Below are 576,716 nucleotides of genomic sequence, written 5' to 3' on the forward strand. Positions count from 1 at the left end.
CCTCTTTTTTGTAGCCTTGCTGGGAGGTTCTTAAATAGTGTTATTGTTGTGCACACAGGATTGACATAAGCTCTTATCCTGCTTATAATATACCATATTGACCTTAATTACGAGACAAAAAAATTTATTAAATCTCAGAATGCACCAGTCACAGTAACATATTGAAATGGTATGCTTTTATTTATATATATTTGTTGTCTTGTTTGAATAGGCTAAAAATTCAACCGTAGCCTTCTGGTAGGGCTATTTCTAACATAATTTAACCATCTAAAAGTGAAAAATAGCACCATAGTTTATATTTAAAAATTAGACTCTGCCTATCTAATTGTTCACCATGATGTTCAAATTTAAGTTATTCTCCCCCTCAGTTCTTGGTTTACTTTAACCCTCTGAAAATGATGGTGGCATTAACATTACTGTCTTTTTGTATGGAGGACGGAACCTGCCAAAATAAATGAATAAATATAGAAATGACTCGATAAATAAGTAAATAAATATGCCATTAAAGGTAGCAAAATAATATTTTTTAAAAATGTAGTCATTAATTAATTGAGAAAAATGTGACATAAATTGATATTTCTGTTTTAATTCGCTTTTTTTTTTATTTACCTTTGTATCAATTACCTTTTTTTTAATTTACCTTTGTATCAATTACCTTATTTATACACATTTTAATTTCCACTTTTATTTATGTATTTATTTTGATTAATTCTTAAATATTTATTTTTCCATTTATTTTTATTTGTGTATTTTTGCATTTATTTTTATTCATGTATTTAGTTTTGCATTTATATTTTTAGTTATTTTATATTTATTTTTAAATGTATGTATTTGTTAGTTGTGTTTAATCAATTATTTATTTCTGTATGATTTTATTTTTCCTCAGCATTTCACCCCAAACTTTTTTATCTCCTGTATTCTTTTCTTTACATATTTATTCCCCGTCATGATGCACACGCCTGTTGATGTGCTGAAGAAACTGTAGAATAATAAATTGTGATGTGCACATAAGTACGGAGGAGTTCTGTGGTTCTTTAACATCAGTGATGACGGTGGCACAAAATGTAGCAGATCTGCCATGCGTAATTTCTTTTTTTTTGGATGGAAGGGATGCCTGCTGCCATCAGACTTCACTATCAGTCAAGTGTATGCTCACTGAATTCTGTCTGGTGGTTTTTCATCATTTCTATTTGATTAAATGGATTCCTGAGATGGCACATTCTGTTACAGCTACACATGGACAGAAATTAATTTGCAAACATTAATTAGTTTAAGTGTAATTAATTGTTGCGGCAGCAACACTAACTTTATTCTACAACATGGTTTTTCAACCAGCGGTTATGACATCATTGCCAACTATAGAATAAAGCTCTGTCTGTCATGACAGTTAGTAGCCTACTACTGAAGCCCTTTCCTTGTCTCTCTTTACAGCCATCTGATGGCAGCAGGTATCCGATCCAACTAAAGAATAAATCACGCCGGGCAAATCTTAAACATTTTGTGCCACCAGAAGCAGACTGTTGTTAAATAACCACAGAATCCCTCCGTACTTATGTGCACATCAAAAGTGTTGTTTTGATTAAAGCTTCAGTAGGCAGACAGTTTTAAGCATCATTGTGCAAAAATTCCATAATAACCTTTCAGCATATTGTAATTCAAGTGTTCTGACAGAAAACTAGACTTATGCACCCACACCTAATTTCAGAGAGAGCGTTCCTATTGGCTGTGCTCCGGCTGGTGGGCGGTGCTTGGTATTTCTTCAGCAGATCTCAACATGGCTGCTGGGTTACAAACTTTCTCATTTTACAGCTAAACAGTACACTACAAGATGTATCTGAAAACATTTGAGTCGAGAAATAGGCATTACAGTAACAGAATATTGATTCATATTTGATCAGCGCTGCCTAGTTTGACCATTTGATCGGAGTTCGCGAGTGATTGACAGCTAGCTCATAGATGGCAGACTCCAGCTCGGAGGACACAGAGACATATGATTCTTTTTTTTTCCAGATTACCTGTCTCATGCACTACTGTCAGGATATAGTGACCGTTTTGTAAAATAACTTTTTAAAATCATATGTGCTCTAATTCTAATTCTACCCACTGCAGCTTTAATTATTCTACACAGTTTCTTCAACACATCAACAGGTATGTTTACAGAGCAGCAACTAACCATCGACTTGTGGAGGTAAACCGATAAACACAAACTCTCTGTACAGAGAAAGTACTGACAGCTGCTGATTCTGAGGACAGACATGCTGGACATCTGAAACATGATTCGTCAACCCTGCTGTCTCAAAAGACCAATCTCGTAGACAAGAGGCTTTTATTTCAGCTACTTCCTACCTGTTCTGCTCTGAGCGGTATGTCGCTAAGACTGAAGCATGACACAACATGAAAACAACGCCCCTTCATTTGCATAATGATGCAGAAATGCATGAAGAAATGTAGAAACAAAAAAAGAATAGGGGGTGAAATGCAAAGGGAAAATGCTTAAACACATAAATAAATGCATACATTTAGAAATAAAATAAAAATAAATAAATAAATATAAAATAATGCAAAAATGAATAGATACACTTAAAAATTCATAAAAATGAATGTAATTATTTTTATTAAAGCAAATTAAAACATAAATATCAATTTGTCACATTTTATATATTAATTAATAACTACATTTATTTTTTAAATATTTTTGCTACTTTTAATGGCTTATTTATTTATTTTGGCAGGTTCCATCCACCATACATTTGAAGGCCGTTGCCGGTTTCAGTTTAGTTTTGATAGGATATACAGTGGTACCATATGAATCTTGAGATTGCGATGAATCTGCTGATACCAAGCATGTCATGCTAGCTTACTGGGAAAGGGGAAAAATATTTCCCCAAAGTTGAGCTGTCTTTGTCACGAGGTCCGTGACACCTCAGTGGCAAACAGCAGTGTTATGGCCGGGCTGTTTGTGCCTCCTCCAGTACACAGCGTGTGATTCGTTGGGCTCGAAGGGGACATTAAACCCGTATTATCCAAAGTGCATTGTGCTACAAACTCAAACAACATGCAGCCTTTTATCACTGTCTAGTTTAAGGGCCTCTTGTGTGCTTTTCATGACCATAAAGCTGATGGTAGACCAAAGGTTCTAAAAGTTTTGAAGACTTAAGAATCAATCTAGGTTGCCAGCATACTTTTTTCAACATACTATACTGTGACTTTTTTTTACTCTTTTTAACATTTCATTTAACATTATGACTTTTTTGACATAGTATTCGATGACTTTTCTGACTTTTTTGACATACTATTCTAGGATTCATTTTTTTTAGACATACTATACAATAACCAAAGAAGATAAAAGTTTTAAAAAGGCATAGTATAGTTTTTTGAAAAAAGTCATAGTATAGTAAGCTGAAAAATTAAAAAAGGTCATAGTGTAGTATGTTAAAAAAAGTCATATAGTTTATCAAACAAAGTCATAGTATAGTATGTTGAAAAGTCAAAAAACGTCATACTATAGTATAGTATATATTATATATAGTATAAAATATAGTATTTTTGAAAAATGTTGTACTATGTCAAAAAAGATTCAAAAAGGTCCTAGTATAGTATGTCAAGAAAGGTCCTAGTATGTCGAAAAAGGTCCTACTCTAGTATGTTGAAAAAAATCAGTCATAAAGTCAAAATAAAAGGTCATAGTATAGTATGTCGAAAGATAAAAAAAGGCCATAGTATAGTATGTCGTTAAAAAAAGGTCATAGAACAGTATGTCGTTAAAAAAGGTCATGGTATAGTATGTCGTGAAAAAAAGGTCATGGTATAGTATGTTAAAAAAAGGTCATAGTATAGTATGTCTTTAAAAAAAGGTCATGGTATAGTATGTCGTGAAAAAAATTCCCCCAAAATTATCATTACGAACTTAAACATATCATAATAAATATATGGATGGGCTTAATACTGAATTTTTGTTCTTTTTTTAGTCAGAAGTTGATTTATTGATTGCATGTAATGAGAACTTCAACAAATATGACGTGTAGTTGAACAGCAGTACCAACCATACCTTTTAAAATAGGTTTAAACCAATGCTTTGCAGCTGTTCAATAATATTAATTTAAAAACTTTATTTACCGTATCACTCCATTGTAGGGATGAAAGAAAGTCTTCAGATTTAATATACATTTTTAATATTTCACATTCTTCAGAAAAAGACAACCAAAGCCACATAATACATACTTTTTTTTTACAATTTAAAATTTACAATTCATATGAGATGTAAATATTGAAAAAAAGGCATTGTTTATCTTCATTGAAACAATATCCATGGCATTGAAGATATGACATTGGACGGAAAAATAAGATGATTAAAAGGACCACAGGTGATCCCTACAATCACTGATACTTCACAATTCAGTGGACAGTACCACATGTTTACAGTCGGTTCATCACAAACTGTTTTGGGCAGCTGAAAAATGATTATCCTATTATCCTGCCATATTGTCTATAAGTGCACATAAATGAGCAAACATCATATTATCCTAAAAGTGAATATGTTATATTCACTTTTAGGTTTGATTTTCAATCACTCGTATGATCATATTATTACCATATCGCGACTGTAATGTCACGTCTAATACTGCGCCTTTTAACTGTGTATTACGCCAAACCTATTCTTTTTTTTAGCAGAACTACATGACTTCTGCCATGATGACAAAAGTCACATTACCTTGATAATTTGTAATCTTACAAATTACAAACACATTATGTGATCTTGCAGAAATTGTTAAATCTAGCTACAGCATCAGATTTCTTTGTTTCAATACAGTTGGTGCGTTTAGTCACATACCAAAAACCAACAAAATTATGAAAAGCATTTACTTTAAAGACATCAGTGTGGCAAAAGCATTGCATTTTTTTTTTGTCTTGGGTGCATAATCCACTGTGTTCAGGTCCATTTCTAGTCTGAGAAATAAATGTCCTTGAAATCAGTTAATTTTCCGTGGTATTTAAAAGAGATGACAAAAAAGGATTCCTAGATTTCTACACTGAAATCAGAGTTTATGAATGAATATGATGTTTAAATGCCACCCACTCTCTTTGCATAATTTCAACAGGCTGATAGTAGCCTATTAGTCAATCCTTTTACCACACAAAGCCTTGCTATTTCAATTGAATCTATCGAAAGTAAAACAAGACTAACTACATTGTTTCTCACTTATTTCATTCATGAAGAAAAGCTTTATTTTTTTTTAAATTAATGGGAACTTGAAAACAAAGTGATTTTCAAATGGCTTTAACACATTTCTTCTTTCAAATGAAGGTAGTAAAGGCAAATACGTTATGCTATTGATTTTTCCTTTTTTTTTTCTCTCTCAAGTGTTCCAGGTAAGCTTCAAAGCACCGAAAAGGAACTACAATATTACATTCAAGGTATTTAAACCAACCAGTTTTTCCTCTTGGCTGAATTATAATTTACATGTTCACACTGTAGTTTCTCATTGATATGTGCGGTCACTGGCATTTTGCAGTTGAGAACTATGTTTCGCTCCAGGTTTGTTTTTTTCCCCCTCTCTTGTCTTACAATAAAAGTAAGCCACACAAATGTTTTTCGGTAGCTTTAACACAATGTCCAGTGAATTCTGAGGTTTTTTTAGGCTCTCCTGGTTTTCAAAATAGACCCGTCACTTGAGAGACACCTGCTGCAGAGTGGGTGACGAGGTACATCAATCATTGATGCCATTTTGCAGGAAAAAAAAAGAAGCAAAAACCGCATCTCCGTGTCCAAACTCGTGTCTCATCGGAGTTTGGTGTTGCCGTATGTGTTACGCTGTACAGAAATGAGCTTCTCCATGCAGGTGGTGCGACTTTCATGTAAGGAGCCGTGCCACGCGTTGCTGGGAGGTCGGCCCTCTTCACTCCGGCAGTAGACGTAGGCCATGGTGTCGGTGCGGCTCTGGATGTGGGTGCTGCGCAGGAGGGACCGGCAGTAGTGGCTGATCTTCTCCACCCGATGTAGAATCAGGTTGGCTTTTCTATTGAAGGGTAAGACAAGAAGACAAATCCAAGCTCAACATCATCACACAAAAGTTATTTATTTAATCCAGCCCTGTCTAGTATCCCTGTTCCGTCTGTTTCTGTCTCTCGCTTTCTCTCTCTGTCTCTCTCTGACCCTCGCTTTCTCTGTGTCCCTCTCTCTCTGTCTCTTGCTTTCTATCTATCTGCGTCTCTGTCCATATTTCTCTCGCTTTCTCCGTCCGTCTGGGTGTCCCTGTCTCTCTCTGTCCCTCGCTTTCTCTGTCCGTCTGTCTCTCGCTCTCTCTGTCTCCCACTTTCTCTGTGTGTCCCTCTGTCTGTCTGTCTCTTTCGCTTTCTCTCTTTATCTGTATCTCTCGCTTTCTCTGTCTCTTTTGTTTTCCCTCTCTGTCTCTTGCTTTCTGTCTGTCTCTCCGTCTGTCTCTGGCTTTCCTCTATCTGTCTTCGTCCCTCTTTGTGTGTCTGTCTGTCTTTCTCTCGCTTTCTCCATCTCTCGCTTTCGCTGTCAGTCTCTCTCTGTCTATCACTCTCTCTTTCTGTGTGTTTGTCTCTCCGTCTGCATTTCTCTCGCTTACTCTCTCTGTCTTCGTCTCTCTTGCTTTCTCTCTCTCTCCATCTCTTACTGTCCGTATTTCTCTCTGTCCATGACTGTCTCTCTGATGGGATGTACCAGTCTGGGTCAAAATCACCACAAGAAATTGCATTTATATGTTCGGGTACTGATTGTGTTTAACACCAGAGGGCAGCTGTCTAGAGTGAGTGAAACTAAGAATGTAGTCTCCAGGTCCAGAGTCTGGAGCTGCTGTTTACAACATGAAGGAGCCATATGTCAGGTCAGTTCAACTTAGAGGAGATAACTCACAACACACACATCTATTCCATACTTGCAAAACAGAAATAGACCAACAGAAATAGACCTACAGTAGAAGTATCCAAGGTTGTTAAACTCGTGTGGATATCGAAACAAGGAGAACACACGGAGAAGGGCAAAATTCCATTTGTTTTGAAAAGCAGTGTCTGCTGAGCATCAACATCTGTCTTTAGTTAAGCAAGGAGTACAGACATCCTTTTCACTTATTTGCTGAAAAGGGTGGGGGGGGGGGCATTTTCTCATTTCCCTTAAATTCTTACATCTGAAACAACAGAATACCAAACACATAATCAAGGGAGGCTTGCAAGCATGTGAGCTATGGACAAATTAAACACATTCGATGCCATTCATGATGACAAACAAGGAAATTACTTAAAAAGAAAAGAGACATTTAAAATATTATTTCTGCGTAACCTTTCAGGTTGCAACTGATAAGTCAAAGATCTGGCTTCACGCGATTTAACCAACTGCATCCTAAGTAATCGATTTTGACACAAACACAGCGAAAAGAACTTAAAAACATCAAATCAAAGAGACTGATTTGTGGGAATAGAAAAAAAGTACATGGCAGTACAAGATAATAGTTGTGTTTACAGTGAAGGTAAATAAAGCCATGTATGACAGCATGTCCAGAGAACAATATAATTATGAAAGGAGCCTAGTGTTCAGTTGTAACAATGCTGGTGGACATTTGGGGGCTCCTGGAGGAGTGCTGACTGCGCTTGCATTTCACTTGGCCATTCTGTTACCTTTTAAAAGGCACCACCAATAGAGCCTGCTTGTAAATTACCCCAACGAGGCTCAACCCTGCCAACTTCAGGCAGTAAATAATCCGTGCTCGCTCATCCAAAAGCACCCCCCCCCCCCTCTCCTCATAGCTGCCCACACACAAACACACCATCCGACCACCCCGATCCCCATATTAAGTCCCAATGGCCAACCCGTGCCTCCCACCCCCTCTTCGCCAATCAGAGAGAAGCATAATCTTCAACCAGACCAAAGTTATTCCACAATTATTATATTATTTATGGCTTGAAAGGAGCGCTTCCAGGCAGTGGGGGTGGACAAACCAAAACATTGGGGCCGTAACTTAAGATCTTCGTGCTGCTATCATCAGCGCCGGACCAACTTCCCTTGTCAGACTCACATACGTGAATGTTTTTGTTCTATACTTTAAAAAAAATAAATAAAGTGTTTATGTTTCCTCCTTCGCATCTTCTCTATGTTGCCGTAATATCTCAGTATTAATGGGGGTGTCCCTGTTAAGAGGGTCATAGGTGAGGGGGATATCCGGGTGACATGTTTTTGACGTGGAGGAACTTTTTTTTTTTTAAGAGAAAGAAGAGGAAATAGAGTTTGAAGTCCAGTTAGTGTTAGCTGACTATCAAATTTAGTGTTTGGCTTGGCTGTCAAACACTGTTTTGGCGTCGCCATGGTAATGCGAGGAGCGACTGTAACCCCAGAGTTTTAACGGTGACCTTGCCCACTTGCTTTCCAGTAGAAGCACTTTGGAAAGTGGGGGGGGGAAGGGAGAGAGGGAGGAGGGATGGGGCAATTGTGTAATGGCGCTCCTGCTTAGAGGGGGTGCAGACAATGCCATGAGAAATGGCTTAATGGTCTGAGTCTGGCAGGACCAGTTCAGACAGCTTTTGGCTCTTGTTATGCAAGAAACCTCAGGGTGACTGTAATTGATCCTGAACAACACAACAACGTCATCAAACGAGATGACAAAGACGCTTGGATAAATAGTGGCAGACCGGGAAAAAAAAGACAAAGGCATTTTCTAGACAAGAAAAACAACTGTTATACATAACAAATATTTAGACCACTAGCTGTAAAATTGGAAATATTTGAAGCATCTTCGAAGGCTGCACGAGAAAACTGAACCGGGATCTGTCTTACCTGGGACCCAGCTCGTCCTCGCTACGCCACACGAAATCTCCAAACTTCTCATAGTGGGAATTGTAGTGGTGCTGGACTCTGTATAGCAGCGGCGGAGTGATCTCCATCAGCGTGTTGTAGGCCATCTGCTGCTCCTTGCCACTGGTGTAGCCGTTATACAAGTTGTACACCTTGTCTGCTATCTCTGTGAGGAGATCAAGAGACGGACAGAAAAAAAACAAAGAGATGGGGAAAGAAGGGATTTATCGTGAGCGGGGAAACAAAATAAGCAGATAAAAGTGTTTTGAAATAGAACTTTTGCGATTTTGTAATGCACTTCAATAAGGTCGGGGGACTTGCAGGAGACGGATGGAAAAAAAAAAGATGCTGACAATCAATGCAGAAGAGGCTGAGATGTCTGTGGTCGAAAAGTCAAAAAATCACGTCCTAATGTCTTTTCCTAACCACTTTTCCTTGACCTCGATGGAAAATGTCATGAGGTCAAGGAAAGATGAGAAGGAGAATTCAGAAGGACTTATGAAAAGACAACCGCGGTGTTCGGAGAATCCAACTGCACTTTCACTATAGGCTCCGTAATTATGATGCGATGTTGGCAGATGTTAGTGACGCAGGTTTGCCGCAGTGAAACAACAATGTTCCGAAGATGGACTACAAAAGGCGCACGCTCGCCCCGTACGGTCTTAAATAGCTCCATTAGTGACAGGCGGCGTCACCTGCGGTGAGTGAAAGAGAGATATACCCCAGCTTCTTCTGCAGCTTGAACACTTTACATCAACATGTAATAAAGGGTTATCTGACCTAACGTGGACAACCGGTGAAAAATATCACTTCATTACCAAGGTTGGAATTGGAATTGAAATAGAAAAATAAATATGTGATAAATATTGAGTTAATTGTTTGAATTATGGAGAAGGGTTATAAGACCGTATAAATGTATACTTCTTCCTACTCCTTTTCGGACATGTAATATTTATTTATATTGATTATTTGTTTATTGACACTTTGTTATATGTTCACTGTTCATTTTCTTTGTTATTCTTGTTTGGTTTTTTTAGGTATTTGTTAGTTGTTCAAATAAATAATAAAACATGGTTGTCACTGTCCACTCATATTTATCAACATGAATTCCAATTAGTATATGACTGTATGAAAATAATATGCAAGATAAGCATATCGTTTGTTTTCATGAACGGCAGAACGGTGCGTCGCTTTAAATGTTGCGGCCGCAAGCAATTGTGGGATGTTATTATCTCCTTTCCTTTAGTAAAGGATGGTCCGGTGTATCTTATGCTAAAGGAGATAAGAAAGGATGCATTGAAGCTCCTTTCCTTAACATTTAGAGGATTCAAACAGCTCTCATCATGGCTGCTACTTATGTACTTCCGGGCCATTTCATTCGGTTAGGAACCTTCCTAAGCAAAAAAAATACTATTTGACCGCAGCCCCTGATTTTTAGTCCAAGCCTCAAATGCACTGGATCCTACACTTCCCATAATGCAAATGGACGTATGACATACTGGACTACATGATTAGTAAATTGAATTTGACATGTGGAACTGGTGGAGTACCCCTTTACATTTTACCACAGCTTGTTTTAATAACCATAATATGCAATCAAGCATGTGCACATTGTGAGAGTAGTGATCAAAGAGAACTGTACAAAAATCCCGACCTCCTTCACTGTAATTTGACGTTTTTTACTTTATGAGTTGAGATAAAACCTGATACTAAATGATGACCGGTGTATTTTAAATTTACAGTAGACATTATATTTTTGGCTCTGACTTGCAATACACAATATAATTGGAAAAAAAGAGTTTGAGTAGATGAAAGCGTGTAACGCCAAAAAATTTATACAGGGTTGTATTTTTAAAGACGTAGACGTTTTTAGTAATGAGCACTGTGGGGTAAGTACCCATTTAGATAAATTGTGATTATGTGAAACGATATAAGAGATGTGCCAAAGACGGAATTAAAAGAAGAAGTACAAAGAGGGGGAGAAAAAAAATCAAAAGGTGATACCTTCAGCTCGGCTGTCGTCCACCATCGGACAGGATGTCCGTACCGAGACGAAGCTGGACTCGGAGTGGCTGCCTCGGCTATCCACCGCATGGAGAGTAAACCTGAAAATGACAAAAAACAAGAAACAGAAGAAAGTTTATTATTTGTCAAGATCAGGTAAGAAACAGTGGCAGAAGTGAACAAGAAATACTCAGCCATAACCTGAACAAGACACTTCAAACTCCCAACTACACATTGGTACTTTGGATATGCTGACACAGACATATGCTGACACAGCCTTTAATATAAATAGTGTCATTTTTACAGGTTTGCAGGGTGATGTGCCTGATGAGATGGTGGTCTTTCTAGGTGATATATTTGATCATATATAACCATACATCACGTACTTTTTTTCAGAAAACGTCTTGCGACTAAGCAGCCGGGGATTGTGGGATTCAATTATATCTGATAACGAGTGCAGCCAGTACCACAGCAGTAGAGGGGCATCTGGCTCGACTCCAAGCACTCTGTGAGGACAAAGTTCCTCTCTCGGAAAATGTCAAACATCAGAATTTTTTGGGGGTTTCCATGACAGACTTCAGGGGCCACCCAGCACCATGATAAGATACCACGGCGAGACATTGCAATAATAGACGAGACACGCTGAGAAAATGTAACACAAGTAATGTAGGGCCACATGGCCTCGGAATAAAAAACAAATGACCTTTACTTGTCCTTTTGAAAATGCCAATCTGTGTACTTCTGAATAAGAAGAAGTACAAGGAGGAACTGATCGTATTGAATCTGAAAAAAAAAAGGATCAAGGATCACAGATTAAGCCATCAATATCCTCTCAGCGGCAGAGAGAGAGAGAGTGCGCGCTCTCGTGAACGTGCAAGGCTATTTGCCACTGCTGTCTCGATGATGGTTGAACTTTTAACTCGCCGCTGCGGCTCTCTGTGTGACCATGGCAACCACAGGAACCACACCAAGGGAAACGCAATTCCCTGAATTATACACCCCTTATCCACATCGTAGACAACATAGCAATTAACATTATAGCTTTGATGTTTGTTTAGACAAACTTGCTTTAAAAAATTTGTCATATTGCTAACCATTTCCTCCACATTAAGTTACAACCAGCTGTCGAAGCCTTTTCACAGAAGACTTGACTGACATGTCGCAGTATGAAAGCACAGGTATAAGTAATCTAATTAATGATGGCTTAGTTCCATTTACCTGCTTAGTTTTCAGGGTTTTGGTGTTGTGCGTGCGTGCGTGCTGGCTAACTCTGTCACACTGTCCTGACACTTGAATAGAACAGAGCCATTAGTAATGTTATTAGTAACAACTGTGCATTAACTACTATGTCAAAATGTCTGCTGTGAAAAGGCCTATTTGGCTACATGATGAGATTGGAGATAGCAGCAACCTGTAGCATATCGTTACAGGTTGCCAGCCAGCAGCCATCGAGGTAACTTAAAGGGATAGTTCGGGTGTTTTGAAGTGGGGTCGTATGAGGTACTTATCCATAGTAGGTGTATTACCTACAGTAGATGACGGCTAGGTACTCCCCCAACTTGGATAAACAGACAGGAGTACCGACACCGGAGCAAAGCAATACAGTGCTGTGGACGGCAGAAAAACACATTTTAGCCACCTAAAAGAAAGGCTCACCTAAAAAAAAAAAATCGATATCCATGTAAGTGTACGCTATATTTAGAATATTTTTACCGCTTTGCCTTGCCGTCAGACAGCCCTTTCCTTCTCCTTTCTGACGGGGAACTGAACTGAAAGCGAAACTTATCTATGCTCTCTCCAAAGCCAGCAGGCTCAGATGACAAAAAAAGTATGAATTTCACTTTCAGTTCGCCATCGGAACATATTCTAAATATAGCGTACACTTAAACGGATATTAATTTTCCTTAAGCGAGCCTTTTTTTAGGGAGCTAAAATGTTTTTCCGCTGTCCCCGTCCACAGCACTGTATTGCTTTGCTCTGGTGTCGGTGCTCCTGTCTGTTTCTCGATGCTGGGGGCGTGCCAACCGTCATCTACTGTAGGTAATACACCTACTATGGATAAGTACCTCATACAACCCCACTTGAAAACACCCGGACTATCCCTTTACAGCACAAGTTCAACATTCTGTGAATACGGTTATTCGCTTTCTGATGAAAACTTCGATGAAAAAAGATTATGCCATTCAGATATCTTGTCATCACTCTCCTCCAGAAAGTGAATAAGTGTATCTAGAAAAAATGACGAAGTCCACGTTTCTCTTCATAGAAGCGGCAGCTCTTGAGACGGAAAAGTCCTGTACACGCCCCTCAGCAAGTTTTTTATATGCTCTGCTTTAATTTGTGCACTGTGAAAACAAACCAGACTAAATAGAAAACGAATCAAAAGTATCAATTTAACTCTGATTTGGACTAGCCAAACAGACTATGGCTTGTAAAAGTGCCCTTCATTTTTTTAAATGCCACAATAATACGGATTCAGTTTGTGAATAATTTCAATACCCAAAACTAGAATGACACTCGGAGAGCGCAGACCTCCGCCAAGCTCCCAGAGTACGATTGCCCCCCTCTCCGTGCAGCTTGTGCCATCATCCACGTGTATTTTTGTTTATGTTGAGATCAGCTGTACGTATAATAAAACACTTCATTCAAGCTGGACAGGAACAAAGTAAAAGTCACCTAAACAATCGTCGTTACTATTTCCAACATTCACAAAGTGTGCTTTGGTCAAACTCAACTGTAATTTCACAGAGTTTAATGTGAAAAAACGCCGAATCTACAGCTCCACTCTCTCTGTCCGTCTCTCTCCGCAGGGTGACGCGTCATGAACGCGCCATCAGTTACACTGCGCATGTCTTGAAGCCTGTGGTGTTAATGCACAGGCTGAGCGGAATTATTACAAAAAATTCACAAAGCCAGGTCATGATCCGGATCGCCACCAAAATCGAACGGATTGTTCATTGTGCCACACCCCACCCCTCCAAAAAATTTCATTCAAATCCATCCCGGACTTTTGGAGTAGTCCTCCAAACGGACAAACCAACAAACCAACAAACAAACCAACGCTGGTGAAAACATAACCTCCTTCCTAGGCCTTTGGCCTTGGCGGAGGTAACAACATATTACAGGGCCTGCACACCCATGGTAAACCCACAGAGTGGGCGTGTACAGACTATCAGCTGTGTTTCACTTATAAGGCAACAAGCTACACCTTTGTCATCCCTATAAGTACATGTAGTCATGGTGACGCATTTCCAGCATAGCTCCACCTAACTTTAACCTGAGCACAAGTCTAATCGGAATGCCTGAAAAAGAGCCGTGTGGTTGTAAAGATTGAATGTTAAATGCAACAGTTAAACCTGAAGTAGGCCGAATGTTTTTGGCATCATTGGGAAGTCACAAACTTTGCCGGGTAACAAACTTTCTCATTTTACAGCTAAACAGTACACTACAAGATGTTTCGGAAAACATTTGAGGCGAGAAATAGTCATTACAGTAACAGAATATTGATTCATATTTGATCAGCGCTGCCTAGATTGACCCTTTGATCGGAGTTTGTGAGTGATTGACAGCTGCTGAGAGACGGTAAGGCTCCAGCTCGGCTCTGATTGGTTTTATTTCCTCCGGTCTGCGAAACATTGCAGGAGCACCGGAGGACACAGAGGCACTACTGTCAGGATATTGTGACCGTTTTATAAAAAAAAAAAAAATTTAATTGTATTTGCTCCAATTCTACCCACTGCTGCTTTAAATGATGTATGCTATAATTCATTGTGGCAAAGGTTGTTTTTTTTTTGTGAAATTTCCCTGAAAAAATAAAAAAGACTCGTCCACATGCACTGTTTTTCTAACTGCAGGGGGACGTTTTGAAAAAGTGAATTTAGTATTGAGAAATGCTTGTAACTAGTTATGAAAAACTGCAAGCTTTGGGGCAGTATTTCCACATAATTACCACTGTAAAAACAACAGACCGACAACAAGGAAAACCGCAAAACACAAGTGAGACAAAATGAATGACTGGCATGAGATTCCAATGCTAAATACTTAGAGGAATACATGAAAATAAAGAAATTAGGATATTATTGTTGTTACAAAACTTTGCTTTTTCTGCCTAAACCCATTTGCCATGGGGTATTCGTGTAATGTCTTTTGAGAGCTGTCCCAATGCTGTCAAATGATTGTTTTGTTTGTAACATGACCTGTTTGGACATTGCTCACATAGTTTGTCTGGTCTTGTTATTCAGCAGGGGTGAATGTGGTATTCCCCAAGAACCTCACAAAAGACGCACAGGCCTCGCTGGCTCCTCTGCCCAGCAAAACAATGCCGGCATGTAACAGTCACACTGTTTAAATTATGTGGCCACATAACGTGCAGATGGATACAATGAGGTGGGAGAAGGGAGGGAGGGGGGGGCAAACGAGGCAGGAGTTTTATCAAGGCAATTTGTTAAAACTTTTGTTTGGGACGCAGGATGTGAGCCAGCCTTTTATTGCTGTTTTTCGGTTGTTTAAATGGTTGGCATCAATGACAGGTACTGTTCCCCCCTTCCACAGCCCCTTCAGCAATTACACGATTGTTATGTACAGTAATGACGCCTTTTCTGCCAGGAGATTACGCCTCTCAGAGAGTCAACTTTGGGAGAACTGCTTTTTTGTTTGGGTAAAATATGGATAACGTGCCCAATGTGCAAGGAAATTTGACATTTTTACAGAAAATATGAGAAACTTTACAACCTTTTTCGATCGCGGTCATGCCAAGGAATCTTGGCCGGGGGCCCCTTCGTACTGTTCGGATCTCATTCATAGACACAGATAGTAGCAGTAAAAAGGGGGGCTGGGTGGACAGAGTGTGGTGTCTGAGCTCAGTACAGCCACTCAGTGATGATAAAGATCGCCTGAGAGAACAAAAGAAACCGGCCGCAGTCTGGCCTTCCACGAGAATGTCAAAACATCAAATTGGCAAGACACACACAACCACCCCGGCCACCCACCCACACAAACATACACTGATACGCTCTCCTTTGTCTCTCTATTTTTCTATCTACATTGCTTGCATATAGCTCAGCCCCGTCTATCCCTCTCTCTAATTCCTCGTCTTTCACATCTATTCCAAGGCCGTCTGGCTGCACACGGCTCCTCTGGAAGCGGCTCGATTTTGTCCGTGTGTGCCATAGTTTTGAAAGCTCAGCAAACAATGAAGTGGGCAAATGGCAGATTAATGTTTGTGTAAATTAACAATGTTGCCATTAAAGTAACCATTGTCCTCTAATTTAATGAGACAGTGGAGAGATGGCTGAACAAGGGGATGACAAGACGGAAAAGCTCGGAGGCAGACGGCGCAAGAGAGGAGGAATGAGAGAAAGTGAGAGAGGATCAATTAGGGCAGTATTTTTGGCGTGCTGAGAGAAGCTAGGGCAGTAGGGAATGCCTTTTCCATGACATCAGCATTTGGACACACATCAGTGGAGCTGGTCCACAAATCAATCAAAGCCACATAGAATTGTCTCTCACTGCCTGAAGAATTTGTGGCAGCTTACAGTATATCTCATGACTTTGAAAGCCTCAGATCTATGTGGCATCACAGCCCCGAAATAAAAATTGCTTCACCTTTCATTGTAAATTAGAAAAATGATCTGAATGATCTCACTCGCAGGTCAGCAAGACTCACAGTCCAAATGAATGTAATGATGACAACAACACCTCATTAAAAGTAATGCAACAGATTTAAATGTATGCTCCACATAGTTCTGGAACTGAGATATTTTGAGAAGAAAAGACACGACCATCATTCCAACGATACTTTGAACGACAAAATCAAGGTGAGATTAGCATGTTGGGTGAACCAGTATCAGGATGCGCTGCCATCATTGCTCCCTTCTCAATCATAAAAAAGCTATTAAATAACACTGAAATGATACAATGCACATTTACATTTACAATGTAAAATATGCATTAAAATGGGCAGCCTCCCCACTCCCACTACGTGATGGAGTAAACTCCGTTTGTAGTCACACTCACAGCTGAATGAAGTTCCCTTCTTTAAGGTATATGGTATAAATACAGCGGCAAGCTTTGGGACGAATTTCCTCTCTCCGGCGGAATATGTCGTAATATTTCGTAGCAATGGTTTCGTATCAAGCGGAGGGGGAATGCAGAAGTTCACAGTATTAAGAATAAAAACAAATATGCAAAATATACAGAAAAAAAAAATAAAAAAAATAAAACTTACTCCCATGACATATTTCTTTGGTGGCATTCATGTAATTAAACAGTAAACATTTTCTCGTTTTTAATTCTGATGTCTATGAGCTGCTTGGTTTTTGCAAAAGTCTCTGTAAATATACAAAACTTTACAATCAAGTGAACATGTCTACTGTTTTCTAGACTAGATTTGATCCCAAATACAAAGCAACCTTAAAGCTGCAGTAGGCAGAATGTTTTTGGCATCATTGGGCAAAAATTCCATAATAACCTTTCAGCATATTGTAATTCAAGTGTTCTGAGAGACTTCTGCACCTCCTCATGGCTCTGTTTTCAAGCTTTAAAAAATCTAGCAAGTGACGGGAGACTTTGGCCAATCACAGGTCATTTCAGAGAGAGAGCGTTCCTATTGGCTCTTAATTCAACGGAGGCAGCTGTCAATCACTCGCGAAATCCGATCAAACGGTCAAACTAGGCAGCGCTGATCAAATATGAATTAAGGTTCTGTTACTGTAATGCCTATTTCTCGCGTAAAATGTTTTCAGACACATCTTGTAGTGTACTGTTTAGCTGTAAAATGAGAACGTTTGATCCTGCTGGTGGGCGGTGCTTGGTATTTCCTCAACTGGCGAGAAATAGACATTACAGTAACAGAATCTTAATTCATATTTGATCAGCGCCGCCTAGTTTGACCGTTTGATCGGAGTTTGCGAGTGATTGACAGCTGCTCAGAGACGGCAAGGCTCCAGCTCGGCTCTGATTGGTTGTTTTCCTCCGGTCTGTGAAATCTTGCAGATGCCATTAGGAGCATCGGAGGACACCAGAGGCATATGATTTTTTTTTTCAGATTACCTGTCTCATGCACTACTGTCAGGATATAGTAACCATTTTATAAAAATAACTTTTTTTAATCATGTTTGCTCAGATTCTACCTACTGCTGCATTACGTTGTTAACGTCTGTTGCACGTGGCCAGTAAGTCGGCAGTGATGCAGGTTCGCTGTTGGAGGGTTATATAACGCACTTCCACTCCCAGCTAATTGGTTTGGGGTGGCACTTAACATGGCGGACCCTCCACGCAAATGTGCAAACGGGATTGGAAGTGGGTAAGGAGACGGTGTAGGGGGACGGTTTGAGAAAGGGTCTGATTGTAGCTAAGGCCATTGTTGCCAACTCTTTTCCAATGAATGACAGGCATCTATATAGGACAGTCCTTTAATTACTTTCTCACAAAACTCTCACTCAGCAAAGACGCAAAATATTATCAAATTGTTTGCTTAAACCAGTATGAATATTGTAAAATTAGGCATCAAATAAAATACCAATTACGAATAATTCATTTGATTTGGCTCAGAGACACTATTTTTCTGTATTTATTTGTCATTGACTGCTGTCTGTCAGCCCCACAGGGACATTGAAGCTTTACACTCTTTTACATCCAATTCGATAAACCCACATGTCTCTCACAAAGCCAACACTAAGAGTTAAATAAAAACACATTAAAGTTTGTGATTAGTGAGTGGTGCTGATATTCCAACAAGTACTGTATATTAATATGTAGCCTGATGTTCTCTAGAGAATTCTAGCAAAACATTTGATTTGGACTGTTGCATTGTATCCAGTATTGGTAGGCTATTCACTTTTGAAATGTGTGTGCGTGTAACTTTTCAAAGAAGCAAAGAAGGGAACGTCAGGGCAGTAGCAGCCTTGGTAACGATCAAGTGTAACGCCAATACCAGTAGAGGTCTTATCAGGCTCTTGATTAAGACAAGCGGGGTTGGCTGCAAGCAGATGTGCCCTCAGACGTAATTCCGACGTAAATTCGGCTCTTATCAGAGAAAAACAACACTGTGGGGAATGCCTAAACAAAGATAACACTGCTACAAAGTTGGAAATTAGACTCTTGTTGCAGGTTTTTTGTTAGTGGAAGCCAGACTTGTAAAGATTACACTAATAGTTATTACCCCGCTATTCTTCATCCACTGTCAAAGCCTGCAGGAAACTCAAAATCGTGAATTTTTAACTAATACTAACGTATTGTTGGCATTGCCATCAGCTTCTAGAAATGTCATTAAAGACTGTTCACTGTTTTCTGGCACTTTTATTTGATTTATTTTGTCATCTTTATTTCCTTTTTTACATAATCAGCTCACTTGTGAATTCTTACCAAAGATTGACTATTCTGTTCTTCCCACATGTCACATATTTTACTGTTATAGCTGTATCGTTGGGAGACATTAATATTAGATAGCTTGTTGGCATTGCTGCATTAATCCATCCATCACCTTCCCTCTGGCATAAATATACATACACACCGACACAAAAGAGCAATTTGAAGGCCTTGTTATGCCAATGTTGAGGTTCCCAAAACAAATCAAGGCCACCAAATAAATAGCAAGAGCATTATAAACACAAGACACTTGACAAAACCTGAGAAGACAGTCAAAAAGCTGAGAAGACAGTGTGTTTCATGTGTCCAATGAAAGCCACAACAACATCTGTGTCCTATCTTTTTCACTGTCTGCTGCTCTTGCAACTTTGATTCAAGATGTAGAGGGAAAGTAGTGCTCATAGGAAATGCACATCACAATACCCAGTGGGATAAAAAAGAAAAAAAAAAAACTTCTCTGCCTCAATTTGAAGGCAAATATATTTCTAATCTGACAACCCGGTCTCACAGGAAGATGTATAAATATTCCAAGGACATTCCACGTGTCATGAGAACGCATTTTAGCCTTTTTTGCATGCCATTTATACGCCACGCAACTAAACTACAGTAACATCCGGCGTTACGTTCAGGCAATAAAACCACTTAGTTAGATTATAGCAGCTGCCTCCGTTGAATGAACAGCCAATAGGAACACTTTCTCTCTGAAATGACCTCCCGTCACGGGCTAGATGTTTTTAAAGCCGTAAAACAGAGCCATGAGGAGGTGCAGGAGTCTGGCTATCTTTCAGAACTCTTGAATTACAATAAGCTGAAAGGTTATTATGGAATTTTTGCTCAATGAAGCCAACAACATTCTGCAAACCCTCGCTTCAAGGAAAAACGTCATGGTTGGACTTAAAATAAGTACATGTACTAAGTAAAATACTAGGGATGCATAAATACCACTTTTTTCAGGCCGAGTACAAGTACAAGTGCTTACATTTGGGTACTCGCCGTTACGAGTACCGATACGAGTACTTCTCTGTGCCAAAAGACCCTCGTTAACAGCCAGCTGGAGGGTGTGAGCGACACACGGAGGGCTGGGGAGTCCCGCATACGAGGCTGTGCGCTGCCACCGGCTCTAGGTCGGCTTGGAAAGGCTTGGGGCGAAGGTGGTTCGGGGCGAAGGTGGCTAGCGGCCGCAGTTTTACAGCGCTCCCCGCCCGGACCTCGCCGAACCGTGACGGGGCCCCCTGCTCCCGGTGTGACTGTCGACTGGGGCCGATTGTCCTCAGTGCGGCCCAACCGCGCCATGCCGCGGCCCACGTAAAAGGCGCCAGAGCTCTGTTGCGATGTCGGCAACCCGCCCGACCCATCTTGAAACACGGACCAAGGAGTCTAACGTATGCGCGAGTGAGAGGGTGCAAGCAAAACACCGTGGCGCAATGAAAGTGAGGGCCGGCGTGCGCCGGCTGAGGTGTGATCCTGGCCCAGCGGGGTCGGGCGCACCACCAGCCCATCTCGCCCGCGCCGTCGGGGACCCGAAAGATGGTGACGAGAGGTTTACGTTGCTCTGCCGTAAAGTGGCATCGGTGCCATTGTATCGGAGCCGTTTTGCGATCAGCACAGTATCGGACCCGGTACCTGATACTGGTATGAATACGTATTTTATAGGGATGCACTGATACCAGTATCGGTATCGGTGCATTCCTATAAAATACGTATGGAAACAACATAACACAATTACGGGAAACAAACGTCACTAAAAAACACATGACAATTGTCACATGACAAACGTCACTAACGTAACAAAACAATAAACCTCCTGGTTAAAAGTTTGTTTTTTGTTGGACCCATCCACCATCCACCTACCCGCCATAAGCGGTCTTTTCTCGCTTTTTATACAAAGTCACTAACTCTTACCGTAACATTTATAGACAGATGTGTTTACATTGTAGTCAGTACAGGACACATGGCGTACAAATGATACGTGGAAATTAAGTAAGGCGTACTTAGTGCACGCTAAACGCTTTGCACATTATCGTGCCATTCACAGGCTTTTCCATGCAAATGAGCCTGAACAAGTCTGAAATGTGCCTCTAAATAGCATGATATAAACTGATTGAACAGAAAAAACATAAGGCCCTGATCAGTGTAGTGCGATCCTAATAGTCCAGTAATTACTTAAAATTATTTTTTAAATTGTGGTTGATTCTGTGTCAGAGACATGTTGGGTTAGCTCTATAGTCATTTTTGAGGTTGTAGTGTTTGTTTTATTGAAATGCACCATGTTGCTTCTTGTTCCTCCATGTACGTAAATGAGATGAACAAAATATAAGAAACAGATTCCAATGTCGTGCAGTCCAGTACAGCACCACACCGCCATGCAGTTATTCTAACAATGTTTGTAGGACATGATGTGTTACTCAGAAGACCAACTCTAAAGGCAGATGGGGTAATCCCATTCACTAACAAATCCACAATCAGCAACAGCAAATAGACTTGGCTGCCCATGTAACACATTGTCAAATTTTGACTTACTGTTGCAAATACATGATGTGTTGGGGTGATGGCTATGGGTGCATTTAATGACCTTAGGCAAGGTCTGTCTGTTAGCTAAATGCCCGCCAAAAATCTACAAAGAGTGGTCAATTTGTTCTTTGAGTTTAACAAATACCGCCTCCTGACAGAAGCCCTTCTGTATTCACTAAAACCCTGTTCTGCTCTGACCAAAGAGAACATAAAAGAACGGAAGTATCCACCACTTCCACCACGTTGAGACTAAGTATGCTACCCTGGTTAACTCGACCCAGCTGTTGTAGGTAACAAAATTCACCCCCTGAAACAAAATAGCATTTGCAGTGGGGAACTGTAGACACCCAAGGGAGGATGTGGTATTGCTGATATTTGCCCAGTCATTCTTGTTTGGGGAAAGATACAAACATGGCCACAACATAATGTTTAATAACGAAAGGTCTTTATATGGTAATGGGAAACACTGAACTCATAAAAATGTGGTCAGAAAAAACAATCGAGTCAATTGGGTTGCAATAAATTGCGAGCTGAGGCTGAGAGCGATGTCGCAGAATGCTGTACTGTAGGTGAGTCGGGACAGGATTGTGCAGCTTTGGTGAAGAAATCTTATTACTTTCTAGTTGTAATAATAAAATGTTTAGAAATAGCATAAATAGAGCACACCTTGCAGTTCCCTTTTATCAAAAATGGGAACCATCACCCTGTTCTTCCAGTTCATAGGCACGTTCCCCAACACCACATGACTGTGCTGTATGAGGTGTATTAACTATGACTACCAAAACATACTGTATCTAGAGCCTTTAGAATTTCAGGGGAAAATCTCCACCACCCCCTGGCACCTCGCCACTGGGGCGCTTTTTTGCGAGATGGGTGAGACTTCCTCCGAATCCTCCAAGTCTGCCTACTCCACAGCGGGGAGTCAGTCAGGTTCAGGAGATACTCAAAGTCAAGGTCAGCAGTTCTCCTCTGCTGAAAAACAGCCTTTGGTGAGGCCCTGCCTCTTCTTTCTGAATTGTGTCATGATTTGCCATAACCTCTATGAAGCCAAACAAAAAGTCCTTCTCCAGGGCCTCGCCAAACTCTTTCCACACATTCGCTTCTGAGACCACAGAAGCTGTAGTACCTCAGGCTTCCCAGAACCTGACCAATGATTAAGAGTCCCTCTGGGCTAATGGAGTCTAACACGAGAGTCTTTGGCTTGACTGCTTTCTTCACCAGACAGGATCTCCCGTTGCGGCCACAACTACAAGTGGCCGGCTTAAAAAACATAAATATATATATATAGGCTTTGATATAACTACAAAGTTGATCATGGATTTTTGAGAAAAAAGCATTCTTGTACAAGATCTAGCCCCTCTCACGCTGGCAACTCTGGAGAAGGAGGAAGTCCCGACCTCTATACAGGAGTTTCATTTTAGTTCTGTACCTAGCAGTGAACCAGGTGTCAGCACACTTAGACCCCAAACTGTGCTCCTATCAGACTGGCAATCAGACTGCCAATACTTATACCAGTATTGGGTACGATACTGTGCTCATGTACTCGTACTCGTAAAACGGCTCCGATACAACGGCACCGATACCACTTTATGGTGGTGCGCCCGACCCCGCTGGGCCGGGATACCACCTCAGCCGGCGCGTACTGGCCATCACTTTCATTGCGCCACAGGGTTTTGCTTGCACCCTCTGACTCGCGCGTGCCTTAGACTCCTTGGTCCGTGTTTCAAGACGGGTCGGGTGGGTTGCCGACATTGCCGCAGATCCCTAGCGCCTTTTACGTTGGCTGTGCCCCGATCTGGCGGCACGACATGGTTGGGACGCACTGAGGACAGTCCGCCCCGGTCGACAGTCGCACCGGGAGCAGGGGGCCATCCCCGGCGAGGAGAGAGGGCGCAGCGAGCCCTTTATCCACGGTGCGGCGAGGTCCGGCCGGGGGGCGCTGTAAAGTTGCGGCCGCGAGCCACTTTCGCCCCGAGCCTTTCCAAGCCAACCGAGAGCTGGCTGTTAACGAGGGTCTTTTGGCACAGAGAAGTACTCGTATCGGTACTCGATATCGGCTAGTACCCAAATGTAAGTACTTGTACTCGGTCTGAAAATAAGTGGTATCGGTGCAACCCTACTGGCAATGCACCAGATGTCCTAGATCTAAAATTGAAGGTGGTGGGGCACATGGTGTTCCCACGTTCCTTCTTCTGGCTGAGGCGGATTAGACCGCATGGGTACAGGTCTGGCCTCCAAGCATTTGCCTGAAAGTTCTCCAGGCTTGTCTAGCCCCTCAACTGGGACCAACGTGCCTTGGTAGACCCAGCTCCACAACACAGCACACAGGGTCACACAAAACCCCCCACCACGATCAGAAGGAAGCATCTAATACATTGTATATTGCTTCATTAATACACAAATTTGGAAACATATTTTCCTCATAAGTTTAATGCCCATTTTCTATGAATTTTGACACCCATTGAAATCTGGAAATAATTAGGAACTTTCCATTCTTCACAAGACATGTGCGGGAACCTTGAAGCTAAGCCTGCTTTAACTACAACACAACACAATTTATGACTCATGTTTATTCATACGGTGAAGAAATAAACAGCCGCAATAAATCTGTTATTTAATTGACTTGGGAAAACTTGGCAAAGGGTATCGGCAGACTTACTTGTAGAGACTGTCGGGTTCCAGGCACTTGAAGACCACTGAATATAGCACAGAGTGAGGATGGTCTCCAGTCCTCTTCCCGGCGACGACACAGGCAGAACCCAAACCGGTGAACAGATCGTCCACCAAGCTCAGAACTTCACCTGGTAGAGAGATGCAAATTGAAGGAAAAAGGGAAAAGAAGGGATGAATGAAGAAAGAGGGAAACAAAAAAGAAAATCTTACTTTCTTTGGAAATGTTATTTGTTTTACCATCTGTCATACATTTTGCCAAAAAAGGAGGAAAAAAAAGGCACTTATCTTTCAACATTATCTTTTCATCTATTGTTCTTAGTTAAATAAAACAATACCACATGTTTTGGTTCCACCACATGTTTCAACACAGGAAAAACAATGGTGCACAGCATGAATTTAGTCATGAATGAATTTCTACATTTAGGAAAGCAGTTCTTTCCTTATCAATGATTGTGCCATTTGACTCTGGCGTTGTGAGTTTCACCTCTGCCCGGCCCGGAGGGAGCCATTTCGCCGGCACCGAGCTCGGGGCTAAATTAAATATGACTTTTTGCTGGCGGCGGTCCAAACACACTACATTACAGAACTGTAAGAAAACAGGATTTCTTTCCTTTATGGGCACATGGTACTGTTACAATGATATCTCTCTGAGCACCCTGGCGTCTCGCAAAACACTACTTCACAAGTTGTGAAATAGCTTTCATGTCAGCTTACGGGAAAAGGCGAGCGACGCACACTTGTTCATTTAGACACACACACGTACGCGATGCCAGTTTCCAGTGCTCATGGGGGTGATGGAAAAAAAGAGGGGAGCTGTCAAAATAGTTTAAAAGCTCTCAAACGGTTGGATTCCCAACTATTTCTACACGAGGTAAAGGGCAGCTTAGTTTTCGCTTATGATACACGGGCCAACTTATAAACACAGGGAGTAAGTCTGGCTGGTAGGGCACAAGGGGATGGTAAGAAAAGGTTGCAGAAGAGAGGAAAAAGAACTGCACGAATGAATGATTTGACCTTTTCACAGAAAGAGCTCTGTGTATAGGAGGTTTCCCCCCAAACACATTCTTGCACCGTTGCAGGGTTGGTCTTTCGAAGGTTTTTTAAACATGAATCTCAAATTGGATTCTTTTATTTTGTTGTTGGAACCTGCTCAGAGCTGCGAAAGAAGTATGCCTACATTTCCAATTTTAATGTTTTTGTCAAAATCTCTCACGGAGTATGATAGTGTTTTATATTTCAACCTGGAATTCCCATTTGTTACCTTTTACTATAAACAACTTACATCAGCACAAACTTTGATACTTCATTTTTCAACTGTCTCAAACCCAAAGACCACCAGCATACCGTGTTTACATATGTTTAGCTAATCGTGGGATGAATTCTTACTCAAAGTGAAACCTATTTATTAAACAGACGGATTAACGGGAAATTAAGAAACCAGACATTTTACATAATGACCGCTCTGCAGTGCAAAATGAGGTCAATTAAATATTGGAACATATTAACAAAGTCCATATTGTTTTAGTATTGCTAAATTTAAACTTTAGCAATAGAGTGTTCCAATTACTGGGATTCAAACAACGCCCAGAATAGCAGTTTTGTTTGAGGAAACTTTTCTAATTTCCAAACTGACAAAACCATGATGATGATTACCTTATTCTATCGTGCATGTATTGAATAGATATTTATCTTTTTCTCTGGTGTCATAGTTTGGAAAGCTATCATTAAAGAACAGAAACTCTCTTATTCAAATTTGTTAAATGGTATAGTAGGCTGACTGGTGAGTCACAGCTTGACCCAGGGGTCCCTGTACACCAGACAGTAACAGTGGATAACCGGTTCTATTTTAAAGGTCCTATATTGTAAAAAAGTGAGATTTTCATGTTTTTTTATTATAAAGCAGGCTTAAGTGCTATATAAATACTGTGAAAGTTTTGAAACGCTCAATCCACAGGGAGATACACACAGCCCGTATTCAGAAACTCTGCATTTGAAACAAGCTGTCAGGATTTCTGTCCATTTGTGATGTCACAAATATACAATATTTAGACCCTTTACACAGATATAAATGTAAACATTCTAAATGTGTCCCAGTTTATTCCCAAGGTGTAGAACAAAACGCTATAAAAACAGCTTTGTTCCAGCAGCCATCACTCAGATGAACAAGTTGTAGTAACATTGCACAGATGCTATAGAAGCAATGCTTATTTATTCATTCATATTTATTCATTTTATTTTAGTGATTTTAGTGATTATCGGACTCTTTGGAGTATTTTTACCATGTTTGTCTGTTGTCAAGAAGGATGCCTCGTCTGTCACTGCAAACCAAATCTAGCTACGGGTACAAATAAAGTAACCTGAACCTGAAATGTTAATTGTCTTCTTTCTGACATCAGTTCTTATTGATTTAAATTGTTCTTCAGTGGTGCCATCTGCTTTATGTTAGCTATTAACGGGAGTGACAATGAAGATTTGCAAGGTTTGCAACTGGAACAGTATATATACTACCAACTTGCATAAGCAAATCAAATCTGTGAGAAACGTAATGCTGCCTCAATCTTGTGTTTTATCAACATAATGAGGGGGAAAATGTTTAATGAATGTATCTGCAAAGTTGCAAAATGTAAATTCTGAACATATCTGTTCAGACAAACACTTGTCTACAATTTAAGCTTGTAATGATGTTTACGCAACTCAAAGCACTTGATTAAGATTAGGGTAATATTGTGGTATTGGTTTAATACTGGAGCTGTTGCCCCCACAACACGACCCCGGATAAGCGGTTGAAGATGGATGGATGGTTTAATATAAAATATTTAAAGTATGCAGACTTAAAGCATACTTCGTTTACTTTTTAGATATTTAACCAAAACCACAATTTTACCCCTAATTAGGGATGCACCGATACAGACCGAGTACGAGTACAAGTACTTACATTTGGGTACTCGCCGATACCGAGTACCGATACGAGTACTTCTCTGTATCAAAAGAGCCTCGTTAACAGCCAGCTGGAGGGTGTGAGCAACACAAAAACAAGCTGGGGAGTCCCGCATACGAGGCGGTGCGCCGCAACCGGCTCTAGGTCGGCTTGGAAAGGCTCGGGGTGAAGGTGGCTCGCGGCCGCAGCTTTACAGCGCTCCCCGCCCGGACCTTGCCGCACCATGATGGGGCTCCCTGCTCCCGGTGCAACTGTCGACCGGGGCGGACTGTCCTCAGTGCGCCCCAGCCACGTCGTGCCGCGGCCCATGTAAAAGGTGCCAGGGGTCTGTGGCGTTGTCGGCAACCCACCCGACCCGTTCTGAAACACGGACCAAGGATGCACCACGGTAGCACCACCGGCCCGTCTCGCCCGCACTGTCGGGGAGGTGGAGCGTGAGGACCCGAAAGATGGTGACGAGAGGTTAACGTTGCGCCGCTGTAAAGTGGTAACGGTTCCGTTGTATCGGAGCCGTTTTGCGAGTACGAGTACATGAGCACAGTATCGGGCCCGATACCCGATACTGGTATCGGTGCATCCCTACCCCTAACATTAACAAAAGTATTTTGTTGGCCTAAACCTGACCTCGCACACAACTCAGGACATGAAACCGGGTCTCCAGTGTCAACGTCCTGCACTTTGTGTGCCTTGTATAAAGTGCAGTGTACAACAGCCATCTGGACTTTTTCTCCTAACTTTCACATTGATGTTCACTTGTCTGGAAAGTGTGCTGCCAAGGTAAGCAAGTTTCTCAATTGACTATAATGCAAGGCATCACAGCTTCAAGGGTTTTGCTGAAGAAGGTTGATGAATAACTTCTGTCTTCTTTTGTAATGATAATAAAAGTTAAGACCAAAATCATACATGCTCTGGAGATCAATAATAGCCCGAGGGCACAATCATCTGCAAAGAGGAGGATCACACGCAACAGTTTCTCTCTGACTTTGGCCGGCTTGTTGTTGAGCTTTCCATCCGTCCTCTGCTCTGCCACAGGTGTGGATAGCATCATAGAAGACTATTATACATATTTTACAAATAACCTTAAATATTCTTTTTCATTTTTATTCTATCATACTCATTTGTTTTGGCTTTGTAAGACCGATAAAATAATCTATAAATAATTTTGCACCTAATCATTGACTTTTATGCTTAAGGACACAGAATTATATAAAAATCCCACATGAAAAATGAAATGCAGAAAATGAGCTGAATTGAAGGTGAAGGGTGGATTTATTTCAAAAGTTGATATTGGATCCAGTGTTTGCCATCAGGTTTTATTGTCCAAGAGCTGCACGCACGGGCTCCTGACACTCAATACAGCTACACTTAACTGAAAACTGTTTATGTGTGATAAAATTCATGATACTGTAACAGTATCTTAAAGCTTATAACTGGTACTGTGCCAGGGCAACCTGCAAAAGCTCCACTTTTTTATGCGGTTAGTGCCAGCTTCACTGACCAAACTTTTGTGATATGTTCACTACCCTGATGAGTTTTCTTAAATATTTGGTTCGACGATAAATTATCACGAGCAGACAACTTAATCTTTTTGCAGAAATAATTGGTAATGTTCTATTTAAGATGGACTGTTGACCTGTTTCGGCCTGCGTTCATTCTGCCTTTCAAGTTTATCCCCCCACCTTTTATTGCAAGCAAGTACGTGAGGAATGCCAATCGAATGCCAGATTTCTGCCACTTCACAAAGGATAAAAGTAGAAAGCGGCCGCTCCAAATACAACCGTGGACAAAAACGGAGTAAAAAAGATGGACGCAACGAGGCAAAAAAAAAAGTTAAGAGAGAAAGAGACAAACAATGAGAAGGGGAAAGGAAAAAGGACAGTGAGTCCTCTGATGTTTTATGATTTTTGGATGTGGTCACAGAGAGGAATGATGTCAATGGATGTTTTGATAATCAGAATAAATCAGGGAGCTGATGCGTGACTACAGTACAGGTCAGAAGCAACCACTTGTGACTCGTGTTTTAATAGCGGCGAGTTGATGTATGCGATTAGAACATAATCTTGACTTGCGCATATCAAATGGCAGACACACTGACGTGAGAGTGTGTTCACCAATGGCTACCCTTTCATGGCTGGGTCGCAACTTTCTCTCCTACGGCCCCATTGAAAATGTAGCCCGTATATAAATGCAAAAAACACGCAGAACATTGCACACGCTTCCCCGAGGCCTTTAGACAATAACAACAAAAAAGGAGGCAAAAGAACCGCCCAACGACAGTAGGGAAAGAGAAATTGTACAGCAAGCTGAGTTCTGCTGCTGCTTTCTGCACGCGTGGCTATAGCTCAAAGGGAAACTGTATTCAAATGTGTTCAGATAGATGTGGCAGACCTACAACAGGTGACTTCCTTTCCTTCTTTCATGGGACCTATTTACAGAGCCCCATTGTGCCAGGGCTTGGCATAATGTCAGAAGTGATAAGTGACTAAGAAGAGAAGAGATATGTCTGGAAAGAGGCAGTGATTTGATGAAGCGCAATGGAAAACAAGAAAGTTGCGAATGCGAGATGCTGAATTTAGACAACCTAACTTCAACTACCCAACTCAGACAAAGATGTTTTCTGTTGTGACTAGAGTTTAATATATATGTTTTTATGGGCTGTCAATCGATTAAAATATATAATTACAATTAATCGCATGATTATCCATGATTAATCGCGATTAATCATATTTTTTGATCTGTTCAAAATGTACATTAAAAGGAGATTCATCAAGAATTTAATACTCTTATCAACATGATAATGGGCAAACATGCTGCAAATGTATGTATGTATATATTTATGATTGGAAATCAATTAACAACACAAAACAATGAGAATTTTTGTCTAGAAACCCTCACAGGTACTGCATTTAGCATAAAACCTATGCTCAAATCATATCATGGCAAACAGGCAACAACAGCTGTCAGTGTCAGTGTGCTGACTTGACTATGACTTGCCCCAAAACTGCATGTGATTATCATAAAGTGGGCATGTCTGTAAAAGGGGAGATTCGTGGGTACCCATAGAACCCATTTTCATTCACATATCTTGAGGTCAGAGGTCAAGGGACCCCTTTGAAAATGGACAGGACGGTTTTTCCTCGCCAAACTTTAGGCTATGTTTGGAGCGGTATTTAACTTTGACAGCCCTAATTTGTTAGCTAAAATTCTATTTATTTAAAGCTTCAGTAGGCAACACATTTTTGGCATCATTGGGCAAAAATTACATGATAACCTTTCAGCATATTTAAATTCAAGTGTTCTGAGAAATAACAAGACTTCTGCACCTCCTCATGGCTGTTTTCAGGCTTTAGAAAATCTAGCCTGTGACGAAAGACTTTGACCAATCACAGGTCATTTCAGAGAGAGAGAGAGCGTTCCTATTGGCTGTGCTCTGGCTCGTGGGCAGTGCTTTGTACTTTCTCAACTTATGGTTGCCGGGTCACAAACTTTCTCATTTTACAGCTAAACAGTACACCACAAGATGTTTCTGAAAACATCTGAGGAGAGGAATAGGCATTACAGAAACAGAATATTGATTCATATTTGATCAGCGCTGCCTAGTTTGACCATTTGGTCGGAGTGATTGCCTCGTGGTTCTCATAGACGGCAAGCTCCAGCTCGGCTCTGATTGGTTGTTTTCCTCCAGTCTGTGGAATCTTGCAGATGCCATTAGGAGCACCGGAGGACACCAGAGGACACCGGAGGACACAGGAGGACATGACACAGGGCACATGATTTTTTTCAGATTACCGGTCTCCCTTACCCCTCCTGTCAGAATATAGTGACCGTTTAATAAAAAATATTTTTTATATTTATTATTTATATTTGCTCCATTTCTACCCACTGCAGCTTTAACCCATAACTTATGACTGCATGTGACAAAGACGAGATAATAACAACTTCAGTTACTGAGTCTCTATTTGCATCTTTCCAAAATATCCCCTCGTGGTCAAAAGTCCACAACACAAAGCACTGATTATGCCATTATAATGTGTTGATCATAGTGTTTATATTGCAGCTAATTTGCAACACCGTTCTATAACAGTTTGGGTCCAAAACAAACACTTAAAATAAACTTGCCATGACAATATCAATGTGTACTACTAACAGAGTTCGAAAGATGTTAATGTCTCCCATAGTCCTAAATAGAGAGGCGCATTATAGGCTTATAGCTTAGTTTAGCAATATGAGGCAACGTGTCATAATTGGACATTACGCGTACAGTGTGAATAGACCACTTATGTCACTGACAGCACGAGGAAGTGCTTAAAGCAACTTTGATCCATCTGGAAGACTTAACAAAAGTCAAATGTCTTCGGTTTGCTCTCGAGCGGCACACTGTATAATTATCAATTTAAGGACTCAGCAGGAGAACACAGTGTGTTTGAGTTCTTTTAACAATCATATATACCCTTACCTAGCAAACTCTACCGCACATTCCATGGGTCAATCCTTCTTTAAACAGAGCCATCTGAAAGCTATAAACTGTTATGCAATTACATAAATAGAACAGTACACAGGCTTAGTGGGGGCACACACTGTACCATCATGTGCACACAGTTAAGAGACTGATATTGGCCTTTTTCTATGTCTAATGTGTAAGAAGCAAGTAATGAAAATTAAATAATGAAACATTCTAAATAGAAAATAGGACACTTATTTCACAAGGAATGATGTAAAATGGCATTATATGAAAAAAAACATGCACATTTGCATTACATACAAGGAAATAACAGCAGTTTCTATGTGAAATGCAGCATAAGTAACTTTATGAGATAGTCAAATCAATGGCCCTGCCCTCTCTCACTACTGATTTAAGAGACATCAAATACAAGGTGACCTCCCACCTGCAAACCGATCCTACAGGAGAACACAGACAGACGATGCTGGCACCTTTAGAGTGGTGAATGGCATAAATACTGTTCACTGCATGTAACCATTACCCAGCAAAGCAAGCCTTCTTTTTTGTCAAGAAGAAGCTGTCAAGCTAGAAGACAGATTTTAGTTTTTGCAGAAACTTGAAGGGATAGGTCGGGTGTTTTGAAGTGGGGTTGTATGAGGTTCTTATCCATAGTAGGTGTTAGGGATGTCTATTTCTCGGTCCTGGGGGTTACGCAGACCGTCATCTATACTGTAAGTAATATACCTAATATGGATAAGTACCTCATGCAACCCCACTTCAAAACACCCCGAACTATCCCTTTTACATACAAAAGTCCAATAATTAATTTTCAAAGATTTGGACTGAACTAAAACAATGTGTTAATCTTTTAAAACTTGGCTTTAAGCTTTGAACATGTGGCAGCGGTCTCACTCTATATCTGTCCCAATCGAGCCGCTGCTTGATTCAAAGTGAAGAAAGAGGAAATTCCAAGCAACACTTGCTGTATAACAGTTAATGAACCCGCAGCACATGTTCTTATAAACCCTGACAGACAATATGCTTAAACACAATGAACTAACTAATAAATCTTTATTTATTGGACACTCGCTGCCTCGAAACATATCCCTGGATTTGGTGAAGCCCTGCTTCTACTACAGTCTTCTGTTTGAGAGAGTACAAAGTTACCCGCTTTCATTCAGTATCACAGGAAAGGAGAGGTGAGGAAGAGGGGTGCTGTGTGTGTGTATATAAGAGAGAGTGGAGACTATGGGGTGAGGAAATGACACGGTGTGATAAATTGAACGTGGAGTGTTCACACATGCAAAATGGTGGTATGACTCAACTGCTAAACTGGAAGTGTTTTTTACAAGCCGCTGGCACATGTATAGCTACGTCTGTGGAAGTTTGCTAATTTCTACCGAGGACCTTCAATCATCTGCTCGCCTCCAAGGTGGTAGCTTTTAAGTGCTTGCATACCAATCTAGAATTAGCTAATAATACTCAAAATCCATTAACTCCAGAATAAGATATCACAAACCCACCCAAGAAGCAGCATTAATGGTTCTACCCTTCTGAGGGGTTCCTCAAGGGGTAGGCCTGTGGTCCGTCAACATTTCTGTCAATACCAAAAGCCAAAACAGCACACAGCTGGCAAAAATTAAGGCCCCCGAAAATTCTATTACGGTAAAAGCCATTTTGCGTGTTCTCCAGCTTACATGGCGATTAAAACCTCATGGTAAATGCCAGGTGACCTTTTTAGTAAGCAGAAAGGGGGAACAAATAATAGCAAATCATGGGAACACGACGAGACGAGGCTGACGGACAGAGAACCGCTCGGATTCAAACACACACAGGCCTCGTAACTATGATGTCGTTGCAAACAAGTCAAGTCAAGTTTATTTGTACGGACCCGATATCATATGTCTCGTGGGCTTTGCGGGCACACAACAGCAACAGTCCCTAACCCAGACTCACCCAAACTCTCTAAGAAGACAAGGAAAACCCCTCTCAAAAAGCTTGGCACATAACAAAACACAAAAAAGGAGGAGGTGGGCACGGGGTGGGGAAATTCAAAGAGAGCTCCTTCCTCTGTGGGCAGCATGGGTGAATAGTAGCCGTAGGCGGGGTAGGGGCGATAAAAAAGAGTGAACAGAAAGTTGCAACAGTATTGAATTGAATTGAAACATAAGAGTGGGAATATAACGCATGCATACCAACACAGTCTCCTACAAAAATTGCCTTCCCATACAACTAAACTGCAGTTACGTTTTGAGGGAAACATATTTTCTCCCGGATTACGGTCGAAATCGCAAAAACGTGATTGACGTTGTAAATTGAAACGCAACAAAAACACGACAAAACTACTTTGTTAGGTTCAGTAAAAATGAGGGCTGTAAATCGATTAAAATATTTAATCACGATTAATCACATGATTGTATATAGTTAATGTGATTTATTGCAAATTAATTGCACTTTTTTTTGTTGTTGTTCAAAATGTACCTTAAAAGGGGGATTTGTCAAGTATTAAAACTCTAAATAAATACTCTTATCAACATGTGAGTGGGCAAATATGCATGCTTTAGGTCAGTGGAGGCTGGTCCATATATGAGGCAGAGGAGGTTGCTCCGTCCCGTCACCGTCCTCCCCTTAGGGCGGGACATCTCCCATCAATTCAATGCATTTCATTTTTTAACATGTTTTGGCCAATCATAGATAACCAATCAACAACCAGCAGAATACAAGATTGACAGCGTGTTTGATCCAATGATGATTTCCAAATGTCAGTAATGTCTAATAAATATGAATTATAACGTGCAAATTGTGAACTACTTTTAAACACATAACAAAACAAATCCTGTTTATTTAGGACTTTTTTACTGAGCTGTAGCTAGCTACCAGTGTTAGCCAACGCAACAGTTAGCTCGTTGTAGCAGCCCTGAAGGACCCGGTGCAGCAGTCTGTCGCCCCATACTGGGATCCAGTCCCGGTGTGCAGCAGCACGTCGGACCGCTGTGCGTCAACGTAATTCCGCCGTGGGGTCAATCCCGCTGAGCTATAGGGCCAAAGCCGCCTGGGGCGTGCGACGGCGGCAGGAGTCGCACCCCGCCTGGTGTATGCAACAGACTGCTGTACGCGCTTCTAGTGACACATTACAAAATCTCACTTTTTACAATATGGGACCTTTAAGTTAGGGACATAAATCAAAACAAGTCAACTTTGACTTTTGGTCACGAGCAGCGGCCTCCTGAGTGAAAGTCCCATGTTTGTTTGACCCATCCATCCACCCCGACCTCCTCCTACGCGGACTTCCACGGGACTACGATTAGAAACATATTTGTAATACGTCAAAAAGAAATGTAATATGGGAGAAAATACGTTTCCCCTCGAAACATAATTGACAACGCAGTTTTATTGTCTGGGAACGTAATTTTTAGGAGACCAGGCTGTGCGTACACAATGAACATAAACACCTTCAATTTATTGGTCCTTCTGTGGCAGGATGTGGAGACAGGTGTGTACATGGTGGAATTTTGTCTGATGTTGGAAGCCAGACTTGCTATACTGTTATCCCCGACATACCTTTTCAATTACACCCCTGAATTCAGGCACAGTGTAATTGCCTTAGCCATTAGCTGTGTGTGTGTGTGTGTGTGTGTCAGTGTGTTAGAGAGAGAGTGTACATATAAATCCTCGAGGTCAGTCGGTTCACACATTAGGACTTTTTTCTGCCCAAAGACGAAATTTGAGGGGAAAGTGGCTGAAGAAAAAACACTGTAGTAACTGTTCTTTCACTTTCTTAGATTTACAGATACAGATATAAATGTATCTACATTTCTGTACAGTGAATGAATGCGGTAATGTAATTGTTCTATAATGTACAGTATGTGCAAATTACAGCCGTCAGTGGATTTAAAACATATAACGTATTATTGTTTTTTTGAGATAATTAACTTTCCCTGTCCTTTTCCACAATTGGTAACTTTCATTCATATTTTAAATTGTTTGCCAGTAGACAATCAAACATTTAAAAAAACTTCTGCAATGTAAAATATTAGTTTGTTTTAATAAAATAAAACACAATATTTCAAGGTATTTTGTGCATTATATTTCTATCCTACCAGCTCAAATTAATTTCATTAAAAAAAAAGTTTTACGTTTGATCTGATATTAAATCTTGGTGGTAAATAATTCATATTGTTTTATGTTCACAAGTCATGTAGAGTTCAGTGCCTCAGAAAAAACATTTTCTATACAAATTTTTCTTGTGCCAGTACATACAATAACTGCATATAATAACACATAATGAAAAATAACATCTGGCAGATTACTAATTTCCAAAAATTGGGCACAATCAGTAGCACAAACCTGGGCATGTGTTTTTTACAATCTCATGAAAATGTAAATAATGTAAGAAGTTCACATATTGTGATAATAAAGTCAAATCTGAAGCACTGCATATCCAGAGTGTACACTATGTGCTGGTCTAACATGTGTTTTTTCTGTTCATTCTCTCGTTCTTTTTCTCAAATTACATTTCTGTTTGTCCTTAAACTACCTTCTTTCTCCCCTCTGTTTTACGATGTCTCTCTCTCTACAGTATGTCAACCTATTATCAGCCCAGACAATTGAACAGTCGACTCTTTTTAAACAAACAAAACGCAAGCTTTACATTAACAAACAAATCACACGCTTTATATTTCTGGTGGGCTGCCAAACCTGCTAGGGGCCTCTTCTGTTAAACTGTCAGCACTCAATGCTCCACTCCCCACACTGAGCCTCACCTTCTTCTCACACACGCAAGCACGCACGCACGCACGCACGCACGCACGCACGGACAGATGTTTTCTTGCACATTTTGCTATTCTAACCACTGCTCAGAACAATGGCTTGTTTCACTTGACTGAAAGGTACATCTGCATAACCACAGAACAAGGCAGCCCCACTACTTGTTCTCTGATTCCGTGTCCCAGAAGTAGCATGTCCATGAACAAGACAGAGTCTGTAGTCATGCTAGCGGTACTGTGCCATTATACTTAGGCACAGTGATGCTTTGAGTGTAATGCTAAAATTGGTTTGCTAACATGCGCACAGTGACAATGCTAACAACGACACTGAAGTGACAATGCTGATGTCTAGCAGGCATAATGTGTGCCATATCCACCATTTTAGTGTAGCGTGTTAGCATGCTAACATTTGCTAATTAGCACGGAGCAATGTTGTAGGGAATGGCATTAGTTTTGTAGGTATTTCGTACATAATGTATTAGACCAGGGGTCAGCAACCTTTACTACCAAAGGAGACATTTTAGGCAAAAAAAAAAATCGGTCTGGAGCCACAAAACATTTGAGCCTTGTGATGAAGGTAACACAGCTTATAGTTAGATTTCCAGAATAAAGATTTCCAGAATAAAGTCATAATATTACGAGAAAAAAGCTGTACCATTACGAGAATGAAGTCATAACTTTAGGAGAAAAAAGTTGTAATATAACAAGTATAAAGTCATAACTTTACGAGACAAAAAAGTCGAAATATAACGAGAATAAAGTCATAACTTTACGAGAAAATAGTCGTAATATGAGAATAAAGTCATAACTTTACGAGAAAAAAAGTCATAATATAACGAGAATAAAGTCATAACTTTACAAGAAAAAAGTCGTACTATAACGAGATTAAAGTCATAACTTTGAGAGAAAATAAAGTCGACAGGGAGCCACTGGAGAGGGGCTAAAGAGCTGCATGTGGTTCCGGAGCCGCAGGTTGCTGACCCCTGTATTAGACAAATACAAAAATTGACATGTTGACGAATCTAGATGAAATGTTCACCAAGGTTGTTACAAGTCATCTAGATGGCAACATGAATGTCTGTACAAATTATCATGGCAATCCATCCATTATTTGTCCAGATACAGTATATAATTTAAAGCCACATAATGTCAGTGCCATAGAGGAAATGTCAGGGGATCATCAAAGTTATCAGGATTAATTGTCTGGGAACCATTAATGTCTGTACAATACAACATTTTGTGCCAATCCATCTAGTAAATATGTCACTTGATTAGTGAAAACCTTGACTTGCTGGTGGCGCTAGAGGAAAAGTCAGGGGATCAACAGTCATTAAGATTCATCCTCTGGGCACCACAGATATCTGTACCAAATTTCATGGCAATCCATCCAATAGTTGTTGAGATATTTCAGTCTGGTTCCCCAACATATTGGCAACCATGTATCATTTTATTGGAACCAAGGCCAATTACAATAGCTGATGCATGCAGTTTTAAAATGTTGCTTTTCCAAAGTGAATTAACATTGCAGTACTGTCTTTTACTAATGTATTCATCAAAAGCTTTACAGTATTTACTGAATGTATTGACTGATGAGATTGCATACTGTTGTTGAGCACTATACTGTAAGTAATACAATGGACAGTTCAGTGGAACTCTTACATCTTGATACCGCATTCATTTGCAAAAGTAATAAGAGTATATGTACGTCAGAGGCTTACAGTTATCTGAAATTAATCAACTTCCCTCCAGCTAATAATAATAATTGAGTTTTCATTCAGGCCGTGTTATAATCATAGATAAGAAGTGGTATTTGAAGCTAAAGTAGCATATGGGTCTGATTGAAAACACAGTGAAACAAGTTCAGTACATGTAATAGCAAAAAAATAATTAATTATTTGATCATCCCATAGGACAAATTTGATGTTTAATCAGCCCGTCAATCAGTACTGTAATATTTCTGCAGCTCTCTGGATTGATGATATTACAGGAATAAGGTCAATTGAGGTCATAGCTGAACAACAATAACCATGAATGGCAAATCCGCGGTTCCTCATTGATAGTCAAACGGGAAGTCGTATCATGCAGGCAAGTCTTAATTTTGTCCTCATCAAATATAAATGAATTGAACAAATGAACAATTCTCCACATTCAACAGCCCCATCTTACTTCAGCTAGTGTTGATATTCGGCAGCAACACGGTCAATGCCGTGCCTGTTCGTCAGAACTTCACCGGCTCTGAGAACCCGAGAATGACATGCTGTTTGACAACGGGCTGCCCCTGCCCTCTCCGCATAGCAAGAAATTGCATCAGGTGTGGTGGTTCGTCACGGACTAATGGCCCCTTGGGTACATGTCTACCATTTTTTGATGTGACCCGTGTGTGGTCTGTTTTTACTGCCCCCGGCTCCTTTTACTGTGGCTCTGTCTCCCCCAGAGTCTGTACTTAGCACTAAGAATAGACTTGTGGGTGATGACAGGCTGTTGGCTTGTGTCTTACTGTGATGCTGCGCTGTATTGACTGGTTGATGTGCACTGCCATCCTCCACCTGCTGTACCGCAAGACTGGTGGGCTCCGATGGCTTCAGCCGGGTGAGCAATTGTTGCTCGTCTCTTACACCGAGACCAGCTGGGTGCCAGCTAACTTGCCCAGTATACCGGCTATAAAATATAGTATGTGTTGTGTGGTGGTCACTCTGGGTGATTTCTCTGTGCAATGACAGTCAGTCAGGTTTGTAAGCAGGAGTGCGTTGAATTTTTTTCCCTCACATAAAGTTGGAAAGCATTATGTAAAATAAAAGAGTGGTTATACATTATAACTCTAGTTCTATGGCTACAGGTGGAGCTCCCATAGAACTCAGTTCTCATGGTCCATTTGCCCATGATAAAAGGCTTTCTCCCGATATAGTTTATATAAACTTAAAAGGGACTGTTTGTAACTTCTTACATGTATAAATCATTGCGGGTCGGTGTCCCATGCACGCTCGCTTGTGGCTACGCTGCTCAGACAAGACTCCAACACAAACTACACGGAAGCACCAAAACCACAAAGTTCTATCTAGTGAAGCCCGTCTTGCAAAACAGTGTTGGCCGTATTCGGAGGATGAGGGGGAGACCGTAGCTTTGGTCTCCAGGGCCGGAGTCTCTGCTGTACTCTGCTCCTCTGCCTGCCTGCCTTCACTCACACACTGCGCGCGCGTTCTTGCTATTTCGCTCCACTCTTACATGCATGCGCGCACACTCCACACTGCAGAAGCGTTAGTTTAGCTCTGAGAATATCTAGTAAATGTAAAGTGGACGTTTGTCCAGAAATAAATGCTGCAGCTCCTCCAGACCAACAGAGGTTTCCCGTGTCTTGTGAAGAGACGGGGCTCCGCAGCGAGAAACGTTATCGTCTCCGACCAAAACTCCAGTGTCTCCCCTGTTCCCTCTGGCCGCGGTCGGGGAGGCTGAGGCAGGAAAAGCCAACACTAGGATCAACATTGATTCATGAAGAGACCTTCGTCTGGTCAGCTAACATTACTGCCAAGCAGGTGAAATATAGGGATATTGTGGTTTTAGCTGACGTGTGTCGCCTCACTGTTTTGAGTGATTCTTGTTCATGTCTATGTAGAGCGAGCACAAGCGCGAGCCCGACGCTGATTTTCATTGACTTATCGGCCACAGGTGTCGCTGTTAACAAGTATTTCTGATTCTTACAAACAGTCCCTTTAAAAAACTTTAAAAAAATAAATAAATAACTTGAACTTTATTAGATTCATCATATAGATACAGGTACATACTGTACATGAAATTTGACCTATGCATTTAACCCATCCTTAGGAGCAGTGGGCTGCTGTAAAGCACTCGGGGAGCGATCTTGGGTTTAGTGTCTTGTTCAAGGACGATTCGACACGCAGACAGTATAGGAGCGGGGATTGAGCCGCCAACCTTGCAGTTATAGGACAACCACTCTACCCACTGAGCCACAGCCATCACGTTGGCCGCCAGACTGGCCGCTCCTCATTTGCATTAAGTCGAGATCTAGGCTAATTTATGCAAATCAGGGGCGTTCAGTGCAGCTTTCCGCCTCTGGAAGCTTCCGAAAAACTTTTAAACTAACCGTTGTCGATCTAACATTAAGACAGATTCAGCAACTGCATGGCTTATTTCTTGCCTCAAATGTTTTCAGAAACATAATTTGGTGAACTCTTTTCGAAATATACGAGAAAAAAAGTTCCCAAACAAGCTGCGATGTTGGTTCCAGTTTGAAAGCTGTTGGTTCTGTTTTTTGTGCATTGCAATAAATCTATGCACGGTTGTTGGTCCTTTCCTGTTTATTAATGCAGAGAAATATCTATTTGTACCACTTTAAATGGTTGCAATGCCCTGAATTGCAACGTGAGAGTAATCAATCCCAATTTAATGCTTAAATGCATTTAAATCGATTTTTAGCCAGCACCACAATCAACAAAGATCAAGTCCAGACCACCATGAGCTGTGCCAATGTTTCATAATACACAAAGATCTCATCATTATCCTCATGACTGATAGACAAAATGCCCCCATAACACACTATGACGGATGAAAAAGGAAGGCACTGAGGGGCAGCATCCTCATCTTGTCTTAATTACAACCCCGGCACACATCCATCAATGTGAATTAGAGGTTCCATGAGCACACATTAAGTGTCCATATACCTACATAAGGGACACAGAGGGAGTGTTATGGTCACTGAGAGATGGAGAGATGAAAAAAATGAAACCAGGAAAGTCTAGACCTATGGCGAAAAGAGAGAGAGAGAGAGAGAGACTAATAATGTGTGTGTGAAGAGGCAAAAACGGGAAAGGAAGCAAAAAGGGAAAGGGAATGCAGAAAGCCCTTGGCCCCCTGCCTGCAATCTGCAATCTGCTGATGGCGAGGCTCGTGACGAGGAGGTGCACAGCGTCCATTTTTAGCGATGAGGTCATCTTTAATTAACAAAACAAAGAGAGTCAGCTGTGTCACTCCAATCTGTTATCTGCACCCATGCTCAAGGACACCGTTTATCTCCATATAATTCAATCTCTTTGAATGAGGGCTTATCGACGCATTGGGGGGGCATTCTTGGTCTCGACCAACAATGGAGCTGTTACATAAACAGGGGTGGGGGATACCGCTGATCGGCAGAAGAAAAAGGGGGGGGGGGACATGAGGATAGTGGAGAGGTATGTGATAGAAGAGGAGAGTAAAACAGAGGAAGATCCACATGCCATGTGTCCCAATAAGCTAACTGTGTGAGCTGGGAGGAGGAAATTGGAACTAAAAATAAGGGCAAAGATCAAATGGCTAATCTGTTTCTCAGTCCAACAGTGCCAGCATGAGGTGACATCATCGCTGTGTAACCCTCCGCTGCTGTCTGCGTATCTCTACCACTCCCCTTCACGTTGTGATCTCTCTTTCCTCTCCTCTTTATCTTTTCCCTCACTTTACTGTCTTTCCACAATTTTCATACAATCTCTTCACATTTTCTCATTCCTAGCCAATTCTTGGAATGCTCTGCCCTGCCTTCGATTGTTCTTCGAGCCCCTGGAAACCAGGTATCATCATAGAGCGGTGACGCAACGCAGAGACTCGCGGGTTTTTAATTAGCGCTAAGTGTGTGCATTTTGTGTGAGGGTTTGTGGGAAGCACAGCATTCACAAAAAAGTGTCACCTCAGCACAATTGTGATTTAAGGACAAATTGGCAGCTGGCGAGACAATAGAGGGATTGTAAAAAATGTGATGATGGAACCCAGAAGCATTCTGAATTCAGCTAATATGGGGGTACTTTTGGTTAAGCCTTTTATTAGACAAATTTCATATAATTTTTGGCGCCTTCCATTTTTTTTTTTTCTTCTGGGAACTCCCAGTGAGATAGACAGGAAACAGAGCTTAAGGATGTCTGACATTATAGTGTAGGTAAGCCACTAATTATTTCCATACAGTCAAAATAAAACAATCTGCAGTTGCGGCCACTGAATACGGTGTTTGCTCACTTTTATTGGTGAAGGTTGATTACCTGGCTATAGTTTGTTTAAGTGAAACCAGGTGAGTTACGTATTATTGGCCCGGTTTCAAACACCAAATCCAAATAGAGTTGTTTTAGTAATCTGATCGCCGGTTTAAAGCACAGGTTAAAAGGACATGCCCCTAAATGTCAATATCATTTAAACAACTTACAGTTGCTAATTCTTTTTTTTGCTTTGTCACTTATTTTGGGGCTGTTGCAGGTATTAAAGCCACCTCGAGAGATTTTCTAGCATTTGTCCATTTTACTGCTGTTATCAAATTTCTTAATATAATCTGCGATCCTCAATATCTTCTTACATATCACAGTTGGGTTTGACCTATCGCTGTAGAGGAATGCTGAGCCCCACACTAATACATCAGCAGCACTGCCTAACACTGTGGATGCTGTCTCTGCCTTGGTGTGCCATCTAGAGGCCTGTGTGTGAGGCCCAGTGGAGTGGAGTGGATCACTCACATCCATCACTGATGTGACTGAAATCAGGGGAGGAAAAGAGGCTTGTTAAATAAACTACACATGGGTCCGAGTCCCTGAGGGGTAGGACTAAGTAGTATGTAAGATAAGAGTAAAATACACAAAACTCCTTAGTAAATGAAAACACTAAGAAAATGAGACTAAATGTGGGATATAGTAATAGCAATTAGGGCTCGGCGATATGGAGAAAATCAAATATCAAAATACTTTTGACCAAATACCTTGATATCGTTATAGTACGGACCCCCCTAGACCCCTAGGAGAAAATTTGTATTATAAAAGTGAAGTCATTGAATATTTTTCCCATTAAAAATACACCAAAATTATGCAAAAGCATATTTTTTCCAAACTAAGTGTTGTAGTACAACTATGAGGAGATCATTGATGTGTGAAGTAATTTTGGTGGTACTACACTGTATAATATTGAAGTTATTAAATATTTCTTCTCTTTTCGGCGTTGCATTTTGTACACGGTCCCTGACCACTCGTCTGACAGCCGGCTGCACATAGAGACCGACGTTATGCGTTATGTGTTGATTAAAATGAGGTTGTAGCTCGTTGTCTACCTTACTACGGTGAGAAAGAGCCGTTGTTTGTGTTTTAACAACGTTTTGATTATGAGTTATTGATCCAGGAAGTTTGAATCTGTCAATATCTTTCCAACTTTACCAAAGTACATCAACTAGTGGGGGGCTCCGTACATCAGCAATGCGTGGACAGTCAGGAATGATTGGAAGAAGTGCTCTACAAAGTAACTCGAGGGAACAAGATGCCTAACTCGAGGGAACGAGATAATAAAGATTTTCTCCTAAGGGGTCTATGGGGACTACGTAATATAGAGACGATATTGTAGGGTTGACTAAAATCTATCCAAAATCTATGACGGTATCTAGTCCCATATCACAATATCGACATAATATCTATAATAACATAATATATTATGCTCATTTTCGGGTTTGTACTTCATACTTGTGTTTCTCCCAGAAAATGTTTACATGCTGTAAAGTTAAAAAAAAAAACTTTATTTTTCTCATACGGTCGGCCTGTATATGCCTGTATTTACCCTCTGTCTTAATCACTCCGTTTTAGTGCATTTCGTTGGAATTGTGATGAAATTGCTACAGAATTGCGTTGCTAGGCAACAGCTTAGGTCCATGTGTACTTCCTGTCAGCTGATGACATCCACATACACTGCAACCAGTAATAAGCTGGGACACATTTAGAATATTTACGTTTAAATCAGTGTAAAGGGTCTAAATATTGTATATTTGTGACATCACAAATGGACAGAAATCCTGACAGCTTGTTTCAAATGTAGAGTTTTGTGAATACGGGCTGTGGGTATTTCCCTGTGGATTGAGAGTTTCAATACTTTCACAGTAAAGCAACCATAAACCTTTTTATTTGCTTATTTGCTGCTAATAGACGTAGCTTCCTGTGAATCATAGAATACACAAGAACATACTGTTTACAGATAGGGTTTCCAGAACATGATATGCTTTTCCCCTATAGTGGTGGTCACTTGGTTGAATCATATTGGCAGGCAGTCATACCACCAGCAGGGTTTCCTTCGACTTTTGCTCCATATCTCGAAACATGAGGAGTAAGGAGACAGGGAGGGGAAAGTAAATCTTTTGCTAAGGAATTCAAAAACCACTGAAAAGGGTTTCCTTTTGCTTTTAGTTTTGATTCACACAGGCAGTGCCCTCTAACAGGATCTACAAGCTTAATTAATCTCCTCTGCGAAGCAGGGCACCGAAACTTATGTTAGAATTTGCCTGCCAGTCGAGATGAGTTATCATGTTTGGAGGCTTTGTACGGCCATTAAATCTCACCTTTGCATCTGCTTTTTTTTTCTTCTCCCAGCTCTTGAATACACCCCGTTGAGACAATTAACTGCAATCTGGGATGACCTCATTTTCACCTATGCTTCATCTCAGTGAGTCAGTGCCCCCCTCTTGCCTTACTGGCCTTGTAGGAACAGGTGATCCCTCTCTGTCTGCTCCATCTGTACATCTGGCACTAGCCCTGTTCAGACTCCTTCTATGCGAAACCCCCAGGACCTGGATCGTGGCAGTATACAACAGTGTCTGCAATACCCTCGTCCTCGCTGTTAGTTTTTCGTGACAAAGACAGGATGGATGTTGTGAATAAAGACACTCTCCACTGATGCGGCGGCTGTTCCGACTCCCTGCATCGCTCGCGTCCTGCTGACATGCTATGTTGAGCACACAGCCTCGGTGAGCTAACAGCAGGTGTTTATCTGCTATGGCGATGGAGTTCTTGGGAACTTCCTATCAAAGCAAATTGTGATTGTATCTCACAAGCAGGATACTCTTCCTTCCAACTCCAAAACATTTTTAAAGACAGATTGTATGGCTGCATCTTGGTCTATACTTGTGCACATTCCCGGGCAGGGATAGGTACTAACTTCCCCAAAACTAGATGTTGGCTTCACCGCACTCCCTTTCTCTCGTTTTATGGTTTTGTTTTATCTATTCAGGAGACTATTTGATGTCACTGTGTCCCCACCTTCAACTCTGCTGCAGGGATGGGTCGATTGTTCTGAGCGGAGACGATCACAGCCTCTCCGTGGACCTGCCCCGGGTGTGTGCCCCCACCTTTATTTTGTGTGCGGTGTTCATGATTGCTGACCGTGTATGGCTCAAGTCGCAGTTGCGTGCCTGATTCCCCGTGGGCCTACTGCATCGACAAATGGACAGCGTGTGTGTGGAACAATGCTCGAGTCTCTTCAGAGACCAGAAAGAGCGGTTGGCAGCATTCCTGTGCTCTACAGAGTAAGGTTGAGTGCTGTTATCCGCAAACCATTGTTATCAATCGAGGTTTAGAGTGGGCTCCTACTTAGGGATGTGTTGCCTTAGTGATGCTGTCTCTGTATGATGGCAGGGCTTCCCCTCTATTTCCTAGTATTTTCCAAGCAGAGTTTCAAAGGAGAGTGGTAAAACACCTGTTATGGGATTACACTTTTGCTCACAGAACCAAGTCAATTTTATTTATCACAAATCACAAATTAGCCTCAGGGGGCTTTACAATCTGTACAGAATACGACAAAACTTGACCTAAAAAAACAAAAACTTTTATCAGGGAAAAAATGGAAAGGACTAACAATCGTTTTGTATCTTTTGTATCGAACAACATATATTTCAGCGATTCCTACGAATAATAATAACAAAACTAGAACTAGAATGGCAGTCGGAGAGCGCAGACCTCCGCCCCCCTCTCCATTCAGCTTGCGCCATCATCCACGTGTATTATTGTTTATGTTGAGATCAGCTGTACGTAGCGGAGCAGCGTAAAACACTTAATTCAAATTGGACAGAAACAAAATAAAACTCACCTAACTGCCATCGTTACTCTTTCCAACAATCACCAAGTGTGCTTTGGTCGAACTCAACTGTAATTCCACAGTTTATTGTGAAAAAACGCCGAATCTACAGTTGTCCCCCCCCTTCCTCCACCCCCTGCTGTCTCTCTGTCCCTCTCTCTGCTGGCAGAAGGAAAGAGGCAGAGTGACGCGTCATGAACGCGTCATCAGTTACACTGCACATGTCTTAAAGCCTGTGGTGTTAATGCACAGGCTGAGCAGAGTAATTAAAAAACATTCCCGAAGCCAGGTCATGATCCGGATCGCTGCCAAAATCGAATGGATTGTTCATTGTGCCACACCCCACCCCTCCAAAATGTTTCATTCAAATCCATTCGCGGACTTTTGGACTAATCCTCCAAACGGACAACGGTTCTCGAGGCCCACTTCCAAAAATTGCTCGATTTTGTGTCACTGCATCTGTGACATATGTCTGTAAAGGGGAGACTTGTGGGTACCCATAGAACCTATTTTCATTCACATATCTTGAGGTCAGAGGTCAAGGAACCCCTTTGAAAATGGACATGTCAGTTTTTCCTCAACAAAATTTAGCATAGCTTTGGAGTGTTATTTAGCCTCCTTCCCGACAAGCGAGCATGACATGGTTGGTACCGATGGATTCTTTAGGTTTTTCTAGTTTCATATGATACCTAGCTTTAAAAGTGAGCCCGCTATAACCTCTGAAATACAGAATAGCGGTTAATCTAACCATTTGGCAGCACCTTCGCGGCCCACTAGGCGGCTCTCTGAGGCCCACCAGTGGGCCCCGGACCACTGGTTGAGAATAGCTGATGTAGACGACATACAGACTGCTATTCAGACTGAATAGCAGCATTTCTCATGATGAGGGGTTCAAGCAGTAATAAGAGTTCAAGTAGCTGTTAGCAGGTAAACAAAGTTGACCAGGTACATTTATGCTCACATTCCTGGAAAAAGGAAGCCCTGGCTTTCATACGTGGAAATGGGAGGCATTCAAGGACAGAAGGGAGAGGTAACTGCAACTGAACTGACATAGGATTTTCTTTTTTTCTTTAAGTGCCAGCAAGCCGACAACCCCCTTGTGATTAACTGCCAATGTGAGCCGTAAGATCAAACCTGGTGTATGTCAGAGAACTTACAAGAGGACACGAGTACTCTCGCATTAGTTAACGATATACAGTGCTGGAGCCTGTTGATGCTGCGTTTGCACTGTTAGGTGTTACTATTTGGCACTGGCAGCCTTTAAATAGCCATGAAACAGCCATGGAAAACAACACCCACTGAACGGATTCTTTGTTTGGTCTCAGGGTTTCCTGTCAGGCCAAGCTGTAGCTAGTTGTTCCATTTCACCAAAAAGGTATATTTTCAATTGAAAACAATGAAATTAATGAAATCGTATCTAGTTAAAAAAAAAAGTGAACAATTGGGGATGGTTCAGATGTGTGCATATTATCATTGGTAGCACATGATTCTCTCTGCCATGCTTTAAAACCATGCATGCATGTATGGGTCCAGACCTGGGCTGACAGTAAAGCATCATGTCCATATTAAACAACAACATATATGAACTAAGGCCTCAGCTGCTCTCTTTGCATATCAAAGCAGCGAGTCTATCTTGCAGTCGCTGTTGACCTCAGAGGGAAGATTTGTGAGTGACTAGCAAGAAGCCTTCAAGGAAAGATTACTTTTTTTCTTTTCTGAACAGCACTGATAAGTGGGATGATCTAAGGGGATTGGAGACAGGGCCTGATGGTTTGTGCAGATGTGAGTGGAATGGGGTGATGCTAAAAAAAAACGAGCTGACCCCTCTAAAGCCTTCCTGGTATACACAAAAAGAGGGACAAAGACAATTTAAGAGAGAGGGAACACAGAGAGATGTCAACAAAGGATGTAAAAAGTGAAAAATGTTGCCTGATTTCAAAGGCCATATGAAGGACGTTGGAAATGTTGCAGGTTGTTCCATGATGGTGGAAAGAAAGAGCATGAGATCCTAAAAGCCCAGACACACCAAACGGACATCAAAGGACTAGCAGCTGAAGGCCGACCATTGCGTCGCCTCACGTTGCCTGTGTCTTGGCCAAAAAGCTGCACTCGAACACAGCTCAAAGACTGCAGTTAACGGCCGACTACCACATCCATTCTCGACGGCGTGAGAGGAAATAACTCTCCCTACCAGCAGGTAGCGGCCGTCCGTATTCGTCATTGAAATAAGGGAAACATGGAGACCGAGGATGGCGGATATACAAGCCGTTGTTATGATACGTACATGAAACAAAGCGGCGTTAGCTGACCATTTTCACACTACTCTCACTCACCGCTTAGCTTCATTCCGGACGGCCATGTCGTTGTGAAAATATCCGTGTATTGGAATGATCAGATGAGATGAAGATGAAAAATGAGAAGAGCCTTCTGTGTTTTTCCTCTTGACTTTACTCGTTGGCCTGCTTTCCTCACTTCCGTTTCTCTTCTCGTGCGCTGATTCGTTTAAGCTGAACAGCCAATCAGAGTGATTTCTCTCAGACGGGCTCTGCCGCCAATTCAACATGCTGAACTGACCGAAAAGCTTCTGACACGGGCAGACTATAGTGCCAACGGTGCGGGACACACCGCCAAAACTAGGCCGACGGACGCTCATCGACGGCCCCAAACTGGCCGACGGCCAACTGTCGGCTTGGTGTGTCAGGGCCATAACACATTAAAGGTGCCAAATGCGAGACTGGGAGCATTTCTATTGCCTCTGCACAGCTCTCAATATGGCGTCGGTTGTCAGCTAACGGTGCCAACAGCGCTGAAAAACAAGGCAACGCTTCTGACAAACGGTGGGTGCCGACTGACGGCGTTATCAGCTGTAACTGACATATAAGAGCAGAGCAGCGGCCGTGAGCCAGTGGGGCACCATCACATGCCCGAACATGCACTAAATGCGCACACGGCCGGCCCGACGATGTCAACATAGCACAGAGAAGCTCGGATTACAACACACACATAGGGTGACTTCGTTCTCTGCTCAGGTAGACTATATATCTTTTAATAGCAAAGAGCCGTTTGCTGCTATATTAATGCTCTGGATATTGTATAGAGCACCTTTAAACTCGTCATCATTATTTATGTTGTTCATGCTTTTATTTTCAGGACCTTATGTCCTTGTATCAAGGTGAATACACAGGTAGAAGTGCAAACTGTCCAGCCCTAACGTGGGCATAATGTTGTCCTTTTTCTGCTAAAGCCAAATACGTAGCTAACTTCAGTCAAGACCACGACTGCAGAAAATATGATGTAATGAATGATGATGCATTTGTGTGTGCAGTGAGTCAGATGTAAGCCACAGTACACTGAGCAAGACATTGACAAATTGCAAGGAGATGCCTAGGGAGTATTAGAAACAGTCAGTGAGCTAACATGGTTGATCCTTACACCACCCACCAGAATGATGGAGGAGGGTTTATAACTTAAGAGGGCACCTCCAAAACAACACACTCAAAACTCTTGACAATGACGTCTCCACCCAGCACTGATGCAAACTGCAAGAAAATGTGCAGCAGAGGCATAATATCATTTTTTATGATTTACATAAAACAAGAGGGAGTCACATAAGCAACATTTATGGATATTAGCTTAGAAGAAGATACCATTCACTGTCGGGATTTTCAAGGGCTCTATGATTGCATCCATTCATGCAGGAAGCTGGTACGGATGAAAAAACCTGAGCCAAAAAGGGTGGCGTATTACATCATTTGAATCAGCTTATTAACACAGACAAAACTGTCACCCAGCTTGTGGAAAAAACTCCAAAAGCATTCCAAAACAGATACAACGCCTCATCTGCAGTGATAACTGGAGGGACGACAGGGGATTTTTAGAGGTTTTAAAAAAACAACTTTCCAAAGAGGTGATGGAATTTGTGAAAGACCATTGTGCTGCTGACGGGAGTTTTCAATCAATTGAATAAAATAGTATAGCTTTATATACTTATATGGCTAAACTTGGGCATTTTGGTGCCACTAAACTAGAATTGAATTGATTACTTACTAGAACACACTGCTATTTTAAAGCTGCAGTGGGTAGAAATGGAGCAAATCTGATTAAAAAAAGTTGTTTTTTTTAAAACGGTCACTATATCCCGACAGTGGTGCATGAGACAGGTAATCGGAAAAAAATCATGTGACTCTGTGTCCTCCTAACAGCATCTGCAGGATTTCACAGACCGGAGGAAAACAACCAATCAGAGCTGATCTGGAGTCTGCCGTCCAGCTTCCGTCTATGAGAGCCGGCTGTCAATCACTTGAGAACTCCGATCAAACGGTCAAACTAGGCAGCGCTGATCAAATATGAATCAATATTCTGTTACTGTAATGCCTATTTCTCTCCTCAAATGTTTTTTAGAATCATCTTGTAGTGTTTTGTTTAGCTTTAAAATGAGAACGTTTTGACCCGGCAGCCATGTTGAGATCTCTTAAAGGTCACATATTATACTCCATTTAAACTAGTTATTATAGGTCTCAGACACCTCCAAACCATGTCTCTGAAGTTTTTTTTTCAAAAAAACAATCAGATCATGCATTCCAGCATGTCTCTATAACCTCTGTTTCAGCCCATTTCCAAAAGTGCTGATTTCTGTGTCTGTAGCTCTGTAGGTCTCATATTATGCTCATTTCCAGGTTCATAGATGTATTTTAATGTTGCACTAGAACATGTTTACATGCTGCAATGTTCAAAAAACCCTTTATTCTTCTCATACTGCAGCCTGAGTCTGCCTGCCTCAGAGCCTAATTCAGCCTCTGTCTGAAAACCACTGATTCACAGCCTGTCTCCTCCCACTCTGCTCTGATTGGTCAGCGTTTTCTGTCAATCAAACGTCCTCAACAACACAGCGTCACTATCTCCCCCTCCCTCCCGGAGAAGCTCTCTCTCTCTCTCTCTCTCTCTCTCTCTCTCTCTCTCTAGAGAGAGACGAGTGGAGAGATAGCAGCTAGAATAAAGTTTATAAACCACTTTAAAGTTTATAAACCAGAAACTTCACCCAGCGCACGTTACCGGAGGAATCTGATCAGAAATCGGCGACACATGATGAACATCTGCGGTCCAGATTCCAGGTTTTCCTGACGGTTTCTCTCAGGTAAATAATACTATTTATATCTCTGTTAGTTAACTCAGTGTTTACCTCATGCATCAACTCTGTAAACCGTAAACATACACTCTGTTTTACGTCTGTCTTTACAGATCCATCTGTGAGAAATGACCGACAGAATCATCCCAGAGGAGAGCAGACAGCTGAAAGCAGATGGCTCTGTTTACATGGAGATACAGAGCTAACCCGGTAGCATGTAGCTAACCCGTTAGCATGTAACAACATGCTAACGGGTTAGCTACATGCTACCGCTATGACACGGTGCGTAAACACAGCGACCATCAGGGTGGAAAATAGAAGATGTGAAACAGTAGTCAGTTCATTATTTCTGCTAAAAGATAAATGTATGGAAGATCAGAGTAATGGTATATTATTTACAGTAGTAGCTGTCTCTGTGTTACCATGACTACAGACCACCGGAGCTTAGCTTACCATAGTTTACCAGAGCTGAAGACTTTCTCCTGTACCATGTTAACATAACTAACTAACAGGTGAGATGATTACAAATGCTGTGAATAATTAATATTGTCATCTGTCAACTCAAATAAAGTTTGACTGTGAAACAGAAATGTGTTGTGTTGCTTACAAGTCACTATTTACTACCTGTACTCTGCTACATGCATGACATCAAATATATATAATATATAAATATCATCTGTTTAAACAGTGTAATTACATAAAGCCTTTGTGAAAGAACATGTTATATTTAGATGATGGGAGTACATGAAGCCTGTTCTGCTGGTTCTTGCAGACTAACAGTAGGAGCTACTTTGCTCAAGTTCGGTTGAGGAGGAGAGACAGTGACGCGCTGTGGGGCGGGGTCAGCTACTGAAGGTTCTGCTCTGGTTCGACCAGGAAACCCTTATATGGCTAATTCTCAAATGACGTCAGAAGAAAAGAAAAGCTGCGCAGCGTTGTTTCGACACCCATTTCCGGACAAACGGAGCAGGAGAAAAAGAGAGAGGATGGTCTTTTATGATACTATGGTGACTTGTAGACACACTGGGGACAGATATTGATGTTTAAAAGACATGGAAAAGTGCATTTTGCATAATAGGTGACCTTTAAGGAAACACCGACCACCAGCCGGAGCACAGCCAATAGGAACGCTCTCTCTTCCTTCACAAGCTAGATTTTTTTAAAGCCTGAAAACAGAGCCATGAGGAGTTGCTAGTTATATATCTGAGTACTTGAATTACAAAATGCTGAATTGCTATTATGGAATTTTTGCCCAATGATGCCAACAAAATTGTTGCCTACTGAACCTATAAATCAGACTTCTTGGATAGCCCTGAAAAAAACAGTGAATGGATAAGACCTGGTAGCACACAGTGTTCTCTCAATGATATGAATCTCTGAATCCCTCTTGCAATTAGAGAAACCAAATCTGTGGAAACCACCAAAAAAATTCTAGACCGATTTATTCTCATTGTCAAATGACTGACCTTAACATTATATATACCTCAAGAGGGATACAGTATCAACTCCTATCCTAGTCTAGACAGCGCTGACATAGAAACATGGCTTCGGGAACCCGGCGAGAGCTGCATCCAAGTGTCTGCATCTCCACTCTCTGTCTGCCATCTGTATGAGTGTGCACATGGCTGAATGTGTGTGCTCTGAGTGTGTGACTCATGCTCAAGCATGGCTGAGTGTCTGTGTGTGTGTGTGGCTGTCTGTTTATCTTTCCTGTCTCTCAGACACCAGCCCCGAAGCGGTGTTTCAAACTTGGCAATGGATGTGGATGCAGCTTCGGCTTTTGTGGATGCCGGCTGAATCCCATCCCTCTGGGTGCAGGTGCTGCCCTTACTGCTGATGATGTCGCCGATGGTCAAAGTCCCATCCCTCCACCACACCATGTATATCTGTCTCATCTGCCTTCTGATTTCAATGGCACTGTCCATGTAACTGTCCTTTGCATGCAGTCTCTCTTCAAAATAAACTTCTGTGTTCACAGAAAACGTACAGTTTCAAATCGTTACATGCATAGTGTCTTTTCAAAATAAACTTCTGCGTTCACAGGAAACATACAGTTTCCACTCACATGCATACAGTCTCTTTTCAAAATAAACTTCTGTGTTCACAGGAAACATACATTTTGCACTCACATGCATACAGTCCCTTTTCAAAATATTTTTTTTTTCGTTTTTAGGTTTACTTGCACAACAAAATTACTTAGTGAGGTTTAGGCAAAAGTACTTGGTTAGGCCTAGGAAAAGATCATGGTTTGGATCAAAATAAGTATGTTTGTTACATAACCGGTGTTGGTAAAGTATGGAAGTTACAATAACAGAACTACAGTAAAATAAGTTAACGTTGACTTGGTTTCACACGGGCTATGAACAGCGGTTTCCTGAGTGAAAGTCTGTTTGTGTGACCCATCCGACCACCCATCCATGGGAGTGAGAACGGGTTGGTTTGTACTGTATTCAAAACATAGTACTGGGATTAGCTGCGAGTACTGCTGACACTTCCCAATCCCTTATCTGACATTATACTGGGGGAGTTCAGATTGAGTCGTTTTAAGGACCAGACACACCAAAACCGACATCAAAGAACTAACGGCGACGAAGGCCGAGAGTTGCGTCGCGTCACGTCACACCGCCTGTGTCTTGGCGAGAACGTCGCACTGGAACACACTGCAAAGACTACAGCCAACGGACACCTACCATGTACATTCAGCACCTGCGTGAGATGAAATAACTCTCCATACCGCTACATACCAGCCGGTGGAGGTAATCTGTATTCGTCATTCAAAAAGGGAAACCGGAAGACCGAGGATGGCGGATATACAAGCTGTTGATATGATACTAGGGATGCTAATTTTGAAAAATTTTCTTAACCGATAACCGACCCTCATTAACCGATAATTAACTGTTAACCGACAATTTATGCCTCGCATGCAGCAGGGTGCCAGCTGCAGTTTATGAGCACAACAGACAACCGAGTCCCCAGTTCACCGTCAGGAGAGTTACTGTAGCAGCCACGGTGCTGCGTGTAGTGTCGCGGACATGCAGCCGCTTTCCCAGTAAAAGTTCGCCACCACCACCGCATCATTTAGTTTAGTACAGCAGGTTGAAGGCTGTGTGTATGCCCGGCGTAACTTAAGCGAGTGTCCAACAAATGGTGTCTGTATTTATGCCACGTTAGCAGCTCTAGCATTGCCGGTGGCTTCGTGCTCGCCGCCGCCACACACATACGCTCTGTCAGCACGGCGTAACTTTAGCGAGTGTCCGACAGACCGTGTGTGTGTCCGGCGGCGGTGAATGTGGGGTTGTCTGTGGCGTGAACGGAGGTGTAGCAGTGTGTGTACAGTTTATTTGTCGGTGAATAAATGCTACAACTCCTCAGCTCCGCTCCGCTCAAGCGAGCTCAAGACGGTAGCCAACTTCCTGTATCTGTAACTCCGACTCCGACTCTCTTAAGGTGGGCTGTTAAGGTGGACCAGCTTTTCTCCTTAAAGTGACGAGCCGTTCCTCTGAGTTTTGCTCAGCTTTTTAATTATTATTAACATTTCTTTTAACCGTTTTAACCAATAGCATTAATCGGTTAAAATGCTTAATGTTGGTAAACGGTTAAACGCATTTGCTAACTGAAAAATGAGAAGTGCCTTCTGTGCGTGCCGTCTTGACTTTACCCGTTGGCTTGCTTTCCTCACTTCCGTTTCTCTACTCGTGCACTGATTAGCTTAAGCTGAACAGCCAATCAGAGTGATTTGTCTCACTGACGAGCCCTGCCACAGATTCAACGTGCTGAATCGGCCAAAAAAGCCTCCGACACGGGCAGACTAGAGCCAACAGTGTGGGACACACCGCAAAAAACTAGGCCAACAGACGCTCACTGACGGCACCAGCTTGGTGTGGTCGGGGCCTTAAATGGTGCAATTTGATCAAGTAAAAAAAAAAAACTTGGTGAGACAGTGAGGAGTACCATCTTTGTGCTTCACTTAACATGCAAAACTTCTTCTTTGCCATAATATCCTCTCTTTAGGATTAAATCTGAACACCTCACACTGCTCTACTATATTGCCAAATATCAGCCCCAACTAAGCTTCGGATCAGGATTTTTCCCTATGATTGTCTAGATTGTCAAATGCAGTTTACTGTAAATCAGCCGAATAATCCTTTAGTGTGTGTACCCACCCTTAGATGTTGGAGGAGAAGGCTTGACTGCAAGCTCACTGGTTCAAATCATCACACAGTCTTGGAAAATATGAACAGGAAAAATGGAGGAGAAACACGAAAAACCACCAAGATGCCCTCGAGCAAAGTATTTATCCCCAAACTGCTCCATTAGAGCTGCTCAGTGGCCAACGGTAGAAGACTGGTTTCACTGGCAGCTTCAACGGGGGAATGTGTGTGTGTGTGTGTGTGTGTGTGTGTGTGTGTGTGTGTGTGTGTGTGTGTGTGTGTGTGTGTGTGTGTCGGTGAAAGGCAAGAGGAACACTGCTGAGAGAAAAAAGCATCAAGGAATGACTGAGCTCGGAAGCATGATGATGAGTCTGCTACTTCGTATCCACAAGGTGAGCAGGGTGCAAGGCTAAACTGGACTTCTCACTTATATCTCAGCTTATGGTTTTATTATACAGACTTCAATCTTCCTATAAAGTGCCTTAAAAAAACGCTCCTTAATTCAGAAGCCAGCAGCGGGTACGCGGAGTACAAATCCAATAATTTCAAAATAAGTCAGAGTAAGTGTGAGAAAATGACACTATGGCTTTTATTTGCTGAGTCCAGAGAACAAGATCTCATTTTAAGAGTCACCTATTATTTCATAAATCGATCCCTGCGATGCCTTCCAAGTTTGTATCAGCAATCCTGATCCCCTCCCTACCCCCCATTTTTTGGAGAACAATGAGGGGTTTTGAGTATAGCTGCAGTTTTTTGGTATTTGCATTGGAAGTGGGAGCTATCCAGATGCCTATACGGTTCATAATAAATGATGTTTCCACTGAAGGGGAACCATAGTCTGCCAGAGTTTCCTGCCAATTAACATCACCCACTCCTATAAGGGGGTCATATACTACTACTACGGCACTAACCAAAGTTCTTTGTCCAGATACTTAAAGAAAGCTGAGAGTAAACAAGTGGCTTAGAGTTATAGATAAACAGTGACAGGCACAAAAGAGAGAAAAAAAAGACTAAATACGAAGACAATGACTTCTAATCTGTATTATACTGTCTGTTACATGATTTATAGTGGTGACTGGCACATAGCGGAGTGAGTCACCCACACCATCTGCCCCTTCCTAGCTCACCTCTGCCAGCAATGCCTGTGTCTAGCTGTCTGTACCCTCTCCCCGCTCGCTGGTGCCCACGCTTCATCAGCACTCCTCCCAGGGGTGATGGATGGCCTGTCTATACTTCCCAATGACTAAAGCCAGCTTCTTCCAGACCACATCATTTCTCCAATATTATTAAATTCCTTCCTATCACCCTTTCCTCTGACTCACCCCCAGCCCCCTCGTCGCAAACCATGACCACTTCCCTAGCCCTACGGCACAATGGTCAGCACCGTTTATGGCACTTGATAAATTGCCCTTTACGTCATCTTCCTTCTGTTCTGTATCCAGACCAAAACTATATCCTCATTCTCTCCAATTGTAACTCGAACCCCTTCTATCAACTCATCAAACATTATTAACCTTTCTAACTGCTTAGCAGATACTCTGAACAATGTAATTTTCCTTCTATTTGCAGTTAAAAACATGCTGTGGGATCTTTTACCAAACTTTCCCAAGTGCAGCTAGTCACGAGGTTATCGCAGGACTAACGATTAGACAATTTAGAGCCTCTAATTCGCCTAATTTCCACATCTGTGGACAGTGGAGGGAAACCCACATGGACATGGAAAAACAGACTCCACACAGAGCAACAGTGTTAACCGCTGTCACCCAAAAGAGCTAACAAAACCACCAAAATGATAAACATTAAGAAAGTATTCTCATTCGCAGTATTTGTGCGTGTAACTATTTGTATGTTTGTATGGGTGTGAGCATGGTTATGGGATGGAGGAGAAAGTTCCACAACACACATTGAAAAAACAAAAATGTCTTCTGGCCCTTTTCCACCAATTAGTCCAGTTCAGCTCAGTTCAGTTCGTTACACATTACAACGGTTATTTTTGCGTTACAATTACCAAAGGTTCTGGACGGCAATTTTTGGTACCACCTCGGACGAGGTTCCAAGCGAGCTGAGCCGATGCTAGAAGGTGGAGTTAAAAGACTGCAGACCACTGATTGGTCAGAGAGAATTGTTACTAGTGCGAATACAAATTTTTAAATAGCCAAGCTGGCGTCACCAGCGACTGCAATTTTTAATTCACTTGACCCAGATTTAAAAAAAAAAAAAAAAATGGCAGCTTGCAAAACTAATGAACTAGTGAAATTTGCAGTTATTTTTAAATTTTTCTTTAATTGTGGTGACGTGTTTTTTGTTTTTTCTTAATTTTTTTATGCTGAATGTATTGCTTTATTGTATTTCTTTTTCTTCTAACATCTTGGGACCATGTTGGAAAGGAGTGTTCTCACTAACAAGTTATGCTTTTTGTTTCTTTGTCTGATAATAAATAAAATCTGGGGCTGCAAAATCAATCTAAAGTTTTATCAAAATCGCAGTATGGCCTAGTGCAATGTTCAAATCCCAGGAGGCACAATATTTGTTAAAGGAGCAATGTGTGTCAAAATATCCTTTTAAATTAAATATTGTGGTGCTGCAGAGATGTCCTGGCCTACACATCATAGTCTACAGACTTAATAAAACATCTTTGTTTGGTACAGATCCCTGCAAAAATCACTCCATAATCATTTGAAGATGTTTTTCAATGAAAATGAGAATAACGATGTAAAATTATCATTCCCTCTAATATTGCCATATCAGTCAAAATAATCGCAATTAGATATTTAAAAAAAAAATCCCCCTAATAAAATCAATCCAGCCAACAGTCACAACAGCTCACTTCATATCATAGTATTTGAATCCTACCTGTGTAGACCTCTGCCTCTGAGGGATCCTCCACTCGTTTATGCTGGACGATGTAGTCTGAAACTTTGCAGCCAATCAGAGGCTCCACATCCATCCACTCCAGGGCCACCATTGTGCTTGAGGGCTCCAGGTAAGGGGCTAGGCGCAAACTAATGGAGCAACACAGAAAGGACATAGTTTAACACATGGAAATAAGATACATATTAACAATGAGATCAAAAGGTTACCACGACAGTTTATTGCCCGGATCTGGAATTTCAAATTAAACTGTGTGTGTGTGTGTGATGCCTAAAGTATGGACCTAAACGTAGAGAATGGATAAGTAGGAATCCCATGTGTTCATTGTTATGTTACCGTCACACCTCTGCCTATACAGTATCTCATTGGACAACAGGATGGCAAACAGCAGCTTTGAACAAAACAGCATTCCGATGCCACCTGTTCTCCAGAAGTGCTCTTTGTGCAGTTTTCACACTTTAATCCCTCAAAAGAGATAAAAGAACAATATTTCCATTTTGTCTGCCCTCCAGCTGTGTCTGTGACAATGGCTAAGAGAGGTAGGTTATCCCTCTTTCATAAAAAGAAAGCCGCTCAGCTTCATCCTTGCAGACAATAATAATAACTACTGTGGGGTTTTTACTGGCCTTACACTCCGGCACTGGCCAGAGTCGGAGATTTGGCTTTCCTCAGCGACTCTTTACTGGCCCCCTTCGTGCCAGCAGGCGTGGACCCAGGGAAAGCCTGACCAAAACTCTGGTTGTGGCACCACGCCCCGTCTTCTCCAATTCCACGACCACAACCACAATCCACAAACAAAACAATACCAAAAACCGCCATAAAAGCGTCTCAAACTGCTTGTGCAATAGACATATTTCTGGTAAAGTATTGCTAAAGAGTTGGGACCGGTCTCATCACAAGGTCCATTTAGTAGCTGTTCTGGAGTTTATCAGCAGATGGGAGTTTGCCCAATTTTGGGGGGAACTGTAGATGTTGAATGTTTATTCTTGAGCTGGGAACACTATGTATTGTAACACTATGTATTCAAGGCCTCATGAACAGTGTGGACTGGGAGATGATTAGGGATGCACCGATCCAACTTTTTCAGTCCCGATACCGATAGCGATACCTGGGCTTTGGGTAACGATCTGATACCAGTGTTTAATTAATAAGCTGTATGCCTCGCTGTGTGGAAGTGACTGGGATCAAGTGTAAGGCAACATAAGATGTGACTAAAACATTGCTTTCCTAACTTTGTAAAACAAAATGTAACAAATAGAGACATAGATATAAATTTACTGAATTACTTATCATTAAAATAATAAATCATACACCAGCAACTTGGTAAAATTACAAAATTAACAGGAATTACATTTCAAGTGTAAACGTTTTTAATGCAGCAACATATTGGTCAAAACTTTAAAAAGGCCTATTGAAAGAGGCCGGGTTACGTGTCATCAACTCGTCATATCTTCGGGGTGCAACACATGCTCGGTAAAACCTGGTCTGCACTCGCCCAAATTGAGTCGATCGCAACGCACGACCGCAGCTCCAGTTACACTGCAAGTGTGTTGTACCCCGTACCCCGAGACCCGTGTCCCAGCCTCTTTCAATAGGCCTTGTAATAAAACAGGAATTCAAATTACAGTATATAATGTATATAGTATATAAACATAGAATTAAATTAAATAGATTGGCCTCATTGTCACCGATACCCGATCTAGCTATTTGAGTCAGCATCAGCCCGATATCCTATCCGGTATTGGTTCATCCCTAGAGGTGACTTTGACGTTGTGGCCACAGTCGGTATTGCAATATATCAATGCACTCTGGCCTGCAAAGACTTTTTCTCTTGCACAATCATAAAAAAAGGAACAGCTGTAAAACGAGGAATATAATTTTTTCTGACTATTTGCATTTGGATTGGATCTATTTGGTCCAATAACATTTGAAAAGTCACAAAGAGCTGAATCAGTAGATTATTTTCATGCCATTCATGTGTGCCATTAGCTAGGACGAAGTCAGCTGGCTCACCCAGAGGATATCTCCCCCCCTAAATATGCACCTTAAATGATTTGGTTTAACATTTGGTTATAGTTGACTATGTGGGGGGCAGTGGTGGAATGTAACTAACTACATTTATTCAAGCACTATACTTACAATTTTGCAGTACTTGTACTTTACTTGAGTATTTCCATTTTACTTAATACTTCTACTCTACTTGGCAAATATTGTACTTTTTAACTTCACTGCATTTATCTGAAAGCTTTAAATACTTTGCAGATTCAGATTAACAATGCAAAATCTAAATCAGCTAATACGTTAAGTAAGGGATAATGGTACAGCGAGGTGTTATTGTTGTGAAATAAACCCCGACAGGGCGATGCAGCACGTGGAGGGGTCTAAACATCATCCTGATGAGGTTTATTTCACATCAATGACCCGCTAGCTGTACATTATCCTGCTTATTACACAGCTACTTACTTAAGAAATAAATAATTTGGCACAAAAGCGGTCCGCCAGAGTCCGTGCTCAGAACTGCACCCATAGCAACGGTCTGTTATACATAGCAACGGTCTGCTATACAAAGCAACGGTCTGCTATACATAGCAACGGGCTGCTTTAAAAAAATAACAGACTGTAGAACGCCGTGATTGACCAATCAGAATCAAGTATTAAACAAAGCCATGTAATAATAGATATTATTATAGATTATTGCGTTAATGTACAGCTAGCGGGGTCATTGTTGTGAAATAAACTCCGCCCTCTCTGGGTTTATTTTACAGAAATGACCGGCTCGCTGCACATGATCCCTTATATAAACTACCCAGCAAAATATAAAGTCATGAAAATTAGCTCTACTCTAACCAGCTGCAACCTCAACGTGATGAGCACATTAATGCATCACTAAATATAATCCAGTAATATAATATATATGATTCTGAAATGGGCCAATCTGCAAAATTAGTACTTTTTGTACTTTAAGTATTTTTAGATGCTGATACTTTTGTAGTTTTTTTAAGATTTTGAATTCAGGACTTTTACTTGCAACAGAGTATTTTTTCACTGCTTTATTATGGCTTTTACTTGGCAAAAATAGTCACATTAAGTGCAAATGTCATTAGGCCTCGGACCAGAATCCTCTCTTGCTGCTACACTATATTTCATCCTTTTATCGTTATTTTAGAGTGGTGCCAATAAAGGCTGGCCCCTCATTCACTCTGGAATATAATATACTATTAGGCATATTGTATTTCCATTCTTTAATTAAATGCTTTCATTGTAGCCTTATTTTAAAGTCTTGCACTTTCAACTTCCTGTTTCCCTTTAAAAGTTCTCAGGGCAACAATAGCTGGGGGTGGATGGCTCGAGAGTATTATTAGGAACACCTTGAATGAGAGCGTGTTCTTTTTCAGAGGAGTGTAAGGGCCGACTGACAGCTATTAGAACTTTGGGGACTGTGCTTGTCTCTACAACTTTCTCGAGTGCCCCAGGAGTCGGTTGGAGAGACAGGTATGTATGTGTGTGTGTGCATGATGTCCGTGTGCATATGCGAGTGTGCCTGCGGGTGCATCGGTGCATGCATCCATGAAATCTCTCTTGTGCATGAATTCCTAGGTGTCATGGTGTCACCTCACACTTACATCGGCTGCCTGAGGGGACTGCAGTTAGGCAGGCCATCTTTGCTGAAGGCACTCAGGTCACAGCGACACCAGTTATCAATGACATCGCCCTTTCCAGCACACCAGTATGAGCTCATCGTGGCGCTCTTGAAGGCCTGTAAAGGGTAACAGGTGAGAGAAATGCAATTATCTCTTGGAACATGCGCTCCCCCATCCATCTATGTGTACCCCCACCCCAACCCAACTCTCCACCGTATCCCAGCACACACACACACACGCACACACACACATCCTCATACTTATGTCCATATGATGACTCTCCATTAACTATATTAATTTTCTTTTCCCCAACCCCTAAAATTAACCACTGATGTATCAAACCTCATCATGACGAAGTGAGGACTGTCCAAAATGTCCTCACTTTGCAAAAACTGTCCTCTCTCTGAATTTTTAAAACTCAGAACAGGTCTCACAAAGATAGAAGTACAGGTAGACGCGCACACACCCACACACGGAGTGACCTTTTCATACCCCACCGTTCCCAATTACCGGAAGGCAGGAACATCTCACTAACATCGACAAGCTTACGCTGTGATATCATAGATGCACTGTGACTTTTATGATGGAGGTGCGAAAGCTGTGACACTCCCCACCTCCTTTCGTTCTATGCGTACGTTTGTGTGCGGAGGATCTGCCGACGTCGGTCTGTCGGTGAAGGGGATGGGGATGAGGGGAGAGGGAAGAGGGGAGGGGCGTGCTAGAAGATGACATCATCTCCTAACATCTCCTCGTGCTGCTTCATTAACGGGCGAAGGAAAAAAAAATAAAAATCAAAGGCAGAAGCTCAGTCATCCTCTAAAAGGCAGCAAAATGCCAATATAACCGTCAAAGCAATAAAGTATAATGTCAGGGCTTTCCCTAAAGCCACAGGCATGACAGAGAGTGAGTTCAAGGGAGTTCGCAAGCACTGTGGTTCCCCCTGTCACACTATGGATCAATGGAGCACTCAGTTATTTATGTGCTCTCTAACTGGTTGGCAGTGCTGCCTCATGCAGACAACTTTGGAGATGTGCTCGATCATGGTCGCAAAAAATAGGACATGCGGAAACATTATCACCGGGTACCAGGCGGCGTCCAAACAAAAAGCAAGAGAGAGGAGTCACTCCTTTTTGTTCCGATACACCATGACATTCGCTTATCCGAAAGCAAAGGAACTGATGAGACCACACACGTCTTTTGAGACAACTGCGAACAAGCGGGGGGACATGCACACAGAGAGAGAGATTCCTGCAGTGTGTTGATTAGTGACATTTGAGAGGACTTTGGGCATAGTCCTGACCAGAAAAGGCAGACGGTTTGGCCCCAAAAAAAGAGTCTGGGTATGCACTCAGAAGCTGATGTTAGCATTTCCACAACACTGCATTGTTAGCTGTAAAGGAGACTCAACAGTCTTTCATGGGAACTGACTCCTTCCAATACCGCTTGCTTTCACTCAAAGGATCTTGAGAGTGAAAGTGACCTAAATGAGCAGCAGAGGAAGAAAAAAAAAGAGGCCGGAGAGACAAAAGGAAAGCAAAAAAATTCAACCAGGAAACAAAGGTGTGACTCCCAACTCTTAATGCATTCCTCATCTTACTGTGGAGCAGGATCAGGATCCTTCAACAGTGAAGGCTTTCCCATTATTTATCCTCCAATACAAGCCCCTCTAAATGAGCGTGCTGAATGAGCAGTTATTATAGAGGGTAGGAAAGCACTGTAATCCATGGCCATATAATAACCCCCTGGAAAACCAAAAAGGGGAAAAAGGTAATTACATTTCTCCCCCCCCCCCTTGCCTGAACCCATGTGGCTAACTGCTGCCAGAAAACAACAGCAGCAGGGGTCTTGCCACCTCATGTCAATGGGAAGCAGGCCACAGACAAAAGGCAACAAGAAAAACCTGGACTCGAGGTCCATGCACGCACACGCAGACAAGACAAATATGAGGAATGAGAAATGACCTCCGCTGCTAGGGGGCAAAAGACAGAAAAAAAGACCACAGGACCGCCATGCGTTTACCACCAGCAGATTCCTAGAAAAACCCCATATGGGTCTGCTGCGCACTTGATTGCATGGCTGCACATGTGAAAAATAGACAAAGCGATTACCGCCGTGTTTATGTTTGAAGAGTAATGCAAGCCAGTCTCCACTGGGTAAACAGGGAATCTAATTGTGGTTTAGAGAATGAGAGTAGGGGGCTGGGTAGGGGGGGGGGCACGGGAGGTAAAGCAGAGATGAGGATTTAGAGGGAAAGCAAGGAGAAAGTGTTAGATAATGCACGTAAAGTGATAAGTTGTGTGGCTGTGAAGGCAGCAATATGTGTTGCTGGTGCAAGTAAAAAAAAAAAAAAAAGGGCTTGGGTCTGTGAGGAAAATCCTTCCTTCTGTGTTCAATGCAGAGATTAGTCATAGCTGAAAAGAAGAGGATACCCTACACTGTATTGATTAACCACAGATCATGCATTTCCCAGAACACTATAGATCCATATACATTCTGTGTTGGCCAGCTAGGGGTCAGAAATAAACCGTATATCCAATATGCTTCATATCAACATAGTGTTTTGACAAAGATGGTCCTATCTGACTGTAACAGTGTAAGACAGTTTTTTGTGCGGTCATGTCAGATTTGCTTTCAGGAACCGGCAATACCGCGATGGTTACAATAACACATGGTTCTACCGTTTCACAAATATGCCACAATTCATCTCCATTGACCTTATCGATACTGGACAAATTGAGCTGAAATGTAATCACCTCCCCCTGCAACCAGAAGACGAGATCAGAACAGCAGAGGCTACCGAGCACCGGCAGCAACAACTCAGGCCGCAGATTCCAAGCTTTGACATCATCAGACTCGCTGGCACCGAGAATACTATTTGGACCTTTCGCTTTCGTAGAAGCCTGTCGTGACTTACAAGAAGGCAATGGAGGCCATTGTGACCTCTTTAATGTATTAATCTGTTTGTCTAGTCTAAGCTGACCGTATTACTGTCCGTCTTCAGAGGCTAATACGTGAAAACACTGGCCAGCTGGCCCACAGTATTGATTTATAAGATGATCACCAGTGGTGGTAAAGAGTCTAAGTCAGCACACACAGGACACCATCAATGGTGACCTAAGTGTGTGTGTGTATGTGTGTGTATGTGTGTGTATGTGCGCACACGAATGCGTTTCTGTAGCATTTCCAATCATTCAGGGCTAATGGTGTTAACAAAGGAGCCAATGGGCTGCTTCGAGGAACCTTATCAGAAGTAGTACTTCCAGGAAATTGGACACTGGGGGCGGCTGGAGGGTTGGTTCACCCAGAGGTTGATGGGGGATTGCTGTGTCACTGGAGGACCCTCAAAACAGCAGGTATTGGATTTTAAGTGTGCCAACGCTGTCGGAGGACGGTCTGAGCTAATCTGACCTTTACAGCAAAGTAAATTGACTTGTTTGTTAGTGTGCTGTCGTATTACGTGTTGCAAAATAACAATCTAAATATAGAACCCTCCAACAGCGAGCCTGCATCGATGACGACTTAACCAGCTGCCCTTACTGACGACGTGCAACGCCGTTTCGTGTTTGTCATGGAACACGCTCCGATGTAAGTACCGTGCGACTACCGGTACAAACATTTACTTCTCAAACTAAGAAAGACATTTCATTTACCTATACTTTGTCATGCAGACGTTGTCAACTTAAAGTAAATACATTTTATTTAGGATCAAATATAATCTTGTCTAATCCTGTAAACGGTAGACGTGTTTATTTGATTTTAAAGTGTACATACATACTAGGGATGTGACGGTAAGGACATTTTCCCACCGATTAATAAACTTGTGACAACACCGGTGTTACCGATTCCACCGGACATTTTACAAGAAAAGATTACGGTCAATATGTGTAGCGCGCTTACTTTGATTTTTACCGTCGGGTGGCTGTGTGTCTGGCCTCTCCGGTCCAGCTTTCTCTGCGAGGCCACAGGTTTCCACCTGGCGCCGGCTGTGACCGTTCCGTCTTCCTCACAGTGATTACCTCATTAACGTTATGGTTCCCTTATAGCATCGGTTTAAATGCGTTTCCTTTTCACTTCGACACCAAATCCTCCGCCATCGTCTTGTCTGTCAACTCTCTCTCGTCCCCTGTGTGTGAAATCTGACTCCTGCTGCTCTGAGCTGAGACTCCATACAAAGCAGACACTTTCACTTTCAGTTTGTAGCGTCCGTCGTCCAACTATGCATTGATAACACGGCGCTGATACGCCAAAATTAACTAAATGGGTTTTATTTCCATAAAAAAAAGCAAAACGATGGTCGTGTAATACCGGTAACACCGACTACCGCAGCAAGCCTAATACATTCACACACATACAACAGAAATTTAATTTTTTTTTTTACCCCATCAGCTGCTATAACCCCATAATTTATTATATCTTCAACTGTGCAATACTGATTTAACAGTACAATCATTTAGTACAATAATTCAGCTGTACAATAATCTGGTTTACTCTGGCAACACTGCATTCATTTATACAGCACTTTTAAACTAACATTCGTATTTATTTATACTATTCTTGTGTTTTTACACACTTAATGATAGATCCTTTTTTTCAGCATTATTATTTGCACTGTTGTTATACATATCTCTTATTTATATTTTCTTATGATTTCTCTATATTTTTATTTATTTCTTATTATTATTTTATTTAACTCAATTTCCCCCAGGGATCAATAAAGTACTTCTGATTCTGATATTTATTTATAGTTTCCTTGCCGGGGAGAGGGAAGTTCGTGGCCGCTGTATTTATACCCTACACCTGAAGTATCGCATTATGAAAGCTGTATGGAAGCTTCAAAACTTCATAAAACTTCCTCAATTGCAAAACAAGTTTTTATCTTGGCTTTTAGTATTATTATTTTTGCCTTTTGCCTTTTTCCAAAAAGAGTTGAAGCGCTAAATGAATTATATAAACAACTTTGCTTAATAAATTCTGACGTAGCTAGCTAACGTTTAACTGACGTTGACTGACCAGCTGTTTCCGCTGTCGGCGTCTTCCCGGACTTTCCCATCATAACGTACGAACGCTTGTCTTCGTCTCCAGACAACATTTAACATTACCAACACTAGCTGACATGAACAAACAATTAAAACTTGTTAACTGAAACTAATTCCTGAAGACCTCTCTCCATTTTTCTCTGGGAGAAGGTTAGCTAGATGGCCAAAGCATGGAGGGCCAATCACAACCTCTTCTTCTTCTACTGTGTTTACTGGCGGATTACAGCCACACGTGGCCTACAGCGCCACCTACTGACTAAGCCACGCTTTAGCAGAGTTTATTCGTTCCAAGTTGATGCAAACGCTGCTTATTCGCATTTCTTTCTTTTTTCCTTTTCTATATCCCCATCACTATATCCTGACAGTAGTGCTCCTAATGGCATCTGCAAGATTTCACAGACCGGAAGAAAACAACCAGTCAGAGCCCAGCTGGATGCTGCCATCTCTGAGCAGCTGTCAATCACTTGTAAACAGCTAAACAGTACACTACAAGATGCTTCTGAAAACATTTGTGGTGAAAAATAGCGATTACAGTAACCAAATATTCATTCATATTTGATCAGTGATGCCTAGGTAACCATTTGATCGGAGTTTGCGAGTGATTGACAGCTTTTTCCAGCCTCCGTTGAATGAACAGCCAATAGGAACGCTCTCTCAATGAAATGACCTGCCATTAACCAAAGTCTCCCGGGACAGCTAAATGTTTTAAAACCTGAAAACTGAGCCATGAGAAGGTGCAGAAATCTAGTTTTCTCTCAGAGCACTTGAATTACAATAAGCTGAAAAGTTATTATGGATTTTTTGCCCAAGGTTTAATGCTTTATGGACCAAATGTTGATTTCAACATTCACTCAGTTGCCAGTTTATTAGGTGCACCTATCTAAAACTAATGCAGTCTAATACAACAACCTTGCAAAACCTAACTTCAGGAAGATTATAATGTGTCTGGCAGATGGTTTTATTATTTTGTCCACCCCATTTATATCAATGATGATAGGCTAAATAACAGAAACATCTCTCTTTATAATGAAATACAGCTCAACAGCACCACAAACTATTTCCTCCAAAATTACCATACGGTTGAAGCAAACACAGTTTCAAAAAACTGAACATTATAACCTTCATGAAGGATTTTTTTTGCAGGGCTGTTGTATAAGACTGCATTAGTTTTAGTGTATAATAAACTGGCAATTGAGTGTAGTATGTACTGGCCATTATAAGAATGATCTATATGAGCTCTCCTTGGTACTGAAGTGATGTTCCTGGGATCAAAACTCACATTTGTTTCTTCCTATGTGTGCATTAGTTTATGAGACCTGCTGGACCAACCCGTTGCAAATATACCTGTCCTGCTCTTGTGTATAATGCTGCTGTTGCTTTTGTTTTGGTGGAAATATGTCGTCACTCTTTCGCTTCTTCTTTTGCCCCGACTGAGAATGTTCTAGACACGCCCCTGCGAGGGGCTGCAGCAGTGCGTTACGGTGAGAGCATGACAGCGGCCACTCGGGCAAGATATAGAGCATTCTGACCCATTAGACTCACAACCAATTTGTTCAAAAGGTTTGCCATAATTCAGTCACAGCATCACAGGACATAGGACCACTGGCAAGCTCCACAGGCCTTAGCTTATTTATTTATCCACTGAGGTATTTTTTCTCTGGCACTAAAACAGGGGAGTATCTGTGTGCGTGTGTGCATTTGCGTGCACACACCAGGCCTGTAAGCAAGACCACCTTAGTCGAGTCCAAGCCAATTCCAAGACCGGTTCCAGTCGAGTTCAGGTCGAGACCGGGTTTCAAGCAAGCCAAGCCCGCGAATAGAGCAACTTGAGAAGTATTCAATACCAAGACAATGAGGGAGTAAACCTCAAACCTCTCATTCCAAATGCAAAACATCATCATTACGTTTCACACAAAGTATCTACAAATTTGAAATGACCAAAAAAATCTCACATGCCCCCACTTATTTAGCAATGCAGATAGACTATTTCTGCCTTTATTTGCTGAGGTTTTTTTTAGACAAAAAATACAATAAAAATACAATGGAGGTGAAGGGAATTGCATTTAAATGTCACATTTCAGTGCTGTGAGCTTCATGAAGGCAAATATCAGGGACGGACATAATTGAATCTGGACACTTCAAAATACCAGCATGGATAGATACCAAGTTGCAATGTGTCAGATATGGCCAGAATTTTAGTTTAAAACATAAAAAAAATATTAACCAACATGATCAACAGAATGTGAAAAGGGTTACAGTGTTGAAGTTGTATCAAAGACATCTATGTATTGTGTTGCAGAGATATTTACTGAAATGCGCATGCTGACCAGCTAGCCCCCAGCCAATTACCATGTCTTGTAATACCACTTGTACCTCGAGCTCCGGGAGTTGGACCTTCAGTTAGCAGTTAGCTCAAATTCAGCGAATGCAAACCCCCAGCCCCGGGGTAAAGAGAACTGGAGCAAAGAGATGAAACTCTGGCCTCATTTTGGACTGAAAACACTTATTATATTTATAACATTGTATCGTTCAACACAGGCCATTTCGGCAGAATAGAAATTATTTTATTTTACTTTTGTATTGTACTTTTTAGGCGGACGCTTTACTGGCATCTGCTAGTCGTTTTCAGTCCAAAATGGCGGAAGCGTAGCTTTGCTGCTGGGTGCTGATGTTGCAATGGAACGAACAATTGACTTTCACTTCTTTGCCCGGGGGGTCTGATCCGCAGGGACTGCCATCTCCCGGTGAAAGTCACTATCCTGGAGCTGCTACCCGCTCTCCTCCCGGTGAACTAGTCCTCTGGTGGCGTGGAGGACGAAACGAAAATATGAGTAATTTTCTTGTATCTGCCACTTTGAAATTTAATCCAATAAACAAACTACCGAAACGTATTTGGACCGTTCAGCTCCTAGTTAGTGTCTGTAAACACAATATAAGATTATAAAATAGCGGTGTTAGTTTGACCAGTTCTTAGGGATTCAGCAGTTTGGTCGAATTTGGCATATTCTTGCTCTTCTGTTAGTTAGTAGCTGACTGATGACTTTAAATTTAGATCGTATAGACCCAGTAGTAGAGGTGAAATGCTGCCCCCTATTTGTTTGGAGCATGTTGCCATATCTTACACATTGCACCTTTAACTTGAAATACTCTGATCCTATCAGCCAATACTGGATAGTTAGTTACAGGTATTACTTTCCCCACATCCTTAACTAGTCATTAGTAACATTAGTACTGGGCATATGTACAAAAAAATACTCTATTCCTCATCCTCCTCTTTGGCAAAGCCACACAGAGCGAGCTATTTCTACTGTTTAATTCTGCTTCTTTCTCAGTCCCGGTCGTGGCCTTTTCCCATGAATGGGGGGTAATTTCACATTGTAACAAAATCCCCCTCTGGCTTAATAATGAGGAGACTGATGTGAAAGGGACGTGACATGTCCTGTCAAACAGTCAGGCAGCCAGGGGAGAGGCCACTGAGAGACCCAGGTATAGCCGAGAAAGGAGGGAGGAAAGGGGGCCGAAGAAGAAGAAGAGTGACAGGTCCATGTAAAACCCGGTATTGGTCACACGCAGACACATGCATACAAATAGGTATACAGGTATGACCTCAGTATATCTAATCATAAGCTGGACAACTAAGCCTCGATTTTGATGGCTTAAGGGGGTTTAGGTTAAAAAAAAAAAACTTCATCTCTGAGAAAGCTTTTGCAACATGGCAGCTGTCTTCCCAGATAGACCCAGCCAAGTAGAAAGCAAAAGTGTGTGTGAGAAAGTCACACACAAAGACAGAGCGAGAGAGAGAATGAGCAGTTGTGTGTGTGTGTGTGTGTGTGTGTGTGTGTGTGTGTGTGTGTGTGTGTGTGTGTGTGTGTGTGGAGGGGCAGGTTGTTGTGTCGCTCGTCTCTAATGCAATATGTGCCTTTCAGACTAGCAGCAGCAGCAGTTGTGGCCAAGAGGAGAGGAGGAAAAGAGGAGCGGAGTGATGGACTCCCCTCCCTCCCAAGAGGTCGATGACATCAATAAGAAGCTAATAATCCTGCCTCAAGCTACCTCAGAAGGGCTTGCCAGAGCGATCCACTGCAGTCTACCCCATCTCCTCCTCCTCATACATCTCACTCTCTACATCCCCCCCAGAAGACCACGGGTTGGGTAGGGCAGGGGGAGAGTGAGAGAAGGATGCATATAGCGAGGTGTTTGGAGGAGAGAGGGGAAAAGAGACATTTTTTGCTCTTCCTCACGTTTAGCTATCGATGAGGCCCACTAGGGATCGTCTGATATCGATTGTGCCTTCTTTTCTTTGGGGCTGTGGCACTTGTTATGGGCGGCACGTACATGGGGGCTTTGTTGTGTGTGTTTGCGAGTGGAAATATATATGTGTCTCTTTATTTGCCTCTGGTATTGTGTCTGAAGGTATAAGGTAATTAGATGCTCGATTGTGGGGCGGGGGGGGGGGTGAACCGGTCTGCTCCCTATGGCGTGTGAGTCACCTGCGAACTGCGCACAGAGAAGACATGCACCGGATGTCAGGTAGCAAGATGTCAAGATGAAGCCCAAACAGAGCAAAACTAAATGTCTCCTAAATTACCTTACGGGGAAAATAAATCTGATATGATTCACTTTCACTGCACGAACCACTTTTCATGCAGGATGAATCATAAACACAACATGTGACCATTAGGCTGATATCCTGCAACTTTCTTTAGACGCACACACACACACGCGTATATCTCACACATCGACTTCCCCACAAGAGGAGAAAAACCATGATGTCATCTTTTTATGCCCTCTGTATTACAGTGCTCATTTCCAGTGGTCAAAGTTAACCAACTAATGCCACCTAGAGGCGATTTGCTACAACTGCCTCAGTTAAAAAGGCTTCAGGAGGACAATGGGTGTATGTACAGTATGAAAGGATTACGCCACCGCCGCATGGCATGAGATTGTATATGTGTGAAACATACTGAGCAATTAGCATTCGAGCCTCCTACACTTGCAGAACAGATTGCTCCTTTAGTACACAAGGCAGCACAACATTTACAGTGAACTTATGTCTGCAGAAGTGGTAATATGATGCCAACCGAATGTAATTAGTCTAATGATAAGTTGACAGTTTATATCCATATTGGGGCTGTCAATCGATTCAAATATTTAAGTGTGATTAAAGCTGAAGTAGGCGAGATTGGAGCAAATATGATTAAAAAAAGTTATTCTTATAAAACGGTCGCGAGAGACAGGTAACCTGAAAAAAATCATGTGCCTCTGTGTCCTCCGGTGCTCCTAACGACATCTGCAGGATTTCACAGACCTGAGGAAAACAAGCAGTAAGAGCTGATCTGGAGTCTGCTATCCATCTGCTGTCTATGAGAGCCGGCTGTCAATCACTCGCGAACTCCGACCAAACGGTTTCTCGTCTCAAATGTTTTCAGAATCATCTTGTAGTGCACGGTTTAGCTGTAAAATGAGAAAGGTTGTGACGCCGTCGCCATTGTGAAATCTGGTGAAGGAACGCCAAGTTCCGGTAACATGAGCAGAGCACAGCCAATAGGAACACTCTCTCTCTCAATGAAATGACCTGTGATTGGTCAAAGTCTCCCGTCACAGGTTAGATTTTTTAAAGCCTGAAAACAGAGCTATGAGGAGGTGCAGAAGTCTAGTTATCTCTCAGAACACTTGAATTACACTATGCTGAAAGGTTACTATGGATTTTTTGCCCAATGATGCCAAAAATATACTGCCTACTGCCACATTAATTGCAAGATTGTCCATAGTTAATCGCAATTAATTGTTAATTTATTGCACATTTTTTATCTGTTCAAAATGTACTTTAAAGGGAGATTTGTCAAGTATTTAATACTCTTATCAACATGAGTGGGTAAATATGCTTGCTTTATGCAAATGTATGTATATATTTATTATTGGAAATCTATTAACAACACAAAACAATGACAAATATTACCAGAAACCCTCACAGGTACTGCATTTAGCATAAAAAATATGCTCAAATCATAACATGTCACAACAGCTGTCAGTGTGTCAGTGTGCTGACTTGACTATGACTCGCCCCAAACTGCATGTGATGATCATAAAGTGGGCATGTCTGTAAAGGGGCGACTCGTGGGTACCCATAGAACCCATTTTCATTCACATATCTTGAGGTCATGGCTATGCCAGTTTTTCCTTGCCAAAATTTAGCGAAAGTCCGGAGCGTTATTCAGCTCCTTTGCGACAAGTGGATTCCTTAGGTTATCTAGTCTCATATGATGCCAGTATCTTCACTTTCGCTTTAAAACTGAGCCCGCTACAACCTAAAAATTGCAAGTTGCATTAATATGTTAAAGAAATTAGTGGCAGCCCCTGTTAACTTTGACAGCCCTAATCCATATAAATTAATAATTCAGAAATTAAAAGAGATCCAGGCTTCAATGACATTATGTAGATTGATGTTATAATGAACTTCATTCCTGGATTTTTTTATTATTTCTTCCATATCCAGTGGGTATGTTGATGCATCACCTCTCTTGACTTGATTCTTTTTCTTGTTTTAAAGCCACTTTCCCAGCCTCTCCTTCTACAAACACATCCACACACACACACACACACACACACACACACACACACACACACACACACACACACACACACACACACACACACACACACACACACACACACACACACACACACACACACACACACACACACACACACACACACACACACACACTTCCTACCCCCCCATACTGCTTTCTCACCTCTTTGGTGACGTTGTCTTGGACCAGGTTGTAGAGGGGCACCACGCGGCTGACTTCCAGCAGCACAGGGATGGGGGAAGGCTGCTCTCCACTCCTGCTGTTACCAGCGCGGCCTCTTGCCGACACTCCCCCCATCGTGGCCTGGTGGTGGCACAGGTGGCAGCCAGCTGGACAGCTGCCCTTCTCCTCGCAGCGGATCTCCACGCCGTTCACCATGTCGTCAGACAGCAGCTGGCTCTTCTGCAGCGCCGACAGGTAGCTGATGAAGGGAACCGACTTCAGCTCACGCCGCCCGCCTCCGCCGACCCCCTGGTCTGTTGCCTCTGTAGGGGGTAGTCGGGAGAGGGAGTGAGGGAGGGTAAGGGTAGGAAGGGGGGCAGATAAAGATAGACAAAGTTAACAACAATTATTATTCACATTCCTTTTAGGAAAAGGGAGGAAAACTCTTTTCCAAATTGTAAAATAAATCCCCTCTTCCCTAACTCTCTCTCATCTCTATTTCCATAAAACAATTTAAGAATCCTGACTTGGAGTAGCAAAGAACATTCACAGTCCCTCAGTTACACAAAGTGTCCACATCTGGATTTACTTTTACTTGCTGCCAAGGAAAAGAAGAAAAAAACAACAACTAATCCCTTACTGTCATCAGCTTTCATAGACAAAGGATGAATGGGAGTGGAGGAGGAGGAGGGGTGTCACTGGCTTCTTCTCCTGAGTGTCAATTACCACTATTTGATGTTCTCACTGGAGTTGGGAGGGGGGAGTTCTTTCTCATCATTTCCTCTTTTTAGTGACAGCAACACACACCATGCGGAAAGAAGAGGCAGCGACAGAAGCAGGGGAGGAGCGGAGACGAGGAGAGAATGCTACTTGGGTGTTGAGTGTTTCATTTGGAGGATACATCATCAGGCCACATGTTACAGTGGAGCAGATTTGCCATCTGTGCTGATGTGGCAGATGTGCTTCAGTGTCTATTTGCTTTACAAGGACAGGCACATGTGTGAGTGATAAGGTGTTCTTTCTAGTGACAAAAAAGTGTATTAACCCTCTGAGACCCACAACAGACCCATTTTTTAGTGGGGTAGAGGGTTTTTTGTTTAGGGAGAGATATCAGGTCAACAGTAGATGCCACATAGAAGTGGTGTACATCATCTGTTAGCTGGGAACCTGAAGATGAATTTGAGATGCAGCTCAGCACTGTGTGTCAAATTGTTCTTGTCATAAATCAGAAATAAACATGAATTAATAAATGAATTCAAATAAATTGTGAAAGTGTATAAGAGCGTAGAACATGATGATAGAAGTTTGTGATGGCCATCCCCATGCTCTATTATGTCTCATAAGCTGTTGCAGCAATTTTTGGGGTTGATACCATTTGTTACACAGATTTGGTGCAACATTTAACCATTTTTTACTACTCGAGAATTGATAAAAATGATCAATAATCCCCTCAAAAATACCACATTAAGACACCAAGACCTTGAGGAACACCACAGAAAAAGCCATGCTGTGATTTGGTATCAAAAGCTTTTGACATTTGTAGATTTCTGCAAAACTTGCATTTTTTGGTCAATCAAACTAGGAAAACTATCCATCCTCTGAATGCTCTAGGTCTTTAGTTTGTGGCTGTAAAGTTTCATGAGGCTGTGATTATCTTAGAGGTCACCACAGGTCATTTTATACAGTGAGGTCACGTTTAAAAAAATGGCCTCCCTACAATGATATGGCTACTATGGGGACTAACATCATCACACATGAATACAGTCGGGTTCATTGCATCCACAAGAGTCTCAGCTTTACAGTCACATCCAAAGTATTCAATTCCAAGACTGTTTAGGGACCCCAGTATGCAGAAATATTCAAATACACCATTTTAGAATAGGTGAAAGTAACACATTTATAAGGCATGAAAAAACTGCATGTGATTATCATAAAGTGGGCATGTCTGTAAAGGGGAGGTCGTGGATATCCATAGAACCCATTTTTTTTTATCACATATTTTGAGGTCAGAGGTCAAGGAACATGACATGGTTGTTAGCTTATGTTTTATAGTTTCATATGATATCTGTACCTTCACTCTAGCTCTAAAACTGAACATGCTACAGCCTCTGAAAGACAGTAAAGTTGGTCAGGATCGCGGGTCTCAGAGGGTTAAAGTTGGAATTACTGGCTTATGATGCAGTTTATGAGACATGATTCATCATCAGTCACTGCAAACCACAATGCATGAGAAATGTATATCTGCAAATGTATAATGTCACTCATCAACCCCTTGATATTGGGCATAAAAACACTGAATATGTATAATACTTATAGGCGTAGGTTGTCAGAGTATTGAGTAACCTACACCCAATGCAGATTAATGAGGCTGTTTTGTCCTGATGAAAAAAAGAGCATCGGACCCTGACACGAGACTATAAACACACAAATGTGCAAATGTTTAAGTTACAATCACACAACCCCATTTACGTACATACAGAGGGACATCGACGGATGGAGGAGATTACTAATGCATACAGTATTACATAAGCGCACATATGCACGCACGCAAAACAGACCGAGAAAAAAACAAGAAGGGAAACCCCAAACCAGAAGGAAAAGCCCTGCCATTATTCAAGGTGGGGTAATTGGGACCAATTAGGGTTAATATTTTAAATGACTTATTTCCTGTTTTCCCCTTTTAATGACAGTGAAATCCTTCAAACTATTACCAGTGGCAAAAAGACAACATACAGTGCATGAACCCGAATGTGTTTGTGTGTGAGAGACGGAGCGAGACACGTCTAAATTGTGTCTGCATGTGTAATTTCACTTGGACTCCTGTAACATCAACAGTGTTAAATAAGTTAACCCCGAGACATGAAAAGGGCGTGTAAACTTCCAGCCCTTCATTTGTCAAACACAAACACATGCCGACACATGTGCTTCACCAGCCGGCATGTAACAGCTCCGAGAAAAACAGAACACGGGTGGGGACGTTTTCAAAAAGACTTACTTTCCAGCCAATATTTGCAGGACAAAAATCGCGGGTTAGTTAAGCAAAACAACTGTGCATTCTGCATAAAAGCAACACATTTGGCACAGATGTAGGTTTACATGTTATGAAAAGATTTAGATATCGGGGCGCTACTAATTTGGGGCCTGAGGGCCGTGGCGGACATTTTTCAAAATGGCCACCGAACAGGCGCTTAATATTCCAAAGTGTTGCAGAAAAATGATTTTATGACTTTTGCTGATTTCCAAGTTGTGTTCAAGCTGATCAGATCAGATGTCAGAAGAACACAGACATGTTTTTTGTTCCCCTCTTTATTTTTTAAGGGTACTTTTTAAAAGCTTTTAACCTGAGAAAAACTTGAAAATCAAATAAAAGGACCATGGTCACTTCAGGGTCAAACTTCAGGGTCAAACATTACGCCTTTAAAACAGCACAATCATCAGCTTCCATTGGCACATGTACCTTTTCATTTCATTCTGAAGAAGAGCATCTGCTCGAAACGTCACTAACTAAGATGTGCCAATAAATTGCACTTAAAGGGAGTGACAGTGTGTTGAACTTATAATATATTATAATATTACATAAAAGCCTAATAAAATAATGAATTGACTTTAATAATCAACATGTGCATTGAATGTCGCCAAAGCATTTCCATGCTTTAGCAAATTGTAAAGTTTTGTCCATTGTAATGGGTGAAAATAAAGAGGAAATTAAAGTTGCTTTAGCATAACTGACTTTTTTTTGGCAGAGCAACATGTAACTTACTATAACAAGTGCATAATACTGGCTAGAAATGCAACATTATGAGAAGAACCAGAAGCAAATAATAATAGGCTAATAGGCTAGATTATTATAATATTATATTTTTAAATGCAAACTGCACGTCAGGTCACTGAATCTTCGAAATCCCTCCAGAAGGACATGACCCTTATGTCCTCAATTGTAGCTATGACCCAGGTGTGTGTGTGTGTGTGTGTGAGAGAGCTGAGTCTGTACATACATTTACTTATTTATGTATGTCTCTGCAGCTTACTCCCTGTGTGCGTCTGCGAGACACTGGCAAGCAGTTGAAAGGGTGGGTGGTAACTTCATGTGCAACAGTATGTAAACAGGCTCAAGGGGTGGCCCAAGAGCCCAATTACATGCACTTCTTGAGGCAACACAGACACAGAAAAGAGCTGTCGTCACCACGCCAGCTCTCACAATAAAGCCCTGTGACTCAGGTTGGCTGTGGCTAGCCAGGCTAATTCACTCTCACCCCCCCCCCCCACTCCTTTAACTCAATACAACTGTTTACATCTATGGAAACATATGCATCTGATGACAGATTTGGCACTGTCACGTATTGGCGGAGAACACAGCCAGGAGAAAACATAGCCGAGGTAATGTGATTGTCAGAGTTAGCTGACATTAATAGTGCACAGTGGATTTTTACCTGCGCAATCTTGTTTCTCCTTTAGCTTTTATAATTACTTTTACAACTTCTTCTTGTTTTCTTTGAGACTCTTAAGTGTCTTGTTTTGAGACTAGTAGCTAACAATTCCCATCTGGGATCACTAAAATACTGGTCTGTTTGTTTGTGTTTGTGCAATGTGTAGTTTTACTGTCATCTGACCAATGATCTTCACCCTTCATGAGGATGAATTAAATAGGACCACATGTATTTTTTTGTGCAGTTTAAAAGGAGTGGCCCTTCGTTGACATCTCTTTGCTGTGTGGAATGAATGTGATGCTTATGCAACACTTGCCTGTCATCAAACATAGCGAGGAGATAAATGGAGTGAATTTCCTCGCCATTGATCTTGCACTGCCTTTGTTAATTAAAATGTCTTTGTAGACTGGTTGCGGTATAATTACTCATGAGGGACACATCCCCTCTGGCCAGGGTTATGTTGCCCGGGCAACAACAGCAAAGGTGTCATATCTTCCGTAGCGATTTAATACAGATGTTGTTAGAAGTGGTTACTGTTGGCACTGTCGTGTTTGCTTTATTAAAACAGCTGCTAGTGCTACATGTACCACAGTCCTCTGATTTTAACACACCCTTGTTATCTACAGTAGCTCATATTCCCTATTAATTTTACAGTCTTACACAATATTCGATAGCAAGTGACACATGCTAATAAAATGTGCACGTGTCACCATTCCAATTGTTATATCTTGATATGTCAACTATTTGAACAGCAGTTACTCTACAATGATCTGTTCATTGCAGGCCAAAATACAATAACATTGATTAAATATGTTAAATGACAATCAAAATATATATTCCACATTTTTTTAGAACCTATTTGTTGTGCTTTCTTAGATGGTCCTAATTCCCACATTCACTCTTCCTCACTTTGTGTGCAGAGGTGTTGCATGGGCATCTTCTCGAAGACCTATTCTGACATCTAGTGGTCTCTTTTTAGAATTACTGGCTCGTGTCTAAAAACTGAAAAATGTCACCACATCTGGACGTTTTCAGATGCAGTTGTAGCCTGTGGGCAGTAGCTACTTCAGATTCTCTCTGTAAGACTTAATTTCTCAGTTACAGGTCTGTTTACTTGTTCACTAAAAGTTCGCCAATTTTATATGTTTGTTCTTTAAAGCAGTGGTTCCCAAACTTCCTTCACATAAAGGACCCCTAAACTGACACAAATATGACCACAGACCCCCATTTGATTTGTCCCAGGGTCCCCCATCTGTTAGGATTTTTTGCTTTTTGATGTTTTATTACAGAAAGTGTATGGAACCCATGACCAAAATAGTCATAGATTCTGTCTTTGTATTACTTATGGATGGCATTATAGTGAACAAAAAAAAAAAAATCCCTTTTTGATGGGGACCCCCTGGAACCTCCTCAAGGACCCCTGGGGGGTTCCTGGACCCTACTTTGAAAACTAACTACTACTTTTAAGGATGAACTGGTACAATCTTCCTGCTGAAAAACTAAAAAGACCACTGTCATTTCAGGATTTTAAAGTTCAAGTTACATTATAAGTCAGAAGTTATAGTATATTTAATTTAATTTAACTGTTTTGCTGGGATAATTATTTAAAGTAGATATTGTGCATGAATGAATCAATAATAATAATAATAATAATAATAAATTGGACTTATATAGCGCCTTTCAGAAACCCAAGGACGCTTTACAAAGTGGGCACACAAAATCATACTAATAAATAACACAGAGGAGAAACTATAGCTAAGTAATTAAAAGAGAGATGTGTTGGAAGAGTCAGCAAGAATCAATACTAAATAAATACATAACAAAAAAAAACAGACTTTGATTGACAAACTCTTTTGCCCCCTGTTCTGCGTGAATATGAGACTGTTGGGAATGCTGGAAGTCAAATATGAGAAATTTCCCATGAACTGCATCAGCACCAGTACAGTGAATGTAGCCTGTGAGCAAGCCCACACACAGCAGCCAATCAAAACACACGTCAGGCTCAGAGCGCTGTGCGTATGACGTTTCACTGCGTACGTGTGACGTCGTCACGTCAACACTGCAGTCTCTCTCACTAGCAGCTGCAGCAGCAGGAGAACCACAGCACACCCATCCACACCTCTCAACTTCACACCAGCTAGCACCGAAGAAAAGGTAACGTTTTTAGACAGGAAATGTCAAAAGAGACACATAACGAGGATGATATCTGATTTCCGGATGCACGTTCATCACAACCAGCCCCGTGATAACGTTGAATAACATTGTCGCGGTGTGTTCAAGAGACAGCGTTTGTTGTTTTGTGGAGAGGCCTCACATTTACTGGTCTAAAATGAGAGAAGTATCAATGCAACTCGTTTTGTAAATCCTGGACTGCAAGGTCAAGTTATTTATAAGCATCAAGAGAGCACGATCGTGGCCTTATACAGGCTATAACCTGGTAGTTAGCTGGATTATTACATTACTTGTACAGTAATTATGGCGTGGAACGATCACGTGTCAAACAATTAGCTCCCCTGCTGTTATAACTACTGTATACTATACATTATACATTATTTACTTTAGCAGCAAAAGTAGTCAGTTGTAAGTAATGTTAGCTCCACTAACACATCCTGTTGACTAACAATAGAGAAGTGAATGTTTTCCTGTTTATTGTTTATTTGTTTTGCACAATTTAAGCCTATACAACATAACAAAATAAATAAATGAATAATATAAAGTGCAGGAAGAGGCAAAAAAAACCCACAATTAGGACAAGATCTATCTATCTATCTATCTATCTATATATATAATAACAACAATAACAATACAGTAAATGTATAAAGAAAGACACGTGTGTGTGTGTGTGTTGCATGGAAGTGTATGGTTAGTGTTTGTGAGGAGGATATTAATTTAAATATCTATAAAGACTTCTTCAAACAACATTGTAAACTAGTGCTCTGTTTAACTAGTGCTCACACAATAAGTCATTTTACCATATGTTTAAGGTTATAACGTTACACTGCGACAGCTAGCGACTTTAAAGCAGTGGAGAGCTAGCTTGCTGTGCTAGTTATGTATAGCTGCTAGCCACATACTTATTCATTTGCTAGCAAATAACCTGCAAACTAGCCCACTAACAATAGGTGTGTGGCAATGCTTTACTGTGTTATTTATTGTTGCAGTGACTGCGTCAGACTTATTGTGCAATTTGAGTATCAATTTCTCTATGCTACAAAATACAGCTGCATGCAATATAATACACAAACTGTGAGGCATCAGAAATTGAACATAATACATAGTCATTTCCTCAATAAAAGTTAGTGGCATTGTGTTTTACTGTCACACAGAATGGTTAACTATTACAATCTTTTGTTTTTTCTCACTCAAGGAAAGCACCATAATGGAGGCAGCATCTCCCCCTTTGGATCCAGATCTAATAAGGGAGGTTCTTGAATGCCCCATCTGCCTGGAGACCTACAGCCAGGATCAGTTGAGACCCAAACTCCTGCAGTGTGGCCACACGGTGTGCCGGCAGTGTCTGGAGAAGCTGTTGGCGAATACTATAAATGGCGTGCGCTGCCCCTTCTGTAGCAAGGTGTCCCGCATGAGCAGCATCTCTCAGCTGGCCGATAATCTCACTGTGCTAAAGATCTTAGATTGCACTATATCCTGCAGTGCTGCTGCTGCCGCCCTGATGTGCAAGTCCTGCTGCAACCGCCTACCACGCCAGTACTGCCATGATTGTGCCACGGTCCTCTGCGAGCTCTGTAAAGGGGAGGGCCACCTGCATGAAGGCCATTCGGTCCAGCCGATCAGGGTGGCCGCCGAGCAGCGTCGTAAAGAACTGGGCGGCAAGATGACTTCCCTGCGTGATGTTATGGGCGAAATTCAGAAGAAAAAGACAGCTATTGATAACATTTCCAAGACCTTGAGATTAAAGTATCAGGCGGTGCAGCAGGACTATACTTCAGCTGAACTGCGTCTTCAAGAGGAACTCGGCAGGTCTCGAAGGACGTTCACGGCTTCCATGGCAGAAGTGGAGAAGCTGAACGGGCATGTCCTGGAGGAGCAGACGTATCTCCTCAGCATTGCAGAGGTAAAAGTGGTGTCGCGCTGCGATTACCTGACAATGCTGGTGAGGCAGAGTGACATCGCTTTGCTAAAGGATGATGGCGAAGGCGATGATGATGAAGAGCTGGATTGGAGGAGCAGTTTGCCTGCCATGTTTCAGCTGCAAGAGCCAGAGCTGGTCAGAACAGAGCACACTAAACCTGTAGAAGTGGGCCATGTGACCACAAATACTTACACCGTGAACACAGAGGATGAGGAGAGTGGGTTGGAGATCGCACTTGAGGGTGATGTAACGAGTGTGACCGGGGCGATGGGGGCTACAGGTGGTGGAAGGGGGTCTCCAGCGGATCTTTACCGAGACATTGACATGGTTGCGGCTGTAGAGGAGGCGGTGTGTAGTTCACCGGGCAGCTTTAAGTCAAAGTCCCTGGATGCAGGTGGGGGATCGCCTGGAGGAGCCGGGGCAAGCGCGGGGCTGCCGGTCTGCCAGTTTGTGAAGAAGATGGGCTGCAAGGGAACTCTACCCGGCATGTTCAATTTACCAGTCAGCATCTGCGTAACGGCACAAGGCGAGGTCCTGGTGGCTGACCGCGGCAACTACCGCATCCAGATCTTCAATCGCAAAGGTTTCCAGCGCGATATCCGCCGCAACGCCAGTAGCATCGACAACTTCGTCCTGAGCTTCCTTGGGGCCGATCTGCCTAACCTCATCCCCTTATCCATCGCCGTCACATCTCAAGGCCTGATCGGGGTCACCGACAACTACGATAACTCGGTTAAAGTCTACACTATGGACGGACAGTGCGTGGCTTGCCATAAGAACCAGCTGATTAAACCCTGGGGCATTACCGCCATGCCATCGGGTCAGTTTGTGGTGTCGGATGTGGAAGGTGGCAAGCTTTGGTGTCTAGCAGTGGACCGCAACGTAGGCGTGGTGAGCTACAACCGACTGTGCTCTGCCGTGCGGCCAAAGTTTGTGACATGTGATGCAGCTGGAACGGTCTACTTCACCCAGGGCCTCGCCCTGAACTTTGAGAAACGTCACAATGAGCCCCACCTGGAAGGCGGCTTCTCCATTGGCTCGGTGGACACGGACGGCCAGCTGGGCAAGCAGCTCAGCCACTTCTTCTCAGAGACGGAGGACTTTCGCTGCATCACTGGCATGTGCGTGGACGCCAACGGGGATTTGCTGGTAACGGACAGCGGCAGGAAAGAAATCCTCCAGTTTCCCAAAGAGGGTGGATTCAAAGTTCTCATCCAGGAGGGGCTGACGTGCCCCGTAGGAGTGGCCACCACCCAGAAAGGACAACTGCTAGTGCTGGATTGTTGGGACCACTGTGTCAAAGTCTACACATACATTCAGAGGAGGCACTCCTCCACTTCCTAGAGGAACAATCCAGTCTATCGGCACATGAGCATAAGAGGTTTAGTAGGTATGTTTTAGAGGGTCGGTGTGTATGGAAGTTTGAAAAAAAGGTAGAATCACACTGTTATCTGTCACTTTACTTTGGCTGCAGTCCAAACAAGTCTCACTCCAGCTTTCATTGGGTTATGAAATTAATGTTTTAATTAGTTTGGTTCAGATTAAAACCCACCAGAGTTTTGATTTAATATCTCAAATTAAAAATCCGCTACTTAAGTTGCCTCTTACCTCATTATTTGATCATTTAAAACAGATCACGCAACATTTTTTCAACATCAAATAATACTGGCACAAGTTGTCACATAAAAAATAAGCGAAAGAAGCCATTGATGTCGAAGCTAATGCCGGCACAAAGTGCAGATGATTTCTCTTCTTCTGTCACACTGCTATATCCACTATTCAGCCTGACTGTGTGTGTGTGTGTGATGCATGGCTTTCACTGATCTGGCTCGACTTTGCAAAAAGAGAAACGGGGAGGAAGACGAGCTGAAAATGAACACATGTATTTACGTGAGAAATAAATCGTACCTAAGGCTTTTGGCCTGTGAAGCACTTTATTATTGACACGACACTGTTTCCTATTCCTAGTGGTAGGGTTTTAATAGCACAGACTGACATTGATGTTGCTGAACGCAGCTTTAAAAAGTTAACTGTGCAGTTAGCTAATGGTAAAATGGTAAACAAGTATTGGCGCTTGTTGAATTGCATTCAGTAACATTCAGGGAACATTAAGTGTAGGATATCAAGAAGAGGGTTGAACAATAAAATCACAACACGATGGGAAATATTTACTGGGGTTCTGTGGGTTAAAGTTTATCCGAGGGTAGCAGAGTTAATGCAATCAGAATTAGGGTTCCTGATGTTTAATTTGTAGACCACATTATTATTATCATTTGGTCCAGGTAGTTATTAATACTGCCTGGCTAGCCCGTGTGCTGTGGATTTTGGAGCAGCACATCAGCTTAAATGACTTTTTCAGTAACTAAAATCTACGGTCTGCTCTACAAGCCCTATTCTCTTTTGTATGTTCTTTTATTCAGCCCTCTCCTTGTGACTTCTCAGCCACGGCCTCACTTTTCTCACTATAGGAGTCAGGTTGAGGTAACCATCTGCAAGATAACATCATTGCCATCTGCTCCGGATTAGGTCTGCACAATTAAATTTATCGAAATCGCAATTACTGCAATTTTCAAAATCGCAAAATGAGGAAGAAATTGCAATATTTGTTAAAGGCAAAATGTGTTTTAAAAATAAGATTTTAAATGAAATATTGTGATGCCGCAGAGATGTCCTGGCTTACAAATCATAGACTTAAGAAAACATCTTTGTTTGATACAGATCCCGGCGAAAATTGCACCATAATCATTTGTATTATGTTTCTCAATGAAAATGAGAATAATGATTATAATACTCCCTAATATCACAAATCACAATATCAGTCAAAATAACCGCAATTATTACATATTTTTTCAAACTGGTGCAGCCCTACTCTGGATCCTATTCTAGCTGTTCTGCTCAGTCATACATCTCACTACAACTTCAGGCCTCTACATCCCCTTCTGCTCGCCTTTTTATTTAACCTGCACCATTAAAGTTTAGTCTACTTTTAGTCCTACTTTTCTGAGTGTCCATTATGATAAGAGTAGCAAAGGTTTCTAGATGACCTTTGTAACCTGGGAGGCTCTTAAAATTTCAAGGCTTTCTATTCCTTATGGGCTTACCCTTTAGCGACATCATACAATCTATACGTTACTTGCTGTTGCAGTGCCAGTACAGCCGACACTAAATAGCTCCAGCACCCAGACCACGTAAATCGCAAAGGTGCAGCAGGTATTTACAACTCGAATTAATGTTTACAAACTTGTTTCAAACCTGAGGATTAGTCCTTCCAGAGAACTTATTCCATGCAATTGTTTCCTCACGCCTGGGGCCTCTGGTTATACACAATCTTTTTTCGGGATCACTGGCAGGAGTGTTCAGAATAGCGCTGTTAGGATAATGACGAGCGAAAACTCACACCAAACCTGGCTTTGTTGCACTGGGATGTTGGTTCCTGCGTTGCTATGTCCCCCTCAGGTTTTTATTCAACACTAGACAGCTTGCAAAGTTCTCCAGTGTTGGCAGACGTGGTAAAGACAACAGCCATATGCAGTGTTTTGGAAGTTAGCGGTAGCAACATTACATCTATATCCGCATGCATTTCATTTATTATTTTTATCATGTAGCTTTAACTGAATTCCTGTGAAGCATTAGAAAGGTGATGCTTTCAGGTAAAATAAGAATAAAAGACACCTTTAATTCAAATATTTAGTGGCCTAAATGTGGGGAATCAAGTTGATCATTGAAACCCGTCCATGTGCGTAACATATTCTATGTTCATAAAGTCGTAGTAAATTGTTAATATGCCTTCCCGCCAATATGTATCTTCCAGTCCAGGTGTGCTCATAAGAGCATATCACACACTGACTCAGTTTCAGCCTTAAAAAATAATTATTTCACAAAGCTGACCTTAACTACTCTGCACCTGGAGCCCTATTAACATGCAAATATACATATCTGAGAATCAATCTGTATCGTAAACAATAAGTGTTTTTAATATTTCTACTTAAGCAAAGCGATAAGGTAGAAAAAAAAGTAGAAAGGAAATGACTAAATCAACTGATGCTTGAATTCAATTCTACTTTTTTTATTTTACATGCTGTATTTGTTTTATTCTTGGGCCATGTTAAACTTCACCACTAAACTAATAGATTGTCATTCTCAGCTGCATGTCAACCTTGCCATAAGAAAAAAAAAACATTTTCCTCAGTGCTTTCACTTTATTCACTAGAAGTAGTTATCACTAGAGAATATTCAAACTTTAGCAGTGACAGAAAAAATGCATAAAATGCTAGAAAAATCAAGTGTCCTTGTGTCAGTGTGCTGAACTTCTCACATTATTTGTTTTATTCTATGTCATTGGAAATAAGTTATTTCCTTGCATAATTCTTCATAGTTAATTCATTTATACCATCAGATGGTAATACCGCAATATGTCCATGAACCAAACTCCCGTGTGTTTAAGGTGTTTCTGTCCTTCGGAGGCTGTGGATTTTACAATGTGTTGAACACAGTGCAGACATCTCTGTGTAGTCAAATTCATGTTTGTATTGTTGATTATCTGAGTGCAATAAACATTTATGAAACAACTAAAATATAATTTTTCTTTTTCTTCACACCCATTCTAACATCTGTGTTCTCGTTTATCAAATATGTTTATTCATCCAATTTTCTGTGTGACCGCAGTCGAAGCAAACCTCTTTTGTTGCCATAATTGGCTGGCTGTCGAGTTCCATTTAAACATATTTTGATTTATGCTGTGAGTAGCGGTGGGCGATAAGGACAAAACAAATAATGATAGAATAATGTAGGCTTTTGAAATCCAATGATGAGTGTAATTTTCAGGAGCAGGAAGCTCACTTTATAGCTTTGTCATGTCTTGATGCCAGTGGTGGAAGACGTATTCAGTATCCTTTACTACAATATATAGACCATTACAAATAAAAGCACAGAAGTATTACCAGCAATATGTACTTAATCGTATCAAAAATAAAAGTATTCACGCAGCAAGATGGTCCCTGGCAAATATTATATATGATTATATTATTGGAATAATATTGTGTAATCAACATGTAAGCATTGTAATGTAGTGGATAAAATTGTATCCACTTTATCTATAGTTGGATAGTTTAATACAATGTGTCTTTTTTTTAAGAGAATCATGTTTTGTGTGTGAATTCTTAATCTCTTAAAGGTCCCATATTGTAAAAAGTGAGATTTTCATGTCTTTTATATTATAAAGCAGGTTTAAGTGCAATATAAACAGGTGAAAGGATCGAAACGCTTAATCCACAGAGAAACACACACAACCCGTATTCAGAAACTGAGCTTTTGAAACAAGCCGTCAGGATTTCTGTCCATTTGTGATGTCACAAATCTACAATATTTACACCATTTCACAGTTTTAAACGTAAATATTCTAAATGGGTCCCAGTTTATTCCCTGTTGCAGTGTATGGGAATGACATCAGCTGACAGGAAGTAAACATGGACCCAAGCTGTTGCCTAGTAACGCAATTCAATTCCATTGAAATGTACTAAAACCGAGCGTTTCCGACAGAGGGTAAATACAGCTATATCCAAGCAGACAGTACGAGGAAAATAAAGGTTTTTTTAAACATTAAAGCATATAAACATGTTCTGGGAGAAACCCAAAATACAGGTATGAACCTGAAAATGAGCATGACATGTCCCATTTAAGTAACTAGCAGCTAAATATATATAGACAGCACAATACCCTCCATAAGTGCAACAAATGCAACAAATTTGTTATTGTTCTCCTGTTTTATATATAATATATATATATATATAATATATATATATATTTTTTTCATTCTTTTTTTTCCTTCCTGTCTTTTCATCTCCAGCATTTCTTGTTTTGGAAATAGTATTCTTTTCTTTCTTTAAGATATTTAAAAAATATTTATGTCTGTAAATTGTAAAACAGCGGCCTTTCATTTCAATGTTAGGTGGGTTCCTTTTACAAGACCTCAGGTTTTTTTTTCAACCCACCTATGCATTTGTTTATGGCATTGTATATCTCTTGTTTTTATTTTCTTATATGTAAAAAATTAAAAAAATAAGTAAAAAGGAATAATTTTTTTGGGGATATAATCAAGTAATGCACAAGTAGCTCAAAGTTGTAAACTCAATGAATTACTTCCCACCACTGCTTGAAGTGTATAACTGAAAAAAGCATTTTTTTCCAGGTTGACTGATGCGTCTCAGTCCGGATGAATGCTCATCATTAAAACCACCTAGTGTGGAGTTTGGTTGAAATTAAATCGCATTCCTCTGTGGCACATGGATCCTCTCCCTGCCTTAAAGCATGATGGCATTTAAAACAGATTTACTCGTTTTAAGGGGGCGTGGGTGTTCAACTCTGGTCCCTCTTCGACCGCAAATCATTTTTTTTAAGGTATGTAACAGCATTTAATTTACAACCCAGGTGCCAATCAACTGCACCGAATGGCTTGACTGAAAATCAGCACTTTTTTTTGGATCACGAATAAACCGGATTAAAAAAAACACCATTTAAATGGAACAGTGCTCCGAGATGCTTTTGGGGATGTTAAGTCACACTGATGTTTAATTCAATTCACGCAGCTTATGCTGCCTTTTAACCAGGAGGCGAATTAAGGCAGGGTGAAGTCTTTAAACATAACCCAGTTTAATTCATAGTCAGACAAAGTATAACCCCCGTTCCTGTTAAACTACAGTATTATTTGTATTAGGTTGCTCGCTTTGAATTAATAAAGGATGTGTTATTACATTTGATTATAGCCCCATCACTCCTGAAGTTACCAATATTTTTCTCAAAAATACGGTCTACTTGCCTCCATACACACTTGTTAAAATTTTGAATATCTTTACCTTTGACAGATTCCCCCTTTAAAATCAATATATAGAATGTGAGGATCTCTATTCATCCTGTCTTTATGCATTTTTCCTGTTTTTTCTGTCAGCACGCTCACCTTTCTGGTACTGCAGCCAGAGCTGCTGCTGGGCCTTCTTGCTGGGAAAGTAGATGTTGCAGCTGAGCTCGGAGCCGTACAGGGCCTCGGACACGTAGTGGCTGCCGTACTGCTGGAGGAAAGCCAGCAGCTCCTCGCGTGTGCTCTCCGCTGACAGCGTCTTCAGCACCTTAGAGAAGCCTAACAGGTCAAGGAGGAGATGAAAGAATGGTGACTTTAGTATCCAGAAGGATGGGTTGGATATTAAGGTCAGCCTTACTGTGTAAATGTGTTGTTATAAATGTGCAATTCATGTCAAAACAAGACCTATCAAGGGCAGACATAAGCAAATAGAAAGATCGAAAGAGTTATGTTTATCTGTGCGGTGCTTTGTGATGTTAAGAAATCACAAATTATTCAGACACCGACCTGTCGATAAGGTGATGGAGCTGAGTTTGACTTTGTACAGATTGCTGCGCACTCTCCACTGTTGAACCATAGGATAGCCCACCGCCTCACTGAACTGGGCCTCCCCTAAGAAACACAAGAAAAAAAGGGAACAAGGAGACACTTTAAGATAGGAGAGAGACCAGGGCCGGCTCTAGCACCTTTTGGTGCCCGAGGCGAAATTTGGATTTGGAGCCCCCCCTACCCCCCGCCGCCACTGGAGGCACCGCTCTAGGGTTATTATTATCATTATTCAAACTTTATTTCAGACACACAAGAGGGTCCATAGCAATACAAGAAAAGAGATACAAAAACATACAAGATGTCAGCAAAGACCACAGCAATTCACCATTCAATTCATATGTAGGCTATCTCGCCAGTGTTTTCCGAGCCTGAATGAGCACCGAGTGCAGCTCTAGCTCGGGCTGGTTAAAGCCCAGGGTCGGCGTCAGAGTGTTAGGGGCGGACGGGCAATCAGCTTTGACAGGGGGGGCATTTCTTTTCACCTCATATAGCCTTTATTAAGTGTATCTTTAACATTATCATGTTTCATGAAAGTAATAAACTGACAGAAAGGTGTATACATACTGCCACTTATGCGCACAGGCGCGCACGCACGCATACACATGCTGTTATGTCCACAAAATCAGGTTATAAACTAACACCGTGTCCTAACTGGATCGCGTAGCATCTGACGCTCTCTGTCCACTGAATACGTTAAATCTGCACTTCTGTTACATCGTGTAAACCAGGAACATATCAGCTGTGAGCTCCAGATCAGACTGGAGCTGAAGACGTAACCACCTCAAAGATGGGTTAGTAGTACTTGTTATCTTCCTACGTTCGTACTTTTTCTTATTATCAGCAAACACACGTTTTATTTGTGATATTTACTGGAAATAACATACGATATAGCCAAGAGCAAGTAGGTTGTTATCTAGTGATCTTCTCCAGCCAGCTGCCACCTTATTATGGTTTCTGTTTTGAAATGAGGAGGTACTGGAGGCTACAGATAACTCCTCAGGCACGCCCTGCGTCTTGCTAGTGCCAGGGTCAAAATGTGCACACAGACGGGTGCCGAGATAAAGTAAACAGGGAGTTAAACAACACATTAATCTAACAGTCTGACTGATTTCTTCATAATTATAATTTAAGTTAATAAAGACTAAATGTGGATGTTTCACTCACCAGTTGTTGTCCCTGCTCAGCCTGCTGTAGTGTAACATTAGTCCATTGTTTAATTCCACAATACTGAACAGAATAATCCAAACAGGTAGAAAAAGTAAGATGTGAGAGGAGCACAGGATGCTTTTTATTCTCTTGGTCCTAATTGTGCTTTAATGCACCAGGTTTGTAGGTCTACTCTCTCTCATTTTTTTCTATTGAGCTCGATTAAAAAAACAACAAAAAAACAAAAAAAAACACGCAAACGGAGCGGATCAAAACGAGGCTTCTTACTGAAATATTGTAGTGACGGCTCATATTTCCCAGTTTCCATAGTTGTCTCTTTGTGCTGTGTGTTCGTGTTTTATTTGAAGCATTAGTGAGGTGGATGTTATATCTTTTGACAGGTAGCTCGTAACAAAGTTTCACTAGTGAACTTTATTACACATAACTGCGAGCGTCAATGCCTGAAAGTGTCAGTACTCAAGTTAATATTTTCATTTACATCCAGGACAACTGACCCGGTTTTCTCGGCTCATTTTATCTAAACTAATCAGCCGTTCCTCTCAATATGAGTGACTGGAAAAAATAGGAACCGTGTATACGATAGAAGTTCAGACAAAACATGTTGGTCGCAGCCAGTTAGGACACTCCAATAGAAAACAATGTAATCAAGCCCAAGGACATGTCCTAGTTGTTTCCTAAATGCAAAACTATCACAGTTTTGTGCTTTATTTTGCATTGCAGTGTTAAGTCCTTCCATTACCAAACTGAATGACTTAATTTTACCTATAGTTTAGCTGTTATTTCAGTTTAGTTTTTTGTCAGGAGAGAATTCAGCTGAGGGGGCACAGTGACCTTTTTGGACGGGCCTGGACCCCCATGGCCCGCCCCTAACGCCGACGCTGTTAAAGCCTCTATGATGCTGTTCTCTGACTCATCCAAGCAACAAATTAAATTATACATCAAATGTCCTAAAAGTGCCTCACATGTAGGAATACCAGAGGACACAAACAGTTGACTGGCACGATGCCATCTGGGAACCCGAAGCAACAGCCTCATACTCATATAGTCAGTTCGCATACTACTTTTCTTGTAGCTAAACCAAAGATGAGCTGTATACAAAGGCGTGCAGAAAGCTCTAAATAATGAACATTTTACATTTACAGAACACATACTGAACTTACGAAGCAACATATTTGCCTGAGCATATAGTTTACAGCACTGTCGATAGATGTGTCTGTCATCATTCCAGTCATCGGTGAGAAAATGGAAGGAATATCGAACAAGTGAAACACAGGAAGAACTAATTTTTTATCTTCTCTACTTCTGACTATCATCACATTACTCTTTTTGGCATTAAATTTAATGTCATATACAATGTCATAGTCTTTGCCGTATTTTTGAGCACACCGTGACTAATTGTTGCAGCCCAACACTATATGGACTGAGAATTACCAGGTCATCAGCATACATTAGGTCAGGGGTCTGCAACCTGCGTCTCCGGAGCCACATGCGGCTCTTTAGCCCCCCTCCACTGGCTTCCTGTGGATTTTTAAAAATGGAAATGAATAACTGTTTTTTGTTTACATTTTAATTTGTATTATTATTGTTGTAGGTCTAATGTACGACGATACGATGGAGTATTAGGGCCACTTTGAGGAAAAATAAATAAATCTGAGATTTCGGGAATAAAGTCATAGATTTATGAGAAAAAATTAGTAATATTATAATAATAAAGTCAAAGGTCTGTGAGAAAAAAAGTCGTAATATGATAATAAAGTAAAAGGTTTACGAGAAAAAAGTCGTAATATTATGAGAATAAAGTCATAATATTATAAAGTAGAAATTTTACGTGTTATTTTCTTTTTTTCTTGTAAAGTTGTGGCTTTATTCTCGTAATATTAAAAAAAAATTCTCATAAAAAGGTATGACTTTATTCTCGTTATATTACAACTTTTTTTCCAATAAAGTTATGACTTTTTTCTCGTAATGTTACAACTTTATTCTGGAAATCTCCGTATTTTTCCCTCAATGTGACCCTAATACTACGTAGTACATTTGCACTTTGGCCCTCACTGCATTAGACTTATATAAACTGTGCTACCTTCATCACAATACTCACATGTTTTGCGGCTCCAGACAGATTTCTTTTTTTTATTTGCCTAAAATGCCTCTTTTGATAGTAAAGGTTGCTGACCCCTGCATTAGGTGACTGATAACAGAGTTTCCAACAAGGCAGCCTGTGTTACACCCATTCAGTTGTTTCGTCTTCCATATACATATTGAACAAAATAGGAGACAAAAATACCCCCTTGGCGAACACCATTATTTACATGAAACGGGGCAGATACAGCATTGCTCCATTCAACCTGCATTGTTTGATGTGAATACCAGAAAACTAGTATTCTAAGTATATACTTTGGAACAACTCTGGCAAACAGATTCAGGAATAATTTGTCATGATTAACCCTGTCAAAGGCTTTTGGATGCATCAATAAAGCACATAAATACAGTGGAGTTTTGGCTTCCATATTTAGCAACCATTTCCTTTGGAGCATAGATACACATATCAGTGCCATGTTTCCTTTTAAAGCCAAACTGATGATCAGTGGTGACAACAAACATTTCCAACCTTGCTAGCAGGATTCTTTCCAACAATTTAGAGAGAACACTAGCTAGTTAGGGTTCATAGCCCCGTAATCCGCAACACAATCACAATGGTTTAAGGACAAAAATCAAGATTTTTATTTTCATAAATAACTGTATTTATTATAATATAAATAAACTATTGGTCCCTGATATTGGTGGCTTAAAAGTGTTCAGTCGGTTTCACTAAAACAAGAGTTACAGGAGTGAAAAGTATATTTCTTTCTTTATTTCTTTATTTGTTCATTTTTTACCTCAATACATAAAATGAGGAGGGGCCGGCATTTATTTATTTTTTAGAGGGCGACCAGTGGCCCCCCCTCCGAAGGTTGGTGCTTTAGGCGACTGCCTATATGGCCGAAGCCTTATGCCAGCCCTGAGAGAGACAACAAACACAACAACAATTTAAAACAAATGAGCAAACTCAGGTTCATAAAGAGCAGCTCAGATTCAAAATAAACAAAATGCATAAATGAAATCCATCATTTCATTTGAACCGTTTATTGCAGATCTCTTCTGTCTATCTGTTATTGCCTCAACATAATTTATTATCACAGCCCATATCCCAGCTGCTCTCTCGGATCAATGGCAGATATATAGTGCAACCTGAACTTCAATTGGATTGCTGGCATTAGAAGTGGGAGCAATCTCGCCACTCTCTGCAATTCAATTATCAAACTTTCACACCAGTTTAGAACTAAACCCACAAAAGTGAAGAGCGAGGGAAAAAAAAAATAAAAAAAATAAACTGCTTACGGGCACCTTGATCCTGTTGCCTCTGGAAAACGTTTTACACCTGAGACATTCATGCACGGTGAAAAAAGAGCAATTTACTTCCTCTGTGTGTGTGTGTGTGTCCATGTGTGTGTGTGTGTCCAATTCTGGTGAAAGCAGAACCCAAGTAAAAATCTCAGGGGTCAATGTGGATCAAATGCCAATTTAGCTAATGGAGGGATTAGGGAGCAGAGGTGGGGGCGCAGGTTTCAAGCCGAAGTGTCTAAGTGACTCTGCCCCCCCCACAAGTTGGGGTGGAACAGTCGAGGAAAGGATAAAAGGATGAAACAGGTCCAGTAAACATGTCTGTGTGTGTCTGGGCATGTGTATGTGTACTACTTTGTGTTTATGAAAGCATTTTGAGACGGGTTTAACGGCACAATGCCACCGAAAAAATAGGCCTACTGAGGATAAGCCCATATCTTCTTAAATGATCTTGCACTCTGCATTTCACAAAATACACAAAATATTGTATTATATAACACTTGTTGTCACTTCCCTCAGGCCTGGATAAACATTAAGGGGAGACACTACAACAATGTTAACTAATAACCAATTAGTTTTTATATGACAAGTTTTCTAAAATGTTTAAATATGTTTAAATAATTTGCATTTCCAGAACAAAAATCTGAACATTGGATAAAGCCAGGTTCAGAATTCTGGTCTAATTTTGTTAAAATATTATGGTCAAATTTTTTACAGAAGGAATTTTGGATATATCTCTTTTTATCACTCCATAAATCAGAAAATACTGTGAACATGCCATGTTTTGGAATAAAAGGATCTATAAATCAGGCGATGAATGATATATGAACAAACCCCTCTGTAAAAACCTTCAGAGTATAATTTAAATAGGAATGACATTCGAAAGCTGGAAAGAAAAATACTATTTAAATTAGATAATGATAATGATGATAGATTAATTATTAAAAATACATTTTCAGAAAGCGCCCTAAAAGACATGGGTGGTAAAATTTCATACATTTTGAATATTTTTGAATAGGTTAATTTTTTTTAACTAATAGATATCACCATACAATTCCCCAGTTGATTACTTAGGTTAAAACAAGTATTTTTTGTATTGCAAATTTTCTGAAATTGTATGTTTAAACATGTAAATGATCATTATTTAATGCTAACTTTTGATGAATTTGGGAGAAATCTACAGACGCAAATAGACAAAGTAGTAAAATAAACACCTAAATGTGTATTTTGGATGTTTTCTTTCCACTAGTCTGAAAGAGGCAAATTAGCCCGAAATCTCATGAAAAAACTTTAATTTGCCTGTAGCGACTTGCCTTAAAACATCTCATAACCGAGACATTACTGTTTTTTTCACATACATATCATTTGTTTAATATGCTGCTGTGTTTTTCTCTTCTTTGGAGAGTCAGATTGGCTGTAGTCAGTTCTGAATTTATTTAGGGGGTTAGCTACCTTTACTATCAAAAGAGCCATTTTAGGCCAAATTAAATTTAAAAAAAAAAAACTGTCTGGAGCCGCAAAACATTTGAGCATTGTGATGAAGGTAACACAGCCTATTAAGTCAATGCAGTGAGGGCCCAAGTGCAAATGAGTGGCAGGACATTGAAGAAACATCTCAGGACATTTGGCTGTAAGCTGCTGCTGGCTTTTCAGCAAATCCAGTATGCTTGTTATGGAAAAGTCTTTCAATTACTTTTTTTGTTGTCGAAATCTGTCCACACACTAATAAATTCTCTATTTTCCTCAGAGACTTTTTTCTTTTTTGGGATTTAGAATCCATAGCTAGCCTACTGAGCTACTGAGGTTGGGCAAAATTAGAGGATAAGGCACCAGGCTGTAGATGACGCACATTTTTGTTGACTGAAATGATTTTAAAAAAAATGATTCGGTGTATAGGCTATAGATTTTTGCAACTGGAGAATGTATAAATCACCGTAGACCTACAACAATGATAAATAAAATGGTTAAAAAATAACCGTTATTCATTTCCATTCATTTTTTTTAAATCCACGGGGAGCCACTGGAGACGGGCTAAAGAGTCGCATGTGGCTCCGGAGCCGCAGGTTGCAGACTCCTGATTTAGTCACTGACCATGAATGGTTCATAGGGAGATAATAGAACTGCTACCTAAAAAAAATACAATGAATCAAATCTATCTGTCTATTATTCTCAACAGGAGAGAAAAAAAAAAGGTCATATCCCCGAACTCACACCCCCTCACCTGTGAGGAGCAGCAGATTGGGCAGCGGCTCGGACAACACCCCTCGACATTGTTCCTCTACTGGTAAGGGGATGACCATGAGGCCGTCGGCCAGCTGGGGGAAGTCCTTGATGAAGTTGTTGTCCCTGAGAAAGAAAGAAAGAAAGAAAGAAAGAAAGAAAGAAAGAAAATTTAGTTCCTCAAACTCAAGGTAAAGTTTTTACTTTACAATTCAGTCATTTAATATTGAACAGGTTATCATGTGGTAGTTTTTGTACATGTCAGTCTAACATCCCGTATCTGGGATATTTTGGCTTCACCTCTGTGCAGCGGGAGGAAGTAGAGACACGTCGTCCATACAGTCTACGGTTTGTACCACAAAGGTAACAACCCGCCGTGACCACCAAGCATCACACCTCTACTTCTTTATCTAAAGGTTGTGTTTAACAGTCAGGGGGTGCAGCTACAAATTCTGAACTCCATGAAAACAACTCAACAACAATAAATATCTACAATCCTGACATGTTCCAGTGCCCCGTCCAGCTCCCGGCCCTCCTGAATCATTCAGAGACAGGGATTTGGAGATTTCACTGTTTTTTCTGTCTTGCAAGATTTTTTTCTATGATAAGGTGCTGATATTTCTCCTCTGCTTCACAGAGGTTAGAATGAATTCAAACACATCATCCAGGTAGCCGTTTTTCTTGTCGTCATTGCGATTTGTTCCATCCGCGAGTGACAGAATTAAACATCAGTAACATGGGGTACAAAGCCAAAAACATGTGAGCATGTGTGTGTGTGATGCTTGGCGGACAAATAAAGCAAACAGTTGTGTCCCCCAGTTTGAGGGCAGAACAGACAGCTGCAGGCGAAGATAAGACAGACCCCCTGGAATCTCCCCCTTTCTCTCCGCGGGAGACGAGAAGTACAAGACGGAATGGTAATGTGAGAGGGAAGGGTAGAAGAAGAAGACCCACATACTGTCTCTCTGTAGTGAGAGGTAACACAGAACACCCAGACATGGGCTGTATTCAAAACCGACTATTACATACTACTGAGGAACGCAGTATGCAGTATATACTGCGCTCCTCAGTAGTATTTAGTATGAAACTGAGCGTGACCGGTCGGCTCTCGAGCGAGCTATGCCCGCGAGTGATCGAGGAGTTTTTCACCTTCAAAAAGGCAGATAATTACCGGTTCCCGTTAATTTCATATGGACATTTGTGGTGTGATATTTAAACAAGGAAATAAAAGCCCCGTGTCTACAGACTGGTCTCCTGAGAGTGCTCCAGCCAGCTCACAGCGGGGACTGTTCGGCCGGCGAGTCATAGCGACCCCGGCAGGCTAGCTGTCACGGCAGTTTGTGGAGCTTCTCAACTTGGAAAACGTTGGAGCAACGTTCTATTCGCCATCTAATATCGTAAAACTGCCATCATTCAAAATCTATGCAGTTGATTTCTCGCCCCAAAAATGTTCAGAAGTGAATTTAGTGATGAAATAGCAACGAAAAATGTAAAAAAAAGAGCCGTTTTTGGCTGCTGTTGTTGTTGTAACCGTAGCCTGTACCGTTCCAGCGCTTTGCATTGTGGGATACAGTAGGCGAGTTAGACTGGTCCGGTGCATACTGGAACTTTTTTCCGAATCAGTACATGCTACTAGTATAGTATGCAGTTTCGAATACAGCCATGCAAATGAAGCTTTTTCATTTTTCCATCTATTTGCTCCTCCATGCTATATCATGCTGGACAAATCACTTGCAAAATAAACAGCAGTAGTCAAGTAGAGAGATAGTGCATGTTCCGCTTCATTTTTGTTCAGTAGATGGACCGTTCTGGTTGAATAAAAAGCAGCTGAGGTTCATTTCCTGTCAAAAAAAGATGAGTTGTCTCGCTGCATTCTCAGAACCCGGCGAGCGGCGGCAACCTATTTCCCATAATCCACTTTTATGGGACCGAGTATCCGAGCGCAGACCTTGTGCCACGGAGACTCTTCCCGATATCATTTTCATTTCATCCCATTCCTCTCCTTCTTTCTCTCTCTCTTTGCTTCCTCTCTAACCACAAAGCCGGTTAGATGCAATGACAGCCTTAGTGTTACAATGCAGGGGTGGGAAGGATTGACTCAAGGGCAGAGGATGAGACGGAGAGAGGAGAGAGAAGAGGTGCTGTAAAAAGATTACGGTGGCTTACGCTCACAGAAAACATATTGATTGCTAAATTAAATCAGCCGGCTTCACGCTGGGGCTCAGAGAACCTTTGGAGGCGTGTGGACCGAGATGATATGTAGCTTTATGGATTTTCGAGCCTAGATGTGGACTGTCCTTGACACCCTGCGAGGAGCTCCTTTTCTTCAGCCACTTTGCTCCAATTCACATTTTTAGGGTTGAAATACATACAGCATAAGAGGATGATGTATCTCACAGGTCACTGCAGAGTTGCTCAGAAACTTAACTGACTATTTTGAGGATAAGAATTGTACAGACTAGTGCCTCAGGTCTTTGCAGCGCCTGAGTGCACATAAAATCATTAAATGTCCTTAACCTTCTTCTTCTTCTTCTTCTACCCTTGAGGGAAAAAACTTCTAAGGCAAACATAGATTGTTGTGGGATCTGTCCATTCTTGCGCAGGTTAAGTGGTGAGACGAAGAGTCACCGTGTCAATCCTGAATATTTCGGTTTACGTGGTTCCGGTGAGACCACAAGTCCTTGGACTGTGTTTGTGGCTGGAAGGGAGCTTGAAGCATCTATCCTGCAGACAGCTCATTAGAAGAGGAGACTCTCATCTGTATCACTTCTACCAAAACAGACCCATAGTGTGGTTAACAAAATGAGCCAGGTGTTTGTCTTTCAAGAAAGATCATCTCAATCTTATACAAATGTTGACAATATGGTTTAGCTGTTAGCTGGCCGTGGCTAACTTATTTCACCTGGGAGTGAGAAATTGACGTTTGTTAAATGGCAAAATCGACTTGACTTAATGAACTTAAGCTTAATGAGCAATAAATTTGAAAATAGAACTTCTTCAAGGCAGACATTTTGGCTTTTTCCAACACATGTGTAACATCAACAGTGAGTGAGTGCAGTCATTGATGCTCCAGAGATATGCTAATGCGGTGTGCTAACCCACTGATAATGCTTACTGAGACTTAAAGGGGACATATCATGCTCATTTCCAGGTTTATACTTGTATTTTGTGTTTCTACTAGAACATGCGTTAATGTTCGAAAAACACAATTTTCCTCATACTGTCTGAAACGTTCCATTTTAGCGCCTGTCTCTTTAATGCCCGGTTCAGACTACACGATATCAGCCCGATTATAGCCCGACATGGCCGTCGTAGGGGATCGGGAACGATAAATGAGTGTTGTGTGCAAAAATCGATCCTCTTATCTCATGTGTAGTGTGTCATAGTACACGACAACCGACGCCACGTCTGGTTACTACGCTACTTTGCGTTGACCAATCAGGTGCTCTCTCCAGCGCGCAGTCGCAGTCAGGTCACTTGGTAATATAAAAACATGGCGAAAAGGAGGAGGGATGGCGAGTTTGCTGCTGTCAGGTGGGACAACGAAACTGACTAAAGTATGGACAGCCCATACCGTCCTCTTTGTGCCACCCAGGAGCGCATCCACAACCCTTTTTTCTTTCTTTTCTTTTTCTTTTCGCAACACAAAACCGCCAGCATCACACACAACGCTTCTGTCGCCATGATTGACAGTTGCTTCAACCGCCAGTCACCCGACCAAGACACTTCAAGAGTTTATGGCGCTGTGATCGTTAGATCTGACATTGTGACCATCGTCAAAGACACAAATATCGTGTAGTCTGATCCCGGCATAAGAGCCCCACCCGAAAAAGCCCAGTCTGCTCTGAGTAGCTTCAGAGAAAAATATGGTGCACCTTTGCGAAGGTAGTTCTCAAGTAAGCTTATCGCGGTAGTCGGTGTTACCGGTGTTACACAGTGGTCGGGCACACCGATTACATTACGTACCGCCCCCACCGTCGTTTTTCTTTTTCTTTTACAGAAATAAAACCCATTTAGTTCATTTTGGCGTATCAGCGCCGTGTTATCAATAGATAGTCGGACGACGAACGCTACAAACTGACAGTGAATGCATCTGCTCCATACAGAGTCTTAGCTCAGAGCAGCAGGTGTCATATTTCACACACACGGGACGAGAGAGTTGACAGACTGAGAGATGGCAGAGGATTTGGTGACGCTCCAATTTGGCAATATTTCAGATTTAAACATAATGCTATAAGGGAACCATAAAGTTAATGAGGTAATCGCCACGAGGACGACGAAGCGTTCACAGACTGTGTAGACCCCTGCGGCCTCGCAGCAAAAGCTGGACCGGAGAGGCCAGACACGCAGCTATCCAAAGACCAAAGTAAGCGCGCTACACATACCGACCAAGTTTATTAACCGGTGGGACATTTTCCTCACCGTCACATCCCTACTCTCAAGCTGTGGGCGATATATTCTGATGAGCCTGCATGTGACATAGGAAGGGGCAACCAAATCTGAATGGCTTGTTGAATCTCGTGTTTTCTGATCTAGGCACAAAGAATTTACTGGGTTGTCTCGTTTAACAGTTTCTAGGATAATCACAGCCTCATGAAACATTACAGCCACAAACTAGAGACCTAGGGCATTCAGAGGATGGATGGCTTCCCTTGGTAGATTGACAATTAGGGGGGTTTCTGAGCTGTTTCCAGAACAGAAGCGCTCGTCATCCAATCAACGAAAAATCACAGCATGGCCTTTTTTCTATGGTGTTCCTTAAGGTCTTGGTGTATTAATATGGTATTTTGAAGGAATTATTGATCACTTTCTATCAATTCTCAAATGGTAAAAAATGGTTAACTTTAGCACTAAATCTGTGTAACATATGGTATCAACCCCAAAATTGCTGCAACAACTTATGAGACATAATAGAGCACGGCAATGGAAACCACATACTTCATATCATAATGTTCTAAACCCTTATACACTTTCACAATTCATTTTTAATTAATTAATTAACTAATGTTGGAGATTTATGACTAGAAGAACTTGACACACAGTGCTGAGCTGCATCTCAAATTAATCTTCAGGCTCTCAGTTTACAGACGATGTACACCACTTCTATGCGACATCTACTGCTCACCTGCTATCTGCCCCTAAAGATGATATCTATTATGGATCTCACAGGGTTAAACTAGGGGCATTTTTTTTTTTATCTGTTGTAGCGCTCATAAGCTGTGTGTTCATACTGCCACAAATGAGGACTAGGACAGGTGGCTGAAATTCACTGACCACAATTAAACGTTATCCAGGGACTCCATTTGCCAAATTTAAAGACATCTAAAAAAAACAAAACAGGATTATCTCTTCTAGATTAAAACCTACTCCTGGTTTAATCTGTACTCTTTCCAGGTATTATTCGCGCCCACCTACACAACCTTACCGCACATAACAACCTCCCGTGCACCAAAACCACCCGTGAGCTTTTAAATTTGCTGGGGCGATGCTAGCAAACTTGTGTATTTACTCATGTTTCATTCAGTACCCATGTGTGCTCATTAAGGGAAGTGGACACTGGGCTCCCTCCTGGCCAAAACAGGCCTCCGATCCTACTTGAGTCTACAAGTGGCAAACTCTGTCCAAAACACAAGATTTACAAATTATATCTGGTGGGATACAAATATTCAAGACCAGTTCATGCATATATATTTAAGCTCCAGCTCTTGTATTTTCTCCTCTCCCTCTGTGTGTACTATTTAAATTCAAACACAGTACATCTGATTAATAAAGCATACTGAGGCTCATGTCTTACATGCAAATAGTTTTGTTTTTGTGTGTGTGTGTTTCACAGCCAGTCGTCAATGTCAGTACTCCTCCCTAGATAGGGTGTTAAAATTGTTCTCTGTTTGTTCAGCCTGTAGTCCTCGGCGGTAACCCTTCCTCGTTTTTGCTCTCTGCATCCCTTATTCCTTCCGCCTCTTTATTCACTCTCCCGGCTGCTCTCTCCTCCCAAATCACAGGCATTCTGGTGATAGGCGCAGATAAGAGCTATCTACAAGTCAATTTAGAAAAAAAGGTTTTTGTGCCTCTGTGTGTGTTTGAGGCGTGTATCTGTCTAGAACAGGCGCGAGGGCTATCTCACAAGTCACCTAATTTCAAATCCTCTGCGTCTGTGTTTGTGTGAGAGCATATAGGTTTTGATTGAGTCTATCTGTGGGAGTTTGTGACTGTGAAACTGATATTGAGTGGCACTTATCTAAACATTGTCTGAGGTAATTGGCTCTTTCGGTGTTTCCGTCCCTGCAGGGGAACCTCGTCCTCCCATCGCGGCACCGATCGGAAATGTTAACCGTACTCACTTACATTCAACAACGTCTCAGTTTATTATCTACAACGTCGAGATTCCACAACAATGTAGGCTTACAGGTGATTTTCAGACATGGTGGCTTCGATTGGAAAATCACACCCGCCACTGAGCTCCTTCGTTTGTCACATTTTCCTTCACGTTGTTTAAAGACTGCTACTCGTCTACCAAATGGCAGTATATAGACCGTTAAGAGGACGCGTTGTGTCAACTACCAGAGACTCGATGTAGGCCTGCTCTGCTTTTGAAACGGCACACTCTGATATTCAGGAATCCGGTTTGTTAGAAGCAATTGTGGGGCAGCCAACCCGTTCAGAAAATGAATTCTACGTGCATCCACAGTTTCCAGACATGACTGTATACCTCCTGGCTCCGAACAGCTCCCCAAACAATGAGGAAAGCTAACTGTTTCAGCAAACTGTAAGCCATGCAGGATGCTCTTTTTTTCCACTAATTTAGAAGCTGCCTTTGTGGACTGATGCAAGCACTAACAAAGACTCCCTAATTCCCAGAGGAAGCGAGTATTGAATATACATACAAATCCGTGGTGCCAAGCTTACAAAGGCTATATTCTGATTATCAGAGTCGCTGTTCTGGCTGAGCGGCTAATTGGGCACGTGTAACCTTCTCAGGTCGAGGCTGAACAAGGAAGGGGCTCTTCAAAAAGTAAAAAGACATTAACGGAAGACAGTCTGGACGATCATTTTCAATGTTCGTGTGCGTCTTCACTTCCAAATAAACAGTTTAGCTGCATTAAACTGCATGAATTTGCGTGTAATGCCTCACGAAACGTGCTGTTAAGATGTGTTGCGATGAGACCCCGTAATGCAATATCTCAGAAATTATAATGGTGAGTAAAATATTCTTGCAAATAGTGAAACAATAACAAAGTTAACTTGAGCAGAAACTCTATAGAACAATAACTTAAGCTATGCAACATCAAACAAATATATTATGTTGAGTTGAGGTTAGGCGACTTCAGTTAAAGTGCGGGTCCATCTGCGTTCTGTTCTGCCATCTCAGCCATTGCAAAAAGCGTTGACAAAGATAATCAATTAGTTAGCTGTGCTAAGTTTGGAAGTAGCTGAAAGGGTTATATTGGTTTCTTTTGAAGTGGGGTTTTATGTATACTCCCGCGTTCTGCGAGGTAAAATTACTCTTTTTATGAATGTAGTCTGGTGAGCAGCAGACAATTACTATTTTACTTAATACTATACATGAATGTATTTAAGCCACCTAAAAAAAAAATCAATATCAGTTTAAGTCTATGCTATATTTATAATATTTTCACCACTTTACCTCGCCATCAGACAGCCTTTTTCGACAGGAGACTGAAGCCGATAGATCACTGTCTTCAAAGCCTGTAGACCAGACTCCATTCACAAAAACATTTTACCTTGCAGAACCCGGGAGTTGCTGGTCTGATGCTAAATCGGTCGCTTAGTTTGTTTGCGTTCATGCATTTCAGATCCAAAACTACATGGCGTGCACACAGCAGTACATTGCTTAGCTTCTGTGCTGGTACTCCTGACTGCTTCTCAAAACTGTGTGCCGACCGCTAGTGATGCGCGGGTCACACTTTTTTACAACCCGCACCCACCCGACCCGTTATGAGAGCCAATATGCACCGGCCAATCCTCAAAAAATATACGTTAATCAACTACCCGAACCCGACCCGACTTGCAAATCGCCAACTTTATGTATTATAGTAGCACCATAAATGTCAGGACTGAGGTCTGAGCAAAGACAGAGACAAGCGGACTTGAGTACCGTGGCTGTGTATAATCTCACAGAAATATGTGAAATGACCAGGACCTCTTGACGGCGCATTACACATAATTTTAACACCTTTCGTGCCACCACCACGGCTGGTGGTGTGTGTGTTTAAGAGAGAGAGAGGGGGGAAAGGAAGGTGGACTATTGCACCAATGTTTCTGTAAGTTATTAATAACTTTCTCAGAACGCTGCTTTGTCACTCTTTGACCCACCTGCCCGGACCCGTGATATTTTCTAATAAGCTCACCTGAGCATGAGGGACCCACGGGTTGACCCACAACCGGCGCATCACTACCGACTGCTTTCTATGTTACTGTATGTAACGTTAGTACACTTACTATAAGGATGTATATGGGCCATTCTACAGAATTGATACAAACTGTTATGCACCATTGGACTCAATTGTTCTGTCTTCAATAATAAATTGCATTCTATTGCTCATAAAACATTTGTGTTTGTAATATTTCCAAGGCATAAGGCATGTTATGAGTTAATATTAAGAAATAAGGTTGAGGGAATATGATATATCCTTGCAAACAAAACACTGTGGTCACTACCGAAACAGTTCAGTCACTACCGAAACAGTGGGTATTTTGTAAAAAATAAGGCATATTGAGTTATCAACTAAAATGTTCTGATACTGATTGGTTAAATGTATGTTCAATTTAATCAATCCTTAACTCTGAAATCAATATGATCAGCGTTATGCATCTTACAAAGAAAGATTGCATTTAGATTTTGAAGAATCTTATAAATTGAACTTACATTTTTTTTTAAATTGTAATTTTAATTGATTTAGTTGTGAAAAACTTCTAGAAAAATATGTAAAAATATTCTTTAGAAGAGAGATGGAAACAATCTTAACAGGTTAATATAAACTTTTTTATTATAGTGTATTACTATGTTTCGGTAGTGACACATTTTGGGAGAAGAAAAACATTCCAATCCAGTCTGAAAATACAATACCGAAATCGACTGAACTTTCATTAGATATGTGTACATACTGTATATATATATGGACAAAGTTTTGGGAAGAAAAGATACAAATTTCAAAATGTTTACTATCTGACTTTGCACAAATTCGGTAGATTGGCCCATATACTGTATACTGTATATGTAGCAGCTTGATCATGCAGAAACCTACGTCAGGTCACATGGGAAAAAAAGGTTTAGAAGGGCTTGGGAAAATAGCATTTTGACGCTGAAACATGCATACTTTGACCAAAAATATTTTTTGGGGATTTGAATACATAAGGAAAACCACTGGGAATAAAAAATAATAAAAAAATAAATAACGAACCTGCCCTTTAAGAGTAGGTGGCAGTGGTTGACATATAACGCTTACTTTATTATAGGTATGATTGTGAACCAAAATTGGTGGAGTTGAAGTCCAAATATATTTCCCCATCTAAATTTTAATGTCAGTCTATCACTTTTTAATAGTCATGCTTCGTTTACACGCAACTGCATCCTGCCACACTTTAATGACCACTTAAACAATAACACTGGAGTGCAGAAGTTACGACACTGCGAGCGTGTGTGAAATCAAAGATTCTGCACTTCCTCTAATGAGGAACTGAACGGTAAAAGGAAAAAGGAGAAGAAGCACAACCGCGATCTCCGCCACTAGAGGCTGCTCTCTCTCTGTGCCAAAAGAAAGACTTAAATGGCATCAGGATCAGTCCAGGAAACATCAGTGCTTCTGTGTGTTTATGTCACTGCACTTTATGTGCAAGCCTGCAGGGTCTCTTGTTTTTGTGCTCTGTCGGACTCAAAGGAGGTGTGCGAGACTGTACAAAATGGTATGAAGAAAATCATTAACTGTGAGACGTGTTGATCTCTCAGCAATTATGTTCAGTTAATAAACAGGTGTGCGCACATAATGACTAAATGATGCATTATCAACAACAGTAAATGTCGAGCTATTGTGCGACAGATGCAGCATACAATGGGGTCGGGGCTGGGCACAGAGCTGGAGTTCAGAGGTGAGCTGGAGGCAGAAGTTTCCAAAGTGTGGAAGTGATTTGCAGTTGTGACTGAGGTGAAAAGATTGCTTCTCCGCTGGGATGCCAGAGGGGAGAAGAGTCCAAACCGTGGAAGGGGTTGAAGAGTCAGGACAGGGCAGAGCGATGGCCAGTTTACCACAGAGAAGGGAGGGACTGTGAAGCAGGAGGAGCTGAGACTCTGCGAGGTTGAATCATGATCTGGAGACATTGGGGGTGCTGTGCCCTTGGCAGCTGCGTAGGCTCACAACAGCGTTTTGAACTGTACGTGAGCAGCCACCGGGTGCCAGTGCAGTGCAGATAGGGAGGGAGGGGGGCTGGGGGTTGTGTTGGAGAATTTATGGAGGCTGAAGACAAGCAGGGCTGCAGCACTCTGAGTGAATGCACAAAGAACCAAGAGGGAGGAAGAAATGCCTTTGCTTGAAATATTCAGGGAGATGCCGTTCTGGATTGACAAAAAGAAACACTATTCTGAGCGATGTCAATCTTTCACATTCAAAAAAACTTTTTGGCTGGAGCAGCCTTCCCCTGACCAGATCTCGTTTCTGCTTATGACATGACTGGAAAGAAAACAAACTGAAGAAAATGATGCTGGCAAAGGCTGCCTCTGATTTGCCAACACAATGAAAATAAAATGAGAAAAGCACTCTACAATGCTACCAAGATGTAAAAAAAAAAACTGCTGTTCTACCAAGGGGTTGATTTTTTTCTTTCTTTTTAGAATATACCATGGCGCAGCTGCATGTGGATAATGCCACTAATGCCTCACATGGTGTGCATTCATCAGTGGTCTCCCAATCTTCTCCTTCCACATACACAAGAGAGGCGGAAAACAACCAACAGAAAATGTGACATCCAGCGCGACACAGCGTGTTTGTAATTTCCATGGCTGCCATGCTGTTTGGATTCATCCCTAAATGGGATAATTACCCAGCGTTTGAAAGAGAAGCGTGCAACAAAAGGCAGCACAGACAAAAGAAGGAGACAGGGCTTCATTCAAAATACCACAAAATATACACAATATGCAAAAAAAAAATGGGCACTGCATGGTCAAAGTAAAAACACAGCCTAGAATGCTCACTTGAGTTTGAATCCAAAGTTATTGTTATTCAGCCTCATACAAAGGCCAACTGGCTGTGTGGAATACGCAAGGCTGTGTATTAATGGTAAAATATCTCAAAAATGCCTTCGGATTTTGCCAAAACTTTATAGTCAGCTGCTACAGTACACCCCAATGATTAAATTATTTAAAGAGTCGGCTCGCCTGAAAACATACCACCTCTAGTGGTACTGCATCTACCCATCCAGACAGTATGTACTTCACCATGATGGTGAATTTAATTTGTGCCAAAAACAAAACCCTTATTACTTTAGATATAGTATCTTCGTAACCTGTTGTGCATAGCTTTTGGGGGAACTATACAGAAAAAGTAATCCCTGTGAAAAACTGTGTTGTATTTTTGTTTTTGTAATTTGGGTGCAATTTGGCTGAACAGACGATTTAAAGGTGCAGTGTGTAGGATTTGGCAACATTTAGTGGTGTGGGTGCTAGGGATGCACCGATACCGATACCAGTATCGGGTATCGGGTATCGGGTATCGGGTATCGGGTCCAATACTGTGCTCATGTACTCGTACTCGCAAAACAGCACCGATACCACTTTACGGTGGTGTGCCCGACCCCACTGGGCCGGGATCCCACCTCAGCTGGCGCGCGCTGGCCCTCACTTTCATTGCGCCACGGGGTTTTGCTTGCACCCTCTGACTCGCGTGTGCGTTAGACTCCTTGGTCTGTGTTTCAAGACGGGGAGAGAGCGCAGCGAGCCCTTTGTCCACGGTGTGGCGAGGTCCGGGTGGGGAGCGCTGTAAAGCTGCGGCTGCGAGCCACCTCCGCCCCGAGCCTTTCCAAGCCAACCTAGAGCCGGTCGCGTACACCGCTTCGTATGCGGGACTCCCCAGCCTGCCGTGGGTCGCTCACACCCTCCGAGGGTCTTTTGGCACAGAGAAGTACTCGTATTGGTACTCGGTATCGGCGAGTACCCAAATGTAAGTACTTGTACTTGTACTCAGTCTGAACAAAAGTGGTATCAGTGCATCCCTAGTGGTTGCAGATTGCAGCCAACTGAGTACCCCTCCGCTCACTCCTCTCTTTCCAAGACTGCCGAGTACAAATCCATGGTAACGTCGTTCGCCTCGCTCAGAGGCCATTTCTTACCATAATAACACTACTTTAGCAGCAACAGAAGTCAGACGGCGGCTCACGTTACCGCAGTTTCACAAGTGTGTCGAAAAACTACGGTGGCCTTCAGGTAACGTGAAAAGGCTCTCTCTAGAGCCGATGTTTGGTTTGTCCGTTCTGGGTTACTGTAGAAGCATGGCAGAGCAACATGACAGACCTGCTCCCTATGTAGATATGAAGTGCTCATTCTAAGCTTACAATAGCATAATGCTTCTTAGTATCAAGTGATTATACACATTGAAAACATAGTTATAATTATGGCTTGGGGCCCTTCTGTGTGGAGTTTGCATGTTCCCCCCGTGTTAGCGTGAGTTTTCTCCGGGTTCTCAGGTTTCCTACCACAGTCCAAAGACATGCAGGTTCATTGTTGACTCTATATTGCCCGTAGGTGTGAATAGTTGTCTGTCTCTATGTGTCAGCCCCTGTGATAGTCTGGCGACCTGTCCAGGGTGTACCTTGCCTTCGCCCAATGTCAGCTGGGATCAGCTCCAGCCCCCCTGCAACCTTGAATAGGATAAGCTGTTACAGATAAAGGATGGATGGATGGATGGATTTCTGCTAAGAGATCCCCCAAAATATTACACACTGTACCTTTAATAATAAAAGGAAGAAGGATCAAATTTCAAATGTAAGACATTCACATTCATTATGAAATGAATGTTTTACACTACGCCATATAAACCCGGAGTTAAGCATCCCATCACATTATCAATCACTACTGTCGTTTCCCACCGTCAACTTTAAAAATGTTGCCACACTTGCCCTTGAGAACTTGACCACCAATTTGTTGGGGGACTGCACAATCAAAGATTTACGAGAGCTACGGCGCGGGGCCAATCTGATTGCGTGTAATACGCTTAATAGCTGTAATATCTGATATTTGAATAAACGGCTCGGTGCGAGCGGGGCCTGTCGGATGAGTCATAACAAAGATGAAGCACCCGCTGTCACCCAGGGGCACGGGCCCCGGATGAAGGATTAAAGAGTTATTAAAGGACAGCATTCGAAAACAGGCTAATTCGTAGCGTAATAAAACAATCAGGGGATGTTTACCTTGAGACTTGCGTTGCAATCTCTCATTATGGCTGCAGCCACCGCTCGGTTTGATGAATGAGTCCACTGAGAGGAGGAGATGTGGTGACTCTTCATGGCCACTATTGATTAAGCTTTGGGAGGGAGATGCTGTCAATGAAACCGCCTCTGATGGAGAGTACGCTGTGGAGTTTGTGTCTCTGTGCAAGACCGATTGGGGCGCATGTGCATTTGTGTTCGTATGCGAGCTTCACCTGACTAATTAATGAGCGGCCAGCCAATCAAAATCAGTGGTTATTACGGAGTCAGAGCATGTTTCACACAAAATGTAATTCAGCCACAACATTTAGTCTTTGTGCAGGGACACAGAGACACGGTATGAGAAGTGTGTCTTGTTCTACATTATTACCCAACACATTTTTTTGTCACTCTGTCCCTTTAACACACTCACTCACACACACACCTAAACACACACACAAACAACTCAACCTCACTTTTATTCCCCTGGGTCGTGGGGTACAATTTAAATACAACGTGAGTGCGCATAGACATGTTTTTTTTTTTGTACCTTGATATCTCTGTTGGCCTTAGAGGAATTGTGGAAATGAACTCGGTGGCTGGGAGCATTACCATAGAGATGAAGCTCTGTAATGCAGTGAGGAGGGGGGGCACGCAGGCCAGCTAGTTGCAGAACTGATTAGAGCCATTGCTTTTCTACTTTGTATTACTCCACTTGCACTTTTTCACTTCCTCTTAACGCCCCATTTGGGTTTATCCGTCCTAACAAACTTCTGTCTCTCTCCATCTCCCCCCCCACACTCTCTCTCTGTCTCCCCCTCACTCTCTCTCTCTGTCTCCCTTGTTCTCTTATTCGCTCACACACACAAACACCACAGCGCTACGAGGAGACCCTTACCAGCAGATCTGTTCCTCTCATGTCATCGAACTGACAGCGGAGCAGCACTTCTGAGAATTTGATAGAGGGACAACAGACTACGACCGGGGGGTTATCTCTCTCTCCTTACTTGGCACAACAATCGGCAGGCAGTTTGACCATCATCCGTTCTGACGAATAAAGACATCTTAACAGGCAGTCAAAAGACAGAACAAATAATCTTTTTTTTCTTGACAAAGTCAATAGAATAAACTGCCTATAGCTCTTCAAATTTCACGCTGTCAGAATGGTGATTGTCAACTGAGAAATCCACAGCTGGGAGTCTTTTACCAATAACAAAAGCATAAAAGAAGAACTAGCTCTGGAACTTGGACATTGATGCATTTATTTGTATGGGTTTACTTAAAGCTGCGGTGGGTAGAATTGGAGTAAATATAATATAATTTATAAAACGGTCATGAGACAGGTAGTCTGAAAAAAAAATCATAATTTTTCCGGAGGAAAACAACCAATCAGAGCCGAGCTGGAGCCTTGCCGTCTCTGAGCAGCTGTCAATCACTCGCAAACTCGCGATCAAACAGTCAAACTAGGTAGCGCTGATCAAATATGAATCAATTCACCGCTGGCAAGCTGCTGCCGCGCCTCCTCCGTGATTTGTTTGTTTATTTGATTGTTTTTGCTTCAATTCTTCTGCTGCATAGTGCTTAGACTGTCTGCTTCTTTGCTGAAGTAGTGCAAGAGTTTGGTTGTTCATGTGTGTTTGGCGCTACTGTGTTTTTTACTCTACACTTGGTAGCCTGGAGCTAATTTCGCCGGTAAAGGGGCTCACCTGTATGGGACTGTCGGGTCTCCTCTGTGCTTACTGTGGCTGGATTCCCTGATCTGGCACACGCCTGGTCGAAGCTGTCTGCTGCCTATCCTGCCTGCTTTCCTGGGTTCCAAGTGATTCCTGTGGTTCACAGCACAGTGTGTGGTCTCGCCCACTGGCTAACTGGCTAACTGGCTAACCAGCTAACCTGCTAACCGGCTGCACGTCCCAGCGGCGTGTTTTGGTCTCCTCGCCCGGGTGTAGCCTGCAGCTCTGCGGCTACAGCCAACACACTCAACCGCTCCACCTCTACCTGGCTGGCTTCGTAGCCTCATCATCATCATCTGGATTACAAAACTCTTGGATTACAGTGTTCTACAACTCTCCACTTCATCATGTTGGGCATCAAACTCCTCATCTGGATCGCTCTGTGTTTCACCGTCACAAGCGCCACCCTGCCGCTGAAATACTCTGCAACGGAGCTGTTGGCTCTCCGATCCCACTACACGATCCCTCCAGCTCTGCTTCCACATCGGGACATCCTCAAACGACCCAGATACGTGCATCGTGGATCACGATGGAACTTTCAGTCCACTAAGCACGACAACAACAACAACAACAACACAAGCATTCCCTCCTTCTGGTCCACTAAGCCTCGCCCCCCTCGCACTGCCACCCGTCCTGTCAATCATAGTGTGTTGTCCCCCCTGCACAAAGCAGCCACCTATACACCACTGGTCTGTTTAAAACCGGCTCTTTTTAACATTAGATCCCTCACTAGCAAGGGTTTGCTGATTAATGAATTTATTATGGACAACAAACTGGACTTTTTATGCCTCACTGAGACCTGGCAACAGCCAAACGATTTCTCCCAGCTCAATGAAGCTGTCCCACCTGGCTTTAAATATACCAGCAAACCCCGTGCTTCAGGGAGGGGGGGCGGTCTCGCGGTACTCTATCGTGACAGCATTAAAATCTGTACAGTCACTGTCCCCCATCATTCCACTTTTGAATGCTTAGCCATACAACTCACAGGCTCCACACCCATCATCATTATCACCATCTACAGACCACCAAAGCCCTCTGCCCTCTTTATCACTGAACTATCAGCATTATTAACCTCTGTGTGTGCCATGTCCCCTACTGTCATCCTTCTAGGTGACTTCAACATCCACATTGACAACTCTTCTGGTTTTACAAATGATTTCACCTCACTCCTTCAATGTCTAGATATCACCCAATATGTCAATTTCCCAACCCATAACAAAGGACATATACTTGATCTAATCTGCTGCACTGGTATCACCCCTCATAACCTCACTAATGCTGACCTCCCCATCTCCGACCACACAGTCTCCTTCACCCACACAGCTCCCTGGTACACCGCTGACCTCCGCCATCTCAAAACCACCGGCCGTCAACTTGAGCGGTTATACAAAAAGACTGGACTTTCAGTGCACATCCAACTCTACACAGAACACCTCCACCGTTACAAGAACGCTCTCTCCACCGCCAAATCCTCCTACTACTCCAACCTCATCAGTACCGGTCAAGGTAACACCAGAACCCTCTTCTCAACAGTAAACCACCTTCTTCAGCCTCCGAGAACCCTCCCCCAAAATACCTCCACTGATCACTGCACTGCCTTTCTGCAATTCTTTGAAAACAAAATCAACACCATCCACCAACAGCTGGCCTCATCCTGCACCTCCCCATGTGACCCACCCTGGATGTCAACCTCCTGCCAACCGCTCATCAGCACCCTCTCTAACTTCACACCCACAACGGAATTAACCATCACTGAGCTCATCCATAAAGCCAAACCCATTACCTGTCAGCTCGATCCCCTCCCCACCATCCTCGTCAAAGCCTGTCTGCCCTCCATCTCCCCCATGATCACAAGAATCATTAACTCCTCCCTCACCACTGGTATTGTACCCCCCACCCTCAAAACTGCTGCAATTACTCCAACCCTCAAAAAACCCGGTGCTGACCCAGCTGATCTGAACAACTACAGGCCCATCTCCAACCTCACCTTCATCTCCAAAACCCTTGAGAGAGTGGTCGCCGCCCAACTTCAGTCCCACCTCAACTCAAACAACCTCCATGAACCCTTCCAATCTGGTTTCCGCCCCAAACACAGTACTGAAACAGCCCTGGTCAAAATCACCAACGACCTCCTCCGTGCAGCTGACTCTGGACTGCTCACCATCCTCATCCTCCTCGACCTCACTGCTGCCTTTGACACCATCTCCCACCCACTACTCATCACACGTCTAACTAATATTGGTATCACCGGTGTTGCACTCACATGGTTCTCCTCATACCTCACCGACAGACTACAATTTGTGAAACTGGGTAAACACAGGTCAAGGTATTCCGCTGTTTCACTGGGTGTCCCCCAGGGGTCAGTATTGGGTCCACCCCTGTTTATCATTCCCCTTGGCACTATCCTCCGTCATCACAATGTCCGATTCCACTGTTATGTCGACGACACACAGGTCTACATTTCAACTACACCCACTGCTGCCCTGCCACCCGCCTCCCTCACCACCTGCCTACAACACATAAGGAGCTGGATGAGCAGGAACTTTTTAAAACTCAACAGCCATAAAACCGAGGCCCTGCTCATCGGCTCCAAGAACAACATCTCCAAAACTCAACACACCACTGCTCAAAACATCACCATTGATGGCTTCCCAGTACCGTTCTCCACCCATGTCAAGAGTCTTGGGGTCACCCTGGACAGCACACTCTCTTTTTCATCCCACATAAAAAACATCACCCGGACTGCCTTCTTCCACCTCCGCAACATCTCTAGACTCCGCCCATCCCTGTCCCACTCCAGCACTGAAATCCTGGTTCACGCTTTTGTTACATCCCGGATCGACTATTGCAACGCTGTCCTCTCTGGCATTCCCATCAAACTACTCAACAGACTCCAAATCATTCAGAACTCTGCCGCCCGGATCATCACCCGCACCAAATCCTCCGACCACATCACCCCCATCCTCATCCAGCTGCACTGGCTCCCTGTTAAATCCCGGATCGATTACAAAAACCTTCTGCTCACCTACAAAGCCCTCCATAACCTCGCCCCCACCTACCTCACAGACCTCCTCCAGGAGTACACTCCCTCCCGTTCCCTCCGCTCATCATCAGCCGGACTTCTGACCACCCCCACCTCACGCCTCAGCACCATGGGAGCCAGGGCATTCAGCTGCTCTGCTCCCAGGTTATGGAACTCACTCCCCCCACACATCCGGCAGTCTGACAACATCACATCTTTCAAATCCCTCCTCAAAACCCACCTGTTAAAACTGGCCTACTCTCTCTAGAACTCATCATCACCCATCCTATGTCTGTACAAATATGTCTCTGTCATGTCCTGTTGTTTTTAGATTGTTTTATCTGTCAATGTTTTAACTGATTTTTGTAAGGTGTCCTTGGGTGTCCAGAAAGGCGCCACTAAATAAAATGTATTATTATTATTATTATTAATAATATTCTGTTACTGTAATGCCTATTTCTCACCTCAGAATCATCTTGTAGTGTACTGTTTAGCTGTAAAATGAGAAAGTTTGTGACCCGGCAGCCATGTTGAGATCAGCTGAGGAAATACCAAGCACCGCCCACCAGCCGGAGCAAGCTTTCTCATTCTACAGCTAAACAGTACACTACAAGATGTTTCTGAAAACATTTGAGGAGAGAAATAGTCAGTTCGCGAGTGATTGACAGCCGCCTCCGTTGAATGAACAGCCAATAGCAACGCTCTCTCTCTCTGAAATGACCTGTGATTGGCCAAAGTCTACCGTCACAGGCTAGATTTTTTAAAGCCTGAAAACAGAGCCATGAGGAGGTGCAGAAGTCTAGTTTTCTCTCAGAACACTTGAATTACAATATGCTGGTTATTATGTAATTTTTGCCCAAAGATGCCAAAAATATTCGGTCTACTGCAGCTTTAACAGGCAGTCAAAAGACAAAGTCAATAGAATAAAGTGCCTATAGCTCTTCAAATTTTACACTGTCATATTGGTGATTGTCAACTGATAAATCCACAGCTGGGAGTCTTTCCCCCCAACAACAGAAGCATAAAACAAGAACTAGCTCTGGAACTTAGACATTGATGTATTTATTTGCATGGGTTTACTTGAGCAAGCGTGTGAGTGCGTGTGTGTGCAAGCCGCGTGCATCCATCACTAAAGCCAACATCCTTCATCTACCAAAAGAAAGACCGCTTTTTTTTTATCAAGGCCTAGTTTATAATCTGCCAACCTGATACATAAAAGATACGTAAGAGTCTCATCACACATTTTTCTCAGCACTATCGTCTCGTATTTGATCAGCGGTAATGGGCCGAGACAGCAAAGCAGTCTTTGTATTCTTTCATTTTTACAGTGTAATTACAGAGTGATGTGACTGACATGAAGGCGCGATTAAATGTTATTATGTTATCTGCTATTCTGTCTATCAATGTGATATGACTAACTGAAGTAGAGCTGTTTTTTTCTTTTTTTATGGAGTCCTATCTTGAAACGCAGGGCTCTGCGAAATCCCATCACAGAGGTGGTTAATTAACAGCTTTATAGTATGGCCTTGCAGAGGTGAGTGTGGGCGGATCCTCAGTTGTAGCAAACTCCACACAGTTGACAAATTCAAGCTCGAAGCTGGCGTCTATTTATGAATAATTTATGAAAGGTGCATTTACAGCACGCGGAAATGCTAGGGCGTACAGTGATAGGGATGGAAGGATGTGGAAGGGGGAAGAGTTAAGACAGATAGTAGTCCGGAGGGGATACAAAATTACAAGTGCCGCCACCCTGCAGTTCCCTGCTGCAGCAGTAGTTCATTAATCAATACTAAAAACATCTAGCCACTAATTCAGAGTTTAGCCCCGGTCCACAAATTACTCCATGCGGTTTTCTTTCAGAGGCAGCTGAAGCCATTTTGGAGGGACTGGCATTGTTAGCTTACCCCCCGTGATGCAACTCCATCTCATTCGGGGAGGCTGAGGGGTTTAATGCTTTATGCAGCATATTCTCATTTTTCACCCTCCAGTCTACTATTGATTCACCGGCTGCTGCACATGCAAGTGATTTTATCAGTCGAGCACGAGCGCACAACAGCATCGCCAGCTATGGAGCTAATTAAATGCACAAAATCATTGTCCTCATTTCTGGTTTGCTCCTATAAAAGCATAATTTATGTGAAATTTAAGCTTTCATAAGGTAAAGGTTGGCCTGAGAGAGATAAATTGAGTACGCTGTCAAGTTCTCAGTGTAATGGCAAAGTGGAGAAATGAAGAGGCTGTTTTAATCAATAGCAAATACACTTTCATTTTAATGATGAATTAGCCCTTTAGTTGAACAAGACTATGTGAGACTACTTCAGCAAGGACCACAGGTGGCAAACATAAAACAGCATGGGTTTGGAGAACACTTTAGAAACATTGGCTGCGGATGGGGAATAATACTACTAGTTGTAAAGTTGCACTGAGTACAGGATCCACTCCTATAATTGCCTTTCAGAATGAGGTCGGGGACAGAGCTACATTCTGGACAAAAGAGTATTTCTCAAGATTGTTTGCTTTTTGTCTCTTTAAAAAAAAAAAAAAGACATAACATACCAAATAATCTATGGATGTGGGCATCAACAAGGGCATCTGTCTTCTTTTACAAGTTAGGAGTAGGATCCTGGCTTTATCTTGTTATCGAAATGTCTAGAAAATGTATTTCTTTAACCCTCTGAGACCCACAATAGACCCGTTTTAGTCTTTTTTAGGGGGGTACAGGGGGTCTTTAGGGAGGAGATAGCAGGTCAGCAGTAGATGTCACATAGAAGTAGTGTACATCATCTGAAAGCTGAGAACCTGAAGATTAATTTGAGATGCAGCTCAGCACTGTGTGTCAAGTTGTTCTAGTCGTAAATCAGAAATAAACATGAATTCAATACTTTATTAATTAAGATAAATTGTAAAAGTGTATAAGGGTTTAGATCATTATGATGGAAGTATATGATGGGCATCCCCATGCTCTGTTATGTCCCCTTAATTGTTGCAGCAATTTTTGTTTTTTTATACTATTTATTACACAGATTTTGTGCTAAATTTAAAAACTTTTTACAACTCGAGAATTGATAAAAATTATCAAAAATCCCTCCAAAATACCACATTAAGAATTCTCTGAATGCTCTAGGTGCTTAGTTTGTGGCTGTAAAGTTTCATGAGGCTGTGATTATCCTAGAGGTCACCACAGGTCATTTGAAACAGTTAGATCAATTTTTAAAAAATGGTATCACTACAATGAAATGAGGACTGACTATGGGGACTAACATCATCACAAATGTATACAATTGGGCTCATTGGATCCACAAAAGTATCAGCTTTGCATTCATACCTAATTTATTATAAATATTCAAACAAACCTTTTTTAGAATAGGGAAAAATAACACATTTAGAATGTATCTCCTAGAGTGCAAAACCGTGATAACGCCGTTCACCTCACTCAGAGGCCATCCTTACCACGGTTTTGCACTCTGCAGCTCACATTACTGCAGTTTCATAAGTGTGTCAGAGAAGTACGGTGGCCTTCAGGTAGCAAAAGGCTCTCCCTACAGCCAGTGTTTGGTTTGTCCGTTCTAGGCTACTGTAGAAACATGGCGGAACAACATGGCGGACTCCTAAGCTAACGAAAATACTACAATTCTTAGTTTCAGGTAAAAAAATAAAAACATACTTGTGAATATTATATTCCATTTCAGCTAATAGATCCCCTAAAATTGTACATACTGTTCCTTTAAGGAAATGACAACAGACACCAGATGATCCACATCAGGCAAACTTATATTTGCTCTTAATATATTCTATAAGTGTTAGCACAGTGGTGATCGTCCGACCTGCCAAAGATCCATCGTGGATTAAAACATTGTCGTGTGATGTTAAATAAAGATGTGAACTGAGTTTTGGTATACGGACTTTAAATTGTTCTTACGCCTTGCATCCATTCAGTCAATGTCTGAATACTGCCTCGCAGTCCAGCATGCTTAAGAAGCCTCATTTGGTGCCCAACTGCTATCTGTTTTTCCCTCGTTTGCATTTCTCCCACAGTTACTCTAGTGTCTCGCTCTCTAACTTTTGCTCAGCTTTGCTCTTTTGGTTTAGCCTTTTCTCTTTCCATTTATTTTCTTATTCATTTGCCTTCTCAAGCCTTATCACTGCCTATACCAATGCACCCCTCTCTCTCCCTCTCTCTCCCTCTCTCTCCCTCGCTCTCTCTCTCTCTCTCTGTCTCTTTCTCTCTCTCTCTCTCTCTCTCTCCAGTCAAACAGCAGGTATGTCAGCTATAAGCCTCCCTGACATTAGCTGATATTAGGCTAGGGTCTATTAGGTCCTGCCTTGCCATGTGAGTTATTGAGCAGAGAGCGACTGACTCAGGAGTGATCGCACTCGTGCATGCACGTGCACCGACTAACACCAGCAAACACACACCCACACAAAGGTAAACACAAACCCACAGGAATGTCAGAGCGCACACATGCAAAGCCTCTGCAATCTCCCAAACATGCTCACCTTATGTCTACTAAGTCACAAAGATGGAGGAATCACTGAGGCATTAAGAACCTCCTCGTACACATGCATCTTTTTTTGCTAAATTCCTTCTGCTGAGGCAGCCCAGGAAAAGGTCGCCGGGAAAAAATGCTGGCTGGTTGTACGTCTCTGCAAACCACGGATACGTTGAACGTCGAAATTTTTGCATTTGGTCACAGCACGTGCTGTAGTATGACGAGCAACGGGCAAGTGACGTAGTATATCGAGCAACCGTTATTGAAAGCCACGTCGTTATCCCAACTTATCACACACTGCCGCTTTGCCACGCCCCCTTGGCTAAGGGAGGGTGGTGGGAGTGGTTGTGGTGGATGGTTCAAACACAGAACTTTCACCCATGAGACCGCTGTTCATGTCCCCTGTGTAATCAAAAGTAAAGGTCGACTTTACGGATGTTACGTAACATTATTACCGTCGAAGAATAGAATGTCTGCTAAGGGCATTATGTTATTATTTTAACACAAACCGTGATCTTTTTTCTGACCATAACCAAGTAGTTTTGCTGTCTAAACTTAAGCAATCATTTCACAAAGTTATCCACGTGGCATTGTGCGTTTGTTCTGCAAGCATCATAAGAGGCTGATATGAAATCATATTTTTGGTTCAGAAACGTCAACATTCAACGTATCCCGTGGTTTGAAGAAACATAAAATGCCAAAAACGTTTTCTGCCGACTGGGTTAGCTAAAGCGTTTATGTGTGACTGAGAGCAAAGCAAGGAAATCAAGATGTTTGTCAGGACCTGTCAGTAAAAACACAAGAAAAAAGTAACATGCCTCTTTGGTGTGGGGATCCACATAAAGAATAAAACTGGATGAGACTAAAAAAAAGACAGATTTCTTTAAAAAAGGAAAGAAAAAAAGTCAATATCAGTGCAGCAGAGGCTGAGATAACCATTTTCAGATAACCCATTTACAACTGGTTCTAAATCTGAATCTGGATATGTTACTGTATCTGGGCAATGCCATCTGATCATGGGGCTTTGCATTTACAATTTGGTCTTAATACGCTTCCTATAGCTGTATAGACTCTACTTATTTTTACTTTGCCAAGGAAGGGGCTGTCTGTAGCTTTTTCCGAGTCTGCACTAAAGATAGTGGGAAGAGGCTATATCTAGTATGTGGCCAGACTGTACACTGCATTAACACCTGGCTGAGATCCAACCACCTCCACATGTGGCCTGTTCCGTCCAGTAGCATTCCTATCATAATACATTCTCTACATTTACAGCTGCATTAACAGGCTATTTTTCCTCCCAGATGATATCCAGATACATGATACAGTACATGTAGGTGTAAAAAGGGTCGTAGTTTTAGCATGAGCTCCTACACTTTTCACAATGCAACTTGATAGCATCTTCTCAAGAGACCCTCCCAACCTGGTAAACTTTCAAATGCCATGACCCCAGTTTGTAACGCATGCCGTCTGTAAAGAATTTATAGACTCAAACCCATAACAATGATGACATCATTAGGGGTTATCTCAGCTATAAAACCTCCCTCCAGAGCCACTCCAACTGTTTTTTCAGTTTGAGTAGTACTAGTAAACTGCCATTATTGCATAAACATAGTGGATTGCCCCTTAGGCATGGGGTAGTTGAGATAATTAACCACAGTATGGCTGCTTGCACTCGCCAAGTGTGAAGTTGATTGGATGCGCAGTTCTCGAGATATGCGAAAGGACAGTCGTCCATACATACACAAACAGACGAGAGATTCCCTCCTTTATAGTTAGATTATACTGCTACAGCGCCACCTATTGGCCAAATGGCACCAAATCTGTCATGGTCACTCACACATCATATCTACGAATGTCCACCAAATGTGGTCCCAATAGCACAAAGTATTCAGGAGATATGCCATTTTTTGCAATATAAGCCCTGCCCACAGCATTTGAGTTAACTTTGAGGGCCGGCAACAGCAAAATTGTATGGAACATCAAAAATCCCAGAAAAAGAAAACAATTTGGTGATTAATTTCTAGTAGTAGCAAAGAATCAGATTTAGATACAATTCAAAATGGTGTAAAAACAGTCTGACGCAAATGGGCGTGGCTTATATGGATAGATTTAGATCCGAGAGTTACGGGACATAAGTTACAAGCCAAAACACAAAGTTCATTATCATAGCGCCACCATCTGGCCAAACTGCACCAAATTCGACATTGCAATCCCTTGGGTCCTGAGCAATACACCTGCCAAGTGTGAAGTTGATCAGATGAACGGCTCTCGAGATATGCAAAGGAGATACAGACAGAAAGTGACTCCTTGCTTTATAGTTAGATGTATAAACAAATATGAAACATTGTCTCAATGCCAGCACGTCTTTGAAAAGTTTTTATATTGAACTGTTTTGGAACACAGAAACACATACGTCTGCACGAGTTCACAAATCGGCCCTGCACACCCACACAACATATGCGCAGGAAAGAATAAATAGGTAATCATTAAATTCAAGGTTTGTAGCTTAAATAAAAGAAGGAGAAAGCTTAAGAACACTTATTTTTAGCAAGAGAATTAAGAAGCTTGTCATCAACCTGGAGTAGCTTAACCCTTCACCTAAACAGTCTCTCCTACCGTTCTCATGGCTACTCATTATGTGGGAAGACATTGCCTTATAATGTGTGTTGACTCAACTACCCGGCAGGAGCTACCGTGTGTGCACCAAGGAGATAATTACTGGAAATTACCGAGAAACAAGGAAACGTGGGTGTGCTTACGCCTGTGAGCCTTATGGGCTGCCAAATTCACAAATTATTCATGTTGTGGTGTCGTCTTAGTTTGAGAGGTGAGCGGTGGTGAGGAGTTAGCACCGAGTGCCTATCAAAAGCGTTTTTTGTCTCTTTTCTTCTTTACTGTATCTTTTTCCTTTTTGTGTGAAAAAGCGTCTTCGGCATCAGAGTGACAACTTTGTGAACTTTGTGACCTTCACAAAGCAGGTGAAGCTTCTTTTTTCTTCTCCTTCTCAACCACTGCTTCTCATTTCTCACAACCTAAACTTCTAACAGTGGTTCACCGCGGTGCACTCTCGCCGTGCAACTGTTTGGAGAATGGGGGAGGCGGGGGAGGACGCTCAGGACAAGTATTGATTTGTCAGGGTGCTGCGTGTAATTAAATATTTATCCTAAGCAACCTCACTCAATTTTGCTTTTAACGATACAGAAGACAAATGTGATTGTCCTAAATATCTACATAATAACAGGGGCTTGTTTCTCATTGTGGCATTACGTGTCAGATAGGAATACAATTATCATTTTTATCAATTATTGAGAGCTCTGGTACAGTTCTGCCCTATTGCAGCAGGTCCCCTGTGCCAATATGTTGGATATCCAAGTGGATCCAAGCACACTCAGCTCAGATCATGTGGTGATTGCAGGAAAAGAATGTGTTTTCTGAGGTGAGACAGTGAGAGTGTGAGCCGTGAAGTGCAGGGGAAAGATGATATGTGTGTTGCTATTCTTTCCAACCGCCGCTGCTCGTTAGGTGGTGGTAGTGCATCGTGCTGCTGTCATTTTGTATTCTCTCTTAGTTAGAGTCTGTTCAGGATGAATTGGTCTTTTTGGATCAGGATTAATAAAATAAAATAATTTATGCATGTCGGGTTCAGGTGGATTTTCCGAAAAGAGCTAATTTCAGATCAGGTCCAAAGACCTCTATATGTGCACTTTAAAAGCTCAAATTTGCCTGACCTGGGAGGAACCACCAGCCTTTTGTATTTGTTACGGGGGTAAGAAAATATCAAAAATATCAAGTATTGCGATATTATGATTTGTGATACTGTATCAATTCTCAAAAACACTGTATCAATTCTTAATTACTAGTTAACATGCAGAGATGAAAGGTCCCATATCGTGCTCATTTTCAGGTTCATACTCGTATTTTGTGTTTCAACTAGAACATGTTTACATGCTGTAATGTTAAAAAAACTATTTATTTTCCTCATACTGTCTGCTTGAATATACCTGTATTTACCCTCTGCCTGAAATGCTCCGTTTTAGTGCATTTCAACGGAATTGCAACAGAATTGTGTTGCCTTGCAACAGTTTGGGTCCATGTTTACTTCCTGTCAGCTGATGTCATTCACATACTGTACACTGCAACCAGGAATAAACTGGAACACATTTAGAATGTTTATGTTTAAAACCGTGTAATGATCTAAATATTGTATATTTGTGACATCACAAATGGACAGAAATCCTAACGGCTTGTTTCAAACGCAGAGTTTCTGAATACGGGCTGTGAGTATTTCCCTGCGGATTGAGCATTTTGATACTTTCACAGTATTTATATAGGACTTAAGCCTGCTTTATAATAAAAAACATGAAAATCTCACTTTTTTATAATATGGGACCTTTAAGTCAGTCAATACGTTATATGTCAATGCAGTTCCCACTGTTCTGATTGCGTAAAAAGTAATCTTTTTTTTACCCAGATTGTATACATATAGTGGTGTGTTCTTTATACTATGACAGTTTTCCTAAAATTGGATTTAAAAAAAATAAAAAATCGCAATATATTGCTTTGCTTACAGTATCACGATATATATCGCGGTATATTGAATCGTAACCCCTGCATCGTGATATGTATCATATCGCCAGATTCTTTGCCGATACAAAGCTCTAGTATTTGTTCCTCCACTACATGCTTCAAATTGCTGAGTGAGTAGTACTCAGTGCATCAGTGTGTCAGTGTACTTTCTGTGTCTGGTTATTTGTCTCTCTCTCTCTAGCGAATGGCCATCATTGAATGCTGCCCGTCTGCTATTTTCCCCCCAGTCTCAATTTACATCCCCCATATAGCACATGCCATATGTGGTAATTCATTTGACAGAGACAAAAAATTTACTCTTCAGGACTGATGGATGGCCGTGATCATAGCCTCACCATCCTTCACCGGATCCACATCCTCTATACTCTCCTCCTATTCATCTGGTGTGTGTGTGTCCGCATGCACTCCGTGAGTGGCGAGATGCTATTACCGTACATACGACAACACAAAAGGACTAAATTGAACACGGACTATAAATAAAAAAAAAAAGAGTGGAACTGTAGGAGAAATAGGTGTTTTTCATCACACTTATTTGATAATTGGATGGAGAGGCTGGTATGCTGTTAAAGATCTGAAGGATATAAAGTGCTGTCAAGAAGAAGAAGAAGAAAACCCGATATCTCGTAATGAGCCTGCATCCGCTTGTCAGTTCACGGAAACTACAGATACATTCTCTGTTGGATGGACTCGTACCTTTCCATAGGAACATCACAATCACATTGTAATGAAATTGTTCTCAGTCACAACGTGCGCATTAACAAGTCATTTTTATCACACATGCTTGCATAACATTGCATTGTACTTTGATTTCATAACAGCAAATTGCAAAAATTCATTCCTCTGGTCTGTTGCTGCAAGAGGCTGAGCAAATCAGTTTACAACAAAATGTATGCAATACATCACAGGTTCATATTAAAACACTACCTGTGATGCTGTAACTCAAATAGTAATTTATCTTAATCATCTAATATTTCACTTTGAGCTGCTGATGCAAAGGGAATAGGATGTGTGTGTGTGTGTGTGAGAGTGAGGAGGAATCAGTAGACATTGGAGGTGTGAGAATGAAAGGGGTGCAGGGCTGTGGGATAACACTCTCAATCTGCATATCAAAGACGCCGTGGAGAAAAATGATGAATAAAAAATTTAAAATACGTAGATTGTATGTATCTACCGAGTGTGATGTAGAATCTTATGGGAGCAAGTCATTCAGGGGACAAAAATACCTTTCTTTTTGACAAAAGACACAGTGGATTTTGATAAGCGGAGCGGGTACTTTGGAGAGATGACATGCAGTAATACACATGTTTAATTAGAGGCGCGGGGAGTCAAGTATAATACTCCTGTGTGCTTAGCTTGTCTGGTTAGACTTAGTGTGATGAATAGCTCGAGAAAAATCTGACTTTCAGAATGTTAAGTGAAATAAATTTGATCAAAGATGAAGAAGTGTGATGCATACTAAATACCTTCTGGTGAACAATAAACAGCTTTCCCCCCCACCCCCAATTTGGGTTCAATCATGGATTGAGAGAGTAACTTTTCTTTTTCCTTTCTCATCCTGCCCTCTCCAATAACTGCTGAAGTGTGTACAGTATAGGTCGGTTTGCATAAATGCTTTCGGCGCTCCGTTTCAGATGCACTCTGCACCCACAGACACACGTGTTATTTATCCAAAGAGGCGCATCAGCCGGGGAAGTGCACTTCGCCTGTCATCCGCATGTAATCAGTGAAGTGTGCCTCTGACTCCAGGGGAACACGATAAGTGCGACGGAGTATGCATCTCGCAATTAGCATGGAGATTTTTCTAGCTTCCAGGAGCAGGTGCAAATTGCACAGGTGTAATAAAATGAAAGTTGAGGTTCGGGGACAGGAAATGCGGTTTGGCGTCTTGTATTTTACAGGAATCTCAGGGCAGACGGAGTGTAAGTGCACCGCAAAAACAGATGCAAGGCAGCAGCACTGATTTACCTTCTCAGGGAGATAAATAGCCACAATGTCTGACCAATTTATGAAGCCAGACAAAAAGGGTGGACGGAGAGCCGCAGCTGAGGAGTCATTACATTTAAACTTGGTGTTCAGTGAGTGGAAGTATTGCCCTTCTTATAAAATATTTATTGAGTGCATCTGACTGCAGTTACCTTGAGCTTGTAGGGGGACACATCTATCTATAAAGATTATAAGATTAGCCCCTATTACAATTTTATGAGAAGTCTAACAGACAAACAAATCCATTTTCTCAGACAGAGCTTAATTAAATGTTTTGTAAGCTTGTTACTTAGTTAGTGAGTATTTACTTTGCAGCATTAAAGCATTTCGATTTCGATTGGTGATGTACGTACAACCAGTGAGTCTGAGAAGTAAAGCCAATGCTGAAGTGCCTTAAACCTGCATTCTTTCTAACTCCTCTGGTTACAAAAAGAAGGCTATAAGCAACTTAGATGTGGGCCAGTAGGGGACTACTACGCCTACTACGTTGTAAAAGTGAAAGTGAAACTTAAAAGCAACAAATTATAACACTTTAGGTGTAGGCAACAAAACTACAACTTCTTTCATTTTAGGCAACCAAACCACTTAGTTAAGTTAAGGGAAAGACATCATGTTTTGGCTTAAAAACATGAAACTAAGTTTCAAAAGTGAAACCTAACACTACCCATTGTTGGTCTCGCATGGGATGCAAACTCTGGTCTTCTGGGTGAAAACCCTGTGTTTTGTGTCCCAAAAACCAAGATGGCGACGGCCAAAATGCCAAACTTGATGCTTCAAAACAGCAATCCACAAACCAATGGGTGACATCACGGTGACTACGTCCACTTCTTATATATACAGTCTATGTGTACGACCTATCCAACCACCGACGGCATCTTTTGTGCGATACACAATGTGTGTATGTCAAAGAACAAAATGAAACAGCAGCACTATTTCTAAATTCCATGTGCATGTATTGAACTGTGAATCTTGCAGCAGAAGGATAAAAGGGAGTTGGCAAAGTGTGGACGGGACCAGAGAGATGCTGGGTGTTGACTGAGACCTCGCTACAATGGTTCAAGGCTGGACCAAAGTGGGGCAATCACTAAAAATGATGAAAATGGAAAAGTTAAGCACTTGTGACTTTTTCCCTCCACTGTTACAGGCTGATGTATACTTATTTTTTTAGGGGCAAGTTTTTAAAGGTCCCATATTGTGCTCATTTTCAGGTTCATACTTGTATTTTGTGTTTCTACTAAAACATGTTTACATGCTGTAATGTTAAAAAAACAACTTTATTTTCCTCATACCGTCTGCCTGAATATACCTATATTTACCCTCTGTCTGAAACACTCCGTTTTAGTGCATTTCAACGGAATTGCTGGGTAACAATTTGGGTCCATGTTTACTTTACTGTCAGCTGATGTTATTTACATCCACTGCAACAGGAAATAAACTGGGACACATTTAGAATGTTTAAAACCGTGCAATGGTCTAAATATTGCATATTTGTGACATCACAAATGGACAGCAATCGGCTCATTTCAAACGCACAATGTCTGAATACGGGCTGTGTGTTTTTCTCCGTATATTGAGCGTTTTGATAGTTTAACAGTATTTATATAGCACTTAAACCTGCTTTATAATATAAAAGACATGATAATCTCACTTTTTTTTACAATATGGGACCTTTAAGCAAAAACAGTTGAAAACTACGAGAGGCCAAACATGTCTGTCAATTCACAATGACATTAACTGATATTTTCCCCCCCAGCGTGCCATGTACTCTGTGTACTTCCCCCCATATAAAGAAGCTCTGATCGTTCATTGCTTGTCTCAGGGCTGCCGAGGTGTTTGACTAGTTTAAACCTGTCGTGTGTATATTACCCCACCAGAGCCCTGGGCTTGAGCTCAAATCCCCTTTACTGGCCTTAGTTTGATGTAACCCAGTGTGTAAAGCTGGAGTCTGGAGGCAGAAGACCCCGCTGGGCTCTCTACTGCTCGAGGGCAAATGGATCAAGACTGTCAGCTTCCCCCCTGGTTTCAAAAATACTCAAAGTGTGCCTTTGTTTCATCTGTCAAACTGTGCCCTGTTTGGTGTATTAACGGGTACTCCCCAACTGGTTTAGCCTCTTGAACCTTTGGGGAGGCTCTTCGTCTCTTTCCCATATTAGACGTGTCAGTCATTTACAAATTCTCCTAAGATGGATTTTAAGCCCCTTTTAGCCCATAGCTCTGTTGGTGATCAAAGTTAGTAATCCCCCCTTTAAATGCTATAGCTCTTTATGTCAGTCCTAGCTCTAAAGTGTTCCACCTCACGACGTGCGGTTCTTCAGTACAAACCAAATGTCGAGACAAGTCAGAGAGGTGCCGTATGCTCTGCTAAACAGCTGGAAATCTCTCCAGTGCATTCCCATCTTATGCAAATACTTGTTTTTATTCTATGAGAATGATCTGCGTTTATTGGCCATCTTTTAAAAATAACAACACATGCAGCAGCCAGACGCTTCCTACTACTCAAGAGGTGGGAGGTAGTTTAACCGCTTCACAAAAGGCATCTTCAAGGACACAAGCAACACAACTGTGTACTAGCAAATGAATTCAACTTAATGTCATCTAGAACTACTTCACCTGACCGATATTCATATGAAGAATAAAATAATATGAAGGCAGAAGTGCACTTTTCAACACTAAATGCTACTATGAGGAATTATGTGAAATTGCTGTACCTGACTTATCGTACATTTCTGAGAGAACACTTCAGAAAAGCAGCTTTCCAATGGATTCAAAGAGTGATTTTAATCGCTTGCATTACTGTTTTTTTCTTTTTTTGTGTGGCTCCTTTGAAGAAAAAATATGGACGTCTTATGATAAAAGTCACGGCGCAGCACTGTAGACAAAGAAAACACTTACAAAAGGCCTCTCTGTGCATTAGGAGATCTCATTTGATTACACCCAATGAAATTCACCATGCAGTCATATAAAATCAGTGGGCAACCTCCGGGTTCTGAGAAGAGCATTTAACTTTCATTCTTTCTAATAGCCAGCAGGGGGCGACTCCTCTGGTTGCAAAAAATAAGTCTGATTGTATAGAAGTCTATGAGAAAATGACCCTACTTCTCACTTGATTTATTACCTTAGTAAACTTTGTAAACATGGGTTTATGGTCTCTAGGGCTGACCCGAATGCTTCGAAGCTTCAACTGTCGCCATGGTAATCGACTTCTAAATCAGAATTCAAATGTAGTAGTTCCCCTAGTTGGGAACTGATTCAGCATAGGCTGGAAAAATGGGGAGGGAACAATAAGCTGCATGTAGGCAGGTTAAACAATCATACATCATATAATGAGAGAAGGAGAGAAGTATAGAAGTAAATATATAAATAGCAGTTTCAGTGACAACATCCATGTACATCTATCAAAAATAATTTAGTAATAATAATAATAATATTGATAAATACATCCAACATTGAAATATCATAAGATCTCCCAACTAGGGGAGGTTTTTTGAGAGGATGCGAGTCTCAGATCTGTTTGACTCTGATGAAGACGCAGTTGGCGCCAACACGTTAGTCTTTAAATTAAGTCTTAAATCTGTGTGCTCCAGTGTGCTTTGGACCTGCTCTCTGAAGTCTCCCCCCCCCCCACACGAATCTCAAAAAATGGTCACTTGATTTTATTACCTCAGTAAACATTGTAAACACGAGTTTATGGTCTCAATCTCTAGTTTCAAGTCTTCTTCAATACAGCATGATGTTCATTTAGTAAATTATGGTCCCATTTAGAGTCAAATAGACCATAAAGCAGGGGATGCTTTAGGCCGTGGCTACCTTGTGATTGACAGGTCGCTACCACGGCGTTGTCCGGTCTGGGAGTTGTCTGTGTTTTTGTCTAACAACTTTAACCCTTTCACAGTGTGTTTTCACTTCATGAAAGTTGTGCTTACCCTTTCGTGTTACTTCTGGTTGCAAAAAAACATTGTGGCGACGGCCAAAATGCCGAACTCGAAGCTTCACACAAACTCGAACTCGAGGCTTCACTCAAAACGGCATTACACAAACCAATGGTTGACGTCACGGTGACTACGTCTACTTCTTAAATACACTATGAATAAAATCCATCTGGATCTTAAATTATTTTATCATCATTAACACAAATTTCTGAAAGGGAAAACTTTGTTAAAGTGGCAGTAGGCAGTATATTTTTGGCATCATTGGGCAAAAATTCCATAATAACCTTTCAGCATATTGTAATTCAAGTGTTCTATGAGATAACTAGACTCCTGCTCCTCCTCATGGCTCTGTTTTCAGGCTTTAGAAAATCTAGCCCGTGACGGGAGACTTTGACCAATCACAGGTCATTTCAGAGAGAGAGAGCTTTCCTATTGGCTGTGCTCCGGTCATGTGACCAGAACTTGGCGTTCCTTCAACAGATTTTACAATGGCGGCGGCGGCGTCACAAACTTTCTCATTTTACAGCTAAACCGTGCACTACAAGATGATTCTGAAAACATCTGAGGAGAGAAATAGGCATTAACGTAACAAAATATTGATTCATATTTCATCAGCGCTGCCTAGTTTGACCATTTGATCGGAGTTCGTGAGTGATTGACAGCCGGTTCTCATAGACGGTAGCTGGACAGCAGACCTCAGATCAGCTCTTACTGCTTGTTTTCCTCCGGTATGTAAAATCTTGCAGATGCCGTTAGGAGCACCGGAGGACACAGAGGCACATGATTTTTTTTCAGGTTACCTGTTTCATGTATTACTGTCACAGTATAGCGACCGTTTTATAAAAATAACTTTTTTTAAATCATATTTGCTCCAATCTTGCCTACTTCAGCTTTAACACAAATTTCTGAAAGTGAAAACTAAGTTAACTTGTTCTCTGTTTCAATGCAAGCTGTATTCGGTGTGCCGTGCATGCTGTAGAAACCTTGAATCCAAACACTATATGGTACAGAGGGACCCTGAGGACCCACAGAGGACGCATCAAGTGGCTGCGTTTTGCCAAGCACATCTACCGTGACCCATAGGTCAGAACCGATGAAAAGCATTTCATGGTTACTTGAAAAACTGCATGTGTATGTGTGTATGTGTGAACAAATAAAAGACAGACAAAGAGACAGCTGGCTGAGTGTGTTTTTGTGCGTGTGTGTGTGTTGTATTTGTGCATAGATAGACCCTCATCATCTCTCTGTGATTACAGGCGCATTTCTCCACAAACAGCATGTGACTTATCAGAGTGAGCCAGGTTTTCAGAGGGCTGACAGTTTAGGAAGAACCCGCATTGGGATAAGTCTCAATCCTCACTCAGCCATCACTGTCTCATCCCCTTCTCACTCTCTCTCTCACGCACACACATCTGTGCAAACACAGATGCGGCACCCCGACCGCAAACCCCCGACTACTGATTTCTCAGAGCTGCCCCGCTGAGCTCTCAAGCCTTTTCTATCTCTCCGGCAACCCAAAACTGATAAAAGGACGACCGCTGCTCCTGATGCGGTGTGTCTTCGGAGACGCAGAAAAGATGTTAAGATGTGAAAACAACAGGTCTCAAAGGGAAGATTGTCGGTGTAATCTACACCGGCAGAAATAATAAAATAATGCTTTTTCAGACAGAGTTGAGACAAAAAAGACAAAAAGAATAGAAATGATTCATAACACAAGACAAGAATCTAAATCAGATTAAAGAAAAAGGAAAGAACAATATATTGCATTGCCACTAACAATAGGAAAAAATGTGCTCTGACGACCAGCGTGCATCTGTGCAAAAGTGTAAATGTGTGTACACTAGTTACCGGAAGGTCATTTGGAATATCTGTCCCAAGTTGACTTGCTGGGTTTTGTTGTTGTATCCATGCAGCATCTCACCAAACAGGGTGTCATTGAAGCGGACATCCTGCCTTGGGCATTTTGGTCCCTCACAGTTGTCTGACAGCAGGAGGCAGGAGCGCCCGTCCCCTGCCAGTTTGTACTCCTGCACACACCTGATGAGAAGGGCAAAAGCTGTCAATGTTATGTACAATATGTAATATATGAAATGATACATGTATGCATAGTTGATGGCAAGAGCATTAGAAGATGAATTGTGGCATAAATCCCTACATAGGTGTTCCCCTTTTACGGCTTTAATCTACAAATTACCGATTCAGGAAGAGAAAACTACCAATATCTTAGCCCTTTTCTTCAGCATTTCTGACATCTGTAGAGCACTTACCACCGATCTACGGACAGCACCCACCCAGCTAAATATAAACACTAGCAGTCAGAATTAGGGCTGTCAAAGTTAACGCGATAATAACTCGCAAATCTGTTTTAACACTACTAATTTCACAACTTGCAAATGTTCAGGTTGTAGTGGGCTCAGTTTTAAAGCTAGAGTGAAGAGACTGGCATCATATGAAAGTAGAAAACCTAGGGTACCAATGTCTTACTAACTTGTCGGAAAGGAGGCTAAAAAAACGATCCAAACTAAATTTTTGCGAGGAAAAACTGGCACGGCCATTTTTCAAAGGAGTCAGTTGAACTCTGACCTCAATATATGTGAATGAAAATGGGTTCTTTGGGTGCCAACGAGTCTCCCCTTTACAGACATGTCCACTTTATGATAATCACATGCAGTTTTGGGGCAAGTCATAGTCAAGTCAGCACACTGACACACTGACAGCTGTTGTTGCCTGTTGGGCTGCAGTTTGCCATGTTATGATTTGAGCATATTTCTTTGTTAAATGCAGTACCTGAGAGGGTTTCTGGACAATATCTGTCATTGTTTTGTGTTGTTAATTGATTTCCAATATACATACATTTACACAAAGCAAGCATATTTGTTCACTCCCATGTTGATAAGATTATTTAATACTTGACAAATCTCCCTTTAAGGTACATTTAGAACAGATACAAAATGTGTGATTAACCACAATTAAATATTTAAACAGCCCTAGTCAGAATTTGTCCAGGCTGTGCGAAAGCAAGGTTGTCAAAAACAATCTGGCTTTTATTGTTGTAAGCTTTGGCTAAAATGTCTTTAACATTGGTGCAGCAGTGAACTTGCCATTGTCATTGTAGAGACTGTGGACACAAGCTGGAAACACATTCCAATGGCGAATTCAGCGGACTGTGCAATCAGTCACAATTATCATAATCTCCTCCATTTATCTGGGTATCTGCTGCTGTCGGCTGGCGCTGAAGTTTGGCCGCATGCAGTCGGTCAGGTCTCAGCGCCTCAGTGGGAAAGAGGACACTGCCGTTATTGGCAACGCTGTCCTGAACATGCAGCAGAACCTGGTGGAGCTGTGTCTTCCTGCTGCATGAAGGCAAAAAGCCATTTCTTATTCCGTAAACCAAAAGGTTTGCTCAACCACAGACCATCACTAACTATGCCATGCAGTATGCTGTATTAATGTCATGGCTTGACCCACGCCATTGTGCAACAGCGACAGTTAGACATTTGCATGTCACAGAGGGTGTTGCACACCGATGGAATGACAATACTCTTGACTGACAAAAACAAATTCATCCTCCCCAGATGCCCTCATTGAAAATCAATTGTACTGACGGCATTAGGGGAAAGTGGACATTGCTGCAAATTGCATTTTGTTGTTGGCCTGTTCACCCATAGTGTAAAGGAGTTAAAGATGTTCTGGGAGAAAAAAAAAATGCCATCTCACACTGTAGACCTGACACATCTCAAGGAGAATTAGGATATCCTTCACCTGTCAGCCTGCTCCCTCTGTTGAGTTCCCACTTGCCAGGAAACCCAAAAAGTGGGCCCCAATGACATATGAATAAAGCGACTTGCAACCAGGGTTATTATAGTAAACTAAAACTGAAACTACAACAAAAATAATGGGTGAAAAATATATATAAACTGAAACTAAATAAAAACTAAATCCTTTAAAACTGAAACGGTATTGCATGGGTAAAAAAAATCTAATACAAATAAAATAAAATCAACCTAAATTCATTTCAGTTTGTTCTTTTTTAGCTATAATTTATCAACTCTCGTGACCTTGAAACGAAACGGACTTGACCTTCCAGGAGACGCCGCTGTGCAACTACTTCACTAAATTAGCACGAAGATTAAACAATAAACACTATGACCGTTCCTACACAGTTCTCCAACCACGTATCTTGTATGTACAGTATATAGCTACATAATTCTGAGACATTATACCTGGCCCAAACAAGAATAAACTAAAACTACTATAAAACTAAATATAAAAAAAGCTAAACCTTTCTGAAAAACTGAAACTAAACTAAATCTAGCAAAAATTAACAAATTAATGATGAATACTAATTGAAAAATTCAGACATATTATAACCTTGTTGCAATGTGGCATGATCAATGTTACTAGATCAGCATTTGGTTACCAGATCGGTACTATATCTCCAAACGCCATACTTGGATTCTTCTACACTTACAGTCTTAGAAGCAGAAGTAGAAATCTCCTCAAAGATGACAGATGCGATGGGAGAGAAAGTAGAAAGCATGTTGCAGTAGTGCAAAGACGATTTCTGCTGTGAAATTCCACCGACAAGCACGGAACAAACAGCCCGAACCCATTGATCCATCCCTCTTGGTGTATATGAGAGGTGAAAGGTAATGTTGGTACAATGGCGTGGAACATGATTTTCTTGCCACACATTAGTAAAAAAAATATGTAGTTCTCTGGAAGGTGCTCAAAAAGCTTCCCCCCAGTTCCCATACAGTACAGTGTATCAGCTTAGTGGAACATGTGTGGGGTGAGGAAGAGGGCGGTGGATGTATCGCTGAATAATTTACAGGAAGTAAGATTCAAGTTTAATCCTTGATGCACCTTTTTGAATACCTGCATTGATAAATTCAAGCTTCTCTACAGACAAATGGGGTAGACGGATACATCATAATAATTGATGTAGATACTACTGGTATTTGTACTATTTAAACTGTCTACACGTATATATGAAAGCATTTCTAATGGCGTGTTCACAGCAAGAGCCAAGCGAACTTTTTGGGCAGCGCAATTACATACAAAATAGGCGAATAGACGCAAAGTTGCACTGGGCGATGCAACGGGAACATGCAAAATTTGCGCCATCTGCGTATTCACCATGGGTGTATTAAAAAACTGGATACAGCGTTGGAGGCGGGGCCCCCGGTCAAATCACAGCACGATCTGTATTCATACCGCAGTAGGGACGTGTGGCTTGCTAGATACATTCAGTGAAATGGCGCTGTATGTGAATACAGCTCGCCGCCGGGTGACGTTATGAACCCAGACACATCGGTGTTTGGTTTTCTGACATATCTGGGACTTCCACAACATTTACAAATCAGTAACTGTGGTTAATTCTTCCATGGTTGATGGCGGAAATGGCGGAAAAAATAAAAGTTCTTGGTATCTATGGAGACAAGCTCCTTCTACTTTCCGGCGTGTCTAGTGCGAAAGAACAGAAATGATAGCGGCATTCATACTTGTAAAGCGAGGCGAATATTTTGCTTTGCTCTTGGTCTGAACACAGCATAAAAGCTTGCCATCAGAGTTGGCCAGTCAGGTAACAGGGGTGGGGGAAGAAATCAATAAAGCGTAGTATATACAGTAAAGCGTAGCTTTTATATATGTAAAGCACTTTGGATTACCTTTGTGTATGAAATGTGCTATATAAATAAACTTGCCTTGCCTTGCCTTGCCTAGTATCGCAATAATATTTTGCGTGGCAATATTGTATCGATACACGGACATCAAGTATCAAAACTTGTATTATATTAACTATTAACCTCTTAACAACTCTTGTTCGCTTGTCGGGAAGAATGCTAAATAACGCTACAAAGTCATGGTACATTTTAACTGGCATGGCCAATTCCAAAAGGGTCCCTTGACCTCTGACCTCAAGATATGTGAATGAAAACTCTGAGATAAACAGAGTGAAAACGGTATCTTATTAGATAAAACAGATGTAATAAATCATAATATATCTTATCACAATATGTTTAAAATTACAATAAAATCATATCGTGACTTAAGTATTGTAATAAAATCGTATCGTGGGGTCTCTGGTGATTGATATTGATATTGTAAAACATCAATAGCATATGTAATTATATTAAAACAATACTTTTTCATATGTAATCCTGGGCAAAATGCCTTTCATCACATATAGATGTGATCTGGTGATTACACATTGGTTATTTTCCATTTGCATAGCTCATTTCCTTCCTGTGAGTATTTGCCTGAGGAAGAATTTCTTGATTGAAATATCACTCACGGAGCCTATTTCGCGAGGAAGCTTTATCCCCCCGCCCGCGGACACCTTTCAATTTATTTACTGTTAGTTATTCTCACCCGCAAAACATGAGCACGTTGCTGGAGTTGGGGTCATCTTCGAGGGGCACGAGCTGCTGGAGACACAGCTGTTCGCAGCCTCCATTGAAGCCATCCGTGCAGTCAATGCCCCTAGAGTAGTCATAGCAACCTGAGCCATCCTTCATTGGCCTCAGCCCCTCAGGACACTGCAAGAAAAAAGAGAGACGGAGAAAGGAGGAGAGGTGGTGGGTGGGAGATGTGGAGAGAGGGTGAAGAGGAAGACATAAATTAGGGAGAGTGAAGAAGAGAGTAAGGCGCAGAGGTCAGCGTGTGCAATCTCATATCAGGTTCATCACCAAATCCGCCTTCTTCCACCTCAAAAACATCTCACGTCTCCGGCAATCACTCTCTGACTCTGTGGCAGAAACCCTCATCCACGCTTTCGTCACCTCCCGTTTGGACTACTGCAATGGAGTTCTGTCCGGGGTTCCCAGCAAAGCCCTGGACAGGCTCCAGTATGTGCAAAACTCGGCTGCCAGGGTTCTCACCCGCACCAAGCCCTGGCAGCACATCACCCCCACCCTCATCCACCTCCACTGGCTCCCGGTCAAGTCCCGCATCACCTACAAAATCCTCCTCCTCACCTACAAATCCCTCAACGCCCTGGCTCCTCAGTACCTATCTGACCTCCTCCACCCTTACACACAGCCCCGGAACCTTAGATCCTCAGGCACGGGTCAGCTCTCCGTCCCTCACACAAGAATGAGAACTTTTGGGGACAGAGCCTTCAGTGTGACAGCCCCCACACTTTGGAACTCTCTCCCCATAGAGCTCCGCAACGCACCATCTCTGGACACCTTCAAAAGACTCCTCAAAACCCACCTCTTCACCAAGGCCTATGGCCTCTAGCTACTGTTACATTTGTTGTATTTATTTATGTCTTTGTTAAGCGTCCTTGGGTTTCATGAAAGGCGCTATATAAATCCAAGATATTATTATTATTATTATTATTAATCAGGATGAGGCGGCACCAAGGAGGCGAAGATAGTACGATGAGAGAGGAGGAGCGGGCAGTGGGATACTGAGGAATTCAAAGATAGAGGAATGAAAGATGGCAATTATCTTATTTTGATAGGAGACAGAAAAACACAAAGGTCTTTATGTGATTAAAGATATGAGACACTGCGAACTGGCAGCTTGGAATCATCCTCGCAGCTCATCTCACTCCTCGAGGTCTGTGTTTGTATTCTTTCATGCCAAACACAACTCCACACGTGTTACACTCTCCTGGTGAGACTCCACACTGACAGGTGGAAAAGAGTGGCGGGGGGACTCCGTGTTTATCGGAGGAGACATGGGATGTCTACACCTTCCTAAGTCCAACAAGGAGCGCAAGCAATGACAAAAGAGTTTAGTGTGTGGGGAGTTGTCCGTTCAAAATTGGAGAAAAAAAGGGGAACAATTAACTTAAAAAGCTGAGTAAATTACTGGTGTTAGATATTATAATATAATATTCATACTCAGAACCTCAAAATGTGGGCATTTTGAGACTGATCGGTGTAGTCATCGGTGAAGGTTGGGTAATTAAAGGGACATATCATACTCATTTCCAGGTTCATACTTGCAAATTCGTTTTAACGCCACTAATTTCTTTAAGGGCCATGTAAAAGAAATGCAGAGATTTGTTTCTAAACATATTATAAATGTTGGAAAATTATTACTGAAAACATGTGCAAAGGCTGTGAACACTGTAGTACTGGATTGTGGACTGTTTTTCGCCAGTTTTGTGTTCATGATTTTTTAAGGCGGGGCTGAAATCATGGCTCGATGACGCACTGGAGTCCTTCTAAACATAACTCTCTGCTCACTGCTCTGATTGGCTTGCGAGAAAAATATGTTGCACCTTTGCAAACGTACTTCTCAAGCCGTGGGCGGTATATTCTAATGAGCCTTCTGTTACAGTTCATCATTCGGTTTTACCAGCAAACAAAACAAATCACACACACACACACACACACACACACACACACACACACACACACACACACACACACACACACACACACACACACACACACACACACACACACACACACACACACACACACACACACACACACACACACACACACACACACACACACACACACTCTGGACAGAAATGTGGAGGGGAACACTGGGTCCAATACACTTACTTCCGATTGGCTAATTTACGTTACAGCATTACATTTAAGAGGTGTTTTTTCTTTCTTTTTTAATCAATTATATTTCCCCCAGCTTTAGAAATACCAATTAAGCATAAATGCAACAACAGCAGATGCATTCCATAACAAAGCTGGACTCCATTAAAAATTTAATTTTACAAAACATTAATAACTTGTAGACTTAATAGCCTACTGTTCACGATTCGGGTTGCATTATCCATCTCGGATGTAAACAAAAAGATTGATACGCAAACAAAACAAAGAGGTCACACTTGGGGAACTTTTCTCCTGACTCAGCTTATGTGAGGCAAAATGCTGTTAATGATAATATTTATTTAATATTCTTATAAGCAATTTGCATATGATTTATTGCATTTTAAACACTTTACTGCTGTATTATTTTGAATTGCTCCTTTAGTAAACCGTGATCTTTCTTTCTTCTTTCACTTGGGGTTATGTTTATGCGACTATTTTTTCATACTCTACAGTGATTTTATGGTGAAAAGAGGGAAAAAAAAGCTTTGAGCGCAGCGTGTACTGCAGGGCTGGAGAGGTTGGCAACTGCAAAATGAACATGCAATCAGAAAAAAATATATATACATAATAAACCATAAGTGTTTGCGGTAGAGACGGCGCACTCAACCTGTAAAGATATGATCAAGGATCTTTTGACACTGACAAGAGCAGCATGTTGTGCTCCGTGCCTCAACAGACTCATTTAGTGATTTTATGGTATTTTTTTTGTCAGTGTAATATTATAGGTATTGCTTTAAAGCTGCAGTCGCTGACTTTGAGTTAGTGATTTTCATAAAACTGTCACTATATCCTGACAGTAAAGCATGAGACAGATAATCCTTAAAAAAAAATCATGATCATCTGTGTCCTCCTGGGGCTCCTAATGGCATTTGCGAGATTGCACTGCCCAAAGGAAAACAACCAATCAGAGCCGAGCAGTCTCTGGGCAGCTGTCAATCACTCCTTACAAAACTCACAAACTTCGATCAAACGTTCAAACTAGGCAGCTGATCAAATATGAATCAAGATTCTGTTACTGTGATGCCTATTTCTTAGTTTGCTCCGGCCGGTGGGCGGTGCTTGGTTTTGGCTCGACTGTTTTCAACATGGCGGCCGGGTCACAAATGTTCTCATTTTACAGCTAAACTAGGGTGACCATATTTTCAAACCCCCAAACCGGGACACTTAAGTGTACCGCACTAATATGCACGCACCATAGGCGTTTTCATCAGAATGGCTAACTTGGCGCACCTGTGGCGCATTTGAGCACGGAGCGGGATCAGAAAGAAGGTATTAGAGGCTGTGAGTGACAATCATGACTCATCACATTCACTACTTTCTCCCCCCTTTAATCACAGGACTATTCCCCTCATGACACACTGACAGTTTGGGAGTCCTGTAGAGAGTTTCCCTCAGAGGAAACGTATTGTTGTTTGGGCCTACGTACATTATTTTTGAACTTGTTTTGTCTCAGGCTATTATAATTAAAATTGTGGAGCTCAGACGACATTTTGGCCAGGATGGAGACACCGTCCGGGTGAAAGACGGAACGGCCGGTCCTGAGGGAGTTATAAGAAGAGCGAAATGCCTGTTGATGCGCAGAAGGAACTGTGTAGAATAATTAATCAAAACGACCCGTTTGATGTGCATATACTGTATAAGCACGAGGGGTTCTGTGGATCAAAACTATACTAAATGTATGCAGCGAATATCTGTTGCGTCTGTGCGTAATTGTGGCTTGACCGCGTGCAACATCACTCTCTATAGAGACTGCAGCGGTGTGCTGTGCTGGCTCTTTGTATACCTATCTCATGCGCACAAATTAATTAATGAGTGGAACATGATAAAAGTCTATGTAAGTATATTATTATTATTATTGTTGTAGTGAAAACCGGGACAAAGTGTTAGTGACTGTTGAAAACCAGGACATTTGAGTGTTTTACAGATATGTGTCGGGACTCGGGACACGTCAGCTTGAAACCGGGACTGTCCCGGACAAACCAGGACGTCAGGTCACCGTAAGCTTAACAGTACACTACAACATGTTTCTGAAACCATTTGAGTTGAGAAGTAGGCATTACAGTAACAGAATATTGATTCATATTTTATCAGCGCTGCCTAGTTTGTCCGTTTGATGGGAGTTTCACAAGCAGTGATTGACAGCTGCATTAGAGACTCCTTGGCTCTGATTGGTCGTTTTCCTTTGGGCACGTTGAAATCTTGCAAATGCCATTAAGATTTTTTTTTTTCACAGATTACCTGTCTCATGCACTACTGTCAGGATATAGTGACAGTTTTATAAAAATAACTTTTTAGCATATTTGCTCAAAGTGACTGTACTGCAGCTTTAAGTGTTACTGTCAGAGGATCTCTAAATAAAGTGAAGAATCTGTTTGCCAGTTGAACATCACATAATACACTACTACACAACCTCAGGCTGTCAGCGTGATATTCATATTACTATTACATCAGAGTTCCCACACCCAACACGGCGGTAATATACAGTATTGCACTAATGAGAGATTCCATTTCACTGCGTTTCAAAACATTGCTCTGTAGTGTTACTGCCGATCGTGCCAGTTTACCACCATTAAAGTAGACGCCCGGGTGTGAAACAATTATATCTAGAAGATGTGTTCAAGTGTTGACGGCACAGTGGCGTCTTGAAAGAAAAAAGGAAAGACAACCGTGTACAGAGAAGCCACATCAAGAAGCTTTTAAAGTAAATTTATCCCCTTGCGAGAGCATCTGAGATTCACAGTTTGGTAATGTGTCATTGCTCTGACTGTCATGTCATATATTCTATCCTACTGAGTGAGACATCGGATGCTAGAAAACGGCACTTATTTACCATTCACTGAAAGGTAGAAAGGGCTGCTGCTATTAACATTTCATATATGCTGGAGCTCAAATCCAACAATCTTTAGACACTCAGACATCAGCCACAGAAAGATGTAGTTTTTAACAACCAGCACATCCCTTTTCTCAGAGCTACAGGTGCTGCTGGGATTTCTCCTTCGTGAGTATCGATGCGACGGTTCTGTTGGTTTAAAATGAAGAGCGGCGAGAGACTCTGAAAGTGTTTCACAGTTTGCAGAGCACTGTTCACCACTTTCACTGACTCATCTGCGATTCCTCGTGTTCTGTGTGTGCCTGTGCACGTGGGATTGATGGTGGGTGTGTGAGGTGTGATGACACAAGATGCTCTCGGTACAGTAGGTGTTGGGTGTATTTCTGCTACTTACAAAAATAAAGTCGGCCCACCGTTGCTCGAGGTTCAGACTGTTTAATAAGCGTGTTGTATTTATTATTTGTTTTGTGGTTTCTTGTTTTTGTGTTAGTGTTAAGAGAGCTCTAGAAGAAGTGTTTCCCCTGCTCTCAGTAGTCAAATGACTTCAGATAAACCACTTAAAGTCAGTTGAAACTCAAAATGAATTGAATTTGAGGTAGGGTTGGGTGTATGGAAAAAATCTATCACGATATAGGTCATTTCATGACTCGATAATGATATACAGTATATCACAATATAGCATATTTTCTGGTAATTCAATAAATAAATAGTATACGAGATAACCACATGGCATTGTTGTATACTCCTGTGTGAATTAAATACTTAACAAATGAAAAGTACTAGTATTTTCTCATTTGAAGAACTTGAGTGCAAAATGAACAAAACAGTTTGAAGTGAAATTATCGAGAGAAAAAAGGAATAAATTCAGGCTTATAGGCTATATAGCAATATAATGAATATAGAAAAATATACTGTATATGATAGCTCTATTCACTGGATTGGGGTCATCAGGTAAGAGGGGGAATTATAGGGAGGTGGTGTATGTTGTAGAGCTGCAACGATGAATCGGTTTGTTGTCAACTATTAAATTAATCAGCAACTATTTTGATAATCGATTAATCGGTTTGAGCAATTTTTTAAAGGTCCCATATCGTGCTCATTTTCAGGTTTATACTTGTATTGTGTGTTTCTACTAGAACATGTTTATATGCTGTAATGTTCAACTCTCACAGTTGTTTATCACCGTGGGAGATATTACAGTATATATGGTATACACATACACACCCGAAAGCCAACACTTCATCTGCTGCTGGCTTCATATCTGCAGCTTGTCAATATCTGCAGTCACCATAACCCCCCAGCATTTTACTGCGTGTGACTTATGATCAGTGATTAATAGTTTCATCAGGCCATGTCCCATGTCATAGACACCACTGAAATAAAGGCTTTCTGGTGGGACCACTCACACTAATGACAATGTTGTTTTCCTCTTTTTACCCAGACTGTGCCGAAAGACATAAAAACATAGAAAAATCTGGGTGATTTTTTTTCTCGCCCTCCAGTGTTGCTCAACTAAACGGATCTCGACTGTCGATACATCTTGTTCTGTAACGTCCCCTGGCCAGCAGTAAACAAGATTCTCCTTTATAATAAACCGTGAAAGCAATTAAAGGCCTCATTTGGTGGGGTTTTAATAACGGTTATGTAATGCAGGACAGGGGAAATTAGGAGGGAAATCGAGTCAGAAATCAGACGAGAGCCAGCTGAGATACAAAGAGAGCCAGAGAGCTCAACAATGTGAGAGGGATGTTTGTGAAAAGCATGAAATATAAGCCAGGACAAGAGAAAATAGGGACGCTAGCTTGAATGTCAGCTCTAATAAACAGCTAGTTCCAGTTCCATTCAACACTTTTAGGAGTTAAGCAGACAAAAAAACACTATTTTCAAAAAGCTTTCCTGACAGATAAATTGTAAGAAGAGCTCTGGACTCGAACTAAATCTGAAACTTGTGTATAGAGCATGCTCTCTCCACTGTTGTGTGTCATCTCATCAGCAATGAAATGTCAAACCGGAAAGAACACCACTGCTAAATGGGAAACCTGCAAAGCTTTGAAAGCCCTCAGAGCAGCAGCTGCTCTCCAGCTATCAAGGATATTGCGAAAGAAAAAAAAACCCATGAAGCATAAGATTTGAATGCAGATGGGGGACAAGCTGGAGAGAAAACAGTTTTTGTCGTTGAGTGTTTTGACATTTGGACCTTTCCATTTTATACGCTAACAATTGCCGAAGCAATTATGGAAAAGATATTATGTCAAAGGAAAGGGGTGACAGGTCATGGGACTGCTAAGTGTTTGCCCAAAAGCAATTTGCCGATCACCAGAATGATTTACAAATCCACCACCAGTAGTGACTCAACTAAACATAATCAGGGGCTATGTTCTTCTAACTATGAGATTCCTTTCTCATAATTAGCCTTTTCATAATTGCAAGATTGTGTTATTCAGATCACTATCGCATAAGATTGAATAAAGGCAGCTTTCACACAAAGGGTTCAAATGAACCCTGAAATAAGGTTAAATCAGCTATACAAAACAAAACAAAATGAGCGATAACATTTTCTAAAAAAAAAGGACAGACGCGCAACAAACTTTGTGCCCTGTTCACACGTACCGTTCTGGACAAAGTCCCGCATGTTCAACATTCAGTGGGAAAGCTCTGCAGTCTCAGATCCATTTACTGTATCTCATGAATGTAATGCTAACTTCCTCCCGCTGAACGAGATTGGAGCCATTCATCACACGGGAGCCAGAGCCGTGGGAATAGCTGCCTGTAATTCACAACTGTCACGCATCACTCCTCGGTTGAATGGAAAGGACTTAAGGTTAGCCATTAGCGCTGGCAACTAGCTACTTGCTCTTTCAGCTCGGACCACTCTCCGAAGACACAAGGGCTGATGGGGAGGGAGGGAGGTTAGTGGGATTTGCATTTGCTTCTGTGGTGATTCTGGGATGGCAGCACAATGAGAACAGGGCATAGAGATCTACTGCAGCCTTTTGGACGACACAGAAACAACTAGGGCTGGTCGATTATGGCAAAAATCATAAACATAGTCAATATTGAGATCATGATTATTTAACAGTGACTCATATGTAGCTACCATTTTAAAGTTAAATGCATCAATGTGGTGCACTTTGAGAGCTAAATGAAGAGGCTTGATCTATGAAGAACTTTGTGCTCTAGTAAACAATTTAGCTAATTTAATAACACTGATTTCTTTAACGCATTAATGCAATTTGTGATTTTTTTTTCAGTTTTAAAGCTAGAGCGAAGACAACGGTATCATATAAAACTAGAAAACCTAAGGAATCCATCGGTATCAACCATGTCATACTAGCTTGTCGAAGAGAAGGAATCTAAATAACACTCCAAACTTACGCTAGATTTTGGTGAGGAAAAACTCGCATGGCCATTTTCAAAGGGGTCCCTTGACCTCTGACCTCAAGATATGTGAATGAAAATGGAATTTCTGGCATGCCCACTTTATGATAATCACATGCAGTTTTGGGGCAAGTCATAGTCAAGTAAGACACACTGACAGCTGTTGTTGCCCATGTTATGATTTGAGCATATTTTTTAATGCTAAATGCAGTACCTGTGAGGGTTTCTGGACAATATTTGTCATTGTTTTGTGTTGTTAATTGATTTCCAGTAATAAATATATAAATACATTTGCATAAAGCAAGCATATTTGCCCACTCCCGTGTTGATAAAAGTATTAAATACTTGACAAATCTCCTTTTAAGGTACATTTTGAACAGATAAAAAAATGTGCGATTAATTTGCGATCAATCATGATTAACTGTGGACAGAGAGGGCAAGCACTAAGCAGGTGAGGGGTCCTGTAAAGCGTCACCTTCCTCCCCGGGCCTTTCCAAGCCGACCTAGAGCCGATCGTGGTGCACCACCACGGGGCATCGCGTAAGTGAAAGGGGTGCGCTAGATTTATGAAAAGACAAAACGAGCGCGGCATTGCAAAATGTTTTAGGTCGATTATCCAAAGTTGTAATTGGAATTTGACGAATTGCACAGCCCTAGAAACAACTTTATTGACTGAGACTTTGTTATAATGAATTGAAAATGCATTAAAAATTATGGCAATTGAGTAATGACTTAATATTGAATATCATAAATGTTTAAAAGAACCAGCAAAAAGGATGCATTAGACACACGTGTGGCTGTGTGTGTTTTTTGTACTTACAAACTATAATTAACAGCTTCAACTATTAGATTAAATCCAATGGGTCGGATGTTTACATTTCCTCCTTTTTACACCTGTATATCTGCTTTACATATAACACTAAGGATTGAATGTGTATGTATTCTCTGGGGGGGCAATCACAAATGAGAATTTTATGACCCCATTACTGTAAGTAGCAGAGCGACGGTATTTCACTCCTCTATATGGGGGTTAGAAATAAAAAGGCAGGTTGGAAGACATTAAAGAAAAATGAAGAAAAAGTAAGTATGCATGAAATATTACCGCACATACATCTTCTCTCACACGTTATATACCACGCATAGATCACCCCTTACAAATTAAAGTCCGCACATTCCGAATGAACGCTATTCATTCTCCTAATTACCCGTTACTGCCCTCAGCTTTAATCAGGGACGGAGCATAATCTATCGAGAACTCTGTCTCTTAATGATCTTGTCAAAATTAAGATGCACAGATGTTCGTACTTAGAGGCCATTACACATTTCAGAGAGCGAAGAGAACAGTGAACAGTGACCGAGGACTTTTACATATCCTGAATATTCCCACTGCAGCGGTTGGAATTTACAACAAGAACGTGGCCAAGGAAAAAGCCGTAAACTGTCAAGATTAGACAGGATCTTTTCAGTGATAAAAAATATGGATAATAAGGAAACAATATGAGGAAGATGTGCATGACTATTTCACAAAAAAAACAAAAAATACCAAAAAAAAAAGTCCATGAAACGACAAAGCTCTAAATCAAAACTGACAGGTGTGGGAAGAATCAAATACTCTAAAAGCATATTTGACAGCCCTAATCTGGTTTAGAGGTGGCAGAGATGCATGCCCTGCAGCTCCGACGCTGCTCAAACGGGTTAAATTAGGCACAACAGTTTTATTGCTGTGAGAGCAAAAAAAAAAAAACTTGCGAGGGGTGCAATGCGGTCCCCCCGGTGAGGAATGAGAAGTCTCAACCCAGCTGTTTGTTCCTCATATCCATGTGAATTCATTCTTAATCGTCAGAGAGGAAACACAGTTATTTCTCAGCTATTGGGAATGGTGTTGCCCCGAAGGCAAAAAAAATAGACTCTTTAAAATAGATTCAGCTCGTCTTCTTTGATTTTGATCCTCTTATTTCTCTTGTTTACATATGCAAACATACAGTATATCTGGACGGATATACATAAAAACATAATGCCTTGTTCTATATCTCTAACAGATTTAATCTCGAGCGCTCGTCTTCAGACGTCTGCACTGTGAAAAATCTGCATTTGTTTGTGCTCGGCTAATCGGGATGAGTCTATCCTACAACGCTGCGGGGACCGACTGTATTTAAAAAGCCGTGTTGCCTGGATTGCTCCTCCACCTTTTTATTTAGTGGTGACAACACAACAGATGACTACGCAACCCCTTGTGAGAGTGAAGGATAGCTTTGTTCCAGACTCGGCTGCTCCCCAGCTCAGCTTGATCGCCCGGAGGCACTTAAAGAGCCGCTGTTATGTGCTTCCTTTGATGCCGGAGACAACAGAGACCTGGTCTGTTAATGATGAGTTTGTTTATGTCAAGAAAGCAAATATTAACACTGCTTTCAGTAGTTGACATATTGATGAAAAGTGGTTGAATAGATGGATCATTTTAATTCAGAAAATCTATACATATGAAGTTTATGATATTAGCCTCTGAGGCAGAGATAGACACACATATATATATAGAAGAGAGAGACAGATATACCTCCTTGCAGATTCCACCGAAGGTTATTACTAATATAGCAGCAATATACAACAATTTACTGCAGCAGGCGAGCAATAACTATTTTCTGCTCCTCTTGATATCTCAATCTTGCCACAAAGAAAAACAGATATTATCTGTATTTCATGTCAAAAAAACAGCCCACCCACGTCTATTGAATTATCAGACGGGGAGAGGAAATTGAAAGACTAATCTTTCTCTGGGTATCTAACCTGTTACTTGGGGAATAAAGCCTGTGTGATTTAATACTCTTTTCTTAATCCATTTCATGTTTGCTTGGGTTTGGAACTGAGCCGGAGTTGAATTGACTGAATTTGGTTCCAATTCAACATTGCCTTGTCAAATAACCTATTATTAAATATTGGAACCCCCCCCATGAGTGAGTGTCTCCTTAACTATAGCTTCAGTTGTTCACTGATGTTGCTCATACTGTATTTACCAGCCCGGTCGCATTGAATGGCGTATGATAACACCGTTCTTGCTTTAGGCATGTCATTTTTTTAAGCCATGTAGTCTGTATTGACTTCAATGTAAATTAGGGCTGTCACAGTTAACGCAAATTTGATTTAACACCACTAATTTCTTTAACGCATTAAGGCAACTTGCGATTTTGTAGGTTGTAGCGGGTTTTAAAGCTAGAGTGAAGATACTGGCATCATATGAAACTAGAAAAACCTAAGGATTCAATTGGTACCAACCATGTCATACTACCCTGTCGCGAAGGAGGTTAAAGAACGCTCCAAATTTAAAACTTGCATGGCCATTATCTAAAGGGGTCCCTTGACCTCTGACCTCAAGATATGTGAATGAAAATGTGTTCTATGGGTAGCCACGAGTCTCCCCTTTACAGACATGCCCACTTTATGATAATCACATGCAGTTTGTTTGCACACTGACAGCTCTTGTTGCCTGTTGGGCTGCAGTTTGCCATGTTATGATTGTAGCATATTTTTTATGCTAAATGCAGTACCTGTGAGGGTTTCTGGACAATATTTGTCATTGTTTTGTGTTGTTAACGGATTTCCAATAATAAATATATACATACATTTGCATAAAGCAGCATATTTGCCCACTCCCATGTTGATAAGAGTATTAAATACTTGACAAATCTCCCTTTAAGGTTCATTTTGAACATATAAAAACTGCGATTCATTTGCGATTAATCGCAATTAACTATGGACCATCATGCAATTAATCGTGATTCATATTTTAATCGATTGACAGCCCTAATGTCAACCAAACGCATAAATGTTTGTGTCCTAAAGTGTTGTCGAGTTATTTTGAAGGTATGTTAGCAACTTGTTTTTACGTGTTTTCCCTACTTCTGTTGCGTTGTTTCCGTATGTTTTTTACATAGTTTACGTACTTATTTTAAGCCTGCCATGATGAATTTCCTAAACCTAAGTGAGTGGCTATGTTGTCTAAACCGAACTGCTACCGTAGTTTCGTTGCGTGGCCTACAAATGACATGCGAAAAATGCTAAAATGCGTTCTCATAACACACAGAATGTCCTTGAAATGTTGTGCTATATTTATACTGTACGCCTTCCCATGAGATCAGGTTGGTATTTTCACCCATACTGGCTTGGATAATCGGTGACTGCACATTAGATTAGATCATTTATTGACCATTATGTATTTTAGTTTTACTGTTATGTTGCAAATGCTTGCTAATATTCCCCCTCTGAAGGCCACTTACTGAACTGTATTGCATTGTACACAGATCTTTACTCCCGCCCTTGGCTGCAGCAGTGTTAACGTGCATCGAATGACACACTTGATCCGGCATTTAACCAACAGTGTCAGAGTGAAAGGACGAAAGAATTATTATGATTTGTTTTAAACACAGAAAAGCGTTGAAATTCAATGGTAATGAGGTAAACTGAGCTGTGCTGTGCTCTACTGTACAGCGGAGCAGGGGGGGGGGGGGGGGGGGGGGGGGGGGGAGTCATGGCGCTCAGATGTCAGGCACGCATGGCTGTGGGGAGATGCAGGGGGTGCTGGGTAGAGGGCTTAGGGTGATGAGGGTTTGCGCAAAACTTTTGTTTGGGTGAAGTTGCCATTTTCTTCCTCCCTGATGACTCTTTATGCAAACCAGAGGCAACCGAGCGGAAATCTGGCTCTGCGCTGACAACTCATCATTTAATTCCTGACTTTTGGAGTGTGCCACACATTTTAATAAACTCTTGCATACTGGGACACCCTACAAGCGCCTTAAAAATGAGATTGGAGACAACGGTATCTGTCTCCTCTAAACTGTTATAAACCACTGGAGTTTGACGGGCCAAAATTAAACTTTTGCATGATGGTTGGTGTTAAAAAAAATACATCTTTGCCAACCCCTGCATCCAAACAACTTTACCAGAGATGTCCCAAAAGGGATATCAACTGATGAAAAATATGCCACTAATATCCTACCATCTGCTCAGCCTCCGAGTACGTCCATTAGGAAGACTGATACTGTAGCCGGATACAATAATGTGCCATGAAGACAAACATTTCCACCGTTCGCGTAAAGCACAGAAAACCACAATGTGCCGCAGTTGTCAAACTTAAACTTTAAAAATGGCAAGCTACCAGGAGAAGCCATGTTTACACAGAGTTTTGAACTTCACCATGCAGCCCCGGGAGAGTTCACAGAGTGCATCAGTAATACCCCTTTCTCACACAGACACAGCGGATGACACGGTACATTGACCACAGGTTCAACGAGAATTTGACCGTTCATTCCACACCGCTGGGTAAATGCTAGATTGTTGCTGTTCATGCAGCACGCATCTGTCAATGAGGTTCTCTCCACTGCTATGCTGCTGTGTTGCAACATAATTAAAAACTTTTACTCCAGTATCAAGCATTTTTTTGATCAAGAGAGATTAACGGAAGAAAGATTTCTTAATAAGTATGGCAAATTATTGTCAAGTCGTTGTATGCTTGAGCAACAGAGAGTTTGATTTACAAAAATGGAAAGTTAAGGAGCCTCCTACTTGATTAGTTGAGATACATATCATGCTCCCATAATGTCTGGCATTTGAATCTGTCCAGACAGTTGTCTGTTATATTTTTGTGCAACAAAAGGGAATTGTATTGTGCATTATCAACATGTATCTAGCCTACAATAAGGCTCTACTTGAAAAAACAAAAACTGCCTCATCAACAGCTGAAAAGACAGTTGTGAGGCTATTGGGCATCATTGGTCGCTATAAGCACCATAGATATGGGTCAATAGGGGCCTATTACACCCACTAGTAGGTTTTATCATCAATTCACATGTAGATCACCAAAAGAAGGTTTAAAAGAACATGACTGCAACCTCAGGAGCAGAAGGGGGAAGTAGTACAGACAGCATGAAACTCCATATGGGGTGGAGTAGGGATGCATCGATACCAGTATCGGGTATTGGGTCCGATACTGTCCTCATGTACTCGTACTCGCAAAACGGCTCCGATACAACGGCACCAGTACCACTTCACAGCAGCGCGATGTTAACCTCTCGTCAGCATCTTTCGGGTCCTCACGCTCCACCTCCGAGACGGGCCGGTGATGCGCCCGCCTCCGCTAGGTCCGGATCCCACCTCAGCCGACGGGCGCCAGCACTCACTTTTTGATTGCACCCTCCGACTCGCGCGTGCGTTAGTCTCCTTGGTCCGTGTTTCAAGACGGGTCGGGTGGGTTGCAGACATCGCCGCAGACCCCTGGAGCCTTTTACGTGGGCCGAGCCCAGCCCTGGGGGCACGATGCGGTTTGGGCGCAGTGAGGACAGTCCGCCCCGGTTGACAATCGCACCAGGAGCAGGGGGCCCCGTCCCTCCCAGACGGGGAGAGAGGGCACAGAGAGCACTTTGGCCACGGTATGGCGAGTGTAAGTACTGTAAGGCCCATGGATGGGACACAAAACCTAGGGAGGCCGGGGTTTGCATCTTGTGTGAAGACAACAAAATGTAGTGTTCTTTGTGTTCAAATGCATTACGTTTCGCTTTAACTTTCGAAAGCTAAAACACAATGTTTTCCCCTAAACATAACTAAGTGGTTTTGTTGCCTAAACCTAAAGAAACCTTCTTGTTTGTGTTCAAAATGTAATGTTTCATTGAATTTTACCACATGTTAGAATGTGTTGCTTTTAAGTTTCGTTTTCACTTTTGCAACGTAGTAGGCCCCCGAATCAGGTGCTCGTTACTTCTGCTCTCTGTTCATGTCAAAGCATGCAATTATAATGTCTAGCCATAGAAGTTTTTTAATACAGTGGTACCCCGTTTTAAAATGCTCCTAACAAAAATGATCACTGACATTGCAACTATCACTTATCTGCTTTAATAAGGATCTGAGTTCTCTCTACTGTCTATGCATGTTCGCAATATGTTTGCCTGTGCTTTTATACTATTTTCTTTTTTCCTAAAAGATCACAATCTCAGTGAGACTAAATATATCATCGCCTTCTCTCTTCCCTCTTAAGCAATTCAGTCACAACCATTAGACACATTTACAGTCACCACTATCCATTTCACACACGTGAAAACAGTAAGTGTTATCATGGAAACAGCAGCGCAGGCTGTAATGTAAGCAGCACAACAAGTTTTTACCCGGGCACATTTCTACTGTAACGTATGATATCACCAACCGGTGTTTGATGAGCCAAGCGATGAAAAAGGAAGGCGCCGGTAGAAAAACATTACCTGTCTGAAATCGCTAACCTGCACTTACAACAGCTGTTGTTATAAACTGAGGTTAGTGAGCACGCGAATAAACCACCTGTCATCCTCTCCGGCTCAGCAGCAGCAGCAAGAAAGGGGAACGCAGGCAACTAAAAATGGAATAAGCAATGTCTCCGAAACTTCAGCACCGGCTCGGGTTAAAATTTAATTCATTGCAAAATGCATTTCAACTGTCTTAAGAGCGGCAGACAGCCTTGAGGGACTGACTCTGATAATGGATTTTTAAGCCCTCCGCGTGGCATGTCGCCGCTCTGTGTTAGCACCCACTCTGACAGGGGTGTTTAAAATAACACCGACCCAAAAAGAAAATAATACCACTGTGTCTGTGATCCTCTGAGTTAATCTTTGAAGACTGGAAGGCTTTGTCAGTCTTTTTGTCTGCGTATTAATCAGCCCGCACACGGAGGTGTGAGACTGCTCTGAATCATTTTAGAGTAATATTTCATCTAACATTTAGACTCTCTCAAAGTGTGAGCTGAAACTAAATCGGACTATTAAGCAAGTGAGTATGCATGTATTCTCTCTCTATTCCCTTTTCTTTATTAAGGGAGCTTACTCCTGGCAGTTCTTTGACGTGCTTCTGATGTGCTAATGGTCAGCTGAGGGAGAAAAAAAAAAATGTGTGTGGCGTCCATGTGTGTTCGCTTATGCACGTGTTTGAAAACTGTTAATTAAATATGCCAAAATATGTCCAGTGGCATGACGTGGAATGGTGTCTGATAAACAATCCAAAGGCGTATTAGCATAATACTCATTCATATATTAAACACACTCTCTCCCAAGTCTACTACGTTCCACCTCTGGGTCTAATAAGGATTCATTTTGGTTTAGTATGAGAAACTACCGGTTCAATTTTAGTCTCCAGCCTCTGAATAATACTACTGTACCACTGTGGAAATACATAAAACATGGTTGGGACCACTGTTACGGATATCACTGTAATGATTATACAGATATTTCACACTACGAAATGACTACATGTGTATTTACAGTTGTGCAACAAAGCCCAATGTGAAAATATTTTTAGTTTTAAAGGTCCCATATCGTGCTCATTTTCAGGATCATACTTCTATTTTGTGTTTCTACTAGAACATGTTTACGAGCTGTAATGTTAAAAAAATAACTTTATTTTCCTCATACTGTCTGCCTGAATATACCTGTATTTACCCTCTGTCTTAAACGCTCTGTTTTAGCGCATTTCGACGAAATTGCAACAGAATTGCGTTGCTAGGCAACATCTTGGGTCCATGTGTACTTCCTGTCAGCTGATGACATTCACATACACTGCAACTAGGAAATAAACTGGGACATATTTAGAATGTTTATGTTTAAATCTGTGTAAAGGGTCTAAATATTGTAAATTTGTGACATCACAAATGGACAGAAATCCAGACAGCTTTGTTTCAAATGCAGAGTTTCTGAATACAGGCTGTGTCTACTTCCCTGTGTATTGAGCGTTTCAATACTTTCACAATATTTATATAGGACTTAAGCCTGCTTTATAATCAAAAAATATGAAAATCTGGGACCTTTAATAACTAATAACATAATATGGAATAAGTTAAATTAGGCATAACAATTTTATATGAGAACATAAAAAAGTATATGGCAGCACATCATTAATTCAAATATTCTTATTTAAATGTTGCATTTGCGATATTGGTGAGAAAATTAAATATATATATAATATTAAATAACACCACATATGCACGTCGTTCTTTTTTACTGCGAGAATAAACTAAAGCTTTGCAGCCTTTAAAATGTAAAAAACCCCAGCCAGAACAAGGCATGGGATGCTGTGTCTGAGTGACACAGTGTGCCATCCCCTGTTCATGCATATTTTTAATAAATTATCCATATTTCGGGTGCTCGGGTTGTCACAGCAGAGGAACACCAAACAACTGCAGAGACATAGGGTTAACACTAGTAGTATCAGTAACAAAATTATGAACATAGTGTCAACCAGTTTGGGGCAAAAGGCAATTAACACTATATGTAGACAAAAACATGTCTTAGTCATAAAAAAACAGCCACGAGCTACTAAATATGTCAAGGGGTGGAAATTGTTTTGGTTGTGATGAAAGATGGGGAATATGAGTCAGGTTTATTAATATGGACTAGTCGTCATGGTAACACAGTGGGAGGTAAATCGTGGGGGATGAGTTGCAGAGGGCATGTGCAGAATAACTTTATCTGTAGAAAAATGCTGAGAATGTTACGAGTATTTAGTTTATTCTACAAAGGCTATCAGGCGGTGGTACACATTATTGTTGGACAACGGTGTCAGGAACGCTATTCATCATTTGAGATCAGTGTCGGACCAATTCATGAATATTGTAAATAGAAGGTTTTGTTGGAGTAGAAGCCTTTCTTCATTTCAGTTAAAAGATAAGGACAAAGGAAAAAAAACAAAACAAGAAAATTGCCTCATCAGTGTTTGTCTTTGGTCGACACAAACAACAAAAAGACCAGTCAATTTATAACCCTGTCCAAGCTCTTAATGGCCAGCAACCGTCCTCCAGCAATTGAGATGGCTCATCAATTTAATTACTTTACAATCCAGGCCCGCCCCACGCTGTCAAAAGCCTTGCATCCGAAGTTTCCAGTCACCCTGTACTTGTAAATATGCCAGGAGAAAAAGCTATTTTATGCTGCCGTTTACAGTGCTACATCTAAAATCAAACTTTATGTATCAAGAAGAAGCTCCATCAATACACGTTATTCGTAATGCATTTTTATACACATAATAGTAGTATCCAAAGAAGCATATTACAAATGGTATTATTATCACTGCTTCTACTTTGCTGCTGTTGCCACTGGACCGGTTGTATTGATCCGTATTATATTGTGAATAACGGTCCCCATCGTAGTCGCCATGGTGAACTGATGCACCTTTTGTTGTTAATCCTTTTCAAAAGGCAAGTTATGGGTTTTCCATAAATTCCAAATGGGTAGAATTCACTGTAATACCGGGTACACGCTACACGAAAATCAAGCCGATTTTAGGCCTGATTGCCCCCTCCCGACAATTGTCTTTCTCTATCTTTTTGAAGAAGGATTCCAGAGATCCTTTCAGCAGAGAGAATCTTTACTTTTCCAATTGTAGGCAATATACGACTTTCTGTATCCAACTGTTATGTGCCAGAGGGGGAGGCATGGTTCCATTTGAGAAGGATGGATCGTCTGGTTGAGAGGGTTGTGAAAACAATGACGTGCTGTATCGTAGTGGGCAAAATGTTGAGAAGAGGGGAGGCCAAATAAAGCAGTCAGGGGGTATAGGGCTCTATATTTATGTTGTAGACCTGCTCAATGGTTTTAAATATCGTGAACCAAAAGTAGCTCAGTCTCGGGCATGTCCAGAACATATGAAAATGGTCAGCAGGGGGAATACTTCACTACATCTATTACAGGCATCACTTCTGTCAGGGTATATTTTTACCAATTTAGCGTTGGTATAATGGGCTTTATGGAGCACCATATACACTGCATCAGGCCGTGCCTGGGCACACAAAGATGAGGAGTGCACTAGACCAATAATGTCACTCCACTGACTGATATGTCAGTCCCCAGATCGTGCTCCCAGGAGGCTTTAAGGAGTGTGGTGAGGGCCGGATTCAGGCAATCAATTTTTGCTGTATATGATGGCTATCAACCTTTTTTGCTCTAAATCCAAGATGAGAAACTGATCAATTTTTGATTCTCGGGGGGGGCGATTGGGGAAATGGGGGAACTGTTTTTAGACAAAGTGTCTCATTTGAAAAAAAAACCTGGAAGTAATGGCTATTTGGCAAGTTGAATTTAACTGACAGTGAAGCGAAAGATGAAAAGACCCCATCTTCATATAAGTGTTTTAAGACCATTGTTGGACCAAATACGAAAGGCAGGGTCAGTACAGGACGGTGAAAAGAGATGGTTGTAAAAAATCGGCGTGTAGACCATGTTGTTTCCTGAATTGGAGCCAAATCTTGATTGTGTGCCGCACCAATTTCAAATTGTAAATATTAAACATGTTCAATATTTACGATCGGATATCCTACTGTGTGTGGGGAACCCCGAGGACAGCCGATGACGCGGTCATGTGGGAAAGAACGATAGCTTATTGGGAACCAAGCTGACTGAAGCGGAAGGACAACCCATAAGCTAATGCAAAACGGGAAGCATAAAATAGTAGTAAGATGGAGCTCAGAAATCGAAGACGAACTTGTTGATTTGTGGCAACAACGCGAGTGTTTAATTTAACGTGTCTCTATGACTTCATCCATCCATCCATCCATCCATCATTCTGTGAATTTTCACTACAAAGTAGTGCAAAAACTATCATCGCTAATTCTTCCATGGATATACTGTATAAAGAAAACTGGATACGGCCTTGGAGGCGGGGCCCCGTTCATTCCTATGAAAGTTGCTCAGTGGCACATGATGCCAAAATGGCTCGACTTCCAAGTGGAAAAGTTGATATACCTCAAAAAAATGTATCCCCTGAGTTACAGACGTCTCTTTCCCAATGTAAGTCAATGGGAAAAAGTATTTTCGGACACGGAAGTTGTAGTACCGCCGTTTGGCCACTACGAAAACTGTCATCAATGACCGGCACTCTTCCTGGGGGGCTTGAATTCTTCCTGCCCGTTGTCCGTTGTTTGTTTACACTAGAGTCACGTTTGATCACGAGAGATTTTGCGAGATTTCCATTTTTTGTTGTCCGAACTCTTGTTGTTCATGATTGGAATCTGTTAGTGTGTGGTTTGCTGTTTTTTGCCAAATCGTTGCTCGCCACACACCATAGGAACACGACTGTCAAATTTAACATAACATGTTGTTATGTGAGGGGTCTCACATTTTCAAAATCTGTCAAGATTTTAAAAATATTTTAGCGTGGGCCAGCCAATTGTGTCTCACTAAAGCATCATACTGTCAGACTCTGTGTACAATGAATACAGGGGGCACACACTGCAGCAGTGTGAGTCATAACTGCTTCTAACCATAGGCCCCTATAGTGTCCATACATACTCTAAAGAGCCTAACACCAAAGCATACTAATTATGGCTGTAAACAGCACATCAAATATTATAGATTGCTTGCAAATATCACAAAAAGCCATATTAGGATGTAGCAGATGGCATGCAAATTTAATGAGTGGCATTATCTTGGGAAAGAAACATTAAAAACGAGGTGATTATGTAAATGAATGACTTTTAGAATACATCCAGTACTTAATCAGTCTTTTAGCTGCAAAGTCCTGCATTAACTACTGAGCGGCACAAGCACTGGCCGTTATTGGAACAGCTTAATCAATACAGGTCGGCACACTTTATGTGTTGTTTGTTTTCTTTAACTGAGGTAACTCTTATGGGTGTCATTATTCTGATTCCTGAATTTTTCACTATGGGCAGTTATACATGGAACGTGACAAGCTTGGATGCTAGCGTGCCCAGACAGCATTTCTGTAGCTCCTGTGTGTCAGGCAGACTAAAGGCTTGAATCCAGCATCACTAGTGTGGTTCAGGTCTGCTGTGTCACTGGAATCGGTTATCAGCACCCACTGAGCTCTGCTAGCTAGTTAGCTACAGCTCAGCGCCTGACAGCAGGCTGATGGATGAAACCTGTAACTACTAGGTGTTTATCAGTAAGTAGCTCTATCACTGGCAAACACACACACATAGACCCTCACTCCCAATAGCAATGTATTTACTGTACACCTGTTTATTCCATATATTATATCTCTAGACCAACCGAGGACCTATTCTTCTCATTTTTATGTATGTACTTGTATTTTAGGCTTCGACTAGGACATGTTTACAATGCCTTAATGTTCAAAAAATGCTTTATATTTCTCATACCGGCTGTGCCGCAGCACCTCTTTTTCCCCCTCTGTCTGAAACGCTCTGTTTGAGCTTCTCCCCCCACCCCCTCCTGAAAAGCCCAGTCTGCTCTGATTGGTCAGCTGGCCCTCTCCGTTGTGATGTGTAGTCAACTGAACCAAACTCTTCAGACTCTCTGCTTTAGCTCCGCTCTAACTAGCTTTGTTTGAGGGCGTGCCAAACTAGCCGCTAGGCAGGTATAATGCAAATATGTTACTTGGTGACATTCACCACGTTACGGAACAAAAGGCGGGACTTCAAGTAAGGCGTTTCAGGCAGTTGAGGAACAGTGTTTCTGTGGGGGAAGAGTAACTACCTTTGGCGTAGACTTTGGGCTTTATAACTTTGCAGATCTTTTACATGCACAAAAAAAACGATATAACACTCTAAAGGAAAGGGATAAGCATAATAGGCCCCCTTTAAATGGTAAACATACACATTTTTAGAACCCCCTGGCCTTGTATTAACACAGTTAAGTTAATTAACCCCGGTTGAAACCATAAAGAATATTCGCTTACTTTGTACAGCAATATGTTCATGTCAGCATAGTCATCCAGAAACAAAACCAACACATGACATCTGCTTCCACTCACCATGCAGCCGGATGACTCCAACTGTCTGTCAGTCACACACTTGAAATTCTTCTTGCAACCACCATTATCTTTAGAGCAGTCACGGACGGGCCCGAAAGATGCCAGTAGGTCCTCCACTGTCTCAAAGTAAGTGGACATCATGGCCTCTTCCCTGGAATGGAAGAAAAAAAAGAAGAAGATAAAAAACAAGAAAATACCTTTGCATATGTTTTCACAGTGTAAATAAGGACACACCAGTACAAGTAATGGCAACGAGTGCTTGAGCAGCTGGACAATCCTCAGCACCTGGAAAGCTGTTTTTATTAAGAAGCTATTATACATAATGTGACAACATGGCGGTGTGTTGGTGGCTTTTACCCTTTCACCTGCAATTAATGACTGCTTGTTATGTTTGCAACTCTTTTATTTCGCAAGAGGGTATAAAAGTCAACTTAAAGCTTCAGTAGGCAGAATACTTTTGGGCAAAAATCCCATAATTACCTTTCAGCATATTGTAATTCAAGTGTTCTGAGAGAAAACTAGACTTCTGCACCTCATCATGTCTCTGTTTTCAGAGACTTTGGCCAATCAAAGGTCATTTCAGAGAGAGAGAGCGTTCCTATTGGCTGTGCTCCCGCTGGTGGGCGGTGCTTGATATTTCCTCAACTGATCTCAACATGGCTCCCGGGTCCCAAACTTTTTTCATTTTCCAGCTAAACAGTACACTACAAGATGTTTCTGAAAACATTTGAGGAGAGAAATAGGCATTACAGTAACAGAATATTGATTCATATTGTTCAGCGCTGCCTAGTTTGACCGTTTGATCGGAGTTTGCGAGTGATTGACAGCTGCTCAGAGTCGGCAGACTCCAGATCGGCTCTGATTGGTTGTTTTCCTCCGGTCTGTGAAAACTTGCAGATGCCGTCAGGAGCCCCGGAGGACACCGGAGGACACCGGAGGAGACAGAGGCACATGATTATTTTTAGATTACCTGTCTCATGCACTACTGTCAGGACATAGTGACCGTTTTATAAAAATAACTTTTTAAAATCATATTTGCTCCATTTCTTTGCAGCTTTAATGGTTAAAATACTAATACATTGTATAACAATAACAGAGCTGTTATTGAATACATGACAGGTCTCCTCTGTGAGCTTTAGCTTCATTGTATGACTGGCAGCACAAAGGCAAACCTTACTAAACTCAATTTAATAGTAGTTTAAAACCAGTGCACCCTAGGGCTTGTTTTATGCTGTACCAGGCGTACGGCATTTTTTAAACAGCTCTTTTAAAAGTTTCACCAGAGTAATGCATGCAGGGGTCCGTTCTGGCTCACGGTGGGTCATGTCTGGGACTAATCGGTGCATTAGCATTAATTGGACATGTTTGTCACGGTGTGTTGATGGAGAGCCTGGGGAATCATCACTCTGCATCGACAAAGCCTCGGGACTCATCCAAGGCCGAGGCATCCGGGCCTGCCCTAGCTGGCAATGTTGAAGGGGACAGCAGGAGGACGAAGAAAAAAAAGGAAAAGCACAGACAAATGCAAACAGAGGCAACAAGAGGTCAAATTCATTCATTCCTCATTTATATATTTCTCATTTATTTAACGTTAATATTTTATTTTTGTATTAATTTTGTTTTTGACATATATAGGATAGCATTTATAATGCCAATTTTTCATTTGTGGAACTCCATAGAGGGCTAGATGTGCCTGCATTTTATTACTTCTGCATAATAATAAAATGTTATTATAATTATGTTTATTTTTTACTATACATTTTTTTGCATCCTATGTGGCAAAGGATAAATGCACTTGTGAAGGGCGAGAGTCAGCCTGAGCCAGGAGACACACCGAAACGATTCGGTCCGGGCTCGGGTCACATTCGGGGACATTTTAACTTCTGTCCTTTCACATTGTGCCCATATACGCCATATGTATGCGGGTGGGTAAAATAATACATTGTGAATGATGAAACAATGTTAATTACATTCTCTTATGTTAAAGACTTTTTTGAGACATTTGAGACCCTTTTGAGTTCATCAAATACCTGCAGCAATCCCACCGCAACAGAAACGATAAGTTGGTCTCCCCATTAAGAGAGACGCTGTGCACATCTACACACAAGTCACAGCAGCCTAACTTCATTGATTATTTAAATCTAATTTTTTTTTCTAGCATTTTAAAAAAAATTACATGTAGGGGAGCTTTTTTTCATTTATTTTTCATGACAACTGCCATTGCATCCTGTCACTGCATTCCACAATAAATGAGTTTTGAGTTACCACCAACTCCTTGAAGACGCTAATAATTTCAACGTGTGTGGTTAGTAGCGTTGACCTTTGTGAATTGGACTGTTTTTGCAATGAGGCTCATTTGCATAGAAAGGGGTCGTTTTTGCGCTCAATGTCAGCATATTACCTAATTCAAATACGTGCCAAGAGCACCGGGATGCTATTTTTCTTGGCAGCGCAATTAAGGATGCATTTAACCCTTCGCGGGTGCTTTGCGAATTACATGTTTTTTTTAAATTTTTGTCTTACTTTCTGAGGTTTGGTGGCCGCAAAAGCAACGCAATCCTTTTGTGAATTCACCCCTTAGAGTCTACAGACATGCTAGCGGCTCTGTGAGGCTGTATTTAGGCACAGCAGTGCATTCAGCTCAAATGTTTATCATGTTGACCATCTTAGATTAGCGTGTTAGCATGCTAACAATTGCTAATTAGCACTAAACACAAGGCACAGCTGAGGCTAATGGGAATATCATTCTTTTTCCAGGTATTTAGTCATAAACCAAAGTATTAGACAAATGGAAAATATAACCTGATGATACCGTTAAATAAAAAAAAATCAGGGGATCACCAAAGTGATTACAATTAATCCTGGAAGGGACATGAATGTGTGTACCAAATGTCATGGCAATCCATCCAATAGTTTCTGAGACATTTCCCCTCAAAACCACAAATTTCAACCTTGTGGTAGCGCTGTGGGTAAAGTCAGGGGATTACCAAAGTCAGTGGGCTTCATCTTCGGGGGATAAAGAATGGAATGGACAGTTTTTTAGATATTTCAGTCTATTTCAGTCTTTCAGTCTTTCAGTCTGCGTGTCAGTCATTCTGTCACTGCCGGGGCCACTTCTGTTTCAAATGAATCATTATAAACAAAAGAGGAATCTATAATTTTCCAAACGCTGGATCTTTGTGCTTTCTCCTGAGAAAAAATTGACAGCTTGACCAATGCTGTATAGCTCAGTTGCTGTGTTCGCTTCAGCATGCTGAGCCATGTCCATACACCGAGCTCTGCATGCCTGCTGTCAGAGCGAACAAAAGGGGTAAGCAACCCCTGTGTTTTTCTTTGCAAAGAAACAAAAGCACTGTCTCTTGCAATGGGGCCGCGGGGACCGCAGTGTGCTGTGTGATGGTGACTCGACTCGACAAACAGCAACAAGCTCTTGAATGATGGGAAGACAGATGCCCTGCTGAGCGAGGAGGAGATTGGAGTATTGTCACTGTCACTGGTTTTGTGTGTCTCCATCTATGTGTACTTGGGGTGCTTGTGTGGCAATGGTAGAGTAGGGCAACTGAAACCAGTAATATACATATTGATGTTGCTTTTAATTTGATTGAAAAAGTTAAAAAGGTAACCTCTCTTCACAGTGGATATAAAGCATATATTGTATATATGGAAGATATGTCTCCACTTCCTCCCACTGTGCAAAAGTGAAGCCAAAATATCCCAAATACGGCAGCCACCATTGACCCAGAGTCTGCGCAGTAGTGATCGGGTGATGGAGCCACGGTATTGAGGTCCCGCCTGAGCCAATCACGAGCCGAGCACTGCCGCAGCTCGCTAGTGATAAGAAAATCAAAGCTGTCAATCATGACGTCTAGCCCCCTTTTTTATAGCATCAAATAACTAATTAAAACCAAACTTATCAGCGTGATAAGAACTACCTAGAATGACGGACACAATGTTTGGCAAAAACTTATTCGACGTGTAATTTGACTTTTTAGTTTGGCTCATGTACCATCCGTTAACATGGAGGGGGCGGGGTTTATGACCTATACTGCAGCCAGCCACCAGGGGGGGGGGGGGCAATCCAGATGTTTAGGCTTCACTTTTGGGGAGCTGTCATATCGTCCATCTTTATATACAGTCTATGACATAAACCACCACAAAGTCATGTATGTTGGAAAGTTTCTTCAATGATCAAAGATGGCAAAGCCGATTCTATTGTTCTATTCATTGTCAAATATGTTTGTGAAAATAATTGTTCAGTGACCTTGCCATTGGCTTTAGGCAAAGACGAAAGGCAAAGCATTACAGTTCATCAAACAATGTAGGAATGCTCTGTGCACGGTATTGACAGTAAAAACTTCACATCTTATTAATATAAGCAGGGAGGTAGATGTGGGTAGACACATACCTCCCTTTTCAATTACAAAATACTATCATGTTTTTCTGTTTCATAGTGTGTGCCCATGTGTGATCAGCATCTGTAATATGCTGTTTAACACCTCACACTGTTTTCGGCAAGGGGATTCTTTACTTTAAATATTTGGTTTTCCCGTTAGATTTATGGCACACCGGCCCATAATTGGCACATTTTCCTTGTGTGAGGGCAGTGAAGTATTACCACTCGGAACTGTCCACTTTGCAAAATCAAACCCTTTTCTTGACACAGTGCTGTGCTGATGGCAAATCACTCACTGTCACACAATCTGAATATAAAAAAAGAAATGTCTACCAAAAGAGCCCATGCAGACAAATAACCCATCAGTCCAAAATGAAATGGATATTCTTCCATTTGATTAATGGAGTCAGAAGTTTTTTTTTTTTTTTGTAATCTAAGTATACGCTAGCCCTCTGGCTATGTGTGTTTTGCGTTATCAATGGCCATCTTGCTAACTATGCCTATGGTCCATCTGATTTGAGCATTCATTTAAATGGGGATTTGAATGACATCAACTAATCAGGAAAAAAAAAGTATTTTGAAACGATTTATTCTGTCGACCACAAGAGAGAGCGTAAAATATTAACAATTACAATATTAACATCAATTTAGATAACAGCCCTTGTTTAAACCTGGGCTGCCCAAAATGGGGCCAAATTTGGCCCACCATAAGGTTTGATTTGGCCCAAAAAAATATTTTAAAAGGTATAATAAAAAAAACACTGTTTATGCGGTTTTATTTTTTGCGAGGTACCTAATTATTAATTATGTTTCATAATCTGAGCACGGTGGGCAGAGTGAACTTGCGCAGGAAGTCAGATTGATGCGAGGCAGAGACAGTGGGACACGGAAAATAGTCATTTCAATTATGGGAATTTGCACCACTTTGCATCTTAACAATACAACACAATACAATAGGTGTTTGCTTTTGGCCTGTGGCCCATCATTAAGGTTCAGTATTCATTAAGTCCCTCCAAGAGGAAAAGTTTGGGCACCCCTGGTTTAAACAAAATACTGTTAGACCGGAGAACGAGACTGAAGATACTAAATTATTTCAAGATAATTAAAGTGTCGGCTTGTGTTTGCAGCGGACTAAGAAATGGTTTATGGTCCCTAATAGGAACTGGTGATGTGGTTATGGCAGACCCGTTATGCATTAGCAGTATTGATGTCAGCCATTAATTCCCAGTACTCAGGATCAATACACAAATACAACCCTTCAAAGACACATTTTTTCTTTGGCAATATATTACTGTTTTGTTGGCCACGCGGAGCAGCTCAGCTGTAGCCAAGCACGCCTTACTTAAGGCCAAATAAGCAGCATTTGTAAACAGGAAGGGAAATTAACCTTTTGGTCAACCAGTCACAGCTGCTGGAGGATATCTCATATTCATGTATTTAATTATATTTATTCAGCCTCGTTTGGGTTAGCATTTTCTAAAATAGCCACAGGATATGTGAACTGAACTCTCCAAACACATAAAATGAGAATGCCACAAAGCTAATAGAGAGTTCACATTTGTTTGTTCTTCTTTGATAGCTGGTAGAATTGATTATTATTGTTGCAAATTGGACCCATAAATTCAACCATCTAGTTTTAGTACAATGATCTCGTGAAACATGGGTCAGAATGAAAACAGTTGCTATAATTACACATCCCTTTACTCAGCTTACAAACACAAAAAAATGATTAGCCTAAAATTGAATCCTCTGGGCAAAAGAAGACCAGGACGGTCTAAATCATTTTCTGTTGCAACTTTGTCCACCTGGAGAATCACTAAGTGCTCCCAGGCAAGCTGTAGAGAAATTATGTCATTCTGGGTCTACCGCAAAGTCTGGTCTTCTGTTGTTGTACACCTTCCAAACAGACAGACTGAGGGGGTCATTCTTCATCCTGAACCACTTCAACGGGCTCAACATGGAGGAGTAGGAGCCTAAAACTTTTGATCACAAACCAATGCTACCAAAGGTGTGTAGTCAGGACAAAGACTGAATAGAAAATCAAGATCTTTGCCTCATGTCTCCACTCTCTGTTCACAATCATGGTCTGACACTACACTTGTAGTAATTCAGTATTTGCGATTACAGACTGCTTCTCTCTCCTCCTGGGTAGTTCAGGCGCATGGCCAGGGGCCTTAGACTTGGGGACACTGATGTGTCACATTGTCACACTCAGCTCGCAAACTCTCTGATGTACCTCAGAGAAGACATGGCAAAGACGCCGGAAAGCTAACATCATCCGAATACAGTGAAAATGCAGTGCTGAACTGGACAGTCCCAACAACCGCCTTGATGAATATCAAAATCAGCAGAGGGGACACGGTGCACTCTTGTCAGAGTCTGATGCCCACATTCAATGTGCTTGACTTAATGCAAAGAAAGGGAAATGCATTTCACCAGTGCATTGGAACTGTATGATTATCTTCTTGGGACAAACAAGCTGGTAAACTGTTCCAGAGAAAAAGACCCTTCAAGCCAAAAGGTAGAGATCAGTGCAATACCCATTGGGCTGGAACTGGGTGGAACAGATTTGGTCATTGCGGACCTCGTCAAAAGAAACTTGCCCTTACAACAAGGAATGTAATCACTTTTTGGGGAAGGTGCCGGGTTTGGTGCGTGGAGTCGAGAGGTACCAACAAAATGCAGTTGGGCTCTCCTCTATGTGCGGCTTTGGCTCTGGAACCAAACTCCTTGAAAGACAGTGGACTCTCCTACTCAGGGATTTACCACAGCAAGACGTGCCAGGCGGTTTTGGGACTACCGACAAATGACCAGCTGGCTGCTGCACAGTTGGTCATTCTCCCGGCGGATGAGAGGGTCACCATCATGTGGCTGCGTAATGCAGAGAGAATGCGGCCTGGGTCACGGAAGATTCCCACCTCTACAAAAATATATGTACATGTATATACGGCTAAACAGCTGAATTTCACGTTTATTCGACAAAGTGTGCTTATTTATTTTGAATGTTGATAAATGCATGTTAGAAAAGGGACAATCTTTATGTTATGAATCTACTCTCAGGCTTGATTTTAGGACACCTAGTGATTAATACGGATTGAGAGTGTCGTGAAGCAATGAGTCACGGATAATCAGAACACTCTTGCTGATTGGGTTCATTATCTACTTTGAGTTGATTTGTCAGTTTACTGTATATAATCTTGTAGCAGAAAACTGTAGTATTTGAGAGGATAATCTCCATAGCATCATGCTTTTTATACAGGTCTGTGAAGACTTCTCAAACTGATCCCGGTCCACTAGACCTAAGACCCCTCGAGTGTCTTTGGAGGACACTCTGCATTAAGGGGGGAGGATCAATAAACAGCTAAACTATGGGATACTCTCTCCGCACGCACACAGGAAGCATCAGTCACCCTGGATATTGAAAGAAGCTTTGATTGTTCAACTGCTGAGTAACTGTCTACATATATGTACTGTTCAATTGTAAATGTGTAGCATCCCTACCACAATCAGCATGTGCTATAAAGTAGATATATGCATATATGTGATTAAAAGACAAATAATTGACTGCACATTCTGGGATTTTAAACCCACCATGAAAAGGCAGTGTTTAGGAAAGTGTAGCTGTAGGTTTATGTGCCTGAATTAGCAAGACACAATAAATTTGTATGTTTGCCCCATTATATGGCGCCCGTGCTTCTGGTCAGGGGTAGTCTGTAGGGGATTTGTTAATTTTTAACGGGAGGGATGGACCACCCTCGACTAGTGAACCATCCCATGAATTATTGTTTTGGCTCTGTATTTTTAATACACCCTACATATATAGTTTACACCAGGGGTTCTCAACCTTTTGTAACTTAAGGCCCGCTTCTGATTGTTAAAACATTTCCGAGGACCACCTTCTCAAATAAATGAGAAAAAAAAAATCATAACATCACAAAAAAGTGAGTAAAAGTAAACTGGGCTGTGTTAAGCCACTACTTTTTGTTTAAAGGTCCCATATTATGCTCATTTTCAGGTTCATACTTGTATTTTATGTTTCTACTAGAACATGTTTACATGCTGTAATGTTAAAAAAAACTTTATTTTCCTCATACTATCGGCCTGAGCAGTGGCGGCCGGCCAATAGAGGGCCACGGGGCCTGGCCCCACCCACCTTGAGCCACCAAAAAAAAAAAAAAAAAATTATAAAATTATTAATTCTAAAAATTCTAAAAATTGTCAATATGTGTGTTTTTGACCTATGGAATATACCCGTAATATTTGTAAATTAGGATAACTGCGCCAAATATCTGCTTTCCTCCTTGAACTCTCTGCTAGTGCACCTCTCAGCTGCTCTGCTGCACGTGCACTTTCTGGGAAGGCAGGTCTAATAAGCAGTACAGCCAATCACTGATTAAAGATATATGATTACAAGCATGAATGACATACAATTCATCCAATCAGCGCCGTAAAAAAGACTTCCGGGAGGGCCAAACTGATTTGGCCCATGGTGTGCGCGCGCACGTTCACGTGTGTCTCTCTCTGTTCTCGTCAGGGCTCATGTCAGTTCTCGCGGGATCAAGACCTTCCTGAGAAACACCATGACACAGGATCGCCTTAATGCTCTGGCTATGCTCTCCATGGAGAAGAAACTTGTCAGGAACATGCCTGACTTCAATAAGAAGGTCATTGAGAGGTTTGCCACTCAGAAGGACAGAAGAGCAAAGTTCCTTTATAAATGATCTGTCGTATGTTATATTAACATACTGAATTGTATGAATAAGATGTCCTTATGTCAGTGTTGGAATAAATGATAAAAATGTAACTGCAAAGTAGTAATGCGTTTTTGATACCTTTTTTTGCATTGAATCGTACTAGGATGTTTGTTGAAATTGATTGGCCCTACCCAAAAAAAAATCCACCAGCCGCCACTGGGCCTGAATATACCTGAATTAACCCTCTGTCTGAAACGCTTTGTTTTAGCACATTTCAACGGAATTGCGACGAAATGCAACATGTGTTGCTAGAGCTTGGGTCCATGTGTACTTCCTGTCAGCTGATGACATTCAAAACACTGCAACCAGGAATAAACTGGGACACATTTAGAATGCTTACGTTTAAATCTGTGTGAAGGGTCTAAATATTGTATTTCCCTGTGGATTGAGCATTTTGATAATTTCACAGTATTCATATAGGACATAGCCTGCTTTTTAATAAAAAAAACATGAAAATCTCACTTTTTTATAATATGGGACCTTTAAAAAAACAATTCATCACTGCATCCGAGGGAACGTTAACTAGCTAACAATGGTAAAAGAGATTTGTCTCTACCTGAGGATGTGTCATGATTGGCGTGGTGATATTCAAACCTAGCTGGTCACTGAAATTATGCTTTGTTTGAATTAATGTTTTTTTTTGTTTTTATTCATGTGAATTTTGAGCACATTTAGATATAAAAATAACTAGCTTTGTAAATTCCCAGTGGCTGAGAATAGCTGGTTTACAGAATATTATAGATCTAAGACGAAACTGACAGAAGCTAGGGCGGGACTCAATCCATCTGCTACTTCAGCACCACGGACAGCACCATGGATCCATCAACACAGTTAGGCGACTGATATTTCAGAGTGATGGTCGGGGCCATAGATTCTGACTTTCAAAACCTCATTCAGATAAAGGATCAATGAGTCAGACCGACTAGAATAACATATTCAACTAACAACCCCTCTGCCCCTGCACTCTCTCTGCTACTAGGAGATGGAGTTGGGGCTGTGGGGGGAGGGGTGGGAGGGGTGGGAGGGGTGGGAGGGGTGGCAGGTTAACATGGGTATGCGTTTTGGTCATTTTGCTAACAAGGGGGGGTGGCATCCTCTTATTATCGTCTACAGGGGGGTAGTGGAAACGTATAGCACCGCTGTGGGCCCAATGTTGAAGGGTTTTATTGCCCACTCTCCTTTTGCACCAGCTCGTTTGGAATGGCCCTTACTATGGCGATCCCTTCACACAAATGTAGGAAGAGTGGGCAGGGCGAGGAGTCACGCTGCAATCAATGTGTTTTGTTTGTTTGCTTCTGTAGATCGCAAACCTCCTCGCTATGGTTTAGTTAACACTGCTTCTTGCCTAGCACAGCCACAAAGGAGTATTGCACTGAATAATGTTATTGCATTGTGACACGATCTTAAAAAACAAGGTTCATTCATCTGTCTTGGACTCCGTGTCCTTATTCTTCTTCTCTTTATTTGGCAACTCAATTTTTTCTGAATTAGACAGGCAACACATGGCATTCTGTGCATCAGTTCATCCTGGCAGGCACTCAAAGCGTTGACAAATGACTCCTTAATTCAGAGGAAAACACATGGTGGGGAAGGTGAGGCAGACAAAAATAATGGTTTGCCTCAGCTGTGAGGTGAATGCTAACAGGCCTCCTCTCCTTCTGGATAGAGGGGAAGAGTAAGTAGAAGATGAAGAAAACAATCAATTCCAAGATCCTTGACAGTCCAGAAGGGGGGGGGGTAAACAAAATAATAAATAAAAAAAAGGATATTAAAGTTTCTTGTTCATGTTGCAAAACATATTAAATAATGGCAGAGTTTGCCTCTCATTGTTTGATTAACAGGAGCCTGATAACTGATCCATGAAGGTCTACAGAAGAGCAAAAAACTATATGTCGTTAGAATTTATTTGTTAACAAAATCAAGAACGGACTTATGTCCCGATAATGTTTCTTTTCCAAATCATTAGCTGATCAAGATCATCTCTTTTGGCACCGCGACTCCAGTTGCTTGACCCAGAAGCACATTGGTTGCATCTAAACACTGACTAATGTACTTGTTATTAATCTCCCTCTCTTGCCTTCTTGCTTTTCCAGATGATGAATGGCCGGGCGACGCTGCCCAAAGTTAGAGCGCTGCTCCAGCATGATTACAGGGCCCGTTATTGGTCTGCCCCTGCACTTGATTAATGCTCTTGTTCCAGCTTCCCCGCGAAATATGCTGACTCTCATCAGGCACTTTCGTCATTGAATAGAGTGCATTTTTTCTTTTAAGCTGGCTGTAATCACTGAGGAGAAATCTGGTGGGGTGAAAGAAGCAGGTAAATCTGAGTGATAAAATAAAAAAAACTGATATGTGAATTCTTCGAGTTCAAGTTTTGATGGAGATTTAATGTTTTCCTGGTGTCATCTGTGCAGGTGCGTTGAATTATTGGCAATGGCACCCTTTTGATGGTTCACTTGATCACGGTGAGCGAGGTCATTAATCACCGATGTGGGGTGTCAGCGGCTACTGAGGGTTATTAACAGTTCCTTATCGACAACGATACCAGTCTTGGAGCAGAGTTTAGAGTGTATACTGTGAGGTTCATGAAGTGTTTGTTGACACATTAGCTTTGATTCAACAATAAGCAGCAGAATATGCAAAGCTAATAGATAAGATTCACCTTCAATCATCGCTAATGGGGCAGTGAGTCAGAATTCTTCAAATATGACAAATTTGATACATGTTTGGGAATAAAAAAATAACATATTCAGAATTGACCAAAGCTCAACTTCTCCACTTCACACAAAGAAACATTTTTTTTTCTATAGTACAAGTGCAAGGTAAGCTTAAATGTTAAGCATTATTATAATAATGGCTTGGAGGGTACAGCGTTTACAATGGCTCCTTGTTTCTCAGCAACCGAGTAAAAGAAAGAAAAAGGCTCAGCCTGAATTCCAACACTGACGCAGTTATTGATCAGTTAACCAGACCAAACACTGAACACAGCAGAACACTTCAACATATTCCATGCTTTGCATTCTGTTCAAGGGCGCTGCTGTTAAATTAAATCCGTACAAAGGGGTGTGAATGTTTGCTTTGAGCAAAAAGGGTATACTGTCGAGGCAAGTATTTACTGGAGGCTAACTCACAAAACATCAGGCCATTTGGCTCGGAGTGTTTGACTTTATGATCCTGCATTTCACCACTCAGAGAACTGCAACGAGGACAAATTAAACAATTTATGGATATCAATTTATTGATGAATGAATGAAGAAGGATTTCAAATGCGGTTTGTACAGAATATATGAACTGGATTTGTAAATAATCCCATTCACAGAAGCGATGATAAACCAGAGTGCTGAACTCTGCAGAAGCTCTGCTTCTATTATTATGACCCATTTTATCCCCTTTTCCTCTATTTAAATACGCCTTACAGCACAGTATGGAAAATCACCGGGATGAATCTTCCTCTACAGTGTCTGGCTTTAAATGTCAGGGACTATGCTTGTAAAGTCATAAAAAGTGTAAATATAATGGGGATAAAAGGAGCGTATCTTTAAGATATAGGGCTTGGCTTTATAATCGGTTGTGCTTTTTAAATATCGCAGCGTTTTAACTATCGTTTTATAGGTAAATAGTTGAACAAGCTATTTATTTGGTCACCTTTAAGTCAAACGGGTTAATACTTTGTGTCGAGAGGACATTACTGAGAAGGTATGTAGTCAGAGTGAATCGGGGAGGCACTTTGTTCTATTTCACACAGTCTTTTATCCTCTAATACGCTTTGCACACTCACCCCTGTGGAGCAGGGCACTGAAATTTGCATGCACTGGTTAAGCCAATCAGGATGGACGCACCACACAACAGCCTGCATTTTAAAATGTATCCAAAACTAGAATTTATTTTCTTTCAGGGAATGAAAAGAGTAACCAGAAGAAAAACATGATTACCTATTGTCAAGGTTGACCCTGACTTTTGATGCTTATCTGAGGCAACACATCCCCCTCTTGGCCTAATTTGCATAACCATCAGAAACAAAAATAATATTATGAATGCTGTGGTTCAGTGGCTGCAGAAAAAACATACAAAAAAGTAGTAAAATAATTCCAGTAGAAAATAGTTCTCATTGAAAACGGCAAAAAGCAAGGTGGCGGATCGATCCAGAGACTAACCAGAAGTAATGTTACAATGCTTTGAGCACCACAAATACATCAAATTCCATTGAACTCCACTGGGCAAATAAAACTCAACTTACCAGCATGACTAGATACTAGGGATGTCAACGCGATAACCCATTAACGCAAATTCGTTTTAACGCCACTAATTTTTTCCACGCATTAACGCAACTTGCGTTTTTTTAGAAAACTTAAGAAATCCATTGGAACCAACCATGTCATGCTAGCTTGTCAAGAAGGAGGTTAAATAACGCTGAAAACTTGCACTTAATTTTGGTGACGAAAAACTGGCATGGCCATTTTCAAAGGGGTCCCTTGACCTCTGACCTCAAGATATGTGAATGAAAATGGGTTCAATGTAGGGATGCACCGATACCGATACCAGTATCAGGTATCGGTTCTGATACTGTGCTCATGTACTCGTACACCGATACCACTTTACGGCAGCGTGACATTAACCTCTCGTCACCATCTTTCGGGTCCTATTGCACGCGCACGCGCTCCACCTCCCCGATGGTGAGGGTGAGACGGGCCGGTGGTGCGTCCGACCCCACGGGGCCGGGATCCCAAATCAGCCGGTGCGCGCCGGTCCACACTTTCATTGCGCCACAGGGTTTTGCTTGCACCCTCTGACTCGCGGGTGCGTTAGACTCCTTGGTCCGTGTTTCAAGACGGGTCGGGTGGGTTGCAGACATCGTCGCAGACCCCTGCCGCCTTTTTTACGTGGGCCAAGCCCCGCTCTGGGGGCACTACGCGGTTGGGATGCACTAAGGCCAGACCGCTCCTGTGACACTTTGGCCACGGCCCCAGGAAGCACCTTCGCCCCCGAGCCTTTCCAAGCCAACCTAGAGCCGAGTCGGTCGTGGCGCACCGCCTCGTATGCGGGACTCCCCAGCCTGCTGTGTGTCGCTCACACCCTCCAGCTGGCTGTTAACGAGGGTCTTTAGGCACAGAGAAGTACTCGTATCGGTACACGGTGTCTGCGAATACCCAAATGTAAGTACTTGTACTCGGTCTGAAAAAAGTGGTATCGGTGCATCCCTAGTTCCATGGGTACCTACGAGTCTCCCCTTTACAGACTTGCCCACTTTATGATAATCACATTCAGTTTGGGGCAAATCATAGTCAAGTCAGCACACTGACACACTGACAGCTGTTGTTACCTGTCAGGCTGCAGTTTGCCATGTTATGATTTGAGCATATTTTTTTATGCTAAATATAGTACTTGTGAGGGTTTCTGAACAATATTTGTCATTGTTTTGTGTTGTTAATTGATTTCTAATAATACATATATACATACATTTGCATAAAGCAATCCTATTTGCCCACTCCCGAAAAATTGCCCTTTAAGGTACATTTTGATCAGATAAAAAATGTGTGATTATTTTGCGATTCAATATTCTAATCTATTGACAGCCCTACTAGATACTACAGGAAATTGGCGGAATATATTTTAAGTGTGTGATTTTGGTAACATATTGTAGACTTTTTTTGACAATATGCCACATACTGGATAATGATAAAAAAAATATCTAAACATACTGAGGGGTGTGATTCAAAATCAAGCTTATTCAAAATGCTTATGAAAGAAGCCTAATTGATTTGAGGTGATGATGATATCAAGAGACAGAACATATTCAGTTAAAAGCTGACACTTTACCTTGACACTCACTTTTCATATAAAATACATTTTCATGGGGTTCTGTCAGCAGCGCCGGGCAGAAGTTTTAACGGGGGACGCATCCTTTTTAAGTGCCACAGCTACGGCGCACTTTTCCACCTCCCGCATCAACATGTCTATCATGACTGACTGATTACATCAACCCCTAGCATAAACACTTTAGGGAAAGTGCATCAGCCAAAAAAAACTCCATAAAAGTCCCACGGGACTTTGTTCCACAAAAATGCTTTGGATAATGAGTCGCCTGCATTATTCATGACAACCTGACAAGATCCCTCCTCATATAACAGGAACTTATCATTAACCAAATACACATCATTAACTTATTATTCCAATTAAAGCGGGCTTTTAATCAGTCATACAAATATGCATTTCCTCCTTCAAAAATTGTTATTTATTTGTGTGATTTAAGAATGATTAATCTCTGCGCGGCTTAACTGACATTGGCAGCCAAGAAAGATGACTTTGTTTCCATCTATTACAATGGTTAATGTGAAATATGTCATGTTGCTATGAAGTGTCAGATATGATATCTCACTTGAATTTACCAATACTAAATAAAATATGCCTAATCTCATTCAGCGAGGCAGAACAAGTGTATTCTAAAAAAAGACTTCTGGTGTTATTCCAGGAAGTGACAACAGCCGACATGCTTGCCACTTTCATGAGGGCATGTCCTTCCACTGATGAATAGCTCAACTTGCTAAACAAAAAGCTAAGTTTGCTCTCTGCCGAAGTGCTCATTTTGCATCCTCGATTGTGATGTAACCCAGCGAGGGTCTATTCATCACGCAATAGCGGTGGCACTTGAGCGATAGTCAAGAAAGAAAAATGCACAAGAGGAATAATTGCTTTACCTCCTAGCTAAATGGAGAGCGTATTTTTGTCAAAAATGTTCTGAGCAGATCAAAATGTAACAGATGAATGGCTATGTCAACTGTTGTTGCTCTAAAACCTCGTTTTTGTAGCTCGCCATCACTGATCACAACCCTGTTTCAAAGTGAGTGACGTACCTCGGCTAATTAATCCAGAGCGGCGCTGCAATCCCATTTACGTCAGAATAAGCAGATGTGCACAATCTGCCTCGGGAGTTCTGCGCTCCCGAGGCAATTTAATAAAGCCTGTGATAGTGGATCAAAATCTGTATTTATATGATACACATCACACATACCGATCCAGTGATTACTGCAATTTAAGCTTTTCTGAATTACAAATTAGTTTATTATTGAATTTTTCGGTGTCAAAAACACCCAAGGCTGAATGCTGAGTGGTATATGAGAACATCTCAGGTAAAGTGAGCAGTGGCTGACTGTCCTATTTTCACACTTCTGTACATTTTGTAGTTTTATAGCAGCTCATGACATGCTGGTGTGATGAGACAATCATCAGTTATGATTGTCTACTGTTGGGTCAGTCTAGGATACTGACACTTGCTCTGCACCAATCATGGAACAGGTAATTTCCAAGGTACCTTTTCGAGGCATAAAAACAACCTCAGCTATGTTTAGTGTGATTCCAATCAGTATGTGTCAGCTGTAATCTGCCAAAGTACCCTCAACTCTGGGTTTAAAGTATAGGGACATTCCCCATTTGGCCGACTGAACCCACAAAGGCAGAAATATCTAAAACTGGGTGTCTCAAAGTTCTGTTTTTGTGCGTTCTCATTTGTTTCTGTGTCAATGATCACTAAAGCGGCAGCGAGGTGTCATTCTCAAAGTTTGGAAAAAAAGCAAAAATTGGTCACGAGAGCAGAGAATTCAAAGAAGAAAGGATGACAAATGCATGCAATGGTCTAAACCGGTGTGCTCACTTGAAGCTGCTGACCAATGGAGACTGGGATCAGTGATTCCATCTGGCAGTCACACCACGCTCAAGGCACTGGTCACTGAGTCAAGCCACCGTGCTTGGAAAATAAATAAATAAAAGAAAGTCTCAAAGATGCTTTACCACACTACAAAGAGCACGAAATACAGCTTAAGTCTGAGATAAATAATATCAAAACAAGGACAGGAGTTTGTTCAGGATCTTTCACATGTCGTGGACCTTTCTTGAAGAAGTTTGAGTACCTCTGACATAAAATGTTTTGCCTGTTGACACGACAGACCATGGAAGAGTCAACCAAATTCAACAAGCCACTTGACCAGAAAACAAATATTTAGGATGATGTTCTTCTTTGGCAAACTCTACATTGCCTCTGTCATCTTAATACTAATTGAAATCAGGCTTTGAATTCCCCAAAAATGTCCATTTCACATTCTAAATGGACATACAACAACCTGTCTAAGATGTTAACATCACCAAAGCATGGAAATAATGCAATTTGAGTGGGGAATACTGTGTGGTGCAAAAGACCAAAATATCAATATATGCGGTCTTTTCTGGCAAATTCAGTCATCTTTGTTTACAGCATTACCCGTCTGGGTTCACTGAGAATCAGACAACACTCAGTTTGTGTGCAAAATTTAACATGTATTTTTAGTGTTTCCTGTACTGTATTTTTTTTTTTAACAATTTGATTTCTATATTGAGCATTTAGAGCAAAGTGCAAAGGTCTAATTTATTCAAGTTAAAGTCATTTTAGTCCCTATTTTTAAAATGTTTAGTCTCAATTTAAAGGAACAGTGTGTAGGATCTGGCGGTATCTAGCTGTGAGGTTCAGATTGCAACCAACTGAAGCCAAGCGTGTAGGAGAACTACAGTGGCTGACAAACACAAATGGCCCTCTCGTTGTAAGAGAGCCAGTGCGTAGAGTGTGTGTGTACTTGGGAAGTGAGTGATGAAGCAAGAGAGAGAGAGCGGCGACGACGGCAGCAGCGAGTAATGTTATCGAATCTGGCCCAAGCAGGAAAAGTGAAAGGTCCCATATTGTAAAAAGTGAGATTTGCATGTCTTTTATATTATAAAGCAGTTTTGAGTGATATATAAATACTGTGAAAGTATCAAAACGCTCAATCCACAGAGAAATACACACAGCCCGTTTTCAGAAACAGTGCGTTTGAAACAAGCCGTCAGGATTTCTGTCCATTTGTGATGTCACAAATATACAATATTTAGACAATTTCACAGTTTTAAACGTAAACATTCTAAATGTGTCCCAGTTTATTTCCTGTTGCAGCGTATGGGAATGACATCAGCTGACAGGAAGTAAACATGTACCCAAGCTGTTTCCTAGCAACGCATTTACGTCGCCATTCCGTTAAAATGCGCTAAAACAAAGCGTTTCAGACAGAGCGTGAATACAGGTATATTCAGACAGACAGTATGAGAAAAATAACGTGTTGTTTGAACATTAAAGCATGTAAACATGTTCTAGTAGAAACCCAGAATACAAGTATGAACCTAAGGATGAGCATGATATGTCCCCTTTAACACAGTTTGGTTTGTCCATTCTGGGCTACTGTAGAAACATGGCGGTGCAACATGGTTAACTCCGTGAAGAGGACCCGCTCCCTATGTAGATATAAACGGCTAATTTTAAGCTAATGAAAACACATGATTCTTATTTCCAGGTGATTATACATTAAATCAAACAATATATAAAACTATAACTAAATAATAATATAATAATATAAACTTATTTATATTGTATTCTATTTCTGCCAATAGAGTCCCCTACATGTTACACACCGGTCCTTTACGGGAGTCTTGGGACTGTGATTCCTTGTCATTCTGAAAATATTATGCTTGCATAATAAGTGGTTGCAAATGTACGTTTTGATGAAATTTCACTCTATGTATTTTGGCAAAACAGCATTTCTCAGAGGGACCCCTACATGTTCCAGATGATTCTAGGTGGTTGGCAGGACGCACCGTGTGTACAAGTGGTACAATTGGGCTACAACTGCATAGCCTCTAGTATCCATACAACACATCAGTAAATCATTCACTACAAACCAGTATTGTGATTAAACATGCATCACTGCATCAGTAGCAATAATGTGCTATCATGTGTGCTGGTGATTATTGTTGATAGATGCTATTTTGTGTGGTGACGGGCTAAAACAGGGTTGCAGTGATCCACAGGCATACACTGTAGTCCTGTATCACAATACCATTACATCCTTTACATTATGTGACAAGTGCAACTTTTCTAAGCATCAATGGCAGACAATTTGGTTTTTCAGATGACATATCACTGCCTCGGCTGGTGTCAGTTTGTTTTAATCTGCAGCTGATGCCCTGACATGTTTTGTGATGTTCAGCTGCACTGATGCACGCCAGTTACTATACTGGCTGGCTGGATGATAAAAAACATCAGTCTCACATTGCCAATATTTTGTTGTTGAACTGTGAGAGTGCCAAATGCTTAACCCTGTTGACACTGCTTTTCTGTTCGGATTAGTTGTTCTAGATCTCTATGCGCATATATAGCCCAACGTTACGATTTTCTAATGCTGCTTTGCCTGTCACTTTGGGTCCTCTGAAATCCCAGACCCTCTTAGGATTTAACTACTTAAATGCTTGATAAGTATTATTTAAAGGTCCCATATTGTGCTAATTTTCTGGTTACTTGTATTTTGCGTTTCTATTAGAGCACGTTTACATGCATGTAATGTTCAAAAAACACTTTATTTCTTCATACTGTCTGCCTGAATATACCTGTAGTTACGCTCTGTCTGAAACGCTCCGTTTTAGCGCATTTCAACGGAATTGAAACAGAATTGCGTCGCCTGGCAACAGTTTGGATCCATATTTACATCCTGTCAGCTGATGTCATTCACATACACTGCAACAGGAAATAAACTGGGACACATTTAGAATGTTTACATTTATAACCGTGTAATGATATATATAATTGTATATTTGTGACATCACAAATGAAATCCTAACGGCTTGTTTCAAACGCACAATTTCTGAATACTGGCTGTGTGTATTTCTCCATGGACTGAGCGTTTTGATAGTTAACCAGTATTTATATAGCACTTAAACCTGCTTTATAATATAAAAAAGGTGAAAATCTCAGTTTTTACAATATGGGACCTTTAAAGCAAATTATTATGCTCATCTTTAATGCTTACCTGTTTTTCTCAGTGTCAAATAAACTAAATTACAGTTACCCACAGCAAGAAGCCCTGCTGTATTCACTACGCACTACATTGAGCTATACTGACAAATAGAAACAATAAAGTAGCATTGCGACATTCATATATGCCTGTTATATACTCATATGGAAACGTCATATATAATGAATTTCTGTCGGAAAGTCAGAATTGCAGCATTGACGCTAACCTGAGTGTCATGGAAACAGCTCACAAATTGAAGTAAAGACGTATATTATTTGGACTTATACAGTCCACGACACAAAAGGAGCTTTATTATTAGTATTCCTGTGCCGCTCAAGCTGGAGAGCAAGGGTTTAGGATTCCATAAACATAATTTCTACTGTGTTTGTTGAGACCTTCAAAAATATAAAAGAAAATGTACACTATGTATCTATGGGAGATTAAGTATATATGGACCAAGACAGCAAAGAAACTGTTCCACAAAGTTTCTCTCTTCAAGTGTGGAGCTCTGCAGCTGAGTCGGACTGACCTGACCTCTCCTGGATCTTCGGTTACCAGCACGTCCGTCTTACAGCTGGCGATGGGGTTGATTGACAGTTCCACCGGTGGCACCACAAAGCTCTTACTGACTGGCAGCCACAGTCCTTGGCCCAGACTGTAGAATGATCTGTGTTGGCACGACCGCAAGAAATAAAGTGTCTGTCAAACTGCTGTCACATTATAACATTTTGTACAGTATGCACATACATAAGCATGCAAAGATAGTATTGCAGGAATGAGCGCAATGCAAAGTGGAGCACATGGGTAGTGAGGGGACTGACAGAAAGACAGCAAGATGTTGTCATTGCTGGCAGAGTGAGGCGAAGTCCCGCCCCTTTCGGTGGACAACTGCGGGACCTTATTTCGGAAAAAATATGAACGGTAGGCAACGGCGAGAGACAAATATTGTTTTGATCCTGTTTGAATTGCGCCATGAATCACACATATGATGTTTGTCAATTTAAAACATAATGTGCCGAAAAACAACATGCCGATTATGAAAGAATTACAAAATCGGCCCGATTAATCGGTCGACCTCTAAACCAGGCGCGACCAAATCTAATCTAATCTGAAAAAACCCCCGCTGCGCCTCATTGTACCGCTGTGTTCTGCATTTAACAATAAACAAGTATTTAATGAGTATCTTTGTCATTTAAAAAGCAACAATATACTTAATAATAGCTTAACAATTAAGTGTATGAAGTAAATGAAGTAATTTGCAAAAGCAAAAAAAAAAAAAAAAATATTGCAACAATACCGCATATCACGCTGTTGAGCCAATCATTATCCTCACAGGGGAAAATTCCTTCACCATTACAGCCCTATCGTCCGGGAAACTTGTTTAGCCTACTAGTGAATAATTGCTGGTTTATATCGTCAATCCTGGTATTCGCATGTGGTGCGTCAACACAGTTGGAAATAGAATTGCACTTGGAGAAATACACTAGAAGTGTCTGTGGTAGCCTGGTGTATTTATTAGGGGAGGGGACACACCCTGGGGGGGCCTAGGCTTGCCACTTGGGAACAGCAACACCTGGTTAGTCCTCACAAACAGCACAGAACATGGCTGTGCTTTGCATCGCATGCTTTAAATGTATCTGAGCAGGTGACTGTGTCACAAATTCCCAGAAGTCTAGAAACCAAGCCTGAATGGAATTACATGTAATATCACATATCACAAAGAACATTAGTTTCACCTTCGCAACATCATGTAAGTTTATCCGCTGTTAAATATTGCTGACATCCATCCTGTCGAGCGTGATTCTGTATGTACCAGACCTGATTACTGGAACACCGTGTTTTCCGGACTGACCTCCGCATTAAAAACCTTCAACTTGTACAAAACGCTGCTGCCGGTACATTAATTACAGTACAATCAGAGAATCTGAATGCATTGCACTCAGTCTGACCTCCCCTCACAATCTGACAATTCAAACCAAATTTGACTTCAAAATGTTCATTATTAACATTTAAATAATTGAATTGAATCCATTCCTTTTTCCATCCAACCGATCTTTCAAATGCTTATTTTTTCATTGCTCATAGAGTCAAGAAAAAAGTGAGAGGCAGCACTGGTTTCCTACAAAGATACCTATCTGTGAAAGGAATCCCTAACTGACTCCTTGACTCTAACACTGTCCAGCTGAAGAGCAATGCAGTCTTTTCTCCCATCCTCCTCTACACAGCACTGATACAGTGTAGACTCCTTCCAACAGGAACCCAGTGAGGGTTTACACGTGGTTGCTGCATCTTTGCTCACTTTGTCTGCTATCTGTACGAGTGTGTGCATGGCTGAAAGCATATATGGTCTGCAACTGTGTGTGTGTGTGTGTGTGTGTGTGTGTGTGTGTGTGAGAACAGTTGTCCTTTCATCCTTCTCCTCTCAATAACTCTGGACCGACACACAGTTCTTCAACCAAGCAGCAGATTCGGTTGCCGCCTTTATGTGTGTGTGTTTGTGTGTGCTGGCGCCATCCGAGTCCCATCTCCAACATACTGTAGTGCTTTTAGAAACTGGCAGTGGCTGAGAGATGGAATGTGCTTTTGTGCAGAACAAAGATTATGGATTACCTCATTTCATAGAGTGGACACACGCCGAGAAGCTAACTCTGCAAGGTCGGCGTGAAGAGCGGCGAGATTACTGTGACAAAGGACCCTTACTGGAGGGCTAATGAACGTGAAATCAAGGTAGATTTGACAAAAATCAAAGGCTATACTTATATAACTCATTTTTAATTACAGAGCTTCAAGAGTAACTAAACCCCAGGTTTTTTGGCTGAAGTGCATCTACCCTGGAAATTCATAATAATGCCTCCAAGACATGAGAAAGGTATCAACATGGGCCGGGCTGGGAGGGAGTGGGGGGAGCCACAGTGTGCAGCCCGGAGGTGGTTTTGCAGCAAGGAAGGCAACAGTGCCGACCCACTCTGGCCACTCGCTAACAAATACTAAAACTAACTAACTAATGATGAATCAAACAACTATCTAAAACACACAAAGTTGAACTAGGAGCTAAAGCTAACCTACAACTACTGTTCTAAAATTGGGAACATCTAACAACCTTACAAGTGTCTAAAATCACTAACCTACTAAACACTATAAACACACAACTAACTATAACATTTACACTCAAATAATCTATGGTAACAGTACATTCTAACCACTCAATCAATGCAATTCACGGAAATGTGTTTCTGATAACATTTGAGGTGAGATATAAGGCGGTTGCTGAATCTGTCTTCATTTTAGATCGACAACGGTTAGCTTAAAGGTTTCTATAGACGTTGAGTCGCCATTCACAATGGTTTATGAGTAGTTTCTTCACTCTTACACAGTTTAATACCTTTGCCTTTTTTTCCTCCATTTTCCAATGTTTTTTATGCTCTGAATCAACTGTTTTATGGTAACGATTCATCTCGTAGCTGGTTGGCTCAGTTCTATATGCTTAAAACTCTTTATATGAGGATTTTCTGAAACGTCAGTTGGAGTAAATAAATGGGAAATTCAACCATTCACAAAGTGGGCGATCACCTGGCATCAGATCAGCCAATAGCAAAATCCAATTATAATAATAGCTGGGTTACAACCAGTAGAGGGCAGTCACTATGCATATTCATAGCACAATATGTAGAATTCAAATACTTTGCGATAAAATGTCAAGATTTGGACCTGAATCCATCACCAACACGACTAAATACACATATGCATTGGTTTTCAGCAGAGAAAAAGGGGTTTAGTGACTCTTTAATAAAACTGTATGAAGATTCAACCATCAACTTTATAAAGGTGTACAGACAGAAAAGGCGTGTTTGGGGTAACGGAGCAATGCATTACTGTGATTTACTCAGTAACTAACTAAATAATTGTGTAGTTACTGGCCTGGTGATGTACTACTTGCAGTATACATCCGATACATTTGGCTTCAACTGGTGATTATTTATTAAGATTATAATTTACATGAATAAAAAAAAATAAGTTAATACACATTATTATTAGTTATTGCTGTAGATACCGTTGTTGTTGTTTTTAATAACGTTCCATCAAAAAGTCTCTATCAAGGGGGTGTTCGTGAACGAGCATTCTCCATATAGTGCCCGATTACCAACTCGTAGAACAAATCCATAACATGGCGCATAGATTATGTGTTGGAAGGGCTATCTAAAAAAAGGCTTATACTCATCATCCACACGATCAGGTATTTTGTTTCTATAAAAAAAAGTCTTTCTCTGAAAGCACATGTAGTGAACTAGGTCAGGTTGATCTGTACTATCTAAATGGGAAAACATTTTTTAAAAAAATCCAGTGATACTGAATGGGCCCTTTGAGCCTTGCACTTCTTGAAACATGTCAGACACAATGACCCCATCAAGAATGAGAAGTGTAACAAAAATGGCAGTAAAAGCATCCGAAAGGAGTCCATCCATGCCTGCCCCCCTGGGCTATTTCTCCACACAGGAGCCCCTGGGTAAGACTTCACCCTGGCCAGAGGTGAATCTGTGTGTCCATCCAACTGTGTGTCTACGACGTACGCACGCACGCACGCACACAACCATCATAATCATCCCATTGTGTGTCCACGGAGTCACAGATGGCCAGTATAAGTCATGCACTCAGGAGATGCACCAGAAGCGAAGGACTCACCTGAAGATCGTCTCTGGGGCTTGCTCCCCTGTCACTAGGTCGTAGCCTTTCTCCAGGTTAGCGTATGGCCAAGGACTTGAGGACAGAGAGGAGGGAACACCGTATCAAAAGACAGAAATAAATGAACATTTCTATGTAATGTAACACCTTTCAGAATTAAATTGACATTTAAACTTGTTTATGTAATCAGTAGGGCTGAATCCACCAATTTCTTTAACGCATTAACGCGACTTGTAATTGTAGCGGGTTCAGTTCTAAAGCCAGAGTGAAGGTACTGGTATCATGTGAAACGAGAAAACCTAAGGAATCCTTCGATACCAACCATGTACCAAAATAGTAGCTTGTTGAAAAAGAGGTTAAATAACGCTCCAAACTAAATTTTGGCCAGGTAAACCTGGCATGGACATTTTCAAAGGGGTCCCTTGACTTCTGACCTCAAGATATGTGAATGAAAATGGGTTGTATGGGTACCCACAAGTCTCCCCTTTACAGACATGCCCACTTTATGATAATCACATGCAGATTGGGGCAAGTCATAGTCAAGTCAGCACAAGCCCGACAGTTGTTGCCTGTCGGGCTTCAGTTTGTCTTGTTATGATTTGAGCATATTGTTTTATGCTAAATGCCGTACCTGTGAGGGTTTCTGGACAATATTTGTCATTGTTTTGTGTCGTTAATTGATTTCCAATAATAAATATGTACATACATTTGCATAAAGCGAGCATATTTGCCCACTCCCATAAACAAATTTGCAATTAATTGCGATTAAATATCTTAATCGATTGACAGCCCTAGTAATCAGTGTAAAAGGAGGATGTTTTTTTGTTTTTTTTCATTCATAAAAAATTCCACACCATTTATAAAATACAATACAAGGTCAAAACTAACATTGTTTTATCTGTTTTCATATGGGTATGAATACCCTCTCTGTCAGCTGTTACTCCCACAAAACTGTGAATGGAAATGTGATCTGCGACTGGCCCGAATCCAGCAGATGACAGGTGGAGATGAATAACAATGTGGGACCTTTTAAATGAATCAATGATTGGGCGAGCCAGCTAATTGTCAAACAAGGTCAGAGTCACACAGAGGGCTCATTTGCCTTATCTTTCCATCATGTCAATTTCTACTATTTGTCTTTTTTTTTAATGTTGTTCTCCATTGATCTGTCTCTTTCACTCTCTTCCCTCCCCTGCTGTTTTCTTTCATTGCACACCATAACTCCCCCTCCTACCTTCTCAACCTCCTTCTATCTGTACTTCTGATTACCTCTTCAAAGTCTACTTCTTCAAGTTAAAAGACCGTGCAGGTACATTTGCATGTTTTAGCCCATTAACTGCAAATTGCTTATATTTTACATTACTGGTGACCATTTTTGAAAGCGTACAGTATGCCGTTAGATTGATTTTCCACCTTGCTTTCCATTCATTTTAATACTCTGGAGATCAACTTGCAGAGACGTGAAACTTTCTCCAGATAGCTAATCCATCACGGGCGAAACAATTCACCTTTTATTTTATGTAAAGTTAATATTGTGCGCTAATGCAGCTGGGAGTAGGGACTCGCCATGAGGTCATTTAAGTACAGGTGAGTTTTTTAGATATGAGCGGATGGAGCAGACAGGACTTACCCTTCGTTCCGACCCCAGTCGCTGCGAACGCAGAGGTGTTTATGGACAGGATCGGGGGAATAACCCTCATGACAGCTGCATTCTCCTGCGACAAAGAGAAAACAAGAAGGGGCACATTGGTTGATATTTATTCATCGTCAGTAGCTGAATAAATTACCGTGGAAGTGACCCCGGCCTGCTCATTCATTAGAGGCGTATCAAATAAGCCGCTGCCATGCTACCTCATTTTCCAGCTAAATTTCTCCAGCGAACAGAACTGGAGTAGATTGACAGTGACACCAGCAGCATCAGCTGGGCTATTTCCTGGTATCAATCATTCTCTTGGATTGTTCATCATCGAGTCATCAAGACGAACTTGCATGTTTCCACTATTGATTTTTCCTCCCAGAATACTACGGCAAAAGCTTCATTGGTTAACTTAAAGGGACTGCATGTAAGTTTTTACACGTATAAACTGTCAATCAATTAAAATATTTAATCACAAATTAATCACACATTTTTTATCTGTTCAAAATGTACCTTAAAGAGAGATTTGTCAAGTATTTAATACTCTTATCAACATGTAGTTGACAAAAATGCTGCTTTATGCAAATGTATGCATATATTTAATATTAGAAATCAATTAACAAAACAATGATAAATATTGTCCAGAAACCCTCACAGGTACTGCATTTAGCATAAAATATATGCTCAAGTCATAACATGGCAAACTGCAGCCCAACAGGCAACAACAGCTGTCAGTGTGCTGACTTGACTATGACTTGCCCACAATTCCTATTGGACAGGTCAGCTAACATTACTGCCAAGCATGTGAAATATAAAGTGATATTGTGGTTTTAGCTGGCTAATGTTACTAACATTATTCAACATGATGCCTGTCAATCATGCTCAGTCTTGTGTGTATGTCACTGTTAACAAGCAATTTCTGATTCTTACATCTAGCCCCTTTAAGGACCTGTTAGATGATGCTAAAATATTATGGCTGCATACATTTTGTCATGTGTAAAGTCTTACCAACAGAGGAGAGAACTCAAGAAAGAAAACAGTGTCATAAACATTTGCTTATTTGCACGCACACCAGTACTCTGGGATCAGTGGCATGGATTCTGTTGGCTAGAATCTGCCAAAAAGTGACTTGGTTTCTGTTTGCTCCCAGTAATCCCCATAAGTCTTTATCATCCTGACTGAGGTATTTTTGTCCTTGAGCGTTTTTTGTGTGTCTCGGCACTAGATCTCCGCTCAGCTCGGCTCAGTTCAGTTGGCTGGACAGCTCCCACTGCAGAACGAGCAGAGACACTCAGACGGCAGCACAGCGGCTTTGTTTTGACACGGGAGGCTGCCAATCGTGCGGCTCGGGTCAGTTTGAACCTCTCTGGTTGCCGGGGCGGCTGTCTCACCAGCGAGCCATTCAGTTTAAAACCACCCATTGCCTTTGTATGTCATAATACATCCTTTGATTGGATATCAACAGTGCCTAGCGGGTAGTGGAATGAATGTATGTGTGTGTGTGTGTGTGTGTGTGTGGACTGAATTTCTGGGAATGTGGTGTATTTCTTCCTTAGATACGGAGCTTCAAGTGAAACACTGAATCAACAGAAGGGCCTCTTAAAGCATGGTGGATCTTACTCCTATATGTATAGGCCCAGCATGCAACTATACATTTACAACTTGGTGTTCAAAAAATACAATAGAAATACTAAAGTCAAGCACTGTGAAAAATGGAATGTGATCAGTGTGTAACGGGACCATAGACAAGAAGTGGACGTAGTCACCATGACGTCACCCACTTGGGCAATTTTGTCCGTTGCCATCTTGTTTTTTTTGCAACCAGAAGTGACACGAGAGGGTGAAGTTAAGTACAACTGAACGCTGAAAAATACATTTTTTTGGCGACCAAAAACGTAACAATTAACAGAAAACACACAAGGGGTTAAGTTCTATAACGAAAATGCGGACAACATCCAGACCGGACAACGCCGTGGTAGCGACCTGTCAATCACAAGGTAGCCACGTCCTAAAGCATCCCCTGCTTTATGGTCTATTTGACTCTAAATAGGACCATAATTTACTAAATGAACATCATGCTGTATTGAAGAAGGAGGTTAAATAAATCAAGTGAGAAGTAGGCTTGTTTTCTCATACACTTTTATACAATCAGACTTCTTTTTGCAACCAGAGTCGTCGCCCCCTGCTGGCTGTTAGAAAGAATAAAGGTTTAAGGAGCTTTTGCATTGACTTCACTTTTCAGACCCGGAGGTTTCCCGCTGAATGTGACCCTCAAATAAAACAGAAATAGTCCAGCCAATACATCTCGTTCTTCATCTGGTGAATTATATATAACAATATAATAATTATAAGTTTCAACAGGCATTGCCATTTATCAGAATGATAAATAACAAACCAATGGATAATGTATTTGGTTTACTTCATGTGGGTCAGTATTTAATAATAAAGATAGAAATGCTTTATAGTGTCCTCATGTATGGTCGATAAAATATTCAGAATACACCGCGTAGGTAAAGCCTTTTAAGTGGTTGGATGCATTTGTGAAATCTTAAGTCACTGATCGCTTTACCAACTTTTCTATTAGCCGCGTTCCCAAAATAAATGCCGCCAACTGCTTCCTGTTGACCTATATGGAGGCATAACACTGGAAAAACGTGTAATGGCCACCCAGGCAACACCATTCACATTTTATCACCTAGTGTTTAATAATTTACTGGTTGAGTTTATAGGCTTAAGACTCACTCACAGAGTGATGCACCACCAGCATTCAGCCACGGAGAAGCAACAAACTTGTTCTTTTTTTTATTTGCTCGTAGCTATTTCATGTGCCCTCGCTAAATGAGGGAGCAAAAGCTTTTGAAAAGGCTCCCCCTTTAAAATGTGGACGCGAGTAAACATCAACAACATTCAAATAGGCATTTCAAGAAGAAGATGAACGAGAGCGTATAGAGATTGCGGGATAATAGTTGAATTCATGATGAGAACTTATTTTCATCACTTGATCAAAGAACTTTTTATTTTACGTTCCTCCATAGCAATATATTTCCTCAGAGTCTGAGACAAATAAAAAGTGATACTGTAGTAAACCAAGTCATGGGTCACTTTGTTGTTTCCTCTAAATTGCCCCTATTAAAGGATGACATTGTTTGTCAGTATCTTCCAAAGCAGTCCAATCACTGTTTCAAAAATAAAACAGTTTTCTGACCTGAGGGAAAGATCATGGTTTGGGTTAAAATTACTTCCTTGAGCCCTTTTTTTTCTTCATGGTTACAATAATAACCTCTTGGTAGAGGTTAGGAAATGACTGCAGCCATGGGTGATGGAAACCAACTTTCACGGTCGGTTTGAAACTGAAACAAACAGCGGTGTCCTGTGTTAACCCAACTATGCCCAAAGTTTGCAGTCTGATAGGTAACATGCCACAATATGCGTTCTGAAGTCTTACAATTTGGTACTTTGGGCAAGTATCTGACAGTATAACTTTTTTATTGTTTAGGTCACATGAAAAATCACAATTTTATTAATAGTCAAAGCCAGTATTTTTTAAATGACCTGTGATTGGTCAAAGTCTTCTGTCACAGGCTAGATTTTTTAAAGGTCCCATATTGTAAAAAGTGAGATTTTCATGTCATTTATATTATAAAGCAGTTTAAAGTGATATATAAATACTGTGAAAGTATCAAAACACTCAATCCATGGAGAAATACACAGACCATATTCAGAAACTGTGCGTTTGAAACAAGCCGTCCATTTGTGATGTCACAAATCTACAATATTTAGACCATTTCACAGTTTTAAACGTAAAACATACTAAATGGGTCCCAATTAATTTCCTGTTGCAGTGTATGTGAATGACATCAGCTGACAGGAAGTAAACATGGACCGAAGCTGTTTCCTAGCAACGCAATTCTGTTGCCATTCCGTTGAAATGCGCTTAAACGGAGCGTTTCAGACAGAGCGTAAATACAGGTGTATTCAGACAGACAGGAGGAGAAAAATAATGTGTTTTTTGAACATTAAAGCATGTAAACATGTTCTAGTAGAAACGCAAAATAAAAACATGAACCTGAAAATGAGCATGATATATCCCCTTTAAAGCCTGAAAACAGAGCCGTGAAGAGGTGCAAAAGCCTAGTTATCTCTCAGAACACTTGAATTACAATATGTTGAGAGGTTATTATGGAATTTTTTTTCCAATGATGCCAAAAAATTGTTTTCTACTGAAGCTTTAAATGTTTCCATATGATTTCTTTTTATGCTGCATATGTCTGCATAGCTCTGATATTCAACTTGTTATGAGCTCATAGATTAAAAAAATACTCAATTGTGCTAGTTGTAGTTTCTGAGATACGGCCATTTTCTTATCATACTATATTTAGTATTGGGGCACATGGGACAACTATTTTTTTCCTAAAATATAATGAAATCTTTTGCAAAAAACAGTATAATCATGTGCCCAAATACTATAAATAGTATGATAAGAAAAACACACTTTTGGGGTTTTTTTTCTAAGTAAGCAAGCCCAGGGAACACTTAAATTTTTTTTTTTTTTAAATTCAATAGCGGGAACAAATGGGTTAAAGTTCAACATTTTTCTTCACCCATCCATCCACCACTTCCTCTGCAGAGTTTGTGGCTCTATAACAACGTCACACAACTTCCTGTGTTGCTCCTGAGAAAAAAAAAAAGAGTCATAATTCCTACGGCAGCTAGGGGGCTTTGTCACTTGAATGTAAACATACAGCATTCTGGGGGCATTTGCTGAAACTGAGACTGATGCTGTCATTTTTTGGGGGGGAAGACAGCCTCCTTTAATTTCATACTCCCAGGCACACAAACATGCATGCTGTTCATGTTTAAAAAAACCACACATAAGCACACATACACACCTCCATTCCCCACTGCTACTCCTTGCAAACACATTTAACCTAGTTAAAGTTAATTCTTCCTGACTGCCAGAGGCGCTGCTTAATAAAATCCGGGTCACATGTTAAATGCTGGAGAAGTAGTAGGGAGGAAAGTTTCTCTCTTTTCTTTTTCCTTTTTTTCGGTCTTACAGAGACTAAAATTGGCATTTTCATTAGTAGTCTGTAGACTCACAATAGTAGCCCAACTTGAGATTTTTTTTTCTTACTTATGCTATGGGAAAGATTTACATAGCAAACTCTGATTTGACGGTGAAAATGCTCGACTGCATTTGTGATTAATTGGAGAGGGGAGATGGGGAGCATGCTGCATCCTAGGAGCACCGCTGACAAGTGACTGTGCCTTCTGCTGACAACTGCTCCACTCGGCTTGTGCTCGGTTCAAGAGGGAACATCTAATAAGACACATCCACACCAAACAGAAAGCTACTCAGTACCTAAATTAACAGTGTTTCTTTGCTGAATGAGCTGCTAGCAAAGCAAGCGTGTAAGTGGCAGTGACAGAGCTGAATACTAGACTTTCATTATATCATGTGATCCGTCCCCTTGATGCCTCAAACACATTTGGACACACAGAAATGGATGTTTTCAATGTCTACATTAAACTGAATTGTTTATCCAACAAAAAATATAATAATGCTAACTCTGTGTGAGCATATCATACAGTGCAATAAGATGACCATGCCCTGGATTATTTTATAGGCTACAGTATGTTTTTTTTTTTTTTTTTATACCTACAGAGATGTCATGAATTTATACTGATATCATTACCAGCATGGTTATGTTTTCTATCACGTGCCCAGCTTCAACAGATCCTCACACTAACCGTAACATTTTGACATGAAAACTTATCTAAAACAAGATAATTACTTTCACCTTAAGGGTGTATTCACAACTGTCTTATTTAGTTCGGTTGAATCGAACCCTGGAGCGTTTTACCCTCTTGGTGCAGTTCGTTTGGGCAGGTGTGAACACAGCATTCACACTCGGTCGCAGCACCGAAACAAGCGAAATGAGACATCCTTGAAGGGGTGGTCTCGGTTCGCTTCCAAACGAACCGCGGTACGGTTCGGTACACTTCGTTTGTGGTGAGAACATGATCCAATCTCGATCCGGCACCGACTGGAGAAAGCATGGCGCCTTTTTGGATTAAACCAGCTCCGGTAGCGAGCTGCGCTGTGCATGTCAACACCAGACACCAGACATCACTACAAAAGAGCCTACGCTTGCCCTCACTATTCACATCAGTACTAAACAGGTGTAACGTCAGGCTGTGTTGAAGACCATGGGCATACCCGATGGATCTTCGGAAATATTTTCGGCCGATGAGTATGTCACAGTTTAGGAGGGTTAATGCACGCCTCCTCGTCCGTATGTCTTGATATGCTCCTTTGACGACTCCGGTGCATCAATACATTGTTTTCCAGTCGCAGCCGCGCCTCATTTTCAAACTGTATTGTTTGCCTTGAGTGAAAAATTGCTACGAGGTAAAAAAAAAGAAAAGATGACCAGGGCCAAGATCAAGCCCCGTTGTTGCGTTCCGGAAGTCTGCTCTTCTTTGTTTTGCATCCGGGAGTTTTCCAGCATGGAAATTAGAGAGCAGTTTCTTTGCGCACCGACATGTTGGTCCGCTTGTAAATGCTGCCGTGTGAACACAAACCAACCTCTGGGCCAAATGCAACATTGTAACAATTTGATTAGATTGGGAACTAAGCAAACAAACTACAGGTGTGAAAAATCATCTTCATTTAAACAACTGTGTGTTAGCAAACACATCAGTTGGGATTAGCCTACTCACAATGGCCTATAGGTCTGATGTAGCAAAAAGGTAGCGTAAGCATCAAAGCATGAGTGTTTGCTTTTAGATTCAGAGCAGTGGAAAATTCTGAAGTCTAAAAAAGTGAAGCCAATGCGTAGGTTTCTTAAACTTGCATTCTTTCTAATAGCCAGCAGGGGGCGACTCCTCTGGTTGCAAAAAGAAGTCTAATTGTATAGAAGTCTATGAGAAAATAACCCTACTTCTCACTTGATTTATTACCTCAGTAAACATTGTAAACTTTACATAACTTAACAGCATAACTCTACTTCAATACAGCATGATGCTCATTTAGTAAATTATGGTCCCATTTAGAGTCAAATAGACCATAAAGCAGGGGATGCTTTAGGGCGTGGCTACCTTGTGATTTACAGGTCGCCTACCATGGCGTTGTCCGGTCTGGCTGTTGTCCGTGTTTTTATCTTCCAACTTTAACTCGTTCACAGTGTGTTTGACAGTTCATGAAAGTTAATTATAACCTTTTTGGTCACCTAACAATGTTTTATAGCGTGCGGTTGTACTAAGCTCCGACTCTCGTGTCCCTTCTGGTTGCAAATAACCAAGGTGGCTATGGCCAAAGTGCCGAACTCGTGGATTCAAAACGGCAGTTCACAAACCAATGGGTGACTTCGCGGTGACTACGTCCACTAACATAGTCTATGGGTCAAAGGTGAAGCCTATCATTTTTTTGCCAGTAATCAGAGTAAAATGAAAATGTTCTTCCTTTCACATGTATTATATACAAAAAGTTAAAAGTCCAGATTCTGCATATACTGTATACCAGAAGAAAATGGGAATAGCTTGTACACGAGTGTAAACTTTTTTTACTGTATGATCTTTGTTTTTGTGACTCAAAATCAGTATTCTAACAGCAGTGGAAATGTTTCCCAGCTCATTTGGATGGAAACTGATGACATATTCCTGTAAATATTTATTCATATTTGAGTGTGCGCAAGTGATTATCTCACTATAAACAAGTAGATGTTATGTATTGCCTTGATTCAGGTCCTCGCTTGGAAGAGTTTTGAATCATCGTATTGGATGCTGATATAACAGGATGGAAACAAACTTTTGTCTAAACTGGAAACACGGTGAACTCTTTAGTTTTGGCTTTGATCGCAAGCAGAAAGCGAACCTGTCCCCTCTTGTTTCGTCTTGCCTCCTGTGATGCTGCGGTAGTGTCAAACGGTCAACATATCTCTCTAGCTTGAAAATATGCAATTCTATATCTGAATATTAATAATACAATGCAACTCTGCAAAACAAAAACAGCATCTTATTCACAGTGACAGATTGCGTTCATCACCTGAATTAGATATTGGAGAAGATGGTCTTTGTGCTGTTTAGCATTGGACTCTCCTCTATAAATGAGGAGTCTCCAATTCTAAATAGCACAAAATCCAATTCTAATTTGGTCTTTGTGCTATTTAGAATTGGACTCTCCTCATTTATAGACTCCACACAATGTAATTAACAATACTAGGAACTGTATTAAATAGCAGACAAGAGTGATCACACTCAATTAAGAGTTGATAATTGATTTAGATAGGTAGCTTATACATAAGTACATACTGTATATATTGTACGGAATGTGTGCAGGCCTGGAGGCTGCAGAGGGACACGTTCGCTAAGTCTTTTCCACCTTGTCTCAGATGAGGTGCACCGGCACGGAAGCGCGGTGTAATCTGAGACACACCTCGCAAGCAATCAGTGAAATGTGTCTCTTCCCTTTATGCAAATGCCTTCAAGGGAGGATCAGGCAATTAACGGGAAGAGATATGTCTGCTTGATTACACATACTGCCGGATTAACTAACCTTTAGACAACTTGCAAGAATGAGTTTTGTGTTCTCTGCCTCTAAAAACCCCGGTTCAGATATAGTGCAGGTATATATATAAAAAAAGGGAGGCTGTGGTTGAGAAGAGAGACTTAAAACTGACTGCAGTTCTTCTTTAGAGAGCTCAAAGGCAGCAGACAAAAAAGTGAGTGTAGCACAAAAAGTAGTGGGAAGAGGAGGAGTTGTGCTGAATTAGTTAATAAAAAAACACAAGGCCTCTTAAAAAGATAAAGCCGGCAGTAAAACGCGCCACACAAGGAGGGGATGGGGAGTTGGGATTGTGTGGTCGTTAAACTTGAACTTCACTGCTAATGCGCTTCGGCAACTGCACTCCTTTTAGCATTTACAGTGTGCATTTTGGCGGGAGTTAGGTTGGGATTCTAGGGAGACATGAGCCATGTCAGTGCCATCCATCTGCTATGTTATGGGTTTGGAACAGTTGCTGATGTGGTGGCTCATTGATTTATTTATTTATTTATTCTTTTAAACATTTTAAGAATCCATGTAATGGCTCCAGTAGCAGTGATTTTGCATACTTCTTGCTATGATGACAATGAGTTGCAACTTCTCATGTTTTAGAATCTCATTACTCTATTTATTGAAGTGAAGAAGCAACTCTATGCCAAAGCCCAGCATCTGAGTGGCATTCGCTAAGGAAGGAGAGGCTTCAATGTTTAGGGAGGTGAGCCACGCTAGATTAGACTGTTGTCAGGCTATTAAATAGGCGTTATCAGTCGCTATAGGCACCATAGATGTGGGTAAATAGGGGCCTACTACACCCACTAGTAGGTTTTGTCATCCATTGACATGGTAGATATACAGCGCTTTTTCTAGTCTTCCGACCACTCAAAGCACTTTACACAACAACATGTAACAACAACATGACAGCAACCTCTAACGACCGTGGTAATTATGACAGGAGCAGAAGCGGAAGTCAGGCGCTGTAGTCGACCGCGTGAAACTCCATATGGGGAGGAGTTTGGGGAGTGATGGGGCACAAAACACAGGATTTTCACTGAGGAGGCTATAGGGTTCGCATCATGTGTGAAACCAACAAGGTCTAGTCGTCTTTGTGTTCACAAAGTTAAGTTTCACTTTCACTTTTGAAACATAGTTATTTTAAGCCAAAACATGATGCGTTTCCTTAAACTTCATTAAGTGGTTTTGTTGCCTGAACCTAAAGAAACCTTTTTGTTTGTGTTAAAAACGTAGCTCTTCATTCAGTTTTACAACATGTTAGAATTTGTTGCTTTTCAGTTTTTCGCTTTCACTTTTACAACGTAGTAGACCAACACGTTCTCATCCCAACTCGTCACATACTGCCGCTCTGTCACGCCCCTGGGCGTCGCTTTATGTTCGGCATCAAAACCGCTATAGTTAGGTTTAGGAAAGAACTACATGGTTGGGCTTAAAACTACTATGTTTGTACAGTGAAAATGACACTGAACTTTGTGAACACGGGACACGGAACAGTGGTCTCCTGGATGAAAGCCTTGTGTTTGTTGGGCTCATCCACCTCCCCTCCCGCCTGCCCGGTGTGTCTCTTTTCGCTCTTTAAACTATGTCACCACACTCCCGGCGCACTTTTTCAATGTGTTTAGTGTTGCCGCAGATGGGTTTACATTGCAGTTAATGGACCATTTCATACTGGCGCTAAAGAATGCAGTGTGTGGCAGTACCGAATGCCGACGGCCATGACAAAGCCACGGTATTTAACGCCCCAGGAATGAGAAAAGGCCTAGTAGCCGTGAAGGCCCCTACTGACCCATATCTATGGTGCTTAGAACGATCAATAACACCTATTTAATGGCCTGATAACAGTCAAATCGGGTGCAAGAAAGAACTGGATCTGGAGATAGGTGCATTAAAGGACTATGCAACTCGGAAAAACTAGAACTCAACCTGAAGGACCCATTTGAGACACCATCATTTGGGTTAGTTGCAATGAAATTGCAAATCTCTCTCTCTTGACCGACACTCGCTAACATTAAGCAACAACCTAAGCAGTTATTCCTTTAAGCAGTTCGCTACATTTATAAGACATTTTAGTTTAGAAAAATATCTTAAAAATACATAATTCCCCGTTGCTTTGCCCGGCGGGGAGTCATCTCAGGCCCGCCAGGCTTGCAATATACTGGTGGAATCCCTGAATACGACATAATTTAATATTGCTCTGTTATCGTGGACACGTGAGGACCATTATCGCGTCATATCAATATCGTGTCTAACGATAATACCATTATATCGCCCCAAGCCCAATCACGGGTATGGGGTAGTGTGATTTTGTTGTTTGTGACCATGGTGACATGTTTGTGTAGCATATTTAAAAAAGGGACACAACTGTGTTAAACACTCTAAAACGGAGATGTGATTTGTTTTTCTTTCACATACGTATATCTGTAAAAATACCTCTCCATGCACCAGTACCTGAAAGGCCACAATGAATTCATGCATCATTGTTAAGTTTCACATTTAATTGTCAGTTCATCTGATTAAATTCAACATTGTTTTTCTTTTGATTTCAATAAATTTAAACAATGAATACCTGATAACAAGTGCAATGATAGATCTCCTTACAGTAATGGCTGTCTCCCTAACTAGATGGCTATATTTAGATGACTTAATCTTCTTCAGGACCTCTTTGTCACCAACGGAGCCTGCACAAAGAGCTGAGACAAAGGTTATTGCCCCATGAGGAGCCATTCCAATAAACCCTGTAAAGCTGCAGGGGGATTTATATGTAGAAAACACCTCACTCTGAAGGAGAAGGAGAGTTTGGTTTTCTTGAAGGCAGTTCATGTGCAGGCCAACACCACTTGTGTATCAGAGGAGTTCTGAAAAAAAACATCTGGCAGGCGAGCCTTTACTGCTTCCTCAGACATCCAATTGCCCACAGCTCCCGAGTACAAAGTAAAGAAAGTTAGTCTATGTTGTGATGATGAAGCTCACTGTCGGCTGGTGAACTTTGCATCTGTGGGCCACACTTTTTATGAATCAAACCCAACAAAAGATAAGTCAAAAATAATTCATCAATGGGTTGCAGGGACTGTAAAACGAAGAAGACACAGTACATTTTATACCCAGTTATTTTCTTGTTACCCAGACAGACCATAACTGACTTTTAGTTAATGTTAAAATATCTATTTTGTAATGATCAAGGCTGCATTAGTTCACCTGTGTTATTTAATTTGTACACTGCTGATTGCACCACCAGTGTGCCCAATCAATTTCTTTCTTTCTTTTAAATTTATTTTAAAGTACTCCGATGATTACACCTTAATTTCTCTGCTGACTGACAGCGATGACCTCAGTTTGCACCAGTGTACTGTTGACTGGCCAATTAAATGGTGTGACAAACATGCTCTCATCATTAACACTAGTAAGACAGAAGAAATTATTTTTGGCATTCCTCCTGACTGTCAGCTGCCTCCAGTTACAATTCACAATGTAGAAATTAAACAGGTCTCTTCATACAAATACCTGGGAGTTCTGATAGATTCCACCGTATCATGGACCCCTCACATTGAATTTACTTGTAAGAAGATAAAGAAGCGCATTTATTTTCTTCGCAGACTCAGATCTTTTGGCGCCAGTAGCCGGATTATTTTTCTATTTTTCAGTTCAGTGATTCAGAGTGTCCTGTTGTACTGCAGTACAGCCTGGTTCAGTAGTTTATCTGTAAAACTAAACTTTAAAGCCAAATCAAAATTTGTGCGAAGATCATTGGCCAACCTGTGACACCCTCCTTTCAAGCAGCTCACAACAAGAGCATGCTCAGACTTGCCAACAGCATCTCTTCTGATCCCTTCCATGTTTTAAATGGGAAATATCAACTTCTGCACTCCAAGAGGCGATTCAGAGTCCCTACATTTAATCGCATCAGGCTGAAGAACGCTTTTGTTCATCAGTCCATCTTGTTGCTAAATAATAATTAATGTGCTGCTAAGGACATGTAAATCACAGATGGCAATTTTTTAATGGGTTACGTATGGTTAATTGTGATGTGTTCTGGTTTTTGTCTGATGTGTCTTATTTGTCTGTTTGTTTATTGTAACAGTATGTCTATTGCATGTGTACTTTTTTTCTCAAATTTCGCAAACTGACAATAAAGTTGTATCGTATCGTTATCGTATATTTACAAAAGCTGTCAAATTTAAACTTGCAGACTGACAAAAGTGGAAACCAGACTGATACAATATTTACTGTGCTGAATTGTAGATATGATTGCATCAGAGTTGTAACGTTCATTAATACGACTATATTTTAGGGCAGTAAATAACCGTCTTTCAAGAGGACATACACCAAACTGTGTAATCAATGCCAACATCTATAAAAATCCAGCAAACAATGTTGAAGAAATGACATTTTAGCTCACCTTGCGTAAAACATCATGGTCTTGTATACGAAGCGGCAAAATACTCCAAGATTATGTTTGGCGTGCTACATTCTGGTGAACTGTCTGGGGGTAAAGTTTGACACAAGGCCATAATGCGGCTTGTTGCACATGAGCCACAAAATGTTTTTTTTTCAACAGAAATGACTGTTTTCACAAAAAAATCCAAGTGGGCTGAGATTTTGGATGAACCTGGATGGATTTGGTTGTTCATGAAGCTGACGGATGGTGCGAGTGGATCATGAACAGCAGCTGGTTTTAGAGATAAAGTGAGCTGCATTTGGAAGGGAAGTTGTAGCGGAGTAGAAGAAATAGTGAAGCAGTAGTTTTGTAACCTGACCCGCCGGATGGTTCGTTACACAGAATCATCTGAGAACCCCGTTATTGGAAACTGTTTGGAAAAGTGTGGGCACTTTAAAAAAATAAAAATACCTGGCAGGTGATGGGATGAACCATCTGTCATTCAAACCCTTGCCGAAGCCAGTCGGGAGAAGAGCGAAAACATCGCCTCTGATGCCGTTCTTTGCTCTTCTTTCAATGAAGAAATACTCTCCAGTTCTGATATAACTGATGCTATTGCAGCATCTTTACTAAACTCTTTAGGTGCCACCGTTGTAGTTTAGAACGAACAGCCACCTCTCCATGTCGCGTCACACACACAGCTAACCCCGTAGCTGCCAGTAGCTCCTCACAGGATGCTGGTCGGCCTGTGGTCTGGCTTGCCGGACACAAACGCATTACTTGAAGCCTGGCGAGATGGATTTTCGTGTGATCTCGTGACATTGCTAGAATCCAGCTGCCGTGCAAGGTAAGTAGTCGCGATTTTGGTGATCGACGTACATCCGTAAGGGGATCCTTATTTTCGGTTGAGTCCGTTTTTTCTTTTCCAAACCCCGGGCCATGGGGCAGGCAGGGTAAAAGTTGTTTTACTGAAAAAGCACCAGGACAGCCCCATTTTTCTGACGACTACGTCCGGCGTAGTTGGAGGCTTGATTACGCAAACTCCTGTGCGATTAGTTATGGTAAAGTTGTCTCGGATATTACCCTATGCACCTCTTCTACAGTTCTTTGCCTTCTGGAAATATGTGGAAACTGAGATTTCACTGGTAATGTGCACAGACCCTGTTCAGCGACGCCAAAAGTTATGCTTGACTGATTACACCATGTTGTCGGCCTAATTTAGAGCTAATCACCTGTGATTGGAAATGGCCATTTGATGACAGCAATTATCTAACTGTGCTCACCCGGTCCCTCGCCCGTTACATTCCAGCCAGGTTCCTACACAGACACACAACCTGAAAATGCACATGGGGATTGTACCCTCCAGTACAAACACCAATATTAGATTGCCAATAAAACTTGTCGCCATTATGCCACCATTGTGTCCTCATTCTCCACCTCTTTCCTTTTTTCACCCTCTCACTGTAATCATCCTTCTGTTTCGAAATTAAAGCAGTTCAAGTGGCAATCACTTGAGAACACAAATCATTTCTCTTCACCTGTGTAACAAACCTCATGTTACAAATGACATGTTTCATTATAACGATAATAATTTCTAGTATCTCACTGTGGCCTTGTTGATGATTTTCACATTTCAAGGTACGGGGACATAAAAGAGTTATTGTTGTCCTGATGCAAATTTACGCTTGTTATAAAATTTTTCAAGGAGGAGAAGCCATTCTGCCCAAGGGGGCCAAACATAAGTGTTTTCTCACAGGAGTGTGAGTGTGTACGTGCACATACAAGTGTATGCGCTGAATGGACGAATAAAGCAGGCGTATACGTTAACACCCCAGCAGTTTCAGTTCCAATTAGGTGAGGCTGGAGGAGTTGAGGAGACATCGTTTCAAATGAGGAAAACAAAAGGCAGCTAAGGAGGCTCCCAGGTCTTTATCAGGTTAGTTACGATGATGGATGGAAAGGTTGCCGGCAATCTATTCCCTCGTTATTAGGGCGTATAACTATATGAGATAGGACGCACTGACTAATAATGTCATAACTCATGATAATAAAAGTGTTAACTTGAGTCATCGCGTTGTCACGGCTACATCATCGGTTCAGAATGTTTCTTTTTAAAATTATAATCACCTGATATAGTCACAATGTTATTATATGCACATGTATGGATGCATTGTGGCTTCGTTTTTATTATGTAAGGGATAATGTACAGTGAGCCGGTCATTGTTGTGAAATAAACCCCGCAAGCTGTACATTATCCCGTTTATTACACGGCTACTTACTTAAAAAATCAATAATTTCACACAAGAACGGTCCGCCAGAGTCCAACATCAGAACTACGCCCATAGCAACGGTCTGTTATACATAGCAACGGTCTACTATAAAGAAATAACAGAGCGTAGAACGCCACGATTGACCAATCAGAATTGAGTATTCAACAAAGCCGTGTAATAAATATTAATATCGTATACTATGAACTGTACGCATGTATGTGGATGTATCATTCAACATACAAGTACTTTTGTGTGAATAAACAGTGGTATGTGTCTATTCTGACGCCCTGAGCAGTAGTTTACGTCGTCACTTCCTGAGAGCCTCCTTGCCAGTTGGGAGACGTGTAACCCATGGCAACCAGAGAGAACCTCATGTGACCAAAACGACGGTTTGTGAGAAACAAAGTTAGTAAAATCTGATACTTACAGTTAAACCGAAGCGTTATTGATGTCGCAGAGATGTTTATCCGTCAACGTCCGTTTTGAACGTTGGCGTCACTACCGCATTGCATTGTGGGATCTTTACGCCGCCGTAATTATTTAATTTCACCGAAAATAGTATGCAATTTTACAAAATCTCACATACTGTTTTAGTGTCGTAAATAGCATGTTAGTATGGAATTTCGGACGCAACCTGTATTTTCAATTCATATAGACATTTTATTACATTCTCAGTATCAGGCTGTTATCAGTTGCTGCAGCGAGATCCCATGCAGCTATCAGGGAATAGAAACAGTTGCCTCGTGCCATCCATCCGCTAACCTCCATGCCTGCAGTTGAGTCAGGGGGTGAAGGTGAAGGCAGGGAGGATTGATTATCCCGGCCCAGTGATACTGTGACTGGTAGTCAACAGTGGCAGTCAACCAGCGTGAAATTGGAGCAGGATGATATAGACAGTGTGAGATGACTTGGTGAAACGATACGCGTTTGTCATTACAGAGCACAAAGAAACATAAAAAAAAGTGTGACTGCCGGTGTATTTGTGTACATGTTTTGGGGGAAAACTGATGTGAATGTGAATGGTACAGTGGTAGATGTCAGTAGATGCTATTCCACCCCTTCAATTGTCTGAACAGTGAGCAGTAGGAGGCCCTCTTTATTTCCTGTCATGTTTCTTGAGTACAACAGAATTATTTTAATTTGGAATCTCTTACACGACAACGCTAGGACATGTCACCATGTCCAAGGCCGGTTTTTATTAGAATAATGAAAAAAATCATACCCACGGGAAGAAGGAATGCTGACAGTGCTGCAGCACCCCCCAAACCAAGGTAGATGAGGTAGGCTATATTTGTATTTTTTCAAGATTTGTTTTGTTGTTGCTTGCAATATCTTTTTTTTTTAAGTTGCATTAGTTTCTAATATTATATTCATGTATTTTGCTTTCCAATCATAACCCCCATTCAATGGCAAATGACAAAAAAATGCCCTTTAAAGCACTGGTTCCTAACCTGGGGGTCCTTAAAGCTTCAGGGAGGCCTTCTTGATTTTAAGGGGTGCAAGACAATTAAAAAAATAAAAATAAACAGTTGGCCTATATCTCAGGATTTCATTCATTTCCGCATAGACTAAATTAAATTGTTATTTTTAAATTTTGGATTATAATTTAAGACATGAACAGCATCAGGGCACAGAGAACACTGAACACAAGCAATATTCACAGAGCCTTCCATTCTCTGCTAAACAGCCTTGTCCTGCTTTAGAAAAGTTAAAACAACCAGAAAAGCTAAAAGAACAATGGCCAAGTGTCAGGGAGAGGATAAAAACTGAATGTGTCAAAAAGAAGCCTATTAGGTATGAAGGATTGTTAAAAAAAAAACAAAAAACACATAGTATAGACAGAAGATTGTACTATAAGTTCCTAAAAATAATAAGAAAACTCATCTCTGATGCAATATTCAGGAAATAATCTGCTCAAAACTCATCCAAATTGCTCTTTTTACACAAACTTCCTGCAGTTATTGCGTTCATTAAATTGTAGACTTTATCAGTTGTTCTTTACTGTTATTATTATTATGCATCGGATACAATATGAAACATCCGTAAAATATGTCAGTCAGGGGTCGTCAGTTTAATCGATGAGAGTAAAGGGGTTTTAAGGAAAAAAGGTTGGGTACCACTGCTTTAAAGGAACAGTGTTTAACATTTAGAGGGATGTATTGACAGAAATGGATTATCATATTCATAACTATGCTTTCTTTAGTGTATAATCAGATGACAATAAGAATCGCTGTGTTTCTGTTACCTTAGAATGAGCCGTTTATATCTACATAGGGAGCGGGTCCTCTGTCACAGAGCCGGCCGCCATGTTTCTACAGTAGCCCAGAACGGACAAACCAAACACTGTGTTAACGTTTCCTGCCTGGGCCGGAGTCGATAACGTTACTCGCTCCAGAGTTAACCACCGCCGAAACTCCCCTCAGCCGTCGGGAAACAAGACACGGAAAACCTCCGTCGGTCTTGAGGAGCTGCAGCATTTATTTCTACACAAATTGCAACTTCCACTGAACGTTCACTTGATGTTCTCAAAGCTAAACTAACTCTGTCTTTTGCTCCGCCAGCTCACTTGTTTACTCACAAACATTCAACACCACTCACTCTCTTACTTCACCACTCAGTTCCTACGCAACTCTTACTACAACTGGCTCTAGAGAGTGACATTCGCATTTCTGCGTCGGCCACCGTAGTTCTCCTACACGCTTGGTGCACGGGGGAAAGTTTAAGTCTGTTGCAATCGACAACCCCAACGCTAGATGCCGTCAGATCCAACACACCGCACCTTTGATGTCCATTTTCCAACAAGTTACAACTAGGTTTGATTTTGTGAAGCCAAAGCTGTGGTTGATTATGCTACACAGAATGTATACTTTTTTAAACTTCCAACCTAAATTCAACCAATTCTCTTGCAAGTTCAGAGATGCCAATCAATGCAGTGGATGTACAGTAAAGGATGACAGGGTGATGATTAATTTATCAAAGCAGTAATTTACATCTTCATGTCCTGAGAGCCTCCTTGCCGGTTTGAGACGTGTAACCATGGTAACCCGTCAACCAAAGCAACGGTTTGTGAGAATCAAAGCCTGAATTAATTTTAAATATATATCACGACTAGCAAAGTGAAATCTTAAACTTAAATTGCCCTGTCCGCCATCGTACGGTGTTGTTACTACCGCATTGCATTGTGGGATATTTATGGGGCGGTAGTGTCCAGCAATGCATAATGTAATATTTCACCAGAAATAGTATGCAATTCGCATACTATTGCTTTCATACTAAGGCTTCGGACATTCTAAAATATCTCACATACTGTTTTAGCGTCCTAAATAGCATGTTAGTGTGGAATTTTGGGCGCAAGCATAAGCTTTCGCAAGCACATCTTTCTTTTCACCGAAGGGCAAACTGGACATTTTGTGAAGGTTCTCAGTCATCCAGGTCATGGTATCCGAGTAAGGGTTGAATCAGCAGCAACTGCTGAGAAGTGAAACGTCTTCAAGAACCAAGTACAGTTGCTGCTGATTCAGTGAAACGTCTTCAGGAATCTAGACCAAGTGCACTTGCTGCTGATTCAACCCGTACTCGGTGGACATTTTGTAGCAATTTAACACAATTTGTAGTTGTTAAACGGCAAGCAATGCGATATTCCACCAGCCAGTTACATCCAAACACCACCAGTCCACATGTGTCCATGTCTATGGCAGCTTTTTTTGTTTAAACAAGACTTGCCCGAGCAGGTGTTTTTCCTGCCACTTGTCAAAAGGTAAACTACCCGCTTTGACATTGCTTATTGTTGTGGCCAGAACTGCGGCATGCTTTAATGTCTCCGTGCACAGAGAGCAGTGCTTCCCAGTGTGATTTACCCTTTGACATTTCACTACCAGCGGTTCACACTATTGTTGGAGCTGCAAAAAATGTGCTTGGATGAAAGAGTTTGTTTCAGGTGTGTGTGTGTGTGTGTGTGTGTGTGTGTGTGTGTGTGAGTGAGCGTGTGCTGAGTGCTATTGTACAGGTGCTGTAATGCATGCTAGAGGACGGTGACGGAAATAGAAAAGCTCTTTTGAAGAACACCTTTAATTTTGCTGCAGCGTGGACGTGGTTTGCCCCGAGGAGATACGACATACTTGAGGGCAATTACTGATCAAATAATCCAGCTGCTGAAAAAGGACAGATGAAAAGTGAAAATAGATGGAGGGAGACAAAGAGAAAGAGAGGGAGCCAGACTCACTAATAAAGTGAGAATACCGACTGTACTGGGGTCTGGATGAGTAAATTAATCCATCATTGAATTACAACCATTACAGTACATTAACGTGAAGGGACCGACGGAAGCATATGCACACACTCGGAATCCACAAACACATATGTGCCATCTTTGGCATCTTCATGTGTACTGACAGAGCTGACTGTTTGGAGCTCTGATACATTATGCATCAGCCCTCAACATGCCCTTGACCAGGGTGACGCGCATTTCACATACATTACTGATGTAATCCATTCTAATGAGCTTAGACTTCATCTCGCTGGGCAATGGAATACACGAGGGAGTTATGGCACTCGAGGGAAGATAAACATCATCGCGATGCACGTTCGGCTTTTGTTGGTATAGCTTTAATGTCAGGCGCAAAATTGTGCGAGCTGATTGTGTACATATACCACAGTGGAGATTATTTACCTGGATGGGTTAACAGGCACCGAAGGCCTCTGCTTACACACTAATAATGTTATTGTCTAACTTGTTGTGCTAAGCTCTGACTCCATCTATAGAAGTGTGTTACATTTACTCAACACTTATATATAAGAAAAGCAAACACACTCCAGCCACAATTACTAACAGCATAAGAAATATATACATGGACAGCCTCCCTTGGGCCCTTAACTCACTCATGGACTCAATTGCTTGATTAGTTTTACATTTGGATTTATAGTCATTTACTTGTATCAGATGGAGGCGACGTTGGGAGTAAGCTGTAACATGAAGATCAATAATTTCCTGGCAAACATATTGTATACAATCTGGTACACGTTAACCACCCACTATTGGATTATCAGTGTGATGCAGGAAGTAGAGGGCCTCATTTTCCAAATTCAAGACATCTGCTTCCTTACTATGACTTACCAAACTACTGTAGTCATTTTGCTAATATTGAGAGAATTGTCATAAGATTTGTATTTTTTTTTACCAATGTTTTAAAATACAAATTTGCTCGATTGAAGCAGCATATAATTACAAGAAATTGTGTACTTTTTGTTGTTGTAATAGCATGTTGAAAATGTGTTTATCAAATATGATATAGTATGTATTGTTTTTAAATACCCCCACTCGCTATCATTTTCCATTTCATAATGTTTATATGTTAAAATACGTAAGGGATAATGTATACAGCTAGCGGGTCATTGTTGTGAAATAGACCCCTTCAGGGAGATGAGAGACCCCTCCGCCCTCTGTCGGGGTTTATTTCACAACGATGTCCTGCTAGCTGTGCATTATCCCGCTTATTACACGGCTACTTACTTAAGAAATCAATAATTTGACACAAAAACGGTCCACCAGTCCAACTTCAGAGCTGCGCCCATAGCAACGGTCTGAGTGGCTGAGGGCTCAGTTTTAAAGCTAGAGTGACAGCTGTTGTTGCCTGTTGGGCTGCAGTTTGCCATGTAATGAGCATATTTTTTTATGCTAAATGCAGTACCTGTGAGGGTTTCTGGACAATATTTGTCATTGTTGTGTTGTTAATTGTTTTTCTAATAATAAATATATACATACATTTACATAAAGCAAGCATTTTTTCCCACTCCCATGTTGATAAGAGTATTAAATACTTGACAAATCTCCCTTTAAGGTACATTAATAACAGATAAAAAAATGTGTGATTAATTTGCGATTAATCATGATTAACTACGGACAATCATGTGATTAATCACAGTTAAATATTCCAATTGTGATTTATTGATTTTATAGATATACAACTTTAAAAACTCTAAAAGTAAACTGTATAAATAATAATGTATTTACCGGTGGTACTATCTACACAAATCTAAATCCAACTATTAATGTTCCCACTACTGCATGACAATTTTATATCAATAAAATGATCAATGCCACTTGCCTTTTTTTAATTTGTTTTTTTATAAAATGTGTGAGATGTGCATAAAGCAGTCCCATCACGCTCCTCCAAGGACTTTTCTTTTTTTTTTTAGATCAGAGACACAGAATGACATTCATGAGGTAACCCTGTAGCAAAAAGAGCTGTCCTTCCTTTCCTCCTCATTCTGGGTACCGGCGTCCTTGCAATTATCACAACAAAAGAGATTGAAATGCCTGTATGTTCTTCTAATTTCGACAGACTCAATACGGCTTGCAATATGGCTTTAAATTACATTTCTATAACCAGTGCATAGAATTTCAAGACTCAATGTCATGCATGTTTGTGTGGACTAACCTGTGTCCTGATCACAGATCTGCTCGCAGGGCTCAGTGGTCCTCTGGCCGCAGTAGTCCAGGACCCATTGTGTGGATGAATTGGTCTGATAGTAGAGGGTTAGCTTGGCTGGGTTCAGCCAATTGGAAACATCTAGGAAGCTGCCCATGCTCACCACAAAACTACTTCCTGAAAAAAAAAAAAAAAAAAAAAGACAATTATTTGCATGTAAAAACAAAACAAAAACAAAACAGTAAAAAGGTAGAAAAAGGTGTAAACCCTTGCCAAACAAGATCACACAATGCTGATTAGGCCTATCAGCGCCAGGGAAAGCTCTCTGTATTTGTATCTCAGTATACCAGAGTTGTGGTGTCTGGTGTCTGTGGCAACTTTTCCCACGCTGGTGCACGTATACCTGCAGGTGAGCTCGTCCCATCTCTCCTGCCCCCGGCAACCTCCTTATTCAAGTCTCTCCATGCAATTTTTTACTTTAATCCTTCCTCTGAATGGTGAGTTTCTTCTTTTTTATCTCGAGCATCCACTCTAGAAATGCTCCTGCCATACTCCTAGCAGCTGCTCCACCACGGTCGTGTCTATAAAGTAACCCCCCCCGAGTTGTCACAAGATGGTTAAAGGTTCATGTTTGTATTTTGGGTTTCTACTAGAACATGTTTACATGCTTTAATGTTAAAAAAAACTCATTATTTTTCTCATATAGTCTGTCTGAATATACCTGTATTCATGCTCTGTCTGAAACTCTCCGTTTTAGCGCATTTCAACGGAAGTGCGTTGCTAGGCAACAGCTTGGGTCCATGTTTACATCCTGTCAGCTGATGTCATTCACATACACTGCAACAGGAAATAAACTGGGACACATTTAGTATATTTTACGTTTAAAACTGTGAAATGGTCTAAATATTGTAGATTTGTGACATCACAAATGGACAGAAATCCTTACGGCTTGTTTCAAAGACACAGTTTCTGAATACGGGCTGTGTGAATTTCTCCATGGATTGAGTGTTTTGATACTTTCACAGTATTTTATATATCACTTAAACCTGCTTTATGATATAAAAGACATGGAAATCTCACTTTTTACAATATGGGACCTTTATGGTTAGCTAAGTTCACACTACTTTTACCAGGAGGAATTCCCAATGAGGTCTCAAAACTATGTTTTGTTGTGAGACACATTGCTGATGTTGTTGGCACTTTGCTCCGTGTTGGAAATGCAACACACACACACACACACAGTAAGTTCCTATTGTTACACCTCTCCCTGGTTTCCCTCTCAACCTGTGTCTCGCACTCTGATTGGCTGTAGCTTGTGGCCGGAGTCCCCGACAGGTCCAATTATTTAGCATGCTAGATATCTGGAATGTGTCTGCGAGGCATCGGCGAATGCCAGCGAACATCACAGCTCGCGTCTTTTAGCAGCTCACGCATGACGCTCGAGCGCCAATGTGCGAGTTGCGAGCCGACGCCGTTCTGCCTCTGTTCCGGGGCTTTTGTTGAAGAGCTCCAAAAACTGTCGGGGAGCGGAAAACCAGGGCTACAGTCGTGTTGTATGAACTAGGCATTAGGAATTGACGGCGAATAGTTAAGATTAGGATAGGTCGCCCGGCGAGTCTCGCAAGAGTTTTCCCACGTTATCGCAACTTGGGGGTTACCTTCTAGACCTGACCCTCTATTGCTATGGTGTCTCCCATATGGTAATCACTCTCACTGCCAGATGGTGGAGACAAAAGTTCCGTACTTCAACTTTAAGGGCTCTTTTCCTCGTTCTATTGCAAAAAAATAGTCAGGAAGTCGCTAATTCTTTTGTTTTCACTGTAATTTCAATCCCCCTTCCTGACCAGGCTGAATTTAAATGAACAAATTAAGACCTATAATGTGTGTATTGATGGGATTTCCTTGGTGATTGCAGTAGAGGGGCTAAAAGAGTTTTACGAGTCAATCAGTAAACGCTATGCTCATTGGCGCCGACTTACCTTTCGTTCTTACTGCTCCCAGACCAATCGTTAAACTCTGATCACTGAACAAGATTATCCCTAATTGATGCCAATGACTTTTAGTTCCAAAGGGAGCTTTGAGGAGATTGGGCTTCAGCCCTCTGGTGAGCACAAAGGTTCTTATACAGCTATATTGTGTGTGTGTGTGTGTGTGTGTGTGTGTGTATACTGCTGGGCCGTGGATAGTAAATTTTGCAGAAGCATTTCCAGTAAGTTTACATTTCTGTGTCAATCTAAAAATATACTTAAAAAAAAACGGGATAGGGCATAAAGATGGCAATTGTGAGATTGAGAAAAAGGATTCACACATTTACAGAATTCTGTTTTATGACGGGAAACCCTCCAGGCTCCGGGCTGTTTTTTTTTTTTTTAAAAGAGGGGATTAATGCAGATAGAAATGCTTAGACAGTAGCCGGCAATCAAATCTGAGTCTCAGGAAAAGTTACAAGGCCAATGCCCTGCAGTAATATACACAACTCAGAGGAAATACCCCACAAAGAATGCAGATTAATACCCCAAGCCTCATCTATTCTTTTTGTTTTTCTTTCCTTTTTTGCCATTTCAGTTGTTCCAAATTCCTAATAAAATACTACTACCATTTGCCTCCTCCTAAACACATGAAGTCAGCTGCTTCTTTATGTTTGATAGGAAGTTTTACTTTCTGGACTACATGGCAAACTCGACAGGAGCAGCTCCCCTAGACTGAATAGATCAATAACAGGCCTGCAGTGTTGCCTTTGAGTAAATATTGCATTGCTTGTAGCCATTATTCTGCTGCACCTACAGTGTAGATTGAAGTAAAGTTGAAGTGGGTCCAACTCAGTGTGTGAAGTTAAAGTGAATAGTCTATGAAATGGGTGTATATGGGTTAAAGATACATATATTTGGGTTTCTAATAGAACATTTTACATGCTTCAATGTTCAAAAAACACATTCTTTTTTTTTTCACATCCTGTCAGTCTTAATATACCCGTATATGTACCTCTGTCTGAAACGCTCAGTTTTAGTGCCTGTCTCTTTAAGACTCCCTCCTCAAAAAGCCCAGTCTGCCAACAAAAAACGAACTGGGTTGTCGTATTTCACATTTTAGTGGTTGGTAGGCAGCACTGAAAAAGTGATTTTTTTCATGATATGTCCTCTATAATATATGACCAGCATACTCTAAGCTCTTGTTTCATTGTGCCCGACTATAAAAACATTGGAAAAATACTTCCTTGTTGAGGCGGTTTCAAGATGCTGTGCTATAAATGACTGCATGTTTTCTTGTTATACTACACACCATAGTCATGTACATAATCTATAGTTTATAAAAGGATAAATATCATAGACCCCACTCCCTTAGAAACAAGGCTTATTGTTGTTGTTGAAAAGGAAGTATCCAGTATCCACAAAAAATGCCAAAAACACGCTGAAAAAAACACCCACAATTCTCCAGATGGGATCCCTAAAAGCATCTCCCACGTCAGGCTGACCAAAGGTGAGCATAACAAGGCCGTTTCCTGCAGCAACTGCAGTTAGTGAACAGAACTGCCGGTAGCCCTCATTTGCTGAGAGAGTGGAAAAATCTAATGGTGTCAGCTCACACAGCGAGGAGGCAATTGTTAGATTATGGGTTGGTTTCTCTGAGACCTGTAAAAGAAACCCCTCCTGAGCAGTAAGAACATCGCTGATCGCTGGCTGTTTTGCCGTGCATATAGTGAATTGAGTGCAAAAGACTTTGGGGAGGGGGGGATGATTTATTTTGCTTGATTAAACCCCTTTCAACTGTTTTGGGAACAGATGTGGAATAGAAAGCGTCGCACATCTGCGTCATGGCAACAGAGATAATTAAATTGTTGTTTTTTTCTATCTAACAAGTGCAATCCCCCAAAAGAGCATCCATTCACACTGACAGACACCGTATTATTATTTTTTTCATTATTTATGCTTTTGTATTTGCTGCATTTTAATTTTTATCTCAACATTGTATGCTTATGGCAATTGAGATACATGATTAAACACATAACTAAATGACAGATTATTCCTTATTATGTCTTAATGAATTATGCATTTCTCCATTTTGTTTAATTCTATTACCACCTTTGGACTGTAATTTCAATTAAGTTATTTATAACCCCCTCTCTGAATATCTTATATCACGTAACAAAAATCTTTCCTTCCTTGACAAAATATTAAATAAGTAATTTTTACTTCATTTGTAAAAGAAATCCCATGATTCACTTCACACTTTGGAGTGCTAAAATAAGAATATTAAAGTTTTTTTTCATATTAGGTATGATTGATTCGTGCCGTGCCGTGCCTACGATTGTCCCCCCCTCCCCAGTCCAATGGTGGAGCATCGTAAAATACTTCATGCAAACTTCACAGAAACAAAGTAAAACTCACCAAAACTGTCTTTTCGTTAGTCTTTACAACAAACACCAACTCTGGTCAAAATAGACCCTTATTTCACAGAGTTAGATGTTAAAATATGCGGACTCTATCCTCTGTTTCCCCCCGCTGTCTCTCTCTCTCTGCCCGCTGAGCAGCTGAGCGGCTCTCGTTCTTCGGAGGAAGACCATTAAATTAGCTAAATAAAATGACAAACATCACCATCGCCTGCCTTCCTGCTTTATGGCGTATGCTGCACGCACGTACATATTTCGGAGGAGACAGACGGCGTCGAAAAAAGCCTGCCCTTTCACAAGTACTCGCTAACCTCTAACGTTACTGGCGTTAACTAGCGGTCTACTTCCGTGTTTCAGTAAGGTTGGCTTTCACACCTGATGCGAACCGTACCCGAGTACACATGAACCGTACTCCGGATCACCTTTTTCTCTCGAGTACGAACCGTGCCCGAGTACGGTACGGAGCGTTCACACTAATCAAACGAACTGGACTTTGGGGTCAAGTGTACTCGGATCTGGGCCCTGGTCCCTGATGTGAAAAAAAGGGCATTTTCAAATTAGGTACAATTGATCTGTACCTCGTCCGAGTACGATTGATCCCCCCCCCCCTCTGCTCAACTTTCACATTAGTAAATTTGTTCCGTACCCGAGTACACTTGCGTCATCAACCACGTGTATTTATTTATGTTGAGATCAGCTGTTCTAGCAGCGTAATAAACTTTGATGTTTGATGTGAAAATAAGACGACTCTACACGTTGTCCATCCCCCATCCCGTCTCTCTCTCTGCCCGCTGAGCAACTCTCGTTCTTCGCAGACGGATCATTAAATCAGCTAAATAAAATAACAAACATCACTCAACCCCATCGCCTATTGTTTATATTTTAAGGAACCTCTCGCCGGCCTTCTTGCTGTATCATCCACGGCTGTACAGCTCAGAGGATGAGATCGGCGTATGCTGCGTGCAGATACAGACATGGATATGAAACAGTTTTATAAGTATACAGATTTCGGAGGAGACAGGCGGCGTTGAAAAAAGCCTGCCATTTCAAAACTACTCGCTAACTGCTAAAGTTACTCATGTTAAATAGCGGTTCACTTCCGTGTATGGGGCCAAGGCCTATAGAAAGGAGGCTTGGTCACGCGGCAAATCTCCGGGCGTATAACAAATGCACAGTAAAATTGCACCTGCACTCGCCGAAATTGAGCCAATCGCAACGCACGACCGCAGCTTCAGTTACACTGCGCATGTGTTATAACCCATACCCCAAGACCCGTGTCCGCCCATGACCTAGCTTCCTTTCCATAGGCCTTGGTTTTGGTACGGTTGGCTTTCACACCTGATGTGAACCGTACCTGAGTACACATGATCTGTACTCCAGACCACCTTTTCAAGTGGACTCGAGTACGGATCAACGAACCGTGCCCGATATGGTATGGAGCTATCACACTAATCAATTGAACTGGACTTTGAGAAGTGTACTTGCATCCGAGCCCGGGTCCCTGATGTGAAAGCACCCTAAGTATCAACCTCAAAGAGATATGTTAATTCCACCAATATTTGATTTAGCAAACATGTTGCTATTCTCCCCTCCTCTGTGTTCATTTCTTCATGCTACCTACCTACACATTATAGCTTCTGTGTTGTCCTGTTATATCTCACCTACTCACCCCTGTTGAGTTTACTGACCTCATCACTCCTTAATTCCCCAGTATATATGTAGAGAGTAGTTCAAAGGCATTGCAATGCCGTGGCGTTATAGCCCGTGCTCCTGCCTGCCTGTTCCTGTCCTAACTTATATTTCTACGTGGCTTGCCAGTTTGCATTTGCTTTGTTTGTTTATCTGTTGGATTTTGTTTGTTTGTTTGCTCTGACTGCCTGCTGCCGACTGTATGCCTGCCAGACTAATGAGTTAAGCCGCCTTTTTTATCACATCTGCTCTGCCTCAGGTGTCTGCTTTAAGTATCTGAGTCCAATTCCTGTAAACACTAGTTTGCAGAGGAACAACAAAACCACTAAGTAAAAAAAGCCCTGTTTAATCAAAAAAACAAAATGCTGTATGCAACACAGGAACAGATGCTTTTCCTGTTCTTAGAGACGCACCTGTAGTGTGGCTAAAATGTAAATATTGTGCCGAGAGTGGCACTAAAGGAAATTAAAATAATGAAATCTCTGGTGAATATTCATGGAACATTTCATCCAATTCCAACCGTTTGTTTTTTATAAGTCTTATGGTAAAAGTTGAGAACTGAGCATCGAGGTCGGAGGTCAGCTCTAGGCATCCAAACTTTTGAGAAAAAGTCTGGTGTATGAGTGGAAGGTCGGCCTTGTCAGAGCAAAGGTGAAGAGGTCAGAAAAAAAACAATCAATGATGGTTCCGCAGTGGCTCCACATATCCATATTACATTTCACAACACTGTGAAATGCAACAGTTGTAGAGGTATCTCGCGATGGTCTACAGTGCAGTGAAGTCTAAACCTCTTTTGTGTCCCAAGTTGGATTCTCCAAAAATCTCCTCACTGCACAAACTTATGGTAAATAGCTCATTTCGGGCCTGATGAATGGTACCTGATTTCATCATAAGAATAATTGAAGCCCCTAAAATTGCCATATTTGTGGGCAGCTTTCACACAATTTTTTACCAAAGACTAAAAGAAAGAATTTCACCTCGCAGCGCTTCGAGTCCTACTGTTGGATATCAGCTGATGGATAACAAGTAGTCAAGGGGATGTGACAGTTAGATATTAGACGAGAGAGTGTTAGTTTGCAGTAGGTGATGTTACACTGTCAGGTGTTATGACGGAGGATGATCCTGGATATAAAGACCCAGAGGCAGCTGACTGCCGAGTGAGAGAATTCTACTGAAACTTATGTCCGCCACTCATTTTTTTTAACACATTAACGCAACCTGCCATTTTTAGGTTGTAGCAGCTTGAAAGCTAGAGTGAAGATACTGGCATCATATGAAACTAGAAAACTTAAGGAATCCATTGCTACCAACCATGTCATACTAGCTTGTCGAGAAAGAGGTTAAATAACGCTAAATTTTGGTGAGGAAAAACCTGCATGGTCATTTCGAAAAGGGGTCCCTTGACATCTGACCTCAAGATATGTGAATGTAAATGGGTTTTATGGGTACCCACGAGTCTCCCCTTTACAGACATGCTCACTTTATGATAATCACATGCAGTTTGGGGGCAAGTCATAGTCAAGTCAGCACACTGACACACTGACAGCTGTTGTTGCCTGTTGGGCTGCAGTTTGCCATGTTATGATTAGAGCATATATTGTTTTATGCTAAATGCAGTACCTGTGAGGGTTTCTGGACAATATTTGTCATTGTTTTGTGTTATTAATTGATTTCCAATAATAAATATACAAACATTTGGATAAAGCAGCATATTTGCCCACTCCCATGTTGATAAGAGTATTAAATACTTGACAAATCTCCCTTTAAGGTACATTTTGAACAGATACAAAATGTGTGATTAATTTATGATTAAAAAAACCTCTGTGAATTGTTAAGCCATGATAATGATCTGGTGAAGAGGATATTCATTTTGCATTGACCTTTTTGAGGCCCACTGTTGCAAAGTTACAAACAAATTCTAAAATTCTCACTTTCTTAAATAGTTTGAGAATTCATTTGGGCTTTACAGGGTTCAGCTTGTCCTTCGATAAACTTTATTTGAGTCAACTTTGAAAATTGTATTTAAGCTTCAAATTCCTTCAGATAAAGGCATTATAATTCTTAGAGTTTTTGTGTGGAAAAAGGGCAGAATGACTCATGAGACAGGTCTGGACCACCTGTGAATTTTGAAAAGAAAATTTAAAGTATGCAATACTCTTCAATCACTCGTACATACCACTTAAAGCTGTAGTAGGCGAGATTGGAGCAAATATTATTAAAAAAAGTAATTTTTATAAAACGGTCACTATATCGTGACAGTACTACATGAAACAGGTAACCTGAAAAAAATCATGTGCCTCTGTGTCCTCCGGTGCTCCTAACGGCATCTGCAAGATTTCACAGAACAGAGGAAAACAAGCAGTAAGAGCTGATCTGAGGTCCGCTGTCCAGCTGCCGTCTATGAGAGCCGGCTGTCAATCACTCGCAAACTCCGACCAAACGGTCAAACTAGGCAGCGCTGATCAAATATGAATCAATATTATGTTACGTTAATGCCTATTTCTCGCCTCAAATGTTTTCAGAATCATCATGTAGTGCACGGTTTAGCTGTAAAATGAGAAAGTTTGTGACGCGGGCGCCATTGTAAAATCTGTTGAAGGAACGGCAAGTTCTGGTCACATGACCGGAGCACAGCAAATAGGAACACTCTCTCTCTGAAATGACCTGTGATTTTGTCAAAGTCTCCTGTCACGGGCTAGATTTTGCCTGAAAACAGAGCCATGAGGAGGTGCAGAAGTCTAGTTTTCTCTCTGAACACTTGACTTACAATATGCTGAAAGGTTATTATGGAATTTTTGCCCAATGATGCCAAAAATATACTGCCTACTACCACTTTAAGGACAAACCTGTTCATACGGTCCATCCAATGTCATTATGATTTGACAGAATCCAATGATACCGTGTGTGAAGTGATATTATAATAATGTGATTGGTTTGGGTAGAACTGGTAGGAGGAAAACTAACATCAACGCCTAACAATAAAACTACTAAACACTCAAAGTATTGTACAGTATATTGGCTTATAGTGTATTTTTCAGGTGTTCATCTTACATTTAATTAAAGAGTAAAGGTGAAGTTAAGTGCACTGCTCCATTTCTGTTATGTGTGTCCATGTGCACACGGATTGCGGGTGTGTGGGCGGACTAGAGATGAGGCCCCGGCGGCAAGAGCACCTGATCGACTGATATGTGAATGCTTTCAGAGATATGGCAATCATTAGTTAAATTGCCTCAGCTCCTCGCTCGCTCTTACTTCACTTAACTCCTTGCACATTTTTCCGTATTGCCCTCTCTTACCTCCCAGCGAGGTTTATACCGTGGTATCTTTCCAATACACGGACCCAATTTACAATTATCCCACGGCCAACGAGGAATTTAAAACAGTCTCAGTGGGGTCGATTCTCCAAGCAGTTGCCTGCGCACCTACCGGCCCGGTCGCACGAAAAGGCGTGTGAATGACAAAGATAATGCGCAAAGGCAAAAGTGTGCAATAAGAACGCCGTTCTTGCTTTAGGAGTGTCATTTGTACACCATGTAGTCTGTACTGACTGTAATGTAAATTAATCTGCGTAATTATGGTACTCTCAGAGCTAGTGATGTAGAATAGGAAGTGAGAAAGACTGCAGGTGGGAGGGGAGGTGGATGGGTCCAACAAGCACAGGACTTTCAACCAGGACGCTGGTGTTTGAGACCAATGTTTTGTTTTCTAAGCTACATTAGTGACATGTTTTTTAGTGACGTGTTTTCGTACTTATGTTATTTTGTTTCTGTATGTATTATACTTAGTTTACACACTTATTTTAAGCCCAACCATGACATTTTTTCTAAACCTAACTAAGTGGTTTTGTTGCCTCAACCTAAATGGGTGTTTTTTTTTTGCCCCCTAATGGTACTGCACCTTAATATACGCATGTAATATTCCAGCCCGTTCTCATTCCCAGTGCGTCAAATACCGAGGCTTTATCACGGCCGTCGGCGTTTGATACCGCCGCACAAGGAACCCCTTAGCGCCGGTATGACACGCACCCTGCGTTTCATTATCTACGATGTAAAACCATCTGTGGCAACAGTAAACGCTCTGCGAAAGTGAGTGCTGGGAGTGTGATGACGTAGTTTAAAGAGCGAAAAGACACACGCCGCCAGGCCGGTGAGGGGAGGTGGATGGGTCCAACAAACACAAGGCTTTCATCCAGGTGACCGCTGTTTGTGTCCCATGCGTCACGTTACAATCATCCCCCGTTCACAACGTTCAGTGTCCTGACAAAGCGGTGGTAGTATGTGACGAGTTGGGATGAGAACATGATGAATATTCACATTCAAATTACATAATATCTTTCATCGCTCAATAACAGCATGCGTATGTGGACAGTCATCACTGCAATATGCTGCTTGAGGGACAACTGGATCTAATTATGGCTGGAAACAAAGTGAAACAAAGGTGTACCATGATGGATAGATGCTCCACAAATGTAAATCCTTTTTTAGCTCAACATTGCCCAGGGCTGAGGTACAGGATCTCCTACTACAATTTCTGTGGGTGCATCACAAAACAGTTTTCACGGTCTTACGGCCGGGGCAGACAGCATGCGTGATGGCAGTCTCGCTGAACTACTTTGTGTCTCACGCACGTGGTGTCCACACAGGTAACGTTTCTGCTGCATCGCTACTGCTGTCAGCCCTTTCTTTCAACATCGAGTTTGCCTTTCATAATGGACATTATTTAATTTCATCATAAATGTCATTTAGATTTATTTTAGACAGAAAAAGGTTAAGAAGTGTGTCCTCGTTTGTAAATAATAGTAAAAATCCACAATTAAAACCCCGTACCTTGTTCATTCATGGAGCCGTGCAAGTCACTGCATTTTCTACAACACTGTCCTGCAAATATTTCAGAATAAAAGCCTTGTTGACAAATGAAGGGATTCTTGCTTGATGGCTTTTATTTTGAAATGGAAGCAGGAAGTGTTGATTTAAAAATAAATCTTTACTTTTTTCATGTCCGTGACATATTCTACAGATACAGACATTAGAACTGTAGTAATGTTGCTGTCATGATGTTAATATACTGTCAAAAGATCATTTTTGCTGTCTGTTGTTGCGTTGAACCGAGACATCAAATCTCTAAAAGAGATGCAGCTGACACACAGCTGAGCTGCGCTGCCCACGCGGGCAGTTTGGCTGCTTTGACCTGTTAACATGGACGCCAAAATAAAAAAAACAACAGGTTCCGTAACCGCCACACACTGCCGACGTTCCCAGTGTGTCCCGGCCGTTAGTATAGCGGGTATCTTGTCAGTGATTTTTCCTTTCCCCGTTTTTCCTTCACATCATATAGTTTCAATTAGAAGAGAATTAAGAGTGTAAACAGCAACAGCAGTGCAATAAAGAAAACAGACACAAGGATAAGTGAGCACAACTGATTGTTTTGGATGTTCCCTTTAGATGAATATTCAGCCAAGGTCTAACGAATGTGTTGCACTTACCGTCCGCGACGAAATGCTCAGGCACATGGAGGGTAACCTTGACAGTGAGAGGGCAGGAATCCTGCGTAGCGTAGACAATGGCAATGACACACGTGCTGATGGTAATCAACGTCAGGGTGACCTTATTTAGAGGGCTGTGTGGGTGGCCTGGAGGTAGAGAAAGAGAGAGAGAAGGTAAAAAGGTGAGCAGTTTGACAGAAGCCCTTTTTGTTTGAACATCTTTGATAGGAAGCACTTTTGTTCTGATGTAATTCACACAGACACATAGCATGAACCTCAAACTAAATCATCCACTTTATGCTTTGTGACAAATACAACCCTCCGAGTCTCCCTCAATCCTTGAACATATAATTAATGGTACCGATATATGGATCTAATGCTGGTTCAAGTTTGATCCGAGTAAGAAAAAGATGACTTAGAATAGCCGAGCTTTTGCAGAGAGCCCAGAAACCATTCACCAGCATGATATATGATCTTATTTCCACTGACAGGGTTATAGATTGGTTGTTTTGGTTGCCCTTTGGCTCTGTCAGGGCTCCCATTTCCAAGCCAGATATAGGGAATGAAATTAGCCGCTTAACCTCTGTCTACTGATATTTATCATGGGAGAGGAGCTGGCACGTCGAGAGGGGGCTTACTGGGATGGGATAGGGATGTGGTAGTGATAGCGCTGGTTTGAGCCTCATTCACCAACCGGTCTTAAAAACCCACTAACGCTGTTTTCACGAAGATTCTCCAATGTTTTCTTATTTGGGATTTGTTGTTTTCTTCACTATATAAGTATGATTTCAATTACAATAATATTTTAAGTGTTTATAATATGTTTTAATAAGTATTTAATTATGTTACAAAGCATTAAGATCTTTTAAAGTTCCCATATTGTAAAAAGTGAGATTTCTATGTCTTTTATATTATAAAGCAGGTTTAAGTGCAATATAAATTCTGTTAACGTATCAAAACGCTCAATCCATGGAGAAATACACACAGTCCATATTCAGAAACGCTGCCTTTGAAACAAGCTGTCAGGATTTCTGTCCATTTGTGATGTCACTAATCTAAAATGTTTCGACCATTACTCAGTTTTAAACGTAAACATTCTAATTGTGTCCCAGTTTATTTCTTGTTGCAGTGTATGTGAATGACATCAGCTGACAGGAAGTAAACAAACTGTTGCCTAGCAATGCAATTCCATTGCAGTTCCATTGAAATGTGCTGAAACAGAGCGTTTCAAACAGATGGTAAATACAGGTATATTCAGGCAGACAGTATGACTACATTTTTTTTTTTTTTTAACATTTAAGTATGTAAACATGTTCTAGTAGAAATATAAAACACAAGTATGAACCTGGAAATTTGCATAATATGGGACCTTTAAAATAAATAAACACTACACTAACACTTCAACACTGAACGAGTGATAGCATTACATATTTTGTGTGTGTTATTTTTAGGGCTGTCAAAGTTAACGCAATAATAACGAACAATTTGTTTTAACGCCATTAATGTCTTTAATGCATTAACGTAACTTGCACTTTTTAGGTTGTAGCAATCTCAGTTTTAATACTTGAGTGAAGATACTGGTAAAATATGATTCTAGAACAACCTAAGGAATCCATGGGTGCCAACCACCGTCAGACTAGCTTGTCGCGAAGGAGGTTAAATAACGCTCCAAACTTGCCCTAAATTTTGGCGGGGAAAAACTGTGCATGGCCATTTTCAAAGGGGTCCCTTGACCTCTGACCTCAAGATATGTGAATGAAAATAGGTTCTATGGGTACCACGGTTTCAATAACAAAATATATACATATATTTGCATATACTTGTCCACTCCCATGTTGATAAGACTATCAAATACTTGACATATTTCCCTTTAAGATACATTTTGAACAGTTAAAAAAATGTGTGATAAATTGCAATTAACTATGGACAATCATGCGATTAATCGCAAATTAAATATTCAAATCGATTGACAGGCCTAGATATTTCATATCCCCTACTGACGCTATTATATATGACAGCTCATTTGCACACGGCCCTGCAGTCTCATCCCCTTTTATGGCGATTGGTGGGGCATTATATGCTAATTAGGATCAACTGGTATGCACTTTCTAAATTTTACGAGGACAATAGGATTTCATCATTATTAGAACACAGGCATACGAACAATTCAAGAACACGTCGTGGATCTGACTTAGACTTTTCTTTCTCAAGAAAAGATTGAAAAAAAGATATTGGTGAATGAGGTCCACTGTCCTAACTAGATTTTAACTGTTAAAACTTATCACACAATGTCTCAGAAAGTGTGTGAACAGTTTCTGCCCAGTGTGCACCCTGCACTATGCAGGCTTGTTACAAAAGTCAATAGTAATAGTAGGCCTACTCTTGTTTCCCTGTTCTAAGCAGTGGGACTCTGGTGTTGCTTGTGCTGGTTAAGTGATGTATATTGAACAAATGTTCTATTTGCTGATAAGAGTTCTGTTACTAGATCAGCGGGCACCTCAGAAAAACAGAGCCACACATGATTCCAGATGTTTTACATTTTCCCAACTAGAGTACAATGTGATTAAATCAATTGCAGAAGCGAATAGATTTAATTGAAACAACTACACCGTCACAGAAACAAGTTTAATCAGTAACCCTCTGTGACAGGAGAGTCCAGTGAATCCTATCAGAAGTTTGGAAGTAGCGAGACGCAGCCCAAGGTCAAAACCGGGGAGACAAAGTTAGGATAATGAATCCCCCCGTACTGAGTCGCACGTCTACCGCGGTCACAATTTTGCGAGGGGGACGGTAACGACAGCTGTCCGCGGCAAAAGTGGCAGAGCAGCTAATCCCTTTGGTGTGTGGGTGGTGTCACCGGAGCTCGCGTAGGGGTCCCTCAATTACTATAAAAGCCCCACTGAGTAGACAAAAGCATGTGCACTCACGATGGCAAACACTTACTTTATGGCCACAAACTAAACACTTTGTCAATGCGCTCGTTCACGCATAGAAACAGTAAAACTGACACGTACACAAATACGTAAGTGGATGTAAATCAACCAGCGACTACAATACACGGGGCGACCCTAAAGCTTAAAAGCTTACGTTTAATTTCTTCCTCCTATTTATGTCCCTCTTCCCATCTTCTAGAGAAAGCACAACCTGTTTTACACGGGCTGTAACTTTAACACAGATCACGGACCGGCTTTTATGTCTTTCCATGTCCCGATTTTCTAGTAAAACCTTAGATCCTATTTACAAAGACAAGGACAATTTCATTTTTTAAAATTTTATTTGGGAACCATTTTTTTGTGATTAATCGCATATTATTTTAAAATTCCACAACCAATGCATTTACTTTAACTAGGTGTGCATGTAGGTAATTCTGAACTACATTAATTGAAGCCTATGAAGGCAGTTTGAGAGCATTGTCTATGTTCATAAACCCAGACTTACAATCCTTACTCCCATTCCACAAAAGGCTGCATTTAAACCACGAGGTGAACTTGAATAACCATCATTTACCTGTTCTCATACACCGTTCATAGCTATACCTACGGAAAGTAAATGTACTGTTATTCATATACAGTATATCCCACAAAATCAATTTGTATGTTATTAATTGTGAACAAGCATAAATAGGGACGGATGCCGCCAAGGGAGGATGTCGGGGTGGATGGGTGGGTCAAAAAACATCGGAATTTTGCCCATGAGACCTGTGTTCGTGTTTTGTGTGAAACCAGAAGTCAACGTTGATGTATTAGTCACGGAACTTCCGTACCTAAGTTACGCCACTCCCGGAGCGGTGTGACACTAACAGTTTGGCATAATTAATCATGATCTTTTCCTAATCCTAACTAAGTCGTTTTCTTGCCTAAACCTAACCAAATCTATATTTTCCAAATCCTAACTAAGTGGTTTTCTCACCTAAAACTAACCAAATCAATCCTTTCCTAATCCCAACTATGTAGTTTTTTGCCTTAACCTAACCAAATCAATCTTTTCCTAATCCTAACTAAGTGGTTTTGTAGCCTAATCCTAACTAAATTGTTTCCTGTGAAGACATCATTTTATTTTGAAAAGATTAGAGCGGAAATTGACGCTGGACATTCGTAGGAAAACTTTTTTTTTGTAGGATATCATACGAACCATTGGCTGAGAATACGTTGGCGTATAAGACCACGTGCAGATGCTCAATATCAATGTCCAAAAATCCATCTAATTATTTTCCAAACCACTCATTTTCTTTAGAGTCTCTGGGGTACTGAAAACTATACATGAAAAACAAAACATAGATTTTCTTCAGTTCAAAACAAATTCATCACCTAACACCGTGTGACAAAAACAATGTGTTTTCAATGAACTTTGTAGGAAATCAGGAACATTTCAACCTTGGTAATCTAGTTATAGTTTGGGTTTTCTGCCAACCAGGAACAGAAGTAGGTTTCAGTGTTGAATGTCGATGATTGGTAAAAACATAAGCCAGCCCCATTTAAAAAGGAAGAGCAAGGTTATTGTCTTATTGTGGCTATATACTAAAGCAAACAAAATAAAAAACAACACTATTTTGCCTTTCTAGCTTTTTGTCTACCTCGGCACATCTCCTTTAAGATACCGATATAGACGTAACAGTCACATAACTCAACACAATTGTGTCAGTTACATTCATCTTTACTGTTTGTGAGTTTGTCACAACCCAGATTGAAAATGATATCCTTTGAATTGTCTACAATAGTTCCAAACACAATACTGACGACGTTCAGGAGATCATTTCAAATTCTGCCTCCCAGGTTGCAATATCATACAGGGGCTCTTCTCATTTCTCGATTTTATGCCTCCTTATATCTTCGTCACCTCGCTTCTCTGGTTTGTGAACCCTGAAACTGATCTCATCGCGCCAACTCGGAGGACATCCCAATTGCTAAAATGCATCTCGAGGAGCAAGGAGGCTTGCCAGAGGAGACATAAGCAAGAATGCAACGGTGTATATACTTTGTGGAAGTGTTTTTGGCATCCGTGTCTCATTTTGTTAAATGCCTGTTGCTTCCTCTTTCCTTGCTTCGCGTTCTCGCCACCTCTGCTCGCATCTCCCGTGAAAATGGGGTGTATATGGTGGTGTGTTTTGACAGTTTTCCTAATATTAGATTAAAAAAATTGCAATATATCGCCTTACTTACAGTATCGCGATATATCACAATATATTGAATCATAATCCCTGTATCGTGATACATATCGCATCACCAGATACTTGCCTATACACAGTCCTAGTGGACACCCAGGCCTACTTAAACTTAATTTCTCACCGGAAAAGGCACACCGTTCCGGAAATACACACTCTCCGTGCAACAAACAGAAGCACATGGCTAATTATTATGTAGAATGACATCTTAAGACCTTCCCCTCTCCTTGTCTTGAATGCCTTCTTGGTTGGTTAGGTTTAGGCATGAGGAGTGAGAGGTTTAGGGGTAAGAATATCAGGGTAAGCCAACCACAATCAGAGTACGGTCATGCCTTCACCGTGTTTGGAAAAAAAAATTGTGGCCGTCGGGCCATTTTTCTATAACTATAGCTCGGGATATTTCTTGACCTCAACAACTAGTCTCTCCTCATCCATTCATCAACACACACTAGAGGTAGCGGGGCTGGAAATAGAGCAGCGGCGTAAAGTGACGGGAGGCGGCGTGTCAGCTAAGCCACCACTGTTTTGACGCAGCCTTAAGACGTCAGAAATTGAGGATGTACCAACTGGGAAATGGGAAAGCCCCCTGGGAGTCAAGTGCAGACATGTAAAATAATAGGAACACATGGATTTCTATTATATTTCAATCGCTATACATGTATGTATGGGCACCCAAGTGAACACTACTTCTCTGTTTCATCCTCTTTGGGTCATTCCCTCATATACACACAAAATCCACATAAAGTCTTCACTATCAGATATCGCTACGTGGGAAGGGGAAGTTAAAATCATGCTTCCCATCAAAGTAATGTGACTCAGCTTTGCTCATCACCGAGCCTCCCATTTACATCAGCTCATATATCTGCCGGGAGTGTCATTGAGCTGTGCCATGGAACAGCACTCTAAACCCCACAGGGAACGTGCACGACTCCTTCCTACTTCCAGCTACGCTGACAATCCCAGAAATGCCTGGCCTCATTTCACCCAGCTATAGGCTCATATCCAACTAGAGTATAAGGGTTGGAATTTGTTTTTCAAAATGTTTTATTGTATTTTATTCCCTTTTTTTACTTTATTGCCTTCTCAGTGGTATATATGCAGTGGATAGGAGGCTTCCCCCCCTGCATGTGCGAGTTAATGTGTTTAAAATGTAACACATTTATAACAATATGCAAAGACTAAAGCACCTGCATTCACTCTCACCTTTGCTGCGCCTTCGTCCTCTGTGCTGCTCTGTGTAAAACTTCATCTGGCTGTCATCTTCAGGCTCTGACCCCGATTCCCCTTGAGGACCGAACACGCCTCCGGGAGCTGGCAGAGAGGAGACGAGAGAGGAGAAAAGTGGAAAGAGATTTGAGAAGAGTCAATCAATCAAAGAATTTTAAGAAACAAGTTATGCTGAAAAAGAGATGGCAAATGTTAACTAGCAAGATTTTTCAGATAAGCAGTACTTAAACACTCTGCATGAGACACAACATGTGTGAGAACTGTATGAAAGCTAGTCATGACCACTGTGATTATGGTATACAGCTAAGGGGCTACAGCTGCAATAATTAATCAATTAATTGATTAGTTGTCAACTATTAAATTAATCGCCAGCTATTTTGATAATCAATTAATCGGTTTGAGTCATTTTTCAAGAAACCAAACAGTACAAATTCTCTGATTCCAGCTTCTTAAATGTGAATATTTTCTGGTTTCTTTCCTCCTCTATGACGGTAAACTGAATATCTTTGAGTTGTGGACAAAACAAGACATTTGAGGACGTCATCCTGGGCTTTGGGAAACACTGATCGCCATTTTTCACCATTTTCTGACATTTTATAGAACAAAAAACTAATTGTTTAACCCAGAAAATAATTTACACATTAATTGACAATGAGAATAGTCATTAGTTGCAGCCCTATAAAGGACAAAGGGGGTTGAATTTAAGTTCAAGTTCAATTTAATTAAAATGCTAACCATTCAGGGCACTTAATTCACTCTATAGAAATTGCCCATTTTTTTTCCACCTTTATGCAGAAAAGTATTATGCATTTAAGTTTTAAGGAAATGCAATGTTTATTTTAGATGGCAATGATAATGATCTTAGTAGGGGGAAGTATCATTTTTCTAGAACTGAAAGTATTTGTCCTCTGAATTACAGTACAAAACATTAAAGCTGCAGTAGGCAATATTATAGCAAACGTGATTAAAAAGAGTTATTTTTTATAAAACGGTCACTATATCCTGACATTAGTGCATGAGACAGATAATCTGAACAAAAAAATCATGTATCCTCCGGTGCTCCTAACGGCATCTGCAAGATTTCACAGAACGGAAGAAAACAACCAATCAGAGCTGGAGCCTTGCCGTCTCTGAGCAGCTGTCAATCACTCGCGAACTCCGATCGAACTGTCAAACTAGGCAGCGCTGCTCAAATGTGTTCCGAAACATCGTGTACTATTTAGCTGTAAAATGAGAAAGTTTGCGACCCGGCAGCTATGTTGAGATAAGTTGACGTACACATACGAAGCACCGCCCACCGGCCGGAGCAAACATTCTCATTTTCCATTTAAACAGTACACTACAAGATGTTTCTGAACACATTTTACACAAGAAATAGTCATTACAGTAATAGAATATTGATTCATATTTGATCAGCGCTGCCTAGTTTGACCGTTTGATCGGAGTTCGCGATTGATGACAGCTGCCTCCGTTGAATGGACAGCAAATAGGAACGCTCTCTCTCTCTGAAATGACCTGTGATTGGTCAAAGTCTCCCGTCACAGGCTAGATTTTCTAAAACCTGAAAACAGAGCCATGAGGAGGAGCAGAAGTCTAGTTATCTCTCAGAACACTTGAGTAAAAATATGCTAAAAGGTTATGGTTATTATTTTTTAAAGACTCTGCCTACCGCAGCTTCAACTGCTTCATGGAGATGATTAAAACCCGAACTTGAAGTGCAACCATTCCGATCCAATGGAAGATGCTCTGTTGTATTATGGAAGCATACAGTATCTTTCCCTCTTGGCCTATTTTTTATGGTGTTCTCCAGGGATCCATTCTAGGCCTCTTACAGTTCTTTCAATTCCTCTTGGGTTACATTACACATAAACACATCATCCGTTTCCACCAATATGCTGATTATACTCTGCTTTATGTTCCACTGAAATACACTAATAATAGACAAACAATCACAATGTCTTTATCCTTCTTAATGTGGTTGCTATACCACCACCCAATGTGCCTATATTCAGCCTCTACGGAGGAAGTAAGATATCCCACTCTTCTCTACACTTTCCTGTCCCTTCTTCTCCGATCTGTTGGCCACTGTTGGTAATTTGTCCATCGTTACCGAGTCTCTGGAGCGCAGTTTGTTAATCAAATTGGGTCACATCCCCAGAGTGTGTGTGCATGTCTGTTTTAGAGTTCGGGGCAAGAGCGAGGCTGTGAGAGTTAAGAGGCTTTTGTTTGTACTGAGCTGCCACTTCGACATCAAAACACACATCCGACTGCACAGGGGCTGCCACAAAAGTGATAATTGCAAGGGATTTGCAAAGTGTTAAGCCACTGATGGATAAATAAGTAATCTAAAATAACCTAAAATATGTGTGGACGGCTTTGAACTGCAGTCTAAGCCTGATATAAACGCTATACCCGATTTTTTGTTTAAGATGTTTATTACTGTAAATCGCAGTTTTCAGCATTGTTATAACAAAGTCATTTAGCCCATAAAGAAATGGCTTTTTATGCGAATAACATCCGTCTAATTTGCCCATGCTTGTACATATGTTTTTGCTTGTATAATCCCCAGGATCACTGTGATTACTCTTCCTAATCTCCCAGAGTGGAAAGGGGATAATGGACAGAGAGAAAATCAATGCGTTTCTCTTGACTGTGAAGGAGTATCTGAGAAGGAATGCTTCACCTGTTGACAGAAAATGAAAACAAGGACACATGGAAAAAAAAGAAAAATGCACAATGGGGTTGTGGCGTGCTGCGTCAATACCCCCGATCCATATCATAATGGCTCATACATATTTACTCTCCTATAAGAGGAAAAGCTTTACCCCCAGGGGGGTAATTATAAATCACAGTTAGACTTCTAAGTGTGGTCAGTGGAGACCTGTTTTGGAGTGACTGTACATGTAAACTAGGGATGCACCGATACTGATACCAGTATCGGTCGTACTTGCAAAATGGCTCCGATACAACGGCATCGATAACACTTTACAGCTTCGCAACGTTAACCTCTCGTCACCATCTTTCAGGTCCTCACGCTCCACCTCCCCGACGGTGTGGGCGAGACGGGCCGGTGGTGCGCCCGACCCCGCTGGGCCGGGATCCCACCACGCCGGTGCGCACCAGCCCTCACTTTCATTGCACCACAAGGTTTTGCTTGCACCCTCTGACTCGCGCGTGCGGTAGACTCCTCTCTCCGTGTTTCAAGACGGGTCGGGTGGGTTGCCGACAATGCCACAGACCCTGGGCGCCTTTTACGTGGGCCACAGCACGACGCGGTTGGGGCGGACCGGTCGACAGTCACACCGGGAGCCCCGTCTCTCCCAAGTGGGGAGAGAGAGCGCAGCGAGCCCTTTGTCCAGGGTGCATTGAGGTCCGGGCAGGGAGCGCTGTAAAGCTGCGACCGCGAGCCACCGTCACCCCGAGCCTTTCCAAGCCGTCCTAGAGCCGGTCGCTGTGCACTGCCTCCTATGCGGGACTCCCCAGCCTGCCATATGTCGCTCACACCCTCCACCTGGCTGTTAACGAGGGTCTTTTGGCACAGAGAAGTACTCGTATCGGTACTCGGTATGCAAGTACTCGACGAAATGTAAGTACTTGTACTTGTACTCGGTCTGAAAAAAAGTGGTATCGGTGCATCCCTAATGTAAACAATATGTCAGCTCTCTTTTTTCATTATTTACGCAACTATTCGTTCACTTTTCATGCCACAACACCACGGACGCCTGCCTGCAAGTATGCGCCGTTATATAACCCACCTGACCCCATGTCTCTTGATAAATGTGTCTCATTCCTCACACTTTGCAAAGAGCTCTTTGACTCATTTAAGTTGGCTCTTTAGAGCATTCTTAAAGGAATACTTCAACCCACAAAATGACCATTTGTAAATCAATTACTCACCCCGTGTAACCTCAAATTCTTGAACAATTTCTTGAAGTATATTTCAAGTCTCATTTACCCAGGAAGGTATAAGAGGTCCAAAAGGGACACTATCAGCCATGGTTTTAATTACCTTAAGAACTGTTCTTTTCTTCTAAAACCTCATACCTTCTTATTAAAAGTAGTTTATTGCCGAGGATAGAGCAACATATTCTCTCTTCCTTATTCACCGGACACCGTCATAATTCCTGTGCAACTTGCGGAGCAGTGCAGGGTAAAATTCCCTCCTTTACTCACTTCATAAACATTATGTCATAGCTCGTGAACATTTGCCTGCACCATAAAGATTTTTAGACATGATTAAAAGTTCTATTAAGTTTGTGTGAAAAAAACAAAAGTGCGCACAGAAAGCTGTAATCATTCTTTTGGTTCAGTGCACTTAAACAGGTCGAGAGTGGAGTTGGGGTTTTTGAGTGTGAGAGAGTCTGGCGGTATTTGGAGAGCGGAGCCAAGGCAATGTGGTGTAAAATTGGTTCTGAATTTATGCGACGTGTTAGAACATGCCCAGAGAGGTGGTGGGTGGAGACGAAGACGGGACTGAGGAAGGGAGACAGAAACAGAGTCAAATAATATTTTCTATATTAAAAAAAAAGGAGCACGGCGACGGATTCATAGATCAGTTGTTCACATTGGGGGGAAAAAAAGTGTTACTTTCCACTTATTGAACCACAGTAACACATTATTTTGTCTAGGATGCATTCTAACTCTCTCCATATTTCATAAAATGGTATATTTATTGAATTCATCAACCTTCTATACGCAGAAATAAGTCCACTATTGTATTTTCATTTTACTTCTTTTCTTTTCTTTTTGTTTACTTGTTTATATCCATAATTCATTTATCTCTGATTCCCTTACAAGAAAAAACTTTGAGGAATCCTGACCTGCACTGTCCAGTATCAGCTATTTATTTCACAGTCACACTGATTGAATTTTTGGCAACAAGACTCGGTCAAAACCGAGTATATGTCTGGACCGTATATGGTCAGTATGTGAAATTTGTGGCTAAATTGTTACACAAATAGTCAGTGGTCATGTCTATTATGTTTTGTGAACAGCTTTTTCCACTTGTATCTTAATATTTGATAGAAAGACAACTTATAATAAAGAAAATTACATTCAATGATAGTAAATGGTAACATTTACTAGTCAATATATTATACATTTTATACAAGGTGAAAAGGTATTAGCATGACATACAATATGCAAGGTTAAAAGTATTTCAGTTTTTTATTAAAGCATGTGTATCAAAAGCATTCATCGTATAAGTGGTGTGTAACAATATATACATACGTCGCAAAAGTTTATGTCATCACTAACGTTGTTGTTGCCGTATTTATTCCTAGATGGAGTGTTAATGGAGCAGCTACAATGTTAGCATATCCTGGCACTGATCGATCCGAACTCCAAAGCATGATTTCACTTTTTACTAATCAGCATCATCATGTAGTTATTTCGGCAAACTTTTGATCCGTTTACAACAACGCCGCTGCCGTATTTATGCTTAGATGACGTAATGTTGAGTGTTGATGGAGCAGCTGCAATGTTAGCATTGCCTGGCATTGATCGATCCGAACTCCGTTCAGAAAACAAGCATTTTAAAAATTGTTTGCTTGTCGTATTGCGGACAGACCTGACAAAGCATGAATTCAGTCTTTTTACAAATCAACATCATAATGTCGCTATTTCGGCATCATTTTGATCCGTTTATTGCAATTAAATCACAGCACAGTCTGTTTATTTGGGGTTCATACCGCAGTAGCGGCATTTGGCTTGCTAGAGAGTCAGTTCAATGGCGCTGTATGTGAATACAGCTCGTCGCTAGGGGATGTTATGAACCCAGACACGACGGCGTTTGGTTTTCTGACATATCTGGGACTTCACCAACATCTACAAAGCAGCAACAGTGGTTATTTCTTCCATGGCTGATGGAGGAAATGGAGGAAAGTGAGGCAAAAATTTGCTTTGCGCTTGGTGTGAATGCACTGTTACACAATACGAAGCAACAACATAACGTAACTTAAATGAACATAAACAATAGCACATGCACAACAACAGCACTATGTAATGATACATTGAACCGCTGACACGCTCCCCAGAAAACCTAAACACAGAACTGTTCTCCGCCTTTTCATTTTGAAAGAACAACGGCCAATGAGGAAACTCCAACAGTCAGCCGACCAATCCTGTCACTTCATCACTCATTCACTCACTCACTCACTCAGTCAGTGACAGACTTTTGCATTTGTAGGGCTGACCCTCTGCGGTCCAGCCAAAAAAAGTTACTGTATTGATTTAAATCATTGAATCGTATCGTATCGCTCTAGATGAGCCAATTATTGTCCTTGAAACGTTGTAAAAACGTTACACCCCTACTACCTATGTGTTTTGGAAATTAAATTTTTTTTCTCTCATGGTCACTCATCTGAAAGGGATGTATGTGTTGGCAGTTCTTGAGTTGGGAATTGTAGAGGTGCTTCAGGTTTGATCTAACATTCCAGCTGTGTACATCTGAAATAAACACTCAAGAACCATCAATTTGATTCATGCAGTCTTCACATTTGACTTGGACCTTGAAGGACTGCGAGGAAGAATAAGTGCTTTTCGATTAAATAAAGGACACATGCTTCACACTGTGAAAGTAATTAAATTGTGTCTTTTTGAAGCTCAATACCTGGCTGATCTTACAAAACCAGGTGGCAGAAATAATCGGTTTTGACACGGCAAAACAGAGGCGGGGGGACACAGATCTTATGATATCATATTATTATAAGATACTAATAATCTTTTACAGCAGTCTTCAAAGTTAGAAGTTATATGCTCTGAAGTGCTTTCAAATGTAAACAATCAAAACAGCAGGGCTTAAAGATGAAAGACATCTTTAAAGGAATCTTTAAATACTAGATTAGAGGAGAGAAAAATCTTAAATGAGAGGGAAATATATAAATCAGAGAAAAAGTTGAAGCTGTTTTTTTTATGCTTGAGATTCACAGTTTTACAATCTTATTGGAAAAGACTGTAACAGATGTTTTTCCAAAAAAGGGGCCCCACTTGATCATCTGAGGCTGTACTGGAGTTTATAGGGGGACCGACATATCTGCGATTCGACCTGGGGCATTTAAGGCTGTGAAAGTTAGCAATAAAATGCATTGTAAATCTGTAGGCAGTGAGGTGAAACAAGGATGTACTGTAATGTGATCCCTGCAGTTTGGCTGTGATGAAATAAACGGCCCGTTCAAACTCCCAAGTCGTCAAATACGGCAGCTTGGTCAGTGGCCCATACTGTACGCGTCAAACTATGACGCTCGACGTGGCCGTAGTAATGGCGGGAGTAAAGAGAGGCAACAGGAAGTTAGGTGACATAGTGTAAAAAGGCTGTGTAGGGAGCATAAATGTGCTGGATACAGCGTAGGAGGCTGGGCCCCCATTCATTCCTATGAAAGTTGCAAAATGAAGCCAAAATGGTTCGACCGCCCGATATGAAATTAAAGATCTTTTGCTCTGATCTGTTGGGTCCATGATAGAGTAAGCACACTAGAATTTCCTTTAACCCGGTCTCGTTCACATGAATGGCAGTTCATAATGCTTAGCGAAATAACTCTGGATTTGGCTATTAGTGAATTTGACAACTTTTAGGACCTAATGGTTTAAATAAGGGCTAATCAAGTGTTTATACTGGGGAGTTGATTTACCTAAAAAAAAAAAAAAAAAAGAAATCCAATGATTTACAGATATCTTTTTCTCAATGTAAGTCTATGGGGAAAAGTATTTTTGAGTCCAATGGCATCACGTGACGGACACGGAAGTTGTAATTCCACAGTTTGGCCACTACGAAATTCTTCCAGGAGGCTTTGTAGGGAGGAGGTCGTGGTGGATGGATAGGTTAAAGGTACCATATTGTTCTTATTTTCAGGTTCATACTTATATTTTAGGTTTCTACTAGAACATGTTTACATGCTGTAATGTTAAAAAAATATATATATTTTCCTCATACTGCCCGGCAACAGCTTGGGTCCATGTGTACTTCCTGTCAGTTGATGTTATTTACATACACTGCAACATTTAGAATGTTTATGTTTAAAACTGTGTAATGGTCAAAATATTGTATATTTGTGACATCACAAATGGACAGAAATCCTAACGGCTTGTTTCATATGCACAATTTCTGAATAAGGGCTGCGTGTATTTCTCCGTGTATTGAGCGTTTTGATAGTTTAACAGTATTTATATAGTACTTTAACCTGCTTTATGATATAAAACATGGATATCACACTTTTTACAATATGGGACCTTTAAAAAACAAGACTTTCACCCAGGAGACCGGTGTTTGTGTCCCCGTGTGAAACCAAAAGTCAATGTTCACTTGTTTTAAGTCAACGTTTAAGTTACGTAACGTTACGTAATGTTTTACGTATCACATAACATACTTAACTTGCATCATGTACTGTATGTAACATAGCCAACTTATATGTTATAACAACCCAGTGGCCAGAAAAAGATGTTGGCATTGTACATTTCTGCAAACCACAGGATACGTTTCATGAATACGTTTCACATCAGCCTCGTATCACGCCTGCAGACATGCACATTGGCGTCACTTTAGGATTATGCAACAAAACCACTACAGTTAGGTTTAGGAAACAACAACATGGTTGGGCTTAAAACTACTACGTTTGTACAGTGAAAAAATAGAAGTACACTACTGTAATATACACACAGTAGATGCACGCAGGTCATGTACCACTTACACTCTCCACCAGACTTACACACATGAAAGCAGAGCACAAATTAGCCTTCCATTAAACGTGCACTTTCAACCTGAGTCAGATTAGCGTCTCAAGCATGAGCTAATTACACAATCTAAGATTCGGACTGCACTCCTCGCTGCTTTCTATGAGCGATCTTATTGTACTGACGAAATAGAATTACTCCTTAATGAGGTAAGATATAAGAAAATGTTTACTAAGGCTGCAATTTCAAAGCATATATAGAATATTAATCTATACAAAGGTTTGTAAAATATGAACATTTCTTCTGAGGTGAAGAAAAAGAGATGAAAAAAAAGATGCAGAAAATAAATAAACAGCCACCAAAAATGTAAACGAATTATCAAGAGAGAGCAATTGCCACAGTGCATTAGCAGCAGCTCAGTGAACACAGTGAACATCAAAATCTATTTCAAGTTTGATAACTACACAGTCAGAAACTCTCTGTAGCCTCTTTGTCTGGTATTATAAAATGATCACATATTTTTTGTCTTTTTTCTGTGTGGAGCTGTCGTTCTTTTGTTTTTGAACAAGTTTCCGTGCAGCTCCCTAGCACGTCTTTTTTGTGATGTGTTCACCTTTCGTCTGCTGTCATGGAGATTTGAACAGAAAGGCGGCCGGTAACATTTCCAAAACCTTCTTTTAATAGGTCTTTGCAGCTTACGAAACAGTGCAGAGACGCCTAGAAATGAAGCTCGGCAAACCCGGAGAAATACAAAGTCAACAACACTTATATATTTCTGTCATTTGCATGATCCTCCCTGAAATACATATGCATAAAGGATAGAGTTACGTTCCTCTGATCACACAAAAAGGTGCGTTGACAGACCGTGTGTGTGTGTGCGTGTGATCCAGATGACAGGTGAATTGTGCTTCCAGGCTAGGGGCACCGGTTTGATGAATAACACACAGGAGAATACATCTGAAACAAGGTGCAGAAAGTCTTTGGGAAATCTGGCCCTGGGTCTTTTCTATTTCACTGCTTTTCTTCCTTTTTTTATACAATGTTTCTCCCTCTTTTCAGTCCATTTTCTTTTGTCTTGATCTTGCTTCTCTCTCTCTCTCTCTCTCTCTCTCTCTCTCCCTCAGCGGTAATACCTTCCAAACCGAGTCCCATAAAAACATCAACTCCCAGAACACTGAGGCTAAACTCCAGCATGCCGGTACTACAAATTCCAATTACTGGGGCATCTCGCTTTCACAGTCCCTCTCACAGTTCTGAAGTCCTCTAGGTCTTTTTTCGCATCCTCATCTCTCAATCTACTCTGCCCTCCATCTGTTTTGTTACAACGGTGCATACAACCGGCACAACGGTGCATACGACCAGCACACCAGTGGCGGCTGGTGACTTAAAGAAATTGGGGAGGATAGGAAGAAAACCAGTTCACACGGCGTCATGCTATTTTTTTTTATTTTGCACTCATACCTCCGTTTTAGCTATGGGCTTACTGCGGCTTCAGCATGGGAATGAACCTCATGTGAGTAATGTGTCACTACAGAGAAGCCTGTCTGTAAACTGCTGCCCGTACAGCAGTCCGTCAGACATACCGAGATCCAGAGAGCAGCAGCACGCTGGGCCGCCGTAGCCTACAATTCTACAATTTCATTTAGCAGACGCTTTTGTCCAAAGCGACGTACATCTGAGAGTTCCTACAACACAAGCGAGGATCTAGATAGGAGGGAGCAACGGGAGTACGTGCCAACAACAGCTTCAAGTCTGATCTGACACAGGTGCTGACAGGCAGTGCACAGAGGCAATGCCCAGGGTGGATAGAAGCAGATTTCTTTTTTCTTGTTGTCATCATCATTAACAACATCATCAATATCATCATCATTATGAATATCCTAATCAACACCAACAACATCCTCAATATCATCACCATCAATATCACTGTCATCAACATCATCGTCAATAGCATCAGTGTCATTAGGTGCGGAGGTGTTCATTAAATAGCTGGGTCTTTATCTTTTTCTGAAAGGTGGAAAGGGACTCTGCGGATTGAATGGAATAGTGGGCGGGAGGGAGTGTAGACCTGGTTGAGGGAGTTCAGGTAGGGGGGAGCCGTTTTGTAAGCAAGCAACATGGTTTTGAGTTTGATGCGAGCGGCAACTGGAGCCAGTGGAGGGATATGAACAGCGGAGTGACGTGTGCCGTTTTGGGTTGGTTAAAGACCAGTCGCGCTAGCTCCCTAGCTATGGTGCCCCCTACAGTAGCTATGGTAGCTACAGACCTAGCCCCGCTAGCTACGGTGGCGTACGGTCTCCGCTCACCCAAGACTGGATCTCGGTATGGGCGACTGACTGCTGCACGTGTCCTTAAGGGCTGCTACAACAAGCTAAGTTTTGCATTGGCAAATATCTAGCTAGCTACTGTTTTGGTTTTTAGAGCATCATTTACTACTGCTTGATAAAAAAGGCTAGTTTGGAAATCATCATTGGACTAACACAATGTCAATATTGTAATCTTCTGGTTGTTGATTGGTAATTACCCAAGGGAGGATGACCTCCCTACCTGTTTTGGACAATCACAGATTAGCATGAAAATAGAGGAAGAGGAAGTCCCGCCTCAAGGGAGGACAGAACACCCCGTCCTCCCTTACCCCCACCACCACTTTCTTGCCTGCCCTGCAGGTGTCACTGTTGGGAGCATTTATTTCAGAAACAAAATGATGGATTTTTTTCCATTTCAGAGAAAAAATATTTTTATAAATGATACTGAGATTTTTTTTTAATAGTTTATTTCAACCAATTTCTCTTTTTTTATATTTTTATCTCCTTCTTGCCTCTCAAAAATAGAGGAGGAGCAACCTCCTCTGCCTCTATGAACCAGCCTCCACTGCAGCACACTAATTTCCCTGCCAAAAAGAAATCTCCTTTATCTACAGTTAAATATGAAATGTCACGCGTTAATAATCACTTCGCAATTACTTTCAATCAACACCTCGGAATGGTGCAATACTTCATTGAAAATATACATTATTCACTACATTCTCCTCACAGTCAACATTTTGATAAGGCAAAGGCACCCGCTGTCATCATTAACATTCTTCCTCAAGGAGGACAACAGCGTGTTTTTCTGTGCAGAAATGCATATGCTCTCAGACTATAAAATCACACCTCAGTGTTGTGCGGGATACAAATTACAAATGCAGACAAAAAGGAAGGCATGTTGGTTAGTCACAGGGAGGATTAGATCCAGTTTTTACTGTGCCAACATATTTATCCAAATGCAAAAAAATAGGACAATTAGGACAAAATATAAAATAAACAATACTACATAATACTGAATACATGATTGTTGAGCAATACATTTTGCCTATGCTGTTTTAGCAGACAATCAATGTCTAAGAAAATCAGGAATTTTAGAATGCATATTTACAAAAAACAATAATATTAATAATAAGTTGTTCGAAGAAAGCTATCAGAATCAGAATGATCTTTGTTGTCATTATACTAAGGTACAACGCAATTTTGCATTCGTTGTAGTTAGGATTAAAAACAAATACATAAAAGCAGTGATAATAGCAGCAAAAAAAATTAAAATATAGAAACAGTAGTAGCAGCGCTTAAATTTGAATTTGCACATTTACAAAGGTGAAGGCTGCTGCATGTAGTGCAAGTATCTGGGAAATGATTAAGTGTCAGAGATTGTGAGAGTTTTTGATTATAGTGATTACTTGACATTAGCTCTAATAGATAGATAGATAGATCGATCGATCGATCAGCGGATTAATGGAGAAATTGGAGTAAACAGTAAAAGGTAGAGGGAGCACATAAATAAAAATAAGACAAGAACAGTGAAAGGGAAACAAAGAAAACAGCTATAAACAAAAGCTTTGCAGGCAAAAGGAGAATGAGATGTCACAATTAAATACTGAAGCAGGAATAATGTGATTTGGTGTTAAAAGGGTTAAAAGGAGAAAGTAAGACAGACAGCGTGACCAGTGACTGCAGGGAGAAAACACACGTGAGATGGAGAGAACAAAAAGTCCACAGGAGAGAGAGAGAGAGAGAGAGAAGACGGTTTTCCTGTAATGAGAAGGATTAATAGTCATGGGAAAGCAGGGAGGCGAGGTGATAAGTTCAATCTGGATAGTATAAAAGCTAATCATCTTCTGTATAGGAGGGGGGCACATCACACTCTGGTAGAACTATAATATACTGTATTTTACATCAGCACAAAAAAAAACAGCTCACACTAGCAAACCTAATGGACCTTATCTACTCCTAAAACTTAAGAGTAAGATTCATAGAGCAAGAAGATTGCATTTAAGGTGCTAAATGCAAGATTTGGAGCATATCTGTTGCCTCCGCACGGCTCTCAACATGGCAACAGCTGAGCTGGCAGCTCGTAGCTAACAGTGCTAACAGCACTAACAGTGCAAACAACGGCAGCAGCCCTGACAGAGCTAACTGTGTTAACATGGACATTGGTCAGGACGGCGTTATCAGCTGTAACCGGCGTATGAGAGCAGTGCAGAGTGGCGGCCGTGAGCTAGCCAGTGGGGCACGTTCACATGCTTGCATGAACATGCAGTAAAAGGTAATGTGGCCAGCCCGGCGATGTAAACAAAGCACAGAGAAGCCTCAGATTACAACACACACAAAGGGAGAGCGACATCATTCTCTGCTCAGGTAGACATTACTCCTCTATATCTTTACATAGCAAATAGCTGTTTGCTGCTATATTAATGCTCTGGATATCGTATAGAGAACTAACCATGATTTCCTAAAACTACACCCCAATGTTTTTTGTTTTTTTTGTTAGGGGCAGTAGATCAGTGACCGACTTTATAGTGAAAAGTCTATTCTATGCAGATGCAGTTGTGAAGACAAGTGGGCCCAGGTAATGAATCAAAAAGCACGACCTTCCGTTAAACATCCATTCATGACATTTATTTATTTTAAATTAAATAATAATTATCGTTTATGAAAATAAACGTTATTGGCAGCACTGCATTATACTACCGTGAATGTGCTAAAACACACAGGTTAGAAGAAATTCAAATGAGATGTCAAATCATTTTTATTTCCAGACATAACTTAATATTAAAACTGACTTCACAGAATACACAGATATAATATGTTTGGCTTTCTCATTCAACATGGCTCATCTAAATGGGACAAGGCATCTGAGTCTCAAATACAGAACCATACAAAAATAGTTTGCACATTACAGGACTCGGGATGGTTTTACTGGCAATTAATTTAAAAAAAAAAAAATGTTTGTGGAACCGAGGGCTATACAGATGGGTGTACGAGATCAGTGGTTCCAAGCCCTGGTTTCTGGGGACTAAAAATCCTGCTTATTTTCCTCCGGCCACAACTGATTGGCTAAAGTAGATGTTTGAGTTGATCAAGAGTTGTTGCCTTCCAGCTCTTGACTGGCTGAACACACCTGATCCAGCTAATTAGTGTTGGGTAGAGCAGGGAAAAGATGGAAAAACAAGAAAGGCTGAAGCAGGGCTGGGAACCACTGAGTCAGAGCCAAAATGTACTAGTCAAACTTGTGCTCGCACATACCGGAAATTTGATTTCAGCTGTCAGAGCCTATACCCGTATATGTGGTGCCGACTGATGTACACGGACTCATCATATATTATATTCGGGATAAATTTATATACACACAACAAGAAGCCAAACAAACATACATACAGTAACTATATATACACAGTGGGTGAATTATGTGCCTGTCTGGTTGGCAACTCTACAGGAGTGCCAGAGTGTATGGCAGTGCAAAGGAGGCTGAAATTAATAGTGTATGGACTGTGTAATAAATTATACATAGAGGTTAGCTACAGAACAGCACCCATTGAGCTGAACTGCCATGCAGGACACCCAGTCCTCCTTAAAAACACTTCAGCTGGGCAGATGTTTCTCGACACAGGTGCCTGAACCTGCATTTGAAGGGTAGCCTTATTGCTCGTTATGTATAATGGATATACAGTGCATCATGTATATGTGTTGCATTTTATAGTAGGGCTGAGATGATACACGAAACTCCCGATTTGATATTTATTCCAATTTTTAAGTCGATTCTACAAGTACTGTCATTCGATAGTATGATTTATTGTAATTTGTGTTAACTTTTTTAATACTAGACCATCGGGAAAAGTTAAAATCATACATTTCTAGGGACTTTTTTAATATCTTATTTCCATATATGTATTTTGTATACAGTTCCCTTTGTTAACACCTTATTTTGAAAAGTGGATGTTGTCAATCATGTATACTTTTGCTATCTTCACCAAGTCCGTTGCTAGCTCTCCCGTCAGCTCCGTTCTCTTTATACATCCATGGTCAGCTCCATCGGGGCCGTTTGAATGCATATAACATAAATGTCAGTATATGGGTGCTCTACGGTTGTAGCGTCGGCCGATTTGACCACGGAGATGCGAGTGGCGGTTGGCTCGACCGCGCGTTACCGCGATACGATAACGTTTCCCATCCGTGACAGAGTTAGCATGCAGCTTTAGCCGTGATGTTTGGCTCTGCTTTTCTTGGCAATATGTGAAACCCAAAGTGTTTCCATACTTTATTGGATGTGTAGTGTTTACCACTTTGGATTTAACATGTGAGGGTTCAAGTCGTATCCACGCGGACCCTCCGCTGTTTTGTACTTCCTTGTTGCGGCCAGCTGCGGTTTGTTTCGGTTGACGGATACGGAACGGATGGGACGTCACGTTACTCAGACTACAACAATAAAAGCGGTAACTTCCTTCTACCTCCTCATAGGCTCAAATGAAGCAAATACTGTATATCGATTCTGGTGTTAAATAAAATCTATTTGAAAATCATAAAAAATTTATGATTTTATAGTGCCTTCACGAATTTGGCTCATTGGACAGACTTCATGTCTTCACTTCACTGTGGCAGTCCTAGCTAGCATGTCTAAACCTTTAGAAATGAAAAGGTTAAGTGTAGCTTTTCCAGAATACCACTCATATAATTATACAGACATGTGAATCAATAAAAGTGTGAAGGCGAGACAGCTGTGTGAGGAAAAAAAAAATCTTTAACAGGTCGGCCAGTGTCTGTTGTGTGAAAATAAAAGAGAGCATGGGAGGAAAAATTGTTAATATAAGAGAATACCTGCCAGCATGTATGTCGACAGGTGGCTTGTGCATTCAGATGCTCTTGTGTTCATAAATACTATATGTGCACGAGGCTGTATACTCTCATTTACTGCGTGCATATACAGTATGTGCATGTGCAGGCTCTCACAACTCCAATGTGACCTCGATGCCTTTTGTGACAAGACAAACTTTCTTTACTTGTGGCTGCTATGTTTACAGCTAAATGTCAGCCCGTGTATGTATAGTGTACAGTGTATATGCTATGCGTACCCCATGCTACATGTGTGCCTGAGCACATATGCCCGTGACAATGTGTTTGTGAGTAAATTAAGCTGACAGCAACACCAGTCCCCACATGGCTCAGCGACTGGTAATCACATTAAGGGCACAGCTGCATTCGGCAGTCAGTTCTGACACCAGTAAGCTAAATATCTCCCAACTCAAACTCAATGCAAACTGGCATCTGCATTCATACAAAAGTGAGAGTATGCAAATTTGCCATTTATAATGCACGAGACGGCATCCGAGAGGCTGCGAGCAAATTTGAGAAGTTGTATTCATCGAGTCGTATTTGCGGAAATATGTATATGTGAGTGGTTATGAAGTTTGCAACTTCACTGCATCCATTGAAATACTGACTAAACATTTTGATCATGATTATTAAAAACAATTGTTGTATAAATTCTAGGGCTGTGCAAATAATATATATATTTTTTAAAGAAGTTACAATATGGCCTACTGCAATTTTCAAATCACAGTATTTGTTAAAATTGCAATATTTGTTAAAGGTGAAATGTGTGTAAAAATACCATTTTAAATTGAATATTGTTGTCATGGCCTACACATCATATTCTACAGACTTAAAAAATCATCTTTGTTTTGTAAAGATCCCCACAAAAATCACACCATAATCATTTTGATATGTATTTTCAATGAAAATGAGATTAATGATGTGAAAATTCCCTCTTAATATTGCAAATCATATTGCAATTGTAATATCAGTTAAAATAATCACAATTATATATATATATATATATATATTTTTATTTTTTATTTTCCAGCCCTAAAAAAAATTTCACAATTGCAATTCTGAGGATGTTTTAGAGAAATGGGGCTATATTATGGTGAAACTGGGAGCAAGCAAGCACAAACACAATCCCAGACTGTAGGGGTCATGATCAGGAAGGAAGGCCCGAGGCGCTCCATCCCACCGGGCTGCACCAAGCCAAGAGATTCAACTGTGTAAACCAGGAAATCAGAGAGATAGAAGGAAATCCAGCAGGTAGATCCTGTGATTTGCTTTCTTCTGTCTGTCTGTCCACTTTTTAAGCATAAAACCTCATGCTGGCGCAGGATGACCACAGGTATGTCACGGTGGTCTAGCTATTCTTGTCTCTAACTGTCTCTCTCGTCTCAGTCTCCCACTGCCTGTCCAAAATAATCCCAATCAATACTGTTTAACTCTGTTGCAGAGTGTATTTTTAAAAAGCCCTGCGCACACCCAATCCTATTATACATAAACAACCTCGGCATACTGAAAAGTTATTACAGAGGGCATCACAATATAAGCCCCGCCGACACATTTTACAACCTAAATTTATGAGTTGTAACCTCTTATACGGGAGAGGAAGGACTCGGAAGGGGCGGGAGGCTTAACAAGACGCCACTTGGCTCTTGTACTCAAGTGGACTCACAGTGTTTGTACGCTCACCTCTATATTTTTTTATTGCATCTCTCCAGAATCGAGAGTACACCTGCCAATTTGGAGCTAATAAGCAAATGGTAAATCTCAGGGATTTTAGATATCGGGTTGCTGAAAAGCTGTGACAGGCTGTTAAGGGTGATTTCAGACGCGGTGGCCCTTGGCACCTGGCTCTATGTTGTTTATTCTCAACCGGCTTGTGCAGCGGTAAAGCCACAGAGGGTGGCATTGGATGGCCAGCTGTCACCCAAAGATGTGTTGCCTTGCCACTGGAGCTAACCAAAACGGAGCATGCCAAACCAATGCCACACGTCTTTTTTTATTAATCTGTGACATTTGTATCTTTTGCATAGTAACTTGACATTGATGAGTTAAACTGTTTTTGTCTTTTCATCTCTTTGAGTTGGAGATTAACAGCTTGTCAGTCACCGTAAAGCCATTCAGCACCCGGCAGAGCAGTGAAGAAAACCCACGCACAGCGTGGTGCTCTCAGCCGGTAAGCTGACTCTGCAGCATAACAATGTTGAAAGGCGGAAAACGGGAAGGTCATACTTATAACTACTCGAGGTGAGGTCTGATTTTGCAGCTTGTCAGTGTATGCGTTGTAACTCCAAAAAATCTCTGGTCTTCAGGCTCCTCGGGTACTTTGCTCCATATTCTTTAGACGGCGGGGAAGATAGCGGATCTCGCTTTAGGACAGTCTGGTACCGTCTGCCTCGCAAGGACTTAAAAGGTCAGGGTAATGGCTCCAGTAACGGATGATTCACGCAGGGGCCTGATAAAATAAAAATCTTCAAAGCAATCCTGAAATGAAAAGGCAACCACTGCGGGAAGGCTGAATTAGGGCGGTACTGTCAATACGTCTGGCGGCAAAAAGAATCCCTTCGGCAACATTATGGATATCTTTTGAGTGATATGCAGACAAAGGTGATTCTGATAAGAAAAGGTGATTCTAATAATCCCACAAAAGAGGAAAAAGTGTGTGAGTGTAAGATGTCAAAAATATATCAACACACTCCTTTTAGCTTGGATGTGAAAGGTTAAAGAACATTTGTAGCTCCTCAGCTGAAACTATCCAAATCTAAAACCCTTGTTAATGTTACTTACTGAGCTTCACCTCGCATCCCAGCTAGAGGAGCTGGTCTAAAAGCCTAAGCTGCAAGTAAAAAAAAAAAATAATGTGTTTTTTATTAGGTTCCACCGGCTTTACTCAAATGAAAGCAGCAATATCGAGCCGCACACTAAATTTGCAGATGTCACTCACTTGCACAAGCAGTGGACACAGCCATCAGTCATCCTAGCACTGTTTTGATAGAAGACAAGGTCATTTATTTCTTATGCATATGATGTGTCATATGTCAAATCACCTGCCTCTTCAATATTAATGTTACCGCTGTAGGCAACGTGATCAAAACATACCCCCAGACTCTTTGAGTCAAAGCATCAAAGAGTGTGGTTAGGACTAAGCAATAGTATCATCAGATTATACTCAAAGGCGGGCTGTAACACCCGATTTGACTGTTATTAGGCCATTAAATAGGCGTTATCTGTCGCTATAAGCACCATAGATGTGGGTCATTAGGGGCCTACTACGCCTACTATGTTGTAAAAGTGAAAGTGAAACTTAAAAGAAACAAGTTCTAACACATAAAACTGAATGAAAGTCACACATTATGTCACTGTGTTACTTATGGATGGAATTATAGTGAAATTAAATTATTCCCCTTTTCGCTGGAGACCCCCTAGAATCCCCTCAAGGACCCCTGGGGCTCTCTTTGAAAACCACTTCCCTGAGACACAAGGGGTTTTGAAGGTGGATGGTGGGCGTGCAAAGCGCAGGACTTTGACCCCGGTCCTGGGTTCACATCCTGATCTGGGGTTAGATTTAGGCCCCAAAAGCCCTTTGATTAAGGTTAGGGAAAGATTGTGGTTTTCGTTTGAATGTTAATTTACTGTGGACTTTGTCTGTATTAAACCAAGACCATGATCGACAGTTCCTTTAAAACATATTCTCAGTTGCAAATTAGTTGTATTTAAACATAATTTCTGGGAGACGGGGTCGGAAGAAAATTACTAAATTAAAGTAGTGCGTGTATAGAAGGGGGAAAAAAAAATTAATTTGGAAATAGAACCCGATTCAGCTCTAAGAGTCCAGTCGGCCCAACTTCATCACGGCAGCGGCGGCGGGATGAGTTTTGAAGGTGTGGGAGGAGGGGAGGGGGGGGGGGGGGGGGCAGCTTTGGGTGATGTAATACGGTGTCTCCCACTGTTTTTTGAGAGACGGTGGTGTGGTGCTCCCACGGAAGAACATTTTGAACATTTTAAAGTTAAATATATCAATCTGGAGGACTATGTGAGCAAAATTACGAGGCTAGATCTGTGAAGAACTTGGTGCTCTAGTTAACAGTTCAATCATAAAGGTTGTATAGTTATGAATGCTGATGTCAAAAAGTCACACGGCATAATCACGGTAAACGAGATGGGGTGCTGACAACGCCAAAAACCCCTCTCACTGAGGACAGTCCGCCCTGGTTGACAGTCACGCCGGGATCCCGTCCCTCCCCACAGGGAGAGAGGGCGCACTGCACAGCGAGAACTCAACGGCCCCGGGGCAGCGGTGAAGTCCGGGCGAGCGGGGGGGTGCTGTAAAACTCACGGTCGGGTCTTTCCATCAGTCGCAACGCACCAGACGATGTACGCCCGGCGACTTGAAGCTTAAATCAAGGCTTCAGTTCAGGTTGCGGTCACGTGAGACGCAGCTGAGACAGAGTAGTACAGACAGCTGCTGCAGAGATTAAAATGAGAGCACATCTGTATAATGTAAAACACTTCTGACACTCTCCAGTTTGCACTTGAACGAGGTGAACGGGAATGATTGAAATGTCATTTTTTTTTTTACCGTGTTGCAATACAGGGAAATGTGCGTTGGGATACAGTGATTTGTGACATTAAAAAGAAGTGTGACACTGTTGGCCCCTTAGCCCTTCTAGTTCCGGCGCCCATGCTGTGAACGTTTTATTAAACCAAGACCGTGATCGATACTTCCTTTAAAATATATTCCCAGTTGCAAATTAGTTGTATATAAACACAATTTCTGGGAGACAGGGTCAGCAGAAAATGACCGGTCGTATAGAAGGGGGAAAAAATACAATTAAGAAACTGAACCTTCTTCAGATCAAGCCCGGTCGGCCCGACTTCATCACGATGACCTTTAAAGCAATGAGAACCAAAGGATCACTTCACCAGCTGCTCCTGAAGCTTGCCTCAGCCAGCCAGGAGAGGCACGGCAGTCTGTGACGGGGGGGATGAACCCCCCCCATCGCACGGCTGTTTGCTCTGCGTCCCCTTCCATGTGTCAACACTAGCAGAATTCTCCACCTCTGCCACACTTCTCTGAATAAACTATTAAATATTGTTCCCCATCATTAACTGAGCGAAATTACCGCACTCGGCTCCGAACCGTGTTCCCTGGGAAGACGGCTTAAGTACAACAGACAGCCTCTCCACGCAGGCAGCATCACGCCTCGCTTTTTTTTCTGTCAGGGAAACTGGTGGGCACATCCACACACTTGTCTGTCTGCTACAGCCCAAGTTTCACTTCAGTGTGTGCACCCCATTAAGCAGCTACTCTTCTTCTCGTGTGCACACGGCCAGAATTCATGTGAAAGAAGTCGTGGCAGGGATTTCAACCAACTGACTTCAATAAGGAAAAAAAGCTCAGGCAGGCATCGTGTCAAGTTTCTGAGCAGTGAGATGGTTCACAGAGCGGGATCAAAAACAGCTACAGCCTGCTGATATTGATTTGAATCAGATCTAGGAATATCAAGAGTGCAAGTATAGTTAAGCTGTGCATATTGATGATAGGATTAGGAGAATTTCATGAGGCATTTTATCACAAATCAAAATTATTAAAAAAGTATATGTATAAGTTGACTGTGTTCACTGGAGTAAGATATCTATCGGGTGGATCGCTGACCATTTTCTAATTCTAAATGAAAATACGAACAACAAACTGTTTTGGAAGCAAGGGATATCAAATCTGGGTGAAAATCGGTTCATGTGGGGATTTTTCAGTGAAATTCATTAAAAATGAATTTAATGAGGATTTTACATTATGTAGTAAGCATACTTGCCAATCTTGAGACCTTAGAAATAGAGAGGATTTCTAAACCAAAGTCTAGAGATTCAGAGACTTTGTTTCCTGCATTTTGATGACTTTAAAAGAATGAAAATAACAAAATAATAAGTACACAGCAACAGCCTTTTCATGTTAATCTTTGAATTTTTACTTTTAATTCTCAGGAAAGAAAACTGAATAATTCGCCCCTCTGGTGAGGACATTTTTTGCTCCTGCTTGAGTATTTATTTCTCTTCATACTCTCCATTTCTCTCTCCTTCTCTCACTCACTGAAGGTTCTTTCAGACACAACGCGACAACGACACCTGAAGCCTGCTATTTCCAATGGTTTGCGCCGCGCCATGACAGCTTTTCGCTGCGTCCAGCAACGCCCAACTTTGGGTGCTGCACACTGTGATGTGCGGCGAGTGGAGCTCAAATGGTCAAACGACATTAGGTGTGGCTGTATTGTTGTCTGGGTGGAAACAGCAGAGCTTATAGACGCTGTACAGTGCCAGAGACAGGTTGAGATAACGAAAAGGAAAAATGTGTGAAAATGTGCAATAAATCGGGAGAAATACGGGAGAATTGTGAACGCGGACGAAACCAGGAAAATCAGGAAGGTTGGCAAGTATGGTAGTAAGTAATGTAACTGTCAGAGCTTGAAAAACATGTTAAAGATATTAGAAAAAGGACTGTAAGTAAGCCGGGGGAACCCTGTATCACGTAGTTCTCTTTTTTGGATAGAAACACTACTGGTTGGTGTCACCTTTGTATTCGTTTTGAAGGTCTTTTTTTTAGTTTTTTTTGGTTTTGTTTTATGATATAGCAATTAGTTAGGCCTAGTTTTGTTTTCTTAATTTCTGTTTATCTGGCACAACCACCTTGTCCAATCCTCCCTCACCTTTTTGGTGAACCTTTGTGATTATTTCAAGTATTGTGTCCACTTCGACTTTGACTCCATCTTCTTTTAATTGTCGTTTCTTTACCTGTATTTATACAAAATTGGACGTAAGGATAGATGAGAGAATTTGGTCAGATGGATGGACTGTCATTCGTGCGATCTCTCTTTGTATTTCGTTTCTGTCTCTTTCGGTTTGTTCACACACCAAACACATAGAAAACTAGAGTCCCACACTGCCCTGCCTTGGCAGTAGATCAGCTATGGCCTGTTGTTGAGAAGCCCTGGGGCTTCAGACCCACAGCTGTAATCACTGTGTTTTGTCTGCAGCAAAGATTGAGGACTGCTGAAAGTGGAGCTGAGCACAGAGTGAATTCGAGCACCATGGAATACACACACACACACACACAGACACCAACACACGCGCACGCACAATCAAGACAGCAGCGCAGTACTTTCATGTGCTACTTCAAAGCATCAATTAAACAGGAGAAAAGCTAGATAATAACCATAAGGTTATCCTCATCGTAATGAGCCAAAGTATTCGTTGTGACACATCAAAAAACTTCCACAGCTCCTAGCCAGCACATGGAAACACATTAACACCACAGCGGGGAATTGCATGCACAGAGGCACATGCAAATAAGGGAGTACAGTTTTTTTTTTATAAAGACAAATCTTGATATTTGACAAAACCACAATGAGTTGTGACTTCAAAGTGTTTTTTCTGGATAGGTGGCTACACTGGAACAGTGACGGTTACATTATGTAACCGCAGTTTTACAAACGCAGGCATCACCTTCTGAAGGGGGCTCTATATACTGGAGGCATTTCTCAGAATATTCTTATCCATGTTTGCGGAGCAGTTCTTGTATGCCAAAAAATGGTTGGTGCATGTACGAAACATCAACATACAATAGTCTTAATATCAAACATATCAAGTAGGGCTGTTAATGGATTCAAATATTTAATTCACTGCATGATTGTCCATAGTTAATCATGATTAATTGCAGATTAATTACACATTTGTATCTGTTCAGAATGTACCTTAAAGGGAGATTTTTCAAGTATTTAATACTCTTATCAACATGGTAGTGGGCATTATGCTGCTTTATGCAAATTTATGTATTATTGGAAATCAATTAACAACACAAAACAATGACAAATATTGTCCAGAAACTCTCACAGGTACTGCATTTAGCATAAAACAAATATGCTCGTATCATAACATGGCAAACTGCAGCCCAACAGGCAACAACAGCTGTCAGTGTGTCAGTGTGCTGACTTGACTATGACTTGCCCCAAACTGCATGTGATTATCATAAAGTGGGCATGTCTGTAAAGGGGAGACTCGCAAGTACCCATAGAACCCATTTTTATTCACATATCTGGAGGTCAGAGGTCAAGGGACCCCTTTGAAAATGGCAGTGTCAGTTTTTCAGCGCAAGTTTGGAGCGTTATTTTTTGGTAATAAGCTAGTATGACATGTTTGGTACCAATGGATTCCTTAGGTTTTTCTAGATACCAGTAGCTTCGCTCTAGCTTTAAAACTGAGCCCGCTACAAGCTAAAAATCGCAAGTTGCGTTAACGTGTTAAAGGAATTCGTGGCTATTATGGCGTTAACATTGGTACCCCTAATATCAAGACATATTGAGGTTCATTTATTGTCATTCTACAACACGGGGTTGCACAATGAAACGCAAGCTATTGTCCCTTTATGCTGCATTTTACACAAATAACATATGCCATTTATAACATTTTTCCAATGTCAAACTTCTTACAAACTCTAGGCTTGACAGAATGACACAAACAAATAGCCTTTTAACAGCCACAACACTCTGCTGTGTACAGGACATTGAGGAGGAAGAACTCTGTCCACTTTGGGCCACAAATGGCCAACGCTCTGCACCAAGCTGAATGTGCGGGGGAGAGCAACACAACAGCAAAGCCCTCATACTGGTCTATTCTTAAAGCTGACCATGGCTTGAGGAGAGAGGAACGTACTGTAGATCTCTAGACAATTAACACAGACTGCTACTCCCAGCACCTATGATGGCATGTAGAAGTCGATAGGGACAATAAGGCCACAGTCACAGGTCAAATCAAAGCACTGAAAACAAACTACATAACAAAAACTCCGACCAAACTTCAGAAGGGAAGGGAGACAACCAACAGCAGCTCTCAACATGTCAATCCCAAATCATTAGAGCCAGTGTTCACAGACCTGGAAAAAAGGCATATCCAGAGGGGCTGTTGAGTACAAAAAAGAAAGGGCTTCTGTGTGCATCCCATTGTAACAGAATACTCCGCACAGAACAAAAGATGAAAGCCAACCACTCTCCCCAACTTCACATAGCATGAGACAATTGCTGACTCGAGCACTTTGATAGCAGAATGCAACAACTTCTCTCAGGCAAGAAAGAGATCATTGATTGGGCAGGGTGGCTCCACAAATCATTTCATGTGCCTCACATCCGGATTTAAAGCTTGATATTATCCCCCGTGCTAAATGCAAATCTGGGTGGGGCACATTTATCAAGGAGGATTTAGAAATGCCTGAAAGCTTAAGTGCGTAGAAATGGAGCAAATGTGATTAACAAAGTTATAAAACGGTCACTATATCCTGACAGTCCGATCAAACGGTCAAACTAGGCAGCGCTGATCGAATATGAACCAATATTCTGTTACTGTAATGCCTATTTCTCGCATTAAATTTTTTCAGAAACATCTTGTAGTGTACTGTTTGGCTGTAAAATGAGAAAATGTGTGACCCAGCTGGAGAAAACTCATTTTACAGCTGAACAGTACACTACAAGATGTTTCTGAAAACATTTCATGCAAGAAATAGGCATTACAGAACAGAATATTGATTCAGATTTGATCAGCGCTGCCTAGTTTGACCGGAGTTTGCGAGTGATTGACAGCTGCCTCCGCTGAATGAACAGCCAATAGGAACGCTCTCTCAATGAAATTACCTGTGATTGGCCAAAGTCTCCTGTCACAGGCTAGATTTTCTAAAGCCTGAAAACAGAGGCAAAAGGAGGTGCGCAGAAGTCTAGTTATCTCTCAGAACACTCAAATTACAATATGCTGGAAGGTTATTATGGAATTTTTGCCCCAATGGTGCCAAAAATATACTGCCTACCCTCTCTTTAAAGGTCCCATATTGTATTTTTATTTTTATATTTTATATTATAAGGTAGGTTTAAGTTCTATATAAATACTGTGGAAGTATCTCTATAACTCTTAATCCACAGAAAAACACACACAGCCCATACTAAGAAACTGAGCTTTTGAAACAAGCCGTTAGGATTTCTTTCCATTTGTAATGTCACACATCTACAATATTTAGACCATTTCACAGTTTTAAACGTAAACACTCTCAACGAGTCCCAGTTTATTTCCTGTTGCAGTGTATGTGAATGACATCAGCTGACAGGAAGTAAACCTGGACCCAAGCTGTTGCCTAGCAATGCAATTATTTTGCAATTCCATTGCAATTTCATTGCAATGTACTAAAACGGAGCGTTTAAGACAGAGGGTAAGTACAGGTATATTCAAGCAGACAGTATCAGGAAAATAAAGAGTTTTTTAAACATTAAAACATGTAAACATGTTCTAGTAGAAACCCAAAATACAAGTATGAACCTGAAAATGAGCATGATATGTCCCCTTTAAAAGCTGTTTCAAAATCACAAAAAAAAAGTAGAAGAAGACAACTGCAATAGCCTCTTTGACAGCCTTCTGTTTCTATGTAACATGCTAAAAATCTCGTGTCAACACAGACACATGGATGACTTGCGTGAATGGAGTACAAGTGAGACATACGTTTTATCTGTCAGGGCAAGTGGAAGTGGCTACTTTCACACACTACTGATGTAGGTCAGATTGGGAGGAGTAAAAAAAATACAGATGCAGTTTGGAGAACTGGATGTGTTTACACCTTTTCAACATCTGGCCGGAATGCATCCCATGCTGATAACCACCTCCAAAGGTGGTCCGAGCAATCAAATTGCAATTTTGTCTCCAAATCCTTCTTGGCAGCACTTGGCTTGACTTTTTTTTTATTACCCTATCTGCCCAAGACACATGTAGGGGCTAAATGTAAGTGGGTAACTCACAGCTTGGTCAGGGATCAATCTGGGATTGCAAGGCCAGATACAATTAACCTCTTAATAATAACTTAAAGATTGCTATCAATGTGCACAATTCTGTATCTGGTAAATTATGCATGTTCATAGCAATTCTGAGTCTGGCTATATTCCTGATCTGTGAAATATCCTCCAAAATAAGATCCTGAGAGAGGCTGCCAAGATGGGGGGGAAATTGGAAAGTGAAAGTAGTGACTGTAACTAGACAATCTGTGCATGAGCCAATATCTTTCTGAGAGTCCAGGTATAAGTTGGTACTTATGAGAAACTAGGGCAATGCATGCTGACGGGGAGGTATAAGGAATGTTGCCACAAAGCATAAAAATCTCAATATGCAGGCCTGTGGACACCTGGAGGAGGGTAGACGAACATCTGCGGGGTTTAGCTGAGCAGACACAAATGCTACTGTAGTTTTCCAGCTGAGTAGATATTCAGCCTTTAATGTAAATGTGAATCTATTGAACTAGGTACTTTTGGTTGGTAAACCATAGGCGGATTTACTTGACAACCAGTGTGATGTGTTTCTCTTATTTGCTCTCGTTCCCACTCCTACGCAGATCTGGGGTAAATCTCCAATCCCAGACAGCCCTCAAGCCCAATGATTGGCCATTAGGGGCATGCTTTTCTCCCACATATCTCATGCCTCAAGGAGAAAAAAACAAAACAAGTGCATTTTCTGGAAATGATTGTGTGCTGCTGGATGTAGACACCCCACGCATCGTATCCTTACAGTACCTATTCCTCCCAGTCAGACGTCTTGGGACAATAGCTCTCCTCTTGTGTAGACTCGCCCACTGCCTTTGTTCTCAATAGTGAATTTCTGGGACACACATGTCCTCTGCCTTGACATAGAGCCCAGGGTCCATTTTTCCAAAAGGTATCTTAAAGATAATAATGATCCCTATCCCCATGGATATAAAAATGGGACCTCTCAGCCTTAAGATGCTTTTAGGGAAAGAGGGTTTTTGGTCTGTCATGATTGAGAGGTGCGTGCCTTAAGGCTGGCTCACACTAAAAGATTTTTCAAACCTTAACAGATGTTTAAAACGACATGTTACGTCCCTATAGGTGTGGTGAGCAATGATTTGGCCAAAACAGCACACCATGGACTAACAGATTCCATTCATGAACAACAAGAGTCCCGACTCTCAAAACCGGAAATTAGGGATGCACCTTACATTTGGGTACTCGCCGATACCGGATACCCATACGAGTACTTCTCTGTGCCAAAAGACCCTCGTTAACAGCCAGCTGGAGGGTGTGAGCGACACACGGCAGGGTGGGGAGTCCCACATACGAGGCAGTGCGCTGCAACCTGCTCTGGGTCGGCTTGGAAAGGCTCGGGGCGAAGGTGGCTCGCGGCCGCAGCTTTACAGCGCTTCTCGCCCTGACCTCGCCGCACCGTGGACAAAGGGCTCGCTGCGCCCTCTCTCCCCGCCGGGGAGGGACTGGGCCCCCTGCTCCCGGTTCGACTGAAGACCGGGGCGGACTGTCCTCAGTGCGCCCCAACCGCGTCGTGCTGCGGCCCACGTAAAAGGCGCCAGGGGTCTGCGGCAATGTCGGCAACCCACCCTGTCTTGAAACACTGCCTGAGGAGTCAAGGTGAGGGTGAGTGAGGGCCAGCACGCGCCGGCTGAAGTGGGAACCCGGCCCAGCGGAGTCGGGCGCACCACCGGCCTGCCTCGCCAGCACCGTTGGGGAGGTGGAGCGTGTGCAATAGGACCTGAAAGATGGTGATATGTTAACGTCACGCAGCCGTAAAGTGGTATCAGTGCCGTTGTATCAGAGCCATTTTGCAAGTACGAGTACGAGTACATGAGCACAGTAACGGACCCCATACCTGATACTGGTATTGGTATCGGTGCATCCCTACCGGAAATCTCACAAAATCTCTCGCGATCAAACGTGACATGAGTGTAAACAAACATGGCAGACAATAGGCAGGAATAATTAGCATTGTTAGTTTTTGCACAGCTTTGTATTGAAATTTCACTAAGAAAAAATAAATAAATATATGGATGAAGTTATGGAGACACGTTAAATCGCTGTGTTGTTGCCACAAATTAACAAGTTGGTCCTCCATTTCTGAGTTCCACCTCACTACTACTTTATGCTTTGTGTTTGCATTTTCCATGTTGTCCTCCCTTCTTCAGCTCGGATCCAAATTGGTTATGGTTCTTTCCCACGTGACTGCATCATCGGCTGTCCTCGGCATTACTGTATTCAACCCCCTTCAAACAGGGCATGGTTGTAAAGATGAGGAGATTTATCTGCTCATTACTTTGCAATGTTATTTAAAATAATTAATTTAACATTGAGCATTTCCAAGTAAGTAAGATTAGTCACATACAAGTGGTCAAAGCATGTGTATTTGAAATATACTGTATTTGAAAATGGGTGAGACCTTTTGGTCTTCATTGTGACCACCTGTATTTATTCCAGTAGCTCAACCTATAAGCACTTAGATAGATAGACTTGGATGGCATGGATACATGTAATATAAAGCTAGAATATGGCCCCACAGCTCATTTCACCAAAGTTCTGCAAGATAAAATGTCAGAGGAACGTAGCCATTGCCCAGCATAAAAAAAAAAGTCTAAATATGAAAAAAACAAAACACAATCCACTTTCCTCTTGGCCTTTGCCTGACGCGCTTCTCGAAGGAATTTGGCGACACATTCATTTCATGTCTCCGGCACTACTAACCTTCTGAGTCCGGCCAATTAACATTCCCCTTTAACCTCACTCCCAACTAATAGAGTTTCCTCCTCAGTTTAAGTGTTTGTCCCATTATCGTGTTTGTAGTATTGGCCTACGCGTTTGCACTTGAGGACACATTTTCACCCCTAATTATAGGCCCCGCAAAGAGAACTATTTTACCATTGACCCCAGAGAGAGGACATCTCTCAGCCGTGTCCTTCAGAGAGTTGCGAGGAGCTTGACCTGCGTGTTTTTTTTTCTTCTTCATTTTAGAGGCATCATCTGCTCAGACTGTTGACACAAGATGCCTTTTAATTTTACAGCGTCAAATCTTCCAACAGCAAATAAGACCAGCACATGATGAAGTGTTCTAGATAACCAAAAGATATAAACTCTCTCCACCACCGGCTATGTGACTGGAAAGATTAATAATCCCCCACATAAGTAAGCATGCATAATGTGCAAAGTTGCTTAGTGTTGTATTTTGCATCTACTGTAGATTACAGTGATCAAGAGGGTACTAAGTTATTCTGTCAAGAGTAGGTGAACTCATCATAGTTAATGTCTCATTTTCAGCGTTAATGTGTCACATGGTCGTAACGATATGACCAATGACACAGACTGCATGTCTGATTAAAACGATTGGGAATGTTGCTGGTAATGAGCTGAATTTATTGCTTGTGACAGAGGCTGGTGTTGCCAATGTGTCACATCTCGAAAATTGTTGCTAGAGTGAAACTGTGCTCCAAATTGTTCTTTAATGACACAGAAAGCCAACTGAGTAAGCTCGAAGCATTTATAATAAAACATGTAAACAAAGGTCAGAAGTGTATAGAGAGGCAAACATTTTTTATGAATCTGCAATGACAAAGATTAATCTTTCTATTCTAAATAAATCTAATTATTCCCCTTGAAGATATTTTGGCGATTCTTCAACTGTTTTTTTTTTATGAATTCACATAGGCCGATAAATGCAAGTCTATACAGAAGGTTAGATACAGGGGTATGTGAACCCCTAATGAATATGTAACTGTAAGTTCACTTACACTCAATATTGAATCTGACATCACTTTTTACGGTTATTCACCATGTACAACACGCTATTAGGGGTGTAAGAAAACATAAACAAATATAGAGTATCGCAATATTATGTTTTATGACACTGTATTGATTCGCAAAAAAACTATGCATTTTTAATTAATAGTTCACATGAAAAAATCACTTATTTAATTTGCAAAGAGATACACCCTCTCAGTGTGTGCGCCCTCTCATAGTGCTATGATGGTGGATGTTAAAGGGACTGTGATGAATACAAAAACATTTTTATTCACATTTTATGCATATTGTGGTGTGTTCTTTATACTATGACAGTTTTCCTAAAATTAGATTAAAACAATCGCAATATATCGCAATATATTGAATCGTAACCCTGTATCGCGATATGTATCATATCGCCAGATTCTTGCCAATATACAGCCCTGCACGCTTCATATATCTGTGTGTCTACATCATGATGTAAAAGAAGAAAAAAAAAAAAAAGACATTAATAATGTTTCACAGATATTAAAATGGGATATGAAATGTTAAGTTGCAGTTACTTGAAGGAAATGAATTAATTGTGAAATTGAACTGTGACATTGTCCTCAAAGCAGTTTGGCAATTATCCATAGTGGCTCAGTGGTTAACACAGTCATCTAGAGGTCATATACATTCACATAATTGAGTAGAGCTTTTTTTTAATTTTGATGTATTTGCATGCCTTATTACTAGTGGTGTGGTACAATATATGGATTATTTGCTGATATCACAAAGTCTGCCACGATACGATTTCGATTTGATTCAATCCTGTGCCCATTTAACACAATCAGTTACATTTATATCAACTCACAAAAAAGCAACTAAAATATGATCTTACAATTTTATTAGTAAACGCTTCCAGACATTTAAATGAAAAAAAAGCTATTCTTTTTAACAGAAAGAATAAATATAAAGTTAATATAAATATAAATTTCAAAATAAAGGCGTATCTTAAAGATGATGATACGTATCGATATTTTCATTGTACATTGATGATATTGGATCACTGAATCCAATCGATCCAGATCGATGTATCGTTACACCCCTAGTTTACATGCCTTTTCTCCCTCATTACAAACTTATGTGGGTTTAGCGAAATGAACATCTAAATTGCCCATAGATGTGTATAGTCTGTCATACTGAAATTAATTTTAAAAAAATCAATCGCCACCTGTGTCGTCTAATGCATTAACAATCTGCAATGCTATTCTTTGGATAATATTTGGCAGTTATGTAAAGCATATGTAATTTGGTATTCCACTTTTCTTTTTTTTTATAAAAAGCAACTTGCAAAGTGATTTTCTGTGACACCCTAATAGGCTGCTAAGGTGTTGGAAAGTGGGTGGAAAGCAAATGCACATATATTTACACATCTCATGAGGCAGAGTGGAAACAGATCAAACATGTGCTTATTTTACTTGCTATACCGATGGCTGTGAACGTATGCATATATTAAAATGGCAAAATCTCTCTGCCTAAGACCATGCAATGCGTAGAAGCACCAAAGGTCAGCAAATATTGTACAGTATGCATAATCAAAAATAAAGAGTTACAGTATAAATTATCTTGTTTGCAAGGTCTGTATAACATTGCGCCTACAAAAAGTTTTTGAATGACTTGTTTGTCCTACCTCTGGTGTGGCTGGGGACCCTCCGGCGGCCCGTGGACGAGCTGTGCATGACGTGCTGGTAGTGAGACATGTCTGTCGGCGTGTTGGGAACACGGAAACTGTCCTGGAACCTCTGCATTAAATCCTCTACTGACTCCGTGTTTGGGTCAATGGCTACGGAAAAAAAAAAAAGAGATCCAAAGTGAATATGGCAGGCATGTCATAAGGGTTTAAAATGAAAAAATCATTTTGCAAAATAGTGACAGACACACAAGAAGAAATACACATACGGATGCATGAAGGCAAACACCCCAAAATAGCTTTATTTTATTTTTAAAAAGATCAGAGATTAGAGTATGATATGCATGAGGCTGTCCCATTTAGACACTGTAAAAGAGCAGCCTGGTTATTTCCTCTATTCTATTTTTTTTCTGCCCTTTAATTGATTCCATCAGTTCAGTATTGCCTCATCTCTACAGGGATCCTGCCAACACTTCCCCCTTATGGCTCAGTCCTGATGAATGACTCCGAAACAAACTAGCTGTGTGGGGGAAGACGGGGTCGCTTTCTTACAGTGGAAAAATTGCAAAAGGAAAAGACAGGAAATTGGCAGACCTGTGACCCTGTCTAGATATGGTCTGGCTAATTAATTTATGCCACCAAAGAGACTAATTATGAGTAGAGAATGTTCTCCTCTTTCTGTGTCTCACACACACACACACACAGATCGAAGTGTGTGGATACTGGATATTCAACTACATATCTATAGCCTCTCTTAATAGAAACTGCCTTGTTTAATATGGTAGTGAGGTGTTAATTCAATTTAAGAGATCGTCAACAGTAAGGTGCACTTTATTTACTATAATTTCTGTATTGTACTGTACTGTATGTGGGCTACTGACAGTGTAATGCTACTGACAGTGTAATGTTAGACAACTGGGGCCCAAAACAAACAACCTCTCAAAAAACTGCAGAAAAACAGCTCTGTGCCCAAACTTAGTATAGCCATCTCCAAAAAGACGGGCCCCATTCATCACCCAAACCACCACTAGACCCACCTATCATCAACATCTTTTGATCTGTCAGTCTGGCTCTGAGGTGTACTCTTTCCATGAATAATGGTGATGTGTTGCTCCCCAGTGGGGCGCTCATCGTGCATGCCAATGAGCGTGTAGAGAGCAGAGGAAGAGGACGAGGGTGAAAGTGAAGAGGCGGGGAGTTATTCACGTCGTTTTTGATATTATAAATGGAAAAGCTAACGATAACGGAGGCGTCGCAAGCGCACTTCGGAAAACAAATATTATCCTCGCGATGATGCGTAGTTGTTCGGATTCATTTGCGGTGAGTTCACTCTGCAATGGATTGATGTTTTGTCAAATGGGGAATTGCTGTCGGCACGTCTGAGGTACAGTAATAGGCCCCCGGTAACCAGGTGCAAGGGATGATGCAAAGTGTCCATGACCTCATTTCTCGGACAGATGTTGGCTTAATATGCCCTCCGGTCAAAGATATTTTCAAGATTAACAAAAGAAAGTTGTTTGGTCATTGAATATCCCCCCCAACAAAAGGAGCAAATCCAGATCTCTTTTCTTTAAACCATAAGACGTGTGTCCTGGATTTAAAAATAAAACCATCTAGCCCCCCCTCCCCCCTGTGCTGTCCTGTAACATATCCATGTCTCCTTATGTGTCTCCGATATGTTTTCGCCGTGCTGTTTGGGTGAGAAGTTAGTCATCCATTTATCCTTGAATGTTGGGAAAACAACAGCAGAGCTATGACACTATGCAGCACACTTACTGTAAACCTTCAATTAGCAGTGAACGAAACACATGGAAATTGCACATTTTTGTTCATTGTTATGCAGTTTTCTATTTAGATTCGGGCTGTCAAAGCTAAAGGGGGTTAATAAGGTGTTAATGCAAATTTGTTTTTGCGCCACTAATTTCCTTAACGCAACTTGCGATTTTTTAGCTTGTAGCGGGCTCAGTTTTAAAGCTGGAGTGAAGATGCTGGTTTCATATGAAACTAGAAAACTTAAGGAATCCATTGCAATCATGTCATACTAGCTTGTCGCTTGTAGCATACGCTCTTTTTTGGCGAGGAAAAACTGGCATGGCCATTTTCACAGGGGTCCCTTAAACCTCTGACCTCAAGATATGTGAATAAAAATGATTTCCTCAAGTGTCCTCTAGATATGCTAATCACATACTGACACACTGACAGCTGTTGTTGCCTGTTGGCTTGCCATGTTATGATTTGAGCATATTTTTATGCTAAATGCAGTACCTGTGAGGGTTTCTGGGCAATATTTGTCATTGTTTTGCATTGTTAATTGATTTCCAATAATAAATATATACATACTTTCACCCCTCCCCTGTTGATAGGACTATTAAATACTTATCAAAAATACAAATCTCCCTTTAAGGCACATTTTGAACAGATACAAAATGTCACATTAATGTGTGATTAACTTGCGATTAATCAGGATTAACGATGGACAATCATGTGATTACATAATTAAATATTTTAATCAACTGACAGCCCTATCTTAGATAAAATACAGTATGTACTGTACATGGGTTGTTGACTAGGAGCCCAGCCAACACATATTCATACATGGTTGAAGAAGGAGTCAGGAAGTCGAACATCAAGACTCCTCCACAGCCAGCGGGCTGGATATGTAATTTCTGGAGATATTTCTATTATTTTTTTTGTTTTAATCCCTGTGTTATCACTATACAAATTGATCTAAGGTGCCCTGAAGGCATCCAAAATGCTAAATGGGTGTCAAGCACACTCAAGCAGTTGAACCGATGGTTTATTAAGCAAGCGAGCATCAACTCTGTGAGAAGCACTACAGTCAATAATGTGATGTGACACAAACAGCAGTAGCAGTAGATGATAATTGCTTCAAGTTTGAGTGTTGAGAGCATGATCGTACATATTTGTTCATAAGAGATGGCTATATGTGAGTACACATAGGTCAGCGATGGGAAAATTTAGGCATACGACTACCCCCGGTTATTTTTTAAGCACGATGTTGAAAAGTTTAGACATTAAACATTAATAGTACAAGAGCCATAAAGAATGACAAAAATATTTTGACTGAAAAAAAAAGAAAATCCTTTTGTTCGTATGCTGGCTTTGATGCTGACGCAGCTGTAGCTGTTGCTTCCGGCTATGCTGTTGTAAACTGAAGTGTGTGTGTGTGTGTGTGTGTGTGTGTACACCAACCCTTGACTGTGAGTGGGAACTGACTTGTGCTGAAGGAATGGTTTTGAACACATGACACAGAGATAAAAACAAGAGTTCCCCTACGTTTTCTGGCACCGGCTTGGTTAGGGTTTCCCACACTCTTCAAACCAAGCCCAAGTCAGATTTTCACACCACTGTGAGACCCGTGTAAGTGTGTAGGAGGGTGTGCAGTGATGCAAACAAGGTAAGTCACTTCTCAGTGGACAATACACACGTCATTGGACATGGACCACAGTATTCCTGACTCTCTGTGGCTTGTCGTAAAGCATGAGCCTAATGTAAAAGCTTTGCTGTGGTTCACTGAGAAGACTTACAGTTTACCATAAGATGCACTAAACGGTATCGACCACTGGTTCCCAAATTGGGGGTCCCGACCCAATTTCAATGGGTGTAAAACAACCTTTTTTAAAAAACATTACATACAGTTAGTCTATATCTCAGGATGTCATTCATTTATGTGAAGAAAACTAAATGAAATTGTTATCTTTAAAGGTTAGATAAACATTAAGATATACATTTAAAAAAACAAATCTCACAGGATTAAGGGCACAGTGAAGACATGACCACAAATGATATTCACAGAGCCTTCCCCTCTCTACTAAACAGCCTCAAACTGCATTAGAAAAGTAAGCAGTTAACAACACTGCCAAAGAGCTAATAGAAGAATAGCCAAGTGTCAGGGGAGAAGAAAACACAGAATGTGTAAAAAAGCCTATTAAAGCTGCAGTGGGTAGAGAATTGGAGCAAATATGATCTAAAAAAAATATATTTTCATAAAACAGTCATTATATCCTGACAAGATTCCACAGACCGGAGGAAAACAACCAATCAGAGCCGAGCTGAAGCCTTGCCGTCTCTGAGCTGGCTGTCAATCACTCGTGAACTCCAATCAAACGGTCAAACTAGGCAGCGCTGATCAAATATGAAATCAATATTCTGTTACTGTGATGCCTATTTCTCGCAAAAAATGTTTTCAGAAACATCTTGTAGTGTACTGTTAAGCTGTTAAAATGAGAAGGTTTGTGACCCGGCAGCCATGTTGAGATCAGTTCAGGAAATACCAAGCACCACCCACCAGCCGGAGCAACATGAATGAACAGCCAATAGGAACGCTCTCTCTCTCTCTCTCTCTCTCTCTCTCTCTCTGAAATGACCTGTGATTGGCCAAAGTCTCCCGTCACGGGCTGGACTTTCTAAAGCCTGAAAACAGAGCCATAAGGAGGAGCAGGAGTCTAGTATTCTCTCAGAACACATGAATTACAATATGCTGAAAGGTTATCATGGACTTTTTGCCCAATGATGACAACAACATTCTGCCTAGTGCAGGTTTAAGCATGAAGGATTGTTAAAAAAATTAAAAAGTGCATAATGTAGACAAATAATTGTATGAAAGGTTCCTAAAAACAACAAGAAAACTCATCTCTATTGCAACAGTTACAGGAAATAATCTGCTCAAAATTCATCCAAATGGCTCGTTTTACACACACTTCCTGCAGTTATTGCGTTGACTATTTGGGTTAATTGTACAGTTTATCAGTTTTTCTGCACTGTTATTATTATGCATTGAATATATAATACGAAAATATCCGTAAAATATGTCACTTAGTCAGGGGTCGCCAGTTTACTCCATAATAGAAAAGGGGTCCCTTAAAGAAAAAGGCTGAGATGACAAAGTAGACAATGGAATGGACAAATTTCCCTTGTGAACAAATGCAAGTTAAATATGTATAAAGGACTGTCATGCATTACTCTAGTCATGTTGGAGACATTACATTAAGTTTGTCTAACATAACATAGGTTAAGTCCTGGTATTTGAAGCACATTTTGTGAAATTCAAAGAAAATACAGCGTCAGGTTGTTCGTATCCAGCTGCACCAGAAAATAATCCAAAGATGTTTTTATCTTAGAAAAATATCCTATTTGTTGGTTTTGGTCCATTGAGTGTGGAGCATTGCATCAGCTATATGGTACACTGTAAGATGGAGAACAGGTCAAAGCTTTTATATTAGGGGTCAGGAAACCTTGTCTCTTATAGAATGTGTCTAGTAGTGGGCAAACGCCTCCTCTCCTCCCCCTCTTCATGTGCATCATGTGAATGTCCTTGGAAAAAAGAAATCACATTTTAAGGCTATAGTGGATTTCTCTCTGTCAGGCACTGCCGAATGAGTCTTAAAGGGGACATATCGTGCTCATTTTCAGGTTCATACTTGTATTTTGGGTTTCTACTAGAACATGTTTAAATGCTTGAATGTTTAAAAAAAACGTTATTTTCCTCATGCTGTCTGCTTGAATATACCTGTATTTACCCTCTGTCTGAAACGCTCCGTTTTAGTACATTTCAATTGAATTGCAACAGCTTTGGTCAATGTTTACTTCCTGTCAGCTGATGTCATTCATGTGAATGACATCAGTGTATGTACACTGCAACAGGAAATAAACTGGGACACATTTAGAATGTTTACGTTTAAAACTTTGAAATGGTCGAAATATTGTAGATTTGTGACATCACAAATGGACAGTCGGCTTGTTTCAAAAGTTCAGTTTCTGAATATGTGCTGTGTGTATTTCACTTTGGATTAAGTGTTTCGATACTTTCACAGTATTTATGTAGAGCCTAAACCTGATTTACAATATAAAAGCCATGATTTTTTTACAATATGGGACCTTAAAAAAGTGAATGAGGGTATAGGCGTATACATGTTCAGCTGACCCCCCACGTCTTTTTGCGTTTTAAGATCCAACAGAACTCCACTTCAGCTGTAGGAAAGCGAATAGACAACGTAAGTACTCAAAAATGGTTAAGGGAGCTCCATTCCCTGTGGGCAGGTATTGTAGTGCTACTAAGCTAATTCCGGTACTTTGGGGTTAGCAAACAAACAAGAAGGGGCCAGAGCGGGCGGCACTTAAGCTTTGACCCGCCACGACCGAGGAGAGTGTGTGACAGCATGTTTGAGGTTAACTGCTCGCATCCATATTTCATGGCCTCCTGGAACGCTCTTTATCTCTCTTTCTTTGTTCCATCTCGAGGAACGAAGAGATGCTGGGCCAAGCAGAAGTGCCCGGAGCCACAGTCTCCTTGAAACAAATGTAATTTGTCTCTTTTGCTGATGTTTATGTTTTTATCTTGGCCTTCCTCACTGACACACACACACGCCTTAACAAAACTCAACCATCTTAAAATGCTAAAACATCATGATGGAAATGCACCATAAACTCCACTTAATCCTGTAAAACAAACATGTTGTTTGGCCAGTATTCAAATAAGGAGCAATCATTTCATTTAATTACCAACAAGATGGTCCTCCATGTTATCAGTAATCCACCACAATACTTGGTCCAAGATATTGTAAGAGACATGCATTAGTCATGAACACAAGACACAAATATGTGTCGACTTTTTTGCAGTATTTTTCTCCTGTGGTTCGCTCACTATTTCACTGTTATTCCCCATTTCTCACATCTGTCAGAAGCAGCTAGCAGGATATTTTATTCTGACATTTGTTTTTCCCCAGACCCCCCCCAAGTCCACACTGGCTTCTCATTTTGAGTTCAATGTCAGCTAAAGCTCTGGTGCCTTTATTTTCTCCTTTTCATCTCCCTTATCTGCAGTTACTCCCTTATCGTGTGTTAACAGTGTCTCATAAGCAGTGGATGTCAACAGCACGTTGCCTCAGTCAACTTATTCCTGGTGGTCTCACGGCACCCAGTGTGAGAAGATAACCCTACTCAATTTTCTTTTTCCTTTTTTTTTTTTTTTTGTTGGTGGACTGAAAGCTTGTCCTTGTTTATGCAGGCTTTTGTGAAAGTGTCTATGTATATGCATGTGTTTGTTTTTTGTGTATGCAAATGTCCGTGGAGAACATTGCTTTCACAGCTGTGGGAAAGCACAACAGTTTACATAAAGTGGACTCCAATCCCTATTTTCAGACTTTATAGGAGTGTGAAAATGCACGTCAAACTACATAATTTTCAGTGTAAACAGTGACGGAAAAAACTTGAAGCTTGATAACACACTCAAAAAAGACAGTTATTTCACATCCACTGTATAGACCGTGGAACATCTGAATAATAATCAGGACGTGCTGAAGTGTCCACTCCAAACATAATACAACCTGCATCTGTTTTTCTATCTGTTGCAACGCACTCTTACGGACCCAGAGAAGTGTGATAAGTAGCAACAATTTGCTTTCTGAACGACACACACCCATTGTTCTTATTATGGGTCCACTGAGGTGACAGGAGACCAAAACACAAAAAAGATTAGCATTAACAAGCTACTGACAGACTGTGAGACTGGCCAACTGCTGTGTAATGGTTTTTATTTTACATAGGAGATTTTGTAGATATGCATATATGCACCACAAACTCAGGGTTGTGTCAAGAAGGGAGCCCGCATACTGCGAAATCTGATCTGAGATCTGCAAAAGCTCTCGGGAGATTACTTGCCCGACGACCTATCCTAACCTTCACCATTCAAGATCAATGCCTAACTTTAACCATTCAAGGTCAATGCCTAACCGTAACCATTCGACGTCACTGCATAACCTCAACTATTCGAGGTCAATGCCTAACCTTAACCATTTGAGGTCAATGCCAAACATCAACTATTTGAGGTCAATGCCTGACCTCAACCATTTGAAGTCAATGCCTAACCCCAACTACTCAAGGTCAATGCTGAACCTCAACTATTTGAGGTCAATGCCTGACCTCAACCATTTGAGGTCAATGCCTAACCCCAACCATTTGAGGTCAATGCCTAACCCCAACCATTTGAGGTCAATGCCTAACCCCAACTATTCAAGGTCAATGCCGAACCTCAACCATTTGAGGTCAATACCTAACCTCAACCATTTGAGGTCAATGCCTAATCTCAATTATTTGAGGTCAATGCCTAATCTCAATTATTTGAGGTCAATGCCTAACCTTAACCATTCAAGGTCAATGCCTAACCTCAACCAGTCGAGGTCAATGCCAAACCTCAACTAGTCGAGGTCAATGCCAAACCTCAACTAGTCGAGGTCAATGCCAAACCTCAACTTTTCAAGGTCAATGCCTAACCTCAACTATTAACCATTCGAGGTCAACCTCAACTTCTCACTTTTTCAGTGCTTGTGGACATACATTTGGGTACATGCAATGCCTACCAACCAACATAGTGTGAAATAAAACAACTCAGCTTTGTGGGCTGTCTAGATCAGAAAACATGTGATTCAACAAGCCATTCAGATCATTAGAATATACCGCCCACGGCTTGGGAACTACCTTTGCAAAGGTGCACCATATTTTTCTCACAAGCCAATCAGAGCAGACTGGGGGAGGGGGTCTTAAAGAGACAGACACTAAAACGGAGCGTTTCAGACTTTAGAGGGTGAATACAGGTATATTCAGACAGACAATATGAGAAAAATTAGGTGTTTTTTTTAACATTATGCAAGTATAAGTACAAGTATGAACCTGAAAATGAGCTTGATATGGGACCTTTAATTTCTCCTATAAGCTTCGGGCAAGAAACCCTTACAAGTTGGACATTGTCATTTTGGTTTGGGGAAAAACATTTACTTAATAATGACAAGAACAAAAAGCAGATTTACAAGAACAAGAAATTGTGGGTGGCATAATAACGCTTAAAATGTCATAGACTTTGATTTACCAAAAATAATTACCCCAGTGCAATTCATTTTCAAAGTAGTTATCGGTTGAGAATATCAAAGCAGTTTGATTTGTTAGTAATATTGTGATTACGACAGTTGCTGCTACAACTTGATACAATAAAAACAATAACACTAAATCTGGATGGTATGATATAACTTATCACAACCAACAGAGAAGGTAGCAATATATTTATGTACAAATACATGTTTTCCATTGAAAGATTCACTGGTAAAGCACTATTTTGCAGAAGCAGGGGCTTCTAAAAATATATTTCTGGGTATCACGACAAAAAAAAAAAAAAAAAATCATATAATGATGCCTGTAACTGATGCCTGTACCTACACAGAAAATGATATTCAGCACCAGGAAGGGCAACAGTTGTTCTGTCAGCAAAAAAAAAAATACACTGAAGGACTAGCTACTCCAAAAAGCCAAATGGACAAGACAAGGCCGGCTTCCACCAAACCGCTGATACAGCCTATGGGAATTACTGTCTGTCAGAAACTGAAACCTTTGACCATGACTCTCTGTCCATAAATAGTGCTTGACCCCTTATTTCTCTTAGGCTCAAGAAGACATTCCCTCTCTGCTGAAAGTCAGCGAGAACCAAGGCAGTATTTTCAGACTCTTCAACAATGCTCTGTCCCTGAGGCAGGTGGTGATACGGCTTGCAATGCAGCTTGGTAGATGGATTAGAGTGCTCTGAACCCACATACAGTACGGTAGTAGTAGACTCTGAAGGATCCATTCCATGTCATGCTGGACTTCTTGTCCAGCATGCCTGTTTTAGGGCACAGCAGGGTATTGACAAAGACCCTGCAGATGTTGCCTCTACACTTGACCCTTAAAAAACGATCGTTGTTTGCATGATGCTGTTTAAGTCGATCTAAAATAAAAACCATAATAGCTAGAGCATTAATTTTTTTTACAGAAGCAAGTCACGTTGTACGATTGTGATGACATCATTACATTACGTAACATGCGGTAAAACAGGGTATTACCCCGTAATGGACACGAGAGATTGTTGTTTGCATGATCCTGTTTAAATCGATGTAAAATAAAAACCATAATAGCGAGAGAATTTGTTCTTTTTTGCAGTAGAAAGCTAAGGCTTCTGTCTTTTCACATCATCACGTTGTGACGCTCGAGATGGCGTTATTATGTTACGTTAAGCACGGAAGATAACAAAACTATCAAAATGCCTTAGTTCAAATAACTTATGGAGTCATAAGACATATTTTTTTAATTTGTCTACATTTAGAAATATTTTGGATCAATATGTTTTGTGTGTTTATTTAGTAACATTTTACGAAAAAAAAACATGTCCAAATTGTGTTTTTTTTTAAATTTATGACATAATTTCAATACTTTATCAATTAAATTGATAGTTTATTGACTGAAATAACCTTATAGCTTAGGTTGTACAGATTTTAGGGATATGACGGCTTTGAAGATAATTCAAGAAATGACATCACAATAAGCAAAAATATCAATGCAGCCACTGGCGGACCATTTCTATTGCAGAGTTCAAAGGGTTAAAATGCCCTTAGCCAGATGCAAAAAACACACCATTCAAAAAACAAATAATCTTTATAATCATTCATTTGATGAAATAAGTTCGTAAATAATAACATTTTGATCATATGATACAATTCTATTGTAAGAAAACAGGAAGAACAATTTTGTTATCACCAAGCCCTATCTGGTGCCTTTCAACATACACAGTTTAGTATAGCAACACCAACTTAAAGCCAATAAGAACAACAAAGAGTTAAACTAAATAAAAAAAGACACAAGTTAGAAATGTATGCTGTGATATACACGTATGCGCATATTGCCAATTTAATGCAACATGCGTGTATTAACAATTGAAAATCAGTTATGGACTTCTATTTCTATTCAAAGCCATCCCGTCTGGCAGCCTAACAGCATTCATATACGCGGGAGCAGATGTAGCCGCAAGGGAAAGGGTGGGAAGATGTCTGAAGATCTTTGGACCCTACAAACCCCTGCTGTTTTAATTTGGAGAAAATCTGTGGGAGGAAAATAAAACCGATATCCCAAGAAGCTAAAGTCCTACAGATTTCTGTTTCTTATTACATTTCCTTTTATTACTCTCTTCCTTATGTCTTTTCTTTGCCTGTACCTCCAACACATGCCAACATGCACATGCATGCTGGCACACGCACACGCACTCTAGTCGCATCTCTTACTCCCTTGTTTTCTCTCCTCCCCTTCAGCAAATGAGTGCAGAGGGGATCAATTGAAAAGGAAACAGGGGTTCATACAAGCTCTGATTCCCTCTGTGAGGTATTAAATTTGCCATTGTTTCAATAGAAACAGCCCAGTCAAATCTGCTCTCTGGGAAAAGCTTTGACAGCACCGCTTCTGGAATTGTGACAGGTACACGAGAAGGGGAGTAAGGGGTTAGACGGATACAAAGAAAAAGACAAAAAGTGTCGGAGAAGACAAGGGGATCCGGAGATGAATGGAGAATGGCCGAGAGAGAGAGAGAAAAAGAGAAGCGTGAGGAAGAGACGAGTTTAGACAACGGATGCCATGGGTGTTGAAGCAAGGAGAAAAGGAGATGATGTTGGGAATGAGATGCAGATAAGAGAGCCAGGAGAGAGCAGTGGATAAAAGGAGCATGAGCTGAAAATATGAGAAGATGGACAGGGGAAAAGATAACGGGGAGAAGAAAGTGATCACAGACGGCCGTCCTCGACCAAAGAAATTCTTAGTCGACTAACATTCATATGATTTTCTCTAACTGATTAGTTGATTTAATCGACAGATCTTTCTTGGAATTAAGTCATTTAGCATGAACAAAGCATAAAAAACGACTAATCGGCAAAATAAATCTTTGTCGATTAAGAGGAAAAATAACCGATTAGTTGACTAATCGACTAAGATGGTCTTAGTCGATTAGTCAACTAATCTAGAAACTCTAGAACTAGAAAGAAAAGAACAAGAATGAAATGCACTTTTTATCATGTAGAGTTTTAGATAATATCTTTATGTATGAACAACCTTAATTTTGTTAATATTGCATACTGTTCACAAAAAAAAGCAACTATTTTGTACACTTAAAATGATCCACGAATATATATATATATATACACCAAAGGGACTATGCTCAAGGCATTGCCACAGTCATAGCTGTAAAAAAAGACAAATCAATCCAAAACCAAGTTTGACAATTTCTCTCTCCTTACATCATAGGAAGAAAGGCATGGGTGGTATTGCATTTATTCTCCCGTGGCGATTGCCAAGACAGCGCAAAATGAAAATATATATTGAGAGTTGAAAAACACTTAAAGACATCTGGAGGACTTAGAAAAACACAAGGAACAGACAGAAAACTCCCCCGCTCTGCAGTGTTTAAACATATACTGTCATTCCCAGCCACTGGAAAGCATGTAACGTCCCGTGTTTAGTCAGACACTTTTTTTTTTTTCCCCTCTCTGCTAGCTTTTGCCTCTACTTGTATATTTTAAAGGCATCTGCTGTTTGCAGAGGAGCAGGAATAAAGTGCTATCTATAGCTCGGCGCTTGCCATGGGCCAGAATAAAATATGGATGTGTCTCCCCGTGCTGCGCCAGCTGAACATCGCGGTGCCGAGCTCTGACCTCCAGCTGCTCCAGACGGGCTGAAGCTCCTGACTGACAATCGCGGATACGCCTAGGTCACAAGGTTTAAGAACGAGATCCTCATGTAATATATACTGGAAAAACAAAGTTCGGAAACTTGTGTTTGGTGGATTATTTCTCTGTTGTTACAATGCTAATGGTCATTGTATTTTACATCATTGGAAAGCCTGTTTATTTACCTTCGCAATGATGTCCAACTTGTAAGGATCATGCATTTGTGGGATCAGCAGCACAGCTGATTATGTGGGTAGCGCCCAAGGAAAATTTGCCAAAATGCTCCGTCAATGGTAAACAGTGTATTCTCATAAGGCTACCAGGAAGCCTGCAATGACTGCCCTTCACCGTCAGGCTCGTTTGACCTGGTGTCGACAACACAGACAATGGAACCTGAACATGTGGGGGAATGTCATGTTCAGTGATGAGTCCAGGTTCTGTCTGCCAAAGTCGGATGGCGGGGTCAAAGTATGGAGACGACGTGGAGAACGCTATGCTGATTGTTGCACCGATGGAGTAACAGCTTTTGGTGGGGGCAGTGTCATGGTGTGGGGGGGCATCTCCCTCACTGGCAAAACAAGGCTTGTCATAATTGAAGGCCATCTCAATGCAGTGAGATATCGGGATGAGATTCTGCAGCCAGTGGCGATCCCATATCTCCACAATCTGGCACCTAACTTCATCTTCCAAGAAACAACGCTCACCCCCACAGAGCCAGGGTTATCACAGACTACGTCCACAATGTGGGAGTAGAGAGAATGGAACGGCCTGCCAAGAGTCCAGACCTCAACCCAATTCAACACTTGTGGGATCAGCTTTGGCGTGCTGTACGTGTTAGAGTGACCAACACAACCACGTTGGCTGACCTGCAACGAATCCTGGTTGAGGAATGGAACGCCATCCCACAGCAACGTGTGACCAGGTTGGTGACCAGCATGAGGAGGAGGTGCCAGGCTGTTGTGGCTGCGTATGGATCTTCCACCGCTACTGAGGCTCCTGACGGTGTATTAAATTAATAAAGTTTAAAATTGCTAATATGTCTTGTTTGTTCCTTGTTACTGATAGAGAGTTCAATCATCCAATCCACCAAACAACTCAAAACAAGAGTCAACACCAACAGGAGAATACACTGTTTACCATTGACGGAGCATTTTGGCAAATTTTTCTTGGGCGCTCCCCACATAATCAGCTGTGCTGCTCATCCCACAAATGCATGATCCTTACAAGTTGGACATCATTGCGAAGGTAAATAAACAGGCTTTCCAATGATGTAAAATACAATGCCCATTAGCATTGTAACAATAGAGAAATAATCCACCAAACACAAGTTTCCGAACTTTGTTTTTCCAGTTTAGTTCAAACACATTTATCTGTCAGGGCAGTCAGTTGTGGAAGACGGTGACTTAAAAAATGTACGGGTGAATTATTCTGTAAATTTTTAATTAAAAAAACAATGACAAGCAGTTTATTCCTGGCAGGAAACTGCAAGAATACTGTGATCAAGAAGATTGGGAGGGCAGATCATTAGCTGAAGGTGGTGAGTGAGTGGTGATAACAACTTTCAAACAAAAGGTTTCTTTTAGGGCTGTCAGTCGATTAAAATATTTAATCCCGATTAATCTGATTAGTCCATAGTTTATATTGATTAAACGCAAATTAGTGATTTTTCATCTATTCAAAATGTGTCTTAAAGGGAGATTTGTCAAGTATTTAACACTTATCAACACGGGAGTGGGCGAATATGCTGCTTTATGCAAATGTATGTATATATGTTTTTATTGGAAATCAATTAACAACTCAAAACAATGACAAATATTGTCCAGAAACCCTCACAGGTACTGCATTTAGCATAAGAAATATGTTCAAATCATAATATGGCAAACTTCAGCCCAACAGGCAACAACAGCTGTCAGTGTGTCAGTGTGCTGACTTGACTATGACTTGCCCCAAAACTCCATGTGATTATCATAAAGTGGGCATGTCTGTAAAGGGGAGACTCGTGGGTACCCATAGAACCCATTTTCATTCACATATCTTGAGGTCAGAGGTCAAGGGACCCCTTTGGAAATAGCCTTGCCAGTTTTTACTCGCCAACATTTAGCATAACTTTTATTTAACCTCCTTGCCAAGCTAGTATGACTGATTGATTGGTACCAATGGATTCCTTAGGTTTTTCTAGTTCCATATGATATCAGTATCTTCACTCTAGCTTTAAAACTGAGCCCGCTACAACCTCAGAAAGATCGATTGCGTTAAAGAAATTAGTAGCGTTAAAACTAATTTGCGTTATTATTGTGTTAACTTTGACAGTCCTAGTTTCTTAGTTATTTTGACATGACTTTCCAAAAAATACTGGGACACATTATGCACAATGCGCAATTTCTTCATTCAGATATCTTAAATATGCATTTGAGTTAAGTGGCTTTGTAAGTGGTCTAGTACAAGCTGAAAACAATTCTGGGAGCCGGGATTACATGCCAAATCAAATACATACAAAGTCACTCTCCTTACACACATACAGCACATACCTTTAAAAGTATGCCGAGTAACAGAGCAAAGGCAGAGAGAAAACATGTTATCTTCTACAGTGACAGCTTTTGACTGCCAATCAACCATTCCCAGGATGCATTGTCGACCATGTTTCAGATCCTATCGTAGGAAACAAGGCAGGAACACGGTCAACGATACATCCTCATGGCAGGGTTGACAGTCGACCGTGTTTCACGTCTAATCTGAAAAACTAGAATCACCGCATTGCTGTTGTATGTCAATACGCCAACCGGTTAAGATGCAGTTCACATCCATGTCTGTCCAAAATGTAATTTTATTAGGGCTGTCAAAGTTAACAAGAATAACGCATTAACAGAAATTTGTTTTAACACCACTAATTTCTTTAATGCATTAACGCAATTTGGGATTTTTAGGTTGTAGCGAGCTCAGTTTTAAAACTAGAGAGAGAAACTGGTATCATAATAAACAACAAAACCTAATGAATCCATTGGTACCAACCATGTCATACTAGCTTGTTGTAAAGGAGGCTAAATAAAGCTACAAACTTGCGCTAAATTTTGGCAAGGAAAAACTGGCATGGCCATTTTCAAAGGGATCCCTTGACCTCTGACCTCATGATATGTGAATGAAAACGGGTTCTATGGGTACTCACGAGTCTCCCCTTTACATACATGCCCACACTGACACCACATTTACAGCTGTTGTTGCCTGTTCGCCTTGAGTTTGCCCCGTTATGATTTGAGCATATTTTTTATGCTAAATGCAGTACCTGTGAGGGTTTCTGGACAATATATGTCATTGTTTGTGTTGTTCATTGATTTCCAATAATAAATATATACATACATTTGCATAAAGCAGCATGTTTGCCCACTCCCATGTTGATAAGAGTATTAAATACTTGACAAATCTCCCTTTAAGGTAAATTTTGAACGGATACAAAAAATGTGTGATTCATTTGTGATTAATCGCGGAGGCATAAAAAGCGCGGAGGCATAAAAAGCAAGGATGAAAAAAAAGCTACATAAAGACCTTTGGAAATCAAATCAACTCTACAACCTGTCAACTAGTGAGAACTTGTGAAACTTAACATGGGTGCCATTTTTAGCAGGTTGTCTTGAGCTCCTTATCCATGATCAGCACCGAGATTGATGTCATACTCTTTGGCAAGTCATGACAGTCATCGTGCTCATACACTTCTATTCACACATGGGAGTATAATGTGTGAGGAGTCACCCTCCTTCACAGAGCTCATCCAGAGGGCCTCTGACCTACTGTAATGGGCTCAGCTCGAATGACAAAAATCCATCTGAGCTCTGGGGAACCCCTCAGTACGCAACTGGCAAAATCATAGCAGGTATTTATTCATTTTCTCTCCTGTTTCCGAAGCAAATACCTCCACCAGTCTATTAGTCTGTGAGTGGTAAGAAGTGGTGCTCTCCCTCTCTTTTCATCATCCTGCTTTGATGAGAGTGTATAACCCACAAAAATGAAGTTCCGGTCAGTATTTTTGTTCTATACCTGACTGAAAACACAGAGCAAATTGCTCAGCCGTTACCTCTCTCAAAGGGTAGACTTCCACATAGTTCGTAGCGTATACGGTCAAAACACTCTACTTCTGCTCCTGGATTGCGACCTTCCTCCACCTGCCTCCTGTCTCTCTCTATGTGCAGCTGCATGAAGCTCTTGAACATCGTAGCCAAGGTGACCAGACTGGACTCGGCGGACAAGTGGTGTTGAGTACTGACTGAAGGCCGTCGTCCTCCACAGCCATTCTTTCTGCTTTCTGTCTGCCGGGGCTCTTTGGGTTCGATTTATCTAAACTTCTGACACTGCTTGTGAAAGATTGGTGAAGCGGTGAAGCATTTATCATCACTAGGGATGCTTTTAACCGATAACTGACCCTCGTTGACCGACAAAATGTGTGCCTCGCATGCAGCGGTGTACCAGCTGCAGGAGCACAACAGATATCGTTGACGGGAGTCCCCAGTTCACCGTCCGGGAGCGTTAACTTAGCAGCCACGGTGTTGCGTGTAGTGTCGCGGACATGCAGCCACTTTCCCAGTAAAAGTCTCCACCGCACATTTAGTTTAGTTTAGCAGGTAGTCAGCTGTGTGTCTGCCCGGCATAACTTTAGCGAGTGTCCGACAAATAGTGTGTGTATTGTGCTACGTTAGCAGTTCTAGCATTGCCGGAGGCTTCGTGCTCGCCGCTGCCACAACGATCACGCTGGCATGGTCATACGCATCAAAGGGGTTAAATCAAACAGTTCTGTTATTTTAGAGAAGATATGAAAATGTTGAGATACATATCGTATCGCGATATAGTTTAAAAATATCAAGCTATTATTTATAAGCCGTATCGGCCAGCTCTACAGCTAATGCTTGAATGCTTTCCCATCTAGGCTTCTAACATCAAATTAGGGAATGGTGCTGTCTAGCTAAACACATAAAGTAACAATCCCATTTTATGCCATATCTGGAATAAAATTACAGAAATTGCAGGTACTGATGTGTGCGTATAACCAGTATGCGACTTACTGTTAGATGGCACAGGGTATCCCGGTGACACCGTAATTATCATCACTTCCAAATGCACCTTGATCCTCTCATCTGTACTGTGGATACTGCCAGAGTCAGCCTTTCCCTATAACTCATTATTGCAGTTGTGCAGTATCCTATTATAATGCGGGGTCATATCAGTTTTTCTGTTTGAAACTGACATCTTTTCTTGCACATTTAAAAAAAAAAAAATTAATTATTTGGATATGATTGTGATTTTCTTTTCATGATTATTCATTACACTTTGTGACTCTTTTTTTAAAGTTTTGACTGCGCAGCGAGTCACTGATGAATGTCCCCGCGGTGAAACTATGTGACAGATTCCAAAAGGCAACAATAAATATTAAGAATTATTTCCAGATCTCGCCACAGTGTTACTGGGAACATTTCCGGCAACACGTAGGAGCGGAAATGAAGCAGAAAAGACATTATGCAAATATAATTACGTTAGGGTGCCAATTTATCACACCCCGAAACAATTCAGTTAATTTAATACGCTGCGAGCAACACTATTTTTTCCCCGACAATTGCGTATTGACCAAAAGGCAGGCTGAGTAGAGCAGCTGCAGTTCTGGTTTCTCTCCCAGGACAATCCCCAAAAAATGGAAGGGTGAGTCGGACCCGACACAATTTACGGAATATATTAAAAACTGTAACATTTCAATTGTCTTATTTTTATGATGGCATATTGCTTGCATTTCATTCCTCCTGATTTAGTTTTAATTACAGAAAGACTCTATAAATCATTGAAGTGTCCAAGCATGAAGCTGTGGTGCCTATTAGTCTATTTTTTATTGCTTTACTGCCTGTTCTCCTTTAGCTGTTTTCTATTTCCTTCCCTAAAAGCAGCTGCATCCAAACCTTCAAAGACGCCGTCTATGTGAACAGTTTGAATAAGTAGCATAATATCTCTAACCCCCTGAGACACGCAGTATTGACTGACTTTACGGTCTTTCAGAGGCTCTAGTTGTAGGTTCAGAAGACACAGATATCATATGAAACTAGAAAAACCTAAAGGAATCCATTTGTACCAACCATGTCATGCTACCATGTCAGAAAGGAGGCTAAATAATGCTCCAAAGTTGGGCTCAATTTTAGCAAGGCCATTTTCAAAAGGGGTCCCTTGACCTCTGACCTCAAGATATGTGACATAAAATGGGTTCTATGGGTACCCACAAGTCTCCCCTTTACAGACATGCCCACTTTATGATAATCACATGCAGTTTAAATGTGTTATTTTTGCCTATTCTAAAATGATGTGTTTGAATATTTCTGTATACTGGGGTCCCTAAACAGTCTTGAATTACATACATATTGTATCTCTGGAAAGCTGAGACTCTTGTGGATCCAATGAGCCCAACTGTGTTCATGTGTGATGATATTAGTCCCCATAGTAGCCATTTCATTGTATTGAGACATTAAAAAAAAAAAATTTGACCTCACTGTATAAATAAATGACCTGTGGTGACCTCTTGGATTATCCCAGGTTGATTGACAACGAGGGTGTTTCTGAGCAGTTTTCAGAAAAGAAGTGCTCGGCATCCAATCGCCGAAAAATGCAATTCTTGCAAAAATCTCCAAATGTTAATATCAATTCTCTAGTGGTAAAAAAAATAAATGGTTAAATTTGACACCAAATCTGTGTAACCAATGGTATCAACCCAAAAATTGCAATTTATGAGACATAACAGAGCATGAGGATGACCGTCATATACTTTGATCATAATGTTCCAAACTCTTATACACTTTTACAATTTATTTAAAATTATTGATTAATTAATTCATGTGTATTTCTGATTTATGACTAGAACAACTTGACACACAGTGCTGAACAGCATCTCAAATTAATCTTCAGGTTCCCAGCTTTCAGATGATGTACACCACTTCTATGTGACATCTACTGTTGACCTGCTATCTCACCCCTAAATCCCCCCTGTACCCCACTAAAAACAAAAAACGGATCTATTGTGGGTCTCAAGAGGTTAAAGTATAGCTGCATTCAAGCCTTCAAAGATGCTGTCTATGTGAACAGTTTGAATAAGTAGCATAATAACTTTAATGAACTCTGTGAAATGCTGGCAGCAGAGAAACATTGAGGGATATATTGACCATTACATGTCGGTGAGCAGCCCGAACCGCATTTCAAAACAGCCTCATAAAGATGGCTCGTGAGTTGGCATGCGATCGACCCACGCGTATTGATCTGGCGTGGCCTTGGTGCTTACAAACCCATTTCTTACTGGCATGTCTTGGTCCCCCCCCCCTCTCCCTCCGTCTCTGACAAAGGCCTCACGTTGGATCGGATTACTGAGGCTTCATTTCTCAATGAGTCACTATACCTGGTCTTTTTCTCCTCTTTATTTTATTCTCGTCTCTTCTGCTACAAATCATCTCATCAGCTGCTGCACTGTGCATAGAGGGGCTGTGCTCCTTTGAAACTTCCTGACAAACACAATGCATTAGAGATTGCAGAAGCCGTGATTGATGGAACCGTCGCTTGGCTGTTTTCACACCGAAGTGGGCGCAGACTAGAATTCCGTGATGAACCCGCTTAGAAAAAACAAAAAACGCCACATTTATTGGATTTATTGCCTTAGTTTATCTCGGAAAAAAACGTTCCAACATGGAGCCTACATGCTCTATCTCGACCACGCGACATAGTTTGCGCACGCTCGTACATATGCCGCGCATGTGTATCTTTTAAAAATCGCCTTATTCATCTCAGTAAATTGCCCTCATTGACAACACGGGACTTAAATGCTTTTCCACAGATGGGGCAGAAGGAAGAATGGGAAGTCTTTGTAATTAACTCCCATCTATTTATCATGGGGAAGGATGACAAGCCTGATTCAGTATTAATCAAAACCTCACCCTGAGCTAGCTTTGAGTGTGCCAAGCTGGCAGCCATTTCTCATCAATGATGTCACATTAGCGATCTGAAGCTTGACACTGGATTACTACTCTCCAGTCTTGAGTTCAATTAGAGCTCAGTAAACACCCGATAAGCGCGGCAATGACAGTGGTCTTGTGGATGATGAAACAATCTTTTTTATTTATTTATTTATCTACTACATCATTACCACTGTAAATATAAAGTAGTAAAATTGTTTTCGACCAGGCTTTCCCTATAGTTATGACTACAAAACCACATAGAGGTAACTGGATGATTCATCTCTGCTATGACCTCTCAAAGGTCAAAGAAGAGGTATTGGTTGCCACCAACATCATTGCTCTGGTTTAGTTGTTTTTAGGGTTATGAATAGATTAAAATATTTAATTGTGATTAATCGCAAATTAATCAAATTTTTTTCTTTTCAAAATTTATATTAGAGAATATTTGTCATTGTTTTGTGTTGTTAAATTATTTCCGACAATAATTATATACATGCAATTGCATAAAGCAGCATATTTGCCCTCTCCCACATTGATAAGAGTATTAAATGCTTGACAAATCTCCCTCTAAGGTTCATTTTGAAGAGATAAATTAATGTGATTAATTTGTGATTAAATATCTTAATAAATTGACAGCCCTGATATTTATTATTGGAAATCAATTACCAACACAAATCAATGACAAATATTGCCCAGAAACCCTCACAGGTACTGTATTTAGCATAAAAAAGAAATATGCTGAAATCATAACATTGCAAACTGAAGCTGTCAGTGTATCTTGACTTTGATTTAAGAATGTCACAATACCAGAAATCTAGTAGTCGATACCAATAGCAGTGAATTTCCACGATTCTCAATACCCAATTCGATACCACGGTGAAAAAAAAAAAAAAGGAAAATGATGAGACTTCATTCCTCAGGTATAGCTCAATGACTGTAAGAAAACAGCAGAGGCTGTACACACAATCACACACACGTTCTATATATATCCTCAGATTGCAAGCAGTAGTTTAAATTCACTGACATGGTGACAGACCATTAAATATTTATTTAAAATGCTAATGTTATATTTTGATTACGGATGACACAGAACGGTTTGGACGATATTCTACTACTACGAGCTATGGTTACATTACGTTAGACAAAACACGGTAGCCTTCAGCGTTTTGGGTTGTATCTATTTCGTATACCTTCCTGACATTTCACCGGGTATAGGCTACCAGAGGTGGGACCGAGTCATTGTTTTGCAAGTCACAAATTAGTCTCAAGTCTGTGCACTCAAGTCCCAACTCAGGTCTCGAGTCCTAAACAAGCTATATGCGCTCTTCATCAAATGTAACGTCATTTTAACAGCAGAGTAACTGGATCCAACTGGTGCTCCGTAACGTAACATTAGTTCTTCATGGTTTTCTCCTGAAACTTGATTGGATGCTGTTGGATTGGTTCAAACCAAGTGGATATGGGGAGTTAAGTGTAAGATAATTATATTCCAATAACATTCACCGGAAATAAAGAGTCCATAATTCAATAAAAAACATCACTTTTCAGAGATTTAGCAATAAGCAACAAAAGACAGAAATTTAGTTTGTTCAGTTCAGTTTTTTGAAAGGGGAGACTCGTGGGTACCCATAGAACCCATTTTCATTCACATATCTTGAGGTCAGAGGTCAAGGGACCCCTTTAGAAAACAGCCATGCCAGTTTTTCTCTGCCAAAATTTAGTGTAAGTTGAGCCCACCACAACCTAAAAATTGCAAGTCGTGGTAAATGCTTTCCATAAATTAGTGGTGTTGAAAAGAAAATGCATTAACGTGTTATTATTGCGTTCACTTTGACAGCCCTAGTTGTTTTGTATACCGAATTTAAGTATCATATTTGCCAAATTGTTCCCTCCCCTGTTCCTTAGTTGTAGAAAAACTAGGGGAAAAAAGAAACGAACGACATGCAGATTGACTGTAGTTGTTAGTCGGGAGGGAAATGTGTGCTTTTTGTTTTGAGCTTGAGTGCAGTTGCTCCACAGGGGGGGGAGGAAATTCAAAAATCCACTGTTCTAGCTAGGGATCTTTGTCAAACTGCATGTCTCTTTTGTCTATTTTTAAGCATTATTTAGCAGCACATTCACTCCCTCAAAGTTGTAAAATCTAAGTATCTTTTAGCAGATTCTCAGTGGCTTACATGTGGCGCCAAAGGCTTTATCTGTGTTTACAATATAAAAATAAATACCCAGTTATTGCATTCAGCCGTTTTTTCAAACAGCATCGTTTCACTGAAAGGAACAAGAGGCACAACAGGAAAGCCTTTTGGGATGCTGAAATGCTTATCTATAGCAGGAATTTTTTATTTACTAGGCAAGCTTTTTTCATTAGCCACAGTAGTATGTGCTTCTAGATATAAAACTTTTTTTATAGCAACCCTGGTGCTTTTAAAAGAACAATCACAATGCTGCAATAATGTATATGGCCGTTTGTTGGATCAGTTAATTCATCAGTAAATGCTATTCCGGGGGGGCGGGGGGGGAGCAGATTTGACCTAAAGGAGACATATGCTCATTTTCAGGTTCTTACTTGTGTTTTAGGTTTCTACAAGAACACTACAAAAAAATTGTATTGTATTCACCCTTTGTGTAAACGCTCCATTTTAGCGCCCGTCTCTTTAAGAGCCACTCCCGCAAAAAGCCCACACTGCTCTGATTGGCTCACGAGAAAAAATATGGTGCACCTTTGCTAAGGTAGAATCAGAGGCAGTTCAAAAAGTAGATGGCGCAGTGAGAGTCAGTTTTGTGTCTCTGTGTCACGTTGGTTTTGCAACTGCCCCCGCCCCTTTAGGAGACTAGCGGCATGTCCTGAGTCTATTAACTCCAATGGGAGAAGTAAACGTGAACACAGATTATGACCGATTCTTTGGTTCGAGACCGTTCTCTGTCTCAGTGACACACACTCATGAGATCTGGCGACTAACGTTCGCTAACGCCCTAACTAACTCATTTTTCGAGATGCTAAATATGGCTGTTAGCTGTGTAAATATCTAACGTTAGAATAAGGAAATAAAAATACGGTACATTATGCAAATATAATCCAATCTGCTTTCATCCATCCCCACAACGTTTAAAACACTTCCAAACAAGGTTAGGTGGGGGGTTGGGGGGGGCAACACGCCATGGCCACGCCAACTTAGTAGACAAGAACTGTATGCCATTTCAAACCATTGACGGAGCTTGAAATGCATGATCTTTGCTATAGATTATCTTTGATAATTTTCAAGCCTTGGGCAATATTTATGGTGCCTTCAAATGAGTTCCTGCTGACCGTGTTCACCGGAAGAGTCCATATGAACTCTTGTGGTATTCTCGACTTCGGAAGTGGAAAGTTTCTGAAAGCTTTGAGTTCACGAGTCGTGACGTGTTTGTTGACGTTGTCAAAAATGGCGGAGGCCATGGTAGTTCATTTTTTCGTTACATAATAAGTGAATATATGGTAAATTTAGTTGTATATTGTATTTCTTCGTAATTATATAACGTGTCTGAGGAAAATGTTGCTATTCCCAACAGCCTCATCGTTTTCCTTTGTCATTATGCCTCAACATGTGCTGCCATTATGTTACCCGCTTGCTAGCTTGCTAAATTGTTAGCCTCTGTGGCTTTTAGATGCTGACAGTAACGCTAATATTGCCGTTGCTTAGAAGCGGTGTTCTTACAACTTAACCACTAGAACGCCAAGCATATCGTGTACACAACTTCCCCTGTTGTAAACATGAGCTAATGAGTTTCATTTGAAGGCACCGATATTCTAATGAGCCTGTAAGTGACATAGGAAGGGGAGCCAAATCTGAAAGGCTGGTTGAATCACGTTTATTGTTTTTTGCTTATTTCACAGTTTGTGGGATGGTAGGCACTCCAGATACCAAAATGTATGTGCACGAGCACTGAAAAGTTTTCGTGATATGTCACCTTTAAAGCTTTGACCAACTAACCTCTACATAGTCAAATTATAATACTTCATTATCAGCATTGCAATTGATTCCAGTAGAATGTAATGGGGTAGCTGATGTAATGTAATAGCTTAGCTTAAGACTTTTCAGAAGCTCCATTAAAAAGGTGCCCTATAAGCACCAGATGGCACATGCTTTTTTCTTTATTTATTCATCTTTGTATCTTGAGTACAATGCCGATATCGTACTAAGTTCTCGCATAGAGCTTTAAGTTAATTTTCTTCTTCCAGTTAGTGCATTCAATCAGAGGATACCTGCGACCTTGAATCCTGCTGCCTCCACCACTTATTTTAAATAAGTGAGAAACACTAATATCAACAGGAGAAGAAAAGCATCATCGTCAGTAGTCATAGATGAACTCAGGCATTGTTGTGCTCACCTCGCCTTAGCAATGTGTATTAGACGGAGATGATGAGAGCCATTCTACATGGGAATTGGATGGATTTCTTGTTATTATTGTGAGAAGCAGTTCAATGGCCTCAGCCAAGACACCCTCGGCACTGTGTTGGCAGAGCAGCGGTGTGAAGTGCTAGCCCAATCATATCTGAAGTAGTTTGCACTATTGTATTTGGCTTCACTGTGAGAAAATATTATTCACTGAATCAAGCTATTGTAAAGTCTCTCATACAGTACTTGAGGACATCTTAATACACAGATTCTAAATCCGCAGACTGGTTGGGGACTCTAAAGGGGAAAAAAAGGTCTAGAAGAAAATGATAATACAATTAAATTAACTTTCAATACATAAAATATAGACCAGCCACATGGTGCAATCAGCATCCAATGAAAGAATGGCAGCCAAGAAGAAATGATGCATGTTTTTACAGTTAACTGTAATGAACCACAATATAGCCTCCATGTCTTTTGTCCTCCAGACAGACACACACAGGGCCATTTCATCCCACAGACAGGATGTTGTTGACTACCCAGAACAATGCAATAGCAGCATTATCTGTATACCACCATCTGCCATTAGCTCTGGTCTCTGCCGCTGTGAAATGGTTCTGTGGTTTCTGGGAAAAGAGACATTGTCGCTTTTCTCACATTTTTGGCAGATTTTGGTTTCTTTGAACCGTAAATTCAATGTAAACTACGTCCAATTTTATCCATCCGGAGCGTATAAACCAAACTTTTTACAAATCTGAATGTTCAATCTCAACATTGTGAGTTTTCAGGGGCAAACAGAATTTGGAGAATTGTTAATATTTGAGATTTGACCTTGGGCAAATATCTACCAAACTGGTTTTCTTTCATTTTAAGAGGAAAGTTGGCTAATAAGTGGGCCAATGTTACCAAATGCTGCTTGATTATTGCTCAAAATGGAGTATTTTGTTATTTGCTGTGGTGGCTGTGGCTGACCAAACACCCAGGGAATTTGTGTAGTGGCCAAACGGTGGTACTACAACTTTGGTGTCTGTCGCGTGATGCCATTGGGCCCAAAAATATATTTTTTTTTTAGGTAAATCAACTTCCCAGTACGAACACTTGAATAGCCCTTATTTAAATCATTAGGTCCTAAAAGTTGTAAAATGCACTAATAGCCGAATCCAGAGGTATTTTCCCTCCCTCCGTTCATTTGAATGAGCCCCAGACCGAGGCTGGAGCGAGGGCTGGGGGGGCAGAGTTCAAGGAAACGCTACTGTGCCTGCTCTACGGGCCCATTGGATGCGGAAGATCGCCGGATGATCCGTCGAGCCATTTTGGCATCCTGCGCCCACTGAGCCACTCTCATAGGAAGGAAGGGGAGCCCACCTCCAACGTTGTATCCAGTTCTCTTTATACATCCATGTGGCTAACAAGACACTATAATATAAATATGGCCCCATTTATTGTGAATGTATAAGCTTGAAGCTGCCTTTTGTACTTGAAAACAGGATCATGATCTCTGGTGAGCATACAGTATTCTCAATTCATTGAAAGTGAGAATACATTTATCAAAGGACAGAAAAACAACCAATCTTTGAAACATGTTTTATAGCTGCAGGACAGAAGGAAATAAACAATTACTGGGTCCTCAGTTACTCGGTTATTAAAAGTGGTGGCTATCTGAACTCTGAATATTCAGTGTTTACTCTTATTCTTACCTAAAATGACTTTTCCACCCGAGGGAAGGGTAATGCAAAAACAATAATGTGCCGATAGTTGCTGTGAGAGGGATCATATTCTATAGTTTTAAGCAGACAACAAAACTCACTGCAGCTGAGATGTCCCTCTTTTTTAATTGTCTCTATATGCACAGACTTCATATTTCTATGTTAAAATGTACTGCGTGTTGTTAGAAGTAGTGGTAGTTACGCTAAGTGTTCAGAGTCAACCTTATGAGAGAGTATTGTGCTTGATAATAATGAAGATTAAGCAGTCGCCAGCATCTGCTTACCAGGAAAAGTTTGCTCAAAACAACGAGAAGCCTTGATTCATACGCAATAACGGCAGTTAACAAATTACTTTCTCTAAACTTACAAATGAAATAGGAACATTTTTAATTATTCAGGACGAGATTACTAATTTAATTCAATAGTTGAATAATTGTTTGAAAAAGTAGGACACAGTACCAGTTGCACAGGCCTGTAAAACAAACAAGCTGTGGAGACGGCATAGCTATACGTATTAGGCTTGTCACGGTAGACGTGTTACCGGTGTTAGGGCATACACCGATTACATTACTTGCCCACTACCCCCACCCTCGTCTTGCTTCTTTTTTTTTTAAGAAATAAATTCCATTTTTCATTTTCAGGTGTCAGCACCCACAATCATCTAATAAATCAACTCTAATTTATAAACTACTTTATCAATACTAAGTTGGATGATTGACGCTACAATTATGAACTGAAAGTGTCTGCTCCTTAGAGCAGCACAGGATAGCAGGGGGCAGATTTCACTTCTCAAGTGACGGGAGTACGGAGAGAGTTGACCGACGAGACGACGGCAGAGGATTCGGTGTCACAGCACAAAGCAAGATTCACCTCAATATTTTGAATTTAAACCCAATGCTAACAGGGAAGGTGCTAATAGGGAACATGATAACGTTAATGATGCCATCTGTAATCTTTGTCTGAAGAAGGTAGCAGCATCTGGAGGCAACACCTCAAAGCTACAAAAGAAACTATGATACACATGAGTATCGGGATATTATGTTGTGCGATACTGTATCGATTTTCCAAAACACTGTATTGATTTTTTAAATTAACCCCTTAAAAACCCAGCGGCCCACCATCGGGCCCGGCCGGTATTCGATATTTTGGAAGTTGTATCGAGCTCAGTTTTAAAGCTATAGAGCGCAGGCATCATATGAAACTAGAAAACCTAAGGAATCCGTTGGTACCAATCATGTCATACCAGTTAGGCTAAATAACGCTCCAAAATTAGGTTAAATTTTGGCGTGGAAAAACTGGCACGGCAATTTCCACAGGGGTCCCTTGTTATTTTTGCCAGTTCTAAAATGGTGTATTTCTGGTGTGTTCCTATACTATGACAGTCTTCCTAAACTTAAATAAAAAAATAAAATAAAAAACGCATGATATCGCCTTGCTTATAGTATCGCAATATATTGCAATCGCCAGATTCTTGCCAATACAAAGCCCTACTCTAGACGATGCTTTTGATTCCACCAGGCGCGCCGCAGCGCATTTCAGAAGGGTCCCAGAAGCGGCTCTATCTACTCTGTTCTGCTAAAAATACATGCCTAGTCTATTTTTGACCCGCAGAGCAGATCGAACCAGGAAATACTGAGGCTGCGAAAGCTCGACCGGAGGGGCCAGACACACAGCCATCCAACCTTAAGGATCAAAGTAAGCGCTCTACAAGATATCGAGCGTCAACCTTTCTTGGAAAATGTCCGGTGTAATCGGTGACACCGGTGTTGTCGCACGCAAAATCTGTCACTGTGGCATCACCAGTATGCATGACTCCAAGCAGATATGTATGATTTTCCCATCTAACAACAAAGGCTACACATGTAGGTATGGAAGATGCAGCTTGCTGCTGTGCACTGTAAACTGAGAGGGAAAGGTATGGCGGTTCGACACTGATAACTGGTCCCTGAGCTCTCGTCACAGAACAAGGCTTTCCAGCATGCCGTTAAAGTTTTTTTCCGCACCTGATTTACACTGTCCACGCTGCCCAAATGCATTCCCAAAGCCGTGGGAATCTTGCTGAATAATGAAATTGACAGGCCTCATTTGTTTGGTTGTCTGTGTAACAAAAAGCCAATGCCATGCACACAACCCTGTGAGGCACAGCCATAATCCCTCGGGATAATACCATTGAGTTCCGTTGAATGGGGTTATCTGTCAGCGAGGACAGACAGATAAAGGATGACTGGTATTTGGAGACTTTTCGGAAGTCGAGCATCACGGAAACAGGTGGAACAGGACAGGAGTTAATCGGCCCTGTATTCAAATGTCACAGCTTTATGCAGAGTACAGATGAGGGAGGTAAGAGTCATCAAAATAAATGGTTTGTGTGACTATCTTTTTGGAAAATGCCAGATTCTTTATGAGATTGTTAGAAAAATGTGTCAAGAACTGTATTTAAAAAAAAAAAAAAAGACCATAATCTGACCATATGTCGCAGAAATTAGCCACGTTTTCCTGGTGTAATTTGGACTTCACATTGCCCATATCACATATAATTTGACTTTGGAAATTTATGTTGATGTCTCTCTAGATTAATCTTTATGTATGTCTCAACATTAATTCATTATTAATTCATTAAATAAACCCAAAGAAAGCCTGCACACCCCTACGGAAACAAATATTCGGACAGACTTCAATTTCAGCAGCTTTCAGCCTGCGGAAATATATGTTTGACCAACGAAACCCTTTGATCGGCGTGATTCTACATGAAAATTAGCCATGTGCTTCTGTTTGTTGCATCTTGGGGTCCATGGATTAATGACCGTTTGTTTTCAGGGCAAATGTCCTGTCCTATGGGATATTTTTCGGACTATTGGAGTTTCGGAATAACAACCGTCCCCCTTCTCAACACCCAATTATGTAGGACAACCATTACTACACTCAACAACCAAATAAAGGACAATATATGGATAGAGTTCAGTCAGCAGCTGGGATACGATAATGTAGCTGATATGCACTTGCTAATGTTATATGATGGTCACAGAACGAGGCTAGCCACAACAGCTAACGTTAGCATCACATTTGGGGTCCGATTAGTTTGTGTAGTTAACGTTAGCCCCTTAGACCTTCTCTGTCTGGATAGGTTTTTGTTGTGTGGAGCTGACATGGCACTATTTAGAAGCAAACTCATTGGGTCTCATTGTGAAAATGGAACACGGCGATGTGGTTAATTCGCACCCGGTGTGAAACAGCTTTTAGTCTTGCTGCTTACAAGCTAGTTTGCTTTGCTCTCTTCTTAGAATAATCGTCACCTTTTTATTCTCTTGTAATAATGGCATCATGTGGTGATCGGCCCAATCGTACAGTAAGAGCCGTGACCCCCCTGCTTCAGTTCTCTTTTCCCAGCGGCTAATGCCAACATTCTGCCTTTCCACATGGGACTAGAGCAGAAATTAACCTCTCTCCCTTCACCTTGTTGCATAATGTTCTGTTTCATTTTTTTTTTTTTTTAAATAAGGGCTGAACATAATATATTCAAGCCTTGAGGTTTCATCATGGTTGGAATGCAGGTTTGAGTTTGAGAATCATTATCCGATGTGGTCGGGGGGTCAGGGACTATGAGGCTATTAAGGCTTGTTTGAAAATGAAAATCATTTTATCCATCGCTATCCTCCAGTCAAATGATGTTAATAAAGTTAAACTTCAAACATAACCAGCTTTCTCTGTTGAGCTGTAGGTAAATATTCTTCCAGACATGGATCAGCAATGTGCCTAAGACACAGTGAACAAACTCAAACAGAAATATTATCCTTTTTTCCAGCCTATTTTCAGTAAACTTAAGCACCCAGTCAGAAGCAAAACGTTTGTGTGAATGCGGTTATGTGGAGTGATAAATACTATGGGAGCAAGAGGGCATTTCCACAAACTTCACCCATGCATAATTCAGTATGACACGAATAACCCGGGCACCCTCCGACTCAGCCGGCACCCTTCAATTATTAAAGCCGTGCTTTTGCAGAGGAGCACCCCCAAGTTCAACGGGATATGATATGAACAAATGCTACACAGCCTGAGATTAGAATGTTTGGGTAACTTGTTTTGGAAATTTCTAACGCAGAATTTTTTTTGAAGCATCACTTCCAGTTTTTGTCACTAATGGCTGGATAGAATTTCTGCCCTCGCCTGAAGTGCAGACCCCTGACGGTGTTTAGCCAAGGGGTCAACGGGCCACCCGCTGACACACCTCAGCATCTAATCGACCAGACCGATGGCCTCTGTCACTTGACCTTTAGACATTACATTAAATTACAGGGCGCTGCATTACATTACTGCTTGACTCACACAGAGCCAACGGCTATTTAAGATTTTTTTTAAAGCCTAAAAACAGAGCCATGAGGAGGTGTAGAAGTCCACATTGAACATTGAATTACAATGTGTGGAAAGGTTAATATTAGGGATGCACCGATACCACTTTTTTCAGATCGAGTACAAGTACAAGTACTTCCATTTGGGTTCTCGCCGATACCAAGTACCGATACGAGTACTTCTCTGTGCAAAAAGACCCTCGTTAACAGCCAGTTGGAGGGTGCGAGCGACACACGGCAGGCTGGGGAGTCCCGCATACGAGGCGGTGCGCCGCAACCGGCTCTAGGTCGGCTTGGAAAGGCTCGGGGTGAAGGTGCTTGCCGGGGCCGTGGCCAAAGTGTCACCGGGGCGGACCGTCACTAGTGCGCCCAAGCCGCGTCGTGCCCCCAGGGCGAGGCTCGGCCCACGTAAAGGCGCCAGGGGTCTGCGGCGATGTCTGCAACCCACCCGACCCATCTTGAAACACGGACCAAGGAGTCTAACGCACACGCGAGTCAGATGGTGCAAGCAAAACCCTGTTGCGAAATTAAAGTGAGGACTGTCGCGCGCCAGCTGAGATTGGATCCCGGCGCACCACCGGCCCGTCTCGCCCGCATCGTCGGGGAGGTGGAGCGTCAGTGTGTGCGATAGGACCCGAAAGATGGTGACGAGAGGATAACGTCACGCTGCCGTAAAGTGGTATCTGTGCCGTTGTATCGGAACGGTTTTGCGAGTACAAGTACATGAGCACAGTATCGGACCCGATACTGGTATCGGTGCATTCCTAGTTATTATGGAATTTTTGCCCAATGATGCAGGAAACGTCCTGCCTACTGAAGCTTTAAATCACATGACTCATGGAATACAGGATTTCTTATCATTACTGGCATGATGTGATGGTGTGAGTCACACAAAACTGCTTATTTTTGACTAAATGTGAGCAGGACATGCTGTGCTATCAAGAACATGGTTGGGGCTGGGCAGAGCCAAAGTGAACTGTCCAGGCCGGGCCATCTGGGGAGCTGGCACTGAGCGCCTCCACGGATGTACAAATCATGCTCTCAAAACTACCACTGAGCACAACAGATTGTCAATGACAACTGAAATCATTTCAGTGGATGCCGCTCGGAGCTGAATGATTGAGACAAAAACCAGCGTCACGCTGTTAATCTCACAGCTATCACATAATTAATCTCCATAATGCAAACAGCTATTATTTCCATCAAGCTAAACTGTTTTCTTTTGAAAGGGGAAATGTATTCAACCTACCTCGTTTTTCAAAATTATGCTTTATCTCGTTGTCCTTGCACATCATGTCTGTGTGTCCCCCGATGCCGATGTTGACCCCGTAGTCCTCCTGGATCTTCCCGTCGCACAGCTTGGTGGTGTGGAGCTGGTTGGGCGTGGAGTTGAGCGAGTGTCCGCCCGGGTCCTCGTCGCTGCAGTCGTAGTCGTCGAGAATGGGGGTCTCCCGGATGGGCATGCCGATGACGGAGCTCCCGTGCTGGTGTGTGCCTCGAGAGCCCCGGTAGCTGTCGCGGCCCTGGGGTCCGAGCAGGACCGAGGGGATGTAGTGGATCTCGTGGGTGGCCTCGGTGCTGGCGCTCTTCTGGGGGATGCGGCGACGCTTGCACCACCGGTGGCGGGTGTACAGGACGAGGGTGAAGAGGAGGATTAGGAGGAGGAGGGCGATGAGGCCTCCCTGGAGGGAAGCAAGGGGAAAGAGAGAAGGAGAATGTAAGTAAGGGAAGCACACGAGCACGACAACACCTAATTGGTAATGTCGATATTTTACGTCGTACACAACAACACTTTATAGACCTCTAACAATAACAATTACTGCTCCTGTGTCACTTATATTAGGTTGAATGGCAATTAGCACAATTTACCGGCTATTGAAGGAGGTCTGGCAATCAACACTTCAATAAATGAGTTCTCAAAACAACATGAGGCAGCTAACAAGGTCCGAAAGAGATTAAATCATATGTGCCTTTTAAGCTACAGACAAGTGCACTGGTCAAATACACAGCAAATTGTTTAAAGAGGACCTGTTGTGCTTTTTTCCCCTTTCCTTTAATATGTTGTATAGTCTTTTTATGCATGTAAAAGGTCTGCAAAGTTACAAAGCCCAAAGTCCACGCCAAAGAGAGTTACTGTCCCTCACAGTGGGGGGGAGATCAGGAGCTCAAACAGAGCGTTTCAGACAGAGGGTGAAAAGAGGTGCTGCGGCACAGCCAGTATGAGAAAAAAATAAAGCGTTTTCTGGACACTAAAGCATGTAAACATGTTCTAGTAGAAACCCAAAATACAAGTATGAACCTGTAAATAACCATAATAGGTCCTCTTTAAGATTTAAAAATACGTTCACATCCTCATCATACGTCTGTGTGTTATACGTGAGTTATAACTAGGATTTTTGACACAGTGTTGGTGAGGGAGCCAAATTACAATCATTTACAGCCGTTTTCAGGATGCACCTGTCCCTTTCACCTCCCACAGTATCTTTGCCTCACGTCTCTCCCCCAACACACCCCCCTTGTCAACTAAATACTGATTGGTCTGCTGTATAATATAATCCATTTTTTAGCATCATGAATGAGGATTTTCGTCGCTTCCATTTTTCAGTACAGTAGCCCCATGATAAGACAGAGGAAGCTGGTGAGGAGTATAAATAATTCTGGACTTATTTGGGAAAAGAGAAGAAGAAGAATGAAACACAGGGCAACCCCCCGTAGCGATGATGACATTAGCAAGTAATTAGAAGGTAGGAAGGATGCAGACAAGCACTAATTCACATACACACACACACACACACGTACAAACACACAATGCGACTCTTGTACAGCACATCGCAGATTCTTTAGAGCTCAAAATCAGCACTTTGTTAGCACACTGTGCACTTTTCTGCAGTCGGACACCTGCAGACATTCACATACATAACTGGACATGTACAGGATATAATACACCAGTATCACACTATGATATAATGCAGCCCAACATCAACAACAAAATCATAAACTACGACCTCAAAAATCACCAGAGTTCAATAAGCACTTAATGAATGAATTAATGAATAATTTATTTCCGTGTCTGATTATTCAGACACATTAACTAACAACAAATCAAACATTGTGGCATGTTCACCCACCATCATCTAACAGCACAACACACCAGCATCATCCATACATAATAGGGATGCACCGAGTATCAGTATCGGGGTCAACCGACCCGTCTTGAAACACGGACCAAGGAGTCTACCGCACGTGAGAGTCAGAGGGTGCAAGCAAAACCTTGTGGTGCAATGACAGTGAGGGCTGGCGCGCGCCGGCGGAGAGGGGATTCCGGCCCAGCGGGGTCGGGCGCACCACAGTAAAGTGGTATCGGTACCGTTGTATCGGAGCCGTTTTGCGAGTACGAGTACATGAGCACAGTATTGGACCCGATACTGGTATCGGTATCAGTGCATCACTAGTATTGCCAGATTCATGCCAACACACAGCCCTACTTTATACTGTGCAAGTGTTCCTGTTATTGTGTCCATTCCCTATCTATGTAGTATCTCCAGCACATAGACACAGAAGTGAGGCAGATATTGTTTTGTTTGTAGCAGTGCTGCATCTGGACTCCTATCTCCAGAGTGTCACACACACGCACACCAATACACCAGGGATGTTAGCCGGTTTGGCCCTCTCTTTCTTCCTATGGCCCTTTCTTCTTCTTCTTCTTTCTGTGGTCCTGTAAATTCGCCAAGGAGCATCGCATTTCCCCCCACGGTTCATTCAATATCTCACCATCACAGAAACATCAAACACCCTGCCACACATGCTGCGGCCGGATGATAAAGTAAATCCATATGCACAGACAGAATGGAAGAGGAGGGGAGAGGGGGAAAGGGAGGAGGGCATGACTTATTCTTTGATTTTTTTCACAATGACATCCAGTAGGTGAGACGTAGCATTTGATTCAGCGAGACACGGCAACCCCAAAAGGCGATATATATCCGCGATGTCAGACAGGAAACGCAGGGTCAGCGCTTTTTGCGAGAACATATTTAAAGATGTGGGGGATTTTTCACAAAATTACACACACATGCACACACACACACACGGATGGCCACGTGCGTACACTTCAGCCACAGCGTGCACACACGCAAAAATCACGACAGAATAATAAATAAAAATCCACAAGGGGTCATTCATCACAAACATTTAAAATTCCATCTTGGTGGGGGAAAAACAAACCCCTTTGAAAATATAACTCATGCACTGTTGGGTGTCCATAAATCACACTGTGCTGAGAGAGGGGAGGTGGCCCAGAGAGGACTAGTGCCACGGACAAACTTGTTCATTAATCTCCGATAGGATGGCAGCTTTGGAGAAAATGCAGTCCCGCAAAAAAACCTCCCCTCGGCCTGCACTTCTACATTAATTCCCCCTGAAAAATAGCAAAAAACACATGAAGGCTTATGTTTCATTTTAGCAGCGGAGTGATAATGGAGTGACATTGTGTGGCTCAGCAGCAAACCACTGAAAGGAACCGCAATGACAAAAACTGTTAAAATCTCAGTTTCAAATAGACCTTTTAGCCGCCTAAAACGTAAGACACAAAGATTTGCTGTAGCTCGGTGAGGTCTTTATTCATCTTCTGTACCACAGCGGTTGGTTGTCACTGGGTACGTAAAGAAGGAATTGCCCGTTTGTCATGGAAATTTTAAGTAATTAAACCTTTTACAATTACACCACTGGTCGGGAATATTTTACATTTGAAACCTTAATTTCCCCTTCTTACATTTACATTAAAATACCGCAGACTTTTTACACAACAGTTACAATAGAGACGATCTAAAAGCTTCACAAAGTGCAAGCACTCGTACTAAAAAAAAACTATACACTCACCGGCCACTTTATTAGGCACACCTGTTCAATTGCTTGTTAACACAAATAGCTAATCAGCCAATCACATGGCAGCAACTCAATGCATTTAGGCATCTAGAGGTGGTGAAGACGACTTGCTGAATTCAAACCGAGCATCAGAATGGGGAAGAAAGGGGATTTAAGTGACTTTGAATGTGGCATGGTTGTTGGTGCCAGACGGGCTGGTCTGAGTTTTTCAAAAACTGCTGATCTACTGGGATTTTCACGCACAACCATCTCTAGGGTTTACAGAGAATGGTCCCAACAAGAGAAAATATCCAGTGAGCGGCACATTCAAATAACCACTCGTTACCACCCGGTACTAGCAAGGTGTACCTAATAAAGTGGCCGGTGAGTGTATATACCACATGTCAGCTTTTGTTTTTTTGGATATATCTGTTAATTTCACTCTGTCACATCAGTGCCCTTAAGATTCTCTCAAATTCCCTTCCCCGTATCATCTCACAATGTTTTCCTCGCCACTTCCCTCCGTTCTCGCTTTCTGTTCCCCCCCCCCCCCGTCTCGATTACCGCGCGTCTCTCCGTCTCCATTCCCCCCCTTCATGTTTGATCACATCTTTCTTCCTCTCCTCAGTACAACAGCTGTATAAATTCACAGTGGCAGATGTAGCCATGAGGGAAAATGAGTTTTCTGTTCATCTTCAGACCCTACAAATCCCTGCTGCTTTAGTCCTAAGTGACTTCACGGGGAGGAGATTGGCTGGAAAACCCCATAATTCCACTCTTTTTTCTGTGGTATATAGCTTCAGTCTGTGATTATTTGCCTTACTTTGCATTCCCCCAATAATGCTCCCATTCCCCCCCATCTGAATCTCTTTGTGTGTTATTCTTTCCTTTTTGCTCTCCTCTCTGCAGCCCTTCTCCCATTAGCCCCTCTCCTGTAAAGCCCCCCTCCGTCTTTTTCCCTGCTGTGCCTGCTTTTTACCCTTCATTTCCCATCCACCCAGTCTCCCTTTTTTCCTCTCCACTGTGGATCGTGTAGCCTCTTTTACTTTCATCATTCCCTGTCGGGTTGGCTTGCAACCGTTTCATCCCCTTCTCACTTACTTTTTTTATCTTCAGTCTTTTGCAGATTTGGCGACAAACACCTGCACTGAATTATTCAACACTTCACATTAACATTTTTTTTTTTTTTTAAATGGACATACTAGCAGCAAATTCCTCAGATTAAGATATCGCCTTGGTTTAGCCATGACAGTCATCTTAAAAACCTACAGAAGGACGAGGACAGAAGCAGGTTTGTGCTTTTTTTTTGGTGGTGTATGTAATAACAACATCCAGGGACAGTCACAATGAAATGGGTTGAGTGCAAAAACCTCAAAATGAATCAGAAAGTGTTGGAGAAGGACATGAAAGTCTGAAATTTTTTTTTATAAATACTAAACTATGCTGCCACTGGGGCATGTTTACTGTACTTTACATTTTTCTATTGTTCACTGCATTTCATAAAGCTCTGGTGTTGTTGTTTTTTTGGGCTGGGCGAAAAAAAAAAAAAATTCCATACATTAGCGAATATAAGCATACAGTTATACATTCTAGTAATTTTGTTTTCTCTCCATTCAAAACACATTAAGATAAAATATCCCCCACTATGCGAAAGCAATGAACATGATTTGTTCAGATGGCTGGCTTAGACAACAATGCAATGTAATTAACATGGCTTAGAGAAATTAACATTTGTTTTTCCCCGGCTGCTTTCGAAACACTATTTTTCTTTTTGGAAAGGTTAACAAAGTTGTTGCCAGTTGCGACTCAAACGCACACCCCAGGTGAATAGGGCAAACATTTTAACTGATAGATAACACCATGGAAATTCCTCAAATGATTACTTACATTAAAGGTTCCATATCGTTCTCATTTTCAGGTTCTTACTTGTATTTTGTGTTTCTACTAGAACATGTTTCCATGCTGTAATGTTAAAAAAACAAAACTTTATTTTCCTCGTACTGTCTGTCTGAATATACCTGTATTTACCCTCTGTCTGAAACGCTCCGTTTTAGCGTATTTCAATGGAATTGCAACGGAATTGCGTTGCTACACAACAGCTTGGGTCCATGTTTACTTCCCGTCAGCTGATGTTATTTACATCCACTGCAACAGGAAATAAACTGGGAAACATTTAGAATGTTTATGTTTAAACTGTGTAATGGTCTAAACATTGTATATTTGTGACATCACAAATGGACAGATATCCTAACGCTTGTTTCAAACGCACAATTTCTGAATACAGGCTGTGTATTTCTCCGTATATTGAGCGTTTTGTATTTATATAGCACTTAAACCTGCTTTATAATATAAAAGACATGAAAAGCTCACTTTTTTCAATATGGGACCTTTAAGGCAATTGTGTTTTGTATTTCAAGTTTTCTGAAATGTTATGTTTATCATAGAAAATACTGCCAATAGCCATGAAAAAACAATCTATTTTCGCCACGGTTTTAGGGATAAAATGTTCTATAAATCAGGCTATGAATGTTTAAAAAAACCTTTAAAAAAAACTTAAGAATATAGATAGGAATAAAACTGGAATGTTTGGTGTATGTAAGAGCTACTGAAGAGGAGATTTATGGCTCAGTCTGTCTGGAGTCTGAGAAAAAACACATTTTGAGAAAACGGCCTTTAAAGATATGTATTGTGAAATTGCATACATTTTGCAAGACACTACAGGTGAATAGGGTAAAAAAAAAAATAGATATCACCATGAAAGTTACCTTGTTGATTACTTACATTAAGGCAATTACTTTTTGTATCACAAGTTTTTTTGAATGTTATGTTTAAATATGCAAATGAGACATTATCTATTGCTAACTTTGGGTAAATTTAGTAGAACTCTACAGACAAAGCGTAGTAAAGTTAACACCTAAATGTGTATTTTAGATGTTTTATTTCCAGTAGTGTAAAAGAAGACATGTTATGAAAGTAAAATAGTCAAAAATTTCAAAAATCAACGTGGTTAGGTCGTCTCCCCAAATAGCATTTGATCGGATAAATGTATTTGGAAGTCCAAATGAGTCATCAAAAATGGTTTTACAGGAAGATAAATTAGGGGATTTTGCTGTAAAAATATAAAAAAAGTATATATTTAACATATAACGAGATAAATGAACAATTAACGTAGCGACACAGGATCAGATCTTGGAAAAAAAAAATTTCATTCCACTGTCTGACAAAAAGTTAACTAACTCTATATTAAAGTTATCATAAGGTCAACTCAAGGTCACCTAAACATCCCTATATATAGGCTCAGTAGAGAAAACAATCGAGTTACAGTGCAGCTTTTAATTATCTGAGTCATAATGAACACACACAGACTGACAGTTTACACTGTTGGCACTTTAACGTACCATCTTAAGTAGTAAGTAGAGAGTCAAGAGGTTAAGAAACCCACTGCAGCAAAACCTCATTAGACGTGATCACTGAGCTTGATTGAAGTGAATGTGAATTAAAGATATTCAATCTCTGATTAATTGCAGATAGCCCCTCGTGTGTGTTAATGAAAGAAGTAGACACATGCAAGTTTGTTATTTTTTTTTTTAGGCTTAAGAATAAGCCATATACCAATGAGACGTTTCAGCTGTCAGTCTGTTTAAGAGTCATAACACAACCTGAGGTTTGCACTTACTCATATTCCCCAATGCAATTTCCTGTTAAGTATTGAAATCATATTTTGGTATTGGGTTGTATTAGGTACTTATCCATAGTCAGTGTATTACCTACAGTAGATGACGGTTGGCACGTCCCCAAGCTTGGAGAAACAGAAAGGAGTACCGGCATGGGAGCAAAGCAGTGTACTGCTGTGGACGGGTCCGGTAGAAAAACATATTTTAGCCGCCTAAAAACAAGACTCGGTCAAACCAAGTGTATGGCTGGAACGTATATGGTCAGCATGTGAATTTGTGGCTAAAGTTTTTTCCACTTTTATCTTGATTGTTTGATTGAAAGACTACTTATAATGAAGCAAATTACATTCAGTAACCTTTACTAGTCAGTATATTACACATTTTATACAAGGTGAAAAGGTATTATGACATACAGTATGCGAGGTTAAAAGCATTTCAGTTTTTTATTAAAGCATGTGTATCAAAAAGCATTCATCATATAAGTGGTGCGTAACAATATTTACATACTTAGCGAAAGTTTATCAGCGTTGAGATTCTCCCGCTGTCAGCACTGACGTTGTTGCTGCCGTATTTATTCCTAGATGGAGTGTTAATGGAGCAGCTACAATGTTAGCATATCCTGGCACTGATCGATCCGGACTCCATTCAGAAAACAAGCATTTTAAAAGTTGTTTGCTTGTCGTCTTGCGGACAGACCCGACAAAACATGAATTCAAACTTTTTACTAATCAGCATCATTATGTAGTTATTTCGGCACACTTTTGATCCGGTTACAACAACGTCGCTGCCGTATTTATGCCTAGATGACGTTATGTTGAGTGTTGATGGAGCAGCTGCATAGCCTGGCACTGATCGATCCGAACTCGGTTCAGAAAAACAAGCATTTTAAAAGTAGTTTGCTTGTTGTGTTGCGGACAGACCCGACAAAGCATGAATTCAGTCTTTTTACAAAAAGACATCAATATGTCGTTATTTCTGCATTATTTTGATCCGTTTATTTGCAATTAAATTACAGCACAGTCTGTTTATTTTGGGTTCATACCACAGTAGCGACGTGTGGCTTGCTAGATAGTCAGTTCAATGGCGCTGTATGTGAATACAGCTCCTCGCCGGGTGACGTTATGAACCTCGACACGAGGGCGTTTGGTTTTCTGACATATCTGGGACTTCCACAACCTGTATAAAGCAGTAATAGGGGTTATTTCTTCCATGGCTGATGGCGGATATGGAGGAAAGAAAGGCGAAAATTTGCTTTGCGCTTGGTGTTTATGTATGGTAACACAATACGAAGCAACACCATAACGTAACTTAAACGAACATAAACAAAAGCACATGCAGAACAACAGCACTATGTAATGATACATTGAACCGCTGACACGCTCCCCAGAAAACCTAAACGCAGAACTGTTCTCCGCCTTTTCATTTTGAAAGAGCAACGGCCAATGAGGAAACTCCAACAGTCGGCCGACCAATCCTGTATCTTCATCACTCAGTCACTCACTCAGTGACAGACCTTTGTGTTTGTAGGGCGGGCCCTCTGCGGTTTACTCTAGGTCATATACTGACTATGGATCCGTACCTCATACAACCCCACTTCAAATAATCTGAACCATCCCTTTAAATTATGAGAACAATATGATATTCACTTTTTAAATGACTTATTTTCAAGCGAAACAGATTGTCTCGGATGATGTATGGTCAACATTTACTTTTGCAACATCCCGAGTGTGTTTAGTCGTTTTGCTCCGGCATTCTTTCTGCATATTTATGCCGTTGTGTCTAATCTCTAACCATGTGACTCTGATTCTGATGGCATTTCTTCTGTCGAGGACTGAAAATAGCACTGTCACCGCGGATCTCTCAGATGTGTCACCTCTCTTTGGCAACATTCACAGAAAATAGCATATGTCTAGGCAGATGCTTTGCCACATTTCAGATTCATAACAGAAGTGAGCGAGTCAAAGGAAGCAATATTAATTGTAAAATGTTCTGTGTTAAAACATGATGTGATAACTGCAGAACCATGCACCTGGTTATTCACCTCAAAGATAGTGTGTATTCAGTTAATTTCCCAAATAAGAAGGGATCAAAATGTACATATTTTGAATATTTTGATGAAGCATAACATACATGGTTGTCACTACAAATTATCTAAAATAAATAACATCTAAAAAATCAACCACAGCATCAAAATGGTGACATGATGCCACTTTTCATTTTTCTTCTCGTTACATGTTTCAGTAAAAGAGAACAGTATGAGGCCTCAGTGGAAAGTGGTTATAAAGATGCAAAACACACAAATTATTTACACTTAATAGATGAAAAGTGTTACTCAATCAAACCCTCAAAGCACATCAAACTCTTTAACAGCAAGGAAGTTTGATGATCAATTATATTGATCCAGTCTTCATTCTTGGTTCAATAGCTCCCGTGGAGCCTCTAGATGTAGAAAAATTGGACTTTTTAATGTGTACTTTTGGCACGATCGGCTCCCTTGTGATCCTAATAAGCGTCTTTATGCATCGAAACAACACGACTCAGAGCGAAACACGTCCGACACATGCTCTGTGGTTTAGCCACCATCTGTGCACAGTGGAGGCCGCGGCTCACTGAACCCTAGTATCCATCCACTTCCTGCTCCAAGGGAAGATTGGACTGTAGCAATCTTTAGGGGGATTGTTTTTGAGCAAAACTGTGAAATAGTTACATTCTGAATTCAGAACAAAAAATAGCAGATGATGTGCACAAAAAAGCCACAGATGACATGCCTAGAAGAGCTGGATACTCGTGCAAGCTCGCACAGCCAAATGCACACAGGTGTACACACACGGTTGTAAACACGGGTCGCCCCCGTATACAAACAAACACACCCTGTTTCTGTGTTCATGCCACTGTGTGTCAGGCAAAAAACAAGGCAGAACAACATCCTTTACCTAACTCTGCAACTTTTTTTTTCCCTGTCACCATCTTTTTATTTGTCATCCTCCCACTCTTTGTGACACTCTCCCCCCCTCTGTCAGTGTTGCATCGGTTTCTCCCATCTTTCTCTCTCTCTCCCAGCAGGATGTTAAAGTGGCATGTGCCCTAGCATCTGCTCTCCATTCTCTCTGTCCAACTAGAAGTCGCAGCGTGAATGACAGGACTTGGCTCCCCTGGTTTATGTTTCCTCTCGGCTAATTCACCTTGGAGAAACCGTGCCTGTCCGTCACCTGCTGCACACGGAGAAAATAACTACTAGTTTCACACTAGACACATGATACAATCTGATATTAGCTGTATGTTGGGTTCAGACTACACAATGTTGGAAAAAAAAACTGCAATATTTTTTTTTCTGCAATATGAAAAAAATACTGGAATATTCACCCTACCTGTCTGCTAGCTGCATTTTAAAGTTAAATGCATGCATCTGGTGCACAAATTAGCAACATCGAGAAAAACAATTTTATGCTCTCAATTTAATCAAAAACATATTGATTTTATAGATAATATCTATCCCCAAAAGTGAAGCCAAAGCATCTCCATCACCGGCTGGTGGCTGGCTGTTAGTTCAGGAAGCGATTTGATATGCAGCAGAGTTTTCTACGAGCAGAAGACGCATTTTAAAACGTCAATATCTCAGGCGATCGTGTTTATTTAACTGTAAGAAGCCAAAAAGGTGATCGCGATTAAGAGACATGACAGACTCCACGTTGGTCCCTGACCGATCATAGCGTGCTGTCTTTCACAACCCGCGTGATATCATCAGGAAGGAGGTGCTATAGGGACCGACTTACAGAAACCCCCATGTAAACAAACAATGCCGTCTGAAATGATATTGCAGTATATATCCGATACTGGCTGTCTTGTGTTTGGAAATGCCTTAAAACAATTTTAAAAAACGAGGCCCTAGATCTGTTGGATCAGACTGTTCACAGATTAATCGACAATGAAAATAATCGTTAGTGGCAGCCCTTATTCCGTTTTAATTTGCGTAGAAAAAAGGTAGCGCTGCCCGTCTCATTCATTCATTCCATAACTGAGTCTCACTGAAAGCCTTTACACACTGGGGGCATTTTTTTCATGCAATTCATTTATTTATTAATCACATGTCAATATATTTTTTTGAACTGTTGTTTTCTAAATACTTAATGTGGCCCGGGAAAGGGAAGTTTGGGGTCCCCTGCCGGAGCTGTTGCCCCCGCGACTCTCTGAGTCTGAGTGAGTCTAAGTGGCGGTTTTGCTGTACAACAATATCTACAAACACAGGATCATTCGTCACCCCCCCTCTCCGATACTGCTGCTTTGCATCGACACTGTGTGCTCTTGTTAATTACAGGGTTTGTTCAGTTGTTGCCAAATGTAATATAAAGGAACACTCGTCAAAAGGAAAAATATGTGCTAAATCTCAATTAGGTAAGGTAAAGTTTCTTTGATGTAAGTGAAATAATCTATTCTGAAGTGACTGGAAATCATTTGAAGAAAAAGTCCACAGCCCCGGCTATGTAAATCACTAGAGAAATTACACTGACGAAAAGCCCGGACCTAATCATAAAATCTGATTACACTGTGATTGAAAACTGAATGAAAATCTCCCACAGCTTAACTGGAAAGCACCGGGTCGACCTTTCCATTTTGTCCCTCTCGCCATGGGAACTAATACATGTTTCCATCATCCACTCCCCCCCCCCATCCCCTTTTTACATTGCCTCGAGTCCCATCCCGTCATTACTCCACCTCTCTATCGTCCCCTTTTACATGCGACGATGCTCTATATCCCACACAGGGAAAAAGATTTGAGGGCAGATAATGCTGTCCTGAGCCCTGGCCTTGTGAATTATAACACTGAATTAGGGCTGATTTGCTGGTGCGGTGCTCCTGCCCACCCAATACCTCTCTACCAGGCTTTTTCTAGCTTTAGCCCATATACCCTACACCCACCGCTTTCCACCGCTTTCCTCGCTCAGCCAGGATAACAATAAGTCAGTCTGGGCCTGTACAGAAGGATGAAGTTTGCATCTGTATCATAGATTACAGAGATAAATGACATTTCAGTTCTGCAAGGGGAGTTCTTCATACATATGCAACTCTTGCAGAAAAGTCATATTTAACCATGCATGTCAAACATCAAAGAAGAAACTATAAATTTCAAGACTGATTTTGTACAATGTAATATGTAACAGTGCGCTTGCAAACAATCATTGTAAAAACTTTAGTTGACTTCTACACATCAGAAGTGTCAATGCTTATTTGCATGTTGCTTTCTATTGTTAAACCTGCAGTAGGCAGAATGTTTTTGGCATCATTGGGCAAAAATTCCATAAAAACCTTTCAGCATATTTCAATTCAAGTGTTCTGAGAGATACTTCTGCACCTCCTCATGGCTCTGTTTTTAGGCTTTACAAAATATAACCCCGTGATGGGAGACTTTGGCCAATCACAGGTAATTTCATCGAGAGAGAGCGTTCCTTTTGGTTGTTCATTCAACGTAGGCAACTGTTAATCACTCGCAAACTCCGATCAAACGGTCAAACTAGGCAGCGCTGATCAAATGTGAATCAATATTCTGTAACTGTAATGCCTATTTCTCAACTCAGATGTTTTCAGAAACATCTTGTAGTGCACTTTTTAGCTTTAAAAATTAGAAAGATTGCTCCGGCTGGTGGGCGGTGCTTGGTGTTTCCTCAACTGATCTCAACATGGCTGCAAACTTCCTCATTTTACAGCTAAACTGTACACTACAAGATGTTTCTGAAAACATTTGAGGCGAGAAATAGGCATTACAGTAACATAATATTGATTCATATTTGATCAGTGCTGCCTAGTTTGTCCATTTGATTGTGGTTTGCGAGCGATTGACAGCTGCTCAGAGACGGCAAGGCTCCAGCTCGGCTCTGATTGGTTGTTTTCCTCCGGTCTGTGAAATCTTGGAGATGAAATTAGGAGCACCGGTGGACACCGGAGGACACCGGAGGACACCGGAGGACACCGGAGGACACCGAGGCTCCATTTCTACCTATTGCTACTTTAACTGTATGTTATAATATGTTACAAATGTGTTTTGTCTCGCTAGCTGGTTGCCAGTGTTACACTGACTATAATTGTAACTGCAGCCTATTTGTTTTAGTCAGGAAACATTACAGCGCATGACAGCAATTGCATGGTTCTGTTCCATAATGGAGGAAAAAGGGGACCTTTGCATTATGTCTCATCCAACTACGGGGAGCACGGCTGATGGAGAACATCAGTATTTGCTCAAATCAATGGGGGGCATTCAGTTAAATATTTTTCATTATACCACCCAATGGGCATTTCAAAGTATAATCATACCTAAATTTGTTTTGGCCGATCCCTATGAATACAAACTGTTATCTCTGGTTTCAGTTCCCCCAGTCTGTTTGTTTTCCGGATGCATACAGTTCAAGGTAAATTAGGCTTCCCAAAAGAAAATTATAAATGATGGCCTTTGACGGAGTATTTTTGGCACATTACAAACAAAATCATTACAGAACAGACCATACAGAATCCCTCTCTGAGTTTTATTTGGTGTAATTACACTTCATGAATAGTAGGGGGGGAAAGAATAAATTATAAAAATAGGCAACTAAATAGTGGAAAATATAAAATATAGATGACTGAATGCATCAGCTTGCTACCCATGAGGGAATCCCTGGAGGAAAAACATTTTGCATTTCAAAACCACACACATGTTGAAAAAAAAAAAAATGGGTCTGCATTTAGATAATGGCTTGCATTTGTTTTTCCCCCCCGCCATTGTAATGGAGCCTGGGTATATTTCTCAGTATAATGACATCCCATGATGCTCGCTGTTTGCATGGTAACCAAATATAATTGCCTGATGACCATGCACCGCTGCTTGCTCATTACTGTGGCAAATTAGTACTGCTGGAAAAGAAGAGACTGCAATGCCCCCACAGCCTGACACCCCCTCCCCTCCCAACCACCCACACTATAATAAAGCTCTTCCATTTGCTTTTAGAAGAGATAAATGATATCTTCACACTGAGGCAGTGTAAAGCCAACTGTAAGCACACTTGGCCCGCCTCGGTGACATTTCAGAGGAAAAGACATGTGATTAGAAAGGTAATGCCAATATTTGCGGTGGTGACACAAGGGGCCAATACAGGCTCGCTACAGCTGTTGATAACAAGGCAATAAGAGGGCCTGGACAATGAGGCCCTTGGGGTGACTTTGATTGAGGCAAAGGAAGGGCTGAGGACTGAAAAGGGGCAGGGAATGGATTGTTTGCTTTTGTAAAGATGCAGGCAGGGTCTAAAATTAGCACCCGCCACCCACCAAATGCGGGTAAATTGTTGGCAATGGCGGATAAAATCGTCAGGCCATCCGGCACTTTGGCAGACAGGGGAAACGCTAGGGATGGAAATAGAGAACCGTAGCTGTCCGATTCCTTGGCATCTCATGCCTCCGTGTCTATTGATTTGTCTTCGATGCTTTCCGCATGTACAATAACACATACGCACGCTGTATCATGTTTCAGTTTGGGAACGGACCCATGGCGGAGAGGAAAAAAAAAAATGCTCAAAAGTATGGCGCTACTAAACCTGAGGGGTGCACTCTAATTTTTCCTGATAATGTTACACTTTGAACAACAAATCTGTGTTGAAATCGACAGGAGGAGGGCTAGTAACGTTAGCAGTCGGTGGGCAGCACAGTCCTGCTTGACTAAATAACAGAGCTACTAACGTTAACGGAGGTTCCATTGAGTTATTATTATGAGGTGAAGGTAAATTACAACGTTATCATGATGTGTTCAAATGTAACCTCGTAAAATTACGTTTTTGGTGAGAAACTTGAACAAATCCAGTTGAAGGAGACGTTTTCACAGTCATATAAAATAGATATAAGGGAGGGAATTATGACCCTTTTAACTTCCAAACACTAGCTCTAAGCAGCATTTAATACATAATTAAAACTACTGATGAAAATATTATTTTTAATCAAGGCAAATATTTAAATAATCATAATGATGTGAATTGTGTGAAGTAACCACTATAGATGACAATAACAAAAGGACAGTACAGTACTGAGTATAGAACCCTCCCAATCCCTGAAAGATAGGGTTCTCCCAGAAGCCACGGTGTTATTCAAACACTGGAATTTTTCATGCATATACACACGTAGGCAAAATTGTTGGTACCCTTCCGTTAAAGAAAGAAAAACCCACAATGGTCACTGAAATAACTTGAAACTGACAAAAGTAATAATAAATAAAAATTCACTGAAAATTAACTAATGAAAATCATATTGTATATTGTTTTTGAATTGTGGTTCAACAGAATCATTTTAAAAAACAAACTAATGAAACTATCCTGGACAAAAATGATGGTACCCTTAGAAAAGATTGAAAATAATTTGACCATAGGGACATATTAAACTAAGGTGTGTCCTGTAATTAGCAGCTCTATGTTCACAGGCGCAAAAATGAAGCATACAAAGAAAAGAACACTGTACCTAATGTGAAACATGGAGGAGGCTAGGTTATGTTATGGGTCTGCTTTGTTGCATCTGGCACAGGGTGTCTTGAATCTGTGCAGGTGCAATGAAATCTGAACACAATCAAGGCATTCTGGAGCGAAATGTGCTGCCCAGTGTCAGAAAGCTTGGTCTCAGTTGCAGGTCATGGGTCCTCAAACAGGATAATGACCCAAAACACAGCTAAAAACACCCAAGAATGGCTAAAAACAAAATATTGGACTATTCTGAAGTGGCCTTCTATGAGCCCTGATCTAAATCCTATTGAACATCTGTGGAAGGAGCTGAAACATGCAGTCTAGAGAAGGCACCCTTCAAACCTGAGACAGCTGGAGCAGTTTGCTCACGAGGAGTGGGCCAAAATACCTGTCGACAGGTGCAGAAGTCTCATTGAGACTTAAAGAAATCACTTGATTGCAGTGATTGCCTCGAAAGGTTGTACAACTAAATATTAAGTTAAGGGTACCATCATTTTTGTCTAGGCCAGTTTCATTAGTTTGTTTTTTAAAATGATTCTGTTGAACCACAATTCAAAAGCAATATCTGATTTTCATTAGTTAATTTTCAGTGAATTTTTATTTATTATTACTTTTGTCAGTTTCAAGTTATTTCAGTGACCATTGTGGGTTTTTCTTTCTTTAACGGAAGGGTACCAACAATTTTGCCTACGTGTGTAATTGGGGTTTTTCTGTAAAATATATCAAATTGTGAATGAAATCAGAACTTAAATGTTATTCCTTCATTTGGCGCATCTATTTCAAAAGTGGCAGATAACATTTCTGAGTGGCAGACAAAAAAAAATACTTGTGTGGACAATGCATACTTGTAAAGAGCAGCATGTAAAGAACAGCATGTGGGAAAATAACGGCCGACCGCACATACACAGTAATTTTATTCTCCTCATTTTGCTTTGGAGGGCCACATTTAAAAAAAAAAAAAAAGAAAGAAATGTGTTTCAAGGCTTACAGAGGATTACTCAGATTGTTCTTTTTTGCTGCGCCGTCAGGAGCAATTGTGTGGTATTTAACAGAATACAGAATAAACAAAAGACTAAAAACTGAAATGAATGACTTTGCTCTCTGCTACAGAAAGAAATACCCTCGCCTTGAAAAGCTGGCGGGTGCAACGGAGCTATGTGTGTGATTATAGGTGTTTTTATGTGTCGGTGTGCCCGTGTAGCTCCATCAGAAGGCAGCTGGGGCCTCAGTCCTTGTTATATTCCCTGTCGTTTAGCTTGAAGTGAGGCCTTTATTTGTATCTGCAGCTGTCGGCCAAAGTGTTACCACAACAGCTTGTGAGAGTAGACCTGTCAGCGAGCGCCAGCAGCTGAAGGGGGGAGCGTGGTCTTTGTCCATTCGTGCCAGATGCAATCAAAAACTACCCCCCTCAAATCCCCCCATCCGTGGTCATTCCCATGCTCCTCATATCACGGCGATGTCTCACTGGCAGCTCAACACCACATATTTCATGTTATATACATCAGACTGGTGTTCCTGTTGACACTTACTTTCACCTGTCTTCCAATCGTGCTTGGTAGGAGGAGAAAGAGAATAGAAATACACGGTCCTGCACTGCAGTGACAACATGTAATGGATTTAGATTGCTTTGGAAATAAATGCTAATAGATAACAGGTCTGAATAACTCTTCCGAGCCCAATTCGAACGGCACAGATGTTCCCAATTGGTGCTTGAGTCATTAATGGCTGCTAGCAAAACACATCTGCTATCATTAGCGCTAAGGGGAGGGAAAACAAGCCGTTCAAATATACATTAATGGGAAACTTCCCCAAGACTTAAGTCACTGTGCTTCAAGGGGGCCATTAAAAGAACAGTGAGTATTGGGGATGAATCAATAGTGAGACATGAGGGGAAAAAAAGCCACTGTTCTGCCAGCTTTGGGCGGTTAGTATGGCAGAGCTCGGAGGTGCTATCTTTAGAGTTCATAGAGGTTAATGAGATGTGCAGTGAGGATGGTCTAATTCCCAGCAGTAAATATCTGGGAAGTGATGCATCAACCGATAAAGAAGCGTCTCAAACTGAACATACTCACTCGAAATTTAATGTCTAGCTGAATAACACTTGCATATTTTCAACTCGGTATTGCACATGAGAGAGCCGGGGAATGGCTCTGAGAAAAGCCCGAACAAACAGAACGTGAAATATGGGAATAAATACTGCAGAATATATGATGCTGACTACCGTGATAAGAGCTAAATAAATCTGGTGCTTGATCCCACTCTACAACTATATCAAATGAATAGAATTTATGTGCTTCAAAGTAAAAAAACAAAACTATTTTACAACCAGAAATACATTTTCACATTAAAGGGGACCTATTATGCTAATTTTCAGGTGCGTATTTTTTACTATTTTGGGTTTCTACTAGAACATGTTTACATGCTTTAATGTTAAAAAATACGCTTTACTTTTCTCATACCGGCTGTGCTGCAGCACCTCTCTTCACCCTCTGTCTGAAACACTCTGTTTGAGCTCCTGCCCTCCTCCCAAAAAGGTCTACTCTGATTGGCTCACTGTCGCGATAGGTAAACTGAACCAAACTCTTCGGACTCAGCTCTAGCTCCGCGTGCCAAACTTGCTGCTAGGCAAGTATTATGCAAATGTGTTACTTGGGTGACATCACCACGTTACGGAAGAAAAGGCGGGATTTCAAGCAGAAAATTCTTCAGTGGGGGAGACGAAGCCCCAATCTCAATGCCCCCCCCCCCCCCCCCACTAAAGCCTTAAACCCTGAACCCTCAGGGACTTGACTGACGTCACCTGGTAAATGGTTGAGTGTGAGAGGCTGCGAAGGCTTAAAATGGTATAAATATGAATGCGAAAGAACTTTGCAACATATCACGTTACCTTGACAATGCCAATTGTGGGTTTTTTTCTGCCTATTTTAACGTCTTCCAGGCTCTTGCCTTACCAGACCAGAGGTAACTGTTAAAAAATCTATATACTTGTTTTTGTCAAACGTCATTTAGCAAATGAAAATAAATGGTTGATGAATAAACCAGGTGTGTAATATAGTGTAATGCTTGCATTACTCTGATTTCATGTGTTTTTAATGTACTATAAATCCTTAAGATGTTAATGTTTCTGTGTACATTTAAATATACCTGGTTGAACACGCATTTGCCTTCCTCCTTGCTTAACTTTTTCTTTTTTTTTACGCATCCCCTGGTAACCGTGGTAACCCTGGCTGTATTCGAAACCGCCTATTACATACTACTGATGAACGCAGTATGCAGTATACAGTGTACAGTACATACTGCATATTGCGTTCCTGAGTAGTATGCAGTATGCAACGGTAAAAGCGATGTATTTAGCGGTATGCTAGATGAGGCTTTAGCCTTTAAACCAGCTCTTAAAGCACTGGACAAAGAAACTAACTTGTACCACTTATGCAATATTATTGAAAAGTACAACTTTGATTTTGTTGTTTATGTTATGTTTGTTTTCTTTATACAATACTGCAGGTTTAAACTATTTATTCTAACAGCTCATAGTAAAATAAGACAAACAGGATCATCAACGAGGGGAGACGGGAAATATAAAACATTGATCCACAACATTTACTCATACTGTTTTTCTCAGGTACAGCAACAAAACTGTTGAATGATATTCCTACAAATATTAGAGTAATGTTAAAAAGAGTCATGTTAGCAGGTATCTCTCTGCCCCGTCAGAGGCGGCTCTTTCCCTCTCCTCTTCCCTCGCCTCTCTGCTGCTCTGTAGCCGCTCTGTGAGCGTCCCTGACCGGCTCTCCTGCAAGCTACGCCTGCGGGCGATTGTGGAGCTCATCAACTCAAAAGACAGATAACCACAGGTTCCCGTTAATTTATTATGGACATTTGTGTTGTGATATTTAAAAAAGGAAATGAAAGCCCCTCGTCTACAAAACCAGTTTCTAGAGAGCTCCAGCCAGCTCATAGCGGTCTGTCAGAGTGACTGCCCGGCTGGCGAGGTAGTGACCCCGGCAGGCGCTAGCTAGCTCTCACACTAGTTTGTGGAGCTTCTAAACTCAGAAAAAGTCGGAGCAAACATTCGACTCGCCATCTAATATTGTAAAACTGTTAATATTCAAAATCTACACAGTTGATTTCTCGCCTCAAACATTTTCAGAAGTGAATTTAGTGATGAAATGGCTACGAAAAATGTAAAAAAACAAGCCGTTTTTGGCTGCTGTTGTTGTAACCGTAGTCTGTACCGTTACAGCGCTTTGCATTGTGGGATACAGAGGTCAAGGTAGACTGGTTCTGATGCATACTGGAGAATTTTTTTTATCAAATCAGTACGACAGCAGGGTATTTTTGGCATACATGTTGGGCCAAATCAGTACGTACTACTAGTATAGTATGCGGTTTTGATTACAGCCCCTGTGTTTTATATCAAAACGCTATGAATTGTGGGTAATTCCCTCAGGCAAAGTCTGCAGAAATGCGGATTTACGGAAAGTGTGCGTAAAGGGCTCAAAATGTCTGCTGGACAGCACCTCGAGGACTTGAGGACTTGATGATTTGACAGTTGGACAGCCTTAAACCCTCACGAAACTTTGCGGGAACGCGCCTCAAAGTCCTCGAGTCTGTGAGTGTGGACATCGGGATTGAGCCCAACTCCCTTTGGAGTGGACTTTGAGCTTTGTAACTTTGCAGACTTTTTACAAGCACAAAAAACGATATATACTAAAGGAAAGGGAAAAAGCAAAAAAGCATAATAGGTCCTCTCTAACAACCCCGAATGGTTCTAATTGACTGTCACAATAAAGAATAAAGGTTTATTATATTGCACTAGAAATATTGATACAATGGTGTTTGCAGATGTTTTTAAAGTTAATAGTGGCTGCAAATAGATATTTCCCTAGAGACCATATTACAGATTGCTCCATTTAATGATGTTCAAATCAAAAGAAATTGTTTCATTTTCCCTGAACAGTGCATTATCCATCCACCCACACTCAGATTGTTACGAATAAAAAAATCATGTAAGCCATTTCATGTACAGTAAGCCATGTTTTCAGTGCATATGTCAAATTCTTGGGCAACTATTTTATAAACAATCTTTACCCCGTCTCCACACTTACGCAACCAATTATGTGCATGTGCACACCAGCTCAGATCAATCAAGCATCTACACATGCACGCACATACACAAGCAGTCAAAAGTGCAGGAACACAGTTATTCAATAATCCACACTTTCCCTTTGTTCCTCCGAACTCCTGGTCTCCATCGGTAACTGTTACCCAGGCAACAGAAGAGACAGAGAGAAGGTGAATAAATGGGCAGAAGAAAAAAAAACAAAAAAAAACAAAGATGGGGGGATGCAGCCACTTCTACCTGAGTTTTGTCTCTATTAATAGCGTCCTCCCTTTTTCACTTGCGCAGCGATTGGAAGTCTGAAGAGAACTCATTTGCTTTGGTCATGACACTTGGCCAGCCAAACAAGTGCTCTATTACGGCGGTTTGTGTTTTCAAGCATGCACGTGCTGTGTGTGCGAAAGAGGGAGACAGCCGGATTGTGCATGTGGTGCACATCGGTATGTCTGTATACAATTAGGTCTGGGAATGTTCTCCGAAGAGATACAGCGTTATCGGCGGTAACTGCAGAATGAGAGCAGTGCAGCGCGGCACGGTCACATGCGCTAACATGCACTACAAGGCACGCGCGGCCAGCCCGGCGATGTCAGCAAAGCAAGGAGAAGCTCGGGTTACAACACACACAGAGGGAGAGCGACTTCGTTCTCTGCTCAGGTAGAATCCTCCATATCTTTACATAGCAAATAGTAGTTTGCTGTATTGCTGCTTTATTAATGCTCTGAATATCGAATAAAAAAAACCTTTAAACAGTATCACAGATAGACACACACAAATCAGGTAATAGCCGCATAATCCAGACTTTTATAATTATTAGAATTGGTTTTTTTTTAACCGATAGCCTATAAAATAGAGTAATTGAAAAATGAATGACTCTGTGGTGTTAGGCTTGTCACAGTAGTCGGTGTTACACAGTTGCCCGGCACACACCGATTACATTATGTTTTGCTTTGCTTGTTCTGCAAATTATTTCATTTTGGCGTATCTGTGGCATGTTATCAATAGATAATCGGACAAAGGATGCTACAAACTGAAAGTGAATGCATTTTCTCCATACAGAGTCTCAGTAGCAGGAGTCATATTCGCCAGAGAGTTGACAGACAAGACGATGGAGGAGGATTTGATGTCGAAGCGAAAAGCAAACGAGCCTATTTAAAACCGATGCTATGAGGGAACCATAACATTAATGAGATAATCGCCGTGAAGAGGACGGAGCGGTCTCAGCTGGAGCATGTGGCGCAGCGGTGCCAGATAGACCCCTCTCCGGCTTCGCAGCCAAAGCTGGATCGGAGAGGCCAGATACCCGACGGTAAAGATCAAAGTAAGCGCGCTGCACATATTGACCGTCATCTTTTCTTGTAAAAAGTTTGTTTGTAGCCAAGTTTATTAACCGGTGGGGAAATTTCCTCACCGTCACATCCCTAGTGACTGTCTGTAGTCACCACTCTGTAGTCTCACTCAATGTCCCACCCACAGCACTATCTGATTGGTTACACGTCAGAGGTAATAGCCAACGGACACTGAAGGCCACCGTGCTACAGACAGGCAAAGTCGAACGCAGACTGGAGCAGCTCCGGCTGAATGAGGCGAGCGAAGCTGTGTGTCGAGGCAGGAGATATTAGGCTACTGAAGTTGTAATAAATATCCCAATCAATCAATACGATGAAGTTACAAAAACACTCTGGTGCGTTCTTATCAGCTACATTTTTATCACTGGATGTGAGTTGAGCATGACTGAATGTCCAACAGCTACATGTGCACTGTTGGGAAAGAGACGTCTGTAACTCAGCAGATATTTTTATTTTATTTATTTTTTGGTAAATAAACTCACCAGTACAAACACTTGAAGAGCCCTTTTAAATCATTTATTTCATTTAAATAATTCATATTTAAATCATTAGGTCCTAAAAGTTGTAAAATGCACTAACAGCCGAATTCAGAGTTATTTCCCTTCCTCCGTTCATGTAAATGAGACCCAGACTGCGGCCAAATGGTCTTTTTTTTGCTTATGAAGGTTCCTATGACCTGGAAGTATCTAAGTAGCAGCCATGATAAGGGCTGTTTGAATTCTCTAAATGCTAAGGATAGGTGCTTCAATGCTTCCTTTATTATCTCCTTTAGCATAGGGCAGGGGTCTGCAACCTGCGGCTCCAGAGCCACATGCGGCTCTTTAGCCCATCTCCTGTGGCTCCTTGTGGATTTTTAAAAATGGAAATTAATAACTCTTCTTGGTTTACATTTTCATTTTTATTTATCATCGTTGTAGGTCTATGGTACAAAGGTAGGACAGAGTATTAGGGCCACATTGAGGGAAAAAAAAATAAGTTGTATTATTAGAATAAAGTCATAAATTACTTACTTAGCCTTATTACTTATAAGTACTTTTACGTGTTATTTTCTTTTTTTCTCGTTAAGTTATGACTTTATTCTCCTAACATTACAACTTTTTTTCTCGTAAAGTCATGACTAATCTCGTACTTTTACAACTTTTTTGTCGTAAAGTTATGACTTTATTCCCCGTAATATTACGCCTTTTTTCTCATAATATGACTTTATTCTGGAAATCTCAGATTTGTTTTCCCTCAATGTGGCCCTAATACTCCGTAGTACATTTGCTCATTGGCCCTCACTGTATTAGACTTATATACTATAAACTTTGACTATAAGCTGTGTTACCTTCATCACAATGATCAAATGTTTTGTGGCTCCAGACAGATTTTCTTTTTTTTTGCCTAAATGGCTCTTTTGATAGTAAAGGTAGCTGACCCCTGACATAGGATAAACTGGACAATCCTTTACCAAAGGAAAGGAGATAATGCAGTCCCACAATTCCTTGCGGCTGCAACATTTAAAGCGACGCACCATTCTGCCGTTCATGAAAACAAACAATATGCTTACCATGCATATTATTTTCATACAGTCATATACTAATTGGGATTAATGTGATAATATGAGTGGACAACCATTTTGTTTCACTTTACTTCATATTTATTTATTTTGAGCGAGTAACAAACGTCATTGCCTGCAGGTGGTGCTACACAGACAGCCAAATATAGTAGTATAGCAGCTCTTCGCCAATAGGAAGCAACATCAACATACATGCCTACACCTGCCTGCCATGCTGACATGATTTCCTTTCCATTAGGCGGTGCAGGTTGGCAGCTGGTCTGACTATCGCAGAGAATATGCAGCATCCTGAGTAAAAAAAACAATTCCATCATCTAAAACACAGATGGCTATGCATCAATGTGCAGTGGGTTGTCATGAAAGCATGCACAAATAGCCACTTCAAGAGTGTAAACAACTTTAACTAAGAAAGTATGCAGAGGATTCCATGGAGTCGTGTCCGAATTAATTCATGTTGTGTGACATAATCTGTCAAAAAGCCAAAAACAAAGAATCAGGAAGTGATCCTTTTCTCTGCTATACACTCATGTCACAACCAAAGCCTGGACCTGAGCCACCGTGACTGTGGCACGGTCCTCGGAGCAGCACCGCCGCACCTGACCATGTGTTTAAGTGCCACGCTAAAATCCGGGAACACAACAGCCATGAATGAGAACACGTGGGGAAACGCGCCAGGAGGCGTTCGCTAAGAGCTGCTTGTACCGTTCTCTCCCCTATGGATACAAGGGAAGAGACAGAGCCAGGGCAGAACACATAAAGAACACCTTGACCTATACTGCATACACGTATGGTGTCACACGCTGTAGGAGATTATAGTGTATAGTGGTCTGTAGCAAGGCTCCTGTCCTCCTTATGAACTAATTAAAGGAAATTATACTTTTTATACTTGCCCCAAGTGTACTAATGACCTCATATTCATGCTCAGAGTGAGGGGAAATTACCTGCTTGGGCCACTGTAAAAACATGTACACGTCAATGTGATTCATATATGATGGAAACTCATGCAAATTTCTAAAATTAGAATTCCCAAAGGAAACAGCATTTGTTCCTGGCAGATGATGAATCCAAAGGATTAACACTGGTTGGTTACTCAAGAACCCGATGACTGAACTGTGCAGCAGTCATCAAGTTATACATTATGAAACATCATGTTAGCTTGTTTCCTAATTACATCAACAGTATCATCCCCAGCAGCATGTCATGGCACTAATGGCTCTGGTTAAGAACAATTAGCAAGGCGGTGAAGCGGGTCATTTATTGATTTAATGGACAAGTGGGGAAGGTGTGGACGAAACATGTGTCCGTGTGATGCGAAAGCAGAAGACGTCCACTTTGCATCTAGCAGGCAGGAATTTCGGTAAGAAAGGCGAAAATACAGTACGGTACAATGCAGTAGTATGCGGATGTATACTCAGTAGGGTTGTCAATCGATTCAAATATTTAATTGCGATTAATCGCAAATTAATCACACATTTTTGATCTGTTCAAAATGTACCTTAAAGGGAGATTTGTCAAGTATTTAATACTCTTATCAACATGGGAGTGGGCAAATATGCTGCTTTATACAAATATATGTATATATTTATTACTGGAAATGTATTAATAGCACAAAACAATGACAAATATTGTCCAAAAACCATCACAGGTACTGCATTTAGCATAACACATATGATCAAATCATAACATGGCAAACTGCAACCCAACAGGCAACAACAGCTGTCAGTGTGTCAGTGTGCTGACTTGACTATGACTTGCCCCCAAACTGCATGTGATTATTATAAAGTGGGCATGTCTGTAAAGGGGAGACTCATGGGTACCCGTAAAACCCGTTTTCACTCACAAATCTTTAGGTCAGAGGTCAAGAGACCCCTTTGAAAATGGCAACAACAGTTTTTCCCTTTGGAGTTTGGAGCGTTATTTAGCCTCCTTCACTACACGCTAGTATGACATGGTTGGTACCAATGGATTCCTCTGTTTTTTCTAGTTTCATATGAACTGATATACAACCGCTACAACCTAAAAATCATAAGTCGGGTTAATGCATTTAAGAAATTAGTGGCGTTAAAACAAATTTGCGTTAACACATTATCACGTTAACCTTGACAGCCCTCAAGAATTAACAGTTTCTGCCCCCATATACTTCCGTATGTATAACATAGTAATTCACAGGTCATTTTGAGTGCAATAGGAATGCCGTTTTTAGTTTTTGGCAATTCGTTGTACACCATGTAGTATGTATTGACTGCAATACAAACACATCCTCGTAAATATGACACGCTCAGAGCTAGTAACGTCGAATAAAGTGTGAGAATGAGGGGGGAACAAACACAGGACTTTCAAACCAGGAGACCGATTTCGTGTGCCAAAGAGTTGATGAGTTATTTTGAAGTTACTTTGGTGACGTTTGTGACGTGTTCTTTTAGTGACATTTGTAAAATGTTTTCGGTACTTTTGTCATGTTGTTTCCGCACATATTTTACATAACTTACGCATTTATTTTAAGCTCAACCAATGATGTTTTACCTAAACCTAACTGCAGCCGTTACCATAGTTTTGTTGCGTGGCGTACAAATGACACGCGAAATGGCTAAATGCGTTCTCACGACACGCAGAATGTCCTTGTAATGCCGTACTATTTAAAGGTCTTCCCATGAGATTGGGTTGACTTCCGCATATTGTGAACAAGGGTAGTGAAGGCCGAGCTATTCAGGACACAAAGAAGAAACCTCGTAAATAGGAAATAAATCATATGTGTTCTCTTGACATTTGAGTCTTTGTTCTAGCTGTGAGGCAAGTTTTCAATGTTTCCCCAACGCTAGCCTTTTGTAGGGACATGCAAGGTAAAACAGTTTCAGGTGAGAGGACAAATCGTCTTTCAAAAAGACCCCAATGACTTCCAGCAAGAACCGAACGCCCGGAATAGGGACACCAAAGCCCACTCCTGCAACTAGGCACATTTAGAGAGTCCCAGTGGATGAGAGGGTCACCCCAATGTGACTGCATGTTGCAGAAAGGGGAGAACATCATCCAATAGCAAGCAGAAGTAATTTGCCGTGCTGGAGAACAGTGAACCGCCAGACAAGGATCCCTCTTACAAATGTATAGTGGTACTAGAACACATAAATTGCCTTATTAGTGACCCGGACGCCTGGACGGATATTGCTGGGAGGAATATCCTCTTTTATCGAACATCTGTGCTAGTCGTGGATTGTCCATAATGAACACCATGCAAGGAGGCCAGAGCAGTGGCATAGGCAGAAATGAAAGGAAAAATAAACTAGAACGGCAGCTAGATTCTTACAACGTTACAAGATCACGCGAGAGTCTCGGGGGAACACACATCACACGAAAATCCATCTTGGCAGGCTTCAAATAACTTTTCCCTTAAAAGAAGAACAAAGAACGGCACTGAATGGTTTTCTAGATGGAAAGATGTTTTCACACTTCTCCTGACTGGCTTCGCCAAGAGTTTGATTGACAGATCGTTCATCCAATCACCTGCCAAGTATTCTTTTGAAAGTGCCTGCTCTTTTCCAAACAGTTTCCAATGATGGCTTCTCAGACGGTTCTGTGTAACAACCCATCTGACGGGTCATGTTAATCATCGTGGCGGTCACCATCTAAACTACATCTACAAAGTCTCTCCTCCTATCTCCAATGGATTGTTGGGATGATGCAACACATAGCATGCGTACATTATGGGGTTTGAATGCATGTTGTTCAAATAATAAGTGGTGGTGACTGAAGACCAGAGAAATATATTCATTCTGTTTGTCGTACAAAAAAAATAAGAAATCATCAATTGTTGTAGTTCCCTTTTAAAGCTTCAGTAGGCAAAACGTTTTTGGCATCATTGGGCAAAAGCTCCATAATAACCTTTCGGCATATTGTAATTCAAGTGTTCTGAGAGAAAACTTCCGATTGGCTGTGTTTCGGCTCGTGGGCGGTGCCTGGTTTCATCAATTGTTCTCAACATGGTGGCCCGGGTCAGAAACCATCTTGTTTTACAGCTAAACAGTACACTACAAGAGAAGAATAGGCATTACGGTAACAGAATATTGATTCATATTTGATCAGCGCTGCCTAGTTTGACCGTTTGGTCGGAGTTTGCGAGTGATTGACAGCTGCTCAGAGACGGCAAGGCTCTAGCTCGGCTCTGATTGGTTGTTTTCCTCCGGTCTGTGAAATCTTGCAGATGACGTTAGGAGCACCGGAGGACACAGAGGCATATGCCTTTTTTCAGATTACCCATCAAGATATAGTGACCATTTTATAAAAATAATTTTTTTTTAATCACATTTGCTTCCTATTCTACCCACTGCTGCTTGATCGTTTTTCTGTCATGCAACCTTAAACTCCAAACTGAGGAGAGATTTTTCCAGCAGGTTGAAAGAGTACTCTAGATGCAGAATGAGTTCATCTACAGTAGGCTGACTTTCAGAAGACCTCAATTGTCAGAAGGGGTATGGAGAACACTGGGGAACCCCCTCAAATCTAATAAATGAGCCCTCTGGATAGAAGGCAAGAGATTCATCAGCGGAGGGAGCTCAGGGCCGCTCCCCACGGCAGCATTCGCCGGGGTAGTCGGAGAGAGCTTGAGGGGGAAAGCTGAAGGCTCTGGATATTGTTAGGTTGTCACAGATTAACTGTCTCTTCAATGTAGTGTGAACTTGAGAACAGCAACTGTGCATTTGCCTTGGCAGACTGCAGCTGCAGAATAGCCAAAGACAGCTACATGTCTGCCAGGCCACGGTTGCCATATTGGTTAAACGCCCAATACTTTTAAACTAATACATTATTTGCAAGTCTTTCACCAACTGGGGGGGAGACTTGGTCATTCCTGTCGAGGTGATGAGCGAGGCACGGTGCCACATTGCTTGCCATTAGCTAAGTGAAGCGTATTTGTCCACTGTTGGCAGCAGGTGACTGCCTTTCAGTCTCTGTTCAAAGAAAAAAAAAGTCCCTTATGTTCATGAAAGCTGGAATTGAATGAACAAAACTGAGGTAAAATCCATTTAAAAAGAATACATATTGAATTCATTAATCATTTTCAAGCCATTGCATTTAATTTAAAATGGTTCCTTGCAAATTAACTTTTTTAATTTATTTAACAAATATATTCTGGCAGTACCCCGTAGCATATTCTCGCTGCAGTCGTCAATCTGTCAGTCTGCTCTAAAAACTTCCTAAACTTTTTACCGTGCGAGTGACATTGTGAGACACAAAGTCCTGGAGACACCACAGTAGTATGAGACGTGGAAACAGATGGCCCAATTACTATTATCTTTTTTTACGGATGGCAATACATGCAGTTGTGAAAGAATGTTCTATTTAATAGACTTTATGATGTATATTTAAGATACAGTATGTATTAACTGTTACTATTTTAACACTCTCATCCCAACCGTTTGGCCAACCATTACTGGTATTTATCATTATATATATATATTTTTTTCCCCTAATCTCATGTAACTTAACCCACGGCAAAGGAAGCTTTTAAAAGGTCCCATATCAGGTTCATACTTGTATTTTGTGTTTCTAATAGAACATGTTTACATGCTGTAATGTTAAAAAAATAACTTTATTTTTCTCATATTGTCTGCCTGAATATACCTGTATTTACACTCTGTTTGAAACTCTGTTTAAGTGCATTTCAACTGATTTGCCATGGAATTGCGTTGCCAGGCAACAGTTTGGGTCCATGTTTACTTCCTGTCAGCTGATGTCATTCACATACACTGCAATAGGAAATAAACTGGGACACATTTAGAATGTTTACATTTAAAACCGTGTATTGGTCTAAATATTGTATATTTGTGACATCACAAATGGACAGAAATCCTAACAGCTTGTTTCAAACGCACAATTTCTGAATATGGGCTGTGTGTATTTCTCCGTATATTGAGCGTAGTTAAACAGTATTTATAAAGCACTTAAACTTTCTTTATAATGTAAAAGACCTGAAAATCTCACTTTTTACAATATGGGACCTTTGAGTGTATGTATGTCTGTGAAGCCAGGGACAAATTTCCACGCAAGAGGACAATAAAGATGTCTATTCTATTCTATTCTCATGTGACAACACTGTCAACGCCACATCAAATGGTAGGTGTCATATGACATGCTGCTGCTCTGCAGTGGTGGTAAAGTGTTTTAGACTTGAGGCACATCATCACTTTAAGTCTGGGTCAGTTGGTAAAACCACAGGTTTCTTGCACCAGGAAGAGTTCAAACCCAGAGTAATTCTATTTTGCACTGAAATGGCCTCAAATAATACAGTTAGACAATGTGTGCCTCTTTTTTGTTAAACAGAATTACATTTACTTATTCATTTTAATGTATTTATTTTTCCTTCTTACACATATGCCTTTGATTTTTCCTCCATCTGGGTATAAGTGGCTGGGGGGTAGAAATATCTCTATTTCATCTTATCATATTAGTATAATTTTTCACTTTTTATTTCTATTTTATTTTTGACAGAATCAGTTAATTGTTCTTTGAGGTGGACAATTAAAAGTTAATGTTTGATTGGCTAGTGCAGACATGAGCAGAATGTCATGCTTACTAAGGAATCAATACAAAATCCAGTGTAATCAGTTTTTAGATGAATATTATTTGGTATCCTGCAAAGTAATGCAGAAATTGGATCCAAATGAAGTGCAAGTTATTTAACCTTCTTCATAACAAGCTAGTATGACATGGTTGGTATCTTGGTAAATTCCTCAGGTTTTCTAGTTTCATATGATAACAAAATCTTCAATGTAGCTTTAGAACTGAACCCGCTACAACCTCCGAAGTATCGATTGCGTTAATGCATTTAAAAAACTAGAATGGTACCCAGTGAGCGCAGACCTCCACCAAGCTGCCCGGGTACGATTGCCCCCCCTCTCTGTGCGCCATCATCCGTGTGTATTTTTGTTCATGTTGAGATCAGCTGTACGTAGTGGAGCAGCGTAAAAAACGTCATTTAAACTGGACAGAAACAAAGTAAAAATCACCTAAACTGTCGTCGTTACTCTTTTTCGACAATCACCAAGTGTGCTTTAGTCGAACTCGACTGTAATTTTACCGAGTTTAATGTGAAAAAAACGCTAAGTCTACAGTTGTCCCCCCCTCTCTCCATCCGAACCCGGATCATTATCCGGATCACCATAAAAATCGAATGGGTTGTTCATTGTGCCACACCCCACCCCTCCAAAAAATTTCATTCAAATACATGTTGGACTTTTGGATTAATCCTCCAAACGGACAGACCAACAAATGGCGGTGAAAACATAACCTCCTTAAATTTGACAGCCCTAGTTTAAAGACATCACCTTCAACTTTGAGAAACTGGGATGGACATTTTTTTTCAATTTGTCTGACATTTTATAGACCAAACAATTAATTGAGAAAATAATCGGCAGACTAATCGACGATGAAAATAATGGTTAGTTGCAGCCCTACTAACAGCACAGCATCTCTTTTAAAGAGTGCTCTTCACTTGCCACTTCACTTCAAACACTTTCCAGTGCTGATTACAATCCTAATGGCGACTGAACAAACAACAATAATGAATACTTCCAATTCTAATTATTGAAACGCACCACATTAATCTTTTAGCATCCAATTGAGACGTAAGCTTAGATCCCTGACATTTGTTTTCAGCTAACCCCTCGTCTTTTCACGGGGCCCACTTAAAAGTTACTAATGTACAGTACTTCCCTGTAATGATGTCAGAGTCGAGTAGAGTCATATGGATTTATACAATCAATAATTGTTTTGTCCGTCACATAAACTAAACTTCACATAAACCATTCTAGTTTGAGTTATCTAAAGCTGCGCTAATCAATATTTTTATATGAACTATGGATTCAAAGACTATAATTTGAAGGGGGGGTCGCTTTTAGTGGTGAACCTAAAGAGAATTATTACCCAACTCTGCAGCTCCCCCCCCGGCACTATGGAGTTTTTAGTGTCTTGTGACCGTGTCTTGTGACCGTGTCTTTGCTCCGGTTCATGTCTACGGCCCACGACTTTAGGGCTTTGGTTTAGTCTAATTTTTGGGGTTTTCCACCTACACAAAGCAGTTTAGTGGAAAAGCTCTAAAACCCCATTGTTCGCTACCTGCCTGCCCAGCACTAATTGGCAGACAGACATATTCAGCAAAAAGTTGGTGAACATAGTGGAGCATTTAGTAGCTAAAGAGCCAGATATTTTCTTCTGTAGTGGTGGAGACCAAAAACAGAGCTAAAAGGAGAGTACATGTCAGACATATATTCTTCAGGACTGTGTCTTCAGGACTGTGTCTTCTGGACGTGTATATGGACAACTGGTTGCTAACATGTTCGCTTCATAAGGTGATAACAGTGTTGGTTTTACAGCTTGTAGCGCTGTGCCCAAGGTGCCAAAATATGGAGCGATTTGACCTATGAAATCACCTATAATGTAAGCAACAATACTGACTAAGGTTCCAGCACTGTAAATAGCTCACTCACTAGGGGTGTAACGATTCATCTACTACATTGATTTATCGATTCCTACAATACAACTACATCGATAGGTACCAGTTGATCGCAACTACTGAGACGCCATGCACTTTATTTTTTTGTTAAATATTATTGCTGTGCCTGTACGACTTCAGGAAACAAACTAAAAGCCTTTGAGAGGCTGAAGTGGGGCCTGTTTTGCTTGTCCGACGCGCTACCAAAGTAAGTCACTGAGATCCGAAAATACGTTGAACAAAATCTTATTTAATGAAAATGATCATCTTATTATAACGTGCACAAGAATCAGGATAATCAAACAGCGATCAAAAGAAAATAGCGGTCAACAAAACATACGGCGACCCACTCACCCCGTCTTCCCTCCAACACTCAGGTTGAACAGCTGATCATATTAACTATGAATGCCGCCCATGTCCATGTGACCCAAAACATCACGATCACATAATAAATGCTACAATATTAATGACAATATCACACTAATAAATACCAATACCACTAAATATAAACCACCACCCTAATTAATATTACTACAAACATTACTTCTTTCTGAAGTCGTTTGTGGTTCCTACACTACCGTTTATATTGAAAATGAGAGCAGAAGCAGGTGGTTAAACCACTGTTCATTCGACCCTGAAGAGAAATTGGTTGCATTTTTTTTTTTTTTAAATATTGCACTGCCTTTGTATCTTGAGAACTGAAGCAGCAGTTCCAGAAGTTGCACTTTTTATTATTTTCAAATAAAAATGTGTATATATTTGCCAGAATCTGGACCAAAACTCCCTAGAAGGTGGAATGAGAGGATATAAAAAGGGACAAACTCACTATAAGCACAATTAATGTAAAGATATTAATAATACTGCATACTGATCTGCATTTTTCATAAATGGGATACATGCAACATTGAATAATAAAATGCCCGATGTCCTAAACGTCTGATGGAATTAGAACCAACAGGAAAAAGTAGGGCAACACACACATGTACCTTTTTCTTCTCAATATTCATTAGAGCTATAACAATTATTCATGTTGCGCTAAAGACCTGCAAATGAGTATTAAACCTGAGACTTGATGTGCACTTAAGCCTTTTTATGTGATGTCTGAGTATAATATAAGTGATGCATGCTGAGTTGTGATGATGTAACGAAAGCTTTGTGAATGGCACAGAAGAACAGTTAGCTCCTTCAGCAAAAAAACATTTCCTACATCTAGAAGCTCCATGTCAAGCTCTTAAGCTGCTGGCTACCAGCAATTTTAATCAGCAATGATTTTGTATTCATGGAGTAACACACATGTGTAAAATTATAGAAACCAAAAAGGTGGCCGGAACAATTACAGCTCGGAGCAATTAAAACATAAACTCACTTGGACTTTTAATGTAATAACTTTAAATGTCCTCACCCACGGTAGCATTACGAGTGTCAGCGTCGGGGCCAATGGTGAAAATTAATTAATTTATGTAGCCTCTGATTCCAACCGGAGCCGCGGTTGACTCAAAAAGGCTCGATGACCCACCCGCACACCGATGGTCGTATATCACCAGTGACTGCTTAATTATAAGGAAGTCATTTCAACCGTGTAGGGCGCACCGTGATCTTCATGCATATCTATCAGGACGGAGATAAGAATAGTTTAGTCCTCCCTGCACATTTGTGTGAGCGCAGTTAAATGTTAAATGACACCAGGCTTATGCTCAATTTATTAGAAGACATTATTTTTTAAAATGAAATGTTTTCTATTCATTTATTTTGGTTTTAGTGGCTGGCTAACCCGTTGTATCTAACATAACGTTCAAATAGTCAATGAAACATCGTCTAATTTCCATTTTGTTGTTGTCCTAAAGCCACCCAGATCTGAGGGAATAGATGATTATGTTCCATAACGTGACATATGAAAGGCTCTGAACTGCCAGCCTTTATTGCATCTCATTTTGGTAAAATACTACCTGTCCTCCCAGTGAACTCAAACATGCCATTTCTTTGAAAAATCATCCGCAGCGCCACACACAATATGACTGAGTGCCATCTCCACAGAACTCCATATTCAAATTCCCATTGCATTATATCATTCCCAGTACTGATGAGAAAGAAATGCAATTATATTTCACCTATAATTCTTTTTTCTCCCCCCCCCCCAAAAAAAAAATGTCTATATTGCATCATGCATTGCGCACCATGGATTGTTTCTGGTGTAGGGGTTGAATTGAGCGGAGAAAATTGCTTTTTCTCTGTGATCCGTCTCAGCTGTGGGGTGGGGGGGCTTTGTTTAAAAGGGCTGCTTCAGTACATCTCAGTGGTCTGATCAAACCACCGGCGTGACTCTTTTTCTGGAGGCAAAGTGTCTGGTGTTAGATGTTAATAATTCCATGAATCACATTATTTTTTTTTTCCTCATTTTCTGTCTACAGGGCTGCGAAAGTTCTTTTCTGAAACGCTTTAAATTCTATCAATCATCTTTGCCCCCCCGATAGTGTGAACAGATGTATTACCCTGCGTGTGTAGATTTTATGTGTCCCGCCTCAAATGTCCCCATTTTTTTTGCAAATGTACGATGATGAAAAACTAGTAGGACGACTAGTGGATTTGTCTTATCAACACGGGAGTCTGAGGCTGCAGTGAGACGGTGACAGACAGCGGTGATCTGCAATGAAGTACTTCACTTAAACTGATATATAGAATGCTACCCCTTGCGATGATTTACAATCACAGTTTGGCTCCTGCTAGAAAATCCCTCAAAAAAAAAGAAAAAAGAGGTACAAATCAAAAAGAGCCGAGCAAAGACTAAAAGCTGTTTGGCAAAAAGCCAACCGCCGCAAATAAAATCCCTGCTATAGCTGCTAAAGTGTGTGTGTGATTGTTTTGATGACACAATGCAAATCAAATGATTTCAGATAAAAGCCTCGAGGCATGGCAGGGGAGCAGTTCATGTTGTAATGCCGAGTAACAGCAAAAAGGCGTCATTGTACTGTAAAAACATAACTCACAATCAAACCATTAAACTCCGTGTGATATGGCTGTGTATTGGAAAGAATCTGGTGATACTAGCGATGCACTGATACCACTTTTTTTCAGACTGAGTACAAGTACAATTACTTACATTTGGGTACTCGTCGATACCGAGTACCAATACGAGTACTTCTCTGTGCCAAAAGACCTACGTTAACAGCCAGCTGGAGGGTGTGAGCGACACACGGCAGGCTGGGGAGTTCTGCATACGAGGTGGTGCACCACGACCGGCTCAAGGTCGGCTTGGAAAGGCTCGGGCCGAATGTGGCTCACGGTTGCAGCTTTACAGCGCTCCCCGCCCGGACCTCGCCGCACCGTGGACAAAGGCCTCGCTGAGCCCTCTCTCCCCGCCGGGGAGGGCCCCCTGCTCCCGGTGCGACTGTCGACTGGGGCGGGCTGTCCTCAGTGCGCCCAAACCACGTCGTGCCCCCAGGGCGGGGCTTGGCCCACGTAAAAGGCGCCAGGGGTCTGCGGCGATGTCTGCAACCCACCCAACCCGTCTTGAAACACGGACCAAGGAGTCTAACGCACTCGCGAATCAGAGGGTGCAAGCAAAACCCTGTGGCACAATGAAAGTGAGGGATGGTAAGCGCCGGCTGAGGTGGGATTCCGGCCCAGCGGGGTCGGATGCACCAACGTAAAGTGGTATCAGTGCCGTTGTATCGGAGCCGTTTTGCGAGTACATGAGCACAGTATCGGACCCGATATTGGTATCGGTGCATCCCTAGGTGATACGATACGTATCAAGATATAGTGGTTACGATTCAATATATTGCTGATACTGTAAGCAAGGCGATACATTCCGATTTTAAAACTATTTTTTTTTTTTTAAAACTGTCGGTATAAAGAACACAGCAACATATGCATAAAATCTGAGTAAGAGAAGTTTATTTTTTCCATGTAATCAGAACAGTGGGACCTGCATTTGCATTTACCACAGTCCCTGTAACATCCAGCATCATAGCAATACTTTATACACTAAGAGTGCGCATCACTTTGCAAATGAAATAAGTATTGACTGAGTTAATCTTTGCATGTAAACTATTAATTAAAAATCAGTATCAAAACACAATATTGTGATTTTCGATATTTTCTTACACACCTAATGTGTCACAGGCACTGTCTCTGCCTTTGTGAAGTAATGCAACAACCCATACTTTTTTTTAAAGGAGGTAAATGAATAATACCGAAGTTGTTAATTAAAACTCATTCACTAACTGACATAAGAATAGATGTTACAGGAAAGTGTCTTGAAAAAGAATCATCAAAATAAAATACTTAGAGATGTTAGGTATCTATTAGGGCTGTCTATTGATTCAAATATTTAAGCGCAATAAATCGCAATTTTTGTATCTGTTAAAAAATGTACCTTAAAGAGAGATTTGTCAAGTATTTAATACTCGTCAACATCAACAACAATGTATGTATGTATTTATTATTGATAATCAATTAACAACACAAAACAATGACAAATATTGTCCAGAAACCATCACAGGTATATACTGCATTTAGCATAAACTCGTGGGTACCCTTAGAACCCATTTTCATTCACATATCTTGAGGTCAGAGGTCAGGGGACACCTTTGAAAATGGCCACGTCAGTTTTTCCCCCCCAAAATGTATCTTAAGTTTGGAACGTTATTTAACCTCGACATGAGACATGGTTGGTACCGATGGATTCCTTAGGTTTTTTCTAGTTTCATATGATACCACTATCTTGACTCCACTATCTTTAAGCCTGATAAGCTAAAGAACAAAAAGTTGTGTTAATGTCTTAAAGAAATTGGTAAAAAAAACAAATTTGCGTGAACGTGTTATCGTGTTAACTTTGACAGCCCTAGTATCTATACATATGTGATCTCCTATGAGCAATGGTTTGCAGCGTATACAGTCATTTTCAATTAAATCAACATGGTTGTTGAACAGGGTCAAAATGTCAAGTTGCAGTCATGAATATACTGTATTTAACAGCTATATATTTACAACAAAAAGATATCATCTTAATAACAGTGATATACGTTTTAAAGTCACTGGAAGCAATTGCTTTTTGTGAGTGAGAACTGCTCAATGCTCACACCTAATTTGAAATAATAGAATCAATGAGAGTGTTTGAGTAAGAGTTTGAAGAGAAAAGGAAAACAAACAAACAATAAAAAACCTTGAGGTTTGAAGGCGTTGCTTTATGCCAATGAATAGTACAAGGATAGTGAAGGGCCACGGGGTGTTTTCTGTAAATGAAATGCTTCCCTTTGGGTAGTAAACATGTCTTTGTTAAGCTCCATAGTGTGCATTGTCAAGGCCGATGTTTTCCTTACAAATGGCAACATAACCATTATGAATTACTTGTGTAGATCCGAGCCTTAACAGGAAGCCCTTTCTTTTTTTAATGAAAACACAGAAAATAACAAGCATGGCGGAATAAAACACCAACCCAGGAATAGCTTAACACACTGTAGGGTATTACTAAAAATGCTGACAACTTGTTGGATGCTAAGAACAAAAAATTCTTACAATGAAAAAGACAATACTGTCAAATCAACTGGTCACGATTGTGAGTCGCTCATTGTAAAACAAATCTATCTGAGCGCAGTGTCAGTCAGTTGTCATTTTAGCCTGTGTTAGAACTGATACCTGTCTCTGTCTGCTGCTGTCATATGATGGCGAGACAGCGGAGGGGGAAGGACAGCGGAAAGCGGGGGAGAGTTGGGAAAACGATTGCTTGAGTGAGTGAGAAACTGACAGCTCAATGCCAGAAGAATAGAGTGCTCACACTTCAGTCTGGCCCAGAACTGACAGCATCAGACATTGTGATGTTCACTCAAAGAGCCAGGAGACGCCTCGGGGGCCATGAGGCCAAACCACCAGACCTTCTGTCCCGTTACGACTTCCTGGATAAGCTTCCCCTCTTCTTTCCCTCCTTTTTTACGTTTCATACACTAAATAACTATTTTTTAAAGAGATGCCAACCCACAAGAAAAGATAAAGACAACTCCCTACAAACACAATTATACTGTTTTTTTGTAAAGAGAGTTTACTTGAGTGATTGTATAAAACCATGTTTAAAGCATCTATAATTAATATTTCTATATTAATAATGGATCAGATGACTACTTGTATTTTGACATGGCTGCTGGTACAGATGCAGCCACCTAGAACACCATCTTTTCCTAAACCTAACTAAGTAGTTTTGTTGCCTAAACCTAACCAAGTCGATCTTTTCCTACACATAACAAGGTAGTTTTGTTGCCTAAACCTTACCAAATTGATCTTTTCCTAAACGTAACTAAGTAGCTTTGTTGGCTAAACCTGACCAGGTCAATCTTTTCCTAAACATAACTAAGTAGTTGTGTTGCCTAAACCTGACCAAGTTGATCTTTTCCTAAACCTAACTAAGTAGTTTTGTTGCCTAAACATGACGAGTCAATTTTTTCCTAAACTTAACTAAGTATTTTTGTTACCTAAACCTAAGTCGATATTTTCCTAAACCTAACAAGGTAGTTTTGTTGTTGCCAAAAACTAACCAAATTAATTCCTGTGAAGACAGAAGTTTATTTTGAAAATACTGTATACATGTAACAAGCAGAAATTGACACGTTTTGCTGAAAAATGAAAGAATAACTTTTTTTCGTACGATATATGAACCGTTATATGAGGATACGTTGAAATAGGCAACCGTTTGCCATATCAATGTGTTATGTTTACTTTTGTTTTCTGCTGCCGCCGAGTGACGAAAAACATCAGTTAATGCAGGTTTAAAGACATTTTCATCTAGATAACAAATACAATAGCACTAGAGCACTAGAGTTTGGTATTTGTTGCGATGTTTAAAGTTGCTTTTGGCGCTATGGAGCAAAGTTGTGATGAGCAGGTCCCCAAGTTGTTTCTTGTGCTCTACTAGCATGGCACAAAGAAGCTGGGGTGTTCTTTAATCAAGCATATGGGTTGAAGATGAGAGGGGCTAGGAGCACATAGGAAACAAGTTCAGCTGTGTCTAATTATAAAGATGTATGAGAGAAGGTTGAGCAGAGGACAGTGAGACGCAACCAAGACAGGGAGGAAGAGGGGAGTTATAATTATCATAATATCTATAATAATATCAGAATTAATGGCTCCAATAGCAAAAACAAGAAATGGAACATCAATCTTTTATAATGGTTTAATCTGCTCTGAGTCTCAGGAGGTTTGGGCCCATCCCAGCATCCACTGGGCATTGGGTGAGAGGCAGGCTACACCCTGGACTGGTCCCCATTTTACAGGGCTAACACACATAGACAGATGACCATGTTCACACTAACATATGTTCAATTTAGCGTTGCCAGTCCACCTAAGACTGCCAACAAAAGAAGCAGTTCCTGGAACCAAATGGGTACACCAAAACAATAATGTAAAATATATTAAAAATACATGAAAATATATTAAAACTAGGGTTGTCAATCAATTAAAACGTTTAATCACTATTAATCGCATGAGTATCCATAGTTAATCATGATTAATCACACATTTTGATTTATTCAAAATGTACCTTAAAAGGGAGATTTGGCAAGTATTTAATACTCTTATCAACATGTGAGTGGGTGAATATGCTTGTTTTATACAAATGTATATGTATATTTATTATTGGAAAGACAAATATTGTCCAGAAACCCTCACAGGTACTGCATTTAGCATAAAAAATATGCTCAAATCATAACATGGCAACAACAGCTGTCAGTGTGTCAGTGTACTGACTTGACTATGACTTGCCCCAAACTGCATGTGATTATCATAAAGTGGGCATGTCTGTAAAGGGGAGACTCGTGGGTACCCATAGAACCCATTTTTATTCACATACTTTGAGGTCAGAGGTCAAGGGACCCCTTTGAAAATGGACATACCAGTTTTCCCTCACAAAAATTGGTTGGTACCAATGGATTCCTTTGCTCCTTAGAAATTAGAGGCGTTAACGCAAATAGAGTAAACTTTGACAGCCCTAAAGGAAAATATTAATATTACATATAATGTATATACAGTATACTGTATATCTAGTATTTAAATATGTAATATATATTATAATAAAACCAATGAAAAGCAATGAAAAGTGGTTACACCTGAGTAAAGGACTTGTTAAAGGTCACACCGTTTAAGTGCTTTAGCAGTTATCAAAATCCATTTGTTTAACAGCAATGTTGAGAATAGTCTTATTTAATTTGACTTAATAAACTCGGTGCTGCATTTTAGACCAGCTGTAGCTAAAAGGGCCTTTATACTGAAGGACAAGTTCAGAGAACAGTTTGGAGGCGCAGACAAACAACTGTTTCAAAGTTGAGCATTTTTTAAATACTAGAAAAAGTATACACAAACTATTTGCAAATCACAATGGTTAATGTAAAAATGTAAAAAATTATACACAAAACAACAACAAAAAAGCAGATGTCAATAATAAAATCAACGACAGCTGAATTGCATTTAGCTTTAGTTTCAGTATCCTGGTATTGGGCATCGTAGCTCACTGTGACACTTCAATAGAACCAGGCCATTATTAATGTTGTTAGTGACACCTGTGGTTTCACTATACTATAACGATCAAGTCAATATGCCTGCTTTGAAAAAGGCCCATATAATAAATCCCATAGCCATTGGAAATAATTGTCAAATCAGTAGTTAAAATGCATTTATGAGTGTCTAGAATTAAGTTGTATGTAGTTGTGTGATACACACCAATTCTAATGTTGAAGCTGCAGTGGGTAGAAATGGAGCAACAAAAGTTGTTTTTATAAAACGGTCACTATATCCTGACAGTAGTGCATGAGACAGGTAATCTGAGGTTAAACTGTGTCCTCCGGTAACCTCCGGTGCTCCTAACGGTATGTGCAAGATTTCACAGACCGGGGGAAAACAACCAATCGGAGCCGAGCTGGAGCCTTGCCGTCTCTGAGCAGCTGTCAATCACTCGCAAAACTCCGACCAAACGGTCAAACTAGGCAGCTCTGATCAAATACTAATCAATATTATGTTACTGTAGTGCCTATTTCTCGCCTCAAGTGTTTTCAGAAACATCTTGTAGTGTACTGTTTAGCTGTAAAATGAAAAACGTTTGTGACCCGGCAGCCATGTTGAAAAACCGAGCACCGCCCACCAGCCGGAGCAAACTAAGAAATAGGCAATACAGTAACAGAATCTCGATTCATATTTGATCAGCATTCCCTAGTTTGACCGGTGGTTTCGGAGTTCGCGAGTGATTGACAGCTGCCTCCGTTGAATGAACAGCCAATAGGAACGCTCTCTCTCTGAAATGATCTGTGATTGGTCAAAGTCTCCCGTCAAAGGCTAGATTTTCTTTAAAGCCTGTAAACAGAGCCATGAGGAGGTGCAGAAGTCTAGTTTTCTCTCTAGTTTTTTTTTTTTCTCAAATTGAACTGCCTATGGATGCAAAATGAATTTCAGTGCAAACTGACAATAAAGTTGTATCGTATCGTATAACACTTGAATTACAATATACTGAGAGGTTATTATGGAATCTTTGCCCAATGATGCCAAAAAATAATCTGCCTACTGCAGGTTTGAGTATTGAACTAAAGTGTTTTTACACTCTGGTTGCAGTGTCGACAGTCAGTTTTCTATGGCATGCTCATGACAGTGTTATGCACACCCCTTCAAATAAAGTGTCCCCAAAAGCAGTTTTGAGGGTGAGCGATGAGGTTGGGGGCCGTGAGGCAGGAGAGGTGAGGATTCGAGGGAGCGCGGAGGTGGATAGAGCGAGGAGACGGCGTGCATGGAGAAGAGGGGGAGAGACAGAAATAGAGAAGGTGGTGCGAAGGAGCGCGAGGAGAAGGAGAAAAAAAAAGTCAACAGAATAGGTGCGAAGCATGAGGCTTGAAGTTGGGAGTTTTGGAAAGAAGTGAAGGGGGGCGACGTGATGAGAACAAGAGACTGAGGAAGAGGACAGAGCTGTGAAAAAACACAGCCAGGAGGGGTTTAGCCAGTTAACAAGATGAGATAAAGCACTTAAAACGTATCGACATCCATAAAGATTAGATGCTGTTACCAAATACATTTTTAGAATGCAAACAGAGAGAGAGAGGATGGTCAATTAAAGCACACGAGGTGGCGGAAGTGCAGAGGTTGGGGTTTTACCAATAATGTCTAGAGGGGAGAGACTATTTCGGTGCTGCGGAAAGTATGGAGGAGGAGGTGAGTTATCAGCTGCATTGTAGTGTGTGTACATGTGTAATAGGGGACTTCAGCCTCAGTAGATCTAGAGCAATGGTATATAATTATATGCCACAGTCATAAAGCTGCAGCATGGCGATGAAAACAGCAGTGGATATAAAGAAAACTCTTATTGTGGTCACTGTCTAACCAGCTTTCCACCCTTCCATGCTAAAAGTGCTAAAAGTGTATACTTTAAAAACACTGACACTCCCCCGTACCCTGACAGCATCCCATCAGCGACAACTAATACCCCGAGAGGCGCATCACTGCCTAAGCTGTGCAGCTGTAGCTCTGCCTTTACCACACTGATTTGACATTTCGAGATATTCACCTACACACCAGACGTCTTGTCAACAAAGTCATTACTCTTTTTCCACTCGGTGCATCAGCACCGCTAACTCCAACGCTTCCTCAATACCAGCTGGGGAGGACAAACGCTGTGAAAAATCACCACACTCATTATGCAGAACGGAGTGCACGCAGTCCGTGCTTATCTAAAGTGCATTATCACCCCCAAGGTGTCTCAACACAAGATTAACAGGAGCATCAACATATATACAACGCTGCCACTCTATAAATAGATCATTTTAAACATATCTGGTGGTGGGACGCCACTTTAAACATCAGAGTAAAGAACATGGACCGTATATAAGAAGTGGACGTAGTCGCACATTGGTTTGTGGACTACGGTTTTGAAGCTTCGAGTTCGGCATTTTGGGCGTCACCATCTTGGTTTTAGGCCGTCGCCATCTTGGTTTCTTGCAACCAGAAATGGCACATGCTGAAGAAGACCAAAGTGTTCTAATTAACTTTCATGAACAGAAAACACACCGTGAAAGGGTTAAAGTTCTAATACGAAAGCACAGACAACTCCCAGACTGGACAACGCCGTGGTAGCGAACTCTCAATCTCAAGGTAGCCACGCTCTAAAGCATCCCCTGCTTTATCAACTATCTTACTCTAAATTGGACCACAATTTACTCAATGAACATCATGCTGTATTGAAGAAAACTTGAAACTGGCGATTGAGACCATAAACTCATGTTTACAATGTTTACTGAGGTAATAAATCAAGTGAGAAGTAGGGTCATTTCCTCATAGACTTCTAAACAATCAGACTTCTTTTTGCAACCAGAGGAGTCGCCTCTTGCTGGCTATAAGAAAGAATGCAAGTTTAAAGGGGACATATCACACTCATCTTCAGGTTGATACTTGTATTTTGGGTTTCTACTGGAACATGTTTGTATGCTTTAATGTTCAAACAACATATTATTTTCCTCATACTGTCTGTCTGAATATACCTGTATACACCCTCTATCAGAAACGCTCCATTTTAGTGCATTTCAACGGAATTGCAACTGAATTGCAACAGCTTGGGTCCATGTTTACTTCCTGTCAGCTGATGTCATTCACAAACACTGCAACAGGAAATAAACTGGGACACATTTAGAATGTGTACGTTTAAAACTGTGAAATGGTCTAAATATTGTAGATTTGTGACATCACAAATGGACAGAAATCCTAATGGCTTGTTTCAAACGCACAATTTCTGATTACGGGCTGTGTGTATTTCTCTGTGGATTGGGTGTTTTGATACTTTCACAGTATTTATATAGCACTTAAACCTGCTTTACGTTATAAAAGACATGAAAATATAACTTTTTACATTATGGGACCTTTACGGCACTTCCTCATTGGCTTCACTTTTCAGAACCAGATGTTGCCCACTGGTAAAGACAAGGTCACACCAACATTTTAAACAGTGAATTCTTGTGTTTTTTGTTTTTTTTCCTCCTCTTCAATGACTCTTTATTGAATTGAATAATGTATAATCTTGAAAACAAAATGCCATGGGGGAGTAAAAAGCACTTTATAACTAAGATAGAAAGAAGCTCAAGGAGCTTTTGTGAGAAGCGCACTAGCAATGTTTTCTTAGTGGTTAGCTTGCTAAGAAAACAAAGAAAAACAATTTGGTAAGTAAGTGGTTAGCTTGCTTACATAAATTCATATGACAACCACCAAATGGGAAGATCTTTTCTTATACAGACTAAAATGTCCACACTCTCGTTGCGACACAACACAACACTCCTTTTTGAGTGTCAAACTGTAAGTTACGTAATTCCATAATAAAGATCTTCAGAGAGAAGAAGGCCCAAACCCCAGCAACCACGGATTCTATGTATATACTGTATCTACGACCACATTTCTTACGCGTAGGTGTTCATGACTTACCATAACTGAGATGTGCAGCAGATGCATGTGTTCGTGTAGGGCGTGAGCAGGCTCCCGGGCTGAAGGTTGTGTCGTCTGGGCTAGAAGCTCAGACTCGGTCATGGACACATGGAAGTACAGCGTACCATTTTCCAACCACTGCTGCTTCCAGTGCACCTGAGAAATATCTTCTCCCGTACCCGACATCTCTGCAGAGAACAGAAGAAGAAGGAGAGAGGGAAAAGAAACAAAGTGTAATGAGAAGTTAACATTTAAAACTGTCTGTTAAAGTTGATTTTTCCTAACCTTATTGTGTGAAAACTAAATAGTCTGTGAGGAATAAACAACAGTTGTAATGCGACCATTCGGGCTGTGCATTAGTATTCAAGGGGCAGTGCTCGGTCTTCATCAACACTGTGCTGCAACTAGAAACCTTGAACTCTTGAATGGCTGGACACACTTCTTAGCCTGTCATAATTCTGTGCGTTTGTGCAGCCGGCTCGGGAAGAATTACTGTCAAGCCGTTGCATTGCTGAGCTGCTTTGATGAAATCTTCATGATGGAAACTTTTTTTCACCCATGGTATTAGTGAGAAATGTCTCTAAATGCGAAATGCATAATTGGCAAGCATCACAAATGTTTCAGCCATCACAATCAATACAGCATTTCAATTATAAAAGTCATAAACGGGGAAGGCTTATTCCTGTCCAATTGTTTACAGTTCTCTTTTTTTGTCGGACGCAAAAACTCTACAAATGGGAATACAATTAATATATAAAGCTTGATTAAATTCATGTGTCCAAAGCAGGTGTAGTAATGCTGTCCCACCATTCAACATACTCTGCTTATCTGCATGAATAGTCTTACGTTTTGTACCAATATGAAACCATTCGCTCCAGGCCAGTGCTGGCTTTAAGTATCAAACATCAAAGGAAAGCTGGAAAACGTTTAAAAGCAAAAAGGATAGAGAAAAAATGTGCAAAATAAAATAAAATAAAAAATAACAGACCCAATTGCAATTCATGGAGCGATGAAAAAAAAAAAAAAAAAAGGAGATGAAAAAGAGCGGAGGGGGATCACCAGTTTATCTCGATATGGATCATGGCACAAGAATCTAATGCTATCAAGTGGGAGTGGTTGTTCAGTGGAGGAGTACCGAGGGAGCCTCGGGGAGCCTCAGATTGTGACGCTCGATACAGTGTTTGTCATGCGGCTGGGTGACAAGGGCATAGACATCTGCTGACATCTCCTATCAGCGGCAGGTAGCAAATGACAAATGGCTTTCGGTGCGGCTGGTTATTAACCCGCTGACTCATGGGTCAGAGGACGTGGACGGCAGGGGAGGGTTGTGTGCGCTCTGCTCAATGGTGGCACGGGCCCTAAGGTGCAGGGAGGGAGCACGCGGAACAGACATCCTCTCAGAAAGTGACAGAACTCCTAACACTAGGTATAGACCTCCTGTTATAATGCTCTATTAACTAGTAGGTAACATACTTAAAAGGGGAACTGCGCCCATTTTCATTATTCATGCTATTCATGTGGTCTAAGAGTCTAAAACTACTAAACTAACTGAACTAAAACTTGTGATGTCATAGGGTATAAAGTGTGGAACTGCTCCACAGACAATTGTATCTAAGAAAATCTGAGCTCCCCCACCCACCCATATTTTCTGACGTCATCACCCTTACACTGATTTTATCAAATCAACTTTCTTTAATGAATATAACTCGTCAGTTTTGTCAACGGAAATTAAGAAATGACGTCTTGACGGATTCACTGAGCGAATGCAGATACATCATATGATCTATTTTCTTTTTAAAAATGACTTAAAGGGACTGTTTGTAACTTTCAGAAATGCTTGTTAACATCGGCACCTGTGGCTGTTAAGTCAACGAAAGTCAGCGCCGGGTTCGCGCTTGCTCGCTCTAAATAGACATAAACGAGCATCACTCAAAACAGTGAGGCGACACACGTCAGCTAAAACCACAATATCACTCTATATTTCACCTGCTTGGCAGTAATGTTAGCTGACCAGACAAAGGTCTCTCCATGAATCAATGCTGATCCTAGTGTTGGCTTTTTCTCCCTCAGCCCCGCTGCTTCAGCCTCCGGGGCTGAAGCAGGAAGAGAAACGTTATTGTCTCCGACTGCGGCCGGAGTGAGACACCGGCACCCGATCGGAGACGATAATGTTTCTCGCTGCGGAGCCCCGTCACTTCACAAGACACGGAAAACCTCTGTTGGTCTGGAGCAGCTGCAACATTTATTTCTGCACAAACGTCCACTGTACATTCACAAGATATTCTCAGAGCTAAACTAACTCTTCTGTAGTGTGGAGTGAGCGCGCGAGAAGGTGAGGTGAAGCGAGTAACAGGCGGGTGTGTGAGTGAAGGCAAGCAGGCAGCGGAGCAGAGTACAGCAGAGACTCCGGCCCTGGAGACCAAAGCTACGGTTTCCCCCGTGTCCTCCGACCGCCGCCAACACTGTTTAACAGACGGGCTTCACTAGATACAACTTTGCGGTTTTGGTGCTTCCGTGTAGTTTGTGTTGGAGTCTGAGTCTGAACAGTGTAGCCACAGGCAAGCGTGGCTACGCAGCCACCAATGGACTATGATTCTACAAATATTAATAATAGTAATGTAGCCTGATCTTTATCTGTAACTGTGCAGAAATACCAGGTTTAAAAAGCTTACCAAGTAGCTAGTTATTCATGTGCAAATCTAATTTTGACAACCTCAGAGCAGAAAAACCCTGGTGCACCCCCTGGGATCTTTGGAACTGCCTGAAATGCCTTGCTTGAATTGTTGCCTGTCCTTCCGTAACGTGGTGATGTCACCAAGTAACACATTTGCATAGTGGCTAGTTTGGCACACCCTCAAAACAAAGCCAGTTAGAGCAGAGCTGGAGCGGAAATGGGAACGGAAACGGGTGAAAAAAGGTGCTGCAGCACAGCCGGTATGAGAACAATTAAGCATTTTTTTTCTAGAAAATAAGCAGAATAGGTCCCCTTTAAATATAGTCACTGTAGGGCTACAATTATCAGTCATTTTCCTTTTACTTCCCTTCATCCTTTTCCTTAATCAATCTGATTATTGTAATTAATTAATTAATGACTCAATGGATTATTTAGCCTATAAAATGTCAGGAAATAGTGAAAAATGACCAGCACCATGTCCAGTCTATGGTGTTGTCTTCACCTCGTTTGTCAGAGGAAATAAACCCTAATATGTGCGAAGCAGGAACCGGTAAATATTGTTTTGTTTTTTTCCTGATACATTAATTATTAATCAATAAATAATTTTTTGACTATACACTCATTGATCATTCAAGCATTAAGACAATATACACATTATCTTACCTTATATTCCATTCTGAAAGTACACTTTAAACATCCTCCTTCCCTTACTGTAACGGTGAGGAGTTCTATACTTTTGCTGACTGCAGCTTATGGTAAAATTTTGTAGGGTGTGAAATTCGTAAATGCCATAACTGCTGGCTATTCAACTCTTTATGTTTAATCTGCGGGGCTGAAGACACACTCCTCGACCTTTCACCTTGACAGGAGATAAAGCTTTGTCTGCTGGGCCAACAGCGAGGTGCCTCCCGCCATCTGCTACTGTTTTAAACAGAGCTTATCAAGCTCCTGTCAAATTCACCTCGAAACTTTGCCGCTTTACCGTTACAGTATGTGTGTATTCCAGATAGCTTTAAATAACTCGGATTGTGCACAACGCTGACACATGGTTTGATCAAAATTAAAAGTGATTTTCATGTGAAACAACTGAGAAGCGAGTCTTGCAGTAATAGAAGCAAATCACATGCAGGATGGATGGACAGTAATAGAGTTTCTAGGGCCGCCTTGGTATGATTGTTATGTAGATGAGGAGGCTCAGTAAGCATGCTATTTAAAGACAAAAAAGATTGTGGGTGTGTGTCCTTGTCTTTTGTGCTATGAGGCTTGTCATTGGGCACCTGGCCAGACAGTACTGGGGTATAGGTGTATGGCCTCAAGGTCTGCTAGTAATTCATTAAGAGGAACATTATTAATGTGCGTATGTGCCTACTGTAGGTGTGTGAATGACACCAGCGTGCTCCCAGCAAGGGTGTCAGCAATACAGTGTCTCCCAAACGGAGTCCAAGGGCAACCCGAAGGAACGACCATAGTGAACGTTTCACAGAACCAGGGAAATAACTGTATGGATGATAGAGAAATGGTGGCACATCACGTGGATCCTTACAGGGTAAAATAACTTATGAAGCACCTGTGTTTTTTCTTATGGGTTATCAGCATTGAGAGACAAAAATACATTGTGGCTGGCACATTATTCAATACTGCTGCTCAAATAACAAAAAAAGTGGCAGACTGGCTTTGCAGAATATTCCATTTATGTGAATCTATAAAAGGGAACATACTGGTGGGTTTGCATTGTTAAGGCCTTAACTACAAATAATGTATTTTTTACAATACTGACGACCATTTTTCAAAGGATACACTAAAATGTAGGGCTTTGTATTGGCAACAATCTGACGATACGATACGTATCACGATACAGGGGTTACAATCCAATATATTGCGATACTGTAAGTACGACGATAGCTTTTAATACAATTTTAAGGAAAACTGTCATAGTATAAAGATCACACCACCATATGCATAAAATCTGAGTAAAATAAATTTACCAGAACAGTGGAAACTGCATTTGCATTTATCACAGTCCCTGTAACATCCAACATCATAGCACTACTTTGAGAGGGCAGGCACACTGAGAGGGCACATATCTTTGCAAATGAAATAAAGTATTGATTGAGTTCATCTTCCCATGTTAACTATTAAATAAAAATCAATACAGTGTTTTTGAGAATCGATACATTATCACAAAACAATATATATGTACATCCCTACTAACATGCAGTGTGACAGTACGGAGGTTCTAAATGAATTTCAGTCAACAAAAATCTATGTGAAAATATCATCAGCGAACCTACACTCAACTTGAAGTTAATTATAGTAATAGTACTGCTCGACTCTTTTGCCATTGCTGAAAAACATTGCAATGATGAGCCTCAAGGATGTAAAGAAAAGGATCATACACATTTCCCCCTTTTTCTTGCATTAAAAAAGGTTGCTGTTTCAAAGAAAAAACTCAAAATATCCAGATTTTTGAGAGTCAAAATGCACCAAAGAGACAAGTTTCAAATCAGTCCCTTGCTGGTCACAACTGCATGCAACAATGACTGACTTTAACGCAAAAGGACAACAAAATTCCCACTGTGGTGTATTGCCTGTATTGTTTAAAACTATTTTTTAGCCCGTCCAATTAGTTTATTTTTACGGCTGTCAAATGATTTAAATAATTGTGATTAATCGCATGATTGTCCATGTTTAATCGTGATTAGTTGAAAATTAATTGGACATTTTTTTATCTGTTCAAAATGTACCTTAAAGGGAGATTTGTCAAGTATTTAATACTCTTATCAACATGGGAGTGGGCAAATACGCTGCTTTATGCAAATATATGTATATATTTATAATTGGAAATCAATTAACAACACAAAACAATGACAAATATTGTCCTGAAACCCTCACAGGTACTGCATTTAGCATTACAAAATATGCTCAAATCATAACATGGCAAATTGCAGCCCAACAGGCAACAACAGCTGTCTGTGTGTCAGTGTGCTGACTTGACTATGACTTGCCCCAAAACTGCATGTGATTATCATAAAGTGGGCTTGTTTGTAAAGGGGAGACTCGTAGGTAACCATAGAACCCCTTTGAAAATGGCAATGACAGTTTTTCCTCGCCAAAATTTTGCGCAAGTTTGGAGCGTTATTTAACCTCCTTTGCAACAAGCTAGAATGTCATGGTTAGTACCAATGGATTCCTTACGTTTTCTAGTTTCATATGATATGATACCAGTATATTCACTCTAGCTTTAATACTGAGCCCGGTACAACCTCCAGAAGACTAGAAGAAGAAGACAAGAAATTAGTGGGTTTAAAACTAATTTCTGTTATTATTAAATTAACTTTGACAGCCTTGTTTATATTTATACCATAATGTAGTGAATTGAGAACAAATTTAATTTTGACTGTATCGTATGCTTTTGAAAATAGTTATAAGTCAGATATACAAGCAGTAATGTAAAGTATACATGATGTAATCCATTGCTATGGCCCCTTGAAAGCAAAGCTGTGAATGCATCAGTTCAAAATTGGACAATATACTGTACCCTCATCTTCACAAATTCATGCTGAATACTGTGCACACTTTAAACGTCTCTCCTAATTCTTTCTTCTTTGGCCGAGTGTGAAAGCTTTTCTTTATTGAGTGAGTGAATTGGTGGTTCAAAGTGACTTCACAAGTAGTTTCGCGGGGTGGCGGAGCGGCGAACTGAAACAAGTCATGCTGATCTGCGTCGCTCCGCATTACACTTTCATCACTCTCTTCCATTTCCTTTGTAGTAAGGTCATTTTGAGACAAGACTCAGTTTGTAGAAGTTCATAGCTTGCCGTGCTGTTATCCTGCGTTGCTTTGTGCACAGTGACGCTAAAAAAAAAAAGGGCCGTGATTCAGCTGGAAAAAAATTAGAATAGGCTCGGGGAGCTTCTCAACTGATTTTACGGATCATCGATGTTTAAGCAGCAGCCCTATCATTTTCTTTTCATCATTTATTAGTTAGTGGAAGAGTTCAAGATAAAACTGAGGAAGAAAAGCTGTAACAACAAATGTGCCAACCTTGGTTTTAGTCCCTTTTCACTTTACATAAAGTTTGCATAACAGTCGTCACAAAGATATGGAAAGCTTGGCCCAAATCCTTGATAAACCCTTCCTACTCTTTGCTAAGTCCTCTCTGCAGGTACTTAAGATACAAGTGAAAATCTATTGAACACTCAATGTCAGCAGAACTCTAAATAGAAGCGCTCACTTCCTGCTCTTACTGTGTTTTTTCTTAATCCCTTTTCTTTTAGCTGTCTCTCCTCTAAGATCTTTCATCTTTTCTTCACCATTTGCAAGGTTTTGGCTAGAAGTGCTGAGTTCAATTTTGAGTTTGCACTGAGGTTTTCTTTAAATGTTGCCTTGAGCAAAGAGTGATTTTCACTTAGCACAGTCTCCCAGAGTTGGATATTTGATGAGATGAGGTTGCCCACAACCTACTGAGTAAGAACACAGAGGCTTGGGAGCTGCCACATAGCAGAGACAAACCTAACCCTGAATACTGGCTTCCTAAATTCATGCTGCTGCTCACGGTTGTCAGGCTATTAAATAGGCATTATCGGTCGCTATAAGCACCATAGATGTGGGTCAATAGGAGCCTACTACACCCACTAGTAGGTTTTATCTTCTATTCACATGGTAGGTCACCGAAAGACGGTATAAAAAACACGACAGCGACCTCTTTCGACCATAGTAATTATGAGTAATTATGACGTCAGGTGTTGTAGTGTAGACAGTGTGAAACCAACAACGTGTAGTTGTCTTTGTGTTAGCAATTATTTTAATTCAGAACGCAATGTTTTTCCCTAAACTAAGCTAAGCGTTTTTGTTCGCCTAAACCTGTTTTTTTGGGGGTTTTTTGCTTTTTTTGCCTCAACCTAAAGAAGTTGTATTTTTGTTACCGAAACCTAAAGAAGCCTTTTTGATTGTGTTCAAAATGTAACATTTCATTCAGTTTTACAACGTGATAGGCCCTGTTCACACCTGGTATTAACATGCGTCTCCACATGCGTCTTCAGTGGCCACTTGTGATCCGGTCTCACTTCCCCGAGCCATATGCAAATAAACACGTAGTAAACACATGGCTAATAGCAGCCGTTGTGACGTAATATTACATGAATGTCAGTAGTAATATCCTACATTTTTGTTAATTCTGGTACATTGTATCAACATCAAAATAAAAGGTTATTGTGCCGGCAACGCTGCTTTTGCTGGACAACAGCGGGGTACAGCGCTCCAGAGAGCCAGGGAGGACAGAGAACAGGCGGGCGGACGGTCGGGTGTCAGCTCCGCGCAAAGCAGCGGAACAAAAACACTGACACATCTCCGACAGTATGATAATAATGCACTTTGCATGCCTAGTCTACATACAGTAGAGCACAGAGGCCGTTTCCTGGCTGAAAAGCGCCCGTGTCTGCCCGTTTATTCACCTGAAGGGCGCGGTGATCCCGCGGATCCCAGCTGGACATCCGATGAGTAGGCGGCCCTTAATGTGGCCAGGACACATTCGTGTACACACTGCTGAAAGAATGTGGTCATATGTGGCCCAGACCACCTCTGAATGTGGTCCGAAAGATCCGATCTCGATGTGTCCTCAATGCGTCCTCAATGCATCTAGAGTGCGTTCACACCTGTACTTAGAGCTGTCCACTTGTGATCGGATCACTGAGGATGCATGTTAATACCAGGTGTGAACAGGGCCTTAGTTTTAACTTTCACTTAAAACATAGTAGGCGTAGTAGGCCCCTATTGACCCATATGTATGGTGCGTACAGCAACTGATATCTATTTAATGGTCTGATGCCAGTCAAATCGGGTGTAAAAACCTGTCCACTGCAAAAACACCAAAGACAATGTTTTACTCCTAAGCACCTCTATGCATCAATTCAGGATTTAATCAGTGAAATTGAATCAGCAGCGGGGGGGACGCCAGAGGAGTAGCATACATCTGTTTGTGACTTTTACAGATAAACCAATGCTGTATTTTCCAAATCCATGCAGTCTGCCAGCTCTATCAAACCTGTACTGGACTGTTAGCAGATGCAAATTGCACTCTGGAACTAAACAAAGGCAACCCTAATTAGGAAAGCATTGATCATAGAGACCCACAAAGTACACAACATACTTCAAGGTACCAGAACGCCACCATAGTTCTCCGACAGGCTTGTGAAACTGCGGTAACGTGAGCCGCAGAGTGCAAAACCGTGGTACCGCCAGCCGCCGTCTGACTTGCATTGCTCCTAAAGTTGGGTTATTATGGTAAGGATGGCCTCTGGGTGAGGTGAATGGCGTTACCACTGTTTTGCATTTGGCGGCTCACGTTACTGTAGTCTTGGAAAGGGAGTAGTGAGCGGAGGGGTAATCAGTTGGTTACAATCATAAAGAAGTCGATGTTGTCACCGTGATGTCACCCATTGGTTTGTGGACTGCCGTTTTGAAGCTTCGAGTTTGGCATTTTGGCCGTTACTATTTTGTTTTACAACCGAATGCTCCATAAGACATTTTCAGGTGACCAAAAATGTTACAAATAACTTTCATGAACTGAAATCACACTGTGAAAGGGTTCAAATTGTAAGACGAAAACACAGCCAACTCCCAGACCGGACAACGCCGTGGTAGCAACCTGTCAATCAAAAGGTTGCCACGCACTTTGGCAAACCTTGCTTTATGGTCAAATTTGAAATGACCATAATTTACTAAATGAACATCATGCTGTATTGAAGAAGACTTGACACTAGCGGTTGATACGATAAACTCATGTTTACAATGTTTGTTCAACCACAAGGTAGCCAAGCCCTAAAGTATACCCTGCTTTATTGTATATTTGACTCTAAATGGGACCATAATTTACTAAAATAACATCATGCTGTATTAAAGAAGACCCAGAGGTAGGCCACTGGTTGCAATCTGCAACCACACCACTAGATGCCACCAAATCCTCCACACTTTACCTTTAAAAAGTAAAATCCACCCTAAAACTGAATGCATTTGCTGTTCTGACATTTCAGCGTTCAGCATTACACTGAGCAACAGGGAAAGGACTGGTAATGATGTCATCCAGAGACAAATCTTGGAGCTGCTCCACTGAACATGAACAATGGGGGAAATTACCCTTAGTGATTTTATTGGGATTTGGGATATATTTTCTGAATCACAGCTGGAACTCATTTGAAATGAATGTCTCGGAGCCCACAGAGACAAAATCTACTTCAGCGTCAATGGACCATCACCAGCGTATTACCTGACTGCATCTTCAATTCAATCCTCAGTGCTCTTATTTCCAGCTAGGGAGATGGTAGTGTTTGGAAGATACTCACATTACTGTGCATTCAACATCATCACTACCAATTATAGCACAATCAGGCTGTGTGTTGATAATGATAATCACTGCCAAGGTTGCACTGCCTCCAACAGTCTGACGGAGAGGAAATGTGGGTTCAAAACAGTACAAATTCCTGAATTTGTATATATTGTCAAAGAGCCGACAAACATATGCACGCATATACATACAGTACAGAGTCTCCTGCCCACCCACGCATCAACACGCGTTCCCGAAAGGTTGGCTCTCATCAGTTTAAAGGTGATCATAGCGGTTCGGAGTCAGTGATTGTGCGAGCCTGACAGCTCCATGACAGTTTGTCAGCTCGGCAACAAGCCCGTGTCATCAACGTTTACTGCGATGAAAGCTGGCACCCTAAAGGCACTTTGCCGCCTGTCATTACATACGTGGCGTAACGCATTCGTCTTCCACCGACTGCAACCCCACATGTCATTGATCAGGCCGGCTATAGAATGGATGGCAAATGAATATTCAATAATTCATATGAGGGATGGATTCATTGGTTTCAAATGTCTCGGGCCCAAAATGAAAGCAAGGGCAGAAAAAGGAGAGGTGAGGCTATATATGAAAGAGAGAGACAAGCAGACAGAAAGTAGAAAAGGGATTTATATCAGTCTGACACTCATCAAAAAGTGTTCACGAATATTAGCATACCTCCTAGACATTCAAATTCGGCCTCAAAACATCACAGTCACCTGTGACAATGGCGAATTCTGCACGTTTTTACTTTTTGATGTCACGCTACCGTCAGATGGCGACAGAAACTGTTCATCAGCAGCAAAACAAACAGGTTGAACAAAATTCACCCCTGATTAGCTACTAAATGGTCTTTATGGCATATCCTCCCATTCCCAAAATGCTAACTGTGCCATTACCATTTAAAAAATGACCTGATGGGAGCTATAGAATATTTAGGCAAATACAGGATGAGCTACAAAAAGGCATGCAAGGTTCCCATTTCCAATTTAACACCCATGCAACTAAATGCCACCCTAATGTCTCATTACAAACACTAATGAAATAGCTGGCATTCACATAAAGACCAATGAAAATGAACACAATTAAAAATGCATCAAGACTTTTTTTTTTTCTTCTTTTTTCCAGGAAATGTAACAGTGTTATCTACACCGGCCTAACACACAATGGGATACCACACATGGGTGTGTTTTTCTATTGAAATGTTCAGTCTAGCTCCAGTATCGCATGAATTTGTTGTTTTCTCAGCATCAATGATCCATACTTGAGTTCATTTGGAAGAAGGGAGGTACCCACATTTTCAGGCAGTTTTAGTTTAGTTCTTCAAATTGAATTGTTATTACCTGCCCAAATTAAGTCGGTGAACACAAATCCCAACATTTGATCCCCATGAAGCTAAAGAAACTATGACGGAGAAAAGAAGAAGGAAATGGACATGGACCATGCAAAAGTTGAATACGAACCACTTTAGCTTATCTTCACGTCGGTGGGAATTTTGGCATTTTGGATTTTAGTAATCAACAAAAGGAGTGGAAAGCATGATACTTAATACCACTGTGATGGACCACCAATGTCAAACATGTTTGAAATTCTGATTTTCCCAACAAAACAATCCAATATAATAATACAATGGTGGCCTATGCTCAATCAAAAAAATCAAATAAACTGTGGTAGGGATGTCACGAGAACCAATACTTCCGTATGAAGTTGATGCCAAAATTTGGAAAATGTGACACTTTTTTCTACAGTACCGTAGGTACCCGTAGTCCCGGGCACGATGGAAAATGTGTCGGGATCCTATTTTTTCCCTGATAATGCCATATTGCAAACAAAACAAACCCTGTGTTGAAATCGGCAGGATGAAAGCTAGTTAACGTAAGCTGTTAGCTTTGTGCAGGACTGTGCAACTGCCCTGCTGCTAACAGCTAACGTTAAGAAGCTCTCGTCCTGCTGATTTCCACACGGGAGGTGCCATTGATATTTACATCATGATGGGTTCAGGCTCTATTCAGTAAAAAAATGAGCATTGGGCGAAGGTATGACATCCCTAAACTGTGGTACGCTTTGGAAAAAAGTATGACCCGTTCTCCCACCTTGCTCTTGTTTCTGTGGCGTTTCATTTCTGGTTTAACATTCACAAATAAATACACAAAACAAGGGGAGTCGTAACATTAAAAGATATGTTAAGCTTTATAAGAGTTTTAATGCTAATCTAACATCTATAGTACTGGGATTTATATTGACCATTCGATTTGTGAATTAACAAAAACTAGCAAAGCAAAGAAAAAAAGCTGTCAGTATGTTTCTCCTCCACCCGGCCGTCTAAACTGTACACTGCTGTTTCTATACTTCCTAGCTCAATCAGCACTGTGGGATCCAATTCTGTTGACTCAACACCTGTCTGTAGTTGACCTGTTTTCCACCTCTCTTCCCCTCATGTTTCCCACTGCAGAGGCCACTTTATACACTTTTACACTTGACATTTCCCAAGATCAAATGTCACTCACGCAAAAACTGATTATCTTACTAGCCACTAAATTACAGAAGTTCATGAATGAAACTCATTTGCTCAAAAAAGATATTTTAACACCATTTTTCTGTGATGTTTAAATGTGCCTGATATAATGGCACCGACTTTACGAACATGTCGTCTAAATATGTGGTCTGAATTGGTCACTGACAGACCGTCCTATAAGTATTTACAGTGGATGATGCATCCAAATCTGTAAGGTTCTTGCTCTGCATACAGTGTGTGACAAAGAAAACAGACATGCAGGAGGATTGTTGCCAGATTTGAGACAGTGAGAGCGACTTTTGTCCTTGGAGATTCCTAGTGGGGTCCCCTGAAGGATCCCCCATTAACGAGAGGCCCTGCCAGTGCCACTCGGGCCTTATCGCTGATGTCCACACCCACGCTAACTCCTACTGTGCTCAATCTCAGCGGCAGCTGTTGGGACTGCGTTCTGACCACCTCCTACAGAAAACCAATCATATTTTCAGAGACACCGCCAGTGAGCCTCCCAGCATGAAGGAGAAGGTGACTTATGACTTCAGAACACACAACCAAGGCGTGCGGTAACAGCATTAGGCGCAGTGAGCGTCTTAAAGAAAGCAGATCTTTTTTCCTCCAATAAACGTTAGGGGTGTAAGAAAATACTGATACACTTCAGTATCATGATACTGTATCGATTCTCAAAAACACTATCAATTTTTAATTAATAGTTTACATGAAAAGATTTGTGGCAGACAGGGGCTCAGTAGTGCTATGATATTGGATGTTACAGGGACTGTGAAAAATGTAAATCCCAGTGTTCTTTATACTATGACAGTTTTCCAAAAAAAATTAATTAAAAGCAAGTATCGCAATATATTGCAATACATTGGATCGTAACTCCTGTTTCACGATACATGTTGTATCGATGTGTGTCATTGCACAGCCCTAATAAAAATCCCAGGAGTTAAGTGAAGGTCAAAGCCATACAGTGCATAATGCTTCTGTGAGGACATTTTCACAGAGAAAAAGAAACTAAACTAAAATTAAAGGGGACCTATTATGCTTTTGTTCTTTTTCCCTTTCCTTTAGTATGTTATATGTTTTTTTTTGTGCATGTAACCACAGAAACACTGCTCCCGAACTTCCTGAAACGCCTCGCTTGAAGTCCCGCCTTTTCTTCCATAAAGTGGTGATGTCACCAAGTAACATACTCTGCCTAGCAGCTAGTTTTAGCACGCCCTCAAACAAAGCTAGTTAGAGCGGAGCTGGAGCGGTGTCCAAAAAGTTAGGTTCGGTTGACCAATCACAACAGAGTGGGACATCTGGCCAATCAGAGAAGACTGGGCTTTAGGGGAGGGGGGGGCCGGAGCTTAAACAGAGTATTTCAGACAGAGGGTGAAAAGAAGTGCTGCAGCACAGCCGGTAAGAGAAAAGTAAAGTGCTTTTTGAACATTAAAGCATGTCAGCAAACCAAAATACAAGTATGCACCTGAAAAATAACCATAATAGGTCATATTTAAACTACAAAACAAAAATCCCAACATAACCATCCACAAACATTGCTAAACATATTTTCAAATAACATTGACAAGTGCATAGTAAGCAATGGGTTATAGACCCAGCCTTTGTTTTATAGTGGGACTAACAGACCTCTGGGAAACTGTTGTGACAGTGTAAATAGAATAAACAAATAGCTGCTTGCCATCGGCCCGATGCGGCACAGTGGGCCTTGGATTATCTCTCATTAGCAATGAATACATTCTCTCTTGTGTGTTATTGTTCATGTGCCTATGTACTATATGTGTGTGTGTCTGTGCCTCCATTGTTGCTCAAGGTCATCTCGATTTTAAATTATTTAAATGAATATAAAAAAAATGTCCCTTTGCAGATTGTACTGTGCAATTAAGGCAAAATATTATTTGGGTTTTCCCCAGGAAATAAGCATCATTAACCCACTAAAAAAACAGTGTAATTTATGTGTGGATCTATAAATGCTTTGTCCCTTGCGTGCTCTTCAGGATTAGTGAGGCAGAGTGCCAAACAAAAAAAAAAAAAAATCAGGAGCCCTCCTACTCCTAATGTATTTAAAGTGACACATTAACGGGATAAACAGTCCCCTTATCTGCTGAGTGCATAGGCTTCTTCTAAAACACTACAATCCCATTAACAAGACCTATTCTGATTTCACTTGTCCACCGATGGGGGGGTTGTCTGCCATTGCCAAAGTGGGAGGCTTGGGCGTAATAGTACACACATTAAGATTTACTAATCCTTTGTTTTGGCCTCTTCAATTGAGACCTCGGTCAAATAAGAAGAGTAGAATGCATTGACGCGGTGATTCTAAACTGCATTACAGCATTCATGTCAACCATGCGCCAAGGAAAGTCAAAATACAAAATACAAACATGCAGATAAGGCTACTGCTAATGTGGAGGGGCCTCATGGTACATGTCCACGGGGGCATTTTTTTTATCATGAGGGATCACCTTGCTTCCCAGCATTGGACGCTTGATGCACCTGATTGGACGAACGCTTTCCCTCATGGGCTGCTGCTCCCAGCTTTTAAACCAGAACCAAACATGGCGGCTGATTTGGCTTTCTTCTCTTAAATAGTTCACTGAAATGGGTTTCTAAAAACATTTTATGCAAGAAATAAGCCATGCAGTTGTTGAATCAGTCATTATTTTGGATCGACAACACTTAGTGTAAAAGTTTCTCGGGTCTTTCCTTCCAGTGATTTGCATAAAGTAGCCTAGACCTCAACTTTATGCAAATGAGGAGCGGCCAACGTGATTGCCCCGTCTCTCGAATCGTGCCACCACGCTACCAGAGTGCATTGCATGCTTACATAGACAATGAATGGGTAGGGTGGAAAGGACGGAGGCTGTGGACATGTACCATCACTGGTACTGAAGGAAAACCAATGCATTTTAATTAGCCTGCCACAAACCATCTGTGATCGATGCTTGCGTCACCTCAATTTTTTCAATTTAGTCGGTTACAGTATTTACCAAGATTACAGAGGCAAATGAGCCCAGTTGATTTAATTTATGTCAAGATCTGTTTTGACACGTGTTGCACGTGTCTGATGGACTTGGAATATTGGTTGTAGAGACGTACACATTTGGAACAAGAGAGTATTCATCCAACAGAGGAAGGCCATATGTGTGGAAATACTAGGTAAATGGCTTCAGCTCAACAAAAAGATCAACGATTGAGTAAGTTATGAGTAAGGTAACACTTTAGAAAAAGCCGAAGAAATGGGAGATTGTTTTTGTTTCCATTGACTAAAGTATTGCTGTAAACTAGGGATGCACCGATACTGGATCGGATATCAGGCCAATACTGGTTCAAATAGCTGGATCGGATATTGGTGACAATTGGGCCAATCTATTCAATTCAATTCTATGTTTAAATACTATACAGATAATAGACTGGAATTTTAATTCCTGTTTAAGTTTTGACCAATTTGTTACTACATTGTAAATGTTTACGCTTGAATTGTAATTCCTGTTAATTTTTACGATTTTTTACCAAGTTGCTGGTGTAAGATGTATTATTTTAATAATAAAGGACAATTAAATAAATATATACCTATGTATTTATGTCACATATTGTTTTACAAAGTTAGGGAAAGCAATGTTTATGTCACGCGTGATGTTGACTTACACATAAAAGAATGATCCCAGTCACTTCCACACAGTGAGCTTATTACAGCTTACATACAGTTTATTAAATAAACGCTGGTATCGGATTGGTACTCTGTATCGGCCAATATCCAAAGACCGGGTATCGCTATCGGTATCGGGACTGAAAATGTCGGATCAGTGCCTCCCTACTGTAAACAGGTAGAAAGATAATATAAACAGGCCTACATAACAAATATTACTGGTTGCTTCAATCATATTGCAAGTTGACCAAAGCTTAGTGGTTGATATAGCTTTTGGCTTAAGATCTGCATCAGGCTGGAAGTCTGCTTTACGAGCTGTACCATCTTGGTCATACTGATCTCATTTGCTGGATGTGTTTCTGTGACGGCCCTGCTTGGGTCGTGGTTTCCGAGGCCAGCGGTAATGGCCTTGACCGAAAGCAATGGCCTTGCAACGGCAGACTATAACGGCCTTGTAACAACAGACTATGATGTGTTAAGTGTACCCAACTGAAAACACACTGGTCAAGGATGAATTTATAGTGGGAATTCTACTGGGACTATTCCATATCCCAGCATGCGGTTAGGAGGAACACATAAATAGCTTGGTCAAGGATTTGATACATAATGGGTCATGCCCATCGGGGGTCACCACATGGGAGGGTTCTGTCCCCGGCCAGCTCCCACTTGTTTCAGGCTGTTGTATTCTAATTTTTTTTGCTGGACTTCAGCCTCTTCTGAGTCCTGCTCTTGTAATTGCATACTCTGTTGAGGATTTCCATGGTGAAGTTTTGACTCATCTGCTTCTTGTTTCTTGATTTCCTCGTTTGTCTGCATCTCAATTACTTGTATCTACACTATTTTCTCTCTGCTATCGGGTTGTTCCTATATGGCAGCATCATCCTACAAGTGTAACTACAACCTCCTCCTCCAGGGTCTCAGTTGCCTTAGTTAGCCTTTATGCTGTCCTCATAGAGGGTAATATGGTGATGCTACAGAGGCGTGTCTCAGCTTCTTACAAGTTTTCCACTGCAAAGACGCATTCCATGCTTGCAGTTCCAAACCTTAACCTTTCAGCAAAGTCCGCACATGTTGACAAGTCTCAGCCAGCCATTCAGGGTCTTGGCACGAACCTACAACTGCTGCTGGTGTCCCTCAGGTTGTTCTTTGGCCCCTTTTAATGCATTTTGTCATAGCACTGGCACTAACAGCTTTACAAGGTAAATGGAAATCAGTCGGTGACTATTTTCTTCTTAACCGAAATTGATCTAGCTTGACATGATGAGCCTGACACCTCGCCAGCTGCTTGCAGAATCCATCTTCTGCCTGGCACAGACTCGGTGGTGGCATACATGAAGGTCTTAACCAGGAAGTAGGATCGTGACTCACTTCTCTCGCTCTGTAGCCTCTGCAAGCGTGGTCATTAGAATAGTGCATCTTTTAAAGACTTTAATGTCAAGCCTGTGGAGAAGCAGTTTCAGTGAGCCGGATGGTGCGATATCATTACAGATCTAATGTGCAATACTAGGGCCGTACCGAATGTCATATTTTAACATTGGAAGCTTCTATTGAGGTTTTTGAATAAAGCTTTGAATGTCTGTCATCATATTTTTATAAAAAAAAATTATTGTGTTTATATAAATGTAATGTATGGTGCTCGTAGATTGCTGCTGGACTGCCTGTTAATACAGGCCTATATTTGTGTGCTGCAGGAGAGCAAACTTTTTGACAACAGTGAAAATATTGTTTTTGAAAGGCTAAACGCCAACAGATATAGATTGAAGCACAATATTTCTTTAGGGAAAAACTTGTTATGAAGAAAATTATTACATCTATCTTTTTTCAGTGAATCTTGACTTTTTGACTTAACACTCTGAAGTTATTGGAAATGTTTGGGGTCACATTAGTAAGAAACAATCCTACGCAGCCCCCACTGGAATCTAACTCTACAAATAATTTTAATAATATTATCGTGGCCTGATCTTGATCTGCAACCGTGCAGAAATATTGGGTTCAAACCGAAGGAAAAAAATCACGCAAAAAACTTTTTAACTATTCAGTACAGCCCTACACAATACACGAATATCAGCATTTCACCATGGGTAAACTTCTGAAAAAGATGGGCCTGAATTAAAGGCTTGGTAATATTGTTGATTTGCTGTGCTTTTTGTCCTGATGATTTTTTTCACATCATAATCACCAAACAAAAGGGCAAATCTTCTGTTTATATCTGCAATACTTAATATATTACTCTGAAAAGTTCAGATTCAAGTGGCTACCATTCTGCCACCTGAAAAAAATGTTTACTGAACCTGAAGAGATTACCATTGCACCCTGCAGAACCTGAGAATTATTTGCAGCTCTGCCACTATTGTGCCATTTTTCATTGGCATGTTTCATAAATCTCTGACACAACTTTTATGATGGAGTAGTCATTGCTGGCAGTCTCCATTCCATGTCTCCCTTGGCTGCTGGTTCCAGGGCACAATCTCTGCTGCCATCAGTAATCTTGAAGTCACTTGATTCATCTCTTTCCAAGTGTCTTTTTTTAAATGCGTAAAGGTTCAAGGTCTGGCTCCTTGTCAGTCTATTTTGTTACAACGCCTAAAGTGTTGTGCTGACAACGCCTAAAGTGTTGTGGTACTTCCAGCTGTGCATTTCATTCTACAACCGCTGAATTTAGAGGCATGTAACATTTACTTGTCCATTACCATGATCTTTGCGACCAACGTGCATCTCCCCCCCCCCGTACTCCCCTGGGGCTTTGTTTGTTGTCAGTGCGTTGCTCAGTGTGGTTTCCTTTTCTAAGAAAATGTAGTTTGGGCTGACAACCTGCTGCCCCTAGCTGCCCTTTTCCCCATCTCTCCAGTAATGTCTACTTTTCTTTTGACAATTGAGCCCCGTATTCATGGTTAGCATTACTGTAGTATGCCAAAAAAAAATAAAAAAAATAACTCAAACATCATTGTACTGTATTAACCAAATAACCCTCCTTTGACCCAAACCTGTCCTTACAGAATTCCTCCCACACATGTGCATGCTCACTCTCTCAACTGACTTTTCATTCAATTTTACAAATACAGTAAATGTATTCAATAATACCACCATACTTAAATATTCTCGAGTGTCAAAATCTGGTTCAAATGTATCCTGACAAAGACGCACTTAACATGATGAAATACAAATGCACTTATGGTCTTTTAGTAAGATAGAATGCCCACAACCCTCAAAGTGCAAGTATTTATTTATCCTTTGCTGACTTGGAAAAACACAATTAAATATATTAGCACTCTAAAATCAAAGGGAAAGTGAAGAGCACATTTTTTTTTTTTAAATTATCATTTAATTGAATCCATGGGGTAGGTTAAAAAAAAAAAAGGTAGGAGAAATGACAAAAAACAGCAAAAAAAAACCACTGCAGGATCATTAGCCAATGGATGCTACATATGGTTCCAGAGAGACTTAACAATGGAATTTAGCTGAGAACACAAAATGTCCAACACTGGCACTGACTGTAACTAGGCACATTATACTAAACCATTTTTAAGTCCTTGAAACAGTAGCAATTCCCTCCAAAAAGGAAATATCTGGGCAGGAAACTAAATCAGGGGATTTCAAAGTCTGAGACTTTTGTATCTATGGGACGTGATTGTTATTTGATCCCTTAGACAATCAGAAAATTGAGCCCGCTGTTTGACATAACTTTATATGCACCAAACACTAGGGATGCACAGATACCACTTTTTTCAGACCGAGTACAAGTACAAGTACTTACATTTGGGTACTCGCCGATACCGTGTACCGATACGAGTACTTCTCTGTGCCAAAAGACACTCGTTAACAGCCAGCTGGAGGTTGTGAGCGACACACGGCAGGCTGGGGAGTCCCGCATACGAGGCGGTGCGCTCTAGGTCGGCTTGGAAAAGCTTGAGGCGAAGTTGGCTCGCGGCCGCAGCTTTACAGCGCTCAACACCCGGACCTGACCGCACTCTCGCTGCGCCCTCTCTCCCCGCCGGGGAAGGACGGAGCCCCCTGCTCCCGGTGCGACTGTCGACCGGGGTGGACTGTCCTCAGTGTGCCCCAACAGCGTTGTGCCGCCAGGGCGGGGCTCGGCCCACGTAAAAGGCACCAGGGGTCTCTGCAGCGACGTCGGCAACCCACCCACCCAACCCGTCCTGAAACACAGACCAAGGAGTCTAACGCACGCGCGAGTCAGAGGGTGCAAGCAAAACCCCGTGGCGTAATGACAATGAGGGCCAGCGCGTGCCGGCTGAGGTGGGATCCCGGCCCTGCGGGCGCACCACCGGCCCGAAAGTAAAGTGGTATCCGTGTCGTTGTATCGGAGCCGTTTTGCGAGTATGAGTACATGAGCACAGTATCGGACCCGATACTGGTATCGGTGCATCCCTAGAAGGATGCAATCCCTACATAAAAAAAGGAATTTCCTAAGGCATTTATTGTTTCTGACTCTGGTAAAGTGGGAAAAACTGTAAAATTCCCCAAAACTACTGCATCCCTGAACTCTCTTTAACCAAATCACTCACATTAAGGCTATTCTATGAGATCTCCTTTTTGTGTAATATTTTTTTCAGCCTCCCCTGAAACAGTTTGGAGCCCCGCCCCCACCCCCCACACACTTTCAAAACCTCTGGTCTATTTAGAAATAGGATCCGACAATGCAATCTGATCTACAGCATTGTATTTGCTATTACAGGGTCATGGCTAAGGGTCATGAAGTAGAGCTGCTCCTCTCAATTTAAAAAGAAGTGGTGGCATTTCATAAGGTCCAATGTTCTGCACTCATCCGTGTCACGGACAGACGTTTATGAGTGTGTTCTAAGCTGCTAAAACCTGTTCAGCCGGAGCCCTGACAGTTATTCAAAGCTGAAAATTCTTACACTAATTAAAATCAGTGCGAGACACTATATTAGCATTGTCTGTCTTGGATCCGTCTTTAATTCTTTCTGTTCCTCTGACTCACCTGCCTCCCTCTCCCCTCCCTGTCCTTGCACATGAATAGCGCTCTTCTTTTGTGAACGCCGGTTTCTATGGTATGGTTAAGACTTGTAAAATCCTGCGATATAAATTAGCCAGTATAAATAATGAGCCTATGCAGATTTTTAGGAGTTAATTAATTTCCTGTGGGCACGGCTGTGTCTCGTCTGATTAATGATGGTAATGCCATTGGCATGCTGAGTTGGGTCCCCTGTCACTGGAGATAAATCAGTGGTGCACTGTAAGGCGTCATGCCCCAGCTGTGTCCAACATGTTCACTTTAACTGGCTTCCTGACCTACGACACAATAAGGGGGTGACTGTGGATGTGCATGATCATAAGTCAAGTAATTTGTTACTCATGAGACAGTGACAGAAACTGATAAATGTGCATGGTGGATTCCTAGAACTCAGATTGTTGGTAATCCAGCTAGTAATGAATAATCCTTCAAAATATCCATGTGATCAGGGAAAGGACCAGAGCCAGATTAACAGTCTGCTAATGTTAGCCATATTAATTCCTTGTAGACTTGTAAATTCCAGTATTCCACCTTCTGTTACAAAGAAGACAAAAAAAAATGGGACTCAACCATACAAGTATTAGGTCATGTCCTTTGGGATTGTGTGGAGCCTTTTGGAATAGGTCCTGCACTGTTTCATATAAATTAATTCTGAGTCAGACATTGCCAGCACAATATCACTAGTAATAATGTCCATTTTGTTTCTGTCCAGTTTGAATGAGTTGGAATTTTACGATGCTCCGTTACGTACAGCTGATCTCAACATAAACATGCTCTTACAAAATGATGGCGCAAGCTGAACGGAGAGGGGGAGGGGGGGGTGGAGACCTGCGCTCTCCGAGTGCCATTCTAGTTCATATTGGATCTCCATGTTACGACATGGTATCCTTGAGAAGATTGCGCAAATGTTCCAGACTAGGCAACTTTATGTTACAACAAAGGATGCGTTCATAAAAAACGATGTTCCCACTAGTGATTATTAGATAAAACGTGTAGGCTGAATTGTGGAAATTGTGGTAAGGCGCTGTGTACATGATGAAAAAACAGCAATCGGGAGAACATTAAAAGGCAGTTGGCAAGGACATTGCGTGGAATCACAACTTTATACTCCAAGATATTAATAGCACAAAGTGCGTCTTCCAAACTAGATAAGAATTCCAAGAATTTCTATCATGCTTATGAACTACATTCAAAGCAGAGCACTAACAGACCCATTTTCAATGAACTGTACTTGGCCATGGAGGCAGAACACATGTACTTAATGTTCCATACAGACATCCACTGGCTGTCACAAAGCAGAGTGATTTGTGCATCAATTGAGGATGGAGCACATTCTCTCCTTTTCAGTACATCCGTCACTCAACAAGCTGCAAGGGCAGCTCAATGTTCTTAGACATTTGCAACATATTCCAGACTCACTTCACAGAGGCTCCAGCTTGCATGATCCAGAGGGCATCAACCAGGCGTATGAATGTACCCCAGTGTCACAGGAAAATAAAGAATTGGAAATTATTATATCATCTATCCAGCTGGCCTGATTCAGGTACCTAGACAATTTTGATAGGTGTTTTCACAAAGGTCTGACAGTTTCACAAAGAAAAAGTCCATTAACAATCTGTATTCACATCATTTTGTTTTTTTCTATTTTAAAATGACCCACCTAACAACTCGATGGGAAACAAGTACCCTCAGGAAAAGGACTGTAGAAAATAAACCAAGCACAGCTGTGTTGGCGCCATGAAAGAGCCCACAAAATTTGGTTCCACTACATCTGACCACTGACGGCACATTGAAGCCAAAAGACATGTGAAATTACATTTCTGAATGAATCCTGATGGCTTTGGCGGTTCCCTGACCGTACTTCTAGTGCCACTAGAAGGTTTTTGAGTGAAATGCCCAGTGATGGAAAGAGTACTAGAATATTATAATCAAATAAAAGTACTTGTGTACAAATGTACAGAGAAAAAAAAAGTTGCATGATGACATATTATTTTACTGTTAAATTAAAGAACACCTATAACAGAAATTGCATTAAATGTCAACATGTACTCTAGTGGAACATCATCAGCAACATGAGCCCTTATGTCCAAACCAACAATAAATTCCATTTCTATAGACGGCACTATAGACACTGTATATTTAAAATGGATTATTAGTTGTATGCATAGGCTGTAACCACCTTCCTCCATGTAGCCTCACGAGAATTAACCTGAAAGGAGACAACTCAGACAATTAAAACAGGCAGACAATAATTCAAAAGTCTATAGACACCACGGCAGGTGCCTTAAGCCACATAACATAAATAACCAGTAATTTCTTATGTAATCAACAGTAGAATAAAACATCACCAAAGCAGATTCATTCCATAGTTCCATTCTCACACAGTTCATCAGGACTTTTTTAATGTGACTTTTGTTTGGATGCTCTTGAATGCTCTGAAATGTAGAAATGCATTAATTGAGATAATACTAGATAACAAGGGCCTGGTGTGTGCATCCAGCTGTTTCACACACACACACCGTCCTGGAGCCGTGGAGTTTGCTATGGTGCTTCCTGTCTGAACAGCTCAAGTGATTAAAAATGAGTGTCAAAAGAAAGCTTCATTGCCTGCTGTGTTGATTAACATATACACCGTAAATTAACCTATAGACCGACATGCATAACCCGTAAAAAATGTTCTCGGTGGTTAACTGATTAGCGGTTAACTTTAGACATCCTTAACGCTGGCTGGACCATTTAGCAAAATACAGCCTCTAGGGGTGGGGGGAAAAAAAAGAAAACGATTCACCTATGTGTCAAATTTCTTTTTCACGATTTAGAATTTTTTTTTAATGCAAGAATCTATATATCTGCTTCATTTGAGTCTAGACGGAGGTAGAAGGAAGTTACCGCTTTTATTGTTGTAAACCACAGCCGGCTGCAGTGAGGTGCAGCGAGAAAGCAAACGGCGGAGGGTCCACGTGGAAACGACCTGCACCCTCACATTTTAAATCCAAAGTGGTAAACACTACACATCCAGTAAAGTATGGAAACACTTTGGGTTTCACACATTGCCAGGAAAAGCAGAGCTAGACATCACGGCTAAAGCTAAACAAAATACCACTAATTTGTGAGGGAAATGTCTTTATTCTTTGATTTTTTGGGTTGCTGGAAAAAATATAACAAATAATTCCTGACAATGACGGATATATTTGACTTCAGGACATCTCTGACTACATACATGCTGAAAATTTAAATGTTTTGCTGTATTAATTTAGATGTTTCAAAAAATTCTAGAAGTGTATGATTCAACTTTTCCCCATGGTGTAGTGTTTAAAAAAGGTTAACAACAATTGCAATAAATCGTAATATTGAATCGCAATACTTGTAGAATCGCAATACTAAAAAAAAAATATATATACATTTGCAATACATATCGAATCGGCACCCAGCCTCCTACAGCCTCCCAGAGCTGCTGGTGTGGCTGTAGACTCATAGAAAACAAACATACAGGATGTTTTAGGTTTTCAAAGTCAAGTACTGCAATAAGCAAAAACTGAGTAATAGCAAGATTTCTCTAAAAGACTTGGTTCGTTCAAATATTAAACAATTATAATATACAATGAAAAATCTAAAACTCTCAGAAGTATGGCTTAACCAAACTAATTAACAATGTAATTATATGAAGACTTAAAACACTAAAACTGGCTATGACTGAAATTATGCTAATATTCCATAACACAGAAAATAGATTAATCCATGACAAAAAATCCAAATGTAGATGGTGTCTAACCATCCCTAATGTCCTAAACACTCTGTCCACCTCCTTGTGAAATGAATAAAAAAAACTCTAAAGACCTTAATCCTACTTAATTCATCTCTTTTGTTTTTCCCTCCTTTCTAGATAAATAAATAAATGGGGAATCTGAGTCAACTTGGCGTGATATACTTTATTAGCGTAAGAGGCTTATCGTCAGCATATGAACCCAGTTCCAATATCACTCACTACTGTATAAGCTTCCAGCTCTGGATATACTGACGGAACTGACAATGAAAATGAAAAAGTAAAAGAAGATTAGGAAAAGCTGTAGAGGACCATAGAGACTTCCGCGGCACGGTTGATTGAAAGTGACAGAAAATATCATGAGAAGTTCATGCAACAAGTACAGCAAAAGAAGGTCCACTTGACAGTCTATGCAACGTTGAATTTCCATACCGACATCTGTTCTGGGGAAGGAACTGGGAAAATATCTATCAAGCATTAACTGCAGGCAATGAATCAAGGATTTATTCTTGTCCCATACCATCCCCCTTCATTACGGCGGATAGTAAATAATTGGCATTGTAAGGAAAGATTAATTTACATCTATTCAACCCTATGCCAAAGGAACACAATGCTGCAATCAGCCACTCATCACCCGTATCGATTATAATTCATCATGTCCATTACGCCAGTGAGCTCCTATAAAAACAAATGGGGCTAATATGCCAATAATCACAACACTATTCCAGTTGCTTTACACTTTTCTCCATTCCTTTGGAAACCTACTGTTTAAGGAGACGTTTGTGGTGCAATGAGGAAGACAAAGTAAAGCCATATATTTGAGTGCCATGTTTCAAAGCAGGCTACTTGATTTGGAATGATGGTACAAGAAAGAAACTGTACATTATGCTATGCTACTGACTTGAATAGAAAAAAGCAACACTAGCAGCCCTGTGAGGCTATACACTTACTGTACCTACCAGAAACAAAATTGCTTGATGGATGAAAAATGAACAGAAATGTATATATACTCTTACTATAGATATTTTGTCATTTAGTGGGGCAAAACATGTAATTTAGCCTGAGTGGGAGCCAGTGGACAGACTATAATCAAATGCTCTGGATAGCTTGTCAGGCTCCACTTTTAAAAACTCTTGTCTAAGTCTAAGCCACATAATGTTAGCCCGAGGTGTACATCACCATCATCACCTCCAGCTGCACTTAGGCTCAGGCTTTAGCTACATAGACAATATGTGTTAGAAGGGTGAATTTATTGGTGGTTCTCACTGAAAATGTTGATAATAAATACTACATTTACCACCTCAAGGTTGTATGCCTCCGCAAACTACTCAAGTTGCAGTTTACATCCATGTCTGTCCAAAATGTCATCACTTCATCATATTATCCTACTAGACATTTGTGTGAAATTGTTATAATTAGCATATAAATTATTGAGTTATGGCCATAAACATGTTGTGTGAGGTCACAGTGACCGTTGACCACCAGATTCTAATCACTCCATCCTTGAGTCCGAGTTGACGTGTGTGCCAAATATGAAGAAATTCACTACAGTCGTCGGCATAAAGGATTAAAAAATAATCCTCAGCCTTATTTTATAGGACAAGTGTTGGGCAATGAACATTTTGACCTGTTGCTGGTATGATACAAAACATGCCACCAAATCCATATAATTCATCTTTTGGAGACAACACATGTGGTACCAAATTTCATGGCAGTCAGTTGAATTAGAATTGTGATATCTTGCTTTAAAGAGTTGGATTGACCGATCCACCATCATTCCTTGCCATCCTTGGAGCTACACCAATGGCATAACTTAAAACATTAAGCTTCAACAATCCTGTCTTTTTTATATACAGTGTAGACACTAGACTTTATGTCAATGCACTATCACCATTTTAATTCATGTGCTCACCCACTACTACTACACGCACTGTACCTTTTAGCTTAACAGTTTTCAACAGGTTATACTTCGACCCTTGCACACCACCAGGGTTGTCACATGGACAGGTACATAACATTTTGAAAGCTTGCTCCATTTCCCAGAAAGGACAAAAGTGCTAAGGGAGCTCCGATCAATTGGCCACCGATCGTTATCGGCCAATATTCATTCCAAATTGTTTGATCGGTGGTCTCTCTAAAAGGCTGAGCAGAAGAGCCGATCGGATGGCGCATGGATTCTGAATGCTTGCTCGTCTGCTCTTTAATTCGCAGTTAATTCACTTGCCAACGACCCCTCGCACTGAGGACACTCCGCCCAGGTTGAGAGTCACACTTGGACCCCCGTCCCTCCCCCACAGGGAAGAGAGGGCACAGTCGCAGCAAGAGTTAAGTCCACGGCATGAGAAGCGGCGAGACCCGGGTGAGGGGTGCTCCAATACTCACAGTTGAAACCGTGAGCCACCTACACCCTGGGCCTTTACAAGCACAACCAAGAGCCGGTCGTGGTGCACTGCTATGGGGAAATAAGCTCAGCGGGTCAGAGAATTGGCTTCAAACAGACCCTGTGATCGGATCAGCCGGTACTGCTTCCAGCAATCGGGGCCCCAAAAATCCTGATCAGAGCACCCTTTAAAAAGCGCACATCTTTATGATAATTAAGCAATTAAAAAGCATGTGCTCTACTTACAACGACTGAGCAGCAGACATTGGCCTCAGAGTGGAGTTTATGAAGGCAATTCAACATTGATCGGAGATGAATAACTGAGGTTGTAAAATGGGTAGCTTAGGGGAATCTTTCAGATATTCTCCACTGGCTCTAAGAAATGCATGTGTATAAATGTTCTTCTATGATTGAGAGTTGTGCATACAAAGCCAAATGCCATTATGGCATGTCCGTATACATCAAGGTGGGAACAATACATAGTGGCAATTCAAAAATCACAAGGACGCACCTCCCTCATTTCACCCGTCCCTAACTCACTTCAAAAATCATTTCTCAAAAGGAGAGAGGCTGAAACACTCAGGGAACAGTACTGTATTCCATAATTGGAGAAACAAAAGGTGTCAACATGTTTGTAATAGAAAACAATATAAATATAATAAATATAGTCTTGTGTAGGTGTGTGTGATTATTTTCTAAAGAGAAACAACAGAGAAAGAATAACAATAGTAAAGGAAAAGGAGTGGCTGAAAATAACTGTCCAACAACAATGAGTCACCCAGCCTCAATAGGAAATCTCATAAAGGTGTCAGTTCTTTGCCTGGCCCCAAACCTCTCTATCATCCGGCTTTGGCCTGCTATTGCAGCATGATATCAATTTGTTTCTATGGCCAACAGTCTCCTGGAGAGGTCTCCTGCAGACAGCGGGCCCCCGCCAGCCAAGGTGCCTAAGTGGTCTGGCACAAACCGTACAGAGACGTTTTTATGCAGTCCTTTTCAGAAAGGGAAGGTATAGGCTGTAGCTTAGAGGGGCCCATTTCTAAGCTATGAAAACAATGCCATACTTAGGATTAAGCATTGCATTTGTCAGATACCTATAAAAGGACACACTTCCTCAATATGCTCTTTTTTAAAGCACAATGCAAGGATGATTTTGAAAGGCTTGGCGCTAGGGTTGGGCGATATCTTTCTCTCTCTCTCTCTGTCTCTCTCTCTCGCACACTCCCTAACGTTACCGCCTGGCTGGCGAAAACCGAGCATCTCTCAACCGCACACACAGACACTCGCTAACGTTAAGCACACAACCCACGCACTGACTTATTCCTTATAAATACATAAAAAAAACTAGGCCCAGCAGGGAGTCAATTTAGTACCAACGGGTGGCCGGGCTTGTAATACACTGGAGGAAACCTTGCTGTCTTAAGTATTTGGACTAGGACGATACACCCATCTCCAGATTCGACACTAGCATGATACTAGGGTGCCAATTTGACATGTATGCATTTTTGTAACATTTATAACACTAGAATATAAGGGAAAAAGTTTAATCATACACTTCTACATATTCTATATATATATATATATATTATATTATATATAGAATTAGAAAAGCTCTGTTGACACAAACATTGATTTCGGAAAAAAAAAAAAATCGCTCTTAAATATGGCAATTAATGCTGTTTCTTTGTTTTTTTTTACTTTACTCCTACACGATACACTGTATGTTTTATATGTGAAATATTTTAAACACTAATATCTTAAATGTACTGGTGATTTTTGTCACGATAGTATTACTACCTATTGTATGTCCTTTGGGTGTGGTTTTTATATAAGCCATTATAGGTTTTCTACCACACCCTCACACATATTTTACATTCCTTTCACGTGGATCGTATTTTATTGTATTTTTATATGTGTGAAACAAATAAATATGAACATAAACAATGCGGTGAAGCATAGAGAAAACAAGAAAAAAGAGAATACTGGAATATAGCGCAAAATTCACAACAGGAGTTGCATATTTGAATATCGTGCTGTCATTGTGGACACGTGCCCAACCGATATCGTGTTGAATAATAATCTCGTCATATCGTCCAAGCCTACTTTTGTGTTGTGTTATAACATATCGTTTCCGGTTAGTTTCTCCTGTAGCAACATGATCACAAAAACTGATAACTTAAAAAAAAAAAATGTTTTAAAATATCTTTTTCTATTATGCTGTAGCACAACACACCACGGGATACCAAACCCCAGTGTGCTTTTATGTACAAGTAAATCCAGCCAAAAAGATGCTAAAAAAGAAAGACAGTAATAACCCCTTATGTTCTCTGATATAACATGGTGTTATTCATGTAGTGATCACATCAAAAACGTTACCCTGGTGTGCTCTGCTGCTGACTTCCTAATTGCACAAAATCACATCGGATGGCTTAATAATCTCGGTCTTTTGTGTAATAGTATCCATTCAGGGTCTCCGAGTGAAAAGGACGGAATTACTTTAGCTTTTCTTTGTGTAGGTGTAAGAAAAGTGATTTTCAAACAAACAAACCTGGATCAGTTAAGACAGCTACACTCATCTAACCCCGACCACATACTAGCCCCCTGTCAGTCTGTGTTAGTTCTCTGAATTCGCACCCCATGTGTTCTTCCCTGAGCACCACCAGCGCCTCCCACAGAGCAGCCCGCGGGGTCCGAGATGTAATCTCCTTCGCTTTCCCCTTCCATAGTCCTCCCTCCATTGTGCCACGTCCGTGTGTTTTTGGAGCTAAGGTAAACCCGCCCTCATGTGGTTCCTCCGCCACTGATTGTGATCAGAGGTCTGTGAGTGGATTTCTATCTCACCTGGATTCACTTGACTGGTGCATTGATTCGTATCCGAGCCCAAGCGGCTTCGGCTGAGGGGGACGTAGGCGTACGTGATGGATGGGTGAATGAATCACTATATGTGCCCATGTGTATGTGTATGTATCAGTTTGTCTCCAATAAAGCATAATGATGAAATGCGATGAGATTGAGTGTTTGGTTTTGCGTGCATGGTCTAAGACACCCAATTGTTTATCAGGCCATTAAATGTGCATTATCGCTCACTCTAAGCATCATAGATGCAGGTCAGTGAGGACCTACTACACCTACTACATTGTAAAAGAGAAAGCAAAACTTAAACAAACATGTTCTAACAAGTAAAAACTGTATGAAATGTCTTCTTTAGGTTTAGGCAACGAAACCGCTTAGTTAAGTTCAGGGTAAACATTGGTTTTTTTTTACTTTCAAAAGTGAAAGTGAAGCTCAAAGCTTGTGAACACAAAGACAACTACACAACATTGGTTTCATAAAGGATGTGAACCCCGGTCTCTACCTACTACTTGGGCTGTCAATCGATTCAAATATTGAATCGCATGATTGTCTGTAGATAATCACGATCAATCGCAAATGCATCACACATTTTTTATCTGTTCAAAATGTACCTTAAAAGGGGGATTTGTCAAGTATTTAATACTATTATCAACATGGGAGTAATGTATATATTTATAATTGGAAATCAATTAACAACACAAATAATGTCCAGAAACCCTCAGAGGTACTTCCTTTAGCATAAACAAATATGCTCAAATCATAACATGCCAAACTGCAGCCCAACAGGTAACAACAGCTGTCAGTGTGCTGACTTGACTATGACTTGCCCCAAACTGCATGTGATTATCATAAAGTGGGCATGTCTGTAGAGGGGAGACTCTTGGGTACCCGTAGAATCCATTTTTATTCACAGAGGTCAAGGGCACCCCTTTGAAAATGGCCATGACAGTTTTTCCTCGTCAAAATTTACCGCAAGTTTGGAGAGTTATTTAGCCTCTTTCTCGACAAGCTAGCACAACATGGTTGGTACCGATGGATTCATTAGGTTTTGTAGTAGTTTCATATTGTAGTTTCTAGTGTCTTTAGTCTAGCTTTAAAACCGAGCCAGCTACAACCTCGTAATCACAAGTTGCGTTAATGCATTAAAAATAAAAAAATAAAAGGCATCAAAACAAATGTGTAAAAATCTTTGACAGCCCTACTTACTACGGTCGCAAAAGTCGCTGTCATCTTCTTTTATTCCTTCATTTGCTGATCATGTGAATAGATGATAAAAACCTACTATTGGCGGTAGCAGGGGCCTCCTGACCCACATCAGCCTTATAACCACCTATAATGCATATTTAATGGCCTGATAACAGGCTAATCGGCTGCCTAAGACTACTATTTTACTATTATGTGAGGTGTAATTGGACTTAAAGGTCCCATATTGTAAAAAGGGAGATTTTCATATCTTTTATATCATAAAGCAGGTTAAAGTGATATATAAATACTGTGAAAGTATCAAAACGCTCAGTCCATGGAGACATACATACAGCCCATATTCAGAAACTGTGCGTTTGAAACAAGCCGTTAGGATTTCTGTCCATTTGTGATATCACAAATCTCCAATACTTAGACCATTTCACAGTTTTAAACGTAAACGTCCTAAAAGTGTCCAAGTTTATTTCCTGTTGCAGTGTATGTGAATGACATCAGCTGACAGGATGTAAACATGGACCAAAGCTGTTTCCTAGCAACGCAATTCTGTTGCCATTCCGTTGAAATGCGCTAAAACGGAGCGTTTCAGACAGAGGGTAAATACAGGTATATTCAGGCAGACAGTATGAGAAAAATAATGGGGTTTTTTTAACATTAAAGCATGTAAACATGTTCTAGTAGAAACCCAAAATACAAGTATGAGCATGATATGTCCCCTTTAAAAGGAGTGTACTGTACTCTATTATTTTTTTTCCTGTTTTCTCAAACACGAAAACACACTGATGTCTTTGACTGCTAAAATTAAAACTCTGCTCCATTTCCTGCAACTTTGACATGGGAGGCACTGTTGTGTCTGTAGTTGATGACTCACACAGACATACAGTAATTGCCATTTTCAAACTAGGAAAAACAACTATTTGAAGTTGAAACAGACAAACACTGTGCTGTTCGTTTTCTTTTTTCTTGAGAGCCCAAGGATGAAGTCTGCTTTTAAGCACATTCCAGATGTGCACAGACAGTCCCAAGTGAGCGTATAGTGTATTTATGTTACAGAATAGACGTGGCATCATATAGAAGTCTATCTGTAAATAGGAGTGGGTGATGTGGATAAAACGTTCTCTCTCAGTGCATATCTGCTTATTGATTTGCAACGTTGCCCACAATGGGCCAATACAACCAGAGTAATATACAGTATATGCTCATCATTTTCCACCCCCTATCATGCGATATGATGAATTAAGATTCAGCCTCTTTGTATGCGTCTTCTGTTTACTGTTTTCTCGCATGGATTCACGGTCAGACCACATCTCTTAAGCAGGCCTCTGCTGCTCTGAGACTGTATCACATGACCATAACAGACGGCCTCTGTCAGATATCATTAGCCATCAAATCTGTTTCCTTTAGACAGCAGACAGTGTTAAGACGCACAGACTAGCAAGGGGAAGAGACACAGACACCGAATGCCTCGAGCACACACAGAATAAAATGCATGTGTAAATACTCACAAATGCAGCGCGATCACTGAGGTATCTGAAGAAAAGCTCTTTTTTTTTTTACATTACGTCCCAATTTAAGGGGCTTTTAACTCAAAGTTATCCAGGTAACTGCCGTGTGTGACGAGCCCCCAGGTGTCCGTGGACTTAAAACACACACTCGCACAGTCTTAACCCAGTCCGTGACACAAATTCATTTTTCCCATCTCTATGATAAATGCCTCCAAGGCACGCCTTTGGAAATATAGCTCAAGGTAAGATAAATGTGTGCCTGAAAGTATTTCTCGCAGTGCTGAAAAATAACTTCGGACAGAGTTTTTTTTTTAATTGCTTATAACATCTGCAGACGAGTAATGTCGATTTTAAAATGCATGTAAACACACTGTGCTCAAACATTTTGCCGCGCGCCAAGCAGTCTACTTAAGCGGATGTTGACCACTTGGATTATCCTCCTTTGGCTCCAGCGATTTCTTGGCTGTGTCCCCTCTCCTTCTGCTCTGCACTCACAGCGTTGCCGCCTCCGAGATCCATCCACATTGAAAAGTGAAAATTTCCATTCAGTTGATGTCTTTCAAAAGGGAGTGCATATAAGTTCCTCAACACTTAACAAGCTTTAAAGACAGATTCAGCCCAAAAGAGTTAAACACTCTTTGATCCGAGCTGCACATACACTGTAGGTAATGCACGTTTATGTCAAGTCAGGCATCTAGTTAAAAGTATTCTGTAGGCTCCTATCGTATATCGAAAGCCCCGACAGTACATTGGAAGCTGCAGAAGATTTCCTGATGTATCTGCATTCTAATAAATACCAAATATGTCTGATATACAGTGCAAGATATTCAAGTTCTTCAGATTCAAAACTAACACAAATCTCAAACAAATCTCTCAAAAAACATCTCTACAATTAAGGAATTGCAAGGTTTCCTGCTGTTAATGTGCCAAGTTATTGCAGAATCATCACAGGGATTGCTAGGCTGCACAGAGCGAGCTGAAGAAAAAATTATTAAATATGCATTAGTGCTAATAGATGCTCAGTGTTTTCAGATGTTTCACACGGTGAAGGTCTCAGGCGTTAGATAATCTTATTTTCTTCTTTTGCAGCAATGTTGTTTAGAGTCAAATTGGACCAAAATCCCTCACATGACACTCCAGATATAACATGAGACCACTTCACTTTGGTGATAGGTGCTACATCCACTGCATTAGCTGGAGAAAGCATAACAAATACTAAAGAAAATGAAGATTTTATGTATGAATGTGTGTGTGTGTGAGAAAGAGTTAGAAAGAAAGACATAGATAAATACAATAAACCCATGACATAGTAAATAGTCCATGGCCCAATTTTATGATGGGAAGGACAAACAAGCTAAGGTTTTAAATAAACCTGAGCACAGGCAAAGACATAGCCAAAATCCCCTCTATGGGAACAGCTTTAAGCAGTGGTTTCCAACCTGGGGTCCGTGCCCATCTCAGTGGGGCGCCAAAGATCACAGGGGGTGCAGGATTTGTCTGCTCTGATGCTGTCAACATTACATTTGCACATGAACAAAAATCATAATAACACACCTAGTGGATAATTTATACAAACGTCTATATATAAAACTATTTAAAAAGATATCTTTTTTTCTGCTTAGTAGGCCGCATTAGGCTACACCAATATTATTCGTAGACCTATTATACTTTTAGAATCAAATTCGAGTGGTGGCTGCGTAACATTTTTTTCTGACTCGTGTGATCCAAACATTTCCAATAACTCCAGAGTGTTGTAGAGGTCCAAAAAAATTAACATTTATTGTATGATTTTATCCAAATATTCTCCTTCAATCCATATTTGTTGGCGTTTAGCCTTTCAAAAACCGCATTTTCACTAAGGTTAAAAAAAACAAAAAAAAAACGTTTTGTCTCCCACATGCAAAGACATCACAAACTTGTATTAACGGGATGGTCTAGCAGCAAGCTAACAACACCATATATTACATTTATTTATCCATTCATATCATACTATCATATTATGTATCTACATTCGCTTGGTGAATTCATCAAGACGTCATCACTATATTTATACGGACGGAACTGGCGAGTTAGATTCATAAAAAAAAAAAAGATTTATGATTAACTCATTTAATACACAGCTTTTATTAGATACAAGTAAGGGGGGGCTTCAAGCAAAATAGGTTGGGAACCACTGTCTTAAAGGGTCAGCTCACCTAAATCACAAAAAAACATATTTACTCGCTCAGCGGTATGAAGCTATGCAAACAGTTTTGGTTTTATGTAGAGAAATCTGCCACTGAAATTTGTACTGCCACCACAAAACAATTCAAAGCACTGAAGAAGTACTTAAAGCTCAAAAGCAAAGTGTCTTTGCAGAAACAATGCCCCGGTTCCTCTGGATAATTCACAGACCTAAATGTCATGAGTTGGCGTGATGACGTTTAGTAGTCTCATTTAGCCACTTGTTAGCAACCGTCAAACAACCGTAAAAGCTTCAAAATTCACGAGAGGGATATTTACTGACGTATTTTATATTGTAGAACAAAACGTTAAAATCTCTTCAGCTTGTGTTAACCACAGACCTTATTTCAGGCATCCAACTAAAAACCCATTAAAATACCCATCGACTTTGAGACAAGGGAACCGGAAGTGCTAAAATGCTAACTCATTTCCAAGTTTTAGGATGCATTCCCGCACCACTCAGGGGAACCAACCTTTATGCATGGTTTATATATATCTCTGAGAGACTCACGTATAACTTCACTCAATCACGTAAAAGCACCCTCTGTTTCTACATGGGAATCAATGTAAATCTCATAAAATGAGCTGTATGGCCTTGTGTAATCTGTGATTCTACTATGGTAAGCAAAGTCCCATTCTCATTCTTGTTTTTTTGTCTGTTTGTCTGTTTCTCCTGATAATCTCATTGTGGCATTATCGTAAAGTGAAACGTGAGCCGTTCAGCCCAGAAGTGCTGACTTTGAGCAATCTCTCTACAGCGAAAGGAGCTCTCCGGTGCTGAAGCTGCATCCACTAGAGTGAGTTACAGAAGTCCTGCGTTTAAATGGTTTGAGACAGGACGGCTTAGCAGAGCTGAAATGAAATGTGCTGGCAGAAGTGTACAGTGCTGGAAAAAAAAAAACTTGGGTGTTGTGTTGCCAGTGCAGATTAAAAGGGCTAAATAACATTATGTAGCCATGGCTTTTTTCAAATTTGTTTAGTAATCTGAAAAGTAGCCGGGATTTGTTTTCAGCCTGCGATTCTTTCAACAAAGCAAAGGCCTCAAAAGAACCCTTTATGAATTAAATTAATACATTATAGGCAGAGAATGCTCCTCTGTGAGGCATTTACATCACATCTAGAGACTAATTTTTTTGTGAGTCTTTGTTGGATATCATAAATCATCTTTTTGAAAATGTGGATTGCTAAAGAACACAGTATTAGGCCCTCAAAAGCCAAACAAATATGAAAAACTACAAGTATAATAAACGGCCCGCGTCACAATTTGCATGAGGTCACCACTCCAGACCACTAAATTATGCAGCAGTCCCTGAGCCGAGAAATAAAAGCTGTTACATACACAAAAACCCGGCATTACAAATGTAGATGGAGGAGCTTGCCAGTCCCTGGCCCCTTACTTGTAACCAAAAGCAGTCTCATGTTTAGTCAGAACAGAGGATAAAAATGCAGATATCCTTTGTGAACACGTGAATATAATGGGAAGAAACATAATTAGGAATATCTGAGGTAGAAACTAGAGCCATGTCTGAAATCGCCCACTCATTAACTGCTCTTCTTATTATAGACACAGAGCTTTCTCTATAGTGAGCATTGAACTTGAGACTTCAGACATTTATGAATCATCATCATCACCGTGCGTCATCGCTGACAGGTGTAGTGACGCACGGCTGTTCATTTTGGAATCTATAAAATGTCACACGATGCATTGTGGGAATGTTAGCAGAAGGTGGTCTCTTTTTGTTGCATTGTGGGAATTTTGGGCATTAATTATACTCAGAACACAGACACTCAAATAAAATGGCAGACAGTAAATATAGTACATTGCAGACTAGGGATGTCACGATACCAGAAAGTTAGTAGTTGAAACCAATACCAGTGAAGTTCCACGATTCTTGACACCAATTTCATACAACGGTTAAAAAACAAAAATAAAACAATAAATTCCATGTACGTCAACATCCACTCGTAACAGTGTTTGCATATTGGTTTGTGTTATGAAGTTAAAGAGGTCATAATTCCCTCTCAATTATCTATTTTATAAAATAATTCCTTCGAACAACTGAATTTATTGCAGTTTCTCGCCAAAAGATTAAGAAAAGACAAGACTACATTTGAACACATCATGATCATTTTTTTTTTTTTTTTACTGAATAGAGCCTGAACACACCATTATGTAAATCAATTGCACCTCCCATTAATGTTAGCTTTGTGCAGGACTGTGCAGCCCACCGGCTGCTAACAGCTGCCAATTTCAACATGTATTCGTTGTTCACAATGTAGCATTATCAGGGAAAAAATAGGGCATGTAATAGTGAGTTTACTGCGTCACAAATTGTCTTTCTTTTTTCTGACCCTACCTACGGTACTGTAGAAAAACAAGTACCGTCACGTCTTCAGAATTTTGTCATCGACTTGGTGCCTAAGTATCGGTTCTTGTGACATCCCTACTACAGAGAGTGATATCAGAAACAGCCGAAGTAAACAAGCAACTGTAACTGTGATACAAGTCAAATCAATGCCTCAACAACTACTAATAAACGCAGGTTTGATGGAAGTCACTCTTGACGTTGGCTGTTCTGTTCTCCGATCCCATAAAGCAACCATAGATTGATTATATTAAGATTTTACAAATTAATGTTTTGTTCAAATGCATAAAAAAATAACAAGTTTTTTTGTTTGAAAATAAAAAAAGCATAAACAGTGGTCAAAGGTACTACAGCCAAACATGAAGAAACACTAAATATCAGACCCCACTAGACAGTGAGTCAGAGTTCCACCCTTAGGCTTTATTACAGCATCCCCTCTGGGCACACCTGATCCACTGTTTGTTGCTGTAAAACAATGGACAACAACATATGTGCCAAAATATAAAAAGGGACTACTACAGGGCCAAAGTGTTGTGTGAATTACATCAAAAATAAAGTTTGCTTGCAAAACAGTGCAACATTTTCCCATTGCGTGGCGACAACCATCTAGAGACCATCTTTTGGCTTTTCCCGCAGTGGCTGCAACAATCGGCTGATTTTTTGCAACTCCTAAAATAGGCTCTAAATGCCATGTGCCTCAAGCTGCTAGGAGTGTAGTCATGACAACACAAACTCACTTAGTAGTGGTGTTGCGACACTGATGGTGTGCCGGGAGTGAGAATATGACAACAGGGTCTGTTTTGTCATATGGAGATAAACACCACGAGGCAGATAAAGAGTAATTACAGGCTCGCCATGCTAAACAAACAAGGACCGGAGGGTATCTCCTTCAATATTACAACTTCTATTAATGGCTGGGACTGCACATGTTTATTCAATGTCAATTACGGAATGTAAGTTTTATTGCAATCAATGCCTTGTAAAACCCTGGGAGTGGCAGGAGAACGACTTCATTTCAGCCACCTGAAAAAAAATGTTTTACCTCATTTCTGTGGATTTCATTGTGAATTACATGAAAGTTTGATTCATGATCATAACTGAGAGGATGTACAAATACAATATCTAGTCATGGCCTTGCAAATTGCTATCTGGCTACTTGAATAAAACAGGAAGTAGGTACTCGACTGGATGGAAAATCATTAAGCAGACAGCAAGACACGGCTCGCCAGCTAAATCGATTGTTCATTTTTAAATGAGAGCCAGCCGGCGCGAGTGAGAAATTAGCTAAACAAACAAAGACGTGGACATAAACAAACGTGATGTAAATAAGGGGGACGTCGATGCTTTATGTATCGACCTGTCAACCCTGAAAAGTCCGAGAAAATTAATGAAAGCCCTCTGGCATTCTCAGTCCTCCCACATCTTGAAAGGGTTTTTTATGACTGCAATGTCTTATGACAGAAAATCCTTTGCAAAGTCAGCGAATGTAGAACTTAGAGGTCAACCGATGGTGGATTTTTAAAGGCCCATATAATCGCGATAGTTTGGAGCAGGAAAAAGCCAACAGCCGATTAATCGGACGATATGTTATTAACTTCTGCAGCCGCCTAGTCGGCTACTTTTACATACAGTTTTTAATGAATCTGGGTTTTTTTCACTCTGAAGTTAATCATTAGTAAGAGAATATCCTCAAGTGTGTTTTGGTGGATTATGTTCTATTTATTTATAATTGGCGATGTGCTGTGCTGTGGATTAGGACTGGCCAGGATTACTTATGTTGCACGTACCGTTACATTGTTAAATGCAACTCTTACAAACCATTAAAGGTCCCTTATCGTGCTCATTTTCAGGTTCATACTTGTATTTTGTGTTTCTACTAGAACATGTTTACATGCTGCGATGTTAAAAAAAAACTTTATTTTCCTCATACTGTCTGCATGAATATACCTGTATTTACTCTCTGTCTGAAACGCTCTGTTTTAGTGCATTTCAACTGAATTGCAATGAAATTGCGTTGCTAGGCAACAGTTTGGGTCCATGTTTACTTCCTGTCAGCTGATGTTATTTACATCCACTGCAACAGGAAATAAACTGGGACACATTTTTAGAATGTTTACATTTAAAACCGTGTAATGGTCTAAATATTGTATATTTGTGACATCACAAATGGACAGAATTCCTGACAGCTGGTTTCAAACGCACAATTTCTGAATACGGGCTGCTATGTATTTCTCTGTATATTGAGCATTTTAATAGTTAAACAGTATTTATATAGCACTTAAACCTGCTTTATAATGTAAAAGACATGAAAATCTCACTTTTTACAATATGGGACCTTTAATGTTCGTGCATACCCGGGGTAAGGGGGATCCTAAAGTGTGCAACTTAATTTCTTTGTTATGTGGCTGGATTATCTGGAAGAGAGAATGCCAAATTGGGAAGCAAGTTGAAGTAACAGTGAATGATTTGTTTTCCTCCCCGTCTGCCTGTCTTGTATCTGGGACAATAGCTGGTAGTGTTACTAGGTATGAACCGATCCAACTTTTTCAGTTCCGATAGCAATACTGATACCAATACCTGGGCTTTGGGTATCAGCCGATACCATGTACCAATCCAATACCAGCATTTAATTATTAAGCTGTATGCCTCACTGTGTGGAAGTGACTGGGATCATTCTTTTGGGATCATGCTTGACTTAAATATCACTTTCCTAACTCTATAAAACTAAATGTAACAAGTAAATACATAGATATAAATTTACGTAATTGTTATTTGTTATTAAAAAAATACATTTTGCACCAGTAATTTGGTAAAAAAAATCTTCAAATTGAACAGGAACTACAGTTAAAGTGTAAACGTATTTAATGCAGCGACTAATTGGTCAAAACTTAAACAGGACTTGTATTTACAGTATAAAATATATAAATGTAGCGCTTTCTGCACCTTTTTATAAAGGTAGCGCCGTGTGTTCGTAAAACTTAATTCCCAGGTTGGCTTTAGTTAAACCCTTATTCCTGTTGTTGCTTTATTTTAATAACCCATAATTATTTCCTCCCTATTTCTTATATGTGACTGCACTGTGGTTACATTTATACCTAATAAAAATCACATAACAAAGATGTCCCCAACAATTTACAAAATGTATTAACTAAAAGGGAAAGATATCAAAAATATGTAAAATAAAAAAGATTCACAATACTCAATAATAGTATTCCAAGAAAATAGTAAATTGACCTTTCACAGAGATAAACAAGTCAGTATTAACCCAAGTCAATCTTCTATGTTCCTTTAACCTTCTGGGGTCACTAGCATATATGTCACCCTTTAATGTACTTGGTCTAGCCCAAAATAACAAAGCAGTACCAAAGGATATGCAATGAACTCTTATGATTTATTTTACTTTCACCAGGCCTGGTCGATGCTTGGGAGTCCTAATGTTGCACCTCCAAGAGTAGTGCAAAAAGCTAGAAAGGCTGATAGCTGACCATGGCATTCCGATGGGTGAAACCTTCTTTCTCCCGCGTTGCCAGCGCAATATCAGCTAATGCGTTGATAGCCACTTAACTACTGGCAACGTATACATTCGGCGTTTCACTGGCTTGCAGTCCTAGGCTCTAATTTTTACAGCACTATAACTTACAAACACACTTTAAACCATAAATCTCTAATTACATCTCTTTTTGTTCCACTCGCTTCTCTCCAACCTCTCTGTTGCGCCGCTCCCTCACTTCTCTCGCTCGACCACCCGCTCCTCGCTAGTCCCGCCCCACAGCCAATCACAACCAGGTAAAGTGACATGACACATAAACAACCAATTACATGTAATAAAATTAAACAACATAGGTTGTACTCAAAGTAAACCACATGCTCACCAAGTACACTGCAACCAACCTATTTAAAGTGTCACAACATACTGTATGTGTATATTGAACTGAACATGTAAATATTAACCAAAACATATTTATTCTGAGCAGAACCACCAGGAAACTGGTAGTAGACCAGGAAACCAGCCACAATGGCACTCAGAGGCAGAACAAATTGCCCTAGGGCTACATAAACATATAATTGAATTTAATAAATTGGACCCATTGTCACTGATATCCAATCCAGCTATTTGAGTCAGTATTGGCCCGATATCAGATCTGGTATATGTGCATCCCTAAGTGTTGCGTGGCCGATTAATCAGCCAAACCGATTAAATCTGTCTAAACTGTCAGATGTAAAAAAAGCATTTTAAGCTAGTTTGCATTGAAAGGGTTAATTGTTGCAAGGCAGACATACTGCCATGAAATGTCATGATTGTGTGACATGACTGCCGCTCCTTCGCCTCTACATCTGGAGAATATATGGACATTTACGAGAGGCTTCTAATGGGCGACTCTGCCACAGTGACAGCTTATTACGGCCCATCCGGTACTCATGGGAAGAGTCCATAAAACACACACAACACATCATTAGGAAGCTGTCTGACCTTAGCAGGGATATGGCCTCGCGACTAATCAAAATGGCTTCTGCCAGTCAGTTGCCACACCTGCAATGTAACCACGAACCAGACAGTTTGAATGGCATACTGAGCGATTAAAATCAGTCAGCTACGAGTGCTTAGGTGCACGCCGTATGGAGATTAAACACCTTGAAATACAGTTCAGGATTCAGATAATAGAATTTACTGAAAAAAAGATTTGATGAGAAGATTCATTCTGCATCCATATTTGTCTCTCAGACTGTCTGATTTTCTTATCAATTCATCATTATAATCGTGTGTGTGTTTTGGTATCTCATTATGGGCTCAGCGTAACTGAAAATGACTGAAAAACGAGTGAAAAACAAGCCTGCTTCCTTGTTTAGTCTGGGAGGCATCAAGAAAAGAAAAGAAAAAATCAATACCCTAAAAATATGTTTGTTTTGATCCCTGTATATTAGATGTTGACTTTCTTAAGCCATGTAACCTTTAACAGTCACTGGATCAATAGGTTGGAAACTAAGAAGGCTGTTCAAATCTACTGACAAATAGCATTAAGTAGTCAAAAAGGAAGCAACGTTTTTTTTATGGGCACGCCAGAAAAAGAGACAGCACTCAAGTTGCAGTTTGCATTGGGAGAGAGAAAAACATTGGCTCAAACTCAATTAGGTTAAGGAGAAGAGAGCAAGCCTGCAAGCAGCGACCATCCATTAGGAGACTGTAATAATGACATATAAATGCAATTAATATGACTGATGAGTGGCAACATCCTGACAATCATTTGCCTACTTCATCATAATAGTCAGTCTGGAAAATCCCATTATATCCGAGGATGTAATAGTGAAAGTGCTAAGGAATCAATCCATCATTGGGTTGTCAGAGGGTTTATTAATGTTGAATCATTTGGCTTTGACGGTATCCAACAGGGAGACACAAATACCAAATAAATTAGAAAATGTGACACAAAGTGTTTGTTTTTTAGTGTGAAACAATCTGCAAAGGCAACTATTGTCACCTTAACTTTAGATTTATAGTACTCCATCATACCACTGACCTAATGTTTCTGTTAAAAGAGGTGTGAAATACTAAATCAAACTAGGACTTTTATCATGTATTCATCTAAAATGGTTAGCTCAATCGTCCATCTTTGACATTCATTTTATATCTTTTATGACAGAAATTCTGGCAGACCGAAGTGGAGTATGGCTCCTGATTACTGATTTCTAGCTCGGGATGTACATCGACTTTACATGGTGAGATGGAATACTTTCCATGTTACAATGAGTCCAAATTCCATCCTTCAGTTTTTTGTTGCGTCAAGGCTCTAAAGTAGGGATGTGTATTGGCAAGAATCTGGCGATACTATATGTATCATGATACAGAGGTTATGATTCAATATATTGTGATATAGTGCAATACTGTAATTTTTTTAATTCTAATTTAAAGGTCCCATATTGTAAAAAGTGAGATTTCCATGTCGTTTATATTATAAAGCAGGTTTAAGTGATATATAAATACTGTGAAAGTATCAAAACACTCAATCCATGGAGAAATACACACAGCCCGTATTCAGAACTTGTGCGTTTGAAACCAGCCGTAAGGATTTCTGTCCATTTGTGATGTCACAAATCTACAATATTTTAGATTACAATATATTATCTATCTATCTATCTATCTATCTATATCTAAAGTATTGACTGAGTTAATCTTTGCAGGTAAACTATTAATTCAAAATCAATACAGTGTTTTTGAGAATCGTTACAGTATGACAAAACATAATATCGGGATTCTCGATATTTTCCTACATGAAAAATGTAGAAGCAGGTCCGCACACTGTAGCTCCCTTTAAGTGCACTTTATTGACACATCTTAGTTAGTGACGTTTCAAGCAGATGCTCTTCTTCAGACTTAATACATCTGCCATCAGACGCCATCTTAAAAGGTAAGCGCTCTGGTCACACGACACCGCCAGTGACCCAAATATCCCACATATGATCAAAGGTAATGTTACATGTATTATAATAAAAAACATTTTTTTTAAATATGCAGATGTATATATATACAATATACAACAATGTATACAAAAATGCATATAAAAACATTTATCAATCAATAATATAGGTAAGTACTAGGGATGTACCGATATCGATACCAGTATCGGGTATCGGGTCAGATACTGTGCTCATGTACTCGCATACGGCTCCGATACAACGGCACCGATACAACTTTACAGACCACCTTCTACATTTTTCATTCCTGTCTTCTACTGGTCCAGCACCAGCCTAGTTACATTTTTTGATGTGCGTGACCACTTAACATTGTTTGTGATATTCTCTTACACCCCTACTAAAAAAGATTTCCAACCAACACCGGTTGGCTTTAAAGCCAAACAATATTTTTAGATTTAAACATTTTGCAAACAACACCAACTACAAGAGATATAACACTATACAGTAGAGTACATCACCCATAATGCTATAAACACAAGTGAGGTGAGAACGTTGTCAGTATTTACTGTTAAAACTAAAGCATGGGGTTCACACAATGTACAACACTTGCTTGACAGCAGAGGCAGGCGGTGGCGGGGTGGCTCTTGATAGAATTTAGTGCATATTTTGCCAGTTTTATTCATGCCTTCCCAACATTAGAACAAAAGGGTTCAAGTTGAAAAATCTGCAAGAGGCTCTTTGATAATGAATGCCCTCTGATACAAGTTGTACATTAAGGGGACTGAGATTCATTGAAATAAGCACCACTGGTTTCCAAATGTTGTAAAGTTTGTGTCAAAGTTATGTGTATCGCAAAGTTGCCTGAAAGTTTGAAACGACGAAATCAATCTACAGATTTGTGTCTAGGTTTCAGATAAGGCAGAGCATTCCCCCCCGTTCTGACAGCCATAGTAACAAGCCTAACTAAGTGTTGATTGCTGGAGAGTGCCATTTTGAATGGACCCATTAATTCTGTTTGTTGAGCTGTCTCATTACAGAGTTAATAGTGCATTTGTCCTGATTGCGGTCATGTTACGGAACAGTGATCACCCTGTTGGGCTAATGGGTGGAAGGCACGCCGTACACACAGCAGCAATATATGATGATCCGTCTGGTTTCCTTATACCCAAATGTCCGTATATTTTCATAAAATAATCTATTATATAAGCACTAATTGTAATTTTGGAAGTGGAACTAAATGTGGTTTGATTTAATGTAATATATTTGAGATTTGACATTATTGGTACTAATAATGCCTATCCAGACGACAAAAAAAATAGTTTTTAGTTCAAGTACAGTATTCTTATTTAGAAACTGTACAATCATGAAATAAATCTCCACTCAAAACAAAACATGTGTTACGTGTTTAATGCTAATTACGTTGAAATAAATTGTAGGCTTTATCCAATCAGTAATTACATGTTGCTGTGTGCCGGATGATTGCGGCGGGACATGCCACCGGTAATGATACGCTCTGCCTTCTGCTACACTTATGGCTTTAAATCAACAATCATAGGCTGGGGGGGATAGGGGGAAAGGGCATTAATTACAATGATTACATGTTTCCATTAACTTACAAGATCCCATAGTGATGTTTTTTATACATTTGCAGTAAGTTGTGTATATAGTCTAACAAGCAGCAAAAAAGTGTTCAATTTATAAGTGTATTAAATAAGCACATTTACCTTACCTAAAATAACTTAAAGACAAGTAACAGTCACCAAAAATGTGTACAGTATGTCTTCCTTGCCAAATGATCCTTGCCAGCTATTGTCCCAGATACAAGACAGGCGGACTGTTACTTCAACTTGCTTCCCATTTTGGCATTCTCTCTTCCAGATAATCCAGCCACATAACAAAGAAATTAAGTTGCACACTTTAGGATCCCCCTTACCCCGGGTATGCACGAACATTAAAGATCCCATCTTGTAAACGTGAGATTTTCATGTCTTTTTATATTATAAAGCAGGTTTAAGTGCTATATAAATACTGTTAAACTATCAAAACGTTCAATATACGGAGAAATACACACAGTCCGTATTCAGAAAGCGTCTTTGAATTCTCTAAAAGCGCTATGTAAGTTGAATTTATTATTATTATTATTATTATTATTTTTATTAGAAATTGTGTGTTTGAAAATAGCTGTTAGGATTTCTGTCCATTTGTGATGTCACAAATCTACAATATTTAGACTATTACACGGTTTTAAACGTAAACATTCTAAATGTGTCCCAGTTTATTTCCTGTATGTAAATGACATCAGCTGACAGGAAGTAAACATGGACCCAAGCTGTTGCCTAGCAACGCAATTCTGTTGCAATTCCGTTGAAATGCGCTAAAACAGAGCGTTTCAGACACAGGGTAAATACAGGTATATTCAGGCAGACAATATAAGGAAAATAAAACTTTTATTTGAACATATATTCCATATATTTTATTTTACTTTTTATTTTTACTGTATTCATGTATTTTAAATTAGGGATGCAACGATACTGGATCGAATAAGAGGGCCGATACTGACTCAAATAGCTAGGTCGGGTATCTGTGACAACGGGGCCGATCTATTTAATTCACTTTTGCGTTTATATACTATATACTGTAATTTGAATTCCTGTTTAAGTTTTGATTTGTTGCTGCATTAAAAAAGGTTTACACTTCAATTGTAATTCCTGTTAATTCTTAAAATTTGTTCAAGTGGTTGGTGTACGATTTATTGTTCTAATTAAAACAATTAAAATAAATGTATATCTATGCATTTATTTGCTACATTTTTTTTTACAAAGTCAGGAAAAGCAATGTTTAAGTCAAGCTGGATGTGTTCTTACACATAAAAGATTGACTCCAGCCAATTACACACAGTGAGGCATACAGCTTATTATTAATTAAACACTGGTATCAGATCGGTACTCGGTAATCAGCCGATACCCAAAGCCCAAGTAGTGCTATCGGTATCTGGACTGAAAAAGTCTGATCGGGGAATCCCTATTTTAAATCATTTAATCATGTTTGTTGATAGTGTGTCCTCATCTTTGCCCTGCATTGTCAATTGTCCTGTATCGTTTTATGCTGATATATATGGAACATAAAGTTCCTCACTGACTAACTTGGGAGAGTAGTTTTGAGAGGATCTGGAAAATCAACTTAGTAACAATGATGGTGTACATAAGTTCATGCAGGTAAAATAAATCTTCCATTTAACCGAAATTGTCAGGAAAGATAATCGTCAAAGTTGTGATTTCAAAGCTTCCAGCAGAAATGAAGATAAAGTATAGAGTGATGACTAAAGTAGTGTTGGCATACCATCTTTACCCTCTGGCAGTCGGTATCAAATCAGAATGCTGACCGTCACACACAGATACGTCGCTGCCTTTGGGGATCTTGTACACACTGAGTTGTGACAACATTTTTACCAAAAAAGCTGGTATAGTCACACAGCATCACCCCTAAAACACATTTTCAATAAAAATGAAATGGAAGTCGTTGGTTTCTTTATGTCAACTGAGGGAATAGGACTGCAGTGAATGGTTATTTCCATTACAGATAAATCAGTTGTTTCTTTTAAATTGGAGTACATTTCTAAAAGGAAAATGGGAATGCACAAATATGCATCTGTCATATCTACAAATGTTATCTGTTTGTTAGACACACATGTATCTGCTTTACCATCAGACACATGTGACCAGTGACAAATCAAAATGTCCAGTACTGGCTGGTTTCCCAACTAAAACTGTCATGTGTCTCAATGAGGAACCATCTTCCTTCCGTTGGACTGCAGCTATCATGTTGGCTACAGACCTCGCTGTTTTTTTTATCTCTGTTCGCTTGATGTGTTGATTTATTTATTTAGAGGAGGTGAGATTAACATTAGCAGTAGACATGTGTTTTTTCATCCGCTCTCTGAATGTACTGTGAAAGAGATGGGAGGAGGATGTGTCTACAAACCTATTTGTGTAAGCTATCAACACTTGTTTCATCACCACTGGGTCTATGCATGACTGCATTACTTAAATGGTATTTGAGTCTTAATCAAATGTGGTTTCATTTTGTACAGCTCTACAGACAGTCCACTTCTACCACTAAAATGATAATGATGGAAAATCCACCATCAATCCACATGTGCCTATTGTTCACCTTGACAAAGCTCCTAAAGGAATAGTTTGGATGTTTTGAAGTGTGGTTGTATGAGGTACTGTAACTTCAGTGTATTACCTACAGTAGATGAACTGAAGCCGTTATCTATGCTCTCGCCAAGGCAACCAGACTTCATTGAAAAAAAGATGAAATTTTATTTATGGGGGGGGGATTGCTCGTCTACCGTTACATCGATCAGTTAGTTTGTGTTATTGTGTAACTTTGGTGTTTTAAAAGGGTTAGTTCGGATTCACCAACGCCTAACAAACAAACTAACTGATCGAGGCAGCAGTGTTCTGCGAGGTAAAAATACTGTTTTTTTTCCAATGGAGTCTAGTGGCTGTGGCAAGAGAAGAGATGGATACAACAGCTTGAGTTCTCCATCGGAAAAGGCAAGGTCAGCCAGTGAAAATATGCTACATATAGCGTGCACTTAAACTGATATTGATTTTTTTTAGGTAGGCCTTTCTCTTAGGTGGATAAAACATGTTTTGCGCTGCCCCCGTCCACAGCAGTACATTGATTTTCTCCCGTGCAGTAACTGTTTTTCGAAGCTGGTGGCGTGCCGACCGTCATCTACTGTAGATAACACACTGCCTATGTGGTTTAAGTACCTCATGTAACCCCACTACAAAACCTCCGAACTATCCCTTTAACCAGTCTGAAGACGCATCACCTACCAGTGACCTCGGGAGAGCATGCTATGCTGTGTTAGACTTCCAAGGGTAATTGCTGTTAGATCAGAGCTAATCCAGAGCCAGACAAAATACCTGAAAAAAATGCTGTGTGCTGTGCCTCTGAATAAAGGCGAGGGGGGATACGGCCATGACATACCAATGAGCTTCCTGTGGATAAGCATACAATGTGTGAGGCCAAATGCCTATATTCCCCTTAGACTTATCAGAAGAGCATAGCTGAAAACGCCTCTATTCAGTTTCACTGATGCTGTGTGAAAGAAACGATTAAATCTGAAGAAGACATATTCTAAAATGCTAAATAGAAAGTGTGCATAATAAAGACATGAAGACATATTTATCAATTCAAAAACCTTGCAGGCACCGAACTTTCAATATGTATTAATGATTGCATGTACCACTGATGTATAATGATGTATTAACCACGCAGATGCATGATAAAGACGAGCAATTTAGAATTGAAAACACTGACAACAAAAGGCAAATTTCAAGAAGATGTTATTATAGGCACCGCTGCTAACCAAACAATTATCAGTCATTGTATGTAGGGTTCTCTGCCGGAAAAATGTGGATTTCTCCCTCCGGGTTGGGACTGAGTTACTGCCCCAATCGAGGGTGTTCAAGTATCTTTCACGAGTGAGGGTGAAATACAAGCGGCTGAAAGACGTTTCCTTCACAGGGTGGCTCGGCTCAGCCTTATTGTACATGTCCAAAGCCTCCATCCCTTCCACGATTACCATTCATTGTCACGTGTATGCGTGCGTGATGTAATGGGTGTGTGCCCGACCACCGTGTAACACCGGTAACACCGACTACCGCAGAAGCCTACAGATACGTGGATTACACACAAATTGATTATGTGGGGTTATATATGAATTACAGTGCAATACTTTTTGTAGGTATTGCTACGAATGGTGTATGAGAACAGCCTGCCCAGGAAGAGCAGGACAACGTTGCTGGGGCGAGAGACGCCTGGAATACTTTGCTTAGCCTGATGCACCCCGCGACCCGGCCTTGGTTAAATGGATGAAAATGGATGGATTGGTGTATGTATGATTCTCTTTGTGGCTGTCAAGTAAGTTCCTTTGTAAAAACCTATACAATGCCGCCATTATCAAACAAATAACCAATGGTTCATCATAACTTCATCTACTCTACCTGAGGTCATACAACATCTTTGTTTTGTTTGAAATCAATGGGCCGATATTATCCAGACTGACAACTGGAAACAAGAAGACTTAGAACATGTGTCTCTGTGCAGATAAAGCCAACTCCACCAGGAACTTGGTCAGATGTGCATGATGGAGCAGAGAGAAAAAAATAATAATTGTGGGAGGGAACCCATCAGACGAAGGGAGGGTGGGGGGGATTAATGGTTCACTTTCTTTATCTGAAAGGAAATCTCAGATTGTACAGCTTGGAGGGAATGCAAATAGGTACAAACACACCAGCATAGATAAAGGGTTTAAAATCTTTTGTAGGGAAACCGTGGGGATACGATGATAGCGAGCTGTGCAGAGCTGGCATGCTTCCAAGGTGCAGAGCAAATTCTGGTGGGAATCAAATTTTATGGGTCTTAAACATCATTGTGACCAGCTTACAATGAACAATGACTCTCCTTTTCCCTCTTTGAAACGCACACACTGCTTGTCATGTCTGCTAAATAAGACCCTTATGCGATTTCAATAATTCCATTAACTAGGTTAGTCGAGACTATTTAACCACATTGCCACGGTGATAACGAACTAATAGGCATGGTACTGTAAACGCAAGCCATACGCTCCTGAATCTTCTGAAAAAGAAAAATATATATATTTTGTTGAAAATATATTTATTTTTTTTAAATGACGTTGTAGCCTTAAAAAATATTGAAACGCAGAGCACATAGAGAGTTAAATTAGTCTGACAAGTTGAGAATGAAAGCAGAGGTTGGTGAACAATATAGAGAGTGCGCATGAAAGAAGCAAGGACAAGAGGGAGAGAAGAGCGACTGGAGCCTAAACAGAGTGAAACTGGGCTTTCATCCTGCCTGTGATCTGGAAATCTAACCTGTCAACCAGTAGGAGGACATTTACAGGCCGTCTGGTCTGTTTGAAGCTAGAGAAGATGGGGGGGGGGGGAAGTGAATTCCTGTGAGGCAGGTTCCGGTTAAAACATGCATTTCACTGACAGTTTGATGCCGACTCTCACTGCCATCTTATCCCTCACTGGTCTTGATTATGGCAGAGTGGTGTGGTTGCGTTTTGCAGATTGCAAGAGGACGGATCAAAAAGAATAAATATAATTTGAAGCAATTCAATTTCCTTTAGCGAAAAAAGGACATTGTGTGCCATCAAAATCACCCAGAATAAGTGGAAAACACCGAAAAAAGGGGGAAAAGAGTGGACAAATGATGCTACAAAATTGAGTAGGAACACTTAGCCTATTTTTGGCAATGCACTGTTTTCTATTTTGGATTATTCCTTTTAATCCAGAAAGATTGAATTGGTCTTTGTTGCCATTTTTGTTACTGGTACAGTAAGAAGTGGATACTGCAGAGGAAAAAGAAGGGACTTTGAAAATCAATTACTTGTACTGATGATTGACTGATGCTTTGATTTGCACTTAATTATGTATCAAAATGGCACAAAATTGCTAAAAAAAAAAAAAAAGGGTAGCGATATCCATAAACAGAAAAATTAAAGCAGCTTTTATCCAGGACTCTATAAGGTGTAAGCAGCACTTCCATTTGCCAAGAGCTTCTTTTTTTTTTTCTTGTGTGTCACACAGAGAGCTGGCACAGAGCAGTCTGCAACCGACTGGCTGGTATCAGCAGGTACTGTAGGTATGCAGCATTTCCATTACAACCCCTCGCAAGATAAGTTAGAACCTGCACACGAGTTGAGAGCGGTGCCCGGGCAAAGGAAATTCCACCTGCTCTCGAGCATCCTGATAGCTCTCGCATGAGGATGGAGTTCACATTTTCGAACAACACTGCAGCTTCCACGCAGGAATCGAAAATGTGAGCACACACACACACACACACACACACACACACACGCACACACACAGCCTCAAGAAGCAAACATTCCATACACGCAATTACTCTGTCTGCTCTCCAAGCCTTGTTCTCTGCTCATGTTTCATTTAGTTAACACAGACAGGAGTGGACTACGCTATTGTGTTCATTCATGTCATCTGGCAAGTCAAAAAATCCCCCACACTGCATGGGCCAGAACTGTCTTTCAAACCAGAACAAGCTTAAAAAAAGGTATTTAGCAGAGTAGTTAGTGGTTGGCTTCCTCTTTTTATGTACCGTCTACCTGTGTACATACTGTAGGAACGGAAAGCTTTTTACTAGGGCTGGGACGATTCAGCTATCTCCCGATTCGATACTATCACGATATCCAGGTGCAGATTCGATATGTATTGCAATTTTCAAGTGCTGCGATTCAATATTGCGATTTTTTAAAACTTTTTTAACACTTGACCATGGGGAAAAAGTTGAATCATACACTTCTATGGACTATTACTTTGGAAAATATGTAAATGAATACATTAAAATGTTAGATTGTCAGCATGTATGTAGTCAGAGATGTCCAGAAGTCAAATATATCAATCATTGTCAGGCATCAGACTGGACTATGACACATGTAACCAGCAATAACCGAAACCGGCATACAGTGGAACCTGACCAAAAAGCTAGAAAATCTGGATTTTGCTGATGATCTAGCTGTACTTGCACACACCCACCAACAGATGCAAGGAAAATCACACAAACTAGAGATAACTGCTGCCTCCCTTGGCCTCAAAATCAACTCATCAAAAACCAACTTAATGAGAATCAACAACAAGAACAACACACCAATAATCACGGATCAAAACCAGCTAGAGGAAGTAGCCAGCTTTACATACCTTGGGAGCATAGTTACTGTGGACAGAGGTTCGGAGGAGGATGTCAAAGCCAGAATTGGAAAAGCAAGGACAACATTCAACATCTTAAACAAAATCTGGAAAACAAAAAACCTATCACTCAAGACCAAACTACAAATCTTTAATTCAAATGTCAAATCCATTCTACTCTACGGATCCAAAACATGGAAGACAACCACCAACATACTGAACAAATTACAGACATTAATTAACCGCTGCCTCCGACACCTCCAGGGAATCTACTGGCCAAATACCATCTCAAACGCCAACCTATGGGAACGCACCAAGCAGGAAACAATAGAAATTCAAATCAAGAGGAGAAAAGAGAAGTGGATATAGGTCACACACTCAGAAGACAAAATAAATTGATCACAAAGCAGGCTCTAACATGGAACCACAAGGAAAGAGGAAAAGAGGATGTCCTAGAACCACCTTTATTACTTGAGATCAATTAACAACACAAAACAATGACATATATTGTCCAGAAACCCTCACCAGAATGATAGAAATTCAGTTTCTTCATCCTTTGGAAGCACAGGTTCATGTTTCTGTTAAATCAATGTTTTAATCAATTTAGAAATCTGATGAAAACCTTGATTTCACATTCAACGCCATGCCTTCATCCAATCAACCTTTAATGGAAACCTGCCCTTCCATTTCCTGTCTTTACCAGCCACGACAGCGTGTGGCCGGTGTTGTTTTCACGTTGCGAGTCTGTGTGTGAATCATCATGGCGAAATGTGGTCGTGGAGACACCGACTAGCTTGAAAGGTTATGCATGCTCCTCTTGCAGTATACTCAAGTCATGTGATGCAATTCCTGCATTCCATTGTCCGACGATGACCTCAGTGATCTGTAGGCAAATCTGAACTTCGTGAAATATTCAACGTGTCTCTCATATCATGCTTGGTTTTATAGATATTGGGTGCAAGTTGATGGATTTTACCCCAAGCTCCCCGAGCCCCAGATGCCTGGCTCGCATTGTAAAAAAAAAAGTATTTTCCTAAGAGGGCAAATACATTAAACAGTTTTTGGTCACACGGGGCCTTCCATTATGTGGCGGGGGACACACCGGAAGAGCCCGAGGAGCAAAAAGAGCAACTAAATGGAATTGCTTTTATAAATCAGTGTCACATTATGCATTCAGTGCACAGACTAGAAAGGCCCCTTTACAGTACACAAGCAGAAAAGTTTATGAATCTTTTGGGAATCAGCTTTCAACATGCTCTCTTGTTAGATACACCATCTGGGCCGGCTGTTTCTTTGATACTAGTCCAGCTTTACATATCAAGATAAGTTGTCTTGGACTTATAGAGATACACCCACATAAAACAATACTGTGAAAAAGCTCAGCAGAAAATCCAGCGAAGAAGCAGAGGGTCACAATCAAACTCTTGCAGAAACATATACTGAGAAAAGTTTAAGTTGCCTTTAATTTTTGATGCTAATGTCTAAATAAATGTCTGCTGTTGGTTTCGGTTTACAAGAGAAGTGACATGATAGTACTGGTGAGAGTCCCTGGGCTTGTCACTGAACCTATAAAAGCTTTCAAAGCCAAAGTGGCCTGTGTAAAATGCTAATACCGTAGTTGAAAGGTTGGTAACAGTAGCTGTATACACTACAGACAGTAAACTCAACGACGTCTTGATGCAGAGGCTTAAAAAAAAAATTGCGGCTGGATGAGCCGACGCACGGCATTACACAGGGAGGGGGGTGAGAACGAGGGTGTTGTAATGTATCGATACAATGTTCAAGTCCTGCAAAATCAGTAATGTTAGATAATATCGCTGATGAGCGCGAATCATCAAGCAGTCATTATGTTGGAAAACCGGATGGAACTGGTTGTTTACTAATGCGCGATGATAAGCAACGATGTTCGTCGCACAAATTGAGTGTCATTTGGCACTATGTATCGCAATTTCTTTTTTTACGATTTTGAAATCGATTTATTTGCTTCATTTGAATCTATTCAGAGGTAAAAAGGAACCGCTAACCACTTTTATTGTTGTAGTCAGAGTAACGTGTCTGTCAACCAAAACAAACCACAGCGAGCTGAAACGACAAAGCAGAAAGAAAACGACGGAGGTTCCACGTGGATACGACCTGCACCCCACACATTTTAAATCCAAAATGGTAAACACTAAGTTTTGAAACACTTTGGGTTTCACACATTTCCAGGAAATGCAGAGCTAAACATCATGGCTAAAGCTGCATGCTAACTCTGTCATGGACAGGAAACGTTATTGTATTGCGGTAACGTGCGGCATCAGTCGCATCTCCGTGGTCAAATGGGCCGACGCTACAACTGTAGAGCACCCATATACTGACATTTATGTTAGATGCATTCAAACGGCCCCGATGGAGCTGACCATGGATGTATAAAGAGAACAGAGCTGACGGGAGAGCTAGAGACGGACTTGGCAGAGTTAGAGGAATTAGACACGTGGGACTACGTCCGATTTTCAAAATAAAGTGTTAACAAAGGGAACTTCATACAAAATACATATATGGAAATAAGATTGATTGGATTATATTCACCAGAAGTATAAAACATTGCACGTCCCTTATAAATTAAAAAGAAAATACCACTAATTTGTGAGGGAAATGTCTATTTTTTTTTGTTTTTTGGGTTGCTGGAATTTTTTTTATAAATAATTCCTGAAGATGACTGATATATTTGACTTCAGGACATCTCAGATTACATACATGCTGAAAAACAAACACTCTTACTGTATTAATTTAGATATTTTATAAAGTAAAAGGGTATGATTCAACTTTTTCCCATGGTCTAGTGATGAAAAAGTTACCAAAAATTGCAATGCATTGCTTAACGAATCGCAATATTTAAAAGTTGCAATACATATCAAATTGGCACCCAAGTATCACGATAGTATCTAATCAGTAGATACTACCAAACCCCCCAGCCCGAATTTATACCAGTTCTTTGCCTGTGATGTTTGTAGGTTTTTAATTGAAAAGACTGATCTTGTGTTGCCGCTGCTGTCCACACAGGCCTACTCGGCTGAATAACCTAGCTTTGTCTTGACTTATTGTTGACATATTGTCTTATAATGATGACTTTCATATTCCTTTTACTGATCAGGAAGGCACTCCATTTAATATATATCGCTGTCCAGTGCCGTGGCATTTTGTGTAGGGAGGGGAGGTCCTCCAAATCGTCTTTAGCCCCGGGGGCCTAAAGTCATATTAAAGTGCCCCTGAGTATACTGTGTATGTATTCTACAAGCAGCATGCTCAGCTCAGATTTCTAAATACCAGATTCAAGCATTAGGTTTCATAGAGCTTGCACAATTACACGTATAAGCAGTCAACCTAATTTGTTTGATTCATAAGTAAACAGAGCCCGCACCTCATGTTTATGTAAAACTAATTTTATCAGGATCTACCCATTTCTTTATTTATCCTGCTGCTACGGTAAACCACCCCAAAAAGATTGCATCTTATCGGACTCATTTTTAAAATCAGACAACATATGATAAACAAAAGAGAAAACTATTGAATTCTGCTATCCCCTCATTTGCCAAACATTATCTTTGATCCTCTTTGCCAATTAATAAAATAGGTGGGGGAAAAAAATTAAAAAAGTCTGAACAATTGCGCATGTTGTTGCTCTGCATAAATTAGGGGGGAAAGAGCTTGTGCATTCATTAGGAGTATTTACATAAACTTCTTTGTTCATTCCATCAAAAGATAACTGCAATATGCCCCTCTCAGCAATGGTTAATGATCGAATGATTATCTTGAGATCAAAGCTGTCCAATACCGCCACAAGGCAAGACTGGAGACACTGGTGGTAAAACAAAAGCATTACTAAATACAGTTCCTTCCAAAGGGAAGCAAAAAGCATGGGTCACTGGCCACATTCCATTCATCCTTCCCATGCCATCACTTGGGCATGTCACCATTAAGCTAAATGAGCATGATTCTTCACTCTGCCAGTCGAATGAGGTAATACAACCTCATAATCGGTTTGTTTGTTTTCGGAAAAGCACTCTCTTGCGAAAGAAAGATTCATGTTTCTCTATTCACACACACACGCTACAAAAAAAAAAGGAGCATTTAGCATATTCAGACTACAATCAAACAAGCAAACACCAGCATGCTCATTATGACCAGACCAAATCTGGACATGCACAAAGGCATACACAAGCATGATTTCCACTTCCAGTCAGCCTGTGGAAATACTTCTTAATCAGCTCTTTGGATACAAATGCTTTCCGTCTTTAATCCCATTAATGAAAATAACGAAAAAGCACAATTTCACTGCATGTCAACAAACTGAAAGAAAAACCTGAATAAATCAGCGGAGAAACACAACAAATGCTTTCATATAGGCTCCACTGATGAGTAGGTAAATGTGAACGCTATCGTCTTCACAGCTGAGGCGTAATGTAACCAAGTACATTTATGCAGTACAATTTTGAAGGCCTTTACTTGAGTATTTCCATTTTAAACTACTTTCTACATCTACTCCCGTCCTTTTTACTCCACTAAATTTGTTTGACAGCATTTGTTTCTACTTACTAATTTGTACTGCAGAATTAGATTAATACAAAACTAAAATCAACTAATAATGTATGACATATTTTATAGATTAACCTACCCACCAGTATAAAAAAGTAATCAAAATTAGCTACACCTTTATTAGCCTCAACAGTAAAGCAATGGACACATTAATGCATCAATAATTATAATCCAGAAAAATTCGGAATTTTTTTTGTGAAAAACAAACAATCTTAAATTAGGTAATCATAAATCATAACGTTACTCATAAAGAAAGGATAAATAAATATATAAAACAGAAACATTGTGTGGGTCTGTTCTTTCTAACATGATAATTCCTGTATTTCTTAAGACCATGCTCTATTTTTCACTTCTCTACCACGATAGCAAGCTCGACAGCTTTTTCAAGTCACTCATGACGATATTCGATTATCCCAGTAAAGAAAATTAACCATGATTAACTTATTGTGAGTGTTTTTTATTGCGAATATGATAAAAGTACCATATCGCACGATAAAAATCCTATATTGTCCCATCCCTGAGGAGAACTACTGTAGTCGACGCGTAAACATGAAAACGCGAATGGCCCTCTCTCTGGAGCCGGTGTTTGGTTTGTCCGTTCTGAGCTACTGTAGAAACATGGTGGACTCCGTGAAGAGGTCCCACTCCTTATGTAGATATGAAAAGCTCATTCCAAGGTAACAAAAACACAACGATTCTTATTTTAAAGGTCCCATATCATGCTCATTTTCAGGTTCAAACTTATATTTTGTGTTTCTACTAGAACATGTTTACATGATGTAATGTTAAAAAAAAATGAAGAATTCCTAACGGCTTGTTTCTTACACACAATTTCTGAATACGGGCTGTGTGTATTTCTCCGTATGTTGAGCGTTTTGATAGTTTACCAGTATTTATAAAGCACTTAAACCTGCTTTATAATATAAAAGACGTGAAAATCTCACTTTTTGTAATATGAGACCTTTAATGCAATTATAAACTAAAGAAAACATACTTATTAATAGTATATTCCATTTCTGCCAACAGATCCCCAAAAATGTTACACTGACTGACTGTTACTTGCAGAGTATTTCTACACTGCAGTATTGTTTCTTCAAGTAAAAGATCTGAATACTTCCACCACTGCTTCACAGTCACCAGATCTCAACCCAATTTCCCACCTATATTTTGAACCAATGTGTCTAACAGCGCTCTCCACCACCACTGTCATCAAAACACTAAATGAGGCGAGGTCTTTTGGTGTTCATCGCTCGAGTTCCACGGCCTTGTAGACTGTACACACTAGACCCACTGAGGCTGCTCTAGTGGCTCATGGCCCAACGCCTTACTGAGCACTTTATGTCGGTTTTCCCTTTCATTTCTCACACATCTTGTCTCGCCTTGGCAAAGCTGTCAAACGTCAGAGCTGCCACCTTCATACACACAACAACTACACAAAGCTGTTGCTGTGTTTAATACTCAGACCCAAATCCGTGTGGGCTGCATAACATGTCATACGCTCAGTAAAATTACCCGACAACCTTATTTTTAATTTTCGCTTCTCCATGTCGCACTTGGCCTTGTGCTAGTTAACTGGTCTGACGCATTGGTTCCCAACCTGGGAGTACCGACCCCCACTAGGGATCACCGGAGCTTTGCGTGGGGGCCTTCTTGATTTTAAGGGGTGTAAGACAACTTTTAAAAAAATGTATACTGTACAGTTGGCCTTTATCTCAGCATTTCATTAATATCTGTGAAAACAACTAAATGAAACTGATATTTTTAAAGTTTGGATTATTATTTAAGATATAAACAGGATAAGGGCACAGTGAAGACCTGAACACAAGTTATATTCACAGAGCCTTCCCCTCTCTGCTAAACAGCATCATCCTGCATTAGAAAAGTACGCTATTATACAACCAAAGAGCTGATAGAGCAATGGCCAAGCGAGAGATGTGTATGCTTGTTAAAATAAAAACAAAAAGTAATACAGACAGAAAATTTTATTAAAAAAACAGGAAAACTCATTTCTGATGCAATATTCACAGAAAATAATCTGCTCAAAATTCATCCAAATTGCTTGTTTTACCCAAACTTCCTGCAGTTATTGTGTTGACTAAATTGTAGAGTTTATCAGTTGCTCTGCACTGCTGCTGTTATGCATTGAATATAATATGAAATGTCCATAAAATGTGTCATTTAATCAGGGGTTATCAGTTCACCAAATGATACAAAAGGGGTCCCCTAAGGGAAAAGGTTGGGAACCACTGGTCTGAGCTATACAAATGTACATTCTCAACGCACATTTTTTATAAATAAAATACAAATGGACTTGGCCGTTTAATTACATCCATAACCGATAACACTACTTCTAAGTTATTTATGACAAATTGTAAAACACACATTGTAATATAAAAGATAATATCTGGAAATCATCTGGAAACTGCAGCCAACCTCATGTACGACGTTTCTGACTCACAGCAGGTGAAGGTCAGCTGGGCTAGCCAGCCAGAACACAATGCAATGATCAAAGCTAAATGCAGAGCTGCCATTTTGCTGTATATTAAAGAGGAACTATTTTGCTTTTGTTATTTTTCCCTTTCCTTTAGTGTGTTATAGTTTTTTTGTGCGTGTGAAAGGTCTGCAAAGTTACGAAGCCCAAAATCCACGCCAATGGGAGTTACTTTCCCCCACAGAAACAGTGTTCCTGAACGCCTCGCTTGAAGTCCCGCCTTTTCTTCCGTAACGTGGTGATGTTACCAAGTAACATACTTTGCCTAGCGGCTAGTTTGGCATACTGCTCTTATCAGCATGGGAGTGGGTAAATATGCTTGCTTTATGCAAATGTATGTATATATGTATCATTGGGAATCAATTAACAACACAAAACAATAACAAATATTGTCCAGAAACCCTCACAGGTACTGCATTTAGCATAAACAATATGCTCAAATCATAACATGGCAGCCCAACAGGCAACAACAGCTGTCAGTGTGTCAGTGTGCTGACTTGACTATGACTTGCCCAAAATTGCATGTGATTACCATAAGATGGGCATGTCTGTAAAGGGGGAGACTCGTGGGTACCCATAGAACCCATTTTCATTCACATATCTTGAGGTCAGAGCTCAACGGACCTCTTGGAAAATGGCCATCCCAGTTTTACCTCGCCAAAATTTAGTGTGGGTTTGGAGTGTTATTGAGCCTCCTTCACGACAAGCTAGTATGACATGGTTGGTACCGATGGATTCCTTAGTTTATATGATACCAGTATATTCTCTCTAGCCTTAAAAGCCCGCTACAACCTTTGGAATATCAATTATGTTAATACGTTAAAGAAATTAGTTGCGTTAAAACAAATTTGCGTTAAAGCGTTATTATCACATTAACTTTGACAGCCCTAATGCAAACATGTTCAAGTGGAAACCTCCAAATTCATGTATGCACCTGAAAATAAGCATGATAGGTCCCCTTTAACAAACATGACAGTGGAAACACTGAGGTAGGAGTAGGGCATTACATGTACAGAGTGTCGTTAGGAACAGAATTCCTACTACAAACGAGACTGCCTGTACTAGAGCATTCATCTTAAAGAGACAGCTTCCTATAGGTCTATTATAGCAGGTCAAATGATGACAAATAGACCATTTGATGGCCTGCACAAGCTCCACCATGGATCCTATTCTCTATCGCGTTCTCTTTACACCCTCGGTATATCAGTTGGATGAGCTTGTTTGTAGTATTCCCCGACTACACTCCATTCAAGACTTAAGTGCTATGCTAAAATTTCTTTGACAAAAACTCACACCTCCATCTCAGCTCCACACCATGTAATAACTCCCATCTCTCCCTGTTGACCTTTCCCCACCCACTCCTCAGTGCTTGTCCTGCAGTGCTAAGCTCAACCCCCTGACATACGATTGAGATGTAGTGCAGTGTGTACATGTTCTGTGCCACAGGGAACAGAGTGCTCTGGAGCAGGCATTCTTTTTTTTTTTTTTCACTTTACCAGTGTTGCTTTTAATCTCCCATCTCTAAGCAAGCAGGGTTTGCTTCAACTCCTGCTTAGAGAGATACAGCGAGGCGGAGAGGGGAGAGGGGAGACGGAGAGGAGAGAGAGAGAGAGAGAGAGAGAGAGAGAGAGAGAGAGAGAGAGAGAGAGAGAGAGAGAGAGAGGAAAGGGCTGGTTGGCAAGCAAGAGCTCGATAAGATGCGCAGAAAAAAGGGCAAAGATGTGGTGGAAAATTAAAAGATTTTGTCCAATTCGATGGATAGAGACGATGGAGAAGGACAGGGGAGAAGTTCGACTGTTCTCGCTCCTGCGCTAAGTGCCTGAAGGTTTAGAGAAAGGTGAACTCCTAATGAGGTGTTCACCGAGTCAGCCATGTTGCTAAACATATCGATTTCCACCCAGTCCCACATCACTTAAAATGAGCAAGGAAAATTATCTCGTGTGACAAAGCGTAGCGGCATCTCTCCCTAGAATTTCTAAGTGTGATGCTGCAAAAGTTGCATTAGGCTTCAGTACAAATGCATTAAAAATACTTTTTTTTTTTTTTAAAGTGATGGAAAAGGAAAGCCCTGATGCTGAAAAGTTAAACACTTAATCCCTTGAATGTGGCTTAAACTCAGAACCTCCAACATACTGAAATACACCCACACAAAAAACAAACATATCAGCAAAGCCAGTGCTTTTTACCAAAAGTAAGGATGCCACATAGGCCGTGTGCTTATTGAATGCATTGATTTCTCTCACTGTTTGCTTTATTTTTTTTTATTTTTCATGGAAGGAAAGAAAGCAAAACAAGAAACGGGGGAGGGGAAGGTACATTTCCTCTGCATTGCCCTTTCTGCTCATCCATTCTCCGTGACACTTGAGGTAATAAATCAAAGCCGAGCAGGCAGCAGGCCACGGTGAGAAAGGGGACTTGCTGTCCTTTTCCCCACCTTCCCCTAACCTCTGACGTTTCGTTCGACAAAACAATCTGGACATCTGACAGAATCGAAGAAACAGACAGAAAACTGTGCTCATTATGGTTCGGATGGCATTTAGCTAACAAGGTACGCCACGGCATTTTGAAATCTCTCTGGTATTATTTTTCAAAAAGTGGTTAGTAGGCCGGCACGATTAAGGCCAAAATGATAATCATGATGATTTTGATCAATATTGAGATCACGATTATTTATTGATTTTAGGGAAGAAATACTTTTATTGCACTTTCACATTTAAATAAACAAAGCACTGCTTCCACTTCCATGTTGAGCTAAGTTTCTGCTAATGTACAAATTTTATATCAAAATAAGACTGGTGACGGCCAAAAACCAAGATGGCGACGGCCAAAAACCAAGATGGTGACAGTTTAAAACCAAGATGGCGACGGCTTAAAACCAGATGGCGACGGCCAAAAACCAAGATGGCGTCAGCCAAATACCTAGATGGCGACGGCATAAATCCAAGATGGTGACGGCCACAAACCAAGATGGCGATGGCCAATACCAAGATGGCGATTGCCTAGAGGCAAGATGGTGACGGCCAAAAACCAAGATGCTGACGGCCAAAACATCAAGATGGCGACAGCCAAATGCCAAGATGGCAACGGCCACAAACCAAGATGGCAGTGGCCTAAAACCAAGATGGCGACAGCCAAAAAACAAGATGGCTGTGGCTTACAACCAAGATGCTGATGGCAAAAAAATCATTATGGCAACAGGCAAAGACCAAGATGGCAAGGGCCGAAAACCAAGATGGCGACAGCCTAAAACCAAGATGGCGACGGCTTACAATCAAGATGCGAAGGTTTAAAATCAAGATGGCGAAAGACCAAAAACCAAGATGGTGACAGCCAAAATGCCGAATTCAAGGTTTCAAAACGGTAGTCCACAAACCAATTGGTGACGTCACGGTGACTAGGTCCACTTCTGATATACTATGTCTATGGGCATAGTAGCTCCCAAAAAGCGAAGTCAAAACGGAGCACGCATTTTAAACGTCAACATCGCAGTTGATCATGTTCAATTAATTTTAGGAAGCCAAAATCGTGATCGCGATTAATATTTGATTAATTGTGTGGCACTAATGGTTGGTGAATGTTGTTATAAATATATATATAAAAAGGGAAAAGAACAGCTACTGGGAGGAGGTGTAACATACACCAACACGTGGTTTGCACCTTTACACTTCAGTCAAGTGTAAGCACATCAGTAAACACTGACTGATGAGGCAATAGTAGTGCATGGTAAAGAAAAAATAGTGAGCACATATTAAAAAAAATATTTTTCTAAAATAAAAATGACAGTTACCTTAATCACGGGAGGTCAAAATGTGCAAGCAAGCAGGTGCCTCAAGAGAGACGCTAACTTCAGTGTGTTTACTCTCTGGCATCAGAGTCAGTGAGAAAATTAGTTTGATACAATTTTCAGTTAGAATCTGTTACCGTGAGATGTTTACATTATTTGCAACGATTCTCTGTTCTTTAGTTCAGATTACGTTATTGAAGGCAGCATTTTGCTGTGTTGTTCATCTGTTTTTCTTCTTTTTTTTTCTCTACAGGCAATGACGTTAACAGATTCCTGAAAGCTTCAGAACATCAGACATTGAAAGAACAGAATAGAGTGGTTGGTGGGTGGCTGCCTCAATTTAATAGACTCTATACAGTCCTATATAATGTTCAGCGGGTATAAGAACATAACGCGAACAAAGGAAGAAATACAAAAATGACACTACCCATGCCTAAGCCCATATAATATGTATCTGACTGTGTATTTGATGAGGCTATTGTAGCGTCCTGCAGCACCAAAAATCACAATTTTAACAGGAGAAAACTAATAAGGTAGAACATCAAATGAAATTCTGATCATAAAAATTCACAGTCTATGAAATTCAATTTGCTCATTTCATCCTACTGAATCAACAGTGTATTTTTATGATGCTGGGGCACAACATTTCAAAGATGACCTGATGCGTTATGGTGTTGAATACTGAATAGTACAAGGAAAACACAGGTGACACCAAAATGTCAACTTCCGCCTTGGACTCTTGTGTTAGAGAGGATCTTAGCACAATTATAATAATATGAGGGTTTAACATCGCCCAGCAGGTGTTTTTACCACAGCTTCCAATGGAAAACTAGGTTTCCTGGTTGACAAGTTAGACAACACATATATTAAACGAAAATATTAAGACTACATTATTTAAAAAAATAAACATACTGTTGTATTTCCTCTTGGTATGAATGTGGTGGGGGAAAAAAGATTTGATTCACCCATGTAACGCGATTTTTGTTAAATGCATTTAAACGGCCCGATGGAGCGGACGATGGATATTTAAAGAGAACAGAGCTAATGGTAAGTGCTAGCGATAGACTTGGCAAATTTAGCGGAAGTATGCACTGTGTGTGACTAGGTCCGGTTTTCAAAATAAAGTGTTAACATAGGGAACTGTATATACAAAATACATATATGGAAATAAGATTGATTGGATTATATTCATCAGAAGTATAAAACATTACATGTCCCTTAAAAATTAAAAAGAAAGTACCATATCTGACTGCATACATGCTGAAAATCAAACATTTTAATCTATTAATTTAAATATTCTCCAAAGTAAAAGTCTCTAGAAGTGAATGATTCAACTTTTTCCCCATGGTCTAGCGTTAAAAAAAAGTTACCAAAAATTGCGATAAATTGTAATATTGAATCGCAATACTTGTAGGATCCAAATACTTAAAAAATTACAATGCATATCGAATCGGCACCCAAGTACCGTGATAGTATTGAATCGGGATATAAGTGTATCATTCCAGCCCTACTATTTAGGGCTGTCTATTGGCAAGAATCTGACGATATGATACATATGATACAGGGGTTACGATTCAATATATTGCGATACGGTAAGCAAGGTTTTTATTGCAATTGAGTAATCTAATTTTAGAAAAAAGTCATAGTATAAAGAACACACCACCATATGCATAAAATCTGAGTAAAAAAAATTACAAATTATTAAAAAATCAATGTTTTTTTGAGAATCAATACAGTACCACAAAACATAATGTTGCGTGACTTGATATTTTCTCACACCAATAATATTCAATGTCATAAATGTCAGTTTTGTAGTGAAAACATCAGGATTTATCGAGCATACAACTACACTAGAAGCGGCCATTCAGTTTCGCAATGTGGTCAACAGCATGAGCGAACATGCTTGCACTGAAAATATGAAAGCCCTTCTTTTTTCCCCTCTTCCTCCTCCTCCTCCCTCCACAGCATGCAGTCATGCACTGGAAGAGCGAAGCAGCAAATTTGCTAGCTGGCTGACTGGGAGGACAGAGAGGCCTTTCTCACCAGTCAACGGCTGTCCTTAATGAGAATAGAAAGTGATTTACTAGCTTAATGCTCCAGCCCTCAGCCAGCCAGCCAGCCTGCTTTCCTGCCTGCCTTTGGACTCGCGCAGCCAGTTTACTCGGCACTCTTCATAACAGAGAACGAAACTGAGAGGAAAAAAAAAAAAGAAGATAGCAAAGCCAGAGTCCGAAAACTGTCGTAATGAGACATGGATTTTCTCAGTACCCACATCAACGACCTCCACCGGGTCTTGTATTTGGCATATAACAGGTTCTCCATCATACTGAGCCAATACAGTCGCCCCTGAACTGATTGGGAACTGGAAAACATACATCATTTTGCAAATAAGGGTCCACACTGTGTGTGGCTTATTGCATTAACAAACATTAGAGTGCCGCCACACACTCTGCACTTCTACCAACAACATAAAAAACAGTCGCTCTGCTCGCACAACAAAAGGAACAAGTATAAGAACATCCATCTTTCTGACATAAGTGAAAAATATGGAGAAAGCAAGGTAAGCAAGTTCCCTTCATGCATACTCTGCTCATCTTGCAAAGCAAATATCTGTTTTGTGGTTGGTGCAAGGTAGAAATACATCCCCACAATATATGTCCTCTATGATTATCCAATCAGGGGCGCTACTCATTCACTGAGAACTTCACATGACCTGTCCACTCAGTTATCTGTGACTAAACACACTAAAAAAAGGGGATTGTATAGGTTCCTTTAAAACCTACAGTACCATGGCCAAATGTTGCAAACTCTAGCCCGGTATTTTATTCAGTTAAACTTCTACCACCAAGCGATGATGCACGTGTGTGCTATATGAATTATGTGCTCAAGTGAGAATAAAATACCAATTTCATGCATATTCGCAGGGCCAAATTGCCTTCCTTGATTGGGGCACCATGCTTAGGGGTGTGCATGAAATCCAAAGTCATAATCATATTTAACCACAAAATAGGGAAAGAAAGAAAGAGGGCAGAGGAAAGAAGGAGAGGAAGGAAATGGAAGGAAACATGAGCTGTAGTTAAGTTTGTATCCCATGCGGAAGCAACACAAGGGGGAATCTATAGACTATATCACCTTTTTTACTTGGATTATTGGTTGACAACATTATAGTTACTATGGCATCCAAAAACAAGGTGATGGAAACAGGACAGGTGATCAAAACGCCAGGGAGTGTATGAGTGCATGATTTTGGGAATGTATAGCTGTAGTGTGCATGGTCCCTATGCGCACAAACGTGTACTGGTTATCACACAGTGGAAGGGGGAAAACACAGCAGTTCTTACCGAGTGTGAAGTAGGGGAGAGCGGTGTTGTCAAGATCATCCATTACGGAAATTCGCCCAGGTAGGTCTGTTCTAACGAATAACAGGAGTCGGGATTCCCCCCCTCCTCCTGCTCCTCCTCCAGTTCCTCCTCCACCACCTCCAACTCCACCACCAGTTCCTCCTCCACCTGCTCCAGCAGCAGCAGCAGCGGCTCCAGCAGCTCCCCCTCCTCCGCCTCCTCCTCCAACCAAGCTCCCGGAGGCTCCGCCGGTGAAGCTGAACTCGTTCTCCCGGAGCACAGGCAGGGTAGACACGGTCACGGTTTTCACCTCACACGGCGCCTCCGCGTTGCTCTCTTTGTCCCGCTCCTCGCCGGGCGACGTCGCAGCCCCTCCTCGGTTTGCTCGGACCGTCGACGAGGTGCCCGCTAACAGGAGAAGAACCGCGAGAAGGAGGTGCTGGAGGTGGAGGTGCAGCGGCAGCGGTAGCGGCAGCAGCAGCGGAGGTATCCTCGCCATCCCGCTCCCCGTGTGTGGTGCTCTCGCTTTGAGTGGGGCTCATAAGCTGTCCGTTCACTTATAGTACTGTAGTCGCTGGTAAGGAGTCGCGTCCGTCCAGGAGGCGGCAGCACAGGTAGAGTGAGGATGACAGATCTGGGCTCCGCGCACACATCCATCTGGGTGTTTCACACAGCGCGGGACAACTAATCAATTAGACACGGAGGAGCACGTGTGTGCTTGTAAAGACAAGACGTGAGGTGGAGTCAGCTGTTTTAAAGTCTCATTATGGAGGCTTTTTCTGTCGCGTTGCTTCGTTTATTTGAATAAATATATTTAAAAAAAAACTCTTGTATTAAAAAAACTAAAAAAGAGGTAAAGTATTAGCATCAAAATATTTTGGGGGCTATTTGATGAAAGAAATCAATATTTATGATATAATGAAGTTAAAAATAGGATAAATGTGAAGCCAGGACAACAGGAAGGTTAACCAAAAATAACGAAAACACATATTTGATATGCTTTTATATATTAAAGATATTCTTTGGGGGGAGGTTGTTTCGTCATCTGCTGTTTGCAAGTTGAAGAATGAACTTTGAACTTCAACTTTGGAGTCAACGTGGATTAGCAGTGCTCAGAGAAATAAATACTTATAATATATAATATAATAATATACTTTTGCATATTATTATTATTATTATATTATCAATATATTAGCCTACATATCACTTTAAAGTTGTAGCTGGTAAAGGTTTAATCTTTAATAATATATTATTTAGTTATTTGTTAATTGCATTTGTATTCAAAATCTGAATCTGTAAAGTAACTAAATGTATCAAATACATTTAGTGTAGTAAAAAAGTACAATATTTGCCTCTGAAATGCAGTGGAGTAAGTATACATATGAAGATATACTAAAGTCAGGTACATGTACCTCAAAATTGAACTCAAGTACAGTACTTGAGTAAATGTACTTGGTTACTTTCCACATACAATTGGGACATACTACTCCTTGATAACATTGCGCCTTGAACTTTGACCCTCTTGCTCATACATCCACTTCGCAGAGGATTGTGAGTCAGAACAGCCAGAAAAGCATGCTGGCTTGCATACTGCAAAATGCGACCAGATGTAGTAGGACATCCTGGTATTTTTGGCATACTGCATTTGACATACTAGGTACTGGGACATAATAAATCATAATAAATTTATTTTATGAACATTTCTCATTTCTGTTGACTCCAATGTTGAGGTTCAAAGTTCATTCTTGACCTTGGAAACAGCCAGTAACAAAACAACATCACCTCAAGGTCCTAGCTTATAGTTGTTCTGGAGCTTTTGATCATAGCACATGGTCTTCATCAGAACATGGTGTTTGGCAGGTGATTGTTTTCTAAGCATTTTAAGGACTTCTCATACATGTTGACTCCAATGTTGAGGTTCAAAGGTCATTCTTGACAGCTGCCAAACAGACAGTAACACCCCAACATCACATCAAGGTCCAATTTAATAGTTGTTGGTGCTTTTGAATATCACATTGTCTCCATCAGAATGTGGTGTTTGCCAGATGACTGCAGCTGTTCGGATTGTTTTTTTGTTTTTCCTAAGCATTTTACTTCTCATCAAGGTTGACTTCAAAGTTCACATCAAAAGTTCATTCTTGAACTTGCAAACAGCAGTTAACAAAACAGTCTCACTCCAAGTATATCTTTAATATTTCAAAAGCATATAAAATATGTGTTTTTGTTTAAACCAGTTTAAGTCAATACCTAAAGCCGACAGCCTAAGGCACTAAAACAAAAAAGATTAATGTTTAACACACTATATTGTCTTTGATAAATAATAAACAGCAGGCTATAAAAAGGAAATCAAATGCATAAGTACTACTATTGATACCCCCAAAGGGTTTTCATGCATCTGTCAACTCATGCACTGTTAAAACACATCTTGTTCCAGCTCTTGCAAATATAAAAGTTACATCCTAGTCTACTACTTCAACTGAATGTGCAGTTTCACCTGAAAGAACCCAGTTTAGAATAAAGTACATTTCATCCTATCCTGAAAAATATCACCTCAGGTAACTGCAGCAGAAATGAAAGTGAGTAATTTTCATAGCAAAATCATAAGGTGTTCTACAAAGAGATACAATGGTTTACTATAAACAAACTACTACAAATCATCTGAATTTAATAATATAAATATGTTACAGATAAAGTTTTTAAAATGAATATTAAAAAAAATACTTAATTAAAGGCAGTCTGTACAAATTATTCTTCACTTAAAGGGACAGTATGTAGGATTTGGTGGCATCTAGTGGTGTGGTTGCAGATTGCAACCAACTGAGTACCCCTCCGCTCACTCCTCCCTTTCCAAGACTGCGGTAATGTGAGCCGCTGTGTGCAAAACCGTAGTAGCGCCGTTCTCTTCGCTCAGAGGCCATCCTTACCATAATAACACTACTTTAGGAACAACGGTTACCCCAGTTTCACCAGCGTGTCAGAGAACTACGGTAGCGTTCAGGTAACGTAAAAACGTGAAAGATTCTCGCTATAGCCATTGTTTGGTTTGGCTGTTCTGGGCTACTGTAGAAACATGGCAGAGCAACATGGCGAACTCCGTGAAGACAGACGGTTAGAGTGTTGTCAGGCTATTAAATAGGCGTTATCAGTCGCTATAAGCCCCATAGATGTGGGTCAGTAGGGAACTACTACACCCACTAGTAGGCTCTATCATCTATTCACATGGTAGATCACCAAAAGAAGGTATAAAAGAACACGACAGCGACCTCTAGTGACCGTAGTAATTATGACAGGAGCACCAGCGGAAGTCAGGCACTGTAGTATGTGAAACTCCATATTGGGTGGAGGACAGGGATGATGGATAGGACACAACCCACATGACTTACACCCAGGAGACTGGAGTTTGCATTCCATGTCTAACTATGTGTAGTTGTGTTTGTAGTTATTTTACCCAAAACACAATGTTTTTCCCTAAACTTAACCAAGTATTTTTTTGTTGCCTAAACCTACATAAGTCGTAATTTTCTTGCCTAAACCTTAATAAGTTGTAGTTTTGTTACATAAACCCAAAGAAGCCTTTTTGTTTGTGTTCAAAAGGTGACATTTCATTCAGTTTTATAACATGTTAGAACGTGTTGCTTTTAAGTTTCCCTTTCACAACATAGTAGGCATAGTAGGCCCCTACTGACCCACATCTATGGTGCTCATAGCGACTGATAGCGCCTATTTAATGGCCTAATAACAGTCAAATTGGGTGGTGAAGAGGACATGCTCCCCATGTAGATATGAAGGGCTCATTCTAAGCTAAGGAAAACACAACAATTCTTTGTTTCATTTGATTATACACTAATGAAAACATAGTTGTGAATATTAAATGATATTTCTCCTAAGAGATCTCCCCAAATGTTACGCACTGGTCCGTTAATGCTTAAAAAGCCAAAAGTATATGACAACCGAAAGAAGACAGGCTGTTCAAAAGCCTCAGCCTTAATATAAGTAAACCTTCGCTCGTGACCGCAAAGTCAACGCCAACAATGGTCAATTCACCTTTGAATGTTATTGCTTCATATCAGCTTTTTGATATCTTTATCATTTTGGATGTTAGGTTCTAAATCTAATGGCTAGTGGGCAGGCTCAGTGTGTTTAAGAGAGCCATAGATGAGGCAGGAATCCAAGGTTCAAAATGCAGAACGGTTTTATTTTTCTTCTCATGTCATTTTAAATTTCTTTATAAATCTGTGTGTGTGTGTGTGTGTGTGTGTGTGTGTGTGTAATTTAAGCTCTGCAAAGAGAGACATTAAACCTTGAATCAAACTTCACAAATGGAGTGCGATAATAAAAATAAATCAGATATTAAATAAGGGCCAAAGGCAAGAGGGTCAAAGTTCAAGGCACAATGTAATGAAGAAGTAGCCGGGAAGAGAAAGAACAAGTGAGACCCGTTGCTGGTGTGAGTTCATCCCAGTACGAAACACAAAGGCATCGTAGCTTCAGAGAGAGAGAGACGTCACTATGTGACTTTTGGGTGTGTAGTCTTTCTAAATACGTCTTATACTTAAACAGTTTTACAACAAACTGCGACTTTCTTGGCTTGCAAAATTATTATATGTACTATATTATATGTAAGATTCATGGCGCAATTCAAACACCATTTCTCTCGCCGTTGACTACCGTTCATATTTTCCTGAAATAAGGTCCCATAGTGGTCCAGCCGAAGGGGCGGGACTTTAGCTATCTAACCCCATAGCTCAAGACTAAAAGGACCCCGTGTCCCAGCCTCTTTCAATAAGCCTTGGCAAGAGTGCGTGTGCTGTCCTCCTTGCCTAAGGTGTGATCATGTGACCTCTTTATGGGGACTTCTGACATTAGAGGGAAAAAAGAAAAATATAAATAATTTTTTTCTGAATGAGGAAGAATTTAGATTTTTCTTTTTTCCCTCTAAGTCCCCATGAAGAGGTCACATGATCACACCTTAGGCAGGGAGGACGTCAATCACAACATTTTAATTTAAAAAACTCTTAACGTTCAATTTCTCAAAACAGTCACTGTCATGGTTTGACCCATATTTAAAGGATCGTGAACAGTGTGTTGTGATTAATAACATCAAGTCTGCTTTTTACAAAATTGAAACAGGAATCCCCCAAGATACTGTCTTGGGCCCCATCCTTTCCAGTTTGTAATGACCTTCCAGATATATGCCCTGGTATAGGTCTTCAGATGTACGCTGACGACACAGTCGTCCATGTATCTGGGAAAACATGTGATGCTGTTGCAGATAAGCGAACCAAAAACTTTCATGTTCAAGTTTCAGCCTGGCTTGATACCTCCTGTTTGACACTAAACACAAAGTCTATCTGTTTTTCTATTAAGAAGCTACCTGCAACACAATCCTTGAATGTGAGAATTAAAGGTGAGCACATTGAACACGTAACAGAGGTGAAGTATTTAGGGATAATTTTAGATTATCAGTTAAACTTTAAAAGTCATGCTAAAAAGATTTGTAAAACAATAAAGGCTAACCTTAGCTGTTTTAGGATGATAAGAAATTGCTTGACATTTGACTGTTTCTAAACTCAATGATCTCAACTCACATCTGTCCTATGGTTTGGCTGCCTGGTCCCAGGCTAACCAGTCTGTAGTAAAATCCATAGAGTGTCTTTACAACAGGGCCTTGAAAATCTTGGACAAAAAGCAAATAAGGTACCATCATTGCCGCATTTTGAGTAAATATAAGATGTTAAGTTTTGCAAACTTTATTGATTTTCAATATGTAAAGCTTGTTTTTAAATGTTTGAACGGACTTGCTCCTCTGCCTTTCTGCAAATACATCATGAGACTACAGCGCTGTAGCAGATCCACTAGAGCAGCTTCAAGTGGCAATTGTAAAGTTCAATTCTGCAGAACATCTTTTGCTCAGACAGCTTTTTCTGTGAAAGGAACAAAGTCTTGGAACTCGCTACCTGATCACTTGAAATCTGCTGCAAACTATACCACTTTTAAGAAAGCTACCAAATCCTGTTTAATTCAACGACAAACCTGTACTCATGTCTAGTTTTTAAATATAATGTTTTAAATGTGTGCTTTATTGTATTTATTTATTTTTTCCTGTACTCATTCCTGTTTTAATCTCTTACTTTCACAAAAAGCCCTTCTAGGGACAGGTGCTGCAAATTAGCATCCGCTCTAAGCATTATGATACTTGCATTAGATAGCCGTTTTTAAGTTGTTTATGTACATTGTATTCGTTCCTATCAAATAAACCATGAAAATGTTAGCTGCTGTTGTTTGCGCTGTTAGCTGCGAGCCACCAGCTCAGCTGCCACCATGCTGAAAGACGGGTGGAGGCAATAGAAAATGCTCTGAATTTCGAATTTAACACCTTTAATAAAAGAACGGTAGCTTCCTAAGACCTTCCTGAAGCTTTCTCGCCACTAAGAACAACTTGTTTTATTTTTTCCCCAGCTGTGAGCAGCCCCATCATTTCCTTTGTGTATTGCACCGAGGGACAAGAATATCCATCAACACACAAAAACAAATCATAAAATTGTTTATGCATACCGACATCTTTGTGTATACTTATTATTTGTCACTTTTCTGGTGTGAACATACTGCTTACTCCAAGTTGCCACAGCACCAGCCTCTCTCTCTCTGTCTCTGTCCATGGTGCTGAAATATTCACACACTCTCCGAGGGTGTTTTTACTCCATAGTGCTGAAGCATTCACCCACAGGGTCTGTCCCTGTACCCACACTCTAGTCTTGAGCACTTTAGTGCACATACTAGTCCACGTTATAAGTAGGCACATGCGTGTTCCTTCAGAAAAAAACTAAGGAAGCATTCTTTTCCCAGATCATGAGTGTAACCCCTTGGTAACACACAGTGACTTGATAAAGTATAGCATGCAGTTTTCACATACGCCACTGATTCTGATACTCTACTACATTCATTTACCCACGTCAGTTTTGCTGCCGGGTGGTCCACTGAATGTGCCTGCTCTCTTCCAGTGACTTAACACAGCTTAGCTCGAACCACAGTGAGTAGAAAGGAATGCCTTTTTGCTGAAACTTTTTTAAAGAAAAGTAAATAATGTCTACCAAAAATTTTTTTTGTCACAAACCTGTTTTTTAGGAATATAGTTGCTTAAAGGTCCCATGTTGTAAAAAGTGAGATTTTCATATATAAATACTGTGAAAGTATCAAAACGCTCAATCCACAGATAAATACACACAGCCCGTATTCAGAAACTGTGTGTTTGAAACAAGCTGTCAGGATTTTTGTACACTTTGTGATGTCACAAATCTACAATATTTAGACAATTTCACAGTTTTAAACGTAAACATTCTAAATGTGTCCCAGTTTATTTCCTGTTGCGGTGTATGTGAATGACATCAGCTGACAGGAAGTAAACATGGACCCAAGCTGTTTCCTAGCAACGCAATTCCGTTGCCATTCCGTTGAAATGCTCTAAAATGGAGCGTTTCTGATAGAGGGTGAATACAGGTGTATTCAGACAGACAATATGAGAAAAATAATGTTTTTTTTAAACATCAAAGCATATAAACATGTTCGAGTAGAAACCCAAAATACAAGTATGAACCTAAAGATGAGCATGATATGTCCCCTTTAAAGGGTCATGTAGTAGTAAGCCTGTTGGTAAGGCACATTCACTCTCCTGTGGCATGAGTAAAAAAGGCAGCAGCCAATACACTCAACCCCGCTTGAGTCACACTTACCCTACTGGGGTGAAGCAGTAGTCAGAGCTATTGGATTCAAAGTGTATCCCATAATTCATCACCACCACCTCAAACGGGGTTATCACTTACTACTAGCTTTATTGTATTACTATACTATTTTCTCAATTTCAGTTTATTGTTTTGTTGTTGTTGTATTGCTATTCCTACTTATTTGTATTTTTGTGAAATGAAATCACACAAAAAAAACATCTGAGCTCAAACAACTGAGACAAAACTGAGCCAGAGCGACGGGAAGACCTCATTGACATTGGCACTTCAAGCTAGCTTAAAGACCCGCAAACCCCAGGTGTACACTATATTCACTTTTTACTTGAGCGTATCAAACAGTTTATTTTAAGGGACAATATGCAGTGGCTTTTTCATGTTCTGTTTAGTCATGTCAAGGGCAGCACATCTAAAAATATCTCTACAACAGTGAACATTGCACCCCTTATTATTTGGGCAGCGCATCCCATAATCTGTATAGGCTTCAAAAGATGCCACAAAACACACAGTTGACAGCTGACCAAGCTGTGCAACCGTCACAAGTCACCAACTTTACTCTTGACGCTTGAGAGGCAAAGACGCGCTACATTTATTTCTTCCCATCTTTTGCTCGCGTCTCTTGTGTGCAGTGGGAGGAACTTAGGCACGAGCAACAGAGGGAAAGTAGGATAAACAAAGATGCAATGAATGAAGACAAATGAGATGAGCCTCATGTGAATTTGCTCAACGACTCTGTCTCTCTCTCCGTGGCGCTGAAACATTCAAACCCAGTCTCTGTCCTTTTATCTGTTTAAATCGACCTCAAATCAATGTCATGTCAAATTCAATACAAATAAAATACTGTATTTTCTCTTTTTTTTTATTTCCACCATTTAGAATATCACATAGCCCAGGAGTCAGCAACCTTTACTATCAAAAGAGCCATTTAAGGCAAAGAAGAAAAAAAATCTCTCTGGAGCAGCAAAACATTTGAGCATTGTGATGAAGGTAACTCAGTTTATGGTATAAGTATATAGTATATAAGTGCAAATGTACTACGGAGTATGAGGGCCACATTGAGGGAAAAAAAATCGGAGATTTCCAGAATAAAGTCATAATATTACGAGAAAAAAGTAGTAACATTACGAGAATAAAGTCATTACTTAACGAGAAAAAAAGTTGTAATATAACAAGAATAAAGTCATAACTTAACGAGAAAAAAGTCGTAATATTACAAGAATGAAGTCATAACTTTGCGAGAATAAAAGTCCTAATAGTATGAGAATAAAGTTAACGAGAAAAAAGTAGTAATATTACTAGAATAATATTATAAAGTAGTAATTTTAGGTGTTATCTAGCTAACTGGTATCCTTTAAATCATGGTTTAAGTTCTGTGGCTGCAGTGTTTAATCCATACTTTAAAGGGCTAATGTCAAAGTGAGCCCATCTAAGCCATCGCCACATCCACCACCCCTACAGTACAACTATCTCCCCTTTCCCATTCTGTGTTAATTTGACATTTTATTCAGTCTGTCATAATGATTTCCTGATAGAATAGTTGGCTACAAAGATTATCCTAAAGGGCAAATCTGACAAGCATCACTGTCCTCCTGGTGAAAGTGCTGACACCGTGTATAGATCTAGCGTGGGTCCAAGGCGCATATGCCGTTTGTTTCGCAGACATGACCTCTTCCACTGATGGATTTGATTGAACACTGTCTGTCTTTAATGGGCAAACAGTAACAAGACATCAGATAGGATTGATTGATGTCAGTGTGTTCGGCGAGGTGGCGGAGAGCTGCAAGTAGCAACTTAAACAAGGGTATGGAAAGGAAAATTGCAATTGTTATTAGCTGATGGAGAGCACTGGTTGGTTATATGAGATTTATTGCTCAGGAAATTGCTTCGACCTGAACGCCGTGGCCGGCTCTGACTCTCTCGAAATTGAATTTGATAGACAACAAGCTAACGTCCCCCGCACCAGAGATGGTTAAACAGATTTCTGTGGCATAATGAGCGAAGGACCTGACCTTTTCCCTCTCCCACTTCCTTCAGCCAGACTGGTAAAGTGTTGTTTGATGTCAACAAATGATTGAAAAGTCGGACTTTTTGCTATTTCCTTAGGTGTTAATACTAGACTTGGGATGTGTACCAAGCCCTCACCTAAAGGTTCTATCGTGATAGTCTAAATCCCCAGACAAGAGAAGCAAATTTGGAATGAAAATGAATAGTGCTTTCCGCTCCCTCATCCATTATTTAAAATCATATTCAGTAAAGCTCCAAATCTTTAAGTGGACCTGTGCAAAGGCCAGCTGTGGATATACAGATCACTCTATAAATGTGCATAAATGAGTGGGTGTGCGGCACTAACAGCTTAATGATCCGTGCATATTTTTTTGCAAGCAACTCCCACCAGAGTTTCTAATATCTACTATAGATACAGGTTAGAAGGCTGCAATGGGATTGAGATCCCATGGGTGCCACGGGAAAGAGCATAAATGTTGTGGGTGTGGGATATATTTATTCTAATGTGGACAGTCACCGTGAGCTTTGTGGACTGAGCGTGATGAGATTTCATATATGAATATGAAAAGCTAGTACAGCAGGACTCAACCTTTTATTTCTCAATTGTTATACAGCTGAAACAGTCAGAATTTTGTTAATGCAGATTAAATATGCTAACCCCAAAACGTTTTTTTGTTTTTTTAAACTTTGGTCCAAATATAAACAAGACTAAATGTCTTCGGCAGTGCTAACTGCTCTATGAGGCTGTATGTAGGTACAGTGGTACTTTGAGCTCAATGTTAATGTCAGCATGCTAACATGCTTGCAATGACAATGCTAAGATGCTGATTCGGAGTAGGTATAATTTGTACCATGTTCATCATTTTAGTTAACGTGTTAGCATGCTAACAATTGCTAGTTAGCACTATACACAAAGTGCAGCTGAGGATGAGGATCATCAGTTTTTTTCATGTATTTGGCAGTGGGCAACCTCCAGGTCTGAAAAGTGAAGCAATCGCTGAAGTGCCCTAAACTTGCATTCTTTCTAATAGCCAGCAGGGGGCGACTCCTCTGGTTGCAAAAATAAGTCAGATTGTGTAGAAGTTTTTGAGAAAATGAGCCTACTTCTCACTTGATTTATTACCTCAGTAAACATTGTAAACATGAGTTTATGGTCTCAATCGCTAGATTTAAGTCTTCTTCAATACAGCATGATGTTCATTTCGTAAATTATGGTCCCATTTAGAGTCGAATAGACCATAAAGCAGGGGATGCTTTAGGGCGTAGCTACCTTATGATTGACAGGTCTCTACCACGGCGTTGTCCGGTCTGGGAGTTGTCCGTGTTTTCGTCTTACAACTTTAACACTTTCACAGTGTGTTTTCAGTTCATGAAAGTTAATTGTAACACCTTGGGCGCGTTCGGTTGTACTTAGCTCCACCCTCTCGTCTCACATCTAGTTCCAAAAAAAACAAGATGGCGACGGCCAAAATGCCAAACTCGAGGCTTCAAAACCGTAGTCTACAAAGCAATGGGTGACGTCATGGTGACTACTTCTTATATACAGTCTATGGTTGGAGCCATGGAATCTGACCCACAACAACTGTACTCTTACTTACTACAGTTGTGCTGCCTACGTTTGAGTAAATAAGCATATTGCCTAAATACGGTTGCCTAAAAATATCTTAGGTCCACCCTCTCGCGTCACCTCTGGTTGCAAATAACCAACTTGGCGACGGCCAAATCCAAGATTGTGACGGACAAAATGTTCATGTTTCTTCATCCAATAGGTTGAATATGAGACTAAGTGTCTCATTAAGACTCTCTTTCTTTTTTTCTAAAGTGTCAGTGCCTCTTGTGATGATGACCAATGAGAGGAGATGCGGCTCAGATCAATGGTCTGTTGGATGGCCTGTTGAACCTGGATCAATAGCTGCTGGCTGAGTGAGGACTTGTTTTTCAATTTGGTGTTCATGAAAGTTAATCATAACATATCGGTTGCATAAAAAATGTCTTATTCAGTATCACTTCTGGTTGCAAAAAAAACAAATAGGCGATAGCCAAAATGCCGAACTCGAGGCTTCAAAACGGCAGTTCACAAACCAATGGGTGACGTTACGGTGACTACATCCACTTCTTATATCCAGTCTATGGTATTTGGTCATAAACCAAAGTACTTGACAAATATGTGACGAAATATTGACCTGATGATGGCGCTAGATGAAATCTTAAAGGATCACAAAGGTGAATAAGATCACAGTTTGTGTACCGAATTTCATGGACGTCCATCCAAGAGTTGTCAAGACACAAATATGAATCTCATGTTGGCGCTAGAGAAAAAGTCAGGTGATCACCAAAGTCATTAGGATTCAGCCTCTGCGCACCGAGGATATCTCTACCAAATTTCATTGCAATCCATCTGATAGTTGTTGGGATTTTACAATCTGGACCGAGGTGGTGGACCGACCGACCGACCGACCGACCGACCGACCGACCGATATTTCCATTCATAGAGCCATGCCACTTGGCATGACTAAAAAAAGTACTGCCATTAAATCATGGAATTCATGAAGCTATACACTTACAACTTGTTTATTTAAGCTTGTTCTTCATGAGTTGGTCTGAGTAAAAAAACGTCCTGAGAGCTGTGCGCTGCACTGGCAGTGTTTCCCCTGTGCTATCTTTGTTAATTGATTAGTTTAAGTTATCTGGAGACTGCCCCAGTTCTGCAGGTGTAAACAAAGAGCTCCTCAATTAGAAACTGGGTTACACCTGGAGGACAAACACACAACCGCACGCACCCGCAAAACACACATAAGTACACAGAAAACGCCACCTAACAAATTGGTTTAGTGGGTGCTGAGCACACATTCCAACAAAATGTGTACAGCAGGAGACTGATAAGTCCTTTTAGTTCAAAGTACAGAGACTTCAAATCTGTTCCCCTAATTTTGTCGAGTGATGTAACACATGTGGGGGCTGGACCTTGACAGATTTTCACGGTTCTTCAAAATGGCTTCCATCAGCACTAGTAAAAATTTATGAAATCAAGAAAGATAAGTGTGTTGGGATGTAATTAGGAGTGTTTCGGCTTAATCTTCGGATTCCTTTCACTGAGTGAACATCTCAGGGAAAGTTAGGTTAGTGAGTTTTTTTTTACAGCAGCATCAGCATTTTGTTCACGGAAACATGTGGTTCTGTTCTTGTCCTCCACAGAGGACACGAGAATTTACTATTTATTTCACTGTAACATTGGAGACAGCTCTCCCACTGACTGAGGCAGAAAAAAAAATGACACAAAATGAGGACCCATAAGCTCTCCGGAAATAAGTTTTTGTCACATGAAAAAAGGAAAGTTCAAAAACTTTCAGGTTATGTATATTTCATTCTCTTGGTTAATGTAGTTAAATATGTTCACTGTTATCAATAGACAGCGGTGGAAGGTAAGTAAGTACTTTTACTCAAGTACTGTACTTAAGTACAATTTTGAGGTATGTGTACTTTAATTGAGTAATCCCATTTTACGCTACTTTTACTTGAACTCCAGTACATTTATTTGACAGATATAGTTACCAGTTACAAAAAAATTAAACCAGTGGCTGCCCTAGTTTGCCCCCCCAAAAGTTTTCAAATAATTGAATTTAAAAACTATTTGATTCTCAAAAATCAAAGATTAGAGAAAAGTCCAAAGTATTAATGAAAATTTGTGGAGCAGAACTTTATTTTTTTTTCTTTTCTACGCGATTTATCATCTCACAACCCCTCAGATTTATTTTGTGACCCTGTGGAGTCTGACCCCAGGGTTTGGAGCCACTGAACTAAACTACTGATGTAATATATAATATATGTCGCAAAACAAGTACTTGTACTTTTGCTACATTAATTACATTTTGATTATAATACTTGTACTTCTACTTAAGTAAGATTTTAAATGAATGACTTTTACTTGTAATAGAGTACTTATACTGAAGTAAAAAATCGGAGTACTTCTTCCACCACTGATAACTGATAAGGTCAACCAGGGTCTGAATTTCACTTTTTTCACGGCCTGCCACTGTGGCAGACAGTGTATCCACCACTTTTGAAATGTATCTCCTTCAAACAACTGTATTTATTCAAGTTTCTCGCCAAGATTACATTTGAACATATCATGATAACGTCATAATATACCTTCGCCCACTTTTTCACCCTCATTTTTTACTGAATGCAGCATCATAATGTAACTCAGTGGAACCTCCGTTAACGTTAGCTGCTAGCTCCGTTATTTAGCCAAGTTAAGTAGGACTGTGCTGCTCACCAGCTACTAACAGCTAACGTTGCTAGCTCTCTTTCTGACGATTTCAACACAGATTTGTTGTTCACAATGTAGCATTATCATAGGGGAGCGTCCCCTCAGGTTCATAAGCGCCACGCTTTTTTTTTTTCTCTCCGCCATGGCTCCGGTCCATGACACACAATACAGCATGCGTATGGCATTATGTCGGAAAGCATCGATAAAACAAATCGATAGTCACGGAGTTATACAATTCCAAGAAATCGGACAACTAAAAAACGATTCTCAATTTCCATCACTAGTGTTTTCCCTGTCCATCAAAGTGGCAGACAGACTGATGATTTTACCCGCCGCTGCCAACAGTTTACCTGCATTTGGTGGGTGCTAATTTCAGACCCTGAGGTCAACTAAAAGTCCTTGAATCAGTTAAAACATGTAACATTAAAGGTCCCATATTATGCTCATTTTCAGGTTCATACTTGTATTTTATGTTTCTACTAAAACATGTTTACATGCTGTAAAGTTAAAAAAAAAAACTTTATTTTCCTCATACTATCGGCCTGAATGTACCTGTATTTACCGTCTGTCTTTAACGCTCCGTTTAAGCCCATTTCAACGGAATTGCGATGGAATTGCAACAGAATTGCGTTGCTAGTCAACAGCTTGGGTCCATGTGCACTTCCTGTCAGCTGATGACATTCACATACACTGTAACCAGGAATAAACTGGGACACATTTAGAACGTTTACGTTTAAAACTGTGTAAAGGGTCTAAATATTGTATATTTGTGACATCACAAATGGACAGAAATCCTGACAGCTTGTTTCAAATGCAGAGTTTCTGAATATGTGCTGTGTGTATTTCCCTGTGGATTGAGCGTTTCAATACTTTCACAGTATTTATATAGGACTTAAACCTGCTTTATAATAAAAAAACATGAAAATCTAACTTTTTTTATAATATGGGACCTTTAAGTGAATGCAGGGTTGGTGTGTGTTGTAGTTTTAAGTGCAGCAAACAGCAGTTGTATGTTACATGGACAGCTCTGTTATGTGAATAGGTATGCAGTTGGCAATTTTTTAAGTTTGTGTCTGAACCTCCTGCTGAAACAATCAACATTTTTTTTGTGAAGACAGCAGGAGACCACTCCTAGCCTCTATCCACTGGTATTTTATGCCCGCTGCAGTGGAACCATAGAGCTGATTCATGTCTCTGTGTGGAGCCATGGACTGTCACTGTTGTCATTCAGGGCCATGCATGTCTCCCTCCTCATCGACAGGTCCGTGGCTCTCTGACAGACTCCGAGTGTTAGGAAATCTACCTCTGGATGACCCCAACCCCTTGCTCATATCATCTTCCATCATCCCCATTGAGGGCTGCCAGGTCAGCTGTCACCACTGTTTACCATCCACATCCTGGCCCACTGACTCACCCATCCGTTAGTCCCCGCCGGTGACGGACGGGGTAGGTGGGACAGTCAGGCAAGGTCACAAGCATGGCCTTACTCTCATTACTCTGGCCTCGCTCACTGCAGTTACCTTTAGCTCTCCTCCCTCCGTTCCTACCCAATCCATCTGTCACCAGCATTAAGAGCAGTGTAATATATAGTGCAATATATTCCTCACCCCCCCCAGGCATGTTTCATTACAGCATTTAAACTGGTGCACTTGGACTCTATACTGCAGAAATTTCTTCTGAGAGTTTAAAGAGAAATCTATTTTTTTCTCAACCAAATAGTTATTATTTTTTCTTTTTTAATCAATGGTTGTTTATTGGATATATTATAATTGCGAAACAAAAACAACGAGTACAGGACGGTGCAAAGTCTGTAAAAGTTATTAAAAAATGGTGTCAAAACTAATTTCAGTGTTGCCGTGGGTAATTTCAACATTGTAATCGACTAGTCTCCGTCGCCTCTGTATCTATGTGCTTCCACTTCCTCTATTATTTACTTTTTTGTCCATTACTGTTCATTGTGCTTTCGAAATTTTGTAGCATAGACTTGTTGGATATATACAGTATAATGTCAACCTCTTTCTGTCAACACTGATTTAAAGCTGCAGTGGGTAGAATTGGAGCAAATATGATTAAAAAAAGTTTTTTTTTTTTATAAAACGGTCACTATATCCTGACAGTATAGTGCATGAGACAGGTAATCTGAAAGAAATCATGTGCCTCTGTGTCCTCCGGTGTCCTCTGTTGTCCTCCGGTGCTCCTAATGGCATCTACAAGATTTCACAGACCGGAGGAAAACAACCAGTCAGAGCTGATCTGGAGTCTGCCGTCCAGCTTTCGTCTATGAGCCGGCTGTCAATCACTCGCGCACTCCGATCAAATGGTCAAACTAGGCAGCGCTGATCAAATATGAATCAATATTCTGTTACTCAAATGTTTTCAGAAACATCTTGTGACCCGGCAGCCATGTTGAGATCAGTTGAAGAAATACCAAGCCTATCCACCAGCCAGAGCACAGCCAATAGGAACGCTCTCTCTCTCTCTCTGAAATGACCTGTGATTGATCAAAGTCTCCCGTCACAGGCTCGATTTTCTAATGCCTGAGAACAGAGCCATGAGGAGGTGCAGAAGTCTAGTTTTCTCCAAGAACACTTGAATTACAATATGCTGAAAGGTTATTATGGATTTTTTTGCCCAATGAAAAAACATTCTGCCTACTGCTGCTTTACCCATTTGGTTTTGCCGAACTCAATTTTGACTACATCTTCACTTTATATTAGCTGATAGCTTCTCTTAAAACATGTGTTTTGTTCCCTGATTTGAGAACTGCAGCCCTCTGTTACGGTTTGATTCTACAGAAAGATGAAGCCCAACTCCAAACTAGAACAAAGAACAGAGATTATAGAAAGATCAATTCCTGCTTCCCTGTTCTGGCCTCCGGTGGATTTTAAGACTCTTATTATTATTAGGGCTGGTTTTCTGGATGAAAAGGTGGGCCAGCACTTATGTTTGTATGGAGAAACTAAAAAATCAAGTCAAACTCAAAGTCAGTTTTATTTGCATATGACAAACTAGCCCATAAAACAGCAAATGTGTCCCAAGCGCATCATTTAAAATCTGTTAACACAGTTACAGTCCCTCAGGTCTTAAAGATCCCTACCACTCAAAAAATGTGTTTTTCTTATTTTTATGTCCCCTAAAATGTCTGACCTTGACTATACTGACTATACAAAGTTTGTCACTAGAGAGGTGTTTTCACATTCCTCTAACGAAGGGGGAGATGTCAGTGCACTTCCCTAAAATCTGAAATTCAAACGTACCCCCAAGGCAAAATTTCGAAAGCCAATCTCCGTCTAATAATGCCAACACATATTGACAGAGAAAACAGCCTTCGAAACAACACCGGAAAAAGAAACCTGAAACCTCCAGCACAGAGCGAACTTGTCAGCACACAGAGCGAGAGTTTGCATTAGCATAGTGAAAGTTTGGACAGCTGAGTGTGCAGTGTTTGGTTGTAAACTGGACCCCTGGAGCTTCCTTTCACTATCTTCCCAAAAAATCCCACTAGATATTGTTGTATGTTTCACCACCAACACTGTGCCACTGCCAGTTAAAACAAGCTAAAAAGCTAGCGTAAAAATATAAAAGATGCTAACTACCTCTTACCATTTAGATATGTCTACTAGTCGCCGATTAAACCTGCAGTAGGCAGAATGTTTTTGGCATCATTGGGCAAAAATCCCATAATAACCTTTTCAGCATATTGTAATTCAAGTGTTCTGATCTAGCCTGTGACGGGAGACTTTGACCAATCACAGGTCATTTCAGAGAGAGAGAGCGTTCCTATTGGCTGTTCATTCAACGGAGGCAGCTGTCAATCACTTGTGAACTCCGATCAAACGGTCAAACTATAGGCAGCACTGATCAAAATGAATCAATATCGGATTACCGGAGGACACCGGAGGACTCAGAGGCATATAATTTTTTCAGATTACCTGTCTCATGCACTACTGTCAGGATATAGTGACCATTTTATAAAAAAAATACTTTTTTTTAATCATATTTACTCCAATTCTACCCACTGCTGCTTTAAATGTAGTCATGTTTTGTTTAAATCAACCAAATAAAAATAAATAAATGACAGTATTTTCATCCAACTGGGTGATCTGTTGCTATATAATCTGTAATACATGTGTCGATTTTTCTTTAACTATGTTCTAAAACCGACTTAAAGGCAGGGTTGGTGAAGATTTTAGAATTTTTTAAAAAATGATATCGGTTGAAATTATTATTGCATCCCGACAGCAATCATTAAATCAAATGTTCTGACAAAAAAAAAAAAAAAAATCTGGTATCTGTGGCTGTCACAGGACTGTAATAAACCCGTCCAATTATTTCATTCGGCCCAAATGTAATGATTTGGTCAGGCTACCTGTCTGTCTACCTACCTGCCTGCCTCTGTGCACTCATTGCGTATCAACCTAAGTCTTCCACAAGCTGCGAGCTTGACAACTGTGAGTACTAACAATAGTCATGTTCGTCATTCACGTTCACTATGATATGTTTACATTTGTAATGATAACTTTGGGGGGAGTGGCTTTGAAGGGAGACCTGAAGGGAAGGGGCTGTCAGTGTTGCCGACCCGGCCACTTTCTCGTTAGATTTAGGAACTTTTGGAGCTGGTGTCGTTAGCTATTATTCATTGGAAAAGAGTTGGCAATACTGAGCTGGGTTTTTCGGTTGGATCATTTTTAAAAATCTAGCGTACTCTTGCTGGTTTCTCAAGATCACAACCTTACCTTTAATCACAATTTAGGGATGGATTTTTTATTTTTTTATATATATATATATATATATATATATTTTATTTTTTTTGTAGTGCATGTGAATCTTGGTTTTCTTGGGATCAGTAGTCAGAGCCACGGGAGAAAAAAACAAAAACATTAATCTTAATAATTGCCCTATTGAGCAATTAAAAGGAAAAATAGCCACGAGTTATACAAACAGAAAACTTGCCATTTCAGCAGAATGTTGTACAAAACATGTATTTAAGTCATTAGAGATCCAAACAGAATACACATTTTGTTCACTGAAAATTGCTATATTTCATATCTCACATCACCACGCCACCCTTCCGTATTAACCTTTCTGTTACACATATTCCAAAGAGAGAAAAGTGTACAGTTAAAATTAGTATCATGCCCCAGAAGCACGTCCCCTGAGAACCACGTCTCACTGCGAACTGAGCTCAGCTATCAACAATGCATGTCATACCTTCAGTGTCAGCTTATGTAACTGGTCCTCTTGACCTGATACAGAAACAGAAAGTACTGTACAGGATTTCAAAAGGTGGAGGAGGAGGAAGAGGAGGAGGAGGAAGAGGAGGAGGAGCAGGAGGGGACGGACCTGAGTTACTAATGTTGCAGGCAGCAGAGATTATTAGAGCGCTACTGTATCTCTTTCATCTGGTCACGGTGCACTCTGTGGTATCAGCTCCGATGCCCCCGGCTCATCAGCAAGACCCCAGACCTAATTTGCAGCTCCTGACATGACCCCTCCCACACATTGACTGCTGTAAAATCGGTGCCTTCAAACTAATTAGATGGACAGAGAATGCAATTAGAGCCACTGATAATTAATGCCGTGACTAAATTTGTGCCTGGAAGTTGTTATTTTTTTTTTGTGGGGGGGGTCACAGCCTCAGTGGAACATGATTGGATACAGTAGCTGTTGTTAGAAGGTATACCTAAAGGAGAATACTCCTCTTTTCAGTAATGCATTTTAACATTAAGCCTTAGTTTATAACATAGACTGTATATAAAGATGGACGACGCATCTCCACTTCCTCCCACTGGGACGTCATTTGGAGCCAGAGTCTGCTTAGTAGTGATCGGGGGGGCTTGAGCTGTCGTATCGAAGTCCTCACGAGCTGAGCACGGCAACAGCTTGTTAGCGTGAGCCAACTGGCTGGGGGTTTATGACCTATAATGCAGCCAGCCACCAGGGGGCAATCCAGAGGTTTTGGCTTCACTTTTGGGAAGCTGTCATGTCATATATCCAACCAATTCACAAGTCTCCAAACTCCAAAGCATAACTGTGATGATTTTAAGATGTCAAGACGCTGCTTTCTCACCCCTGAACCATGTTTTGTTTGTTTTTGGTTTGTTTAATTAAGAATATTGGCAGTTTAATTTGTGCATAATCACACGTTTATTTCCCCTTTCCTTTCCATTGGATTTTGAGCTAATGATGGAGTAATAAGTGATAGTTTTGCCAGAGGCTGGATGCTCACCCTCTTCTCACGAGCTTATCCGACAGACAGAATAAACAAGGCAACATCTGCATTACAAATGTGCGCTCTCGGATACAGAGCGCAGTTAAACAGAGCAAGATAATTAAGATGCAAAACATACAAGGTTGCTACGAACCTGTTTAAGAGTCAAGAACAAACTCCAGCGAGTATATCAGATTTGATTAACAAACAGCAGAGTAGTTTCATTAGAACTATTATAAACACATATCTTGTGCTTATTAAAAGCAAGCGTTTGAATAATAACTATAATTCCTAAATATCACTGAAGTCTGAATGATGTTCGAGAGAAATATATGCAAAATATGCACTACTTTAATTTTTTCTTGAGCACAATTTGCATACAAACCCCAATATATCACATTTGATGAAGATGCTGGGAGTGGTATGTTAGAGCGGTGCATAATGTCCAGCTGTTTTTGAACAAAATAGGCTATAACTACAATACAGAATATGAGAAAGACTATGCTTTAGGTTTATTTCAGTTTTTATTAGGGCTATCAATCGATTAATCGCATGATTGTCCACGATTAATCACAATGAATCGCATCTTAATCGCACATTTTTTATCTGTTCAAAATGTACCTTAAAGTGAGATTTTTCAAGTATTTAATACTCTTATCAACGTGCGAGTGGACAAATGTGCTGCTTTATGCAAATGTATGTATATATTTATTATTGGAAATCAATTAACAACACAAAACAATGACAGATATTGTCCAGAAACCCTCACAGGTACTGCATTTAGCATAAAACAATATGCTCAAATCATAACATGGCAAACAACAGTTTGTTGCCCAACATGCAACAACAGCTGTCAGTGTGTCAGTGTGCTGACTTGACTATGACTTGCTCCAAAACTGCATGTGATTATCATAAAGTGGGCATGTCTGTAAAGGGGAGACTTGTGGGTACCCATAGGACCCATTTACATTCACATATCTGGAGGTCAGAGGTCAAGGGGACCCCTTTGAAAATGGCCATGAAAGTTGTTTCTCGCCAAAATGTATCCTAATTTTTGAACGTTATTCATCATCCTTCGTGACGAGCTAGTATGATATGGTTGGTATTAATGGGTTCATTGTTTTTTTTTAGTTTCATATGATACCTGTATATTCATTCTAGCTTTAAAACTGAGCCCGCTACAAAAGATTGATTGCGCTAAAGCAATTAGTGGCGTTAAAAACAAAGTTGCGTTTTATTATCGCGTTGACTTTGACAGCCCTAGTTTTTATACAATATTATAATATAATATTCTTGTTTATTGCACACATACAAAACACTCAAACCTAGTATGTATGTGCAAAAATATCTGCAGACTGACTCATTTAATACTGGCCTGAGGCCTCTAACAAGTGAGACCACGTCAAGCTATGATCAGGTGGCTGCAAATAGCAGGCAATAAATTAATTGACAAGACGTGGTGCAGTCATCTTGTGACAGTAATAAACACCCCAATAGGGGGCGACCGCACAATCAACACCGGAATAATGAATCAATATTTTCCATGGTGTCAACACACCTATGACTGTACCATCCATTAGCTCTTCACAGCACCGCTTCCGTAGCTACAGCACTGCTGGTCTTGCTGCAACAACTGGCATGTGGAGCTATTGAGGAGCCGCAGGCATGGACTGTAGGAGGTACCAACCACCACCGGCCTTGAAAACATCTACCCAGGTGGATTATCTCATATGGATTATGTATTAAACCAAACACACAATGTGCTGCTGGCCACAGCGATTCAGTGTTAGCTCCAAATATCACCGGTGCATAAATATGAACTGGAACGAGAGGGACAACAAACGCAACAAAACTGCAAATAAGATACGGCGCATGCCAAGTTTTTAGAGCACCACACTGCTTGATAGGAAAATTTTTTGTTGTTTTGCCAGTAAACAAGGCAAACACAACTTTTGCCAATTTTTTCTGGGCACACCATGACAGAATGACAACACGTACGGGGGTAAAAGGTATGCTGAATGTTTATAACTCTAAAGACATATACAGACTTTTCCACTATATATATATATATGCACCGCTGTTTGTTTTAATATCGGTTAATGAAAAGAGGCAGTGGGAAAGAAGCCTGGCACAGGCAGTCAATATTTATTCCGAGCACTGTGCATTTGCAAATTTAATTTTACCTTCCATTTATATTCTGTGGAAATGCCAAATGTCATCAGCAAGGTTGCACTACATAGCAATAGCATCTTCAGCTGAACTCTTTAAGCAGTACCTTAGAAAAAGACAATAGTAAAGTTTTATATATTATGATAATAGAAAATAAAATATTTTTGTTGGATGTCTTCTGTTTACTCTCATAACACACTTGGGTATTATGTGGCTCTGAGATACAAAATAAAATCACAATTTCAAAAAATAAAGGGTGATCCTGGCTTTAGTGCCTATAGTAGCATTGCTTACAAAATAATACGTTATCTCGGTGTGAAGCTGGTGAGGGATCATGTACTTGTTACTACAGCTAAACAGTACTCTACAAAATGTTTCTGACGAGGCGAGAAATAGGCATTAACAGAATATTGATTCATATTTTATCAGCGCTGCCTAGTTTTGACCATTTGAACGGAGTTCGCGAGTGATTGACAGCTGCCTCCGTTGAATGAACAGCCAATAGGAACGCTCTCGCTCTCTGAAATGACTTGTGATTGGCCAAAGTTTCGATTTTTTAAAGCCTGCAAACAGAGCCATGAGGAGGTGCAGAAGTATCTCTCAGAACACTTGAATTACAATATGCTGAAAGGTTATTATATATTTTTAGCCCAATGATGCTAAAAATATTCTACCAACTGCAGGTTTAATTCACACAGGAGTACACAAAAAATGGCCGTACCATGTGGTTATTTCATTCATGTTTATTTATTGATTTACAAGAAAACATGCTTTATTGTGATATATTTATATACTGTATAAAGTCATCGAGATAACGATGAATTGACGTATATCGTGTTGGAAGATTTTGGCCATATCGCCCAGCCCTAGTGCGAACCTTTTCATATGATATGTATCTCCTTATTAGGTGATGCTGAATTCATGTGCACTAGAGGAGACAATTGATAGTGTACACACTGCCCAGATCAATGTAGGGAGTTAGAAGCAATAAGGGCTAGTACATAGGGGATCTGGCCAATTCAATTTGGGAGAAAAGGGGAATTAATGAAGACCAAAAAACAAATGAATAGAAACAAACAGAAAAAAAAATTACAAATTAAAACTATACATCTGAAAAAGCAACCAACAACAAAAGAAACACAACAATCTGGTTTCAACTTCATTCTGGAGTTTGTAACTGAGGCATATATTTATTTATTTTATTTTGTATTTTATTTATCTGTTATTAGTCTGTCCACCGGCTAGGGATGCACCGATACCGGTTCAGATATCCGGCTGATACTGACTCAAATAGCTGGATCGGGTATCGGTGACAATGGGGCCGATCTATTCAATTCAATTCTATGTTTACATATATCATATATTGGAATCTAATTCCTGTTTACGTTTTGACCAATTTGTTGCTGCATTAAAAAAGGTTTACACCGGAATTGGAATTAATTTTGAAGATTTCTTACCAAGTTGCTGGTGTACGATTTTATTACTTTAATACAATTCAGTAAACTCATATCTCGGCTATGTATTTATTAGTTACATTTAGTTTTATAAAGTTAGGAAAGCGATGTTTAAGTCAAGCCTGATGTTGCCTTACACATAAAAGAATGGTCCCAGTCGCTTTCACACAGTGAGACATACATCTTATTAATTAAACACTGGTCATGTATCGCAGTCGGTATTGGGACTGAAAAAGTGGGATCGGTGAATCCCTACATACCACCACCACCAGCAGTTAAATACAATGATGTCGTAGTGTACATCCATGTCCATGAAATTGCAATATACTGTTACGTCTCCTTGAGGTTGGATTGTGAGTAATTCACTGAAACATCGGGGGAGGCGAGGTGTCTGCCCACTTGATAACCCCAATGATTTACTTTACACTCGCCCACCTGGAAGCTGGAGTTTGCATGTGATGACTGTGTAGTCGTACTTGCATGAGATGCAAGGGGCATTAATGTGATACCGATATTATAATAATAATAGGTATGCAGACAAGGTCAGTGATCAGCTGTAACAACAGTGTGACCAGTGTAGTATCAGCATACATATTATGGCTGCATCAGTAGTGTGGATATATATATAAAGGTTTTCTCATGTGCAACCAACAGGGGGCAATGTTGTTCTGTGATTAAAACCCATCACTTCACTCTTTTGAGACCCCGGTGCTGGAAAAATCTATGGAGCATATACAGTGAAGTTTGACAAAGGAAGAAAGAAAATGTAGCAAAACAAATGAGTAAACCCACCAGAGGAGATAAGTCTCGGCCAGAGCCAAATGACTTCAGGCAGCTTCATTTGAACCGCTAAATCGGATTTTATGCTGAAATTGTTCGATAATTAGGGAATACAGTGAGGCTATCGTAAATGTCAGACCAAATATATCAGCACAAGCTATCAGAGCCAGGTACAGCGGTGCAAAAATACCATGCGAGTCATTCCAGGGAGCCATTTCCTGTGTTTCCCCCTGACCTCACCAGAAATTCCATCTACAACTAATCTGTTTACTGGACGGTAGCGGCATGTTTTCTCTTCGCTATTTGTGCACGAATTCATGGAGAAACATATATATATATATATATATGTGTATTCATGCATGATACATGTATGTTGCTGCATGTGTGCAATACTAAGATATCAGGCATTGCAACCACCAATGCTTTGCCAAACATATTAGACGTTTTGCCAAACATTAGAGGCATCACATTCACTTTAAAGGTCCCATATTGTAAAAAGTGACATTTTCAGGCCTTTTACAAAATAATGCAGGTTTAAGTGCTATATAAATACTGTTTAACTATCAAAACACTCAATATACGGAGAAATACACACAGCCCGTATTCAGAAATTGCGCGTTTGAAACAAGCCATTAGGATTTCTGTCCATTTGTGATGTCACAAATATACAATATTTAGATCATTACACGGTTTTAAACGTAAACATTCTAAATGTGTCCCAGTTTATTTCCTGTTGCAGTGTATGTAAATAACATCAGCTGACAGGAAGTAAACATGGACCCAAGCTACGCAATTCCATTGCAATTCCGTGGAAATTAGCTAAAACGGAGTGTTTCAGACAGAGGGTGAATACAGGTATATTCAGGAAGACAGTATGAGGAAAATAAAGTGTTTTTTGAACATTGCAGCAAGTAAACTTGTTCTATTAGAAACACAAAATACAAGTATGAACCTGAAAATGAGCACGATATGGGACCTTTAAGTAAAATGTTCTTGGCCTAGATCCTAATAGAGAACACTTCATCTTGTTTGCCTTCTTTTAACACATATTGTTCCTCCAAGATCAACATTGCAGCTGTGATCATGAACAAAACAGCACCGGCTCGCAAAAAAAAGCTGAAGGTGAAACATTCGCAAAGGAAGCTTCGCTAACTTTGTGCCGGTGCAACAATGACACCCCCTCCTTATCTTATGAAAGTAGAGAGGCCATGAATAAAACATGAGGTCATGATTTTTTTTTTTATAGCCTCTACAATACCTCATACATGGCTAGAATAGCTAACAATCAAAGAGTCAAGAGAGAGGTTCAGTGGGGAGCGACTCTCTTTTGAAGTTGAAGTCTCCCTGGCCAATTGTGAATTTCTTTTGAAAAGAATAAGGGAATATTGGACCATAGCATGTTCGTCCCCCCAGTGGAACGTCTCTGCTTCTATACTGTATTTATCTATTTACTTAATGGAAAGTGGACGTCTTCTGTATTCAGCTAAGAGTGGGGAGTTTGTGAGGGAATATTTGCACATCAATGCTCTCCCTGAGTGACTAGAGAGACGTACCCTTTTTCCTCTTTGAAAGCCAGCTGACGTGCGTGATTGAAATAGTGGTTTTATTGCTAAGTGTTGTCATTGATGTTGCGATAATGTCAGTAATGCAGATCTTGGTTGTAGTTTGTGGATTTGTGTGTTTTTCCTGTGGTATGTGCGTTAAGGTGTGCTGAGGCACAACCTGTAAACACTTTATAATAACCATCATAAATTATAATTAATTAACTTCAAGTTACTGGTTATTTTACTGTTAACAAACTGAAATAATTATTACTAATTATTAGTAATGCTATATATTGTGTTATTTTATCATTGGTTTGTGTAATGTGGAATTATTAGCTTATAAATGATATATTGTATCGAAGCTGATAGGAGACGATAACAATTACATTCTGATTACATTAGTAAACTATTTATTAACAGTTTATTGTTGCATTTATTAAGTATTTGTTAATGATTACAAATTGATTTGGAAACCTTTAAGAAATTACATGGACCAGAGACGTTATTAACCAAAATATTAACTAGTTAAATAATGTTTATAGATGCTATACAAAGTAATTATTAACCATATAACAAGGTATTATAATCATCAAACTTTATAATAGCATCCAAGTTATGTTTATGGACGATTGCAAACCAATTATTAACCATTAACAATTAACAAATTGTTAAAAATATCTATTTAATGTTCGTTGATATTTTACAAACAATTTCTTAATGGTTTAAAAATCACATATTAATCATTAACAAAATATTTAATATAGTAGATAAAATGTAATAATGTGTGTGACAATAAACTGTTAAAATAACATAAATTAAACCTTTACTAATAAGAAGTAGGGCTGTCAATCAATTAACATATTTAATTGTGATTAATCGCATGATTGTCCATGAGTATTCGTGATTAATCACAAATTAATCACTTATTTTGTATCTGTTCAAAATGTACCTTAAAGGGAGATTTGTCAAGTATTTAATACTTTTATCAACATGGGAGTGGACAAATATGCTTGCTCTATGCAAATGTATGTAAATATTTATTATTGGAAATCAATTAACAACACAAAACAATGACAAATATTGTCCAGAAACCCTCACACGTACTGCATTTAGCATAAAAAATATGCTCAAATCATAACATGGCAAACTGCAGCCCAACAGGCAACAACAGCTGTCAGTGTGTCAGTGTGCTGACTTGACTATGACTCGCCCCAAACTGCATGTTATTATCATAAAGTGGGCATATATGTAAAGGGGAGACTCGTAGGTACCCATAGAACCCCTTCGAAAATGGCCATGACTGTTTTTTCTCGCCAAAATTTAGCACAGGTTTGGAGCGTTAGTTAACCTCCTTTGTGACAAGCTAGTATGAAATGGTTGGTACCAATGGATTCCTTAGGTTTTTCTAGTTTCATATGACGTCAGTATCTTCACTCTAACTTATAACTGAGCCCAATACAACCTCTGGAAGATCAATTGCGTTAATGCGCTTACGAATTTAGTGGCGTTACAACAAATTTGCGTTACTGCACATCCTATGTTCCGTAGGTTTTTTTGTGCTAAACAGCATCAGATTTCTTCATTTGCTCTCTAACTCTGATCTGTTCTGTTTCAAGGAGTCTTGGGGTTTGATGGTACAATGGTCAGAGCTCTTGAGTAAAGGTCACAAAAGTGACCCATATGATGCTATTTCATGGTCGTCATACACAATTCACAACCGGACTGTAGCAGATCATTGCGGCTGAGCTTTTTTTTATTGGCTTTGGGGGAACGCTCTACAGGTGACAGGAATCTCATATTAAACTCACAGATGAATTAACACAGGAGCTCAACGGGGTGAAACACATGGTCTCAATTGGGAAAATGGGATTCTGTGAATGGAACCACAGAACCAAAAAGGTGCTGGATAGAAAAAATACTTTTTTTTTAATGCCAAAAGAAGTCAAAGATCGATAGAGTACAGTTCAAATCAAGAGCTCTCTTGGTGGGAGATTGCGTCCAAAGAGTGCTGTCCGCAGAATACCAAAGAGGGTGAATACGAGGTTCAGGTTTCAGAGAGTGTGTTCATGGCGCTAAGGGCAGGGGAGAGGCAACAGCAGGAGCTCAGAGCATACAGACATTCACCATGGGTCATAGTGAAGAGGGCTTTGTGGATGGGATTTGTGAAGTGCATTAAGAGTCTGAAACGAGGACACAGAATGTGGAGTTTTTTATTTTTTTTCATTATTGTAGGTCTCAATTATAGATACATCAGAAAAGAAAAATGTGGTTGGAAAAACAGCACTCCATCATTTTATACTGTCCATATTTTTCAAGAAATACCTTTACAACCAGCCCAGTTTCACCTAGAATTATGTTCATATTGGACAACACATGATTTACATCAACGCAGAGTGCCAATGCGGGAAGCCAGAGTTATCCAACATAATCTTTACCTATAACCTTGACCATATTCGTCATGCTCTATAGATATTGCATGTTCGCATTCAGTGCAAAAGTAGCCGTGAATAAAGCACTTCTATTAGTATTTCATTTCATGTTAAAGTCCTTTATGATATGGTTTTACTTAGAGTTGTTCCGATACCGATACCAGTATCGGTAATGCATCTGATTCTGCCTAAAATTCGGTACTGAGTCAGCGAGTACGTCAGTCTATGCACCAAACAAATACCATCATTTATTAACCCAGAAAAAAATCAACTTGTTTAACCTGAAATCAATTATTCTTCGCTGCTCCAAAACAGTAGCCTTCATTGTGCTGTCGCCCCTGGATGTATCATGGCTGCCACTGGCAACTACTGTTTTGGAGCAGCGAAGAAGAACTGATTGCAGGTAGTTTGTCACGTGACGATAGCAAACAGTGCGGTGCTGGTGGAGAGTGTAACGGTAGTCAGAGCGAGGAAAATGTCAGCCATTTGGTAATATTTCATAATCCAACAAGTAAAACGACGATATGTACTAATAAGGCTTCCCTTTTGAGGGGTGACGGTACCCTGGTAGGGTGTGTGAATATTGCACCCTACAGGACAAATAAGCAGGAGACCGCTAAGAGAAAATGGAATTGTTATTTATTCCAATAGCTTAATTTATTTATGTTCTCTGTAACTGACCAACTGAACAATAAAGGAAAATTCTATTGCATTCATTCTCTGTATGTATTTGTTCCTGTTTTACAAAGGGTTTAACCTGAGCCAGGCCATACAACAAAGATAGTAATCATATCACATCCATAAATGGTCAGTAGTAAACAGCTGTTAAACAATAATAACAACTAGAATGGCACTCGGAGAGCGCAGACCTCCGCCAAGCTGCCCGAGTATGATTGCCCCCCCTCTCCGTGCATCTTGTGCAATCATCCATGTGTATTTTTGTTAATGTTGAGATCAGCTGTACGTAGCGGAGCATCGTAAAACACTTCATTCAAACTTAACAGAAACAAAGTAAAACTCACCTAAACCGTCGTTGTTGCTCTTTCCAACAATCACCAAGTGTGCTTTGGTCGCATTCAACTGTAATTTCAAAGAGTTTAATGTGAAAAAACACAGAATCTACAGGTGCACCCCCCCTCCCTCCAGCCCCCGCTTACTCTCCGTCTCTCTCTCTCTGCAGGCAGAAGGATAGTGGCAGGGTGACGCGTCATGAACGCGTCATCAGTTACACTGCGCATGTCCTAAAGCCTGCGGTGTTAATGCACAGGCTGAGCGGAGTTATTAAAAAAAATTCCCGAAGCCGGATCATGATCCGGATCGCCACCAAAATCTAATGAATTGTTCATTTTGCCACACCCCACCCTTCCAAAAAAATTTAATTCAAATCCATCACGGACTTTTGGAGTAATCCTGCAAACAGACAAACCAACAGACAAACCAACAAACAGACCAACGCCGGTGAAAACATAACCTCCTTCCTAGGCCTTCGGCCTTGGCGGAGGTAATAACTATATATATATTTTTTTATCACACTGTATTTGCCTATACCGCAAGTTCAGGTATCAGTATCGGGAAGAAAAAAATGGTATCGGAATATCTCTGTTTTACTGAAAGAGACAACCTAATAAGACAGGAAGTAGTACCCTTCCACCAAAAGGATGCTAAAAATGCAGTAAGTAATCTGTAATTCTACTTTTGTCAAGTACATAAAGGAAAAATACAAAAACCAGGGAAGAAAGGGTACATATTGTAGAGTATATGCACAACTCATTATGTCTAAGTTAAGTAAAGAGTTGGGAAAACATGATGCATTGATCATTTCAGAATTTTACTACTGACTGCTTAACATTTTGGAAAGTATAAGCCAATTACCTAACAGCCTAAACTGCCTTTGTGTTGAAATATTACGCTGTGAACTGGTTTCCAACCGGGCCAACCAGCAACAAGAAGACCATGATAAAATATTAAAAGTATCTCACTGTAGACATGAGAAGTTTCTCAAGGACATAGTATATTGATTTTTTTATCCACCATGTTATAGTGGCGCAGCTCTCGGGTATAACAACGCCGGTCTGGCGGTCAGGCGGTGCACCACTTTGGTCCAGGCTGAAATATCTTAAAAAATGGATTGCCATGAAATTCTGTACAGACATTCATTGTCCCCTGAGGATTAAGCCTACTGACTTCAGTGATCTCACTGCTCTTTCTCTAGTGCCACCATGGGGCTTTTGCTTTTTAGTGCTATATCTCAACAACTATTGAATGGATTGTCATAAACACACATTTACCTTCCCCTTAGGATGAATTACCTAGTTGTTGTTTTATATGGCCATCATCTGGTCAAAATACAAACACAAGTCCAATATTTTTCTTCTTACATACCTGCATTGACATTCCCACATTGTTTTTTTGTTTGTGTTTTTAGAGATAAGCTGGAAATGTTAGCATGCTAACATGCCAAATTAAGATGGTGGACATGGTTAACAGTATACTAAATATCTAACCTGACCGGTCAGATAGATTGCCGTCATTGGAAACTGTTTGGAAAAGGGCAGCAGTCTCATTTATAACCGTTGCGTACGCACAAAACGGGGCCTGAAATGTGCGTACGGCACTTCCCGCGCAACAGTTGTGATCTATTAAAACAAACTTGACGAGAGAATATGCGCACCTGTACGGAAACTTTGACCCATACGTACGCACATTATGGAATCAGGGGAACCTGGCGATGCAGATGGTGAGGTGGTGAATTGAAGCCAGACTGTCGAAATTAAATGTGAGAGTCATCATTATACGTATAATGATGCCTCTCACACATTTAACTTCCCTTCATACCTCTATCCACTTTATCATAAACATTTAAACCAGCAATGTTATTTGTGCTAGTGAGCCATAACTATTCCATCAGCACCTTACAAATGGAAAATATATAAACCAACTCAAATCTCAAATCAAATTCAGCTCAATATCTCATCAGCGCTTAAAAACTTAAATAAATAAATTGTGTTCACCTATTAAACTTCCTTTTCAAACAATATCCAGCTGGGGGATATTACTGATTGTCTTGATCATTTTGGAAAGTTGTGAATCGATCAGTCTGATTGCTGTAAACATATAAACACAGCGGTGACACTCGTAACATGCTGCATGGTGGATATACCGGCACTGAGGACTACGTGACATGAATGAGAGAATTAGGAGGGAACGAGTGTTCAGAGAGCTCCTAACCTACAAGCACCTCAATCTCTGTGTCAAAAAAATGGCTTTTCTTGGTCTTCCTCTCGGTAGTCGCCGTGATTCACCGTAAAGATCCACTGATCAACAGGCTCATTCACATGCAGAAACATTCATGAGGTGTTTTGCATCGACCATTTATGGCTGAATGTGGGCGTGTCAAGATGGGAATATGAGGCGGATCCACGTGCGCACATTTCCAGGTGGACTGTGATTTATAAAGGGAACATTGCCTGCGGGTGTGTGTACGCACAATTTTATAAGTCCGATTTTTATTTGGCGCACGCCATTTTCGGCTTTTGTGCGCACGTACATTTTTAGTATGGATCCTACGCACTGTTTTATAAATGAGACCCCAGGTACTCTCAGGTGATTGGATGAACCATCTGTCAATCAAACTAACAAAAGCAAAACTTGCCATACCAGGGCGGGAAATGGGGGGATTGAATATAGTTATAAAACAAATTGCTGACATTTAAACACAAAGGGTGTATGTGCCGTTCTTTGCTCTTTTTTCAATGAAGAAATACTCTCCAGTTCTGATAAAACTGATGCTGTTGCAGCATTAACCTCTTCAGGAGCCACCATTATTGTTTAGTTGCCTCTCCGTGTCATTTCACCCTATATGGTCTCACGCCAAAACCACGCCCGTAGCTACCAGTAGCTCCTCAAAGGACGCCCATTAGTCCGTGATCTGGCTTGCCGGATGCAAACGCATAACTTGAACACAAAATGGATTTTTGTGTAACTCTGCGAGAATCCAACTGCTGTGCAAGGATACTAAACATCAGCATATTAACGTTGTCATATTGCAGACTCACTACCTGATGTTAGCATTTAGCTCAAAGCATCATTGAATCCCAGCCTCAAAGAGTTGCTAGTGTAGCTGCAGACTCATTGTCTCGTTTTGTTTTGTGTTAATGTGCAATGCATTCTCATCCACCAGCTTTCCTTTTTTTCACTGAGGATGTTTGAAGATTATTTGATTTGTCTCCTCTCATCACAGTCTGGAAACACAACTGACAAGTGCTATTTCACTGGAGGATTTTCAGCGTATGGCTCATTTCCTGATTGTGTTTTACGCCTCTTGTATTCAAGATAAACAAGGGAGCTGACAACACAACACTGTTAGCGGGGCTCTGTGTTGGTGGAAGATCTGATCTAAAGTAATGTTCCCTGTGAGTAACAAACCGAGCTCGGTTTAGATATACCAGAATCCATTTTATTGCGCGTTGACATTCAGATTTATGAGGTTGTACAGTGTTAAAAGCTCTACGACTTCTGATGACACCACTGGCTCTCTCCAGGTGTTCACAGGCCCCACGGGGAAGTGCGAAGCATCATCTTTACGGGCAGAAATGCAAATTACAGGGTGAAGGTCTTCGCAAGCTGTTAGAAGCCACTGGCCTGATATCATTAAGTCTAACCTCCCTCACTCTTGGAAGCCTGGGATTATGCATGCCTTTTTTCTAAAGAGCAGGAATTTCTGTGAGAGATTTACCTCACAAGACATAGCAGTGGGAGTACATCAGCACATGGCAACCTATAGTGTCAGCTGTTTATTGTCTAGCAAGCAGTCAGCCATCTTGCTGTCCTTGCTGTTTTTTTCTTCCCAGGGTGAAATGCTGATGTTTGTTCCTTCCTATGCCTTAGAAGCTTAGGATTTAGTAGTAAGAATCTGAAATTCAAATGCAATTATTGCCTTTCCTCTCTCTCTCTTACTGGCAACTCCCATTAGCCAATTAAATTTGTAGTATCTTTCTATTGGAATTGCTTGCTAGTGAGGGACAAAATGTCAGTGGTTTTCCCAATGATAGATAATTTCATTTTCAAAACATAATTGGACATGAGTGTGTTGTTACGGAGTGCCGTTCAGGGCATGGGCTAAAAATTGGAAACCGTTGAAAAATAATCTACAACAGCCCAAGTAGGGTTTTTTTTTACACTGTGTTAAAACCCCCTAAAGCTATTTCCTCCAATTACATTTTTAAATGTTTTATTTCCAACCAATTCAAACAAGTCCAATTGCATTTTTATTTGCAAGTCCAATTGCAAAGCTAATCAAGATTGTGAATGAAAAAAAACCAACAATAACGAATGACAATAAGTGCGTCGGCTTCTTTGACCCTTTGATAGCGAGCCAGATTTATATTACAGTTAGTACGTATGATGTACTAGACCAGGCTTAGTGTCTCAGCCACAGCACTTATATGTGTATCGATCCAAATGCACCTTTGTCTCACACAGCATGAATCCAGAGCAGCGTCAGATAATAACCCTTTCCATCTCTGTCAAAAGGATGACTTAACCTTGTTGCACCGGGGACTGCCAGCAAACTATTTAGCCTGGAGAGAGAGCAAGAGATAGGGAGTGAAGTGTATTTGTGTGTGTATGTGTGTATGTGTGTTTAGTGCGGGGGTGGATAGCTGAGAGAGTGACTGCAGCTTATGAGCGAGTGTCTGACAGTGAGAAACACCAAATCAGAGAACAAGTCCTCACTCAGCCAGCAGCTATTGATCCAAGTTCAACAGGCCATCCAACAGACCATTGATCTGAGCCGCATCTCCTCTCATTGGTCATCATCACAAGAGGCACTGACACTTTAAAAAAAAGAAAGAGAGTCTTAATGAGACACTTAGTCTCATATTCAACCTGTAATATGAAGAAACAAGAACGGAGGTCATTATCTTGACTCAAAACAGAGTAAAGCAGAACGAGGAAATGACAGTCGGGAGCTTGCGCGGTGGTCTATACTCAAATGGCAAACGCTACGGCTGCATGTTGTAGCTTCAGTGGAAATTATTCAAACAGCAGCTCCTCCACTTGCCACTAGAAGCTGGCTTGAAGCAGAGACTGTATAGAAGAAGTGAATGTAGTCACCGTGACGTCACCCGTTGGTTTGCGGACTGTTTTGAAGCCTTGAGTTTGGCATTCTTGCCGTCGCCATCTTGGTTTTTGGCCGTCGCCAAGTTGGTTATTTGCAACCAGAAGTGACGTGAGAGGGTGGAGCTGAGATATTTTTAGGCGACTATTTTTAGGTTTTAATATGCTTATTTACTCAAAGGTAGGCGGCACAACTGTAGTAAGTAAGTGTACAGTTGTTGTGGGTCAGATTCCATGGTTCCAACCATAGACTGTATATAAGAAGTAGAAGTAGTAGTCACCGTGACATCTCCCATTGCTTTGTAGACTACGGTTTTGAAGCCTCGACATTTTGGCCGTCGCCATCTTGGTTTTTTTGGAACCAGATGTGAGACGTGAGGGTGGAGCTAAGTACAACCGAACGCTGAAAAATACATTTTTAGGCGCCCAAGATGTTACAATTAACTTCCATGAACTGAAAACACACTGTGAAAGGGTTAAAGTTGTAAGATGAAAACACGGACAACTCCCAAGATCGGACAACGCCGTGGTAGCAACCTGTCAATCACAAGGTAGCCACGCCCTAAAGCATCCCCTGCTTTATGGTCTATTTGACTCTAAATGGGACCATAATTTACTAAATGAACATCATGCTGTATTGAAGAAGACTTGAAACTAGCGATTGAGACCATAAACTCATGTTTACAATGTTTACTGAGGTAATAAATCAAGTGGGAAGTAGGCTCATTTTCTCATAGACTTCTATACAATCAGACTTCTTTGTGCAACCAGAGGAGTCACTTCCTCATTGGCTTCACTTTTTAGAACCAGAGGTTGCTCACTGGCTTGAAGTTGGTATTTGTGTTGTGGTTGCCACGTGCACGTCTCACTTTAGTTTCACAAAGGCCCCACATTATCGACTACATTTGATTTTACTTTTTGTATCCAGTGACTGACAAAGATGGCAGCCGTTATAGATGCAAAACCCAAGTTCAAAGCATTCTTTCAGACAGCCATTTTTATAGTCGATGAGGCTAACTGTAAAATCGGTTAACCATGTGAGAGTGCCAAGTAAAAAGGTTTTAATGAAGAGAATACTGTATATTATCCTAGCCGAGTCCAATCAGACTCAACCCCAATAATCAATAGCGAGGGGCGAGGTAATCTTAGAGGGCAATTTGGTGGATGTGTGGAGAAACAGACCTATTCAATGCAGTTTGAAGGAGCATCAGGGCCAGTGGATGAGAACATAGTTGCTAGTCCTAAGAGACTCTGTATATTTGTAGCATTGTATGTCATTGAAGATAAAGACACCAAGAATAGAACATGACAGATGTCAGATCTTGGAACAAACAATGTCTGTCATGGTCATTGACAACAACACTGCAGTAAATTGATGGAGGGGCTTAGTGTCACGATATAAATATATTTGAAAACACGTTAACAAAAGAATGTCATTTTTACAGTTGGTTTTAAAGTTAGTAAAAATGCTACATTACAAAATATATGACTGGTCTCTGATTTAATTTGTCATGGGATAGTTTACAGCTCAAATATCATCTGCAGTGAGATTATGATTTGTCTCATGTGACAAAATGTCAAACAGCAAAAATAACACCAATAGCTTTGTAAAACCGTAGAGACGGGAAACTTGTGAGTACAGAGACATTGATATGCTTGCAAAATACAGTACACACAGGTGAAGTCTGCATATTTGGTGAAGTTGGAAGAACTCTTGATTTCTCGTCATCGCCTCAGGCTTCTCTTAAAGGAACACTTCACCCGCAAAATGTCTATTTGTATATCAATAACTCACCTCGAGTTACCTGGGATTTTTGAAGAAAACGTTGTTCTAGCATGCCTCCAATGTGAACGTAGAATCAAAAAATGGAGAAAAGTCTTGATATAAATAGTATATACGTTTAAACATGGCCCCCATTCTCAGTTCACAATTGAGGCAGGCAAGAAAAACATACTTTTTTTCAAGAATTAAAGGTAACTCGGGGTGATTAATTGATATACAAAGGGTCATTTTGTGGGTGAAGTATTCATTTAATGTGGCCCTCATCAACATCAAGGTTTGGATTAATCCTGGCAGAGTTCATCAGCTGATCAGCATAAGCTAACTCTTGTAATCGCCACAATGCATCCAAACAAATCATATTCAAGCATAACAAATTAACTGAAAGTGCTAAGAATTTAATGTCTTCTAACATTATATCACAACTGCTGTTTATGCTCTTTGCTGCTACCAGCTGTATGCTTTTTGGTTGTGGTTGTTGTCTTTTTCTAACACCAGATGTGATTAATTTCTCAGCGCACTGTTGTCTATACCTCTGTCTAATTGAGTCAGAGTTTCTTCCTCATTATTACATCTGCTTATGCTGCTTCAGAAAGGGACTTCTTTTGTTTTTGCACATCTCGACACAGCTGCCAACATGGCATGACTTTGAGGTGTTAATATCCAGCATTCAAACCTTTTGGAAATTGCTACTGGCTTCCTCAGTTGGAATGAAGGCAGGGATGATTGCATCTGTTTAAGTCATTTTTGTTTTGTTTTTAACCACAGTTCACACACATGGAGAAACTCATCTCTGAATTCAGTTCAATCAGATGATACACGGCAAAAAAGAAAACATTCTCACAACAAGTGTGGTTCTACCCCTGTCCTTCAGTTTCTAACTCGCAGAAAAAGGTGAGGGTTTTAGTATATATATATATATTTTTTTTATTATATAATTTATAACGTATGTGTTAAGTATCAGGGTCAGTTGTGTGCAGAATTGCCGATGAAGGCTTTTTTGATCATAATATTTGCTTTTTGCGCTCCGGCTCTCTTTAATATGTGATGAGAAGTTCATTGATATTTGTGAAATTGTGATACCTCATGCATCAGGCTGATCTCATACACTGTTCGTAGCTATACCTACGAAAAGTAATGCACTTTATTTTGTAAAAATCCCACGAAATCAATTCCTATGTAATCCGCATAATCCTGAACCTAGAACTATAAAGAGCGCCAAACGCTGTGTACGGAGGAGGTCAGGGTGGATGGGTGGGTCTAAAAATATCGGACTTTCGCCCATTAGACCGCCGTTTGTGTCCTGTGTGAAACCAGAAGTCAATATTGATTTATTCGTCACATAATTTGCATATACATTACATTATTATATACATTATTCATATACATTTACATATACTTGCAGAGTTATTTTAAGCCAAACCATGATCTTTTCCTAAACCTAACTAAGTAGTTTTGTTGCGTAAACATAAGGAAGTTGTTTCCCATGAAGATGGAAGATTATTTTTAAAATACTGTATGCATGTAATGAGCGGAAATTGACACGTGTTGCTGGACATTCATAGGAAAACATACGAAAAAGGAGGAATAACTTTTTCGTAAGATATCATACGAACAATTGCATGAGAATACGTTGATTTATTTGTCACGTAAATTCCGCACTTAAGTTACGCCACTTCCGGAGTTAATTTTAACCAAAACAATGATATTTTCCTGAATCTAACTAAGTAACTAACTGACCAAGTTGTTTCCTGTGAAGACGGAAGTTTATTTTCGAAAGACTGCATCGATGTAACTAACGGAAATTGACACATACGTCACGGGTTGCTGGACATTTGTAGGAAATCTGAGGAATAATTTGTCATAAGATATTATACGAACCGTTGTTGGAGGATACATTGCATGCATACATGTGTGATTACTTCATAGCCTTTCCACTAATGGCCTCTTCTTGTAAGTTTTATTTATGCAGCGCCCTTACAGCACAGATGTCACAAAGTACATCACACTAAAACATGAACTTAACCACGTTTAGTTTGTGGCCTCTGTCATTGAAATTGTCCATCTCCAACTGCGCTGGTAAATTCAAATGTATTTGCAGGACTGTATTCTGCCTTCCAATGGACTTGGTATTATTGTACTGTTTTGTACTCTCTTCAGCTAAAGACTATGAGAACACACAGTAATGGCAATGGGCACCAGAGGCTCAGTGTAATTCCCAAGTCTGTAGCATTTTATTGGACTCACAGCACGTCCAACTTTTATAATGCCATTCGTTGTAACATTAACAGCTGTAAATACTGGAGAGTCCTTTTATGTCCAGGATCGATGCGAGCAGTTCAGTTCTATCATTAATCATGGACGGTACCTTTTATGAAGCAATCTCACTTTATTCATAAAGGATAACTGTATGGCTCCATTAAGGTGTCACGCTATTTATCTTCCTTATAACCTGCCCGTGGCATTACAAAGCGTCTTGGCTTGCCACACTCTTTCTCTCTCTCTCGTCTCCACTCCATTTGTCCCTTTGCCCTCTTCCACATATAAAATAATTGGAAATACATGGAGGCAATAACAAGGGGGCAGTTTACTGGCGATAACAAGACGGCTGTAAAAAGGAAAATTGTTCATTTGTGGAAGTTATGTGTGTGTGCGTGCATTCATGTATGCACCGTTTGAAAGATAAGGGGGGGGTCGCAGGTATGGCTGGGCTGTAAACTTTTATAATCTATGGGAAAATGATTTGAAATTGTGCACATTTTAGAGATATTAAGTCAAAGCAATACATGCAATGTATCTTTTGATCTCATATGAGCTTTTCTTTGGAAATACATATTTTTTTGAAGGTTTGAAGGCAGTTAAATCTGTATTAGAAGGGCGGTGTGCTGATGGTCAGTAATACAGGATTAAATACATGATTAAAGATGCAGCAAATCCCATCTTCAGTAGCTAAGGCAACTGCCTTACTACTACCCTCAATACAACCCCGGACCGGTTAGGTCATAAAATATACAGTATGTGATTTATTACATCTGAGTCTTTGCCAAGAGCAAGTTGGGGAAAGCATGTTTTATGAATGTCCAGCTCGAAGTATTTGATGAACTGGTGGGTCACTGTTTGATCCCTGGCAAAAGCTGGACCTAATATCATCAGAGCGTGTTGGCAGAGCCCCGAAGGAACCGCCTCAGTTTCGGTTTCACTCATTCTGGTCATTATTGTCAAATAAATGAAAGCATTAATTCCACCCGATCTGCAGTCACAGAGTTTCATTTTCACTGTGTGTAGCTCTCTCCACGGACAGGCTGCAATTTATAACACCTTCCACAGCAATACCTACGGAAAGTAATGCACTGTAATTTGTATATATATATATCCCACAAAATCAATTTGTATGTAATCCACATTAGCGTGAACCAGGAAGTATAAAGAGCGACAAACGCTGAGGGGATCGGGGTACATGGATGGGTCAAAAAAATACCCGATTTCGCCCAGGAGACCGGTGTTCGTACCCCGTGTGAAATCAGAAGTCAACATTGGTTTATTTGTCACATAACTCCTGTACTTAAGTTACGCCACTTCCGGAGTTATTTTAACAAAAATCTCGATCTTTTCCTAAACTTAATTAAGTAGTTTTGTTGCCTAAATCTAACCAGGTCAATATTTTCCTAAACCTAACTAAGTAGTTGTGCTGCCTAAACCGAAAAAAAGTAATTTCCTGTGTAGACAGACGATTATTTTGAAAAGACGGAACAGAAATTGACACGTGCGTCAAGTGTTGCTGGACATTCGTAGGGAAACGCACAAAAAGGGGGAGGAGGAATACATTTTTGTAAGATATCATACAAACAGTTGCATGAGGATATGTTACCACAGGATACAAATAATTGAATGAGGAATGTATTATGGTATTAAAATTAACTTAAGATACAAATATGTATTCAGCTTTAATTACCTCCCTTTTTGCACAGCGAGTATTTATTCCTAAAAAAACATTTTTAAGAACAAATGTGTTTTGGCCGCTATTGGTATTCAAAACAGACCCAACAGTTGCACAGGAGAGAGCATATGTTCACTATGTTCAGTAAACACTACAGAAGTCTCACATCTCTCTCCAGTTGACAGAGGCAGTTTAGGAACAAAAGACATATATATATATTTTTCTGCTGTGTATAGGGTGGAACCCCTCTTAGAAGAAAGAAATCTCTGTTATTTCTACTCTGTCTTGATCTGTTACAGCATGGTGTCAGCACTGCATCTGTAGTTTGCTCCTCTGAACCGGATCTGCTGGATACTACCCCCCACATCGAAGGATGAGGCAAGATTGTGGTCAGTATAGAGTGAGCTGAAGTGTGTCTCCTGTAGTTCAACTTGGAGAGTTCTCATCTGTAAACTAATCCTTTTTTGGTTCGCATAAATTTATATACCATGATGTACTTTTATTTTTCAGAGTTGTATATTTGCTGTGCAAGTTTATTTATTTTTCATTTGTTATACATTTTATCTCTCTAAATTTTCATGCAATTTCTTATCAAATTGTTTTTCTGGCTGGCTGTAAAATGCATTACCGAAGTGCTAGATTCCATATTTGTTTCTACACAGAGAAAGAGATGTGCAACATCTGATATCTCCTGAGAAATATATACTATATATATATATATATATATATATATATATACTGTATATATATATACAGTATATATATATATATACTGTATATATATATATATATATATGTACATGTTTGTTTTTTAAAAACTATTCTGGCTGATGTGAAGGCTTTATTTACACCCCGTCTTACTGTAAGTACATCAGGCTCTATATTCTTCCCACTGTAATTATACAGTGCAATTTTTCTCTGTGAATAACAGGGGAAATAGTTGGGTGGTTTCAAGTGTATACCAAAGGAGGGATTGATTGAAGGCCTGACATTTCCTGATAAGGTTGGTTCAAAACTGACCGCAGACTGACACTGCCAAATGCACAAATTCTCTAAGACCGCAGCCCAGATATCATGTTCGACATATTTCAAAGCCCTGTAGTATAGAAATACAGCTAGGTCAGGTAGTACATATATGAGGATTTTATGGGTTTTTCTTCTGGTCTTACTGCTCAACAACATAAAACCTTCTATTAAAGGGGCAGTGTGTAGGATGTGGCGGCATCTAGCGGTGAGGTTGCAGATTGCAACCAACTGAAGCTTCTTCCGTGTGCCAAGAGTGTAGGAGAACTATGGTGACCAACACAAAAACGGGAATGACCCTATCTAGAGCCAGTGTTTGGTTTATCCATTCTGGACTACGGTAGAAACATGGTGGCCATCTCCGTGAAGAGGACCCACTCCATATGTAGATATAAACGGCTCATTCTAAGGTAACGAAACGAAATTTCAGGTAATCATACACTACAGAAAACAGTTATAATATTATATGTCCTTTCTGCCAATAGATCATCCTAAATGTTACACACTGTTTCTTTAAAGAGCTGTGTACCATAGACTGTATATAAGAAGTGGACGTAGTCACCATCACGTCACTCATTGGTTTGTGGACTGCTGTGTTGAAGCCTCAAGTTGGACATTTCTACGCCGTCGCCATCTTGTTTTTTTGCAACCAGAAGTGATACAAGAGGGTGGAGCTAAGTACAACAAAACGCTGAATAAGACATTTTCAGGTAACCAGAAAAGTAAAAATGGACATATTATGCTCATTTTCAGGTTCATGTTTGTATTTTGTGTTTCTACTCGAACATGTTTACATGCTTTAATGCTAAAAAAACAAATTATTTTTCTCATACTGTCTGTCTGTATATACCTGTATTCACCCTCTGTCAGAAACGCTCCGTTTTACTGCATTTCAACGGAATGGCAACGGAATTGCATTGCTAGGCAACAGTTTGGGTCCATGTTTACTTCCTGTCAGCTGATGTTATTCGCATACAGTGAAACAGGAAATAAACTGGGACACATTTAGAATATTTACGTTTAAAACTGTGACATTGTCTAAATATTGTATATTTGTGACATCAGAAATGGACAGAAATCCAAACGGCTTGTTTCAAACGTACAATTTCTGAATACGGGCTGTGTGTATTTATCCATATATTGAGTGTTTTGATAGTTTAACAGTATTTATAAAGCACTTAAACCTGCTTTATAATATAAAAGCCATGAAAATCTCACTTTTTACAATATAGGACCTTTAAGTTCTGAGACAAAAACACTATACTTCTATACAAACAAACGACTTTTTGCAACCAGAGGAGTCGCCCCCTGCTGGCTATTAGAAAGAATGCAAGTTTAAGGCACTTCTGCATTGGCTTCACTTCTGGTATTTATTAATAGCTTTGGTCATTTCACTGGTCATCATATTAATATGCTCTACAGAAAATGTAGGAACCTATTATTAAGCAAGCTCTTTATAGTGCCATACTTCTGAAGGTTACAGTGAACTCTTTTTGCCATACAGCACAGTCCTTTTCTTTCTTTTTCTAACAAAACATCAAGCGAAAACTGTATGTCAAAGTGGCAAAATGGAGAGACTCTCTCGTGACAAAGACATGACAGATTCAATCAGCGAATCTTTTCATCAACAGCCATGCGTCTTTTTAAAGATGAAATAAGCCGAGCGATAAAATGAACCTCTAACTGCTCGTTCGTCTTGTTCATTGTAGACGAGTCTATAGAAAATCTAAAATACAGATATCTGAGATGAATCAAAAGCTGCTGTTGCATGAGGGAGATTTGAATGGCAATTGTGATCCCTTTTACAGTATTGAGACTTCAGTGTGGACGGATGAGCTTTTCAGTCTCGCTGGGCCCTTCGATGTGAAGTTGTGTTTACATTCATAAGACCTCAGACAGACAATCCACTGGGGCAGGAACAGGTAACCAGGGCAGGTAGGCTAGAACATAATAGGTCAATAGATCTGGCAAGGAACAACGGCTATTGACAAAATTATATACTGGGAGCTGATGAGAGAATTAAAGGCCAGTGTGAAGGTGGGGGTGGATGTCAGGTGAGAACACAATGAGGGTGCCCAAGGTCCACGAGAAAGGGCCTGTGGGAAGTGAAATGGGCCCAATCCCAATGTTCACACACACAAAGACTCACAGACTTTGAGGCGCATTCCCGCAGAGTCGGTGGCCCTGTTCAGACCTGGTATTAGCATGCGTCCTGAGTGATCGGATCACAAGTGGACAGTTTTAAGTACAGGTGTGAACGCACTCATTGAGGATGCATTGAGATTTGATTGTTCAGACCACATTCAGAGGTGGTCTGGGCCACAAATGGCCACATTCTTTTAGCAGTGTGTACGTGTCCTGGGCCACATTAAAGGTCCCATATCATGTTCATTTTCAGGTTCATACTTGTATTTTGTGTTTCTACTAGAACATGTTTATATGCTGTAATGTTCAAAAAAACATTATTTTCCTCATACTGTCTGCCTGAATATACCTGTATTTACCCTCCGTCTGAAACACTCCGTTTTAGTGCATTTCAACTGAATTGCAACGGTTTGGGTCCATATTTACTTCCTGTCAGCTGATGTCATTCACATACACTGCAAATGGAAATAAACTGGGACACATTTCGAATGTTTACGTTTAAAACCGTGTAATGGTCTAAATATTGTATATTTGTGACATCACAAATGAACAAAAATCCTAACGGCTTGTTTCAAACGCACAATTTCTGAATACGGGTTGTGCGTATTTCTCCATATATTGAACATTTCAATACTTTCACATTATTTATATAATACTTAAACCTGCTTTATACTAAAACAGAGATGACTATCTCACTTTTTACAATATGGGACCTTTAAGGACCGCCTACTTAACTGACGTTTTTTTTTAGTTTGTTTTTTAGAACCATCCACTTGTGATTGGATCACTCAGGACGCATGTTAATGCCAGGTCTGAACAGGGCTTCACAGGGCTTCTAGGGCTACCTCACTGTCATTAAATCGTCAAGTGCTTGAGGACTCTCTTGTACTGTAGACATTTTGAACCCTTCATGCATACTATCCATAAGTCCTTTGCCTGAGGGAATTACCCACAATTCATAGTGCTGTTACGGTATACACGAGTGTTACCAGGGGAAGCCCGGGGGTGTAAAAAAAATAAAGAGGACTGCACATGGCTGATCAGCTCTGCATATTAAATTTACACAGAACCAGCCCATTGTCATTAAGGATTTAAAATGGCACATACAAAAAACACATGAAATCAGAGGAATGAAACATAGGCTATATTACACACCAAGTTTATTCATCAAGCATTTCTTTTACAAAAACAAGTAAATTAGACAATTACCTCTCGTCTCCAAAGGCAAGAGCCCGGAAGACGTTCAAATCAGGCAGTAAAATTGTAAAATAAAAGCCCACAATTGTACATAACATGTCTTGTGTCGTCAAGGTAACGTGATATGTTGCCGCAAAGTGCCGTCCCATTCGGATTTATACCATTTCAAGCAGCCTCTCACATTCAACCATTTACCAGGTGAAGTCCCTGAGGGTTCAGGGCTCAAGGCCTCAGGAGGGGGAGCGATGGCATTGGGCCATGGAGAATGTGTCCTTGTGACTCTAGTTTGGTATCTAGACTGTTTCTATCTGCATCTCTTTCAGGCTTCAGAAAGCCAATAATAAAAGCGCTGCCGGGTTCTAATTTTATCCAGGCAAAGTAAAAGGTCATCCAAATTACTGACTTACTTGGTCAGACAAGATCAACTTGCAGTTGCTTTTGCCTTCCATACCTTATGATTATATATTAAAAACCTCATGACATGGAGAGTTTCACTTCCTTGAAAACTATTGGAGAACTTTCAATGACAATGACAACTCTAGATCCATCACTTTTTCAATCACTTTTTAGGATCACATTGATATGAATCAGTACAGGAGCTGTTAGGCTTTATTTGTAGTCGGAAATGTTCATTCACTTACAGTAAATACACCAAATTACTGCATTATAATTTCCCATCTTCTCTTCTTAATTCACATTAAAGCAACCCTGTGGAGTTTTTTTTTTTACCACTAGTAGCACCACGGAGGAATGTCTTTATGAATGGGTCCCCATTTTGTTGGTAACATGCAGGCCCTTAAGGGTGCACATGCATGTGGTACACTTCCCTGCTAATGGTGCCATGCTTTTCTACTAATTGACAGAGGTGTGGAATTGAGTCACATGACTTGGGCTCGGGTCACAAATTTGATGACTTTAGACTCGACTTGACAAAAATCAAAAAAAGACTTGAACTCGATTTGGACTTTAACACCAGTGACTCGTGATTTCACTTTTACTTGAGTCTTTTTACATGAAAATACTTGATACCTTCACCAAGCCCAAATATTGAAAAGTATGTTATTTGTTTGAACCAATCTGACAACAATCCAATCAAAAACTAATGTTACTTTACTGAGTGCCAGTTGTAAAAAAAATATGCCAAAGATAATTTTGTTCACGTACAGAAACTATGCAGTGGTCAACAAAAAACAAATTGCAGTATGCAAAATGTGTTGAAAATTACAGACGGAGACTCAAATGGCATTAGGACTTGTTTAGGACTTGAAACTCAAGGTTTAAGACTTGACACTTGACTTAGGACCTGTCAGTCTTGACTTGAGACTTAAACTTTATCAGAACTTGACTAGACTTGACTCGAGACTTGCATGTCGACTTAGAACTTGACTTGGGACTCGAGTGCAAAGACTTGAGACTTACTCGTGACAAGCCCTGTTAAAACAATGACTCGGTCACTTTACTGCTCACTGACAGTTGGGGGACGGTAACGCAGAAATAAACATAGCAATGCGATAACAAAGAAGTGAAGTGAAGAAGATGACTGCAAGCCGGCAAATGCAAATCCCAAGGAAGTGCACCTTTGATGCAAATTTTCGTAGTGGCCAAACGTCGGTACTACAACTTCTGTGTCAGTCCGTGATGCCATTGGACCCAAAAATACCTTTTTTTTACATTGGGAAAGAAATGTCCATAAATAAGTGTACGATTTTTAGTAAGAACACTCTAATAGCCCTTATTTAAACCATTATGTCCTAAAAGTTGTATCTATATCTATAGATATATATCTATATCTATAGATATAGATATATATATACCATGTTGTTATGGTTAAAATAATCCCCAATGTCACTAAATTCAGTGGAACATGCTACATTTAACACGTGTCAGTTTTAGCCATCTCCTCAACGTCTATGTCAGGACTCAAAGGTGTGTAATGAGAAGGTATTCACCCTGACTGCCTCTCCCCCTCGTCTTTCTATCTTGTCCCACTATCTTCGAGCACTAAGAAACATGAATGGGTTTTTCATTAAGTCCCCCCATCATGTCTATCCAGTTCTCAGTGGGCCATGATAGTCAGGTAAGTAAGCTCCCGAACCAAGATTATCAAGTAGTGCTCTTTTGTGTCTATCGGTGCATCTTTGGTGACTCTCAGGCTCCAGGTTATTATATTACCGAGCTCCCCTTCACCTGATTAAGGTTTTATCTCCAGCCACAGCTGTTCCAAAGATTATGCTCTATTCTGTGGCAATATTTGAGCCATGGGAGCCGCGTCTCCCAGCTGCCAGAATAAAATAAAACTACCACTGCGTGTGTGTAGACTGGTAAATCAGCCTATAAGCTTTTAGCATGTGAGTGTGCGTGTGACTGTGCATTTCAATAAAGTCAGAATAATCAAGAGCGAGAATTAAATGTACGACCCGATAAACAAATTTCAAAGGGCAGACTCCGGCGTGTGTACAAAGCTTTGTTCTTATGCAGCGTTTGTTGGCAGCCCTGTGAATTGAGGGTCTCTAAATCCCTGGATCCAGTGGTCAGCCCCGGTTCCCTGTCTCTGAATCTAAAAGGGCTTAAAGGCTCTGAAGCTCTTTGTAATTATTTTAAAGGTTTATCTAGCATGATTTGTGTTGACATCTTCGATTGAACGTAAGCCTCCGTTTTTGTTTGTTTTTTTCCGAGGAGAGAGCACAAATGTGTTTACATAGTAAAGTTTCCCCCCCTTAAATGTGTTTATTGCCTATAAGCTACAAGCTGAACGAATGTCTGACCTTGTTAAACAGTTACAAAGGTAGTTTTGTAAGCGTTATCTAATGCAAACTGTGCACAGTCAGCCCCCTCGTGCAGCAGATCTGCCCGCCGCTATTTGAATGTCAAGCAGGATGCTTTGCAAGATTCTTGTCAGAAAAGCCTCGGCTCTCATGGAAACAATTTAGGCACAGTCAAGCAAAAACATAATAAGAGCTGAATATGAATGCTGCGAGGGGTCTCTCTCGGAATTCATGCATATCTTACGGATGAATTGTGTTTTGTGTTTTGTGTTTATTGTTACGCACTTTGTGATTTTCATTGTAAAGGGTGCAAATAACAGGTTGCAGAAAGTGTTTTGGTTTGTGAAGAAGGAAATAACAAAAAAATGTACACTTACACTTGGGCCTGCCTGTTTGGATATGGATTGCTATTTGAATACATTAGTGTGTAGAAAATGATGGTGTGTCTCTGCATTAATATCTGGATGTGTTCGCACAGAAACATGTCAGAACCATGTGGGTAAATCTTGCATATAGTTTAGTCCCAAAGTAGAGAAAGTCTGTCGTGTGACAATTCAGGTGTCCTGCTTCGCCAGCATCCCTAAATCGCTGAGGCTGGGACAATTTTGGTAGGAAGTGCTGTACACTCTGATGGCTGTCAGCACAAAAAGAGTGACTAAAACACTCCGTTTTGCACCTTTTCCAAGAGGTGAGGCTCAATTTGCTCAAAGCAGCATCAGCTCATTATAGAGAGAGAGAGAGGGAAGTGATACCGAAGATGGAATTGGGTTTAGTCCCCGACTCTGTCCTGCCTCCAGGGCGTCTACACTCAGCTCACCGCAACTTTTTTTTTTAGAATCTTATGTGCTTTCTATTACAACTTTGCCATCAGTGAATAAGTCATGTATTCTAGATGAGAAATTTGATTCAAACTGTATGGATATGTACCGACCAGTGGGAAAACTCCGGGGTCTGAGAAGTGAAGCTAATGCTGAAGTGCCTTAAACATGCATTCTTTCTAACAGCCAGCAGGGGGCGACTCCTCTGGTTGCAAAAAGAACTCTGAAAATGAAAATGATTCTACTTCTCACTTGATTTATTACCTCAGTAAACATTGTAAACATGAGTTTATGGTCTCAATCGCTAGTTTCAAGTCTTCTTCAATACAGCATGATGTTCATTTAGTAAATTATTGTCCCATTTAGAGTCAAATAGACCATAAAGCATGGGATGCTTTAGGGCGTGGCTACTTACGACGTGTTTTCGTCTTAGGAGTTTATCCCTTTCACAGTGTGTTTTCAGTTAATGAAAGTCAATTATAACATTTTGGTCACCTGAAAATGTATTTTTCGGTGTTTGGTTGTACTTAGCTCCACCCACTCGTGTCATTTCTGGTTGCAAAAACCAAGATGGCGGCAGCCAAAATGCAGAACCCGAGGCTTCAAAATTAGGGATGCACCGATACTGGATTGGATATTAGGCCGATACTGACTCAAATAGCTGCATCGGGTATCGTGACAATGGAGCCGATCTATTCAATTCAATTCTATGTTTATATACTATATACATTATAGACTGGAATTTTAATTCCTGTTAAAGTTCTGACCAATTTGTTGGAGCATTAAAAAGGTTGACACTTGAATTGTAATTCCTGTTAATTTGAAGTCAAGTTGTTGGTGTATGATTTATGTTTCTATTAATAAAGAACAATTCAGTGAATTTCTATCTATGAATTTATTTGTAACATTTTGTTTTACAAAGTAAAGAAGGCAATCTTTAAGTCAAGCCTGATGTTGCCTTACACATTCAACTGTTGGTCAACCATAAATGTCTTATTCGGCGTTCGGTTGTACTTAGCCCCACCCTCCTCTAGTGTCACTTCCGGTTGCAAAAAAACAAGATGGCGACGGCCAAAATGCCGAACTCGAGGCTTCAAAACGACAGTCCACGAACCAATAGATGACGTCGCGGTCTGAGGAATGTAAGGTGACGTGCAGATGCTGCACCATGCTGAAAACATTCGCTCTGCTATCAGACACTAACTGTCACATTTGAGGTAACTCTAGAAAAACCAAGCTGCAGCGCTATGAGCATCTCCCCAAAGCAGCAGGAGCTTGATGATTTTAAAGCACTGGCAAAATCAAAGAAACTGATCCCCCTCCCCTGCTGGTCTCTCCAGGTACGAATAAGCCCTGTGAAGTACTTATATCACATACCTGCCTATCTGGGACTGTTATGCAAATTTAAAGGGGGGCAATAGTGTCTGTGGATTTTTTTTTTTTTCTAAAGTGAAGGTAGTCGAGGCTCAAATGTAGAGGCGGTGCTAGAAATTCTATCCCGGCTGACAGCTTTGAAACTGAAACCTTATCTGTCTGAAGCCTCCACAGCCTCCCTTTCTGTCTCACCCAGGTGGCTTTGATGGATGGGGTAGAAAAATGCATGAGTCACATCTTGTCACAAACAAAGTTTCCAAATGTGCTTAAAAAGGAACAGATTTTAAACATCAGTGGTCATTGCTTTAGCTTTAACAGAGTATAAAATGTAATATCAAATAGTCATTTATGTCTTTCAAATCAACGACACACAAAAAGTGTCAATCCGATTGGTGATTGGTTTCTCTGACAAGCTGAGATGTGTGATGTGACGCCACTACCGCTGAGACCTCTAGGTGGTAGCAGAGGTCTACTCAGATCCTCTCAAGTCATGATGGGACCTCTCTGCTGCGCCACGTTGAGCAAAGTGACAAGTGAAAAGGCCTCCGTGACCACAGAGAGCAGCGACAGTGGTGCACAGACAACAAAGGAATGAAAGGAGTGAAATAAAAAGAGCAGAGGCCTTTGATTCAAGTTGATGTACAGCAGGGCTCTTTCTTTCAGTCTTTACCTCCTGTTCTTCATCCTCTTTCACTCTCCTCTTTTGCCCTCTCTCATTGTTCTCACCTAGTCACCATGCAAGGCTTTAGAAAGTCGAAGGGGTGTTCATTGAAATCGAGCTAAAAGGCCGTTTGGGGATACACTACGGTTGCAGCGTTCTGAAGGTGTGGTCCACCTATCACTTCTTTAAAAATAGACTGCTGGCTTCATGCTGGGCAGAAGCCATTAAACAAATGACTTTTTAGCCCCGAGCTGACTTTGAAAAAAACATTTTGGGTTATATACTATTAGTGCAAAGAACACAGTCACTTTGTTTCATCTTTCGTCACTTCTCTCCTCTAGGCTGTACTTGTTTCTGGGTTACAGGAAGTCATTTGGAAATTGAAATAGATTGCCAGTGTAGGTTTTTTTTACATTCTTGATCAACAGTCAAAATGACACCAGTGTGGGAGAAAAAGGCGCCGCGGTTTGATCTAGCCGTCTGCATCGAAGACATTATGTTCACATCGAACACCGCAGCTTGCTAAATTAAAATATCAAAAGGTAATAAAAAGTTTAAAAAGTCCACTCTTATAATTGGCAAAAATAAGATTCATCAGTGGAAACGGTGGATTGCAAACGCAAAAGTTCTCTAATACTCTCAAATACTTGTGGGCAGGGCGCCCTCGCTTATGTAAAGAGGAAGAGAAAACATAATACGAACACATTTTCTTCTCATACATAAATGCCTCCCTGCTTGTCAAGCCAAATTTGTGACTTGTTTCATCTTGGAAATATCACTGAATCCAAGTAATCAAGGAGACTGACAGAATAAACACAAGCAAATTTATTTATATAAGCGCCATGTATTTCAAAGACTTTTTTCTCATGGCAGCATGGCTGTTTTGTTTTTTTAAGAAGTTTTGTATTAGTGAAAGGCGGCATCAGCACAAACAAAACGCTGAAGCCTTTAACGGATGATAAATGGCACTGGGTGTAATTGGACGACAGAAAAACACACAGTATTGCTTCCATCTTATAGCTCATATGGCACTTTTTTAACGGAGGAAAAAAAGGAAACATTAATTAGCAGCAGCTCTAGACATGAGAATATTTGATATTCCAGTGCTAAATTGACATTTTTTTAATAAGTCCAATGGTTCGAGCTCAAGTTATGCGCAAACCCCGTTTATTATTATCATTATTATTTTTCAGTCTGAGAAGCAAATGAGCTTTGATTACATTTCAGCTTTAAATTTTCACGAAGGGAAACAGAGAATTTAGAGAAGACACCCGTAAGACTACAGGAATCGAATTAGTTACTTCTCCAAGCGTCTGGAGCTTACATAGTCAAGCAACAATGGCTCCTCTCTCTCTCTCTCTCTCTCTCCAACTTCATCAAAAATGTAATTCTCTTACTGCGGAGGACATGCTGAGCGTCTCTGTACTTGTGCCAGCAGCATTATGTGCAAGACCAGGTGATAATTCACGCTTCGTAGGCTCTACAGCTTTTCCATTATGCTATGGGTTCAAAAAGTTCAGGGCGGCATATTGCACTGCAAATTGCAGTCAAAAGCATGACAGGAGTGAGCGGAATCAATTACGGCGAGTATGACACATCAAAAGAATGAAGGAAGTATAAGCTACCTTGATAAAAAAAAAAAGAAGTCATGTGTCAGATGACAACTCGCATTCTTCGAAAGACAAGCTCCGGGACATTATTTCTTACTCTTCCTTCACAGTTAATCTTTCTAAGAGGAGATACGTTGGTACAGTAAGGTAATAGGAATTGGAGGCAAGTTAATTAAGTGTAACGTGCAGCAGTGGGGAAGGTTGTTAGTGAGACAAACCCTTTTGAATGAAAAAGAAAAAAAATCCCTTGTGGTTACTTGTTTCATGGACATAGAACCCGACAGTGAGGGAATTACTGTATACCAGGTTGCTGGTGTGAGACCAGACTTCTTGGTAATTTAAATCCAGTTCAATTCAACAATGGATTCAACTCTATTCTGACTGTTACAACGAGCTATGGAAATTGGACCCCCGTGCTCTCAGCAGACTCTGACTCTAGAGATCCAAACCACAAAGAGTCCTTAAATCCTGCTAATGCTAAAACCGCTGCCATTTATATTAAATGATACAGTTAACATGGTACAGTATATTATGCGCATGGTACAAATGAGACATGGCAGATATAAAGCAATATTAATAAAGTTAATTAATGTAAATACAGCTGATACTCAGTATATCCTTAAAGGAATAGTCCTTTGACATTGGACTTTATCCTTAAAGGGATAGTCCAATGTCAATCTTGTAGGATTTGGCGGTATCTAGCGGTGAGGTTGCAAATTGCAACCAACTGAAACCTCTTCCGTGCATGGCCAAGCCTGTTAGGAGAACTACGGTGGTCGACGCAAAAACACAAATGTCCCTATCTAATGCCAGTGTTTGGTTTGTCCGTTCTGGGCTACTGTAGAAACATGGCGGCCAGCTCCATGAGGAGGATCCGCTCCCTATGTAGATATTATATATATATATAAACAGCTCATTCTAAGTTAACAAAAACACACGTATTCTTATTTTCAGGTGATTATACACTAAAGAAAACATACTTAATAATATCATATTGCATTTCTGCCAATAGATCCCCCTAAATGTTACACACGGTTCCTTTAAAATACAAATATGATTAACACAACGAGACTAGCAGTGGTAGAATATAACTAAGTACATTTACTCAAGTACTGTACTTATCAGGGCTGGGACGATACGCCTATCTCCCAATTTGATACTATCACAATACTTGGGAATCAATTCGATATGTATTGCAATTTTTAAGTATTGCAATTCTACAAATATTGCGATTTGATATGTAAGGGATAATGTACAGCAAGCCGGTCATTGTTGTGATTCTTTCACAACAATGACCCGCTAGCTGTACATTATCCCGCTTATTACACGGCTACTTACTTAAGAAATCAATATTTTGTCACAAAAACGGTCCACCAGAGTCCGACATCAGAGCTGCGCCCGTAGCAACGGCCTGCTATACATAGCAACGGGCTGCTAAACATAGCAACGGTCTGTTATAGAGAAATTACAGACCGCAGAACGCCCTGATTGACTAATCAGAATTTAAGTATCAGTATTTAACACAGCCATGTAATAATTGAGATTTTTGTTAACTTTTTTTAACACTAGATCATGAGAAAAAGTTGAATCATACACTTCTAGGGACTTTTATTTTGGAAAATCTCTAAATTGATAAAGTAAAAATGCACTGTCAGGATTTTTTGATTTTTTTTCCAGCAACCCAAAAATCAAAGAATAAAGACATTTCCCTCACAATTTAGTGGTACTTTTTTTTATAATGGACATGTAACATGTTTTATATTTCTGTTGAATATAATCCAATCAATCTTATTTCTATATATGTATTATATAGTTCCCTTTGTTAGCACCTTATTTTCATAACCGGACGTGGTCACACACGTATACTTCCACTAACGTCGCCAAATCTGTCGCTAGCTCTCCCGTCACCTTATATCGATTAGATCGATTCTGGCAATAAAAAATAAAAATCGATTTGAAAATCCTAAAAAAAAAAAGAAATCGCGATATATAGGCGAATTGATTCCCACCCCCAGTACTTAGGTACAATTTTGAGGTACTTGTACTTTAGTTCTGTATTTCCATTTGATACTACTTAATACTTCTACATTCTACATTTTGTAGGCAAGTGTTGTACTTTTTACTCCACTCCACTCCTTTTTTAGGCCATGACAGGGGAACATATTGGAGGTCAGCGTTTTTTGATTTATTGTTGGTGCAACCAGCTACATAGCAAATAGCATTATTACTATCACCGGTTTCTTTAAATTAGAAGTTTGGAGACATCTCTCAACTTATTCTGTTTACGCTGCTACCCTCTTTGAGGGACACATGATTTGTTTTCCCCCAATAGGGGGCGTGGTCATGCAAGCCTACTCTGGACTGTGATGTGTGATGTATCGCCACCTCTAGCACGTGAAAAACTACACCCATTTTTCCGCTCTGCCACAATGCCCATTGGTGAGCAGATGGCAGGTGAACCAGATCACCTATAATGCTCCTTGTCATAGATATAAATCTCAGGAGCTCTACTGAAGGCACAGAGCACCATCCATCCAAGATATTCCTTTATTTGTTGTTTCGATGATGGTGGCGGAGGGTGCTGTCTAACATATGGTGACTGCAAAGGTCACGATTGATTGATTCACGTCATTTTGGTACTCATTAGAGCATTTAGGAACCCTTCGTGGCCTGTATGAAATCATCTGCATTCATTATATTTCTCCTCTCATCATGCATTTTTTTCCTTTAATTTGTTGGTATCTGATTATCTTGCCATGATTTTATGACCACATAGGTTTCTTTTTGTTTTTTTTGCAGAAGATACTTAAGTTTAGAAATACATTTTTCCCATGTTATGCTGTGACAACATGTCTGTGCAGAGGACTTCATTAAGTTAACAGGCATAGAGGGGGAATATCAGCTTCAAGATGTTACTGAATCAAATTATCGGCTACAGAGTAAAGTGATTCTTATAGCTCGGAAGTGGCTACATCTCATGTTATCTAAATTAAAACGACATTAACTTTAGACTGGATTGGCTGGCAATAATGGTCTTAATTAAAGATACGAGTAGCAGTATAAAAAGTCATTTTCTTAACATTGTGGGGGGCAAGTTTCAGCTTACAGAGTCAGTTTCACAAAACTTCCTGCAGTTCAGTTCTGTCAACAAAGATGTGTCTGAAAACAAGACTTCTATACCTGATTGTTATCACATTGTTCATTTTTGCTGTAAGAGGCTGTCCAGCAGGCTGAGGGGAACAGAGTGCATCTCTCGTACCCAGACACTGCTCTTAAAAGTTAAAAAAGTGAAATCCCAGAGAGACAATAAATACTCTCTCGCTGCGAGAACAGTTGTAACTTTACCAAACAAAACCTATTTTCTGACAAGTATTCCAACTCAACAAGGGAACACTTGTTTTTGGATTCCGACCAACTGATGCACAATCACTTTTGTTGGTGGAATCTTGCCAGCAGCTGCCCGTTGTTGGATATAACTTTATTCACTTTCTCGCAAACAAACAAATCTGCCCATGCTACAGTACGTTCCTTTAAAAAACCTTTCAAGTTTTCAGCTGTCTTAATTTCTCAAATACAGACATGAAATTGATGCTATTATGCTTTTATTTTTCCCCCTTTTGCTTTCTGAATGACTATACTTTTTTGCCCTCTGTAGTCCATTCAAAGTTAACTCTGAAGTGGACATGATGTTTTCAACGGCACACCTGAAAAGGGACTATCGCTATCAAAAGAATTAATCCGGCTACACTCTGCCACATCCTGCTGTGAAAGCCGTATCCTACCTCAGATGCCTAGTGTGCCTTTAGTGCCGGTGAGTCAGTATAAGTACAGGCTGCTCAAGCTGTTAATGTGGGCCGTGTAGTTTCAACCATGATGTGACGATAGGGGCGGAAAGGGTGCTGAACATTAATCGCAGTTCGGGGCTTATTTGGGAGCCACTTTTTTGCTGAATTTGCAAGCGCCTCACAGGATCGCTCTCAGCTGTGGTGGCTGCCACTGGCTCAGCACATCCGAGCTCCAACCTGTTGCCCACATGTGCTCCACAAACATGTGTCATGATAGCAGCTAATGCAAACCTAAACGCCAGTCTTGGAAATATCTCTGCTGAGGCCTGTGCTACGAAGCGAGTTCAGTAACACGGTTGAAGCTGCCAAATGCAGGAAGAACTGCTGGCAAAAGAAGTGTGAATGTGTAAATTAACAGACATTAATTTAACGGAACCCTCAAAAGTCAGATACAGTCGTCTAGATATAAATAGTTTTTAGACGTGTTATGGATGAATGGATTACACTTTATTATGCCAATTAACAAGGATGCGGCGTGTGTGACTATTTCAGCCTTCTTTCATCTGCATCCCCCTCTCCGGCGGTGTGAAACGGACTCAAGAGCAAGAAAAAATTAATATAAAAATATACATCAAAGCGGTAAACACCCACAGCAAAAATCCAGCTGTCCTTTCTGCATTTGTCAGTTTAAACTGTGTTGATAGGTTGGATTATGACTTAAACTTCTTCATATGTGTGTAATATTATCATACCGCTGATCCGCGCACTCAGCTTTGCTTGGTCAGTAGGCGGTGCTTTTATACGAGCTGATCTCTTATCTGGAACATAACCTGCTCCGGAGCAGGTTAGCAATTCAGCAAAAGTTACCATGGCGATCTACCCCGGTAAGAAGTGATCCACCTTCGTAGGACGGAAGCCCTGAAGGGTTAACCCTGAAGTTACCTCACTAACGCCAAAATCCTGCTTGGTAGTACAGGCCTCTGGTGCGTGATGATAACAACAGTGGTGTTATTGTCTGTGTTAGAGGAGAGCAGGGCAGATTGGGGCAGCGTGGTGTGACAGGACTGACAAATGCAGGCAAATCGCTCATGTGGGTCGTAACAGGCACTTTCTCTTAAAGGTACAGTGTGTAGCATTTGGTGACATCTAGTGGTGTGGTTGCACACTGTACCCCTCCGCTCACTCCTCCCTTTTGAAGTCTGCGGTAACGTGAGCCACCGAGTGCAAAACCGTGGTAAAGCCATTCGCCTCTCTCAGAGACCACCCATAATAACACTACATTAGGAGCAATTAGGGCTGTCCCGAATACCATTTTTTGGGCTTTGCAGCTTCGGTAAGAAATATTCAAAGGTATTCAAAGCTTTGTGGCGCGGCACATGTTTTTATTTTGTCTGTGTGTCTCCATCTCCCCTGTTTAAGTACACACAACAAACTGCGACATCTGTCTGAGAATAATTAATAATTTTATTAACCCTAACCCTAACCCTATGAATAATGAATTATGCTGTGGGATTATTCCTTATTTCATGGGCTATTTTGAGATTTAAACATTATTTGTACATACTTATATATATATATATACTGGAATGGCACTCGGAGAACGCAGACCTCCGCCCCCCTCTCCGTTCAGCTTGCTCCATCATCCATGTGTATTTTTGTTTATGTTGAGATCAGCTGTACGTAGCGGAGCAGCATAAAACACTTCATTCAAACTGGACAGAAACAAAGTAAAACTCACCTAAACCGTCGTCGTTACTCTTTCCAACAATCACCAAGTGTGCTTTGGTCGAACTCAACTGTAATTTCACAGAGTTTAATGTGAAAATACGCCGAATCTACAGTTGTTCCCCCCTCCCTCCAACCCCCGCTCTCTTTCTGTCCCACTCTCTGCAGGCAGAAGGAAAGAGGCAGGGTGACGCGTCATGAACACGTCATCAGTTAAACTGCGCATGTCTTAAAGCCTGTGGTGTTAATGCACGGGCTGAGCGGAGTTACAAAAACAAATTTCCGAAGCTGGATCATGATCTGGATCGCCACTAAAATCTAATGGATTGTTCATTGTGCCACACCCCACCCCTCCAGAAAATGTCATTCAAATCCATTGCGCACTTTTGGAGTTATCCTCCAAACGGACAAACCGCCAAACAAACCAACAAACCAACGCCGGTGAAAACATAACATCCTTCCTAGGCCTTTGGCCTCGGCGGAGGTGAGAATTAAAAAAACAAAGCATTCAAAACAATAGTGATTTGGAGATTGAATACCATGGCAACTGTCAAAGTTTCGAAGTATTCGGGTCAGCTCTAGGAGCAACGGAAGTCAGACGGCGGCTGGCAGTACCACGGTTTTGCACTCTTTTTCTTTACATTACCGCAGTTTCACAAGCGTGTTGGAGAACTACGGTGGCCTTCAGGTGACGTAAAAACACAAAAAGTACTCGCTAGAGCCAGTGTTCGGTTTGTCCGTTCTAACATGGCGGAGCAACATGGCCGACTCAGTGAAGAGGACCCGCTCCCTATGTAGATATGACAAACTCATTCTAAGCTAATGGAAACACAGCGATTCTTACTTTCAGGTGATTATACACTACTGAAAACATAAATATTATATTCCATTTCTGCTAATAGATCCCCCTAAAATGTTACACACTGTTCCTTTAAGAGGCTAAAAACTGCACTGATACCACTTAACTTTTCCGTGTGCATAATACTTTGCATAAGCATTGTGTTAATGTAACTTTCCCCTCTGCCAAGATATATGATGATAGTCGCCGGTTTCACCTCTGTCTAATGTGCAAATGATCGGTTCACCTTGCTGCCTAATGATGCGACTGAATAATAGATGTCATGTGTAAACAAAATATCAAAGCCAGAACAATAGCTGGATAAAGATAATGAGCACTGCGGAGAAGGATGAGTTACGGGTGGTCTTTGTAACTATACGTCAAAGGTGTATATGTAGGTGAGTCTGATGTTACAGTTCGCTGAAGAGAAACAAAATGTACAGTTTGGACTTAATCTAGTGTGATGTGTTTCCTTTCTTTTAAATTAATTTGGTTGATGAATTGTGGTTTGGCACAAAATGGGATAGTTTGGCTTTTTTATATACTGATCCAGTATGTGACAGCAGCAGCACCAGGAGCACTGAATCATTCCACATAAAGAAAATAACTGGTCAACATGACAGCTGACTTTGTCTTTGCAACTCTGTACTGCCATGTTGACACGCACAGATCCATCAGTCTGGGAAAGAAGCATCAGTGTCCGGCATGTGGGCAAAGAATACAGATGGACAGATAGGAGATGGAGCTCTTTTTTGTTCTGTTCCTGGCTGACATTAATAAAGTAACATCCACACCTGCTGGTCTCCATGTCTTCACTACATCCCTCCGCTCTGTGAATAACAACAAAAAAGTTGCATATTTATTTTTAAACAATAAGGAGGATTTCTTAGAGAACTTCTACAGTCACAAAAGTGTAGGAGGTGTCAAAGGGGTCACAAAATATGTGTGGAAGAAGAAGAATAATGAGACTATCTGAAGTACCGTAAGACATTTTCTGGAAAAAAAAAAAGTTTGTGCATGCGTGCACAGCGGATGTTTGTACGGACTTGTGTTTGAAATACGTTTATGCAAAGTGTGAGAGGTTGGTAATTGCGTTCTGAGAATTTAACGCATGCAGTAAACAGATAAATGTTTTTTAAATACTTTTTTAGATGCATTTGTGTCACAGTTATACATTCATAAAAAAAGAAAACTTAGATGTTAGAGACTTGGTATACAGTCAGTGAAGTGAAATCACAAACAGGAAGTCCAAACATAAAATACCAAAGTCAAACTACACACAGCATTAAAATCACAAAAGAACAGCAAGAATTACATTTATCCCACCAGCAACTTTTTGAGTTTACAGTTATGTATTAGTGTTTGGTTTTCTTTGACTTTTTGCTGACTCATGGTGATATGCTTATTTACTGTAAGGTATAGCTTGCATAACTCAAAGTAAGAGCAGAGTTGTAGATAGATTCCATGGTTCCGACCATAGACTCTATATAAAAGAAGTGGACGTAGTCACCATGACGTTACCCATTGGTTTGCGAACTACGGTTTTGAAGCCTCAAGTTTGGCATTTTGGTTGTCGTAATCTTGTTTTTTGTTTTTTTGGAACCAGAAATGACACCAGAGGGTGGAGCTAAGTACAACCTAACGCTGAATAAGACATTTTCTAAGTGACCAAAAACATTACAATTAACTTTAATGAACTGAAAACACACTGTGAAAGGGTTATATGAAAACGCGGACAACGCCGGGGTAGCCACCTGTCAATCACAAGGTAGCCATGCCCTAAAGCATCCTCTGCTTTATGGTCTATCTGACTCTAAATGAGACCATAATTTACTAAATAAACATCATGCTGTATTGAAGAAGACTTGAAACTAGCAATTGAGACCATAAACTTATGTTTACAATGTTTACTGAAGTAATAAATCACGTGAGAAGTAGGGACATTTTCTCAGAGACTTCTATACAATCAGTTTTGCAACCAGAGGAGTCGCCCCCTGCTGGCTGTTACAAAGAATGCAACTTCTGCATTGGCTTCACTTTTCAGAGGTTGCCGCCTGGTTCCAACCCTTGCCTTCAAGTTTAATTGAGTATTTGATGTTGATAAAATTAAGTATGCACATTGAATTGACTATTCAGCATAACATTTAACACATATACAGTATGAGGGGACTGCCCCACTCTACACTTATAAGAGGTGGGCCACTTTGTTCAGGCTATCGTGTCAGTATTGCTTCTCCACCATAACCTCGTACGTTTTGCCAATATGCATCTTTCTGCGTGGCAAAGCACATTCTACTACCTATATATTTACTCTCTGAATAAAATAAAGTATGATTTTTGGCATTTGAAATATTTAGCTGTATAAATGTCCTTCCTGGATGTTGTAGAAAACAGTGGGCCCGGTTCCAAATTACCCACTGGGCATGGGGCGACAAAACAAGCTGTGCTCTAGAGAGAGCTTGTAATAGATTGCAGTGATTCCCCTTGGACATGCTGTCGAGCAGGTGGCGCCTTAGCTGGTGCAACACACGGCAATGAATTTACCATTTCCTGCCCCACCATCTGACTATAAATCATACAGTCTGAAAACACATTTTTAATAACCAGAGAGGCAATTAAATAAATTCAGATGAGAGTCGGAGATAACTCTCTTTGCGGGTTATTTTTCTCATTAACCCAACACACACACACACACATGAACAAACCAAGACCCATACATTCTATTTTGTTAGCTTACATTTGTGTGGTATACTGAATAAGGTAATTTAATAGATATGATTTAATTACGTTCCAGTCCACAGTGTCAACACATGACACAGCTATGAGTTTCTGCTGATGCACGTTGACTGCTGGTGGCAGTAATGTGTCATTCAAGTGAGCAATGTGCCGTTACAGAGGAAGAGTGCAAACGGATTTCGGTAGCAACCAAACAAAAAAAGGGTGTCCAAACATACAAGTTAGTACTTGAATTGAACATGTGTTTGGTTCATAGAATGTATCTAAGAAGTGGACGCCATGACTTCACCCATTGGTTTGTGGACTGCCGTTTTGAAGCCTCAAGTTTGGCATTTTGGCTGTCGCCATCTTGTTTTTTTTTTGCAACCAGAAGTGACATGAGTAGGTGGAGCTAAGTACAACGCTGAATTTGATATTTTTAGGCAACCAAAATGTTACAATTAACTTGAACTGAAAACACACTGTGAAAGGGTTAAAGTTGTAAGAGGAAAACACGGACAACTCTCAGACCGGACAATGCCGTGGTAGCGACCTGTCAATCACAAGGTAGCCATGCCTTAAAGCATCCCCTGCTTTATGATTTATTTGACTCTAAATGGGACCATAATTTACTAAATGAACATCATACTGTATTGAAGAAGACTTGAAACTAGCGATTGAGACCATAAACTCATGTTTACAATGTTTACTGAGGTAATAAATCAAGTGAGAAGTAGGCTCATTTTCTCATAGACTTCTATAGACTTATTTTTGCAACCAGAGGAGTCATCCCCTGCTGGCCATTAGAAATAATGCAGGTTTCAGGCACTTCCGCATTGGTTTCACTTTTCAGATCCAGAGGTTGCCCACTGGTTTGATAACAATGAAAACTCCTCCGGGTATCTTTAATTTACATAAGAAATCAGTTCACATTCATTCATGTTGTTAAATGTAATATTTTTGTAAGAAAAGTTGATTTTTTAATGTATTTTTAAATGCTATAATCAATAAAATACATCACTGTTACACACTGAGTTTCAGATTTTTTGTTCCATTTGTAATAAAATATAATACAATGGTTGCACAACAAAGTCATAATTAACAGGGCAATGATGAACTGATGTAGCAGATGCTGTAAGTTGTGCTACTGTGCCATATCAGTGAGAAAAAAATCCCCCAAATGCCCACAATCCAAAAAGTCTCCTCCCCGCAGTCCAGCTGATAAAATCACTTATTTCTGCCGTGCTGGAACTGCCTACAGCAAGAGCCACCTGTTCATGACTGGATGTTTTCCGCTTTCTGTAAAGTCACACCCTCACAGGTGGTTAATCCCCCGCGGACCACAGACGGTCACCTGTACTGCTCATATTTTCCCAGCTTCCTCTGACAGTGAGGCATGAAAGCCATTAGCTGTGGAAGGTAACGCTGTATGAGGCAAACCTGATATTGCTCACTTGTTTTTAGTTGAGGGATAAAGACGGGAAAAAAAATGCTTTCATAGTTTGGAAACTTTTATCATACAAACCATTCCACCTGGAATGAAGTTATTAATCAACAGATTTATGCAGGAATATTTTTTTTAGAGAGATATTAATCTTGACTAAAAGAAATAAATGTGCCTTCTGCATTTGATAAATATAATTATTAGGGCTGTCAAAGTTAATTTCTCTAACGCATTAACGCAATCGATCTTTCAGAGGCAGCAAGCTCAAGAAGAGAGTGACATTGGTGATATTAGTATCATATGAAACTAGAAAACCTAAGGAATCCATTGGTACCAACCATGTCATACTAGCTTGTCGGGAAAGAGGCTAAATAACGCTCAAAATTTACGCTAAATTTTGGCGAAGAAAAACTACCATTACGATTTTCAAAAGGGGTCCCTTGACCTCTGACCTCAAGATATGTGATTGAAATTGGTTCTACGGATACCCACGAGTCTCCCCTTTACAGACATGCCCACTTTATGATAATCACATGCAGTTTGAGCTTATTTTTATGCTAAATGCAGTACCTGTGAGGGTTTCTGGACAATATATGTCATTGTTTTGTGTTGTTGATTGATTTCCAATAATAAATATATGCATACATTTTCATAAAGCAAGCATATTTGAGTATTAAACACTTGACAAATCTCCCTTTAAGTTACATTTTGAGCAAAATGTGTGCTTAATTTGCGATTAATCGTGATTCAAATATTTTAATCAATTGACAGTCCTAATAATAATTATTGGTACTAATAAATTAAAGTTGAATTCTGGTATTTTCCACTACCCTCGTTGCCAATCTCGTGATTGTCGACGACGAAAACATTTGGCGTTAAAGTGTCGCCTGTTTCATCAAAATGTAATTTACTTTGACTATTTGTTCTTTGTTAGTTGTTTTCTTTTCTATCGAGGGACATCACTGCACAAACACTGGTGTTTCAGTCCAGGGATGTACTTGGGTTCGTCTTGGATGGCATCCACCGTAATTAGTTCCTCAGCAGAGCCGGTGCATCCTCGGGCTTAATGGGCAACAATCAATGCCAACACAAACAGTGTGTCTCTCTCCTTTTGTGTGCTGCTACAACTGTCTGTTAGATAAGATTATTGAATCCTTTCAAACTTTGTGTTTCGTCTTACTGCTTGCTGCTGCTTGCTGCTGCTGCTTTGGATATATACTCATGAAAATAGTTCACAGGTTTGTTCTACTGTAACCACGCACGCACTTATTCAGCAACACACACACACACACACTAGATGTCAGAGCAGAAGAGGAAATATGCAAACGCTATTGCTATCTCTGTCTCTCAACCTGCTGTCAGGGGTTAGACATATAATTGTGTTTATGGCAAAGCACAGCTACACAGAAATATTCCACCTACACATCTCATTTATTTTCTACGGCCATCTGCAAGTACTCAACAATGAACCTTGTGAACCGAATGAATCACTCTGTGTTCGCAGGCTTGCAGCACATAACATTTGTGCTGAAGCGCATTAGTCTTTCAAATTAAAAAAAAAAATGTTTTTAGTTAGAAGCACCTTCTCAATGTTGAGATCCAATGTTGCGATGCACACATTCACTACGGGGTGAATTGAAGGACATGGGGGAATAATACTGTTATTATGGGCAGGGCGTTTCTTTCTCTCTGTGTTTCCACATGATATAAAAAAGTGTGTGCAGCTCTGTGCCATCCCAGAGACCATAATACAGACCTCCCACCCCCTTAAAAAAACCCCAGAAATTACTGGAAAATGACTTTGAATAGCTTGCGCAGCATACTCCAATTGTCTTGCACCAAAATCAATCCATTGTGGGTCTAAAAGGCAAATAATTAATGATGCTGAACACGTTCTCATGAATGTTACCACGACTATTATAGAACCAGCGCTCCTTTTATTGCATTTGAATGGCTGTAAAAAAAACCAAAAAAAACCAAAACAACACAGCAATTTAATTGTTCTCAACGGTTTTTGGGAGAGGGGAGAATAGATTGGCCAAAACAAAAACTTAGATAAAACTTGGAGGCATGATGCAACTAACAAGCGCGTTGCAGCATTTTTTCCGACACTATCTGGGCCCAGTGGTGGACATCATTATCGCGGGTCAAAACAAGAAGACCTTCTCTGACCAGCTCAGACAGAAATTGGACTCATGGAGGATTCCATAGGAAACATGTGGGCTGATGCCTTTCGTTTGATTAATGGGCCTGTCCATGTATCTCATTTCACTCTGAAATAGGTCATAGATGGGTATCTTGGAATGTACTGGAATCTTCTGATCAAGATGCAAATGCTGCTGTTAACTTACACCACATTTGGTACTTTAAACTTGACTATGTTATGGACAGTAAAGTTTGTTGTCCGACTTACAATTTGTCCTTCCTGTGTTACTGATTTTAATAGAAAATTCACCCGTCTTTTCAACAAATGCCAAAAAAACAAAAACAATGTATGTTTATACCATAGGAACTATGACTCTTTTCCATTGGGAGCAAAGGGGTAAAATAGTGTGACGTTGTTATTAACTGTGTTTCCATCCAGCTGTTTTTTATGCACAATTTCAATTTGAAGACATACATGCCATATTTCCATTATGTTTAATATTGTTTTCCACCATCTATTGGAGAAACAAAACGCAACTTGCAAATAGGGCTGGGCGATATGGCCACAATCTTCTATCGTGATATAGGTCTCTTCATATCTCCATAACGATATACATCAGGATATAGCATGTTTTTAGGTAGTTCAATAAATGAATATTAGGGATGGAACGATTTATAGTGCCAAACAAAGCCCCCCTGAGGCAAAATTGTGATTTGTGGTTTTGGGCTATACAAATAAAATTGACTTGACTTGAAACATCCGTAATCGGTCGATTTTCGCAAATAAGATAACATTCACCGTCGGCGGTGGCCGAGGTTTATGTGTTGTGTCGCATTCATTTTGTATCAGCTAAATGTTGTGTTGTTAGCTGCTGATTTAATTACGTTTAATTTATGTTTCAAAATGTTTTTGTTGGGCTCAGTAATAAATTCCTCTCATTGAGTGGGTGGTTATATGCAGGCTAAGGGGCTTTTGAAGCAATTATATTTCATGTGAAAGAGGTTATTTTAAAGCTTGTTTTTTATAAATTTGTACAATTTAATAAGTGCTCATTCAAGATATGAATAAAAAGCTGAATTACTTTAAGAGTGGAGACAGTTCAGTTATTTTTTTATATAATGAAGATGTCTTTGTTTCCCTGGCACCAAAGGTGGAATAAATAACATCTGTATCGTCCAAATTTCTATTTCAAACATCCTTATTGGTATCGGCCCATCATTTTGCAATCGATGCATTCTTAATAAATAGTCTATATGAAATAACCACATGGTAAAGCATATTTTTGTAAACTCTTGTGTGAATTAAATGACAAATGAAATGTACTTACTGTAATGAGTATTTTCTCATTTAATTCAGAACTTAATTGTAAAATGAACAAAACAGTTTCAAGTGAAATTATCCAAAAAAAAAGTACATTTCCATATACACACATTTGTTAATCGCAAATGAACTGAGTGGTAATGTAAAGTTTGATGAAAAAACAGAACTGAGTCTTCAAATGATATTTCCTCAAAATACTTCAAATAAAATTTTCTGAGAAATTTGAGTTACTATGTGCTTGTTATTGTGGATCACTATATCTCGGTATACAGTATGATTTCATCACGATATGATTCCACTGAAAGATGATAAATTATCATAATGAATTATCAACCAGCCCTACTTGCAAACCAGCTCACAAAAATGTAAAATTGTCAACATACAGTATATCAGCCTTTATTTGATCAGAGGTGAACAGTGGATCGTGTCCTGTGTTCATCATGCCATCATCAGTCCTCATAATCTCAACTGACCACAAAAAAATATTACAATGTCTATTGAATATTACAGTTTAAACCACATGCTACAGCTTTATCTGAGTCCATCTGGTCCAGGGTTTCTCAAGCTTTTCTGGCCTGTGACCCTCAACCCCTGATTTTTCGAAAATCTTTTGAATACTGTATCTAATCCATTTTGTCACCAGCAAATCCTGGGGGGAGCGGAACCTGCCACATAGATCTTTCTGAAGCTTTTGGCTCAATGCCATACATTCAGTGGGAGGTTCTTGGAACTGACAGCCGTGACCTTTTATTAATTGCCTTATACTTCATCAGTTCAGTGTTAATGAGCTATAGAAATACGGGACGATTCTGTGGACCACTGCCGCAAATCATCAGATAAAGCAACATCAGCCTTTCGTTGGGGAATTCAAAAAGTCAAAGGTTTAAAACTCCCAGGGTATTTCTGTTGCAGGTTGAGTCCCTAATCCGTAAATCTTGTAAAGAGAGAGAAGAGAGAAGAGAACATCTGTTGGACAATGTTGAATATTATAAAAGAAACTATAAGCGATCTGGTGTTGTACGGTATCTAGAGCTATTCGATTACAACAGTTCAGCCTACAGTATGTCAGAAAAATAGGAATAGCCACTATAAATTTGCACTGTTTTTTGGAAGATATGCATAGCACAAATGCTAATGGTAGGGGTAAATTATGGCTAATTAGGACTCCATTAATCACTGCAGTATTAAATTGAGTTGCAATAAGAAAGTGCACACATTAATTCCCCCCAGACGTGCTCTACAATTTGTGTACCCTTCACAGGGCCAAGTAAAGGCTTTAGTGCCAAAGACGTTCCATCCAACCGACATATTTTCCACACTTGAACACACCGCCACCCAAGAGTTCAGTGTCAGCTTCATTAAAATGCATGGCTACTCACGCGGTCGCACCTTGTGTGTGCACAAATTAACATGAATGATTTCGCTCTGTGTTATCCCAGTTGGAGACCCCACATGACTCTAATGTAACAGACTAAATGAGGCTGCTTATTTTCTAGGGCTGAGTAGACGTGATTCTGTTCTCAGAGAGGAAAAACTGTGAGTGTTTAAGCACATGAACACTTAAAGGTCCCATATTATACTCATTTTCAGGTTCATACTTGTATTTTGTGTTTCTACTAGAACATGTTTACATGCTGTAATGTAAAAAAAACAACTTTATTTTCCTCATACTGTCTACCTGAATATACCTGTATTTACTCTCTGTCTGAAACGCTCCGTTTTACCTTATTTTGACGGGATTGCAAAGGAATTCAGTTGCTAAGCAACAGTTTGGGTCCGTGTTTACTTCCTGTCAGCTGATGTCATTCGCACACACTGCAACAGGAAACAAACTGGGACACATTTCGAATTTTTACATTTCAAACTGTGTAACGGTCTAAATATTGTATATTTGTGACATCACAAACGGACAGAAATCCTAACGGCTTGTTTCAAACGCACAATTTCTGAAAACGGGTTTGTGTATTTCTCTGTATATTGAGCATTTCAATACTTTCACAGTATTTATATAGCACTAAAACCTGCTTTATAATATAAAAGATATGAAAATCTTACTTTTTACAATATGGGACCTTTAAGTAAAGGCAAATGTCCCCCTACTTTTTGACATATTTAGTCATTCAACCAAAAAAAAAGATAAAACAGATTTATTTAGGGTGCAAAAGAAATCTCCAACTTAGAAATAAAGGGGTGAAATGTGATTATCACCATAAGAAACTGACTCCGAGTCAACACATGGCAAACCCTTAGCAACAAGCTATTATTATTCTCCTCATATTTGAGACGCAGCACTGGACCTGTTTGCAGCACGTCATTTAGGATGGCGAGCACAGAACGCCGGTGTTTTCGCTCCAGTTAGATAGAGATCAAAGCTGTCTCCCTCGCAGATCATCAGGATTTCTCAGTCATGTTTTATTAATCAAAGAAGGGACTTATTTCCTTTACCTTTCTATTGGACTAGCCACTAGACAGACAGCCAACTGAGGACATGGCCCTCTCTTTCAGGGTGGCTAATTTGTCTTTGGAGAACCTCATTTGCATCGCAATTACCTGAGAAGAACCTATAAGTGGATCCTGCTGCCTCTGACAATTGAGATGGAGTGGGCATTTTCTGCTCCGTGCAATGGAACGAAAGAAAAATCAATTGATGGGGGGTGGAGACCTGGAGTTAGAAATTTTTCCCATACAGTGTAATTAACTGGCAGACAATCCTACTAGGGAATAGTCTATTACATCTTCTATAGGAATCACTTTCTATGGTAATGTGTTTCAACATTTCGGCTTTTTTTTTTACAATGTTATTGTAGGCCTGCGAAATTAGCAGCATTTGCATTCAAGTCACTGTTCTACACCAGAAATTGCCAAGAAGAATGAAAATACGAAAGCATGGCAGATAACACAAAACAACCTGGGTCAATTGGTACTGTCATATCGGGTTCATAGTATGTTTTCATTACAGCGAGGAAAACAAAATAATTATTCAAATGTATTTTTAATCAAATTTTAGCCCCGTCTTTATCAGCAGCTAAAGGCTTCTTGGATGTCGTTGGGAGAAGTACTTCCTCTGATAGTTAATAAAAGTAATGCGATGCTGCCACCAATGAGTTAGCATGTTTGATGTAGCAATTTCAGATGGTGTTATTTTGATGTGAGTTAAACAGTGTCAACACACTCTGTGTTCCAGTATCCATACTACCATACTATTTAGTATGCAAGAAAAAGATTTAAAGGTCCCATATCATGCTAATTTTCAGGTTCATACTTGTATTTTTTGTGTCTACTAGAACATGTTTACATGCTGTAATGTTCAAAAAAGACTTAATTTTCCTCATACTGTCAGCCTGAATATACCTGAATTTACCCTCTGTCTGAAATGCTCCGTTTTAGTGCATTTCAACGGAATTGCAACGGAAATGTGTTGCCTGGCAACAGTTTGGGTCCATGTTTACTTCCTGTCAGCTGATGTTATTTACATACACTGCAACAGGAAACAAACTGGGACACATTTAGAATGTTTACGTTTAAAACCGTGTAATGGTCTAAATATTGTATATTTGTGACATCAGAAATGGACAGAAATCAGCTTGTGTATTTCTCTGTATATTGAGCGCTTTGATACTTTCACAGTATTTATAAAGCACTTAAATTTGCTTTATAATATAAAAGACGTGAAAATCTTACTTTTTACAATATGAGACATTTAAGTTCTGTCCGAAATTCCACACTTACATGCTATTTACTACGCTAAAACAGTACGTGAGATTTTTTTAATATGTCCGAAACCTTAGTATGAAACCAAAAGTACGCAAATTGCATACCATTTCCGGTGAAATATCAATGTATGCAACGCTGGCCATAAAGCCGCAAAAATATTCCACAATGCAATGCCGTAGTAACGACAACGTTCGTAACAGACGCTTCAATATTAGTGTAGGTAAAGGATTTAACTTTGCTAGGTGTAATACATATTTCAAATCAATTCAGACTTTGATTCTCTAAAAATCGTCGTTTTGGTTACATGAGGTTGACACAGGTTACCATGGTTACATGTCTCCAAGCGGCAAGAAGGTTTTTTCAGTGTATAGGATGTGATATTGGACGCAGCCTATATGTTCCAATACGAGCCAGCATGTTTTTCTGGCTATTCTGACCCACAATCCTCTGTGCAGCGGATGCAGATGGGACGCCTTTTATTTAACAGAATTGCCACCACGTTACCAGGGTGACGTTGCGGCGGTACTTGATAACTAGAGACGCAAGATGGCAGCAGAGAGCTTGAATCTTGATTACAGGATTTTATGGTATACCCCCTTTGACCACAGTGTGGTCAGCAAAGGCAGAGTCGCGCTGTCCGTATTTCCGTAACTTTGCTGAAAGCTAAAGCCAAATTATGAGATGTTCGAGTCTTGTTATGTTGTAGTGCAAAAATCTCGCAAGACTTTTGTTTGTTCAAGCTGATATTCACTTGCTGGCTTTCACTTAAATTGTTCCTGACATCTGTCAGCTGTTTCTCCGCTGTGGAAGGATTGAAAGGAAGGAAGCATTGTAAACGGTATCTTCACCTTTACTCAGAGTGCTTTTATATTTTTAGAAGTCATTAAAAGCTTGTGATATCTAAAGCTTCTGATGTGTCCCCAAGTTTACGGCCTACTGTATGCATGGCTGCACGAAGCAGACTAAAAAAGCGACCCCAGGTACACAAAAGTATTTCAATTAGGCCTGCTGTACTGATGATTAATTTGAATGTTTGAGACTAATGTCTATCAGTCGCTTTGAAAATCTTATATTAAATGTGATATTAAATTACATTTCCCATTTGTTATTCATTAATCTTACTATCGTTCGATTCTTTCGTTTGGATTTTTTTAAATAGGCTTACTGGGCGCACAATGGGATGCTCCATGCGTAAAGACGCAAAGGCGGTGGTGTTTTTTCCTCCGACACAACCTGCGTGACTGATGTGAAGGGATCCGAGGGAAGGGCGTTCAAAACGTCCGTAAAATAATAAAAAGGATATTATTATCTGTTATCTGATAATAACAATTATCTGAGGACAAATGGTGGAATTTAGGCATATTTCATTTTCTTTGTTTAGGATCTTTCCTTATTATCAATTTACTTTTTTCCCAATGAGTGGTACAGTATTTGCAGTCAGGTGGGGAAAGCCATAATTTGTGTACTATCCAACCATAGCAGAGTGATTTCCTACAGTATTTTACACATGTTTTAAATAGTCTATTGTAGTTCATGAAATAAAGACAATTTATAATGCATATGAGCAAGAGGGTCAAAACACAATGTTATGACATAGTAGCATGTCCCAACTGTATGCATACTGCACGCAACAATACGTACTTTGAAAGGGCAGCTGAAGTATGTACTTAAAGTAAAAAGAAAAAGTATGCAATTTGGAAAGTAGCCCCAGTTTGTACACTTTGTCCCGAGTTGCTATAATTTCCTATGAAACCATAATGCTCCTTGGGGAACCAAAATTATATATGATATAATGAACTCTGGCTTCTTGGCCAACCTGACTCGCATGCTTTAGCTACAGCAGACAACAGCCGGCACACTGCCAAGCTTTCTGTAACTCCCAATTTTGATAATGCAAAGTGTTTTCTATATGTCCACAGTTCATGTCTAAATTTATTCAGAAAAATCATGTAAATGACATTGCTGCCATCCTGATTGAACCAACGCTGATTGCTTGTAGGGAGAAAGGTTGGATTGGATGTTCTGGTTTTGACAAATTGAACCGATCTCACCTCGTACCATTCTTTTGCTGACCTTTTTAGTATGCAATACCAGACAGCCTTTGATGTGAATGAAATCTAAATTTACACTTATTCTAAAAAAGAAATGTTCCTTTTCAATAAAGGGACTTGACAGGCAGAAAGTCTTTTGTTTGGATAACTATTGCTGGGTCCTATAGTCGTAAATCAGAGGATGCATCAGCTGAGCTTGCGTTTTTGCCAACAACAACAATTGAGCGACCTATTTAATCTGTCACACGCTCTGCTCATTCTCTACTTTCTTTGCTGCTATGGTGTTATCCTTCCAGCATCCCCCCTATTTTTCTTCAGGGATCGCATTGTTGGAGGTTGCATTGATATCGCTCTCTCTCTGCTCGCACTTTGTCTGACCTTAAATTACACTTTGAATACAGAAGATATGCCAAAATATAATATTTTTCTTAAGACATGAGTGGACTTACTGAGCACCTTGTGAACTGTCAAACAATACCTTTGGGCACCTTTCAGTAACTGTGTTCTTCTCATTAAACCTGCAGTAGGTAGAATATTTTTGGCATCATTGGGCAAAAAAATCCCATAATAACCTTTCAACATATTGTAATTCAAGTGTTCTGAGAGATAACTAGACTTCTGCACCTCCTCATGGCTCTGTTTTCAGGCTTTAAAAAATCTGATGGGAGATTTTGGCCAATCACAGGTCATTTCAGAGGGAGAGAGCATTCCTATTGGCTGTTCATACAACAGATGCATCTATCAATCACTCGCAAACTCCGATCAAACGGTCAAACTAGGCAGCGCTGATAGGAATGAATATTCTGTTACTGTAACGCCTATTTCTAACCTCAAATGTTCTCAGAAACATTTTGTAGTGTACTGTTTAGCTGTAAAATGAGGAAGTTTGCTCCGGCTGGTGGGAGGTGCTTGGTATTTCCTCAACTGATCTCAACTGCTGGGTCACAAACTTTCTCATTTTACAGCTAAACAGTACACAACAAGATGTTTCTGAAAACACTTTATGCGAGAAATAGGCATTACAGTAGCAGAATATTATTAGTATTTGATCAGCACAGTTTGACTGTTTGATCGGAGTTTGCGAGTGATTGACAGCTGCTCAGAGACAGCAAGACTCCGGCTCGGCTCTGATTGGTTGTTTTCCTCTGGTTTGTGAAATCTTGCAGATGCCATTAGGAGCACCGGAGGACACAGAGGCACATGATTTTTTTTTCAGATTACCTGTCTCATGTACTATTGTCAGGATATACCACTTTATAAAAATAACAGTTTTTAAATCCTATTTGATCTAATTCTACCCACTGCTGCGTTAAGCCTTTTAAAATCTTTCAGTTTGATTATTCACTGATTATTCTGCATTAGCTGTAGGTGGAAAAAGTTGGAGTTTCATTTGAATGTCTATCACCTTGTATTTTTGGCAGAGGCTTGACCCTATTTGACTGCTGTCATGTGCTCAGTGACAGTGGTTAAGTAGTGCATGCCACATGGTGGGAAAAAAAAAAAAGAACAGCTGCAATGAAATAGTGATGGGGAGGGGATGGGAGGTGGGTGGAATAGCTTTAAGGAAGCAAAGTTTATTTAAGCAGAGGTGCAGTTTGAGCGAATCATGAAAGTCGCTGAACCTTACAAGTGACAAGGACACCGTGTCGCAGTTTCTTATATGCAAAACAATTCCGCTAATAAGGAAGAGTCACGCGTGCTAACGAATGTGCCGCTGTCCCCCCCGGGATATATATATATTTTTTTGCACAGCTGTTTCCACCTGCTGAGTATTTCCTCCCTTTGCGTGGCTTTGTCTTTCTCCCTTTGAACAAAAGAACATCCTGATGGCTATAATTAGCACTGTCACTCTTGCACTTACGAACATGGCGCACGCTGCCATCCGTTTCTCAGTATACTTCACACATCACAACCAACCACTCGAGCAGTTGTTTTCAAGCTTTGTGTCACTCACTTTTCATTTGCTTTCCCTCACAACCCCTCTCCTCTATTATTTAACCTTTCTTTAATATTCCACTTTTATTCCCTATTCCCTTTTTACTCTCATTCACTCGTGTAGTCCCCCAATTTTAGATTTTTTTTTCTTTTTTGCTTCAGATGATGAAAAGACTTCAGATTGGTGTTGCAAGAACTAATGGCAGTGATCACAAAAGCGCCGACCTGTTCCATATTGAGAGAGTCACTTGGCTTCTAAGCTGCCAGATGGGCTTCTGCAAGGAGAGCTTTTCATGCAAACATTAGAGTAGTGCAAAGTTGTGTGCCTACGCTTGTGTGTGTGTGTGTGTGCACCCTCAGGAGAATGCAAATAGATAGACATACCTACACATTTCATATATATGTGTGTAGTAACACACTTTGAATATGGTGCCATTAAAATGTCCAATTGGACAGTACTCATACATAAATGGTTGCACAATTGAGCACAAATTCTGCTAATTATTTCCTATTTTCAGATGTAGCTATAACCTAGGTCTGCCATATTCAATATGTAAAGGTGGAAATGCAGATGTATATTTGAAAAAAAAAAAAAAAAGGAAAGAAGAAAATATAACTACGATAAAAGACGGCTTCTGGCTCATCAGAAGCTGTTCAAGGCACGGTATTAAATATACTCTTAATTTGTCACAATATAAAAAAAAAAAAAAAAAAACTTCTTAGAGTGTTGTAAATATAGCTCTCTTTTTGAATCACGTCAACCTCATTTGCATGGTATTCATTACCTACTGAGTATCTGACAGGTGAGTTTATTACTGGTTTTAGTACACAGTTTATTTTCTTGGCTAATCTGCCTGTGTGTGTTTATATGTGATTGTGTGAGCTGGAAAAAAATGAATCCACAGTAGCTAATAAGAAGAAGCAGCTCAAGGTTAAAAATGCCAATATTGTCTACAGGGAATGGGAGGTCATACTTTGTATGTCTTCCTGTCTAAATAACCAGCCCGATCGCATGAAAAAGACGTATGAATGACATGATAAATCACAAGGCATTTAGTTTGCAATAAGAACGCCGTTCTTGCTTTTGCCGTGTCATTTGTATGCCATGTAGTACGTACTGACTAAAATGTAAATGCACCCGCGTAAATATACTACACTCAGAGCTAGTGATGTGGAATAGAAAGCAAGAATGATGGCTTACGGCAGGCGGGAGGGGAGGTAGATGGGTCCAACAAATACAGAATTTTTAACCAGGAGTTACTTTACTGACATTCTGCGTTGTCTTTTCCATACTTATGTTACGTTGTTTCCGTACGAATTTTACTTAATTTACGTACTTATTTTATGCCCAGTCATGTTTTTCCTAAACCTAACTAAGTGGTTTTGTTGCCTCAACCTAACCGTGGACGTTGTCGTAGTTTGACACACGAAAAAAGCCTAAAATGCGTCCTCATGAAGTGGAATGTCATGCGTGCTATTTTTACGTCTTCCCCATGAGATTGGATTAAAAATAACAACATCAAGATACTTCCAACGTTCCTACTGACAGAGGACAGTCATTTGCACAACCATATGAGGTCACTTTTTCAGGTTTTAAGCATTTGAACAAAGGACCTATGCTGTCAAGTGAGGACAGTCTCTCTAAATGCAAAACCCAAAGGATCAAATCCAATAGTTCTCTAGTGTACTATGAAAAAAAAAAAGTGCTGACATTAGACAGAGTTCTAAAATATTATTTCAACCTGATCTCATGGGAAGGCGTATGTAAATAGCACAACATTACAAGGACATTCCGTTTGCCAATAGAACGCATTTTAGCCTTTTTGCGTGCCATTTGTACGCCTCTTTTTAATGTAATTTTTACGCCAAGCAACCAAACTATGCTAACAGCAGCAGTTAAATTTAGGCAACAAAACCACTCAGTTAGGTTCAGGAAAAACGTCATGGTTGGGCATAAAATAAGTACATAAACTAAGTAAAATATGTACGGAAACAACATAACAGATGTACGGAACACACCTCATAAACGTCATTAACTTACTTCAAAATAACGCAACAACTCTTTGGGACATGAACAACGGTCTCCTGTAGAAAGTCCTGTGTTTGTTGGACCCACCTCCCATCCCGCTCACCAGTCTTTCTCATGTTTTTATTCCACTTCACTAGCTCTGAGCGTAGCATAATGCAGATGAGTTTACATCGCAGTAAATACAGACTACATGCTGTGCAAATGACACGCCTAAATTAAGAAAGGTGTTTTTTTATTGCACGTGAAATGACTTTTGATTACCCTGTCCTTCATATGCCATTAGTGCAAACCGGGCTGCTTATTTATGATGATTGCGTTTGGGCAACGAGGTGGCTCAGGGGTTAGCACTGTCACCTCACAATAACAAAATCCCTGGCCGGCCGGCCGACTCTGTGCTTTCTAAGTGAAGTTCTTTTGGAAGAGTTTCCTCTGGGTGCTCTAGTTTCCTCCCCTCAATCCAAGGACATGCAAGTTAAGCACTTTGGTGACTTTAATTTGGCCACGAGTGTTAATGTGTTTGTCTGTCTACATGTGTTAGCCCTGTGACAGACTGGCAACATGTCAAGGGTGAACCCCTGTGTGCTGGGAAAGGTTCCAGCCCCCCTGCGAGCGTGAACGGAGTAAACAGTTTAGAGAATGACTGGATTGATGTGTTTGTGTGGCCCACAAGACAATGCAATGAGGAAACGTGTCACTCTCTTAATACGTTCTGACTGCACTGTATGTATAGACTAAAGGCGAGTAAAATATGAGTCTATTTTAATTTCATTAGGAGGAGCAATAACATAATCATTCTTCAACAGCCCGTACATGAATTACACGCTTGATGTCTGTTGTGTGAAGTAGCCCATAAAGATAACCTGGATTCAATCATCTATAGAAGTGTGATTTCCTTCTCCCACAGCTCCGTGCAATAAGTGTAATCGATTCACTTAAAGAAATTGGATTAAATTGCCTGTGCATCATCGCACATGATAACTGTCTTTGACTGCAGTAGGCTATCTCATGTTGAATTGTTCCCCCTTTAATGAAATAACATATATACTGTATATATATATATATATATATAACATGTATTCCAGGTAGTTGATGATTTGAAAACGCATTTTGATACCTGTTCTCTTGGACTTTTTGTTTTTGTACAATATCGAAATCAATTTTTTAATGCCAGAATCAATACATTTGCTTCATTTGAGTCTATGCGGAGGTAGAAGGAAGTTACCACTTTTACCGTAGTCTGAGTAACGTGACGTCATATCCATTCCGTATCCGTCATATCCATTCCGTATCCGTCAACCAAAACAAATCTTAGCCGGCCGCAGCGAGCCGAAATGAGAGAGTAGAAAACGTCCGAGGGTCAGCGTGGATACGACCTGCCCCCTCACATGTTAAATCCAGCGTGGTAAACACTACACATCCAGTAAAGGATGGAAACACTTTGGGTTTCATACATTGCCAGGAAAAGCAGAGCTAGACATCACGGCTAAAGCTGCATGTCAATACTGTCATGAACAGCTAACGTTATCGTATCGCGGTAACGTGCGGTCAAGCCAGCCATCATCTCAGTGGTCAAATCAGTCAACTGTAGAGTACCCATATACTGACATTTATGTTAAATGCATTCAAACTGCCCCGATGGAACCGACCATGGATGTTTAAAGAGAACGGAGCTGACGGTAAGAGTTAGCGACCGACTTGGTGAAGTTAGTGGAAGTATAGGCCTACACATGTGACTTCGTTCGGTTTTCAAAATAAGGTGTTAACAAAGGGAACTGTATATATACAAAATATACATATATAGAAACAAGGCAAAAGTGAGCATGGCTCACATACCCCCGCTTTTGGGCACCCTGGACTTCTAGCCCCTAAAAAGGCACAACTAGACCATCATACAAAATTTGGGAGGAGGCGGGGGTCACGCGTCATCAACGTGTCATCAGTTACTCTGCGAATGTGTTATATCCTGTGGTCTTAAGGCACAGGTTGATCGGAATCCTAAAAAAAAATCCTGGATCGCCACCAAAATCTAATGGATTGTTCATTGTACCACACCCCACCACTTCAAAAAAATGTCATTCAAATCCATTACGAACTTTTGGAGTAATCCTGCTAACAGACAAACAAACAAACAAATCAACGCCGGTGAAAACATAACCTCATTCGCAAGGCCCTTGGCTTTGGGGAAGGTAATAATTCCTGACAATGACTGATATTTGACTTCAGGACATCTATGACTACATACATTCCGAAAATCAAACATTTTTACTCTATCAATTTAGATATTTTCCTATGTAAAAGTCCCTATAAGTGTATGATTCAACTTTTCCCCATGGTCTATGGTTAAAAACGTTAACAAAAAATGGCAATAAATTGCAATACTTGTAGAATCAAAATACTTAAAAATCACAATATATATCGAATCTGCACCAAGTATCGTGATAGTATCAAATTGGGGTCCCAGCCCTAACAGGTGTCACACAAAAACAAAAAAATCCTTTGCACTTGCATGTCTAACAAGTAGGTAATATAAGGTATCAGTTGGCAGAAATGTAGGTACTGTTTCATGCCAAACATTGCATCATCTGCATAAACACAACATTGGCTATTGGCTATGTGACAGACGCAATATCACACCAACATTTTAGGGGGCTGATTTACCAACAATCTCACAAAATCAACTTCAATCCTTATTTTCATGTGTCAAAGCATCTTTTGTGCATCACATTTGAAATGCTTTACCTACACGTTTGTTCACTTATTTGTTCTGTCACTCACTCATTTTAGCAATATGTATACCATGTTAAAGTCAAGACAAAGAAGTCCCCTTTGTGACAAAGGGGCAGTGAATTATGTTAACAACTGACTGTATATCACAGAGCTGTCACTTCCCATTTCGGCGAAGTGGCCGGTGTACATACTGTGAGGGGGTAAAGGGACAGTGCCCTTGGAGTCGGATGACACTATTCCCCTGACTGCGATGTGTCATGCACTCCTTGTCAACTGTCACTGTTTCTCCTGCGGATTAGTGAGAATTCGCCCACTATAGTGCGCCGTGTTTTGGGATCTGCATTGACACCTTTTTTTTGAGGCAAAAAGTAACATATTTTCAGCAGAAGTGCTGGAACAAGTTTTGAAATTGGGGGGCAGCTGACGCGATACTTGCAGATGTCATGGCAACACTAAACCATCTGAATTCTCTACGGAAGCTATTTTCTTCTTTTTTTTTCAGGTCTACTTGCAAACCAATAGTAGTCCAAGCAAACATGTTACACAAATTGTCTTCGTGCATTTTAGTCGGGCTGCCAAAGTAGCCACAACCCAGCAACATTAGTGTATGCAGGGGGTGGATTAAGTGACTTGGGGGCCTTAGGAAAATCCAGGCATGGGGTCTCCCTCGTGTTATATCCTCACCTAACCAGCCATGTGCTTCTGTGCTGTATTGTAATTTGCTTGACTTCTAGACGGAGAGCGTGTAGGGATTTCCCTTCCCATTCTTTTCTAATGAACTGAAAATGAAAGCTTTGATATGGCCACTTTGCCAGCTTGATTTTTTAGACTGCGTGGATACTAAACAATAAAACTAAACCGGACATGCTGGCTATAAAAAAGTGTTTAGTCTAGTTAGTGATTGAATATGTGTATGCTGGCAGAAATTGCTGTCATTTGATATTTTGTGCGCTAATAATACGAGATATAGCAAGTCCAAGGTGTATATGTAGCTTAATTATGTTGTAGGAAAGATGAAAGCACAAAGTATCACCTCAGCAAAAGCAGGAGGAACTCAGCAATACACAACACACAGTTTTTTAGCAAGTTTCGTACAGTCGGGGTGTGCATATTTTGAAAAAAGGTGGACCAGCTTTTCTCCTTTAAGTGACAAGCCACTCCTCTGAGTTTTGCTCAGCTTTTTTAATTAATTATTAATATTTATTTTAACCGTTTAACCAATAGCTTTATTAATAATTAATAATTATTAACATCCCTATTATTGCTACACTTGAGTCTCGCAATATTATATGCTGTGATACTGTATCGATTCTCAAAAACACTATCGATTTTTATTGAACCTCTTAAAAATCTGACGGCTTCTATTTGATCTTTTGAAGTTTGTAGTTGGCTCAGTTTTAAAGCTAGAGTGAAAATACTGGTATCATATTAAACTAAAAAACCTAGGGAATCTATTGGTACTAGCCATACTAGCTTGTCATGAAAAGGAGGCTAAATAATGCTCCAAAGTTATCCTAAATCTTGGCGAGGAAAAACTTAGTCCCTTGACCTCTTACCTCTAGATATGTGAATGAAAATGGGTTCTACTCCCGCTTACAGATATGCCCGCTTTATGTTAATCACATGCAGTTTTGGGTAAAAACCTCAAGGTTTGCAGTAGTTATTTTTGCCTACTCTAAAAATGTCGGGAAAAAAATCGCAATATATCGAATGGTTATCCTTGTATCTTGATACGTATCATATCGCCAGATTCTTGCCAATACACTGCCCTAGCGTACAATTAATTCTCCTGTTATCTCCTGTTCATTTTGACACTTTGCAGAAATTAAAAGACAAACGGGAAACATGCATAAGCACGCAAGAGCCTCGGAGGTCTCGGAGGAAATGTATTTACAATTTGCGAGAGACTATGATTTGCGATCAGGTCTACACGGCTAACAGTAACTAAACTGCTCATAAAAAAGATATTAACATGTATCACAAAGGAATTGTAAGTTTGAATCACATTTAAAGGGTCATAAGCAAATCACCTCTGATTATAATACCCCATACTGCTTTAATATTTATACAGCTTGAATGAAAGAAAAAACCTGGAGGGAAAAACAGAACCGAATAGTAAAAGGAGAGTGGGAAAATAATCAAAGAAAAGTCCCGGGCTGTGTCGTTTTATGACAACTCGAGACATTTCGCAGTACCTTAAAAATAATAGAATGTCTTTTTATTCCTCTTTAGAAGCTAAAGGACCCACCCACTGGGTTGGGCAACGGAGGGAAAGAGGAACTACTGCTGAATCCTGGAAGTAGTGCAGGATGATGGACGATACGCTTAGACCTAAACATCACATTAATCCTCCGGCCCAGTGTGACTCCCCCAAGGACGCAGCAGCGGTTTCTCCTCCACCACAAGCACAGGGCAAAAAAGACGGGGCAGATTGTGAAGAAGAAGAGGACACAGAAGCACGGGGAGCCAGACTGGCTGGTGTAGCTCCAGGAAATGGAGAGGGAGAGAGGAGGAGAAGGAGGGACAGGAGACCATTGGAGCGAGAAGAGCATGAGAGGAAGGCATTAGAGAGAGCCAAGAGGTTGGAGAGCAGGGAGGCAGGACAGACTTGAAATAGGGCCGCTGGAGAATGAATAAAGGGATAGAGAGGGATTCACAGAGAGTGCAGCAAGAGGGGACAGACTGATGGTTGTTTTACAGACATGGAAGCACACAGACATAACAGATGTCTATACTTGTATCTTATTTGTTCAGTGCCTTCTTATTATTGGAAAGCCAGAATTGATTTTGTATCTCTACTTGTCTACTTGAGTGTGTTTTTTGTGATATACAGTATAGGGCTGGGCGATATGACCATATATATCGTCAACCGGTATCTATATTGTTTCTATCGAGATGTCGAAAAACCAGCTGCCGAACAGCGTTACGGGAATATTTATGTCACTTGGACGACGCCTTACGTTCCATGCATGTAGGAGCCGGAGTGAAGCTTGAGTAAACAGCTGTTTTTGCTCAACCTGCAGAAACTTCAGGCCGATACTGACTCAAATAGCTGGATCGGGATATCGGTGACAATGGGGCCGATCTGTTCAATTCAATTTATGTTTATATGCTAGATACATTATGTGCTGGAATTTTTATTCCTGTTTAAGTTGTGTTGCTGCAGTAAAAAGGTTTCCAACTGTAATTCCTGTTAATTTTGACGATGTTTTACCAAGTTGCTGGTGTACGATTTATTATTTTACTCATAAAGTGTATGTGTAGTCTATGTATCTATCTGTTTTATCTTCTTCACCTTAAACCGACTACAGATTACAACACACAGTAATGCGCACTATACTATATGTCCATAACTTGTACATTACAATGACACTGAATGTAAACAAAGCAGGTCTAAAACCAGTACAAAAACTACTGTCTAACTTTGGTCATTATAACCAATGATATAATAAATCAGTGAGGTTATGGATGCTGTACACAGCCATGTAGTTGATTCAGACCAAGATGTGATGTGTATGTACAAAGTATTATGGGCCTTAATGTCTGCCACCTGTACTGTATAATGCATTTATCAGCTGTTTTTGATTCATATTACATTTCTTATCTAAACATGTTCAGTTAAAGTATATGCCAGGCCTATATTTATTTATTTATTTATTCTATATAATTTCACTTGAAACTGTTATGATCATTTTGCACTTAAGTTCTTAGTAAAATGAGAAAATACTACACGTACAATACTTTTCATTTGTCAAGTATTTAATTTACACAGGAGTATACAAAAATTACCATTACCATTACCATGTGGTCATTTCATAGAGACTTTATTTATTGATATACCAGAAAATATGCTATATCATATATATCGTGATCGAGATATGAAATGACCTATATATCGGGATAGAAGATTTTGGCCATATCGCCCCGGCCCTAATACAGTACATCTCACATTTAATCCCAGTTTAAAAGCAAGATGCAGATGACACACTACTGTATGTTATGTCAACTATGTCAACCAAGTTCTTACAGTGATCGCCCGTCCATAACCCTTACCGATTCTATAATTGCTGCTGGTGTAGAATATATAGAATTTATGAATAATAATATTACAAACCATGCAGCAACACTTTGTTAAAGTTCTTTGATAATCAAAAACAATGTGCAATCATTGTGATAAACCTCTCTAGGAATCCCTACAAACTCGTACATCTTCCTCTACACTTCCTCTTGATGTTCAGGCTTCAAAATGTATAACATTATGCAGCGGTAACTCATCAATGCAACAAGACATACGGTATACTTGTTAAAGTTGTGTTAGTCTATGGCAGAATTAGTACCGAAGACATTGGTTTCGACAAAAACAAGTAAAATGGAAGACACTAATTATATGCCACTTGTTTTTCTTTGTTGATTATTGAATTCTGGGATTGTTCAACATCCTGAAGTAATTACAATAATGTTGCCATGCAGTTACCCAGAGCGCATAAGCCCATAGTGTAGTACAGTGTAAATGGGAACTTGTGAATTGGAAACATTGTCCAGCGATGTAGGTGTCCCCCTGCGGTGTCTATAACCTTCTACCCTCATGGGAAAGAGCGGAATGTAATTGTGATGATCCTATTAGGGATCAACAAAGGATTCAATCATTTATCATGTACACACTGCCTGGACTCTGTACCTGCTGGGGGTCACCGGTATAGTCGTCATTGTAAATGGCCACACTGCTCTTCACAGAATGAGGAAGCTTCCCTTCGTCCCTTTGTAAGCAATTTGGTCCTGCCTGGCTCTCCGAACTACCTAGAGGCATGAGCATTTATTACTTTCTTCTAATATCAAGGAGACCAAGGAGATCAGCAAAGCAATTAATCAATCAAGTCAAGCTGTTGCCCAGTGCGTGGGATGAAGATCTCTCTGTATTGTACTGGACCTCTGGAGCTTGAGGGTAGTTTTTTTACAGAGGCTCCAGAGAGCTTTTTGCCTTATGATAGCTCTACAGAAGCTCGGGATGCTGAAAAAGACACTGGAGAGTTGCATTTGTTGCTCTTATTGTTTGGCAACCAGAGAAGAAATTAGCATTAATGAAAAAAGTATAATATGATTTGTAGTTGTATGTGCTTTCAAAGGAAATATTCCCTTCGGAGCTGTGTTAACAGTGATGGAACATGGGATTTCTTTGTTGCATGGCTGGCTGATTGGACAAATCTCCAAATTGACTCTGCCAAAGTATACCAAGCGTTTCCTGATACATTCATGGCTAAAATGTTCTTTTATAGAGTAATCCAGGGACGTATTTTTTGTAAGCCAACCAGGCAGTTAGCATCGCACTGTGATCCCTTAACAAAAGGCCAATGGGATTTTTCCATTGGGTTTTGGATTATTGCAGAGCTCTACACGTATAGATACTTAAGGCCCAGACACACCAACCCGACATCAAAGAACTAGCGGTGATGAAGGCCGCCCATTGAATCGCCTCGCACCCTTTGTATTGGCCAAAAAGTTGCACTCAAACACACCACAAAGACAACAGCCAACGGCCAACTACCACGTACGTTCTGTTGCTGTTGCTGTGAAAGTATCCGTGTATTGGAATGATCAGATGAGATGAAGATGACAAATAAGAAGAGCCTTCTGTGTTTGCCCTCTTGACTTTACTCGTTGGCTTGCTTTCCGTTTCTCTTCTCGTGCACTGATTTGTTGAAGCTGAACCCCCAATCAGAGTGATTACTCTTACCGACGGGCGCCGCTGCTGATTTAACATGCCGAATTGGCCAAAAAAACTCTGACATGTGGCAGACTAGAGCAGGACGGTACGGGACACACAAAAAAACTAGGCCGACGGACGCTCACCAACGGCCCCAAACTGTCCAATGGCTGACCGCAAGAAGTAAAAAGCTAACGTTATAAACAGACTACACCACGGTTGCATGAACGCGAGTATACGCAACGATGCTGGAAAGGCGGAGGAGTCATCGTAATGACGTTTAGTAATCTCATTTAGCCACTTGTTAGCAACCACCTTTTTTTAAGACACGTAAAAGCTTCAAAATTCACGAGTGGGGTATTTACTGACTTATTTTATATCGTAGAACAAATCTTTCAAATCTCTTCAGCTTGTGATAACCACAGACCTTATTTCAGGCATCTAACTAAAAACCAATTCAAAAAATCCATTGACTTCCAGAATAGGGAACCAGAAGTGCTAAAATGCTAACTAATTTCTTGGGCTGCGGTCGAAAAGTAAAAAAAATACGTCCTAATGTCTTTTCCTAACCACTTTTCCTTGAACCTTTATGGAAAACGTCATGAGGTCAAGGAAAGATGTGAAAGAGAATTCAAAAGGACTTTGGTGTTAAGAGAATCCGACTGCACTTTCACTAGGCTCCGTAATTATGATGCGACGGCGTGACAGACTGCGTCACCCAAGGTGCGTGAAAGAGAGATACCACAGATCAACATATAATAAAGCATTATCTGACCTAACGTGGACAACCGATGAAAAACATCACTTCATAACCAAGGTTGGAAATAAAATAAAAAAAGGAATATAGGCTACCAGTCACATATGTTTATATGATAAATATTTAGTTAATTGTTTGAATTATGGAAAAGGGATATAGGACCATATAAATGTATACTTCTTCCTACTCCTTTTTGGACATGTAATATTTATTTATGTTGATTATTTGTTTATTGACAGTTTGGCATATGTTCACTGTTCATTTTATGTTATTCTTGTTTTTTTGGGGGTTTTTTTTGTTACTTGTTCGAAATAAATAGAAATAAAGTGAAACAAAACAGTTGTTACTGTCCTGACTGTATGAAAATATTTGTTAAATCTATGCAAGATAGGCATATTGTTTGTTTTCATGAACGGACGAAATGCTTTAAATGTTGGAATTGTGGGATGTTATTATCTCCTTTCTTTTGGTAAAGGATGGTCCAGTGTATCCTATGCTAAAGAAGATAAGAAAGGAAGCATTGAAGCACCTTTCCTTAATATTTAGAGGATTCAAAGAGCTCTCATCATCGCTGCTTCTTAGGTACTTCCGGGTCATTTCACTCCATTAGGAACCTTCCTAAGCAAAAAATAAGTTTTGAGCACAACCCAGGTTTTAGGACTCATTGCTGTAGCACTCTATTGTCACCAAGAACAAGAACCACATCTGCAGTTCAGGTCATGTGACTCCTTGTCTTCAGGCAACCTCCGGATTGAGGTTTAGCATGTAGACTACAGCCAGGTCTGCCTGTGTGTCACTGATGTGGGGGGTTGAGCATGGTAGCACAATACAATGAAAATGCAAAAAAGGCCTCATACTACATCAACCTTTCATTTTCCATTTCATTTAACAGAGTCATTTATTACCCCACACCATTTACTTCTTCATTATGTTGACAAAATGCCACCATTATGGATGTAACAAACATTTCGGGGGGAAAGCAACAGGACTTTATCCAAATTAATTCCTGGTTTAAACAGGCGCCATAGTTCTTAAAATGTTGCATCCCATGCTTCATTTACTCGGTCCGTACCTCATACTGGGAACGTGATTGTAAAAAGAGGCTGCTGTAGTACACGTGTGGCAACTTCACATGCCTTGTGATATTTTTCAGATGTGCTGTGCATTAATGTTGACTGTAGGGGTGTACGGAGTGCGTTCATTAAAACACACTTGTTTCCTGTCTCAGTATTTACTCCCAGTGGCTCCGAGTTAGAACAAGAGGTGCATAGGTTCAAGCCACAGCCCTGAGCTCACCACGCGCGGTGTTTACTTCGGTTTACATCAAGCGCTCCTACTTCCTCCCCAAAGACATGCATGGCGGATTGTAAATACTCAATAGTTCACGTGTTATTTTGTGCCCTCTGTCCAAAAGACGTCAGTCATCTGAGACCCAGAAAAAAATTATAAATTAATTAAATGAATACTTGTCTTATTGATTTTCTTACACAGATAATTCCAGTCAGCCAATAATCCTAGAGGGAAATGCAGCGTCCAAGGCTGACTTAACAAGAGATTCTCTGTAATGAATGCTAGAATGAATGGGGAAAACCAGATTAATCAAACGTTGCTTCCTATGACACCATTGTCTCTCCACTAACACTTGGTTTATAAGATGTAAAGCTCAACCCAGTGCACTGTGCTTTAAGAAAAATTGCCCTCATTCTTCTTCCTCTTCTATTGTGTTTAGCAGGAGCTCAGCACTGATAAATGTCTCTATAACCTTGGAAAAAAGTCACGCTGAATACATCCTCAGGAAGTTCGGCTTGTCAGCTAGGGGTTGAAGTCAAATGCCTTTACACTCAACCGCTGTTTATCACGCATGCAAGCTGTGCTCCGTTCCTCACTGACAACCGTTATGAAAGCGTAGAATGAGTCAAATCTGGAACATATCTATTTGGAAACTAATAGTGGTTGACATATTCCGAGAAAAACACGCAGTAAACAGCATTTTCGAACAAAAGCTTTGAACTTTGCAGATAGAGTAGTGCTTTTAATTAGCCTCTAAAAGCCATCTAATCATATTGGACACTATGCCATGTCATAATGAGGCTTGGTTTCGTCCACAGTTCCATTCATGTGTGGCCCCAAAAAATCAATCCTGTGCTATTTAATTAAAGGGCAAGCTCACATTTCATCAAGTCCTTTCAACTATAGTCGGTGGCTCTCCCTGTGTGTGCGGCCGGCGAGCCTCTGTTTTGGTTGAGTGTTTGTATAAGGAGAGGAATACTTTGGCATTGTTGGCATTTATTTGGATGTGTGACCTTTTTAACATGCTTTCAATTGGGGGGCCATCGTGTTTTCCCACTGAAGCAAAGGTTTTGTGAAAATGCCACAGAGTGGCGGCGTATAATGGGAGAGTAATAGGGAGGTAGTTAGATATGTCTCCCGAAAGACGGATAAGGTGCAAATTCAAAGAGATCCTGCTCGGAGAACAATGGCTTAAAGGGTTTTTAGCGCCATTCATGAAATCCCTTTAGATCTGCGAGAGTGTGTGTGTGTGTGTGTCCGTATAAAGTAGGGCTGTGTATTGGCAAGAATCTGGCAATACGATACTTATCATGATACAGGGGAAACGATTATATATATTGCGATACTATAAGCAAGGCGATACATTGCGATTTTTTAAATTTAATTTTGGAAAAAGTATATAAAAGTATAAAGAACACCATTTTAGAATAGGCATAAATAACACATTAACACTGCGTGGTTTTTGCCCCAGACTGCATGGGATTAGCATAAACTGGGCATGTCTGTAAAGGGGAGACTCGTGGGTAGCAATAGAACCCATTTTTATTCACATATGTTGAGGTCAGAGGTCAAGGGGTCACGTGTGAAAACCGGGGTGCCAGTTTTTCCTCGCCAAAATTTAGCCTAAGTTTGGAACGTTATTTAGCCTCCTTTTTGAGCCCGCTACAACCTCCGATAGATCGAACAGCGGCTAGGCCAGATGGCAAGCCGTTGGATTTTTAAGAGGTTAATAAAAATGTACACAATGTTTTGGAGAATCGATACAGTATTTCACAACATAATATCGTGATACTCATGTGTATCTGTATTTTCTTACATCCCTTAGTATAGGGATACATACTGTCTATTACCTGGACTATAATGCATTTCTCTTCTTTTTTTCACTTTTTTCACTTTGTTTCCCTACAATTTCTTGTGCTACAAATCTAGTTTTTGACATTCATAAAGATTTGCAGATTTTTTCTTTTCTTCATTTTGTTTAATAAATAAAAAATGTAATTAAAGCGAGGGTAGGCCAAAGGTTTTTGGCATCAATGGGCAAAAATTCCCAAATAACCTTTCAGCATATTGTAATTCAAGTGTTCTGAGAGATAAATAGACTTCTGCACCTCATCATGGCTCTGTTTTCAGGCTTTAGAAAATCTAGCTCGTGACGGGAGACTTTGGCCAATCAGTGGTCATGTCAGAGAGAGAGCGTTCCTATTGGCCGTTCATTCAACGGTGGCAGCTGTCAATAACTCGCAAACTCTGATCAAAGATGATGATTTTTTTTACAGATTTCCTGTATCATGCATTACTGTCAGGATATAGTGACCTTTTTATAAAAAAATACTTTTTATAATCATATTTGCTCCAATTCTACTAATCCTACTGCTGCTTTAAAGAGAAAGATCAGGTTGAAACATATTGCTTTACACTATGCTATTTGGATCTGTTTCCAAATGTTCAATCTGCACCCTCTGACCACAAGAGCCTAATAAGTGTGAAGCCTCACAGCCGTCATCTGGCTCAAAAAAGCTGCAGTTTGTTCAATCAACACTTTGGTTAACACTTCTACTCTCTCAACAGCCAATAGCAGCACTCTCTGTATGATATCAGCACACCAATACTGCCAGTATGGTATGGTAAAAATGTTGAAACCGGTGTTAGATTTTATTTTGAACCCTGTCAGGTTGTGTGGCAACATGTGGTTACTGTAAGTTCCAATCAGGTTATGTTTGTAGTCACAATACGGTGCAACACTGGTACCGTAGGTAGCCTGCCAAAAACCATTTCAGCTATTTCTAGCATCCTCTTTGAGTTGCGTGAGACAATGTTTAGTGAGACCCTTTGCTTGTATACTTCTACCTGTCATTCTGTTTTATTTAACATTTTTTACAGAAGAAGGACAGAGAAAAATAATAGAGTCCACACAGAATCTTTCACACTACCAAGGCTAAAGATGATATCTTCTGGCAGATTGTTGATAAAAGCCATACAATTTTAATGCACGGTGGAAGGTACAGATGAGCGAACAGCCCGAGGCAATACATCCCAAGCTAATACCAGCAAACAATCAATTATGCACACAAGACCAGTCCACCAAGAAGAAGCTGGAGGGGTCTATCCTCTAATAAATCCGTTATATGATTGCCTATACTGTGTAAGCAACATCCTTCTTTTAAAAGTAAAGCATAATTTCTGCTACTAAAGAAAGTGTAAAATAAACATACATCATTATAGCCAATATTTCTTTCCTGCCTGTTAAGGTGTTGAGTCAAATTCCCTGCAGCATTCAAGTATGGCTCCTGTAGGCCACTGAAGTATACGTTGGGAATTCCAGCGCTGCTGTCCACCTCCACACCTGTGATGCACGCGGGGGTGTCGAGAGCAAAGTTCTTCTTAGGCTACTCTACAAAAAAATTATTGTATTATTTGCATCTGCAGTTATTTCTTTACATTGGGTATGATGCAGCTATAGTCAAGTGAGTTGTCACTATTCACAGCTACTTGAGACTGACTTTATATGCCTCACTATCTATACTACACATACAGGGTCTGAAATTAGCACCCGCCAAACACGGGTACATTTTTGGCATTGTCGTCAGGCCTTCCGCCACTTTGGCAGGCAGGGATAACGCTAGGGATGAGAACAGAGAATCGGTTCTTAGTTGTCCGATTTCTTGGCATCTCATGACTCCGTGACTACAGATTCCTGTTCGATGCTCTCCGACTGTTACGCATGCACAGTGAAGCATACGCATGTAGTATCATGTTTCGGTTTGACTGGATCCTCGGCAGAGAGAAAAAAAGTGTTCAAAAGCACCTGAGGAGCGCACCCTATTTTTTCCCCTGACAATGCTAAACTGAACAACAAATCCATGTTGAAATCAACAGGAGGAGAGTTAGTAACGTTACCTGTTAGAAGCCGGTGGGCAGCACAGTCCTGCTTGGTTAAATAACGGAACTACTAACATTAACAGAGTTGTCATTACATTACATTATGAGACGTTCAAGCTCTGCTCGGTAAAAATAACCATTGGGCGAAGGTAAATTACAGCATTATCATGATGTGTTCAAATGTAATTTTTTGTAAAATTAAGCTTTTGGCGAGAAACTTGAATAAATCCAGTTGTTTGAAGGAGATATTTTCACAGCAATATAAAAAAGATATTAAGGAGGGAATTATGACCTGTTTAACTTCCTAACACTAGCTCTAAGCAGCATTTAATACATCATTAAAACTACAGATTTTTTTAATCAAAGCAAATATTTAAATAATCATAATCATTTGAATTGTGTGTTTTTATGCAAATAACCACTGTAGATGACAAAAACAAAGTACAGTACTGTGTAGATTACCCTCCCAACCCCCCAAAAATAGGGCTCTCCCAGAAGCTACGGTGTAATTTTAACTCTAGAATTTACCATGCATATAATGTCTTTTATGTAAAATATATCGAACACTGAATGACATCAGATCTAAAATGTTATTCCTTCATTTAGCGCATAGATTTCAGAAGTTGCAATTATTTCCGAGGGGAGGACAGAAAAAAAATGCCATAGTGGCAGACCCTGTACATATATTCTGTTTGATTAATTGTCTGGAATATTATAATACATAAATAGTGTAATAAATAATGTTGTATAACCATCTTTCAAATTAATTCCATTTGTCTGCTTGTAATTTACAGTCGGCTCTGTCTGATGAGCAATGTTTATCCATTGACTCTGAGGATACTGCAACACTTACTGAAGCCTCTCTTGCATCATTCAGCATTGTACATGTTTCATTGCTTAAGAGCCAGAGAGACTCTTCTGTCAATACTCATCCGCACACAAAATATTTAAAATCAATAAAATTTTATTTATTTATTAAATTAGAACAGCTCCTCGCCTTATTTCTTAGTTGAGAAGCTATCGCTGTGCCCCGTGAATGATGGTAGCAGTCAGGGTAAGGAACAACGTGTCCAGCCCCTCAATGTAGAGTCATCCACCTTAGCGTGGTAATTAAGAGATCACAGTAAACACAACTGTTGGTGTCAAATTTGACTCGCCTTTGGATTTATTTCCTGAATCTAATAACCCTTTTCTATTAGCCGTCTTCATTTTCACTGCAAATTATTAAAAACGGTCTTTTGGAAAGGTTGGTTCTAATGAGCATTGGAGGTTTGTTTTGATAAAAGAGCAAGAACCTCAGTTAGTAGGGGGGAGGAAACGGCATTGACTCCTCATATATCAAAAGCTCTCACTAGATAGACAATATTGATCTGAGATGTGGAAAGGTAAAGCCAGTGGGAACCCAGAGGCAATCTCTCTCTTTTACGCATTCTCAAACCTGCATTGCAGCATTTTTTTTCTCTAATAGATGTTAGGGTCGCTTGTCAGAACTGTTAAATCAGTGTTTGTGTGTTTCTATGTACAAAAAAAGCTTTTCTTTACGAATTGATTGTCTGACCATTCGCGTTACTCGCCATACCGGACTTTGTTCTAGCGATGTCGTATCAGCACGGATCTCTCACCGCTCAATCTGGTTAGTGAACTATCAACATAGCCTGTGGGAATGATGGCCAGAGCTACGAAAATAACCCATGTTGCAAAAAAAAGAAGCATTTAATGGCTTTTCTTTGCCCTCTTGGCAAGGACAGTGACAGCCACGATGCAGCTAATTGGGGCATATTTGGGGTCTGCAATTGACAGGCAATGCCAAAAAGTAAGGTTATCCACTGTTAAATTGGGAGGCATTAGTTTAGTACAAGGTCAGACAAAATTGACTGTTTTTTTTATTACCTTGCACAGGTGGATGTACACATATTTTGCTGGCAATGGGACTAATAGGATCCATGTGATTGACAGTTGTTAGACTCTGTGTACCTGCAAGCAAAGGGAATGAACTGATTGCAAAGTGAACTACTGTTTCATCTTATAAATGATTAAACTTTTAAACATTTATATATTTTATACATAATACCAATGAATTGTTTTTATTACAATCTTCTTTAAATGGGCACAGGCCATCCATTTTTTTTACTAATAACCTAAATTGTACATAATCAGCACATTATTACATAACACTGTGGGTGTATTATACAGGATTTATTTATATCCTATGGGGAGCGTTCTATACTCCAGGAGGCCGGGGAACTCCAGGGGAGATTTCCGGCGGCATGCTGAGGTCCCACGCAGATGTAGCAAGCAGGAGTGAGGATCGCCCGCTGATTTTTAGTGTACTGCTCTTATACAGTGTTCAACAACTTCGGAGCCTAATGAATTCAATCGAAGACGTAACCTGTTCTGTACATTTATTAATGTCAATCATGGCAAACAGCAAAAAGCACAGTGGAAGTGTGCAGTGGGCAGAGAGAGATTTTTGGTATGTTATCGGCTGGAGTCATCCAGTACACTCAAAGAGCGCTTGGTAATGGTTTGGAATTAGGAGGAAGAACTAGTGCAGTGACCGTTCAAAACATGCTTGTTCAGAATGGGCCGATTGCTTGGCCTGTGGTGTTGCTGATTGCAGCTTTCTCGAGAACCGTAAAACTGCTCATACAAACAACTTTGCACTCGACACTACGCTTCCTTGGGATCCTGAGCAATACACCTGCCATGACACGGCTGCATCACAAACCCAAGCCATGGCTACTCACGGTCAGAAACACCTGTGCAATACACTGGTTCACAGGAAAAAAAACACCAGGGGCAGACTCTGCTGTTCAAGCTCCAAATAGCTATGGATTTATTATGATGCTTAGATATGGAAAATATTGAATTATCTTACTAGTTTAACTCATTGTTCCTCCGAAACAACTAACAAAAGGCTCCCAAAGCCCTGTGCAACTGTATACTACTTACTGTGTACTTCTACTTCAGAGGAAAACATATAAGTACTACATTTACCCGACAGAGAAATGTTACTTTTCAGATTTAGATTTGACTCGCAAAAAATATATCAATTAATATACAATGCATTATTATTCATTAAACTCTCCAGCATCATATTAGAAATTGAAAACTCCATCTTGAATAGACGTTAAATAAATGTAAGTACATTGCGTTTGCCCTACACCGGGGATATACAGTCTCACTCACGGGGGAAAAACACACCCATGTTGTGGCTTACTCATGGTCACACCGGTGAAATACAGTGGTTCGATTCTGCTTCCGGTTGACCATCCGCTCGTGTTGATTTCAGGAAAGTAAAGAAGTTTTGTTGTAAAGTGAACTGTCTGTCCGCTGCAGACGACGTGCTGGCATAGTCCTGAAGCTCCTCCCGTGCTGCTGCACAGAGCACTGTTTGCTTGTTTATTCAAAGTTTATTCATATTGAACGTTGTCCAAATTGCACAAAATTCAACAAAGCACTCCCCCGGGTCCCTGGCAATACACCCCCCCAATCGTTTACATATCAGCGGGTGTGTTAGGAGAACAATATCAGCTCCTCTTTCCTTTTAAAAAAAGTCGTTATCTCCACACCATGATGTACTGACAGTTTGACATTGAGTCCAGTACGTCTCCTGAGAGGGAATATCATGCAGACGTGCATGTTATTTGTATAACATTTTGGGAAATTTATAACTGTCCCATAAAGGTTAGGCCCAATGAAATGAGGGAGATGATATGCAGCTGTTGAAGTTCAATAGAAACTGTTGTTCTTTGGATAAGAATGTAGAAAGAAGATTGGTGGAATATGATTGGTCCTGAGTTCAGTGGTGTAGTGAGAAGAAAATAACTTTTTTAATTTTCTTATGATTTTTCAAGGACACGTGGACACATTGGACACGGACAGTACACAGTGATTGAACTGTGCGTGTCCAATGTGTCCCCTAGAATGTTGCCATCTCCAAACACTCCTGATGATTTGCACTACATAAACTGGAAAACGGTGAGTCAGCCAACCGGTTTCGTCAGAACAAGAGCTCTGAATTTTGCAGGTTATACTGCAGCAGTCCAGAGGAGGATGTGCATTTCCTTCTACCTTTAAATGGCTGTAGGGATTTAATCAACTAAGAGGTAAGACCCCTAATACATCATGTGGAGGCCATTGCAAGTCTAATTATAAAATACATCAAGTTGTGTGCCATGTGGCAACTAACCAGAACAAAGATTCACTTTTTTAGTAACTTTTAAATTTGATATTATGTTGCTAACTTGATGCAAATGCAATGATACAATCTGTGAGTGTCGGCATCAATAAAGCTGGCTGCTCTTTAAAACAAGTCTCTCTTTCACTAAGTTGAGTGCTTAATAAATTGCTATGGAGATAAGTAAGGCCCGCCTCATCACTCGTAGTGGACAGGTAAAGAATGGGATGGGCCCCATTGTTTGCAGCCCTTTGAAGAATTAGATGACTTCTAGCCTTCACTCAAGGAACAATAGTCTGTGGTACTCAATTCTACAAGCTGCAGTGACCCCCTTGCTCTGGTTAGCTGGCAGTACTATTAGATCACCCTTTACTCTGCTCCGCATGCAAGATGTGTGGTCCATTTTTTCGCACTGTAAGCTTTCTACATCACAAATCAACCATTGGTTCGACCGACCCCATTCACATTTTCTCTAAATACATCTTTGGAAGAAATAAAGAGCAATTTTCACTGCTACTGTGGACAACTGGAAGTCACCTCGCTGCCCTTGTCTATCCATATCCAATCAGATGCAGTACAGCAGACAATGCGCTAGCTATTATCTACAGGGCCTGCTATTTTCTACTCTGATTTGCTGAAAGCCCACTCGGAACTTCACTGACATACCGACTGACACCCTTGGTTATCAGAAAATAACATGCTGTCACACCACTAAACCATTAAAGTACGGACACCATTATGTGGACTGTGCATTAGAGCTCCTCACACTGAGTGGACGGACATGAGACTCCATTATACACAGCTCCGCCAGCGCTGTGACGAGATGTGATCACAGCGGCCGTGTCGGCTTCGCTTATATTTGCACTTGACATTTGGAATGAAATGACCCTTTGATATATCTTTGGCCTTCTCAGAAGATGGGATGTACACGCTGACCTACAGTGGAGTCACAAAGCATTCATTTTTCTACATTTCACTGTTTTTTTTTAAAGTGCTTAAAGCTGAAGTAGGCGAGATTGGCGCAAATATGATTAAAGCAAGTTTTTTTTTATAAAACGGTCGCTATATCGTGACAGTAGTGCCTCTGTGTCCTCCGGTGCTCCTAACGACATCTGCAAGATTTCACAGACTGGAGGAAAACAAGCAGTAAGTGCGGATCTGAGGTCCGCTGTCCAGCTGCTGTCTATGAAAGCCGGCTGTCAATCACTCGCAAACTCCGACCAAACCGTCAAAGTAGTCAGCGCTGAGCAAATATGAATCATCAATATTCTGTTACGTTAATGCCTATTTGTTTCCTCAAATGTTTTCAGAATCATCTAGTAGTGCACGGTTTAGCTGTAAAATGAGAAAGTTTGTGACGCCGCCTCCATTGTGAAATCTGGTGAAGGAACGCCAGGTTCTGGTCACATGACCAGAGCACAGCCAATAGGAACGCTCTCTCAATAAAATGACCTGTGATTGGTCAAAGTCTCCCGTCACGGGCTAGATTTTCTAAAGCCTGAAAACAGAGCTATGAGGAGGAGCAGAAGTCTAGTTATCTCTCAGAACACTTGTATTACAATATGCTGAAAGGTTATTATGGAATTTTTGCCCATTGATGCCAAAAACATTCTGCCTACTGCCACTTTAAAGCAATTTTTTGCCATTGGTATTAATCCTATGTAATGAAAATGCAAAAAAGCTTCTTTTTTTTTAAAATAATTTACATTAAAATTGCCACACAGTCATATTCTCTAAAATGTGATGTTTCAAATGTGAGGTGTTTGAATGATGCTTTGGATTCCAGTTAGGGGAAACAAGATTTATTATGCATCTTGAAATTAGTTTAAAGATAATGATGCAAAACCATAGACTGCATATAAGAAGTGAACGTAGTCAGCGTGACGTCACCTATTGGTTTGTAGACTATGGTTTTGAAGCCTCGAGTTCGGCATTTGATGGTCACCATCTTGGTTTTTGGCTGTTGCCATCTTGGTTTCTGGCTGTCGCCATCTTGATTTTTTGGCCGTCGCCATCTTGGATTTTTTTGCCGTCGCCATCCTGTTTTTTTGTCAGTCGCCATCTTTGTTTTTGGCTGTTGCCATCTTGGTTTTTGGCTGTTGCCATCTTGGTTTTTTGTCAGTCGTCATCTTGTTTTTTTGCAACCGGAAGTGACGGTATTAAGTTTGTAACACCAACAAATCTTAAAAATAGAAAAACAGAACATTAACCCAAGTAAAGTTTTGTACATGAGTACTTTTGAAGATATTTTGATCATAGCGGTGAGCGCAAGACAAATGGGCTTCCACACAGATGCTGGTGCAGCAACCTTGGCCAGCACCAGCGTGTTTGTGGGCAAGCGATTGTGCAAACCGATTTCCCAATAAATCAAACTTTGACTCTAAATAGTGTGAGGCCTATAGCTTGGTGGTTAATCAGTGCAAATGCATTACGGTGTGATTGAAACGGTTTTCAAGCTTGGGGGACATCTGTCATCTGTCCACTTTGTCTCTGCAACAGCTGCTGTCATTCACTCCTCATTTAATCCACCTAGTGTGTCTATCTACGGCAAATATGTTTAAAGGCTATTTCTCAGCTAAATCACTTCGTCACAAACGTCACTGTTTGGCTAGACAAACTCAGGAGTCGGACGTTTTTTGAATCCCTCGTGGCTAAACGACAGATGCTGATATTTAATGCATTTTCCAGAAAGCTCACTGATCAAAAGAAATTAATGCCGCATGGAAAAGGAAGGGGAAAAAAATATCAACATCCTCTTTGCAGTAATGAAGCCGAACTACTTCAGCGGATTAATTAATTTTATTCCCTGAAAGAATGACTTTGTTATTTTCTTCACTTGCTTTAAACACATTTTCTTAAATTGTCTGACGCAGGTTTAGTGGGTAGCTGTTGGGGGTCAGGAGTGCACTTGCAGACTAATAATCTTCACCTGTCAGGCAAAAGAAAGGAAAAAAAACCAGAAAGAAAATGGAAAAGTATGTAGTAAGTTTCACCGTGCAATTCAAAGCAAACTTGAAGCTAAGTAAATTTGCAACATTTAATGAGAAATGTAAGAAAGTGTTTCCTCTTAGTGCTACTTAGATGTTTTGGCCAGAGGCTGTGTCTGTAATCCCTACAATGGGTTCTCAGTTACGGCAAAAACTAAGGAAAACACTGTCTAGAACACTCAATTAGGATTAGACCTCAGGACATAGATTTACATTAAGTGTTTCCCTCTAGAAGTGCAAGACGTCAATATGACGTATGGCCAAATGGCTTAATTCCCTGTGATTGATATGGATGTTAAGGGCACATGGCTTCAACGTGTTTCTCTGGTTGTGTGATATTATTTTTTAATTGTCTGTGTATACATGCTGACAAGTAGACTGTAAAGTTGTTGTTTTAGCAGGGGGCTGTTTTTCTATGCAGCCCCAACAGAGACATTCTGATCTTTTAGAAAAGGTTTCACGACCTGACAGTTTGAGATCTGTGTTGATATATGCATACCTACATACAAATATAGAAACATTGGTTTGATAGCATCCTTACAATTAAAGCTGCAGTGGATAGAATTGTAGCAAATATGATTAAAAAAAGTTATCTTTATAAAATGGTCACTATATTCTGGCAATAGTGCATGAGACAGGTAATCTGAAAAAAAAATCATGTGCCTCCGGTGCTCCTAACGGCATCTGCAAGATTTCACAGACCGGAGGAAAACAACCAATCAGAGCAGAGCTGGAGCCTTGCCGTGTCTGAGGAGCTGTCAATCACTCGCGAACTCCGATCAAACGGTCAAACTAGGCAGCGCTGATCAAATATGAATCAATATTCTGTTACTGTAATCTCTATTTCTCACCTCAGATGTTTTTGTGAGTGATTGACAGCTGCCTCCGTTGAATGGACAACCAATAGAAAACACTCTCTCTCTCTGAAATGACCTGTGATTGGTCAAAGTGGCTAGATTTTTTTAAAGCCTGAAAACAAAGCCATGAGGAGGTGCAGAAATCCAGTTTTCTCTCAGAACACTTGAATTACAATATGCTGAAAGGTTATTATGGAATTTTTGTCCAATGATCCCAAAAGCTTTCCGCCTATACCCTCGCTTTAAATAAAATTGTAAACGTCGAATCACTGTGATTTGCCAACAGGCAGCCAATTAGCATTAAATATACACAGTCTTTAGCTTGTCAAGTATAGCTTTCCGACTTATTTTGCTTTCCACATATTTTATAGAAATGCAAAAAATATATTAAATCCACATTGATGGCATCAGGAGAGGAAAAATCTGTCTTAACATAATTGTTCACAATACGGCAAAGCACTTTTTTTTAAAAAGTTCATGGACTTCATAATGACCAAGGACTTCTCTTTTAACTCCAAAGTGATATGAGGACGATAATGTTGTCATTTTTATACCAATAAACTGAAAAAAATAATTATCAAGCCATTAGCGATTATGCCAAAAATCACTCTTCACCCTTATATACACACAGTATTGGCCTAATGAAGGTCTAATTAGCGTTGTAAGATACACATTATTGTCTGAAGTTAGAATGTTACATTGAGAACTTTCTTCCGAATGGGTAAGGCCAATTATTTTACAACATTTTCTACAAGAGAAGAAAATCCCTGGCTGATATTTTACTGCATTTTTCCACACTGCATCCAACTGTTAAGATAGACCAAGAGAATCCAAGCAGGGATTTTTATAACATGCGGTTGAACCCTCTCTCAGTCTGTTCTGCTATTGAATAACGGTACCAATGACAAAACAATAAAAGTGAATCAATATTTTGATAGAAGTAAACTTCAGACCCAACAGTCAGATTTGTGTTTTGCTCGTTTTCTTCTGATAGGAGTTGCTGAGGTTTTAAAGTTCCAGCGTGACTGTCAGCTTGACTCCTTGTCGAGGAGCACAGACTGCAGAAAAATAATAGCCTCACGCTGCTGAGGATGGCAAAGGAGACATCTCTGGAGGTTTAGGCAAGGGCTCACCTTCCCTATGGGCAGGCATGTAACTGGCAGAAAAAAACTTTGTCCTCACTAAGAAATTATTTTTATTTATAGGCCAACCAGAATAATAAATGTCAACTGAAGGATTTTTTTTTTTAAAGGTGAAACACAGCTTAGTGGTATAGCTCTGTTCTAGGGCTTGATTTACCTACGAGGCATTAGAAAGACATTATGGTCTTGATTAGGGATGCAACGATCCGACTCATCATCATCGGTATCGGTCCGATACTGGCCAAAATCACTGGATCGGATATCTTCATGATTGTAGCTGCTGTTTTATGTTATTTTACAAACCTCCCGTTGCATATCATTATGTTACGGCATCACTCCAAAACAAACTAAAACAGTAAATTACTCATTTTAATAGAGGTAAAAACTCTGCGCGAACGCACTTTGGAGAGAGAAAGACAGACAGACAGACAGCAGCAGTAGATGATGATGGAGAGGTAAACAGTGCACGCACTGCACTGCATTAACTGTATCTGAAAATTGTGTGCATCCAGTGGACACTCACAACGACTTAGCTAGACGACTTAGACTGTGCTGATGACCCGTCTTTGCTGTCTCACAGTCGACAACAGATGCAAGAAAAGACAAGAATACTGGCAGACACATCATCACAAATAGGCCTCAACATCCATAAAGGGAAAAGTAAAGTTCTCAAGGTCAAACACAACCAGCGAAGACTCAGTGACCTTGGAGGGAACAGCACTTGAAGAAGTAGGAGCCTATACATACAGAATAGGCAAGGCGAGGGCTTCATTCATACAATTTAAGAACATCTGGAGCTCCAAAGAAATCAGCCGGCGGACAAAGCTCAGACTCTTCAACTCTAACATCAAACCAATACCCGTCTATGGTTCAGAGACGTGGAGGACAACCAAGACCACAATAACAAAAGTACAAACATTCATAAACAGCTGCCTGAGGCGAATCTTAAACATCCACTGGCCAGATATCAACAATGATCTCTGTCAGAGAACAGGTGAAAAACCTGTGGTAGAAGAGATCAGGAGAAGGAGATGGGGATGGATTGGCCACACACTCCGGAAAACCGAGTACCAACATCACCAGGCGGGCCCTTAGATGGAACCCACAAGGCAAAAGAAGGAGAGGCCGGCCCAAGAACACCTGGCGCAGGGACCTCGACACGGACATCAAACAGAGCGGGCTGACATGGAAACAACTGGAGAGGAAAGCCCAGGACAGAAGACTCTGGCGGACTGTAGTCAACGGCCTATGCTCCATAAAGGAGCGATAGGATGGAATGAATGGAATGGAAGAAAATCGCAGATCTTTACTTAAGTAAAAGTAATGATACTACAGTGTAAAATACTAGCTACAAGTAAAAGTCCTGCATTCAAAATATGAGGCTACTCAAGTAAAAATACATAAATATTAGCATTAACACATACTTAAAGTACCAAAAGTAAAAGTCCTCAATATGCAGAATAATATATATATTATCTTATTTTATTTATTGATGCATTTAAGTGTTTAAATCTTTAATATTGCAGCTGGTAAATGTGGAGCCCATTTTCATGACTTTATATACTGCTGGGTAGTTTAATCAATAATAATAATACATCATCATTTAATAGTTCATTACTTTTTTGTATCAATAACCTCAATCTGCAAAGTAACTTAAGTTATTCAATTTATTAAACCTATTGTTTAAGAGAGGGAAATAGACGGTATCGGATTGGTATCGGTGTTGATACTCACGGTTTCGGTATCGGACATTAAAAAGTGTAATCGAGCCATCTCTAGTCTTGATGTGGTCTTGTATAATCTGTAGTGTTCTTGGAAGCAAGTACAAATCTCCTTATTAACAATATCAATGTTGTGTTTTCAGTTTCTAAGACATATAGTGTGGAATTGAAATAAATAGCGGAGGGCTGCTGCCTACAAGATGGCACACAGGTTCATTAGGCACCTTAATACATTTCCGAGACATAATGCGAGACTGAACCAGTAAAAGCCCTAAAAGTTTTGTCCACGCTGACTTTACTTCAGCTTTCCCCTCTGAAATTCAAGAGTTAACTTCAGAACTTTTAATAAGACAAATGAGGTTGGTGATTATGTTCTCTGTTGCCTCTCAACATCCTAGAACGCAATGAGACGCTCTAATTAAGACATATTTTAGGAAACCATTGGGGAAATCTGAGAGAATTCCAAAAAACACCATGCAATCCATAAAGCACAGATGAAGAAGAGTTATAAAATTAAACATTTTTCATTCATTGCTGGTTTAAATCTAACTTTGACCCTAAAAGCAAAATGTTATTTTCTCACTGAATATGTACGGTGTAGGTGCATATGATCAACATGCAGGTCAATAAAGTGTCTAATATATAAGGTGGATTTTGAAACATGATTATCTGTAGACAACAGTGTAATCCTCCAATATAAGTTTGTGTGTTTTTAATTAAAACATGATTTTTTTTTAGATATATTTAGTCTGTCATTTACTTTCCAACATCTATTTTTTGCACCCTGAGGAGGGCCAGGTTATTAAATTATGTTTTTCAAGAATTTAATATTTTTGCTCCATGGGAACACTTCCTATTTTAAGAAAAAAAATTGTATAATCCAATAACATTTCCTTTTCATTATGAAACCAAAAATATATTCTACAGCACTCTCAGAGGATACTTACATTTTTAGTTGCCAAACAGAATCCTCATGTGTCAGTCAAATCATTCAGAATCCTCATCATGTGTATCATATTTGAAGTGATAACTTAAAATGATTAATTTTTGACAAATTCTTGATAACTCAAATAACAGTTTAAATGTTACAGACTCGCATGTTTGCAAATGCCAAGCGAGTTCAGGCGCTCCTCGTTATTGCCCTTGGAGCTGCATCTAATCTGGCATCTATACAGCACAAGGTGAAGAAGTATTGATCCCCGGACACGGCATGTGTTGAATGAACGGTAATGAAAGCAGCTGTGAGGATAGAGGCCGTTTATTATACAGAGGCTTTGCTTTTTCCTGCCGTACGCTCTAAAGGACATTGCACAAAAGGCTTATCTGAAAGCCTGTGTTGACTACCTGAATCATAGTGTTAGAATTCTCGTTCTGTAATAATTCCAACAATGCCGTTTGGTATCAATCTAAAAACAACACAAAAGAAAACTAGATGACTACATACAAATTAAAAGGTGTAAGAAAATATCGAAAATATTGAGTGTCGTGATATAATGTTTTGTGATGCTGTATCTATTCTCAAAAAAACTTGATTTTTAATTCTAAGTACAAGGCCATACATTGCGATTTAATTTAATGAAGTTACATGCAAAGATTTTGAGTTAATCTTTGCATGTAACTTCATTAAAGGTCCCATATCATGCTCATTTTCAGGTTCATACTTGTATTTTGGGTTTCTACTAGAACATGTTGTAATGTTCAAAAAAAATATTTTCCTCATACTGTCCGTCTGAATATACCTGTTTTTACCCTCTGTCTGAAACGCTTCGTTTTAGTGCATTTCAACGGATTTGTAACAAAATTGCATTGCTAGGCAACAGTCAGCTGATGTCATTCACATACATCGAACCAGGAATAAACTGGGACACATTTAGAATGTTTACGTTTAAAACTGTGTAATGGTCTAAATATTGTATATTTGTGACATCACAAATGGACAGAAATCCTAACGGCTTGTCTAAACGCACAATTTCTGAATACGGGCTGTGTGTATCTCTCCATATATTGAGCATTTTGATAGTTTAACAGTATTTATATAGCACTTAAACCAGCTTTATCATAATAAAGACAAGACAATCTCACTTTTTACAATATGGGACCTTTAAACGCTCTGTTTTAGCGCATTTCGTAGGAATTGCAACACAATTGCAACACAATTGCAACAGAATCGCATTGCTAGCCAACAGCTTGGGTCCATATGTACTTCCTGTCAGCTGATGACATTAACATACACTGAATGTTCACGTTTAAATCTGTGTAAAGGGTATAAATATTGTATATTTGTGACATCACAAATGGACAGAAATCCTGACAGCTAGTTTCAAATGCAGAGTTTCTGAATACGGGCTGTGTGTATTTCCCTGTGGATTGAGCGTTTCGATACTTTCACAGCATTTATATAGGACTTAAGCTTTATAATTTATAACTTTATAATAAAAAAAATAGGAAAATCTCACTTTTTTATAATATGGGACCTTTAAATTAAATTGCAATGTATCGCGTTGCTTACAGTACGGCAATATATCTCAATATATTGAATCATAACCCCTGTATCATGATACGTATTGTGTCGCCACATTCTTGCCACATCAATTTTGTGTTCATCTTCAAACTGTGATCATATTTCAGATTGTAATTACAGCAGATATTTGGACTGGTGGTACCATCAAACTACTGCATTTGTTGTAGTTGTAGAAGCTTTTCATTTGTGCTAATGGAACACATTTATCATCTCCTCTCTGCTACAAGAAACACCATTTATAACCTGCATGTTGTGATTTAAAAATGGAACAAATAATTATGAAATGTTTAATTGATGTGCTTAACACCTTGATTCTGCATGCACTTGCCCCAAGAGAATACCAGGTGTTTAATTAATCCACCTAATTGTTTTTGTTTTTAAGAGCTCAAAAGCTTCAGGAGAGAATACCACTTTAATTTATGGACCAAAAATCAGCCTTAACCAAAGAAGTGGTGCATTACATATCTCTGCTGTAATTTCTTTTAAGCACAGCATCAACGTGATTACTTAACTGTCATCAGTCAACAGGACACATGCACTCTAATGTCATTAGCGCTAACAAGCCTATTGGTGTTGCGCAACACAATGAGAGCATCAGCGATCCAGGGGCTGCTGATTTCCATGGTAATGGTACATAACGTTTTGGAAGACTGCAGCATGACTTAGTTGCATGTAGGAGTAGGGGTACTATTTTTGAAAGCTATCTCAAGGGACCCCTCAAGGGGGATTAGTTGATGGTGATCACATCCAAAAAACAATTAACTATATTGATTTCTAACTGCTTTCGCTTACAAGTGAAGGCATAAATATCAGTGTTAACTTGTTTGTATTCATTTGGTGCCAGCTAAGAGAGGACTGGAAATCATGTGTGACCTGTAAGTCTGTGAATGAAGAGGAAAAAAAAAAAGAAGACAATTGGCCTGTGTGGATCTCAAAGGTAATATAATAATAATAATAATAATAATAATAATAATAATAATAATTATAATAATAATAATAATAAAGTGTTGGCTGGTATGAAGTATCACATTAAAGTGATTCTCACCTATCAATGTATCCTCGTACAACAATTTGTATGATATCTTACGAAAAGTTATTCCTAATTTTTTGTGCGTGTTTCTATGAATGTTGAAACAACTTGGTTGGGTTTAAGCTGGGCATACACTATACGATTTTTAGCCCGTTTCTGGCCCGGATTTTGAGCCGCACGACTCACTTTAGAGTCGGACTGAATTTCAGCTTTGTCGGGCGTTGTTTGCCGTGCGTGAAATGATCTACTCATACAGTAGGAGTGGGAGTTACACAACAACATTTCTAAAATCGTACAGTGTATGCTCAGCTTAATGGAACAGAACTGCTTGGTTAGGTTAAGAAAAATATCGTGGTTGGGTTACAATAAATATGTTTGAAATCATTGATTAGGTTTAGGAAACAAAACTACTTATGTTTAGGAAAAGATCGTGGTTTGGATTAAAATAACTATGCTTGAACTACTTAGTTAGGTTTAGGCAACAAAACTACTTATGTTTAGGAAAAGATCGTGGTTTGGGTTAAAATAAATACGCTTGAAATACTTGATTAGGTTTAGGCAACAAAACTACTTAAGTTTAGGAAAAGATCGTGTTTTTTGTTGTTAAAATAACTACGGAAGTGGTGTAACTTAAGTACTGAATTTACATGACAAATAAATCAACGTTGACTTCTGGTTTCACACAGGATACGAACAACGGTCTCCTGGCCAAAAGTCTGGTGTTTTCTGACCCACCTATCCACCCCGACCTCTGCCCTGTGCAGCGTTTGTCACTCTTTATACTGTATTTCCTGGTTCACGATTGCGTGGATTACATACAAAATTATTTTGTGGGATGTATACGAATTACAGTGCATTATTTTTCGTAGGTTTTAGAGCTGGGCAATACTTCGATATTATATCGATATTGTAATATGAGACTAGATACCGTTTTAGATCGTTGATATCGTAATATTTCATCTTTTGCTGGTTTTAAAAGCTGCATTACAGTAAACTGATGTAATTTTCTGAACTCACCAAACTGTTCTAGCTATTCTATTATTTGCCTTTACCAGCTTAATCATAATATCTACATTACTGATAATTATTTATAAAAAATCGAATAGTGTAAATATTTTTAGAAAGCACCAACTGTCAAAGCTACAATATCGTCGCAATGTCAATATCGAGATATTTGATTTCCTCCTCATCGCCCAGTCCTAGTAGGTATAGCTATGAATGGTGTATGATCACCTATTGAGCAGTTTCATAATGTATTGGACAATGTTAAAGAGTTGATAGGGTTTGCAGCTTATAGGTTGGATATATGACCTCTTTTCATCAAATATGAAGGCATTTTATTCACACAATATCAGGCCTTATCCATAAATGAGACCCTGCTCTTTGTAATTCAAAATGTAATTCAAAATCCAGTCCGACTGCTTACAGTAAATGAAATGAGCTCATCTATTCTTAATACAGAGTGGTGAATTTGTTGCCGCCCCGTGAAAAAATGATCGGCTGCCAAAAAATTATGCCGGCTGATCTTGACCTTGGCATACCTTCTTTGACTTCCCGCTTGTTTTATAACCAAGGTTGCCATTCATCTTTGTCATTACTCTCATGGTAATTTGTAACTGCTGAGCTAAACAGTGTTAAACTGGACATTAGAAAATCGTCACGGAAACTGTGCCTGTTCCTGGAACATTGCTGAATATTTGCAGTTATCAATGGATGCCCAAGTGACAATCTACAAGCTCATGAAAAGGTTTATATTCACTGTTATTATTAACATGAAAAATCCTTTCCCCACAATGGGATGTGATGAGTTTCTGGCAGAAGAAAAACAACTCTGACAAGACCGGTATAGAAAATTAAAATTCAAGTTAAGTGACAACTCAATACTCATTAGACATTCTGACACCCAAAATAAGGTACAGTGATTTTTACAGCAATAACTGCTTGGCGCCGAACACCGGGTGTTGCCCATGGCAAAATATGGGGAGCTCACAAATTGCCACTTTAAATGAGACAAAATGCTGCCACTTGATATTTCTGTGCAAGCGTGTGTGTGCTGTGGTGGTTTATTCTGCCACCTGGGCTGCTAGAGCCATGCAGAGAGCAGTTTAAATGTCTGACATTTTAATATAACACAATCTAAAACAACAACAACGGCACAATCCATGGCTATGAAAATCACAGTAAAGGCATCACTTCTTTGACGCTAAACATTTAACATATTGTGTTCCATCTTTCTACACAACGAAATTTAAAACTTATGTACACAAGCTGGTGGATCCTCCCAGCAGCCAAGAGCCCCACATATTTGACAAAGGACTTTAAAGCTAAACAGCTGCTGATTAATCATGATGGGTCTAAATTACTGGCTGGCTCTCAACCGGGTACGGAGCTGGATGCCCAGTGCACTTAGAACCTCCTTTGCATGTACTTGACAGCTTCATAGAGTAAGTGCCACTTCTGTCTATTTAGCTGAGTCTTTCTACTCCTTCTACAGTGAGCCAAAAATAGCTTCTGAACACGTGTATTTAAAGTGCTATCACACACATCCGGATCCAATTGTTAATTCATTGGAAAAATGGTTTAGTAAACTTGAGCTTTATGGTTTTATGAGAGTCTTGTCCATCATGTCCAGATGGGACTTAAAGCAGCAAATTAGAGAAAAAATCATTAAAAAAAGATATTTTTATAAAACAGTCACTATATCCTGATAGCAGTGCATGAAACCTGTAATCTGAAAAAAAATCATGTGCCTCTGTGTCCTCCGGTGCTCCTAACGGCAGGCCAGAGGAAAACAACCAATCAGAGCCGAGCTGGAGCCTTGCCGTTTCTAAGCAGCTGTCAATCACTCTTAAACTCTGATCAAACGGTCAAACTAGGCAGCGCTGATCAAATATAAATCAATATTCTGTTACTGTAATGCATATATCTCGCATAAAATGTTTTCAGAAACATCTTGTAGTGTACTGTTCAGTTGTAAAATGCGAAAGAGTGACCTGGCAGCCATGTTGAGATCAGTTGAGGAAACTGATCTACCAAGCAAACTTTCTCATTTTATAGCTAAACAGTACACTACAAGATATTTCTGAAAACATTTGAGGTGAGAAATAGGTATTACAGTCAGAGAATATTGATTCATATTTGATCAGCGCTGCCTAGATTGACCGTTTGACCGATCGGAGTTCACGAGTGATTCACAGCTGCCTCTGTTGAATTAACAGCCAATAGGAACGCTCTCTCTCCGAAATGACCTGTGATTGGCCAAAGTCTCCAATCACGGGCTTTTTAAAGCCTGAAAATGCCCGAATGATGCCAAAAACATTCTGCCTACCGCTGCTTTAAAGGTCCCATATTGTAAAAAAGTGAGACTTTCATGTTTTTTTATTATAAAGCAGGCTTGAGTCCTATATAAATACTGTGAAAGTATCGAAACGCTCAATCCACAGCCCGTATTCAGAATCTCTGCATTTGAAACAAGCTGTCAGAATTTCTGTCTAATTGTGATGTCACAAATATACAATATTTAGAGCCTTTACACAGATTTAAACATAAACATTCTAAATGTGTCCCAGTTTATTCCCGGTTGCAGTGTATGTGAATGTCATCAGCTGACAGGAAGTACACATGGACCCAAGCTGTTGCCTAGGAACGCAATTCTGTTGCAATTTTGTCGCAATTCCGTCAAAATGCGCTAAAACAGAGCATTTCAGACAGAGGGTAAATACAAGCATATTCAGGCCAACGGTACAAGGAAAATATTTTTTTTTTTTTAACATTACAGCATGTAAACATGTTTTAGTAGAAACACAAAATACAAGTATGAACCTGAAAATGAGCATGATATGGGACCTTTAACATCAAATTCTAACCTAAATGACTGCAAATTAGTACTTTCCTATGGTTGCTTCATGGTAAAATGCATAATCAATACTTTGCTGTAGGGCTTTTATTGCACACACATTGCATAAACTAAATACATAGGATAAATATATATATATATGTATATATATATATTTTTTTTATTTGGTCTCCATTAGATGTCATCAGCGCAACAGCTACTTTCCTTTAGTTCTTAGAGGGGGAGGAAATTACTCCATTACTCCAGTTTCATGTACATATATATCAGTCTGAAGTGAAAATACTATAACATAACGTACATTATTCATATGCATTTTGTATACATAGTATGAATAATATATTGATGATTTTCTGCTGACTTACAGTACAAAATGAGAAGTAAAAAGTAATTTAACCAACTCACTTTAATAAAAAAAAACGATTTTAAAACACTAATTTGTTATACAAAATACTGCAGGTAATTAAATATTAATGGTCATATATGGTTTATATTTCTCAGTGTTAGATTTTATAAGGTTTCCCCCAAAACTTTTTTGTTAGCTATAGTTTTATTTATTTATGTATGTTGTGGTTTGTTTGTGGAGAGAGGTGCACCTTGGTGGTGTAGTAATTGCAGCTTGACAGTCCTGTGTGCTGCAGTGGAGTTGCGGGGGAATCGCGGAGAGCCAGGTACTGGTTGGGGTCTGTACTGTTCTGAGCCTTGCTGCAGGCTGAGCTGACAAGCAAGTGCGCTCACAGTCACAGGATGTATTCACATCCAAACACACACTGGTTACGTGTCAACCCACAGTAATCTACAGTAGGGGAATAAATGATCATTGTCGAGACTGCTGAGTTTCGACAGTTCCGTCTTCAAAACCAGCAAAAAGCGAAATGAATAAGGAGGAAAGTGCCTGGTATACTGGAGCAGCGTGCTGCTGAGTGCATTCAAGTATAGAATGGATGATATTATTCCATGTGGGTGGGCAGTTCAAGTGCTGAAAATGATAAAATAATTAACACAATTCAATTGCGGTATTTCAAATATGCTATGGCTTTCTCAAATTGTTATCGTTACCTGTCTATCTTAGTCACCACGCTGTATTAAATGAAATTACATGAAAACTAGAATGGCCCTCGGAGAGCACAGATCTCTGCCAAGCTGCCCGAGTATGATTGCCCCCCCCCCCCCCCTCTCCGTGCAGGTTGCGCCATCATCCACGTGTATTTTTGTTTATGTTGAGATCAGCTGTACGTAGTGGAGCAGCGTAAAACACTTTATTCAAACTGAACAGAAACAAAGTAAAACTCACCTAAACCGTCGTCGTTACTCTTTCCAACAATCACCCAGTGTGCTTTGGTCGAACTCATTTGTAATTTCAGAGTTTAATGTGAAAAAACGCTGACTCTACAGGTGTCCTCCCTCCCTCAACCCCCCGCTCTCTCTCTGTCTCTCACTCTGAAGTAAAGAGGCGGGGTCATGCGTCATCAACGCGTCATCAGTTACACTGCGCATGTGTTATACCCAGAGGCTTTAACTCAATAAATAATGCCTGACGATGATATCAATTATTTGGCTTAAAGACATCTCTGACTACATATAGACACAATATCAAACATTTTCACGGTATCAATTTAGAGATTTTCAAAAATAAATATTGCTAAAAGTTCATGATTCAACTTCTTCCCATGATCTAGTGTTAAAAAAGTTAACAATAATCACAATTAATCATAATATCGAATCGCAATACTTGTAGAATCGCAATACATATCGAATCGGCAACCAAGTATTTAGATAGTATCCCAGCATCCCAGCCCTATCAAATAGTGTATAGGAGTAGGGATGCACCGATACCGATACCAGTTTCCGCGAGCCACCTTCGCCCTGAGCCTTTCCAAGCCGACCTAGAGCCGGTCGTATGCGGGACTCTTCAACCTGTCGTGTGTCGCTCACACCCTCCAGTTGGCTGTTAACGAGGGTCTTTTGGCAAAGAGAAGTACTCGTATCGGTACTCGGTATCGGCGAGTACCCGAATGTAAGTACTTGTACCTGTACTTTGTCTGAAAAAAGGTATCGGTGCATCCCTATATAGGAGACTGAGTCATGGTGGTATAGTTGAATAAATGTGACCGATGAATACATAGATACACATTTATCTAATTGTTATTTATTATTGAAATAATAAATCGTACACCAGCAACTTGGTAAAAAATCTTTAGAATTAACAGGAATAACAATTCAATTGTCAACCTTTTTAATGCTGCAACAGATTGGTCAAAACTTTAACAGGAAATTCCAGTCAATAAACATAGAACTGAATTGAATAGATCATCCCCATCGTCAACGATATCCAATCCAGCTATTTGAGTCAGCATCCGCCCGATATCCGATCCGGTATAGTTGATATCAGCCGTATTTCATTATGATGAACTAAATAATTCAAGGTCACCCCATTATTATTATAACGGCAAGAGCTCGACATCTACTTGAATATTTGCTGTAGCACACGTAGCCCCGCTCCACAGGCGCACCACAGTGTTTTGCCCGACGTGTTTTGCCAAGGGTTTTTTGAAGCGACTCAGCGCGTCTCAGTGTGATTGGGTCATACGCTGTTCCTCAGTTGCTTTTTAAAATTAAAATTCCAAACTACACAAACAACCTTTGTTTTGTTTTTTTATATTTTGACAGTGAATAAGAGACTTCTCATGATGTGGGCTTCCAGTACTGTCAACTCCACTGTGAATGAAAACACTCTGCAGCTTTTTTTCTTTTCAAGCTTTCAACCGCTTTCAGTTCACTGGTCCATGTGGCTGGGTTTCAACAGCTCTCACCAGACCCTCATATGAATCATGGGCAGCCGTTTCCATTACATGAACTTGCACAACCCAAATGTATGCTCCCTACTCCCCCACTATTGACTTTTGAAGAAAACTGAAGCAATCTATCAGGGGTCCTTTTGCACCCTGGGGGTCAAGATTTGCTTAATACAGCTTTAAAAGGTTCCATATCATGCTCATTTATAGTTTCATACTTGTATTTTGTGTTTCTACTAGAAAATGTTTACATACCGTAATGCTAAAAAAACCAGTATTTTCCTGGTATCGTCTGCCTGAATATGCCTGTATTCACCCTCTGTCGTAAACGCTCCGTTTTTGCACATTCCAACGGAACTGCGACGTCGTTGCGTTGCTAGGTAACAGCTTGGGTCCATGTTTACTTCCTGTCAGCTGATGTCATTCACATGAACTGCAAAAATGGAAATAAACTGGGACACATTCAGAATGTTTACGTTTCAAACTGTGAAATTGTGTATTTGTGACATCACAAATGGACAGAAATCCTGACGGCTTGTTTCAAAGCTACAGTTTCTGAATACGGGCTGTGTGTATTTCTCCGTATATTGAACATTTTGATAGTTTAACAGTATTTATATAGCACTTAAACCAGCTTTATAATATAAAAGACACAAAAATCTCACTTTTTACGATATGGGACCTTTAATAAATTATGGTATTGGATAGGTGCATAGAATGGCGTACTCGCGGTACCGTATCACGAATTTTGTGCAGTCTCACAGTGTTTTTTTCTCATGGATTGAGCGTTTCAATACTTTCAGTATTTATATCGCTCTTAAACCGGCTTTATAATAAAGAAGACAACCTGACAATCTCACTTTTTACAATATGGGACCTTTAAAAGCTTTTCATATGGTGTGGATGCGTCCTATCCACTGCTGTCAAAGTGAATGAGGCATTTTTTTCCGCTAAATCGTGAAAAATTCAACTCTAAATCATATTATTTATACACTGTTCCCTGAATATGATAACGCTAGTTTCAAATTTTTCAAATCGTTTTGTCAGCCGCTGCAACCGAGGTGAGGGCCTGTCCTTGGAGCACCTGTCTTGTAGTTGTCAAAGGGAACTGGATCAGCGCTTGCATCTGTGTGTGTGTGTGTGTGTGTGTGTGTGTGTCCAGCATGTGGGAGTGTATCTTGATCCACAGCAGCTGCCCCTCAAGCACTGTGACAAGCACGCTCATTCAAACACTCTTTGTGTAAAGTAGAATAGAATCAAATCTGTTCTATTTTCAGATGGAGCCAAATCCTATTTGTTTTTCGTCTCCCAACAATACTCTCTCTCTCCCCCTCCCGCAATCACATTAACTCAGATGATGTGAAAAGTTGAATGGACATAAAGTGAGTACTTTTTTATCAGCAATCCTGCCTGAATCATCATTTCCTCTTCAAATGTAAATGATGTTGGGTATACTGAAATGACATTTGTGAGGCGGTTTGTAATTATATTTCCTTTATTAATGGTCTTTATGGTTGTCCATTTTATCTCACTGGCATTTCATTATACTTCAGAGTGTTTATTAAAAAGAACTAATCACAGGTCTAGCGGCCAACACTTTTTTTTTTTTCACTGAACATTAACTGCTGCTCTTGACAGCACAATAATGTCACAGACTAAGTGACATGCTCACCTCTACATGGACAAAATGTTTAGCAAGGATCCAGAAAGTTGAGAAAAACAGAGGTAAAGTCTTTTATATGCTCTAAATGTCTCTTTCATCCAGAGAGAATATGCTTTACAAAGGAGGCGTAGTTGATGCACCCGTTGGCGTCCTCCTGTCCGGCCATCAGTCTGTCCACCTCGTCTTCCGTCATCCTCTCTCCCAGCGTCGCCAGCACGTGACGCAGCTCCGCTCCCATGATGGTGCCGTTGCCTTCCTTGTCAAAAACCCTGAGCCCCTCCACAAAATCCTCAAAGTTGCCCTGATCTTTCGCGCGGGAGATGTGTTGCAGCATTGGCAAGAAGGTCTCAAAATCCACCATCTTGGTGCTCATGTCCTCCGGCCGCGGTTTCCCGAGCACTTTGAGCACATCTGCGTTGGTAGGGTTCTGGCCCAGGGCTCGCATCACGTCTCCGCACTGGCCGTACGTGATCTTCATCTCTCCGGTCGGTGTGCGGTCGAACAAGTTGAAGGCCTCCTTGAACTCCTCGATCTGGTCGTTGGTGTACTCGAGAGTGATGCTTTTGGGATCAAACGGGGGCTCCTTGGGCTGCTCGGGCATCGGCTGCGGAGGTGGAGCCGGCTTAGCAGCTGGAGCCGCATCCTTCTTAGGCTCTGGCTTCTTGGGCTCGGGCTTCTTCGGTTCAATCTTCTTCGGTGCCATGTTGTCGAGGGGGATTCTGAGGTGAGCTGGTTACTTGCTGCAAAACAAGCAGGAGTCTGAAGGGATTTGGAAGGGATTCCCAAGCACAGAGGGCCACCACCTCTTCCAAAGCTTTTATATGCGCTTTGTCTAGGGGAGCAGGATAGCCATTTCCAAACCGCACACTATAAAAGGAAGAAACCTGAAATAGATCCCCCATAGCAAGTGATGTCAACATTAAGTATTGTTCCCAGCTGCTGTCATAGGGCTGCTCGCTGTCATTAGTGAGGGTCCAGTTGCATTAGGCCGAAAATGTTCTGTCTCTCTGATGGACAAAGGGGATCACAGCACAATGCATCAGCCCATGAGGGAGAGGGACCGAAATAGATTTGCCTCACCAACGGCTGAAAGTCTGGGAATCACTGCTTTCTGGAACAATGCTTTTTTTGTTTCTCCCCAGAACATTGTTGCAGCAATCTCGCAAATAGTTAATTATTTGACGTCAGAGGTCTCAGGATGAATCAGCACACTTTGGGGACTTGCTATTATGTATTATTTATATAATAACCGGGAGGCATTCTCTTTTGAGAAAACAAGATGATAGGGCTTGAGGGATTGGATTAAATCTGCCTCAGAATGTATGCTATGGCTTTATAGTTAGACAGAAGGTCTTTCAGTGAGAGATGTGTTTGGATAGCGTCGCTGCGGTTTTGGCAATTTCTCAGATAAATGATAGCCTCGCATTCTCCCTCCTGTCACTACAGTAGCTTAGAGTGTTCCACCGTATTTAGGAACAACGTGGCGAGCTCTAACAGGTCCTAAAGGGACTCTTAATGAATGCTTTATTAAAGACTGATGTACCGGAAAGGTCAACCAGTTAAATCCTTAATTACTAGAAATACATTCAGTGCCCTGTATCAATTGTAAGATAGAGTTTATGCCTTCTGCTGCAGGCGCCCAATTAGAGCAATAAAGGCATATTCCAATTCGATTATTTTCACGATAAAATAGAAGAAAAAAAAATTACAATTAACCATAAATACTGGGCTGTCAAAATTAACGCGATAACGCAGATTAGTTTTAATGCCACTAATTTATTTAACGCATTAATGCAACTTTTTAGGTTCTAGCGAGCTCAGTTTTAAAGCTGGAGTGAAGATACTGGTATCAAATGAAACTAGGAATCCATTGGTATATGTCATACTAAATGACATGTCATGCTAAATTTTGGTGAGGAGAATCTGTCATGGCCATTTTCAAAGGGGTCCCTTGACATCTGACCTCAAGATATTTAAATGAAAATGGGTTCTCTGGGTACCCACGAGTCTCCCCTTTACAGACATGCACACTTTATGATAATCACATGCAGCTTTGGGCAAAAAACATGCAGCATAAATATATTATTTTTTCCTACCTTAAAAATGGTGTATTTCTGGTGTGTTCTTTATAGGGATCGACCAATATGTTTTCAGGATCGATACCGATTATTAGTAATCAAGGAGATCGATAACTGATATTTTGAACTGACACACATTTGCAGTAAAAATGTAAATCTTGGTCAAGTCATAGTCAAGCCAGCACACTGACACACTGACAGCTGTTGTTGCCTGTTGGGCTGCAGTTTGCCATGTTATGATTTGAGCATATTTTTTAATGCTAAATGCAGTACCTGTGAGGGTTTTGAACAATATTTGTCATTGTTTTGTGTTGTTAATTGATTTCCAATAATAAATATATACATACATTTGCATAAAGCAAGCACATTTGCCCACTCTCATGTTGATAAAGAGCATTAAATACTTGAAAAATCTTCCTTTAAGGTACATTTTTAACAGGTAAAAAAGGTGTGATTAATTTGCGTTTAATCACGATTAACCTTGGACAATCATTTGAATAATCGCAATTAAATATTTGATTCAATTGACTGAATCAAATGCTTGACTGGCAGCATCCTGTGTGGTTTGAATGTGTCCCTATTGCCCAGCTCTCTGTACAGTTAATATAGTATATGTTGCACAAGGTGAAAGCAAGGCAAGGCAATTCCATTATGTGTCTACTTTATAAATACGTAATATGTCACTTGGCTTTATGTAGATGACTGCTCTGTAATACCCTTCAGTGAATGATAAATTAACCAACAAAACACTCATTTCATCTACGGGAGAGTGTGTGTGTGTGTGTGTGTGTGTGTGTGTGTGTGTGTGTGTAGGATGCGCACTTCTGTGACACAATCTTAATCATAACAACTTTAATTTATGCAAGCATCACAGTTTATCAACTCAGTTTAAGACAGCTAGAGCCTGTCATGCGATAATCACATTTACCCTTCTCTATCTTCATGCCAGTCCCCCCTTGATCCGACAATCTAGAGCTTGAAGTCCTTGGGCAGTGTAGTGCGTAGATTTTGTGTGTGTGTGAGTATAGTTGTCCTTAGCCTAAGATCATTATCTCCCTTCTCTTTGTTTTTGAGGTCACATGGCCAGTAAAAACTGACAACTAATTTGTCGTCTTTTGGTGTGTGCGGGGGATGTGCACGTTTGTGTCAAGACGGAAACAAAGAGTGAGACTTGCAGGAGAGGTCAAATGGAATTTATAGAGATGTTCTGATACCATTTTTTCCTTCCCGATACCGATTTTGATACCTGAACTTGTGGTATCGGCCTATACCGAGTACCGATCCGATACCAGTGTAATAAAAAATAGATAATTTTTATTATTATTATCATTAAACAGCTGTGAAAAACTACCTGAAATCAGTTCTTCTTCGCTTTTCTAAAACAGTAGTTGCCAGTGGCAGCCATGATACATCCAAGGCGACAGCACAGTGAAGGCTACTGTTTTGGTGCGGCGAAGAAGAATTGATTTCCGGTTAAAGAAGATGATTTTTTTTTCTGGATTAAAGGTCCCATATCGTGCTCATTTTCAGGTTCATACTTGTATTTTGGATTTCTACTAGAACATGTTTACATGCTGTAATGTTAAAAAAAACACTTTATTTTCCTCATACTGTCTGCCTGAATATACCTGTATTCACGCTCTGTCTGAAACACTTCGTTTTAGTGCATTTCAACGGAATTGCAACATAACTGCGTTGCTAGGCAACAGTTTGGGTCCATGTTTACTTCCTGTCAGCTGATGTCATTTACATCCACTGCAACAGGAAATAAACTGGGACACATTTAGCATGTTTATGTTTAAAACTGTGTAATGGTCTAAATATTGTATATTTGTGACATCACAAATGGACAGAAATCCTAATGGCTTGTTTCAAACGCACAATTTCTGAATACGGGCTGTGTGTATCTCTCCGTATATTGAGCATTTTGATAGTTTAACTGTATTTGTATAGCACTTAAAACAGCTTTATAATATAAAAGACACAAAAATCTCACTTTTTACAATATGGGACCTTTACTAAATTATGGTATCAGATCGTTGCATAGACTGGTGTACTCGCGGTACCCTATCACAAATGTGGGCAGTATCAGACGCATTTCTACTGAAATGCCAAATATGTGATGTGATTCCAGGTATTTCCCTCATGGCCATTACAGACCAGTATAATGCAATATCACATTAGCAAACGTGCAATTTCAACCTCTTGCATTCATAGTGACCTCAAGGTTACGACAGATGCCGGTTGGCATCTTTAAATCCCAGCAAACTCCATGTTGAATGTCCCCGAGTGAGCAACATGACATCAAGGTATCACAGAGAAACAAACCGTAGCAAATTCAGTTTTGTGGCCCGAGCATCTGACCGAAACACCGGAGCAGAGGCTTTGTCAAGCTGTCAGTCGGCTGTACACAGATACGGTGCTGGCTGGCTGGATGAGTCATGGAGGGACAGACTTGTTATTGTTCCTGTTTTCCTTCAAAAGTTCCTTCAAAACAAGGCTTCAATCAGTACACTGCCATCGCAATGATTGAACCAGTCGATTGCTGCTTTCAGCATCTGAAGTCAAAGTGGTAATTTCATTGGACACTGTGATCAGCTGTCTGTACATGTTGAACACTGCCATTTTATCTCAGATCTTCAAATACCCATATTGATTTTCTCTCTTTTCAAAAGCTTTACTTAAACTTTGTCACATTACTAATTACCGACTATGCACTCTTGCTAAGATCGAGTTTGTATGACTTGGGATAGTCAGACAGAAACGGTGTAATTTTGATCACAGTGTGTTATTTGCACAACCAACGTCTTCAACTTGAGTGACAAGGAGTTAATAAGAAAAGCAATCGATAAGATTATAAAAAACAAATGCTGTACATGAAAGAGAAAGGCGGGTACCTGTCAAAACTGAAGATGATGTTGAATTTTTGCTTGTCGCTCCTGCGTTCCATAACTGGCAGTAAGATGAAGAAATAAAAATCCAGGAATGACAGTGCATGGCAGAATTACAGTTCTATAATGCAAGTGTCCAAGCATGCACAAATTAAATATTTTGATTCATGTTGAGGATGTATTCAGCACAGATAAAACAAACAAAAAGACACTCATGGGCATGTCAAGGAGTTGACAACACAATTGCGCAGAAAGCAGACATTGATCGAAACCTGGATGACAGTATATTCGTGTATAGTGGGATATGATTAAAAAACAGGACATGACTCGTATGCACTCATAAACATATTCACTGCTCCGTCTTTCTCAGATGTGGAAAAGTTTCTAGTCCAGTCTAGAGCTTTGATTCTCTGCCAGAATCCAATGGGTCCAATTTCTCGTATTTCCGACGGGCTTGAATTGTGCTGCGATCAGGCCAGTTGCCCGGTGTGTTTTTTTTTTTAATGCAGACCTTATAGTCTGTGTATAGAGATCTCTAGGGATGACACATTTTTATAGGCCAATTAGGGGGTTAGCATCTCACTGGTTCCCTTGACAAAAAGCCAATGGGATTGTTCCATTGGGTTTTGGATTATTGCAGAAAATCTGCTCTGTGGCGAACAAACGTTTATGATACTTAAACATTTTGTTCAGTAAAATAATCTTCACAAATGAACACCACTTTATGATTTTTGAAGCATGAATGCAATCGGCAGAAGTAAAAATCTAACGTTAGGCTGAAAACGAACTACATCACGGTCGCATGAGCTCGCGCGAGTATACAAAATGAGGCTGTAAAGGCGGACGAGTCGGCATGATGACGTTTAGTAGTCTAATTTAGCCACTTGTTTGCAACCGCCTAAAATTTCCATTTAAGTGGAATATTTACTGACATTTTATATTGCAGAATAAAACTTTAAAATCTCTTCAGCTTGTGTTAACCACAGACTTTATTTTAGGCATCTAACTAAAAACACATTAAAAAAAAAACATTGACTTCCAGACGCAATTGGAGAGGGAAATCGTGTCACAAATGTCTGTTACTGCACTGAAAAGACCTTAGTTGACTTGTTCTGGGCTCGGGTCGGACTAGGACAGGAACTATGCAGGTTCATGTAGGGTTGGGCCTGATGTTTTTTTGAGCCTATAGCTGTAGTCCAGCCTTGCGTTCCTTACTAAATATTGATACCTTGATGGTATGGTAATCTATATGGATTTACATTGTTACCATTGTATTCTCAGGCCTCCAATAGCAGTAACCAACTGAAATGGCACTCGGAGAGTGCAGACCTCCGCCCCCCCTCTCCGTTCAGCTTGCGTCATCATCCACGTGTATTTTTTTTTATGTTGAGATCAGCTGTACGCAGCGGAGCATCGTAAAACACTTCATTCAAACTGGACAGAAACAAAGTAAAACTCACCTAAACTGTCGTCGTTACTCTTTCCAACAATCACCAAGTGTGCTTTGGTCAAACTCAACTGTAATTTCACAGAGTTTAATGTGAAGAAACGCAGATTCTACAGTTGTTCCCCCCGAACCTCCCCATTCTCTCTCTGTCTCTCTCTCTGAAGGAAGAAGGCGGGGTTATGCGTCATCAACGCATCATCAGTTAGGCTTAAAAAAAATCCTGAATCCGGACCATGATCCGGATCGCCACCAAAATCTAATGGATTGTTCGTTGTGCCACACCCCACCCCTCCAAAAAATGGCATTCTAATCCATTGCGGATTTTTGGAGTAATCCTACAAACGGAAAAACCAACAAACCAAAGCCGGTGAAAACATAACCTCCTTCCTAGACCTTCGGCCTTTGCGGAGGTAATAACAGTTCATCTTAATTGAGTTGCAAGATATTGATGTTCCTGGTGTCTCTTTGTTATATTGTGGGCTATCCATATTTTTAAAGCTGCACTAATCCATATTTTTTACATTTACATGAAGTTAAATCAATATGTGGAATATGAAAGAGATTACTCATGATAGTGAACGTATAGAAGCTCAAAAAATAATGCTGCTTTAAAGAGGGTGGGACTCTTTTTTTCCTCTTAAACTATATTGTCCGTACTCCAACTCACAGCTATTCTGAGATATTTTTGAGCACAAGAAAAAAAAAGAATCTAAACTATATCCACCAAATCCCCACCTAAAGTCAGTCATTCCCTTCTAACTCCACTGGGTAAGTCATGTGTGGGCGAGTGTGTGCTTCCACGCCAGTGTTTTTGTGGAGGTCTTCTGGGTGTTTGTTTATATCTGTGTGACCAGGCGAAGAGAGAATGGTCAAAGACAGCAAGCCCTTAATCCCTGAGATAACAGTGGGAATGAGGGCAGGCAGACCACCGGTCTGGTCGGCGCTAATAAAAGAGTGATTGAGACAGCGGTTACATTCCTCCTATGGCCCTGACGGGGTGTGACTCCGACTTTAAAAGATTCTGTGTTTTGTTAACTGGCTAAAAAGGGAAGCAGCCCTGAGCTCTTTCATCCACCTGGAACCTCATTGACTGCGTTGTGTGTGTGTGGAATTATTCCGCTCACCTCGTGCAATGAACAGAATACTAATATTATGGATTCTCCTCTGTGCGAGACTAAAAAACATTTTAAAAGTCAGACAATTTTATTCGTCCTTGAAAAATACCCCGATTGAATCAAACAAGTCTGTGGCTCCGTATGAAGAGCCAGCTACTGTATTTGAACATTTAAAGGGGAACACCAACTAAATTGAGTATTCTAATATGTTATTTCCATGGCCTGGGAAAAGTTCAATCAATGTGTGTGAATATGAGCAACTCTATCTATCTGCCAGAAACCAGAGAAGTAAGTCTCAAACTAGTGATGTCATAGGGTATACATGGAGGCTCGTTTGGAAACTTTCTGTTCTTATTTCACAAAAAAAGTTCACCGAAATGTGTTTCTGAAAACATTTGAGGCAAGAAATAAGCCTTGCAGTTACTGAATCTGTCTTTATTTTGGATCAACAACGTTTATTTTTAAAAGATTCTCGGGAGTTTCGAGAGGCGGTGAGTCGTGTCGGACGCCCGTGATTTGCATAAAGTAGACTAGCTCTCAACTTTATGCAAATGAGGAACGGCCGTCGTGACGCTCCGTCTCTTGAATCACGCCGCCACGCTACCAGAATGCATTGCACGTCTGCTTACATAGAAAAAGAATGGGAAGCGTGGAAAGGACGGATCCTGTGGACACGTACCATTAGACCGTAGGAATGACATGTATGAATTTTGAAAATGGGCGTAGTTCCCCTTTAAGTGGTTGCTATTACAATAAATTCATGGAATCAATATGTTGAAAAAAATTATAAACTAGGGCTGTCAATCTATTAAAATATTTTATACGATTAATCGCATGATTGCCCATGATAATCACGATTAATCGCAAATTAATGGCACATTTTTTATCTGTACAAAATGTACCTTAAAGGGAGTATTTAATACTCTTATCAACATGGAAGTGGGAAAATATGTTTGCTTTATGTAAACATATGTATATTGGAAATCAATTAACAACACAAAACAATGACAAATATTGTCCAGAAACCCTCACAGGTACTGTGAGTTACATTTAGCATAAAAAATATGCTCAAATCATAACATGGCAAACTGCAGCCCAAGAGGCAACAACTGTCAGTGTGTCAGTGTGCTGACTTGATTATGACTTGCCCCAAACTGCATGTGATTATCATAAAGTGGGCATGTCTGTAAAGGGGAGACTCGTGGGTACCCATAGAACCCATTTTCATTCACATATCTGGAGGTCAGAGGTCAAAGGGACCCCTTTAAAAAACGGCCATGCTATTTTCTCCTCGCCAAAATTTAGCATAAATTTGAAATTACCTTCGCGACAAGCTAGTATGACATGGTTGGTACCAATGGATTTCTCAGATTATCTAGTTTCATATGATACTCATCTTCACTCTAGCTTTAAAACTGAGCCCACCGCAACCTCTGAAAGATCAGTTGTGTTAATGCGTTAAAGAAATTAGTGTTGTTAAAACAAATTTGCGTTAATGTGTTATCATCGCACCTTGCAGTTGCCCAGCGAGATTCAATTATGTGTTGACAGTGAAGTATTTGATGTCTAAACATTAGCAGGTTCACCCCTACTGTACAGCTGCTACACAACAGAGCCTTCTTTCATAGCAACTTCCAGAAAAATGTAGCACTTGTTAGATTATCTAATCTCACACTGGAATTCATTCCCCTATATTGTAAAGTGCCTTATAGAGTGTACAGTGAACAGCCACACAAAACTTTTTCTTTTACGAGTCCGGTAATAATATTGCGTTGTTATAATGGAATGACTGTTGCAGGAACCGGTTTGCAGACATCTGTGTAAACAATTTAATTAAGACCATGTTTGATGAATTATAGCTGGTGAAGGCACTGCCTGTTCTAATACTTCAGCTTCTTAATTACACCAGACATCCATGTGTTCATTCTCTTCGCCCGCCCCACAATCCACCCCCCCCCCCCCCCCCCTGCTCACAATGATAGAAATTGAAAAACTACAAAAGGGAAAGTGCATTTCACACTCTACTGAAGCAAAGCAAGCAATTTGAAATTAATCAAAACACAATAAGTTTACAACATGATAAAGAGGCACTGTATATGAAATGAGTTGAGTCAATTTGTGATACTCAGCCCTATGTTTCATATTATGACATTTAAAATAGTAGTGGGGCGAAAATTGCATTTGGTCTAAATTACATTTTAGGTGAGAAATTTGAATAATGTATGCTTTTCTGAGTAGTCTTAGTTATTCTTTTGAGTAAATGGGATTTGCAAATGCTCTACAGTTTGTACATGTGAAAAAGCCCTCAAGCGAAGAATGTAGTGTCTTCCATGTAGACAGATATATATAGTAGCGACCTTTGTCATTAAAAAGAAGCACACCATCAGTGAAGCCAAGCATTGAATGCCAGTACTCATGATAACAATAGCACTGACTTAACCCACTGAACTTGAACAAGAGAGGAGCGCATTTCATGCTCAGAGTCGCTGGATTATCATATGTGATTCAGACAATCAGAGTATCTTGTTTCCTTTGAGAGATCCATCAGATACACCAGTTCAACCCAGTTCAAAAATACAGTTAGACACGTTAAAGAACAGCACAGTTAACTGAGAAAATGTCTTTTGTTGATATTACAGAGGTGACCTAAAATACAGCATCCCATACTCTAAATGTATACCAATTATATTAAAGACACTTGAAAATACTGTTAAATATTGTATAAAATAGGATTATATTATTATTTCTAGCACAAAAAAATTATCTGTGTCATGCTTTTTAATATTTGTATACATTCCTTGTTCAATTTATTTGTAGCTGTGACAACCCAGCTAACCCTGTAAAAGGTTAGCCGGGGACATTTTGGTTGATAGTTCAGTATTAGCATGTGGCAACTTTGACTTAAATAGCCTCTTTTGCCAACACACTACGCAGACTGGTCTCATACACCGTTTGTAGCTATACCTACAAAAAGTAATGCACTGTAATTCGTATTTATCCCATAAAAAAATCAATTTGTATGTAATCCACGTACCTGTGAACCAGGAAGTATAAAGCGTGATAGTGGTTGGGGTGAATGGATGGATCTAAAAACGCTGGACTTTCGTCCAGAAGACTGGTTTTCGCATCACGTGTGAAGCCAGAAAACAATGTTGATTTATTTGTCACGTTACTTCCGGAGTTATTTTAACCCAAACCACAAACCTTTTCTAAGTCTCAGTAGTTTTGGTCACGTAACTTCTGTACTTAAGATACACCACTTCCGGTGTTACTTAAACCACAATCTTTCCTTAAACCTAACTAAGCAGTTTTGTTACTTAAACCTAACCAAGTCAATATTTTCCTTAACCTGACTTAGCAGTTTTGTTACCTAAACCTAACCAAGTCAATCTTTTCCTAAAACTAAGTAAGCAGTTTTGTTGCCTAAACCTAACCAATTCAATATTTTCCTAAACCTAACCAAGTCAATCTTTTCCTAAAACTAAGTAAGCAGTTTTGTTGCCTAAACCTAACCAATTCAATCTTTTCCTAAACCTAACCAAGTCAATATTTTCCTAAAACTAAGTAAGCAGTTTTGTTGCCTAAACCTAACCAAGTCAATCTTTTCCTAAAACTAACTAAGCAGTTTTGTTGCAGAAACCTAACCAAGACGTTTCCTGTGAAGACGTAAGTTTACTTTCAAAAGACTGGAGCGGAAATGAACACATATGTCACGTATAGCTGGACAATTGTAGGAAAATGCATGAGAAATGAGGTATACCTTTTGATAAGATATATGAATGGAATGAATGGAATTGCACTATGACAGCACATGATGACTTAATGCTAAAAACGAACTTGCAAAAATTTCAATATGACCTTAAATACTCTTTCAACTTTTAGTCTAGTCAGTTATCTATGAAAAGTACCTGCATGTCTGCACCATACAATAGCTGTGAGATCATAGTGCACCTCCCCCCCCTCACGAGGAATGAGCACTATGCCTCCTTCTCGCAAGCTGGGCTTGGAATTCTGACGGGGAGATTAGGGAAGTTTCCAAGCTATTCATACCACCCCTATTCTCTATAGAGTACTTGGCTTGGTGGCAGAATCCTCTCCTGCTCAGCCGGACTATTTCCGATGTGCCTCTGATGCCGTGTTTGGGAGCGTGTCTCTGAATGGCTTTTACCTGTTTATCCCAGCAGCACACAGGCTTATGAGATGTTTTCCTCGAAGCTTACCAGGTGCTTTTCTCAGCTGGAATGCCCGTATGTTTAATTCAGACCCCTTAATCCTGGCGAAAGTGGACCAAACATGTCTTCGGAGCGCTTTCACTATCTACCGCAGAAACGTGGACTCTAAACTTTACCTTTTTTTGCATCTCCTTTTAGTTTGTCTGTTTACTCCTCTCCATTAAGTAAACTGTATCTGGACTCACAAATAATGTATTCTGACAAAAAGATTGAGATGTTATTACACAAACCAGATATTTGATGTAGAAAACAGATTTCATTGAGCCGTAATAAATTTGCAACAGCTAATATTCTCCATAATAAAGATGCTACCAAATGCTCAAAAAATGCACCTCGGGTGACCACATGGAGTTAATTAGGTAGCTGGTGAAATATTGACACGATGCATTATAGTTGCTATGGCTACCGTGGGAATTATATCTGGATTTGTTCAGTCCATATTTCACACACCCCAGTTGTGCTTCAGCTGTTTTACTACACATGGGTGAGGGTGGGTCAATGTTGGGATAATTAGGGAGCTTTTTTTTCTACCAGCATGCCATTAGTTTGACATGTTGAGTTGACAGATTTGGCTTCATGCCAGTATGTTTTTCCGCAAAGAGCTCTTGTTTGCTAATGAAAATCATTTAACAGTGGTCTTTGTGCTGAATTAAGCACTTTATAATATTAGATTATATTTGTTATTTTTATTTGTGAACACAGTTTTGATGTTTTCCTGTGGACACCAAGAAGAATTGTCTTTTCCCTCAGCGCCAACTTCTGAGCATCAAATACATGTAAATAAGAACGGTCTCTAACAGGGTCTTTGTTCATCTAATTTAGGATTACTATGTAGAATTATCAACAAAATAAAGAGGTCCAGTAAAGTGAAGATATTATATTTTGATGTTTATTTTAATGTCTTAGTTTAGCAAATTTTTCATCAAACTCTGAACGCCGAAAGACATGGAAAGTCACGGTCGAACCGCCGCGTCTGATGAGGCATACACGATGAGACAAGGTCAGTTGCTGGGCAACAGAAGAAGCAATCGCGCACATAGGGCTAGTCTTTGACAAATCTGGGGCTTTGTCCAACAAGGCCAGTCACTCTGTTCAGCTGTAGATGTGACCGCGGAGCAGGAGGGAGTATATTTTGTGCTTTCATATTGGCGAGAATATTTATGTGTCCCAGACTGTGGCTGATTTTAGTGAGGGGATAAGTGGAGTGAGGGTTCTGACTTTTTATGCTGTTCAATTATTAAAACAAGATCATCGTTTCTGCAGTAGATGTAGAAAGATTGAATCCTACAGTTCATGTTTCAAACTGCTTATCAAGACAAAGGCATTAACTTAGCAGTAAATGACAGGAGAGTTTTCTATAGTTTGTTGAACAACGGCTTTTGTACAGTATTTGATCATATTGCGTCAACATTCATCAATTTTCTATACCACTTCCACATCAAATTTCTTCTATTTTCTAAATGGCTTATCCTGTGTAGCATTGTGGGGGACTGGGCCTATCCCAGCATGTACTGGGCAAAAAGTCACTCTATCACAGGGCTAACACACAGACAGACTCTGCCCTCCGCTCCTGTGTGAAATGAGCAACCTCAGTGTGAAATGCAAGATTTCTTCCAAAAAAGAAATGTTCGCTGGACCTCAGTTACTGACTCCCCATTGTTAAAATGCATGCCAGGGTAGCACTCATGTGACTGCAGCTGAGACCCATTGGTGACTGAAGTTGTGAGTAGGGCTGGGCGATATGCTGATATATATCATCAAACGAGATAAAAATGTCTAACTTTTATATTTTTTCGATATTGTTTCTATCGAAAAAACTATGGGACGAGTTGTGTTACGGAAATATTCACATCATCAACGCTTTACGTTCCTTGCATGTAGGAGCCGGAGCGGAGCCTTCTGACCAATCTCACTCCTCATGCCTAAACCTAACCAATCCAACCAACGAAAGGCAATGAGTACTAGCCAATCAGAGGCAGAGTAGGGCGGGTCGTTCAGGATGCAAGCAGAGCGGAGCTGTAGCGAACAGCTGTTTTACAAAAATAGCAAAAATAGGCTTTACCATGTGGTTATTTCATATAGACTATTTCTTTTATGAATTATTGGTATTCATATTATGAATACCAACATGCTATAGTATGAGTGTGACGATTCACTCAACTCACAATACGATACGATACACAATATTGGGTTCACAATCTCGATATGATACGATATTATAACAATAATTTTAACAAAACTTGAATGATGAAAATATATGACTGAACACCAAATGCAAAACAATGCTGTTGTTTGCCTTATAGTTAAATTTTTTATGGTATCAGTCCTTCCTCCTGTCCTCTGTCCTCCATCAGTCAGTAACAGTCTTGTGTAGCCGAGGGTTACGCCTCGTCACTAACAGCGCATCACCGCTTCACGTCTTCTGTTCCTTCACAATAAACTCCCCGGACTCATACACTGAAAAACGACTTACTAGAGGGAACTAAAGTCATTCACAACACAACTAAATAACTTACACGTGTTTACAGTTAGCTGTTAGCGGCCGAGCTAACGCGCTCTCCTTGTGTAAACAGCGGCGGTGGATGAGAGACAGCGAACAGAACAGATTGAAACGTCGCTTTCCTATACGTTTAACCGTTTCATCGTGTTTATGCTTGTTGAACAGGTGTAATAACGTATCTTGGCTTTACACTTGCAGAGTTTTATTGCACTTACATAGTCGTCAACTCATCTCCGCCGCGGCAGCAAGGCCTATTGAAGGAGGCCGGGTCACGGGCGGACATGGCTCTCAGGGTATAACACATGAGCAGTGTAACTGAAGCTGTGGCCTTGCGTTGCGATTGGTTCAATTTTGGCGAGGGCAGACCAGATTTTACTGCGCATGTGTTGTACCCCAAAGATATGACGCATACTCAGCTTCCTTCCATAGGCCTTGCAGAGCAGCAGGAAGAGGCTGAAGCTTTAGCCCCGGAGCCCGTATGTACGTAGTATCTATTATGCCCCAATATCACGATTCAGTTTTTCGTCTCAACGATGCATATCGTCACGTTCATATTTCATGGCACGATATTTCGTCACACCCCTATGCTATATTGTGATATATAAAGTTATCGAGATATGATATTACCTATATCGGGATGGAAGACTTGGTCGTATCGCCCAGCCCTAGTTGTGAGAGTTGGGGGGTTACACTGCTTTTGAAAGTGTTAACATTAGCTCTCAACAGAGTTACAAAAACCTAGATCTGTATTCCCCCTGTACTGGTTAACTTGTTCAAACCGAGAAAAAGGCTGTTCTGAGTCTCTGTAGCTTTGCGTGTTGTCTTTAAGTGTCTAACACGGCTGCATTTACATAATGTTTTCATACATGTTTAATCATTTTAAAAGGATAGCGTGGATTTGTTCTTCAATTAAAAAGGCTCCGAGTGTCAGGTTTGGAAGTCAGAATATAAATGCACCACAGCTCAGAATCTGAACGCACCCAGGTATGAGGCATGTGCTTTGTATTTTCCCCTCCATAGAGAAAATTGTATTTATTAAATGTTGATACATTCATATTTTCCATCTTTGCAGATGCAAATGTGCATATGATTTACCAAATCAAAATGCACTCTGGGAAATACAGGAAGAGATTTTTTTTTTCTTCTTCTTCCTGATGATATAATTTAATTAATTCAGTCTCCAGTAATTCATGTCTATACTCTATCTTTGAGGATTTCAACAGCATTACAATCTATAGATTTAATGGGAACTAATCAGTCCTCCTGCCCTTTACCGAGAAGGAGATGGACATTATAAATGTCACAAAGATAAAACACTTTAATTATCTAAGACTTAAATGAATTGCTTTATCCGTTGCCAAAGAATTGTTAAAGTCTTCTGTTGGGGTGTAGCATCAAATTTGGATAGTAGGTTAATCTGCCAGTGTCACATTAGACCAAAATCTCAGTCATTAAAAATGGATGTGCTTCCTCATCTACATTTCCTGTGCTCCACACTCACACTGGCACATTGGCACCGAAGACGCCTTTGTGCTCTGGCCCCTTGCAGAGGTGACCTGCTTTGCCTAGGATGCTTGTGCTGCGTGGCACACTTTTAGAGAGGAAATAAATGGAACTCCTTTTCTAAGTAAGCAAGAGAACAAACTTTGTAAATAACACGCATTTGTAAATGTTAAATATTTGGTACTACTGTCATGCTAAAAGAAGATTAGATATATTTTGACATCAGCCTTTGACTTTATAGTGACAAATTGTAAAACGACTAAGAAAAAGCAGTACTGGGGTTTTGAAATACTTTAAAGGTCCCATATTGTAAAAAGTGACATTTTCATGGTTTTTATATTAAAAATCAGGTTTAAGTTCTATATAAATACTGTGAAAGTATCGAAACGCTTAATCCACAGAGAAATACGCACAGCCCATATTCAGAAACTGAGCTTTTGAATCAAGCCGTCAGGATTTCTGTCCATTTGTGATGTCACAAATCTACAATATTTAGACCATTTCACAGTTTTAAACGTAAACATTCTAAATGGGTCACAGTTTATTTCCGGTTGCAGTGTATGTGAATGACATCAGCTGACAGGAAGTAAACATGGACCCAAGTTGTTGCCTAGCAACGCAAATCTGTTGCAATTCCATTGAAATGCACTAAAACGGAGCGTTTCAGACAGAGGGTAAATACAGCTATATCCAAGCAGACAGTATGAGGAAAATAAAGTTTTTTTTAAACATTAAAGCATGTAAACATGTTCTAGTAGAAATCCAAAATACAAGTATGAACCTGAAAATGAGCATAATATGTCCCCTTTAAGATACTATTTCCTGCAGTCTGCATGTTAGCATTAACTGTGTTTTTTGCTAACAGCTAGTTAGCGCTGCAGGTTATACTGAGGTCAACTTCATGCATGTAAACAGCAAGCCTCTGGACACAGTTACAGTAGGACAGTTATTTTTATCAGCCACTCATTTACATTAGCCAACCAGCTCTATCTACACTGCTTAATGAGCAAAAATGGTTGCATTTATAAAGTGCTTTTATCCGTAGTGCTTTACAATTTAACCCATTCACACACACACACACACACACACACACACACACACACACACACACACACACACACACACAACCTGGCCTGACCATCAGGAGCAATTTGAGGTAGTCCAAGGACACTCTGACATATGGACAGAAGGAGCTGGGTATCACCAAAACTACTTCTAATACAGCCATTAGTGGCAGGATGTGGGCATTTTGCATGTCCCATCAAAACAAGCACAACCAGCCCTGAGGCCTGTACTACGAGGAGAGTTCAACATACATAGGGTATCTTCTTGTTATCTGGCTTCACAAACCCTAACAACCGCTATACGGTCCTTCAACGGGTTGTCATCAACTCGGTAAATCAACCCAGGGTTTCTCAATCCGGCTATGAGCGCGTTCACATAAAAAGGGGCGGTGTTTGCAGCCAATATGACCAATCACAGACATGGACAAGTCCACTGTCAGCAGAGCGGCATATTTTACAAACCAAGAGCAAACTAAAATATTAGACAAATACACGATAAAACAGAAGCTGCTAAAGGACAGCAGGCAAAAGAAAAAAAATTGTCAATTCGTGAATGTGTAAATTAAGAGGCTTATTAATTTAATGGATAGGCCTACTCAAGTCAGATATAGTCGTCTAGATGGGACAGTAATATTATAAAAAGTTTTCAGAATAGAATGGATGAATGGATTACGCTTCATTATGCCCTTTGATAATGTTGTGGCGTATATAATATATGCTCTGGAGCAGGTTAGGTGTTCAGAATAATTTACCACGGCGATCTACCCCAGTAAGAAGTGAACCGCCATCGTAGCACTGAAAACCCTGAAAAGTTAAACTTGAAGTTATCTCCCTGGAGATGAGTGTGCTGACGCTTTCCAGGTTTCGGTTGGTACTATTGGATCCGCTTTATATATCTAAAAGGAGACCGGATGCGGCACAGGTTGGACAAATACCTTCTGGATGCTTCTGGATGGAATCACTCTTTTCTTTCACACCCCAACACAACATTTGCACATGTACAAACCGTATTTAGTACATGGGAAGATATGCAAGTCAGATATAGGCTAGTGGAAAGGCAAAACAAAACAAATCAGACAAGCGAATGTGCATGCTGCTGACAGGGCCTTTCAGTTTTGGCAGGTGCTTACGCTATATTAACAGCACAAAGTGTGAGATTTTTATTGAACTAAATGGTATGCACGAGTAACAGCTGGGGCCGCTGCATCAAAATGTAATGAGTGCATAAATAAAGACAGAGAGGATGATGAGAAATGCAGAGGCCTGCTGGGATATTACACCCCTCCGGAGGTAGCATGACTGGATACTACCTAATAACTAGCCGTGGATGTGTGTTATGATTATGTAGGGAGAAAAGAGCTAAGTATCAGAGGTAATCAAATAGGTATCATTATGTGCTTAAATCATGTGATCAACAATTATTTTTGTGAACGTACAATTGGTGCAACCCTCGCTAATGTTTATTCAGTCCATTTGATCCCTCATTATGCATCAACATTAATTATTATGAGTTATTCTCAGATGGATAGCTGTTTGTCATGTGTAGAGGGTGGCGTGATGGTGCAGCGCTGTCCTGGGCAACTGAAACGCAGCGCAGGAGATAAGAGAGTCTCAACAAAGCCAGGGCTTTTATCTTATACGTGGGCATATAGGCCACAGTATATTTATTTATTAATTTGTTTATAGGCCTACATATGAGCAAATTTGTGTTTTTGGGCTACTGTTGTAATTTATTAGATTTGATTATTGCACATTTTGTAGCTGTTTCAATAAAAAGGAAAATCCTTGAAGTCTGATCTTTGTCCACATCACTCATTAGACAATAATAGCGAAGTCAAGTACAATATCAGTAAATAATGGCCGCAAGTTTGAGGAAAGTTTTAACAGCTTGTGTTGTTGTCGTGTTGTCGCCCCCGCTCTCCCACCTCCACTTTAATGCCCGGTGCTTACCAGGGTTCAAGCCCGAAGGCCTGCAAACGTAAAGGATAGACCGGCTATGAGAAGACGTATAGTCATCGTGACGTCACCTGTCGGTTTGCGGATTGCCCGATTTGAAGCCTCGAGTTTGGCATTTTTGGTCATAGCCATCTTGGTTGTTTTTGCAACCAGAAGTTGACACGAGAGGGTGGAGCTAACCGAACGCTGAATACAAATATTTGTAGGCGACCAAAATGTTGAAATGAACTTCCATAAACTGAAAACACACTGTGAAAATGATGTGGTAGCGACCTGTCAATCACAAGGTAGCCCCACCCTAAAGCATACCCTGCTTTATGGTCTATTTGACTCTATAATTTACTAAATGAACATCATGCTGTATTGAAGAAGACTTGAAACTAGTGATTGAGACCATAAACTCATGTTTACAATGTTAACTGAGGGAAAGTAGGCTCATTTTCTCATAGACTTCTGTACAATCAGACTTCTTTTTGCAACCAGAGGAGTCGCCCCCTGCTGGCTATTAGAAACAATGCAAGTTTAAAGGTCCCATATTGTGCTCATTTTCAGGTTCATACTTGTATTTTGGGTTTCTAATAGAACATGTTTACATGCTGTAATGTTCAAAAAACACTTTATTTTCCTCGTACTGTCTGCCTGATTATACTTATATTTACTCTCTGTCTGAAACGCTCCGTTTTAGTGCATTTCAATGGAATTGCAACAGAATTGCATTGCTAGGCAACAGTTTGGGTCAATGTTTACTTCCTGTCAGCTGATGTCATTCACATACTCTGCAACCGGAAATAAACTGAGACATATTTTAAGAATGTTTACGTTTAAAACCGTGTAATGGTCTATATATTTTATATTTGTGACATCATAAATGGACAGAAATCCAAACAGCTTGTTTCAAACGCGCAGTTTCTGAATAAGGGCTGTGTGTGTTTCTCCGTATATTGAGCGTTTTGATAGTTTAACAGTATTTATATAGCACTTAAACCTGCTTTATAATGAAAAAGACCTGAAAATCTCACTTTTTACAATATGGGACCTTTAAGGCTTCTCAGACCCGGAGGTTGCCCACTGGTTACAACTTGCCACAAGAGAGAAAAAACTTTTTCTAGTAGCTGTATAAAAAACAGATGTGTGTTCATACATTTTTTGTTTTCCTCGGATCACGCATCAACTAGTGTTGAGGTATTGCAATGCATCCTGAACTACCTAGATACTGCACTTACAGGTAGGTCACACTCTGTTTTCCAAAGGCTTTCCATTCTTTTACCCTTTGTCTCCACTCTGCCATGATACAATGCATTTGAAACATGAAAAAGACATTAATAGTCCCCCCGCAGAGTTTCCTCTCCTCCATATATAAAGCCCAAAATACATGTGATAAAAGTGCCATGTTTTTCTGTGAGATGTTTTTATATGCCTCTGATGATACCTGATGAGGTTTATTTGGCAGCCTTCCTGTGGGGAAATCTTTGTGTGTAGGAAACCTGGCTGCGGCCTTCGGGGTGTCAAATTTGTAGCAATAACCATTAAGATTGACAGCGAGGACAGCAGGAAAGTATAGGCTGTGCTCTGTCTCGGTCTCACACTGACTGGAAGGCAGCACGTAATTTAAAGAAATTCTTCAGAGAAAATCAGGAGAACGTGAACAGGTGTGTCCCTACAGGAGAGAGCTGTTCCAATCTTTGGCAAGGTGTGGAATCCATCACCTTCTGTGTGAAATACTGCAGTTTGTTAAGTTAATCACAGAAGCAGTCGCCAACAATTCTAATTAAATGTGTATAAAAAGAAAATCTAAATGAGAATCTAAGACATAAAATAGAAGGGATGGGAAAAAAATGGATTCACCTATGTATCGCGATATTTTTGGAAGAGAACGGAGCTGACGGTAAGAGCTATCGACGGACTTGGTGAAGTTAGCAGAAGTATACACGAGAGACTACATCTGGTTTTCAAAATAAGGTTTTAAAAAAGGGAACTGTATATTCAAAACACATATATGGAAATAAGATTGATTGGATTATATTCACTGCGATGGACTGGCGACCTGTCCAGGGTGTACCCTGCCTTCGCCCAATGTCGGCTGGGATCGGCTCCAGCCCCCCCGCGACCCCTAACGGGATAAGCGGTTGCAGATGGATGGATGGATGGATTATATTCAACAGAAGTATAAAACACTACATGTTCCTTATAAATTAAAAAGAAAATACCACTAAATTGTGAGGGACATGTCTTTATTCTTTGATTTTTGGATTGTTGGAAATATATATATATATTTTTTTTTCCACTGTATTAATTTGGATATTTTCAAAAGTAAAAGTCCCTAGAAGTGTATGATTTTAAGTTTTTCCCATGATCTAGTGTTAAAAACGTTAAAGATCCCATATTGTAAAAAGTGAGATATTCATGTCTTTTATATTATAAAGCACGTTTAAGTGATATATAAATACTGTGAAAGTATCAAAACGCTCAATCCACAGGGAAATACACACAGCCCATATTCAGAAACTGTGCGTTTGAAACAAGCCTTTAGGATTTCTGTACATTTGTGATGTCACAAATCTACAATATTTAGACAACAATTTCACCTTTTTAAACGTAAACATTCTAAATGTGTCCAAGTTTATTTCCTGTTGCAGTGTATGTGAATGACATCAGCTGACAGGAAGTAAACATGGACCCAAGCTGTTGCCTAGCAATGCAATTCCGTTGCCATTCCGTTGAAATGTGCTAAAACAGAGCGTTTCAGACAGAGGATAAATACAGGTATACAGTATACGAGGAAAATAAAGTGTTTTTTTTAACATTACAGCATGTAAACATGTTCTAGTAGAAACACAAAATACAAGTATGAACCTGACAATTAGCATAATATGGGGCCTTTAACAAAAATCGCAATAAATTGTAATATTGAATCACAATTCTTGTAGAAACGCAACACTTAAAAATCGCAATACATATCGAATCGGCATCCGAGTATCGCAATAGTATTGAATCGGGAGAGAGGTGTATCGTCCCAACCCTATAAAACCTTGCAAGTTAGAATATAGGGATGAAATAAAGCATATGAAATAAAGTATTATAAATTTGCGGTAGAGAGTAATTGGAAATGAATAAGCTGAATACGGGCTGAAGGAACTCCACAGTGTTTGTTTTGGGAGGCACGGCTCAATGAGCCCACTTTATGATCCCCGGGGATAAAAACTTTAGTATCTCTAGAGAAAACTATAAAATCAGTGAGTTTGGCTCCTCTGGCTCTCCTGGCACCTTCAACAGTTCCGGTTAATTTTAGCATTCTGCTGCGGACTCCAGCAGTAACAGTCACTGCCGTTAACAGAATACGGCCATGCTGTGGCCCCGCTGCAAAACACACAAACGCCGCCCTCCACCACACACAGCTTTAAGGACACATAACAGCGCACACACCCTACATCCCCTCATCGGCGACTATAGCCTTTGTGGCCCACGTAGTTAGTGTGGTGATATACCTCCTCAGCTCAGCAGCATTGACGGCATTTAGAGCACTCTGGGATTTATTTCAACAAATAAACACCAGGGCCAAGCACCTACAGTAAATATTTTTTAATAATATGCCTGCAAGAAATGGTTTGGCAGAACGAGCGTGACAGCAGCCTTTAATATCAAGTCCAAATCTATATGCCATATTACATAAAAAAGATATGAATTGGGATGTGCAACGATTTTTAAAAGCAACAATATAAAGAGAGCATGCAGGCATTACACATTTTCTTTCTTGCACAATGTCATTGTAAATCTTTACATGAACACTAACAAAATGATTGCATCTGATGACCCAGTTGTCTGATTTTTTTAAGTGGTGTGTTACAAAGCATTGTGTGAGATCGTTTATCGATAAACAAATAAAAGCGATCATTGGACTCAAGATATTCTGTTATCATCCTTGTCTTTCTTTTGTTTTTTGGAAAAAGCAGTGGATGGAAGAATATTACTTTAAATGTTCTGTATAAATACATGCAGTGTTAATGCCACTGTAAACGAGATTATTGCACAGCTGAATTAGTGAACTAAATTATTGCACTGTTAAGTCAGTATTGCATGGTTGAAGATATAATAAATTATTGGGTTATAGCTCCTGATAGGGGTAAAAAATCATAAATATATGTTGTGTGTGTGTGTGTGTGTGTGTGTATATATATATATATATATATAAACAATCCAATGAACATGTCTACCGTTTTCTAGACTAGACAAGGGTATATTTGATCCTAAATACAATATACGTACTTTATGTTGTTGACGTCTGTATGACAATAAAGTAGAATAAATTACATGTCTATCAGTTGGAGCAGTTTACAAGTAAATGTTTGTCGCATGGAACTTACATTGGAGCGTGCTCCATGACGAACACTAAACGGCGTTGCACGTCGTCAGTAAGAGCAGCTGGTTAAGTCGGCATCGATGCAGGCTCGCTGTTGGAGGGTTTCAAAACCCACTTCCACTCCCCGTTAATTGGTTTGGAATGGCCTTTAATATGGCGGACCCTCCGCGCGAACGGAGTGGAAGTGGGTAGGGAAAGGGTGGAGGGGGCGGTTTGGAATTGGGCCTATAAGAAAATGACCCTACTTCTCACTTGATTTATTAGGCCACGTAGGTGGTCACCTAGGGCGCCGGCTACCTTGGGATTGACAGGTCGCTACCATGGCGTTGTCTGTTTTTTCCGTCTTTGAACTTTATCCCTTTCACGGTGTGTTTTCAGTTCATGAAAGTTAATTGTAACATTTTAGTTGCCTAAAAACGTCTTATTCAGCATTCAGTTGTACTTAGCTCCACCCTCTCGTTTCTGGTTGCAAAAAAACAAGATGGTGACAGCCAAAATGCCAAACTCGAGGCTTCAAATCGGCAGTCCGCAAACCAATGGGTGACATCGCGGTGATTACGTCTACTTCTATATATACAGTCTTTGAGAAGAAGGCTACATGTATCCCACACATACCAAATGACTGTTGTGAGAATGACCTTAGAGGCAGTATACAGCATCACATGTACCACTACTGAAACTGCATGTTTACCAGACACTGCAGCCTAAGTGCATCTTGTTCTTCAGGGTAAACAACATCTCAACCTATAAAGGCCTTGTATGAAACAGGCTGTTGGTAACCATTGGTAACCAAACCCACTTTCTTCGCAGGGGTAAAGCGGAACATTCAATAAGCATATTATTGAGACACATTTATTTTATAATTCATCCATATTTACTATACATGAATACATAGCAACCACTGTTATTCACATAGCAACTGATCTTCCTTCCTCCCTCTGAAGAAAAGAAGCAGACATTCCAGGTGCTCTGTGAAAAGCCTCTATAACCAATTAAGGTCTGCCAAGAAGTTCATTTTTCTAGATGTGCGTCACGTATTTGTCATAGTTTGACGTAGGATTTGTGTAATGTACTCGTGTTTATACTTTGTGTGGTGGAAAGATTATGGTCATGAATTCTATAAAGATGTACTTCCTGCATGCTGCAATCTTTTTTGAGGTGTCTGCTATTTCCTTTCAGGTCAGGGTTGAGAGGCTTTTTGTCTCGCGGATTGTGCAGAGCGCAGCGAGTGACTGTGACACATAGCGAAAAGGTGAAGTGGAAGTCACTCTGATTGAGAAGAACTCACCTTGATTCTTGATTTCAACTTCCCAAAGGGAGTTTCCTCTGCTAACCAGCACTGTGGAAGAATTTAAAGGACTATTTCTTTGGTGCAGAAGGGTGGAGGAGGTCGGCTGGGCCCCCAGGCACAAAGAAGTTGACAAGTTTTTCATTGATGTTTCAAAGAAGCTGGAGAGGATGGCAGAGACAGAGTAGAGTTTGTCTCTAACTGACTACCTACAACAGCTTCAAATCACCAGCGGGGCGTAACACCATGGGCTCTGTACATGAGACCTGCACTTTCCTCCTCACAACTAGGCCATGAGGTGGAAACAGTAGAGACAGTAGATTAATAAGTTGAGCCTTTACAATTTAAAAGCTTTAACTGTTAAACCTGCAGTAGGCAGAATATTTTTGTCATCATTGGGCAAAAAATCCATGATAACCTTTCAGCATATTGTAATTCAAGTGTTCTGAGAGAAAACTAGACTTCTTCTCCTCCTCATGGCTCTGTTTTCAGGCTTTAAAACATCTAGCCTGTGACGGGAGACTTTGACCAATCACAGGTCATTTCAGAGAGAGGACGTTCCTATTGGCTGTTCATTCAATGGAGGCAGCTGTCAATCACTCGCAAACTCAAACGGTCAAACTAGGCTGTGGCTGATCAAAGATGAATTAAATAGGGATGAACCGATACCACTTTTTTCAGACCGAGTACAAGTACAAGTACTTACATTTGGGAACTCGCTGATACCAAGTACCGATACGAGTACCGATACGAGTACTTCTCTGTGCCAAAACACCCTCGTTAACAGCCAGCTGGAGGGTGTGAGCGACACACGGCAGGCTGGGGAGCACCGCATATGAGGCGGTGCTCCGCTACCGGCTCTAGGTCAGTTTGGAAAGGCTCGGGGCAAAGGTGCTTCCCGGGGCCGTGGCCAAAATGTCCCCCCAGGGCAGGGCTCGGCCCACGCAAAAGGCGCCAGGGGTCTGTGGCGATGTCTGCAACCCATCCGACCCGTCTTGAAACACGAACCAAGGAGTCTAACGCACGCGCGAGTCAGAGGGTGAAAGCAAAACCCCGTAGTGCAATTCAAGGGAGGGCTGGCGCACGGCTGAGGTGGGATCCCCGCACTGGTGGGCGGTGCTTGGTATTTCCTCCACTGATCTGAACATGGTGGCCGAGTCACAAACTTTCTCATTTTACAGCTAAACAGTACACTACAATATTTTTGGAAACATTTAAGGTGACAAATAGGCGTTACAGTAACAGAATATAGATTCATATTCAATCAGCGCTGCCTAGTTTGACCGTTTCATCGGAGTGATTAACAGCTGCTCAGAGACGGCAAGGCTCCAGCTCAGCTCTGATTGGTTGTTTTCCTCTGGTCTGTGAAATCTTGCAGATGCCGTTAGGAGCACCGGAGGAAACAGAAGCACATGATTTTTATTCAGATTACCTGTCTCATGTACTACTGTCAGGACATAGTGACCGTTTTATAAAAATAACTTTTTTTATATCATATTTGCTCCAACTTACCAACTGCAGCCTTAATGATTGTTGCTTAATTTCTTTTTCAAACCGACACAGTAGCAGGGCTCACGGTGGCAAATTGAAAGAACATTTGTTTTGTTTTGTTTTTTTAAATCACAATTTAGGTGGATTCATGCCTGTGACGACATGATGCAATTAGCTCCTGGCAACGCGATGCAGACATTTGTCACAATATTTCCAGGCGAGGAAGAAGAGAGCGGAAGGGGAAATGGCAGGAACAAACTGCAGGTGGTGTACCAGTGAGATGCATGAGAGAACTACTGACAGAAGTAGTCAGAGGTAGAATTGAAATTAGCTCACAGTAAAACGGTTTTCACTTTTCTGCTCTACTGTCTATACAGGGTACCCCAGGGTTCTTTTTAAGACATTGTTTATACCACTTAGAGTGAAATTTAAATCCAACGTCACGGCCATACTGGCAAAAGTATGAGGGATATAATAGAAAAATCTGTATGGATTTTAAGCCCTAGAAAAAATATTATTTACAAAGTAAGTCCTTGAATTTAATGAAACATTTTATTATAATACTCACATTCATTTTTAAAGGGGACATATCATGCTCATTTTCAGGTTCATGCTTGTATTTTGGGTTTCTACTAGAACATGTTTACATACTTTAAAGTTCAAAAAACACATTATTTTTTCTCATACCGTCTGTCTGAATACATCTGTATTCATGCTCTGTCTGAAAAGCTCCGTTTTAGCGCATTTCAACGGAATGGCGACGAAATTGCGTTGCTAGGAAACGGCTTAGGTCCATGTTTACATCCTGTCAGCTGGTATCATTCACATCCACTGCAACGGGAAATAAACTGGGACACATTTAGTATGTTTACGTTTAAAACTGTGAAATGGTCTAAATATTGTAGATTTGTGACATCACAAATGGACAGAAGGCTGTGTGTATTTCTCCATGAATTGAGTGTTTTGATACTTTCACAGTATTTATATATCACTTAAACCTGCTTTATAATATAATAGACATGAAAATCTCTTTTTTCACAATATGGGACCATTAATACACAATGGTTTTGTGAGGTGTGTGTCTATAACAAAATAAAAAAATATCCGTATTTGTCACATTAAGAGCCACCACTCCTCTCTCCATGGCCTCACAAAGCTCCTTTTGGCCACAAGAGCCCCTATTTGAACTGAAGCTAATCAGGTAAAAAAAAATAAAGAAAATAACAGGCACAGCATGCAGTAGATTAGGATCAGAAAGTGCAGCAATCCACTCTTGCTGTGCAGAGAGAGCATGCGTCAGTGAGTGTCACTAGACACGAGTGCCTGCGGTCCTCGGAGCTCTGCTCCCTCGGCCGCAATCTGTTCATCCAGGTTCTCGCGCTCAGCCGACGTCTCCTTGTGGCTTCTTCTGAAAGCACTGGACTTAGTAATGAGCTCTGCCATCTTGCTGCTGACTTGCTTGCCCTCAGCCTCATCCATCCACCAACTTGTCCTCGTCTCTGAACAGACCTTTTAGACCGCGGTCTGAAATTAACTTATTTCACTGCATGTCACTGTGGCAGGGAAGTATTTTCATTTTATCTGCCACTTTTGAAATCTCTGCTCTAAATCAAGGAATAACATTTTAGCTCTGATGTCACTCAATGTTTGATATATTTTACACAAAACACATTATATGCATGGTAAATTACAGCGTTTGCATTATACCGCAGCTTCTGGGAGAGCCCTATTTATTGGGGTTTGGAGGTTACTGTACACAGTACTGTACTGTACTTTGTTCTTGTCATCTATGGTGGGTATTTGCATAAAAACACAATTGAAATGATTAGGAAATAAATGATTGTATTTAAATATTTGCTTTGATTAAAAAAGTCTTGGCATCGGTAGTTTTAATGATGTATTAGAAGCTGCTTAGAGCTAGTGTTAGGAAGTTAAACTGGTCATAATTACCTCCTTAATATCTATTTTTTATTTGCTGTGAAAACATCTCCTTCAAACAACTTAATTTACTCAAGTTTCTCGGCAAAAACGTAATTTTACGAGGTTGTATATGAACACATCATGATAACATTACCTTCGCCCAATATTCATTTTTACTAAATATACCTTCAACGCATCATAATGTAACTCAATGGAACCTCCGTTAACATTAGCCAAGCAGGACTGTGCTGCCCACCGGCTGCTAACCTGTAACGTTACTAACCCTCCTCATGTTGATTTCAACACAGATTTGTTGTTCACAGTGGCACATTACCAGGGGGGGAAATAAGGTATGTCCCCTCAGGTTCAGTAGTAGTAGTGCCATGCTTTTGAGCGCTTTTTTTCCCCCCATGGGTCCGGTCCCAAACTAACTGAAACATGATACCTAGGCGTATGCTGTTGCTTCATTGTGTGTGTGTAACTGTCGGAAATCATCAATAAGAGGAATCGATAGTTACGGACGCATGACATGCTGAGGAATCAGACAACTGGGAACCGGTTCTCTATTCCAATCCCTAGCGTTCTCTTTTTAAGTTGCTCCTCTTTGTAAGTACAGCAGCTCCAGGTGCTCATCTGTGGCCCTTCTTTTCTGACCCTGTGCCTCAGATTCCTTCTTTCTTTCATCTCATTCTTGAGATGGTTTCGGTATCTGGTCGGTATCTGGTCGAGACTTAATCACACACAATACTTGGTGCAATGATGGTGTCCTCCTGGATATTACAGATCTTTGTTGATAGAGAAACCCCTCTCTGCTGTAGCCTGGCTATGAGAGAGGAGAAGAAGCTTTTGGAGGAAAGGCTGTAAACAGACTTAACACGTAACGCTTTTTTTTGGAATCCGCTGCTACTTAGGGTTAAACGTTAATGTTAGCTTTTTAATAGCAAGGTGAGAGATGTTTTGTTTTCTTTCCTGACAACTGATTGATTCGCACCAGAGTGTATAAAGAATACACTGATGTAAACATTTGACAGTTATTTATGGCGATACGGTATTTATTAAATCATATGAAAGGACAAGAAAAAATTATGTAAGACCTTTGTAAACAAATTTGTTTTTATATTGCGAATATTAACTTCAATGCTTTGCTTTTAAAACCACGCAGGTGCCCTCATGCTATAAATCAAAGCATGCCTGCCATAGAGGGGTAGTAATCCTCTCGGTGGTCTGCTTTGGCATGTTTATGTGCAACACGTTGCTTCTGCAGCTGCGCAAGACATCCATATCGTCAGGGATTTTCAGGTTCATTGTGTCATCACCAGTGTTTCTGACAAAAAACACAACAATTACAGGAAACAATTACAAGACAAAATGACTAAAGAGCAGGGGGCACCATCTCACTTTGCAACAATTGGCTGCACACAGTTTTAGTCTGATTTGCTCCTTAGGGGGGGGAAGTTATGAAGATTACTTCATAATTCTAAGCTCAGAGAAGAGCTACTTTACAGGCCTACCTGCTGCTGATGCTTAGACTGATTTGTCGAAGTGGGTCCCAAGTAATGTGATAATATAATACTTCTGTATTTAGCACATACTGTAGCTAAACATTTGTAAACAGTTTGTAAAAAATTAACATTAAGAACCTGAGCGATGCCAAGGCAGAGGTGCCTTCAGCTGCAGTCAACACATGTTTGCAACAAGAAGTTAGGCTTTGAATAGTTGATTTCACTTATTTTAATGTTTGCTTGGGGGTGATTTGGAGAGTTATTGATCCATTAACAAGGTATTAAAAATTATAATTCCGGTATATTTCGTATTTCCTATAAAGGTGGCCGTTATGACTCTGTCCGTCATGCTGACTTTGCACTTGCTACCTCCGTTGTAGAGATTCAGGGTTAGTCACAATGGCTAAATTCATCAGTGTGAAATAGACTGGAATTTCCTTTTAAAGGAACAGTGTGTGTAACAGTGAGGGGGATCTATTGGCAGAAATGGAATATACTATTAATAATTGTGTTTTCTCTAGTGTATAATAAGCTGATAATAACAATCACTGTGTTTTCGTTAGCTTAGAATGAGCCATTTATATCTACTTAGGGAGCGGATCCTCTCCATGTTGCACCGCCATGTTGTACCGCCATGTTGCATCGCCATGTTGCACCGCCATGTTTCAACAGTAGCCCAAAACGGACAAACCTAACACTGTTAACTTTTCCTGCTTGGGCCGGAGTCGATAAGGTTAATCGCTCCCGTCACCGCCGCTCTCTCTCTCTCTTGCTTCACCACTCACTCCCCAAGTACTCACACTCTAAGCACTGGCTCTGCTCCAAATGACCAACGCTACTCTTACAACAACTGGCTCTGGAGAGGGCCATTTGCATTTTTGTGTCAGCCACCGTAGTTCTCCAACACGCTTGGCACACGGGGAGAAGCTTCAGTTGGTTGCAATCTCTTCACCTCACCGCTAGATACTGCCAGATCCTACACACTGGACCTTCAAGTCCAAGAGGGAATTTAACTTTTCATATTCAAAACACAGCAAAAATGAGAGAGCTCTCTTGAGTCTCACGTGTGACGTTATTATTACCCCTCACTTTTGCTTACAGATGGATTTCATGATGATAAATAAAGCTAACCAAAAAATATTTTTTAGTTTTAAAGACATTTTGGGACATGTTTGTTTGATTGACAGGTTTCTCAGCCTATACGTTTACTTGTCCCACCTCATCTGCACCCATAGCTTCAGAAACTGACAAAGATAACAGCAACTAGTAACTCCAAATCCAGGCATCAGAGCATATAAAATATATCCATGTGTTTCTAAATGCCATTGCCTAGAAACTGAAAGTGTGTCCAAGTGAAGCTAACTTTTGCAGTTATTCAATGTGTGTGTATTCTTCTCTCAGAACAGATTTATCCTCTGACTCACTGTTGCCTGTGGTGTTTTGCGTTAATGATTTGGGCTGAGTGTGAGTTTCCTATCTTCCGTGCATACTAAAAATGCTACTGGAAATATTTCTACTGATATGGAATCTCACTGATAAGGTGCAATCATTTATAATGTGGCAGTTTTTGTTTTAAAATATATTCTAGAAAGTTTTAAATGATGGAATGACTTTTAGTACAAAATTTTGCTCCGAGACATTATTAATCTAGTCAAGATATTTTGGTCCTCAGGGTCCACGACCCTGAATGACATCGACCTAGTCCAAAGTGACAAACATCCAATTACAACGTTATGTTATATTTAACCCCTGTAGGTCACGGGAGGAGAGCGTGACAACTCATCTGTCTTCACAATGCCATCTTGTGGTTAAAGCATATGCAAAACATAGTTACCTTATTACAGCAGCACAAAAGCATGTCCTGTGATTCACCTTATAAATTAACCACATTTTAATTAAAGCACATTACAACCAGTGTATTCCAAGGGCATTTCCCTGGGTTACATACCCTAATGGAAATTATAATGATATCACAAGAGGAAAGGAGGGATGCTTACTGTAGATAGCTACTGTAATTGTCTTTAAAGATGTGTTATTGGTACTTTGTGTACTCCTTGCTGCCTATTTACTTTATAAACATTAAAGTAACAAGAGTAAAATGCGTGTTTGCATTCTGTAGCTTGCAAAGAATAATCACCAAGAAAGCAACTAATATTCTCCTTTGTCATACAAGTCTATGATTATCGCTTGATTCTCGTTTTTTATTATTTGTGCTTATTTTTTTCAATTTTTTCGTTCATCTTTCTTGTCTTATGAAATCTCTATGATTCATAACCGATGGGTGTTTGTGGGATGCATTGTTGTCAAGTACTTTGCAAATCAGTTTCTTTACTATGTTTTACTATGTCTAATTGTTCATAGATAGATACAAATCTTGTATTTTGCATTACGGTAATTATTTCTATAATATGCTGCCTGAAGAATGCCACTTTTCAAGCCCCTGGAGGGTTTTTAGGCAATTTTCCCTTTGCATCCCCTTGCAAATTATATATTGCATCTTCTTCATTTTTTATATGTGTAAATGAACAAACAAACAAGAAAGACAAATAAATTAATTGCAGAGAATTTTACTATAAAAGTAACCAAATGTCCCCCTTTTTTAATGCATTCATTTAATTATTTTTTGTTAAACTTCCACTACACTTGCTTTGTCTTCTTACATAAAACAATTTATTTCTGAATAACAAATTATGTTCAATGTTGTGCATACTACATATATGCACATATGGCAATTTCCCTGTTCATGTTTTAATAATGTAGTGCAACTGTGAACAGATGATAACGCACATGCATTTTTGCACTCCACTGCCATTTTTCTCTCTACATATGGTACCAGCATGCTGGAGCTGTGTAACATATAACAGCTGGTAACACGCAGAATGTTGTAGCACACAATGTTTTTTGTTCTTTCTGTATGTCAAGTTGTATTTTAGTAACTGAATTATGATATGCAAATCAATTTTACCCTGGAATAAATATGCATTAGAAAAGACAAAGTTAACGCGATAATAACGCCTTAACGCAAATTTGTCTTAACCCCACTAATTTCTTTAAAGGTCCCATATTATAAAAAAGTGAGATTTTCATGTTTTTTTATTATAAAGCAGGCTTAAGTCCTATATAAATACTGTGAACGTATTGAAACGCTCAATTCACAGGGAAATACACACAGCTTGTATTCAAAAACTCTGCATTTAAAACAAGCTGTCAGTATTTCTGTCCATTTGTGATGTCACAAATATACAATATTTAGACCCTTTACACAGATTTAAATGTAAACATTCTAAATGTGTCCCAGTTTATTCCCGGTTGTAGTGTATGTGAATGTCATCAACGAACAGGAAGTACACATGGACCGAAGCTGTTGCTTAGCAATGCAATTTTGTTGCAATTCCGTCAAAATGCGCTAAAACAGAGCATTTCAGACAGAGGGTAAATACAGGCATGTTCAGCTCAAGAGTATGAGGAAATTTTTTAACATTACAGCATGTAAACATGTTCTAGTAGAAACACAAAATACAAGTATGATCCTGAAAATGAGCAAGATATGGGTCCTTTAACGCTTTAACGCAATTGATCTTTTGGAGATTGTAGCGGGCCCAGTTTTAAAGTTAGAAAGAAGATACTGGTATCATATGAAACTAGAAAAAAACATTGGAATCCAGGATATAATCCACTGGTACCAACGGAGTCATACTAGCTTGTAGCGAAGGAGGCTAAAGAACGCTCCAAAATTGCGCTAAATTTTGGCGAGGAAAAACTGTCATGGCCATTTTCAAAGGGCTTTGAACATTGTTTTGTGTTGTTAATTGATTTCCAATAATAAATATATACATTCATTTACATAAAGCAAGCATTTTGCCCACTCCCATGTTGATAAGAGTATTAACTACTTAACAAATCTACCTTTAAGATACATTTTGGACATATAAAATTTGTTTTATTTGCGATTAATCTCGATTAATTATGGAAAATCTTGCGATTAATCGAGATTAAAAATGTTAACTGATTGACGGATCAAATTTCTATAATTTTATGTAGAAAAAATATAGGTCTGGCACGGCAGAGCATGGCGTGGCATGAGTCTTTCATGCCCTGAGGTGAATTTCTCAGACAGGCTTTTCTGAAGCTACATCAAAATCCTGCCTCCCCTCGCACCTTTCTGAATTTTTTTGTATCTGTCAGAAACCAACAATCCAACAAGCACTTCATGCAGCGATGGCCCTGGTGTGTGAGGAGGTGAGAAAGTAGACATAATGGCACATTTTTGCCCCCTTGCATTGGGTGGCTGTAAACACTTTTACCTTGGTCAAACGTAGGAGATTTTTTTTCCAAGCACACCCCGGCCTTAACCCTGCCCATGACCGCGCCCCTCACCTCACCTCAATCATCTATAATCTACAGCATTTGATTAGTGGATCTTATCAGATGCGGTGACAGCCCAGAAGGACAGGAACGTCTTTCTCCTTATTTAATATAGTGGCGGGCCCCTAAAGGTTTGCCGGCACATGACCTTGAACTCATCGTGGTGATTGGCTTACGGGTCCTGTATGTGCGGCGCTCTTCCCAATCAAGCCTTACTGCCTGCTGAAGCTCAGTGTGACCTTTGTGTGAAGTCTATATGACATTGTGTTAATAAATATGGATTATTTGGAGCTTTTTTTCAGTATGCAGATATCCTAAGCCAGTCTTCTCACCTCCACCTCTTTCTGCACGTTTCAGCTGCCTACGCCTGTCCACCATTTCTTTTCATTCATTCAACATTTCACCTTTTATTTCCCTTCTCACTGGTTATAATTGCATGACTACTGCAAGAGTTTGCTGCAGGTGTAGCTCCAGAGTCTGTGTCTGGAAATGAGAATACCAAATTTTCTGAGAAACATAACTAGATTTATCGTTTTCTTCCTCAGCAACCGTTATTGTATTCCCAAATGGAGAACAGTGAGTTTTTATGCGGGGCTATACATGCTAAAAGGGCCATCATATGCTACGTGAGACACAAGGAGAATTTCATATCATCATTTCAAAAGGAAATCAATATTAATACTCTATTTAAAGGTACAATGTGTAGGATTTGGCGCCATCTAGTGGTGTGGTTGCATATTGCAACCAAATCTGCACTCATTCCTCCTTTTCCAAGACTGCGGTAACGTGTGCCACAGAGTGCCAAACTGTGGTAACGCCGTTCGCCTCGCTCAGAGGCAACCCTTACCATGATAACACTACTTTAGGAGCAACGGAAGTCAGACAGCAGCTAGCACTCTGTGGCTCACGTTACCACAGTTTCACAAGCGTGTCGGAGATCTACGGTGGTAAAGTAAAAACGTGAAAGGCTCTCTGTAGAGCCAGTATTTGGTTTGTCCGTTCTGGGCTACTGTAGAAACATGGTGGAGCAACATGGCGGACGCCGTAAGGAGGGGCCGCTCCCTATGTAGATATGAAGGGCTCATTCAAAGCTAATGGGAACTCAATGATTCTCAATTTCAGGTGATTATACACTAATGAAAACAGATTATATTCCATTTCTGTCAACAGATCCCCCGAAATGTTACACAGTGTTCCTTTAAAAAACAGCGTATGTTAAAGGTCACATATCATGCTCATTTTCAGGTTCATACTTGTATTTATGTTTCCACTAGAACATGTTTACATGCTGTAATGTTTTGAAAAAAAAAACTTTATTTTCCTCATACTGTCTGCCTGAACTGTCTGTATTCACCCTCTGTCTGAAACGCTCCGTTTTAGCGCATTTTAACAGAATTGCAACAGAATTGTATTGCTAGGCAACAGTTTGGGTCCATGTTTACTTCCTGTCAGCTGATGTTATTTACATACACTGCAACAGGAAATAAACTGGGACACATTTAGAATGTTTATGTTTAAAACCGTGTGATGATGTATATGTTGTATATTTGTGACATCACAAATGGACAGAAATCCTACCGACTTGTTTCAAACGCACAATTTCTGAATACGGTCTGTGTGTGTTTCTCCGTATATTGAGCGTTTTGATAGTTAGACAGTATATACAGTATATAGCACTTAAACCTGCTTTATAATATAAAAGACATGAAAATCTCACTTTTATTTTTTACAATATGGGCCCTTTAAGAGTTCACAAAAACAACAGAGAAAGACAAGACTAGAATGAGTGTTTGAGGTTTCTTTCTGCCTCCTAAGAGCTAGCTGTTGGCATGTGCTGTCATCACATATCAATATCCTCTGTCTCAGTACAAGATAGATTGCATTGGTTTTTGTACAGATGAACCAAATAAAGTGGTAACCCTGTTTAAATATGTCATTCACGCCAGCTACTATAGGAGATCTTTTTGTTTGGTAGTTGGAATAAAAGTAAGAAACAAACAAACACACGCACACAAAGAAAGTAAATAGAAAAAAATCATCATTACATTCCAAATCGATTTCATCTCATGACTTCCAGAGCACGGCACACACACTAACATCCTATGGCCACCATCTTCTGGTGTGCAGAAACCGATGGTCGTGATTCTAGGAACTGCTCCGTCATTTGTAATTCTGTGGTCGAGATGTTGACAGCCAGCGCCTGAAGGTAAAATACGAGCCTGCCATGCCGCTCACGTAGCTGTTCCACTTGCAGCTCCCCCTGATTCTCTGTAGGGAGATTGTAATACTGAAATGCTTTGTGTTGATGTGTGCACAAGGAGGAGACAGATTTAACCGGTGAAGTAGCTTAGCTAGTGTACTGCTCAGGGACATCATTGTGAACAGATATATAACCTATGAATATGTCCAAGCGTGACCTCAGTTACCAAGCAACCGGTACAACTGAATTGATTACTCTCTTCCTTTAAGCCTACAAGAGATCTGGCATTTTCAGAGCTCCCACGTCTATTTGTGTTTGACAAGAGACTGGCCTCCTATCATTTCTAAGAATATAAAAGAAATGTCCTTTATGTACAAAATATGGTCTGAGACATGGGAGGTACATTTGTCCCCTGCCATCGTGACCGGTGTTCCAGTCTCCACTCAGTGTTTTACAGTGTGGCTGAAAGCTGAACTTTCCTTTGCTCTCCCAACATACTGATTTTAGTCCCCTGTCCTTAAAATTACACAACATCCAAGTAGAAGTAGCATGCCTAATTTGTGCTATTGTGCGACACTGAATGCCAATGTTTTCTTAGTAAAGGAATATAATCATCACATTACACCTTATTCACAAACGCAGCACACAGTCCGCATTATGTTTTGAAAAGTGCCGTATAAATGATGTTGATACTGTAATGGAAGCACACAACAGCAAGCACACAAATTCAAAAGGCTCCGTCTTCCAGCGCATTGTGCGAAGCAGGCGGGGTGGCACTTTCCAGTTCTGTGCGATTTTCTGCACTTAAATTAAAAGACCGTAGTCAGTCCCCAGAAAAAAAAAAGACACCATTGGTCTTTTGTTAGAGTTCGTGAAAGAAGCCGTGTTTACATGTTCCAGAGGAATAGAGAACAGTGACTTTCTTCTCTTAGAAGCAGAGAGGACAATACAGCTGTCCACACTTCAACATAATGGCTTGTACTTTTACGCATGAAGCTGCAACCCGAAGCTTACTTTTGTACTTTCAACTCACACGCGTTAACTACACTGATTTTGTTTTACGGGCTTTGAGAGCTGCCAAACTGCTACTAGTGCACAGTAGTATTGTGTCTGAACTAGGGTTGTCAAAAATATAGATTTTTTTCATAGATTTTGAATCTACGAAATAGTTTCAATTAGGGGCTGAAAGATTTTGAAATATCTAATTGCGATTATTTCGACCGATATTGCAATTGCGATATTAAAAGGAATGCTAACTTTTACATCATTATTCTCATTTTAATGGAAAAAAATAAATGACGGTGTGATTTTTGAGGGGATCTGTACCCAACAACAATGTTTTCATAAGTCCGTAGAATATGATGTTTAGGCTAGGACATCTCTGCTGCACCACAATATTTCATTTAAAATGGCATTTTGACTCACCTTTTATATATAAATATTGCCATACAAAAATTGCAGTATAGGCTATATTGCAATTTCGATAAATTTCGATAATTGTGCAGCCCTAGTTTCAATACTCATGTGCCGCATTGATACACCGGTATAACTGCGCTTTCTTGGTCTCTCTTCTCTCCAACAGCGATTTGACACACACTCACTCACCGCTGCAGTGCCCTAATACTAGAGTCCCGCCTCCTCTCACTCACTCACAGTGATGTGTTTTTGTCACTCGTCTCATTCACTCCAGGTTTAATATAATAATTTGCAGGTATTGTTATGGTGTTAGATCATTAAAGATGGAAACTGCAGAGCTTCCGCGACCAGTTTAGGCTGACAAAGAAAACAACAGGAGTGCCGTTTTTGGTAATACTTTGCATTTGAGGCAAATGAACAAAGAAAGGCAAAAGCAAGCCCATTATGCAAGCAATGCTACAGAGCAGTGCTAACGAAAGGTGCCGACACGACAAATATAGCAATGCACCTGAAGGACCGACATGCCGACCGACCGCTATAAAGAATTTTGAGAGGTTGGTGACAGTACTCAATGTTGTGTCATTTTCCCCCCGTGGTATCGTGTTGAATATCGATATTTTTCAAGGTATTGTATCAAAGTTTGAAATTCCAGTATCATGACGACACAAGTCTGAACGCATCCGCCGATGGAGGACTGTAGCTGCTGCAACAAAACATTGGTCTCTAATAGGGCTGTCAATCTATTCAAATATTTAATAGCACATTTTTTTTCTGTTCAAAATGTACCCTAAAGGGGGATTTGTCAAATATTTAATACTCTTATCAACATGGGAGTGGGCAAATATGCTGCTTTATACAAATGTATGTATATATTTATTATTGGAAATCAATTAACAACACAAAACAATAACAAATATTGTCCAGAAACCTGCATTTAGCATAAAAAATATGCTCAAATCATAACATGGCAAACTGCAGCCCAACAGGCAACAACAGCTGTCAGTGTGTCAGTTTGATGACTTGACTATGACTTGCCCAAAAAAAACTGCATGTGATTATCATAAAGTGGACATGTCTGTAAAGGGAAGACTCGTGGGTACCCATAGAACCCATTTTCATTCACATATCTTGAGGTCAGAGGTCAAAGGGCCCCCTTTGGAAACGGCCATGCCAGTTTTTCATCACTAAATTTGGAGCGTTATTTAGCCTCCTTCGCAACAAGCTAGTATGACACGGTTAGTACCGATGGGTTCCTTAGGGTTTTTATAGTTTCATATGTTGTCAGAATCTCCGATATCTTTAAAACTTAGCCTGCTACAACTTCCCGAAACATTGCGTTAATGCGTTAAAGAAATTAGTGGCGTTAAAACTAATATACGCGTTATTATCACATTAACTTTGACAGCCTTAGTCTTTAACATAGGAGACCACTGCTTGTTTTTTGTATCCAACATTTTTTTTAGTGTGACCAAGCTCGTTCCCCTAATCAAGTATGTATTATTGTAACCCTGACGACGAAGCTCCCCCGACCTTCATGTCGTAGTCATTTTAACCTAAACCACGACGTACTTTAACAAAGTCCTTCTTTTTTTAAACCCGAAACAGGATCTTTTCCAAAACCAAAACAAGTTGTTTTTGTGCCTACAACCAAACCATGCCTACTGTAAAGTATTGTCACACCATGAAACTGATCTATTTCTCAAAAGTGATTTGTAAAAGTCTTGGAAGACACAGACCAATAATATTGCAAGAATATAGTTTGATTTCAATTCTGGCACAAAGGTTCTTACTAACATCTGTCATCCATAATATCTCACATGCTCATTGAACTGGATCCTTTTCAGTTAATTAACGCTTTCTGAACGCCGTCTGAAGTTGGCAGGTATGAGCTCCATCTGTAATTCTAGTGACTAAAATGTCAAGCAAAACTTCTCTCGCTAGAACTGCTGAGTTTTATTGTAAGATTGTTATTCATATACTGTGAACCACAACTATCGCATGGATCATTGTAATTCAAAGTAGAAATGTCACAACATTTTTGATCTCTAAACTGACGATATGTTATGAAATGTGAATTAAAAAAGGGATAATATGTGCTGTTGGTAGCGTATTTGGGCTGCTGTTATCTACAAACTTGCAACCCTGCACGTCCGAAACGAGGAATATTAGATTCTTCTCAAGAGAAGCTGCTCTGAACCCTTCGTTCCATTACCAAACTGTCAGTATGTCCCGGTGGGAGAGCACTGCTTTTAGAGCGGATGAGAGGAGCCTGTTATGAAAGGCAGACTGACCCTAGCTCCTCGCTCTGGGAGCCATCAGACCCTGAAAACAGCTAGCCACAGAGCACTTTAAACTCATCCAGACTATCCAACGTACAGGTCAATTTACACTGGGTTTGTTTATTTGTGCCCAGACCAAGTTCGACTGTAACCCCCGCACCCCCTTCCCCTGCAGCTCTGCTTACACAGTTAACTGCTTTTCCAATTGGCGGTGTATTTGTAAAAAACACTTTCCTCATCAAAGTTCAGCAAAATAATAAATATATTAAATCCAATGCAAAGGCAAGATGCCTGCAAATACACCCAGAAAGGATACATGTTGAAAACAAAGTAGATACAGACGTAGGCAAAGTTGTTGGTAACGTTCCGTTAAAGAGAGAAAAACCCACAATGGTCACTGAAATAACTTGAAACTGACAAAAGTAATAATAAATAAAAATTCACTGAAAATTAACTAATGAAAATCAGATATTGTTTTTGAATTATGGTTCAGCAGAATCATTTAAAAAAACAAACTAATGAAACTGGCCTATACAAAAATGATGGTAACATTAACTTAATATTTTGTTGCACAACCTTTTGAGGCAATCACTGCAATCAAGTGATTTCTGTAACTCTCAATGAGACTTCTGCACCTGTCGACAGGTATGTTGGCCCACTCCTCGTGAGCAAACTGCTCCAGCTGTCTCAGGTTTGAAGGGTGCCTTCTCCGAATGCATGTTTCAGCTCCTTCCACAGATGTTCAATAGGATTTAGATCCGGGCTCATAGAAGGCCACTTCAGAATAGTCCAATGTTTTGTTCTTAGCCATTCTTGGGTGTTTTTAGCTGTGTTTTGGGTCATTATCCTGTTTGAGGACCCATGACCTGCAACTGAGACCAAGCTTTCTGACACTGGGCAGCACATTTCGCTCCAGAATGCCTTGATAGTCTTGAGATTTCATTGCACCCTGCACAGATTCAAGACACCTTGTGCCAGATGCAACAAAGCAGCCCCATAACATAACCGAGCCTCCTCCATGTTAGGTACAGTGTTCTTTTCTTTGGATGCTTCATTTTTGCGTCTGTGAACATAGAGCTGATGTGACTTGCCAAAAAGCTCCAGTTTTGTCTCATCTGTCCAAAGGACATTCTCCCAGAAGCTTTGTGGCTTGTCAATATGCATTTTGGAAAATTCCAGTCTCGCTTTTTTATGATTTGGTGTCCTCCTGGGTTGTCTTCCATTAAGTCCACTTTGGCTCAAACAGTGACGGATGGTGCAATCTGACACTGATGTACCTTGACCTTGGAGTTCACCTCTAATCTCTTTGGAAGTTGTTCTGGGCTCTTTGGTTACCATTCGTATTATCCGTCTCTTCAATATGTCATCAATTTTCCCCTTGCGGCCACGTCCAGGGAGGTAGGCTACAGTCCCATGGACCTTAAACTTCTGAATAATATGTGCAGCTGTAGTCACAGGAACATCAAGCTGCTTGGAGATGGTCTTATAGCCTTTACCTTTAACATGAAGGTCTATAATGTTCTTTCTGATCTCCTGAGACAACTCTCTCCTTAGCTTTCTGTGGTCCATGTTCAGTGTGGTACACACCATGATGCCAAACAGCACAGTGACTACTTTTCACCCTTTAAATAGGCAGACTGACTGATTACAAGTTTGAAGATACCTGTGATGCTAATTACAGGACACACCTTAGTTTAATATGTCCCTATGGTCACATTATTTTACATCTTTTCTAGGGGTACCATCATTTTTGTCCTGGCCAGTTTCATTAGTTTGTTTTTTAAAATGATGCTGTTGAACCACAATTCAAAAACAATATCTGATTTTCATTAGTTCATTTTCAGTAAATTTTTATTTATTATTACTTTTGTCAGTTTCAAGTTATTTCAGTGACCATTGTGGGTTTTTCTCTCTTTAACGGAATGTTACCAACAACTTTGCCTACGTCTGTATGTTTATGGCAAAATTCTTCCTCTGACAGGTTGTAGTTCTATTTCGTTCTTCCTGACTGCCAGAGGCAGTGTTTAACACTGGATGTTATCCATCTCGCGCACGCGCAGGTCGAGTATTTAATATCAACAAAGTCACATGTGACCTGGGATGACGTAGTTTATATAAGCCCACGTCATCATCAGAGATGTCCCTTGAATCTTCTCGCGGCAGGTAATCCGCGAATGCAGGTTGATTTAAAGAGATAAGCCGTTGACTTTTCGCTGGAAGCCCTGCAACCGCATGGTTGGAGCTACGGTTTCGTCCTCCAAGGGCTGCGATTAGTTAATCACGGCTACACTCTAACACTTTAGATGCTGTAACACCGGTGTTTTCGCCGGTTCAATTCAGCGAGGCTAACGACAGGTGAGCTAGGATAACAAGGTGAGTATATCCTCCCGTCGTTAGAGTTTAAGTTACGTTTGTTGATAGGAGTCTGTTTTCGGTCTCCTTTATTGTTTATTGCCGCCGAGCTAAGTGTTTGCGCTACAGTATCGGCGAGCCTCCGTCGGACAACGAGCCCCGTTGGGCTGTTGTCGGCTAATTAATTTCCTTTTACAGTGTGTGTTGCTCAGCAGCGAGTGATTTCGCTCGTTAAAGCAGACATCTCCTTTGTTGATAGATAGAGCGACCGCTCCCCAGTAAGTGATTTCGCTTGTGGGTTAACTTATTTTGTGGCTGCTGTTAAAGGGGAAGTTATTATCTCCCCTGTTTTTTGTATAATAACAGTCCTAGTTCAAAGCTTGTGTCTAGTTACTTAGACAGTTTGCTGTTAAGCAAATTGATGTAATTTTTTTTCTCTCTGTTACTAGAGAGTGCTTTCACTCCAGTGTAACCAATGGTTTGCATAACTAAGTAAACACATTATATAAGTAAGATATACATTATTTAATTAAATATAAGAGTATAAAATTAATACTAAGAATTATTATAAATATCAGCAGCACCATGTTAGGTGAGCATGTTTGCCGTGCCTGCATGGCTCCACTGCTAGCTACTGATGGCCATGATGAATGCCCCACATGCCTCGGTGTTGTACACCTGAGGTAGGGGCTGTCTGACAGTCAGTGCATGAATTGTAGTTTTATGCCACGGGAGCTGAAGATAGCTCGATTAGCTGAGCTAGAAGAGCAGCTCGAGTGCCAGTTGCCCCTATCGGGTGTACCTTCAAATGCACGGAGTGGGCGGAGACGCGCCCCACCTAAGGGGGCCCCACCTACAAAAAAGGCACGGAAAGTGGACTGTTTGGCAACTAAGGTCGACACGCTAACATCAGAGTTTGCTGAGATTAAAGCGCTGCTCCTTAACCTTCAGCCAGGCAGGGTGAACGCAACCCAGAATGACAGCCCGCAGGCTATGACACCTACCCCACCGGGATGGGATGAGGATGCCCTGTCTACGAGGGCTTCCTGTAGCCAGTTCTGTGAGGACCGGCCTGGACAGGGAGAGCTAGTAGCCTCCTCCCACGCTTCTGACACCTGTTCCCAGCAGTCAGGAAGTGGGTCCAGGGCAGGCTCAGAGTCTGCTCCAGCGACAGTTAAGCCAGTGGTCCGTATGGCTCTGGCACGCTTAGGCTTGGATGAGGCCCCGACTGCGGGCACCTCATCCAGTGCATTTTTTAGGTGGGCCCCGCCCCTGGCGGGTTTCTCTGTTCCACCCTTCCAGCCATACATTGAGGAGCTCCACAAATGCTGGCCAGACCCGAAATCGCTTTCCCACCACACCACTGACGGCAGGGCCTTAGCTTCAATGCAGAACGCTGACACTTACGGACTGGGTAAGATGCCAGCAGTGGAGCCATCTATTGCCGCCCTTATTGTGTCTCCCAATGAGGTCTTGAGGCCTGATGCTCGCTGTCCCAGGCCCCAGTGTCGCATCACAGACGACTTTCTAGTCAAGGCTTATGAAACAGCGGCACGCATGGGCCGTCTTGGAAACTCTCTTTCCCACCTGATACTATCCTTGTCCCAGTCCCTGCAAGCTGCTGGCGTGGATGCTTCCGTCCAGAGCCTCAGTGATGCATCCCTGCAGGCGTTCGGTCTTATCACAAGGGAGCTTGGCAGACTAATGTCGACCCTTACGCTGACTCGCCGGCAGGTATGGCTGGCCCAATCTCCGTTTCGGAGCCGGGCCGGAGAGCCCTCTGCACTCTCCCCGTGGTTCCGGGGGAGCTGTTTGGCCCAGCAGCACAGCAGGCCTTGGAGCGGGGAATCCAGGCGAACCAGACTCGGCAGCAGTTTGCTAGCTTCCGGGAACCTACGCCTTTATTGCGACAGCGGCCCCCACAGGGTGGTGGTACCAGTCGCCCTCGGCTTCCAGCTCGTCCTGATACGTACCCGAGGACCTCGCAGGCTCCGGCACGGACGGTGCCTCAAGCGAGAAGGGGTCGGGGGTCAGGGTATCGCCCCCCCAGGTACCCAAAGGGCCAGAGGGGAAGATCCTGATGCCCCGGGGCCGGCAGTCGGACGCTTCTCCCAGCAGCAACTCAGCTGCTGGGAAAGCAGCACTTCAGACCCTTGGGTGGTGGCTACGCTTTCCCAAGGGTACAATCTCCAATTCCGACGCCGGCCCCCAGTTTTCAGTGGGATCAGACTGACCACGGTCAGAGATCCCACAAAGTCCCAGGCACTCAGACAAGAAATATCCACCCTCCTGGGGAAGGTTGCCATCGAAGAGCTGGGGCTAGAGACACAGCAAGGTGGGTTTTACTCAGTTTATTTTCTGATTCCAAAGAGAGAGGGTGGGTTTCGCCCTATACTGGACTTACGAGGGCTGAACACATTTCTGAAGGTGTTGCCCTTCCACATGCTGAGTACAGCAGATGTGCTCCAAAACGTGACACGGCACAGTTGGTTCACATCCATCGATTTGAAGGACGCATACTTTCACGTCCCAATAGCACTACCTCACAGGCAGTACCTGCGCTTCGCATTCGAAGGCAAGGCCTTCCAATTCAAGGTGCTCCCATTTGGTCTTTCCCTTGCCCCACGGGTCTTCACAAGGTGCATGAGGGCGGCACTTGCCCCGATGCAAGCCAGGGGTATGCTTATCCTCCCATACCTGGACGATTGGCTAATTTGTGCTCTGACCAGGGAACAGGCAGAGCGGGACACTGCGTCCCTTCTGCATCACGTGACGAGGTTGGGCCTTACCGTCAACCATGCCAAGAGTTGTCTCATACCCAGCCAAAGGGTAGTGTTCATTGGTTTAACTCTGGACTCCCGCCATATGCTGGCCTTCCCAACACCAAGACGAGTAAACGCCATACTCCAGCTCCTCCTCCGGTTCCGGAAGAACAGGAGGTTGAGATACAGCCTGTTTCTCAGGCTGTTAGGTATGTTGACGTCAGTAACATCAGTAGTGCCACTGGGCCTCCTGTACTTACGGCCATTCCAAATTTGGATCAATGGTCTCCAATTAGATCCAAAGTCCCACAGATCCAAGAGAGTCAGGGTGTCCAGCCGATGCCTCCTTGCATTGCGGCCATGGAGAGCCGGGGCATATCTGGCCAGGGGCATCTCATTGGGTTCGATTCCCTCACGTCGCGAGGTGGTGGTGACCGATGCTTCGCCCTCCGGCTGGGGGGCAGTATGGCAGCACAGAGCGATAAGGGGGCTCTGGACAGCACAGGAAGCGGCGGAGCACATAAATGTGCTCGAGCTCCGTGCTATATATTTGGCACTTCGCAAATTCCTACCACATTTGAGAGGCAGGCATGTTGTTGTACGGTCCGACAACAAGTCAGCTGTCTACCATGTAAACCGGCAAGGGGGCACCAGATCAACCCGGTTGCTACAGGTGGCACGGAGACTTCTGGTATGGGCTTTCCCTTGTTTTTCCAGCCTCAGGGCCATGTATCTGCCAGGGCCACAGAATGTGGTGGCAGACTTTCTCTCCCGCCAGAAACCCCCTGCGGGCGAGTGGAGGCTGGCGCAAATATGGCGCAGCAGAGGTGGGCCTGTTTGCCTCAGAAGCCTCAACGCACTGCCCTCTTTGGTTCTCCCTGACGGAGACAGCAAGCCCATTGGGACAGGATGCCCTGGCACACCCATGGCCAGATTGCCTCCTCTATGCCTTCCCACCATTCCCACTGATGGCAGTAACGCTACACAGAATACAGCACGGCAACAACAGACTCCTGTTGGTCGCCCCAAACTGGCCGGGGAGACCCTGGTTTCCGGGGATGCACAGGCTTCTGGACAGAGTTCCATGGTGCCTGCCCAAGAGGCAAGACTTGCTCTCACAGCTGGGGGGCCGCATCTGGCATCCGAACCCGGATCGCCTACAGCTTTGGGTATGGTCCCTGAGGAGCCGGACCCACTCCTAAGGGTATGTGACCAGGCGGTAATTCAAACCATTTCTGACTCAAGAGCACCCTCCACCAGGGCACTGTATGCCAACAGGTGGAAAATATTCTCAGAGTGGTGTAAAGTTCATGAGGAGGTACCTCAGAGTGCCTCTGTGCCAATAATACTGAGATTTTTGCAGTCTTTGCTGGAGAAGAAACTCTCTCCTTCTACCTTGAAGGTCTATGTAGCTGCTATTTCAGCCGGGCATGTCAGAGTGGATAACCAGACCGTGGGGTCTCACACTCTGGTGACCCGATTTCTTAAAGGAGCCCAGCGGCGGAACCCCCCGCAGGCTATCAAGGTTCCCTCGTGGGAACTGCCTCTGGTGCTAGAAGCCCTTTGTCTCCCCCCCTTCGAGCCTCTGGAGCAGTCGGGGCTGGAGTGGTCTTCAGTAAAGGTTGCTTTCCTTTTGGCGATGGCATCAGCAAAACGTGTGAGTGAACTTCACGCCTTGTCAGTGAGTGAAACGTGTATTCGCTGGAACTCAGATGGCACAGGGGTAGCACTTTGGCCTAACCCATCATTTTTCCCGAAGAGGTTGGCTCCGGCCCACTCTAATCAGGTCTTTGAGCTGGCAGCTTATGACCCTTCATGCCTACAGGGGGTAGATGCTAAGTCAGCAGAACTGCTCTGCCCAGTGAGGGCCTTAAGGCATTATATACAGGTGACTGCGAGCTTTCGCTGCTCTGATAGTCTGTTTGTCTGCTATGGGGGCCATAGGAAAGGGCACACCCTGTCCAAGCAGAGGCTTTCCAGGTGGATTGTTCAGGCCATTGAGGAAGCATACAGGTCAAAAGGACTGCCTTTACCTCTTAATATCAGAGGCCACTCCACCAGGAGTGTCTCCACTTCCTGGGCAGCACTACGGGGGATCCCCCTAAGTGATATCTGCGCTGCGGCCAGCTGGGCTACTCCATGCACCTTTGCCCGTTTTTACAGGGTCAATGTTGCTGCTCCCCATGCAGTAGCATCGGTGGTCTTTCAGGAATCCACAGGCCGTTCCCGGTGAGGTGGGTTTTCCTCGTGACTACGTTGGTAGTCGTCATCCAGTGTTAAACACTGCCTCTGGCAGTCAGGAAGAACGAAATAGAACGAGAGTTACGTATGTAACTATGGTTCTATGAGTTCTGGATGACTGCCAGAGTTGGCTGTCACTCGGAATCTTGGCGAGAAGATTCTGGAGGGACATCTCTGATGATGACGTGGGCTTATATAAACTACGTCATCCCAGGTCACATGTGACTTTGTTGATATTAAATACTCGACCTGCGCGTGCGCGAGATGGATAACATCCAGTGTTAAACACTGCCTCTGGCAGTCATCCAGAACTCATAGAACCATAGTTACATACGTAACTCTCGTACTGAGTTGTGAGAGAGGTTAATGAAGAATGAAAAAAAAATCTAATTGTGATTATTTTGACTGATATTGAAATTGTGGAATGATTTGCGATATTAGATGGAATGCTATACATCACTATTCTCATTTTCATTGAAAATCATTGACATTAGGGCTGCAACTAACGACTTTTTTTCATTGTCGACTAATCTGTCCATTATTTTCTCGATTAATATGGAAGTTTTTAATTGAACTTTATTAGTTATAATCCACAGAAGACAATCCACAAATGTGTACCATGATTTCAAAATATTTCACTATCCATAAACATGTATTTTTGTTTTTGTGTTGTGTAAAGTCACATCCACAATGGCGATTTGCAAATACGCATAACTGTAAATACGTATTTTACGGTTTACATGTAAAGTGATATACACGCATTTGTCCATCTATTTCTACACATGGAATGATATTTGCCAATTTGCAGATCACTTCCTGTGGATTTATGGGCCACATGAAATTTTCCTCCTGTTTGTTTACGGAATTTTGTCCAATTCGTAACGCAGCTGATGTGTAGATAATAGTTGTAATCCACAGAAGAGTATTCACAAATATGTACCATGATCTACAAATATTTCACCACCCACAAACGTATTTTTGTATTTGTGTTGTGTAAAGTCACATCCACAAAAATACAGGGCGATTTGCAAAAACGCAAAACTCTGTAAATACGTATTTTAATTCCACATAAAAATGTTATAGGTTTGTAAAGTGATGTAAAGTGATATACGCATGAAATATACGCATTGGAAATCATGGTACACATTTGTGGATTGTCTTCTGTGGATTACAACTAATAAAGTCCAATAAAAACTTCCATAGATTAATCGATTAGTTGTTTGGTCTATAAAATGTTGGAAAGTGTCGATCAGTGTTTCCCAAAGCCCAAGATGACGTCCTCAAATGTCTTGTTTTGTCCACAATTCAAAGATATTCACTTTACTGTCATAGAGGAGTAAAGAAACCAGAAAATATTCACATTTAAGAAGCTGGAATCAGAGAATTATGATTTTTTTTTTTTTTTTTTAAATACTAAAACCAATATATCAATTATCAAAATAGTTGGTGATTAATTTAAAGTTGACAACTAATCGATTAATCGTTGCAGCTTTAATTGACAACAGAGCCATACAGTGCTAAAAGTAATGACTTTGGAAAAGTACACATCATTATGTGAGAGCAATCCCCACAGCATCTCCGAAAAACCTGACCTAGCCAGAATCCGGTGACTCATGCTCTGAAAGATAAACTCTGCACCCAAAGGAGGGTAAGCAGGACTGGCTGAAACTGATGCAACTGGCAGGTAAGCGTATAAGATAAAACACCATCAGATCAATCCGATAGCAGGTGATTAAAAAAAAAAAAAAAAAAAAGTACCAAAATAAATAGGTCTATAACCTTGCCAAGAAACTAAACGTTTCCTTGTTGTAATGATCATTTCATCACTAGTGAAATGTCCACATGTAAAATGCTTCACATTTTGTCTAACATTACATGTTTTGGGCATCACTCTGACTGCAATTATCAATACCAGAATCGCTGTCCCCTGTCTTTGTCAATTGGGTAGTGGCCATTGCTCTTACCCCCTGCACACAGAGGTGAAGTCGTCCCTTCATCTAATGCTGACACGATCATTTTGTCTGAGGAAGGAGCTTTCATTCTGTGTGACAAGCAGCCTGATCAAGCAGATGTCTTGATGGATTAGGAGTGGCTTGCTTAATTTGGCTATCTTGCAGACATATTCTGTGAATCCAAAACAAAATGTGCGGAACAATGTGGGGTGAACACACAAACAGCATTACCCGGCATGAATGAAACGTGTGCCTCATCCAGAATAACTGAGTCAAGTCAGGTCAAGTTTACACATATATATATATATATATATAACCCGTTCCTGACCAAGACCAAGGAAACACATTCTCAGGGCCAGTGAGGGATCACGTCTCAGCAGTACTGACTCCTACTGGTTGGATGGAGCACTTGTGTGCAGCAGGGTGGGACATGCCGGGAAACAGTTTAAACTCATATGAGCTTCTCATTGACACCGTGAAAACAAATGACAAACTTTGTTTATTTAGCCCTTTTCAAAACAGAAGGTGCTGAAAGGATAATGTAGCATGGTTTCTATATAACGAACCTAGCAAAACATATTAAAGGTCTCTATTTAATTGCCTGATAACAATGAATACAGCCATTTGAATTAAACAATGAATGGGAAATACATTTGGCAACACTTTCCTCTCTGGATCGTAAAACCAACAAAATTTGTTTTACCAGTAGCAAAAGGTACAACACAGATTTTCATGATCAATAATTAAATAGATTGATCTCTGGCTTCTGACAAGGGTCTTTTTTTGTGAAAAAATATAACATTTCTATTCTTTATTTTTTTATACTTGTAATAATTAGTAATATTAAGTTGTAGTAAAAATAACCTACCATGTACCTCCTTTTTGAAAAAGCAGAATGAAAATACATCAAATCGGAAAGGGTATGTCACAGTGTGAGGCGTAAGATATCACCTACAGATACATATTCAAAAGCTCAGCAAGATCCAGTAGCCCCACCAACAACCGTGCAGGTTGCATGCTCTGAGCAGAGGTACAATGCAGTGGATTTGCAACTTCTTTCCTATAATCTGTTAGCAGGATATCTCCAAACCTGATCAGCAGATTCCAATAGAACGTGATGTTAAGTGAGGCAAACAAACATGTTCATTTTTGGTGGGGATTTGAATCACATAGCGCCACCATGTTGGTCAAGAATAACTGCAGGAATGTGGGAACATGTGGGTTTTTGTCTGGATTCTTTGGTTCCTCACACACATTTTCAATTCCAAAAGAAAATGTTTTCGTCCATTTTGAATACATTGCTAAACTGTTTTCACAACTTCTCCTATAAGTCCATTTTTATGGGGTTTTTGGACATCGCCAAGTTGTTTTTTTGCGATCAGAAGTGACACGAGAGGATGGAGCTAAGTACAACCGAACCCTGAATAAGACATTTGTAGGTGACCAAAATGTTACAATTAACGTTCATGAAGTGAAAACACACTGTGAAAGGGTTAAACTTGTAAAACTAAAAGAAGAATTGAAACTAGCGATTGAGACCATAAACTCATGTTTACAATGTTTACTGAGGTAATAAATCAAGTGAGAAGTTGGGTCATTTTCTCGTAGACCTCTATACATTTAATTACTTTTTGCAACCACAGGAGTCGCCCCCTGCTGGCTACTAAAAAGAAGGCAAGTTTAAGGCACTTCCGCATTGGCTTAACTTTTAGGAACCGGAGGTTGGCGCCAGTACAAATCATACTGGGGATGAGACCATATGAGTGAGCTGTCTGAAACACTCCGTTTTAGCTCATTTCAATGGAATTGCGTTGCTAGGCAACAGTTTGGGTCCATGTTTACTTCCTGTCAGCTAATGTCATTTACATACACTGCAACCGGAAATAAACTGGGACACATTCAGAATGTTTACTTTTAAAACCGTGTAATGGTCTAAATATTGTATATTTGTGACATCACAAATGGACAGAAATCCTGACGGCTTGTTTCAAACACACAATTTCTGAATATTGGCTGTTTCTCAGTGTATTGAACGTTTCAATACTTTCCCAGTATTTATATAACACTTAAACCGGCTTTATACTATAACAGACATGACAATCTCACTGTTTACTATATGGGACCTTTAATTCTTAATTGTTGTAGGAGTGGTATATTTTATATACTTCCATATATGAACTTCCATAACTCTTGAACAGGCTGTGAAACTGCAAGTTTAGGTGAAAAGTGCACATACCACCTTTGAGCATTGGCATTTTAGCTGGCACTTCAACAACACGATTGATTCAAATAAACCATCCTTGTAGAAACCCTAATAGTCCTGAAGAGAACTTAAATATTGTCTGAAACTCATGGTGTCCATCAGCTAATCTGCATGATTGCCTATCAGTATTCATTATAATACAGATTCACATTGAGAGGAAGATTAACATGTCTTTTAATATTTGGAGTTATTAAGCAGCACTTGTTCCTAGGCCCATGCTTTAACTTCCCACAAAATCTCATTGAAATCTGTTAACAGGTTTTTGAGATATTTACAGGCAAACAATTGCGACCAAAAACATAACCTCTTTGGCAGACGTCCTGTAGTGTACTACCAGAACACTAGTAGGGGTGAGAAGGACTTCACTGATGGGAGTCAGACACTGTTGCCAATAAAAAAAGGGACACCATGCTACAGTGAGCTCACTGAACTGTTTATTTTTTACTGGATTCTTTTCTGGATGGCAGCGGAGAGCAAGCTCTTGTGTGTGACAAACAAGGGACTTGAAACTCTCTTCAAAGCTTAAAAAAGGGAAACAACCACCGCCAACAGGAACCAGAGGGCAGCTACCAGTCAAAAATATGACAGAAAAAGTGCCTCACAGATTACAACCATTTTTTGTCCAACAACTAGAGCTGTACAATGGCCAATATGATAATCAGGATGTTTTTATCAATATTGAGATTCCGATTATTCATTGATTTTAGAGACAAAATATTTTTATTGCACTTTCACATTTAAATAAACAGAGCGCTGTTTTCACTTCCATGTTGTGCTACATTCCTGCTGATGTACAAATCTTTGCATCAAAATAAGACCTGAAACTAGAGCGCAGACCTCTGCCAACGCGTGACTTTAAAAACAGATCACAGCTCACAGCTGGCGGTACCGTGAGGTGGTCGGCTTGTTATTAACACGGTGTGTTTCCGTGTAACGTATCGGCGGATGCCTCTCTCATTCAGCAGCCTTGTCATGTCTGTATAACGTTACACTACGTTGTCTCTCATCCCGTCATCCAGCAAACAGCTCCCACACAAACATCCACACACGTATCTCTCTGCTCTCAGAAGGAGGAAGGAGGTGGGGTCACGCGTCATCAGTTACACTGCGCATGTGTTATACCCTGTGGTCTTAATGCTCAGGCTGATCGGAATTCTTAAAAATATTCCTGAATCCGGATCATGATCATGGATTGTTCATTGGGCCACACCCCACCCTTCCAAAAAATTGTCATTCAAATCCATCGCAGATTTTTTGAGTAATCCTGCAAACGGACAAACCAACAAACCAACGTCAGTGAAAACATAACCTCCTTCCTAGGCCTTCAGCATAAGTGAAGCCAAAACATCTGGATTGCCCCTTGGTGGCTGGCTGCTAGTTTAGGAAGCACTTGATTTGATATGCAGCCAAAACAGTGATCACAATTAATAATTGATTAATTTTGCAGCCCTACTCTCAACACATCTTTAAAGTTGACAGTAAAAGTGATTGTATTTTATTTTTTATGTGCAACTGTGGAAGTCTTTATAACTTATTTTTTTAAGTGCCACAGACACTACTAGTTTTACTACTACTACTACTACTAATAATAATAATAATAATGTCTTTTTTATTTAATCAGCTGTTTATTCATGCAAATGTCTGACAGTGTAACAAAGCCCCCAATTTTATTTTCATATGATTGTGCTGTGCTTCAATGTAAAAAAAACTTATTTTTTTCTCTCAACAATGATGGAAAATATCAAAAGCAGGAAAATAACTAGGATAAAGAAAAATGCTTGGTTGTCTGACACAAATTTAGACAAATAGGTTTTGAATTTAAAAAATATACAGATAAACAATATTCCATCTAGTCCGGTGGAAGCTGGCATGTTGTTGCCACATCTGTTACGTCTCTCACTGCTCTCTAAATGTGATGACTGTCTCAGTCATTGTGTGTTTGTGCCGGTTTGTAGGAATCTGAATGCTTATCTTTCCCCACTTCTCTGTGACACATGGCCCAACACATTTTTTACCACCATAGCTGATAGTTGATCTGGATGGATCAGCTTTAGTGAATCCCATCCCTGACACATTGGTTCAAACCTGGCGAAAGATACCAGGGCTGCCCTTACCTCACCCACTCTTAACTAATGCCCACTAAACCTATTTAATGAGATAAAACAAAACAAATTACCTCTATAGTCTTTCTCCTCAGATAAGACGTAACCTCATCACAGCCAACACCACGGCACAGGGTTGTGAGTGTACAAATCTCCGACAGCAGGGAGGTGTGAGGCCTCTTGGCCCCGGTAGCGGCAAGCTGTTCGAGTGCTTTGTGCAGTGTTTTTAAAAAGGGGCTGACAATGCATGCAAATCATCTCGAGTGTCCGGGATGTTAATGCGCCTGAATCACCAGAGAGAGCGGTATCCTTGCCAAGCTGAACTTTAACCAGTGCTATACCTGTAATCACAGGGTTTACTCCCTAGCTGTCTCATTGGAGGGGAATTAAATGCCTTGTGGGGCCTCAACAGTCAGATTGAATGTTTGTGTTGTTACCGCTGAACACACACTGTCAATCATGACAGATTGCCCAAGGTGGAAGGGCAGATTAGAAGACACTTTACGGGTTTAAATCAGCATCAGCCTCCTTGTCAGAAACCAGGCATCTGTGAATTAGTCTGGAGTTTTTTTTAATGTGTTTCTTAAGCCCTTTATTTAAAAGTGTCTTATGCCGTGATTAGCAAACTTTCCAGAGGGAGGACGGTTGTAATTATAAGTATCTGATTGTTACTAAAAATACCAAAATTATTTTCTTGTGCATGCTGAAGCAAAGGGAAATGTCACAGTTTAAAGCAATAGTCTTCTAACCAACAAGACACAAAAGTAGAGTTATAGCTTGTGACATGTATTAGATTGATTAAAGTATGACGTTAGCATGCTGCGGGTGGACATTTTTCTTTTGCCCTTCCCCATCAAGCTCTAGTCAATATCACCTTGGGGAGGCAGGGGTGTGGAGGGTGGCTTATATGAAGTATTTGGTTGATGTATGACTGGCCTGCATCATTTGTGACTGCCTTATCGCTCAATCACTCAGCAAGATGGAGATGCACGGGCGGACTGTTTTAATGACCCCAACCCTCCACCCGAGTCTAGAGGCAAGGTAATCTCAGCCACTTCTGTTTGCTCCCTCCTATAGTCCGAGTAAAATCAAAGCTGTGTGAGCCTTCCTCCTTTTATTTTGTTCACTGATTTTCGAGAGCTATGGATATAAAAATAGTAGGGTTGTGTAATGGTAAGAATCTGGCGATACGATATTGTGATACTGGGGTATTGATTCAATATATTGTGATGTATTGTGATACTATAAGCAAGGCAATATATCACGATTTTTTTAGGGCTGTCAAAGTTAACGAGATAAAAACATGTTAACGCAAATTCGTTTTTATTATTTATTTAACGCATTAACTCAACTTGTGATTTTTAGGTTGTAGCGAGTTCATCTGGTTTTAAAGCTAGAGAGGATATACTGCTATCATATGAAACTAGAAAAACCTAAGGAACCCATCGGAGCAGCCATGTCATACTAGCTTGTTGCGAAGGAAACTAAATAGCGCTCCAAATGTACACTAAATTGTGGCGAGGAAAAACTGGCATGGCCATTTTTAAAGGGGTCCCTTGACCTCTGACCTCAAGATATGTGAATGAAATGGGTTCTTTGGGTACCCACGAGTCTCCCCTTTACAGACATGCCCACTTTATGATAATCACATGCAGTTTTGGGGCAAGTCATAGTCAAGTCAGCATTTGCATAAAGCAGCATATTTGCCCACTCCCATGTTGATAAGACTATTAAATACTTGACAAATCTCCCTTTTAAGGTACATTTTGAACAGATAAATGATACGAACTATGGAGAATCAAGCAATTAATCTCAATTAAATATTTTAATCGATTAACAGCAATAAATTTTTTTCAAATTTCATTTTAGTTAAACTGTCATAGTATAAAAGAACACACTATAAATAATAATACTATATTTATACTGCATTCAAAAAACTACCTGTTTTTTTTCATCATTTCTTAGAGGTTAATTAAAAAATTGATAGTGTTTTGGAGAATCGATACAGTATCACAAAACATATCAATATAACATATCAATCTCCTTGTACTTTGCTGAATGCTCACCGCAAAACCTTATTAAAGAAACATGTGGATTCCCACTCTGTTCGTGACCCTGAATCGTCTGCAAACTATAGCACCCACTGTGTGTGTAAAAAAGGGATTGTGGTTGGTCCAGTCTACACATGTCAAGCCTAATTCCTAAGTGTATGCCAATCAGGTGCATCGAGCCTTATCCCTAATGCAGTTTTGACCCTCAGAATAGATATCTGTGTGTGTGTGTGTGTCTGTCGAAGCAATTTTGCAGCCTCCTCAGTATTTTTCGTCCATAATTGCCTCCTGTCAAAAAATGTCTGAGTGAGCTGATTGCAGGAAATAGGACAGGACATGTGTGCCCCTCATTAACCCATCAGTTGGTGTAGCAGATGTGGCAGATTGAAAGATAGGGTAACACGGGCAGATATCACCTCTGTAGCTCTTTTTTTCTCCTCACAGTCTGTCATTATTTTTGAATTTATTAAGCCATGAGTTAAAAAAACATGTGCTGAAAAGATACTTTGCTTAATTGAATAAGTGTGTTATGGTAGCTAGTGAGGATGTCAAGAGAACCGATACTTCGTTACCAAGTCGATGCCAAAATTCTAAAAACGTGACGGTACTCTTTTTCTACAGTACAGATGGTACCGTACGATGCCTGTAATGGTCGTTGGTAGTGATGTGACGGTGAGGAAGATTTCCCACCGGTTAATAAACTTGCGACAACACCGGTGTTACCGATTACACCGGACATTTTATAAGAAAGATTACGGTCAATATGTGCAGAGCGCTGACTCTGATCTTTACCGTCGGGTGGCGGTGTGTCTGGCCTATCCGGTAGCGCTTTTGCTGCGGGGCTCCGCTACTCCGTGCACACCGGCTGTGACGGCTCCATCCACATCGCGGCGATTACCTCATTAACTGCCGCCATTTCTCGGTCTGTCAACTCTCTCGTCCCGTGTGACACCTGCTACTCTGAGCTGATGGACCAGATGCATTCACGGTCAGTATGTAGCGTCCGTCATCTGACTATCGATTGATAACATGCCGCTGATACGCCAAAATAGGTCAATTATTTGTATTTATTACTTAAAGGCTACATGCCTGTTTTTTTGTCATGTTCAGATGTTTTTAATAAAAGAGTAAGTGTTGAATTACATGGGATTTATTGTTGTTGTTTTGTTTTTTTACCGTGGTATCGAATTGGGTATCAAGAATCGTGGAAATTCACTGGTATTGGTATCGACTACTAGATTTCTGGTATCGTGACATCCTTAGTAGCGAGGGCAAGCGTGTACGTAACAAAATATGAAGACAGATGACGTAATGATGTATTTAATTGTTGCACTCGAATGCTGATGGAAATTTAATGTTTTGTACAGATATGCCAAATGTTTTAGGACTTTTTATTGCGACGAATGGATAGATCCTGTTTGGGGTTTAAATAGGGATGGAACATGTCCCGGCACACTTTGGGTGAGAGACAGGGCTACACCCTTTACTGGTTGCTTGTTTGACACACAGGTTAAAACAACTGAATAGATGTACACCTGCTGTATATGTGGAGTTTGAAATTCACCTTCAACTGCATGCAAGTTTTCATTTTGACTGTGGAAATCACGGCATCCAGAGGAAACCCACAGACGACAGGGGGAGAACTCGCCGACTTTACATAAAAAAAGGTCGGAGCCAGCCGTCAGACAACAGCTGAGGACCCTTTTTGTTGCTGGGTTGGCGTCGATATTCAAATGTAAAAAAAAAAGAAAAAAAAAGCTCTGCGCATGATGGTGCTCTCTAAATGAATCCAAGCAGCATATGAGATTCTGTGGGAGCACATTAAAACTACAAGGGATATACAGAAGAGTACCCAGAGGGTACATATCACTGAGATGGGGGAATATACATAATGCACAAGGCAGGAGATGCCATCTCAAGTATGGTAATAAGAGGGAGAAATCAGCACATGCACTACGGCGGGAGTAAGCAGCAAAAACCAGTAGAGGCAGCATGAATGATCAGAGGAGTGAGGGTATAAGCTTGTTACATTATTAAGGCTGTCTTGTGTTTGAATGTGACTGGCGATCGTAAGAGCAAGAGTCGGCTAATGGTGTGCATGACTCCGGTGCACCACCTGAACTCACGCAATTTTTAGTCAGACACGTCAAAGGATTTAGAAGCATTTATTGCACCAAACGACGTGCAATCACGCTTGGCATTAAAGGGGCTTTTTTTGGTTCTGTGTACTTCCCGAATTAAACCAAGCTGCATGTGATGATTATGAAGGAAGCAAATTAAAAAGCCCAAATCACAATATTGATCCCCTTTTTAAGCCTCGAGTTAGCAGAAGAAAAACACCCCAAAACAACAGATCCAGTTAATACAAAGATGATGCGTGTTGCATTTTAGTAGCATGGTACCGTACTTTGACACGAGGATAGAAAAAGCTGTATGACATGCATGTTTCATTTCTGCAAGACTATACAGTGTGTACTGCTACAGGAAAATAACATCAATCTCTGCAGAGAGAAAAAAAAAAGGGTGTGGGTGGCATATGCAAAGATTTTATCGAGACAGTCAGATAGCCGGTTGCTTACAGGTTGCCAAAACTGCAGTGTTCATGAAGATGGCAGTACCTAACCATACACAATCCATTTGTAATAGTCTATTAATTATTATAATGAACATTAAAGATTAAGATGATTATCAAATATAAGGTAATACCTAAGGCTGGGTATCAGTACTCGATACCTTTAAAAGGTACAGTGTGTAGGATTTGGCAACATCTAGTGGTGTGGTTGCAGATTGCAACTGAGAACAACTCCCTCACTCCTCCATTTCCAAGACTGCAGTAATGTAACCATCCTTACCATAATAACACTACTTTAGGAGCAACAGAAGTCAGACGGCGTCTGGCGGTATACCACGGTTTTGCACTGTGCGGCTCACGTTACCGCAGTTTCACAAGCGTGTCGGAGAATTATACAGTGGCCTTCAGGTAACGTAAAAACATGAAAGGCTCCGTCTAGAGCTAGTGTTTGGTTTGTCCGTTCTGGGCTACTGTAGAAACATGACGGAGCAACATAGTGGACTCCGTGTAGAGGACACGCTCCCTATGTAGATATGAAGGGCTCATTCTAAGGTCACGAAAACACAACAATTCATTAGTTTCAAGTGATTATACTCTAATGAAAACATGCTGTAGTTATGAATATAATATCTACTGATAGAACTCCCAAAATGTTACACACTGTTACTTTAAGGTATCAAACTAAATAAGCCCAGTACCAACTAGTATCGAAACTTTTCCAGTCAAACAACACCTGCATTCAATTATTTTTGTACCAGAACAAAATTAATATTTGTATTGTTTCGCCCGCAGCCAATCACAGCAGGTGTCCTTCGATTTAAAGCTGCAGTGGGTATTGAATTGAAGCAAATATGATTAAAAAAAGTTATCTTTATCCACCTTATTCCTCGCCCCCATGATGCCTTGCATGAATAATGGGCGTACGGTAACAGAAAATGTATTCGTATTTGATCAGCGCTGCCCAGTTTGACCGTTTGATCGGAGTTTACGAGTGATTGACAGCTGCCTCCGTTGAATGGACAGCCAATAGGAACACTCTCTCTCTCTCTCTTTGAAATTATCTGTGATTGGTCAAAGTCTCCCGTCACGGGATTTTAGATTTTTTTAAAGCCTGAAAACAAAGCCATGAGGAGGAGCAGAAGAAGTCCATTTTTTTCCCTTAGAACACTTGAATTACAATATGCTGAAAGGTTATTATGGACTTTTTTGCCCAATGATGCAAAAAAAACATTCAGCCTACTGCAAGTTTAATGCAACGTGTGATTGGCTCAATACCGCAGCAGCAGCAACACCCGATGCAGTCTGGGATGTGGTCTAGTGTGGAAGTTGAACGCGGTGTATTTGACAGAGTTGGCAATTCAGCACGATGAGAGGTACGTCTATTCTACACGGCCTGTGGCGTATGATAGAAAATCTGAAATGAATGCAGTGGTGGTGGGATTTAACGCAACTGAATGCTTCCATTCACATGATGAGTATCGAATGACGTAGGGAAAAACATTTAATCAAATGATGTAGTCTATTGGTATTGGTTTCAATTTAAGGGTACTGGTATTGATTCTGGCATCGCCATTTTTTAAACAATCCCCAGCCCAAGTAATCCCCCCACAGTTGAATCAGCAATGTTCTGCCCGGCTGAAGTGGTGCAATCCTCCCTCCGCCCTCTTAACTCGCTGATTGCTATTCAGACTGAACCATTTAAAAGTCATCCTCCATAGCCTCTCCAAACACACCCATTTACTTCTGCAACCACAGTAGCAGTTTGGCCCTGCTCTGCCTCTTTGGCCTGTGGAAACCATTATCCTCTGAGTCCCTCTGAGCTCAACCGTGCCAACCCGGCTTGGATGGCCTCCCTTCAGCTCGACAGCCTCCCTCATTGCTGGTGTCCATGCTGGAGGGTTTGAACAATGTTCAAATGTCCCCAACATCTGCCTATGAATGGCGCTCAGAGGTGAAATTATTTATGTTCTCAGCAAAAGCACTCTGCGCATACAGTACAGTAACACACACTACAGTACATTACACCCCTGCGTTATTCACCCGCCCGATCCAAATCACCACCAGGTGGTGATCAGTTGACAGCTCAGCCCCTCGCTTCACCCAGGACATAACACCTCGAGCCTAATGAGACAGCTACAAAGTCAGTCATTGATCTTTGGCCCAAAGTGCTCTGCTACTGCCAAATAAACCCCGTGTGAGAGTTGGGCAGAGTGGCACAGCTGATATTGTGTTCATGCAGATCAGTGGCACTGTGTGATACTGCGATGCATATTTTTGGCAGAGACATTTCCAATCGCGAGCGCAAGGAAACAGTTTTTGTGGCAGCCGTCGACGTGAGAACAAACAGTTTCTGCCGGGCTCACACTGCAGCCGCGACTTAATCCTGCTTTTTGTACTCTGACTTCGAGTCATCTTGTGTTTGGATTACTGTAGCTCTCACATGCCTAAGCTCCTGAGGCCTAACAATTCATCCATAAATGACGCTACCTGATTGGAGTGAGACAATTTTTACAGGCTCATTTCAGACATACTCAATTAAAGCCAATTAACAACAAGGTGATAACTGAATTTGACCATTATAGATTAATTTACTTTACATTTATACCAACATCATTAGCACATTGTATCCTCATTAGCGGAGCAACGTCAAAGGCAATGTGTGTGAGATTAATGTGCAAACAAAACACTAAATGCATTGGATTTAGATTGTGTGCTGCAGAATCATCCAGCCTATGTACAGAGAACTATCTGGAGATTGGGTTGATTATATTTGCACTACAGTGTTACTGCACCGTTTTCCACTAAAAGAGTAATTTTGCAATACATTTTGGATATTTTAAATGAAGATAATTGTTTTTGGGACTCCAACAACTTTAAGGCATTAGACGCGTGGATCGACAATAGGGCTTTTTATAATCCACAGCAATCATTAAAGTCAACCACTGAACTGTTCACATTGAATTAATATAATAAAAAATGGATCACAATATACATTAAAACAAGTTGAAACAGTGCTTGGACAATACTGAGACTCCCAGGTACACAACAAAGTGAATTAAGCTAAATAAAATAGGTGTTTAAATATGATACAACATTTTAGAGAGAAATGTATCGCGGTTTGATATTAATCTACTGCAGTTAGGACTGCTTACGTTAACGTGATAATAACGCATTAACGCAAGTTCGTTTTAATGGCACTAACTTGCGATTTTTAGGTTCTAGAGGGCTCAGTTTTAAAGTGAAGATTGAAGATTGTGAAGATCTAGATTCATATCAAACTAGAAAAACCTAAGGAATCCATCTGTACCAAACATGTCATACTAGCTTGTCGCGAAGGAGCCTACAATAACGAAACTTACGCAAGGAAAAACTGCTAAGACCATTTTTACAGGGGTCCCCTTGACCTCTGACCGCAAGATATGTGAATGAAAATGGGTTCTATGGGTACCCACGAGTCTCCCCTTTACAGACATGCCCACTTTATGATAATCACATGCAGCTTTGGGGCAAGTCATAGTCAAGTCAGCACACTGACACACTGACAGCTGTTGTTGCCTGTTGGGCTGCAGTTTACCATGTTATGATTTGAGCATATTTTCTTATGCTAAATGCAGTACCTGTGAGGGTTTCTGGACAATATTTGTCAATGTTTTGTGTTGTTAATTGATTTTCAGTAATAAATATATACATACATTTGCATAAAGCAGCATATTTGCCCACTCCCATATAGATAAGAGTATTAAATAGAAATATCCCTTTAAGCTACATTTTGAACAGATAAAAAATGTGTGATTAATTTGCGATTAATCCCGATTAACTATGGACAATCACGCGATTAATTGCCATTAAATATTTTAATCGATTGACAGCCCTAATTGCAGTATGATATTAAAATATTCACAGAATGATTTGTTCATTGTTAGGATGAGAATTCTGACAATAAGTATTAGTAGTAACACGATTATGGCCACATAGACCTCTGAAGGCTACGGTAGCAGGTAGTCAGACACACCCTCGGCTTCATATACACAAACACACACACTGACACACCAGACAGAGAATGACACTGTTCCAGTCTTGTAAGAATTGACTCCAAAGCTTCATTACCAAATGAGTCAGACATTATGGGTGCATGGGCTCAAAAATAAAACACACGCAAAAAAAACAAGGCCCCTCAGATACGTGAGCCAGCTCCCATCAGTCACCTGAAAGAGCCAGCTTGTTCAGAGCGAGTGTGTGATCTAAATATTGCGAGGTCGAGGGTTGTGTTGCACGGGGTGTCGCAGCTTGTCGCAAAAGGATTCATGTTTGATTCTGCCATTTGTTTACACAGACGTGTAAAGCCTGAGTTTCTCCACAAAGAATCACCACTTTAAATCTTGTGTTTACCAGAGATGTGCTTATAACTTTCTTGAAAATAAGTCATTCAGCATGAGAAAAGCATAAAATACTACTTATTGACTAAAGAAATGTGAGTCTTAGATTTAGACGATTAGTCGACTAATCCAGGAGGTTTTCAAAGTGGGGTCCTGCGAACCCACAAGGGGACCTTGAGGGGGTTCCCAGCAAAAAGGGGAAGAATTTCACTTTAACTTTATCCATAACGAACACAATGACAGAATTGATTAGGTCAGGGGCACACTGGTGTGCCGCGGCACACTGGTTCTCAACATTGGTTGAGAACCAATATCCCTCTCTGGGATATTGCGAGGTGTGCCTCGGAAATGTTTTGACAATCACAAGTGTGCCTTCAGTTGCAAAAGGTATACCCCTGGATTAGGTCATGGGTTTCATACATTTTCTCTAATAAAACATCTAAAAGCAAAAAATCTTATCAAATGGAAGTCTGTGGTGTAATTTGTGTCAGTTTAGGCGTCGTTGATGTGAAACAGTTTGTGAACCACTGGACTAATAGACAAAGTGGGGGTCAGCCTTACTTGGGGTGGAAATCACCAGAGGCCCCACAATACGATATTATCACCATACTTAAGTCAAAATGTGATTTTTTTTCCCGATTTTAAACATTTTGTGATATGCTGAGTATTGCGATTAGATATATTGCAATACATTGCAATTTATTACCTTTTTCAATAATTGTTTTGTCTAGTAATATACAGTTTTCAATATTTCAAACAGTTGTCATTCACATATCTCGAGGTCAGAAGTCAACGGGCCTCTTTGAAAATGGCCACGCCAGTTTTTCCTCACCAAAAGGAGCGTTATTTTGCATTCTTCCTGACAAGCTAAAGCATGACATGGTTACCAATTGATTCCTTAGGTTTTTTTTAGTTTCATATGATACCAGAATCTTCACTCTAGCTTTAAGGCCCGTCGAATTGTTAAGAGTGGTTTATATAATAACAGATCAATACTTGATGTCCATGTATCAATACAATATCGGCACGCAAAATATTGCAATACTATGCCGTACTGATTTCCCCCCCACCACGACCTACTAAAAACAAATTCATCAAAACATGTGCATAAATATGTGAAATGCATCCATTGTACCGTTAAACTTAATACATACATGTTTATTTTGTCAAGATTTTGACCTTGTGTCCCCACAATAAGCCTGTTCATCAGATATATATCAGTGTTTATTATACTGTGTAAAGATGACACTAGTTACAGCCCTAGAATTAACAGATTTGCCTCACACAATTAAAAAACAGCCAAGTGCTAAGAATGGATATTTATGTGTTAAAGCAGAGAATCAATATGCTACACTATTCCATTTCACAGATCCCTTCTCACCTCTCCTGAGCAGATGGCTTTTAAAAAGGAGAAGAAAAAAAAAAAAGTATGCCAACCAGTAATCATATGTGCAATAAATGGTGCTGGTTATGTTCCTGTGGAGTGACTACAGATGGCGTGGTGATAGTCTTGTGTGCACATTTTAGACACACCCTTCATACTGCCCCAATGGGGACTTTTAGCACAGACCATGTCACTACCTATTGCCAAGGCAACTATCCAAAAAGACCAGTAAATCAGACAGGGAATGACTTTTATGGACATCTCATTTTATTGGTCTTTACCAGGCCAGATGCTAAGCAGAAAGTAGGGGTAATTATTTTGGGTTTATTTTAAAAATAAA

The 576,716-nt window shown here is 40.5% G+C and overlaps 3 protein-coding genes and 1 long non-coding RNA gene across 6 annotated transcripts; 2 read left to right on the forward strand and 2 right to left on the reverse strand.

The window, feature by feature from the left end:
• Window positions 1–4,593: 4,593 nt before the first annotated feature.
• On the reverse strand, window positions 4,594–400,584 carry astn2 (astrotactin 2). Its single transcript, XM_074618826.1, has 23 exons — window positions 399,889–400,584; window positions 333,080–333,267; window positions 288,390–288,822; window positions 256,225–256,377; window positions 224,144–224,251; window positions 217,780–217,926; window positions 206,231–206,398; window positions 184,586–184,670; window positions 182,956–183,030; window positions 178,805–178,942; window positions 158,288–158,438; window positions 136,151–136,317; window positions 131,627–131,815; window positions 96,623–96,747; window positions 89,812–89,916; window positions 89,404–89,583; window positions 73,932–74,254; window positions 62,126–62,259; window positions 58,485–58,633; window positions 24,351–24,492; window positions 10,814–10,914; window positions 8,792–8,975; window positions 4,594–6,017 (listed from the first exon to the last, which is right to left on the reverse strand). The coding sequence occupies exons 1-23, from the start codon at window positions 400,385–400,387 to the stop codon at window positions 5,780–5,782; spliced, it is 4,182 nt and encodes a 1,393-aa protein (XP_074474927.1). The 5' UTR covers window positions 400,388–400,584; the 3' UTR covers window positions 4,594–5,779.
• On the forward strand, window positions 81,738–84,367 carry trim32 (tripartite motif containing 32). Its single transcript, XM_074618827.1, has one exon. The coding sequence runs from the start codon at window positions 81,738–81,740 to the stop codon at window positions 83,793–83,795; it is 2,058 nt and encodes a 685-aa protein (XP_074474928.1). The 3' UTR covers window positions 83,796–84,367.
• Window positions 400,585–432,929: 32,345 nt separating the features above from the next.
• On the reverse strand, window positions 432,930–537,750 carry LOC141757511 (myosin light chain 3). Of its 3 annotated transcripts, none has more exons than XR_012591658.1 (4): window positions 537,149–537,750; window positions 483,020–483,138; window positions 434,219–434,319; window positions 432,930–433,063 (listed from the first exon to the last, which is right to left on the reverse strand). XR_012591658.1 is itself a non-coding variant. In XM_074618030.1 (2 exons), exon 2 carries the CDS (start codon window positions 513,418–513,420, stop codon window positions 512,812–512,814), a length of 609 nt encoding a protein of 202 aa, XP_074474131.1. In that variant the 5' UTR covers window positions 513,421–513,457; window positions 537,149–537,288; the 3' UTR covers window positions 512,775–512,811. The 3 variants fall into 3 exon arrangements, 1 of the variants encoding a protein (XP_074474131.1); XR_012591659.1 differs by lacking the exon at window positions 432,930–433,063 and adding an exon at window positions 433,264–434,064; XM_074618030.1 differs by lacking the exons at window positions 432,930–433,063; window positions 434,219–434,319; window positions 483,020–483,138 and adding an exon at window positions 512,775–513,457 and having other exon boundaries at window positions 537,149–537,288.
• On the forward strand, window positions 532,327–534,271 carry LOC141757623 (uncharacterized). Its single transcript, XR_012591681.1, has 2 exons — window positions 532,327–532,728; window positions 534,140–534,271. It is a non-coding gene; the product is annotated as an uncharacterized LOC141757623 (long non-coding RNA).
• Window positions 537,751–576,716: the final 38,966 nt, after the last annotated feature.

The sequence above is a fragment of the Sebastes fasciatus genome, chromosome 19, assembly GCF_043250625.1.
Source record: "Sebastes fasciatus isolate fSebFas1 chromosome 19, fSebFas1.pri, whole genome shotgun sequence".
NCBI classification, from domain to species: domain Eukaryota; kingdom Metazoa; phylum Chordata; class Actinopteri; order Perciformes; family Sebastidae; genus Sebastes; species Sebastes fasciatus.

What these genes read in the sequence shown, in the direction of transcription:
- trim32 (XM_074618827.1), top strand. Translation starts at nt 81,738, where the DNA reads ATGGAGGCAGCATCTCCCCCTTTGGATCCAGATCTAATAAGGGAGGTT.
- astn2 (XM_074618826.1), bottom strand. Translation starts at nt 400,387, where the DNA reads ATGGCGAGGATACCTCCGCTGCTGCTGCCGCTACCGCTGCCGCTGCAC. An exon ending in GAAGATCCAGGAGAGGTCAG is followed by an intron (nt 158,439 to 178,804) that starts GTCAGTCCGACT and finishes CTTCCATTCCAG; the next exon opens with GGAAGAGGCCATGATGTCCA. An exon ending in GAACCCGACAGTCTCTACAA is followed by an intron (nt 10,915 to 24,350) that starts GTAAGTCTGCCG and finishes TGTCATTTTCAG; the next exon opens with GTTTACTCTCCATGCGGTGG.
- LOC141757511 (XM_074618030.1), bottom strand. Translation starts at nt 513,420, where the DNA reads ATGGCACCGAAGAAGATTGAACCGAAGAAGCCCGAGCCCAAGAAGCCA.